At 41.2% G+C, this 425,533-nt stretch overlaps 4 protein-coding genes across 13 annotated transcripts; 2 read left to right on the top strand and 2 right to left on the bottom strand.

Moving 5' to 3' along the window:
* The first annotated feature begins 3,263 nt into the window (after window positions 1–3,263).
* On the top strand, window positions 3,264–13,986 carry Yars2 (tyrosyl-tRNA synthetase 2). Its single transcript, XM_004663230.2, has 5 exons — window positions 3,264–4,062; window positions 5,312–5,479; window positions 10,657–10,812; window positions 11,127–11,297; window positions 13,702–13,986. Exons 1-5 carry the CDS (start codon window positions 3,302–3,304, stop codon window positions 13,859–13,861), a joined length of 1,416 nt encoding a protein of 471 aa, XP_004663287.1. The 5' UTR covers window positions 3,264–3,301; the 3' UTR covers window positions 13,862–13,986.
* A 4,425-nt stretch (window positions 13,987–18,411) lies between these two features.
* On the bottom strand, window positions 18,412–83,749 carry Dnm1l (dynamin 1 like). 8 transcript variants are annotated; one of them, XM_004663223.3, is made up of 21 exons: window positions 83,552–83,749; window positions 62,407–62,554; window positions 54,474–54,512; window positions 53,233–53,279; window positions 52,572–52,643; window positions 51,591–51,677; window positions 49,315–49,477; window positions 44,463–44,583; window positions 41,960–42,091; window positions 38,212–38,418; window positions 34,756–34,876; window positions 34,385–34,540; window positions 34,066–34,155; window positions 31,709–31,801; window positions 28,467–28,523; window positions 27,542–27,619; window positions 27,215–27,247; window positions 25,191–25,367; window positions 24,923–25,032; window positions 20,560–20,719; window positions 18,412–20,321 (listed from the first exon to the last, which is right to left on the bottom strand). In XM_004663223.3, the coding sequence occupies exons 1-21, from the start codon at window positions 83,651–83,653 to the stop codon at window positions 20,265–20,267; spliced, it is 2,250 nt and encodes a 749-aa protein (XP_004663280.1). In that variant the 5' UTR covers window positions 83,654–83,749; the 3' UTR covers window positions 18,412–20,264. The 8 variants fall into 8 exon arrangements, with proteins under 8 accessions (XP_004663280.1, XP_004663281.1, XP_045005330.1 ...); XM_004663224.3 differs by lacking the exon at window positions 54,474–54,512; XM_045149395.1 differs by lacking the exon at window positions 27,542–27,619.
* A 35,278-nt stretch (window positions 83,750–119,027) lies between these two features.
* Window positions 119,028–131,200, top strand: LOC101606784 (60S ribosomal protein L27-like). Its single transcript, XM_045149150.1, has 2 exons — window positions 119,028–119,442; window positions 131,130–131,200. Exons 1-2 carry the CDS (start codon window positions 119,028–119,030, stop codon window positions 131,198–131,200), a joined length of 486 nt encoding a protein of 161 aa, XP_045005085.1.
* Window positions 131,201–135,626: 4,426 nt separating this feature from the next.
* Fgd4 (FYVE, RhoGEF and PH domain containing 4) lies at window positions 135,627–366,682 on the bottom strand. 3 transcript variants are annotated; one of them, XM_045151258.1, is made up of 17 exons: window positions 366,597–366,682; window positions 233,752–233,877; window positions 222,670–222,853; window positions 209,343–209,850; window positions 190,100–190,189; window positions 188,431–188,576; window positions 187,868–188,024; window positions 181,302–181,440; window positions 178,320–178,378; window positions 177,858–178,004; window positions 162,588–162,760; window positions 144,866–144,896; window positions 144,315–144,407; window positions 143,263–143,388; window positions 141,719–141,859; window positions 138,709–138,849; window positions 135,629–137,053 (listed from the first exon to the last, which is right to left on the bottom strand). In XM_045151258.1, exons 2-17 carry the CDS (start codon window positions 233,834–233,836, stop codon window positions 136,796–136,798), a joined length of 2,478 nt encoding a protein of 825 aa, XP_045007193.1. In that variant the 5' UTR covers window positions 233,837–233,877; window positions 366,597–366,682; the 3' UTR covers window positions 135,629–136,795. The 3 variants fall into 3 exon arrangements, with proteins under 3 accessions (XP_045007194.1, XP_045007193.1, XP_004663279.2); XM_004663222.3 differs by lacking the exon at window positions 366,597–366,682 and adding an exon at window positions 295,227–295,462; XM_045151259.1 differs by lacking the exons at window positions 222,670–222,853; window positions 366,597–366,682 and having other exon boundaries at window positions 135,627–137,053; window positions 233,752–233,872.
* Window positions 366,683–425,533: the final 58,851 nt, after the last annotated feature.

Raw genomic sequence — 425,533 nt, forward strand, 5'->3', positions numbered from 1 at the left:
AGAGGGAATTAGCATGCAGGGCCTCCAGGCATTGCAATTGAAACTTCAGATGTGTGTGCCATCTTGTGCACATGTGTGACCTTACACACTTGCATTACCTTGTGAAGCTGGCTTACAGGGGATCTGGAGAGTCAACCATGAGTCTTTAGTCTTCACACGCAAGTGCCTTAACTGCTAAGCCATCTATCCAGCTCATGGCTACCTTTTACATTATTTTTCTTTGCTAAAAATAATTTTATTTTTTATTCAATTGCAAGGGGAGAGAGAGAGAGAGAATGGGCACAGCATGGATTCTTGCCATTGCAAATGAACTCGAGATGCATGTGCCACTTTGTGCATCTGGCTTACATGGGTGCTGGGGCAAGCAGTCTTTGTCAGCAAGTGCCTTTAGTCACTAAGCCATCTCTCCAGCCCCCTTTGCTACCTTGTCTTCATCCAAGTCCAACCCATGAATGTGGTAGTCTCATAAAATTTTAGCCATGGATGTAACCTCAGAATTTGAAAGTCAGCTGAGCATTGTGGCACATGCTTTTAATCCCATCACTCAGGAGGCAGAGGCTGGAGGATCACCATGAGTTTGAGGCCACCCTGAGACTACCTAGTGAATTCCAGGTCAGCCTGGGGTAGAGAGAGATCCTACCTTGGAAAACCAAAATAAATAAATAAAAGAAAAGAAAGTCTAACCTTCTGTTGGTCAAATAACTGGTAGAAAGTATTTGCCAAAATTGTTTTCATTGTTGCAATTACCTTCTCCTTGCTGGGATAAAAGTAGATGATGGTAGGCATGGTGGTGCATGGTTTTAATATCAAAATTCAAGAGTCTGAGGTAGGAGGATCACTGTGAAGTGAGGTCAGCCTAGGGCTATAGAGTAAGTTCCAAGTCAGCCTGGGCTAGAGTGAGACCCTGCCTTGAAAACATGCAAAAAAAAAAAAATTATATATATATATATATCAAAAGAAGCTGATGGGAGGAAAGTTTTTACTTTACCTTTAAATTTCAAGGGAAAGCTTCAAGATGCCTGGAGACAGCATGGCTGAGCAAAGACTAGACATCACCTCTGCCAAAGCTGGTGGAAAACAGCAGTAGGAGAATGACACTATCTCTAGCAAGGGGAGCTGGCTATAACACCCATGAGCCCACTCCCAACAACATACTTCCAGTAGCAAGGCTCTACCTTCCAAATTACCATCAGATAGAGATCAAGTATTCAAAACACACGAGTTTATGGGGGAAAGGAGGAGCCTTTGGATTCAAACCCACCACAATTGTAAGCTATTATCAAGTCTCATGTAGCACCTGCTTTTATGCCACTTTGAATGCCAGACTTGTTACTCACTTATGAAATACAATACTTACGACAAAACAGCCTGGCCTGGAACTCATTATGTAGACCAAGGTGGCCTTGATCTCTCAATCCTCCTTGCTCTACTTAATAAATTCTGAGATAATCAGTGTGAGCCTCTTCTCCAAATCTACTTTTTATGATGACTTGAAGGGATTATAGAGGTGGATCCATGGTAAGGCACTTGTGGCTCAAGCTGGAGTACCTGAGTTCAATTCCTACACCCACATAAAAAGCTGGAAGCCATTGTGGACTGCTGTAATCCCAGCATGCTGATGGTGAAATGGGAGGCAGATAATTGAATTTCTTGGAAGCTCAAATGTGATCCCAGCAAAGAACAGCACAAAGAGAATTCAGAGTGAGAAACCCTGCCTCAAATGAAGTGGAGAGATAAAAGTCCAACCTGAAAGTGGTCCTCTGATCTTTACATATGCAACATGGCACATGCACACCTGCATTTACACACAAACATGTGTGCATGCACACACACAAGTACTAAAAAGTTAAAGATTTTAAAGCAAAATTTAGTCTTCTAAATTTTTTTTTTCCATCATCCATAAAAGTTCTTCATTAAGTATAGGCCATCAAATAACACTGACATGGGTTTACACTTCTGGAAAGAAATAGAATTTCCTGAAGTAATTAAACAATATGAAGTCATGCCATTTCCCAGCCTCATGGCAATAAAAAACAAATTAAATCAAGGGCTGGGGAGATGGCATTGTGGTTAAAGGCTTGCAAAGCATACTAGCCTGGGGTTAATTCTCTAGGACTCAAGTAAACCCAGATGCACAAAGTGGAACATGCATCTGGAGTTCATTTTCAGTGCACCAAGTCCCCTTGCCACTGAAAATGAACTCCAGATGCATGGTTTGTCTCCTCTATGGAGGCATCCCACAGGTAATTACTAGTTTGTAAGTGGATATAACGGCCTGTCTTCTTGCTTCAGTTCTGAGGACTGTGGAAGGAAACCTTAGATCTAGAGCATCCATGTGTTCAGTCTCTCCTTTTTCCCTCCCTCCCCTTTACCTCACACTGCTTCTCACTATTGCAAGTGCGGCCCACAAATGGCACATGTCGACCATCGTTTTGCACACAAAGTGTGATCAAAGAATGTGATATAAGAAAACGTTACAATAAATTCACCATTTTCAGAGTTAAATATAGTAAAAAGGCTTTTTTAAAATGCCCTTATGAATAAGCTTCTACAATGAAACTTTGGAGCTGGGCCATTTGCCCTGGTATAGTTCTCATAGCACCTGGCATCCTGTGGTGAAGTGATTACTGACTGAGATGAATTCAGTTAGGCTGTGTTCTAGTTTAAGTACACAAACATAGGGAGTTATGCATTTAATATAGTGTGTTGACTTTTCTCTCGTCATATCTTGGACAAGACTCACACCGCCATGAGAAATAAACGCGGAGGCTGAGGCCATCATAAACTCTTTATTACTAATTTGTCACAACCTGGGTGAAAAACTTCTATAGCCCCAGGCCTTGAAAGACAACTAACGTTTGTAGAGCTCTTACAACGTGTTAAGTGCTTTCCTTCTCAATCCTCACATTAGGGCGCTTGACCTGCAAAGAATAAGGACCGAGGTGCGATTTCCGAGGAGCCACGTAAGCCAGATACACAAGGTGGCGCACGTATCTGGAGTTCGTTTGGAGGCCCTGGTGTGCCCATTCTCTATCTGCCTCTGTCAATTAAGTAAATAAACAGTCCTCACAACAGCCCTGCGAGACGTGCGGTGTTATAACAATACCCACATTGAGAAGGAATTAACGACGCTTCAAAGAACATGGGGGCTGTGAGGCGGAATCGAGGCAGTCGAGACTCTGGGCACTGCGGAGCACGGAAATCCGTAGCTCAGAAATCGCCTCCTGCCCTGCTCGAGCATGCGCAGAAAGACGACTCGCGGCCCGGCTCGGAAGACCCAGAATTCCCTTCGTCGCTGAAGATGGCGGCGCCCTTGCTCCGCGGCTTGTCTCTGGGCAGGCTGCGGCTCTGGCCCCGGGGGTTGCGGGAGGCGCACTCTAGCGCCCGGGGTCTGCTGGCGGCCCTGAAGGCCCGGGGTCTGTTCAAGGACTTCTTCCCCGAGAGCGGCACGAAGGTGGAGCTCCCCGAGCTCTTCGAGCGCGGCAGGGCGGGCTCCTCCCCGCAGACCGTGTACTGCGGCTTCGACCCCACGGGCGACTCGCTGCACGTGGGGCATCTGCTGGCGCTGCTGGGCCTGTTCCACTTCCAGCGAGCCGGCCACAACGTGATCGCGTTGGTGGGCGGCGCCACGGCGCTCGTGGGCGACCCCAGCGGCCGGGCCCAGGAGCGCGAGGCGCAGCGCGCTGACCGCGTCCGGGCCCACGCGCGCGCCCTGCGCCGCGGCCTCGAGGCCCTGGCCGCCAACCACGAGCGGCTCTGCGCCGAGCGGCGCGCCTGGGGCACCTTCACCGTCCTGGACAACTCCGCCTGGTACGACACGCAGCCCCTGGTGGACTTTCTGGCCACGGTGGGCAGACACTTCCGCATGGGCACGCTGCTGAGCCGACTGAGCGTGCAGACCAGACTCAAGAGCCCCGAGGGCATGAGCTTGACCGAGTTCTTCTACCAGGTGCTCCAGGCCTACGACTTCTATTACCTGTTCCAGCGTTACGGATGCCGCGTCCAGCTAGGCGGGTCTGATCAGCTGGGCAACATCGTGTCTGGATACGAATATATCCACAAGTAAGCGCTTTAGACCCCTTTGAAACCCGAGGACCAGTAATATGCACACCAGTAATCTTTGCTCCTCCCTCCGACCCCCAATATGCCGTAGACTGACCCCAAGAGTCTCTTCTCCTGAGCTAAATTCCTAACCCTGCCTGTAATTTTTCATGGAAAATGTAGGATACTGGCTTTCGGTCAGTCCCTTGTTGGTTTTATTTTTCAGTGACACTGGCGAGCGAGCAATAAGAGGCCCAATTAAGAACATAATGTTGGAACGCTACTGAAAATAGGCCACTAGTCCAGATTGGGATTTCTGGGTTTCCCTAAATTAACTCTGTAACTTGAGAAATTTGTTTCCATCTGCAGGTAACTGGCCACTGTTTAGTGGTCCTTTCGTCAGTTTAGCTTATCACCTTCTATGAAACTAGCTCTAGTGCCCAGTTGGCATCTCATTATTTGTTTTTTGGCAACTCCACGTGTTTGCCAAGCAGTGTAGATTTTTTTTTTAAATTTTTTATTTATTTATTTGAGAGCGACAGACACAGAAAGACAGATAGAGGGAGAGAGAGAGAATGGGCGCGCCAGGGCTTCCAGCCTCTGCAAACGAACTCCAGACGCGTGCGCCCCCTTGTGCATCTGGCTAACGTGGGACCTGGGGAACCGAGCCTTGAACCGGGGTCCTTAGGCTTCACAGGCAAGCGCTTAACCGCTAAGCCATCTCTCCAGCCCCAGTGTAGATTTTAATGGCGCTTTCTTGGAAAGGTGGAGTACAGGGCTCTCAAACTCCACAAAGAAAAACTCATTTCTTAAACTTTTTTTTTTTTATTAGAGAAAGAGAATGGGTGTACCAGGGCCACTGCAAAAGAACTCCAGGCACATGGGCCACCATGTACACCTGACTTATGTAGGTACTGGGGATTCGAACCTGGGTCCTAAGGCAAGCACCTTAACTGCTAAGCCGTGTCTCCAATGTGCAAAACTTATTCTTAAGAACAATCCCTTAGATGTTTCTGGTGCCTCTTCATCCAGTTTTGTCTCCTTTTCCCACCTGAAGCTTCAAGAACCACTTGCACTTGGCTTGCCTAGAAGCATTCGTGCAGTTCAGGCTGGCAAATAGGACTATAAAGTGAGGGTTGTTTCAGCATATAAGGGTGGAATCCAGACTTAGGTGGGGAAGGGAGTTTCCATGCAGTAAGTGATCAGGCTCAAATCCCAACGCTGAATGGTGACACTGCTTGTGCTTTCAGCATGTCGTGAATGTCTTTAGGTTGACTGGAGAAGATGTATTTGGAATCACTGTCCCTCTGATTACAAGTACAACTGGAGCCAAACTGGGAAAGTCTGCTGGCAATGCTGTTTGGCTGAACAGGGAGAAAACGTCTCCATTTGAATTGTATCAATTCTTTGTCAGACAGCAAGATGATGCTGTGGAAAGGTGAGTTTTTAATTGTTGGCTGAGAAAGTACAGGGTTATGATACAGTTTTCGACACTGAATCTTGTTTTTTCTACTTATGTTCTGTTTAAGGTATATAAATCATTGTGTCACCAATCTTGTAATTCAACTCTATGTTAGAAAAAGGTTTGGGGGCCAGTACTAGGAATTGAACCCAGGGCTCACTCGTGTTAGGCAGGTGTTCTATCATTGAGCTACACCATAGCCCTTTAAAATTTTTTTGTTGCAGGGCGTGGTGGCGCACGCCTTTAATCCCAGCACTTGGGAGGCAGAGGTAGGAGGATCTCTGTGAGTTCGAGGCCAGCCTGAGACTACATAGTGAATTCCAGGTCAGCCTGGACTAGAGTGAGACCTTACCTCGAAAAGCAAAAAAAAACCCAATTTTTTTTGTTGTTGTTGTTTTGGAACCAGGCTGTTTTAAAAAACTGTCTTGGCTAGTCTTAACTCTTTCCATGTAAATCTTCAAATGTCAAGTTCTACCAGAAAGAGAAAAGGCTTGAATTCCATTAGGACTTAGATACCATGCCTAACATGTTTTGTTTTTGTCTGTTTTCTTAATGTTCATTTATAGGTTTTTGTTGGGTTCTTTTTGCATGTTTGTTTGTTTTTCAAGGGAATGTCTAGCTCTAGCCCAGGCTGACCTGGAATTCACCATGTAATCTCAGGATGGCTTCAAAATCATGGTAATCCTCCTACCTCTGCCTCCCAAGTGCTGGGATTAAAGGCACATGCTACCACACCCGGCCTTTTTTTTTTTTTTTCTTGAGTCAGGTTCTCCCACTAACCCAGGCTGACCTCTGTCTCACAAGGATCCTCCTACCTTAGCCTTCTGAGCTCTAGGATTAAAGACACACAGGTATAATTATTTATATTTAAATATATATTAAATATTCATAATTAAATATTTGAAATCATTTTTATTATTAATTTGCAAGGGAAGAGAGAAAGAAAGAATATGAATGGGCATACCAGGGCCTCTCACCACTGCAGAAAAAAACCTCCCAATGCATGTACCACTTTGTGTGTGTATCTGGGCTTATATGGGTAGTGAGGAATCAAACTCAGGTTGTTAGGCTGAAACCTGGGACATTAGGCTCTACAGGCAAGTGCCTGAACTGCTGAGCCATCCCTCCAGTCCCCTTTTTCATTTTGAGACAGGGTCTCATGTATTCCAGAGTAGCCTCAATCTCATTGTGTAGTTGGGGATGACCCTGAACTTCTGATCTCCCTGCTTCCACTCTCTAGTGCTGGGATCATAGGTGTGTACCACTGTGACCAATTTATGTGGTGTTAGGGATTGAATTCAGTGTCACACGTGCTAGGCAAGCATTGACGTTCATTCCTGGCCTCGAAATCATTTATTTCTTATAAAACACAATAATTTTAATCTGTCCAATACCAGACATTTCCCTTAGAAAAGCAAAACCCATTCATATTGAATACAGAGAAACTTTATGACTACCAAGCATTATAATTTTCTTTAAAGTAATATTTTAGTGGCATATGATTTGTTGTCCTTTGGTTGATTGCTAATATTGAGCTCTATGAAGTTTCAGAACTGAAAGAAACTAAATTTCTGGGTGTAACTTTATTACCAGTGGTTTCAAATGCTATGTATTTGAGCTGGGCGTGGTGGCGCATGCCTTTAATCCCAGCACTCAGGAGGCAGAGGTAGGAGGATCACCATGAGTTCGAGGCCACCCTGAGAATACAGAGTGAATTCCAGGTCAGCCTGGGCTAGAGTGAGACCCTACCTCAAAAAAAACAAAAAACAAAAAAGCTATGTATTTATTCAAAAACTTGCCAGGTGCCTCGTGTGTGGGGCCTGGCCTATGTTATGAACAAGATGGACAAGGGTTCTCTGCATGAAGCTTGAAGTAGATGGCTGAAAGGTTAGACAAGTGAACAAAGGAAGAGTACAGAGATCTGAAAGAGGTGTGTGTTAGCCATGACCCAAGATGACTCCAGTGACCCTTGCCTTATGCCCTTCAATAGTCTTCTTACACATTCACTGTTCAAGCATGTTGACATCAGCAGAATACCGTGAAGCTAGTGATATGTAAATTTCCTGGAACATTCTCTAGAGAAGGCAGTTGTCATGTGATGATGACACCCAAGCAACTCTATGGAGATGGCCATGTCACATGCAACTGAGGCTCCTGACAACAGCCAGTAGGACCTGCTGGCCTTACGATTGACCCTCCCCATCCTGATGTCCCAACCCCTATTCAAGCTTTCAGAAGATGGCGTCCCTGAGTGACATCTTGTGGCCTCATCAGAGACCCTGAGCCACAGCACATAGTTAAGCCCCCCTTAAATTCTCACAGGAAAATGAATGTTGGTGGTTTTTAATCATGAGCTTCTGAGGTGTTTTGTTATACAGAAATATGTAACTAATGCTAGAATTCTAAGTGAGAAATCTTTCACATAGAAGCAAATGAGTTTAAGAAATGGCCCAAAAGCCAGTGTGGCTGGAGGTTGTGGGGAAGGGAGATGATAGGAGACTCCTATTAATGACCTGTTTTTCAGACATAGTCATGTTCCCTTTCCAGAGGTAGTTTTGTATAAAGAATGTGAGGACGCAGGACCAACTAGCTCCTATTCTGTTCGTCTACACTGGTTAGCAAGCAATGAATTCTGCAGCAGACATAGCTGCGTATCATCATCCACTTTAGTTCACTTCTGACACTGTCCTTGGATATCAGTTCCACAGGATGAGAACATCAGATCTTAAGACTGCCTTTGTCCCCTTCGAATGCCACCTACCAGCCCTCAATTGTGAACTTGTGCTTTGGGATTAACCAGGTGTGAACTGGGGCTCCCTTGACCCTTCCTTAGCTTAGTTAATTTGTGCAAGGAGTTTACAGTATTCAGGAAAACACCATGCAGGGCTACAATGGTTCTTTCTTTCTCCTCCCACCCCCCAAGGTAGGTCTCATTCTAGCCCAGGCTGACCTGAATTTACTATATAGTCTTAGGGCAGCCTCAGACTCTTCAGTGCTGGGATTAAAGGTGTGCACCACTCCGCCCAGCTTTTCTATTTTTTTTTTTCATGGTGAATGATATATATGTGTTAGACTTTTTAAAAAAGATACTGGGCATGCCAGGCCTTTAGCCACTACAAATGAACTCCAGATGTATGCACCACTAAGCCATCTCTACAGCCCATGTTAGACTTTTTATTGACAACCTCCATACACATACAGACAGTATACAATTATTATAAGCCCCTCCCACCACCCTTTCTTTACTCCCTCAAACATCCCCTCTTTACCAAATCCTTTCTTACCAGCTAATCTCTCTTCTATTTTGATGTCATCATTTCCCCCTCATATTATGCAGGTCTTGTGTAGGGTAGCATCAGCCAACATGAAGTCACAAGTGTCGTGGCCATTTTGTGTCTAGAAGGCAGGATTGCAAAGCACTCCTCCCCTTCCTGTGACTCTTAAATTCCTTCCACCACCTCTTCTGCAATGGTCTTTGAACCTTGGAAAGGGTGATAGTGATGTCTCACTTTGTACTGAACACTCCACTCTCTCTTCTTGGCACTTTAATGATCAGTTTTCAGTCTCCCCAGTGTTCATACCATCTGAAGAGAGAAGCTTCTCTAACCAAAAGTGAGAGCATCATTAGTATATGGGCCTAAACATAAGTATTAGAGGGTACTGTGGTGGGCATAATACATCACTTTAGCCAGACAGCAATTACAGTTTCTCCCTAGAGCTTATGCCCTCCCCAGCCATAGGCTTTTGATTAGAATTTCAGTACCAGGTATGAATTCCCCTGTGAAGTGGGCCTCAAATCCAATCAGAGAACACATGGTTTCCCCCATAACAGACATACTGCCATTGTACCAGTTGGCACATTTGGCCAGGCTGGCCAGATGTAAAACTTCAAAAGGAAGCCTTTTTTTTTTTTTTTTTTGCAAAAGGTAATATTTTTAAAATAAATCAGCACATATAGTTTTATTTACCTCTTAACTTTGCTGAGTCTTTAAACCTTTTTGTAGGGCCAGGGAGATGGTTGAAAAGGGGTAAGACTGCTTGCCACACAAACATGAGGGCCTAAGACAGCCTGAGTTTAATTCCCAGCACGCATATGAAAAGCCAGGAGTGCCCTGATAAGGGCAGATGAGACCAGAGATGGGGCTTGCCAGTCTGACCAAGAATGGCAGCTCTGAGTTTAGTGAGACGCTGTATCTCAAGGAAATAGCATGGAAGAACAGTAGAGCAGGGCACCCAACATCCTCCTCTGGCCTCCACACACTTGCATATGGGGGGTGCATACCTGCACATGTGCATACAGTATACATGCACACGTGCATACAGTATACATACACACGGTACAGCAACAGCAAGATGAGATCAACCTTGTTGTAAATCACAGCCTTTGAGCAATATAATTTAGAAAGCCACAGAAGCCATTGTGAAATACCTAATTGTGTTTGTTTCATTAGTCCCTGCTCTTGAGTCTAATAAAGCATGGAGTCTTTCTTAACCTTAATAAACTCACTCACTTTACTTCATTCTGGTACATCCTGAATTCTCTAGGTGTAGTCAGTAATCTGGCTTGAGTAGAGGTCCCTAAAGGGGAAGGGAACTGCTCAGGGTGCTTGGCGGCTGTGTCAGGCCATCTCCTGCACATCTCTGTTGACAATGCCAAGTGCTGGTAAGAATGTTCCAAGGTGGTGGGAGAGTAAACTTACAGATCTACTCAGAAAGGATGCATATAGATTTAATAATTATCTCTTGTCAAGGAAGGGTTGTGATGGGGATGGAGCCTTCATATATATCTGTACCATTTTGTTGCTTTAAAAAAATATTTGATGGGAGGCAGAGGTGGGTGGATTGCCGTTGAGTTTGAGGCCACCCTGAGACTAATTCCAGGTCAGCCTAGGCTAGAGTGAGACTCTTCCTCGAAAGACCACACACACAAATACGTATTTTGAGAGAGAAAGAAAGTACGAGTGCACCAGGGACTCCTGCCACTGCAAATGAACACATTCACTACTTTGGCGCCTGAGGGTATATTTTAAGTACATTCTACATGTTTTCATATTTACAAATAAACAAGAGTGGGATTTTTTTTTTTAAAGGGTAGAGGAGCTGGAAATATAGGTATATGATACAAATGTGACACTTTATTTCTTGTCCCAAAGGTACCTGAAGCTCTTCACTTTTCTGCCCCTTCCAGAGATTGACAGTCTTATGCAGCTGCATGCCAAAGAACCAGAAAAGCGGGTTCCTCAGAAGCGACTTGCTGCAGAAGTAACAAAACTTGTGCATGGACCAGAAGGGCTGGATTCTGCTAAAAGGTAACCTGTAGAATAGTTAATATTTCATGAAGCTTAGTTGATAGACCCAGGAAAATTTACAGTGTTTTTGGATTTTCTTGTTCATTACTACAAACAAGGTTTGTTAATATTTGGTATAAATACTTTACATAGTGCTAATTATTAGGTTATCTTGGATTTTGTGAGTTATGCAAGAATAGATGCTGTTTCTAAACTTTGCAGAGTGGACAGTGAGCACTCTGCAATTGGCTGGTAGGTGTGTGTCAGTATGTTCATTACGGAACATGGATGTCATTAAGCATTCCCATGTCAAATGCTTGTCAAATGTTTTCCAGGTGTACACAAGCCCTGTATCATAGTAGCATAGATGCACTTGAGCTCATGTCTGATCAAGAGTTAAAAGAATTATTTAAAGAAGCTTCATTTTCTGAATTAGTTCTTGATCCTGGAACAAGTGTCCTAGATACATGTCGCAAAGCAAATGCCATTCCAGATGGTCCCCGAGGGTAAGATTTAACTTTCTGATTATTAATTAATTCACCATGAAACTTTATAGTTCACAGCATGTTTCCAGAGAGTGTTTTTTTGGTAATAATTTAAGGACATCTTGTTTGCAGAAGCTAGGTTAATTCAAGAGTAAAGTAAAACCTAGAATACTTATTAGAAAGTACTTTAAACTTGCTGTAATGTCCAGTGCTTCCTGTACTGGAACTTGGTTAAGTTGGTATTTTCCTAGCATTAGAAGTCTTGCGAGACAGTTCATTAAATGTACTGAAATCAGTCAGCTCATGTATTTGGTTACGTACATGAAAAGATGTGCATATCTCTTTCATACTCAAGCTGTATCTTTAGTTTTGGGAGGACATGAGAAATTACCCAACCTGTTAAAACTACTAGTTGAACCCGGGCATAGCGGTGCACAAGAGGCGGAGGTAGGAGGATCGCCATGACTTCAAGGCCACCCTGAGACTAAGTAGTGAATTCTGGTCAGCCTGGGCTAGAGAAAGCCCCTACTTCAAAAACAAAACAAAAAGTTAATTAATAATAATAGTTGAATTTATGAAAATTAAATGAGCATAACAGATGAGCAATGAACATAGGTTTATAGGCTGTGCAGTACTCCCCAAGGAACTGTACTTTTCTTACAAAGTACATAGAATATTATAATCCCTTAATTCTGCTGAATTACTAGGATATTTTTGCTCCACAAGAAGTAATTTGGCATGTAATTGACATTTATCCATTTGTAATTGAACAAACTGACCCTGTACCTCTTTGGAACTGTGTGCACAAAATCATACCATCATTTGCTTGTGGTTGTGAGGAATAGCGATTCCTATAGCTGCTGTTCCTCCACTTGTCTTGGGTTCTTTGCCTCTGCCCTAAATGAGCTATAGGTTCCCGGAGTAGAGATGCCATCCTATTTGATTAATCCCTAATAGGCTGCCTTACTTGAGATGCACAAAATTTGAGGTCAGTCACATACTCCCCAACAGGGAGTTACTGGTTTTAAGAATTTTCTTCTGAACTTGTCTCGTGTGTTTGCTGCTTACTTCACCCAGATTCAGCCAGGGTTCTAAGTAATACTCATTGTGTATGTACGTTATGTTTTTTGAGGGGTTTTTTTTTGTTGTTTTTCTTCAAGATATGGTCTCACTCTAGTTCAGGCTGACCTAGAATTCACTATGTAGTCTAGGGTGGCCTCGAACTCAAGGCGATCCTCCTACCTCTGCCTCCCAAGTGCTAGGATTAAAGGTGTGTGCCACCACGCCCACCCTCATTGTATTTTTCATATTATATAAACCAGATAGTATTGTTCTGTGTATGTGAAGATGATGTGATAGGTTAACAGCCTACATTAACATCTACTTTCGAAGGATACTGCTCCAATGCTAAGTACCACTACTTTATTACTGTTCATTTATTTGTCATTATCTTTGTGACAGTATTTATATTCAGCACAAAGTAAATAACTATTGACTTCATTGGATAAACAACAGTAAACATAAACCAACTACTGATTTTCCATTTATGAAATCAACCAATTTTATTATTTTTTTTCTTTTAAAGCTATTTGCATAGTCTATGAATTTAGTAATTTGCATAGATTTTCCAGGTTTGTAATCAGATTTCCTAAAGATTCCAAAGGATAGTTGGTACCTGTCTGATGGATAGCATACTTTTAAAAGCAGCACTGCTCTTTTATTTCTAGAAGTTACTATTCTGTGAAGTTTTTACCCCCAAGATGAGCAAGAAACTTCCAAGACAGTGTACTTCCATTATTCTTTTCCTGTTCACCTTAATTTCTAAATCCACAATCAACTGACTAGTTCTGTTAAGAGTGGAGATAGCTCAGACTGGTGGTATAAACCTATAATCCTAGCTACTCATGAGGTTAAGGCAGGAGGAACACAAGTTTTAATAGACCCTATCTCAAGAAGTGATAAGAGGGCTGGGCACACGCCTTTAATCCCAACACTTGGGAGGTGGGGGTAGGAGGATCATTGTGAGTTTGAAGCCAGCTTGAGAGACTACATAGTCAATTCCAGGTCAGCCTGGACTAGAACAAGATTCTACCTAGAGAGAGAGAGAGAGAGAGAAAAGAAGTTAACAAGAGGGCTGGGGTATACAGCCCAGTGTTACAGTGCTTGCCTAGCATTCATGAGGAGGGCTGTGAGGTAGACAAAAGAGCGGTAAGATTGCAAGCTCCTTATTTGACAGGAAATGTCCTGATGCCTTACATCTGTTTCCTTAAAGGGAAGCAAAATCTCTGTGAACATGAAGGTAACGCTCCATTGCTAAATGCTTTCAGCTGGAGTCTGAAATTTAAGTCAGTGTATTTTTTTGGCGGGGGGACCAGTAAGTCAAGGAAGATTGAATCTCTAGTTACTAAACATCTCTTTTTTTCAGGTATCGGATGATAACAGAAGGTGGAGTCAGTATAAATCACAGACAGGTAACAAATCCTGAGAGCGTGTTAGTTATTGGACAACATATTCTCAAGAATGGACTTTCCTTACTTAAAATAGGGAAAAGGAATTTTTACATTATAAAATGGCTTCAGTTGTAAAAACTTTGTTCAAAATTTGTCATTTATTCTCAAAACATGAAATGTTGGCCAAAAAAGTATGATTGCATATACACTAGACTTCCTCCGTGTAATTATTTTTAAGTTAATAAATAAGGTGCTATTAAGCTGTGGCTTATTTCTTCATGAAATAACTCTTTCCTGTCCTGTCCTGTTCTTGTTTGAGTTGATGAGAAAAGTACAATGAAACCAAGTAAGCAAGCCAGGCTCATGGCTGTAGTCCCAGTATTTGGGAGGGTTGAGATAAGAGGAAGTTCAAGGCCAGCTTTGGCTACAGTGAGACCCTGCCACAAAGAATGAAAAGGAAGAAGGAAAAGGAAGTCTTAAGGCATTGTGGGTACTTTCAGGGCACGAGTGTCACAGTTCTTATGAAATAGGTGTCTACCTCTAGAATCCCTATTAGAGATGGGAAATCTGCTGGAAACATACATTTTTTACTTGTCTAAGAAGCAAATAAGAGTTCTCAGAAAAGCAAAAAAGGAGAGCTGAGAAGATAGCTCACTAGGTAAAAGTGCTTGCTGTACAAGCATGAAGGCCTCAGTTTGATCTCCGATACCTAAAGGCTGGGTGTGAGGGCTGGAGAGATGGCTCAGTAGTTAGAGGTACTTGCTTGCAAAGCCTGACAGCCCAGGTTTGGTTGCCCAATAGCCCACATAAACCAGATACACAAAGTGATATGTGTGTCTGGAGTTCGTTTTAGCACCAGAAGCCTGACAGGTCCACTCTTGTTCTCAAATAAAATATATATTTTTTAAGCTGGGTGTAGCACACCGTTAAACTTTCTTGTAGGGAGCAAAAAGAATTACTGGGGTTTGACGACCAGCCAGTATGGTGAGAAATGGCAGTTCTGGGCTACAGAGATAGCTTAGCAGTTACTTGCCTCTGAAGCCTAATGACTCAAGTTTGATTCTCCAGGTTCCATGTAAGCCAGACACTGTCACACGAGCATGCAAGGTTGCACATGCGCACAGGGGCGCATGCATCTGGAGTTCTGATGGCAGTGGCTGGAGGCCCTGGCAGGCCAATTCTCTCTCACACACCTGCATATTTTAAAAAATGTGGGGGGGCTGGACAGATGGCTTAATAGTTAAGGCATTTACCTGCAAAGCCAAAGGATCCCAGTTTGATTCTCCAGGACCCACGTAAGCCAGATGCACAATGGGGTGTGTGCGTCTGGAGTTTGTTTACAGTGGCTGAAAGCCTTGGCGTGCCCATTCTCTCCCTCCCTCTTTCTCTCTGCCTCTTTCTCTGTACCAAATAATATATATATATATATATATATATATTTTTTTTTTTTAAAGGTAATCTGTTGGGCTTGCCTCCAAAAAAAAAAAAAAAGGAAAATGGCAATTATAAGGTCAGTGAAACTCCCTCAAGGAAATAAAGCACTAAAGAAAACAACTGGGGGCTGGAGAGATGGCTTAGCGGTTAAGCACTTGCCTGTGAAGCCTAAGGACCCCGGTTCGAGGCTTAATTCCCCAGGTCCCACGTTAGCCAGATGCACAAGGGGGCACATGCATCTGGAGTTCGTTTGCAGTAGCTGGAAGTCCTGGCGCGCCCATTCTCTCTCTCTCCCTCCCTCCTTCTCTGTCGCTCTCAAATAAATAAAAATAAAAAATTTTTTTTTACAAAAAGAAGACAACTGACCTTTGCCTTTGATCTCACATTGGGTGTGCACATCTGGACACACACACCGAAATAAATTTTTAAAAAAATTGATGAGGTGGTTAACATTTGAACTCATAGTGAGAGGGACTGGGAAGGTGGCTTAGCAGTTAAAGGTGCTGCCAAGCCTACCAGCCCAGTTCATATCCTTAGTCACCCATGTAAATCTTAGGCAGGCATTCATTTGCAGTGGCAAGAGATCTGGCACACACATGTGCAAATAAATAAAAATTTTTAAAAGTCTTAGAAAGCATCAAGGAAACTATCCATACTTCACTTCAAATTTTAAATACTATTTTTAACGCCTTTGCTTGTGTTTTAATATTGTTTACTCACAGTCTCTTTCTGTTTTATGGATCATTTTTTGTCAGTGCTACCCTAAGGTAGCAGTACTTTTCTAAGTTCAGAAACTTTGTTAGTTTCAACCTCTGTTCCCAAGCAGATTGTAATGAGGTAAGCTCAGTTTAAGAAATCGGCTGGAGATGGCTCAGCAGTTAAAGGCACTAGTTTGCAAAGTCTAATAGTCTGGGTTCAATTCCCCAGTACCCATGTACAGACAAGTGCACAAAGTGGTGCATATGTCTGGAGTTCATGTGCAGTGACAAGAGGCCCTGGCATGCCCGTACTCTGCCTCTTTCAAATAAATGAAAATATTTTTTTTCCTAAGAAACTTCTGGTTAGGCTGGAGAAGTGACTTATCAGTTAAGGTGCTTGCCTGCAAGCCAAAGGGCCTGTTTGACTTCTCTAGGACCCAAATAAGCCATAGGTACAAAGTGGAGCATGCATCTGGAATTTGTTTGCAATGGCTGGAGATCCTAGTGTGCCCATTCTCTCTCTCTCTCAAATATTTTAAGTTAAGGAACCAAAGAAAGGAAGATACTTTAAAATATGTAACAATTATGGGTTAGAGATAGATGGCTTAGCAGTTAGGGTGTGCCTGTGAAGCCTAAGGACCCAGGTCCAATTAATTCTCCAGGTCCCATGTAAGCCAGATGCACATGGCGGCACATGTGTCGAGTTCATTTGCAGTGGCCTGAAGCCCTGGCGTGCCCATTCTTACTCTTTCTCTCTCTGACTGACTCAAAAATAAAATCTTAATATATGTAAATATATATATATATATTCATAAACATGCATTAGGAAGACATAAAAAACAAAGGGAGGGCTGGAGAGATGGCTCAGAAGTTAAGATGATTGCTTGGCAAAGCCTGACAGCCTAGGTTTGATTTCCCCAGTGCCCACAGAAAGCCAGGTGCACAAGGTGATGCTTTAGTCTGGGGTTTGTTTGCAGTGACAAAGAGGCCCTGGTGTGCACGTCCTCTCGCTCTCACCCTTTCCATGCGTGCATGCATGTATGTGTGTGTGTGTGTGTGTGTGTGTGTGTGTGTGTATTATATATACTTTTTTTTTGGAGGTAGGTCTCACTATATAGCTCAGGCTGACCTGGAATTCACTCTGTTGTCCCAGAGTGGCCTTGAACTCACGGTAATCCTCCTACCTCTGCCTCCCAAGTGCTGGGATTAAAGGTGTGCACCACCACACCCGGCCCCTACCTCTGCCTCCCAAGTGCTGGGATTAAAGGTGTGCACCACCACGCCCGGCAAATATGTTTTTAAAAAAGAGAAATTTTCAGATGAAATATAAAGAATTTGGAATCAAGACTGAGTTCAGTTTTACATACATTAGGCAAGTAAGCAATTCTCCAGAACTACTTCTGTATCTGAAAAACCAAGTAGTATCCTTCCTCTGAAAACCAGGTGAAACATAGGAAATGATTGATCGGGGCTGGAGCAACGCACACTTCCTGTGCAAACATGGGGCTTGAGGCTTGAGACCGACCATGTTTGAATCTCCAGAATCCTTGTAAACAGCTGGGCATGGCCATGCATCTCTGTAGGCCAAATCCTGTTGGGGGCAGGGGGGGGGGGGGAGCAGAGACCAGAGGAAAGTCTCTAAGGGCTGGAGAAATGGCCCAGGTGTTAAAGGCACTTGCTTGTAGTCTGGTAGCCTAGGTTCAGTTCCCCAGTACCTATGTAAAGCCAGATTTGCGAAGTGGTGCATGCATCTGGAGTTCATTTGCAATGGCTAGAAGCCCTGGCATACCCATTCCCTTTCATCCATCCCCCTCACTACCACCTGTTCTTTCTCCTACGCTGCTTGCAAATAAATTGAATGAATGAATGAAATAAAGCATTAAAAAGGGGGGGCACTGGAGAGATGGCTTAGTGGTTAAGTCACTTGCCTGCAAAGCCAAAGGACCCAGATTAAATTCCCCAGGACCCACATAAGCCAGATACGTAAGGGGGCATATGCATCTAGAGTTCATTTACAGTGGCTGGAGGCCCCTAGCCCATTCTCTCTCTCTCCCTGCCTATTTCTGTCTCTCTCTCTCTCAAGTAAAAAAATAGCCACTCAAGCTGGGCATGATGGCGTTCCCCTTTAAAAAAAGAATGGCAATCACTGAATTCAGTGAGACTCACTGCATGGAGAAACCAACAGGGAGTGACAGGGGAGGGCTGACTTGATGTGTTCTGGCTGCCACGGGCAAACTCATGGAGCACTCATCAGTACATACATGTGCACACACCACTCATACACATACACACCAGCTTACGAAAACCTTGCAGGCAGCAAAGTGTGGCATTAGTGTTCAAATTTTAATCATTACCAGGATTATTTGCAGCAAGTTACTGTCTTCATATATAGAAATAGATTTACAGTGAATTGTGGTGATGTAAAAAGAAATCATAAAACTTTTGGTTCAGTACAAGCTAAATGGTTAAATCCTGAAGCAGATTCAGATTTTAAAAGTTCTAATTATTTAAATCTATTTCTGAGGCAAGTTAGGAAGAATTCATTCATTGATATACTTTCATTTCATACCAGTAGCTTTATTTACACATAAAGAACACACAGGAGTCTATTATAAATATGCCAGCAGTATCTCCACATTTCAGAACATCACTCAGTCTAAAAGCCTGCAAGAAGGCTTTCTTTTCATAAGTTTCTTGCATTTGTTTGTACAAAGTGTGGTATTAGCAAGTGCATTATCATAACATTTTCAGTTTAAAATCTATTTGCTGTGTTGGAGAAAGGTGCGTTGGAACTTTTTTCCTTACAAATCCAAAAGGCTACATACAATGGCAGTCAACTGCCTGAAAAAAATGTATGGCTAATGTTAATGCCGCAGGGTCATTTTTCTTGAAAGCACGTTAAACACTTTGGCAGGAAGGTACTATTAGCAGATTAAAAGTACTACTGTATCATGGCAGGTCGATATAGGGTTTGTTTGTTTTTTCAAGGTAGGGTTTCACTCTAGCTCAGGCTGACCTGGAATTCACTAGGTAGTCTCAGGGTGGCCTTGAATTCAAAGTGATCCTCCTACCTCTGCCTCCCAAGTGTGGGATTAAAGGCATGCGCCACCACGCCCGGCCCAATTTAGGGCTTTTTATGTTTGAAATTGTTGAAACTTGTTTCTTTGTAAACAGGTATCATCAGCTAAAGTTAAGATACTCTTATTTTTCCTGCCAATAATCTTTGATAAATGCCCGGCCATAACAAAAATTTAATGTTCGTAACATGTAATTGACTTACTGTGTTTGTTGTCTGTTAAAGATGAAACTATCCCAAAAGATTTCTACCCCTGTGAAATGTGTTTAAGGTTGTAGTATATACCAAGAATTGCCTGGGTAATTTTCTCAAAATCTGTTGTAAACATCACCCCAGCCCCTGAATGCAATTTAATCAGAGTATGTGTGCCTATGTATTTCTCTTTAAAAAACAAAGACCAGTATTTTCACACCACCATTCTCATGTACTGTACTGGTGTGGAGCTTAAGCAGCTGTTACCAAGTACAAAGAGCACAATGATTTATTTAAGTTTCACTTCACAGTGGACATTGAGCTCAATGCAGTGCTCCACTTGAGGGATGTACCTGAATTGCTACTGGTATATTTACAAACGAAAGGAAATTTAGGTCATCATTGGATCTTTGAAAACTAAAAGAACTGGTCAATGTTACCATGTCTTGATAAATTTTTAATTCAGGAGATCATAATTCATGTTTTCAGGTTTAAGTGTGAATCAAAGTATTTTAATTTTTGCTACACTCGGCCAAGTGGCCCTCCGAGTAGAAGGGTTGTGTGACATAGTATGCACCTCACATCTGTCAGCTTTTCAGCTCCTCTTGTGCAGCCAGCGTTCTTCCTGTCATGGCCAAACCTGCTGAGATACTTTAAAACTACAAACTGATGGACAGGTAGAATACAGTGATTATTGGAGGAACTTGCCAACCTAAATCTTCCCCAAACCTAGGTCAGCTTATGTAGAGCATGCATTAGTCATGAAATGTCTTGCTTCTTTCCTGAGGGCTATGGCAGCAGCTTGAAGACTACTAACAAAGATTACACAGGTCATCCTCCACAGGCAGACTGCTTTGTACAACTACAACATCAACAGTTCTCTGTAAATTCAATTGAAACTGTCACAAGACAGACTTGCATACACAGATACTGGGAAACTTTAGAAACAGCGATTATTTGGATTAAATGTGTGATTTGTTCTGTAATGCAGAGTACACTTTTCAGTTTACAGCCGGTCCTCACATGAGCAGATTCATGGCACTGCAATACACAGGTGTTCATAAATAAAATTCTACCCAGGTAGATGGAAACTAGCAGGTATCAAGGTCAACAAAGTCCCAGCATTAAACAGTTCTCTTCACCACAGATGAGTCTCTCTGATTTCGGCAATAATTTGACTAGCTCCTTGTAATGCCTGCATTAAAGAAAATAAAACCTTAAGTTATAGTATTAGTCTAACTTATGAAAATTCACTTTCTATATATTTAACTTCTTAAATTCACTTTCTATATATTTATCTTCCCTGGAGTTTGAATCTAAACAAGTATGGAGGGGGATGCACAACTATAAATATGCAAAGATCAGAATACATTTTAAAGTATATGAATATGTCTATATGTACACTTGAGTTTGGAAAAGACTTTAATCATTACCTTGAGCATATCAGCTGCTTCTTTCCTGCGCTGTGCCATGTCCTCAGATTCTGTCAGAAGATCATCCAATAAGGATGATTTATACAGTTGTCCTACTAACTCACTCTGAAGAGTGTCTTTCACATGATTAACTAAAAAATGCATTACTGCCTTTGGCACACTGCAAAACAAAACCAAATTATGAAGTGTTAGTAAAAATTCTGCTGTCAAAAATTTAGACTTAGGGCTGGAGAGATGGCTCAGTGGTTCAGGCACTTGCCTGTGAAGCCAAAGGACCCAGGTTCGATTCCCCAGGACCCATGTTAGCCAGATGCACAAGGTGACACACATGTCTAGAGTTACTTTGCAGTGGCTGGTGGCCCTGGTGTGCCCATTCTCTCTTTCTCCCTCTCTCTTCTGCCTATTTCTATCTATCTCTCTGTCTAAAATAAATAAAATTGTTTAAAAAATAATTTTTAAAAAATTGGACTTAGATTGTAGCCTCTTAAAATAAATGACACTGAAACTTTTTGGCTAATTCCATAATGGCATAGTCGCTCTTCAAATTTCACTTTTAAAAAGCCCTAATTCTTAGCCGGGCGTGGTGGCGCACGCCTTTAATCCCAGCACTCGGGAGGCAGAGGTAGGAGGATTGCCATGAGTTCAAGGCCACCCTGAGATGACAAAGTTAATTCCAGGACAGCCTGGCCCAGAGTGAGACCCTACCTCGAAAAACCAAAAAAAAAAAAAAAAAGCCCTAATTCTTGACATTTGCCTTTGACCTCATTTTACCATTATTCCATACAGTGAGCATCATTCTTTGCAAAAAATATGAAAAATTCCAACATCCATAATTTGGTAGATACAAAGGATAAGAGCTTATTCATATAATCTGGTATCATAATCAGCTACAAAAGGAATGATGTATCCTATAATATGAATGGGCCTTAAAAACACTGACAAGGAGCTGGTGAGATGGCTCAGCAATTAAGACACTTGCTTACAAAGCCTACTGGTGTGGATTCAATTCCCCTGTCCCCATGTAAAGCCAGATACACAAAGTGGTGCATGCATCTGGAGCTCCTCTGTAGTGGCAGGAGGCCCCTGTGCTCCCATACTCATCTGCCTCTTCATCTCCCTCCCCCGTCCTCTCTTTAGAAAAAAAAAAACACTGACCAGAAGCCAGGTACGAAATACTTGACATGAGTGGACAAAAGGTCCAAAATAGGTGATACCAGAGAAGTAGGGCAAAAGAGGAAGTCACTTCTGCTACAGTGTTTAGGTATGAGGTAATGAAGAGGCTACACAATTAGCATTGTACACATTTGTGAATATACTAAAAACACTAGAAAGTACATTTACAATGACTTTTGTGCTTTTACTGTGTGTAAATGATAGCTTAATAAAAGTAAAAACTAAAACAAACCTTTAGAGGCTGGCAGCAATGAGGGAAGTAAAAACTGGGGCCCACATGTTTTTGACTAGCCACACAGGATAAAACAAAAAATTTTAACCACAAGATGTAAGTTACAAGGTTATAGAGGGAAAACACCACCTGATTTTGGAGACAAAAGTCATTGTTTTCAATATGAAGTATCAGACTATCTGGATTTTACTCCTGTGAACAGTAAAATCTCTTACCGACTAACAGATTGCTATATATTGAATAGTGTTTTCTAAAAAGTTTCTTTACACAGCATGAAATAGTCAACACGAAGAAGGAACATTTAGGCAATAAAATATGCAAGACATTTACTTTTTATTTCAGACAACCAAATCGACTAATCATTATTATTTTTGGGTTTTCGAGCTAGGGTTTCACTATAGCTCAGGCTGACCTGGAATTCACTATGTAGTCTCTGGGTGGTCTTGAACTCATGGTGATCCTCCTACCTCTGCCTCCTGAGTACTGGGATTAAAAGCATGCACACCCAGCTCAAATCAAGTAATTAAAAGGCACCTCTGGGCTGGAGAGATGGCTCAGCAGTTAAGGTGCCTGCAAAGCCTAAGTACTCAGGTTTGATTCCCCAGTACCTACATAACCCAGATGCATAAGGCATATGCATTTGGAATTTGTCTGAAGTGGCTGAAGGCCATGATGCACCCATTCTCTTTCCCTTTTCTCTCCTCTCAAATATATTTTTTAAAAAGCACCTCAGATAGAAGTGGTGGCACACATCTTTAATCCTTGTACTCAGGAAGCCAAGGTAGGAGGATTGCTGTGAGTTCGAGGCCAGCCTGAAACTACATAGTAAATGCCAAGTCAGCCTAGGCTAAAGCAAGCCTCTACCTTGAAAAAACAAGCCAGGCGTGGTGGTGCACGCCTTTAATCCCAGCACTTGGGAGGGAGACAGAGGTAGGAGGACCACCATGAGTTCAAGGCCACCCTGAGACTCCATAGTGAATCCCAGGTCAGCCTGGGCTAGAGTGAGACCCTACCTTGAAAAACCAAAAAATAAAAATAAAAAAATTAAAAAAAAAGGGTAATTAAACTAGTAAATTAAAATTTAGAAAAACCACCACCAGGGTGAATGAAGGCCCATAGTCACAACATTCAGGAGGCTGGAGAAAGCTTCTTAAAACCAAGGACAGCCTGACTCCTTTAGCGTTTTCTTTCCTGCAAGCTACCACAGCTCATGTAGCCTCAAACTCACTATGTATCTGAGGATGACTCTAAACTCTGGATCATCCTGCCACTATACTGATGTGGTGCTGGGAATCAAACCCAACCCCAGGGCTTCATGCATACTAGCCAAGCACAACTGAGCTATACTACTGCCTTGTATTTTAGGAAAGACTTTTTTTTTTTTTTTAATATTTTTTGTTCATTATTTATTTATTTGAGAGTGACAGACACAGAGAGAAAGACAGATACAGAGAGAGAGAATGGGCGCGCCAGGGCCACCAGCCACTGCAAACGAACTCCAGACGCATGCGCCCCCTTGTGCATCTGGCTAACATGGGTCTTGGGGAACCGAGCCTTGAACCAGGGTCCTTAGGCTTCACAGGCAAGCGCTTAACCGCTAAGCCATCTCTCCAGCCCGGGAAAGACTTTTTTTAAAAAGTAGAATGAAATAATATTTATTAGTGCAGTGCTGGGGAATGAACCAGGATTTCATGAACACCAAGACAAAAGCTCTACCCTATTAAAGCATACTCCCAGCCCCCTCCCTGCTTTTCCTTTTCTTTCTTTCTTTTTTATTTATTTATTTTTTGGAGGTAGGGTCTCATTCTGGTCCAGGCTGACCTGGAATTAACTATGTAGTATCAGGGTGGCCTTGAACTCACAACGATCCTCTTACCTCTGCCTCCTGAGTGATGGGATTAAAGGTGTGCACCACCACGCCTGGCTTTGTCCTTTTTTTAAAAAAATGGTTTATTTTTATTTATTTATTTGAGAGAGAGATATATAGAAATAGGCAGGTATAAAGAGAGAATGGGCACGCCAGGGCCTCGAGCTACTGCAAATGAACTCCAGATGTGTGCGCCCCGTTGTGCATCTGGCTTACATGGGTCCTGAGGAGTCAAACCGAGGTCCTTTGGCTTTGCAGGCAAGTGCCTTAACTGCTTAGCCATCTCTCCAGCCCTCCCCCTTCTTTTTTTTTTTTTTATTTTTTGTTCATTTTTATTATTTATTTTGAGAGCAACAGACAGAGGCAGGTGAGAGAGAGATTGGGCACTCCAGGGCCTCTAACCACTGCAAACGAACTCCAGATGCGTGTGCTCCCTTATGCATCTGGCTACCATGGGTCCTGGGAAACTGAGCCTCAAACTGGGGTCCTTAGGCTTCACAGCCAAGTGCTTAACTGCTAAGCCATCTCTCCAGCACCCCCCATTTCAATACAAGAGAGAGCAAGAGAAAGAAGAAGAGCGAACTGGTGCACCAGGACCTCCAGCCACTACAATTGAACTCCAGACATGTATGTCACCTTGTGCATATATGTGAACTTGTATCACCTTGTGCGTCTGGCTTATGTGGGATCTGAACCTGGGTCCTCAGGCTTCACAGATAAGTCCTTTAATCATTAAGCCATCTCTCCAGCCCTATAATCTCCCCCTCCCCCAAAGTGATAAATAAGGACCTAAGTCTTAAAGTCACATATACCCAAAATCTATCAAGAGAATGCATTTGAGAACTGGGAAGATGGCTTGGTGTTACAGACACTTGCTTGCAAAGCCTGACACAATAGTACCACAAGTGTCTATAATTCTAATTGAAGTGGCAAAAGACCTCGGTGTAGCCATACACACATGTGCCTGCAAATGTTTTAAAGTGCATTTGATTTATAATAAAACTAAGAATTTTAAATATGTGATTTGCAGGGCATGACTCATCCAGCAGGACTGTTTTTTAGCAGTGTTGTTTACATTATATAGTACTAACCTGTCTTGGATATTCTTTCTGACAATTAGAAAATATGATTTGATGAGTCGTTCAATAACCTCACAGTCTCGCTGCTCACGGGCAGACAGTTTTCGTGCAACTGGAACTGGCTAGATGAGATAAGGAGGGAAATACTACTTTAGTGCCATTTTGAAATGGCAATATTTAACATTTAACAGTTAAACTGTTAGTCTTAGTTCCTTTTGTCTTTCAGAGCATTTTTCTACTAATTTTGTTTTTAAGTTTAAACCAAATTCTCATGGCTTACCACATCCAGCAAATTGACAGCATGGCCTTTCTGTGGACTGGCTGGCATAATTGGAATTGGTTTTGATTTTTCTTCAGCTAGTAATTCCTCAGCTTTGGAAGTTTTCAGCATTCCTCTCCAGTTGCCTGTTGTTGGTTCTTGACCAACATCTCCAACCCCACCACCTCCAGATGCAACCTGAAACACAGGTTCCGAAGTCTATACCAACTAACATTAAACAAAAAGTTTATTTTCTTTCATGACAATCAAGAGAACACATCTAATACCTATCTGGAATTTAATCAGGCAGATAATGAAGCCAGAGAAAGATGGTAGATGACAGATGTGACTGGAAACCTGAGAGACTGTGTTCCTAAGCTCTCTGTAAGCCCAGAGCCATTTCAGGTCCTATTTAGTTCCTTTTTATTTATTATTTGCTGACTTTCCAGAATTTTGCAGCATTTGTGACTCTTCAACCATTGGACTGTGGGAAAACTATCAGATGTCCTTGCAAGTAAACCTTACTGTCACTCAATTCAAGCTCATCAAAGTCTCACACTATTAAACTATGACCTCTCACAGCTGGTGTTTCTAAAGTTAATTTATATTCCTAATAGTCAACAAAACAACATAAAAAAAGAAATGACAACATTCCCTATTCTAAGCTGACAGCCACCTTAATGATAGGAATATATCCTAAACATAAGGTCCCTCAAGGGCTATTCTCCTGAGAAAGGATCCAGTTAAAGAAACTTACTGTTGCCACCCATCCTAACTCTTGTTGCAACCTTGTTTCCTGGGGTAATAACTCTTGACTTTCAGAGAAAACAATGGCTATTTACAACAGAAAAAATATATCAACATTTCAAGTGTTTCTAGAATCTCTCTATGATCTTATTATATTATTGAGAAAGATTGTACAAATCTAAAAGGAACTGTCACACAGCAGTTTTGGATATCACTGCAAATTTAAACACTAGCCAAAAGTTGTCTAGAGTATGTAAAAGTAAACTGCATCTGTATGTAGGTGCAAATTATATAATAATTTTTCAGTTATTATATTTTTAAAAGCTTGTTAATGGGGTGGGGAGTTGGCTCAAAGGTTAAAGGTACTTCTCTGCAAAGCCTGCCAGGCAGCCCAAGTTCAATTCCCCAATAACCATGTAACAGCCAATCCCAGAAAGTGGTACAAGCATCTGGCATTCCATTTGCAGTGGCAAGAGGTCCTGGTGTGCCCATCCTGTCTGTGTCTGTCTCACTCACACACATGGAAATAATTTTTTTAAAAGCTTAACTATGCATAAATTGTTATAAATGAGATCTTAAGTGTGATGCTATGAGTGAAATGGAATGTATGTCAGGATTTAGATGGTTCTCAATGTATGAGCATAGTGGGCTAAGTTAGAACCTTAAATATGGAACACAGGTAATGACAGAAAACTAGAAATACAGGAATGGGTCTGAAAAATTATGCATATAATTTTCGGGTATAAAGGCTATCAAGGAGCCAGGCACAGTAGGTCATACTTTAATCCCAGCACTATTTGGGAGGCTGAGGTAGGAGGATTGCCATGAGTTCAAGGGAGCCTGGGTGAGAGTGAGATCTTGCTTCAAAGAAAGAAAAAAAAAATTTAAAGAGTAATCAAAAATTGCCAAGTCTTAATCTCTCACAGCCCTCCTATTTAGAATTTGCTTTGGCTTGCTTTGCAGTGACACACACACACTAAAGAGAAACACCCTAGCATTATTCATTAGTCTAGATGACTCAGAATCTTTAAAGAGTTAATGTCCTGAAGTGCAATGTTACATAATTCACTACCAAAACAGAGAATTCAAAAGTCATCTTGAAGGAAAAAACAGGAGGAAAGCCTATCATTATTAGCTAAAACTAGAATGAACACTGCCTGTATTTTCAGGGGTTAAGGAAAAAGGAACATGAATACAATGCAAACAACAGCCACCACTGTACAAACAGAAATGAGTTAAAGACAGTTTCAATGAGAACCAAAGATACCAACATTTTCATTCTGCAACAAGAGACTCACATTTTTAGTTTCTCTTCTGCTGTCTTGAATTAACTGTTAAAAGATATGTTAAAACATGCAATTATCAAGCAAGATTTAAATCCCAGTGGCTTGAAATTCAAAGAGTGAAGGATAATTCCTCTTTACTTTTTTTCTGTGTGTATCTTCTATAGTGCAAGCAAAAAAAGCATGTCAACAATATTTATGAAGGATACATTGTCACATAATTTAAATTTTGATTAGATTAAAATGATCTGACCTTAACACCACATCCCATATTAATATTCTTCTATTCAGTGTTTTGTCTCCACAGTAGGCATGCAGGCTTAGATAAGAATCAGAACAGACCTTGCCATCAGCCTCAGCAGAAGCAGCAGGGGAGGGCTCCTGGGAGGCAGGTGCCAAAGCACTTGGAACTTTAGAGGACTAAAAGCAAAAATGCAGGGGGAAAAAAAAAAATCAAGGATACCAAAAATGCATTCTGAAACATTTTATAAATGTAAATTTCTTCCCCAGTGTAACAAAATCATAAAATAACATGAAAAACAAAGTAGTCATGGGAGATGAAGGTGCACATTCTGCCTTATTTCTTCTTAGGCCACTGTCACCTTGTTATATGTTTTCTTCAGATGAACGAATACGGAAACTCCAAAAGCTTCATGTTTCCTTTTAGCACTTAATCAGATCTTTTCTGGCAAGGAATTCAAGGTAACATTTTTTTAAATACATACATTTGAATATGTCAGCTATTAAGGAAACCACTGGTAATTAAAACCTGTTGGTGCATACTGTTGCCTTTCCGCTTCAAAAAACCCTAGAAGTCACTAATACACAAACTTGACATCCACTGACTACATCTTACAAAAGAAACCCTGACATCTAAAAGCCACCTTTAAATTTATTCCAGTGTATTCAACAGTATTACTTTGGATACACTTACTCCATCAAAGATAGAAGAAAAATATCACATCTACAACTAAGTAATATTACGAAGTTTACCAGCCTGTCTTTGAGAATTAGGAATAGATTTATGGAGCTGGAGAGATTACTCAATGGTTAAAGGCGCTTGTTTGCAAAGCATGATGGCCCAGGTTCAATTCCCAAATACCTATGTAAAGCCAGATGCACAAAAAGGCACATGCATCTGATATTAATTTGCAGCAGCAAGAGGCCCTGGTGTACCCACATTCCCTTTGTTTGTCTCTCTCTCAAATAAATGAAAATATTTTTAAAAAATAAACAAAGGAATATTCTTTAAAAAACATTTTTTTACCTTGTCCCGTGATGTAGATGAAGGCAATTCTCTTGCTAGCCTGTTTCTTCTTTGTTCCTATAATGCAACCAGGAAAGCAAAAGTAGTTATCACTGCTGGGATACAGACCCTACTATAATAATCTTATTAAAAAGTGTAGAGAAAATAACTTACATACAGATATACCTTCTCACTGTTGCGACTCAGGCCATAGTTATATTTTAAAACAAATCATTTAACTCAATGCCCTGAGAGATACAACACGACATCAGTAGCAGTGGCTCTCTGCCAGGAATTCTCAAATGAAGGGCTTAAGACAAAGGTCTTCACATGTATGGTATGCAAGTCTGTGTATTTGTGTTTATATGTAGGTACATGTGTGTGCAGTCAAGCATGCATGCAAATGTAGATGCCAGAGGTCAATGTTAGGGGTCTTTCTCTAATATTCACTATCTTATTTTTAAGACAGGGCTCTCATTGAACACAGAGCTAGTTTTGCCTTCCCTGAACTGGGACTACAAGGATATACCACAAAGTCACATTTATGTGGGTGCTGGGGATCCAAACTTAGATACTAGTCAGCCAGCTGTTCTCAACTGGAACAGTAGGAGGGGCCTGAAGAAAGGAATGAAAGAGTTTTCCAGTTTTTCAAAGTCACCTCTACTTCCCCTATCCCAACCATGATTAACTAATTTGGTAGCCACTGGTTCTGCAACTATGACACATACAGGAAAGCGTGGGGGGGGGCACTGGATTTGCAACAGTTTTTTAAATTTGAGAGGGGAGGGAAGGAAAGGGGCATGGGGAGGGGAGATGTGAGCCAGCTCTTTTGCTTGCTGCTTCCTGCCATGCTTTTCCTTCCACAATGAAGTTCACCATCAAAATTATAAGCTGAAATAAAACCTTTTCCTCCTATATGATGCTTTTTCTCAGGTGTTTTGTGTCCCAGCAAATAGCTCTGCAACTAAAGGCTATGCTTGCAAAGCCTGCCAACCAGTTTCTATTCTCAAGTCACCTATGTAAAGCTGGACATAAAAAGTGGTGCAGTAGTAACGCAAGCACACTGTATCACACATGCACACAAGGGGCACACTTGTTCCCAGCAGCTGAAGGCCCTGGTGTGTCCATTCTCTCCCCCCCCTTTCGTTCTCTCTCTCTGTAAATAAAATTTTAAAAAAAGATTTTTTTAAAAGTGGCAAAAGCCATCTAGTAATCATCTGCAGTGGCAAGCAGCCCTAGTGCGCCCATACACATGCATGCAAAATAAAATGTTTTTTTTTCTTAACCTTATACTACCTCCTGAAAATAGTGTTCATAACTCATACATCTTCCTGTAACCTGGCTAATATAGCAGACTGGTCAACTGCCTGTCTTTTATTATCAAACTTTGTCACAAAGCAACAGAAACTATGTTCAATTCAACAAGAAATGAGCCCCTGCTACAGCCAAGCAACATGATAGCTGTAAGGCTATAGACACAGACGAACATAGATAATGGGTCTCTTATAGGCAGGATCAAACAAAAGCATTTAGGTTAAAGCAAGTCAAATCACTCCTACAAGGAAAGCATTTCATGAACACTCAAACTTGGAAAGAACTGTAAGTTTACGCTTCAGAATGAAGTCTTCAGAGTACATTATTTTTTAATGGAAATCTGAGCCATTTTCAGTACTAAAACATGATAGTACTACATGGATTTTGACACTTTTCAGAAGGGTCAGAGGTTAAACTACTCACTTCGAGAATGACACAGAACAAGGGCAGGAACCTGGAGGATGAGAATGCTAACCCTAGCCTGATAATCAGCCAGTATAGGCTTAGCTAGCTTAGGATGCCATCAATGTGGCTCACCTGCCTTTTCCTAAACTTTGCTTTCCCAATCTGTTAACATTATCAGTCAAAGGGTGGTGTAAAGATTAAATGGTAATATACACAATTTTTTGGCATTAGAATAAGAGGCTTATTATTCAAATACTGATAGGACTTTGCCAGTATAAAAACACTACTCCACACTATTCTATGAAGTTGTTTTCAAAATTATAAGAACTAAATCTTTAAGCTATGTGCCATATAAATATAAACCTAATCTACTTCCTGAATGCTTTAAAGAGCCTTACTGTATGCACTGTAATTTTTTGTAATAAGAAAAACATCGTGTAGCTGAAAAGCTATTCCCTGTAACTACTAAAGAAAAGGCACTTGTTTCCTACTCTGGTGCCAGGCAAAAAAAAGCATGGAAGAAACATCTGTCAGTGCTCATTTCATGTTTTAATCAGAGATAAAACTAAAAACCCAGGGTCCCTTTCAGTTCTCAAATCCCATGCTTAAAATTTTCTCTACTCGGGCTGGAGGGATGGCTTAGCAGTTAAGGTGCTTGCCTACAAAGCCAAAGGACCCAGGTTCAATTCCCCAGGACCCAGGTTAGCCAGATGCACAAGGGGGCGCACATGTCTGGAGTTTGTTTGCAGTGGCTGGAGGCCCTCGAGCGCCCATTCTCCCTCTTTCTCTGTCAAATAAATAAAAACTAAAAAAGAAATACCACTCATTAATTTAAAAAAATTATATTCATAAGCAGAAGAGAAAATTTGATACAGAAAAGGAATTCTGGACATACTACCTTAGGGATAACCTACTCTTCCTGGAAAAGTAGCAAAATGGTTAAAAAAAAAAATTAAGGCACCTGGATAAATGACTATAGCAACTGAATTTGGCTTCATCTGTGTCATACAGCCTGGTCCACTACCATTAGATGGGAAAAAAGAATCCATAACATGTGGTGAAGAGTGAACCGCTTTTCAAATTATGAGAAGTTAGGTAATTCTTGGAATGCTTTCTTTACAGATTTTAGAGCCAAGAAACAAAAATTATAAACATTCACTTTGCTCTTCCGGTTTCTTGTTGGGGAGAAAGCAGGATCTCACTCTAGCCCAGGCTGACCTTGAACTCATGGTGATCCTCCTGCCTCAGACTCCCAAGTACTAAAGGCGTGCACCACCACACCCAGCTTCATTCACTGTTTTATGCACTTCAACCTGAAATTGATCCAGACCAACTTCAAAATTAAATTAATGAATTCTAGAAAGAGAGAACTGTCCCAAGTAATTTTGATAATTAAATTTAAGAAATCAAGGTAATGATCTTGGCTTATTTCCTAGGCAATACAACAGGTGCTAACACAGCACATGTGTTATTAGAGTTACCTCATACTAAGTCTGAGATAGGCTACAGCATATTTCCTCTGCAATAAGACCACCCATACTTACTTCTATGTTATTGTTCATCAGCCCACAAGCGTCAGCAAAGTCGGGATGTTTCGTGTTGATGTAAGCCAGTTCAATTGCCACTAAGTTATGGACCTAAAAAAAGTAAAATTAGGCTAATATAAAATGATATGTCACCATAACTTTACTTTAAGATTTTTACATATACTTACATTATTCAGGGCTGGAGGGATGGCTTAGCAGTTAAGGCGTCTGCCTACAAAGCCAAAGGACCCAAGTTTGATTCCCCAGGACCCATGTTAGCCAGATACACAAAGGGACACAAGCGTCTGGAGTTCATTTGCAGGGGTTGGAAGCCCTGGCTCGCCCATTCTCTCCCCCCGCCCCCCGCCTTTCTCTGTCAAATAAATAAATAAAAATAAAATACTAAAAAGACTAATTATTAGGCTGCTGAGATGGTTTAGCGGTTAAGCGCTTGCCTGTGAAGCCTAAGGACATCAGTTTGAGGCTTGATTCCCCGGGACCCACATGAGCCAAGGGGGCCCACAAGGGGGCGCATGCGTCTGGAGTTCATTTGCAGTGGCTGGAAGCCCTGGTGTGCCCATTCTCTCTGCCTACCTGCCTGTTTCTGTATCTTTCTCTCAAATAAATAAATAAAAATAAAATATTAAAGAAACAAAACTAATTATTCAGACAAAACTGAAAAAATACAAGAAACTCATTTTTGTTTTTATTTTTCTTCAAGGTAGGGTCTCATTCTAGCCCCAGTTGATCTAGAATTCACTATGTAGTCTCAGGGTGGCCTTGAATTCAAGGCAATCCACCTACCTCTGCCTCCTGAGTGCTGGGATTAAAGACACGCGCCACCACACCTGGGTTAAAAGATTCTTTTTGTTTGTGTTATTTTTCCCGGGTAGGGTCTCACTGTAGCCCAGGCTGACCTGGAAATCACTACGTAGTCTCAGGCTGGCCTCAAACTCATGGCGGTCCTCCTACCTTTGCCTCCCAAGTGCTGGAATTAAAGGTGTACCACCATGCCTGGCTGAAACTCATTCGTTGTTTTTTAATTTTTTTGTTTTATGTTTATTTATTTATTTGAAAGTGACAGAGAAAGAGGCAGAGAGAGAGAATAGGCACGCCAGGGCCTCCAGCCACTGCAAACGAACTCCAGACGCGTGCGCCCCCTTGTGCATCTGGCTAACGTGGGTCGTGGGGAATCGAGCCTCAAACCGGGGCCGTTAGGCTTCACAGGCAAGTGCTTAACCGCTAAGCCATCTCTCTAGCCCTGAAACTCCTTCTTAAATAAATTCTTGAAAATGATCATCTATGCCAAATAATAAATTATTTTATTTTCATTTTAGCATTCAAAGGTGCATTTCTAAGGAAGAAAAACACTATAGGAAAGCTTCAAGCTAATGAACTGTTTGTGGCAAAACATCTACCAGATGCAAATCTACATTCCAAGGCTTTGATAAGGAACTCTGCTACTCAAACTTCATCCATTACCCATGTCAACATTTGAGCTCAATTTCAGTAAGAAAATAGTTCATAATTTGATATAAGTTAAATATGCTTACTTTATTTGGATAAAGTGTACATTTAGACCTGAGGTAGTAACCACTTAATCTGAAATATGTAGTTAAAATCTATGCAGTTAAAAATCTAACGGGAGCTGAACACGGTAGCATATGCCTTTAATCCTAGCACTCATGAGACAGAGGTAGAAGGATCACCTATGAGTTCAAGGCCACCCTGAGACCACAGGTCAGCCTGGGCTAGAGTGAGACCCTCCTCAAAACACCAACCAACAAACAAAAACCCTGATGGGACAGTAATCAAATGGAAAAGTGAAAATTACAGAATTCCTAAAGCTTATAGCAAACAAAGGTAATGTTTTTCTATTTTTTTTTACTACTTCTAACTTTTTTATTGACAACTTTCATAATTACTGAAAATAAACCAGTTGAAAGTAACTAATGATAAATCTATTAAATGGTCAATGAACAAACAAACTATAGAAGAGGCCAAAATACCCTGATGTACTTCACAGTTAAGGTTTCCTACAAAGGCTCAGTACTGAGGGTAAAGATAGCTTGCTCTATTATTAGTTCTATTAGTTATTAGTTCTACAGTTCTTTAGCCTCATGAAAACTTATGGCTTTGGGCTAGCAATGATTAAAATTGAAGAAAAATGGACTCTATACTAGAATTACTGAACGTTTTTTTAAAATAAGCCTTTCAAGTTGCAACATGCTGGAAACATGCCAAGTTCTAAAGTAAACCATAATGCTTTATTTATTTATATTTACATAAATATTTATTTACATAATTAAATTAAAAGCAGCCACGTTAAAATTCAAGCTTTTCTTAATAGTGATTATAACGATATAGTAGCTCACCATCTCATTTGTAACAGGCAACCTTTTCCGAAGAAGACAAGTCACTACTTCAACTATGGCATCGTGAAGCTTAGGAAACCTTAACAATTCCTATGTTCAGTAGAGAAATAAAAATATTTAATGGAAAATTAAGTAATCACTGGAGTACTGAATTAAATTTAGAAGTTACATTTCAGAATACCACGTCAAATCACTTTAGATAAGGCATCTACAGGTTTTCCTAAGTTCAATTCATCTTTCATCATTTCTTCCCACCCTATGAAACCACTCCAATTCCTTTTCTGGTTCTATGGGGCCCTGTCACATCTCTCTCGGTTACCTGTGTACTGTAATTGCTACAGTGCTGAATGATTCTCTGCATTTCTTCATGAACAAGTTCCACACAGCGGAGGCTGGGCTCTTCTAGACGTTTGATTTGCCGTTTGACCAATAACTCAAAGGAAACCTCAGGCACAAACAAGGCAGGTCGAGGACCCTGAAAAAACAAAACTTAGAGCCCTTATTATAGCTACATGTAACCTCAGTTTTTCTCAAAGGTAAAAATCCCATTTTTTGTTTTTTGTTTTTCATGAAAAGTGCTTCAACTATGAGCAAAATGAACTGTTCAATCTTAAAATAAGACATAATTCATGGGTAAACAAGTAAAGCTTTAATCTCAATTTTAAAAGTCTAAAAGTGAAGCATACTCACAGTAGCATTTCTAATGGCAGTCAAAATATCAATAGTGTTAAGGCCACCTAGTGGGTCAACAGATTCTAAGGTTCGCCCAAAAGTCTCATGGAAAATATAACAAATTCTAGCACCACCACATCTGAAAGGTAATGGGTTATATGGTTACTTGCATTTCTGGAGGGGGAAAAAAGCTACAAATTACAAGTCTCTCTATAGCTTTAAGCTTCATTTTTCTGAGAAAGCCTAAAAAGCACTACATTTCATTCATTCCCACTTCCATGTTTTCTCAACTCAATCTTGCATACCAGTTTCTCTATTTTTAAATGTAATTTCATCATTATATATATGTATATTATATACTTGATATGAAACAATTATATAAAGGACCAGTTAACCAAAAATTGCTCAACAGCTTTTCTCTGGCCTGGTTTTCTTCAGCTACCATATAGGTGGAAAACAGTGCCTTGTTTTTGTTGATTCACAAAATCTAGAAATCAGCAAATTATCCTGAAAAGGCCAATAGTAACTATGTAGGCTTTTCAGTATCTGTTACAACTACTCAATTCTGCTAGTAGGTACAAAACCATAGACGACAGTATGTAAGCCAATGAGCTGAGCACTGGTAACATGTAACTCATAAACACTAGCATTCAATTTTACACAATTTCCAAGTATGAAAAATTAACTTTTTTCATTTTTACACTTAAAAAGTTGGTATTAGCTGGGCGTGGTGGCACATGCCTTTAGTTCTAGCACTCAGGAAGCTGAGGTAGAAGGACTGCTCTGAGTTCAAGGTCACCCTGAGACTACAGAGTGAATTCCATGTCAGCCTGGGCTAAAGCGAGGCCCTACCTCAAAAAACAAACAAAGGGCTAGAGAGATGGCTTAGCGGTTAAGCGCTTGCCTGTGAAGCCTAAGGACCCCGGTTCGAGGCTTGGTTCCCCAGGTCCCACATTAGCCAGATGCACAAGGGGGCGCACGCGTCTGGAGTTCCTTTGCAGAGGCTGGAAGCCCTGGCGCGCCAATTCTCTCTCTCCCTCTATCTGTCTTTCTCTCTGTGTCTGTCTCTCTCAAATTAATTAATTAATTAATTAATTAAAAAAAATTTTAAAAAACCAAAAAGTTGATATTTACAAAGGTTACGTCATTTTTAACTCATGGCCTGTTGTCTACCCCAGACAAACTAAATCTCTTCATCTCCATACAAGGTATCTTCTATTTCCTACCTCACTTAAGAACTGGAACATCTAAAATACCTTTTGTGTTTTTATTCAGGCCTTAAATAAATCGTCCTTTTCCTCTGTATTTTTACCATCATTATGCAATACTTTTTGTGTAATAACAGAAAGCTCTGGCATGCCCAAACACACACACACACACACACACACACACACACACACACACACACTCTCTCTCAAATAAATCAAATATGTTATTTATAAAAAGCATGAATGTATGTTGTGGGTAGACCAATACAATGAAGAAATACAATGTTGAGAAACAGACATTTTTATGTACTGCTAGCGGTAAAACATTATCAGTATAAATAAATAAGACTTGGTATAATCCTTGTCAGTCATCCACTAAGGATCTTGGAATACATCCCTGGAGACAGAAGGAAAGTTCTCTAACTGTAAATAAACTATCTAATAATGGTGAGTATGGCTCAACAAGTGAGGATATATTTAAAAAGAAAACTATGCACATCTTTAGACTGATAATTCCATGTATATTAGAAAGTTGTAGCATGCTGATTTAAAGAAATAACCGCAAGGGGGCTGGAGAGATGGCTTAGCAGTTTAAGGCACTTGCCTGCAAAGCCAAAGGACTCAGGTTCGATTCCCCAAGGCCCACATAAGCCAGATGTACAAGGTAGCACATGTGTCTGAGTTTGTTTGCAGGAAATGGAGGCACTGGCATACCCATTATCCCTCAGTCTCTCTCCCTCTTTCTCTCTCTCTTAAATAAATAAAAATTAAAATAATTTTGTCTTGTTTTGTTTTTTCAAGGTAGGGTCTCACTCTAGCCCAGGCTGACCTGGAATTCACTCTGTAGTCTCAGGGTGACCTTGAACTCAGAGCAATCCTCCTACCTCTGCCTCCCAAGAGCTAGGATTAAAGGTGAGTGCTGCCACGCCCAGCGTAAATTTTATTATTTTTTTTAAAAGAAACAACTCCAAGCCAGCATGTTTATCCCCCAATTTTTAAATACCTGTTATAGGCATTTATATATTACACATAGATGAAAAGACAAATACCTACGTAAATATCCAACAGCAGAAGTTATCTCTATTTGGTGAAATTAAGAGTAGTTTTATTTTGACTTTTCTAATTTTCATCATCAATTATGATAAATGTGCTAAAAGAAACAACTATGCCAGGTGCTGTAGCGCAGTGGTTGGACACCTGCCTAACCTATAACCAAAATACATTTTTAAAAATTTATTTATATGAGAGAGATTGAGAGTGAAAGAAGCAGAGAGAGAGAGAGAATGGGCGTGCCAGGGCTTCCAGCCTCTGCAAACAAACTCCAGACGCATGCGCCCCCTTGTGCAACTGGCTTACGTGGGTCCTGGGGAATTGAGCCTTGAACCAAGGTCCTTAGGCTACACAGGCAAGCGCTTAACTGCTAAGCCATCTCTCCAGCCCCAAAATACATTTAAAAAAATTATTTAAATTAAGAAATATTTTTAGCCTGACATCATGCCACACTCTTATATTCCTAGCTATTCAGGAGGCTGAGGCAGGAGGATCTTGAGTCTGAAGATAACCTGGGCAACACAATGAACTATCTCAAAAAAGAAATCTTTTTTTTGTGTGTATGTGTTTGGGTTTTTTTTGTTTTTTGTTTTTTGTTTTTTTTTTTGTTTTCTTTTCAAGGTAATGTCTCATTCTAGCCCTGGAATTCAATCTGTAGTCTCAGGGTGGTCTCAAACTCATGGTGATCCTCCTATCTCTGCCTCTCGAGTGCTGGGATTAAAGGCATGTGCCACCATGCTCGGCTTTCAAAAAACAAATCTTTTAAATACTTATGAGGTATCACTTTAAAAAATATATATCTGCTGAAGAGATAGTAGTTAGAGTACTTCCTGTATAAGCATGAGGGCCTAAGCCTGTGAGTTCAATCCCCAGGGCCAGCATAAAACAGCTGGGTGTGACCCCTGACGTTAGACTCTGGTCATCACAGGGCAAGTGTATGGTATGCCACATGAGCACTACACATCACACCACACCAATGTATCACATCCCTCACATGCACGAGCTCATACTCACAAGCAAAAAAGAAAACACATATGCTTTTTACATGTTCTACACGCAGCTAAAAGTATTTTAATTTTACATAAGTCATTCTATCTGTCTACAAAATTATATTTCTGTTTTATCAAAATATGTGGTCTTAGTCACTCACTTTAACAAAAGATAAAGAGATCTAACAATTCAGGTAAGCAAACCTTTAAAAAAATGTCTTACTTACAACTCTGAAGTTTCAATATATTTTGCAGTTCCTTCAATAGTGTTACAGTATTCTGTGGCAAATTTGGTAATGAGCTGGAGTAAAGTAGCACTTTTATCATCCACGGGTTCACCATAGCTATTCAGAAGAGACTGGTACTGAGCAGCTAGAACGTTTATCCTTGTTTTCAGCTCTGGTAAGCAATCTCTGATGTGATGCATAAGTAACCTAGTGACAGTTAGAAAAGCATGACTTCATGTAAAACTGTATGATGCTCCAAACTTGTCAAATAATTTATCTTGGAAGGTAAGTGCTGTGAAATATACATGTAGCTTTCATCCCCATTTCCTGATACTCTCCCGCTGCTACAATGTTAAGACCATCTTTTGTTTACTAATGAGAGGACTTGCTGGACATGGTGGCGCATGCCTTTAATCCCAGCACTCGGGAGGCAGAGGTAGGAGGATCGCTGTGAGTTCGAGGCCACCCTGAGACTCCATAGTGAATTCCAGGTCAGCCTGCGCTACCTCGAAAACCAAAAAATAAAGAGAGGACTTGGTGGCTTAGGCTCCTAAAGAGCTACAGACAGGCTGGTCACTAGAAAGACTCAGAATAAAGAATTGGGACTGAGGAGCTGGGCATGGTGGCATACGCCTTTAATCCCAACCCTTGAGAGGCAGAGGTAGGAGGATCACTGAAAGTTCAAGGCCACCCTGAGACTACACAGTGAATTCCAGGTCAGCCTGGGCTAGAGTTAAGACCCTACCTCAAAAACAAAAACAAAAATTGGGACTGATGGTCAGTCCCTAAATCTCCAACCACTCAAAAGGAGAGACAGGTTAGAAGATGGATTGATTACCAGTGGCCACTGATACCTTCAACCACTTCCATGTAATTAAAGTGCCAGGAAACTCAAAAGGACCCCAGGGTTCAGGAAGCTCAACAGAGAGGATACAAAAGGAACACTTTCAATATTACATATGCCATGCCTAACACCCATTTCTGTTAACTGGCTCATCTGTACCCTTTGTAGTAATCTTTTATAATGAATGAATAAACATAAGTAAAGTGTACCCTGAGGCCCATGACCCACTCTAACAGGAAGCAAGATTGTTACAGTCAGTCAGAAGTACAGATCATCACCTTTGCTGGCAATGGACATCTGAAGTGAAAGACCAGTCTTAAGGGCTGGGCCCTCAACCTGTGGATCTGATGCTATCCCTAAAGAAGTAGTGTCAGAATTGAACTGAGTTAGAAAATTTCAACTGCAAAACTACCAAAGAACTGCTTGCATGGTATACAGGAAAAAGTGCACAACACATCTGGTATCAGAAGTAGTCTCTGTTCTACTGAGTAACCCTGTGAGTACAGAAGAAAACCAACCCATTCAGTTGATTTTTCTCTGCATCCCAAAAATAGAAAAGAAAGCAATCTTAAATTAGATCAGGTATATTTAGTCTGAAAAAGTTTTGGGAAATGCTTTTTTAAAAATTACTTTATTTATGTGTGCATGCACACTCATGTACTTTATGCATATGCCAGAGTCTCCTGTCACTGCAAATTGACACCAGACAAATGTACCATTTTATTGTGTCCAGCTTTACATAGGTGCTTGGGAACTGAACTCCCGCCGGCAGGCTTTGCAAGTAAGTGACTTTAACCACTGAGCCATCTTCCCAGCCCTTTTTAATGCTTCTGACACCTGCCTTTAACTAATCAGATTCTAGTAACTGCTAGAAAACTAAACATAAAACTAATGTAATGCCAATTCATATGGCAATTACCACAAGGAAAGTAAGCTACTCAGTCCAATTCTACCTACAATTTTAGTTTCATCAACTTATCTTAAATAGGTACTTAGCATATAAAAATCTGTCTTATCAGGATGCACATGCATAACAGAAAATGGTTTCACTCTAGAAAATGGTCACAATCTCTAGAAAGGTCTTATAGTTCCTACAACATCAATCAGTAAGTGTTCAATAAAAGTATAGAACTTATATTATTTCCATTATGGGTAGAAATGAAACTCTAAATTAAAAAAAAAGTCATGTACAAATTAAAAATTTTTAATTCAACTACAGAAATCTATGTTTTGACACCATCTGATATAAGCAAATTAACAAAAACTTCATGGGCTGGGGAGAGGGCCTGGAGGTTAAAGATGCTTATTTGCACAGCCTGAGGGCCTGGGTTTGATTCCTTAGTACTCACATAAAGCGAAACAGATACACAAAGTGGTATATGTGTCTGGAGTTTGTTTGCAAGAGGCAGGAGATCTTGGCGCACCCATATACACTGCTCCCCACCCCTGTATGTACACAAATGAAAAAAAATTTAAGGGAGGCTATAAAAGGTTATTTAATGAAGCAAAGAAATTCAAACTTTTCTCTCATTTTTCTTGAATTTTATAAATGTGATGTCTTAACATAAAACTGATACTGAAAGAATTCTTTGGACTCCAGAAAAATGCTGCTCTGTACTTTCTTCTTTCTCACAAGTTCCTAAGGATTAAACCTGTGTTTCATGCAAGCTAGGCAAGTGCTTTACTACCAGATTGCACCTCAGGCTCCCTTAAGCATTACTTAGTTTGATGACTACTTTACTCTGCTCTAATCAATTTTGGACCATGAAATATGCTGCTCACAATGGACACAAGAACATTTCTTTGCAAACTCTTTCCTGTGCACTCAAGACATGAAAATTGTGAGTCAAATTTTCTTGTTGTGACAAGGTATCTGACATACACAGGTAAGGGGGGAAAGATGTGACTTGGCTCACAGTGTCAGAGGCTACTGCTCATGGTTGTTTAACTTTGTGTCCTTGGCCAGAGAGCATCGCTATGATGAGGGTGTGAAGCAGAGGAACTTCTTCACCTGTGGTACCCAGGAAATGTAGGAAGAAGATACAGCCTTCAAGGACAACCATCCCCAGTGACTTACTTCTTCCCTCTATGTCTCACCTCCTACTTTTCACCAAATTCCAACAATGTCATCATGTAACTCATGGTACCTCACAACCCTAAGGAACCCATCTCTTTCCAAAGGCCCATGAGGTAGCAACCAAGCCCCCCACACAAGAGTCTGTGGTAGACATTTCATAAATGTAACATGTTACAATTAATGATGAAGTTTTAGAAACTTTATAATTAGATGGGCATGGTCGTCTTTAGTCCTAGCATTCAGAAGGCTGAGGTGGAAAGACTACCATGAGTCTAAGGTCAGCCTCAACTAGAGTGAGATTCTGCCTCAAAAAAAAAAAAAAAAACACCAAAAACATAATTAGGAGTTGGGGAGAGGCACTGGTCAGTAAAGTGCATGCCATATAAACATGAGAACCAGAGTTAAGGTTCCCAGCTCCCACACGCACCTGGCATCTTAGCACTCAGTGGGCAGAGACAGGTAAATCCCCGAGACAAGCCAGCTGCCTAGACCTGCAGTATCAGCGAGCTCCGGGTTCAGTGACAGACATTGTCTTAATAAAGAAGGTGGACAGTGACTGTGGAAGACATCTGGCCTCCATGCACACATGTAAACACATATACACACACACATGAATCAAGAAAATTTAAAATCCATGTGAACGTGTATTCTAGATCATGTTGATTTAATGGCAACCATCCCAAGAAAAATAGACATTTACTTTACAAGAGCCCCCTTTGAAGAAAACAAAAGTGAAGCTCTTAGGAACAGTAAAAAAACATATGGAATTCAGTAATTTTGGATATCTGTTGGCAAAACAAAAATATCTCCTTTTCAAAAGGTGTTACCTGTTTAGAGTCCTGGCAAGATACTTTGTTCCATTTCTGTTGGCCAGAGATGGGTATTTCTTTTGAAGAAAAGCATACTCATCCCGGATGGAATCAACCACGCTCTTCTTGTTGTTAATGTCGAGCTGGCTCCTAGGAAACAGAAAGAAGTCACTCAGCAAAGCCACTGTCCTTACTCTGCTCGAGACAGTGACAGAGACGGAGTTAGCACTGGCACTGCTCCCTAAGTTCTAACATGGACAGTTTCTATTGAATTCTCACAATAACTCTACATGATGGTATTCTTCTCTTTTCTATCAAGAAACTGTTGTTTCTATAGGTTAACTTACCCAAGGAAGGTCACACATTAAGTAGCACATCCTAGATTTGAACTACACAACTTAGAAATACTTAAAGACTGACGAATATAGACTTCATTATTGCTGTTAGCTATGTTAAAAAAAGTTGCAGACAGGCATAAAAATCTAACTGTATATTAACTAACTATACATATATAGTTTGTAATAACTCATTTCTACCCAAAATAATAAAGTCAACTTGAAGAACCATCTACAAATATGAGAAGGCAGCACTCTAGCATCGATTTGCCTGAAAAGACAGCTGAAACTTTTTTGTAAGTGGCAACAGGAGTGGGATGGAAGAACAGATGAATGGAACCAGGTAACTGGAATGGACCTCAGATATCTCTTAGTAAAACATTTTTTGTTTTTTTCCAAGATTAGAAATGCAAAGATGTGACTTAAACCCATACTCTATGTGTAGTCTGAATAAGAGCTGTAACCAGAACACAGGTCTGTTGAGAACTGCAGTGTTTCTTTACCATATAAAAGTTTTGGATTATGAGACAGTGCCATCAGAACCTAGTTCTAACCATTCACTTGCCATGTTACTTTAGTAAAATGTATAACCCAAGTTTCTGGATTACAAAATGAGCATTAACATCCATCTCACAATATGTGAGAATTCTAAGGACACCATCTGAAAATTACTCATTATAGGGTACCTAAAATGAAAACTGGGGACTCAGTAATAGTACCATTCTTATAGTTTTTAATATTAGCTATTTAAATTATATATGCATGTGTGTATATGTGCATGTGCATGCATGCATGTGTCCAAATCAATCCTGGCAATTACAAAGGATCATTAATGCTAGAGGATAAACTAAACTAATCCACTAAAATTCCACTACCTAAACCTAAAACTTCTCTTAATTGAATACAAATAAGGCATCTTTTTTGTTGTTGTTTTGTTTTTCAAGATAAGGTCTTACTCTAGTCCAGTGCTGGGATTAAAGGTATGCACTACCACATCAGCCTATGAAGGTTTTTTTTTTTTTTAATTTTTTTTTTTTTGTCGTGACCCAGTGTTCTTTACCCCTGTATGAGGACTGGGTCCCTCTCCCTCATGATCACAAACCCAAGCTGAGACATAGCACCAGTCTCTAATAACACCACACAAAGGAGAAAACCTTGACTTCAATCAACCAATCTCGAAGAGGCTGAGGCATGGGAGGCACCATACAAGTGTCAAGAACTCCAAGGTGAGTGAATCAGACCCAGAGTACCTCCAAACCTTGCCTTATCAACTATTTAGCCAGATTATGTGGTGTGGAAAGCACTCAAAAGTAAAAATCACTCAAGGTCACTGATTTTATTTGTGTCACTGAACAAGTTAATGGATATTTTTGTTTTTCGAGGTAGGGTTTCACTCTATCCCAGGCTGACCTGGAGTTCACTACATAGTCTCAGGCTGGCCTCGAACTCACAGCAATCCTCCTACCTCGGCCTCCTGGGTGCTGAGATGAAAGGCGTGCTCCACCATAAACATTTTCTATAAGAAATGGCTATGAGACACTTTAGTCAAACTCTTCTTTTCAGCAATAATAGCAGAAAGGGGAAGAAGAGGATACTATCACATTTTAGACAATTTTAGAAATTCAGATTTGTAGACTGCAGAGATGGGTCAGTGGTTAAAGGTACTTGCTTGCTAAGCCTGCAGCTCCAGGCTCGATTTCCCAGTACCCACGTAAAACCAGATGCACAAAATGGTCCATGCATCAGGAGTTCATTTGCAGTGGCAGGAGGCCCTGGCACAGCCATACATTCGCTCACACACACACTTATTGCTCTCTCAAATAAATAAAACTCTTCAAAAAGAAGAACTTGAGCAGGCACGGTGGTGCATGCCTTTAATCACAGCACTTGGGAGGCAGAGACAGGAGGATTGCCTTGAGTTCAAGGCCACCCTGAGACTACATAGTGAATGAAATCCAGGTCAGCCTGGACTACAGCAAAACCTTACCTCAAACCCCCCCCACAAAAAAAGAAGAATTTCAGGGGCTTTTCCCTCTCCTGCCCTTTTATGGGCAGGAGGTCTTCATATTCTCTCCTTTTCCTTCTCTTAATCTAATAAAGTCTCCCTAAACTTAAAAACAGGTTTAAAAAAAAAAGTGCTTGAAAATGAGAATACTGAAATTATTATCCTATTTTTAATTACTAACCTGTTAACTACTCCAATTATTCCAAGCTTGACTGGAATGACCCTTCCCATCAATACATCCATGGCATCAGTTCCCGCATCCATGAGATCAAGTTTGGTGATGACAGCTAGGGTTCTGCGACCTGGCAAATGTAAGATGAGTGAAAGAGAAGGGAAGAGGGGAAATGGAGAATGAGGGAGAAGGGGAAGAAAGAGAGACACCAAGATACCCATAAAATAAAGCCATTAAGTTTAATAAAGTATAATCATCTATGATTCTACTTAACACATTGCCTCTTCCCTCATTTTGGTAATATTTTTAAAGCAAATTTTTAAAGGTTTTTCTCCTTTTATATTTTATTTGCGAGAGAGAAAGGGAGAGAATGTATGCAGCAGGACCGCTTGCCAATCCAACAAACTCCAGACACATGTATCACTTTGTGCATTTTGCTTTATATTAGTACTGGGGAATCAAACCCTGGCTTTTAGGCTTTGCAAGCAAACAACTTTAACCGCCATCTCTCCAGACCTTAAAACATAATTTTAGCCAAGCATAGTGGCACATGCCTTTAATCCCAGCATTTGGGAGGCAGAGGTAGGAGGATCGCCATGAGTTTGAGGCCACCCTGAGACTACATAGTGAATTCCAGGTCAGCTTGAGCTAGAGTGAAACCCTACCTCAAAAAGATAAATGAATAACCATAATTTTAAATACCGCAATACAAATTTTAAAATGTTTTCACAGGTAATTTCTTAATTCTCAGGAAAAGCTTTTCTAAGCATTTTAGATATGCTTTAACTTTTTGGAATACAGTTTTTTGGTGTGTTGTCTGGGGAAGTAGTAGTCTAGAGGTCAAACTTAGGGTCTCTGGCGTGATAAGCAATCACGCCACCACTTAGCTACATCCCCAGCCCCTAGTCCTATTATTACCCACAAGTACACTTCTACAGTAAGACTGAATAATTCTATCTTTCTACTTACCTAGTTTTCCCTTTCTTAGAATGGTATATAAAGGAAATTATATTGTACGTGGCCTTGAAGTTTGGCTTGTTTCACACAGCATAATTCATTTGAGAGCCATCCATGATGTAATTTTTATTGCTGAGTGTTCCATTTTAATGATACGCAGCTTTGGTTACTCATTCTCTATTTCAGAAATATTTGGACTGTTTCTAGCTTGAGGAAACTATGAATAAATCTGCTATAAAAAATTGTATATAGAGCACATGCCTTTAATCCTAGCACCCACTCACAGCAATCCTCCTACCTCTGCCTCCCGAGTGCTGAGATTAAAGGTGTGCGCCACCACACCCAGCTTAATTTACTTTTTTGTTTGATTTTGTTTTCTGAGATAGGGTCTCATGTAGCCCAGTGTGGTGGTTTGATTGTCCCCCATAAACTTACATGCTCTGAATGCTAGGAAGGAGGATTGCTGTGAGTTCAAGGCCACCCTGAGAACACACAGTGAATTCCAGGTCAGCCTGGACTAGAGTGAGACCTTACCTCAAAAAAACAAAACAAACAAAAAAAGTTGTATGAAGAGCCAGGTACAGGGGCTGGACATATAGCTTGTGGTTAAGGTGCTTGCCAGCAAAGCCAAAGGACCCAGGTTCAATTCCCCAGGACCCACATAAAGCCAGATGCGCAAAGTGGTACATGCATCTGGAGTTCAGTTGCAATGAATGGTTAGAGGCCCTGGCATGCCAAGCATGGTGGTGCACACCTTTGATCCCCGCACTTGGGAAGCAGAGGCAGGAGGATTGTTGTGAGTTCAAGACTACAGAGTAAATTCCAGGTCAGTCTAGGCTAAAATGAAACCCTACCTTGAAAAACAAAACCAAAAACCAAAAAAAAGAAATGTATAAACAGTTTTATCTTGAGCCAGGTGTTATGGCACATGCCTTTAATCTCTGCACTTGGGAGGCAAAGGTAGGAAGATCACTGTGAGTTTGAGGACAGCCTGAGACTATGTAATGAATCCCAAGTCACCGTGGACTAGAGCAAGAACCTACCTCAAAAAAATTAATTAATTAATTAATAATAAATAAATAAAAATAAACCCCACAGAACTTTATCTTGCTTTTAGAGACAAGGTCTCTATGTTTCCTGGACTAACCTGGAACTCCTGCCTAGGGATCCTTCTGGGTGCTGGGATTACAATGAGTGACCATGCACAGCTTCATACCAGGTTTTCTCTTTTTGAGGTAGGGTCTTCCTCTAGCCCAGGCTTACCTAGAACTTACTCTATAGTTCCAGGCTGACGTCAAATTCAAAGTGATCCTCATACCTCTACCTCCAAGCACTGGGATTAAAGGCATGCGCCACAATACCCTGCTTGCATACCAGGGTTTTTTTGTTTTTTTTTTTTTCCAGGTAGGGTCTCACTTTAGCCCAAGCTCACCTAGAACTCACTATGTAGTCTCAGGGTAGCCTTGAACTCACAGCAATCCTCCCACCTTTGCCTCCCGAGTGCTGGGATTAAAGGCATGAGCCACCACGCCTGACTTACATACAAGTTTTTATAGGAACATTTAACATGGGATCACATATAACATTCTAAGAAATGGTCACAGTTCCCCATTTAACTATACCATCCACCAATGGATGTCCCCACAGTTCCCCAAGTAATTATACCATCCACCATCAATAGACATTGCAGTTTAGCAGCTCTGCAACTGTACAGGCGGTATCTCAATCAGGAGCATTTTTCTTTTGTTCTAAATCTACAAGATCACCCCTCTTAGTGATCTCACATGCTATTACAATTTCTTTCTTCTTCTTCTTTTTTTTTTTGGTTTTTTGAGGTAGGGTCTCACATCTAGCCCAAGCTGACCTGGAATTCACTATGGAGTCTCAGGGTGGCCTCGAACTCATGGTGATCCTCCTACCTCTGCCTCCCGAGTACTAGGATTAAAGGCGTGCACCACCACACCCAACCACAATTATTTCTTGTTAGCCACATCAAGCTGCTTCTAATTTTTTTTGTTTATTTTAATTTATTTATTTGAGAGCAACAGAGAGAGAGAGAGAGAGAGAGAGAGAGAGAGAATGGGAGTGCCAGGGCCTCTAGCCACTACAAACGAACTCCAGATACGTGTGCCCCCTTGTGCAGCTGGCTAACGTGGGTACTGGGGAATTGAGCCTTGAACCAGGGTCCTTAGGCTTCACAGGAAAGCACTTAACCACTAAGCCATCTCTCCAGCCCTTTTTATTTTTTTTTTTGTTTATTTTTATTTATTTATTTGAGAGAGACAGAGAGAGAGAGAGAGAGAGAGAGACAGAGAATGTGCTTCTAAATTTTTGATACTATAAAAAAAAGACTGGGGCCAGGCATGGTAGTGCGCGCCTTTAATCCTAGCACTTAGGAAGCAGAGGTAGGAAGATCGCCATGAGCTTGAAGCTACCCTGAGACTATATAGTGAATTCTAGGTCAGCCTGGGCCAGACAAAACCCTACCTCAAAAACTAAAAAATAAAATAAAATAAAAATAATTCAAGAAAAACTTTAAAAAATAATTACTGGGGCTGCAGAGATGGCTTAGCAGTTAAGGCACTTACCTGCAGAGCAAAAGGATTCAGGGTTGAGTCCCCAGGACCCACATAAAGCCAGCTGCACAAGGCGGCAGCTGTTCATTTGCAGTGACTAGAGACCCTGGTATATCCCATTCTCTCTCTCTTCCTCTCTGCCTCTTTCTCTCATAAATAAATAAAATAAAATAGATTAAAAAACATACTGGGTGCTGGAGGGATAGCTTAGCAGTTACGGTGCTTCCCTGCAAAGCCTGATGACCTAGGTTCAATTCCCCAGGACTCAAGTAAGCTAGGTTCACAAGGTAGCACATGTGTCTGGAGTTTGTTTCCAGTGGCTAGAGGCCCTAAAGACCCATTCTCTCTCCCTCCCTCCCTCCCTCTCTCTCTCTCTCTCTCTCTCTCTCTCTCTCTCTCTCTCTCTCTCTCGTAAATTGAATTAAATTAAGAATGCCAAAAGTTTTTTAAAAAAAATGCTGGGTTGGAGCTGGCAGTGGTGGCACAAGCCTTTCATCCCAGCACTTGAGAGGCAGAGATAGCAGGATCGCCATGAGTTCAAGGCAACCCTAAGACTGACTACACAGTGAATTAGAGGTCAGCCTGGGCTAGAGTAAGACCCTACCTCAAAAAATCATAAAGCAAAAGCAAAAAACTACTGGGTTGTATTTTGAAGAAGTCATTGAGTAACTGCTACAAGTATAGATTTCATGTGAAATGTTTTCCTTACCCTTTACCCTTTATACCAGCTTAATATTTTCCATCACAATTTCTACTTGAAATTATAAAGTAGAAAAGCTTTTTTTTTTTTTTTTTTGGTTTTTCGAGGTAGGGTCTCACTCTGGCTCAGGCTGACCTGGAATTCACTATGTAGTCTCAGGGTAGCCTCGAACTCTCGGAGATCCTCCTACCTCTGCCTCCCGAGTGCTGGGATTAAAGGCATGCGCCACCACACCCGGCTCAAGAAAAGCATTTTTTTAAATAGATAACTGGAGATTTTTTTTGAGATACTCTTTCTAAAAATTAAATTCCTTTGTTGAGGTAAGATTTACCATTCTAAGTCAAGCATCTCATTAAATATTAACATCTGGGCTGGAGAGATGTCTTAGTGGTTAAGCGCTTGCATATGAAGCCAAAGGACCCCGGTTCGAGGCTCGATCCCCCAGGACCCATGTTGGCCAAATGCACAAGGGGGCGCACATGTCTGGAGTTCATTTGCAGTAGCTGAAAGCCCTGGTGCACCCAATTCTCTCTATGTCTCTCTGCCTCTTTTTTCTCTCTGTCTCACTCACATAAATAAATTAACAAAATGAAAACAAAAAATTTTAAATATTAACATCTATCCTTACCATCTGGATCCACCTCTCTTGAAATTTTAAGTGCCTCTGATGTTGCCATATCTGTATTAGCAGCAGTGACAGCAAGGATAATGGAATTGGGATTGCTGATGAACCGAAGGATGAGCTCTCTGATCTGAAGCTCAATGTCCTTAGGTTGATCACCTACAGGCACCTAAACCAAACAGAGATGAGCCAGGAACTGATAATCAAAACAATTCATCCCCCTCCATTTAATCCACAGAACATAAGTAGAATAAATAAAATTAATAATGTATTGCAATGATATTTATGAATTTGATAATGTAGAAAGTCTCAAAATATAACTCTTTCAAACATGAAAAATTAACTTTTGCATAAATAGTTACTACTGAACAACCCTATGGTAAGGATTGGTACTAACTTCATACACACAAATTTCTTCATTTATTAAGCATCTGTAATAGCATGTGGCACTCTTCGATAAGTCAGATTATGTCATGGTAGTGAAATTAAAGGACAAAGTTGCTGTCTTCCTAGACTTTATGTTTCAGTGATAATAACAGAAAATAAACACATTTGTGTTATGCAAGTGGGAGCAAGGGCTATCAAGAAAATAAAATAAACCAAGGAATGATGGGAAAGGACTATGTTTTTAAAGTACTGTTTTATTTTTTGTTTATTTATTTTCAAGGTAGGATCTCACTCTAGCCTGGGATGACCTGGAGCTCACACTGTAGTTCCGGGCTTACCTCAAACTCAGGACAATCATCCTACCTCTGCCTCCCAAGTACTGGGATTAAAGGCGTGTGCCACCATGGAGAGCTAAATTATTGCTTTATAGTTTTTTGTTTTGTTTTGGTTTTGGTTTTCTGAGGGTCTCACTCTAGCCCAGGCTGACCTGAAATTTACTATGTAGTCTCAGAATGACCTCAAACTCACAGGGATCCTCCTACCTCTACTTCCCAAGTGCTGGGATTAAATACCTGCTCCACCACGCCTGGCTAAATTATATTATATTAATTATATTATAAAAAGCAACATTAGGGAAGACCTCACAGAGACAATGGAATTGAGAAATTAAGTAAACCTAAAGGCACATATAAAGGGGTACATAAGATATCTGGAAGAAGGGCATTACAGGAAGCAACCTTGAGCAGAAGTTAGACAACAATAAAATAAACTGGGCACACCTGTAATCCTAGCACTCAGGAGGTAGAGGCAGGACCATCAGGAATTCAGGTCATCTTTGACTACATAGGAAGTTTGAGGCCTGCAGGAGGGAGGCAGGCAAAGGTAGAGGTAGAGGGAGAAGGAGGGGGAGTGACGGAAAGGAGAATATGGACATATCAAATAGGTGTATGTGGCCGGGCATGATGGTGCACACCTCTAATCGCAGCAATCAGGAGTCAGAGGTAGGAGGATCACTGTGAGTTCCAGACCAGCCTGGGACTACAGAATGATTGCTTGAAAAAAAAAAAAAAAAAAAAAGTATATGTAAGAACTGAGGCTTGTAGTTTCAGTGAAGTGGGAAGTCACTGAAGAAACTTTAAGCCAAGAAATTACACAACATAATTTTCACTTCAACAGAGCCACTGTGGTGACTGTTACTTATCCTGCCACTATCACTGCACTGATCTATGTGATATGGCAGCTCAGCTCAGCCAACACAACACAGCCAGGGAAGATTTCTAAAAGGAAGTAAGACGAAAGGTAAAGAAATGTCAAGAACGCTGTAAAGTTTTGGGGTAAGCAATTGGTAGAATGAGGTTGCCATTTATTGAGATGAGGAAGATCACAGAGATCAGATTTACCTGAAGGCTAGGTAATAAATTTGGTACTCAACACATCAAATTTGAAATGCTCATTAGACACTTCAGTGTATACATCAAGTAGTTAGATGTACAAGTGTCAAGATGATCTGAATGTCATCAACATATTAAAGCTCATATAATTGAAGCTATACAACTTGATGAACTAACAAGGGATTAAAGTGTTCCCAAAACAGATAAAAGATCCAAAACTGAGCCAAAGGAATTTAACTGCTTAGACCTTGGTGTGGTGAGAGGAAAGTAGCAAAATCACCACACAGCAGTGCTCTGTGGACTCAGCAATAGAACTGCAAGATGGTCCCTTGGGACATGGTAAAGACCACATTTCAAAAGAAAGGAGGGCTCAACTAGAGAAAACAAGCTGTAGTACCTCAAATGTAATTGCCAAGGACAGCAGATTATTCCCACAAGGAGTTAAGGGGAAAATACAGATTTTACAAATGAAAATATAACACTGAATTAAGAACTGCTCCTCACCTTGGTCATTCCTGGTAAGTCCACAAGTGTCAGATTGACAACATTGGGTGAAAAAATCTTCAGATGAATTGGTTCAGGGCTTACTCCCTAAAAATAAGTTTTAAAATACATTAAAATCACAATAAAATTTCAAAAAATACAGAACGCTAAAGTAAACTTAATTTTCAGTATGTAAACTTTAGATACTTCTAAAAATGAATTGAACTATGATTCCTAAAAATTTTCAACAATCAGGGCTGGAGAGGTGGCTTTGCAGTTAAGGCCCTTGCCTGCAAAGCCAAAGGACCAAGGTTCAATTCCCCAGGACCCACATAATCCAGAACCTTTGCAAGAAAGCACTTTAACAGCTGAGCCATCTCTCTAGCCCTGAATAAAAATTTTTTTTTTTTTATTAAAGTCTGGCATGGTGGCACATGCCTATAATCCCAGCACTCAGGAGGCAGAGGTAGGAGGATGCCAAGAGTTCAAGGCCACCCTGAGACTACAGAGGGAATTCCAGGCCAGCCTAGGATAGAGTGAGACCCTCCCTCAGAAAAAAGAAAAAACAATTCATTAGCTCACAAAAAATTAGGTTTCATAAAAAAAAAAAAAAATAGGTTTCATCATGGTGTTTTTATACTAATTGCAAAAAAAAAAATTATTGTGAAAATTCTCCATTTGTTTCAAAAATCAGGATTAGAAATTTATAAGCACGGTTTAGTGTCATAGGCCTGTAATCCTAACTGCTTGGGAAACAGGCAGGAGACTCTCAAGTTCATGGCCAACACAAACAATTTAGTGAGAATCTGTCTTAAAATTAAACAAACAAGCAAAAAAGACAAAAGGCTCAGGATAAACTCAGCAGCAGAGCACTTCTAGTAGCAAAAGGCCCTATATTCCATCCCCAGAACCACAGACATCATGAATTTACAATACTCTCTAGTATTTTATAAACAGAGAAACCTCACTGGTACATCTACTGATGTTGAAAAAGATGTCTACCTTGTTGCTTCCTGAAATTCTTTCTGTTTCATTTTCAATTTCTTGTCGAATTTCATCAAAATCTGTATAAAGCTAAAAGACATTGAAACAAAAAACACCATATTAAAAAAAAAAACACATCAAAATTTCTTAAATGAGGGGTTGAATGTTACATTTCAAGAACACCTATGGATAGAGAAAATTAGTATACAGATTCCAAGTTGGGGAGAGAGAGACAGACTTGTTTTAAAGTTGCCTGATATTGCAATGCTTAAGAATTTCCAAATTAGAATCAGGCTCCATGTAGACTCTCATGCTTAGAATCATCACTGAAACAAGGTTTACTTTAAAGAAACCAGTACTTCAAAACAACCTAACACATTGTCAAAAGAAACTCCAGGGCTGGAGAGTTGGCTTAGCAGTTAAGGCACATGCCTGTGAAGCCTAAGGACCCAGGTTCAATTCTCCAGGTCACACATAAGCCAGATGCACATAGTGGCACATGCATCTGGAGTTCGTTTGCAGTGGCTAGAAGAATGTGCCCATTCTCCTCCCCACCCCCCAATAAATAAAAGTAAAATCTTTTTTTAAAAAAAAAAAGAAAGAAAGAAACTCCAGTGTCTGCTTTTACAAAATGCTATTTTCTAAATGTTGTTTCTTCATTACCTTCTTGAGTGATTACCTTATTTTTGGTGTGAAGAAATTTACCCCACTCTTCTGCTTCTACTCCTAGAAAAAAGAGAAAATCATTTCTTCAAAGCTGAAAATTACTTTTTACAGTCAGAGATTTTAAAAGACACACAACACAGTTTTGCACTAACTGTAAGTTAACAAGTGTTTAAGACATGCCATATTTATATTTCACATTTTATTTCAGAAGCATGATTAACTTGAAGTAGAATTGTTCACAAGTCTTCCTACCACTGAAATCTAAAATTTTACAGATACAATTGTTCACTTCCTATTTTATTTATAATTATATTATAGTGAAAGGTAAATGTTTAAGCATCTTATACATCAAAGCACTTTAAACAATGAAAATACTTAAGGTAGTGGCTAAGAAGAAAAGTTAAGAATCCCACTGAGTAATGTGATAAGCAAATGTAACAAATTTGTACATCAATCAAGTTAGAAATTTACAATATATTAATGAAACAGCTAATTTTTCTATTTTTTATTTGATCTCCTGTTGGCCACTTATAAAGTCACAATTTAATCCTCTTTTAAAGAGCCCTTTCAGTAATAAGATGCTAGCTGTTTTCTAATACACTAGAAAGGTGATGTCTCCAAGGTCAAGTCTATACTTTCCTTTGGACTTGTAGGAAACAAGTGAAGAAAAACAAACAGAAAAAGTATATATTGGATGACTTGACATTTTCCATTAGCCTGGCACCTCAAGCACAGTTGTTTCTTTTGCCAAATTCAGAGATATTTAAAATATCTTAATGATTAAAGTACTTAATGCATATTAGTCACCTGAAATCAAATATGAATGACTTTAAGATATTCATATATTTACAGAGGAAAGGTAGATGGTTTCTTTGGGGGAATAAAGGTAAGTCAAATGGGGCCCTCTCTGCAAGTAAATGCTCATCTGCTTGAAGCTTAGTACCTTCTTCCTAGAAGTCTTCTTGGAGGGGCTGCAATGATCTAGGGGAACACAACTCACCACGGCAGTGCCACACACCAAGGGGGCCTACCTACACAAGCACAGTTCTAAAATAAAAATGAAATACATCCACCATCTAAAGCACCTGCATTCTGATGCAATGCCCAAAAGATGACAAGTACCACTAAAACCTGCAATCAACAGAGACAGGCAAATAAAAATAGGAGAAAAAAAGAGGCGTATAGCCTGTATATAAGTACACATGCAGGCATAATAGGAAAAAAAAGGGCTAAAAACAAATGGATAAAGGAAACCTTTGGAAAGGTGTCTTGAGTTTTTCCATGTAGCAGGGTCTGTAGTTAAAGAGAAACAGCACAAAGTAAGTTTAGTGCCTATCCCTAAAACTTTAAACCTTTTATTAAAAAAACAAACTTATAGTAACATGATCACATTTCAAATGCACATAGCATTTAATTATTCAAAATATACAACTAGAATTACAGGGATATATATATATATATATTTTAAGTTATATAAGCAAAAGCATATTGTGTGCCATGCTTTATCATTTTTAGAAAATGAATTTCCCATTACAATTATGTCATTTCTGTTTCTAATTCTAAGTGTATTAAAATGAGTCCACTAATAGAAAATTTGCCTGAGATACTTGACAACCTACTATGGGGAAAGATTAAACTGTCTGATTAAAATTCTTTTTAAAAAAGGAGATACCTTAGTGGTTAAGGGGCTTGCCTGCAAAGTCAAAGAAACCAGATCCAATTCCCCAGGACCCACGTAAGCCAGATGCATGGGGTAGCACACTGTCTGGAGATTGTTTCCTGTGTCTGGAGGCCCTGGTGAGCCCATTCTTTCTCTGACTTTCTCTATCTGCCCCCTCTCTCAAATAACAAATAAAAATATTGTTTAAAAAAGAACCTACAAAATATAATACACACACATTTTAAAACCTTAAGAATTAATAAGTATATGTAACTGTTTACCCTACTAGTGAAGACTGACTATAATGAAATATATATTGCATTTGGGAGAATACCAAAATATATTAACTCTTTACTTTCATGAGCCCTACACAAAATGAGTCTTCTACTTATACCACAGTCTCTAATGCAGGGCAATTGGCCTAATTTTTATCTTTCATTTTGTACTGCTTTGGGGAAACTAATTGCTTTCATAAACAGGTAGCTAAGGGGTTAAAATTCAAATTATAAAGCTGGATGGGGGGATACACACCTTTAATCCCAGCACTTGGGAGGCAGAGGTAGGAGGACTGCCATGAGTTCAAGGCCACTCAGAGACTACATAGTGAATTCCAGGTAAGCCTGAACTAGAATGAGTCCCTACCTCAGGAAAAAAAAAAAAAAAAAAAAATCAAATTATGGGGCTGGAGAGATGGCTTAGCAGTTAAGGCATTTGCCTGAAAAGCCAAAGGATCCTGGTTCAATTTTCTAGGACCCACATAAGCCAGATGCACAAGAGGGGACATGCATCTGGAATTCGTTTGCAGTGGCTGGAGGCCCTGTCATGCCCATTCTCCCTCTAATAAATAAATAAGTAAAATTTTTAAAGTTCAAATCATACCCATATTTTTAGGCATTTTACAAAACATATGTGTTTGTATTAATAACATCATCATTTTTCCACTGACATTGTGCAGTATAATACATGCACAATTTTGGTGTTATTAAATTTTACTGTAAGTTTCATATATAATTATATAAAATATATGCTATAAAAGCTTATATATATTATATTGGAACATTCTACTTTGGGATTTTGTCTAAATGAAAAGGGAATAAAAGTTTGACTTACTTCTTATAAAAGAATAACAAGCTAGGAAGATATCTTAGCAGATAAAAGCATTTGTTTGAAAGACAATTGTTGATGGGCTGTAGAGATGGCTTAGTGGTTAAGCGCTTGCCTGTGATGCCCAAGAACCCCGGTTCGAGGCTCGGTTCCCCAGGTCCCACGTTAGCCAGATGCACAAGGGGGCGCACGCATCTGGAGTTCGTTTGCAGAGGGTGGAAGCCCTGGCGCGCCCATTCTCTTTCTCTCCCTCTATCTGTCTTTCTCTCTGTGTCTGTCGCTCTCAAATAAATAAATAAATTTTTAAAAAAAGAAAGATAATTGTTGAGTTGAAAGTTCAAACTACACCATTACACTCTAACAATTTAATTTTGTTCATTTATTTAATTTTTTCACATGTGTGTATGTATGTGCATTTGTTTTTGCGGGTGCAAGTATGCATGTGCATGTGTGTGGAGGCAAGATCTGACATCAGGTGTCTTCCTCGATCACTCTCCATTTTATTTACTGAGTCTCTCACTTGAATCCACAGTTTGCCAATTTGGTTAATCTAGCTAGCCATAGCCAGCTATCTCTATAACACAGGGATCAGAGTTGGGCAAGGACATCCATCAGGCATTTCGGCGAGTGCTTGAGAGCCCAACACCGGTTTTCACACTTGTGCAGCCACACTTTACCCACTGAATAGTCATCTCCCCAATCCTTAATTTTATTCTTAGTAAGAATTTAGCAGAAGGGCTGAGAAGATTGCTCAGAGGTTAAAGGTGCTCACTTACAAAGCCTGCCTGCCTAGATTCAACTCCCCAGCACCCACATAAAACTGGATGCAAAGTCACACATGCATCTGTGATCCCACACACCTACAACAATGGGAGGCAGAGCCAAGAGAACCCATAGCTCACAGGCAGCTAGAAGATGGAACACAAATAACCTTAAAGTTATCTTCTGACCTCCACATGTGCATCATGGCATGTGCACCTTTACATACACAAATAAATATATTACTTTTAAAAAATAATTGAACAGCTGGGCATGGTGGTGCACGCCTTTAATCCCAGCAGTGGGGAGGCAGAGGTAGGAGGACCACCATGAGTTCAAGGCCACCCTGAGACGACATAGTGAATTCCAGGTCAGCCTGAGCCAAAGTGAGACCCTACTTTGGAACCCATAGGAAAAAAAAATTGAACAGAAAGTCCTTTCTTAGGCATAAGTTAGAGGAAGAGAGAAATCTGAGAACTCTTTAAATTGACATGTTATCTGTTACCTCATATAGCAAAGTGGAGACTATTATGATGCAAAATAAAATCTCCTAACTATTAAATTGCATAGTACACTACACTGTACCAGTTTTGGTAGACCTACATTTAAAATTACACTTCTCAGGCTGGAGAGATGGCTTAGCAGTTAAGGTGTTGGCCTGCAAAGCCAAAGGACCCAAGCTCATTTCTCCAGAACCCACGTAAGCCAGATGCACCAAGTGGCACATGTGTCTGGAGTTCATTTGCATTGGCTGAAGGCCCTGGCATGCCCATTCTCTTTGTCCTTCCCCCCTTCTATATGCCTCTTTCTCTCTCCTCTCTAATAAAAATTTTAAAAATAAAAAATAAAATTACATGCTGGAGAGATGGCTTAGCGGTTAAGGCATTTGCCTGCAAAGCCAAAGGACCTCAGTTTGATTCCCCAGGACACACAGCCACATAAACCAGATGCACAAGGGGGTGCATGCGTCTGGAGTTTGTTTGCAGTGGCTGGAGGCCCTGGTGCATCCATTCTCTCTCTCCCTCTCTCTGCCTTTCTCTCTCTCTCAAATAAACAAATAAAAATAAAGGGGCTGGCCGGGCGTGGTGGCGCACGCCTTTAATCCCAGCACTCGGGAGGCAGAGGTAGGAGGATCTCCGAGAGTTCGAGGCCACCCTGAGACTACATAGTGAATTCCAGGTCAGCCTGAGCCAGAGTGAGACCCTACCTCAAAAAACCAAAAAAATAAAAATAAAATACAATTTTTAAAAAAGGGGCTGGAGAGATGGCTTAGCAGTTAAGGCACTTACCTGCAAAACCAAAGGACCTTGGTTCAATTCCTCAGGACCCATGTAAGCCAGATGCACAAGGTGGCACATGCATCTGGAGTTTGTTTGCAGTGGCTGGAAGCCCTGGCGCTCCCATTCTCTCTCTCTGCCTCTTTCCCTCTCTCAAATAAATAAAAATAAAAATTTTTAAATGCTTTAAAAAATGAAGTTACAAAACTTGTTAAGTTTAAAAAATAAATGAATAAATAAATAAAATAAAATTACACTTCTCCATGTCATCTTGGAAGCCACTACTCACATTATTGGTAACTTGGGACTCTGTTATAATAAAACCCTTATAAGATTTATTTATAAATCCTTATACAAAGAGATTTAAAAAAATTTTTTGATGGCCTTTAATTACATTTCCTTTGCATTCTCCCCTCATTGTCAAGCTGTCAGGCTGCTTATACTTTTTAAACTAAACTATGTTTATACTTTTTAAACTAACCTATGTCAATCTGCTTCAGAGTTTCTAATTTCCTCTGGGTAAGAATGATTTGTGACGAACAAGAACTGCTTATCCCAAGGAGAAAACACCTCTAACAACAAGGTAAAGAGGGACTGGGAAGACAGCTCAGTGTTTAAAGGTACTTGCTTGCAAAGCCTGCCTTCCTGGGTTCAACTCCCCACATGCACATAAAGCTAGACACAAAGTGATGCATGGGTCTGGCATTCCTTTGTAACAGCAAGAGACCCTGGTGCACGCATATACACATGCTTATGGACGCACCCACATAAAAAAGTAAAAGTTATTTTAAAGATGTTAAAGAATCATGCATGAGTAAACATAAAATTCAGTACTCAAATTTATTAAATATATTTCCTAAATCAGTTGACTTGTCATTTGAAGTATGAGGAGATATGTTGTTTACATATATTTGCACACATTTTTAAAATAAGCACTAAGCTGGGAAAAAATAGGTCCAGGTAAGATAGGCAGTTTTATTAACCCACCACCAGGAAGAGACATCAACAATATACACGTGTATGCCAAGAAGCTGACATGCTGTAATTGAAATGTATACCCTTTCTTAACAAGAAAAATTTTATCCGAGGAAACACTGCCCAAGTCTACCACAGTGTCTGAAAGGGATCTACCCTTTCAAGATGGCTGAAGAAAACAAACAAGTTAAAGAGACGGAATGCCACACAGTTCTCTGAAAGTCTTGGTATAAACAGTTTGACAGAATCAGTGGGGATGAAACTCTTAAAATGTTAGAGGCTGAGCCATAGAGTTAGGCCACAATGACTACATTCAAGGTTCAAATTTCCAGTAATAAGACAGGCATGGTGGTGCACACCTGTAACCCCATAACTGAGGAGACAGAGGAGGAAGATCACCCCATGTTGGAGGTCAGCCTTGTCTACACAGAAAGCTTCAAGCCAACCAGGGCCATTTATTTAGAAAGACTGTCTCAAAAGAAAAACAAACTCAACCTCAGACTACACAGTGAAACCCAGGTCAGCCTGGGCTAGAGTGAGACACTACCTCAAAAAGAGGAGGAAAAAAAAAGAAAAGAAAAGAAAGAAAAAAATCATGAAAATACAAACTGATTATTAATATATTAAAGATACCTAATATGACTGAAAGGTCCCTATATAGCTCCTGTAGTCTATGCTAAAATACTACATGTTAGTAACCACGACTTCACTAATGTGCTTCAGCAGTTACTGCTGCAGAGTCATAGTAGATGCATGTGACAGGACCCCACTCCTCTCACACACACATACTTTATGATAAAAATAAAGTGATCACCACCAAAGCTCCTATAATAAGTGAAGGAAAAATATCAGATCCAGGATTAACCACATTGAAAACAGATCTTTGAAGGTAAGAAATAGACATGGTGGTATTAAGCTTTAAAAGCTGTTTAAGAATTGGAGCAATTTTTTTTTTCAAGGTACGGGCTTGCTCTAGCCCAGACTGACCTTGAACTCACAGGAATCCTCCTACTTCTGTCTCCAGAGTGCTGGAATTAAAGGTGCGCCACCATGCCCAGCAACTGTACAATTTTACAGGCTTTTTACAGGACAAAGTCTGAATAAAAGACTGAGCTAAGTAAGAATACTGAATATATGATTCTCACCAAACATTTCAAATCTCACTAACATGATAAATATTGTATATACATAAAACAAGCAACTTAAAATCTGATAATAAGGTTAAGCGTGGTGGCACACGCTTTTAATCCCAGCACTCAGGAGACAGAGGTAGGGGGATCATCTTGAGTTCAAGGTCATCCTGAGACTACAGAGCTCAAGTCAGCCTGAGCTACAGTGAGACTCTACCTCGAAACACACACACACACACGCACACACACACACACAAAACCCTGCTATATACAACACTGTAATTTTCATATTCTGGGCTTAATATTTATATAATCCATTAAAATATAACCTAACTAGTTTAGCTGGAGTCTAAGCCTAGCAAAATAATATGAGGTGTGTTAGTACACACCTTTACTTCTGGGATGCAAGAGGATCACAGTGAGTTCAAGACTAGCCCAGGGCTGTATACAGAGTGAGTTCCAGGTCAACTTGAGACCTTACCTTGAAAACCAAAAGCAAAAACAACAACAACAAACAAAAATAAATAAAAACACTAAAATTATATATGTTATAAAAGTAAACCTTAGTATGAGGAAAAAATTAGTAATAATTTTAAAAATTACAATTCTGGGTTGGAGAGATGGCTTAGTGGTTAAGGCCTGTAAAGCCAAAAATCCCAGGTTCGACTCTCCAGGACCCATGTAAGCCAGGTACACAAGGCAGCACATGTGTCTGGAGTTCATTTGCAGTGGCTGGAGGCCCTGGCACACCCATTCTCTCAAATAAATTAATAATATATTTATTTTTTGAATTACAATTCTATAGCTAGGCATGGTGGTGCACACCTGAAACCTCAGCCCTTAGGAGGTAAAGAGAATTAGTAGCTCAAGGTCATCCTTAGCTACATGAAGCACTATCTCAAAAAAACCAAGAAGTCTTTATATAAATCATACTCCTAGCCAGGCACATGGCGCCCACATTTAATCCCAGCACCCAGGAGGCAGAGGTAGGAGGATCACTGTGAGTTTGAGGCCACTCCGAGACTACATAATAAACTCCAAGTCAGCCTGAGCTAGAGTGAGACCCTACCTCAAAAAACAAAAACAAAAACAAAAAAATAAAATAAAATAAAAATAAATTATACTTCTCTGTGAGGGAGAGAGAATTAAAATTAGCAAACACATAGTGAAACCAGGAAAAAAGGAAAGGGAAATATCAAGCTAAGAATGACATTTTAAATTTATTTAAAATAAAACCTTTCAGCTAGAATCTAAATGATTTAAATTTTCAGTCAAAACCAAAAAGTAAAAATAGAAATAAAAACACACAAATTAAAACTATGATAAATATTCTTAAAGCACACCAAAAGACACTTTAAAACTTGCTTGGGGGCTGGAGAGATGGCTTAACCATGATTAAGGCACTTGCCTATTCCCTAGAACCCATGTAGGCCAGATGCACGTGGTGGTGCATGAGTCCAGAGTTCCCCTGTAGTGCCTGGAGACCCTGGTATGCCCAACCTCCCTCTCTCATAAATAAATACAAACATAAATAAATAAATAAAATATTTTTAAAAAACTTTTCCTTGGGCTGGAGAGATGGCTTGGCGGTTAAGGCACTTGCCTGCAAAGCCAAAGGACCCATGTAGGCCAGATGCACAGGGTGGTGCATGTATCTGGAGTTTACTGTAGATGGAAGCCCTGGCATGCATGCATGTGCTCCCTCTCAAAAAAAAAAAAAAAAAAGTAAAATATTAAAATAAATAACTAAAATGCTTTCTTAAACCAGGCATGGTGGACCACAGCTTTAATGCCAGCACTAAGGATGAGACTGAGATCAGGAGGATCTCTGTGAGTTTGAGGCTTGCTTGGACTACAGAGTGAGTGCCAGGTCAGCCTGAACTAGAGTAAGACCTTGCTTCAAAAAAGCAAAGCGAACAACTTTCATGCCAGCACCACAAAATAAATAATGATTAAACAACCTTTTTTCCTTTAATAACCAATTACTATTTAATGAATGTCTCATTGGAGCATCTACTAAATACTACTAGTGACGTTAACAAAAATTCACTAAACTAAATTATTCAAAAGGGACTCCTCCTAACAACTTTATTCATAGCCCTGCAAAACAATTAAAAAAAAAATACTCTTTTGTACATTAAGGAAAATGCTTCCTATTTTGCACAGGACTTCTGATTTTGCTACAGCCCCTTATTTCTCATTTTTCATCAGCCATATCTTAGAATGCAGCAGAAATAAATAATACCATTAAGTCTGTCTGATCTCTAGTTTCTGAAATTTACCATTTTCTTCTCCTGTAGTTTTTCGTTTATCTTCAGGTGAAACGTGGACCAGCTGCAGAATAAGAGGTCTCCGAGTGACAATACCAGTACCTCTGGGTAGCAGGTCCCTGCCCACTAGGCTTTCAAGAACTGAGCTCTTTCCACTGCTCTGAAAACAGAATATAGAAAAACAAAATGAATCTTTCTTTCTGTTAACAGATTGCATTTACAAAGCAACATACAGAGAAGATAAAGAAAACATTAGTAGACTTTAAAATTAAAATTCAGTTATGTTTTCTATTATACCTCTATTTCTTTAAAACAATTCAAAATCAAAGCCTACTCAAAAAATACAAGGCCAGACATGATGGCACATACCTTTAGTCCTAGCACTTGGGAGGCTGAGGTAGGAGGATCATTATCACCATGAGTTTGAGGCTAATAGACCATGCTTCAAAACAAAAAACTACATTCTTTATTATTGGAGGTCAAGTATCCTTTTGTTTAAGGACTTTCTGTAGTTCTTTTGATTTTTTTCAAATGCTAGTGTTTATATTTGTAACTATTTTATCTATACTCGTCTTTCATTTTTGATTTCTTCTGTGCCGCAATCACTTCTGGTTTTTTTGAGGCAGGGTCTCATTTAGGTAGCCTAGTGTGACCTTGAACTCATTAGGCTGCTAAAGTGGCTTTGAACTTCTAACCCTCTTGCCCCCACCTTTCCAAATGCTGGCACACAGGTGCACACAACCACACTCGTCTAACACGGGCATCTCCTATAGCCACAATATAATGGTCATACTCAGGAAGTCTGACATATATAACAGCAACAGTTAGTTCACAACAAATAGTAACATAAGCCTTTATTACTACACTTTTTTAATGTGGCCACTCTTAAAAGAGACTCAGCTGCAAGAACTGAGACAACCTCAAATTATGACTTTACTCTCTTATCTACCTGCCTTCCTGCCTCCGCACAACTCCTAAAGCTGCAGCCAGCAGGGGTTGAACAGTCCCTCCTACTTAGAGAAGTTAGGACCAGAGACCTTCGGCACCCACTTTCTCCTCCACTGCTTCAGCGGCTTCTCTCTCACACCTCTCACATAAGATTGTGCCCAGCCACACACCTCCTCCCCTCAAAAATCATAAAAAAAGACCACCTCAATTTACTCTTCAGATTTCCATAGCCTCTGACTTCAGACTCCATCATGCTACCTGTGGGATGATGTTATAACACTCCCAATAAAGCTTTCATTCTATCAAATCATTTTCTCTTGGTGCCATTCATCAAATCAGATTGTTCTCATAGCATTCTTTTTTTTTTTTTTTTTTAAGGATTCTGTTTTGTTTTTCAGTTTTTCGAGGTAGGGTCTCACTCTGGTTCAGGCTAACCTGGAATTCACTCTGTAGTCTCAGGGTGGCCTTTAACTGTCAGCGATCCTCCTACCTCTGCCTCCCGAGTGCTGGGATTAAAGGTGTGTGCCACCACGCCCGGCTTTCATAGCATTCTTAAATCTCTCTATCTTATTAAAACTTTCTAGAGTTCACATGTACCGGCTGTACAATTATGCACACAGCCTCAGTCTTAGGGGGAGACAGAACGGAAGATCAAGGGACGGGGAGCTTCATCCATTCTCCCATACAGACATGGAAGGTCTCTGCTGTGGTTACCTTCTTGTTATTGGGATAAAACACCAGATTAAAAGCAGGTGATGGGAGGAGACTTTTTTTTTAATAGTCTGTAGGGGAAGCTCCATGATGGCAGGAGAAAGGATGGCAGGAGCAGAGACTGGATATCACCTCTGCCACAGCAGGCAGAAAACAAGAGCAGGAGACTGAGCCAATCTCTACCAAGAGGAAATTACCATCAGCTGGGAATCAAGCATTCAAAACACATCAGTTTATAGGAAACACCTAATTCAAACCACCACGTTCCAACCCTGAACCCCATAAACTCACAATCATCCATGATGTAAAATGCAATGCATTTAGTCCAAATTTAAAAGTGCCCATAATTTTTACTAGTCCCAACACTGTTCCAACATCCCCATAGTCCAAAGTCTCTTAACTATGAGCTACAAAATCCAAAACACATAAATGGCACAAGGTAAACATTCACACTGCAAAAAGAAAAGAAAAGAAAACTGCATTACAATAAAAGATTGAACCAATGCAAGATCCAAAACAACAACAAAAAAGGAAAACATCAAATCCTATAGCTCCAAGTTCAACATCCCTAGCCAGTAATAAATTCTGTGGGTTTCCAATTCCACAGCTCCAGCTGGGCTGCTGACAGCCCATGTGAGCAATCCATCGCAAACCAGCTGCTCTCCTTGGCAGCTGCACTACAGTCTTGGTATCTCAAAAAGTCCTAGGGTCTCTACTGCAAGCCACAGTTCCATCCCTGTGGCTCCACTGGGCCTCCATGCAGGTACTCCTAGCGGCCATCTCCAAGAAACTATATTGAACATGCATGAATGACCCTTTCTTTCCTGAATTTGTCATGCTCCCATAGTATCAGGTGAGCTATCAAATTTCAAAGCCAACTTCGAAGAGCAGGACACTCCTTCAGCATTCAAGCATTTTGAAGGAGTCCTAAATCCTTCTGCCGGCCCAATCTCAGTGGTGGTGCTTTCTCAAACAGCAGCAGTTGAAATAGCTGCAGTCTTCAGCATGAACTTTCATTTCTTTCTGTGCCATGGCCACCTACCCACACCAGTCCAAGTCTCCTGAACTCAACCCCGCACAAGTTCTCAGGACACAGGAGGAGCATAGCTAGCCTCACACAAACTGCCTCCAGCCCAGACAAAGCTCCTTCTTCTCTTCATAAGCCAACCGTACACAATTCATAAACCTTTCTGCATTTAGGTGCCTCAAACTCTGTTTGACCAGAATGGTCCATCAAACTCTGCTAACAGCTCTGAAAAGCATCTCTTAAGCTAAGGTGACTTATCTCTCACAAATCAGTTCCAAAAGACCAAAAGCCAGGCAGGTTTCTAGCACCAACAATTCCACTTCTGGTACCAATTTTCTGTTGCCATTCATTACATTCTCATTGCGAGGGTAAAGCACCTAACCAAAAGCAGTTGGTGGCATGAGCAGAGCACTGATACCACCTCTGCCACAGCAGGTAGGAAACAGCAGCAGGAGAGTGAGCCTATCTCTAGCAAGGAAGAGTTGCCTATAAACCCCTAAGCCGTCCCCAACCATACTTCCTTAAGCAAGGCTCTACCTCTCAAATTACCATCAGCTGGGAACCAGGTATTCAAAACACATGAGTTTATGGGGGATATCTGACTCAAACCATCGGTCATCATCCATGCTATGGTTATTGGGGGGAGGCAGCTCCATGATCCTATAAGTAACTCCTCACCCATGCTCTGTAAGGAAGCCAAATAAACTCACTGGTTTGCCAGCATGAAAAAAAAATTCTAAATTTGTCATTTTTCTTTGTAATATACTATGTTTCTCTATATAGTGTTTTTTTTTTTTTCCCTGTACTACTTTTCTTAGTCAAAATGAGTACATCCTTGAGCATTTTCTTTGGGTTGACCTGGAATTCACTATGTAGTCTCAGGCTGGCCTCAAATACATGGCAATCCTCCTACCTTGGCCTCCCAAGTGCTGAGATTAAAGGCATGCACCACCACGCCCAGCTTCCTTTGACATTTTCTACAAATGCAAAAATCCTAATTTTATCTGCTGAATCAGAAAGTGTTTACAGAAATCAATATAGACCATACAAATTGGTTAATTTAAGGAGACTTTATTTACAAAGGGACTATTTACAAACTTGTAGCTCACACTTAGGGGAATAAGGGACACTACAGTATGCCAAGCTACAAAAAAAAAGAGAAGAGGCTGGAGAGATGGCTCAGCAGTGAAGATGCTTGCCTGGAAAGCCTGACAATTCAGGTTTGATTCCCCAGAACCCATGTAAAGCCAGATGGACAGAGTGGCACATACATCTGGAGTTCATTTGCAGTGACTAGAAGCCCTAGTGCACCCATATTCATATTCTTTCTCTCTCTCTGCAAATTAACAAAGAAAGTTTTTTCTAAAAAAAAGAGAAGACCCAAAGGAACAATCACAACTTTTAGAAGGGAAATATGGAAAGCCTAAGCCCCGATTTACAGGAGTATGAGACAATAGAGTAATTTTAAGATTTTTGCCTTTTCCTTCCTCCAAATCTCTCCTAGGTCTTCCAATGTCTAAACCCAATCAGAATCCAGAGGACAAAGAAGCAAGTCTACATTGTGCAGAAAATCCCAGTGAACAGGCATGCCAAGTGAATGTGAAGGGGCAGATATGACCCATGACTATATGGCTCATCTGTGAAACCGGACTTGGGTACCACTGGATTTTGGTATCTAGTTTTACTGCCTCCCACTCAGCAAAGTAAAGGGTTTTCAGTCATCTCCTTTCTGTGCTCAACATAATTTAAAGAGAAAGTTTTCTTCTCTTTACAAGTTTCGAAAAACTTGCCTATATACTCACACATACACATAAAAATCATCTAATTCTTTTTGGACTCAAATGGATAGGCAGAAATTCTAAGAATTTGTTAAGTTTTTCTTACTCCTGATATTTTTAGAAAATATTTTTATGTATTTAAGAAAAGGAGAAGAAGAGAGAAAGGACACACCAGGACCTCCTGCCCTGAATATAAAATCCAGATGCGTGTGCCAATTTGTCCATCTGGCTTTACATGGGTACTGGGAAAGTGAACCTGGACTGGCAAACTTTGCAAGCAAGTGCCTTTAACTGCTAAGCCATCTCCTCAGCTCTTTTTTTTTTTTTTTAATCATCTTCTGGCCAGACTTTTCAATTGACCATTTGTTGGCTTTTATGGATTAAATCTGTCTTTTATTGATTTTACTCTTTAATATTTTTGTTTTATTACTTCCAGGTAGGGTCTCACTCTTGCCCAGGCTGACCTATAATTCACTACATAGCCCCAGGTTGGCATCAAACTCACCACATTTGGCTGCTTTGTAAAACTTGAACAGATAATTGTATCATTTTTTCCATGCAGCTAACATAGGTGGCTTGAGAACTGAACCCAGGCCATAGGCTTTACAAGGAAGGGCCTTTAACTGCTGAGCCATCCTCCCAGCCCTTTTAATATTTTTATGCTATTAATCTATTAATTTCTTATTCCTGCCAGAACACCCTCCCTCCACCTCAAGGAGCATTTACCTTCTTCTTCTTTTTTTTTTTTTTTTTTTGGTTTTTCAAGGTAGGGTCTCATTCTAGTTCAGTCTGACCTGGAATTCACTATGTAGTCTCAGGGTGGCTTTGAACTCTTGGCAATCCTCCTATCTCTGCTTCCTGAGTGCTGGGATTAGAGTGTGCCACCATGCCCAGCTCTATTCATTTTTAAAATATTTTATTTATTTATTTGACAGACAGACAGAGGAAGAGATTGAGAAAATGGGCGCACCAGGGCTCCTGTAAAGGAACTCCAGACACATGCACCCCCTTGTACATCTGGCTGACATGGGTCCTGGGGGATTGAACCTGGGTCCTTTGGCTTTGCAGACAAACACCTTAAGCGCTAAGCCATCTCTCTAGCCCTCTGCTTATCTTTTTTAAAAAAACATGTTAGGGATCCCCCACACACCTCATTCTGGTGATACTCTCCTGCTTTACAGGAGCTCTGGTTTCTTTCTCTTAAGCGCTATAAAAAAAAATATTTCCAAACATCACCCACTACGGTCTGTAGATTTCATTCTTCAAAATTCATAAGACAAGAAGCTGCTCAATTGCTCATTTTCTCTAATAAATACTTTAAAAAAAAAGAGGGATATGGAGATGGCTCAGCAGTTATAGGTGTTTGCTTGCAAGAACTGCCAGCCTGGAGTTCAATTCACCAGCTGAAGCCAAACACACGAAGCAGTACATGTGTCTGGAGTTCGTTTGCAGCAGCCAGAGGTCCTGACTCACCAATTTATTCTCCCTCTCTCAAATAAATAAGTAAATAAGAAGCAAAAGATCTTATAAAGGACCTGGAGGCTGCTGGCTCAGTCATATCAATGTGAACCTCCAACACCTTAACTCCTGGGTAAAATAAAGCCCAACCAAGCTGAGAATGGCTCCATCACTCACAGAACCCCAGATTTCCATATCATTTCCGGTGCCCTGGTTAGGAATTGAAGGCTGAGTACACGGACCAATGTTCTATTGCTCCTGCTTTAACTTTACCTTTTCTTATCCTCTACCTTCCTGCCTTCATCAGCTACCAGCAGGAGGTATGATCTTTACTATCTCCTAATTTCTCCCTTTTCTTCTACACGACTCTCTTCTGCTTGGGAACTGGGCACATTTAAAACTAGGTAGATTTCATAAGTTTCTGTGGAAGAACTAATTACATGATTTTGTTTTCCCTTTCAGAGTGAGAGGCAAGCAGCAATATGAGTATCTGTGCTCTGTAGGCCACTGACTGAGTTTGTGCCTTGGTTAAAAGGTGGGGGGGGGGAGCCCTGGAGAGATGGCTTAGCAAGGCTTTTGCCTGCAAGCCTGTTGAGTCCTCCAGATCCCTCATATAGCCAGATGCAAGTTGACACGAGCATGCAATGCCTCGCATACCCACAAGGGGGCGCACGCGGCTGGAGTTCGTTTACAGCAGCTGAAAGGCCATGGACTACCCATTCTCTTTCCCCCACGACCCCCACCCCCAAAAAAGCACCTGCACTGGCGGGCACCAAGGGAACTAGTACTTTGGAATGACTAGACCTAAAAGGCTCAAGCAGATTCACAGCTGCCTGAGGATGACTCTAAGAGAGGCACAGATCCCACCTGGGGTTGCTGTGTGTTAAACAGGATCAGCTATTCAGATGGGAGGGAGCTGGATACTCAGCCTCCGCAGGTCCTAATGACTCCCCTCTACCTGATGTCCTCTGGTCTGCCTTTTGTTTTGGCTAAAACAGAATACTCTTCTGTGTTTCATATAGTAACTTGCAACATGACTCTAAATCCAGGCAGCCTGACACATATCCCTCTTTAAATAGGGAATTCACCTGAATGCTACCATGCTTTCCTTCCAAATGGAGAAATATAACATACACTGACAGAATAAATCTGAAAGAGAAGAGTCAATGGAAATATTTTATAAAAATACAAGAGACTCAACCTATGATGGTACCTAAGCCCTTCCTGCCTCAGTAGTTATTAGAAATTATTTGATTTCCTTGACACAAAAAACTCAATATTTACCACATGGATTGACTTACTTATTGCTAGTACTGCCTTAGTGGCTGGGACATTTTCAGGCATGTAACTGAGACATGCCATAGGCATAACTCCAAAGACATGTGCAATAAGCCTCCAGTGCAGAGGGTTCATCAACTCAGAAAGGAATCAGTCACGGAATTATATGAGTGGGAATTATGAGTCCTGCACAGGCAGGATAAAATCAGCCAGGCAAAAGACAAGAAGAGTTCATCTAATCACAAAATATGAAGAGGTATATTGAATCCATGGTAGGAGTAGTCTGAAGGCTCCACCACCTCTCAGTCGCTCATGGGGGGAGGGAGGGAAAAAGACAGAGAACCCAGACCACACTGGCAAGAATGATTAGTCCAAATAGGTCTCAGGCTTTTCTTTGTGGCCACTCACAAAGAGAAATGAGGGAGAGGTCTCCAGAGGATGCTCTGTACTAGAAAGTAAAAGAGGTATGAATGACATTCCAATATATTATCTTTTGTTTTACAAATTGGTAGCGCGTCTTCAGCATAGGCTCCCATTGGCTGTATATTACTAAGATCATTTTGACACATAGAAAAATGGCCTCCAGAGGAAGAATTGTTTTTTTTTTTAATTTTTATTCATTTATTTGAGAGCAACAGACAGAGAGAGAAATAGGCAGACAGAGAATGGGTGTGCCAAGGCCTCCAGCCACTGCAAACGAGCTCCAGATGCATGCGACCCCTTGTGCATCTGGCTTACATGGGTCCTGGAAAATTAAGCCTCGAACCGGGGTCCTTAGGCTTCACAGGCAAGCGCTTAACTGCTAAACCATCTCTCTAGCCCCAGAAGAATTAATCTTAATATGATTTCACAATCAGAAAGAAAAATGGTCTAAAGAGTGCTTTTACATGCAGGCTTCTTACTTATTTATTGTTTTTCCAAGGTAGGGTCTTACTCTAGTCCAGGCTAACCTAGAATTCACTATGTAGCCTCAAGGTGGCCTCAAACTCACAGCAATCCTCCTAACTCTGTCTATGCTGGGATTAAAGGTGTACGCCACCATGCACAGCTAGGCTTTCTTTATTCTAAGAGACAACCTAGCTTTAGGCAAGGAATGTACATTACTTCAGCAACTCTTGGCTTCCATGGGATCATGGACTTCCAGCTGGGGACATGATTCAGAGGTACTAAGGCACTTGCTTGTTGCTAAATGACAGTGTCACACCACTACTGAGACTTTAAATCAGGGTTAAATACTGAGATTTGACACTCTCTGTTTTTGCTTGATTTTTCTTGCTTACTGTAATGTAAATTATATTAATAAATTGTCATCTGCTGTTGAAATTTGTTGAGAGCTGATTCTGAGACAGGTTAAGCTCCCCTATTTCAGATCCAAGCAGATTTATCTCATGTGTTCCCCAAGACTCTTGTCCTGGGATAGGCTGGTCCCCTGGCTCTATGTCAAAAAGGAGAACAGCCCAAGGGTTACACAGGTACACAGATGTATTTTAAGATGATGCTAAATTACTAGAAAGTTTATAATATTTAAATTAATTCATCTCTATGCTTTCAGCTATAAAATGAAAATGCTTGTCCGTGCTTGTTGCAACGGTACACAGATGTTCCTAATTGTGAACAAAAATGTAAAACTTCAACCCTGTTTTTGTAATATTTTATTTATTTATTTATTTATTTATTTATTTATTTATTTATTTATTTGAGAAGGGGAGAGGAAGAGAAAGAGGTAGATAGAGAATGGGCAAGCCAAGGCCTCCAGCCACTGCATATGAACTCCAGACACATGTGCCACCTTGTGCATCTAGCTTTATGTGAGTGTTGGGAAATCAGACCTGAGTCCTTTGGCCTTGAAGGAAAGTGCCTTAACCACTGAGCCATTTCTCTAGCCTAACCCTGCTTGCTTGCTTGCTTGCTTGCTTATTTATTTACAAGTAGAGAGAACACAGACAGAAATAGAGAATATGAATGGGTATACCATGGCCTCTAACTGCTGCAAACAAACTCCAGATACATGTGTCATTTAGTGCATCTGGCTTTACATGGGTACTGGGGAATCGAACCTGTCATTAGGCTTTGGAGGTATGTGTCTTAATGGCTGTGCCATCTCTTCAGCCCTCAACCCCGCTTTTTACAGGGGTTGTACTCCTATGTCCCCTCTCTCCAGCCCACATACTACCAAAGGTCCTCCCCCCAGTGGGGTTATTGGTGTTCACTGTGGGTCTTAAAGACTTGTCAGTCTGTTGAGGGTGGAGAGGAATGGTGCCTCAGCTATTCCCATTCACCCTGAGGTTCTTACAATCTTTCTACCCCTTCTTCCATAATGTTTCCTGAGCCTTGGTGGACAAGTTAGAGACTTGATTCAGCGTTCTCTGTAGCCTCTGGATCTCTGTTCGATGAGGTATGAATGACCACAGTGTCTGTTGCTATCTTCTTGGAACTGGTTTTCAGGCTAGCATGGGAGCAGTTCTCATGTCACCACTTCCCTCTGCAATGACTTCTGGGCCCAGGCAGATGTGGTGAAGGTGACCCATATCATGGCAGATGGTTGGCTACCTATTTTTGATGTACTGATGTATTCTGATTCTCCTCAGCATTGTCCACCATCTGTAATAATATAAAACAGATTCTCCAACCAAAAGTAAGAGCAAATTGGATTAAAAAGGATAAGTCTAGTTATAGACTTACTGATGTGTATGCCCACTCTTCTTAACCAAAGAGCAATGGAGGTTCTCTCTGGAGTCTGTTGGTTTCCTGTCCTAGAGAATCTGGCTTGGTTCCCAGAACTAGATATGAGTTTTCCCCCATTGAGTGGGTCCCACATCCAATCTGTGAGCAGCTGGTTACCCACACAGGCTGTGTGCCACTATTGCACAAGTGTATACTTCTTGCATGGCTGGTTGATTTCATATCTGGCAGGATCTCCTGTTTATTCAGTCTGTTGGCAACTGTTATTCTCCAGCAGCTCTCACAGCACATTCCAGCACTTTGAGGACTAGCTGGGAGGGAATTGGTTTCCCACTCAGATCTAGCATGGACTCTGATTTCCTGGGACTGCAGGCTGTGTTTTCAGCAAGAGGGTTTTACCTTTTAGCTCTGGAAGGCAAATCAAGGTCAGATGCTTGTGCCAGTCACTTTTTGTATCTAGTCTACGTGAGTAGCTTGAGAAGTGATCCAGGGTCATAAGGCTTTGCAAGCAAGCACCTTTAACCACTAAACTATCTTCTCAGCCTTGAAAGGGTCTTTTTAAAATCCAAATAATGGCCACGTATGGAGGTGCATACCTTTAATCCCAGCACTCAGGAGGCAGAGATAGGAGGACTGCCATAAGTTTGAGGCCAGCCTGGGACTTCAGAGTAAGATCCAAGTCAGCCTGGGACTACAGTGAGACCCTACCTCAAAACAAACAAAACAAAAAACCCTATAATCCAAATAGCATAATGTCCTAAATATAACTCAGATTGAACTCCTTTTATGTCTTGTGATATCAAGGTTAAACTTCAGTCACTGATATGGATTTGAAGATAGTAGGCCACCCTTTAGGTCCTGCTCTTTAGAAAACAACTTGTTCCTCACTTCATCTGGCCACCTTCTCCCCTCAAGGAGGAGGAAGCCCAAAACATGGCTGTAAAAAAAATCTGTCCAGAGTTCAGCAGCTCACGAAAGATCTTTAAAGAGACATCCTTTAAAAACCCAAACCAGACTCTTATTTACAGATGAAAGTTCCTTCTCAGAACAGGGCATTCACCCTCAATGGCACAATTAAAAGTGCAACCCTTCCTCCAGGCACTAGTGCTCAGTGAGCAGAAGCGGTGGGTCTAACCAGAGGGTCAACATTTTTTTTTCTTTTGGTTTTTCAAGGTAGAGTTTCACTCTAGCTCAGGCTGACCTGGAATTCACTATGTAGTCTCAGGGTGGCCTCAAACTCATGGCAATCCTCCTACCTCTGCCTAGTGCTGGGATTAAAAAGGCATGTACCACCACACCCAGCTAATTTTACCTATTCTAAACATACCTTCCTGGTCCTCCATGTTCGTGCCACAATTTAAAGAGACATATCCTGCAATCTTTTTCCTTCTGAAGTTGCAGTAATCTACTGCATAGGGCATCAGAAGTGCCTAGATGAATCCTCAGAGGGGAACAGGTTGGCTGATTAGGTCACCAAGGCCACTGCTGAGTCCCCTCCCCCTGAGATAGCTGAGACCCCTACTCTACGGGGAATGTGTCCCAAATATTCCCAAGAGAGGGAACAGGCCCTTTCATGAGGACATGCCTTAAAACCCATAGAGTAACCCCAGACACAGAAAAGAAAGTTGCTCTTAGCTGAGGCTAATCAATAGAAACTTCTTAAAACAGAAATGTCAAGACTTTATTCTGCTCTAGTTTTGTTGTTGTTTACTTTTATTTTTTCTTTCTTTCTTTTTTTTTTTTCTCAAGGTAGGGTCTCACTCTAACTCAGGCTGATCTGGAACTCACTATGTAGTTCCAAGCTGGCCTCAAGCTCACAGCAATCCCCCTACCTCTGCCTCCCAAGTGTTGGAATTAAAGGCATGAGTCACCAAGCAATTTCTTTATCAAATTGATAAATTTAAATTGGTAATTCTCTGGTTTGTCTTCAGATCATATAAAATCTTTCACCTTTTTAAAATTAGGTGGTAAAAGTGATCTGTTAACATGTTTTGTCTGTTCTTACCACTGTTAGATATTTAAAGGTAAGGCATATATATTTTTACTTTTTTTTTATTAAGTAGAGACTCTGTATGGACACATATGTTGGTACCATCATTTCCCTCCTCCTTGTCCCTACTCCTCTGAGGGCCACCTTTAGTGGGATTGCTGGTACTCACCATGTAGCTGTAGGTTATGAGTGAGAGCTCATATATATGAGAGCTTTGTCTCTGGGTATTCCCTCCCACCCTGTGGCTCTTACATTCTTTCTGCCCCATCTTCCACAAAGCTCCCTGAGCCATGGTGGGTGTGCTTTAAGTCTACTTTAGTGTTGAGCTCTCAGCAGCTTCTGGGTTTCTGCTTTGGTGCATTTTGAGTATCCTCGGTGTCTGTCTCCATCACCCTGGCCCAGGTTATCATATGGCTCATCATGTTACTAGGCAACGTAAGTTAGATAAAATAAAGTAACTAACTCAGAAGCATATGGCTTAAACCTTAGAGGGAAAGTTCCACTATTCTTTAACCAACAAAAGAAGTTAGTTGTGCCTATCAAAAAGTCTTCTAAACGCCCATGCTACTCTCATCTTGGCTAGAGAATCTGCTCTTTACAGATGGCAACAAATACTGAGAAGACCTAAGACCCATCCATACAACTGCCGAACAGGAGACAAGTCATCTCTATAACAGCTGCTAGGGACCACGAAAGATTAGGGGAAGTAGGCCATTAAATATGAGTGCTGCTCTCACAGCCAGCCAGGGAGCTTTTTGTTAATTTTATACATGTATATAATGAATTTTTATCATAATCCCCTCCCATTACATTCTTGTCCCTCCTCCCTGTCCCCCTTCCACTAAACCTCTTCTTCTTCCCAATTGGTCCTTCTACTTTGATGTGTTTTGTGGGGGAGGAAGGAGGGAGAACCACTGAGTTTAACTAGGGTTGCTTGCATAAGCACCAGGGCTCCTACAACTTACCACTGGCTACACCACTGAAGAAAATGTCTCTTATTCCCCAGCACTCATTAACTGTTAATGACTCTTCAGGAAAAAAAATGGGGGTCTTGAGCTGGAGAGATAGCTTAGTGGTCAAGGTGCTTACCTGCAAAGCCAAATGACCCAGGTTCAATTCCCTAGAACCCATATAAGCCAGATGCACAAGGTGCTGCATGCGTCTGGAGTTCCTGTGCAATGGCTGGAGGCCCTGGCATGCACACTCACACTCGTACTCTCTTTCTCTCTGCCTCTTTCTCTCTCTCAAATAAATAAATAAATAATATTTTTTAAATAATGGGGGTCTCATGCTCTCCTCTTCCATCAGAACAGAATGTTGAAGGGCTCAGTATTGTACAAATCATGCACTGCAATAGTCACATCACATCCAAATCAACAGTGTTCAAAGCACATTTCCCCATCCTTCAGCTCTTACATTCTTTCTGGCCCCTCATCTGCAATGTTCCCTAAACCACAGAGAGGTAATACAGATGTCTCCTTTAGTGCTGAGCACTCTCAACAGTCACTTATTCTCAGCAACTGGACAAGTTTTGAGTCACTGCCAACTGTAAAAGGAAGCTTCTCTGACCAAAGATGAGCAACACTACTCTGTGGACATAAACATAAATACTGAAGGACAATCTGATGGGCATTTAGCCAAACAACAGTAGTAGTTTCCCTCCTAAGGGTAATGAAATGACCTCCCCAGCCATAGGCTTTTGATCAGTATTAGACATAAAATCTTTCTCATTGAGTCTTAAATTCAGTAGATTACACCGGTTAACAATCATACCACTATTATACTATTATACCAGTCAGCACATCTTGCTGACTGGTGGGTGTTTAGTTCACAGGCTTCACTGTTGGGTATGACTGTTGATGACTATTCTCCCCCAGCAGCTTGCCCAACACCTTAAAGCACTAGGACAGCTTGCCAGCAAGGAGGTATCATCAGCTCAGTTCCAGCTTTATTTCTGTGTCTGCAAGCAACTGAAGCATGTGGTATGTTCTATAATACAGTCTCACTATTTAGTTTCAATGGACAACCAAGAGCAGTGACAATATATCCTATATTGTTTTGGGGGTCTCGGGTCTTCCTGACCATCAGCTCACTGGGAGATTTCCCTTCTCTGGCATTAGAATTTTCTGTAATAACCTAGGGCTTCTCCAGAGTTCTCCTGCTCTTGTTTTTGTTATATTTTTGAATTAACTGACAAGGAGGTATGCTTCCATATATCTTTTTCATCCATCTTTAGTTTTGGTTAAGCCTCTTCTATTCACTCCCCCACCCCATCCCCACCTAAATCTTTTCACTGCCAGTATTCTGCCCTTCTGCTTTCATATCACATGTTTTTACCACAGCCCCCCTTAAGAACGCCTTCCCCACCATGGCCCCTTTCTAGATTCCTGCCTCTTCTGACAATCACTCCAGCTTACATACAAATATAAAACTTAGTATAGTATTTTTCAGTCCTATCCATTTTTTGCACATTTCATAATTTAACCTTTACTTACAGCTAAATAAAACTCCACTGTGTATATGTACCACATCTACATTATCTATTTAGTTAATTATCAACTGATGGACAACTAGGCTGATTCCATGTGAAAGCTACTGTGAATAGAGGGCAATAAATATGAATGAGGAAGTGTCTCTGTAGTAGAGTGTACGGTCTTTAGGATATACGCCCAGGAGTGGTCCAGGTGAATAACATAGTAGATCTGTTTTTAGTGTTTTGAGAAGCCACACATTTTCCCATGATGGTAATACCAGTTGCATTCTACCAACAATGGATAAGAGCTCCTCTTTCTGAACATCCTTGACAGCATTTACTGTCATTTGATTTCTTGATGATAGTCATTCTGGGAGGGGGGGGGTCAGATGGAATATCAAGTTTAAATTTGCATTTCTCTGGTGGATAAGGAGGCTGAACACCTTTTAAAATACTTAATGGCCATTTGTATTTCTTCTTTAAAGAACTCTGTTCAGTTCCATGACCCATTTTTTGATCAGGCTGCTTGATTTCTCCCCTCTCTCTTTTGACAATTTTAACACATGGACATCATGTATTTGATTATAATCCTAATCCCTTCCCTCTGGGGCACTTCTGCCCATTACTTGTTTGACTACTGTTTCTTTTGTCATCTGCTTCAAGTATTCTTTTCCAACCATGGGATTGTGGCTAGAGTGAGACCTTAGCTCAAAAAAAAAGTTATGGATAGTTGGAATACCCAAACTTCTGGGCTTTGCTCAAAAAATAAATAAATAAATAATTTTAAAAAATCAGAAATCCAATAATGAGGCCAGATTCTGAGTGGATGTGAGCAATACCTGCCTCAGACGGTCAGTTCTTACATAGCTACTGTTGTTTCTAGTTGCCTGCTTTGGTGCCATTTATCGCCACAAGGTGTTTTCTGTCTTTAAAAATATATATTTATTTGCATGTGCATGAGTGTGTGTGTGCATGCATACCTGTGTGTACACTGGGGTCTCTTACCACTGTGAATAAATATCTACCTGGCTTTTACACGGGTGACTGGAGATTTGACCCCAAGCTGGTAGGCTTTACAAGCAAGCACTTTAACCACTTAGACACCTTCCAGAGTGTGTTTGGTTTCTTTCTTTCTTTCTGAGTGCTGGGAGTAGAGGCGTTGCGTCACCACGCTTGGCGTGTTTTGTTGCAATGAAATATTCTCTGTTTCTACATCTGTACTAAAAATGAGTAATTTTGCCGGGCGTGGCAGTGCACACCTTTAATCCCAGCGCTCAGGAGGCAGAGGTAGGAGGATCGCCATGAATTCGAGGCCACCCTGAGACTGCAGAGTGAATTCCAGGTCAGCCTGGGCTAGAGTGAGACCCTACCTCGAAAAACCAAAAAAAAAAAAAAAAGAGTAATTTTAAAATACAACTTTTAGGGCTGAGCAGTTAAAGGCAAAGCTTGCCAGTCTGGGTTTGCCTGCCCAGTACCCATGTAAAGCCAGATGCATAAGTGCCACATGTATCTGAAATCTGTGTGCAACAAGAGGCCCTAATATGCCCATCATTCATTCATTCCCTTCCCCCATCTTTCTCAAAATTAAATGAAAATATTTATTTATTTGAGAGTGACAGGCAGAGAAAGAGACACAGAGAGAGAATGGACACATCACTGTTCTTGGTTGCCCACCAGAACTAATGATAGACCCCACTGCTGAAGACACCACATGCTTCTGTTGCAAAGCACTGAGAAATCAAGCTGGAAGCTTCTTCCCTGCTGGCTAGCTGTCACAGTGCTAGAGGGTGCTAGGCAGACTGCTGGGACAGAAAAGTCACCAACAATCTTAACCAGTAGTAGACTCTGTGGCTATACAACAAGCCAGCCAAGCAAGATATGTCCACCAGTACAGTAGTGGCATGACTGTTATAGAGATAACCAACTGCTCTCTAATTAGATGAAGCCCACTCCAGGGAAGGGAGCTCATGCATGGTATTGAAAACCTAATTAAAAGCCTATGGCACCATAATATAGTGGTTCACACCTATAATCCTAGCACTGGGGAGGTTGAGATAGAAGGAGCACAATGAGTTCAAGGCCAACCTAGGCTATAGAGTGAGCTCCAGGGGTCAGCCTGGGCTAGAGTGAGATTCTAGGGAAAATAAAACAAAAAACAGCCTATGGCAGACTAGAAAGAAGGCTCAATGGTTAAAAGCACTTGCCTGCAAAGCCTGCTGGCCCGTGTTCAATTCCCAAGCCATCTATGTAAGCCAGAGGTAAAAAATGTTTTGTAAAAGCATCTGATGTTTGGCCTTGGCAAGCCCATACACACACACATACACACACACACACACACACACGCTTGCACACACACACCCATGTACACACACATGCATGTATATAAACAAAAATATTGTTTTTTAAAAGGCCTATGGCTGAGGAGGTCATAGGTCCTAGGGGGAAGCTACTATTGTAGTTTGGTTACACAGATACGTTGTGCCCAAACTGCTCTCTAAATATTTATGTTTATGTCCACTGATTAGAGCTGCTCAGCTTGTCACAGAAGCTTCTCTTTGCAGTTGTCTGTGACTACCCGAGAACCTCAAAACTTGTCAAAGTGCTGAGAATAAGTGACAGTTGAGTGCTCAGCACTAAATGCAACATTTATATCACCCCATTTAAGCTCAGGGACATTGCAGAAGAGGGGGCAGAAAGTGTGTAAGGGTCAGAGAGTGGGGAAGAGTGTTTCAATGCTGTCTTCCAGACATGAAATGGTTGCTGCATTTATAACTTGACAGCAGACCTAATTCAGGAAGTGAAAAGACAATCTATGAAAGGAGGAAATATTACAAGTCATATACTGTTAAGGCTGTAGTATCTACAATTTACAAAGAACTCTTGCAACTCAACAATAAAAGAAAAAGCATATAAAAAGGTAGCAAGGATCATTAGTCACTAGGAAAGGGAAAAGTACAACCACAATAATGTAACATTTCATATCCATTACATGGCTAAGAGAAATAACAAATGCTAATGAGCATACAGAAAAGTTGAAACTCTGGGTTAAAGAGATGGCTCAACAGTTCAAGGTACTTGCTGGCAAAGCCAAATAGTTCAATTCTGCAATACCCACATAAAGTCAGATACACTAAGTGGCACATGCACGTGGAGTATGGTTGCAGTAGCAAAAGGCCCTGGTGTATTCTATCCCTTTCCCCCTTGCAAGTAAATTTTTAAAACTTTTTTAACACACACAAAACAAAATTAAAAAATTGTAAACATAAAAGTGACTATATGACCCAGCAAGCCCACTCCTAGTAAAAAGGGAACTAAAAATGCACTGTGCACACAAAAAACTTTATTGATAAAAGCCAGAAAGTAATAACACAGTAGCTATGTACTGATGCTGTGGTAAATCTACACAATGGAGTATTAGCCATAAAAAGGAATGAAATAAGGGTTGAATATCCTTTATCTGAAATGCCTGAGACTGAACGAAGCATTTCAAATTTGGGATTCTTTCAGATTTTAGGATATTTGCATGGAAAGAATGGGCTATCTTGTGAATAGGGGTTAAAATCTAATCACATGATACAGGTACTAGGGAAGATCCATGAGCACCACTGGGAGTCCACTCATCAGAAGGACGAACAGAATGCTTATGTGTGCGTAACTGGCTCTCTGTGCACGCTCCACTCATGAAGAATGTGCACTGTATACTGCTACTTTTGCTTCACAACATCACAGGGTAAAAATGGCACAAATGACAAAGCAGTCACTGTAGTAACTATGACAAAACAAAGTTTCTAGTCTGTATTTCTGCAGTACTAGAATAATAAAGTACTGGAAAATAAGGAGATGGACAGAGATGAACTTCATCAAGTCAAAAATTGAGACAGTTCGAATACCAACATGAAGATGTAGCCATGTAACTGTCACCTCCAGAATGGTTTTTATTTTTCTTTTTTAAATATATTTATTTATTTGAGAGAAAGAGGCAGAGAGAGAGAGGGGGAAAGAGAGAGGGAGAGAATAGGTGTACCAGGGCCTCCAGCCACTGCAAGCGAACTCCAGATGCATGCACCTCTTTGTGCATCTGGCTTATGTGGGTACTGGAGAATTGAACGAGGATCCATTGGCTTTGCAGGCAAATGTCTTAACCATCTCTCCAGCCCCCAAATGTTTTTTTCTTATATGCTTCTGGATTTGTTAAGACTGGGTCTCACTCTATCCCAGGCTGATATGGCACTCACTTTGTAGTACACTGGCTTCGAACTCATGGTGATGCACCTCCTACCTCAGCCTCCCCAGTGATGGTATTGTAGGTGTGAACCACCACAGCCAGCTATCATATGTAAATGATTTTCCAAAGAATGCAATCTCTACCCCTCACCTTGCCAGCTAACAGGTTTACTGACTAAAATAAAACACTTTTGCATATGAAAAATCTTGACTTTTAACCATTTATGCTGATATACTATAGCCCTGATTCTTTTACTTTTATGTTTATAATGAACTGAAATTTTCTTACAAGTATATGGAAAGTTCCCACGCCTCATGTAGGCAACAGTTACAAATTGCTACCAAAAAGAATGTAACTTATATCATCTCCACTAATTTTGTTTACAAAAAAAACAGTGTTTTAAGATATTATCTCATTACAGTGAGCAAAATATGCACAGAACATCAATCACATAATCCAAAAATGAACAAAATACCCTTAAGAACAATACTGTCCACAGGAGAGGGCTCAGTGGTAATAGTGAGAACACTTGTTTGCAAGCATAAGGACCGGAGTTTCATCTCCAATTCCCATATGCAAAAAAAAAAAAAAAAAAAAAGGAGATGGTTTAGCGGTTAAGGACTTGCCTGTGAAGCCTAAAGACCTCAGTTCGAGGCTGGATTCCCCAGGACCCAAGTAAGCCAGATGAACAAGGTAGCACATGCATCTGGAGTTTGTCTGTAGTAGCTGGAGGCCCTCCAGTGCCTATTCTCTCTCTTATCTGCCTCTGTCTGTGGCTCTCAAAAAAATAAATAAAAATAAACAAACAAAAAACAAAAGAACAGGTGTGGCCATGTGTGCCTGCAACCTAGTGAAAAAGGAAGTAAGGAAGAGACAGAGTATGGCCATAGGACTTGCTGGTCAGCCAGTGTGACAGAAGAATGTCAGCTCCAGGTTCAGTGAGAATCAAGAGAACAATGTCATAAAGAGCTAGAGAAGGAGGGTTGATGGTTTCCTGTCCTCTGCACATGTGCACAGTGTTCATCTGTATGCAAACACATGCACACGCACACCATGTACATGGTTTAGTGTTTCATGATTCAGTCTCCAATCATCAGAAGCATTGTTACAATATGAGTATATGCAGGCAGGACTGAACAGAATCTATACTAATTCCGCAACAGGCAAAAGAAGTACTTCAAAAATAATTTCTGGCCAGGCATGGTGGCGCAAGCCTTTAATCCCAGCACTTGGGAGGCAGAGGAAGGGGAACCACTGTGAGTTCAAGGCCACCCTGAAACTACATAGTGAATTCAAGGTCAGCCTGGGCTAGAGCTACCTCAAAAACCAAATAATAGTAATAATAATTTCTATTGCTTTAACCACTGAAAATCAAAAAATAACAATAAGTACAGGAGGCCTGTGGTTTCCAGAGTTTATAATATTTATCCAAATACTGTAACATTAAATTCCTTCTCAGTATTTATAGTATATACTCCCATCCCTCTCTGAGGAGTTATTAGCAGTTAATGATTGCTGGGGGAACAAGAGACATTTCCTTGGGTGGTATAGCCACTAGTAAGTTATGTGCTACGGTAAGTAATCCTAATTAAATTCAGTGATTCACAATAAAATGTCATCAAAGTAGAAGAGGGACTAGTTGGGAAGAAGAGGCTTAGTGGGAGGGACATGGGAGAGAAGGTAATGAGACTGTGATTTAAATACATTACATTCATGTGTAAAAATTGTTAATAAATAAAATTTTGAAATTGGGCATAGTGAAGCAAGCTCTGGGTCCTAGCAGTGAGTTAGAGGCAAGCCTGGGCTATGGAGTAAGTTCCAGGTCAGTTTGAGCTAGAGTGAGATGTCGGAAAATAAACAAAAAGGTTCTATATATAAGCAGTATCTAAAACACATTTCTGTAAACTCAAAAAGTCCTGTGATTCTTTGTAGTCAAGAAAAGCAGGGATTAAAATGAAACTTAAACTTTGTGCTACTCTGTCATTTTAGATAAATTTTCTCAACATTTCTTGCATTAAAAAAAAATATGACTCATCATAGTCCCCAGCATTAAAAGGCCAGAGAACCTTAAGCCAGAAGATTGAGGCTGTAGCCACCAAACTGTGAACACAAACATCAGAGTACACACAAACACTGGATATTTCTTCCTCACACCCACAGAACTCCAAGTACATGCGGCATTTTTGGAAAAGCTATCTTATTTTTGTGTTCTGGCGCTGCTTCGGCGTTTCCGAAGGATGAGCGGAGGCATGACCTTACGGAGCAGGAAACGCCGGCCACGACCGTGGCTCCGCAGCCCAGCGCGGGAGAACGCAGGCCTGCCGCCCGCAGGCCCGAGCCGCGCCGCGCCGCCCAGGCCGCCCTCGCGTCCCCCAGGCGCCCTTGGAGCGGCCGCGCTAGCCCCACGGACTCGGGCTCCGCCCGCCGGCCCAGCCCGCTGCTCCGCTCCGCCCCGCCCGCGCGCCCGGCCGCGGCTCGGCTCCCGCGGCAGCAGCCGGAGGACCGGCCCGTGCAGCCACCGGACCCAGCCCGGCTCTCCGCCCAGGCCGCTGGGATGGCCCGTTCCTGCCCGCCGCTCGGCTCTCACCTGCGTCCCAACGACCACGATCTGCGGCAGCTGTATGATGTCGGCGCCCACCGTGTTGAAGACGTCCTGGAGCTTGTTGATGACAGGAATGAGAGCCTCCATGACTGCGAAGACGCAGGACCCCAGCCAAGCAGGCCGCGGCAATGAATGGGGACCGGACCCAGAATTCACCTCCTTCCTCTTCTCCCCCGCCCTCTCCCAGAGAGCCCGCGCCCATTGGGCCTAGCTGCGGCTCCCTGCCCGCTCCCAACAGGCCATGCGCCACGAGCGAGGGTGGAGGTAACGCAAAGCCCACCGGGAAGTGTAGTTCTGGCCTGGTGTACTGCTGTTGCATGTAGCGCATGCGTGGAACTTTCATGAACTCCTAGCACGCTCTCCCATACACACAAACACATGCGCGGGTGCGCGAGGATTTACATGCATGCACGCACGCACAGACACAAGCAAATACTTTTTTTTTTAAATTTATTTGAGAGGGGCAGAGAGAATGGGCGCACTAGGGCCTCCAGCCACTGCAAACGAACCCCAGACGCAAACTCCCCCTTGTGCATCTGGCTAACGTGGGTCCTGGAGAATGGAACCGGGTTTCTTTGGCTTTGTAGGAAAATGCATTAATCTCTGTGCCGTCTCTCCAGCCCTGCAAATAACCGAACTCCAGATGTTTGTGCCACCAAGTAGGCATGTGCAACCTGGTGCGTCTGGCTAACTTGGGATCTGGAGCATCAAACATGGGTTCTTAGGCTTCCCAGGAAAGCACCTTAACCGCTGAGCCATCTCTCCAGCCCAGTATTTTTTTTAGAAAAGGCTAAAAGAGCCAGGCATGGTGGCGCATGCTTTAAATCCCAGCACTCAAGAGGCTGAGGTGGAAGATAGCCGTAAGTTGAAGGGCAGCCTGAGTTCCAAGTAATCCTAGGCTAGAGTGTGACCCTGCTTCAAAAATAACAGGAAAAAAAAAGCCAAATACCCTCTCTTTCTTAAATTGCTTCTGGTCAGGTACTTGTTCACAGCAACAGCAAAGTAACTTAGTATACCAAGCCTCCAAAGATTTCCTATGTGAAAGTTTAAAAGGATGATATTTGAGCATAGACCCAAAGCAGGTGAGAAGAAAGCACCCTCTCCTACCTCATTTTTCTTTGTAGTGCTTCTGTCTTTCCTCTTTCTCTTCTGTGCTATCTTTTTCTTCTTTCAGGGAACAGGGACACTTGACTCGCAACTGATGCCTCCCTAGTCCTAGAAAATTACAGAATAGTGACAGCCTCATTCCCTTCTGAGCTTACACCCTAACACAGGATTTGGGTGATAACTGCTATCAATAAGGTGTCACACCTGTTTCATATAACATGTACTAGGATCACACTTTCCAGTCTGAAAGGAGTGGAAGTTGAAGCACGGCTTGCTGGAAGTTCCTACATTTAATCTCCATGAGAGAAGTGCCCATGAGCCATAAAAGTTGTACTACACAATTCCAGTTGGTACCATTCACCTACCAGGTGTACATCATAGTTATGTGGAACATGCTTGACTTGTTTAGTGGGACAAATGATAAGTGCTTAATAAGTATGTTTTAACAAGCAAATGAAATGTGATAAATTCTGAGATCCAAAGGTGCTATTTGGGGGCTGGAGAGATTGCTCAGTGGTTAAGGTGCTTGAATGCAAAGCCTAAGGACCTGAGTTATATTCCCCAGTACCCACGTAAAGCCAGATGCACCAAGCTGTGTATACATCTGGAGTTCATTTGCAGGAGCTAGAGACCCTGGTGTGCACATTCTGTCTCTCTATGTTCCTCTTTCTCTCTCACCCTCTCTCTCTATCAAATAAATAAATAAAATATTTTTGAACGTAGTATTTAGGCATCTTGTCAGATTTTGTGAACATCTCTTCTTTTTCCTAAAAACAAGTTTTAAAGAAAATGTGACTCAGAAATGTCAGAACCCAAAGCTGAGTGTGGTAGTATACATCTGTAGCCTCAAAACTGGAGAGGCAGAGGCAGGAGGAACACTACAAATTCCAGGCCAGCCATTGAGATTCTGCCTCAAAAGAAAATCAAAACAAGCAAAAGAACTATGCTTTTATTCCAAGTTACATTATTTTCTACTAAAAACCATATTACATAACAATCAAGTGCCATCCACTTGGCTTCTCAGCCCTCTATTGAGAGGGCATTTGATCTATTCTGTAAGGAAGAGAAAAAGCTAACCAGGCTCTCCTAACTAAAAAGGGCTAATAAGGAAAGAGTTGGCTCAGTGTTAACTGCTTTAAAGGGTCAAAGTGCCGTAGGACAAAAATAAGTGCAATTACACCAATTTTCCCCTTTTTTGGAGCAACCAATAAGCATATTTTCCTATTTGTTAATGATGAAATCAGAAGAGTAGGCACACATGTATTTTAGAAGGGTTAGGAATATTGTATATTTCTAAGTTTTCTGTTGGAAGCCAGGCATAGTGGCTCATATCTTTAATCACAGCACTCAGAAGGCAGAGGCAGGGAGATTACTGTGAATTCAATACCAACCTGGGACAACAGAGTGAGTTTCAGATCAGCCTGGGCTAGAGAGAGACCCTATCACAAAAAAAAAAAAAAGAAAGAGAGAGAGAGAGAGAGAGAGAAAGGATTTTGCTTGGAAATGAACATCAACAACCTGTTTATAGAAGGAAAAAAGAGCTTATGGCCAGTGTTTAAAAATAAAAATATGTCGCCAAGTGTGGTGGCGCACGCCTTTAATCCAAGCACTCTGGAGGCAGAGGTAGGAGAATCGCCGAGAGTTCAAGGCCACCCTGAGACTACATAGTTAACTCCAGGCCAGCCTGGACCAGAGTGAGACCCTACCTTGAAGAACCAAAAAAATATAAATAAATAAATAAATAAAAATATGTCTTCCTAGTCCAGCACTAGGGAGGCAGAGGTAGGAGGATCACCATGAGTTTGAGGTCACCCTGAGACCACATAGTGAATTCTAGGTTAGCCTGGACTAGAGTGAGACCCTGCCTTTAAACACCTCACCCCCAAAAAAGAAGGGAAAAAAGAATCTTCCTGTGGCTAGGGATGGCTCCACAGTGAATGGCACTTGCTGGCAAAGCCTGCAGGCCCAAGTTCAATTCCTCAGTCACCTACATAAAGCCAAACACCAAAAAAAGAGTACTTTTGGGTAAGATGGTAGTATAGTAGCCAGTGGGGTATGGGGGAGAATATGAAGAAAACAGCAAAATACACTCTTCTACAAAAAAAAAAGTGGAGGTGTGTAGGGAATTATCAACCACAGGAGAGAAGCAGGAGAGACCCAGAGCTTCTAGCAAGCACAGAACCAGCCAGAATCGACTGCCACTGCAGCACTGGTTGGTGCAGCCACCAGACTCTGCCTGAAGCCAGGTGAAAGAGTTGCCACTCACACGAGCCTCCTCACAAAGTAAAGAAACCTGAAAGGGAAGACAGCAGGGACCAGCTGAGCAGCTAGTGAGGAAGACAATCACAGAGACCAGCTCCATAGCTCCAGAACAACTGCCGGCACCCTCCACAGTCTCCCCTTCCCCAGCCTTCAGTGCTGGCAACCACTGGAGAATGGGAGAAGGGAGATCAGCTACACAGTACCCAGCACAGGTGATCAGAGCAGTGGATCCACTGACCCAGCAACCCTAGCTGGGCCCACAGCACAATAAAGAGGGACCCAAGCAGGCACAAAGCATAGATGACACCAAAGCCATCCCAAAAGGTAACAGGGTCTACTTACATCAGGTCAGTTCCTGCCACAAAGCCTGAATTGGGCCTGAATTGGAAGTGCTAATTGCACCTTCTGTGTCAGGGCAGGGTATATGTTAGATTTGATTGATGGTCAGCTTTGCCTTTTTTTTTTTTTTTTTTTTTTTTTTTGGTTTTCTGAGGTAGGGTCTCACTCTAGCCCAGGCTGAGCTGGAATTCACTATGGAGTCTCAGGGTGGCCTCAAACTCACGGCAATCCTCCTACCTCTGCCTCCCAAGTGCTTGGATTAAAGGCGTGTGCCACCACACCAGGCTATTTTTTTTTAAATATTTTATTCATTTATCTAAGAGAGAAAGAAGCAGAGAGAGAGAGAGAGAGAATAGGCATGCCAGGGCCCCCAGCCAATGCAAACGAACTCCAGATGCATGCACCCCCTAGTGCATCTGGCTTATGTGGGTCCTGGAGAATCAAACCAGAATCCTTTGGCTTTGCAGGCAAATGCCTTAACCACTAAGCCATCTCTCCAGCCCAGCTTTGCCATTTTTAAATAAGTTGTATTTTGGAGTTGTTTCTGTTGCTTCCTGATTTATAGTACCTTTGTCTTTTTCTTCTGTTATTCTTGGGGGCAGTGTCTCACTTGGCCCCAAGCTGACCTGGAACCCTTTACAGACCAGAAATCTCAGCCTCCCTGTTGACTGGATTAATGGTGTGAAGCAACACACAGCCTTAGAGACTTTGACAGTGTTAGATTATCTGTTTTAACACCCTCTTTTACATAGTCTGTGCTGGTTTTGATTTACTGTCTGTATTGCTCAGTTCAATTTTAGAATTTGCCTGTTCTTTGCTCACCTAGCCTGCTATGATACTTGCAAAGAAGACAAACCCGATACCTAGGTCACTTTAGCTATCAATCTGGGAGTAATATCAGAGCCACACCTGGTACCTTAAGCTCCTATCCTGAAGATATATAACATCAGCTTTACACATCTAAGAATACTGCAGATAATAAGAAAAGCTAACCACCAATTAACCCAAGATGCAAAAATTTCTACATAATAGTAATACAAGAGACACAAAAGAAATCAAGACAGTATAATTGGGTAGCACACACCTTTAATCCCAGCTCTTGGAAGGCAGAGGTAGGAGAATTGCTGTGAGTTTGAGGCCACCCTGAGACCATATAATGAATTCCATGTCAGCCTGGGCTAGAGTGAGACCCTACCTCAGAAAACAAACAAACTATATATATATATATTTATATTCATCAGAAATGACCTCCAGTGAGACTTATTTGGATGAAATGCAGAACAAAGAATTCAAAAGAATGATCATTACTATTTCAAAGGAATCAAATAAGAAAATAAGCTCCTGAAAGAGAACATGGGAAACCAATTTAATGAAATAAGAAGGTCAATAGAAGACATGAGTAAGGAAATAGAAATAATGAAGAATACCAATCAGTCATACTAGAAATGCAAAACAGAGTAAGTAAAAAAGAAAACTCTGTAGAAAGTCTCAACAGTAGACTGGACCAAGGAGAGGACAGAATATCTAAACTAGAAGACCAGATGACAGATCAAGTACGTCCAATGAAGAGAAAGAAAAACTAATAGGAAGGTATGAACGGGAAGTTCAAGACATTCGGGATACTATGAAGAGATCAAACATAAGAATTCAGGATATATTAGAAGGAGAAGAATTTCAATCCAAAGGCATACTTGGTATTTTCAACAAAGTCACAGAAGAAAATTTCCCTCAAATAGGGAAAGAGATGCCAAGATAGATAAAGGAAGCCTTTAGAGCAACAGACAAAACCAAGACAGAACCTCTCCTCACCATATTATGTTTAAACTACTAAACACCAAAACCTATATGTATGTGTGTGTGTGTGTGTGTGTGTGTATGTGTGTACATACATACATATATATACATATACATAGATATATATGTGCATTTATATATATATGTATGTATGTACACACATACACACACACACACATATGTATATATATATATAAAAGCCATAGTAATAAAAACACCATGATATTGGCACAAAAACAGACACATTGCTCAATGGAACAGAGTAGAGGACACAGATGTAAACCCAGGCAGCTACAACCATCAGATTTTCAACAAAAAGTCCAAAAATATTCATTGCTAGAAAAACCGGATATCTATATATAGAAGAATGAAAATAGATCCTTATCTCTCTCCATGCACAAGAATCATGTCCATATGGATCAATGACCTTAATATCAGACCTGAAACTCTGAAACTGCTAGAGGAAAAATTAGGGGAACACTTCAACATATTGGCATAGGCAATGACTTTCTGAATATAACCCCAGTTGCTCAGGAAGTAAAACCACTAATTAAACACTGAGATCTCATGAAATTAAAAACTTTTGTTCAGTAAAGGACACTGTGAAAATAGCAAAGAGAAAACCTACAGCATGGGAGAAAATCTTTGCTAGCTATATATCTGACAGAGGATTAATATCCAGGATATATAAAGAACTCACAAGAACTAAATAATAAGAAATCAAACAACCCAATTAAAAAAAAAACGGGCTATGGGCCCATGTTTTTATTGTGTGGTGGTGCATGCCTTTAATCCCAGCACTCAGGAGGCAGAGGTAGGAGAATTGTGAGTTCAAGCCACCCTGAAACTACATAGTGAATTCCAGGTCAGCCTGAGTTAGTGAGACTCTACCTAAAAAAAAAAAAAAAAAAAAAAAAGGCTATGGAACAAAATAGAAAGTTCTCAAAAGAAGAAATACAGATGGCATATAAACATTTAAAAACATGTTCTACATCCTAAGCCATCTAGGAAATGCAAATTAAAACTACTTTGAGATTTTATCTCACTCCTGCCAGAATGGCTATCATCAAGAAAACAAATGACAATAAATGCTGGAGAGAATGTGGGGAAAAAAGGAGCCCTTCTACACTGTTGGTGGGAATATGAACTGGTATAGCCATTGTGGAAATCAGTGTGGAGGTTCCTGAGACAGCTAAAAATATATTTACCATATGATCCAGTTATACCACTCCTAGGCATGTATCCTAATGACTCTTCTCACTACCTTAGAGATACTTGCTCATTCATGTTTATTGATGGTCTATTTACAATAGCTAGGAAATGGAACCAGCCAAGATGTCCCTCAACTGATGAGTGGATAATGAAGATGTGGTTCATTTATACAAGGAGTTCTACTCAGTGGTAAAGAAAAACGAATTATGAAATTTGCAGGGAAATAAATGGATCTGGAAAAGATTACACGAAGTGACTTAACCCAGGCCCAGATAGCCAAATACCACACGTTCTCTCTCATATGTGGATCCTTGCCAAAAATGTTTAGATTTGGATGTGAGTTGGAACAAAAATCAGTAAGTTAGAAAGGGGCTATGAGAGGGAGGAGAAGGGAGGACTTAAGGAAATGGTATTCCATATATTTAAGGAGATGAACAGATTACTGGGGATGCAATGGCCTAAGTGTAGTCACAAGAAGAGACTGAGTAAAAGAAGGGTGGGGAAAGGATTAATCAAGATGTTGGGCTGGAGATATGACTTAGCAGTTCAGGTGCTTGTCTGCAAAGCCAAAGGACCCAGGTTTGATTCCCCAGGGTCCTCGTAAGCCAGATGCACAAGATGGCACATGCATCTGGAGTTTATTGGCAGTGACTGGAGGCCCTGGTGTGCTCATTTTCTCTCTATCGGCCTCTCTTTCCCTCTCAAATAAATAAATAAACATAAAAATAATGAAAAGTTTTTAATATTTTATTTTTATTATTTATTTGAGAGAGAGGGGCCAATAGAGAGAAAGAGAGAATGGGTATGCCAGGGTGTCCAGTCACTGCCAATGAACTCTAGATGCATGCGTCACCTTGTGCACATGGCTGTCATGGGTCCTGGGGAATCAAACCTGGGTCCTTTGGCTTTGTAAGCAAGAGCCTTAATTGCTAAGCCACCTCTCCAGCCCATGAAAAACATTTTTAAAAATTCAATATGTTATGAATAAACCATATTGAAATCCACTTTTTGTGGATAATGGCTCACCTAGAAGCCATAGACTGTTACCAGAAAAATTTCATTACCAGGGATGGGGTACATTCCAGTGAGTTGTTGGTCAGGGAGGTCCCTGATGCCTCCAAAACATTACAGGCCATTGCCAAACTCTTAATTTCCCACCAGAAATAGACGGTGGTAAGACCATACTGCTGAAGGTAAGACCCTATTGCTAAAGACTGCACATGATTAGGCTGCAAGGTCAGTGAGAAATCAAGCTTGAGCTGAGCTGAAAACCTCTTCTCTGTAGACCAGCTGACAGAAAGATGGAAAAAAGCTACACTGCATGCAGGCCTATGGGAGAGGGAGGTCATTGGCAATGAAAACAGTGGACACTTCAAGCCTGAAATTTAGCCAGTCAGGCCAAATGAGTGAATGGGTGCAATAGTAGCATGTCTGTCATGGGGAAAACCAACTGCTCTCTAATTGGAGTTGGAGACCCACTCCATGGAAGGGAATACATGCCTGGTACTGAAAACCTAATCAAAAGCCTAAGGTGGGTGAGGTCATGAGCCATCTTTTCTAGTTAAATACATATATTATCCTCACCAAAGTGCCCTGTAAGCACTTTTCTTAACATTCATAACCATATATTAATGCTATTGTCACTTTTGGTCAGAGAAGCTTTTCTTTTTGGTAACCTTGGGATGACTCAAAAGGTACCATAGTGCTGAGAAGAAGTGATGGAGAAATGCTCAGCACTGAAACGTCTCCATCACACCTTCCAAGGCTCAGGGCCCATTGTGGAAGAGGTGGTGGAAAGAATGTAAAAGCCAAAGGAAGGGTAGGATTGCTTACAATGCAATCTTCCAGACATATTGGCCTCAATATCCATGACCTAACAATGTCTTGCACTACTTTCACAAGACCACCATAATAGGAGGAAAAGATGATGACATCAAAATAAAAGGGAGAATAATTGAGAAAGAGGAGGTGTGATGGAAGGTGGGTTTGTGAAGGGGAAAGTGGGGGAGGGGAGGGGATTACCATGGTTTATTGTGTATAATTATGGAAGTTGTCAATAAAAGTTTAAAAATAAATAAGTAAAACATATTTTTAAAAAATGGTGTCTGTTGCTGGGCGTGGTGGTGCACACCTTTAATCCCAGCACTCGGGAGGCAGAGGTAGGAGGATCACCATGAGTTTGAGGAGACTCTGAGACTACATAGTGAAATCCAGGTCAGCCTGAGCTAGAGGGAGACCCTACCTCCTCAAAAAATCAAAAAAAAAAAAAAAAAGGTGCCTGCTGTCATAGTATACAGACAGCATGTGTACACCCACACACACATACACACACACACCTACACACACAAATAAATGAATAATTTTTGTCTTTGGTTTTTCAAGGTAGGGTCTCACTTTAGCCCAGACTGATGTGAAATTCATTCTGTAGTCTCAGATTGGCTTCAAACTTATAACTCATAGCAATCTCCCTACATAGGAGGATTGTTGTGAGTTTGAGGCCACCCTGAGACTACATAGTGAATTTCAGGTCAGCCTGGGCTAGAGTGAAACCCTACTTCAAATGTAAAGCAAAGAAAAACACAAAAAACAAACAAACAAGCAAAACAAAAAATAGTCCCAAGCAATGAGTTCATCAAGCACAGAGGGAGAGAAACAGGCAGGAAGTGATGAGGCCTTGGTTCTAACTAGATAACTTTTTTTGAAACATTAGGCAGGATACTCTCTATGCCATGTGTTTTACCAGAGGAAGCAAGCCGACTGATTTGGATTGTCACAGTTTAGTGCAAAGCATGCTTGCTGTGTGCAAACCATTTAGCTAATAAAAGTATGCCTTTCTTACTGGGCATGGTGGCACAAGCCTTTAATCGCAGCAGTTGGAAGCAGAGGTAGGAGGATCACCAAGAGTTCAAGGCCACCCTGAGACTACATAGTGATTTCCAGGTCAGCCTGGACTAGAATGGGACCCTACCTCAAACAACCAAAATAATCTTTATATATATAGTCTTTCCTCATTAAAGTAAGGGAGTTGTCAGGTATACTGGCACACATTTGCAATCCCAGCACTTGGGAGACTCTGGCAAAAGGATTTTGAACTCTAAGCCAGCCTGGACCACATAGATAGAAGAATCAGAGAAAGAAAGGAGACACGAGAGACAGAGAGAGAGAGACAGAGAGAGAGAGAGAGAGAGAGAGAGAGAGAGAGAGAGAGAGAATAAACTCGGGAGTGGAGCACATAGAGCCACATCATGTTGCTGTGAATGTGCTATGTTAGAAACATAGGCAAACATCTTGTATCTTTCTACAATGTCATAATTTACGGAATAAGCTCTCAAACTATGCTACTTTCACTGACCACAATTTACCAAGTAATCCTGATTTCCCTTTATAGCATGGCAGTTAGCAAACACAAGGTGCTTTTGTTTGTTTGATTGATTGATTTTGCTTTTTAAATTTTTCATTTGTTTATTTATTTGTTGTTTTGAGGTAGGGTTTCATTTTAGCCCAGGCATGAACCACCACACCAAGCTCTGATTTTGCTTTTAGTTAGCATGCAAACTAATGGATTTCCATTGTGATATTATAGTATGATACAAATATCATATTGGTTTGGTAATTTAACTCACTGGTAGAGCTCTTGCCTAGCAAGAAATACCTATAAAGATCATACTTTGTTCCCATTCCCTCCACTGCCTTCTCTTTTTTCCCCACTCCCTCTTTCTTGTCCTCTTTATCCTCCCCCCAATAGTCCCTCCTTCTGTATTCATATTACCGATTATTTTATTACTATTTTTATTACTATTATTAATGCTGAGATCACACATTATACTTCAGATACATAAATAGATGATACATTAGTTAGATAAATGTAGATGTAGGATACAGAATTGCGAGTAACTACAAAAGGATTAAAGAGATAGCAGAACACTGGAGAAGAGGAAATGGAAGGATCCTAGGGCATGCTGGCATCTAGTCTAGCCAAATCGCGGAACTCTAGGCCCAGCGAGAGTCTCTGCCTTGAGTTGGTCTTGGTGGCTCATGCATATAATAGTTCTAGCACTCAGGATGCTGAGACAAGACCGCCATGGATTTGAGGCCAGTCTTGGCTGCAGAATGAATTCTAGGTGAGCCTGGCTTAAAGTGAGACCATACTTCAAGAACAGAGCCAGGCATGGTGGTATATTCCTTTAATCCCAGCACTTGAGAGACAGAAGTAGGAGATTTGCCAAGAGTCCAAGGCCAGCCTGAGATACATAGTGAATTCCAGGTTAGCCTGAGCTAACTTAAAAAACCAGATGAGAAATAGAGAGAGACTGTGAGAGAGAGGCTAAAAGTAAGAGAAGAGGGCTGGAGGGATGGCTTAATGATTAAGGCATTCACCTGCAAAGCCAAAGGACCTAGGTTTGATTCCCCAGGACCCACATTAGCCAGATACACAAGGGGCACAAGCATCTGGAGTTCGTTTGCAATGGCTGGAGGCTCTAGTGTGCCCATTCTCTCTCTCTCCCTCTTTCTCTGTCAAATAAATAAATCAATAAAAATAAAGTTGTTTTTTTTTTTTTAAGTAAGAGAAGATAGTAACTGAGAGAAACCACTGACATCAACCTCTGGCCTCATACACCTGCACACACTTATCCCCACAAACATAAACACACATACACGCAGGCATACCACATATATATATACAAAAATAAATAAAAATACAAGAAAAGGCTGCAGGGTTCAAAGAAGCTTCAGTGAAGGTCAAGGCAGAAAGCTGGTAGAGACGTGAAGACTCAGTGCAGGTGGTTCCTTGGAGCTGCTGAAGGTATGCAGGGCACAGCCTACAGGGTTGGGCTGAACCAAGTTGTCGTGAGGACTACTGCGCACATGGGAAGATCTACTTCCTTGGTTTTCCTGAATGCTATGGGTCATTCCTTGTTGATTACCTCCTTCCAACACATTCAAAACTAGTAATGACACCTCTCCTTTGTTTGTTTGTTTGTTTGTTTGTTTGTTTGTTTGTTTTTCTCAGGTAGGGCCTCACTCTAGCCCAGGCTGACCTAGAATTCACTATGTAGTCTCAGGATGACCTTGAATTCGTGGCAATCCTCCTACCTATGCCTCCTGAGTGCTGAGATGAAAGGTGTGTACCACTAAGCCCCATTTTTTGTTTTGCTTTACTTTTTGAGACAGAGCCTCACTTTATCCCAGGCTGGCCTCAAATTCACAGCAGTCCGGCCTCAGAAGCTCAGATGCTAAGATAGGCTTGAGCCACCATACCTGGTGTGTCATGCCTCTTTAGTGCTTCTTGCATCAACCCTTTCTCTAACCACAACCAGGAAAGTTCTCTGCTTGTAAGAGCTTATGGTTTGTTTGAACTAAACTACCCATTCAAGGGCCTAAAGCTGTAATCTCACCCGCAGAGTCTCTAATGCCATTTAAAGTTCACAGGTCCCAGGAACTTAGACATGAACATGTTTGAAGGTTCATTCTTTTTTGGGAATCTGGAATTCACTATGTAGTCTCAGGGCAGCCTTGAATTCACGACGATCCTCCTACCTTGGCCTCCGGAGTGCTAGGATTAAAGGCATGTGCCACCATGCCTGGCTTGATTTTCTTTTTGTCTGAAACAGAGTCTCATGTGTCTCAGGCTAGCCTCAGAATTGCTATATAGCTGAAGATAACCTTGAACTTCTGATCTTTTGGACTCCATATGTATTTATTATTTATTTATCTATTTTTATTTTTTCAGGTAGGCTCTTACTCTAGCCCAGGCTGACCTGACACTCACTCTGTAGTCCCAGGCTAGCCTCGAACTCACAGCTATCATCCTACTTCTGCCTCTCAAGTGCTGGGATTAAAGTTGTGCACCACCATGTCTGGCCTTATGCACATTTTATGCAGTGCTGAGGATGAAACCCAGGATTTCATGTGTGTTTTACCAACTGAATACTTAACCAACTGAACCACATCCAACCCCAAAGCATGACCTTTTAAAGTCATTCTCTGAGGATTTCCTAACTTTAGTTTGAACACAAATACTTATTCTGGCTTGTTATGGAATTGTAAGGAAGTGAGTCACTGTCCCTAGAGAGAAAGAATGAGAGATCATGTTTCCAAACACACTGAATAAATTGGTTTGAGACAGTGAACCTTACAATTTTCTCTCAAGTTGTGTAATTGTCCTATATTTTAAAATATACTATAAAGTACATAATAAAAAATTATAGTCTCCAAAATATTTCTTCTCTCCACAATTTATCTGTTTTCTTTTTCACATAACATCATTAGATTATTATTTACTGAGTGTTTATTGTATAGGGACATCATCTAAGCACTTCATAACAACACTGTGGGACAATTTCACAGATGTGGAAACTGAGGTTCCATGAGCTTAAGTGGAAAATGTATAGAGCTAATGTGGGGCATATCAGAGATTAAATTAACTATTTCACAAACTCTTAACCTCTATGATATATACTGCATTGTTTCTTCATTCCTTCATTTACTTAACATATGCCCATCAGGTGCATATTTGGTATATGGATTTTGCTGGAGGCTGAGAGGATGTATATAAAAGTAGAATGCCCTTCCCCAACAGTGTGCTCAATAAGAGCAGAAGCAGTGTTGTTTAGCTGGTTTTCCCAATTCCCGACATCATACTTGTTCCATAATGCCAGTCTACTGAATTGGCTTCTCTTTTCTTGGGAGAATCTGGAATAATAATGTAAGCAGCTCTGAATTGGTATGATCACAACCATCATTTTCCATGAAACCCAAGCAATACACTAGCATGGTTGGTATAGGACTCATCAGAATAGCTGCCAAATGACTGAGGCAGGAAATTGGATGGCTTTGTTCTAAATTAAAGTCTCAGAGCCAGGCATGGTAGAGCACACATTTAATCCCAGCACTTGGGAGGCAGAGGTAGGAGGATTGCTGTGAGTTTAAGGCTACCCTGAGGCTACATAATAAATTCCAGGTCAGCCTGGGCCACAATAAGACCCTACCTTGAAAAAAAAAACCCTAAATTAAAGTCTCTAATAAAAGGAAGTTTATTTGAATCAAATTAATAACTAGATAGATATAGTTCTTAAAAGGTCATTTAGACGATCTTATAGCAAGTGTCAAATATTTTATTCTACTATTTTTATCATCAGTCATAACTAAGTCACCATTATCCAATGTTAATACATAATATACAACTCTGGGGCTGGAGACATCGTTCAGCAGTTAAAGTGGTGGCCTGCAAAGCCTAGCAATCCAGGTTTGATTTCCCAGTACCTGGGTGTGGTGGTTCAGCTTGTGTCCTGAAGTGGAGATTTTAAAAGCAACTACTTGGGGCTGAAAAGATAGCTAAGTTGTTCGAGGCACTTGCTTACAAAACCCACCAATCTTTGTTGAAATCCCCAGTATTCACATAAAGCCAGATGCACAAAGTGGAACATGCATCTGGAGTTTGTTTGCAGTGGCTAGAAGCCCTGGCATGCCCATTCTCTCTCTCTTTCTCTTTCTCTCCCTCCCTCCTTGCAAATAAATAAATAAAATATATAGAACTCTGATGTGTATGCCTCTATCATTTTGGTATCTATCTTTATTCTGTAAAATAGTAAATAGTTTGAAACAACTTGCCCTACACTGCAAGCCTCAGAAATTAACTATTGCCTGATTCAGAAGCCAGAAACTGAATCTGGAGAAATAGTGGCAGCCCATTAGAGGGCAGTGTGACAACATAATTAAGAGAAAAGGACAGATCTAGCCTTTCTTATCTTGACTTTGCTCCATACCCTGTCACCAATAATACTTAGCCCTTTTAATCCTGCTACTCTAAAGGTTTATGATTGTTTTACTCTTTGAAATAACCAGGTTTTTATATCACAGCACGCTTTGCGAAACCCTGAATCTGCATCTTGGAGGTGGCCCCACCACAGATGGCAGATCAGAAAGGTAAATTTATTTTATTTATTTGCAAGAGAGAGAAGCAGGCAGAAAGAGAGATAGAGAGAATTGGGTACACCTGGGCCTTCAGCCACTGCAAACGAACTCCAGGCATATGCACCATCATGTATGCGCATCTGGCTTACATGGGTTCTTGGGTATCAAACCTGGGTCCTTAGGTTTCACAGGCAAGCACCCTTAACCATATCTCCAGCCCATGATTAACCCTTAAACAGGAAAAGATAGCAATCTGATTCCACATAACAAGTTTCATTTTTCAAAAAAAATTACTAATTAACTTATTTGTGTGAGTATGCACATGCATGCACACATACATGCCTACCCAACATGGTCTCTTGCCACTGCAAATGAATATCTGACCAGTTTTATGTGGATGAGTGGAATTGAACCCCAGGCCAGAAGGCTTTGCAAGAAAGTGTTTTTTACCACTGAACCATCTCCCCCACTACCCAACTTCACTTCTTTTTCTTTCTCTTTTCTTCTTCTTCTTCTTCTTTTTTTTTTTTTTGGTTTTTGTAGGTAGGGTGTCAATGATCTCGAATTCACTGTGTAGACTCAGGCTGGCTTTGGACTCACAGGGATTCTCTCCTACATAGGTCTCCCAAGAGCTGGGATTAAAGGCATGCACCACCATGCCCAGCCACCTTTTGATATTTTGGTTCAATAAATCTTTCTTACTTACATCTCAAAGAGGTTAAAGAAAATCTCACATGACCTATTTGCAAGCTTTAAAAACTGAATCAATGAAGTTTGTCACTTAGTTCCTGGCCAAGGTTTGAGTAGATGAATCACATAGCTAATGTGGAGAGTAAAACTTTCATTTCTGCTTCTGTGGCATTTTTTGAAAAGATATGTTCATCAGAGCCAGCTGAAGTAAACAAGTGAATCTTAACACTTGTATACAATGATTACATAGAAATTTATGGGGAAATGCTATTAAGTTTGATTTTATTATCATAATTTTACCATATACTGCAGTTTAATACATGTGTAAGGTATCATTTTTTTAAATATTTTACTTATTTGAGAGACAGAATGGGCATTCCAGGGCCTCTAGCTGTTGCAAATGAACTACAGACACATGCACCACATTATGCATCTGGCCTTACATGGGTACTGGGGAAATCAAACCTGGGTCCTTAGGTTTTGCAGGCAAGTGCCTTAACCACGGAACTATCTCTCCATCCACCAAGATATCATTTCTTCTATTTTTTTGACAACTTCCATAATTATAGACAATAAGCCATGGTAATTCCCTCCCCCTACTTTTCCCTTTGCAACAGCAGTCTCTCTTTTATTTTGATGTCAGGATCTTTCCCTCCTATTATGATGGTCTTGTGTAGGTAGTGTCAGGCACTGCGAGGTCATGGATATCCAGGCCATTTTGTGTCTGGAGGAGCATGTTGTAAGGAGTTCTACCCTTCCTTTGGCTCTTACATTCTTTCTGTCACCTCTTATGCAATGGACCCTGAGCCTTGGAAGATGTGATAGATGTGACAGAGACATTTCAGTGCTGAGCACTCCTCTGTCACTTCTTTTCAGCATCATGGTGCCTTCTGAGTCATCCCAAAGTCACCACCATAGGAAAAGAGAAGCTTCTTAACCAAAAGTGAGAGTAGCATTACTATATGGGTATGAACATTAAGAGAAGTGCTTACTGGGAAGTTTGGTGAGCACAGTATATGCATTTAGCCAGACACTAGCAGATGTTACACCCCTAGGGCTCATGACTACCTCTGTTGTATGTTTTCAGTATCAGGGATGTATTCCCTCTCATGGAGCAGACCTCCAGTCCAATTAGACAGTGGTTGGTTTCCCCCATAACAAACATGCCACTGTTACACCTATTGGCTCATTTGGCCTAGCTGGCCAAATATAAGGCTTGCAGTATCCACTGTTGAGCATCTCCATTGGTCATTTCTCTTTCTCCCATTGAATGGCATGCAGCATGGCATTTTCAAGCTTTCTGTCACCTGGTCTACATGGAGGAGGTTTTCAGCTCAGCTCCAACAGGGTTTCTCAGTGATCTTGCAGCCTAAGTATGTGGAGTTTTCAGCAATAGGGTCTTACCATCTATTCCTGGTGGGAAACCATAGGTGTCAGCAATGGTATGTAATGTTTTGGGGCCATATCCCATTTTTTAATTGGGTTATTTGATTACTAATCATGTTTATTTTATTATTTATTTATTTTTTTTAATTTTTATTAACATTTTCCATGATTATAAAATATATCACATGGTAATTCCCTCCCTCCCCACCCCCATACTTTCCCGTTTGAAATTCCATTCTCCATCATATTATCTCCCCATTACAATCATTGTAATTACATATATACAATATCAACCTATTAAGTATCCTCCTCCCTTCCTTTCTCCACCCTTTATGTCTCCTTTTCAACTTACTGGCCTCTGCTAGTAAGTATTTTCATTCTCACGCAGAAGCCCAGTCATCTGTAGCTAGGATCCACATATGAGAGAGAACATGTGGCGCTTGGCTTTCTGGGCCTGGGTTACCTGACTTAGTATAATACTTTCCAGGTCCATCCATTTTTCTGCAAATTTCATAACTTCATTTTTCTTTACCGCTGAGTAGAACTCCATTGTATAAATGTACCACATCTTCATTATCCACTCATCTGTTGAGGGACATCTAGGCTGGTTCCATTTCCCAGCTATTATAAATTGAGCAGCAATAAACATGGTTGAGCATGTACTTCTAAGGAAATGAGATGAGTCCTTTGGATATATGCCTAGGAGCGCTATAGCTGGGTCATATGGTAGATCAATCTCTAGCTGCTTTAGGAACCTCCACACTGTTTTCCACAATGGCTGGACCAGATTGCATTCCCACCAGCAGTGAAGAAGGGTTCCTTTTTTTCCACATCCCCGCCAACATTTATGATCATTTGTTTTCATGATGGTGGCCAATCTGACAGGAGTGAGATGGAATCTCAATGTGGTTTTAATCTGCATTTCCCTGATGACTAGTGACGTAGAACATTTTTTTAGATGCTTATATGCCATTCGTATTTCTTCCTTTGAGAACTCTCTATTTAGCTCCATAGCCCATTTTTTGATTGGCTTGTTTGATTCCTTATTATTTAACTTTTTGAGTTCTTTGTATATCCTAGTTATTAATCCTCTATCAGATATATAGCTGGCGAAGATTTTTTCCCATTCTGTAGGTTGCCTCTTTGCTTTTTTCACTGTGTCCTTTGCGATGCAAAATCTTTGTAATTTCATTAGGTCCCAGTGGTTAATCTGTGGTTTTATTGCCTGAGCAATTGGGGTTGTATTCAGAAAGTCTTTGCCAAGACCAATATGTTGAAGGGTTTCCCCTACTTTTTCCTCTAGCAGTTTCAAAGTTTCCGGTCTGATGTTAAGGTCTTTAATCCATTTGGACTTCATTCTTGTGCATGGCGAGAGAGAAGAATCTATTTTCATCCTTCTGCAGATATTTATCCAGTTTTCAAAACGCCATTTGCTGAAGAGGCTGTCTCTTCTCCAATGAGTATTTTTGGCATTTTTATCGAATATCAGGTGGCTATAGCTACTTGGGCTTACATCTGGGTCCTCTATTCTGTTCCACTGATCTACATGTCTGTTTTTGTGCCAGTACCATGCTGTTTTTGTTACTATGGCTCTGTAGTATAGGTTAAAATCAGGTATGGTGATACCACCAGCCTCTTTTTTGTTGCTCAGTATTATTTTAGATATTCGAGGTTTTTTGTGATTCCAAATGAATTTTTGGATTGTTTTTTCTATTTCCATGAAGAAAGCCTTTGGAATTTTGATAGGGATTGCATTAAATGTGTAGATTGCTTTAGGTAAGATTGCCATTTTCACAATATTGATTCTTCCAATCCAGGAACAAGGGATGTTTCTCCACTTTCTAGTGTCTTCTGCAATTTCTCGCTTGAGTGTTTTAAAGTTCTCATTGTATAGATTCTTTACTTCCTTGGTTAGGTTTATTCCAAGGTATTTTATTTTTTTTGATGCAATTGTGAATGGGAGTGATTCTCTGATTTCATACTCTGTGTGTTTGTTGTTAGCATATATGAAGGCTACTGATTTCTGTGTATTTATTTTGTATCCTGCCACATTGCTGTAGGTTTTGATCAGCTCTAACAGCTTGCTAGTAGAGTCTTTAGGGTCCTTTATGTATAGAATCATGTCATCTGCAAATAATCATAACTTGATTTCTTCCTTTCCAATTTGTATCCCTTTTATGTGTGTCTCTTGCCTTATTGCTATGGCTAAGACTTCCAAAACTATATTAAATAAAAGTGGGGACAGTGGACACCCTTGTCTTGTTCCTGATTTGAGTGGAAAAGCTTCCAGTTTTTCTGCATTTAGTAATATGTTGACTGTAGGCTTGTCATAAATAGCCTTTATTATATTGAGATATGTTCCTTCTATTCCCAGTCTCTGTAGAACTTTTATCAGGAGGGGATGTTGGATTTTGTCAAATGCTTTCTCTGCATCTAATGAGATGATCATGTGATTTTTGTCCTTCAGTCCATTTATACAGTATACTAAATTTATTCATTTGCATATGTTGAATCATCCCTGCATCTCTGGGATAAAGCCTTTTTGTCCTTATTCCATTTATATTATGTGCTGCTGCCGTAGCTGCCACCACCGGAGCCACCACTGCTGCTGAAGCTGCCGCTGCCGTGTCCACCGCCGCTGCTCCCCCCGAAGCCGCTGCTGCGGGATCTGCAGCCGCTGCCGCTCCTGGGTCCTCTGCTGCTGGGGCCACTGGTACCGGTGCTGGAGCCGCTGAAGTTGCTGCCGAACTCTGCTCCTGCTTGGGTCCTGCTGTCAGCCCAATTTGGCGTGGCCAGGTCCCGGGCCGCTGCTGTGTTCGCTGGAGCTGGGCTCAGGCGGTGGGGGAGGGGAGGGAGCCGCGGCTGCTCTGGTTCTCTCGCTGCTCCACGTGTTCTTCTACCTCGCGGTCTGCTCCTCCGCTGCTCGCTGCCGCTCTCCCCTCACGTTTCCCGAGTTGCGGAGAGCGCGCTGTGAGGGGAAAATCCCGCACCTGGCTTTTCCTGCGGCTCGAGCCGAGAGTCTGGCAGCTTTCTGCTGCGCCACGTCTGCGGCGGTTGGCTGAGCTGCCGGAGCCGCTTTTCCCGCCTGTGCAGGCTCTGGATGCTCTAGAACTCTTCTACTTCTCCGCTGCCGCCTCAATTTCCTATACACCTCACGTTTTAGTAAAAGTGTGTATTTTGCTGAGTTTTTTTGGTCTTTTTCCCCCCTAGGCTGCTTTGGCGTAGTACCTACGCCGCCATCTTAACCGGAAGTCCCTAATCATGTTTATTTTTGAGTTCTTTGCATGTTTTGGATATTAATCCTCTGCAAGATGTACAACTGGCAAAGATTTCCTCTCAGTCTGTAGGTTATCTCTTTGCTTAATTCCCAGTGTCCTTTGCTATATAAAACCGTTTTAATTTCATGAGGTCCCAGTGGTTGATTAGTAGTTTTATTTCCTGACAAACTGGGGTTATATTCAGAAAATTGTTGCCTATGCCAATATGTTGAAGGGTTTTCCCTAGTTTTTCCTCTAGCAGTTTCAGAGTTTCAGGTCTGATATTAAGGTCATTGATTCATTTGGACTTAGTTCTTGTGCATGGAGAGAGAGAAGGATCTATTTTCATCCTTCTACAAATACATTATTGTTTCCCCAGCACCATTTGTTGAATAGGCTCTCTTTTCTCCAATGAATATTTTTGGCATTTTTGTTGAAGATCAGATGCGTAGCTGCCTGGACTTACATGTGGGTCCTCTATTCTGTTCCATTGATCTATGTGTCTGCTTTTGTGCCAGTACCATGCTGCTTTTGTAAGTGTGGCTCTGTAGTATAGGTTAAAATCAGGTATGGTGATACCACCAGCCTTATTTTTGTTGCTCAAAATTGTTTTAGATATTCAAGGCTTTTTATGCTTCCGAATAAATTTTAGGATTGTTTTTTTCTATTTCCATGAAGAATCCCATTGGAATTTTGATGGGGATTGCATTAAATGTGTAGATTGCTTTTGGTAAAATTGCCATTTTCACAAAATTGATTCTTCCAATTCGAGAACATGGGCTGTCTTTCCATTTCCTAATGTCTTCTGTAATTTCTGTCTTGAATGTTTTAAAGTTTTCATTGTAGAGATTCTTCACTTCCTTGGTTAGGTTTATTTCAAGGTACTTTATTTGATTTTATTTTATCTTGTTTTGACACAATTGTGAATGGGAGTGATTCCTTGAGTTGTTTTTTTTTTTTTTTTTTCTTTTCAATGTAGGATCTCACTCTAGCCCAGGCTGACCTGGAATTCACTATGTAGTCTCAAGGCGGCCTTGAACTCATGGCGATCCTCCCACATCTGCCTCACTAGAGTGCTGAAATTGAAGGCATGTGCCACCACTCCTGGCTGATTCCCTGATTTCATCCTCTGCGTGTTTGTTGTTAGAATATAGGAAAGCTACTGCTTTCTAAGTGTTTATTTTGTATCCTGCTACATTGCTATAAGTGTTTGTCAGCTCTAACAGTTTGCTGGTAGAGTCTTTAAGGTCCTTTATATATAGAATCATATCATCTGCAAATAGTGATATTTTGATCTTTTCCTTTCCAATCTGTGTCTGTTTTATGTATGTCTCTTGCCTTTTTGCTATGGCTAAGACTTCCACTGCTATATTAAATAAAACTGGGGACAGTGGACACCCTTGTCTTGTTCCTGATTTTAGTGGAAAAGTTTCAAGATTTTCCCCATTTAGTATTACGTTGGCTATAGGTTTGACATAAACAGCATTTATTAGGTTGAGATATGTTCCTTATATTCCAACTTTCTGAAGGACTTTTATCATGAAGAGATGTTGGATTTTTGTCAAATGCTTTTTCTGCATTTATTGAGATGATCATGTGATTTTTGTCCTTCAGTCCATTTATACAGTATACTAAATTTATTCATTTGCATATGTTGAATCATCCCTGCATCTCTGGGATAAAGCCTACTTGGTTGGGGGTGAATGATATTTTTGATATATTCTTGTATTCTGTTTGCCAGTAGTTTGTCAAGAACCTTTGCTTCTATGTTCATGAGGGAGATTGGTCTGTAATTTTCATTTTTTTGTTCTGCTTTTGGTTTTAGTATTGAGATGATACTCGCTTCATAGAAGGAGTTTGGTAGTATTCCTTCCTTCTCTATTTTATGAAAAATTTCAGAAGCATTTGTGTTAGTTCTTCAGAAAATGTCTGGAAAAACTCAACAGTGAACCCATCTGGGCTTGGACTTTTTTTTTTTTTTTTTTTTGAGGTAGGGTCTCAGTCTACCTCAGGCTGACCTGTAATTCACTGTGTAGTCTCAGAGTGACCTTGAACTCATGACAATCCTCCCACCTCTGCCTCCTGAGTGCTGGGATTAAAGGCGTGCACCACGACATCTGGCTCCTGGACTTTTTTTTATTTTTTTGAGGTAGGGTCTTACTCTAGCCCAGGCTGACCTGGAACTCACTATGTAGTCTGAGGATCTGGACTCTTTTAGTTGGAAGATTCTTCTTATAACTGCTCAGATCTCCATACTGTTATAGATCTATTTAAGTGGTTAATCTCATCTTGATTTAATTTTGTTAGGTAATTATAAATCAAGGACATCATCCATTTCTTTCAGATTTTCAGGCTTAGTGGAGTATATGTTCTTAAAGTATGTCCCTATGATTTTCTGAATTTCTTTTGTATCTGTTTTAATGGTGGCTTTTTCACCTCTAATTTAATTAATTTGTGTTTCTTCTCTCTTACTTTTAGTCAGATTTGCTAAATATGGTGGTTTGATTCAGGTGTCCCCCATAAACTTAGGTTATTTTGAATGCTACTCTCCCCAGCTGATGGCAATTAGAAATTAAAGCCTCCTGGAGGCAGTGTGTTGTTGGGGGCAGGCCTATGGGTGTTATAGCCAGTTTCTTCTTGCCAGTGTTTGACACACTGTCCTTTTGCTATTGTCCACCTTATGTTGGCCAGGGGTTGATGTCCACCCTCTGCTCACCTCTGCTCATTCCATTATTTTCCCTGCCATCATAGAGTTTCTTCTCGAAACTGTAAGCCAAAATAAATCCTTTTTTCCCATGAGCTGCTCTTGGTTAGGTGATTTTTTTTTTAATTTTATTTATTTATTTATTTGAGAGCGACAGACACAGAGAGAAAGACAGATAGAGGGACAGAGAGAATGGGCGCGCCAGGGCTTCCAGCCTCTGCAAACGAACTCCAGACGCGTGAGCCCCCTTGTGCATCTGGCTAATGTGGGATCTGGGGAACTGAGCCTCGAACCGGGGTCCTTAGGCTTCACAGGCAAGCACTTAACCGCTAAGCCATCTCTCCAGCCCTGGTTAGGTGATTTTTAACAGCAATGTGGACCTGACTGCAACACTAAGGGTTTATCAATCTTGGTTATCCTTTCAAAGCACCAACTCTTTGTTTCATTGATTATTTGAATTTTGTTCCATTTCATTAATTTCTGCCCTAATCTTCACTACTTCTTCCCATCTGAGTTTTTGTTTGCCTTGTTCTTCCTATTCCAAGGCCTTAAGGTGAAGCATTAAGTTATTTACTCGCAACCTTTCTAATTTCTTAATATAGGCATGTAAAGCTATAAATTTCCTTCTTAGCACTGCCTTCATTGTGTCCCAAAGGTTTTGGTATGTTTTGTTCTCAATGTCACTTAATTTTATGAACTTTTTTATTTCCTTCTTGATTTTTTCATTGACGCATTCATCATTTAGTAGTGCACTGTTTAGTTTCCATGTGTTTGTGTATGCTCTGTAGCTTTTATTGCTATTGATTTATAGTTTAATCCCAGTGTGATCAAGGAATTATTTCAATTTTCCTGTATTTGCTAAGATTTGCTTTGTCTCCTAATATATGGTCTATTTTAGAGAATGTTCCATGTACTGCTGAAAAGGATGTTTATTCTGCAGCACTTGCATGAAATGTTCTGTAGATATCTGTTAGGTCCATTTGTTCTATGACCTCATTTAATCCAGATGCTTCTCTATTTTTGCTGGGATGACCTATCAATTGATGAGAGTGGGGTATTGATGTCACCCACTAGAACTGTGTTTCATGTTATCTGTGACCTTAATTCTGATAGTGTTTGTTTGATGAAGTTGGGAGCCCCCATGTTAGGTACATATATACTTAGGGTTGTAATGCTTTCCTGTTGGAGTGTGCTTTAATCAATATAAAGTGACCTTCCTTATCTTCCCTAATTAATGTTGGTTTGAAGTCCACCCTATCAGGTATTAGGATAGTGACACCTGCTTTTTTTTTTAGGCCCACTTGCTTGAAATACCATTTTCTAACCTTTTACCCTAAAATAGTATCCATCTTTTGGGGGAAGTGGAGTTTCTTGGAGGCAAAAATTTGAAGGATCCTGTTTTTTTTTCAAGGTAGGGTTTCACTCTAGTCCAGGCTGACATGGAATTCACTATGTAGTCTCAGGGTGGCTTTGAACTCATGGTGATCCTCCTACTTTTGCCTCCTGAATGTTGGGAATAAAGGCATATGCTACCACACCCAGCTAGGAGCCTGCCCTTTTTTTTTTTTTTTTTTGTTTGTTTGTTTCTTGAGGTAGGGTCTCACACTAGCCCAGGCTGACCTTGAATTCGTAGTCTCAGGGTGGCCTTGAACTCTTGGCAATCCCCCTACCTCTGCTTCCTGAGTACTGGGATTAAAGGCCACCACACCTGGCTTGGATCCTGCATTTTAACCCAGTCTACAAACCTGTATCTTTTGGTTGGGGCATTGTGACCATTGATATTAAGAGTTATTATTGAAAGATGTGTATTTATTCTTGCCTTTCTTGTTTTGTAGTTCTTCTAGTTTTACCTTTACTCTCTTGTATTAACTAGTATTTGAGTATGGCTTATTCTTTTCCTGGTTCCTTATGTGTTTGCTTTTCTTTCTCTTTAGCATAGAGGATCCTTTCAAGTATTTTATGTAGAGCTGATTTAGTGGTCATATATTCCTTTAGCCTGTTTTTGTTGTGGAATGTCTCTATTTCTCTATCTATTTGGATGGATAACTTTACAGGATAAAGTAATCTTGGTTGACAATTGTTATTGCTCAGAACTTGGAATACATCATTCCAAACCCTTCTGGATTCTAAAGTTTGTGTTGAGTAATTTGCTGTTATCCTGATGGGTTCACTTTCTATGTGACTTGAGTTTTCTCTCTAACTGCTTTCAATATTTTTTCTTTGGTTTGTGTGTTTTGTAGTTTAGTTATAATATGACAGTGAGAGGTTCTTTCCTGATTTTGTCTGCTTGGTGTTCTGTTTTTGTCCTCTATATTGGCATCACTTTTCCTACTTGGGGTAAGTTTTCTTCTATAATTTTGTTAGAAAAAAGTCTCTATCAGATATATAGCTGGCAAAGATTTTTTTTCCCATTCTGTAGGTTGCCTCTATGCTTTATTCACAGCATCCTTTGCAGTACAAAGTCTTTGTAATTTCATGAGGTCCCCGTGGTTAATTTGTGGTTTTATTGCTGGAGCAATTGGGGTTATATTCAGAAAGTCTTTGCCAAAACCAATATGTTGAAGGGTTTCTGTCAATAAAACATTTTTGAGGGCCTGGAGAGATGGCTTAGCAGTTAAGGCACTTGCCTGCAAAGCCAAAGGACCCAGGGTTGATGGCCCAATAACGCCAGATGCATAAGGTGGGACATGCATCTGGAGTATGTTTATGGTGGCCAGAGATCCTGATGTGCCCTCCCTCCCTCCCTCCCTCCCTCCCTCTCTCTCTCTCTCTTTCTCTCAAATAAGCACATAATAAAAAATTGCTAGGGAGATGGCACAGTGCTTAAAGGCACTTGCTTGTACAAAGCCTGTCAGTTTGGGTTCAATTCCCCAATATCTACATAAAGCCAGATGCACAAAATGGCACATGTATCTGGAGTTTGTTTGCAGTGGCAAGAGACCCTGCTGCAACCATATTCTCTCCCTTTCTTTCTCTCTCTCTCTCTCTGTTTGCAAATAAATAAATATTTTAAAAATAAAAAAATAATTAGGAGCTGGGTGTGGTGGCACATGCCTTGGATCCCAGCACTTGGGAGGCAGAGGTAAGAGGATTGCTGTGAGTTTGAGGCCATCCTGAGACAACAGAGTGAATTCTAGGTCAGCCTGAGCTAGAGTGAGACCCTACCTCAAAAAAACAAATAATAATAACAATAACAATAATAATAATAAAATTAAGACTGGAGAGATGGCTTGGCAGTTAAGTTGCTTTCCTGCAAAGCCTTAGGACCCAAGTTCAATTTCCTAGAACCCACATAACCAGATGCACAAGGTGGCTCATGTGTCTGGAGTTTGTTTGCAGCAGCTGGAGGCCCTAGTGTGCCCATTCTCTCTTTCAAAACCTAAATAAAAAATATATATTTAAATATTTTGTTTATTTTTATTTTTTTATTTGAAAGTGACAGACAGAGAGATAAAGAGGCAAAGAGAGAGAAAGAATGAGCACACCAGGGCCTCCAGCCACTGCAAACAAACTCCAGACACATGGGCCACCTTGTGCATATGGTTTATGTGGATATGGGGGACTCGAGCCTTGAACCAGGGTCCTTAGGCTTCACAAGCAGGCACTTAACAGCTAAGCCATCTCTCCAGCCTCTAAAATATATTTTTTAAAATAATAATAATTAAAAAATAGATTTCTGCCCCTTCTAGCTAAGATGACAGACTAGAGGCTGCCCATATGACTTGCTACAGGAGAGATTCAGAATCAGAAAAAATAAGACTTTATTCCAAAGAGGAGAATGGAGGTAAAGGGTAGAATGATGTGCCGAAGTGAAAGGAAACTGCAACAGAGCTGAACCATGTACACACTACAGCCAGCCCACCCAGCACAGTCTCAGCCATGCAGTTCCGTAGCAGGAGAGGGGACTCAGTCAGAGGCTGCTTCCAGAAAGGTAAGCCAGAGGAATGCCCAGTAGCAATTAAGAATCTCCCTTCCAATTGTGGGTGTTGCTGGGACAAGGATTCATGTAACTAATGGGTTAGAGGTGAAGAGAAAGCCAATTTTGTCATGCAAAATGACTTAGAGGGCCACAGCCAGGCAGTAATGAAAGAGTTCTATTGTTAAAAAGCAAGCTACCTGGACTGGGGAGATGGCTCAGCAATGTGAGGTGCTTTCTTGCAAAGTCTATCAGCCCAGTTGAATTTCCTAGCACCATGTAAAGCTAAAGTGTTGGTATGCATGTTTATACACACACACACACAAATAAATAAAATTAATATTGAAACAAAGAAAGATGAGCTGCCTGGGGACCTAAGATCAAGGAACATTCTATCACTTACTATCTCAATATTGTGACAAAATACCTAAGCAAAAGCAATTTAAAGAGATTGCTGCCATGGTAGTGCAGCACTCAGGAGGCAGAGGTAGGAGAATCACTGTGAGTTCAAGGCTACCCTGAGACTACATAGTTAATTCCAAATCAGCCTGGACTAAGTAAAATCCTACACTGAAAAACAAAAACAAAACAAAAAAAAAAAAAGAAAGAAAGAAAGAAGAGATTCTGCTGGCCTAAAGTTCCTGAGGGCTGAATCCATCACGGCAAGGAGAACACGGCAAGAGCAGGAGCACTGGTCATTTTCACATCAGCAGAAAGGAGGCAGAGCAAGAACAGAAGGCCAGCAGGGCTAGACTATGAAGCCTCCAGGCTTGCCCAGTGACATGCCTCCTCCAGCAAGGCTCTGCTCCACAGCCCTCCCAAACAGCACCGCCAACTGGGAATTATGTTCTCAGACATTTTACATCCAAACCACTGCAAACATTCATAAGTTGGGGCACCTAAATTTGTCCTGACACAACCCCTGGAGTAGGAGGAGACCTAGACAGGTAGTAGTGGAGAACAGGAAGGCCAGATCCTGGTGGGCAAAAAGGTACAGGCTGCCTCAGACTGGGAAGTGTATACGGAAAGAAAGCCTTGTTAGTAATGAAGGAAGGCATGCAAATTCAGAGGAAATCACCTTCAAAAATAGCCTTTCCTTTCCACTCTTGGAAAGCTCTTTTTGTATTAATTAATAGGCCATTTATATATTTGAGGTATTTTTTATCTTTGGTTATACATTTCTCTCTGAGTGTTTAAGACTATATAGATAGCCAAAATTTAATTAAGGATTAATTTTAGAAGTCAGTATGGCTCTCCAAAGACATTTTAGGGACCCAGGAGTAGACCTATAGCTTACTGGTGTCTTTTGTCTGCTAGGATGAGTCAGGGCCATGCTGGCCACGTAGTTTTCCCTTCTTTGGGAAGTCAGGAGGACTGACTGCTCCTCAATTGTGACTCTCCTGTTTCAGACTGCACACCAATTTTGTTTGGGTCTCCATATCCTTCCCGATCAGGAAGAAAGGTGATTTACCACGGGGCCAGTATAGAAATGTCCCATCATCTCCAGGCCTCATGACCTGGGAGCACAGGCCAAAATATTGGCGTTTTTTTTTTTTTTTTTTTTTTAATTGGTGCTTTTTGCTCTGATGATTCCAATTGGCTTTGGCTTCTACATAGATACTTTACACACTTAGAAAGGAAGTTACACCAACCTGGATGTATGTACATTTAGAGCACATTTGATTGCTGAAATACATTTAGTTAAAGAGTGGCACAAGAGTTTCTAAAATCATTTTGTACAACATTTTAAAGTTTTGTTGTCCTGTGGCAGCACAAGCCATGTTTCTGAGGCATAAGAAGTAGGCACATCTCACACTTTAAATATCTAACAGTTATAAGTACAGGCAGAACCTGTTATCAGTCTTGAAAACAGTATCAATTGATTTATAAACTAATTAATTTAACCTATAAATTGTCAGAAAAGGACAAGTAAAACAGTATAAAGTCTTAGCACCCGTGTTTGCAAACATCTTTGATTAGTTCAGATACCTTTGTGGGTACCAATTACCCAGAGAACATTGGAAACAGAACCATAGAGCTTGGATATTATTTTTCTCAGATGAGGACCATTGTTGGAGCATGAGGCTGTACCCTAAAGTAGGGAATATGTCTGAAGAGTTAATTTTGTTATAACCACTGGACTTAAAATGTCAGAAATGAGATAGTTACTTAACATATAATAGAGCAGAATCTGGTCCTTTTTTGAACCAAAACAGTTAGCTAAATTTTAATATAATCCTTGATAAATCTCTTTTGAAAGAAAAGACACCATTTGACAACCAATGATTTTGACTTAATCTTGATAATTATTGATGCACCATAAAAATTTTTATTAACATAAAACAATTTTATATTTTACCTATGACTTAAATTTGATAAAGCTTATTCAAGCTATTCTAATATACTTTAGCCTGAAAATTAGTTTTTTGTTCCTTTAAGAGTTTGTGAACAGTTGAAAAATTTCTATCTTTAGGCATGATGTTTAGGTTTAGCCTGAAAATTCTTTCCTACATGTGCACATCTTTATCCACATACTTTAACATTCTGATCTAAGTACCACTCAGACAGCATTTTTAATGAGCATCCTATGTCCCAACATTGAAAAATTCCTTTCCAGTTTCTTCAATCAATTCCTCTCACCCCATTATTAACCATCTTTCTTATAAGGCTATTAAGAAAAACTATACCAAATTGATTAATCCTATTACTCATTGACAAGCAAGTACTCTAAAGGCAATTTTATGTCATTAATACCAATAACACACTTGGAAATGATTTTATTAGGAGTAACTAAAGCAAATTTTGTTGCAATCTTGAGGCAGGCTGGCCTAGAAGTCAGGTCAGATGCCTCCTCCTTTTAAGTAACAGGACATTGCAATCTTTTTTATTATTATTATTTAAAAATACCTGACAAATTCTAAGTCACCACTTCAGAGAGAATTCTGTTGTTTACAATAATCCTCTATGTAAGTTGAAGTTGATCTAGAACATAAACTCAGTAATTCTATTTATGATATCATGTAACAAAGTATGACATTCTTTACATAAAACATCAGTTTACCATATGCTTTAGTTAAACGTGACTGTTTTTCTTTCTTTCTTCTGCTATTTGGTGTGCTGCGGCGGCTGGGCAGAGCTTGCATACACCTTAGATCAGCTCTGCCCAGCTCCCGGGCACTCACCTGGGGTCAGGTCTAGTACCTGTGGAGATAATGGCCAAGATGACTGCCAGAGCCCAAGCCCGGCTACCTGAGGGAGGGAGCATCCCTGACTGACTCGAGCCGCTTTGGAGCGCTTGCAAAGCCAGCCTGCGATTTGCCACTTAAAGGGAGTGAGGAGAAATCTCCTTCCTGAACTTTTTGTTTCCTAGCCAGATAAGCTATGCGGGTCCACATTTCTGGGCCACATGGATGCCCAGAAATCCAGGGGGTGACCTGGAGGACTTCCCAAAAGGATCCAGCCTTCCTCTGGGAGAGCTTAATTCCTTAACTTTCAGAAGAGCTCTTATTCCATGAATCTGAGATTTCTTTTGGCAGGAGGCAATGTTACCCATGACAGAGATAGAAAGGCCAATACCAGAGGGCAACGTTCCCGAGGGCAGATTAGCACACAGTGATTCCCCAAAGATCCAGTCGTGAGCCTGTCCACAAGTTTAAGAGACCGGCGACCTGCCCTACAGGCTTTTAAGAGGTCCAAGTGTTACTGGTTTTTTGTGTCAGAGAGAAATACTTAGTGGGTTTTTGCCAACACCCAATGGGATGTCAGGGTCCAGGCAGAGGACAGCTGGCCTTCAGTAAGTACTGAAGAGTGGCCTTGGCCAAGAGACATCAGTTGCCAGTTCATCATGTCTGGTCTCACAGGATGGCACAAACTAAAAATAAAGGAGGGAAAACAGAAACCTGCCAGCCCTCAAAAATGTGGAGGCAAGGCCACATGGGCTGATGTCTCCCCCCAGTCCCTGTGGGAAAGCACTCACCTACCCTGTCCATCTCATAGGGTCCCTGTTCAAGTGCCAGCTGTGGGTTCCTGGGTTCTTGCTTTGGGGCTGGCCGATGTCTCCCAAAGATGCCCAGCACACGAAAGTAAAAGACTTTTCAGGAGAAGTTTCTCTATGAACAGCTCTCTCCTTACCTGCAAGTACCAGTTCAGGTGAATCAAGGGAAAAGCCATGTCAATGTCAGCCTGGCCCACTGTGGGCTGCTCATTTGGCCGTGGAACCAACTTTTGGGCTGTGGCTAGCACCCATTCTCTTTCCTCAGTTGTGAAGAACACATGCAAAAGCTTTAACTTGGTAAATTGTGGGAAGGTGGAAGGTGCCTCCCTCTGGCCATTCCCACATTGAAAGTCAGCCATTCATTCCTGCAAAAGATGGTTAGTTTTCTTGGCCATACTGTTAAATCCAGATTGTCCACCAGGCGTTGGAAATCTTTGAAGTGTGACTGGACTAGGTCCAGTGGGGTGGAACTCATCGCTTGTCCCATAGTGTCTCACAAGAAAGAAAAAAAAAAAAAAAAAAAGAACAAACAAGTCACAAACATACATACACAAAAACAAATTTCCCAGGAAGTGAAAAAATCACTGAAATGCTACAGACAGTGCTCTATCCCATGAACAGGCTCTGCCAGATGGACATGGCCCATCAGTATTTATCAAAACCAGAGTCAGACTGGAATCCTCAGGCTCCACCAGATTGGAGCTCTCTGGCTCTACCAGAAGGGGGTCTGGAGTGTCCTAGGAACTCCCTAGGTAATTACCAGCTCGTCAGCCTTACTACTCAATGATGAGTGGGTCACTGAAGAAATCCAGAAGAAAATTTAAAAAAATATTCATAGAATCAAATGATAATTGCAACACAACATACCCAAACCTTTGGGACATAATGAAGGCAGTCCTAAGATGGAAATTAGCAGCTTTAAGTGCCTATATTAAAACATTAGAAAGGTTGTATGTAAACAACTTACTGCTTCACCTTAAGGCCTTGGAAAAAGAACAAGGCAAAAATCAGTAGATGGGAATAATAAAGATTAGGGCAGAAATTAATGAAATAGAACCCCCCCCCCAACAAATCAATACAAAGATTCAATGAAACAAAGAGTTGGTTCTTTGAAAGGATAAACAAGATTGATAAATCCTTAGCAAATCTGACCAAAAGAAAGAAAGAAGAGACAAAAATTATTAAAATTAGAGAGGAAAAAGGCACAATTATAACAGATGCCAAAGAAATTCAGAAAATTCATAAGGACATACCTTAAGAACATATACTTCACTAAGTTTGAAAATATGAAATAAATGAATGATTTCCTTAGTTTATATGACCTACCAAAATTAAATCTAGATGAGACAAGGCATTTAAACAGAACTAAGTAAGAAGCATAGAGATGAAAGCAAACTAAAAAAGTCCAGGCTCAGATGGATTCACAGGTGAATTTTACCAGACCTTTAACAAAGAACAAATACAAATGCTTCCAAAATTTTCCATAAAATAGAAAAGAAAGGAATACTACCAAACTCCTTCTATGAAGCCAGCATCATCTTGATACTAAAATCACACAAACACAGAGCAAAAAATGAAAATCGCAGACCAATATCTCTAATGAACACAGGTGCAGAAATTCTTGACAAAATACTAACAAAGAGAATACAAGAATACGTCAAAGAGATCATTCACCTCAACCAAGTAGGCTTTATCCCAGAGATGCAGGGATGGTTCAACATATGTAAATTGATAAATGTAATATAAATGGATGGAAGGACAAAAATCACATTATCATCTCAACAGAGCAGAAAAGACATTTGACAAAATTCAATATCCCTTCATAGTAAAAGTCCTACAGAAACAGAAGAAAAATATCTCAACATAATAACAAACCTATAACCAACAAAATACTAAATGAGGAAGTCTTACCTATAGCAATAAGGCAAGAGATACACAGAAAAGGGATACAAATTGGAAAGGAAGATATCAAATTATTATTTGAAGACAATATGATCCTTATATAAAAGACCCTAAAGACTCTACCAGCAAACTGTTAGAACTGATAAACACTTTTAGCAATGTAGCAGGATACAAAATAAACATGCAGAAACCAGTAGCCTTCCTATATACTAATAACAAGCATGCTGAAGATGAAATCAAAGAATCATTCCCATTCACAATTACCTCTAAATAAATAAATAAATAAACAAACAAACAAATAAATAAATAAATAAAGTACCTTGGAATAAACCTAATCAAGGAAGTGAAGAACCTCTACAGTGAAAACTTTAAAACATTCAAGACAGAAATTGCAGACAACAGTGGAAAATGGAAAGACATCCCATGTTCTTGGATTGGAAAAATCAATTTTGTGAAAATGTCAATCTTACTAAAAGCAATCTACACATTTAATGCAATCTCCATCAAAATTCCAATGGCATTCTTCACAGAAATAGAGAAAACAATCCTAAAATTCATTTGGAAACACACACAAAAAAAACCCTTCAGACTTCTGGCTAAGATGACAGCATAGGTACCATGCCTAAGCAGCCCAGGGGCAGAGAAAGCCAAAAAAAAAAAAAAAAAAAAAAAAAAAAAAAAAAAAAAAAAAAAAAAAAAAAAACACCACTTTTACTAAAAAGTGAAGTATATAGGAAATTAAAACAGCAGCGGAGAAGCAGGAGAGATCCAGAGCCTCCAGAGCCCACACAGAAGCTGCTCCAGCGGGGCGGGTCTGCGCGAGACCTCTGTGGCGGCACGCCCACCAGGCTCGGCTTGAGCCACAGGAAAAGCCAGGCAAGGGGATTTTTCCACTCACGCGGGAGCTCTCCGCAAACTCAAGAAATGTGAAGGGAGAGCGGCAGTGAACAACGGAGGAGCAGATCACAAGGTAGAAGAACATGTGGAACAGTGGGCAAACTAGAGCAGCATTGGCTCCCTCCCCTTCCCCAACACCAGTGCCCAGCCCTCGGACACAGAGCAGTGGTCCAGGGACCTGGCCACACCTACTTGAGCTGACAGAGCACCAAAGAGGGACCCAATCAAGAGCACAGCTGAGACCAAAATCATCCCAAAAGGGAACTGGGATTACACCAGATCAGTACCACCTAATAAACCTGGTATATATGCCTGAACCAGAAGTGCTAATTGCACCTTCCATATCAGGATAAATTATATGTTAAATCGGATGGATGGTCAAATTTGCCATTCTTAAATAAGCTGTATTTTGGGCTTTTTTATTTGTTGTTTCTTGAATTATAGTGGCTTTGTTAACTCTTCTGTTATACATTAGGAAAGGGTCCCACCTGGTCACAAACTGACTTGGAACCCTCTACAGACCAGAAATCTGAACCCCCTTGTTGTCAGGATTAAGGGAGTGGGTGAGGCACCACACAGCCTAAGGGACAGACAGAGGATCTGGCTGTCATAATACCTGTTCTTGGATAAATCCTCTGTGCTGTTTTTCATTAAGTGTCCATTGTCTAGTTAAATTTCAGAATCTGCCTGTATTTTGTTCCACTTAGCCTACTTGAATACTCTCATAGCAGGCAAACCCAACACCTATAGTCACTTTTTAGATACTCTGAACGTCTTCAGAGCCACACCTAGCACCTTAAACTCCTACCCTGAAGATATATAACATCAGATTGATTGATACATCTCATAATACCCAGCTAACTGGAAAATCCAATCATTAAATAATCCAAGATGCAAAAATATATACATTATAATACAAGAAGCACCAAAACTCAAGACAATATAAATCCACCAAAAAATATTAATGCATCAGAAATGACCTCCAGTGAGAATGAGTTAGAGGGAATGCCTGAGAACGAGTTCAAAAGAATGATTATAAATATGTTCAAAGAAGAAATCAAAGGAAGCAAAGGAGACACAAGACACCAATTTAATGAAATAAAGAGGTCAATACTAGACATAAATAAGTAATAGAAATAATAAAGAAAAACAAGTTAGAATTATTAGTAATAAAGAAAATTAAAGAAATAAAAAACTCTGTAGAAAATCTCACCAGTAGAATGGATGAAGGAGAGGGCAGAATATCTAAGCTAGAAGACCAGGTGGCAGACCTAATACAGTCCAACAAAGAGAAAGACAAACTAATAGAAAAGTATGAGTGGGAATTACAAGATATTCGGGACACTATGAAAAGATCAAATATAAGAATCCAGGGCATAGTAGAAGGAGAAGAATTCTACTCCAAAGGTATAGTTGGTGTCTTCAACAAAATCATAGAAGAAAACTTCCCACAAATTGGGAAAGAGGTGCCAATGAAGATACAGGAAGCCTTTAGAACCCCAGCCAGACAAAACCTGGAAAGAACCTCTCCTCGCCATATCAAACTACCAAACATACAAACCAAAGAAAAAATATTGACAGCAGTCAGAGAGAAAAATCAAGTTACCTACAAAGGCAAGCCCATCAGGATCACAGCAGATTACTCAACACAAACTTTAAAAGCCAGAAGGGCATGGAGTGATGTATTCCAAGTTCTGAAAGATAACAACTGTCAACCAAGGTTACTTTATCCTGCAAAGTTATCCATTCAAATAGACGGAGAAATAAGGACATTCCACGACAAAGCAGTCTAAAGGACTATTTGAAGACAAAACCAGCTCTACAGAAAATACTTGAAAGAATCCTCCATGCTGAAAAAAAAGAAAAGCACACATATAAGGAACTGGGACAATACTCAAATACTAGTTAACATAAGAGAACATAGATAAAACCGGAAGAACTACAAAAAAATGGCAAAAATGAATACACACCTTTCAATAATATCTCTTAATATCAATGGTCTGAATGCCCCAACCAAAAGACATAGGTTTGCAGACTGGGTTAAAAAGCAGGATCCTGCTGCTGTGTGGCCTCTTCTGGCTGTGAAAATGGGAAAGTTCATGAAACCCGGGAAAGTGGTGCTGGTCCTGGCTGGCCACTACTATGGACTCAAAGCCGTCATCATGAAAAGTGTTGATGATGGCAGCTCCGACTGTCCCTACAGCCATGCTCTGGTGGCTGGAATTGACCACTATCCACGCAAAGTGACAGCTGCCATGGGCAAGAAGAAAACTGCCAAAAGGTCAAAGATCAAGTCTTTTGTGAAGGTTTATAATTATAATCACCTCATACCCACAAGATACTCTGTGGATATCCCCTTGGACAAAACTGTTGTCAACAAAGATGTCTTCAGAGACCCAGCTCTGAAATGTAAGGCCAGAAGGGAGGCCAAGGTCAAGTTTGAGGAGAGATACAAGATGGGCAAGAACAAGTGGTTCTTCCAGAATTTGGTTTTAGATGTGTGTGTGTGTGTTTTCCATCATTAAAAATAAAACAATCAAAAAAAAAATAAAAGCAGGTTCCTTCAACTTGTTGCCTTGAAGAAACCCACCTTTCTAGAAAGACTGGACACTATCTTAGGGTGAAAGGTTGAAAAACAGTGTTTCAAGCAAATGGACCATGAAAACAAGCAGGGCTTGCTCTCCTAATATCTGACAAGGTAGACTGCAGTCCAGCATTAGTTAAGAAAGATAAGAAAGGCCACTTTATATTGATTAAAGGCACCCTCCAACAGGAAGACATTACAATCCTAAACATATATGTACCTAACATGGGGCCCCCCAAATTTATCAAACAAACGCTACTAGAACTAAGGTCACAGATAATACCAAACACAGTGGTAGTAAGGGACTTCAACACCCCACTCTCATCAATTGACAGGTCATCCTGGGGAAAAATAAACAGAGAGGCATCTGGACTAAATGAGGTCATAGAAGGAATGGACCTAACAGATATCTACAGGATATTTCATACAAATGCTGCAGAATATACATTCTTTTCAGCAGCACATGGAACATTCTCTAAAATAGACCATATGTTAGGTCACAAAGCAAATCTTTTTTTAAAAAAATTATTTATTTATTTATTTGAGAGCAACAGACACACAGAGAAAGACAGATAGAGGGAGAAAGAGAGAATGGGCGCTCCAGGGCTTCCAGCCACTGCAAACGAACTCCAGATGCGTGCGCCCCCCTGTGCATCTGGATAATGTGGGACCTGGGGGAACTGAGCCTCAAACCGGGGTCCTTAGGCTTCACAGGTAAGTGCTTAACCACTAAGCCATCTCTCCAGCCCACAAAGCAAATCTTAACAAATACAGGAAAACTGAAATAATTGCTTACATTCTATCTGACCACAATGGAATCAAACTACAAATCAATAGCAAAAAAGGCTATAGAGCATACATAAAATCATGGAAATTAAACAACACATTACTAAATGATGAATGGGTCAATGAAGAAATCAAGAAAAAAATAAAAAAAAGTCATAGAGTCAAACGATAATGAGAACACAACATACCAAAATCTCTGGGACACAATGAAGGCAGTCCTAAGAGGTAAATTTATAGCCTTAAGTGCCTATATTAAGAAATTAGAAAGGTCGCAAGTAAATGACCTAATGCTTCACCTTAAAGCCTTGGAAAAAGAAGAACAAGGAAAACCCAAAATCAGTAAACAGGAAGAAATAATAAAGAATAGGGAAGAAATTAATGAAATAGAAACTAATAAAACAATTCAAAGAATCAATGAAACAAAGAGTTGGTTCTTTGAAAGGATAAACAAGATTGATAAACCATTAGCAAATCTGACCAAAACAAAGAGAGAAGAGGCACAAATTAATAAAATTAGAGATGAAAAAGGTAACATCACAACAGATGCCAGAGAAATTAAAAAAATCATAGGGACATACCATAAAAGCATATACTCCACAAAGTATGAAAATCTGAAAGAAATGAATGATTTCCTTGATTTATATGAACTACCTAAATTAAATCAAGATGAGATTAATCACTTAAATAGACCTATAACAAGCATGGAGATCTGAACAGTTATCAAAAATCTCCCAACAAAAAAAAGCACAGGCCCTGATGCATTCACTGCTGAATTTTACCAGACCTTCAGGGAAGAGCTAACACCATCGCTTCTTAAGCTTTTCCATAAAATAGAAAAAGAAGGAATTCTACCAAACTCCTTCTATGAAGCCAGCATCACCCTGATACCAAAACCAGGCAAAGATAGAACAAAAAAGGAAAATTACTGACCAATCTCCCTCATGAACATAGATGCAAAAATTCTCAACAAAATATTGGCAAACAGAATACAAGAATATAACAGAAAGATCAATCACCCTGACCAAGTAGGCTTTATCCCAGAGATGCAAGGACTGTTCAATATATGCAAATTTATAAATGTAACACATAATATAAATGGAATAAGGACAAAAATCACATGATCATCTCATTAGATGCAGAGAAAGCATTTGACAAAATCCAACATCCCCTCCTGATAAAAGTTCTACAGAGACTGGGAATAGAAGGAACATATCTCAATATAATAAAGGCTATTTATGACAAGCCTACAGTCAACATATTACTAAATGCAGAAAAACTAGAAGCTTTTCCACTAAAATCAGGAACAAGACAAGGGTGTCCACTGTCCCCACTTTTATTTAATATAGTACTGGAAGTCTTAGCCATAGCAAAAAGGCAAGAGACACACATAAAAGGGATACAAATTGGAAAGAAAGTTATCATTATTTGCAGATGACATGATTCTATACATAAAGGACCCTAAAGACTCTACTAGCAAACTGTTAGAGCTGATAAGAACCTACAGCCATGTAGCAGGATAGAAAATAAATACACAGAAATCAGTAGCCTTCATATATGCTAACAACAAACACACAGAGGATGAAATCAGAGAATCACTCCCATTCACAATTGCATCAAAGAAAATAAAGTACCATGGAATAAACCTAACCAAGGAAGTACAGGATCTCTACAATGAAAACTTTAAAACACTCAGGCAAGAAATTGCAGAAGACACTAGGAAGTGGAAAGAACATCCCTTGTTCCTGGATTGGAAGAATCAATATTGTGAAAATGGCAATCTTACCAAAAGCAATCTACACATTTAATGCAATCCCCATCAAAATTCCAACGGCATTCTTCATGGAAATAGAAAAAACAATCCAAAACTTCATTTGGAATCACAAAAACCTCAAGTATCTAAAATAATACTGAGCAACAAAAATAAGGCTGGTGGTATCACCATACCTGATTTTAACCTGTACTACAGAACTATAGTAACAAAAACAGCATGGTACTGTCACAAAAACAGACATGTAGATCAATGAAACAGAATAGAGGACCCAGATGTAAGTCCAGGTAGCTATAGCCACCTGATATTTGATAAAAATGCCAAAAATACTCATTAGAGAAAAGACAGCCTCTTCAGCAAATGGTGTTGGGAAAACTGGATATGTATCTGTAGAAGGATGAAAATAGATTCTTCTCTCTTCCCATGCAGAATAATTAAGTCCAAATGGATTAAAGACCTTAATATCAGAGCTGAAACTCTAAAACTGCTAGAGGAAAAAGTACGGGAAACCCTTCAACATATTGGTTTTGGCAAAGACTTTCTGACTGCAACCCAATTGCTCAGGCAATAAAACCACAGATTAACCACTGGGACCTCATGCAATTACTGCAAAGGACACTGTGAATAAAGCAAAGAGGCAACTTACAGAATGGGAAAAAATTTTGTCAGCTATATATCTGATAGAGGATTAATGTCTAGGATATACAAAGAACTCAAAAAGTTAAATAATAAGAAATCAAACAAGCCAATTAAAAAATGGGCTATACACTTCCAGCTTGGGCCTACCATCCACAATGAGCTTTTGATCAGAGAAACCTACAAGGTTTCCCAAAACAATGACAGACTTCTGTCAGAGTACTTGATGACCCACCAAAGGCCAGTGGTAAGACCCTATTGCTGAAGACTCCATACGCAGCTGATACGCAAAATGGAATGACATGGCTGGAAGCCAGGAGAGAGTCAGTCCCCAGACAGTCAGTGTGTCTAGTGCCAGAAGGTGCTACATAGGCGACTGGGGGAAATGACCAAGATCTGTCCAAGCAACACATTGTTTAACCTAATTAGCAACAAATAACCGGATGTGATGCCCACACAAGTGCAATAGTGGTACACAGCTATGGTGAGGAATCAATTGCTCTTGAGTTGGCTAACTGATCCACTCAGTGGTACTAGACCCTTAGCTGGAGCTGGGAAACAAGTCAGAACCATACCCAAACACAAGCCCACTCTACAACATCAAGCTACCATCAATCACGGGGTATAAGAGGGCCTACACCTATCAAACTGTCTATCAAAAAAGTAAGTGTTATCTCAATTTTCTGGGTGCTAACTTACTCTCCGTTGGAGAATCTGCTTCTCTTTTCCAGATAGATGCAGATCCTAAGAAGAGAGCTGCCCCAACATACCTCAAAAGGGGCCCAACTGAAACTAAGGACAACTGGCGAAATAAGCAAGGGTGATGTTTTCCTGTGAACCGGATACCAGCACCAAGGGGAAGGAGATCGACGCAGAGAAAAATCAACTCCTACCAAATCAGAGAGCCAAAGCCTCAGAGGCCCCCAACACCTCAGCACTGAAGCAGACCAAAAATGAACCCAACATGGCTCAGGGAAATCTTGCGGAAGAGGGGGCAGAAAGAATGTCAGAGTTACATGTTGGGTCAGGATTTGCAGAGACATATATCATACCAATAACTGGGGGCTAACTCCACAATGCACGACCCATTTTCATTAACAAGGAGGGTCTAATGGTAGGGGGTAATTCACAGATGAGCCTAAATAATGGTACCAAACTGTCTGTATTTACTGAAAAGAAAACTAATAAATTAAATTAAAAAAATGGGCTATAGAGCTAAATAGAGTTCTCAAAGGAAGAAATACGAATGGATATAAGCATCTAAAAAAATGTTCTACGTCCCTAGTCATCAGGGAAATGCAGATTAAAACTACATTGAGATTCCATCTCCTGTCAGATTGGCTACCATCATGAAAACAAATGACCATAAATTCTGGTGGGGATGTGGAAAAAGAGAAACTCTTCTACACTGTTGGTGGGAATGCAATCTGGTCCAGCCATTGTGGAAATCAGTGTGGAGGTTCCTAAAACAGCTAAAGATTGATCTACCATATGACCCAGCAATAGCACTCCTAGGCATATATCCTAAGGACTCTTTTCCCAGAGGTACGTGCTCAACCATGTTTATTGCTGCTCATTTTATAATAGCTGGGAAACGGAACCAGCCTAGATGTTCCTCAACTGATGAGTGGATAATGAAGATATGGCACATTTATACAATGGAGTTCTACTCAGTGGTAAAGAAAAATGAGGTTATGAAATTTGCAGGAAAATGGATGGATCTGGAATGGATTATACTAAGTGAGGTAACCCAGGCCCAGAAAGCCAAGTGCCACATGTTCTCCCTCATATGTGGATCCTAGCTACAGATGATTGGGCTTCTGTATGAGAAGGAAAAAACTCAGTAGCAGAGGCCAGTAAGCTAAAAAAGAGATACAAAGGGAAGAGAAAGGAAGGGAGGAGGGTACTTCATAGGTTGGTATTGTATATATGTAAGTAGAAGAATAGATTAGTGGGAGTGAAAAGGCCCAAAGTGAGGTCAAGGGAGGAGATTGAGTAAAGGAAAGGTGGAGGGAGGGCTAATCAAAATCTAAGAGGATATAAATAAATGACATGGAATCCTCCGGTTATGGACAATGGAACACTCAGGAGCCATAGATCGTTGCTAGAAAATTTTCAGTGCCAGGGATGGTATACCTTCCAGGAAGTTGTTGGGAGGTCCCTGATGCCCCAAAACATTATAGGCCATTGCCGAGGCCCTTGGTTTCCCACCAGGAATTGTTGAATACTCCACATACTTGGGCTGCAAGGCCACTGAGAAATCCTGCTGGAACTGAGCTGATAACCTCCTGCATGGAGACCAGCTGACAGAAAGCTGGAAGAAGCCTTTCTACGTGCAGTTCAATGGGAAAAGATATACCACCAGTGGAGACACTCAACAGTGGACACTGCAAACCAGGCCAAATGAGCCAACGGGTGCAATATTGGCACGTCTGTCATAGTGGAAACCAACTGCCCTCTAATTGGACTGGAGACCCGCTCCATGGGAGGGAATACATCCCTGATACTGAAAACTTAAAACAGGGTTAGTCATGAGCCCTAGGGGTGTAACATCTTCTGATATCTGAATAAGTGTATATACTATGCTTATCAAATTGCCCAGTAAGCACTTCTCTTAATATTCATACCCTTATATCAATGCTACTCTCACTTTGGGTAGAGAATCTTTTCTTTTCAGATGGCAGTGATCTTGGGACGACTCAGAAGGTATCATGGTGCTGGAAAGAAGTGACTAGAATATGGAGTAACATCTCGATCACACCTTCCAAGACTCAGGGCTAATGCAGAAGAGGTGGCGGAAAGAATGTAAGAGCCAAGGGAAGAGTAGGACTCTTTACAACATGCTCCCTCCAGAAATAAAATGGCGTGGATATCCATGACTTCATAGTGCCTGACACTACCTACACAAGACCATCATAAGAGGAGGGAAAGATCATGACATCAAAATAAAAGAGAGACTTATTGAGATGGGGAGGGGATATGATGGAGAATGGAATTTCAAAGGAGAAAGCGGGGGAGGGAGGGCATTACCATGGGATATTTTTTATAATCATGGAAAATGTTAATAAAAATTGAGAAAAAAATAATAAAGAAAGAAATACAAAGAAAAAATAAAATAGAGACTGATTGAGAGGGGAAGGGATATGATGGAGAGTGGAGTTTCAAAGGGGAAAGTGGGGGAAGGGAGGGAATTACCATAGGATATTGTTTACAAGTGGTCAATAAAAAAATGTCAAAAAAAATTGGGTTATGGAACTAAATAGAAAGTCCTCAAAAGTAGAAATACAGATGGCCTATAAACATCTAAAAACATGTTCTACATCCTTAGCCATCAGGGAAATGCAAATTAAAACTACTTTGAGATTCCACCTCACTCCTGTCAGAATGGCTACCATCAGGAAAACAAATGACAATAACTCCTGGTGAGAATGTGGGAAAGAGAAATCCTTCTACACTGTTGGTGGGAATGTAAACTGGCACAGACATTGTGGAAATTAGTGTGGATGTTCCTGAGATGGGTAAAATTAGACTTACCATATGACCCAGCTAAACTACTCCTAGGCATATATCCTAAGGACTTTTACTACTACCTTAGAGAGACTTACACAACCCTGTTTATTGCCGCTTTATTCACAATACCTAGGAAATGGAACCAGCCTACATGTCCCTCAACTCAGGAATGGATAATGAATATGTGGTTCACTTGTTCAATGGAGTTCTACTCAGTGGTAATAAAATAAAATAAAATTATGAGATTTGCAGGGAAATGAATGAATCTGGAGAAGATACTAAGTGATTTCACCCAGGCGAAGAAAGCCAAATGCTGCATGTTCTCTCTCATATGTGGATCCTAGAAACAAATGTTCAAATTAATATGAATTAATATGTGAGTTGGAGTAAAAATCAGTAGCAGAAGCCAGTAAGCTAGAAAGGGGCTATAAGAGAGGGAGGAGAGAGGAGGACTGAAGGGGGTTATCTTGTATATATGTAAGTAGAAGAACAGGGGGTCCAATGACCTAAGTCAGGTCAGGGGAAGGGACTGAATAAATGCAGGGTGGGAGGAGAGTTAATTATAATATAAGATTTTGGCTGGAGAGATGGCCTAGCATTTAAGGTGCTTGCCTGTGAAGCCTAAGGACCCAAATTCTACTCCCCAAATCTCACGTAAGCCAGACACAGAAGGTGATGCATTTGTAAGGTCGCATATATGCACATGGTGGTGCATGCACTTGGAGTTCAATTGCATTGGTTGGAGACCCTGGTCCACCAATTCTCCTTCTCACCCCTTGTGTGCACATGTGCACTCTCATTAAAAAATTTAAGATGGCTGGGCATGGTGGTGCACTCCTTTAATCCCAGCACTCAGGAGGCAGAGGTAGGAGGATCACCATGAGTTCAAGGCCACCTTGAGACCACATAGTGAATTTCAGGTCAGCCTTGGCTAGACTGAGACCCTACTCGAAAAACAAAAAACAACAACAGAAAAAGATGGTATGAATAAGCCATATGGAAACCTACTTCTTTGGATAATGGCACACCCAGAAGCCACAGATAATTACTAAAAAATTTTAGTGCCAGGGATGGTATACCTTCCAGTGAGTTGTTGGCCATGTAGGTTCTTGATACCTCCAAAACATTACAGTCAAGGCTCTTGGTTTTCTACCAGAAATAGATGGTAGGACCCTACTGCTGAAGACTCCACATGCTTGGGCTTCAGATCACTGAGAAATCAAGCTGGAGTTTAGCTGAAAACCTCCTCCTTGTGGACCAGCTGACAGAAAGCTGGAAAAAAGCTATGCTGCATGCAACCCTATGTGAGAGAGAAGTCATCAATGGTGATAAACAGCAGTGGACATTGCAAGCCTTGTTTGGCTAGCCAGGCCAAATATGCCAACAGGTGCAATTGTGGCATGTTGGTTATGGAATCTAACTGCTCTCTAATTTGATGGGAGGCCTGTACCACAGGAGGGAATATATGCCTGGTACTGAGAACATAGTCAAAAGCCTATCTTGGGGGAGTTCATGAGCCCTAGGGAAGTAATGCTTGCTGTTGTCTGGCTAAATGCATATATCATGCTCACCAACTGTCTGGTAATCACTTTTCTTATTGTTCATATATATTTTTTATTTATTTATGTAAGATATTTTAATTTATTTATGAGAAAGGGGAAGATATAGATAAAGATAAATAAGATAAAGAATGGGCACACCAGGGCCTCCAGCCACTGCAAAAGAACTCCAGATACATGTGCCCCCTTGTGCATCTGGTTTTCATGAGTACTGGGGAATGGAACCTGGGCCCTTAGGCTTCACAGGCAAGCGCCTTAAATGTTAAGCCATCTCACCAGCCCCCATCTCATATCTCTTGGTGGAGGAACTTAATGAGCAGCCATCCATCAGCACTGAGACATCCCGGATCATGTCCTCAGGAAGTCAAGGCCCTTCTAAACATAAAACCAGCTGGTCCTCTGGTCATTTCTTCCAAGATATATAGTTTCTAGGGAAGGTATTCCATTATGGTGGAGAAGGCATGGAAGCAGGGATGGGAAGCAGAGCTGGTCACAACCCTGGGAGAGGGCTCTTCACTAATGGGTCCTGTGCAGACATCAAGAAGGTGGAGGCCTGGCAGGTAAGTCTCTCACTTACATACGACTTCACTGCATCACAGAGCATCATCCTTATTGTTCATATATTAATATTAATGCAACTCTCAGTTTTAGTTAGAAAAACTTCTCTTTTCAGATGGAGGTGACCACTGGAATGACTCAAAGGCTCCGTAGTGTTGAGAAGTGACAGTGGAGTGTTCAGCACTGAGACATCTCTATCACACCTTCTGAGGCTCAGGGTACATTGTGGGAGAGGTGGCAGAAAGAATGTAAGAGCCAAAGGAAGGGTAGGACTGCTTACAATGCACTCTTCCAGACACAAAATGGCTTGGATATCCATGACTTCACAGTGCCTTGTACTACCTACACAAGATCCTCATACTAGGAAGCAAAGATGATGACATCAAAATTAAAGAGAGACTAGTTGCGCGTGGGAGAGGATATATGATGGAGGGTGGATCAGTGAGGGGGAAAGTCAGGAAGGGGAGGGAATTATCATGGCTTATTGTCTATAATTATGGTGGCTATCAATAAAATTTTTTAAAAAAGAAGATAGCATTGGATCACAGCCCTCTTAGTCATACAGAGTAACAGACTGGATCTCCTCTCCATTGCTGACCAGTCCTACCAGAGGAGTCATTGTATTATCAAAAAACATTACTGGATTTGAGGCTTGTGAGAGCTGTGGCTTTGTCCTATTGGTAGGACTACCAATCTCTTTCCATCTGGGCTGTCTGGTTAACTTTTTAGATGCTTGTACTTCTTAGTCTCTTGTGGAGGCTAAGCAACTGGAGCTGTTGGGCTTGGTCACCCTTTTGGGGTCAAGGAGACACTGTCTCACATTGGAGCCAAGCAAAGGTGGACTAGAACCCCATGACTCATATCCCAAGGTGGCCTGAAACTCAGAGTGCTCTTCCTTAGTCTTCCAAGGGCTGCAATAACATATGCATCCCCATGATTGCCCGTGTATTTGCACTGTTCAGCTGTCATATCCCTCCTTTGGGGAACTGTCTTAGCAATTCTCTTCTTTTTATTCTCGATTCCTTTCTTTGCCATGTTACAGAGGCAGCTTCTAATTTGCCATCTTACCTGGAAGTTGTTTTCTTTTTCTTTTCTTTTCTCTTCTCTTCTTCTTCTTCTTCTTCTTCTTTTTTTAAAACTTTTTCAAGGTAGGGTAGTGCTGTAGCCCAGCCTGCCCTGGAATTCACTATGTAGTCTCAAGGTGGCCTTGAGCTCATGGTCACCAATCCTCCTATCTCTGCTTCCTGAGTGCTGGGATTAAAGGAGTGTGATACCACAGCCAGAGTAACCATTTTCTGATCACAAAATAAAAATCACTGTGAACTGAATGTTCATGACCTTAGTTGAAATAACACCAAGACTTCAGAAGTGATTTAAAGATGTGTTTATTTACAAGATATAAATGTTTCATATTTAGAATTAAAGGGCTTAATTTTACAACATTTTCAATTATATGCCTTTATGATCAAATATACAGATGTTACACGATATATACACTATGTCCAAATACTTTATAGCGGGAAAATATTTTTTCACATTAGAGTCAATTGTAAAATTCTGACTTACTCTTTCAAACTCAGTCAACAAATCAAAGAAAATCAAGATGATACTTATTTTTAAACATCAGTTCATTGTCACCCACAAGATAAAATGCCAATCTGATTTTATATTAAATGATTATCTGCTAATGACCCCCACAATACCTTCTAGTATCCACATACTGTAATGCACAATGCAATTCTATCTTAATGCTTGTTCCCAAACCTATATTTCACTTATTAAAATATACTAAAATTTCTTGATTCAACTTTTCATCAAATTGACCACGATGAATTTTTCTTAGAAAAGGATGACTTTCAATAACCTTTAGTGACCCCCAACAACTTAATTAACATGTGCTATTTCATCTTGAAACACTAAAAAGACACAGCATCTGGCCAAGTGCTCAGTTCAGAAAGTAGAAGACCATGATTAGTTTTAGAGGGATGTTTTGCCTCAACAAACATGGCAGAATACAGTCTAAAGAATGAAACCAATCTTTGCAAGCCTAAAGGAAGAAAAAGTAAGGTAAGAGACTGTTGTCTATAAATTAGAGGTCAAGGTCAAAGCAAGAATGCAAGGTTCACATCAGCAAGTATACAGACCGGTGAAGTTGTGTCCCTTGCACAGTTTAGAATTTTCCTTCTAAAGTCATGAAGCACATGAGTCTTTCTATCTACCATTCCCACCCATCCCTGCTAGTCTCAGCCTCTAACCTCACTGCTGTCTACTCTACCTATAACGAAAGCTCCATTACCTTCCTGTGACTGCTATACATGATCAAGGGATATGTATAAGGATGAACCATACATTATATATCCACAAATAACTTATGTTAAAATACGTAACTTAAAAATTCTATAAAAATTTTATTCCTGTGGAAAGAATTGAAAATCAACAATTTTTACATTTGTACATACACATATAAATTCAGAGAAAGGGTTTTTTAAATAGACTAGTGGTCTCTCTAATAGTCATACTTCTAAATCTAGAGAAGCCACAGGTGGATAGTAATATGAAAAATAAAAACTAGTTTGGCTGTAATAAAACTGGATGAGAATGAATTATCCACTAGAGATGACAATACAATTCTAACAGGATCTCATTAGCTACAGTTCTTATATTCATACATTCCTCAAGATTACAACATTTAAAATGAAAATACTAAGAGTTTTGCTTTTCAAATTTTAGCTTATAAATAGCATGTGCTTATCTTAGACCTACTCTAACCTTCTACTCTTTATAACAGCAAGGATACCTGTCAAAAATAAGACCCATGCTCCCTCGCCATCATTGGCTGGTGCCCATATGTCAGGATAATGCACCCTGCAGAAAGATCATGACCAGTAATGTATTATGGGCAATATACTAGGATAACTTAAGGCTTTGGACATAAACAAATGAGACCTAAAAACTGAAGGGAATCCCCCACACACCAAGCAAAAAAAGAAAAAAAAGAAAAAAAGAAAGAAAAGAAAAAAAAGCCGGGCGCAGTGGGGAATGCCTTTAGTCCCAACACTTGGGAGGCAGAGGTAGGAGGATTGCTGAGAGTTCAAGGCCACCCTGAGAATATAGAGTGAATTCCAGGTCAGCCTGAGCTACAGCGAGACCCTACTTCGAAAAAATTGAAAAACCCACCATATCCACAAGCAGATAAGAAGTAAAACAGAATCATGAACTTCCAGAAGAATTTTTGAGGAAATGTTTTCTAAAGACCACAATGAATCTCTAATAACCCTGAAATGCCATGGAGATTACAGTTTTATTTACAGACACTTGTGACCAGACCAAGTACTCTGTTTAGAAAAGTCCTACGGTGGCTAGGTGTGGTGGCACACCCCTTTAATCTCAGTACTAGGGAGGCAGAGGTAGGAGGATTGTTGTGAGTTTGAGGCCATTTTGAGATTACATAGTGAATTCCCGGTCAGCATGGGTTAGAGGAAAGCCCTGCCTTGAAATCCACGACTCTCTGTCAAAAAAAACCCCAAAAGTCCTACTGGGTATGCTTATAAATCATTCCTATAATTAAAAAATATATATATTGGGGCAGTTTATCCAGTGAATATAGTATGCCAGCCTTAATGTTGAATTAACTTTCAGAAAAACAAAATTTAGCTTTATGAAATAGTACAGATGAGGTTAACTGCTTCACGTAGAAATCTGTGAAAGTAAAATTCAGCTGATAGCATTTGCATCTATGGAATGATGCCTCCTCTCCCTAACCCATCATTTCCTGATACTTGGCAATTTAAATTATCACATCACTTCTACAAGTTGCTTCACTGTATGCTGTGGCTCAGGGATTTCATATCTGCTTGTAGTGTAAGACTGTATCTGGAGAGTTTTATTGCTTGGCTTTGTTACAAAAGTGGTTGGAGGGCATTTTCATTATTGAGCCTGATTTAAAATCTCAGGATAAAATGTGTATCACAACTCATAGCAAATGACATACTTACAACAAAAGCAAAATTTAAGTTTAAAAACATGAAATGTTTCTAATGAATAATAGTTAAGAGTATTGTTTATGTTTGGAGAAAGGACACTTTTCTTAAAGATGAATATTGACAGAACTGAAACATATCAATACCAAATTATGATAACAAATGGAAAACTATAAAGTATTGATTTGACTAGGAAAGCAACTGCTCTTTTTAGGTTCAATGTCATGAAAGTTCAGGTAACTCAGAAAGGGCAAGACAGCGTTTTGCATTAGTTTTTATTAATTGTATGCACACACTGTGGCGCATGTGTAGAGGACAGAGGAAGACCTCTGGGTGTTGGTTCGTTCCTTCCACCATGTTTGTTGCTGGGATGGCCAGGCTAGCTGGCCTGTAAGTTTCAGGATTTGCCAGACTCTGCCTCCCATTGCCATAGGCACAATGAGATTATAGACACATGTGCCATTTTTGTGTCTGGCTTTTTAGGGGTGCTGGAGATTTGAATGCTGGCTGGCAGGATTGCAACAAGTACCTTTAGCCACTGACCTATCTCTCCAGCCCAAGTTCAGTGTTTGGCTTCTTTTTGTTTTTGTTTTTGTTTTTGTTTTTGTTTTTGTTTTTGTTTTTGTTTTTGAGGTAGGGTTTCACTGTAGCCCAGGCTGACTTGGAATTCACTATGTAGTCTCAGGGTGGCCTTGAACTTTCCGCGATCCTCCTACCTCTGCCTCCTGAGTGCTGGGATCAAAGGCGTATGCCAACATGTCCGGCCCAAGTTCAGTTTTTAATCACTTATTACACTTCTTTCTCCCAAGTAAAAATATTAGTGACTCTCTAACGAGAGAGGGAGAAGTCAGACTGTCTCATGGCTGCTCTTTGTGCTTGGCTCAAGAACGTAGAGTCAGAAGTAAAGACAATAACTGGAGAGCCACAGGTCTTCACCTGGCATTACTCTTCCTCATTTAAAAAGTTAGTGATCCTGAGCCGGGCGTGGTGGCGCACGCCTTTAATCCCAGCACTCAGGAGGCAGAGGTAGGAGGATCACCATGAGTTCGAGGACACCCTGAGACTACATAGTGAATTCCAGGTCAGCCTGGGCCAGAATGAGACCCTATCTTAAAAGACAGAAAAAAAAAAGTAAATGATCAGTAAGACAGCATGGCCTTATTTTTATGAGCATTGTTTCAATAAGCTAAGTTAGACAATACTGAATATGTCCCCATTACTTCAATGTCAGAATGGTAGGGGAAGTGTTAGACTTCTTGCTGTTTAAACTGTTTTAAAAAATAATCTGACATAAATCTTCTAACTGGGACATACATCCATTATTCTACCCATATTTACAAAAATCACCTTCCTCTCATAATCACTCTACAGTTTTATTGCTTCTCTTTTCTTGAGATTAAGAAAACTAAACTATCATCTATATCTAAATTTTAATTTTGTAAATAACTACCCTGAATATGTCTCTTTTTTTCTCCTCAAACACAACTACCACAGTTGGCATGAGAAGACAAAATTTCTAGTTTGGCCCTGGTTGAATAGAGTTTAAGAAATTTCTCTTTCTTTTTTTCTTTTTCTTTTCTTTCTCTAAGTAGTTGATTTAATGTTAAGAATCACTGGGGAGGGCTGGAGAGATGGCTTAGCGATTAAGCGCTTGCCTGTGAAGCCTAAGGACCCTGGTTCAAGGCTCAACTCCCCAGGACCCACATTAGCCAGATATACAAGGGGTCGCACGCGTCTGGAGTTTGTTTGCAGTGGCTGGAAGCCCTGGCGTGCCCACTCTCCTCTCTCTCTCTCTGCCTCTTTCTCTCTGTATCACTCTCAAATAAATAAATAAAAATAAACAAAAAAAAATTTTAAAAATTGTTTTTTTTGAAACAAGAAACACTGGGGAGATGGCTCAATGGTTAAACATGCTGCCTTGCAAAGCTTGCTGATCCAGGTTTGATTCCTCAGTGCTCACGTGAAGCTAGTTGCACAAAGTGGCTCTGCGTCTGGAGTTCATTTGCAGCAAGCAGCAAGAGGCCCTAATACACCCCTGATCTCTTTTCCCCTCCCCAATCTCTCATATAAACTTTTTAAAATTTTAAAAAATTTAAAAAGAATCATGGCTGATAATACTTTCATGTAAGAAGAAAACCTTATTATGTCAGTCATAAATTGGTTCACTTGGAGTAGGAAAAAAAAGGGATCTTCCTCTTTTGTTTGTGTGTGTGGTGAAAGTGGTACGTGTACGTGTACGTGCCCATGAGGTGTCCTATGAGCTCACCTCTGGTGGCTGGAGTGGACTGTCATTTGTCCTGTTCCATTACTGTTCCACCCACAGTCTCTTATTGGATGGCGTGTGTTGTCCCCGTCCCAACCCTCTTGTTATGAGCTCTACCAATTCTTGTGTCTCTGCTTCCCTAGGGCACTGGGGCTACAGGCATGTGTGGCCGTGTCCAGCTGTTTATGTGGGTCCTGAGGACCGAACTCGAATGATCTCTCCGGCCTCCTCAAGCCTTTGTGCTTGCATAGGAAGTGTTCTTAATTGCTGAGACATCTCTGCAGCCCAAAAGATCTTCTTAAGCAACAGGGACTGTATAAGTGTGTGGTGGTCTCAAATTCTGAGTAACTATTCTACATTACTGAAGATAGAAGGGTTGTTCCTATTGATTTCTAGCAAACAGGTATATTAAAAAGTGATAAGGTTTGGGGTATGGTATATGATAGGAAAAAATGTAATTTGATAAAAATATTAAGTTAAACAACTCAGAGTGAAACTTCTTGTTTTGTAAAGTTCTGTTTATTTGCACATGTGTATGTGTGTGTGCATGTGTATGGGCACACTAGGGTCTCATGCTGCTGCAAACAAATGTCCATCAGGCTTTATGAGTCAGCAGGCTCTTTAAGTGCCTTTAACCACTGAGCCATCTCCCAGCCCCTTAAAAATGAGATTTTTATCCAAAGTATAAGATAATAAATAATAATAAAGAGCAGCATTTGTGATAAGAATTTATAATTTGTCTACAGAACCTCCATGAGGAACACAGAGGAGAAATATTCTTACACTTTCTGTAATTCATACCACCTGAAAACCTGGCATTAAAATACTGCTTTATCAATATTGGTTTCCACACTCTTTTCTAGTGAAATGATCAGACATAATTTCCTTTATTATATATCTACCAACTCCTTCTCCCAAATATAAGTTGGTATATACGTTTTGTTTTATATTCAACAAGAAAGTTTCACATAATTAAGTATTCTTTAAATATAGTTCTCATTTAACCACGTGTGAGTTTTATGGACCAAAAAAAAAAGAAAAGAAAACCACCAAAAACCCAAAAATGATAAATGCAGATTCCACATGTTCCAGTTCTGTGTAAGGTCAGGTGTCTTGCATGGTTAAAATTTTGGTAAAACTTTGTACATGCTGATAATATAGTAATTATATTCTTATAAAAGGTAAAATAATCTGTGTGATTTCTGACTATACCACTGACTGAGGTACATCTTAATTTCAGGACAATCAGAATAACTAAAATAATGTTTAATCAATAAGCATTAACTAAATTTTCATCGTTTAATAGGTATTAATAGCACCTTCTAAGAGAGGCACTGTTTTAAATAGGCACAGAACAAAAACAAATAGTGCCCAAAAATACTGCTGGATTTCACTAATAGAGCCCATGCCACATAAATTACTGCCTTTTCTTACTATAAAAACATCAATACACTTGGATGCTACTACTAAAACATGAACCACCAAAATATTTAAGTTTAGAACACTGATCAGTTCTGAGATAAAACAGTCTTTTATATATTTAAAAAGTGAATCTAAGATGAATTTGAGCCTAAAGCTGAAAAGCAGATATAATATATATTTATATTTAATATTGTGTATAGATAATTGCTATATAATTTAGTTATTTTATTCTTAGGAGTACTTTTAAAAAAACAAGTACTATCTTAAGCCAAAACCTGAACACCAACAATTTGTCTTTTTTCGTGTTTTAAGAGAACACACAACTTGTGCAACTACAGATTTATAAACAAAATAAATTAACACAATACCCTAAACTGTCCCTGCATTTTCTTTAAACCATAGAACTATTTTGGCCACATGGAGGTATATTTTTAAAACTGTTACAGGGTCTACACATGAGAAAAAAAAAATCAAAGGATTTCTTAAACGAAAGGCTTATTCTAATCTGATAATGATATAATCAATTGACAACATTTTCTTCAACATAAATGTACATATTTAAGGAATCAAAAATGCTCCATTTTTCACATTATTTCAAACCTTCATTAGAAGAATGGCTCTGCACACTAATATTAAGAGTATACAAATTATGAAAAGAGTCTCCAAAAGATGTATTTTTTTATGAGCATGTATTTGTCAACATAAAGTGCTAAGAGGTGAGGAAGGCGAGCTGGGAATGTCATGAGCCGCTTGTCTTGCTTGGGGTCCCACTCTGACCGAACCTGGACTTCAGCATTCTGATTTTCTCTTAAGTTCAGGATGATCATCCAAGGTGGCCAGATGCTCATTTGGGCCATCTGGTGTCTCCCCTGCAACAGCCAGGAGGATGATTCTCAGCCACTTCTGCTTCAGTTCCTCACTGTCTGCCGCAAAGCTGTGCACAGACTTGGACTGGGTCAGTCTGAAACTGTGTGGCAGGTCCACACTCCTTGGCATGTCATCCACAATGTAGCCTAGTAGTGGAATGGTGGCCTGGGCTCTGACATCCTACACAAAGGACATTGTACACGACAGTGTAAGACATGCTGGCTTGTTACATGTGGCCTTACTTCCTATAAAACTATTATGACCATTTCCCACATGGACTCATACCATGAGTCTCCCTGACAGAGAGGGCGATTCCAGTTGCTATTCCTGAGGCCAGAGGTCCTGTCAGCTGCTCAAGCAGTGAATGAGAGCGAGGCCACCATGCTGTAGCTGCTCCCCGTAGGGGAGCTCACGTGAACTTCATGGCGTTCTCCACTCAGTGAAAAAGGAGGGAAGCATAATGGGCATCTTACTGTCTCAACAGCAAGCATTAGTAAGCATTAATAATGCTAATTTATTTGGTAACTCATTCACTTTATATCTGGACAAGAAAAGGGTTTAGGAAAAACAAAGCTGAATAAAAATGCACACCATAACATCTTAAAAGTATTTCTAAACTGGGCATGGAGGCCCATGTCTTTCACCCCAGTACCCAGGTGGCATATGTACGAAGATCACTGTGAGCTGAAGACCAGCCTGGAGACTATAGAATGAGTTCCAGCTCAGCCTGGGGAAGAGTGAGACTCTACCTTAAAAAAAACCTCCCCAAACCAAAACAAACAACAAAAAGTATTGCTAAAGTAATTTCAGTAGTTCTAGATTGCCTCTGCTAGACTGAATCTAGTATATGCAGATTAAAATATGACACAGTTACATTTTAATGTTTTTCAAGTACAGTGAATAACTGGTTTAAGTATTTTTTATTTATAAAGCAAAACACAACCTTGCAGATCTTACTAGAAGCCAAATCTTGCCGGGCATTAATCCCAGAACTTGGGTGGCAGAGGTAGGAGGATCACTGTGATCTCGAGGCTAGACTACATATTGAATCTCAGGTCAGCTTGGGCTAGAGTGAGACCCTACTCTGAAAAAAATATATAAAAGGTCATACAAGCCAAATCTACATATCAGTTGGCCCCAGGGAGCTAGCTTAGGTGTGTATATGGTTCACAAAAGCCTGTTAGTGGTTGATACTAACCCAAGATCAATTAAAATTTCCCCTCAAGCTACTGTCTATTTAGGCATACAAACATTGAGCAGTAAACACAATACTGCCCCCTACCCCAATCTTTTAAAAAATATTGCATTTTATTTGAGAGAAAAGGAGAGAATGGGTGTGCCCAGGGTTTCCTGCTGCTGCAAATGAACTTCACGACACTCCATTTCGTGCGTATGGCTTTATGTAGGAATTGGGGAACCGAACCTAGGCTGGCAGGCTTTGCAAGGAATCACATTTAACTACTGAACCATCTCTTCAGTCCCTCCTCAAATCTTAATGTTTTCTATCAGCAAAAAAAGGCTCACTCTCCTCTCTTGCTTCTTTCTTTGCTTCACCTACTTATACTTCCTACTAATTCAGCTTACATTTTCTCAAATCTACTACTAGGAATGGGAGGCACAAAGGGGACATGATTGACCAGGTGAATAAAAACACAGCTACAAAATGAGCTGATCTGCTTAAATAGCAACTGACTCTAGCTCCTTATCTTTCTGTCAGTGAGACATGAGCTCTCTTGTTCTGCTGTGGACCAAAGGAAGGATTCCGAGTCCATGTCCGCACACCTCCCTCTACCCATAGGGGCATCTGCCCCTTCAAACACATGTGGCTTACTTACCTGGGGGGCACCATACATATACAGGACAAGGGGATCCTGCTTGGGGATCACACACCATGCTTTCTGCCAAGGTTTTGACTTTTCCATGTACTGAAGAAAGCTGCAGACTTCACTGTTTCCTGAGACTTCTGCTGATTCGATCTAGAAATGGAGAGAAACAATAAACACAACAAAACAGACAGAGAAGTAACACAACACAAGGGTACTTATTTTTATTTATAGCTCACTTACAGTTATTGTTTTTTTAATTTTTAAAAATTTATTTGTAAAAAGCTGGGCGTGGTGGCGCATGCTTTTAATCCCAGCACTCGTGATGCAGAGGCAGGAGGATCATGGTGAGTTTAAGGCCACCCTGAGACTACATAGTGAATTCTAGGTCAGCCTGGGCCAGAAAGAGACCCTACCTTAAAAAACCAAAAAAATAAAAAAATAAAAAAAAATTTGTAAGCAGGGATACAGAGATAGAGATAGCAATACACGGGGGTGAGGGAGGGTGCTCCAGGGTCTCTTGCTGGTCCAAACGAACTCCAGATGCATGTGCCACGATGTGCATTTGGCTTTGGGGCTTTACAGTCTAGCCCTGATTGCCAGCCAGCTCTCCCCACTACCTCCCTGGCTTTTTGCTCTTGCTCTGCTTTCCTGCCATGATGAAACTTCCCCTCAAAACTGTAAATGGAAACAAACTCTTTCCATGAGCTGCTGTTGGGTGTTTTACCCAGCAATGAGAAGGCAGCTACACTTTAACTTTAAATGGACCTTCAAGGTTTTTTTTTTTTTTGTGTGGGGGGGGTTGTTTCGAGGTAGGGTCTCACTCTAGCCCAGGCTGACCTGGAATTCACTATGTAGTCTCAGGGTGACCTCAAACTCATGGCAATCCTCCTACCTCAGTCCCCAACTTCTGGGATTGAAGATGTGAACCACTACACCTTGCCATAGAAGTTTATGGTCTCTTTTCAATTAAAAGAATGCCCTTTGCATATTTACTTATAAATGCTCACTAAGTAGTTATTGACCTTAGAAATTCTCAATTTTGGATGCAAAGAACTTTAATCCTATTTCTAGGCCCCCTGAATTTATTTCCACAAAGGCATTACTGCATACATTACTCCATATTATGTCACCATCTTTGGACATGAAATCCATTTCAGATACAAGTTACACAAGAGTTCCTATGCAAGTAGTCTGAGCTTTAGAGGGAGTCAGGTAGCTTTGTTAGGTAGTTTAGGGTGACCCGGCCTGAATATAAAAAGCAGAAATGTTCTTAAGTCTGTCCTTGAAATCTCAACTTTATTAGAGATCAGAGAAGGATCTCTCCTTTCCTTATCTCTTAACTGAATTACTTAGATCTGTTTTCCATAAATAAAGTGAACCCCTTTTGGGAGGGAGTTCACCTTTCCTATAACTTCAATCTGATCCTGGCATTGTGGCTGGTTAATCTCAGCCCCAAAACTTGGCATCATGGCTAGCCTCTTTTTGAGCCAGCTCCTAGCCTACACCTGTCTCACTTGAGGCCAAAAGTAAGAACCATCACAATAAAGTTATAAGTAGATGCATACCAGGTGGGCAGGTCTCTCTTTTTGCTGGCTGTTCATCTCTTCTGAATTTCCAGGTCCTGGCAACCTCCCCTACTTCCACATGGGCATTCCACCTTCTGCTGCCCACCACATGGCAGATTTCTTTAGAGAAGATTTCTTTTCTAAATCCCTTTTCATGGTTCAGACCCTGGCTCACTTCCCACATGGGCTCTCAGACCATGTGGGTGTATCCATTTTCTCTTCCTTGGTTCACAGACTCTCCTTCTCCCTTATATATTCCTGAATATATGTAATGATTTATTAAGTATCCTTTTCAATCTTTATTTCAATTCTTTGAAACCCCCCAAACCCTGTTACAAACTTACTTTAAAATATCAAACTTACTTGGGAAGTACTTTAAGAATAATTGAGACTACTGTCAGTGGCTATTTTATATATAAATATATACATATGTGTGTGTGTGTTATATAACCATAACCAACTGCTTATTCTTAATTAATTAATTTATTTTATTTGAGAGAGAGAGAATTGATGCTTCAGAGCCTTCAGCCACTGCAAACAAACTCCAGATGCATGAACCACCTTGTGCATCTGGCTTACATGGGTCCTGGGGAATCGAACCTGGGTCCTTTTGCTTTGTAGACAAGTGCCTTAACCACTAAGCCATCTCTCCAGATCATCAACTGCCTATTTTAATGTGAAAGCTGAAGTGTACCTGTTAATTTGTGTCTCCAGTCCATAAGTGGGACATGAACTGGTATGCTCTAGAATAGTAGTTAAAACTTCTAGAAAAGGCTCAGAGAATGTATTTTTGCAGGCCAAGAGGCCAAACCAAAAATACTGTATAGGTATGTCAGATAATAAATCTTTAATCTAAATTTGAAACTTTTCATTCAGTGGTTTTCAAAGCCAATATGATGAAATTGAAAGAAAAGATTTCCCAAAAAGAAAAGATAGCACAATTTGGGCACATAAGAGATGCCAATCAATACACTAATATTTGGCTATGGCTTCTACAACAAAACTAACCATTACACCTTCCTATATAAGCAACCAGAATCCCCAAAGTTAACTAAATAAAATAAAAATATAATCTTTGCTCAGTGTGATTCTACATACTAAGTTTTATTTATTTATTTATTTATTTATTTATCTAATTATTTATTTATTTATTTTATGGGCACACCAGGGCCTCCAGCCACTGCAAATGAACTCCAGATGCATGCGCTCCCTTGTGCATCTGACTAACATGGGTCCTGGGGAATCCATCCTCGAACCGGGGTCCTTAGGCTTCACAGGCAAGCGCTCAACCACTAAGCCATCTCTCCAGCCCCATACTAAGTTTTAAAATAATACTAATGCTAAGAAAAATGCTAAATGCTAAGAAAAGGAGAATACATTTGCATTCCTTATGGTGAAGAGATTCTATGTTGTCTAAAAATACCTAAAGAAACCCAATATTTAATATTTCATACCTCTAAAATTCCTTTCCTTTTCTTTTCTTCATTGTCTGTGAATCCACTTATTATTTGAAAACAGTCTTTACAAACTTTGCTCAGTTTTCCACCATCATACTCAAGTTGAGCTTTGTAGTCAGAACACTTCCAACAAACCACCTTGAATTTAAATAATATATTTAAATGATATTTAAGGGGCAATAAGGATTAGGCAGTAATAAAGCTATCAAAAAACAAAAAAAGTTCAATATAAATAGGCAGATTTTTATTAGACTAAGAACATCTCAAAAAATATATATATTTTGTGTGTGTGTGTGTGTGTATGCCTGCTCATCCCTTTTGGCATCTAAAGATATCACCTACCCTAGATGTATCAGCCCATCCTTCTCAACCTGTTCCCCTCTCAGTCTTGCCTCTCACGTAAACTGCTACAGCCATCTAAATAGTCGTAGCCAACTGGAATCATGCAAGTCATTTTCAATGCCTATCTACCCACTGCCACAGATTACCACATTACTTTCTTCCCACTTTACCTGCTCAGTATTTCTTTAACTTACTGTATGAACACTCAAGTCTAAGCTCTCAGCACTCGCTTTAACTCTTTTATAGCTACCTGACTGGTTCCTGTAGCATTCTTAGCATCTTCCAGGCCTTTACACTAATGCTCCACAAGATATTTCCCAACCAGCGGCCAGATGCACTCTTTAAGACATGAGTCTGATCCTTTTCTTGCTAAAAATGCTTTGGTCTTTTCTTTGCTCTTGGTTAAAGAATAAATTGTTAATTGTAGTCTATAAAGTACTGTTTAATTAGCATTTCTTCTTCTTCTTCCTCTGAGTCTTCAATGACACTGGCTTTCTATATCCCTAGAAGTACCACATCCTCTTCCTATTCTGGGAAGAAGTTCCAAGTTTCCTTCTTCCTGGAAGAAGGCTCTTCCAACTTCTAGGCCAAACCCTGACCCTTATAACTCTGCTACTAAAGTTGCCTTTTAGTCACATCACTGATTAGTTTTTAATTATATACTTGTGTGATTATTTAGCTGTCTGTTTCCTTTACAGGCATAAACATGACAAGAGATGGTCCTTGAATATTCTGCTTACCAGGCAATCTCACAGAGGGAACAAGCTCTGTCTTACTTGGCACAGACGCTCACTATGTGTACACCTCCACCTGACCCCCTTTCTAGAATGACCTCTTTCTCACCTCTTAGCCACCAGAATATTTATCAACTCCTAACACATGCCTTCTTTTTTTCTAATTACAATTGGTTCCACATCTTCTCTTATTACTAAAACTCTCCATTTTAATTTCCTGGTTGCTTTCTTATTCCCTTCAAAATTTACAATTCTTGTTCATTTTCTCAATTTCAGTGTAAACTTCATGAAGCCAAGGGTTATTTTGTCCACTGAATTTTTTTTTTTCCAATGGCCCAACAGGGTATTTTGCATGTAACTGGCTCCAAAATAGGCTTATTGATCAAGTGACTGTTAATTTCTTTGTTCTTTTCCAAGGAGCACCCTTATATATTACTAGCAACCTTACTAAGGAATCTCACTTACATGTCCACATGCTCGACAATGGTGCCGCCTTCTTGTCAGCGCATTGAAAGATTCTTTGCATTTCATACACATTGTCACTTCATTATCTCGGATCCATCTTGGGGCTCTTTTTCCCAGCTCAGCAGTCTAAAAGGGAAAGAGAAATGATTTTAATAGGAAAAAGCCCTTAATATTCCTTTTTAAAAAATTTTGTATTTATTTTTAACTTTTTAATTGACTTATTTGAGATAGAGAAAGGAAAGATACATAGACAGACAGACAAGACAGATAGAAAGATAGATAAAGGGAGGGAGAGAATGGGCACAACAGGGCCTCTAGCCACTGCAAACAAACTCCAGATGTGCGTGTGCATGTGTCATTTTGTGTATCTAGCTTTATGTGGGTACTGGTGAATCATACCCAGGTCATTAGGCTTTTCAGGTAAATGCAGTGATCGCTGAGCCATCTTTCCGGCCCCAAATTACCCTTATTATTTCCTCTTAAAAGCTTCTCCACATCCTTTTCTCTTTCTCCCCCTTTTGGCTTTTTCTTGATAGGGTCTCTCCATAGACCAAACTGATCTGGAATTCACTCTACAGACCCAGGCCTCAAACTGCCTACCTCTGCCTCCCAAGTGCTGGGATTAAAGGTGTGCCCCACCACGCCCTTCAAAAGCAGTTTTAATAATCCTATTTGAGCCCTGTTCTGAAATTCAAGATTCAGGGAAAAAAGACAAAGTTTCAAAGTACTTCAAGGTGCTATTATATACATCTAAGAAGGAATCATATCTTAAAAATAGCCACTTTTGATATTGCAAGGGAAAAGGCTGGTTAGTGACAACATTATACACTACTTTTACAACTACAAAGAGATAAAAGATCTTAAAGTTAAGAATTTAAGTCCATGTGGTGGCACATGTCTTTAATCCCAGCACTCCAGAGGCAGAGCTAGGATTGTTGTGAGTTTGAGGCCACCCTGAGACTACACAGTGAATTCCAGATCAGCCTGGGCTACAGTGAAACAATACATGGAAAAAAAAAACAAAAACAAAAACAGAACTTAATGCAACTTACTGAAACTTCTAAGTGAATGTCATTATCCTTGGCAATTGCATTTCTAAAGGTTTCATGCCTTTGATGAAAGGCGTCTATAGTCTCCTGAAGGGCCTGAAAGAGAAAAGAAATCCAAAGCAGAATGTATTATAAATATATGACACATATACTTTATTAAATATTTATAATGGGAGTCATCTTTAAAATTAAATGGGGGCTGGAGAGATGGCTTAGTGGTTAAGCGCTTGCCTGTGAAGCCTAAGGACCCCGGTTCGAGGCTCGGTTCCCCAGGTCCCATGTTAGCCAGATGCACAAGGGGGCGCATGCGTCTGGAGTTCGTTTGCAGAGGCTGGAAGCCCTGGCTCGCCCATTCTCTCTCTCTCCCTCTATCTGTCTTTCTCTCTGTCTGTCACTCTCAAATAAATAAAATGAACAACAACAACAAAAATATATATATAAAATTAAATGGACTTGTTCTGAGACTATGTATAATAAAACAGAACAGTGTGTGTACATTTCTATAAGAACAGAGGTTCCACAAAACCAAAAATAAAAGTAGAAGTCAGGGTTACCTTGATCCATTCTTCTTTGTCTTGCTCAGAACTAAAAACAAAACAAAAGTACAGTGAGTGACAAGACCCCTCGTGAATTACAGTTGGTGGATCAAACTATGCTTTAATGTTGCTCCAACTTCCTGAAAAGTCCAGGAATGCCTTGAGTGGAATTACTGCAAATAATTAGATCATCTCTTTGATAACTGAACATTCTTCTTAACACAGAATTGGTCTACCTACTAACTCTGGTACCCACGCATTTGGGTGGAGTGAGGTTCAACTTCAATAAACTTCTGTGATGTAGCTGTCTGTATCAGGAGATTCTTCTGTATGTTGTCTAACATACTGGGCATTCAACAACTAATATTGTAAATTTCTAAAACATATAAAGGTTATTAAAAGGCTACTAGTCACAGTCCATCATGGAAAAGGTTAAAATTCTTTTGAAATGCCTTCTATTATTTTTAAATCATCTTTGAAAGCTTCCAAGGAGCTACTTAACATTTCCTTTGACAGTATTATTTACTCTTCCTAGCCTCAGGGGGTACCATACTTTACCCACTACAGACAAAGCTGAACATTTAAAAAGTAGATTAGGGCTGGAGAGATGGCTTAGCAGTTAAGCGCTTGCCTGTGAAGCCTAAGGACCCCGGTTCGAGGCTCGGTTCCCCAGGTCCCACGTTAGCCAGATGCACAAGGGGGCGCACGCGTCTGGAGTTTGATTGCAGAGGCTGGAAGCCCTGGCGCGCCCATTCTCTCTCTATCCCTCTATCTGTCTTTCTCTCTGTATCTGTCGCTCTCAAATAAATAAATAAATAATTAAAAAAAAAAGTAGATTAGTGGAGTGTAGAGCTTAATTTTCCTTAGGATGAGAAAAGTTCCTTGCTGTAATCAAGTTTTCTTTTGTCTATTAGAATACATTTATTTATTTCCTCTCTTTTGTAGGTAGCTTATATTGCATTTGGAAAATCTATTTGAGTGGACTCTGAATTGGGTCTTATGTGACGACAAGTTGTTACCTTGTGACAAAGCGTTCAATATTTTTGGTTAGTTTTTAAAATTTTTTTTGTTTATTTTTATCTTTTCAGGGTTTAAACATGGTCTTCACATCCTCAGACCTCTTTATGTTTTTTTTCCTTCAATTTTTTTATTATTAACAACTTCCATGATTATAAAAATTATGCCATGGTAATATCCTCCCTTCCCCCACTTTCCCCTTTGAAACTCCATTCTCGATCATGTCCCCTCCCCCTCTCAATCAGTCACTCTTATTTTGCTCTCATGATCTTTTCCTCCTCTTATGATGGTCTTGTGTATGTAGTGTCAGGCACTGTGAGGTCATGGATATCCAGGCCATTTTGTGACTGGGGGCGCACGTTATAAGGAGTCCTACCCTTCCTTTGGCTCTTACATTCTTTCCGCCACCTCTTCCGCAATAGACCCTGAGCCTTGGAAGGTGTAACAGAGATATTGCAGTACTGAGTACTCTGTTTACTTCTTTCCAGCACCATGATGCCTTCTGAGTCATCCCAAGGTCACTGCCATCTGAAAAGAGAAGATTCTCTACCAAAAGTGAGAGCAGCATTATTTTAACCATATGAACAAAGTGACAAAGTGTCCAATTTTAAAATTTAAAATTTTAAAATTTTATTTACTTATTTATTTGCAAGAAAGAGAAAGAGGGAGAGAGAGAATGGGCACATCAGGACCTCTAGCCACTGCAAACGAACTCCAAACACATGCACTACATTGTGCATCTGGCTTATGTGGGTCCTAGGGAATCGAACAGAGGTCCTTTGGCTTTGCAGGCAAATGCCTTACCTGCTAAGCCATTCCTTCAGCTCAGTGTTCAATGTTTTAATTGATATCCCACAATGTCAGATACTTTCAGAAAATGCAAAATTAAATTTATTGTTGAAAAAATTATAAACATATTAAAACTTCAATGACAATCCAATTGCTACTGAATATAGACAGATGGCATTATACTACTTATAAAAAGTTGCCTTTATTTAAAGTATAATTTGGCTCTTCTCTCTCATGATATCAACTGTAATACAAGGTATGAATTATATAGCAGCACTTTCAATTTTATTTAGGCTGTTTAAAATAAATAGCCCATCAGATTTTCCTTCCTTCCTTCCTTCCTTCCTTCCTTCTTTCCTTCCTTCCTTCCTTCCTTCCTTCCTTCCTTCCTTCCTTCCTTCCTTCCTCCCTCCCTCCCTCCCTCTCTTCCTTCCTTCTTTCTTCCTTCCTTTCTTTCTTTCTCTCTCTCTTTTTCAAGGTAGGGTCTCACTCTAGCTCAGGTTGACCTGGAATTCACTGTGTAGTCTCAGGGTGGCAAACTCATGGCGATCCTCCTATCTCTGCCTCCTGAATGCTGGGATTAAAGGCATGTGCCACCACTCCCGGCTTCTTTTTTCTAATATTTTTATTATTTATTTCAGAGAAAGAAAGAGGCAGACAGAAAGGATGTGCATGTGCATGCCAGGGCCTCTTGCCACTGCAAATGAACTTCAGACACATGTGTCAATTACTCCATACATCTGGCTTTATATGGGCATTGAGAAATTGAACTTGGACCATCAGGCTTTGCCAGCAAGCACCTTCAACCACTAAGCCATCTCTAGCCCCCAGATTTACTTTCTTCCCAAAGAAATTCAAGAGGGAACACTTGTCATCAATAGGTAAGAAGGAAAATTAAGTGTTCCCAGGTTTAAAAGTAAGACAGAAACAAGGAATAAAACGTCCGCAATTATTATAGACATCACATGTTAGAAAGAAGCAAAAGAACTCAGCAAGAACTATCTTGCTTGCTTCCTTCCTTCCTTTCTTTTTTGTTTTTTTTTTTTGAGGTAGGGTTTTGCTCTAGTCCAGGCGTACCTGAAATTTACTATGTAGTCTTAGGCTGGCCTGGAACTCACAGTAAACCTCCTACCTCTACCTCTGGAGTGCTGGGATTAAAGGCATGTGCCACTATGCCTGCCTCAGCAAGCTTTCTTAAAGATTGTAGTTACGTTCTTAAAAAATGATAGAAACTGGGCTGGAGAGATGGTTTAGTGGTTAAGCGCTTGCCTGTGAAGCCTAAAGACCCTAGTTCGAGGCTTGATTCCCCAGGACCCACATTAGCCTGATGCACAAGGGGGCGCACGTGTCTGGAGTTCGTTTGCAGTGGCTGGAGGCCCTGGCACACCCATTCTCTCTTCTTCTCTCTCTGCCTTTCTCTTAGTATCTGTTGCTCTCAAATAAATAAATAAAAATGATAGAAATTATATTTTTTATATATCTGTGTTATTTCACACTACAACACACCAATTTTACATACTTTGTCTTTTCTTTTTTCTTTCTTTTTTTTTTTTTTTCAAGGTAGTGTCTCACTCTAGCCCAGGCTGACCTGGAATTCACTATGTAGTCTCAGGTGGCCTCAACCTTACTGCGATCCTCCTACCTCTGCCTCCTGAGTACTGGGATTAAAGGCATGCGCCACCATGCCCATCCAATTTTACATACTTTTATGTGGGAATTTCTGCAAACTAGCAAGACTGGTTGCCACAGTATTTTTCTTTTTCTTTTTATCCTTTCAAAGAACCAACTCTTTGTTTCATTGATTCTTTGGATTGTTTTCTTTGGTTTCTATTTCATTAATTTCTGCCCTAATCTTTATTATTTCTTCCTGTCTACTGATTTTTGGTTTGCCTTGTTCTTCTGTTCCCAAGGTTTTAAGGTGAAGCATTAGGTCGTTCACTTGAGACCTTTCCAATTTCTTAATATAGGCACTCAAAGCTATAAACTTCCCTCTTAGGACTACCTTCATTTTGTCCCAAAGGTTTTGGTTTGTTGTGTTCTCATTATCATTTGCCTATGAATTTTGTGATTTCCTTCTTGATTTCTTCATTGACCCATTTATCATTTAGTAGTGTATTGTTTAGTTTCCATGATTTTCTGTATGCTCTATAGCCTTTCTTGCTATTGATTTGTAGTTTGGTTCCATTGTGGTCAGATAGAATACAAGGAATTATTTCAATTTTCCTGAATTTGTTAAGATTTGCTTTGTGTCCTAATATATGGTCTATTTTAGAGAATGTTCCCTGTGCTGCTGAAAAGAATGTGTATTCCGTAGCATTTGGATGAAATGTCCTGTATATATCTGTTAGGTCCATTTCTTCTATGACCTCATTTAATACAGATGCCTCTCTGTTTATTTTTTGCCAGGATGACCTGTCAATTGATGAAAGTGGGGTGTTGAATTCCCCCATTACCACTGTGACTTTAGTTCAAGTAGCATTTGTGTGATGAAATTGGGAGCTCCCATGTTAGGTGCATATATGTTTAGGATTGTAATGTCCTCCTGTTGGAGTGTGCCCTTAATCAATATAAAGTGACCTTCCTTATGTTTCCAAATGTTGGACTGAAGTCTACCTTGTCAGATAATAGGATAGCAACCCCTGCTTGTTTTCTAGGCCCATTTGCTTGAAACACCATTTTCCAACCTTTAACCCTGATATGGTCTCCATCCTTTGCAGAAAGGTGAGTTTCTTGGAGGCAACAAACTGAAGAATCTTCCTGCTTAACCCAGTCTTCAAACCTATGTATTTTGGTTAGGATAGTAAGAGATATTATGTATAATATGATGAAGAATGGAATTTCAAAGCGGAAAGTGTGTGGGGGGAGGTATAACCATGGGATATTATTTATAATTATGGAAAGTGTTAATAAAAATTGTGAAAATAAAAAAAATATTACTTTTTGTAAAAAATATATTCAACTTTAAAATGTGTTTAATTATACAATATTGTACAATTAAAAGCCATGACATAAAAAAAGAGACATTGTTCAAAGGTGTGTATTTATTTTTGCCATTTTTTGTAGTTCTTCCAGTTTTACCTTTGCTCTCTTGTATTAACTAGTATTTGAGCATGTTTTTTTTTTTTTTTTTTTCCCCCAGGTTCCTTATATGTGTACTTTTCTTTCTCTTCAGCATGGAGGAGGATTCTTTCAAGTATTTTCTGTAGAGCTGGCTTTGTCTTCAAATATTCCTTTGGCCTGCTTTTGTTAAGGAATGTCCTTATTTCCCATCTATTTGAATGGATAGCTCTGCAGGATATAGTAATCTTGGTTGGCAGTTGTTCTTTCAGAACTTGGGATACATTATCTGAAGCCCTTCTTGCTTTTTTTTTTTTTGAGGTAGGGTCTCACTCTGGTCCAGGCTGACCTGGAATTAACTCTGTAGTCTCAGGGTGGCCTTGAACTCATGGCAATCCTCCTACCTCCGCCTCCCAAGTCCTGGGATTAAAGGTGTGCACCACCACGCCCAGCCCTTCTTGCTTTTAAAGTTTGTGTTGAGTAATCTGATGTGATCCTGATGGGCTTGCCTTTGTATGTAACTTGATTTTTCTCTCTAACTGCTTTCAATATATTTTCTTTGGTTTGTATGTTTGGGTAGTTTAATTATAATATGGCAAGGAGAGGTTCTTTCTAGGTTTTGTCTGTTTGATGTTCTAAAGGATTCCTGTATCTGCATTGGCATCTCTTTCCCAATTTTGGGGAAGTTTCCTTTTATGATTTTGTTGAAAATGCCTACTATGCCTTTGGAGTGAAATTCTTCTCCTTCTACTCTACCCTGAATTCTTATGTTTGATCTTTTCATAGTGTCCTGAGTATCCTGAAATTCCCATTCATACTTTCCTATTAGTTTTCTCTTTGTTGAACTGTATTAGATCTGCCACTTGATCTTCTAGTTTAGATATTATGTCCTCTCCTTCATCCCTTCTACTGGTGAGATTTTGTACAGAGGTTTTTTTTTTTTTTTAATTTCATTGACTGTGCTCTTCATTGCTTGTAATTCTGACTGGTTTTTCCTTATTATTTCTATTTCCTTATTTATGTCTTATATTGAACTCTTTGTTTCATTAAATTGGTTTCCTGTGTCTTGTTTGATTTCCTCTTTCATTCCTTTGATTTACTCTTTGACTTCTTTGGCCATATTTATAACCATTCTTTTAAAATCTTTCTCAGGCATTTCCTCTAATTCATTCTCACTGGAGGTCATTTCTGATGCATTAATACTTTTTAGTGGATTTATATTGTCTTGATTTTTGGTGTTTCTTGTGTTATAATGTATATATTTTTGCATCTTGGGTTAACTTAATGCTTGGATTTTCTAGTTAGCTGCAGTATTATTAGATGTATCAACCTGATGTTATGTATCTTCAGGGTAGGAGCTTAATGCGTTAGGTATGGCTCTTAAGAGTCTCAGAGTATCTACAAAAGTGACCCTAGATGTTGGGTTTGTTTGCTATGAGAGTATTCAAGTAGGCTGCGTGGAACAAAATATAGGCAGATTCTAAAATTTCACTAAACAATGTACACATTCAATGAAAAACAGCACAGAGTATTAATACAAGAGTAGATATTATGACAACCAGATCCTCTAACAAAGACTCAATCCCTTAGGGTGTATGTTGCCTCACACCCTTAATCCTGTCAACTAGTAGGCTAAGATATCTGGTCTGTTGAGGGTTCCAAGTCAGCTTGTCACCAAGTGAGACCCTTCTGTAGTGAACAACAAAAGAGGAAAAAAATCCACTATAAATCAGGAAGCAACAAATAATAAGCCCAAAATATAGCTTATTTAAGAATGGCAAATCCGACCATCCATCAGATTTAACATATAATTTATCCTGATATGGAAGGTGCAATTAGCACTTCCAATTCAAATCTATATACCAGGCTTATTTGGTGGGTACTGACCTGGTGTAATCCCAGTTACCTTTTGGGATGATTTTGGTCTCAGTTATGTTGTGCTCCTGCTTGGGTTCGTCTTTGGTGCACTGTGGGTTCAAGTAGGCTGGCTGGGTCACTGGATCACTGCTCTGGTTGCCGGTGCTGGGTGCTGTGATCTCCCTTCCCCAGATCTCTGGTGTTTGCTGGTGCTTGTGCTGGTGGTGAGGGAGGGGAGGCTGTGGATTGTGGCTCTAGTTCTCCCACTGGTCCATGTGATCCTCTACCTTGTGATCTGGTCCTCTGTTGGTGGCTGCGGTCCTACCTTCACATTTCTTGAGTTTGTGAGGAGCACTGGTGTGAGTGGAAAATTATCTCACCTGGCTTTTCCTATGGCTCAACTTGAGCCTGGCAGCTGTGCCCCGTGGACCTGGTGCTGCCATTGCTGAAGCTGCTTCTGCCTGCCTGTGTGGGCTTGAGATGCTCTGGATCTCTCCTACTTCTCTGCTGCAGTTGGTAATTTCTTATATACCTCACTTTTTAGTAGAAGAGTATTTTTTGTTTATTTTAATTTATTTATTTGAGAGTGACAGAGAGAGAGAGAAACAGAGAGAGACAAGGGCAGATAGAGAGAGAGAGAGAGAGAGGGAGAGAGAGAGAGAGGGAGAGAGAGAAAGGAAGATAGAGAGAGAATGGGCACGGCTAGAACAGCTGCTACAAATGAACTCCAGACGCGTGCGCCCCCTTGTGCATCTGGCTTGTGTGGGTCCTGGGGAATGGAGCCTCGAACCGGGGTCCTTAGGCTTCACAGGCAAGTGCTTAACCACTAAGCCATCTCTCCAGCCCAAAGAGTGTATTTTGCTGTATTTTTTTTTTTTTTTGGCTTTTTCTCCCATAGGCTGCTTTGGCATGGTTCCTACACCATCTTAACTGGAAGTTTTTTTATTTTATTTTATTTTATTTTATTTTATTTTATTTTATTTTATTTTATTTTATTTTATGAGAGAGAGAGAGAGAAAGAGAAAGAGCAAATAGAAAGAGAAAGAATGGGCACCTCAGGGCCTCCAGCCACTACAAACAAACTCCAGATACATGTGTCACCTTGTTCATCTGGCTTATGTAGGTACTGAGGAATCAAATCTGGGTCCTTTGGCTTTGCTGGTAAGTGCCTTAACTGTTAAGCCATCTCTCCTGCCTGCATTTTTCCTTTTCTTGAAGCAGTGTCTCACTCTTAAGCTCAGACTGACCTGGAACTCACTCTACCCCATTCTAGCCTTCAACTCACTATGATTCTCCTACCTCAGCCTCTAGAGTACTGGAATTATAGGTGTAATCATCATGCTTTGCTGTTTAAGTATATTTACTAAAGTCAACTTAATGTATTTTAAAGACAGCAAACTTCAAAGTTTATAATGGGTCTCTAAATGTTTTACAGTAATTTATATCATAAATAGGAATTACTTACATTTAAATACACAGTGGAATTCTTTAGAGTCATGCTTTTTTCTTTTTTTTAAGGTAGGGTCTTGCTCTAGCCCAGATTGACCTGGAAGTCACTATATAGTCTCAGGGTGGCCTTGAACTCATGGAAATCCTCCCAAGTGCTGGGCATATGCCACTACACCTGGCCTAAAGTCATACTTTCAACTAATTTTGTCCTAAGGCCTCACATTTTGCAATCAAGCAAGGAAGCAAAGTCTATCACTGAAGGAATGTGTGGAGTGTTCAGGAATACCGAGAATCTATCACAGGGCTAGAGAGATGGCTCAGTAGGTAAAGAGGCTTGTTTGCAAAGCCTGATGGTTGAAGTTTGGTTCCTCATTACTGAAAAGAATACTTCACATGGAAGAGAAGGAGAAATATATTCAAGAGGCTACAGGAGGGAACACCAATAAACATGCTAGAACAGTTGTTAGGCAAATGAAGGTAACGAAAAAACCAAACACCACATCATCATCCACATGACAAGGAATAACTCACACTGTTCAATAATAACTCTGAATATCAATGGTCACAACTCCCCAGTCAAATAACACAGACTTAACAGGCTAGAGCAGAAAAGAGAGTCCATCCATTTGCTGTCTTCAAGGAATATACCTCACAATTAAATCCAGATATTACCTGAGGGTGAATGGGACCAGGGAACAAACAGGTATTGCTATTCCAATATCTGACAAAATAGACTTCAAACCAAAATTAATCAGAAGAGATAAAGAAGGTAACTTAATACTGGTCAAGGCAAAATCCACCACAAGAACATTACAGTTCTAAACATACATACACCAAACACAGGAGCACCTAATTTTGTAAACAAATTCTACTAGATATAAATTCAGCTCTTGGTTGGGTGATTTCTACCAGCAATGTGAACTGGACTGCAACAGTCATGCTGCAAAAGAAACCATAAGAAAGAACTGGATTGTTTTGTCAGAGATCATTAACTTTGCTATGCAAAGGGCCAAATAGTATCCAATGTACTTAATGCCTCTGGGTTTTATGGTTCCTGTCGCAACCTCTCAGATTTAAAAAAAAAAGTGGAAAAAAAAAATAAATTCAGAGATAAATCCCAACACAATAATAGTCAGCAACTTCAATAGGTAGTAGCCTCTAGTAGGCAGGTTATCTAGACAAAAATAAGCAGTGAAACATTGGAGTTAAATGATACCAAAGATCAAATGACCCTAGCACATTGACAGAACATTTCATCCAAACACTATAGGACATACATTCTTCTCAGCATCCAATGGTACTTTCTCTAAAATAAAGTACATAATAGGACACAAAGCAAGTCTTAACAAATTTAGGAAAATGGAAATAATTCATTATATCTTAACTGACTGCAATGCACAGTGCAATAAAGCCACAAATTTAACAACAATAAAAAATATAGCAAATACACAGACTCTTGGAGATTAAAAAAAAAAACAGTAAACAATGGATTGGTCATTGAAGAAATCAATAGGGAAATAAAAATGTTCTGAGAACTGAATGAAAATTAAAGTATACCATGCCAAAACCTCTGGGTCACATTGATGGCAGCCCTAAGAGGGAAGGTGATAGCAATCAATGCCTGTATTACAAAAACAGGGACACCTCAAATAAATAACTTGGAAAGCCTTGAAAAAAAAAGAACAAACTAAGCCCAAAAGGTCAGGAAAAGAAAAAGTAATTGAGATCATGGCAGAAAGCAAAAACAAGGAAAAAAAAAATTAAAACAAAGAGTTGGTACTTTGAAAAGATAAACCCACCTTGAAAAACAAAACAAATCAAAGCAACAAAAAAACCCCACAAAAATACCACATTTCACCAAACTGGAAAATTTAAAATAAATGGATGAATTTCTAGATGAACATAACTTGCCAAAATTAAAGAGATGAGATAACTAATTTAACCAGATTTATAATAAGCAACAAGAGTTATATGGTACAAAAAAATTTTCAAGGGCAGAGAAGATGGCTCAGTGGTTCAAGGTGCTTACATACAAAACTCATAGCCTGGGTTCAATTCCTAAGCCACTTACATAAGCCAGATGCAGAGTGACATGATGCTTATTCAAAGGCGCACCAGGCCTTTGTTGTGGTGTACACAACAAATAAATGAAATAAAAAAAATCTCCCAGGTAAAAACATTCCAGGTCCAGATGAGTTCTCTGCATTATTATATCATAGCTTTAAAGAACTGAAACCACTGCTTCTCAAATTATTCCATAAAACAAAAGGGAAGGAGTCTTCCCTAACTCCATCTGCCAAACTAGCAGTACAGTAATAAAATAACCAGATAGAAATACTACAAAAACAAACAAACAAACAAAACTACAGATCAGTATCTCTTATCAACATAGATGCAAAAATTCTCAATAATAGCTGGGCATGGTGGCGCATGCCTTTAATCCCAGCACTTGGGAGGCAGAGGAGGATGGCTGAGAGTTCGAAGCCACCCTGAAACTACATAGTGAATTCCAGGTCAGCCTGAGCCAGAGTGAGACCCTACCTCAAAAAAAAAAAAAAAAAAAAAAAGTCTCAATAAAATGCTTGCAAACAATTCAAGAACCTATCAAAAAGATTGTTCATCTTGCTGAGTGTGGTGGCATGCACTTTAATCCCAGCACTTGGGAGGTAGAGACAGGAGGATTGCTGTGAGTTCAAGGCCACCCTGAGACTACAGAGTGAATTCCAGGTCAGCCTGAGCTAGAGTGAGACCCTACTTCAGAAAAAACAAAAAACAAACAAACCACAACAACAACAACAAAAAGATCCTTTATAAAGTAGGTTTTATTCTAAAGATGTAGGGATGGTTTAACACATACTTTCTTACCACGCCTGACAGCCCAGATTCAATTCCCCAGCCACCATGTAAAGCCAGATGCAAAAACTGGCCCATGTGTCTGGTGTTCTTTTTTTGCAGTGGCAAGAGGCCCTGGCAGGTGTGTACATGCCCACACACAAACACATAAATAAATTTTTATTTAAAAAGTTATCATATATTAAATAGACTCAAGGGAAGAAATCACATGATTGTTTCAAAAGATGCCAAAAAAGGCCTTTGACAATATCCAACACCCCTTCATGATAAAACCACTGGAGAGATTAGGAAGAGAGGGCACATAACTGAATTTATATATATATATGCATGCCCCCCCACAACAAACTTACAGTCAACATCACACTAAATGGAAAAAAATTAATGGCATTTCTACTAAGATCTAGAACAAGATAAGGGTGCTCACTCTCTTCAAAGCCATTTAATATAGTGCTTGAAGTCTTAGCTTGAGCAACAAGAAAAAAAAATAAGAGATACAGATCAGAAAGGAAGAAGTCCAATTATTCTTATTTGCAGATGCCATGATTTTATACAGGAGACCCTAAAGACTCCACCAGAAAACTCCTAGAGCTAATAAACACTTTCAGCAAGGTAGAAAGATACAAAATTAACAGAAAAATCAGTAGCATTCTTATATACCAATGACATGCCTAGAACAAAATTAGGAAAATAGTCCCATTCACAATATACACAAAAAATTAAATACTTTGAAACATCCCTAACCAAAGCAATGAAAGACTATAACACTGAATGTTTTAAAACACTGAAGAAGGGCTAGAGAGATGGCTTAGTGGTTAAGCACTTGCCTGGGAAGCCTAAGAACCCCGGTTCAAGGCTCAATTCCCCAGGACCCATGTTAGCGAGATGCACAAGGGGGCGCACGTGTCTGGAGTTTGTTTATAGTGGCTGGAGGCCTTGGTGAGCTCATTCTCTCTGTCTCTCTATCTGCCTCTTTCTCTCTCTCTCTCTGTCTCTCTCAAATAAATAAATAATTAAAAAAACACTGAAGAAAGAAATTGAGGAAGATACCAGAAGATGGAAAGATCTCCTCTGCTTGTGGATTGGAAGAATTAATGTGTAAAATGGCTTAACTACCAAAAGCAGTAATACAGATTCAATGTAATTCCAATCAAAATTCCAGGGCACTCTTCACAGAAATAGAAAAAATAATATCAAAATTCATATGGAAGCACAGAAGATACTACATAGTCAAGACAAAACTGTCCTCAACAAAAAGAATATAGCTAGAGGTATCTCCAGACCTAATTTCAAGTTATACCACAGAGCTGCAGCACTTACCGTCTCTTTGATAGGATAAAACACTGAGCCAGAAGCGGCACATGGGAGGAGAGGGTTGATTTCAAAATTATAGTTTCAAGGGAAGTTCATCATGGCATCAGGGAAAGCATGGCAATAAGATGGCTCACGTTTTGTCACATTATCTGGGCGGAAGTAGTCTAAGTGAGCTATCTCTAGCAAAGGGGCGCTGGAGACATAGTGCCTCGAGACCTGCCAGTGACATGCCTTCTCCTGCACAGCTTCACTTTCTAAACTAGCAGCTGCTAGAGACCAAACACTAAGCTTAATCATAAACACATGAAGCTACGGGCGGCCTTTCACATTCAAATGCCACACGAGCCATAGCAATAAAAACAGCATGGTATGGACATAAAACAGACACATAGATCAATGGGATATAATAGAAGATCCAGGAATAAGTTCATGTAATTACAACATAATTCTTGATTTATTTTTTCTTATGCTGACTTTTTTGTGGTTTTTTTTTTCAATAACTATAAATTTAAATTGAGGGACACTTATTTTGCCTTGAAAAACAAACAGCAAACAATCTTCTATAATCTTGTTTGCTATCCTGATCTTATTTTGAGAGAGGTGATAAGATGGTAGTTGCGTAGCTATATTAAAATTTCTGTCATGAACGGTAAACTTCCTTCATAAAGGCTCTACCTCCTAAGGGTTCCCCAACTTTCAGAATAGTACCGTTGGCTGGTGGTTAAGTATTCTAACAAATGAGCCTATGGGAGCCATTTTACATTCAAACTACCACATTCCAACCCTGCCTCCTTCCCCCCCGCCCCAGGATCATGGCCATCTTATGATACAAAATGCATTCAGTCCAACTTTAAAAGTTCCCATAGTCTTTATTATTTCCAACATTGTCCAAAAGTACAAAGTCGCATCTGAGACTAAAGGTAGTCTTTTAACGATGAGCCCCATAAAGCAAAACACAAGTTACATATTTCTAACATATACTGGCATGGCAAGGAAATACTGGATCAAACCAAGACTGAAAGCCAGCAGGGCAAACATCAAATTCTGTAGCTCTATGTCCAGTATCTGAGACTCATGGTAAAATCGTCAGGGCTTCAAAAGGCTTGGCTAACTCCACCTTTTCAGTTGTGATGTCCGTATCCTCTCTCGGGAGGGGGGGGCAGGAATGTGGGCTGAAGCTGCAGCTTTACTTGGTCATCGTCCCATGGTCCTGGTGTCTCTATAACATCCTGAGATCTCCATTACGACATATGGCTCATCTCCACAGCTTCACCCAGTGGCCTCTCATGGCCTTTGTGCAGGGACTCTTACCCTGACTCACACTGTGTAGCCTCAGGGGCTCTCTGGAACCATGGTGACATAATCAAAAGACTTCCCACATCTTGCAGCTTTCATTTTTCTTCCTTAAAAAAGATTTTTATTTATTCATTTGAGAGAAAGAAAGGAGGAGAGACTGACTATGGGCATTCCAAGTTCTCTTACTGCTGTAAACAAACTCCAGATGCATGTGCCACTTTGTGCATTTGACTTTATATGGGTACCAGAGAACTGAACCCAGACCGGCAGGCTTTGTAAGCAAACACTTTAACTGCTGGGTCATCTACCCAGCTCCTATCTTCATTCTTCTAAAACCAGTTCCATGTAGACAATGCTGCCTAGTTCTGTTGTCAGACTGAGATGAAGCATGGCTTTGGAGCACAATTGTAGCAGCCTCTGTATGCAGACCTTGGAAAAGAGAAACTTCTTTCAGGCCTTTTCCTTTCAAAAGAATCTACATTCTTTCTTTCTTCAGTCTTCTCTGGGTTGGGTCTTGCCCAGTGTACATTAGTAGATTTCTCCATAATGGTGGTGTGGTGGTTTGATTCAGGTGTCCCCATAAACTGTTAACCATCCATGATGTAAAATGCAATACATTCATTCCATCTTTAAAAGTCCCCATAGTTTTAATCAATCTTTTTTTTTTTTTAAATTTTTTTCTTTGTTTATTTATTTGAGAGTGACAGACACAGAGAGAAAGACAGATAGAGGGAGAGAGAGAGAATGGGAGCGCCAGGGCTTCCAGCCTCTGCAAACGAACTCCAGACGCGTGCGCCCCCTTGTGCATCTGGCTAACGTGGGACCTGGGAACCGAGCCTCGAACCGGGGTCCTTAGGCTTCACAGGCAAGCGCTTAACCGCTAAGCCATCTCTCCAGCCCAGTTTTAATCAATCTTAATGATGTTCAAATATCCCCATAATCCAAGATCTTATAACTGATCCATAATACCAAAAAAAAATCCTTCCCAATACACATAATGGCACAGAATAAACATTCACACTGCAAAAGATGGAATTGGACATAGCAAAGAAATATTCAACCAAATACGAGATTTAAAACAACCAGAGCAAACATCAAACTCTATAGCTTCAAGTCCAACTGTTCTATCCAGTGACAAATCTCCACGTCAGATAATTCTAACCAGAAACAAGTCTCTGCCATTCCAATTCTGCTCCTCCAGCTAGGCTACTCACAGACCTGGAAAACTTCATCGGGGCTGGCAGCTCCTTAGCAGCCATTTCATGGCTCTGGCATCTCTACTGGTGTCCACTGCAATCCATGGTTCATCCTCATGGCACCATGGGGTCTCTATGCAGGCATCCGGCAAACCTGCTTCACACTGCCCATGGCCATTTCCAAAACACAAGACCGTGTTGCAAACTCAATGACTCTTTTTCCAGCATTTCTTACACTTCACAATACCATGTAGGGTGCCAATTTGATAATCTGGGGGTGGGGGGTGGGAATAAAGCAGACTTTGAAGAAAAGGACACTCCTTGAGCATTCAGGCCCCTTCAAAAGAGTCTACATTCTTTTGTTGCCCCAGTACAGGTTAGCTGGCCCAATCTCAAAGATTGTAATCTCTCAATTGCAGCTGAACAGGCAGCAGTTCACCCAAAGATTTTTCTTTCTGTGCCATATCCCTTTGCTCATACCAGTTCATTTCTACACAAAGCAACCCTGCACAACTTCTCAGGACACGGGCATAATAGCAAGTCTCACACAAACTGCTAGCCCAGGCCAAGCAAAAATCTTTCTCACCCTCATAAACCAAACCTCACAGTCCACAGTTCTTACTACCTTCAGGTCTTTCAGCTCTGACCAGGATAGACCATCAAGCTGTACTTACAGCACTGCAAGGTATCTCTTAGGCCAAGGTTTCAAATCTTCCCACATTTCTCTTGAAAATCAGCTCCAAAAGGCCAAAGCCACACACCCAGGTGTCTAGCAGCAACCCCACTCCTGGTACGACTTTACTGTTACAGTCAGGTTAACATTGCTGGTAGAAATCACCCAACCAAGAGCAGCTTTTGGGGAAAAGAGGTCTATTTTGGCTTACAGGCTTGAGGCGGAAGCCCCACGATGTCGGAGAAAACGACAGTATGAGCAGAGGGTGGAGGGACATCACCCCCTGACCAACATAAGGTGGACAATAGGAACAGGAGAGCACCAAACACTGGCATGGGGAAATTGTCTATAATCCCCATAAGCCCGCCCCCAACAATACACTCCCTCCAGGAGGCATTAATTCCCAAATCTCCACCAGCTGGGAATCTAGCACTCAGAACATCTAAAATCAAAACAAGCTGGGCTTGGTGGCACATGCCTTTAATCCCAGCACTTGGGAGGCAGAGGTAGGAGGATCGCTGTGAGTTTGAGGCCACTCTGGGACTACATAGTGAATTCCAGGAGAGCCTGAGCTAGAGTGAAAGCCTTGGAAAACCAAAAATGAAAATAAAAAATAAAAAACCAAACCAAAATCACGTATCTTAGAGGTATCTCTCCCTTGCTAATACATAACTCTTGGGCTTGAGGATTTAGAACTATGTTGAAAATGAAGAGTCAGCAAAAGTCTAATGAAGATTTCTATGATGATCATAACTACTGATGAGTGCTTCCTGCTGCCTCTCCCACCACAACAGTGTCCTGGGTGGTTCTGAGTAGTTTGGCCCAGGACTTATTATGAGGTAAGATAATCAAGACATTCGAAACCATGTCCTTGAGAGAGAGAGGGAGAGAGAGAGAGAGAGAGAGAGAGAGAGAGAGAGAGAGAGAGAGAGAGAGAGAGGGAGGGAGAGAATGGGTGCACCAGGGCTTCCAGCCATTACTATTGAACTCCAGATGCATGTGCTATCTTGTGCATCTGGCTTATGTGGGTCCTGGGGAATTGAACCTGGGTCCTTTGGCTTTGCAGGCAAGTGCCTTAACCATTAAGCCATTTCTACAGGCCAGTCCTTAACTTCTTTAACTCTGACTGGAAATATAACCTGTTAGTATCTGTTAGTGTTCAGAGCAGTTCTCTGACCGCTACTTGGGCAATGGGGAGGTCAATGTACACTCTGTTAATGATCAAAGAAGTAACTGTTCAAGATTTCTATTTGCCACACCCTCCATCATTCCCAACAAAATGATTTATTCTTTTTTAAAAGTCTGTACGTTCAGCTCTGATGAATTCAACTGAGTAAGTAGAACCACATGACACTGGAAAGGAACAGCTTGCTTCCTATCTGCTCATAGACTTGAGGTTCTGACATTATTAACACTTAGATTGATTCTTTATAGTGAGCTGTGCCTTCTGTGTTTAAATTCTCACCATGCCAGGCCTCTGCGGCTATGTGAATAACTGCCTTCTAAAGCAGATCATTTCAAACCTGGCAGCACTTGGTCTTCTACACGTCCATATCATAGCCAGCTGTGATAGGTAATGGTTCTTTCTTTATGTTCTCTCCCCCCCCCCCCACTACCGTGGTTATATTACAGAACATTAGCTCAGAGCTACAACCTTTTATCTCCCACTCAATAAGGCATAGAAGTAGATATATTCCAGAACTGTTAATTGCCGAAGGTCACCCAAACCTCAAGTGCCCCCCCCACTTCATGAATCCTAGAGCTGTGGCAGAAAAATAATTACCTTCACCATCCTGCTAAACACTGCTTTGGTTCACAGTGTTCATAGATGTCAAGAAGTCAGAGCTTGTGAAAGACTCCCAGTTTATTATGGAATAATAAGCATCAAATAAATCCTTGTGGGCCAGAAGGTGAAACAAAAGAGGGATGATAGAAAAGAATCATTCCTACAAGTGTCAAGATTATAACTTGTTGCAGCAACTTCACCCTCTGAGTACTTTCCCATTCTGCAGTCGATTGACTGAGACTTGCACTCTACAGGCCTCTTTCCTACACATTAGAGGACTCAGAGAGAAGACGCGATGTCTGTCTTCCAACAGCTCTCCACTTACCTCCAATCAGTTTCCCAGAGAGGCTTGGGGTATTCATTTATGAGAAAACAAGCCAGCCAACCTACCTTGGAGCCATTCAGTCCTATAACTTATTCTGTTTTCAGAAAGCTGTACAGTGACAGAGCTCTCACCTGGCCTGCAGTTCCAGTGTTCTCTCTTTCCCAGACACCTGGAAAGTGTGTGGATATTCTTCATTGTGAGTTTCCACTATTTTCATCCCGTCAAGGCCAACCCTGGTCCGCACAGTGAATTTTGAACCCACCAAGCTGAATCTGGGCACACAGTATAGCAGCATGTTGTTGAACTACAAGAAGCAGAACAAATTTCAATAAGTAGGAAAATAAAGAAGAGAAACACTTATCAATATTAGGAGTACTTCTGGCCAGAAATGCCACAGAAAAATCAGAGTATAGGGTACCATTCTTCTCGCTATGAACTTGCAATCCTCCTGCTATAGACTCCTGAATATTCATTTACATTACCATGCTGGGATGTTTTTGTTTTACTTAAAGTACTGGAACATCAGACCCAGGGTTTGGGCAGGCTGTCTAAGTACCTTACCATTAAGTGACAGCATAGCACTGACCTAACATTCTTTTTATTTTAAATTTATTTTATTTTTATTTGAGACGGAAAGGGAGAAAGGGAGAGAGAGAGAGAGAGAGAGAGAGAGAGAGAAAGAGAGAGAGAGAGAAAGAGAGAAAGAGAGAATGGGCATACCAGAGCCTCTAGCCACTGCAAACAAACTCCAGACACATGCGCCATCTTGTGCATTGGCATATGTGGGACCTGGAGAATCAAACCTGGGTCCTTAGGCTTCATGGGCAAGCACCTTCACTGCTAAGCCATCTTCCAGCCCTGACCTATCATTCTTCGTCTTCTTCTTCTTTTTTTTTTTTTTTGGCTTTTTGAGGTGGGGTTTCTCTCTAGCCCAGGCTGACCTGGAATTTACTATGTAGTCTCAGGCTGGTCTCAAACTCATAACATTCCTTCTACTTCCACCTCCTCAGTGCTGGTATTAAAGGTGTGTGCCACCACGCCCAGCTCTGACCTAACATTCTTAAAGTTGAAATCCTTATATGCGAGTTTCTAATTACTCTGCCTTAGAATACCAGTCTAAAATAGTTTGCAAAGGGTAATATTTAGGAATTACTTTTTTTAAAATTTATTTATTTATTTATTTATTTGAGAGTGACAGACACAGAGAGAAAGACAGATAGAGGGAGAGAGAGAGAATGGGCGCGCCAGCGTTTCCAGCCTCTGCAAACGAACTCCAGACGCGTGCGCCCCCTTGTGCATCTGGCTAACATGGGACCTGGGGAACCGAGCCTCGAACCGGGGTCCTTAGGCTTCACAGGCAAGCGCTTAACCGCTAAGCCATCTCTCCAGCCCAGGAATTACTTTTTAAAGTCAGTGTTTAATACTGCTTTTTTGTTTGTTTGTTTGTTTTTACAAGGTATAATCTCACTCTAGCCAAGCCTGACCTGGAATTCACTATGTAGTCTCAGGCTGGCCTCAAACTCATGGTGATCCTTCTTCCTCTGCCTCCTGAGTGCTAGGACTAAAGGCATGTGCCATTGCATCTGATTAATATTGTTTTTTAAATATTAAATTCACATTAAACATTATATGAAAAGCAAGTCACACGACCAAGATCTTGATTCATTCTTGGTCTCAGCCTTCTTCACCAGTATGGTACTAGGAACACTTGAATAGTGAGAATTCCTATAGATGAATTTACAAAAGCCACTAAGTGTGTCAATGGTCTTTAATAAATAAATAATAAACTATTATTTTTAAAAAGCTTTTGTTCATTTTTGTTTTTTTAATTTGAGAGTGACAGACAGAGAGAGAGAGAGAATGGGTGTGCCAGGGTCTCCAGCCACTACAAAGGAACTCCAGACGTGTGTGCCCTTTTGTGCATCTGGCTAATGTGGGTCTGGGAATAAGCTTTGAACCGGGGTCCTTAGGCTTCACAGGCAAGTGCTTAACCGCTAACCCATCTCTCCAGCCCTTAAAAAAATTTTCTTTTGTTCATTTATAATTATTTTTTTAAAAAACTTGAAATGAAGGACTCTGCTTTGAAACTCATCAATCATGTACAATACCTCAATTCCAGTCAATACCTAATAGACCTTACTACCTAGGACCATGAAAAATATGTTAATAAGCTAAAAGAATATAAATATATTTTCAATGACACTGTAAAAGAACCTTTTTAAAAATATGTTTTATTTGACAAAGAAAGAGGGGGGAGAGAGAGAAAGAGAGAGAATGGGCACACTAGGGCCTCCAGCCACTGCAAACGAACTCCAGATGCATACACCCCTTTGAGCATCTGGCTAATGTGGGTCCTGGGGAATTGAACCTGGGTCCTTTGGCTTTGCAGGCATACGCCGTAACCACTAAACCATCCCTCCAGCTCATAACAGAACTCTTGAATATATTAAAACAAACATATAAATAACAAATCAATAGTTTGGTTAACTTTTGGTCAAATTCTTAAAAGCATTTTTTCTAAGACAAGAATAATTATGAACTAAAGAAATTATCTTTTTTAAATGTGAGAGAGAATAAAAATTGGTGCATCAGGGCCTCCAGCCACTGCAATCAAACTCCAGATATGTGCACCCCTTGTGCACCATGTGTGACCTTGCAAGCTTGCGTCACAGTGCATCTGACTTATGTGGGACCTGGAGAGTTGAACGTGCATCCTTAGGCTTTGCAGACAAGCACCTAAACTGCTAAGCCATCTCTCCAGCCCAAGAAATTATGTTTTCATATTTACTTTTTCTCAGCAATAAGTAACACTGATTATTATATTTTTAAAAAATATATTTAATATTTATTTATTTATTTGAGAGAGAGAGAGACAATATGGGCATGCCAGGGCCTCCAGATGTTGCAAACAAACTCCAGACACATACTACTTTGTGCATCTGGCTTACATGGGTCCTGAGGAATCGAACCTGGGTCCTTTGGCTTTGCAGGCAAGTGCCTTAACTGCTAAGCCATCTCTCTAACAAATGATTTACTTTTAGTGACCTTTAATTTCTATAGTAGTAGGAACCAAACCTTACTTAGGTTTGTCTCCCTAGTTCATAATCTGTGACAGGCAAACATTAAAAGAGAAGCATAAAGTTATTTTGAAAATATAAGATTTACTTTATTTATTTATATATTTAATTTTAGATAAAGAGACAGATAGAGAGGAAGAGAGAGAATGGGCATGCCAGGGCCTCCAGCCACTGCAAAATAACTCAGATGCATGTGCCACCTTGTGCATCTGGCTTATGTGGGTACTGGGGGATTGAACCTAGGTCCTTAAGCTTTGCAGGCAAGCACCTTAACAGCTAAGCCATCACTCCAGTACCAAGATCTACTTTTAAAGGAAGAATATTTTTATTTATTTATTCCGGGTTTGGTAGCACACACCTTTAATCCCAGCACTCAGGAGGCAGAGGTAGGAGGATCACCATGAGTTCCATGCCAGCCTGAGACTACAAAGTGAATCCAGGTCAGCTTGGGCTAGGTGAGACTATACCATGAAAAAACAAAACAAAACAAAATGATATTTTTATTTATTTGCAAGCAGAGAAAGACAGAAAGAAGAGAGACAGAGAGAAAGAGAAAATGTGAATACCAGGGCTTCTAGGCACTGCAAACAAACTCCAGACGCATGTGTCATCTTGTACATCTGGCTTTATGTGGGTACTAGGGAATCTAACCTGGGTTCTTTGGCTTTGAAGGCAAGTGCCTTAACTGCTCAGCCATCTCTCTAGCCCAGATTTACTTTCCCAGTAGCATGTGCTCTAAATTCCAACATGATATTTATTTATACTTGCTTCATCAAGGTTTCTCAATTTATCTTTCAAATTTTCACTAGGATTTTACTCTAAGTGGAATTTCCACTGAGGACTATTCACCAGTCTAGACACAGACCGGCTTGCAAGGCTTCTGGTTCCCTGCACCATGGAGAAGGGGTGCTCTACCCCCTGCTTCAGAGTCATTATTTGTAAAAGTCACAGACGCTGAGATGATTAAATGAGGCAACGAACGTGAAGTGTTCAGAACAGTGTTTTCTACATAAGAAGTGCTTAAACATGTCTTATTTTATGCCCTTTTGGCATGTGATTCTAGATCTTTCCTGCCAGGCCCAAGCCCTCTGCCTGGCACCATGCTATCCACCAAGACAAGAAATACCAATGGATATTTAAAACATCCAAACATGTTTATGTACCACAGGCTATCATATTCATTCTGAAAGTACATTTTTAAAACCAATTGCTTTTTGTTTATCATTCTGTAACTTCCTGTAACCACTGACATAAATTTCAGTTCCCCAATGGAGACCAAAAATAAGACAGTGTACTCACTGACTACGGTTTAGATATATATCAGTGTCATTTCTGGAAGAGGACTTAAGCTTTATCATTAACTATCCACTGTATTCTAAATGTGGACATTACTGCCTCAGTGTGGTACACAGGACTCAAACATGTAAAAAAACTCCCAGGGCTGGAGATATTGCTTCATGGTTAAAGCATTTACCTGTGAAGCCTAAGGTCCCAGGTTTGATCCCCCAGAACCTAAGCACATGGTGGCACATGTGTCTGGAGTTTGTTTGCAGTGACTAAAGGCCCTGGTGCACCCATTCTCTCTCTAAATAAATAAATCTCCCAGAAGTTCTCATTGTCATCAATGGCAAATATAACTTTAAAACATAAAATTTCTGAGCTATTTGATACATCTGCTCTTTGCCTTATAAGTCTTGCTATTCTACAAATAAATCTTTAGCATCTTATCAGGAAGTATGTTTCTCTATGGTCTTTCATACTTCCAGGACTTAATCCCCCTTTGTAGGGATTTCATGTTTTAAATTGTCAAAAATTATATAACAGTGAATTCCAATAATCTGTTTATTGCTAGTCAATAAATACCTTTCATTTTCACAGATGATATAAGTGAGAACTCTTACAGGATATAAAATATTATTTCTAAACAATATGATGCCATGCACAAAAAGAAAGGTCGCTGGTCCTATGCCCTCTGTAAACCTGTAAACCTTGTTCCTGTGGCAAAAGCCATCATCAACTTCACAAAGTGAATCACTTCCCTTGGGTTTCCCTTTATACTGAAAAAGTTGTATCAACTACAGCCCAACCACAACCACTTTCTCTTTCATTGTAGGGCAGTCCCTTTCTTCCATGGCAATGGCTCAAAAGTGGTCATAACGAAACTCAATCTGGCAAGATGGTATCTAGAAGTCCCAGGTCACAACAAAACTCACAAGTAAGTTTTATAAAATATTATATATGTTAAAAATAGGGCCCGCTCTCTTTTCTTGATCTGTGGTGTTCAAGTATTATTAAAGCTTTCATTATATGTTTACTTCACTGCATTAATTCAATGTCATTATTTTTTTTTCATATATTTATTTGAGAGTGGTAACTAGAGAAAGAGGGAGAAAGAGAATGGGCACTACAGGGCCTCCAGCTGCTGCAAATGAACTCCAGATGCATGTGCCACCTTGTGCATCTGGCTTATGTGGGTCCTTGGGAATCTAACCAGGGTACTCTGGCTTTGTAGGCAAGTACCTAAACTGCTAAGTCCTCACTCCAGCCCTCAATGTCACATTCTTATAAGTGATAATTTCATTAGTTTGTTTTTAAAAATACTACTATATTATTGAAGGAAATTTACAATGCCAGGTCTGTATTTAAAGTTTAACTATCTGGGCATGGTGGCGCACACCTCTAATCCCAGCACTTGGGAGGCCAAGGTAGGAGCACTGCTGTGAGGTTGATGCCATCCTGAGGCTATGGAATAAATTCTGGGGCAGCCTGGGCTACAGTAAGACCCTACGTCAGGGGAAAAGAAACTTTAACTAGGCTAAGGGTGGAAAGTGGAATAATGTACCAAGCTACAAGGAAGTATAGAATAAAACCACCATAAAAAGCCAAGAACAACAACAAAAAAAAAAGAATGTGGTCATTCTTTCAAACAACCTTTAGATACTAACTATGTGATTTGAGCAACAGAATATAGAATACCCCATATTTACATAACAAGTAGCATTTGGAGGCAAGTAAATATGCAAACACCCAAAGAGCATCTGAATGTAAAATTAGAATCTGCATATAATTTAGATTTTTAGCTAAATGTAATATTCTCAGAATAGGAAATAGAAGAAAAAGTGAAAATTTAAAAAAACACTTCTGGTACTTCTATACAAACATGGTGCTTCATGGAAATGAACATGACAAGTACAGTGTTCCAGAGCATGGGTTAGATGAATGAACATTACTCAGGAAATGTTTCTAGGATGGTCTTTAAAAGCTGCAAGTGAGCCAGGTATGGTGATGCATGACTGAAATCTCAGAGCCTGGGACACTGAGGTAGCAGTATTGAAAGTTTGAGGCCAGCCTGTGGTATATATAGTGAGACATCGTCTTAAAAAGGGGAAGGGGGCAGTAAGCACTTCTGTTAATGTTCACACCCTTATATTAATGCTACTCTCACTTTTGGTTGAGAATCTTCTCTTTTCAGATGGCAGTGACATTGTGATGACTCAGAAGGTATCATGGTGATGGAAAGAAATGACCGCAGTGTTCAGGGTCTAATGCAGAAGAGGTGGCGGAAAGAATATAAGAGCCAAAGGAAGGGCAGGACTCCAGACACCATGCTCCCTCCAGACACAAAATGGCCTGGATATCCACGGCCTCACAGTGCCTGACACTACCTACATGAGACCATCATAAGAGGAGGAAAAGATGAAGACATCAAAAGTAACAGAGAGACTGATTGAGATGGGGAGGGGCTATGATGGAGAGTGGAGTTTCAAAGGGGTAAGTGGGGGAAGAAGGTATTACCATGGGGTATTTTTTATAATCATGGAAGTCGTTAATAAAAAATATTTTAAGGAGACTTCCGGCCAAGATGGTGACTGCCTAGCTGCACTCCAGATACCAGGGAGAAAAAGATAGATGCAGATCCTATGGAGAGAGCTGCCCCAACATACCTCAAAAGGGGCCCAACTGAAACTAAGAGCAATTGGCGAAACAAGCAAGGGTGATGTTTTCCTGTGAACCGGATACCAGCACAAAGGGGAAGGAGACCAACGCAGAGGAAAATCAACTCCCACCAAAGCAGAGAGCCAGAGCCTCAGAGGCCCCCAACACCTCAGCACTGAAGCAGACCAAAAATGAACCCAACATGGCTCAGGGAAATTTTGTGGAAGAGGGGGCGGAAAGAATGTCAGAGTCACATGTTGGGTCATGATTTGCAGAGACATTTAGCATACCAATAACTGGGGACTAACTCCACAATGCACGACCCATTTACATCAACAAGGAGAGTCTAATGGGAGGGGGTAGATCATAGATGAGCCTAAACAATGGTACCAAACTGCCTGTATTTGATGAAAAGAAAACTAATAAATCAAATTAAAAAAAAATTTTAAAGGTGGGGAGCTGGAGAGATGGCTCAGAGGTCAAGGTGCTGCCTGCAAAGCCTAATGACCTGGGTTTGATTCCCCAGTACCCATGTAAAGCCAGATGCACAAAGTGGCATATGTGTCTGAAGTTTGTTTGTAGTGACCTGAAGCCATGGTGTGCTCATTCTCTCTCCCTCAATCTCACTTTCTGCTTGGGAAAAAAATAAATAAATGGGGAAAGGAAATGCTCAGTGGAGCACTTGCCTAGCACAGACAAGGCCCTGGGTTTAATCCCTAGCACTGTTTTATAAAGGAAGTTGAGAGCTTCTGGGTAAGATGGCGGCATACTAGCCAAACCAAAGCAGCCTAGGGAGGGAAATAAACAGAAACACAGCCAAATACACTCTTGGTATAAGTTATTATCAACTACAACAGAGAAGCAGGAGAGACCAGGATTTTCCAGAAAGGAAGAAACTGGCCAGAATCCCGCTGAGTCGCCAGCGTCCGAGGTCAGCGGCAGCAGCGCAGGGCAGAAGCGAGGCAGGGGTTTCCCACCCAAGCGAGCGGAAAGGGAAGAGGCGGCGCCGCTGAGCGCGCTGAGGAATACACGCGGACCAGCCGAGCACTGCGGCAGACTCGCGCGGCACCCTGCAAAGGCTCCCATCCCCTCACTGTCAGGGCCACGAACATGCAGAGAACTCATTCACCCCGCCACCTGGCACCGAGAGGATTGAGGTGGGCACTCAGCTATGGTGAGATTGGAAGCCATCCCAAAAGGTAAGCGGGCCTTCTCATACAAAGCCAGATACATAAGCCTGCACTGGGAGTGCTAATCTCTCTTTCCATGTCAGGAAATGTTATGTATTACATTTGACTGATGTACCCTTGGTTGGCTTTACCCTTCTCAAATAAGGTGTGTTTTGGGGTTGACTATTGTTGCTTTTGATGTTTTCTGATTTTTAGGGCCCTTATCTTTTCTTAAGCCACTATTGGGGACAAGGACTGACTGGCCCCAGGCTGACTTGGAACTGATTTCAGACTAGAAATCGCAACTTCCCAATTACAGGATTAAGTGTGAGGCAACACACACCCTTAGGGACTTTGGCATTACTAGATTATGTGTTTAGTTTAATCCCCACATATAAATACTCTTGCTGGTTTAGATTGAATGTCTATATTGCTTAGCTGAATTTTGGAATTTTCTAGTAATTTGATTCTCCCAGTCTACTACAATACTTGAACATCAGGCAAACTCAACACCTAGGGTCACTTCTGATGTTTCTCTTGGAGTGTAAAAGCTACACCTGACAACTTAAACTCTTACATTGAAGATATATAAGGTCAGATTTATACGGGCCAGAACACTACAAATAATTAAAAAACCCAAGCATCAAATTAACTCAAGATGCAAAAGTCTCTACATTATAATATAAGAAACACAAAAAATCAAGACAATACAATCCCACCAAAAATTATAAGTCTACCAGAAATGACCTCCAATGAGACTGCTTCAGATGAAATTCCTGACAAAGATTTCAAAAAAATGATTATATCTATACTCAGAGACTTCAAAGAAGAAATCAAAGGACTCATAGAAGAAAAGCAACTTCTGAAAGAATCCCAAGAGAACACAGGAACCCAACTTAATGAAATAAGTAGGTCAATACAAAACATGAGTAAGGAAATACAAATAATGAAAAAAATACAAATCAGAAATACTGGAAATGAAAAACAAGGTAAGCCAAATAGAAAACTCTGTAGAAAGTCTCAACGCTAGAATGGATCAAGGAGAGGACAGAATATCTAATCTAGAAGACCAGGTGGCAGATCTAATACAGTCCAACAAACAGAAAGACAAACTAATAGGAAGGCATGAGATGGAATTTCAAGACATTGAGGACACCATGAAGAGATCAAACATAAGAATTTAGGGCACAGTAGAAGGAGAAGAAATTCACTCCAAAGGCATAATGGGTATTTTCAACAAAATCATAGAAGAAAGCTTAACCCCAAGTAGGGAAAGTGATGCCAATACAGATACAGGAAGCCTATAAAATGCAAAGCAGAAAAAATCAGGAAAGAACCTCTCACTGTCATAATTAAATTACAAAACACACAAAGCAAAGGAAATATATTGAAAGCAGTTAGACAGAAAAATCAAGTTACCTACAAAGGCAAGCCCATCAGGATCACAGCAGATTACTCAACAAAAACCTTAAAAGCCAGAAGGACTTTTTTTATTCCAAGTTCTGAAAGATGACAACTGTCAACCAAGGTTACTTTATCATTCAAAGCTATCCATTCAAATAGACAGAGAAATAAGGATATCCCACAACAAAAGCAGGCTAAAGGAATATACCAAGACCAAACCAGCTCTACATAAAATACTTGAAAGGCTCCTCCATGCTGAAGAGAAAGAAAAGCACACATAAGTAACCTGGAAAAAACAAACCATATTCAAAGACTAGTTATAAAAGAGAGCAAAGGTTGGGCTGGAGAGATGGCTTAGCAGTTAAGCGCTTGCCTGTGAAGCCTAAGGACCCCAGTTCGAGGCTCAGTTCCCCAGGTCCCACGTTAGCCAGATGCACAAGGGGGCGCACGTGTCTGGAGTTCGTTTGCAGAGGCTGGAAGCCCTGGCGCGCCCATTCTCTCTCTCTCCCTCTATCTGTCTTTCTCTCTGTGTCTGTCGCTCTCAAATAAATAAATAAATAAAATTTAAAAAAAAAGAGAGCAAAGGTAAAACCAAAGAACTACAAAACAAGAAAAATGGCAAAAATGAATATACATTTTTCAGTAACTCAATATCATTGACTCCAATGCCCAATAAAAAGACACAGGTTTGCAGACCAGGTTAAGAAGCAGGATCTTTCAATTTGTTGCCTCCAAGAAACTCACCTTTCCACAAAAGATGTACACTATCTCAAGAGTGAAAGGTTAGAAAATGGTGTTTCAAGCAAATGGGCCTAGAAAACAAGCAGGTTTTGCTATCCTAATGTTGGACAAATAGACTTCAGACCAACATTAGTTAGGAAAGATAAGGAAGGTCACTTTATACTGATTAAAGGAACACTTCAACAGGAGGACATTGCAATCCTAAATATATATGCACCTAACATGGGGCCTCCCAGTTTCATCAGCAAACACTATTAGAACTAAGGTCATAGATAACACCAAACACAGTTGACAAGTTATCCTGGCAAAAAATAAAAAGGAGGTTGAGCCAGGCATGGTGGCACATGCCTTTAATCCCAGCACTTGTGAGGCAGAGGCACGAGGATTGCTGAGAATTTGAGACTACCCTGAGACTACATAGTGAATTCCAGGTCAGCCTGGGCTAGAGTGAGAGATCCTACCCTAATTAAAAAACACAACACACACACACACACACACACACACACACACACACACGCACAAAGGAGGTTGACGCTGGAGAGATGGCTTAATGGTTAAGTCTCTTGCCTGCAAAGCCAAAGGACCCAGTTTCAGTTCCCCAGGACCCATGTAAGCCAGATGCACAAGGGGGCACAAATGTCTGGAGTTCGTTTGTAGTGTCTGGAGTCCCTGGTGCACCCATTCTCTCTCGTTCTCTCTCTCCCCCTGCCTATTTTCTCTCTCTCTCAAATAAGTAAGTAAGTAAATAAATAAATAAATAATATTTTTTTTTTTTAAAGGAAGTTGGGAGTTTTCAAGAGCACTCAGTGGTTTAAGGTGCCTTCCAGCATTAGGTTTAATTTCCCACCACTCACATAAAGTCAGATGCTAAAAGTGGCACAAACAGCTGGCATTTGTTTACAGTTGAAAATGACCTAAACCCATACAAATATGTGCACACGCACTCGTGCACACACACACACACACACACACACACACACACACACACATAAAATAAATAAAATGTTAAAAAAAGATGAATGTGGTTTTCCTAAACTTCTTACCCTATGACTTACCTGGGAGGCAGGGCTGTGATATTCTTCATAATTGATAGTATGTTTGATAACCATAACAAGATTTTCTGTTCCTCAAAACCACTAACCGCTGCATACTCTATCAGGTTATTTGTCATCTGTCTTAAAAATAACAGTTTAAGCTTCATGTGAAAATATTCTTGGCTAGGGAGATGGCACAATAGTTAAAGACATTTGCAAGGCCTACCAGCCTGGATTTGATTCTCTGTACCCATGTAAAGCCAGATGCAAAATGTGGCACATACATCTGTAGTTCATTTACAGTGTGGCAAGAGGCTCTGGTGTGCCCATTTTGATTTGCTCTGTCTCAAATAAAATAAACAAATAAAATATTTAAAAAATATTCAAACTACAATTATTTTGAAAACAATTCTCAAGTATGAAAATTAAACCAGGGTAATTATTAGACATACAACTAAAAGTTTAATAAGAGATGGTAACAATATTGAGGACACAGAGAAAGAGCAGACCCAAAACTTATAAAGACAGAGGCAGATAGTGATTCCCCAAGATTTTGCCTAGCAAAGCATGGCTTTTTTTTTTTGAGGTAGGGTCTCACTCTTGCTCAGGCTGACCTGGAATTCACTATGTAGTCTCAGGGTGGCCTCGAATGCAATCTTCCTACCTCTGCCTCCCGAGTGCTGGGATAAAACACGTGCGCCACCATACCCGGCAATAACTTTTTTATTCTATATATCTGATGTGTTGACATATTCAGCCTTCCTCATACTGAAGGAATAGGGTCTTCTAAGATTACCCAATTCATAGCAATGGAAATGACTCACTTGTGAGCATACCTTTCATATGGATGGCAACTGGCCCAGAGACAATACTCTAATAGGCTCACATTACCAAGCTGGACTGCTGTCCTTTTCCCTCTCCCTCCCCAATTCCCCAGAGTCCACTGAAATTACTCAAATGAACCACGAAAGCCTTTTATTCTGCCTTCCCTGTAGAGACCAGAAAGGCTCCTGCCTGTTTGCTACATGCTCCCTCTGCCTCTCCACCAACCCTGGGGCTTCCCAGGTTTTTCCTGCCCATAGGCATGGTGGCTCCTCTTGGTTGTTTGCAAAGGCATTATTTTCTTCCCATACCTGAATAATAATGAAACCCATATTTGATACAAGATTTCTGAATTGGAATCCTGATATGACTGTAATATGGTTTTGTTTTATATTTGGCTTTCTGGATAACCAAGGAATGATAATGAACGTCTGATTAACTCAAATGAGGAATTTTTGTGTTGCTTTTTGAGGTATGGTCTTTCTCTAGCCCAGGTTGACCTGGAATTCATTAGCCTCCCTTTAATCCTCTGGGATTAAAGGTGTGTGCCACCATACCTGGCTCAGATGAGGATTTTTATAGCTAATTTGAACAATATATTTATATCTTTTCTTAAAATCATTGACTCAAATATCGTAAAATTACTGTTTAGAATGTATATAATGTGGTTTTAAGTACAATAGAAAATTGTACAAGCAACCGCTACAACATTCAGGCGTGTCCAATCTATGGCCTAAGGGCTGTGTCAGACCTAGGATAGCTATGAATGCAGCCCAAGAAAAAATTATGAAGTTCTTAAAACATCATAAGATTTTTTTTTTTTTTTTGGTAACTCAATTGCATGGTTTTTCAGCATGAACTTTTCATCTGACAATGTTGTATTTCAATGCCACAAGGAGGGACATACCTTGTTAGGTACTCCCTAATTACATCCTGTCTACACATTTGTATATTTGGACAGGTATAGCGAGGAAATACCGGACCAATGCAAGATCAAAAGCAAACAGCAAATAAGAAATCCTGCAGCTCCATGTGCAGCATCTGGGCCTCCAAAAGGTTGAGTAACTTCACCCCTCCAGCCATGCTGCTTGCTTCCAAGGCTATTGTATCTGAACCAGCAGCTTTCCTTGGTGGCTGTCCCACAGTCCCAGTATTTCCAAATCCTGATGTCTCTGCTGCAACCCACAATTCATCTTTTTAGCTCGATGTCATGCTGCCCTCAATGGTCTTTATGCAGAGACTTCAACCCTGCCTCACTTTGTCTAATACTTCTCTCTAGAACTGTGTGTACTTCGTAACCTTCTGTTTATTGCTTCCAAAACCAGTACTAGGAGCTCTACTGCCAAATTTGTTAATGCAATGGAGGAGATAAAACCTGACCCTTAGGGGCAGATTCTTCTTCAGGGAGCTTCCTTTCTAAAGAATCAGAACTCCTTCTATTGTCTCCATTCTCAATGGTGGTAATCTCTCAAACAGCTGCAGTTCTAGGATCTAAACCACATCCACAGTTGTTTTTTTTTTTTTTCTGAGATAAACTTTATATCTTTCATAGCTTATTGCTCTGTATTTTCCTCTGACAAACACACCATTACTTTTTGTTGTTGTTGTTTTGTTTTTTTCAAGGTACATGCTCACTCTAGCTCAGGCTGACCTGGAATTCACTATGTAGTCTCAGGGTGGCCTTGAACTCACAGCGATCCTCCTAACTCTGCCTCCCAAGTGCTGGGATTAAAGGCATGCGCCACCACACCTGGCACCATTACTTTAAAATTCAACTTAGCTGAAGGTCTCAGGACATGGACAGAACACAACCAGCCTCTCCACCAGATGATCACAAACTGTCTCTATCCCATTTCCTGATAAAGCCCTCTTTCTCCTCTGAAACCTCAGAAAGCAAGCTTCCATAGTCCACACTTCTCTTTGCATTTTATTTTGGTCTTTCAAACTTTCCCAAGAATGGCTCAGTAAAGTCTACCTGTAGCACTGGAGAGCCTCTCCAGAGAAAAGAGCCAAATCCTTCCATGTTCCTCCCACAAACCAGTTACAAAAGATGAAAAATCACATGGTCAGGATTGTGTTGTTTTGTTTTTTGAGGTAGGGTCTCACTCTAGCCCAGGCTGACTTGGACTTTGCTATGTAGTCTCAGGATGGCCTTGAACTCATGGTGATCTTCCTACCTCTGCCTTTTGAGATTAAAGGTGTGCACTACTATGCCCGGCTCACCTGGCCAAGTTTACCATAGCAACAACCTCGCTCTCAGGACTAATTTTCTGTAGCAGTTACCTCCTTGCTGGGACAAAATACCTGATCAGAAGTCGCTTATGGAAGCAAAGTGTGTATTTCTAGTTTACAGTTTGGAAGGGAAGGCTCATCATGGCAGGGGAAGCATAGAAAGAGCCAAAAGATGGGCATCACATCTCCACATCAGCAGAGAGGGAGCAACAAGAGAGAACAAGCGAGCACTGGCAAGCAGGGCTGGATTATAAAACCCAAGGCTCACCCACACTGATACACCTCCCAAAAGCTCCAACCAGCTGGGGACTGAGTATAAGGCTTAATCAGAAACACATGAGACTAGGGGGACATTTCACATTCAAAACACCACACCTGGAATGATTTAAAAAATCAGTGATTATAGAGGATCAGTAGGATTGTTATCATAGGAAATAGTTTGCCTACAATATTAAAAATATTTAAAAATGGAGCTGGAGAGATTGCTTAGTGGTTAAGGTACTTGCTTGCAAAGCCAAAGGATCTTGGTTCAATTCTCCAGGTCCCATGTAAGCCAGATGCACATGGTGGCACATGCATCTGGAGTTCGTTTGCAGTGGCTGGAGGTCCTGGTGTGCCACTTCTCTCTCTCTTTCTCTCAAATAAATAAAAAAATTAAAAATAAATAAAATAAAATAAAATAAATGCCATTCATTAGGAAAGTGAAAACCTAAAACAAGCCAAAGGAGAATTTCAGAAAATATATCACACCCCACATACACACTGTGGGCTAAAATCACCAAAGTCTATGTAGTAAGTATACAAAAAAAATCCCTTAAATTTCAGAAAAATTAGAATATCATCTCATAGAGAATCCTGACAGTGTTGACTAAGCCTGATTAGATATAGTTATGTTGGGAAGCAAGCAAGTACCCTACTTTTCAAAGATTGATATTGAAATTTCAGTACATTGTTCTTAAGTTTCTTACTGACACTATAATACTTACTAAGAAAAGGTAGCGTTCTTGTGCTGATGTGTTCCGAGCAGCTAGTTTAAGGATCTGTCCTTCTTTTATTAGTTCATTTGAAGGATTTACAATGTCTTCTTCTTCTCCCAACATTTCATAAATTACTAAGAGTTTCTTCAGGTTCTCCTGGGAAATTAAAACAAAATATAGCAAGATCAAATATACAAGCAAGATCAACTTAGTGACATGAATAATCCTGTAACATCAACTAAAATTTTCATAATTTAAAAAGGATTGAGAATAAGTATGCATTTTGGTACAAAATGCATCAGTAAAATGAAACCTGAGAGGAAGATTACTCCAGATGACACCAGACATGCTGTCAACATTCTTTTTTGCTAACCTATATTGTATAACTTTTGTCCAAAGCTACAATAGTTATAAACTGTTAACTATAAATATCTAACCAGAAGGTTCCTGTCTTCACTAAAAACCACTTACCATTTTTCTTATTGCACTATTAGAATGGCTTGCTGCTGTAGATATAATTTCAAGTGATTCTAAATGAGGAAAAAAAGAAAAGTAAATAAATATGTTTTGTCCTAACTGTGCTACTAGGTAATTGAGTAACATAAACTGAGAAAAAATCTGAGATCAAAGACAATGAAAATAGGAGTAGTAGCAATTTCCATGTATACTTTCAAGAGTTTATTTGTAAGCAGACTACTTGACTTTAAAGGGTATTTTTCTTACAAAAAAGTCGTATATGATATTAGGCTCATAGGTATATTTAATCTATAATACATCTCAAAAGTTAACAAGCATTTACAATGTACACTAACCAGATTTACAAGGTACTTTAGTGGGTAATTTTATACATACAATAAACCTTCATTATCTACCAGTTTTCTGTCATCTAAAAAATATAGAAAATCCCAGAAATACGTAATCCATAAGTCCTCAATATGATTTATTATAGTACACTACTAAAATTCTCCTATTTTATTATGAGTGATTGTTAACTTCAAATTTTCTCATAAGTATGTTTATTCATGGAATAGAGCAGTTCTGCATATAGGGTTTTGATATCTACAATTGCAGGTATGCATGGAACATTTTAGAAGGCATTTCCCAAGAACCAAAAGATGACTGTATATCAATTTCTTTCATATGAAAGACATGAGGAAGTGATATAATTTGACTAATATCACAAAGGCTCAAACATAGATCTTCTGACTCAAACTTCAGACCCTATAACATTTTAGCAATAGTATTTTACTAGGTTTTTGGGCAAAGTGATTAGTCAGCATAACCATGCTTTCTGTGGGAAAACACACTTATGGTTCTAGAAGGGAATCTTCTGAAACCAGCGTTCAAAGTTTTTGTTGCTGGGGCAGATGGTGAGAGAGGTGAAAGGGACTGTTTGGTGTGGACATGATAGGAGCTCCATAGGTGGGGAAGAGCCGTGGAGACAGGCCGCTGCTGTATCTACCCAGAGAACATCGCTCAATCTTGAACTACGTCCTGTTTCTGATTCCCATTTTGTCCTGGGAACACTGGCCTGCTCAGTTCTGCTCCAACAACCCCATTTGCTTTGACCTACATTTTGTGCTCTTTGCTCTGCTGAATAGAATGTGGTTTTGTTTTGTTCCCCTCAGCTTTCAGGTCTCCCAAGGCTCTCTTTCTGCAATTTCCTTAGACTTTTATTATAACTAGTAATGAGAAGCCAGGAAGAGAAACAAAATGTTCTATGTCCACAACTCCTGTTCTGACCTTAGGGGAAGAATAAGTCTTTGGATATACAAGACTTACATATTCAAGAAATATCTAGATGTGGACATTTTCTTTTGATATAGGATTCACAACAGAGGGGGACAAAATAAGGTAGGCTGGGGCATTGTCTAAAACACAGTTCATACAAAGCTGGTAGTTCTACCTCCTGCTCACATGAGCTCTGTCACTAGTGGCAGAGTTCCCAGGATGCAGTGGGCCGGGGGGGGGGGGTTGTGAAATTCATGATGAACTATGAAAGGGAAAAGAAGAAGGAAATTTTTATGGCCACTGAGCTACACGGATGCTGGGGAAAACATGTTGGAGGCAGCTTATGTTCAAGATTGAGAGTCCAAGGCCAAAGATAATGTTTGGTACTCCTCAGCTCACACTAACGCCCACTAATATTAGAAGGGAAGAAACAGTGAGGAAAATTTTAAGGCTGTAGGTAAGTAGTTTAGCACTTGTCAAGTGTAAAGCCATGTCTATTTCTTAAATTTTCATTTATCACTGTAACTGTTTTTTTTTCAAGGTAGGGTCTCACTCTAGCACAGGCTGACCTGGAATTTACTATGTAGTCTCAGAGTGGCCTCCAACTCACAGTGATCCTCCTACCTCTGCCTCCTGAGCACTGGGATTAAAGGTGTGTGCCACTATACCCAGCTTTCTCTATAACTTTTGAGTGATTTTTAATTTCATTACTTTATTTGTGTGTGTGTGAGTTGGGGGGGTCATATTGTATACACTTGTCATGGTGCATGTGTGGAAGTCAGAGGACAAATAAGGGTTGGTCTTGGCCTGTCTGAGGCAGGCATCTCTCTGGATTCTCACTGTGCTGTTCTTGGCTGTGCTAAGGGCTCCTGAAAACTTCTGAATCTGCCTCTCATCTCACCATCAGTGTCAGCATGCTGGGACTATAGAAGCCCATTCTGGCTTCTGTCTTTTCATGTGGGCTCTAGGGATCAAACTCAGCTTGCCAAGTGCTTTATCCAATGAGCCATTACTGCAGTCCCCACTGATGGCTTTGAGTGAGTTTTTAAAATTGAATTACATGCCTGGGGGTGCAGCACAGTGATAGGGCATGTCCATCTTAGAATATGATGTGAAAGGTCCTGGATTTAATCCCTAGCACCAAAGATCAAAATAAAAGACAAGAAAACAAACAAAAATACTGCATGAGAAGCTAAAGTATTATGGAAACTCGTAAGTCATAAGAAAGTGTTTCATTTTAGTGTAATGAAATAATTAAAGACAACATACATAAGTAGAATAAAGTTTTCTTGAGGAAAATGTTATTAAACAATAAAATTCAAAATTTCCTATATATCTTAGGGTAGGTAAGGCCAACTTTACTTAGGTTATTTATACATAGTAAAAGTCATCTTAGCTTTTGTGGTAGGCATCAATAGTACTTGCAATTGCAAATACTTGTATTATCTCTGTGAGAAGGGAATCATGTATTGCTACTCTAAATGGTTCTAAGGTTATATTTTTAGATTTCACAGTTAATGATTAACATGAATCCACGTGATTTGTATTGCTCTAAACCTGAGATTTTTGGCTCATAAGCAGCTTGCCCAATTGACGTGATAACAATTTCCAGTGAGGTTACTAATATTTGACTAAAGTAGCTGTGAGATGTCTCACTTTGGAACTGTAAGAGCACCTGGTCATTTTATCATCCTGTTGTAGAGGGGGATAAAAAGCAATTACTTTTTGCATCATTCCAGTCAGGGGAGTCTGGGGGCAGTTTTCTTAGGTAGTCCTTAAGGAGCATCTCGTACCGAGGAATCCGCTGGACAGGTTCCAGCATGTGGTGCTGCAGGGTTAGGCTCCCACAGATCTTCTGTTTCTGTAATAAGCAAGGTTTTAAAAGGAGAATTTACAAATTAGGTTAGCAGTCTTAAAAACTCAATATCAAACAGAACCTCACCAATGGCAATATTTTTTCTGTAAAGTGTGGCAGTGCATACCTGCATTATAGATCTGGAATGATTTGAAAAGTGCAGATAACTGAGCCCTACTTCAGTCTATGAAATCTTAATTCTGGGGGAAGGAGCTAGAGAATATTCAATTTAAAACACTATACTCTCATAACATTAAAGGGTTTGTTTTTTTTTTCAAGGTAGGATCTCATCCATAACATTAAAGTTTAAGGACCACTAATTGAGTATAAGAACAGAAAGGAAAAAAAATCAAGAAGAATTTTAAGCAAGGAAAAACCTACATTGCATGCAGCTTCATGGGACAGAGAGAAGTCATCAGTGGAGATAAACAACAATGGTTACTGCAAACCTTAAATTTGGTTGGCAGGCCAAATGAGCCAATGGGTGCAATAGTGGCATGTTTGTTATGGGGAAAACCAACTGCTCTTTAATTGGACTGGAGGCCCGCTCCACAGGAGGGAATACATGCCTGATACTGAAAACCTATGACGGGGAAGTCATGAGCCCTAGCGGTGTAACGCCCACTGATGTCTGGCTAAATGCATGTACCATGCTCACCAAACTGCCCGGTAAGCACTCTTCTTAGTGTTCATACCCATATATTAATGCTACTTTTACTTTGGTTAGAGAAGCTTCTCTTTTCAGATGGCAGTGACCTCTGGAATGACTCAGAAGGCACCATAGTACTGAGAAGAAGCAACAGAGGAGTGGCCAGCCCTGAAGCATCTCTATCACACCTTCTGAAGCTCAGAGTTTATTGTGGAAGAGGTGACAGGAAGAATGTGAGAGCCAAAGGAAGGGCAGGACTCCTTACAATTTGCTCCTCCAGACACAAAATGGCTGGTATATCCATGACCTCTCAGTGCCTGACACTACCTACACAAGACCAGTATAATAGGCCGAAAAGATGATGACATCAAAATAAAAAAGAGACTGATGCAGAGGGGCATAGGTATAATGGAAAATGGAGTTGCAAAGGGGAAAGTGGGGGGAGAGGGAATTATCATGGTTTATTGTCTATAATTATGGAAGTTGTCAATAATAAAATAAATTTATACAAAAGAATTTTAAGCAAGACCATTCAAAGTTGCTAGAAACCACTTCAAAATTTTTTTGTTGTTCATTTTATTTATTTATTTATTTGAAAGTGACAGAGAGAGAGAGAAAGAGAGGCAGAGAGAGAGAGAGAGAGAGAGAGAGAGAGAATGGGCGTGCCAGGGCTTCCAGCCACTGAAAACAACTCCAGACGCATGTGCCGCAACCACTTTAATTAGTCACTACCAGGGTGTGCAGAGTCACATGATTAAGCTATTTTACAGAGATTTTTTTTTCCAAAAGTTGTAGCCATCACATGAAGTTCTCTAAGCCAAATTGTACTAAATGTTTTTGGACTTAGCAGAAACTATTTCATAATAAGGCATTCATAAAAAGTAATCCATAAAGGCTGGAGAGATGGGTTAGTGGTTAAGCCACTTGCCTCCAAAGCCTAAAGACCCAGGTTCCATTCTTCAGGTCCCACATAAGCCAGATGCACATAGTGGAGCATGTGTCTGGAGTCTGCAGTGGCTAGAGGCCCTTGCATACCCATTTATTCTCTCTCTGTCTCTAGTATATAAAATACCAAAAAGAAAAATATTCAATAAACGAGAATGACAAGATATAGGCATTCTGTTATCTGTCAGAAAATTTTTGATTTATCCTAAGGTTAAGGCATTCTTGTCTTATCTTCAATAGAAACCAAACTTCAATTCTGATAGCAAATTTGGTCTATACTACTTGTTTTTAATAAGTTGTTAAGAGAAAAATAAAGATGCCTTGTTCATATTACACAAAACCGAAACCCTATTAAAATATTTAATGAGGGCTGGAGGAATTTCTCAGTGGTTAAGATGCTTGCCTGCAATGCCTAACAACTGGGATTCGATTTTCCAGTACCCACATAAAGCCAGATGCACAAAGTGGTCCATGCATCTGGAGTTCATTTACAGCAACTGGAGGCCCTGGCACACTCATTCTACTTGTCTTCTCTCTTTCTGCTTGGACATAAATAAATAAAAATTTAAAATAATTAATTAAAAATTTATTGAACTTATATAACAATCAAGGTACTGCAAGGCATGAAAGTTTTATTAAGGTGTGGTACTTTTATTCTAGCAAGCTAGTAACTAAAGGTTTCCCAAGGAAGGGGACATTCAAGAGCACCCTGATGGGTAAGGCTGTGCTGGGTAGAGAGTGAGGTCGACTTGGTAAGGAGGTCCAGGAACTGGTCTTGAGAGAACAGGTTCATGACATACGTGCAAGTAGCAGATGGATTTTCTTGGCAAGCAAGATAGCACTAAGAAAACTGAGGATGAGGAAGAAAAAGCACTATTAGGTAGTCATGTCAAGGACTTTTACAGCTAAGCTGACTTGAGAGGTGTTTTGTCTAATGCAGGTTCTTTTTTTAATTAATATATGTGTCTTTTATATTTTTGGTTTTTCAAGGTAGAGTCTTGCTCTAGACCAGGCTAACTTTGAATTTACTATGTAGTCTCAGGGTGGCCTTGAACTCAAAGATCCTCCTACCTCTGCCTCCCAGGGATTAAAGGCATGTGCCATCACGCCCAGTTTAATACAGGTTTTTTATATGAAGATTAACCTACTCAACATGGCTTAAGAGGGGTGGGGAAAAGGCATAAAATTGATATGGAAGCTGAGGGAACAACAGCTTACCTTAATACACTGTAAGATATTAATTTTGTTAAGTTTAAGTATCTCATTTGATTTTTTTCCAATGACCTACTATATATAGTAAAAAATTATTGGTGCTAAAATTTTTATAAACTGTGGCTCACAGAAATTGGTGTTTGCTAAGGACTAATGAATGACTAGAAAGACAGACTAAAATCTTTTTATTTATTTAATTTAATTTAATTATTTGAGGGAGGGAGGGAAAGGGGAGGGAAAGGGGAGAGAAAGGGAGAGACAGAGAGAATGGGCACACCAGGGCCTCCAGCTAATGCAAATGAACTCCAGATGCATGCATCTGGTTCTGGGGAGTTGAACCTAGGTCCTTAGGCTTTGCAGGCAAGTGCTTTAACCACTAATCCATCTCTCCAGCCCAGACAGACTAAATCATAAACTAAGTTAGTACAGTCCTAACGTACTACTCCTTTCATGTTCATGTCATTTGCTCATAATATTGGGAAGATAGGCACTGCAGAGATAGGACTTAGTTTGACAAATCAGTAACTACCATCAACATCATCATTAACTGACTAATTTGTTCACTGAGTTCTACATTAAACAACTTGAATACATTATCTCATAGGCAAATGAAGTGAGACAACAGAATGAGGAAACATATAAAGCCATGTTGTCAAGCTCTAGTGAATGAAAGAAAAATGCTGTCACAAAAATCCAACAATATCTCAGAAGTATTATCTACTGTGTATAGAGCATAAAAGTCAGGTGGAAAACTTGCCTTGGAGCTAATGATAGAAACAGAACAGGTTGTTGATGTTGTTTTCACAAGACTGCCATACAGAGTCAGGTAAATTTCACTCGGTCGTTAGCTACTGGAGTTTGGGGTGGGGGACTAGATTTGACACAGCAATCTTGGAAGTATCTGTCATGATGGTTGAAGTCTGAACAGATATGATGACATGGAGGGTACAGAAACAAGGTGGACTCTGAGCTCTGTCCAGATTTAATTTTAGTACTGACAAGAAGGGCTAGTGAAAGAATAAAAAGCGCCGGGCGTGGTGGTGCACGCCTTTAATCTCAGCACTCAGGAGGCAGAGGTAGGAGGATCGCTGTGAGTTTGAGGCCACCCTGAGACTCCATAGTGAATTCCTGGTCAGCCTGGGCTAGAGTGAGACCCTATCTCGAAAAACAAAAACAAACAAACAAAAAAAGTGTAGAATGTGTTTAGATAGGCAGAGAAGCAATCATAAAGAAAAGAACTGTTGATTTAAAGTGTTCATAAAGAAGTTTTTTGTTGTAGTTGTTTGTTTGCTTGTTTTTGTTTTTTCGCGGTAGGGTCTCACTCTGGCTCAGGCTGACCTGGAACTCACTATATAGTCTCAGGGTGGCCTCGAACTCTCAGCGATCCTCCTATCTCTGCCTCCCAAGTGTTGGGATAAAGACAGTGGAGAAGACAAAATGGGAGCTTTGGTTAGGACTAAGGACAGTGGCAAATCCTAGTAGAATAACTATCAAAATGTGTAAGTTAAAAAACAATTTCAGTATTTTAAAAATTGATCAGAGGGATACAAACATCTGAAAAGCACTTATGATTTAAAAACTGTTTAGTTTCAGGAAGTATTTTACTTTATTTTTTAAAAAATATTTTATTTATTTGCAAGCAGGAGAGAATGAGACAGGGAGGGAGTGGGCATGTCGGGGCGTCCTGCCACTGCAAATGAACTCCACATGTATGCACCACCTCGTGCATCTAGCATCATGTGGATGCTGGAGAACTGAACCCAGGCTGTCAGGCTTTGTAACCAAGCACTTATAGGTCTGCATCATCTCTCCAACCCCTCGGTTACTTTCTTGTTGCTGTGACTAAAAACAAGTTTAGAAAAGGGGGGAGATGGCTCAGCAGTTAAAGGTGCTTGCTTACAAAGCTTAATGGCCTGGGTTTGATTCCTCAGTACCCACATAAAGCCGAGTTTGTTTGCAGTGACAAAAGGCCCTGGAGCACCACTTCATCTCTTTTTCTCTCTATGCTTAAAAATAAAAAAATATATATTTAAAAAGAAAGAAAGGAAGGAAGGAAGGAGGGAAGGAAGAAAGGAAGGGCTGGGCATGGTGCTGCACACCAGCACTTGGGAAGCAGAGGTAGGAGAATCGCTGTGAGTTCAAGAGCAGCCTGAGACTACATAGTGCATTCCAGGTCAGCCTGAGCTTGAGTGTGACCTTACCTCAGAAAACCAAAAAGGAAAAAAAAAGGGGGGGGGGGGAGTTAATTTGGCTTGCAATTTTAAGGGGATAAATTCCACCATGGTGAAAAGGCAAGGAAGGACTGGGAAGGCAGCTGTCACGGTGCCTTGCATCATCAAGAAGCATAGGAGAAACAGGAAGTGGGGCTTGGCTATAAATCCCCAAGTGACCTATTTCCGCCAGCCTGACCCCACTCCCCTGAGGGGTCTACAGTCTTACCGAGAAGCACCACTAGCTCAGCACCACCTGTTCAAACACACGAGGATATGGAAGACATTTTATATTCAACCCATAACATTCTATCCCTGGCCCCTCTTGGATCATGTGGCCAACTCGTGATGCAACTTGTAGTCAGACCCACTCCCCTGAAGTCTTTGAAAGTTCTAGTAGCAGGCTGGAGAGGTGGCTTAGCTATTAAGCACTTGCCTGTAAAGCTTAAGGACCCTGGTTAGAGGCTTGATTCTCCAAGACCCACATAAGTCAGATGCACAAGGTGGCACATGCATCTGGAGCTCGTTTGCAGTGGCTGGAGGCCCTGATGCACCCATTCTCTACCTATCTGCCTCTGTCTCTCTGTGTCTGTCGCTCTCACATTAATGAATAAAAAATAAATAAAAATTTTAAAAAGTCCTAATAGTGTTTAAAAGACTAAAGTCTCTTCTGAGCCTCCAGGTAATATGTTAACTGGGATCCCCTGTAAAATTAAAAAAACAAACTACGTATTTCCAACATGTAATGGCCCAGAGTAAACATACCCATTCAAAAGGAACAAGTGGGGCATATCAAGGAAAGGTTGGAACAAAGCAAGACTGAAACCCAGCAGAGCAAAAAAAAAAAAACAAATCCTGCAGCCCCATGACAAGCATCTTGGACTTGTGATGAAATATCCTTGGGTCTCCAAAAGGCTTAGGTAGTCCACCCTTCCAATTCTGCTGCCTATGGCACACACAGCCCCTCTACTGGGTGAGATAAGCTCCACATCAATAGCTTTTCTTGCAGATATCCTATGGCCCTGGTGTAGTCAGTATCTTGGTGTCTCCAAAGCAACTTGGGGTTCATCTTCAGAGCTTTATGTAGTAGCTTCTCACACCCAACCTTACCCTGGTGTGCCCATTCTCATTCTTTCTCTCTCTCACCTCTCCCTCTCATTGTAAATAAAAAATGTGAGAAAAGGGACAGAAAGTATATAAAGGAAAAAATAGTGACTAAAAACACAAAACTATTGAAAAATTATTCACAAATGCAATAAGCTCAATCTGCACATAGGATCCACAGAAAAACAGGCATCCGGGTACATCATATCTCAACTGCCAAAAGGCAACACAAAGGAGAAAAGGTTTTAGACCACGGCCATGTAATTTGTGTGGAAAATCTAACTCATAATCATGACAAAATCCGCCCTCTTACCTGAATTTCTTCGATCACTGACTTGAACTGAGGAACACGTTCTGTCATGCATTTAACCAATTCCATTGCATTATCAAATCCCTTCACATATTCTCCATACATCTTAAGGAATGGCGCCAATTTCTGAAGGATATCTCCAATTCTGGGAGTAGTTTCCCTATAGTAAATATAGAAGCTAGTTATTAAGGTTTGTCATAGAATGAATATATCAACAGGAGTACAGATGAAGTAATTGCCTCGATACATTCTGCTGGATCAGATCCACTTTGCTCTGTGATGGGCAGAGAGTAAACAGTTCCTTTTCAATGAGAGATCAGGGAGGGAAGAGAGATACTACAGAAGTTTCAATGCTCCTGATTACCCCTAAAATCTTGTCTTCACCAGTCAAAATATCATTTGGGGAGCAGAAATGAGACCCTTTTCGGTGAAAGCTGAACATGTACAACTTCTATCAGCAGTTTTAAATGCAAGGTTGGCACAAAGTCTATTGTAGTGGTGTGTAACATTTCTATTTCAATTTAAAAGCTGAAAACCACAGCAACATTCTTATTCACTCATCTTACCATTCTTGCATTCGTTTCTCCAGCTCTGGCAACAGGAATTTACTATGGAAGGCATTTATTGATGAAATGTTAGAAAATATTTTATTCACCATCTCTGCTGAAAAAGAACCTCGGTTTGCTTCTTCCAATAGTTTGCAATAAAATACCTGAGTAATAGAATAAAACAAGCATTACTTCAGCTAACTACCAATCTGCACTGTGCTAGTCCGTGCTGGGCTCACAGTAATGTTGTTGAATAAACCGGAGTGGCTCATGGGTTGAGAAATCATAATTTGAAATGTAGAAATGAGTATATGCTTTACTTTGGAAGAACTTTAAGTAAGAATTAAAAAAATTTTTTTTTGTTTGGTTTTTCGAGGTAGGGTCTCACACTAGTCCAGGCTGACCTGGAATTCACTCTGTCGTCTCAGGGTGGCCTCGAATTCACAGTGATCCTCCTACCTGTGCCTCCCAAGTGCTGGGATTAAAGGCATGTGCCACCATGCCCAGCTAAAAATATTTTTATTTATTTTTTTGCAAGCAGAGATAGAGTAGGAGGGAGAACAAGAGAGAAAGAGAAGGGCTATGGGCACTCCAGACGCAAACACCACTTTGAGAATCTGGCTTTACATGGGCACTGGGAATTGAAACCAGGCCACCAGGATTTGCAAGCAAGCACCTTTAATGACTGAGCCATCTTTCCAGCCCCTTAAATAATTATGACTTTTGTATTATAGCCAAAGCTACAAATCTACCTGTAAGATGCTTAAGTAAATAACATAGTTTTTCAGCCAGGCGTGGTGGTGCACGCCTTTCCCAGCACACGGGAGGCAGAGGTAGGAGGATCACTGTGAGTTCAAGGCCACCCTGAGACTACAGAGTGAATTCCAGGTCAGCCTGGACCAGAGTGAGACCCTACCTCAAAAAGGAAAGAAAGAAAGGAAGGAAGGAAGGAAGGAAGGAAGGAAGGAAGGAAGGAAGGAAGGAAGGAAGGAAGGAAGGAAGGGTGAAAAAACTTTGTCATGCACATAGAGTGTGACAGCTTTAATTTCTGATTATGTCTTGCATCACTTCTACAGCAAGTATTATGCATTTCCCTTACTGTGGTATTTGGAATGTCACTGTTCCTATCAAAACTGAATATACCTTGGGAAGGGAAGATAGATGATTTAGTAACTCTAATAGAACAGGTTCTTAATATCTGGCCAATGAATAAACAAAAGCAATTTTTTTAGTTCTGAAATGCTTACTTTTCAGTAAATAGTACATGATAATTTCAAACACTGATGTGTGTGAGGAGACCTTTTATACATAATCATAGGATCTTAAAAATAATTAAACAACAAAATACCCCGCACTCTTTGCTATGCTCCACAATACCTCTGCTATACCTTGTTCAAGCTGTTCTGCTAAAGAAGAAAAAGATTTGTGCCTTTACAATATTAAGATGGTTGTTAACTTTCTAAACTGACCTCACTGTATTTTCTAGGGAAACAAATAAAAAACCCTACAAAAAAACTATGTCCTTAGAGACTCCGACATGGGGTCTGGTAGTAATTAAGACACTAAAAACTCTAAAGGTCAGCAACAATAGCTAAGTTAATTTGGCATTAAAAATACAACCTGCAGTTCCTGAAACACTTTAGTTACTAGGCTAAAAGGATGTACAACAGCAAACATAAAGCATTACCTGATCTAGGAGGTCAAGTCTGTTGACATAAGCTCTTTCTGTAAGCAGAAGTTCATTGGCTATTTTGTGAAGTTTTTGCTCATTAGTTTCCTAAAAATAGAAAATAAGTTCACATTTTATAAAAGGTGGCTTGGACAACATTTCTCAAACAATAAACGCTTGATCAAATGGCCTGAACAAAGCAGTTTTCTCACATGTCTCTGGCTATCCCCTTTAGTCATCAAGGAACATCTAAGCAGAAATGAATGGCTTCTCGGCCTTTGAGCTAAGATCAAGTGTAAGCAGAAATGAACAGAATTAGAATGGAGCAATCAGATTTGACCTCAGGCTTCTGTAGCAATTAACACCACCTTTTCCTCAAAACATACTTTTATCTTTCTTGGTCCCCAGCACTACAGTTTCCTCACTGTCACTTGCCTCTCACATACTAAGGTATCTTGTCTATTAGCTCTATGCAAACATTTTATTTTACAACACATTTTATGAAAAGATCAATCATATATATATATATATATATATATATATATATATATATATATATATGGAGGGGGGGGGGAGAACACAGTAAAGTGCATGCACAGGTATCTATCACCAAGATTCAGCATCTCTCAATTTACTGTTATTTTTACCTCATGTGTGTCCTTCTAACTCTCTCACTCACATTATTTTCAATTAGATCTCAGTTTTATTCTTTCCTAAAAATATATTTAATCCTTAAACATATTCGTATAACCTCCTAGTTTCATGGTGATAGGAGCATGCTGTTTCTTGCTAGAACACCACCTTCTATATCCGTAAGGCTTCAGTGGAGAACCTAGCATTCAATAACCCTCTCTGGCAGGATGCGTACCTCGCTCACAGCTACTGCTCTACACAAGCCATCTTTGCTGCAGAAGTGACAATCACACTGCAAACACTGCACACTTTCCCATCCTGGTATTCATGCCACCCCCCTGACCTTGGTTTGTCCTGTGAAATCCTGACAATGATCAAGTCCCACTTTTGGTATGTTATCTCCAGCATTCACTCAAGTTCTTATCACTTCCATGCTGTTTTGCATATCTCCTGTCAAGCTCAAACCAACCAGAAATTTTCATGTGACCTAATTCCAACCTTTTTTGGGGTGTGTGTCGGGGTGGGGGTGGGGCTCTAACTCTCCTGTATTGCTACAGAGGAATCTTTCTAGAACTTTGCTTTGTACATATAACCTTATTTCCTACAGGAAGAAAAGCCTTTTGTTATAATTTTCCACTCATTTCCTCAAACTCATTTCTTGTATCGTTTTGAGGCATCCTCTTCTGCAAACTCATCAATGTAAGAGATGTTGGGCAACCACGGAATCATGTCCCTGGCTGCTGTCACACAGTACTTTCTTCAACCGTGGTCTGGCACATCTCCTTGCTGAATCTCTTTAGGTTACTGACACTTTCCCTTTGACCATCGGCTAAATTTTCCCTTGTCCCATCCCTAACCCCTTCATCTCTGTTCAAGCTCTTGGGCTTGATCCTATTACAAGGCATTTTACATTTCACACACATTAACATATTTCTACCTAGAACTTTGCTGAAATACATTTTTACTATAGGAGATTAAAAGTGTAATAAGGAGGGCTGGAGAGTTAGCTTAGCATTTAAGGTACTTGCCTGAAAACCCAAAGGACTCAGGTTTGACTCACCAAGACCCATGTAAGCCAGATGCACAAGTGGGCACCCATTCATTCTCTCTCTCACCCCCTCTCAAATAAATTTTTAGAATTGTAGTAAGGAAAAAATTCTATAGCAAAGTACATGAACATATTTGATGTCAGATTTAATTTGGGTAGAAATGTTATACTTTATTAATTTATTTTAATTATTAAAAACATTTATTTGCTTAATTGTGTGTACCTGTGTGTGTGTGTGCACCAGATCTCCTACACTACAAACATCAGTTGTATAAGCCACTTTTTCATGTGGTTTTATGTGAGTTCTGGGGAACTGAACCTGGGCCAGCAGGCTTTGCAAGCAAGGACCTCTGTCCACTGAGCCATCTCTCCAATTCCATAAAGGCTACATTTTAAACTGTGCATAAAACACTTATGTGTGTGCACATACGTGTGAGTGCAGGAATGCACATGCACCCTGGAGGGCGTGGGGGCGTCAGAGGAGTTCTGGGAGTTGGTCCTCACCTCCCTCTTCACTTCAGGCACTGTTCTGGCTGTTCACAGCTAGCTGGTCCTTGAGCTTCTGGGCAATCACCCCGCCTCCACATTTCACAGCAGGCATGCTACAGAGGCTCGCCACAGCTGCTGGCTTTTATGTAGGGCCTGGGGATCCAACTTAGGTACTCAGGCATTAGCAGTAAGAACTTTATCCACTGAGCAATCCCCCAGCCTCTGAAATGCTTTTCAGTTTACAAGTTCCATGTTTATGCTATCCACTTCATGCTGTATGTGCAACAGCTTCTAATGAGGAAAGTTATGTTTCACTTTTCTTTTTCTTTTCTTAGGTAGGATCTCATTCTAGCCCAGGCTGACTGGGAACTCACAGCAAGCTGGCTACCTTAGCCTCCTGAATGCTGGGACTAAAGGCATGTGCCACCTATACCTAGCTTATCTTCCACTTAAAAAACAAAACAAAAACTTTTTATTGATAATTTTCATACGTGTATATGTTTATCTCATAATCCCTTACTTTACCTTCTTTTGTCTTTCTCTCTTTTCTAAACCCGCCCTCCTGTCTTTCCAACTAGTCCTTCTACTCTGCTGTCTTTTTTCCTTTTCTCTTCCTTCCCCACCATCTATGATGGAATGTTCTCGGCACACTATTGAGCAGGTTTTGTGCAATCACTGTGACGGCATGAATACAGCTATCATGGCGGGAAGCACAGCTCCCCCAGCTCTTACATTGTTTTCTGGTCTCTCTTCTGCAAAGACACCGGAGCCTTGCAGGGGGTGATGCAGACATTTCATTTAGAACACTTATTCTCTAGCAAGTTTTCATTTGTTTATTTTGTTTTTTCGAGGTAAGGTTTCACTCTAGCTCAGGCTGACCTGCAATTCACTATGTAGTCTCAGGGTGGCCTCAAACTCATGGCAATCCTCTTACCTCTGCTCCCAAGTGATGGGATTAAAGGCATGCACCACCATACCTGGCTAGTATTTTTTTTCCAATTTATTTTTAAGAGGGAAGGAGAGAACGAGGGGAAGAGGGGGAGAGAGAATGAATGAATATGGGAGTGTTAGGAACTCTTGCCACTGCAAATGAACTCCAGATGCATGTGCTACTTTGTGCATCTGGCTTTACATGGGTACTGGAGAGTCCCTCCTTTCCAACTATCTAGAGAAAGATCTAGATTTTTTGGGAGGGGGGTTGAGGTAGGGTTTTGTTTTAGCCCAGGCTGACATGGAATTCACTCTGTAGTCTCAGAGTGCTTTGAACTCACAGCAATCTTCCTACCTTTACCTCACCTCCCAAATTCTGGGATTAAAGGCGTGTACCACGCTTTGCTTAGATTCAGTTTTCCACATAGAGATACCCAGTTTTTCTAGCACCATTTGTTAGAGACCATCTTTCTCCAATAAGTACTTTTGGCAATTCTGTCAAAAATCAGATGGCTATGGCTCCCAGAGTTTATATCTGTATCTTCTATTCTGTCCCACTATGGACCAGGGCCAGTATCATGCTGTTTTGTTATTATGACTATGTAACATACTTTGACATCAGGTATGGCTCCAGCACCCATCCCCACCACAAACAGGATTGCTTTGGCTATCCAAGGTCTTTTGTACTTCCAATTAAATTTTAAGATTTTTTCCCTATTTTAATGAAAACTGGCATTGGAATTTTGATGGGTATGGTTTTTGGTAAGTTAGCCATTTCACAACAGTGATTCTTCTAACTTGAGAGCATTGGATGTCGTTTTATTTCCTAGTATGTTTTTCAATTATTGACATGTGTTTAAAGTTTTCATTGTAGAGGTCTTTCACTTTCTTCATTAGGTTAATTACAGGTGTGCTTATGTGTGTATTTATTTATTTTGAGGAAATTTTGAATGAGAATGTTTCCTTGATTTGATGCTCAGCATGTTTGCTACTGGCATACTGGAAGGCTACTGATTTCTGTGTGCTAGTTTTTTTTTAAATCCTGCTACTTTGCTGAAGTATTTATCAGCTCTAAGAGTTTCCTGGTTGAGTTTTTTTTTTTAATTTTATTTATTTATTTATTTATTTGAGAGTGACAGACACAGAGAGAAGGACAGATAGAGGGAGAGAGAGAATGGGCGCGCCAGGGCTTCCAGCCACTGCAAACGAACTCCAGACGCGTGCGCCCCCTTGTGCATCTGGCTAACGTGGGACCTGGGGAACCGAGCCTCGAACCAGGGTCCTTAGGCTTCACAGGCAAGCGTTTAGCCGCTAAGCCATCTCTCCAGCCCAAGTTTTTTAATTTTATTATTTTATTTACAAGCAAGGGTGAGGGAGAGAGAGAATGGGTACACTAGGGCCTGTAGCCACTGCAAACAAACTCCAAATGTGCATGTCACTTTGTGCATCTGGCTTTTCTTTTTTTTTTTTTTTTTTTTGAGGTAGGGTCTCACTCTAGCTCAGGCTGACCTGGAATTCACTATGTAGTCTCAGGACAGCCTTGAACTCCTGGCGATCCTTCTACCTCTGCCTCCCGAGTGCTGGGATTAAAGGTGTGCACCACCATGCCCGACTTTGCATCTGGCTTTTCATGGGTATTAAGGAATTGAATCTGGGTCCTTAGGCTTCGTAGGTAAGCATCTTAAACACTGAGCCATCTCTCCAGCCCTTGCATGAGTCTTTAGGGTGTCTTTATGCATAGAATTATATGCAAATAAGAGTTTGACTTACTCTTTTTCTAATTGTATTCGTTTGATTTACTCCTTGTATTTATTTCTCATCTTATTGCTGCAGTTAAGACTTTCAGTACTATAATGAATAAATGTGATAAAAGTGGATACCTTCATCTTGTTCCTGATTTTAGTGAAAAGACTGAACTTTTTTGTTTAGTCCCATGTTGGTGACAGGTTTGTCATATACAGCCGTTATTTTTGAGATGCATTTCTTCCATTCCAAATTTTTTAAAGGAATTTATCACTAATATAGAAATCAGAGATATAAACTTCCCTCACTGCCTTCATTGCATCGCAGAGATTTAGAATGTTGTATTCATTATCATTTGATTCTAGTAGTTTTTTAATGTCCTTTTTGGTTTCTTCAAAGATCCACTCATCATTGAATAGTGTATTGTTAAACTTCTACAAGTTTGTGTATACTCTGCAGTCTCTCTTATTTAAGCTGTGATCAAATAAAATACAAAGAATTACTTCAATTCTCCTATATTAATTAAGATATTCTTTGTGTTATAATATATGGTATATTTTAGAAAAAGTTCCACATTGCTAAAATGAATGTATTCCATAGTATTTTGATGGAAAATGTTGTATAGACTTCTGTAAGGTCCATTTGTTCTATGATGTGATTTAACCCAGAACTTGTGTCATTACAGTTTTTCCCCTCATGGGCCAGAAGATAATGCTATCCAAAGGTTATGTTGCCTATAAATACTATGGATGAAGTCACTACCAAGGACTTCCTGTTTAAATAATGTTTTGCTGACTGCAAAGCAGCATATGTTAGCTGAGCTTGGCAAACTGCATATACCCTGGTCATGTTTTGCAAAATTCAATGAGGATGTCAGCAGGTATTTTTTGGTTAGATCCCTGGCCTTGAGGAAGCCCACACAAACACAATGAAGAGTAAGCTTGCTGACATCCTGTTGAATCACTCACTGCCCTTGGGTTTACCGAAGAGTTAAGTCTTCTGTGGTGGAGATGAGAAAGCCATGGACTCATAGAATCTTAGTTTGGATTAATGTTGACAACAATGTCACTGAGAGAACTGCTAACATTTACTCACTGAATACTTTTTATATGCCTGGTACTGCTGTAAATATTGTATATAATTGGAGTCATCTTGATAACATAGATACTGACTTTATTCTTATTTTACAGGCAACATACACCTAACTAAACAAAACTTTGAGATAAAGGAGGCTATGTAATTTACCAAAGTCAAAGGTGATTATATCAGATGCCAATTATTAAGGAAAGGCTATGTTTTTTTTTTTTTCTTTTTAAGTTTCATTGTGTAGTCCAGGCTGACCCTGAGCTCACAGCATTCCTACCTCAGCCTCCCAAATGCTGGGATTATATGCATGAGCCACCATGTCCAGTTTAAGACCATAATGTTAAGTAACTACTTAGTATACAGTTTAACTTTTTCCTCTTAGTTTTCTTTTTTTCCCCTCTTATATGTTTTTGAAACAAAATAAGACTCTGCTGCATGCCTACAGGAGACAGACACACGCACAAAAAAAGGCAAACTATCTGGCGACATAGTCTACTTAAAGAAGGAATGGATGGTGTTACTAGTGCATTTGAAAGTTTATATATATTCAATTGAAAAGCATTTTATTAATAATTACCAGGTGTACAAAATTCAGTCATTTTAATGGAGAAATATATGTTTTGAGGCTCCACAATATTATCACATAAATTCTTTGGTTTGCAACACAGAACTCTTCAAGGCAGAGAACAAAAATTAGAATTTCTTTCCCCTATGGCAGATCACAGTTACTTAATCCTCCTCCATCTTTCTGTCCTAGAGCTGGCTGTAAATAAATTTCAGCCCAGGCTGGGGTGATGGCTCAGTGGGTGCTTATTGCTAAAGCTTGAGTACCAAGTTTGATCTTCCTCAAATTCCATGAAAAAAGCCAGGAGCCTTGGCAGGCTTCTGTAATTCCAGCACACTGACAGTGAGATGGGAGGCAGAGCTGGGAGAATTTCCCATAAGCTTGAGGTGAGGACAGAAAAGATCAACAAAAGAGGAAATCTAGATAGAGAAACCCTGCCTCAAGTGAGGTGGAAAGGGAAAAACTGACCCGAAAGTGGTCCTCAACCTCCACACATGTGCCATGGTGTACACATGCCCCTCCACATGAAAGAAATAAAATGAAAATTGCAATTAAAAAATAGATCAAGGTGTGGTGGTGCATGCCTTTAATCCCAGCACTTGGGAGGCAGAGGTAGGAGGATGGCTATGAATTCAAGGCCACCCTGAGACTACATAGTGAATTGCAGGTCAGCCTGAGCTAGAATGAGACCCTAATTCGAAAAATAAAATATTAAAAAATATAATTTTGATCTATCTGTGTCCAAAAGAGATCAGAAGACCCTCGTCATTCAGAAGGATCTTGTCTCTTTCATACCAGAGAGCTGCAGAGAAGCCAAGGAGACTCTGAAGAGACAAACCCTGCAGGGCTTCTCTTTCCAAGTCATTAGCAATCATGCCTACTCATCAAGGACAGGGTTTAGAGGACTTCTGGTTAGCTGAACCATGGAGGCTCCTGGGAGGCAGTGTCCCTGAGAGGGTGGGAGGGCCCTGAGCCTCTTCTGCCAACCTTGCCCCGTGCGTCTCCATCTGCACCCTCGGTAACAATCTTTGTCATAACAGGTAAACGTAAGTGTTCCTTCCCTGGCTTCTGTGAGCTACGTAAGTGACGTCACCTCTGAGGAAGGCACTATGGAAATTCACTGACCACGGGCTGCGCAGAAGCATGGCTGGGGCATATGGTTTGGCAACTGAGGAGAGGCAACTCAGTCATGGGAACTGAGCCTTCAACTCAAGGAGTAGAGACATTGTCATAACTGGATTAAATTTGAGGATACCCAGGGGTGTCCCTGTTGCAGTTGTCTGCTTCCTGGTGGGAAGAAAGCCTCACCCTCTGGGATCACAGAGGTGATCTGTGTTGTGCATGTATCTAACAATTGAGACTGAACTGAGTTTTCCTTTATCGCCAGGATCTATTAGATTTCTGTAAAAATAAGGAAATGGTTCCACCCATCTGCCCATTTCATAGTGCTGACAGAACCCTTACACATGCTAGCCAGGTACTCTACCACACAGCCACACCCCGAACCCTGAAGTAGTTTTTAAAATCACTGATGGCGTGTGTGTTTATTTGTAAGCAATGGGAGAGAGGAAGTGAGGCAGACACATACATGCACGCACATGGACAGAGAGGGAGGGAGGGAGGAAGGAGAGAATGAATAAATAAATGTATGGAGTCTTTGCAAACAAGTTTCTTTAACTGTGGAACCATCACCTGTTTCCTCCCCCCCCTCCCCCCCGTCCCTATTGTTTCTTAATGTTTGCCAAATTCAAAACTACATAATCTCTTCCTTGTCCTTAGACATTTATTAAGAAGTCCTTTTTCCTTATGACACTGTGAGAAACAGTAATGGTTATATAATGTTGATTATTAATAAACAATCCAATTTTCTTCTAGTGAAGTCTAACAGGCTTGAAATTGCAAGGTCCACTTTATAAATTATCAATTATAATTTTAATAGGTAGTATTATGAAGCATTTTACACTTGGTATCCCTCTTTAAAGTAAAAGTATAATACACACACACACACACACACACACACACATATATATATAGATTTTTTTTGGGGGGGGGAGGGGATTTCAAGGTAGGGTCTCACTCTAGCCCAGGCTGACCTAGGAGTCTCAGGGTGGCCTCGAACTCACGGCAATCCTCCTAACTCTACCTCCCGCGTGCTGGGATTAAAGGTATGTGCCACCATGCCCAGTACTTTTTTTTTTTTCTTTGAGGTAGGGTCTTGGTCTAGTCCAGGCTGATCTGGAATTGATTATGTAGTCTCAGGCTGGCCTAGAACTCATAGCAGTCTTCTTACCTACCTCAGCTTCCTGAGTGCCAGGATTAAAGGCATGCACCACCAATCTGAGCTTGCATATTTATTAGACAGAGAGAGGGAAAAAGAGAAAAAGCAAGAGAGAATGAATGAGAATAGGCATGCCAGCAAATGTACTCTAGATGCATGTGCCACATTGTGCATCTGGCTTTACATGGGTACTGAGGAATCAAACCCAGGCCATGCAAGCAAGAGCCTTTAACCATTGAGCCATCTCTCCAGCCTAAAAGGAATCTTTAAAAAAATTTATTAATACAGGGACTGGAGAGATGGTTTAACAGTTAAGGTACTTGATGGCAAAGCCAAAGTATGTTTGATTCCCCAGTACCTGCATAAAGCCAGATGCACAAGGTGATACATGTGTCCTGAGTTCGTTTGTAGTGGCTAGAGGCCCTCATTCTCTCTCTCTCCTCTCAAATAAATAAAAAAAAATTTTTAAAAATTATAACTACAGCCAGTTGTAGTGGCTGCTGCCTATAATTCCAGCATTCAGGAAGCTGAGGCAGGAGGATTTCTATGAGTTTAATGCTAGCCTGTGCTACAGAGACTGTTTCAGGAAAACATCCTCATCCCCTAACAAAACCCCAACAACTTAAATATACATTATTATGCTCATGAACTGAAAGCTAATGCTCAGAGAATTTCCTAAAACAAGGGTCCTAGAATCAAAAAAGGTATACCCCATATACGAATAGACTATATAACTAATTTCCTTTCTGCTGAGTGTAGCATGTAGATCTCTGAATGCATTTGTGTAGCCACTGCCTTCCGCGGTTAGGTGCAGCCTGGTTGTGAGTCATGGTCTTGCTGATTCATACATGCAAGTTCAGGGTATTATGTCATCTGCAGATGTTACCAGCTCCTACAGTTCTTTTCAGACCATCTGGCATGACTATACCACATGGCAGGAGGCAGGACAAAGAATACCCACCGCAGTTTGTGGAGCTCATCAACTGAGTGGGTGTCCGTTCTGCCAAGTCTTTGTGCCATTATCCTGTCTCATGCCTTGCAGGAGAGTAGACATGATGCTCAGGCACTTCCTAAAGGATGTTTTAAGACTAATCTTTAATTAGTTTAAACAAGTCAGCTATTAAAATCATGTTTTATAAAGTCTACTATACATGTGCTCATATACAATTTCCTTTAAATCAGAAACTAATCAAGAATTTTAGCCGGGTGTGGTGGCGCACGCCTTTAATCCCAGTACTTGGGAGGCAGAGGTAGGAGGATCTCCATGAGTTCGAGGCCACCCTGAGACTCCATAGTGAATTCCAGGTCAGCCTGGGCTAGAGTGAGACCCTACCTCAAAAAAAAAGAACTTTTATTTTTTTAAAAGCTACTTACAATTTCAAAACTTACTGCAGTTTCCCACATATACTTATTAGGGCTTACTTAAGACATATGTATGTGAAAGATCTATGTAAATCATTGTGTTTATGAGACTGAGCAAAGTGGTTTTTCAGTTCTGGGGAATCTCTACCCACATTTGCTATCAATTCCTAATATTGACCCATGGAAGAGGAGGGGTGATTTGTGTAGATGTATATATCTCAGTGTTCCTTGAGTCTCAGACTCATAAAAATTGGCATCAATTGAGGAAATAAATATTTGTTTATATGTTCTTTTTACATCACAGTTTAGATACATCATTTTAAATGCCTTGGCAGACATTATTCAATATGGCTCCAGATGATAATTTTCAGTTAGATTGTAATGATACTTAAAGGTTATACAGTTGGTCTGTCCTCTTATTAAAATCTGGCTTGTGTTAGACACTTTAACTGGGTAATATTCTCAAAGTCAACAGGTTCTTTCTCACTAAAGAACAAAGATAAGATCAGTAGCTATTGGCCACTCCTTTGCTGATCTGGACAAAAGGACTAGCGACTTAAAAGCACACAGGACTCCATATATGCCAGCACCAGCCATCAAAGAAACTCCATGCTATCCGTGAAACAGCTACACAAAGATCACAGGTGACTAGCCTGGTTCTGAAGGCCCAGCTCTCTGCACAGCTGTTTGAAATAATTTGTACCAGATGATTTGCTATCATGAGCCCAGAAAATCACTAGACAACCCTGCTATCATTTCCAACTTGGCCAGTGGTAGAGAATTTCTTCAGGAGGAAGGACTATTAATGCTAAGATGTAAGAACACCATCTATGGTTGGTACTAAGAGGCAAGGTTGTGATGGATGCAAAAAGTATCTGTGACTGGTCCAAATACACTGTAGAAGGCTTTATAAGCAGGTTCACTCAGGGAGCGTGCTGGAAGACACACTTAACCTGCCTTCCTTGGTGTTGAACCATTGGATCCAGACAGAAACTACTCTTAAGTGCTCATTTTTTATCCTTTAATATAAGTAGTATACTGAGTGATCAATTTCATTATGGCAGTTACACACACACTGCATTATATTTTGTCCACTCATTCTCCTCCCCCTCTTCTTGGTCCTCTTCCTCCCCTTACTGGCTGCCCCTTCTCCTTTCAGGCCACCTTCCACTATATCTCCTTCCCCTTCTTTAAATCTCTTGCTCTCCAACCACAGTATCCTTTATATTTTTGTGTCCCATACACATATATGTACATATATAAATAGGTATGATTAAATCTAGATTCTGCAGGAGAGAGAGCAGGTGATAGCTGTCTTCTTCAACTTGGTTTGTTTTGCTTGAAAAATGTCATTCTGTCACTGTTGGTGTTTCCCCCCCACCACCCTCTTTAATGTTGGGGATCAAACTCAGGGCCTTGAGCATGATAAGCAAGCACTCTTCCACTGAATCTCAGAACATGATTTCATGCTTTTCTATGGTTGAATAAAGGACCACTGTGCATATGTCCCACATTTTCTTTGTCCATTCATATCTAGGCTGGATGTTTCCTACTTATTATGAAAAGTGTAGTAATAAGCATGTGTATGTGTACAGTTTCTCTGTGGCAATGACTTAGCATCTTTTTTTTTCCCCCTCCAAGACAAGGGTTTCACTCTAGCCCAGGCTGACCTGGAATTCACTATGTAGTCTCAGGCTAGTCTTGAACTCACGATGATCCTCTTACCTCTGCCTCCCAAGTGCTGGGATTAAAGGTGTGTGCTACCACACCTGGCGCAACTTAGAGTTTTCTGAGTGCATATCAGACTTAGCGTCTTTTGAGTGCATATCAAAGAGTGAAACAGCTGAACTGTTCTTTTTTTTTTAGGAACTTCTGTATTAATTTCAACAGTAGCTATTCTAGTTTGCATTTCTGCCAGTAGTTCCCCTTTCCTCATATTCTCATCAGTATTTGTTGTCATTTATTCTCTTGATGATAGCAATTTTGACTGAAGTGAGATAGAATCTCAAAACAGTCAATTTGTATTTTCCTAATGGCTAAATGGCTAAGGATATGTAGCACATTTTCAAATATTTATTGACCATCTCTATTTGTTTCTTGGAGAACTATTTTATTCATTAACCCATTCATTGGTTGGATGATTATTTTCTGTTGTTTAAAATTTGAAGTTCTTTAGCTATGTCTGTTGTGTAATAAGAAAAGATTCCCCCATTCTGTAGGCTGTCTCTGATTATTTTCTTGACTTTACAGAAGCATTATAATTTAATGCAACCCAATTTATGAGTTCTTGGTATTATTTCCTGTGCTACTGGAGCCCTTTCTAGAAAAGCCTACCTGTGCTTATATCGTGAAGTGCTCTGCCTATTTTTCCTGTAGTAGTTCCAGAGACTCAGACCAAAATAATTAATTTTTTTTTTCCCAGGTAGGGTTTCACTCTAGCTCAGGCTGACATGGAATTCACTATTGAGTCTCAGGGTAGCCATGAACTCATGGTGATCCTCCTACCTCTACCTCCTGAGTGTTGGGATTAAAGGCATGCACCAACCACCATGCCTGGCAAAATCATTAAATGTTGTGATCAATTTTGATTTGATTTTTGTGCTGAGTGAGAGATGGATTTAGTTTTATCCATCTACTTGTGCATACCCAGTTTCTCCAGCACCATTTATCGAAGTATGTGACACTTTCAATACTTCTTTGCTGCTTAGGACTGCTTTGGCTCTTTGGAGTCTTATGTGTTTTCAAGTGAATATTAAGATCGTTATTACTAGTTCTGTGAGAAATGCAATTGGAATTCTGATGTGGGTTATATTGCATCTAAAGACCACTTTTGGTTAATACAGACATTTTTGCGATCTTAATTCTGACAATTCACGATCATGGGAGGTCTTTTATCTTCTTCAATTTCTTGCTCCACTACTCGTCAATTTTCATTGTAGAGGTATTTTACCTCCTTGATTACATTTATTCCTAGGTATTTTATTTTGTTTTTCATACTGTAAATGAGATTATTTTCCTGATTTCTTCCTGGGCTACTGCTATGTAGATAAGCTAACACTTTCTGTACGCTTGTTTTGTATCGTCCACCTTGACTGATCTGGTGATGTTTCTAGAGTCTTATTTTACTTATTTTTGTCTCAAGGAAGGGTTCATTCTAGCCCAGGATGACCTGGAATTCACTATGTAGTTTCAGGATGGCCTCGAACTCATAGTGATCCTCCTACCTCTGCCTCCCAAGTGCTGGGATTAAAGGTATGTGCTACCATGCCCAGCTTCTAGAGTTTTTTAACACAAAAGATCATATTGTCTACAAAGAGGGATAACCATTTATTTATATCAATTATATTTATGTCTCTTGAATTATTGCTCAGGCTAAAACCTTGAGCATTATGTTGAATAAGAATGAAGACAATGGGTACCCTTATCTCATTCCAGATTTTGGAGGAAATAGTTTTAGGTTTCAACTTTTAGTAAAATGTCAGCTATAGGTCTGTCATATATAGTCTTCAATAGGCTGAGGTATACTCTTTATGCTTCTAGTTTCTTCAGGGTTTAAATTAAAAAAAAATTTTTTGAGAGAAACTTGGGGCACACCAGGTCCTTTTTCCACTGTAAACTCTAAAGTGTGCACCATTTTGTGCATCTGGCTTTACATGAGTACTGGAGAATCTAACCTAGACTGGCAGGCTTTATAGACAAGCACCTTTAACCACTGAGCAATCTGCCCATCCCTTTCTTTGAACTCTGTCAAAACCTGTATATACTGAGATGATCATGATTTCTGTACTTGGGTAAAGTTGTGTGAATTATTTATTAATTTGCATACATTGAACCATTCTTGCATTTCTAGACTGAAACTATCTTGGTCAAGGCACATTTTCTTCTTCATGGTTAATGAATCCAATTTACAAGTATTTGAGAATCATAGATACAGGTTCCTGGGAAGCCCTTCCATGTGGCCAGTGCTGCACCAGGGTCACTTCCCCCACTGTGTTCTCAGTTTCCAGTCATGTCTATGTAGCCTCTCTCAGCTTCAAGCCCATGGGGGGACTCAAGCATTCAGAACACATGGGTTTATGGGGGGCATCTAATCCAAACCACCACACCATGTCACACACACACACACACACACACACACACACACACACACCCCGCAGACCATAGAGGTGGTGACTGTGATGGTAATGGGGAAGGGAGGAGAGGTGGTGCCAGGCTAGTCAGCCTGTAGGATTTGAGTGGCCTGTGTCCAGGTTCCTATTCACTGGTTCTGGGCTTGCAGCTTCTGAGTTGTCTCAGCACACTGACTCTCAGGCAGGGCCTGCAGGACCTAGTCCTGGCTGAGATTTTACCTGCCAGCAACTCAGATCCATGCCTGAGAGATCCCAACCACACCTGGTGCTAGGTTCCTGAGCAGACCACCGCATCCCCAGCAGCAGTGGGTCACCTTATTTTCACCCTGGCTCCTGAATTCAGGTACCCCAGTGTCCACTGACTTGTAAAAGGAGTCAGCTTGCCCAAAAACTGAAGCAGCTGAGCAGATAGATAGGTAATAGGTAGGCTAATGAGAAACAAAAGGAGAGGGAAAGGAGAGAGAGGGGAGAGGGAGAGACACAAGCAGGAGAGAGAACTAAAGAAGAAAGAGAGCCAGAGAGAACCTTTGGGCACTGGTCAGCAGAGAGTACATCTCGGGGTCAAGGATCCTGACGGTCAAAGTTGCACAGGGACTTAACAGCAGACTACTTGTTGCTACTTCGGCCTGCCTATGCTGCTGCCAAACTCTGAAGGAAACGAAAAGCACTAAAAACCAGCAGTTAAGGAGTTTCTTACTGCCCACCCACATCTTTTATTTATGTAGAGCAAAAGACTCCTTACCCAGCTGGTTGTGGACAGTGATACCATGAGTAATGGACATGTACAGGTCATAACCACCATGGCAACTGTGAGTTTTCTCTGTATTCAGTACAGTGCTTAGCCATAGAAATTTCCTCATTTAGATTCAGTTACCCAAGTTCACTGAGCTAGTTAGCTGTAACATCCCAATAAAGGCCTCGTTTCCAGGTTACTTAACTCCTCAGTTCATTTACACATACTTAATCTTACCATGTGTCTGGGCTCTCTAGTCCCAAGCCTTGGGGTTCTGTGACACTGCTTTCTTCTTTTCTATTGTAGACAATTCATTATGTTACTGTTTCTACTGACTGTGCCCTCTAAATCCACTTCCTGTCCCTCCATATCCACCTTAGCAATATTAATCAAACCAACATGCACATCCTTTTACATTCTTATCTTCTTTCCTGAGCTCCAGGATCCATGTTTTCACAGATTTGTTATCTCCAATGAATGTCTAACAGGTGCTGTTGACCCAGTGGAGCAAAATTGACCTAAATAGCAACTCATTCTCTTCCTGATTCCCACTATCATTGCATTCCTTTCTGTCTGCCATCTCAATGACTTCTTTTAGAATGTCAGGAAACCACAGACAAAAGAGCTATGTCAACGCGACATATCTAAAGTTGTTTATCTGGTAAGTGATGGAGAAGGGATTTTAAGCTGCAAAATTTGCATATTTAATAAATCTTGCTTCTAGAATATTCCAGGTTTGTAAGTAATCATCTTCAACTAACTTTTCAGACTCAATCAAATTCAGTATATTGGGCTCAGCAGTTAAAGGTATATGCAAAAGCCTGAGGACTTGGCTTCAACTCCCCAGTGCCTACACAAAGCCAGATGCACAAAAGAGCTAAAAAGGCGTACCATATGCCAATTCACCTAACAATGGGTCTTGATTCATGCATGACAAGTGAGCCACAGAATCCTCAACAACCTCATTTCTACCCCTCAGTCTCATCAGTGCCTTGAGCCTCACAGCGAGCAGAACAAGTGTTTCTTCCTAACTACACTCCCAGCTCCATCTGTTTTTTATTTTATCTGACTCACTTTTATAAAATCCAGAAGCAGATACAAACAAAAGCCATATCCAAACCTGGTATGGTGGTACATTCTTGTAATCCCAGCACTTCCCTATAAATGCCAGCCCTCAGGAGTTAAAGACAGGAGGATAAAAACTCAAAGCTTCTCTCACGTACTCACACAGTGAGTTTGAAGCCAGAATGCGCTACATAAGACTGTATCAAAAAACCAACAGGGCTGGACCCACATAAGCCGGATGCACAAGGGGGCACATGTGTCTGGAGTTTGTTTGCAGTGGCTGAAGACCCTGCATTCTCTCTCTGCCTCTTTCTCTCTTGCTCTCAAATAAATAAAAAATAAAAATAAAAAAACCAAATTCATAAAACCCACAGATGTGCCGTCATTCTCACTTCCATGTTTTAGGAAAGTGTTTCTATAACCAGATAATATTACCCTATGGAATTAGTACAGGAACATGTTCAGTTTATTCCAACAAAACAGGATATACAGCAAGTCAACACCATGCTACTGAATAGGCTGTTCTTAAACATTACCCCATAAAAACAAGCTGGGAAGTTAAAGATGCAAGCACTTCTTAGAAGCAAAATTATGGGAAGTTTTTATATTTTCTAGGCTTTGCTACATCCTGTTGATTTCTTTTTAATCAGATTTTTTAAATTCCCTATTGTTTTCATGAAATAAATATAGGTTCCTAACAGGCATACCAGCCTCTTGCTTTCTACTTACTCTTAGTCCTTAAGCAGGGCATAGTGACACAAGCCTGTGGTGCCAGCTGCTTAGGAGAATGAGGCTGGAGGATTATTTCAGCCCAGGAGTTCAAGACCTGCCTGTACAGTAGAGTGAGGGCGCACCTTATAAACAAGCCTAGCCCACTACCTGCACACTCAAGGTAGGTAGGAAAGTGGGTAGGTAGGTAGGTAGATAGATGACTGATGATAGATAGATAGATAGATAGATAGATAGATAGATAGATAGATAAGATAGGCAGGCAGAAAGAAAGAAAGAAAGAAAGAAAGAAAGAAAGAAAGAAAGAAAGAAAGAAAGAAAATAAGCCAGGCATGGTGGCTCAAGCCTTTAATTCTAGCATTTGGAAGGTTGAGAGTTCCAGGTCAGCCTAGACCAGAGTAAGATCCTGCCTCAAAACAAACAAAAGAAAAAAAGAGAAAAACTAAGCAATAGGATGTTGTCTCTTATATTCAGAGAAGTACAGTTTTCTAATTGTATGGGAATTAAGAATGATGTTTATAATACTCCTTTGCTCAAGAAAATCCCAATTCCTGCAATAGAAGACATATTTATTAATGTTCTCAAAGTACTATAAAGAGATAAATAAAGTTATAATGAACATCTTATTTGAAGCTTGCTAGTCAGTGGAAAAGCCAGGAGTCTCAAAATTTCCTGCTTCTATTTAATCAATAACATCTTTTTTTTTTTTTTTTTTTTTTTTTTTTTGGTTTTTCAAGGTAGGGTCTCGCTCTGGTCCAGACCTGAAATTAACTCTGTCATCTCAGGGTGACCTTGAACTCATGGCAATCCTCCTACCTCTGCCTCCCGAGTGCTGGGATTAAAGATGTGCGCCACCACGGCTGGCTCACATCTTATTTTTTAAAGTATTTGTATCACTATTATATTTATTTATTTGAGGGGGGGGAGGATGGGTTCACCAGGACCTCTAGCCACTGCAAACAAACTTGACACACGTGGCACCTTGTACATCTGGTTTACAGGGACCCAGTGGAAGTGAATCTGGGTATTTTGGCTTTGCAGGCAAACGCCTTAACCACTAAGCCATCTCTTTAGCCCAGGTATTACTTTTTAATTTAATTTTTAAATTATTTTTTAATATTTTATTTTTATTTATTTGAGAGAAAGAGAAATAGGCAGAGAGAGAGAGAGAGAATATGAATGAAAGAGAAACAGCGAATGGGTGCACCAGGGCCTCCAGCCACTAAAAATGAATTCCAGATGAGTACACCCCCTTGTGCACCTGGCTTATGTGGGTTCTGGGGAATTGAATCTGGGTCCTCTGGCTTTGCAGCCAAGTGCCTTAACTGCTAAGCCATCTCTCCAGCCCTATTTTTTTTTCTAATTTTTAAGTGAGGCATAATGTATCTAGAAAAATTTACTATTTAAGTAAACTCAACTTTACTGAGCAATAACTATGAATGTATTTAAGGAGATCTGGCTCATGAACAGAATACCACCCACACTAGCTTCCTTCTTCAGAAAGGATATCAACCTTTGGTTCCTCACAGTCTCACCCTTGCCTAGTATAAGAATCCTGGCTGTGGTAGTTAATGATATTTTTTGCATGTTAACTTTTACGCTTGTGATTTGCAGTGCCAGGTATACAACACTGAGCTAAGAATCATGCACAAAGGGTCAGCCATTTTTTTAATTGTACATGGCACCATGACCCTGGAAAATCATTTAACGTTTCTTGGGAGTGGTTATTCTTCTATAATGAATTGGCTAACTAACTGAGATGCTTGCTAAATGGCCTCCTTACTCCAAAATCAAGCCACTTATTATAAAACTGGGTATTAGAAAAAAATTAAAAGCAAGAAATCTGTTATACCAGGTGTGGTGTTACACACCTTTAATCCCAGCACTCAGGAGGCTGAGGTAGGAGGACTACTATGAGTGTGAGGCCAGCCTGAGACTATACAGTGGGTTATAGGTGAGCCTTGGCTATAGGGAGACACTACCTCAAAATACGATGATGACCACTGCTAATGATGATGATAATTCTGGAATAATTTTTAATACTTCCACAATGATGTCCATAAAAGCACAATCTGCTAGTGGGAAGCACATGCTCCAATTCCATTTTCTGCTAAATAGATGAACATGTAGATGATACAAGTTTCCCTTGTTTGGTCCATGTAGCATCAGAATCTAGACTCACAAAGAGCATCTACTTCCCATATAAAGACAACATGGCTGTGGTTTTCATATATTAAAGTCTACACTGTCCGAGCGTAGAAAACACACTAGAAAGATTAAGAGAAACTACCCAAGAAGAACTAAAATAGGTCAGAGGGTCAAACGTCTAGCAGCGCTGAGTTTGCAAGTGGTCGAATTGCTGGTGTTGGTCACCTGACTCACTGGTTTCGGAGGTGCTGGGAACGGGGGTTTGAGGTGGCCATAGACAAGGCAGCACTTTCCCTGCTGACGGGCTAGTCTCATGCCTTACCTTCGTCTCGTGGTGCAGGTCCAGCTGATCCTGTTCCACAGGGCTTTGTCCGTCCTCTCTGTCTTCTACACTGCCTTCCATTTCCGCCTCTCTTTCCTTCAAGGGGAGCACAGGGTTGGTATCCGGAGTCCTGCAGGGGCTCTCAGCAGCTTTTCCATCACAGTCAATGGGCGTGGGTGGTACAGCGTCTGTGGCGGTTTCTCCTCTATCTCCATTTACTAAGTGCGTGTCACGGGAGGCTTCAGCAGTTTGAATAGGTACATCGAGGCTCAGAGCAGTCTCTTTGTCCTGTTCACTTTCCATCTGGTTTTGAGTGGCCGTTATCCCATTGGCCAGGTGAGTCTGTTTGCCCTGAGTCTGGTCTGCATCATCTTCCTGCTTCTGTGGCGGGTGCTGGGACAGGAGCTTTCGTGGTGGTCTGGGTGTCAGTCCATGCCATCCTGGGGTTCGAGACCCACCTAGGCTCACAGCAGATTCTTTCTTCAAGTCACTATAATGAGATGAGGTGCTAACAAAACAAAATACAAAGCATGAAAATGGTGGCATGAAACGTTTTAGAAACAGATTCTTGGGATATAGCCCCCACTTAAATAGCATGATCCTGGCTTTTTCTACAGGGCCTGAACCATCTTCTTGAGCTGTTAAATGCTATAACTAGTTGGTAAAGATATGCAAGAAATATTTGTATTTAATACAATCATATTTTCCCAAGAGAATGGGCGCATCAGGGCTTCTAGCCACTGCAAACATACTCCAGACACATCTGCCACCTTGTGCATCTGGCTTACGTAGGACCTGGATAATCGAACCTGGGTCCTTAGGCTTCATACGCAAGTGCCTTAACTGCTAAGCCATCTCTCCAGCCCTTCCTTAACATTTTAAAAATATGCACATGAATCCCTCATTTATGTACTCGTTATAAAACAAAAAAGTTATTATTTTGTTTTTTGGTTTTTTTAAGGTAGGCTCTCACTGTAGCTCAGGCTGACTTAGAATTCACTATGTAGTCTCAGAGTGGTCTCGGACTCATGGCAATTCTGCCTCTGTCTCCTGAGTGCTGGGATTAAAGGCGTGTGCCGCCATGCCCAACAATCTTTATGTAGAAAGTAGAACACATTCTAAAAACTTTATCATACCTACTGTAGTTGTCTGCTACCTGCCTCCTAGGGGATCTTTTCATTTTTACTCTTGATCCTGCTAGTCTCTACAAGCCAGATCCTCTCATGCCTAAGAGTAAACTGACATTTTGATGACATACAAGATCCTGCTACCTTCTGATAACCACCCTCCCCACACTGTTCTCTTGCCACACTTTTTGTTCCCATTTTCAGGAAGCAAATGTGTGCATGTCAAGATCACTGATACTGCTGTTCTCTGCCCAGGCCACTGGTGTGGCTCACTCCTCTTCATCATTTGGGTTCCACTCTGTACATTGATAAGAGGCTTTTCACCATCAGTACATCCAAAAGGCACATTCCACCACCCTCCTTTCATTCTTTTTTACAGTCCTTATTACTGCATGAACTTTCATGTCATCCTAACAGTGCTAACGGGACAATGGAGCTACTCCCAATGTACCACAGTGCTCCCCTGGAAATAAGGATACAGCATTTTAAGTAAAATGAGCTCAGGGTGACACAGACTGTGTTAGCTTCATGTGTGCTTTTTTCCTATGGCTGAGCACAATGCTTGCTTTGTACAAAGTGCTCAAGAATAAATGTATGATGGACCATGAACAAGACAGTGAGGTCTGTGGCAATTATATCACAGCAGATGATGTTTATCAAGTCTTCAGTAAGTGCCACCAATGATGCTAAGATTTTTTGACTGGTTATTGTGTTTCATTTTCATAACAACTCCCAAAGCAGGTACCCCTAAATGGAGAAACCCTTGTTTACAAAAATTCCATCCTGTAGTCAATATTACATGCCTATCAAGCAGCAAGCCCCAGAATTTTACTTTTTAAATATTATTTATTTATTTGGAAAGCATGTGAGTGAGGGACAAAGGCAGAGAGGGGGAAGGAAGAAGGGAAGGAGGAAAAGAAAGAGAGGGGAGAGGGAGAGAGAGACAGGAAGAGAAGAGAAGAGAAGAGAAGAGAAGAGAAGAGAAGAGAAGAGAAGAGAAGAGAAGAAGAGAAGAGAATATGTACAGGTATGCTAGAGCCTCCAGCCACTGCAAACGAATTTCAGATGCATGCACCACTTTGTACATTTGGTTTTACGAGGGTACAGGGGAATTGATCCCAGGTCATCAGGCTTCAAAAGCAAGTGCCTTAAATGCTGAGCTATCTGTCCAGCTCATACCCTAGAGCTTAAACCTTGAAGTACAATTCTACAACTCATTATGCTCTTTGCCCCACAGTATAATATACTGGAGAATCTGGACAGAATGAGGAACAGGTGAACAAGCTAAAAAGAAAAAGTAGGGACAAAATCTAGGACAGCTCTCCTTCCTTAATGCAGATAAAGGGGGAGGGTGGGGTAGGTTGAGATACGTGGTTGGACAAGGTCCTGTGCATAGTACTGAGGTATACGTTGCCTTCTCTCTTCATCTCAGCCAACTTACACCCTGTCACTGCTGCTGTGGACTGAATGGAAATGAATGGAATGGAAAACAAGAATAACTATACTTGCAAAAAGTAAGAGGGAAGGAAAAAAAACTCAGGCAAAGCCCAGCAGGACTAAGGAAAGAAAAGGCAATAATTAGTAAGAGAAAATGTTTATGCATAAAAAGTTGGAGGTGGTCAATATAAATACATGTGACACTCCATACTGACACTGCCTTCTTACAGAGTAAAATCTTACCACAGATAATTTCTCACAAACTCCTTGGAGATTTGGTTATGCTGTCCTCCTGACCATACCAGTATCTGATGACATGGCAGCATGATCTACAAAGATTCCTGCACCAAACATGGGCATGCTCTGGATTTTTACTGTTCATTCATTCATTCTTCCTTTTTCCCCCTTCTCTTCCTCAGCCTCCTGGGTGTTGGCATCATAGCCATGAACCTTGCTGGGTTTTTCCCCCCCTCCTTAGGCAAAGATTTACTCTAACCCAGCTTTGGACTTTTCTAAAAGACTGCTATAAACTTCTTGCATCAAGGGGATATTTGAGGGTGGGAGGAATAAACTGGGAAGGAGAGAAACAGTAGTTGCACTAGTACTCAGAGGTCCTGCTACCTTACAGATGCCAAATACAGGTGGTTATGAATGTCGAACTACATAGTGGGGCAGTTAGACTAACAATATCATCTGGAAAACCCAATGTTTATGCCTATGTAGGAAATGCTATATTTAGCATCCTTTGCTGGGCGTGGTGGCACACACCTTCAATCCCAGCACTCGGGAGGCAGAGGTAGGAGGATTGCCATGAGTTCAAGGCCACCCTGAGACTATGTAGTGAATTCCAGGTCAGCCTGTGCTAGAGTAAAACCCTACCCCAAAAAACCAAAACGAACGAACAAACAAAAACTCCTTAAGTATCCCTAAACTAAAAAAAAAAAAAAAAGGCACTCTTGTTCTTACTCTGGTAGAAAGAAGAGTAAGAGACACAGAAACCATGGGGTAAAAAATGCTATCAACTAGCTCTAAATCCCTGTTCTTAATGAAATGTTAGGCCCTGTGATGGTAAGTCACTGGTGGTCAAATAGAATTTAGAATTACCATAGGGGAAAACAAAATCTCTGGAATGTCTGTGAGCGTATTTTCTAGATTAGACTGACTGAAATGGAAGGATTTGCTCTAACTGTAGGCAGTGCCACTCCATGGGTTGGGGTCCAAGACTGAACAAAAAGTAGAGGAGAAGATGAACAGCAGCAGCGATCTCTCCCTACTTCCTCTCTGCTCGTGGGAGGCCAGCTTCCTGCTCCTGCCATGCGTCCCCTGTCACCACACACTCTACTTTCTGGAACTGTAATCAGAAATAAACCTTTCCTCTCCTAAATTAATTTTCTGTTTGTTTGTTTGGTTTTTCAAGGTAGGGTCTTGCTCTAACCCAGGCTGACCTGGAATTCACTATGCAGCCTCAGGGTGCCTTGAACTCACAGCAATCCTCTTACCTCTGCCTCCCGAGGGCTGGGATTAAAGGCGTGAGCCACCACGCCGGCTCTTAAATTAATTTTTGACAGGAAATTTGATACACCAAATAGAAGTTGACTAATATAGGCTCATGCTTCCATGTTGATCAAGTGCTGTAAATGACTGATGAGTATTCATCCTTACATATGGCATAGACATCATCCCTTCCAGAGTTCAAGGAATGTCACAGAGATGGGATAAGAAGGGATAGAAAGAATGGAAGAGCTGGAGGACAGAGAGGAATGTCATGGAACTCTGGCATCCAGACATGAAAAGTCCACTGCACCCATTAACTCACACCAGCTCTGGCTATCTACATAAGATTGGCACATGATGGGGCCAGACAACATTCTATTTTAGATGGGAGAGGGGTGGGGAAGCTATTCTCATCCATAACGAGCTAATGACAGTTAAAGAACTGGAGGGCGGTATCACTCTCTTCCAGGGCCTAGCCACTGGCAATGATGAGAAGTACAATGAGACTTTGGGGTGGGAGAGAAGAGAGGGTAGTACGAGGTCCACAGGATCCAAATGTTTAGGTACACACACAAACACACACAATTACATGAAAGTGTAAAAAAAATTAAAGTTGGGTGTGGTGGCTCCCAGTACTTTGAAGGCTGAGGTAGGGGACTGCTGAGTTCATGGCCAACCTGGACTACAGAGTGAGCTCCAGATCAGCTTGAGCTGCAGGGAAACATCAGCACCGACCAACGAAGATTTTAGAGAATGGTTATTAATCAAACTTTTTCACTCTTTTATCTATCTATCTATCTACCTACCTACCTACCTACCTAGAAACTTTTACCCAAAGCAAAACTATAGCAATCAGCAGCAATGAAACATAGCCATCCTTATCCAAGTGCATACCAACCAATTCCTATGGTAATACAGAGTCTAGTGATCTCCTTTTAAAAAAATTATTGGCATATATACATATATTTTTTTTTTTTGAGAAAAAGAAAGAGAGAGAATGGGCACACTAGAGCCTCCTGCCATTGCAAACAAACTCCAGAACTATGTGCCTCTTTGTGTACCTGGCACTGGGAATCAAACCCAGGCCATTAGGCTTTGCAAGGAAACTCCTTTAACTGCTTAGCCACCTCTCCAGCCTCCCCTTTCAATTGTTTTTTTTTTGGGGGGGGGGGCTTTTCAACGTAGGGTTTTACTCTATCCCAGGCTGACCTGGACTTCACTATGTACTCTCAGGGTGGCCTCAAACTCATGGTGATCCTACTTCTGCCTCTCAAGTGCTGGGATTAAAGGCATATATCACTATGCCCAGTCTCCAGCCTCCCCTTTTAAAAAATATTTCTCTATTTATTTGAGAGAAGGGGAGAAAGAGAACAAAGAGAGGGAAAGAATGAGAATGGGCATGCCAGGGTCTCTTGCCAGTGCAAATGAACTCCAGATGCATGTGAAACATTGTACGTCTGGCCTTAATGTGGGTACTGGGAAGTTGAATGCAGGCTAGTAGGCTAGGCAAACAAATGCCTTTAACCACTGAGCCATCTGACTTGAGGGCATAGCTGACAAATCAAAAGAACCTGAAGAGGATTACTGGGACCAGCTGTGCAGCTTCAAAACGCATGTGCTGTGGTCTCCCTTCCTCCTAAGCCAGCACCAAGAGCACTGGAGATTGTAGGAAGCCAAAGACTTCCACTCACATTCCTACACACAGTGCACCAAGGAGGGGACCATCTTCACAACTCAAAACAGGTAAGAAAGAAATCCATCCCAATGGGGTGAATAAATGATCTAGCATATAAGGTGCTTGCTTGCAAAGCCTACAGCTCAGGTTCCATTCTCCAGTACCCACATAAAGCCAGATGTACAAAGTGGGGGATGCATACATCTGGAGAGCTGGAGTTCATCTGCAGTTTGCATGCCTATTCTCTCTCTCTCTCTCTCACACACACACAAATAAATAAATAAAATATATTTTAAAAGTAGAAAAAAAGAAATATTTTGAAAGCTAACTGGGCTGATTTTCACTAGGGCAATACACACCCCCAACTACATATATAGGTTTGAGTGGGGAATTGCTAATTGTACCTTCTATATCAGGGCAGGTTGCTAAAGAAACATCACAGAGAGGGAAGACTTCAGAACAATACCCCCAAAGCAGAAATACTGACTTACTAGATTTGACATATGTCGAATATACTTTGCCTTTTTAAAAAATGGTTTATTATTTATTTGAGAGAGAGAGAAAGAGGCAGAGAGAGGGACAGAGGGAGAAAGAGAATGGGCATGCTGGGGCCCCCAGCCACTGCAAACGAACTCCAGATACAGGCACCACTGCATCTGACTTTATGTGGGTTCTGGGGAATCTAACCTGGGTCATTTGGCTTCACAGGCAAGTGCCTTATCTGCTGAGCCATCTCTACAGCCGTCAAGTGTTTTGTGTTCTTAAAAAAAAAAAAACACTCCACTCAAGCATAAGTAATCCATAATGGTTTTGTTTGCAGATTGCTCAGTTGGACTTTGGGTTTTTCTCTATTTTTCTCTATCAGGTCTTCCTGTCATCTTTCTACTACTCTTCTACAACTCATACACTCTCCCTCTCTATTAACCCCTTTCTCCAGATGTTCTCCTCCATATCCCCCTCTCTGTTCTCAGTCAAGACAATCTTCTACAGCATCAGTAACCTATAAAATCTGTAGAACCTAACAGTCTTCTAACTTTCCTCATCATTACTCACCTTTATCCCTCCCACTGCTAAGCAAACAAAATTCTAGCAAACCCAGACACAGCCTCACTGATCTACCAACCAGCAATTTTTTTATGTTAAAAAAACTGTTATTAACTGGGTATTAGGACATTCACATTGCAGGTATATCCACTAATCTTTACTCAACAGTAAGTGACCAAAAGCTAGCATTCTGGGAATAATAAAGAGACCATATCAGGCATTTTGAGCTCCTAGACTGACCTACACACCTAAGAAATCAGCTGACATAACAAAAAAATCCAAGCAATTAACTAACCTAAGATGCAAAAATCTCCATGCAATAAGACACAAACCAAAAAACAAACAAACAAACAAAACAACAACAACAACAACAAAAAACCTCAAGGCAACACAAGTTCCAAAAACAATGAATTTCACAATACTGACCTCCAATGGGAGTGAATTAAATAAGCTGCCAGGCAGGGAATTCAGAAAAATAATTAAAAGACTGTTCAAAAGAATCAAAGAAAAAAAATCAAACTCCTGAAGGAATCCTAAAACAACATAGAAAATTAGCTGAATTAATTAAAGATGTCAATATAAAATATAAGTAAGGAAATAAAAATACTTAAGAAATACAAATCTGAAATGACAGCAATTAAAAACACAGCAAATCAAGTTTTTAAAAAAATCATGGAGAGACTCCCAGTGGAAGGAGTGAAGGAGCAGACAGCATGTCTGAGCTGAGCGACAGGCACCAGGTTGCGAAGCGCCCCTGGGGGAGGATGAGTGACTGAGAAGGTAGGAGTGTGGTTCTTAGACATTAGGAACACTAAGAAGAGGCCAAATCTGAGCATCCTGGAGAACGAGGAGGAGAATTTCAGTCTAAAGACATTGCAATCACTTTGAACAAAATCATAAAAGAAAAAATTGCAAAATTAGGGAAAGAGATGCCAATACATATCCAGGAGGAATTAAGAACAACAAACAAACAAGACTGGAAGAGAACTGCCCCTCATCATATTATAACTATTAAACACACAGACCAAAGAAAATATATCAAAAACAACAAGAGAGATGAAATCAAACCACCTATAAAGATAAATTAGGCCCATCCAAAATAACAACAGATTTCTCAACACGAACTTTAAAAGCCAGGAGAGCTTGTCGTGATGCACTGAAAGTTCTGAATGGCAACTACCAACCCTGACTACTATACCAGCCAAGTCATCTGTCTCTGCCAGGAGAAAGAACTTTCCATGATGAAACGGGTTAAAGGAACTCATGACTACTAAGCCAGCTCTACTGAAAACACTTGAAGGAATCCTCAGACTGATGAGAAAGAAAAGTATTCACATGAGGTCACAGGAAAGAATCAAACATGCCTGAGGAGTAGTTAATGCAGGAGGAGTAAGAGAAAAAAACCCAAACACTACATCAAGAATGACAGGAATTAATTCACACCTGTCAACAATAATTATGAGCCAGGCGTGGTGGCGCATGCCTTTAATCCCAGCACTTGGGAGGCAGAGGTAGGAGAAGCGCCTTCAGTTCGAGGCCACCCTGAGACTACATAGTGAATTGCAGGTCAGCCTGGGCCAGAGTGAAATCCTACCTTGAAAAACCAAAAAACAAACAACAACAACAAAAACACAACTTTGATTATTAACATTCTCAATTTCCTAATAAAATGACACTGACAAAAAAAAGTATTAAAAGGCAGGATCTTTCCTTGGTTGCTTCCAACAAGGTCACCTCTTCCTGGAAGATAGTTGCTACTATTGGACAGTGTGGCAGAAACGCAATCTTATACAAACACAATTTGTAGAGTGAGCTTACATGGTGGATCTATCTGAAGATGCTCACAGCAAAAAGGAGAGATCGGCTGTAATTATGGAAAATATATCTGTTTACTTTCAAGGTTCTAGATAATAAGTTCAAGCACATCTGGGGATGGCTTATAGAAGCTATCAAAGGAGTTTAAACATCAGAGTATGAAGCTTATCCTAGCTAAAGAAAAAGACAGAAGTTAGGAAAAAAAAAAAAAAACCCAAAAACCAAACCAAAACAAAAAGCACCTTTGCCCACACAGCATGTGGAGGTGGCAAAGTGATGAGCTATTGACGTGGCAGAGAGAACAGAAGAGAATGTCCAGAAATCAACACACAAGATTAATGAAGAACGGCTACTGCTGGAAATTAGCACGTCACCACTAAGACATATATGGGGTGGGTTAAAAGTTCAACTTTACACCCCAGCATGCTAATTACAGTGAAAGAACGTAACATTTTATTTCAAGCAAAGGCACATAGACAAGAAGCAGGTGTTGCTGCTCCATTATCTGCCAATCAACATTAGTTAGAAGAGATAACGAAGGCCACTTTGTATGGGTTTAGGGAACAGACATTATGTTTCTAAACATTTATGTATCAAAAACGGGCGCATCCAATGTCAATAAACAGCACTAGCTATAAAGTCACAGATCAAATCCAAGGACAATAGTACTGGGCAACTTTAACACCCCTCTTTCACCAATTAACAAGCTGTGGTAGTTTGAATATATGTCCCTCAACAGATTCAGAAGTTTTATTAAAGCTTCTTGAACTTCCAGCTCCCTGGCTGGAGGAAGTGTCACTGGACATTTCCTGGGGTTCAGCCCCAAGATGTTTGCTACTGGGAGCGGGTCTGAATCACAGCCTAAGATATGCAAAGTGCCTGAGTTCAGCCTGGTGTTCCAATGTATGCTTGGCCTGTATGGGCGTGGTTGCTTTTCTCTCTGTGGACCTGTGAAGGGGGTACAGCTTCTTCCCCAAGGAGTTTCCCCTGGATCTGGAGCTTCAATAAATTCCCTTCCTCCTGTAACTGTGTCTGGTTTGGAAGTTCATCCTAGCAATGGAAGCTGACTGCCACACAGGACCTCCCATCAAAAAATAAAGAGAATATGCTGTTGCATAATAGAAAAAAAAAATAAAGAGAAACATATAGATTAAGCCATACCATACAAAAAAATAAACCAAACAGAAATGTAAAGAACACTCTATCCTCTTGCTAGAGAATATATAATATAATATCTTTTCAGCTGCATATGGAACTTTTCTAAAATAGAACATTTATTACAACACAAAGAAAATCTTAAACACATGAATACTGAAATAATTCCTTGTACTCAGTCTGATCACAATACAGCTACTGATAATCAATAGGAAAAAAAGGCTATAGAACATATAGAAATTCATAAAAATTAAATAATCAACGGGTGAATGAGGAATGATTTATTGAGGAAGCCAAGAAGAAAATAAAGCCTACTTGAGACAATGTAGACAGTCCTAAAAGGGATATTTTAACTTTAAGTGTCTAAACTAAGAAATTAGAGACATCACAAATAAAGAACTAACTAAATCATGCATCGTAGAGCCTGGGAAAAAGAAGAACAAGCCAAACTAAACATCAGTAGATGGAAAGAAATGAAAACATCAGGTCAGAAGTTAATGAGATAAAAACAAATAATACCAACATTAAAAAACAATGAAACAAAGATTTGCTTCTTCAAAATGAAAAACAAAATGAAATTTTAAAACATTCTTGGGCTGGAGAGATGGTTTAGCGGTTAAGCGCTTGCCTGTGAAGCCTAAGGACCCAGGTTCGAGGCTCGATTCCCCAGGACCCATGTTAGCCAGATGCACAAGGGGGCGCACGTGTCTGGAATTCGTCTGCAGTGGCTGGAGGCCCTGGCACACCCATTCTCTCTCTCGCTCTCTCTGCCTCTTTCTCTGTCTGTCACTCTCAAATAAATAAGTAAAAACGAACCAAAAAAAAAACACAAAAAACTCTCAGCAAAACTAACAAAAAGAGAGAAGACCCAAATTAACAAAATTAGAGGTGAAAAGGGAGCCATTACAACAGATACGAACTTCAGAAAATCATAAGGATATATCTTAAAAACATACTTTCCAAAGTTGGAAAATCCAAAAAGAAATGGATGGATTTATATATACATATGACCTGCAAAAATTAAACTGAGATAAGATAAACCATTTAAACAGATCTATAATAGGCAATGAGATCAAGCAAATATATATTATATATTCTCCCAATTTAATAAACTTTAAATAAACCAGATGTATTCACTGGTGAATTTTACCAGACACTCAAAGAACTGATTCTAACAGTTCCCTAAATATTCCATAAAATAGTCAAGAAAAGGGCTGGAGAGATGGCTTAGCAGTTAAGGCGCTTGTCTGCAAAGCCTAAGGACCCAGTTTGACTCTTCAGATTCCAGGTAAGCCAGACACACAAAGATGAGGCAAGTGTCTGGAGTTCAATTTCAGTGGCTGAGGCCCTGGCATGCCAATTCTTTCTCTCTCTCTCTTTCTCTCTCTCTCCCTCTCCCTTTCTCTACCAACCTCATTTTGTTCTTTTTCTTCTTCAAGGTATGGTCTAGCTTTAGCCCAGGCTGACCTGGAATTCACCATGTAGTCTTAGGGTGGCCTCAAACGCAGTGATCCTCCTACTTCTGCCTCCCCGGTGCTGAGATTAAAGGTGCACACCCCTATGCCTGGCCCAAACTCATTTTTTGAAGCCAATATTATCCTGATACTAAAATCAGATAAATATACAACAAAATTTACACACCAATCTCCTTCACGAACATAGATGCAAACATCCTCAAAAAAATAACTGCAGCCTGGCATGGTGGTGCACACCTTTAATCTCAGCACTGCAGAGGCAGAGGTAGGAGGACTGCCATGAGTTCAAGGCCGCTCTGACACTACCTAGTGAATTCCAGGTCAGCCTGAGCTAGAGTGAGACCCTACCTCGACCCCCGCCCCCCGCAAGAAAAGAAAAAAAAACTGCAAACAAAATACAGGATCACATCAAAAAGATTATTCACCATGATCAAGACTTTTATTCCAGAGATTCCAGGATGGTTCAAAATATGCAAATTGTTAAGTGTAATCTATCAACCGCCTTAAGGACAAAAATCACAGAATAATTTCAATAGACGTAGAAAAGACATTTGACAAAATCCAACATCCCTTCATGATAAAAGTTCTGAAGACACAGAAAATTGAAGGGACATATCTCAACATAAGGGCTATATAAGACAAACCTATAGCTAACACTATATTAAATGAGGAGAAATAATTTTAAGCATTTCCCCTAAAATCAAGAATAAGACAAGAATGTTCATTTTCTCCACTCTTATTCAAGATAAGTGCTACACGCTAGAGCATTCAGACAAGAGACACAAACAAACATGAAAGGAACAAGTCAAAATATCTTGATTTGTAGATGATATAGTTCTATACATGAGACATAAAGACTCTACCAGAAAGCTGTTAGAGCTGAGAAACACTTCCAGCAAAGTAGCAGGATACAAAATTAACAGAGAAAGCAGCAGCTTTCTTCTGTACCAGTAACACATGTGCTGAGCACAAAAACAGGGAACAATCCCATTCACAACTGCCTCAAAAAGCAAATAAAAAACCTTGAAATGAACCAAACCAAGGAAATGAAAGACCTCGAAAATATATATATATTTTTTGAGGTAGGGTTTCATTCTAGCCCAGGCTGACCTGGAATTCACTATGTAGTCTCAGGGTGGCCTCGAACTCACAGCACTCCTCCTACCTCTGCTTCCTGAGTGCTGGGATTAAAGGCATGTGTCACCACACCTGGCTCCCGAAAATAAAAAATTTAAAACACTCAGAGAAACTGAATACATCAGACAATGGGAAGATACCCCATGCTCAGAGAATAGAATTAATGTAGTGAAAACTGGTTATTTTACCAAAAGCAATCTACAGAATTAATGTAATAACCATCAAAATTCCAATGCCATTCTTCATAGAAATAGGAAAAAATGTCACAAAATTCATTAGAATGCACATTGAACACCTGGGGAAATACTGAGGAAAATGACTGGAGGTATCACCTTCCATTATTCCCCCCTCCCATTAGGACTAAAAAATATAAAATTCAAAAGAATACATAATTACAGAAAGAATACAGGGCTGAGCACATGGCTCAGCAGTTATAAGCACAAAGCCTGACAGCCTGGATAATATCTCTTCATAACACAATAAGGTAGTTAAGCAGAGAGGGAAAATGGACTGAGAGAGGTTATAGACTACTCCCATTAAATAAAATGGGTCAGAAAGAAGAGTGTAGAAAGAGAAGGGCCCATCGAGGTCATAGCCACAAGCACATGGAGTAAGAAACACAGAGACAAATTCCAGGGGTCAGCAGAATAGCTCGGGAAGTAACACAAAGAGACCCGCCCAGACACAAGAAATGAAAGACAGCTCATCCATAGAGCAGAAGACCTTATAGACATGCTGGTGGTCTAGGTGGGTGTTGACACAGGCAACAGATAGTCAGTGACAATTCACACTGGGGCAAGATTATGTAATTTAGTTTAGAAATGTATTTGCTGAAGACCTACTTAACTTAAGGAGATAAGATATAATGCTTGTGATTTGGAGGGGAAAAAAAAACAACTAAGACTATTCTTTTGACAACTCGGTTTTCTTCTTCCCTCTGTCTTCTCCCATTGTAAGTTAACTCTTACCTGCCTCCTTCAAAGTGACTGATGAGATCTGATACCTTACTTGGCTTTTCTTTTGAGACATAAGAAGCAGGGGCGGGGTTAGCTTCCTCCATTCGTGGTTTTGCACTATGTAAAGCTTTATGCCTGGGGGTTTGGTGTATATTGGACGAAGGTGAATTCTGCAGATGTAATGGTTTTGGAGGCACTGTAGAAAAAGAACAGAATTCAATATTTCACTAATATTTTGTTCTTTAACAAAAAAATTCTGGTACCCTGAGTGTAAATATCTTCAGCATCAACAAGCTACCTTAAGGGGGAGTCTGTTAAACTTAAATTTACTTTATCAAGGCAACTTGGTTTTTTTTTTCCCCCCATGACTCATGAAATTCTGTCTCCAAATATAAGTAATTCTTTTAGGTCTTAAAAATGGCATTGATAAGATCAGCACTTAGTTAAAAGCACTAACAAATGGTATTGACAAACACCTAGAAATCTATGTAGTACTATATCACACAAACTCCATGACAGATCACAGAGGAATTGCTTTTCCAAAGAGAGAAAAGAAGATGCTAAATTGGAAAGTCCTAGAAATACTCTGTTTGCAAAAATACAGGCACCATAAAAGCCAAGAGAACAGCAAACAACATGATAATGGGTTCAGGCATTATCTCATCACTGTCTCTGAAGGCAGAGCACTTAGTTGACTAGTCATGGCTAATCTGATCCGGTGCCAAGGTTCTACCTTCTTCCCCTCGTTCCTCTCCTCACTATAAACCCAGCAAATGGGCTGAAGGATATAGAAAATGCTCCACTACTACCTTCTGCATTTCATAGTTGGAATGCATTGATATACAACACTCAATTCCTAGAGTAGAAACAGATCATTTACTGAAATACTAAATTTACTAGCAGATTATAGATTTAAAAATGCAAGCCAAGCGTGGTGGCACACATCTTTAATCCTAGTACTAGGGAGACTGAGGTAGGAGGATCATGTGAGTTCAAGGCCACCCTGACACTACATAGTGAATTCCAGGTCAGCCTGGGCTACAGCAAGCCCAATCTTGAAAAACCAAAATACAATACATCAATATTGTATACAATTCAATATGAAAACCAAAACTAGTTTTTTTCTAAGATTAACATTCAAATGTTTATAATGCATATCTATTTTTTTCTATAACTAGTTTTAACAGATCAAAGATCAAATACAATAATGTTGTATTTTCTTCTTTAAACCTTTTTGCCTTCTTACAGAAAGGCTAGGAATCATGTTTATTTCTAGCTATATGGTCCGTTTTCTCCACAGTCATCTATGATGGTTTTCAATTATTTCATCTTTTTTTGTAAACTCAGCTGTCTGACAGTTGTTGAATGCTCACTGGCCTAGATTTTATCATTTCTGTGCCAGTATCAATTTGTTACAGGAAACAAAACTGTATCACAATAAGTTAGGTTAGTTCACTTAATTCACTTTTAACAAAAGATGATCTGAATGAGAAAAATGGCCTGCTCTGTATGAAGACAGTATGTATTTTAACACTTATATTGACAACATACATACATAAAACACAATATGCCATGAACCAAAGAAGACAATTTTTTTTTTCTTTTTGGTTTTTTGAGGGTCTCTCTCTAGCCCAGGCTGACCTGGAATTTGCTATGTAGTTTCAGAGTAGCCTCAAATTCATAACAATCCTCCTACTTCTTCCTCCTGAGTGCTGGGATTAAAGGCATGTGCCACCACATCTGGCTTAGAAGACAATATTTAAAGATATGTTCAGAGGAATAGTGAGTGAAATATTTACTTGGGAGAATAGGTTTGTAAAAGTATGAAGTCTATTCATTTTAAGGAAAAAATTCCTGTCCATAGTAAATACACACCAAAGAAGGAAAATAGGAAAATCACACCCTGACTCATGAACCTTTTTTTTTTTTTTTTTGGTTTTTCGAGGTAGGGTCTCACTCTGGCTCAGGCTGACCTGGAATTCACTATGTAGTCTCAGGGTGGCCTCGAACTCTCAGCGATCCTCCTACCTCTGCCTCCCAAGTGCTGGGATTAAAGGCGTGCGCCACCACGCCCAGCTCTGACTCATGAACTTTTAACACTAGTAATAAATTCAATATTTCGGACTGAAATATGGAGGAAGTAAATATGTTCTTTATAATTCTTCATATCAAAATCATTTATCAAGTTAAAGTGTTCACTCATTGATCATTTCTTAGTATCACATGTAAGACACTGTTAGATGTTTAAAAAACTCAAAACAACACAAAATAGCCAGTTTCTCATAGAGACTCCACTGACTGACCTTCTCAGTCTAAACTGTTTTCAGTCTAGACTCCTTTATTTCCTGAGGGCCTAAACCCAAGACTTTACAGATACTAAGCTCTCATTCTACCACAGAGCCACATATTTTCCCCTATACTCATCTCTTAAAAATGTCATTATGACATCTGAAACTCTTCCTCAAAATGTGCTATCAGTTTTATGTAATTGTTAGATAATTAGAGATAGGTAGGTTCAAATACTAGGAGGCTATAAGACCTTAAGATTTAAGTCATTTCCTCAACAAGCTGGAGGTGGTAAGGGTGAGGAACATGATTCTTTGATCACAACTATATTTATGGGGACTTCTTAGGACCTCAGGCAATTTATGATATACATATATAACTAACAAATGTGTCACTTGTGAGTTCATACACTAGTGGGGGAAGAGTTTAGTGATATTGAAAAAGTTGATGTTGGCACACATGTATCTTAGGAGCAGAACTAACTCAATAAAATCAAGAATCAAAGGTATAGTAAATCAGTCATATAACATTTATATAAAATATAAAATTTTAAATAAAAGGGCATAAATGGTACATGGATAGGACAGGTATCTCAAGATGCTATGTGAATGACCAAAGTATGAGAAATGTTTAGAGGAAAATGCTACACTTTTGATTATCATTTTAATATATGTAACAGCTACCTTTGCATAGATATGACCAAAATACCTGAAACAGCAACTTAAATGAGGACAGGTCCTTCTTGGTTCCTAGTTTCAGAGGATTCAGTTCATAGTTGCTGGACCCCATATCATGGTGGGCAAAATATCAAGGTGGCAGGAGGGGAGCAAGTTGGTTTGGGGGTCCTTTACCTCCAGGCAAACAAGAAGAAGAGAGGAGCCAGAAAGGGTCCAGGATGAGATACAGCCCATGGGAAATAAAACCAACTGCCTATTTCTTTCAGCTATATTCTGCCTCGTAAAATTTCCAGAACTCCCCAAAATGATACCAGCTGAGGGTCATATCCAAACCATGATGGTATATAATAAAATGACATACACTTTGTTTAAATGACCTAAGAAAACTATTTTATCACTTTAAAAAATTTTGTTTATTTTTATTTATTTATTTATTTGACAGTGACAGAGAGAGAGAGAGAGGCAGAGAGTGAGAGAGAGAGAGAGAGAGAGAATGGGCATGGCAGGGCTTCCAGCCACTGCAAATGAACTCCAGACACGTGCGCCCCCTTGTGTATCTGGCTAACGTGGGTCCTGTGGAACTGAGCCTCGAACCGGGGTCCTTAGGCTTCACAGGCAAGCGCTTAATCGCTAAGCCATCTCTCCAGCCCAATATATATATATATATATATATAATCACTTTTGAAGTTAAGCAACAGTATGGGAACATCTATTGCAGAATTAAAAGAGAACATATTATCTTATATATTTTGCACTTAATGATGCTCAAAGGCCAATTATAAAAAAAGAGATCTTGAGGCTGGGGAGATGGCTCAGCAGTGAAAAGTGTTTGCTTGCAAAGCCTGCTGGCCTGGGTTGCCCCACATTCATGTAAAGCCAAATACAAAAAATGACACATGCATCTGGTATTCTTTTCCAATGACAAGAGACCCTGGTTTGGTCATAACACGCACCACCCCCCACACCACATGCAAATAAATAAAAATTTAAGAATAAAATCAAAGCAGGATCTTATGCTTCAGATACTATACATCTAAAGGAAGAAGAGGCGGCAGGATCAAGAAAGGAACTAATACCTCAAATTATGTAAATAAAGTTTCCCTTATATATGTCTAATTTCTGGGAAACAAGCTTCAGACATTAGTATTTACCTGTAAGGACTCATCCTTTTCATTCTCTGCAGGCTGAATGTTCTTCAGGAATGGATATGGAGGAATGACTACCTCTCCCCTTGTAAACACTAGTTACATCAATGCTTTCTGCTACTATCTCCAAGAGTGGGTTTTTAATGTCCCAATTAATCTGCTTCCCATCTCCTTGCTTCTTCCCTCCCTGTCTCTGTTCATTGCTAATCTCTTACCAGGTGTGGGGGAAGGAGGGGTAGCAGTTTCTAAGTGTTCTCTGGACATCTTATATTGGGCACCTCATTAGTAATCCCATTTTGCTGTGCCTGAAACAACTCAATCTATTACTTCTTTTTTTAAATTTTTTTCTTTATTTTATTTATTTATTTGAGAGTGACAGGCATAGAGAGAAAGAGGCAGAGAGAGAGAGAGAGAGAGAGAATGGGTGCGCCAGGGCCTCCAGCCACTGCAAACGAACTCCAGATGTGTGCGCCCCCTTGAGCATCTGGCTAATGTGGGACCTGGGGAACTGAGCCTCAAACCAGTGTCCTTAGGCTTCACAGGCAAGTGCTTAACCGCTAAGCCATCTCTCCAGCCCTCAATCTATTACTTCTTTTGGCAAACCAGTGTCTCCAACTATGTTCTCATTCTACTTCTGGTTATATCGTTTGTGACATGTCTGTTGAACATGAACTATGTACCAAGCAATGTTCTGGGCAGTGTGACATATACACCTAGACATACAGTCCAAAGGGGATACTTCTCTTTCCATCATCATCGCCTTTATAAAATAATTTACACTTACATAATCTTTGTCAAAGACCCCGCCCATAGTTTCTACTCTAACGCTTTCTTATCTCTTACACATCTCTAGTGTTTTCACTCAAAATTCTCTATACAAAAGAAGAAATAAAAATAATTACTGGGTTGGAAAGATGGCTTAGTGGTTAAGGCATTTGCCTGCAAAGCCAAAGGATCCCGGTTCATTTCTCTAGGACCCATGTAAGCCAGATGCACAAGGGGGCGCACGCGTCTGGAGTTCGTGTGCAGTGGCTGGAGGCCCTGGCACACCCATTCATTCTCTGTCTCTCCCTCTCTCCCTCTTTCTCTGTCAAATAAATAAATAACTACTATGGTGGGTATTTTATTAATCTAGAAAGTGGATTTTTCAGAATTAACCTTTCTTTATTTTCCCCACTAACTGATTTTAGAGGGAGACTATTAGATTAAAAGAAGAAAAAAGGAGAGAATATGAAGAGCTCCTGCCCATAAGAAGGCAGCAGGGGGTGAAGCCACCCATTAACTTTTTAAATCTTTTTTCCCCATTTTTATTTATTTATTCATTTAGAGAGAAAGAGCCAGAGTGAGAGAATGGGCACACCAGAGCCTTCAGCCGCTGTGAACAAACTCCAGACACATGCGCCCCCTTGTGCGCATGTGCAACACTGCGTGCTTGCGTCACTGTGCGCCTGGCTTACGTGGGACCCGAAGAATCAAACGTGAGTTCTTAGCCTTTGCAGGCAAGCACCTTAACTGCTAAGCCATTCTCTCCAGCCCAACCCATTAATTTTTACTAGGAGATGGTAACTTTAATTAATTATTAGCAGATTAGAATGCCCAGGATTAGAAAGATCATGTATTATTGGTAAGAGTCTAAGAACACAATTCACTATTACTCTCTAATAGTATTATATAACATGAGAATAGAGAATGCTAAACACTACAATTCCTTTTCTTACTGTATCATTTGAGTCTATTGATTTCCTTTAGATTCTGTATTAGTTAAGATATAAAAATGCAGCATCAGAAGCAGCTGTCATGTGAATTTGCTGCCCTGCATGCACTGGTGCCCTTCACCTGCTTGTGATGGTATTCCATGCTACTGTCATCAAAAGTGAGGTCACAGCCGGGCATGGTGGGGCCCGCCTTAATCCCAGCATTTGGAAGGCAGAGGTGGGAGCATCGCCATGAGTTCAAGGCTACCCTGAGACTACATAGTGAACTCCAAGCCAGCTTGGGCTAGAGTGAGACCCGACCTTGGAAAAAAAAAAGTGACGCCGCCCATGCCCTCCACCTCTGTGTACACCCCACCCTTTGCTGGCATAATATGTGATCCTGCACCATCCCTCTCAGCATGCCCCTCCCCTGCTGTGCTGAAGCCACAGATGCCCTGTGTGATTTGTAGACATTCTTCAACCATGCTCACCCCTCCTCTGCCTGAACACTAGTGTGTGTGGGTCCAGGCATTCTTATGAAGCCACAGATTAACCCTAACATGGATATAGTCAGTGACTTCAACACACTACTGTCTCCAGAATGCAGTTCATCTAGACAAAATAAACAATGGAGCTGAATAATAACACAAGAAAAACCTAACAGATGTGCACAGAACATCCCATCCAAAACGGTGTAAAAAACATTCTTCTAAACAGTCCATAGAACTTACTCTAAAATAGATCATGTATTAGCACACAGAACAAGTTTCAGTGAATATAGAAAAACTGACATAATTTCTTGTATTTTATCCAACCATAGTGCAAGGAAGCTAGAAATTAGCAACAACAAAAATACAGAAAATACACAAACTCTTGGAGCTTAAAAAACATACTACTAGACAATGAGTGGGTCATTGAAGAAATCAAGAAGGAAGTCAAAGAGTCCCTAGAATTAGCCAGGAGTGGTGGTGCACGCCTTTAATCCCAGCACTTGGGAGGCAGAGGTAGGAGGATCTCTGTGAATTTGAGGCCAGCCTAAGACTACATAGTGAATTCCAGGTTAGCTTGGGATAGAGTGAGACCCTTCCTTGAAAAAAACAAAACAAACAAAAAAAAAGAAGTTCCTAGAATCAAATGAAAATAAAAACCCAACATACCAAAACCCTGGGATACATGAAGAAATATCCCTTTTAAAAAATCAGAAAAGGGCTGGAGAGATGGCTTAGTGGTTAAGTGCTTGCCTGTGTAGCCTAAGAAGCCTGGTTCGAGGCTCGATTCCCCAGAACCCATGTTAGCTAAATGCACAAGGGGGTGCATGTGTCTGGAGTTCGTTTGCAGTGACTGAAGGCCCTGGCACACCCATTCTCTCTCTCTCTCTGCTTCTTTCTCTGTCTGTCACTCTCAAATAAATAAATGAAAATAAACCAAAAATTATTTTTAAAAATCAGAGAAGCCAGGTGTTGTGGCACATGCCTTTAGTCCCAGCACTCAAGAGGAAGAGGTAGGAGGATTGCCATGAGTTTGAGGCCACCCTGAGACTACATAGTGAATTTCAGGTCAGCCTTGACTAGAGTGAGACTCTACCTCAAACACCCCCCGCAAAAAAAAAAAAAAAAAAGAAAAAGAAAAAGATTAGAGAAATCTGGACTGGAGAGATGGCTTAGCAGTTAAGGCACTTGCCTGCGAAGAAGCCTAAGGACCCATGTTCAACTCTCCAAATCCTATGTAAGCCAGCCGCACAGCAAGGCAAGTGCAAGGTCACAATGCCCACTACATAGCACAGTATCTAGAGTTTGATTTCAGTGGCTGAGGCCCTGGAATGCCAATATTTTCTCTTATTCTCTTAAAAAATTTAAATTAAAAAAAAAAACCCAGAGAAACCTTAAGTAAGTTAATGTAGCCAAAGGCTTTGGACAAACAAGAACAAATTAATTCCAAAACTGTACATGGGAAGAAATAATTAAGGTCAGGACAGAAATTAATGAAATTGTAGCAAAGGAAAAAGTCAATGAAATGAATTGGTCCTTTGAAGAAAAACAAACAAAAATGGCAACCACCTGGGCAAATTAACCAAAACAAAGAGATATAAGACCCAAACTAACAAGATCAGAGATGAAAAGGGATATATTACATCAGAAACCAACAAAATTCAAAGATCCAGATGGATTTGCAGTAGAATTCTGCAAGGCCTTTAAAGAAGATCAAAAAACAATACTCCAATTATTCTATATAATAGAAAGGGAAAGAATGCTTCTAAGCTCTTTCTATGAAGTCAGTAGTATCCTGATAACAAAACAACAGAATAAAAAGACAGACTAACTTCCTGAAGAGGAACATAGAAGACCATATACCATCAATTGAGCTTCATTCCACAGCTTCCAGGATGGCTCAGTATACATCAATCAATAAATCAGCTATAAAATGTTAAGTGTCTGGAGCAATAAAAAGTAGCTCCTCTCCTATTGGTAGTCAGTAAGTCTATGCACAATGCTTATCTGGTTCCACAGCTCATTTGATCATCCCAGGATGTGGACACACACACACACACACACACACACACACACACACACACGCACGCGCACGCACACGCACACGCACACACACACGCACGCACGAAGCATGTATTTGAGGTTTTAAGTAAAGAGGCACTGAAGCAGTACTATTGCAGCCCTGCTGTGTGCTTCATGGGAGGAAGCAGTGAAACAAAACAAGGAAGATCTGAGTTCGATGAGCAAAGCACAGTCTGTCAGACTGGAATGACCGAGAAAGATTGTAACAGCTGGTGTGTCCTCCAGTAATTCATGTTGACGTCCTACCTCAAAGTGATGGCCTGAGAAGGTGGGGCCTTTGGGCAATGGGGAACATAATTTTCATGGATGACATTAGTGCATCTTCAAAGAGTCTCATAGAGGCTGGGCCTCGTAGCCCACACCTTTGATCCCAGCACTTGGGAGGCAGAAGTAGGAGGATCACCATGAGTTCAAGGCCATCCTAAGACTACAGAGTGAATTCCAGCTCAGTCTGGGCTAGAGTGAGATCTTACCTCAAAATAAACAAAAAATAAAATAGTTTTAAAAATTAAAATAGAAAACAGTCCCAGAGAGACCACTGGCTCTTTCTACTATATGAGGTTAGCATGAACTGGAGAGCAGGCTCTCTCTCTGAAAGGAGCCAGCACTCTGCTCTTGGATTTCTCCAGCCTCCAGAACTATGAGAAGTAGATTTTTGTTGTCAGCTAGCCACATGAGAGCATTTTGTTGTTGAAACTCAAACAGACCAAGGCATGGGGAATCTGAAGTATCAGGGTAAAGAACAGCTTAGAAACTCATGCGTGGGTGTCAGAGAGGGCCAACCAATGAGGGAGGGTGCTGCAAAGGAATGCTCTTTGATTTATTCAGTGTCTGGAAATAGTCATTGACTACTATGAATAGTTGACCAATATTTAAGATAGGAAGTAAATAAGTATTGAAACAGCAATGCATTGTCTTTAATATTGTATGTACTACAGAATGGAAGAGGCCAAGGCAGAGAGCTGTCGCACTGGAGCACAGGGCTCTGCAGCTAGGGAAGGTTTTCTCAGTACACTGCTATGACAGGCAAGGCAGTGAAATTGTGTGTCTTTACACACAAAAATGTTTGTTTTGTTTATTTTTATTTGAGAGCGACAGACTGAGAGAGAAAGAGGGAGAAAGGGAGAGGGAAGGAGGGAGGGAGAGGGAGAGAGAGAGAGAGAGAGAGAGAGAGGGAGAGAATGGGCACACGAGGGCCTTCAGCCACTGCAAACGGACTCCAGATGCATGAGCCCCCTTGTGCATATGACTAACATGGGTCCTGGGGAATCGAGCCTTGAACTGGGGCCATTAGGCTTCACGGGCAAGTGCTTAACCACTAAGCCATCTCTCCAGCCCACAAAAATGTTTTTTAATAGAAAAATTCCTGGTTTTGGTCTGAGCAATTCTATAAACTAGAATCATATCTTTTCAGTTCCTCTTCATGTTCCATCATTAACTCAGATCCATTGGGCGATGTGGATGGTGTATTTTACACATATTGATAATTCTGCCATATGGCATGCCACCATGAATACAGCTGGCAGCAAGAACAAAAAACAATCCCACAATCTAGTATATTGAATCTAGTATATTAAATTCATTTTAAAGGCTTATTTCAGAAATACTTTACAAGAAGTATTTTTAAAAATAATACTAGTTCTTTTAATAATGCACTCTCTAGTACATTTTTTTCTTTCCAGCAAAAGGAACAAGACCAAAATAAACAAAATGTAAATTGATTTTCCCAAAACATAGTGATTCTGAAAATAGTATGGTTTCTTGGCTGAATGTTGAGTATTCATTACACATGAAAATCTGTTCAGAAGAAATCACATATTAAATTATAGTTCAGCTTAGCGTTTGTGTTAAATTCTAAAAGTCCCAGCTTTCTATCATCCAAACCATAATTTCACGCTTCTCAAAGTTAACATTAAGTTTACTGAAAATGCCTTTGTAAAAGGAAATGGCTAGAGCTGAAGATATGGCTTAATGGTCTTTAAGGAACTTGCCTGCAAAGTAAAAGGACCCAGGTTTGATTCCCCAGTACCCACAGAAAAACCAGATGCAAAAGGTAGTGTATGCATCTGAAGTTCGTTTGCAGAGGCTAGGAGACCTTGGCATGCACATTCTTTTCCTATATCTGCCTCTGCCTCTCTCTCTCTCTAATAAATAAGATATTATAAAAATGAAAAAATTATTCAAAAATGAGAGAGAGGAAATATTATTTAAAAATTAACAGAAGATTAAAGCTTTTCATCATTATATTTCGTTTTCTTGTCCCTGATGGCCAACTAATCCTAAGTGTGTAGCATGTTCTGTTTTCATTTCTGTGGGTAAGATTCCTAGGATGGCATTTTCAAGGCCCCATTCATTAATATTATGTAATCAAATTCTTGATTAATATATTAAATGTTGCCCTAGAACTATCTGTTTCACAGATCCTAACATCTAGCAAGCACATCTTCCTGACAGTAGTTCCAAATACATTGATTATACATATCCACAGTAAGTTAAGCACCATACTGTGCTGGGCAGAGGGCATAAAGAGATCACAGCCCCATGAGGGGACACAAACAATTTTAGAAATCATAACAGAGCATATATATCTTGTCTTAGGAACAGAGCAAATAATGGAGAAAGTTCATAGCCTGACACTCTTTGGAAAACAGTCACATTCTGTGTCCACTGCTCTCAGCAGCCTTGGTTACACTTGCCTGGTCAGAAGGCCCCATACACGTACCTTGTGGCTTTGGGCTTGCAGCGGAGTATTTTGCTGGTGTCTTCCCATTTATTCCCTGAGCCTCTGTGGTTGTGCTGTTTGTCATACACGGTGGACTGACAGTGATGTCGGGACAGGTACTGATGCCTAGTTCAAAGGAGAAGAACAAGTAAATATGCAGACACAACCCTTGTGGGTTACAGTGCTCTTAGTCCTTAAATAGTCAGCATTGTAAGACAAAACACGAAGCCCTTCTCTCACAGGTACTGTCACTGAGAAATAATTTTCCTGGGGAAAATCCAGTTCTGTGTGCTTTAGAGATCCTTTAATTCATGTTAGTGGGAGACTGCTGCACCCTGACCTGCTTTCCCTGCAGGGCCACAGAAAGGGCAGAATGCAGCTGTTACCATGTGGGCAGGGGAGGCCGGCACGCATTGGCTAAAAGCTTTCTTTTCTGGGTTCAGCCAGTTACCAGTCATCTGGCTACTCAGAGGAACAGGGCAGGCAAGCACCACGTGACGGCTGACCCAAGAACCCTGAAGAATGGCTTAAATAGAAAGGAATAAATGCGCACACTCTAGCATCTATGACAGAGGCTAGGAGCGACCCATATTTTACACATACTCTCTGTCACCACCAGCTTACTCATATTCCACATGACATCAAGGACAGAGGCAAGGAGTGACACATGTTTTCCACAGAGTCAGCAGTAGGATTACATAGCTAATACTACTACATGTATCTAGACGTCAAATCCAAAATGTTCTCTAAAACAACTCTGAAATGCACCATGAAACATACAAAGAATAAAAGGTAAGTCTTTTATTCAATCTCTGATAGAAGAAGCTGTATGCTGAATTCTAGACACTTCAAAAAAGTCATAGGCTAGTGTTTTCTCTTTATACACATCCTCAGTTTTTTTTTTTTTAAATTTTTGTGTTCATTTTTATTTATTTGAGAGCGACAGAGAGAGAAAGACACAGAGAGAGAGAGAATGGGCGCGCCAGGGCATCCAGCCACTGCAAATGAACTCCAGACACGTGCGCCCCCTTGTGCATCTGGCTAACATGGGTCCTGGGGAATTGAGCCTCGAACCGGGGTCCACAGGCTTCACAGGCAAGCGCTTAAACGCTAAGCCATCTCTCCAGCCCACATCCTCAGTTTTTATCTGTTATAGAGGACTTGCTGATATGAACAATAGATAAATATACTTAAGAGAAAATATAATTTCTAGAAAGATTACATTATAACTGAATCAAAACAGATCACTTAAGAAGCTATCTTTTGGTGAAGACAGGAAAGGTTACATTTTTGGAGAATTAAACTCCCTGAAAAGAAAACTATTCAATGCTTTAAAAGCTTTAAAATCATATGAAATGAGAAAGGCTAATTTGAAAAATCCAATCAACTGAGCCAAGAAATTCTCCCATAACCCTAATGACCAAACAATGTTGATTCAAAGCTACACTACTATTTTATTTTTCATACTCCCTTAAAATTTACCTTAGTAAAACAGATTTCAGAAAGCATGAACAGCTCCAAGTACTGTGTGAGACACTGTTAGCCAGTGCTAAAGCAAAATTAAATTGTTGAGAATCTAAAATTCTCTACCAATCTCGCCCCCTTTTCTCCCACCACCTGGCCATGTCAACCCTGGGACTGCCTCCTGGTATAGTAATTGAGTATACCTCCGGGCTAAGAGAAGGGAAGGTCACCTTCCCCTAATGCACCCATCTGCACACCACCCAAGACCCGTCCCTCACAGGGCAGTTTCTCTCTGGCCCTCACTTGCTCTCACCTTGGCTCTCCTGCTAATGATACCTGCATTCCCCCACCACCCCTGCTTTTCTACCCTTTTCTTTCCTTCCTTTCTCTCTCTTTCTCTCTCTCCCTCCTTCCCTCTTCTCTTTCATATGTACCCTCCTTCTTTCCCTTCTCTTCTTTCTCTCTTTGTCCCCTTCTCACCCATTACAATCAAGCCTTAGATTCAATAAACTGTCTTGGTCCTCCTCTGAGAACTCTGAAACCTAACAGCTTTCAGCAGACATCTTTCTACTAAAAGAGTACATCTGTCATATGATTAAGCATTGTTTAACAAAAGCAAGGGTTACGGGGACTGACAGAACACTACTAAAATTCTTAGTGGAGCTGGAAGGAACAGTTCAGCAGTTAGAAGCGCTTGTCTCTTAGGCATCAGGGTTTCTCCCTAGAACCTATGTAAAAAGCTGGGCGCGGGCTGGAGAGATGGCTTATTGGTTAAGCGCTTGCCTGTGAAGTCTAAGGACCCCGGTTCGAGGCTCGGTTCCCCAGGTCCCACGTTAGCCAGATGCACAAGGGGGCGCACGCCTCTGGAGTTCGTTTGCAGAGGCTGGAAGCCCTGGTGTGCCCATTCTCTCTCTCCCTCTATCTGTCTTTCTCTCTGTGTCACTCTCAAATAAATAAATAAATAAAAATTAAAAAAAAAAAAGCTGGGCATAGCCACGCATACCTATAACCACAGGGGAGGAGTTGGGGAAAGAGAGAGGAGAAGGGTCTGGAGAATCACTGGGGCTCTCTGAGCTACAGCAGCTCCAGGTTGAGGGTGAAACCCATTTCAAGGAAATAGGCAGACAAGTCATAGAAGGACACCCAAGTTCTCCTCTGGCCTTGACACAACACACATGGGGACACAATGTACATATGTACATATATACCATGTAACACACACATACTCTCTCACACACACTTTTCTTAACAGAAGAAATAAAAGTTCAAATTGTTAGATGAATGGGTTTATCTACTCAAAAATGGTGAAATTGGCAAAGCCTGCCCTTACAACTCATGGCTCACCAAGCAACTTTTCAGGGGGTTCAGATGTATTTTTTCACAGTGATTTCAAAAACAGTATAGCATTCTAAAGATCACCTGCCACAGTAGAGTGGAGGGCATCTTTGGGGAAGAATCTGGGAAAAGCCGTAGCATAGCTTTAACCAGTGTTTATGAGATCAAGCAACAAGAGTACAGAAAGAAGTACCTCGTCTGCTGCATGGAAAAGAAACAAATCACCTTATATTAATTTGCACACTGAGCGTGGTGGTGCACACGTTTAATCCCATCACTTGGAAGGCAGAGGTAGGAGAGTCACCATGAGTATGAGGCCAGCCTGGGGCTACAGAGTTCATTCCAGGGCCATCCTAGACTAAATGTCCCCAAATAAATAAATACTAATTTGAAATGAGAACTAGGCCTATAATATGAATAGTAAGTTTACACAGTATGATGGGCTTTACAAATGCCATCTTTCTACAGAATATCTCCCATGGGTATGCCAAGATGCCCTCAGAAAGAGATCAATTACACATTTATCCACTGATTTCATGATTACAGAACTTTTGCCACAACAGATACTTCATTTCATTGTTTAAGTCATGTCTCCAATCTTTAGCTACAATCACAAAAAATGAAAAGTATGGGGAAGAACTTATGGAGCAGACATTTTAAAAACATTACCTTGGGCTGAAGAGATGGCTTAGTGGTTAAGGCACTTGCCTGCAAAGCCCAAGGACCCAGGTTCAATTATCCAGGTCCCACATAAGCCAGATGCACACAAGGTGGCACATGTGTCTGGAGTTCATTTGCAGTGGCTAAAGGCTATTGTGTGCCCATTCTCCTCTCTCTCTGTCTCAAATAAATAAATAAAAGAGGTAAATACAATGTCTTAAAAAATTACCTTTATTTGAGAGACACAGGGACAGAGGGAAGGAGGAAGGGAATGTGTGGGCACACCAGGGGCTCCTGCAAGTGAACTCCAGGCACATGTATCCCTTTGTGCATCTGGCTTTACATGGGTACTGGGGAATTGAACCCAGGCAGGCTTTGCAAGCAAGCTCCTTTAACTGCTAACCCATTTCCCCAGTCTGAACACTGACATTTTAAAAAGGTTATTTAGAAAAAAGACAATGAGGACTGGAGAGATGGTTTGGTGGTTAAGTGCTTTCCTGTGCAGCCTAAGGACCCAGGTTTGAGACTTGATTTCCCAGGTCCCATGTAAGCCAGATGCACAAGGGGGCACATGTGTCTGGAGTTTGTTTGCAGTGGCTGGAGGCCCTGGCACGCCCATTCTCTCTCTATTTATCTGCCTCTTTCTCTCTCTGTCACTCTCAAATTAAAAAAAATAAATGGGGCTGGAGAGATGGCTTAGCAGTTAAGCGCTTGCCTGTGAAGCCTAAGGACCCCGGTTCGAGGCTCAGTTCCCCAGGTCCCACGTTAGCCAGATGCACAAGGGGGCGCACGCGTCTGGAGTTCGTTTGCAGAGGCTGGAAGCCCTGGCGTGCCCATTCTCTCTCTCTCCCTCTATCTGTCTTTCTCTCTGTGTCTGTCGCTCTCAAATAAATAAATAAATAATTAAAAAAATAACTGAAAACATATTAAAAAAAAAAAGACAATGAAAAATACATAATGAGACAAGCCATCTTCCCCCAAATTTACTAACTGGCTGTTGCAGTCTGGTTCACATTGCAGGTAGAAATCACCTAACCAAGAGCAGCTTCTGGGAAAAAGAGATTTATTTTGGCTTACAGGCTCAACAGGAAGCTCCACGATGGCAGGGAAAACGATGACATGAGCAGAGGGTGGACATCACCCCCTGGCCAACATAAGGTGGACAATAGCAACAGGAGAGTGTGCCAAACATTGGCATGGGGAAACTGGCTATAAAGCCCATAAGCCCGCCACCAACAATACACTGCCTCCTGGAGGTGTTAATTCCAAATTGTCATCAGCTGGGAACCTAGCATTCAGAACACTTAAGCTTATGGGGGACACCTGAATCAAACCACCACACTGGCCATTTACAGGAAGATTCCTTGCCACTCATGTTTCTCATACATATCATGATGAAGACAGTTTGCTAAAACCAGAAACATTTCATTAAACACTTCATCTGCCAACATCTTGGATACCAGCAATTAAAGTAAAACTTCTTGCAAACAAGACTGACTCAGCCTATTCACAGCGGGAGAAAGTCCTTATTTGAGTGTTAGTTGCATAACAGGGAACTGAAACCAACACATCTGTCCATTCATGAGATTATATATCAAATAAAAGGGGCTCGTAAATTCCAAGTGACCTATTATGAAACAGCTTTATCACAGATATAACTAATGACGGTGTACGACTTAGCATGAGGGAGGAGTGCCCGGCTTACATGCCCTCTTTCAAGGACTAGTAATCATTGTGTACGCGTGTCTGCACGTGTGTATACGCAGGTACATATGCCTGTGTGTGCACTTGCACATGGAGGCCACAAGACAGGGCTGGGTCATACTTTGGCATCACCCACCTTTTTAGAGACAGGGTCTCTCCCTGGCCTGGAACTCACCAAGGCTAGACTGGCTCGCCAGCAAGCCTTGGCGATCTTCTGCTATTCCCTCCTTCCTCTGTGCTTTTGTTTTCTTAAAATATATATTCTAGTTTATTTTATTTATTTATGAGAGAAAGGGGGAGGGAGAGAGAGAGAATTGGCATGTCAGGGACTTCAACCACTACAAACAAACTCCAGAAGCATGTGCCACTTTGTGCATCTGGCTTATGTGGGTCCTGGGGAATCGGACCTGAGTCCTTTGGCTTTGCAGGCAAGCACTTTAACTGCTAAGTAATCTCTCCAGCCCTCCACTGTGCTTTTTGGGTTTTCCTGTGTGTGCACCCCACCATGCTTGGCACATACGCATGTGTGTGTGTGTGTGTGCGCGCGTGCGTGCCCCCGTGCACGCATGCACACACATATGTATGCATGTCTATATGCGTCAGATTGTATGCACGTGTGTGTGAGCATGAGCGCAGAGGTCAGCTGTTGATTCTGGATATTTTCTTCTCCAACTAACTTGTTGAGACAGAGTATCTTACTGAACCCAGAGCTCACAGGTTCCGAATGTCACGCTGAGACTGCCTAAGACTCCGAGCACTGGGATTACAGGCAGACAGCACCACATCCAGCATTTTGTGGGTGCTGAGAATCAAAATCTCACAGCCTAATGTTTATGTGGCAAGCCCTTTACTGACTCAGCCATTGCTCTGGGCATAAGCTTTATTTATTTATTTATTTATTTATTTATTTATTTATTTATTTTTAGGTTCTTGTGCACTTTCTTTTTTTTAAAATTAGTTTTCTATTCTGCAAGTACAGGCAGTTTGGTACCATTATTAGGCTCATCCATGACCTACCCCCTCCCCATCGGCCCCTCCTTGTTGAGGTATATGGGCCATGTATTGTGGAGTTAGCCCACAGTTATTGGTATGATAAATGTCTCTGCATATCATGACCCAACATGTGGCTCTGACATTCTTTCCACCCCCTCTTCCGCAATAGCAACAACAACAACAAAAATACCTTGAAATAACGTTAACCAAGGAAGTGAAAGATCTATACAATGAAAACATAAAAACACTCAAAAAAGAAATTGAGGAGAACTTGAGAAAATGGAAAGACCTCCTGTGCTCCTGGATAGGCAGAATTAACATTGTGAAGATGACAATCGTACCAAAGGCAACATATAGATTTAATGATATTCCAATTAAAATCCCTACCGTGTTTTTTTAAATTTAATTTATTAGTTTTCTTTTCAGCAAATACAGGCAGTTTGGTACCATTGTTTAGGCTCATCCATGATCTACCCCCTCCCATTGGACCCTCCTTGTTGATGTAAATGGGTTGTGCATTGTGGAGTTAGCCCACAGTTATCGGTACGATAAATGTCCCTTATATCATGACCCAACATGTGACTCTGACATTCTTTCCGCCCCCTCTTCCGCAAAATTCCCCTGAGCCATGTTGGGTTCATTTTTGGTCTGCTTCAGTGCTGAGGTGTTGGGGGCCTCTGAGGCTCTGGCTCTCTGATTTGGTGGGAGTTGATTTTCCTCTGCATTGGTCTCCTTCCCCCTTGTGCTGGTATCCAGTTCATCAGGAAAACATCACCCTTGCTTGTTTCACCAATTGTCCTTAGTTTCAGTTGGGCCCCTTTTGAGGTATGATGGGGCAGCTCTCTCCTTAGGATCTGCATCTATCTTTCTTTCCCCGGTATCTACAGCACAGCTAGGTGGTCGCCATCTTGGCCGGAAGTCCCTCCCATGTTTTTTTTTTTTGAGGTAGGGTCTCACTCTGGTCCAGGCTGACCTGGAATTCACTCTGTAGTCTCAGGGTGGCCTTGAACACACGGCGATCCTCCTACCTTTGCCTCCTGAGTGCTGGGATTAAAGGCGTGTGCCAACTCGCCCGGCCCGTGTTTTTTTTTTCTTTTAACAATGGGGTTGAGGGACCAAACTCAGGTCCTCACCAACTGAGCTATCTCCTTAGGCAAGCCAGTTGGTCATTTTAGTCTCTATTCCTAACCTATTTTGCAGTCTTTGGATTTTTGCCAATGCTTGCTGGGGCATTGCTTCCTTAGGAATGTTTAGACATAAGCTAAGTACAGAGTCACAATCCATCCTTTTTTATTTTTATTTATTTATTTATTTATTTATTTATTTATTTATTTTTGAGGTAGGTTTCACTCTAGCCTGGGCTGACGTAGAACTTACTCTATAGCCTAGCCTGGCTTTGAACGCATGGGAATCCTTCTTCCTCAGCCTGCCTAGAAATGAAGGCATGAGTCACCACACCCAGCTTCATCCTCGGTTTTGATTACATAAGTCTCCCTATTGCAGTGGGACACACTGTCCCTGTGGCTTCATTTTCACTTACATGTCTTTTTGCATGAAGGTTAAAACCTTTTTCGTTTTGAGACAGGGTCTCATGTAGCTCAAACTGGCCTCAAACTTGCAATGTAGCTGAGGACGACTTTGAGTTTGTTCTGTCTGTACCTCCCAAGTGCTAGCATGACAGGGGTGTGCCACCATACCCAGTCTTATGTGATGCTGGGGATCAAACACAGGGCCTTGTATATGCTAAGCACAACCCGCCACATCTCAGTGCAGCCAGGAGGCAGATATCCCTTCTGAGTGATCACAGTGCTTTGGGCCACGATTTGCAAAACAGGCATATTGGGCTGTTAGGCTGAATGGCTCTTTCACAGTTCTATGTCTGGATTTTCTTTTGGCCACACATTCCCCCCAAAAGTTCCCCTCCTGCTATGATGGCCAAGATTTCAGACCAGAGAGAGACAGTTAAGGGGTCTCAGATATAAATTTTTAAAATTTTACATTGTTTGCTTTATGGAATTCTGTCAACAACCTGAGGAGCTTTGGGTCTCGGAGTCTCTCGGCTTTAGAACACACACATTCGGGGTGTGCAGCCTCCACCTCCATTACCAGGGACGGAAGTAACCCAGCAAGAAACTCGACAGTAGGCACGAGGACGTGGTGACGCAGGGATAGGACTGCCTTGTTTTGCTGTCTGTATTTGAAGCTTTTATAAAGAAAGTGTTAATCAGCATTATTATTTGCTTTTTTTTGACCAGTCTATAATAGGCTGTGGTAGGCAGTTGCTTTTACTCTGATGTATCTCCAGGAACACTTCCTGTGTCATAGTAGGTGTGGGAGAAATATGTGTAACAAATGAATCCTAGAGACTTAGATGAGCGGGCTTCTGACACTCTTAGTGTCCAGTTCATGAGAGATGTTTTCTAGATTATGACAATAAGAAATATGTCGCTATGTTAGCACTCACTATATATGAAATTCCAAACATTTCCATTTTTATCTAAATTCCAAGACATTCAAGGTTATATCTCTACAAGGTTGTATCTCTAAGTTTTCAGAAGTGGAGGGGGAAGGAATGTGTTTATAGCTAAATAATTTTCTTCACTTCCCAAAAGCAGATTTGTAAATTTCTGGAATTGTAAGACTATCCAGATGTTTGTCTGGCTAAAAATAGCAGCAGCAAAAATTCCCAGAAGCTAAATGTTTCATTTTATTATAATCTGTGATTTTTGTTTACAAAGACAATTATGAACTCAAAGTAACCTTGAGGACAAAGAGCTGCAGATACTCAGTACTTCTGAAAGCCTCACGGGTGGCACACCAAATACAAGGCTGCCTGCTCCTGGGGACCCTTGCTATGGAGTCTTAGGTCTACACAACAAAGTTCGCATGCAACTGAAACTCAACAAAAATGACGGTATTGAAGACTTCGTTAGAAATAGTGATCAAGTCAGTACAATGCTCCCAAATCCCAGCTACTGAGAGGTTGAAGCAACAGGATCACTTGTCCTAAGAGGCTCCTAAGAGCCCATCACTGAAGTAGACTTAAAACTCACCCACACGGCTCAGGGAATTTAGTAGAAGAGGGGTGGAAAGGTTGTAAGAGTCACAGGTTGAGGCATCATGTCCAGAGGCATTCCCTCCCCTCCCAAAAAACACAACTGACTGCTGCAACACATAAGCCACAGCCCTACAGGGAATTCCTGCAACCCCACTGAGGAGAGTATCCATATGAAATCTGTTGTTTATGATAATAATAATAAATAGAACAATTCAAAATCATTCAGATTAGAAATAGGCCCAAATATGCCCATAATTGTTTACTGATTATTTTGCTGGCCTAAAGGGCTGACCTCCAGGAGCAAGGCGTTGGATGCCAAACATACAACTCATCAGCATATGCTTACAGCACTCTAAACATCCTGCAAGTTACCCTTGTCAAATCAGCATTGTGTTCCTGAGGTAAAATACTGGCTTTGCCATTTACTGGTGACTAATTGACTCAATCTGCTGGTGGACCAACTTACTTCCTGTATAATTCACTTTCTTCATGTGCAAATGAAAAATGATAGCATTTATAGTAGTAACTACTTCAGAAGGTGTATTCTAGGATAACATTCACTGGCACATGGCAATTGCTTTGTAAGTATTTGTTATAATTTCACTTGTATAAATAATAATTCATGGAGTAACTGAGGACGGTATCTGCCTCCCACCTCCAAAACCTTAACCCTACCTCCTAGCTCTGGCCTGTCTGCTTGAGCGTGTTCCTGTCTAGCACCTGCTCTCACTCTGACTCACTCCTCAGCACCTCCTACTTGTCTCCTGGGTCAGGTTCTCTGCTCTGCGATTATCACGATACCATTTTGGATAAATCCTGGCAAAACCATAACTCTTGCAAATTATAATTTATAAACGAACGGACCTTGTAAAATAGGAGTTGCTTATTCAATAAAGACGATAACAGTATACCTAATGATAGCATCCAATATCAGAAAAGAGGTAGGATTTGCTACAAAGACCCAAATGACTTAATCATTATTCTTCTTGTTTGCATTTTTATATTACATTGCTGAAACTGTGTCTTTGATTCCATAATTTTTGGTATGTATGTAGCATGTGTGTGATGTGTACACATATGCATGCAGATGTGTGTGCCCATGAACGTGCAGTATGGAGACAAGAGGAAGATTTCAGGAGTCATCCTCGTCTGTCCCTGCCTTCCTCAGCACTGGGATTGCAGGTATGTGTGACCATACCCAGCTTTCTTTTTCAATGTGGGTGCTGGCTATGAAACTCAGGTCCTCATGTTTGCCCAGCAAGTGCTCTTACCCACTGAGATATCTCCCCAGGCCTGATTCTATAAACTTTAGAACAATTTGTTCTACAGCCAGGCGCTGTGGCACACACCTTTAGTCCCAGAACTTGGGAGGCAAAGGTAGGAGGATCACAGTGAGTTCAAGGCCACCCTGAGACTACATAGTGAATTCCAGGTCAGCCTGGGCTAGAATGAGGACCTACCTCGAAAAACAAAGAAACAAACAAACAAACAAAAAACAAACCCAGAATTTGTTCTCTTTTTAAATTTTTTTTTCTTTATTTATTTGAAAGCAACAGACAGAAAGAGAAAGAGGCAGAGGGAGAAAAAAAGAGGATGGGTGCGCCAGGGCTTCCAGCCACTGCAACGAACTCCAGACGCGTGCGCCCCCTTGTGCATCTGGCTAACGTGGGTCCTGGGGAGTCGAGCCTTGAACCGGGGTCCTTAGGCTTCATAGGCAAGTGCTTAACTGCTAAGCCATCTCTCCAGCCCCAGAATTTGTTCTTTATTTGTGTGAGAGAATGAGTATGGAAGCAGAGGGCCTCTTGCTGCTGCAAATGAATTCCAGACCCATGTGCTAATTTGTGTATCTGGTTTTTACATCATACTGGGGATTTAAACCTGGGCTGTTGTCAAGCTTTGCAAACAAACAACTGTAACCACTGAGACATCTCCCCAGCCTCCAAGAACTTTTTTTTTAATTTATTTTTATTTTTTTTGGTTTTTTGAGATAGGGTCTCACTCTAGCTCAGGCTGACCTGGAATTCACTATGTAGTCTCAGGGTGGCCTCGGACTCATGACAATCCTCCTACCTCTGCCTTCCAAGGGATTAAAGGCGTGTGCCACAACGCCTGGCACCAAGAACTTTGAAAGCGTATCTTTTACTCAAAGGTCTTTATTTGCTACCACTACAACAACTGCTTTTTTTTTTAAATGAGCCACTTTCTTAAAAGCATATTGAATGCTATGACCATTTAAAAAAATCTGAGTATTTAATTTTATTGATCTTATCTCTATGCCTCCAAATTATAAACTATTGTTGTAAGCACTGAGTACATTCAATGAGCACAAAAACCTGTGAAATTTCCTCCTCTATTTTCTCTTTGTTCCATTTTTAAATATACTAAGCAAAAGTACAGTATTGGGGATCTAGCTAGTTCCTGGGAGCAGAAAACAACCTTTATCCCTAAGTAGTTCATGCTTCAAGGGAGAGCAGAGACATGAATCCCTGAGCAAACGAGTCCCATCATCCCTTAGCTGCCTTCAGTGACAAAGCAATAGTAGCTGGTCAGGATGGGGTGTTAAAAATGTGTAAGTGAGGGCTGGAGAGATGGCTCCATGGTTAAGGCACTTGCCTACAAAGCCTAGGGGCCTGGGTTTGATTCCCCAGTACCCACATAAAAGCCAGATGCACAAAGTGGCACCCATTCTCTCTGTATCTCTCTCTGCTTGCAAATATACAAATAAAAATATTTTTTAACAAAAGAATGTGTAATTGAGACAATGATAGGGGTGAACCAGAGAAGAGTGGCTGTGAGTCCAGGGAGAGTCGAATCAAAAGGGATGAACTCTAGGAGGCAAAAACAAGGGTAGGAAGGATGCTGCTTGCTTTGACCCCTTGTTGGCAAGACAAGAAAATGATACCTTTCATTTCAAGAGCACAGGAAGATTTTTTAAAATTATTTATTTATTTAGACAGAAAGAGAGAGAGAGGGAGAGAAAAGAAGGGAGGGGGAGAGGAAGAGAATGGGAATGCCACAGCTTCTACCCATTGCAAATGAGCTCCAGATGTATGCGCTACCTTGTGCATCTGGCTTTACAAGGGTACTAGGGAATTGAACCCAGGTCCTTATGCTTTGTAGGAAAGTACCTTAATGGCTGAGCAATCTCTTCAGTACAAGGAAGATCTTTTAAATATGTTTTTATGCCTTGTTATTTATGTGACTGTGTATTCAAAATGAATGTTAAGGGATTTATTTAGTATAGATATGAATAACATGTATTATATACCATGTATGTATGGATATAGGTGGACATATGACTCCCCCATGTATCTGCACATCTACACCTGTTATAAAAGGTAGCTGATTCCTCTCAATTTATTGTGGTGTAGCCTAGCAGTGAGAATACAATCCTAACTAAGAACCTTCTTTTATCCCCTTTCGCCCATCCTGAGCCGCTGCTTCTTTCCAATGAGACCCTCTTCTAGTTTGATATTTTGTTGCCAGGTACAGTAGCTCTCACCTTTAATCCCGGTACTCAGGTGGCAGAGATAGGAGGATCGCTGTGAGGTCAAGGCTACCCTGAGACTACATAGTGAATTCCAGGTTAGCCTGGGCTAGAGCGAGACCCACCTTGAAAAAAAAGAAAGAAAGAAACTGATGTCTTTTTGTTCCCTTTCTCCATCATCCATGATACATACAGATAAACCCAATATTGTGCAGGTCTGACACCAGAAATAGCAGCTGCTAGGATAAGATAAAAGTTTTCTAAATGGGACCCAAAATGTCAAACATTGTAAAGAATATGGGAGAAAGATATGCTGACAAAACGGAAAATGGACTAGAAAATCTAGAATCAGGAAGAACTGATAAAAGGCATCAAAAACCAGGCTAGGGCTCACAACCTATGAAATTATGACTGTGAGAAAATAATCTTAACAGGATTTCTTTTTTTTTAAAATATTTTTTGTTCATTTTTTATTTATTTGAGAGCGACAGACAGAGAGAGAAAGACAGATAGAGGGAGAGAGAGAGAATGGGCGCGCCAGGGCTTCCAGCCACTGCAAACGAACTCCAGACGCCTGCGCCCCCTTGTGCATCTGGCTAACGTGGGACCTGGGGAACCGAGCCTCGAACCGGGGTCTTTAGGCTTCACAGGCAAGTGCTTAACCGCTAAGCCATCTCTCCAGCCCTAACAGGATTTCTTGTGACTGAGTTTTAATGTCTACAACTGCATCCAAAGTTTAAGTATGTGCCTGCCAGCACTAAAGTTTTCTTAAGAAACATGATGGGAGCTGGAGAGATGGCTTAGTGGTTAAGGTGTTTGAAAGTCTAAGGACTCGATTTCCCAGGACCCACATAAGATAGATGTACAAGGTGGCACATGGGTCTGGAGTTCATTTGCAGTGGCTGGATGCCCTGGTGTGCCCATTCTCTCTATCTGCCTTTCACTCTCTCCAATAAATAAATAAAATATTTTTAAAAAAATGTTAAAAGATGAAACATGACAGGCTGCACTCATGTGTCACTGATACAACAGTCAGTGAAGCATTGTTGGATTGGTGTAAGGAAGTCACAGAGAACATGATCTCTTGCTGCCTTTTCAACTCGGTATCTCTGCAGTGGTGACTTTTCCTCCTCGTGACCTCATGACCATACACAATGGTCGCTGGAGATCCAAACATCAACCTTTACTGGGAACTAAGGGGTGACCAATGCACTTGGGAATGGCTGCTGGCTTGTGATAGACACCATGTGTGTCTATCACATGCCACATGATTAATGTATGAAATAGAAAAGAAAAAAAGGACATCTCTTGCAATAACAATCACCAATCAGCTTTCCTTCCCTTCGTTCCTCCCCTCTCTTCCTTTTCTCTCTTTTTCTTCTTGGCGGTACTGGAGATTGAACCTAGGACCTTTCACATACTAGACAAGCACTCTACCACTTAGCCATTTCTTTTCCCTGAGACATGGTTATACTTTGTACTCTAAACTTGTGATCTTCCTTTATTAGCCTCCCAAGTGCTGAGATCCCCAGTGTGCTATACCTCACTAGCCCAAGAAGGTGTATTTCTGTATTCAATCATTTCAGAGAGACCCTCCATAGTATAAAGTCTGCCTTGATATTCATGTACTGTCATCCCCATAAATCCCAGTTGACCTCAATTTTTAATCTCCACTGCTACGATTTTTAGATTTAATTCTTTCAATACCCTAGAGATCAACAAAATATACAAGAAGCCCTGTGTAACCACAGCCACCTGATTTTGACAAAGATGCCAAAAATATGCATCAGAGAAAAGAGACCTTCTTCAATGATCAGTGCTAGAAGCTAGATACCTACTTGCAGAAGAAATAAACTAGATTCTCACTCTGCACAAAAATCAATTCCAAAAAGCTGGGCATGGTGGCACATGCCTTTAATCCCAGTACTCGGGAGGCTGAGGTGTAGGAGGATGGCTGTGAGTTTGATGCCACCACAAGACTACATAGTGAATTCCAGGTCAGCCTGGGCTGGAGCAAGACCCTCCATCGAAAAACCAAAACAACAACAGCAACAACAAAAAAATCAATTCCAAATGGATCAAAGACCCTAATGTAAGACCCCCAACTCTCTAAAAAATTAAGGAGAACACTTTAAGATGCAGGCATACGTAGAACTTCTTGAATATAACTCCAGTTGCTTGGGAAATAATGTCAACAATTGATAAATGGGAACTTGTGAAATTAAAACAACAAAAAAACTACTGATAGCAAAGCAATTGTTTGAAGGAACACTTCAGTGTGGAAGAAAGTCTTTGTTAACTACACAACTGAGAGAGGATTGGTATCTAGAATATACAAAATCTCAAAAAGAAAACCCTAAATAACAAGTAATCAAACTATAGAGTCAATAAATGATCTAATGAAACAAACAGATGTTTCTCAAAAGGTGAAAGACAAATGGCCAATAAAAACCATGAAAACATATCCAACCCCACTACTCATGAGAGAAATGCAAATTAAAACTACACTGAGATTCTATGTCACCCTAGTCAGAATGGCAAGCATTAAGAAAAAAAATAACCATAGACAGTGATGAGAATGAGGAAGAAACGGGATCCTCATCTACTGATAGTGGGAGTGGAAACCTAGTCCAGCCACTACTGAAATCAGTATGGAAGCTCTGCCAACAAGTAAAAGCAGATCTTCCTTATGACCCAGCTAAACCACTGAAAGGTACTCTAAACCATCAACATGTCACCAAGACACTGGCACATCAATGTTTACTACAGCACTATTCACAAAAGCTAAGTTATATGAATACTGATAACAACCTAAGTGTACATCAACAGAGGGTTAAAGAAAGTATGTATACACAATAGAACGTTTTCAGCTCTCAAGAATAAAGTTATGTTGTTTGCAGGAAAGTGAATACAACTGGAGATAATCATACCAAGCAAACTGTCTCAGAGAGACAAACATCACTATTATGGATCCTAGGTTTTATTTTTATTTTTTATTTATTTATTTATTTATTTATTTATTTATTTGGTTTTTCGAGGTAGGGTCTCACTCTGGCTCAGGCTGACCTGGATTCACTATGTACTCTCAGGGTGGCCTCGAACTCACAGCGATCTTCCTACCTCTGCCTCCCGACTGCTGGGATTAAAGGCGTGCGCCACCACGCCCGGCTAGATCCTAGGTTTTAAATATGCACATAATTGTGACACAAAAATAAAAGGGAAACTGCAAAGTGTCTGGAAGAACAAAGGGACTAGTGGGGGTGAGGGGCAAGAGGGTGGTGAGGTTGATGTGGGCAGAACATACTCCAAGCACAATATATGCTTATATAAAAAGGTCTATATGTAACCCAGAACCACTTACAATGAATATGCAATAATGAAAGTAACATGTATTTTTAAAGATAAATTTATACTACCACAGAAAAATAGGAGATTGAAATAGATATTAAAGTGTAAGCGGAAAGGCAGGACCAACTGTACTCAGGCTCTGACCCATTTATTATCTTATTTTTCTACTTTTGGTCCAGTACATATGGGTTAATCATTTGTTCTTTCTCTAAGAAGGAGTAATTTCCTTAATTTAGTTAACAGCACCAACAAATATCAGCAAGTATTATGTAGGCGGGAGAAACAAACATGTAATAAGAACTTACTGGTGAGTTCCCAGCTTCCTCAGAACACCAGAGTAGAGCATCATATCATGAAAGTGCCCAGATGAAAAAGCTCCTTTTCTTTTCACCTGCAAAACCCTACAATCTAACAAATATGCACAGGCAGGCGATTTGTTAACCATAGGAAAGCTACAAATCATCTTTTAGTTCCTTAGTAGAATACATTTGAAAATATCTTGAATGTCACAAAAATATTAATAATCACAATTTTGGATTTCATGTTGTTTTAACAGTCTTCAAGAAACTGGCTTGCTTTGCTATTCCTATCTTATCCTTACTACAGTTAACAATATGAGCAGTGGCATCTGGCTGAGTGTTTCTCTCTGAGCCTAGCATGGAGTACATCACATCACATGCATTTGCTTCCCTCTAGAAACAGTTAATTTCCCATTATAAAGATGACCTGAAAGAAGCGCTACGTGGAGGGCTGATATGTGAGGTCTACACTTAGTGTGTGGGCACATCTGAACAGAGACCCGGCTTTTACTCAGCAACTCAGCACGTAATTATATCTCTGCTCCCCTTTATCCCTTGCCATGGCCTTAGTTTTGGCCAAGACTATGTGGACAGACCTTCTGGAAACCCAGAGTACCAAACAATCCAATTTACCAATCCTAAATGCAAGTTAAGCCTTGATTTGGGACAGCTCATCATATGGTGACAGAATTTCAGATAGCCTGATCTGCTGCCAGCTTTGAGCTCCTTTCTCACTTGCTTTCACGAACTCGTATGCCCCTCAAAAGAGTTTACATTCTTCCTGTGGCTCCAATGTAAATCAGCTGATCCAATCTCAAAGGTTGTAATCTCTCAATTGCAGGTGAACGGGCATCAGTTTAGGCCCAAAGATTTCATTTTTTCTGTGCCATATCCCTCTGCTCACATCAGTGTGTTTCTATGCAAAGCAACCCTGCACAAGTTCTCAGGACACAGGCATTAATAGCAAGCCTCTCACACAAACTGTTTCTAGCCCAATCCCAGCAAAGCTCTTCTCACCCTCACAAGCCAAACCTTACAGTCTGTTGTTCTTACTGCATTCAGGTCTTTCAACTTTGACCAGAATAGTCCACCAAGCTTATTATTTATTTATTTGAGAGAGAGAAAGAGGCAGACAAAGAAAGAGAATGAGTGTGCCAGGGCCTCCAGACACTGCAAACAAACTCCATATGCTTGCTCCACCTTGTGCATCTGGCTTACGTGGATCCTGGGGAATTGAACCTGGTTCCTTTGGCTTTACCATCCATCCAGCCCTGCAAACTTATTTCTTTAAAAATATTTGTATCATTTATTTGCAAGGAGAGTGAGAAGAGAGATGGTGTGGTGGTTTCATTCAGGTGTCCTCCATAAACTTAGGTGTTCTGAATGCTAGGTTCCCAGCTGATGGAGATTTGGGAATTAACACTTCCTGGAGGCAGTGTATTGTTGGGGGTGGGCTTATGGGTATTATAGCCAGTTTCCCCTTGCCAGTGTTTGGCACATTCTTGTGATGTTATTGTCCATCTCAAACAAATAAATAAATAATAAATAATAAAATAAATATTTTTAAAAGAGAAGTAATTTTGCCAAAATCCAGTACCACAGACCTCACAACATTTTCTCTCCATAGCTAGAATGTGGGTCAAATTTTTCTCTCGTAGAAGAGTTGGATGGTGGGTAAAAAGTTAGGGGTCATAGATCTGCATTAACACTTGGAATAGAGGACACTGGAACATGATCAGTTTTGTGAGATTCCCCCCATGCTCAAGGAGATGACCTTCCAACAGCAACAGACAAAGGCCACAGGCCAATTCTAGCCAGTCCACCTGCTTTGTTAATTAACAGCAGCACTCAATGATATATACTTACGGATTTTCACTACATTGGTAATTATAACCTACCTTTTTCCTTTATGGAACACACTCATAGATTTTGAGCCAAATAGTAAAAGCAATAGCTCTGAATTAATGTTATAATTTCCTAATCTTGGTTCTGTTCTCAAGTAGCACCTAACCTTGAGAAAGTAAACCTCTGGGTTTCATGGATCCAAAACTCAATAGATCTCAAAATCTGCTTTTACCCAAATCTAGGATATGTTTCATAAAAAAACAGTGTGACAAGGGTGGTTTTAGTCTTATATTATTCTAAACCCTGTGTTCTTTGCATGCTATCATGCCAGTTGCCTTCTGAATATGTATAGCCCAAAATTCTTAAACAGGAAACTTCTATATTTTGGTTGCACCTTAGAATCTCTGAGGTGTGGTTAAGGACCCAGGTATGACTGTCTAAAAGCTTCACAGCAGATTCCAATGTAGTCAAGGGTGAGAACTATCTCTCAGTATTATAATAGGGTTGGGTCAAGCAACAGTGAAAGCTATTGGAAATGAATTCAATGATTTTGATCAATTAAGCAAGGTTTCACTAAAATTGGATATGGGAGCACCATGAACACTAACATTTTATTAGAAATGATTTTAGGTTGACAGCACCATGTGAAAACCATTGTTTAAGTCAGAGCCAATATTTACATGCCAATCATAAAGCCTTCCTCACCAGTACCCACATAAAGCTGCATGCACAAAGTGGAGCATGCGCCTGGAGTTTGCAGCGGCTAGAGGCCCAGACGTACCCATTCTCTTGGTCTAACTCTCTCAGTGCCTGTTTCTCTCTGCTTGCAAGGCAGGGAGGCAAGGAGGGAGACAGAAGTGTTCTGTGAAGAGCAACAGATAGTACTTTCTTGGGAAGAAGGCTTAAGACATTCCCTGCCTTATAAAAATGTCATCCACTAGACACTATGATAATTCCAAAGGAGATATGAGACATCTGCAGCAATGAAACTTCAACCTTATCTACTTCTTTAGGGTAAATGAAATGAAAACACATCTGGGAAAAGAACTTGAAGGGAAGAAGGATTTTTGTTTGTTTTTTTAAGCACTACAACCAGCTCATGTCTGGTTTATGAATTAACTTGAGTTTTGGCATTGCTTCTTCATTCTGCCCATTGCCAAAGTATTTTCTATTTATTCGCAACAAATTCAGCTACATGCACAGAAAGAAGAAAAAAAAAATCAAACTGCCCAGTGTTCCCTCAGTTTGGATGAGGATACTATTAAAACCACTTACTACTGCTTTTAATTGTCTTAATCCCAAGTTGCCAAGAGTATGTTACTACTTTCTTGTCCCAAAGAGAAAACTTGTCCTCTTTTATGGGCAGAGCCTTCCTGACTTTGTGGGTTCTCCTTCACTTTATGTTTGCTCTTCTGGTTAATTTTGCTGAACCTGATTTCTCCAAACATTATTCTCAGAAGCTGAAATCCTAGCCTAGCACTTCTGCAAACTCACCTTGACTTGTCAGCCCAGAACCTCACTTGTCCTTCCTAGCACTTCTCCATCACTTCTCATTCAAACTGAGCATCACGTTGATCCAAACAAACTTAACCAAACCAAGTAGGAAAAACTCCTTGAGGCAATCAAATTTGTCCCTCAAATTTTTTTTTTATTTTCAGCCAGCCATGGTGGCACACACCTTCCCAGCACTCAGAAGGCAGAGGTAGGAGGACTGCTGTGAGTTCAAGGCCAGCAACAAGATCATATAGTGAATTCCAGGTCAGCCTGGGCTAAAGTGAGACCTTACTTCGCAAAACCATAAAGGAAAACACATGCATACATACACATCTAATAAACTAGCTGGCACTCTTAAAACAGCTTGGTAACAACCTATACTCCATCTCCACTCTCCTTTTGATATACTTTGGTTTAAGACAAATGGAAATATAAATTTCATTTTACCAAACATTTAGTATTTTTCATCTTACAAAATTAAGTATTTGCTTTCTTTGCTCCCTGCTATGGAATCAAGCCAACAGGCCTTCAGGTTGATCCTGGTGATCTCCCCTGCTCTTGCCAACTAGATTCTACACCAGATGCAGAATGGCACTGGGCCACTGTATCTTAAGTTCATAATAGTATAGAGGATTGTTTCAGACATGCAAAAGTTAAAAAGCAAATATTGCATCTAGCTTATCAATGACTTCCTTTATTTTATTTTTTCCTGGCTGATTAGAAGGAGGAAGTTGGGAAGGAAAATGAGCCAGTGTACCAAAGAAAATCACTTTTTAATTCTGACTTTTAAAGCTGAATTACTTAAGGCATATTTGGCTACATTTAATATGAATTTATCCTATATATACAACGTTAACCATTGCATTAATTCAATATTACTGCTCTACTTCCTTGCTTAAAGTCCTTTAATGAGCTGGGCATGGTGGTATATGCCTTTAATCCCAGCACTTGGGAGCCAGACTTAGGAGGATCTCTGTGAGTACAAGGGAGACAGAAGAAGGAGGATTGCCATGAATTCCAAAGTCAGCCTGAGCAAGAGAGAAACCATACCTCAAAAAACAAACAAACAAACAAACAAAAAGTCCTTTAATGAGACTACAAGAGCCAGGCATGGTGGTGCACACCTTTAATCCCAGCACTCAGGAGGTAGAGGTAGGAGGATCACCATGAGTTTGAGGCCACCTTGAGACTACATAGTGAATTCCAGATTAGCCTAGGCTAGAATGAAAGCCTACCTTGAAAAACCAAAAATGAAAGAAATAAAATAAAACTACAAGGCAGGAAAAACAATCACTTAGTATGCATAAAGGATCCTTTGCCGTCACACATCAATATTCCTAAAGATCTTAGTAACTACCTACTCATAGCCATGTGCCCCTAATGGTCATTTTCAGAATATATTATATTCTTTTTTTTTTTTTTTTTTTTTTGCTTGCTTTTCAAGGTATGGTCTCACTGTAGCCCAGACTGATATGGAATTCATTCTGTTGTCCCAAGCTGACCTCAAACTCACAGCAATCCTCCTACCTCAGCCTCCCGAGTATTAGGATGAATGGCACGCACCACCACTCCCGGCCCTTATATCCTTTCTTTTGTTTCTGTTTTCTGCTTATGTTGGCTCCCTTAGCCTGACAGTCCTTCTTGTAATAAACACATTAACCTCCTTTCAATATCACCTTCCCTTGAGAAAATTTTATTCCTTATGTTCCAAGTATTGTTTTGTACCACTACCATGATGTCTATTATAGTCATTGCTTTTAGATGTCTATGAAAAAGGCTTACTTTGAGCTAGAGAGATGGCTCTGTGGTTAAGGCACTTATCTGCAAAGCCTAATGACCTAAGTTTGATTCCTCAGTACCCATGTAAAGCCAGATACACAAAGTGGGGCATGCATCTGGAGTTCATTTGCAGTGGCTAGAGGCCCAGGGGTCTCAAAAAATTACAGCAAACAAATACAGAATCTTATCTGCATTCATGCTCTAAAGGGGCAAAAGAGTTCTTTTTCCTAGGCTAGGTTTTAATAACCATAATTGTAATTCTTCTTGTCTATTTCACCACCACATAACCAACCAAATCCATCTAGAAGGAGCCAACCTAGTCAGTATAGTTGGGGTGGAGGACCAGAGAATATACCTAAACCGTATGAAGACCTTTAAAAGTACATCTCAGCCAATAAAAATTAGTGCTTGATTTTATAAAGATAGATCATCCAGAGTAAAGATGATTTTCAACAGATGGGTCAGAAAGAGGGTAGGGACTGACAAGTCGTAAAAAGGCACTTTTATTTTTGGAATGAAAGAACTCAACCTTTCCCTAGATTATTCCAGTAGCCTCCTTCTTCTCCTGACCATCTGAAATTTATTTTGGTACCTAAGAGGAATTAGTTAAGTTTAAATCTTAATCTTACATTTCAATGTAAGCTGGATGTAGGCTTAGATGTTTATTAAATGAAGACCAAATCATTATCATCACCTCCCAAAGCACTGCATAACATTCCTTCCTGGTGACTCATTCATATCATATTCCAACCTGGGTTTTTAAGTGAGTGGGTTTTGCTTACAGGAATAAGCTTTAAGAAAGAAAGTTTTTTCTAGGCATTAAAAGGGATAAAACAGAGCTGGGCATGGTGGTACAGTCCTAGAATCCTAGCTCTAGGGTGGCAGATGCAGGAGGATCATGCAGTTTGAGGGATAATTTAAAACAACCAAAATGTTAAAATAACATGTACATTGTACACTAAATTCTTTCATATGTAACTTAATAGCAATAAAATTAACCACAGTATGAAAGAAAGGGCTAAATACTCTCTGTCCAGTTTAAAATGTTTTAAAGGAAGTCATAAGGCCCAAGTTGTTGCAAAAGTGATTCTCTACAGTGTAGTTCCTTAGAGGTGATACGATAGTTTCCCTAGAGTATCAGCTTGTACTCTCCAGCCTCCTCAGATTTCAATTCTAACACAATTCTTCCACTGTTAGAAGGTCTTCTCTTGCCCTGAGAGCAGTCTTCCAGGAGGGAATGCAGATTTACTCCATTGCACTTAACTGCCAGGAGATATAATGTCATGGTCCAGAAGCTACTCAGGAAAAACCGAACTTCACTGATGGAGTGAGAGAATATTTCCTCCTCTTTTGCTTTATTTCTTCTTCTTTTTAAATGTGACCTTTAGAGTATAATGGCAACCCATGGAGAATTTACAGGAAACCTGAACATCACACAAGAATAGCTGGAAGCCAGGCAAAAGAATCTAGCTTTTGGCTGGGGGGAGGAGCAGGGCTAGGCATGAACTTGGCCGCTAGGTTCTTTGGCAGGGATCAGAGCCAGCCACAGCTGTGCAGCTGCAGGAGGGGCCAGCTCTTCCGCTGCAAGACTGGGACCAGAATCGCCCATGGGCTTCTCCATGCAGGGTAGGATCCCCATCCCAAATGAAGGGGAGAAAGGGGTGGGGGGAAAGATCACACACAACACAGTAAGGGAGTCCTGGCAACTCAAAAGACTAAGTTTCAAGCGTCCATTACCAGGGATGTCCGGTGGATGCAACTCAAGACAGTATTATATATCCATACAGAACAAAGAGAAAATGGTTGGACCCATTTCAGTTTTTAGAGATAGGGTATCATGTAGCCCAGGCTGGTCTTAAATTCTGGTCTTGAATTTTTTTTTAAATTTTTATTATCATTTTCCATGATTATAAAAAAAAATATCCCATGGTAATTCCTTCCCTACCCCTCTGGTCTTGAATTCTTGATCCTCCTACCTCCAGACTCCTGAGAGTAAAGTCATGTACTACCATGCCTGGGTGGGTTTCAGAACTTTGGTGTGTATTGTTTTTTTGCTGTTGTTGCTGTTTTGTTTTTTTCCTCTAGGCTGGCCTGAACCCCATGTGACCCAGGCTGTCTTCGAACCTGAGGTAATCCTCCTGTTTCAGCCTCCTCCTCAATGATGGGATCACAAGTGTGAAGCACCATGTGGGCCCAGCTTCCCACTTCAGTTTTAAACAATATTGTAGCAGATAGTCACTGTCATATGATCACAATTTAACAACCTGGTATCATTGCATTTCTGTTAGAAAAGACTCAATTTCTTATTAATTTGCTTTCTAGAATAAATATGTAAGGCTACCACTATGGCTTAATATTGCTAACAAGTTTTAAAAATTTTATATAAGGGCTGGAGAGATGGCTTAGTGGTTAAGGCAGATGCCTGTGAAGCCTAAGGACCCAGGTTCGATTCTCCAGGTCTCAAGTAAGCCAGATGAACACAGTGGCGCATGCGTCTGGAGTTCATTTGCAGTGGCTAGAGGCCCTGCCACGCCCATTCTCCCTCTATCTCTATCTCTCTCTCTGCATCTCTAATAAATAAATAAATAAATAAATAAATAAAAATAAATCTTTAAAAAAATTTTATATAAAAAAGACAAATGCATACCTCTCTGTACAATGCTATCTTTATCTTAGGTAATAAGCGAGGGAGAAAGACGCCGCTGAAGTTCTAGTTCTTTGCCTAAACAAGGCTGGGATGGTAGGAATTACAGAACAACACTCTATTCTTATTCTAGAAAAGGATATGTGACAAACTATTTATTTATTTTTTTTCAAGGTAGGGTCTCACTATAGCCCAGGATGACCTGGAATTCACTCTGTATTCTCATGGTGGCCTTGAACTCACAGTGATCCTCCTCCCTCTCTCCCTCCGAGTGCTGGGATTAAAGGCATGCACCGCCACGCCCGGCTGATAGGCATTTCTTAATTTGACTGGCACTAGAAACAGAACAAAAAGAGGAACCTTTGGCTTTCTCTCTTTGCATTCTTTCCCTTCAGTGCTGAATTTTCCAACTTCATGAAATTAGCTGGTTTGTACTTAATACCAAACAAACTTGCTTTGTGTCAAGCCAGAGCTTCCTCCTAGAAAAGGCAAAACTCATGAAGAATATATAATCTTGAAAGTGAAAAACAACTTGAAGCTTATTCATAACTTTCACTTTGTAATTGCTATGTCCCTGGGAGTGCAATCTTCTACAGTGATCCATACACTCTGAAAGTAACAGAAAAAAAGGACATGCCACAAAATGAAACCACTTACCTTGATCAGTAGACATGACTTCCCATACACAGATAATAAGTCTATTCTGGTTTAGTAAGAAATGACTTAGTTTTTTTCTGTTCATGTGATAAAATCTCCTAGCTTTGAAAGCACTGGGGTGGCTGAGATCACTGGGGACCAGCCAGGCGTTCTGGCTAGTACACTGTGGACTTTAGTACATTCTCAGACCTCATTGCCCAGAGACAACCCCACGCATAATATGCCACACCTCCTAGGAGGCTGGGCTGCTGCTGTGTGTTCTGAAGCATGAGGATGGAGAGACCTCTATTTACCATGGTAAAATAAACAAAAATGGAGAGGCAGCAAACTTTCAAATGCCAGAAAAAAATACATTTGGGAATAGGACAGTTTACAAACTAATGCCTGAAGTGTTTGTAATCTTCTTATAGAAAATAAAATAAACTAACATGAAGTCAGTTTTCCCTTTAATTGCCTTGTGCAAAAGATGTCAAAGACTCATGATTCTCAAGCTTAAGAACTAATATTTCAGTTTGGACAAATACAAATGCTATTTTGCCACTTTTGGTATGAGCAGAGCTCAGTGATCCATTCTGGAATGAACAATGCAAAAGGAACACATATTTCACATCAATTTCCTAAGCAAGTTTGGTATGTTATTTCAGAATATAATGCATTAAGAATTTATTGCTTTATTTTGATGAACTAATGTTCCAAAAAAGCATTGCATCTATTTCAAATAAGGCTGAATGGACTGATAGAGCTCCTAAGATCATGGAAAGATGGAATGTTACAGAATCAGAGCTAAATTACCTTGAGATACTTTTAGCCCTTTAACAGCCATTTGTTGCCCATCTGTGTCTGACTTAACATCCTTGTGACTATCAGATGATCAGGTGAAACTGTTTTGGAATGTGCTAACAGACCATCAGCTTACACCAACCCAATGGCTAAGCACGCTATCAGACAGCATCTGAGGCCTATAGCAGAAATTCCTCTGCTTTGTGATAACCCTCCTACCTGATGTTTCCACCAATGTATTTGGAAAGTGCCTTGGTTTGTAACTCTTGTTTTGTAGCTATAAAATCTTCATGAAATTGTTAATACATTGGAACACAGAATTTGGGATAACTTGAATCTGTATTCCCAGGCCATGGACACAGAGGGAGTGAATATGGGCTTCCTGCCACTGCAAACGAACTTGATGGATGTGCCACTTAGTGCATCTGGCTTTATGTGGGTACTGTGGAATTGAACTCTGATCCATAGGCTTTGCAGCACCTTAACTACCCAGCAATCTCTCCAGCCCAAGAATGTTTATCATGTTCTCACAGGTGTGCACAGACGCACACACGCACACATACACACAAGGTTTGTATTGAAGGCAGGAATAAGTTATACAGCTAATTGAAAAGAATAACAAATTATAACCGAGTAAAGAAATCAAAGAGAAGAAACTTGAACTGTCTTTATAGTTCCCAAATGCTACCCATGTGTATTTAAAGCTTCTTGTGCAGGGGAACAGGTTAGACTTGGTTCTGAGCCCACTCAGCCCTAGCAAGTTTAACCACGCTAAAACATGGGTCTCCCTCTGTCCCTCCCATGTCCCAACATCTGTGCTTCCTTAGCCTTGGGAGCAATGTTTCAATTACAGTCTTACATTTGGTCTTCAAACAAATCCTTTTGAACTACTTATAGTGAACAGTTGCTCTGTGCCAGGTGCTGTGTTTGGCACTTTCCATGCAGCCCCTCACCAAATTCTCCCTCAGGTAATTACAATTGATCATCATTTGACAGCAGAGAAAACTAGGTTGAAGAGTTTCAAAAGCTTGGCTATTCCCATGAATGAAATGGCAACTCTTAAGAAGTTAATTTGTATAACAACTAAGGATATAATAGCATGACTACTTCTTCATAGATGAAAGATAGAAGACCAAAATATGGTTTGGGATAAGGTGACAACATGTAACATAACTGTGACATCTTATTTCCAAAACTAAACTAAACTAAACTAAACGAAAGAGAAAACATCAGCAAACTAACATTTAAAAAACAACTAAGAAGAAAGGGGCAAAAGGTTAAGTGGCTGATGGTTTGTCATAGACACTAGAAACCCAAAGCTGAATGATATCAGGTACATCCACGGCCTTTCTCACCTTCAACAGTAGATATGACCATTGATTTTGGTGATTTTAAGAAATTCTGACAAATATTAAGATGTGAGGGGCTGGAGAGATTGCTTAGTGGTTAAGCACTTGCCTGTGAAGCCTAAGGACCCTGGTTTGAGGCCCAATTCCCCAGGACCCATGTAAGCCAGATGCACAAGGTGGTGCATGCATCTGGAGTTCGTTTGCAGTGACTGGAGGCCCTGGCGCGCCCATTCTTTCTCTACCTATCTGCCTCTTTCTGTCTGACTGTAGCTTTCAAATAAATAAATAATTTTTTTTTTAAAAAAGTGAACTAATGGGCTGGAGAGATGGCTTAGCGGTTAAGCACTTGCCTGTGAAGCCTAAGGACCCCGGTTCGAGGCTTGGTTCCCCAGGTCCCATGTTAGCCAGATGCACAAGGGGGCACACGCATCTGGAGTTCATTTGCAGAGGCTGGAAGCCCTGGCGCGCCCATTCTCTCTCTCTCCCTCTATCTGTCTTTCTCTCTGTGTCTGTCGCTCTCAAATAAATAAATAAAAATAAAAATAAAAAAATTTTTAAAAAAAGTGAACTAAGGGGTTGGGGAGATGGCTCAGCTGTTAAAGGTGCTTGCTTGCAAGGTGCAACAACCTGGGTGCAATTCTCCAATAGTGGCACATGTGTTTGGAGTTCCTCTGAAGTGGTAAGGAGGCCCTAGTGCGCCCTTTCTCTCTCTTTCTCTCTCTGCTTGCAAATAAATATTTTTTTAAAGTAAACTCATTAGCTCCATACACAAGCCACTATGCATGCTGAAATTTATAACAGCAAAGGAAATAAATATTCCTAGATAAAAATGCTCAGATACTTATTCAATTGAGAATATTTCTGTATCAGCCCTGGAAAATGCTTACAATTCAGTCTAACCAATACATAGCTATTCACAAAATTCCTTGCCCTCTGAAATACTGGAAGGCTGTCACCCAGCCCTTTTATCTTAATTTGTTGGAGAGATGCTATTTCTGCACAAATTCCAATGAATAGGAACTTACAAAGTTCTGCCAGATGCTAACATAATATTTTATAACAACTTGGTTTTTCCATCATATTGAACTTTAATTTTTTTTCAGGGAAAGTTACCTATGCTTTTAAAAATACATTAATATTTGTAATGGAAAAGATCTAAAACCAACATTTTCTTCTCCTGCAGCCTGGACTCCCTGTACTAAAATTTATAAATCTACAAGGCTTAAAAGTAGATGGATGACTAAACTGTCTGCATTACATTATTTTAAAAACTTGTATTACTTTTTAGCCAGGCGTGGTGGCGCACGTCTTTAATCCCATGGGAGATAAATCCTGTTGTACGAATGCTTTGTAGCAAAATGATTTTGTATAGATGCGCAAAACAAACTTATCCATGAAACTTTGATTCTTTAAATTTTTTTTTTTTTTAATTTTGAGAGAGAGATAGAGAGGGAGAAAGGGGCAGAGAGAGAGAGCATGGGTGTTCCAGGGCCTTTCAGTCACTGTGACAAACTCCAGGTGTGTGCGCCCCCTTGTGTACATGTGCGACATAGCATGCTTGTGTCACTGCATCTGGCTACACCTGGGACTGGAGATTCAAAGAAGCATACTTAGGCTTCACAGGCAAGCTCCTTAACTGCTACGTCATCTCTCCACCTTTGTGTGTGTGGGGGGGGGGGTGGTAGGACTTTGAGGTAAGGTCTTACTCTTGCCCAGACTGACCTGGAATTTACTATGTAGCTCAGGGTGGCCTAGAACTCACGGCAATCCTCCTACTTCTGCCTCCTGAGTGCTGGGTTTAAAGGCGTGCACCACCACACCCAACTTTTATGTTTTCTTTAAATTTGAAAACTTACAGGATTGATAGATTCAGCCTTGAGAAAGAAAAGAAGAAGAAGAAAATAATTTAATCAACAATTATGAGGAGTAACCTAATTCTGGCACTGGGATTTACCAGCAGTAGCCTATGATTTTGGGGTAATGCTTTCTCCACCCTTGGAGGGTGCCTCTGACCAAGCTGTTCCTTACAGTCTACCCATCTATCATCTATTTACAGGTAGATTTCTAAATTAATTGATTCATGTCTCAAAAGGCTTTGCAGGCAAGCACCTTAACCTTTTAGCCATCTCTTCAGCTTACCTTTTTTTTTTTTTAAACAATATGGAAATAGAGGTATCATGCATACAGTTACAACACTGTGGTCAACAATGGATCACATATACAACAGAGATTCCACCAGATTACAATGGATCTGATAAAGCACCACCAGTGTAGCTGTTGTCACATCGTAGTATAGTTCATCACTCATGGTTTGTGACAATTCTTGGGTAAACCTACTGTGCTACCACAAATGATTACATAAAACTTGGCAACAAATGGAAGTTACTGGTTTATGGAATCACTAATACAGTACTTTTTAGTCATTTGAATATGCACTCTCTACTTATTAGAGAAAAATGAAGTGGAAAAATAGCTTACTGGGTGAAGTGGTTGCTATGCAAGCATGAGGACCTGAGCTTCTATCCCCAGCACACATGCAAAAGCTGGGCATGGGTAGAGAGATGGCTCGGTGATTAAAGGCACTGCTTGCAAAGTCCGGTGGCCCAGGTTCAATTCCCCAGTACCTAAAGCTAGATGCACAAAATGGTGGACGCATCTGAAATTTATTTACAGTGGCATGAGGCCCTGCTGTGTGTTCACATTCACATTCATATTCTCTCTTTCTGTCTGCTGTTTGTCTCAAATGAAAATCGTTTTTTTAAAAAATTGGTCAGAGCTGGGTGTGGTGGCCCATGCCTTCAATCCCAGCACTTGAGAGGCAGAGTAGGAGGCTCACTGTGAGTTCAAGGCCACCCTGAGATTACACAGTGAATTCTAGGTCATCACCCTGCTAGAGTGAGACCCTACCTTGAAAACTAACAACAACAATAACAAAAAGCTGACCAATCCTGTCATCTCAGCCCTGGGGAGGCAGCATGGGAGAATTCCCCTAGCTTGCTAGACAGTTTGTTTACCTGAATTGGTGAGCTCTGAGTTGAGAGAGAAACCCTGTTTCAAGAAAATAAACTGGGGCTGATGAGATGGCTCAGCAGTTAAGGTGCTTGCCTGCAAAGACTAACTATCTGAGGTTTGATTCCCCAGTACCCACATAAAGCCTGAAACACAAAGAGGCACATGTATCTGGAGTTCATTTGCAGTGGCTAGAGGCCCTGAGATACCCATTCTCTCTGTCTGTCTCTCTTCTCTCTATCTCTTCCTGCTTGCAAATAAATAAATATTTAAAAAATATTATTTATTTATTTGAGAGACAGAGAGATGTAGATAGAGGGAAGGAGAGGGAGAGAGAGAATACTCATTCCAGGGCCTCCAGCCACTGCAAATGAATTCCAGACGCATGCACCACTTTGTACATCTACATTTACGTGAGTGCTAGGGAATTGAACCTGGGTCCTTGGACTCCTCAGGCAAATACCTTAACTGCTAAGCCATCTCTCTATCCCTAAAATATTTTTTACAAAACAAAATAAAGTGGAAAGTGATATAGGAAGACATATGATGTTGACCTCTGACCTCCAGTTTACTGGCGAGTGACTCAGCAGTTAAAGGCTCTTGCTTGCAAAGCCTGATGAACTGATAAACCCCAGTGCCTACTTATAGTCAGATGCACAAAGTGGTACATGCATCTGAAGTTCTCTTGCAGTGGTAACAGGCCCTGGCATGCCCATTATCTTTATATCTCTATCTCCATCTCTATCTCTATATATAAAAAGACTTTCTGGGCTGGAGAGATGGCTTAGCGGTTAAGCGCTTGCCTGTGAAGCCTAAGGACCCCGGTTTGAGGCTCGGTTCCCCAGGTCCCACGTTAGCCAGATGCACAAGGGGGTGCACGTGTCTGGAGTTCGTTTGCAGAGGCTGGAAGCCCTGGCGCACTCATTCTCTCTCTCTCCCTCTATCTGTCTTTCTCTCTGTCTGTCACTCTCAAATAAATAAATAATTAAAAAAAAAAAGATTTTCTGCATCACACCACCTACCTCATGTAATCTCATACACACTGAACCATAGATATGATTTCATTTCCCTCTTTTCAGCATTTCCCCTAGCATGGTCAGAAGAAACTAAAAGACCATGATGCCTTCTAAAAGGACACCAGGATCAAGGATTTCCCTGGCTAACACTAGTTCAATGGTGTGCGGTCAACCTCGAGGAAGAAATAATTCCCTGATACGTGTGAAACCCTGGCCAAGGGAAGGTAGGCTGGCAAAGGGGAACATTTCCAACTGGATGTGGCCTGTCAATTGTACCTGAATCAGAGTCCCTGCTACATATCACCCCATGTGTGTCAGGTCAGCTTGACATTGTTTAAGTACTGCCTAAGACTCGTTAGTTTGACAATGTCATAATTCATTTAGTAAATTGTTTGAAAAACAATTTAGAGAATAAACAATAATGTATTTAACATCTTTAGCTATCAGTGACATACAAACTGAATTGACTTTGAGATGCCATTTCACTCTGGTCAGAATGGCCAGCAGAAAGAAAACAAATGACAATACTGTTAACAAGAGGAAGTTAAAAGGCACTTGTTTGCAAAGCCTGCCAGCCTGGGTTCAACTTCCCAGATAGCCACATAAAGCTGGATAGGCATTTGTTTGCAGCAAGATATCCTGGTACACACACACACACACACACACACACACACACACACACACACACACCAGTATTGGGGGCTGGCGAGATGTCTTAGCAGTTAAGGCACTTGCCTGCAACGCCAAAGGACCCGGGTTCGACTCCCTAGGACCCACATAAACCAGATGCACAAGGAGGCACATTTATCTGGAGTTAGTTTGCAATGCACACCCATTCTCTCCCTCTCTCTCTGCCTATTTCTGGATCTCTCTCTCAATTATTAAGTAAAAATAATTTTTTATAGCAGTATGGCCAATAGTTCCCTATTCTTGCCACAATATTTCTCTGATGAAATTACTAGAATTGGAACTTATAGCTCAATCGTATGCAAACTTTAATTTTTGTTTTGTTTTGTTTTTTGAGGTAGGGTTTCACTCTAGCCCAGACTAACCTAGAATTCACGGTGTAGTCTCAGGTTGGCCTCAAACTCTCGGTGATCCTCCTCCCTCTACCTCCCAAGTGCTGGGATTAAAGGTGTGCACCACCACACCTGGCTAACTTTAAATTTTGATTATTTACTAAAAAAATATGACCTCAGGGGAAAGTGGGGGGGAGGGAGGGTATTACCATGGGATATTTTTTATAATCATGGAAAATGTTAATAAAAATTGAGAAAAAAATAAAATAAAATAAAATAAAATAAATGACCTCCCAGGACATGAAACCAACATATAAGCTTCTCTTCCCTTCACTATTATACCGGATTACTAATTTGTAAAAGCTTTTTGTCAAATTAATATTGAAAATAAAGAATGAATAAAGGGCTGGAGAGATGGCTTAGTGATTAAGGAACTTGCCTGCAAAGCCAAAGGACCCAGGTGAAATTCCCCAGGACCCACATAAGCCAGATGCAAAAGGTCTGGAGTTTGTTTGCAGTGGCTAGATAGATGCCCTGGCACGCCCATTCTCTCTCTTTCTCTCTACCTGCCTCTTTCCTCCTCTTTCTCTAATAAATAAATAAAAATAAAATATTTTTTAAAAAAGAATGAGTAAAGTTGTAGTGCACTCACATGATGTAGTGCTACTTTACTATGACAACAAAGTAACCAGCTACAAGTCAACAAGAGCCAACCTCATGAACAACGTGGACTGAAAGAGTTGCGGGATGGAGGATGATTCCAGCTATTTTAGTGTTTTTATGGGCATATAGCAAGGTGGTGAAAAATCAAAGGGAAAATCAAGGGCACAATAATTACAATCTGTAGGATGAGAGATACCTCTGGTGCCAAGGCATGCGGAGTAGATAAATAAAGAAGCATAAGGGCTAGAAAGATGGCTCAACCATTAAAGGCGCCTCCTTGCAAAGCCCGATGGCTTGGTTCTATTCCCAATACCTACGTACACAAAGTGGCACAGCATCTGGAGTTTGTTTGTAGCAGGAGTCAGCCATGGTGTGCACATTCTCTCTCAAAGAAGTAAATGAATAAACAAATATTTTTAAAAGTATGAAGGTGCTTCAAATGTACTAATAATATTTTAATTCTTAAGTATAACCTGCTTAATTCTTTTTTTTTCCCCCAAAGTCAACCCAGGCCAGCCTGGCACTCACTCTGTCATCCCAGATTGGCCTTGAACTCAGAGTGATCCTCCTACTTTTGCCTACTGGAATTAAAGGTATTTTCCACCACACCCACCCCTGCTTAAATTTTTGTATTTAAAGCAATCCTAAAAACTTTGTTTGCACATGTAGTTTAAATGCAACAAATATATACAAAATTTAACATGTATAACACCCCTATACTAAAACATAACATCTCATTTTAAATTTATACCTTTGTGGTGGCAGGGACAGCCTGGGGTGGGGGGCTGACCTAGATGGATGAGGACGGGGAGGGGAGGAGTCAAGGACACTTGGTCTCCCAGCCTCCTGCCAAGTGGATGACTGTACTCTCGGGCAATTCCTGGAAAGGAGAGGGAAGACCACAGCTGGTTTAGTGGGGTAGAGTGAGTGGGAGGTACTGGGTTCGATTTTGCAGAATGTGGGCCTTGGGAAAGGATTGGCCAGCCAGCAGGTAATCACCCCTTATCTCCCCAAGTTGCATGGGCCTGTGTCACCACCCGCTCTTCGGCCCTTTCTCCAGAGGAGGCACTCAGATGAATGAGGCCAGTCACCTCCCGAGGTCATCACTGAGAGCTGGTTCAGAGTCACATGGACAGGTGATCTAGCCAAGGAAGGACAGGCAGAAACCTGAAGCCACATGCTGGGTGGAGAAGAAGTGCTGGAGGGCCTGTGGATTGAAAAGGATGACCTTTAGAGACTTCTCCGCTCAAAGGTGGCTGTAGGAAGAGACCAGTGCAGAGACAGTGGCTAGAGGCCCCGCCATCTATACAGTGCAGTGACTTCCCAAGGCATTTCTGCGCTCTTTATCTCACTGAGAAACAGACTTTGAAGGAGGTAAGAGTAACAAGGGGGAAAAGAAAGAAAGATTGAGATTAGATGACTTGCGTACGGCCATACCACCCTGAATGTGCCAGATCGCATCTGAGATTCCATGACTTCCCAAAGTCAAATCACAGTAGCAGCATTTGAACCACAGGGCACTGCAGGCCTCCCTTAAACAGCCCATGCTCTTTCACATTTTTTGTTTGTTTAAATTTTATTCATTTATTGATTTGAGGGGGGGGACAGACACAGAGAATGGCCACTGCAAAGGAACTCCAGATGCATGGGTCACTTAGGGCACCTGGCTTTACATGGGTACTGGGGAATCAAACTCTGGTCCTTAGGCTATGCAGGCAAGTGTCTTAACCTCCAAGCCATCTCTCTAGACCTCCCATGCTCTTTTCTATCTCTTTTCCAATAGTCAAGGGAATAATGGTTTCTCCATTTTTAGCCTTTATTTTTTTGTTGTTTATTTTTATTTATTTATTTGAGAGTGACAGACAGAGAGAGAAAGAAGGAGAGAGAGAGAGAGAGAGAGAGAGAGGGAGGGAGAGAATGGGCGCGCCAGGGCCTCCAGCCACTGCAAACGAATCCCAGATACATGCGCCCCCTTGTGCATCTGGCTAACATGGGTTCTGGGGAATTGAGCCTCGAACTGGGGTCCTTAGGCTTCACAGGCAAGCGCTTAACCGCTAAGCCATCTCTCCAGCCCCATTTTTAGTCTTTAAAAGACTTCATAGCCCATAATAGGTTGCAGGCTCTGTTCTGACAAGCAAGACAGCAAATCATAGCTACACACAAATGGGAGCCAGAACACTCCTAATTTTGCCTCCTAATTACTGGCTGGGGTGGGATGAAACTGGATAACTTTATTCAGGACGGCCGGCTTCAAAGCCTCTCTCTTTTTTTTTTTTTTCAAAGTAAGCTCTTACGCTAGCCCAGGCTGACCTGGAATTAACTATGTAGTCCCAGGCTGGCCTTGAACTCATGGTGACCCTCCTACCTCTGCCTCCTGAGTGCTGTGATTAAAAGCATGAGCCACCATGCCCAGCTCAAAGCGTTCTTTTAACCTACATTATTGACATCGTCCATGCTTTCTAGCATCTGAAAACCTCTGGAGAGGACGATGACACTAGAAGGGCTGAGACACTCCTTGGAGGATGAAATCGTAGTGGCATTTCCAGTTTTGAAACACATTTAACAACCAAATAACATGTGTTTGACTTAGCCCCTGCCACTGCATGTCATGAAACACACCACATCATGTCATTGCATGGTTACTTCTTAAGAAAGATACTTTCATTTGTGGGTCAAATACAGACGTGCTTTAGAGTATATAAAATGGTAGATTTGAAAATGTCTTAAAGATTACTGTTTTATTTTTTTTTTAATGTTCCCACAGCTATGTGCAAGGGGCTTTGAGGTCCTTCTGAGGAAACTTTAAGAAAACACCCCCACATGGAGAAAAGTCTAAATTTGTATTTTCATGATCAATAATTGTATGCTTATTAATTTTAACAACTCCTGTGAACTCTGTTATTTTTTATTACTGATTTCTTATTGAGTTGCAGAAGCCCATCATGAAATCCCATCACATCATGAATACTGGCTTCAAGTGTGACATGTCTCATCATATGCTGCTTTCATATTCATTCTCAGTAGTTTATGTAATAATTCTAAACAAAGACAAAATTAATGGATAAATGATGGGATTTTCTTCATTTAAAAAAAAAAACAACAAACTCTTGGGCTGGAGAGATGGCATAGCAATTAAGGCGCTTGCCTGCGAAGCCTAAGGACCCAGGTTCAATTCCCCAGTACCCTCGTAAGCCATATGCGCAAGGTGGCACAGGCATCTGGAGTTCATTTACAATGGCTAGAGGCCCTGACATGCCAATTCTCTCTATCTGCCCCCTCTGTCTATCTCAAATAAATAAATAAATAATGAAAAATTTCCTACAGGTGTATACTGTATGTTGAGCATATTCTCCTCTGGCCTGTTCCTTGCCAACCCTCCCTTTCCATGAGCATTCCTCTTCCCATTAACTACTTTGTTTCCTTACACAATTTCACTTCCACATTTATTTGATACATGTATATGTATAATATGTTTATGAGACTGTAAGCTAGGGGCCACAGTGAGAGAAAACATATGATATCTGTCTTTCTGAGATTAGCTTAATTCTTTAATATAATTGTCCCCAGTTGCATCCATTTTCTTGAAAATGATATAACTTCATTCTTCGTTATAGCTGAAAAAGTCCATTGTGTAGATATGCCACATTTTCTCTACCTGCTCTGTTTGGATACCCAGGTTGGTTCCTAACTTGGCTATTATGAATAGTGCTGCAGTAAACTTAGTTGAGGTGCATCTATCCCTGTGCTATGCTGACCTCAAGTCCTTTTGGAAAAATGCCCAGGAGGAGGATAGCCGGGTCACATGGAACATCTGTTGTTTAATCTCTGCAGCACATCCACACTGATTTCCATAGTGACTGGACTCATTTATATTCCTCTCAAAAGTATATGAGAGTTCATTTTTGTATTGTCCCTCACCAATAATTGTTGTTTTCTTAATGACTGGCATTTGGATTAGAATACAGAATCTCATTATAGTTTTGATTTGTATTTCTCTGACAGCCAGTGTGATTGAACATTTTTTTATATGTTTAATAGTCACATGCTTCTTTTTTTTTTGACTGCCCATTTCATGAACCTAATTATGACTGGGTTTTTGTTTTCTTGCTGTTTTTTTAAAAATATTTTTATTTATTTGCAAGCAGAGAGATAGGGAGACAGTGGGAAAGAGAATGGAAGCACCAGGGCCTCCAGCAGCTGCAAATGAAGTTCAGATGCATGTGCCACTGTGCATCCGGCCTTACGTGGGTACTGGAGAATTGAACCCAGGTTATTCAGTTTTTGCAAGCAAGCATTTTAACCAAAGGGCCATCTCCCCAGTCCTAGCTTTTATTTTTATTTCTTTGTATATTCTAGTTATCATCCTCTGTAAGGTATATAACTTGCAAAGATTTTCTCCAATTCTGTAATCTGCCTCTTCACATGATTAACAATTTTCCAGAAAGGCGTGGTGGCACATACCTTTGATCCCAGCACTCAGGAGACAGAGGCAGGAGGATCGTTATGAGTTCGAGGCCACCCTGAGATTATAGAGTGAATTTCAGATTAGCCTGGACTAAGGGAGAACCCTACCTTGAGAAACCAAAACAATAATTTTCTGTGTTGTACAAAAGGTTTTAAATTTGGGCTGGAGAGATGGCTTAGTGGTTAAGCGCTTGCCTGTGAAGCCTAAGGACCCCGGTTCAAGGCTCGGTTCCCCAGGTCCCACGTTAGCCAGATGCACAAGGGGGCGCACGCGTCTGGAGTTCGTTTGCAGAGGCTGGAAGCCCTGGCGCGCCCATTCTCTCTCTCCCTCTTATCTGTCTTTCTCTCTGTGTCTGTCACTCTCAAATAAATAAATAAATAAAATTTAAAAAAAAAAGGTTTTAAATTTTATGAGGTCCAATGTATTGATAAACTAAGGTCAACAACCTTAATTTATTCAGAAAGTCTTTTTATTTTTATTTATTTTTATTTATCTATTTGAGAGAGAGAAAGAGGCAGATAGAGAGTGGGAGAATGGGCACACCAGGACCTCCAGCTGCTGCAAACAAACTCCAGATATATGCACCACCTTATACATCTGGCTTACATGGATCCTGGGGAATTGAACCTGGGTCCTTAGGCTTCATAGGCAAGCACCTTTAACTACTAAGCCGTCTCTCCAGTCCTCCGAAAGTCTTTTTCTGTGCTCATATCCTTTTTTTTTTTTTTTAAGCCCAGGCTGACCTGGAATTCACTATGTAGTCTCAGGCTGGCCTCAAACTCACAGTGATCCTCCTACCTCTGCCTCCTGAGTGCTGGAATTAAAAGCATGCACCACCACCATGCCTGGCTTGTGCTTATATCTTGCAATGTTTTTCCCTACTTTCTTCTTCAATAGTTTCAGAGTTTTGGGACTTCTGTTAAATCTTTCTACATCTGGAATTGACTTTTGTAAGGATGGGAGATAAGGATCATTCTTCTCCATGGAGAGATCCAGGTTTCCCAACACAATTTGTTACTGAGGCTATCTTCTCAGCAATGTAAATTTATGGTGTATTTGTCAAAAATCAGAGAGGTGTAATTGTAGGTTTATGTCTGGAATTTCTATTCTATTCCATTGATATACATGTCTGTTTTTGTGCCAGTACCATGTTCTTGTGGCTCTACAGTATGGTATGGTGACACATTTCACATTAATCTTCTTGCTCAGGATTGCTATGGCTATCTGAGATGTTCTGTGCTTCAACATGAAGCTTAAGAATTTCTTATTTCTGTGAAGAATGACACTGGGATCTTAATGAAGATAGCACTCACTGTGTAGGTGCTTTTTTTTTTTTTTTTTCCGAGGTAGGGTCTCACTCTGGCTCAGGCTGACCTGGAATTCACTATGTAGTCTCAGGATGGCCTTGAACTCACAGCGATCCTCCTTCTACCTCTGCCTCCCAAGTGCTGGGATTAAAGGTGTGCGCCACCATGCCTGGCTTGTAGGTGCTTTTTGTAAGATGGACATTTACACAGTATTAATCTGCCAACTCATGAGCATGGAGGCCTTCCATCATCTAGTGTCTTCTTCAATGTCGTTCTTGAGTATAGAGATCTTTGACTTTCTTGTTCAGATTCTATCTGTTTTATGGAAAGAGACTGCTTCTCTGATTTCTTCTTTAATGTACTTGTTATTGGTATATAGAAAGGCTACTGACTTTTTGCATGTTCATTTTGTATCCTTACACTTTGCTGAAAGAGTTCATCAGTGCTAAGAACTTTTTGGTCCATTTTGTAGGGTTTCTTATATCCAGAATTATATCATTGTAAGTAAAGATACTTTGACTTCTTCCTTTCCGATCTATAGCCCTTTTATTTGCTTCTCTTGTCTTAATGCTATTGCTAAGATGTCTAACAAAACTGAATCAGACAGATACATAACAAGCAACAAGACTGATGCAGTAATAAAAAAAAAAAAACCTCCCCAATATAAAAAGTTCAGGCCTAGATGATCTGTAGACTAAATTCTACCAGACCTTTAAGGGATAATTAATATCAATGCATCATGAACTATTCTATAAGCAAGGACAGAGTAGGGCTTGAGAAATGGCTCTGAGGTTAAGGTGCTTGCCTGCAAAACCTCACAACCTGGGTTCGATTCCCCAGTACCCATGTAAAACCAGATGAACAAAGCCAGATGAAAAAGTTCATCTGCAGCAGCTGGAGGCCCTGGCACACCCATTCTCTCTTCTTACAAACAAACAAATAAATAGGAAAGGACAGAACACTATACCAAACTCTTTTATTTTAAATATATTTTATTTATTTATTTATTTGAGAGAAAGAGGCAGAGAGAGAGAGACAGACAGACAGACAGACATAGAGAGTGGGCACACCAGGGCCTCTAGCCATTGCAAACGAACTCCAGATACATTTGCCCCTTTGTGCATCTGGCTTACATGGATCCTGGAGAGTGGAACCAGGATCCTTTGGCTTTGCAGGCAAACACCCTAACCACTAAGCCATCTCTTCAGGCCACTACCAAACTCCTTATGAAGCCAGTATTCTCCTTCCACTAAAACCAGATAAAGACACCACAAACAAAGAAAATGATGAATCTCCTGGAGGAGGAAAATAGATACAAAAATTCTCAATAAAATGCTTGAAAACCTAATTCAAGAACACATCTAAAAGAACACTTACCACTATCAAGTTGGCTTCATTCCAGAAAATCAAAGCTGGATCAACATATGCAAATTAACAAACATAATATATTGCATAAATGGATTCAAGGACAGAAGTCAAATGATCATCTCAATAGATGCAGAGAAAAAGGCTTTTAATAAAATCCAATATTCCTTTGCAACAAATAGCTTGAAGATAAAGAAAAATACACAGCTCAACATAAAAAGGCTGTATGCGACAAACCTATAGCCAGTATCATACTAAATCGAGAAAAATTGAAGACATTTCTACTAACATGAGAAAAAGACAAAGGTGTCTAATTTCTATACTCTTCTTAAAGATAATGCTGGAAGTTGTCTTTTTTTTAAGTTTGAGACAAGGTCTTGCTATGCAATCTCAGTCCAATATTAAGCTAACAATCCTCTGTATGCCTCTACCTCCCCAAATCCTGAGATTACAGGTAAACACCACTACACCTCACTCATGATGCACAGTTATGCCCATTATTATTTTACAGAAAACTTTCGTGGATTCTACTTGACTAAACCTGCAAGTGCCAAGTTTTTCTGTGTGTCAATCATATTCCATTGTACTGTGTGCTTTATCCTTCCTCATTAGTCCTTCTGCCTCATGTACTTCTAGAAGACTGTCACCTTGCAATTACTTTCTAGAGTGGTTTAGATCACTTCCCCCATCCTGTCCATCCATACTGAATCTGCCATGTAATGCTAGCAAAATAACTGCTATATATATTTAATGGGTACAGTTAGAGAGATTAATGGTGTTTATGACTGTACACACGAGCCACAGAACCACACACTTACACATGTTTAAAATGGGATTATCTGGTAAGATGTTTCAAGTGGTAAACTGGTTGGCATATAAACATAAGAACCTGGGTTCAGATCTCCAGCATCTGCATAAAAGCATGCCTGCAATCCCAGTCCTGGGCAGGCAAAGATGAGGTGTACCCAGGCAAACCGGCTAGGTAGTCTTGCATAACTGGTGAGCTCTGAGTTCAGTCAGAGATCTCATCTCAAAAAGTACAATGGAGAGCAATCACAGAAGATGCCTGATATCAACCTCTGGCTTGCATGCGCATGTGCATGCAGATGCATCCACACACATATGAACACACATGCAAAACAACAAACATGCATACATACCACATGCATCCAAATATACAAACACACATGCACACAGACACATGTGAAACACTGAGTAAAAATAAAATACTATTATCACTACTAAGAAGAAATGATGGCTAGACCATATTGTACTACACATTCACGTTCTCCAACATCAGCCCTCTCTCCTTGTTTCCTACGTAGCTGGAGGGAGCTTAGTCAACTTCCAGATCAGATATTGCTTGCCTATTCCTTTCCATTTTCTTTCCTCACTGTCTCTGGACCACTGACCCATGAGGTCATGTATAGCTACTCCACAATACAGAACATTTCAAAATGTACCAACCTCTCTTTCCTCTCACAAATGTCCAGCTAAGTATTTGTAATGAAGAAAGGACCTTTGAGGGCTATCTTAAAGGAAATGCAAGATTTTATATCCAGGCAGCAAAAGCAGCAAAAAGATGTAACTTCAGGCTTTGTAGTAAGCGACTTTGTGGCAAGTTTGGACACCTCATTGTGGCTCACAGTGACACAGTGCCTTGCTGATTGTAGGTTCCTGGGTCCTTGGGTTGGCCACAGTCCCCCAGAGGTGTCCCAGGCAACTGTGGAGGTGAGCATGTGAAAATCACTCTTGGGAGACAGTTTCAGTGACCAGCTCTTGGTTTATTGTCAAGGAAATGGGTTTATAAGCAGTTGAGGGTAGGAAGACAGTCCTAAAGGGATTGGATGTATAAGGTTGCTTGCTGATGGCTAATTAGCATATGGGGACATCCATTCTAGCACATAGGCAATGCTACAGGGGATGGGATTTGCAAGATGCTGTGTGATATCATATGAGGAGTTTCCTAGGCAACTGGCCAAAGGCCACAGGGTTATGGGCAAAGCCTAAGTCTTATCTGAATGTCCAGGTATCCCGTGCTTGGAGAGGGAGTGGCCTTACTTCCTGCCAATCTCAGGATTTGAGATTTTGTCTGGGAATCTAGGCTCACTGTGACCCCCAAGAATGGGGTGAGGATCCTGACTCACTGCAACCCTGAGAATGGGGGGAAGAAGCTCCCTGCCGATCTGGTCCCCAAGATATGACCAACAGTGCTGGCTGCAGCGACCCCTCCATAGTCTGGGGTCTTTGCCTCAGACAGCTTAGGTTTGCTTTAACCCAGGGCCCTGCCTGTGTCCGACAGCTGATGACCTCAGTGGCTGCTCAGGGCACTTAGAATAAGGTCAAAACTCCACAAGAGGCTTACCTTTCCACACTTTTTTTTTCCACTTTGCTTTGTAAACATGTTCCCAAGCCATATTCCTGCTATCAATCACTTGGGTTTTGAAAAGAAAGAAAAAAAATTATTTTACTTAATTTTCACAGGAACCTATTTTTATAACTATGAAATAACCACACAGCTTCCAGGAAAGACTCCTGTGTAGCTTTAAGAAAACAATACCTAAATTTTCCCCTTGCCAGTCAAACAAAGGGTAGAACTAGGCTTTGCCCTTGCCAGTCAAACAAAGGGGAAAGTGCAACCAGTTTCTTGCTACTAAGTTGAGGCATTAAGCAGAGCACTTCTATTTCTCTAAGTTCTTTGTTTTTTGTTCTTTTGTAATTTATGAGTGACAGAGTTGTTTCAGCCACTGCAATCCAACCCCAGATGCATGTGCCACCTTGTGCTCATGTGCGACCTTGCACACTTGTGTCACTTTGTGCATCTCGCTTATGTGGGACCTGTAGGATCTAACCTGGGTCCTTAGGCTTCAGGCAAGTGCCTTAACCGCTAACGCCTGTCTCCAGCCCTCTAGGTTCTGATCAGCGGTCTGACGTTCTTCTACTTACCCTCTTCCTTTCTTGGGAACCTAACACACAGTTTGCACAGCTACTTAAGCCCTTTGTATTGGCCACAGATTTATAAAGACTAACATCCCAAGGTGAAAGGAAACACACGTGAGATATAACCAGTGCCTTCTTGATTTCTATCTTTCCTCCAACACAACATGATACTCTTAGACATTGTTTCCTGTGCTATAATCACAGAGCTACACTCCAGGAATAAAGTCACAAAGAATATCCCAATTCCATTAAATGTCTACATAACATTTCTCACAACAATGTCTTTGTGGTGGGATAAGGTCAAGCATCAAAAAGGAAAGGTCAAGCTGGGAATGGTGATGCACGCCTTTAATCCCAGCACTTGGGAGGCAGAGGTAGGAGGATCACCATGAGTTCGAGGCCACCCTGAGATTACACAGTGAATTCTAGGTCAGCCTGGGCTAGAGTGAGACGATGCCTCAACCCCCACACCTCAAAAAAGAAAGGTCAGAGGCTGGAGAATGGCTCAGCAATTAAGGCTTGCCTGCAAAGCCTAACTACCCGAGTTTGATTCCCCAGTACCCATGTTAAGCCAGATACACAAAGTGGTGCATGCATCTGGAGTTTGTTTGCAGTGATTAGAGGCTCTAGTGTGCCCATTCATATATTCTCTCTCTCTTCCCCTCCTTCTTCCCTCTCCTCTCATCTCCCCTTGTCTCTGTCTCTTACCATCAAATAAATAAATAAAATCTTTTAATTAAGTGACAGTGTGAGAATTTAAAATATGATGTAGGGAAAAAAATCAAATCAAGGGGTCTTTTTTTGATCTTTCATTTTTTATTGTCACATTTTATATTTTTTGTAAAGGGAAGTAAATATAGTTTAGCATACTAAAAATACTGTATTGATCTTACTAGGCACCTATTTTCAAAACTATAAGCGGTACAAATTTCATGCATAAATCTAAACCAGTTAGATAGAAATTAAACACAGCTTCTAAGTCATCATAGGCTCCAAGTTCATTCATCCACAGTTGTCCAGTACTAACTAACACGGGATCATGAGGCTGTTCTTGACACTTCCCACTCTTCTACCCCATCCACATATTCCATCGATCACTAAGTACTAACTGCTCTACTCCTTGAGATTTCTCAGTTCCTTCCTTTCATACAATCCTTGTGCCACTGCCTAAACTTTGAGGACTCGTCATCTCTCTCCTTCACCACCTGCTCCTAATGGAAATACCAAGGCTCCTGCACCTTGGGACTAAAGCCCTTCCTCCTCTGAGCTGCCAAGGCCATAGCTCCAGAATGAACACAGGACCATGGTATTTGCCAGCTTCAATCTTAGTAAGCCTTCCCCACCAAGTCCTCCTTCCAAGGCATCACTTACACAAACAAAATTTGATATTCTTTACCTAAAAATCTAATGACCCCAACTCCAATACTCATTCCCAATACTCTAGTTACACATCATTCTTATATTGCAAATCTATATCAATCTTTCATAGGTTTTAAGATTTTATTTATACTCCCTTGATATGAGAAGTTCTTCACCACCTGTCAGGTCCTATATTACCCTTTAGAACCCACGCGGAGGCATCTCTGAGGTGACTTTTTTCTCATTCTCTGGTCCGGGGTATGAATCCTTCCTTGCTGTCATGCAGTTACAGGACTTTGCACATACCTTTGTACCATTACCTGAGAACTTCACATCATACACTTCAGTTACTAAAGTGAGATGGTTGAGAGCTAGACTAACTATTGCTGTAGCCTACACTGAACATAAGAAGCCATTTAAGCATTTATTAAATAAATACCCAGGTTGTCCATCTAACTGCCATGAAGACGTTCCATCTGATGTTGGACACTGAGAAACCAAGCTGGAATGGAGCTGGAGCCTTGCTCCCTGCTGGTTGGCTATCATAATGCTGGAAGGTGCTAGAAGGCTGTTGAAGAAGGAAAGTCATCAGCTGTCTTATGCAGCAGTGGACCCTGCAAGCTGCACAACCGACCAGCCAGGCAAGATGTGATCACTGTATGACAGTGACATTCTGTCATGGTGTAATGAACTGCTCTCTGACTGGATTTGAGGCCCACTCCATGAGAGGGAATTCATGCCTAATGCTGAAAACCTACTCAAAAGCCTATGGCTGGGGAGATCATGGGCCCTAGGAGGGAAGCTGCTATTGTTGTTTGGCTAAATGGACATGCCGTGCCCATCAAAATGCCCTCTAAATATTCCTGGCTTTGCCCATAGACTGGGGCTGCTCTCACCCTTGGTCAGAGAAACTTCTTTTTGCAGTTGGTGGGGATGATTAAGGAGACCCAAACACAGGAGTGAAGCGGAATGTAGTGGTTTAGAGCTATAACCCCTGCATTTGGAAGGCAAAGATAGGAGGACTGTGAGTTCAAGGCCAGCCTGGGCTGAATAGTGAGCTCTAGGCCAGTCTGGGATAGAGTGAGATCCTGGCTCAACAAATGGAAAGGAAAAGAGAGGAGACAAGAGGATGGGGGGGGGGGCAAACTCATTAGGGTGCTGAGAATAAGTGACTGCTGAATGCTCAGCACTAATGAGACATCCCTATCACAAACTCCAAGGCTCTGGGTACAATGCAGGAAAGGGAGTGGAAAGACTAAGAGCTAGATATTGGGCTGGAGAGATGGCTTAGCGGTTAAGTGCTTGCCTGTGAAGCCTAAGGACCCCGGTTCGAGGCTCGGTTCCCCAGGTCCCATGTTAGCCAGATGCACAAGGGGGCGCATGCGTCTGGAGTTCGTTTGCAGAGGCTGGAAGCCCTGGCGTGCCCATTCTCTCTCTCTCCCTCTATCTGTCTTTCTCTCTGTGTCTGTTGCTCTCAAATAAATAAATAAATAAATAATTAAAAAAAAAAGAGCTAGATATTAGGGAAACGGGCCATGGAACTGTCACTTTAACATGGCATTGGCCACTGCACCCATAACTCACAGCAGCTGTGGCTACCTATACAAGACCTGAACAAGGAAAGGACAGTCAACATTCCCCCAGTGGAGGACAGGCTCCCTCCTTAAGGAGCTAGTGGTCATTTATAGGTGGTGGGAGAGGGGAAACCATTCTCGACAGTGGTAGAGCCACTGACAAGTGGTGGGAAGCAGGAATTCAGCTGGAGTGACAAAGGTAAGAGAGGGTAATGGGGTATATATGATCATCAAAATACAACATATGCTGGGCGTGGTGGTGCACACCTTTAATCCCAGCACTTGGGAGACAGAGGTAGGAGGATCACCAAGAGTTTGAAGTCACCTTGAGACTACATAGTGAATTCCAGGTCAGCCTGGGCTAGAGTGAGACTCTACCTCAGAAAACCAAATATATATGTATATGTATATGTATATGTATATGTATATGTATATGCATATGTATGTATATACATACATACACACACACATATATATGAAATTATTCAAAAAATAAATGAATAAAGTTTTACAACAGAGATTCCATTTGATCTATTTAACACTGTGCATTTTATGCAAATGCAATGCTCTTCCATTCCCTGCTAATGCTCACAACAATATAACAGCCTTTTTGTTTGTTTGTTTCAAGGTAGGGTAGCCTTGAACTTGCGGCAATCCTCCTATCGCTGCCTCCCCAGTGCTGGGATTAAAGGTGTGTGCCACACGCCCAGATACAACAGCCTTTCTAAAGTGGCATCACACCTTTGGGCAAAAATATGAAGTAGCTGCAGCTCTGGGTGGAGAGGATGCAGAAATATGGTTAGCTATTTTACAGCTTCAAAATCTCTGTGTGACCTGTCCCTTGTCTGTGCCTATCTGGCCAAAATACTCCATCCTCCCTAATGTTGAAATATGTATGTTCCTCAAGAAGTTACCTGCTGAACCCTAGACCAGATTTTGTAAAGCAGTCAAGCTAATGGCCGGGCTTCCCGCTGGCCTATCTAGCACAGACTTCTTCTAAGAGAAGTGCTGCTACTCACACCAGCACTGCCAAAACCCTAGCGGAGAACAGGCCACGAATCTGGAAAGGAGAGTGGGGTGGTTCCAGCCAGTACCAGGGTCAAAGCTATGAACACGTTTCTCCTGACAGCCTCCAATAGGCCACAGCTTTGAATTAAAAATGAGGAAAGACATTGTTTATCATCACAGAGCTGACTCATTATACACATTTTTTCACTATAAAGTGAAAAAATAATTCAAGAAGGAGCTATGGTATTCATCACTCTCACGATAGTACTTTTGTATTTCATTATTTTAAAAATATTTTTATTTAGTTCTTTACAAGCAGAGAGAGAGATTACTTTAAAGGAGAAAATCAGCTCTACAGAAACCATTACACTAGGTTTTAATACTGAGATCAGCTTATTCTTTCTGAAATTCTGTCTTTTTCAAATGAAGAGAAAGAATATGACTTCAGTTAAACTTCACTTTAGCAACAAAAATGATGGAGGAGCACATATCCTTTCTCCAGACTAAAGTTTTTCTTTAGTCTTCTGCCAAGTTTAAGGAATTTTGATGTCTGGCAGTTAAATAAGTAGGTTGCTTTTATAGTACAGCTGGGAAATGCATCACTTCCATCATTTAACAAAACCACCAACACATAAAAATCACAGATCAGGGCTGGGCGATGGTTCAGTGGAAGAAGTGTTCACCACTCAAGCCTGATTATCTGAATGTGAACCTCTGACCCCATATAAAAAAGCCAGAGGCCATGGTGGGCTTCTGTAATCCCAAAACCCAGATGGTGATGGAGATGGAAGCAAAAGATTTTGGGGCAGCTCAAAGATACAGCAACAAAGAATAACAGCAGAGCAAGATGCAGAGAAACCCCACCTCAAAGAAAGTAGACTAGAGAGGACCAACCTGAAAGTTGTCTTCTGACCTTCACACACAAACACACCCACATACACACATACACATAAAGTAAAATAAATTCAGCTTCTGTGTAGTCCTGCTGCACGGGTGGGGGCACGTGTCACGGGGATGAATCTGAACTTCATAAAGGTACGCAGAGAGGTTCTGAGCTGCGGCTGTGCTTGCTTGTGGTGCTGGCTGTCTGGTGGTATCTTCTCTCTGCTTGGATTTATGAATGGGAGCCAGTTTCTTCCACCATTTGATGAAACTTCCCCTAGATCTGTAAGCTTGAAATAAATCCCTTCCTCCCATAAACTGTGTTTGGTTTGGAAGTTCTTCCCAGCAATGTGAAGCTGACTACAACAGCTTGTTATCCTAAATTTTCTTCTCATAACATATCAACAGCCACAATCATATTTACTACCTTGGCTCTTCTCAGCTTTATTATTCAGTGAAAATCTTGCACTGCATCACCAGAGAATGACAAGCAATTCGGTCACTGTTGTGGTTTGGATAAGAGTCCTCATAGGCCACATTCAAAGTTCCAGCCTGCAGGCTGGAGAGGTGCTTAGCTGTTAAGGCACACCAAAGCTCCAGGTTCAAATTCCCAAGACCCACATGAGCCAGATACACGAGGTGGCGCATGTGTCTGCAGTTTGTATGTAGCAGCTGGAAGGCCCGGCATGCCCATTCTCTATCAGGCCCCCTCTTGTAAATTAAAAAATAAAAAAACTTTTTAAAAATTAAATTTCTTTTTTTTTTTTGACTTCCAGTCAAGATGATGGCATAGGAACCACACCAAAGCAGCCTAGAGAAGAAAAAGCAAAAAACAAACAAACAAACAAAAAACCCCAAAATAGCAAAATATGCTCTTCCACTAAAAAGTGATGGTATATAAGAAATTATCAACCACAGCAAAGAAACAGGAGAGATCTAGAGCATCTACAGACCACAAAACAGGCAGACGTGGTTCCAGCAGCAGCGGCACCAGGTCCCCGCAGCCGCAGCCACCTGGCTTGGCCAGAGCTGCAGAAAAACCCAGGTGAGATTTTCCACACACACACCATCCTCCCAAATTGAAGAAACATGAAGGGGAGGACAACAGGGAACAGCGGAGCAGCTCTTGAGGAAGGGGATCTCGAGGACCAGAAGGAGACCTTCACCCACCATCCACCGCCAGAGCAAGCCCAGCAAACGCCAGAGGCCTGGGGACGGGAGCTAGCTCACCCTCACAACTCCCGGCACAGGCGGTCAGAGCAGCGATCCAGCAAGCCAGCCAGCCTACCTGAGCCACAGCACAGCAAAGGTGGACCCAAGTGGGCATACAGCGTAACTGAGACCAAAGCCATCCCAAAGGTAACTGGGCTTACAGAAGGTCAGTACCCACCAAAAAAGCCTGGTATATAAGTTTGCATCAGAAGGGCTGATTGTACCTTCCACGTCAGGAAAAATTATGTGTTAAACCTAATGGATGATCAGATTTACCATTCTTAAATAACCTATATTTGGGGCTTGTGATTTATTGCTTCCTGATTTATAATGCCTTTGTCTCCTTTTGTTCATTGGGCAAGGTCTCACTGGGTCACAAGCTGAACTTGGAACCCTCTACAGAGCAGAAATCTCAGCCTCCCAGTTGATTGGATTAAGGGTGTGGAGCAACACACATCCTTAGGGACTTTGACTTTGTTACAGAGTCTGTTGTAATACCTACTCCTTTAAAAAAAAAAAAAAGATTTTTTAAAATTTACTTATTAGAGAGAGAGAGTGAGAATGGGCATGTCAGGGCCTCTAGCCATGGCAAACTCCAGATGCACCGCCACCATGTCCATCTGGCTTATCTGGGACCTGGAGAATTGAACCAGGGTCCTTAGGCTTCACAGGCATGTGCCTTAACCACTAAACAACCTCTCCAGCCCTAATACCTATTCTTGTATAAATACTCTGTGCTGGTTTTCAATGAATGTGTATATCGTTCAGTTAAATTTTAGAATCTGCCTGTATTTTGTTCCACCCAGCCTACTAGAATACTCTCATAGCAGGCAAACTCAACACCTATGGTCACTTTTGAGGATACTCTGAGAGTCTTTTAAGAGCCATGGCCTAAGCTCTTACCCTGAAGATATGTAATGTCAGATTGATTGATACGTTTAATAATACTGCAGATAATCCAAGAAGAAATAGAAAATAGAAATAGAAAATCCAAGCATTAAGTTAATCCAAGTTGCAAAAATCTCTACATTATAATACAGGAAACACAAAACAATCATGACAATGTAAATCCACCAAAAATTATAAATCCATATGAAATGACCTCCAATGACAGTGATTTAAAGGAAATGCCTGAGAAAGATTTCAAAAGAATGATTATAAATATGCTTGAGTAAATCAAAGGAATCAAAGAAGACACAGGAAACCAACTTAATGAAATAAGGAGGTCAATACAAGACAGTATAAGGAAGTAGAAATAATAAAGAAAGACCAGCTGGAGCTGGGAAACAAGTCAGAACCATACCCAAACATAAGTCCACTCTCCAATATCAAGCTACCATCAATCATGGGGTACAAGAGGGCCTACATCTATCAAACTCTCTATCAAAAAAGTAATTGTTATCTCAATTTTCCGGGTGCTAACTTACTCTCCGTTGGAGAATCTGCTTCTCTTTTTCAGATAGATGCAGATCCTAAGGATAGAGCTGCCCCAACATACCTCAAAAGGGGCCTGACTGAAACTAAGGACAATTGGTGAAACAAGCAAGGGTGATGTTTTCCTGATGAACCGGATACCAGCACAAAGGGGAAGGAGACCAACACAGAGAAAAATCAACTCCTACCAAATCAGAGAGCCAGAGCCTCAGAGGCCCCCAATACCTCATCACTGAAGCAGAACAAAAATGAACCCAACATGGCTCAGGGAAATTTTGCAGAAGAGGGGGCGGAAAGAATGTCAGAGTCACATGTTGGGTCATGATATGCAGAGACATTTATCGTACCAATAACTGTGGGCTAACTCCACAATGCACGACCCATTTACATCAACAAGGAGGGTCCAATGGGAGGGAGTAGATCATGGATGAGCCTAAACAAGGGTACCAAACTGCCTGTATTTGCTGAAAAGAAAACTAATAAATTAAATTAAAAAAAAAAAAAAGAAAGATCAGTCAGAAATACTAGCTGGGACCTCATGAAATTACAAAGCTTTTATACAGCAAAGGACACTGTGAATACAGTAAAGAGGCAACCTACAGGATGGGAGAAAATATTTGCCAGCTATACATCTGACAGAGAATTAATATCCAGGATATACAAAGAACTAAAAAAAACCTAAATAATAAGAAATCAAACAACCCAATTAAAAAATGGGCTATGGGACTAAACAGAGGGTTCTCAAAAGAATATAAACGTCTTTAAAAAAGTTCTGAAATGCAGATTAAAACTACGTTGAGATTCCATCTCACTCCTGTCAGATTGGCTACCACCATGAAAACAAATGAACATAAATGCTGGTGAGGATGCAGACAAAGAGGAACCCTTCTACACTGTTAGAAGGAATGCAATAGGGTCCAGCCATTGTGGAAATCAGTGTAGAGTTTCCTGAGACTGCTAAAAATAGATTTACCATATGACCCAGCTATAGCACTCCTAGGCACATATCCTAAGGACTTGTCTCACTACCTTAGAGATACTTGCTCAACCATGTTTATTGCCACTCTATTCACAATATCTAGGAAATGGAACTAGCCTAGATGTCCCTCAACTGATGAGTGAATAATGAAGATGTGGCACATTTATACAATGAAGTTCTACTTAGCAGTAAAGAAAAATGAAATTAGAAATTTGCAGGAAAATGGATGGATCTGGAAAGGATTATACTAAGTCAGGTAACCCAGGCTCAGAAAGCCAAGTGTCACATGTTCTCTCTCATATGTGGATACTAGCTACAGATGACTGGACTTCTGTGTGAGTAGGAAAAAAACGAGGTAACAGAGGCCAGTGAGCTAGAAAGGGGATATAAAAGGAATAGAAAGGGAGGGAGAGGGGACTTAATAGGATGGTATTGTATATATCTAAGTAGAAGAATACATTAATGGGGGTAAAAAGGCCTAAGTGAGATCAGGGGAAGAGGCTAAGTAAAAGAAAGTTGGAGGAAGAGCTAATCAAAATCTAAGAGGATATAAATAAGGCATATGGAAACCTACTTTTGTTTATTTGTGTGTTTAGTTTTTGAGACAGGGTCTTGTTTTAGCTCAGGCTGACCTAGAATTCACTATGTAGTTTCAGGGTGGCCTTGAACTCAAGGCAAGATCCTCCTACCTCTGTCTCCCAAGTGCTGGGATTAAAGGCATGCACCACCACGCCCAGTTCAGAAACCTACTTTTTTGGACAATGGAATACTCAGAAGCCATAGACTGTTATTAGAAAATTTTCAGTGCCAGGGATGGGATACCTTCCAGTTGTTGGCCAGGGAGGTCACTGATACCCTCAAAACATTATACGCCACTGCCAAGGCTTTTGGTTTCTCACCAAAAATAGATGGTACGACCCTATTGCTGAAGACTCCACATACTTGGGCTGCAAGGTCACTAAAAAATCCTGCTGGAGCTGAGCTGAAGACCTCCTCTATCAAGACCAGCTGACAAAAGCTGGAAAAAGGTACACTGCATGCAGCTCAATGGGAGAGAGAGAAATCACCAGTGGAAATACTCATGTACTCATGCCTTAAATTTGGCCAGCCAGGCCAAATGAGCCAACGGGTGCAACAGCGGCATGTCTATTATGGGGGAACCAACCACTCTCTAATTGCTCCATGGGAGGGAATACATCCCTGATACTGAAAACCTACAAGGGTAGTCATGAGCCCTAGGGGTATAACATCTGCTGGTGTCTGGCTAAATGTATATACTATGTTTATCAAACTGCCCTGTAAGCACTTCTCTTAATGTTCATACCCATATATTAATGCTACTCTCACTTTTGGTTAAAGAAGCTTCTCCTTTCAAATGGTGGTGACCTTAGGATGACTCAGAAGGCACCATGGTGCTGAGAAGACATGACAGAGGAGTGATCAGCACTAAAATATCTCTATCACACCTTCCAAGACTCAGGGTCCATTGCGGAAGAGTTGGCAGAAAGAATGTAAGAGCCAAAGGAAGGGTAGGACTCCTTACAATGTGCTCCCCCCAGACACAAAATGGCCTGGATATCCATGACCTTGCAGTGTCTGACACTACCTACACAAGACCATCATAATAGGAGGGAAAGATCATGACATCAAAATAAAAGAGAGACTAACTGAGATGGGGAAAGGGTATGATGGAGAGTGGAGTTTCAAAGGGGAAAGTGGGGGTGGGAGGGAATTATCATGGGTTATTATGTACAATTATGTAAGTTGTCAATAAAAATAAACGAAAAAAAAAACATAAAAGAGAAATGCTCCAGCCAGTGGTGCTATTGAAGGTAGGACATAGTTGAAAGTTTTCACATCACATAAGGCCATAAATTCTAAGGAGATACAGTCCTTCCTCGGTCTCTCTTTCTGCTCCCTCGATGCCAGGAGATAAGCAGCTTCCTCTACCCTGTGCTCCTATCATGACAGAGCCGCTGGGACACAGCGCAACAGCGACAAGGCCAGCGCATCGTGGATGGAACTCCCAAATATTGTGAGCCAAAATCACCCTTTGTGCCCTCTAAGTTGACTATCTTGGATATCTGCTACAGTAACAGAAATCTGATAAACACTATTCCTTCCCCATAAGTTGCTGAAACCTTGCCCTCCCTTAGAGTCCACCACCAACTAGATCATAAAGTGATTCCCCTCACACAATTTAATCTCTGCCTTCAAGAAATGACTCCGTGGCCTGGGGAAAATGGCTTGGCAAGCAAGAGCGCTTGCCATGTAAGAATGAGGGCCTACAACCATCCGAGTTCAATCCCTAGCAATCCCATCGAAAGCTGGGCATGGCTATACACGCCTGAAATCCTAGTCCGTGGGGAGCAGAGACAGGAGACTCACTGGGACGCCCTGTCTGCCAGCCTGACAGAAAAACAGCAGCTCCAGGTTCAGTGACAGACTACCTCAAGGAAACAGTGATAGAAGCAAACAGTCAACATTCTCTAGTCTCCACATGCGTCACTGCACATGTGTGCACACAGTGCATGCATCTACACATACACATGTGCATCTACCACACATCACTTCATACATATGCTAAAAAAAAGATATGACTCAAATTTATTGCCTAGTGCTTAATTCCACAGACTCCAATAACCCCTGCATGATTTCATAGCTCTTCAAAAAGGTTACATGGCTTGTATCATAGGATCTTCCTCTCACATTTAATTAAACATCTTAAAAGTAATCTTTCCAGCTGGCAAGATGGCTTGGTGGTTTAGACATTTGCCTTAAAAGCCTAAGAACCCAGGTTTGATTTCCCGGTACCCACATAAGACATATGTACACGGTGGCACATGTGTTTGGAGTTTGTTTGCAGTGGCTGGAGGCCCTGTCATGCCCATTCATTCTTTCTCATTCTCTCTCTTGCTCCCTTCCTCCCTCCCTATCTCTGCTTGCATATAAATAAATAAATATTTTTTTTTGTCTGTTTTTCGAGGTAGGGTCTCACTCCAGTCCAAGCTGACCTGGAATTCACTCTGTAGTCTCAGGGTGGCCTCGAACTCATGGCAATCCTCCTACTTCTGCCTCCCAAGTGCTGGGATTAAAGGTGTGTGCCACCACGCCTGGCATAAATCAATATTTTTAAAAGATAACCTTTCCAGGGCTGGAGAAATGGCTTAGCAGTTAAGGTGCTTCCCTGAAAAGCTAAAGGACCTCAGTTCAATTCCCCAACACCCATGTAAGCAACATGCACAAGGTGGTACATGCGTGTAGAGTTCATTTGCAGTGGCTGGAGGCCCTGGTGCACGCATTCTCTCTCTCTCTCTCTCTCTCTCTCTCTCTCTCTCTCTCTCTCTCTCGCACACTCTGCTTCTTTCCCTCTCTCAAATAAATAAATAAAAATAAAATATTTTTAAAATAAAAATAATAATAACCTTATGCCGGGCATGGTGGCGCACATCTTTAATTCCAAGCACTTAGGAGGCAGAGGTAGGAGGATTGCCATGAGTTCGAGGCCACCCTGAGACTACAGAGTGATTTCCAAGTCATCCTGAGCTAGAGTGAGACCCTACCTCAAAAAACCAGAAAATAATAATTAATAATAATAATAATAACCTTTCCAGAGTAACTTCTGTTTTCCTTACATGATCAGGAAGAGGAGGATCATACAAGTTATTAAGTCTCATATGATAGATGAGTCTTCTTTATACCACTTGTGTTTGTACAATTTCTATTTGAATATAACCAGTGAAAACAGTTTTTGAACAGATCATGCCATTTTTAAAACAGTCTGATTACTAGGAAATTCACCTTTTACTATATAATATGTAATGAAAATACATAGTAGCCTATAATAGCTACTGTTACTTGGGGCAGGTTTATCTTCCCTACAAATTTTTAAAAAAAATTTTTATTAACATTTTCCATGATTATAAAATATATCCCATGGTAATTTCCTCTCTCCCCACCCCCACACTTTCCCATTTCTTGCCTTTTAAATTTTATATTGTTTATCATAAAATTAATTCCTACAAAGCCATTGCTAATTAGGCCTTCCTAAGGGATTTCTCAAGGGCTTTTCTGACTATGCTGACTTTAGAGTCTAAATACCAATAATTAATAATAATTTAGAGTCTAAATACCAATAATTAGATGACTTCACTTTGTTCTTGTGATGATAAAAGAAAAGGTCTGGGAACTGGGGAAGACGGCTCAACAGTTCATGGTGCTTCAATTCTCAAGCCATCCATGCAAGCTGCATGCAGAAAGTGACACAAGTATCTGGTGGTCATTTGCAGTGGCAGAGGTCCTCATGCTGCCTCCTCCATGCACATAAATGAATACATTGTCTGTGGGTGTGGGTGTTAGGAAAAAGAAAAGACAGTCTGCTGTGGATGAAGAGGAAGATGAATCCTGGTTGTCTTCTTATTGTTCTTAACAATGTTTCCATTGGTTCAACTTTTCAAAATATGAAATATTTCCCCCACAATGTTTGAAACCTCATTTTTTATGGGATAAACACTTCCTTACAACTCAACGTGTCCACTCTCTTATCCTATTCTGCCTTAGCTTAAACTCTGCACTGTTCCCAAGCCCACAGGCCCTCAGGGCTACCTCACCTGGCCTGCCCAGCTGGCTGGCCCCTCCTTTTGCCTTGTCTGACCATCTGGTTACCCCTCCTTGTGCCCTTCCTGCCCAGCTGGTTATCCCTCCTTGTATCCTGCCTGCCCAGCTGGCTGCCCCCTCTTTGGGTCCTGCACTCTTCTTCCACCGTGTTACTGATGACTCTGAACGCCTCACACTGTGTGAGCGCAGATCCTTTCCTGCTCTTCATCCACGGTCCAGAGGGCAGACTAGCCACTCCGCAAGGGTTTGCTGAACAAATGAAAGTGAAGACTAATGGGCCTCCCGGGATGTCATGGCCAAGAACCAGCAAATATTTTAACATCATTAACTTTCTAAACATCACTTCTTTCCCCATCCACAGTCAACCCCATGAGTTCTAACAGGGAAACTGAGATTAAGAGAAGTCAAGTAAGGGGCATAGAGAAATCCAGGTAACTAGACTATGTACTGGACTTTTTTTCTTCTTCTTCTTGTTGGAGGGGGCAGTGAGACATTGTTTTACCCTGGAGTATGGAACTATGTAGTCCAGATTGGCCTTGCATTTGCATCAAGCATCCTGCCTTAGCCTCCTGAGTGCTGAGATTACAAAGTGTGAGTCACCACATCTGGATTTATGCTGGAATTTTAAATGCTGATTATTTTAGCTACTTTTCTTATATGCCTTCCAATGAATGTCTATTAAAATCTGAATTTGAAAGAAGCACATACTTGGCACTGGGTCCTGAGATAAAGCAAACATGCAGTGCTCCTTCACCGCACCTTCTAATGGGAATTTTATGTGTTCATGATAATTGTGCCCCCATTTCCTCTCTCTAGACAGTGAGGACAGCCTCCCCACTTCACAGCACAGGATTACATTTGGTTGGCTTATCACTGAATGTATCACTTTCAAATGAGACCTTCCTAGATAAGCATTTTCTGCCTACCCAATCCAAAGCTTATTGCCCTAAACCCCCTCAATATATGATGTTTGTCTTCATATAACTGCCACTGGGTGAAAATATGTTGGCCAATTGTTTCTTTCCTCTTATGATGTCTTCCCTCTCTATCACATAAATTTCACTGAATGCCTTTCCACTATGTTCTGCACCAAATCCTCCATACTTGCTACAGTAACAGCAGGAAATAAAGGTTCAGTAAGTATTGTATGAAGGAATGGGAAGTCAGCACAGACGCCAGTACCATTTCCAAAGAAAGAGTGTTTCAACAGTGGGCAGCAAGTTCTAAGAAAGCTGGATACTATGATTAGAGAGAGGAACAGAGGAAATGGAGACCAATGTAGGCACTAGCCCACAACAGGATCAGTGATCCAGGAGACGGGCGTGAACCTTATAGTAACTGCCATTTAGGCTGCCCTTTCTTAGCATTCCACCCCCCCCCCACCACCACCACCAGAATCACTGAGGCCCATTAGGATCATCCTCTTACTTTTCATACACATGTGGCTAAAAGGGAGGGAATATGCACACTAGACCCTTGCATGCCTGTTCCGATTGGCAGTTAGTTATGTTTCTTAAAAGACTGACCATTTGTAACAACCAACCCATGTTTCTGGCGAATTTCATAGCTAAGGAAATGATTTTTCATATATCCATGTTCCCTTTGTACATACTAAAAATTCTACCTGTGAAATTATTTTAAAATGTTTTTATTTATTTTCAAGGAAAGGGAAAGAGAGAGGGAGAGAGAATGGGCACACCACAGCCTCCAGCAGCTACAGATAAACTCCAGGTGTGTGTGGCACCTTGTGAATCTGGCTTTTATGTGGGAACTGAGGAATAGAACCTGGATCGTTAGGCTTTGAAAGCAAGCACCTTAACCACTGAACCATCTCTCCAGCCCTTCCTGTGAGATTTTTAAGCTGACTCCCCTTCCTCATGTTTGCTTCTCATAAATACAGTAACAAAAAAGTTGGTTGACCTTGCTCTTGTCTTTGTAGTCAAGATTCTGTATCTAACATGAGCCATTTCTTCAACTTATGGGTTTTGTTACATGGAACCAATTGTTTCATATTTATGGGCCTCACAGATTCTTCTCAGAAATTAGGTTAAGAACCAGATGATTCTGTTTAAATTGGAACCATTATATAAATGTAAAAGCAAACATCTAGAGATGTACAATAGAAACTGAAGAAAAAATCCTACAGACTTAGTCTGCCTGCCTTATATAAAAACACTAAGAATTGAAGAACAATATTATTTCATTACTCTGAGTTCAAAGCAGGGAAATTGGTCAAATAAATAACCAAATAACTACATAACAAAATGAACAAAAACAGGACTCAGGCAGGCAAGGAGAAAGGAGGGGAAAGAAAGGAAGGAACTACATATAGCTCAAATCAGTAATTCAGCACATGTGTTACAAAGAAAAAAAATTGCCCACACAGTGGGGGTTATTTGCAAAAAAAAAAAAAAAAAAAAGACACAAATTTTCTAAAAATAAAGTGTGGCTAGACACCTCCTATAGATCTAACAAGCTATTCCTGGGATAAAGCAATGACAATTGAACGACAAAGGATCCAGTGCAGCCTACATGGACCTTATGCCTTGTCAGCTTGTGGAAAATGGCATTTCTGCACCAGAGAGCAGGGGAGCCATTATAACAACAGAAGAGGACAGCTTGGAAGAAAAGTGCACCAAAGTCAGCCAGATTTGAGTCACAGCTTCTGTGTGAGTTTACACCTTTCAGATTTAAGACAACAGTGGAAAATTTTGCTGATATACACACTTCACTCATTCCAAGCATTACTTGCAACCATGGCAATGCAGAAATGTGGGAAAGGGCAAAAGAGAACAATTTTCAGTGCATCCATTTAAAAAAGTCATGAGACATGCTAACATACAAACCCCCAGAACCTGTGAGCATAGCAGCATGAGCTAGCAATGGCAGTACACACAGATTCTCCACCCTAAATCCCAGTCTCATTACCAGAGGCAGCTTAAGCATGACAGAGACCACAGTGGCTCACAACAGACAGATGGATTCAACTTAGAAGTTAGATGGAATTTGTCAACAGACAAAAAGCTGGAAGAAAACAGTATGAAATTAACCAGTGTTGACTAGCTCTCTGACCTATTTATCTGAACACAAATGAGGTCAGTCAGTGTTTCAGCATCATGTGTCAAAACAAAGTATTGGAAAGATGTGGCCAGGATGAAGTCATGGTAGGATGATCTGCTCTGACTGCCACTGATTTGAATCACTCTAAGTACTTTTGTTTCCTCCTTGTCATCTATATAATACTTTTACAAGAACTAATGCAGAGTTTTTTTTTACATATTTACCAACATAAAACACAGGAGGTTCCTTAAGTTGCACTGAAAGATTGCTGAGTATCAGGCCTTGGAGTTGGGCAAATTGGCAGAAGGCTCACAAAAGCCTGAAGTCTAGTATCTCCCCCACATGGACAGATGGGGAGGACCAAAAGCAATATTCTCAGCAAACCTGAGAATTTCATGCTTTCTCAAGTCCCCATCTAAAGATGTCATGCAGCCAGTATTGGGTGTGGCTGCTGACAATGTTCTAAGTGGACCTGAGCATCTCACCAAGTCCTCAGGAGAGGGCAGGCACACTATGCAATCCTGCCCTCTGGGCACTAGGACTGGGATGGCAGGTGCTCTGGGGACTGGCCCTGTAGCTCACTCCTCTTTAATACTCTCAGTATAGAGTACCCTCAAGAGCTACTAAGTTTGTCATTAGTTGAAGGAGCAAAGATGCTTGCGCATATTTTTTCAATGCTTTATTTCCTTACTTGTCATTCACAAAGACAAAATAAAAATCCAATTATAAAACCCTAGCCTTAAATCATTTAAAGGGAAGTCATCATATCTTTTGACTAGTCACCCCATCTTAGACTTTTAAGAGTCTCATGCTCTACCAGGTGAATGAGCCTGGACACTTACACGATTCTATCTTGAGCCAGGAGCCACTTTCCCTTCCCATGTGAAAATTCATCTCAAAGAGTTTATTATATTTTTTTAAACCTTGTGGTTTTATTACTTGTGACTGTGGAAACTCAAACAAGGAGCATCTTAATAAAAACACTTTCAAGTGAAAGTGAGTAAGTACTTGCCAATACCCATAAGATGCTGGGATTATACATTCTAACATACACATGCACTTAAAAAAGCGATCTTGTTACTGTAACTTAGGAAGCACTTTTTAAAATAGCATGCATGTTCACAAACACTGAAGAACTTGTTCAGTATGTAACTTTATCTTCCCCTCCTAACTGCCTGAGTAACCACATTCAAGGCACATGACCGCCACACACTTCACATCCATCCACTGAAAGGCTGCTTCAGGCTCCAAAACTGCATGGTAGTTAAAGCAACATGAATACTCTATCTAGAAATACATGAGGATTTTTACACAAACCTCATATTGCTTATAATGACTGGTTCTTATGGGGAAAAACCATTTTTCTAATAATACAAGATTAGCTTAAAATATTTTTAGATATTAAGGAAATATTCAGGCAGACGTGCCTGTTATTGTTGAAAAAGCATGTTTCTTAGAACTAGTATGCACCTAGATTAATATTACATATTCAGCAACTTAATAATGTAAATACAAAAGACAGAATTTTAAAGTTAATTACAGTTTATACCCAGAATCCACATAGAACAGTCAGAACTAAACGTCTATTATTGAAGTAAGAACACGGGTCCTTGATCATTACAGGGTTATCTAATTTCATATTCCAGAAACATAAAGCGTAGGTGTCATCAGCAGTGATCTTTCCTAGCCCCCAGCAGCCCATGGCCCACTGACACGGATGTCCAGCACAAGAGCAGCACCCACGATGAAGGGCTGGGCAGCCCGGGCAGAGCCTTTCCTTCCAGCCTTCTCACAGCAAGGAAAATGGCAGACCAGTCAGGCTCCCAGAGCGCTGGCTCTGTGGGTTAGATGACAGAAAAACTTACACAAAAGAAGTCTCCGGAGTATATAGACGGCACTGTTTTTGTTTTTCACTTTTATATTTTTGGACACAGTTGTGTGGAAGGGGACACAATGCTGCTTTACAAAGGACACAGAGCCCCTTGTTTGAGCTACCAACCTCTCAGCCACATGGAAAAATGTCAGTCATCCATTTGTTAGAATCGAAATTTTCTTCTACTGCTCACAATATGTGACACACATTTTAAGGGGCCGTTGAAGTATAAAAACAAAGGAAACCCTTAAAACAGAAGTCATCTTCCTAGTTTTGCCCTTCCTTTATCTCCGAGCCTCTGTCACATTGTTTCCACATGCTCAGGTCCTTGAAACTTGTGCAAAAGCATTGCAAGATAAAACTGCATCAACATCACATTTCAACATGACCTACTAATGATCTGCCAGTCATGTGGGCCAGAATAATCCTTAATTAAAGCATAACCTACAAACGCCCCTGACGGGAGGCATTTCTCAGCTAAGGACAGACATTGAACATGTGGACATGGGTGTATTTCATTCTGGACTCAGAAACCATTAAAAATGATTGTCCATTTGCCACTTTCAGAGGTCATACAACACTCTCGCAGACAGGAAATATTTAGAGATAAAGAACAATTCTTTCCTTTTCCAAAATCAGCGTGATTGTACAAGTACTACTGAGCTGCCTGAAATCAACAGAACACAAGTGTGTGTGAGCTCTTCTACAAGGGCTCAGGGTTTCTATTCTGACCACATGGAGATAATGTCCACAACAAATGTAATACAAACTGGATACATAGTGCCAGGGTTACTTACCCTAGAAAAGCTGAATTATTCCTTGTGGCTGGAAGTCACAAATGGTCGAAGTACAATTCTCTTTATTTGCTCTTCCAGTGAGCCAAATGGAACCTCCCCATTAACCCAGTCTATTGCAGATAATCTCGCAGCACACAGGCTCCCCTGCCTACCCCAAGTTCCCAGCCCAGCAAGGATAATCACATTCCGGCAGCAGGGAGTGAACAGATGGTGGATTCCATGGTAACCAGCCTTCCTGAGGCGATTGGTAGAAGTGTGTGACTACTGCTTATTGGGTAACAATACCTGCCTTTGTGCTCCAGCCCTGCAAATACTAACGGAAGGAACACACGCAGTTGCTCACATGGGCAGGGCTTGCCTAGCAGGTGTTTGGCTATTTAAACAAGGCAGAGCCACCCAACTAAAAGCTTTCTGCAAATTCACCCTTTCTGGGACAAAGTCCTAATGTCTCAGAAAGCCTATGCTGCTAGCTCAGGGAGACAGCTCACAGAAGCTTAACTCTGCTAACAGAAAAGAAAATTTTAAGTTAACTTGCAAAGTCTAGAAATCTGAGCTGCATCAGAAAGTTGTTTTCTGATCTGTAATATCCCTCAGAATTGAAAACTGGTTTTATATACTGAAGGATTTTTAAAACAAATAATCTTATTTTGGAAATAAAGCCAAGATTGAGACTCAATTTTCAGGGAAAAAAAAAAAAACGGACTTGATTTTTATTTGGTATTGAATGAGTAGAGGGAAAGGGGTTAAAATCTTGAACAATATCTGTAGCCTTGTTCAATGATAGGCATGAAATCTCTTGTAATAAACCCAGTTTTTAATAAATGGGTTTAATTTGTTTCTGCATTTCTGAAGATTATGTGCTGATTCAGCAGGACAAGTTACCTCACTACTGCTGCTCCCGGCAGCATGACTGAAAACTATTCCACACAGATACCAGTCACCAGGAACCCACAACACAGGCACGCAAAATGTCATCAGATATAAATTCTTACATGAGCAAGGACATAAATAATTAGGATAAGCCAGAAAAGAATTTAAAAAAAAAAAAACCTTACTGTAACCAAAACTACAGATATCATTGCCTCCATTTTAACCATTCCACATTTTAAATCTCAAGAGTTCTTTTCTTGGCATGTTCAAGAAATACAAATATTAAAAGGAAAAGATACAATTATTACTTCCAGCTAGTATAATTTTAACCCTACTTAAAAAACTCATACACACACACACACACACACACACACAATCACAAGTATCAAGAAGGACTGGCTATAGAGCTGGCTCAGCAGATAAAGGCGCCTGCTTGCAAAGTCTGATGGCCTGGGTTCATTCCCTAGTACTCATGTAAAGGCAGATACACAAAGTAGCACATGTGCCTGAAGTTCATTTGCAGTGGTAGGAAGTCCTGGCATGCCCATACTCACTACCTCTCTCTCTATCACAAATAAAAATCTCTGTTTCAGCCCTGCATGGTGGTACACACCTTTGTCCCAGCACTCAGGAGGCAGAGGAAGGAGGACTGCCATGAGCTTGAGGTCACCCTGAGACTACATAGAGAATTCCAGATCAACTTGAATGAGAGCAAAACTCTTCTACCTCAAACAACAAAACAAAACAAAACATTTTCAAAAAAAAGGATATTGTTTATAGTACCAGAAAGTAAGTTGCAGTAACCAAAAACAGATATCAATACCTTTATAAATGCAAAAGTCAGACTTTTCATTTTTATTTCATTTTTATTTATAGCAGCCCTAACACGTTCATATTCATTCATCCCAATTAAAAAAAACCAAAAATGTAAAGAATGAACTTTTATTGCAACCTAATTGAAGAGACAAAAGGTACTAAAAAATAAAAAGAGCTATTTTAAGGTTTCAAATCTAAACAGTCATGTAGTGAGATTTCAACATACTTATAAAAAAGCTTAACAGAATAAAATTTATCTCTCTCCCTGTCTCTCTCTCCATATATATATATTTGAGAGAGAAAGAGGGGGAGAGAGAGAGAGAATGGGCGTGCCAAGGCCTTCAGACACTGCAAACAAACTCCAGACACGTGCGCCCCCTTGTGCATCTGGCTAACGTGAGTCCTGGGGAACTGAGCCTCGAACCGGGGTCCTTAGGCTTCACAGGCAAGCGCTTAACCGCTAAGCCATCTCTCCAGTCCTATCTCAATATATTTAAGAAGATGGAAATACCAAAAGAAAATTCAATGTCACAATGAGTAAAGTCACTGTTCCAATCTTTTAAAAATTGTTAGAAATAACACAAATATACTCACACCTCTAAAACGTATGACTCCAGGACACACCTCTCTCTATGAATTACAGGTCCCTCGATTTAATCACTTACTGAATTTCCTCTGACTTTTAATAAGCAAATAAAATGTAACATTCCAAAGCTCAAGTCCTGATTTCCTCCTCAAACCTTTCTCCTCTCTCTTGGATCCTTCCTTGGATAGAGAAATGACAACAGTATCTCCCCAGTCAGTCAGGCTAACCTGTTCTCACTCCTGTGACAAGAATGGGTTCATTTGGATGACAGTTTGGGGAGACAGGCTACCAGGGCAGAGAAGGCATGGCAGCCGGAGTCTGAGGTGGCAGGCCCCACTGCACTCCCCAACAGAAAGCAAGGCACGAACGTCGGGACACAGCTCTTTCTGCCTTTTTTTTAGATTATTTATTTATTTATTTATTTATTTATTTGAGAGATAAAGAGAGAATGAGCATGTCAGAGCTTTCGGCCACTGCAAATGAACTCCAGACACATGCACCTTTGTGCATCTGGCTTTCATGGGTTCTGGCCAGTAATAATGAGCCTCTGCCATAACTACTGCCCACTGCAAAGAAAGAGAACGGCTTCTCTGACCACGGCTGAAAGCAGCACTAACCTATGGGCATATGCACCCATACTGAGAAGGCAGTTTGAGGGGCACAATAGCAACAGTAAGTTCCTCACAGGGCCTCCCAGCCAAGGACTTTTGACCAAGTTTACAGTACTAGGCATGAAGTCAAGTGGAGCAGGCCTAAACTCTATCACTGGACAAATCTTGCCTGAAAGGTCAGTTGTGTGGCTTACAGGGTCCACTAATAGGTAAGAATGAGACAGGTAACTTCTCTCTCCCGGCAGCCTGTGCACCTGGCACTGTGAAATCTGGTGGGTAGGGAGGAAGCTCCCTCTCAGTTCCAGCTGTCTCTCAGTGCCTGCAACCAAAGCATGAGCAATCTTTAGCAACAGGGTCTTACCATTAAGCTCTGGTAGGCAAACAACATCCTTGGCAATAGCCAATTGTTCTGGAGGCTTCAGGGATCTTCATAACAACCCCTAGGGTTTTACAACCCTGGCACTAGGGCTTTCATTTAATAACAAATGACTTGTGGTTTGGAATTTATCTCAGTGGAAGAAAACTTGCCTACAAGCTCAAGGGACTGGGTTTTTCCTTAGCATAAAAAAACAGGAAAGAAATATTTACCTGTGGCTTTAGGGATCACTATTATCCATCCATGCAGGATACATTCATTAAAGCTCTCTTTAAAATTATATATATTGTTTGTTTCTTTGAGGCAGGGTCTGACTCTGTAGCTCTAGGATGGCCGTGAACTCCTGGCGCTCCTCCTACCTCTGCCTAAGTGCTGGGATTAAAGATGTGTGCCACCATGCCTGACTTAAAAATTTTATTTTTAAATTAGCTTGGAAAATAGCATGTTTCCCATATGGCTTTTCATATATCCATTGCTTCAGTTGACCCTCCCACCAGCCTTTCCCCGCCTCCATCCCAGCTTAAACCTTTCAACCCCCAGCAATCCCCATTCTACGATCAAATCTCATGAGTTCTAACCCACCTCAAGTCAGCTCCCACCCATGGTACATTTCAAGCTGTTTACACTCTACAAATATTTCATGTTAAACACACAAATCAAAAACTTCAAAGCTAGGATCTGCATGAGAGAACATGGGCTTTGTCTTTCTGAGCCTGGGTTATCTCACCTAGTATAAATTTCTTACAAATTTGTAATTCCACTTTTTTTAACTGCTGAATGAAATACCATTGTGTATGTACCTCATTTTCATTACCCATTCATCAGTTGGATGGACATCTAGGCTGATTCCATTTCCTGGCTATTGAGAATACAGCAGCAATGAACACGGATGTGCAAACAAGTCTGTAGTTCGATAACAAGTCTTCAGGTATAGGCGCAGGAGCTGAATTATACCATATCTCTGTTTTCAGCTATCTGAGAACCAGCATTTTAATTTTACAACGTGGCTGCACTAGTTTACATGCCCACCAACAGTGAACGTGTGTTCCACTATCTCCACATCCCCACCAGCAATTGTGGACATCTGTTTTCTTAACTGTGAAAAGACGAAATCCTAAAAGTATATTGAATTTCTACTGCTCTGATAGCTACGGATATTGAATGTTTTTTTTTAAAGTGGACTTCCTATCCACTTGCATTTTTTTTTCTTTTATTTCACTGTTTTCTGTTGTTGTTTTGTTTTGCTTTTTTTGATGTAGGGTCTTACTCTAGCCCAGGCTGACCTGGAACTGACTATGTAGTCTCAGGATGGTCTCGAACTCATGGCCATCTTTGTACCTCTGCATCCCAAGTTCTGGGATTAAAGGTTTGTGTCACCACACCTGACAATTTCACTGATTATTTACACTGATTTTTTTGTTTCTATTTCATTAATTTGTGCCCTAATCTTAATTATTTCTGTCAACTGACTTTGAGTTGGCCTTATTCTTGGTTATTCCAAGGTCCTAAAGTATATCATTACAGCATTTATCTTTTGAGATTTCTATGATTTCTTAGCATAGGAACTTGGAGCTATAAAGTTCCACTTTGGGACTGCTTTCATTGAAACCCATAGCTTTTTGGTAAACTGTGTTACTGTTATTCAATTCCAGCAATTTTTTTTTTCTGTGTTGATTTCTTCAACGACCTATTCATCCTTCCACAGTATGTTGTTTCACCTCCATGAGTTTTTGTATGTTCTATACTTTCTCTTGCTATTGAGCTATAGTTTTATTCCATTGTGATCAAATGAATACAAGGAATCATTTCAACATTTCTATGTTTGTTATATAGGTATAAAGAAAATTCCGGGACTTCTGGTTAAGATGGCGGCGTAGGTACCACGCCAAAGCAGCCTGGGGGGAAAAAAGACCAAAAAAACTCAGCAAAATACATACTTTTACTAAAAAGTCAGGTGTATAGAAAACTGAAATGGCAGGGGAAAAGTAGAAGAGACCCAGAGCATCCAGAGCCCGCACAGGCTGGCAGAAATGGCCCCGGCAGGTCCGCCAACTATGGTGGTGGCGGCACAGCAGAAAGCCGCCAGGCTCAGCTCCAGGTACGGGAAAAGCCAGGTGCGGGAGCTTCCCCTCAAACTCAGGAACCGTGAAGGGAGAGCGGCAGTGAGCAATGGAGGAGCAGACCGCGAGGTAGAAGAACATGTGGAGCAGCGAGAGAACCAGAGCAGCTGCGGCTCCCCCCCCTCCCCCACCACCTGAGCCCAGCTCCAGCGAACAGAGCAGCGGTCCCAGGACTCGGCCACGCCAACTTGAGCCGACAGCAGGACCCAAGCAGGAGCAGAGACAAGCAGCAACATCGGCGGCTCCTGCACTGGCAATAGGGGTCCCAGCAGTGGCAGATCCAGTAGCGGCACCTTCAGAGGCGGCAGAAGCAGATCTACCAGCAGCAGCTTCAGCAACAGCAGCAACAGATCCAACAGTGGCAGCTTCAGCAGCAGCAGTAGGAGGTCCAGCAGCGAGGGTGCCGATCTGCAGGGCCACAGGGTCCAGCCTCGGTTTGCCCAACAGGAAAAGCCAGTGCCCAGCTCCAGAAATCAGAACAGCAGCCCAACGACCCAGCCAGCAACTTGATTGAGACCAAAATCATCCAAAAAGGTAACTGGCATTGATTAAAACAGGGAAGGGTCTCACTTGGTCACAAGCTGACTTGGATCACTCAACAGACCAGAAATCTTAACCTCTTTGTTGATAGAGGATCTGGTTGTTATAATAACTACTCTTGCATAAATATTCAGTGCTGATTTTGATTGAATGTGTACAGTGTTTAGTTAAATTTTAGAATCTACCTGTATTTTATTCCACTCAGCCTACTTGAATACTCCCATAGCAGGGAAACTCAACCCCTAGAAACACCTTTGTAGAGACTCTGAGAGCCTTAAGAGCTACACCTAACACCTTAAGCTCCTATCCTGAAGATCTGTAACATTAAATCAACTGACACAGCTAAGAATACCTAGCTAGCTAGAAAATCCAAGCATTAACTTAATCCAAGATGCAAAAATATATACATTATAAAACAAGAAACACTAAAAATCAAGACATTATAAATCCACCTAACAGTTATAATGCATCAGAAATGATCTCCAGTGAGAACGAGTTAGAGGAAATGCCTGAGAAAGATTTCAAAACAATGATTGTAAATATGTTCAAAGAAGTCAGAGAACAAATCAAAGGAGTCAAACTGGAACTCAAGGAGGAAACCAAAGGAATCAAAGAGATGCAGGACACCAATTTCATGAAATAAAGAAGGCAATACAAGACATAAATAAGGAAATAGAAATAATAAAGAAAAACCAGTCAGAATTACTAGCAATTGAAGAACACAGGTAATGAAATAAAAAACTCTGTAGAAAATCTCACCAGTAGAATGGATGAAGGAGAGGACAGAATATCTAAGCTAGAAGACCAGGTGGCAGATCAAATACAGTCCAACAAAGAGAAGGACAAACTTATAGAAAAGTATGAGTGGGAATTTCAAGATATTGAGGACACCATGAAAAGACCAAATATAAGAATTCAGGGCATAGTAGAAGGACAAGAATTCTACTCCAAAAGCATAGTAGGCATCTTCAACAAAATCACAGAAGAAAACTTCCCCCAAATTGAGACAGAGGTGCTAATGCAGATACAGGAAGCCTTTAGAACCCCAGCCAGACAAAACCCAGAAAGAAACTCTCCTCGCCACATTATACTCAAACTTCCAAACACACAAACCAAAGAAAAAATATTGAAAGCAGTTAGAGAGAAAAATCAAGTTACCTACAAAGGCAAGCCCATCAGGATTACAGCAGATTATTCAACACAAACTTTAAAAGGCAGAAGGGCATGGAGTGATGTATTCCAAGTACTGAAAGATAACAACTGTCAACCAACGTTACTTTATCCTGCAAAGCTATCCATTCAAATAGACAGAGAAATAAGGCCATTCCATGACAAAAGCAGGTTAAAGGAGTATTTGAAGACAAAACCAGCTCTACAGAAAATATTGATAGAATCCTCCATGCTGAAGAAAAGGGAAAGCACACATATAAGGAACCTGGAAAAAATAAGCAATACTCAAATACTAGTTAACATAAGAGAGCAAAGGTAGAACCAGAACCACACACACACACACACACACACACAAATGGCAAACATAAATACACACTGTTCAATAGTATCTCTTATTATCAACGGCCTCAATGCCCCAACCAAAAGACATAGGTTTGCAGACTGGGTTCAAAAGTAGGATCCTACAATTTGTTTTCTCCAAGAAACTCACCTTTCTACAAAGGATGGATGTTATCTTAGGGTGAAAGGTTGGAAGACGGTGTTTCAAGCAAATGGGCCTAGAAAACAAGCAGGGGTTGCTATCCTAATATCTGACAAGGTAGACTTCAGTCCAACGTTAGTCAAAAAAGATGAAGAAGGTCAGTTTATATTGATTTAAGGGCACACTCCAACAAGAGGATACTACAATCCTAAACATATATGCACCTAACATGGGGGCTCCCAAATTCATCAAACAAACACTATTAGAACTAAGGTCACAGATAACACCAAACACAGTGGTAGTGGGTGACTTTAACACCCCGCTCTCATCAATGGACAGGTCATCATGAGAAAAAATAAACAGAGAGGCATCTGGACTAAATGAGGTCATAGTAGGAATGGACCTAACAAACATATACAGGACATTTCATCCAAAGGCTGCAGAATATACATTCTTTTCAGCAGCACATGGAACATTCTCTAAAATAGACCATATATTAGGACACAAAGCAAATTTTAACAAATTCAGGAAAACTGAAATAATTCCTTGCATTCTATCTGACCACAATGGAATTAAACTACAAATCAGTAGCAAGAAAGGCTATAGAGCATACACAAAATCATGGAAACTAAACAATACATTACTAAATGATGAATGGGTCAATGAAGAAATCAAAAAATTTATAGAGTCAAATGATAATGAGAACACAACATACCAAAATCTCTGGGACACAATGAAGGCAGCTCTAAGAGGTAAATTTATAGCCTTAAGTACCTACATTAAGAAACTAGAAAGGTCGCAAGTAAACAACCTAATGCTTCACCTTAAAGCCCTGGAGAAAGAAGAACAAGGCAAACCAAAAATTAGTAGACGGGAAGAAATAATAAAGACTAGGGCAGAAATTAATGAAAAAGAAACAAACAAACAAAAAAAAAACAATCCAAAGAATTAATGAATCAAAGAGTTGGTTCTTTGAAAGGATAAACAAGATTGATTAACCATTAGAAAATCTGACCAAAAGAAAGAGAGAAGAGACACAAATTAATAAAATCAGAGATGAAAAAGGTAACAACATCACAACAGATTCCAGAGAAATTAAAAAAATCATAGGGACATACTATAAAAGCATATACTCCACAAAGTATGAAAATCTGAAAGAACTGTATGATTTCCTTGATTTATATGACCTACCTAAATTAAATAAAGATGAGATTAATCACTTAAATAGACCTATAACAAGCATGGAGATCCAAACAGTTATCAATAATCTCCCAACTAAAACATGCCCATGCCCATGCCCAGATGAATTCACTGCTGAATTTTATCAGACCTTCAAGGAAGAGCTAACACCATTGCTTCTTAAACTTTTCCAGGAAATAGAAAAAGAAGGAATTCTACCAAACTCCTTCTATGAAGCCAGCATCACCCTGATACCAAAACTAGGCAAAGGTAGAACAAAAAAGGAAAATTACAGACCAATCTCCCTCATGAACATAAATGCAAAAATTCTCAACAAAATATTGGCGAAAACAATACAAGAATATATCAAAAAGATCATTCACCCTGACCAAGCTTTATCTCAGAGATACAGGGATGGTTCAATATACACAAGTCTATAAATATAGTAAATGAGTTGAAGGACAAAAATCATATGATCCTCTCATTAGATGCAGAGAAAGCATTTGACAAAATCTAACATCGCTTTATGATAAAAGTCCTACAGAGACTGGGAATAGAAGGAACATATCTCAATATAATAAAGGCTATTTATGACAAGCCTACAGCCAACATATTACTAAATGGGGAAAAACTGGAAGCTTTTCCACTAAAATCAGGAAGAAGGGCTGGAGAGATGGCTTAGCGGTTAAGCGCTTGCCTGTGAAGCCTAAGGACCCCGGTTCGAGGCTCGGTTCCCAGGTCCCACGTTAGCCAGATGCACAAGGGGGCGCACGCGTCTGGAGTTCGTTTGCAGAGGCTGGAAGCCCTGGCGCGCCCATTCTCTCTCTCTCCCTCTATCTGTCTTTCTCTCTGTGTCTGTCGCCCTCAAATAAATAAATAAAAAAAAATCAGGAAGAAGATAAGGGTGTCCACTGTCCCCACTTTTATTTAATATAGTTCTGGAAGTCTTAGCCATAGCAATAAGGCAAGAGACACAAAGGGATAGAAATTGGAAAGGAAGAGATCAAGTTATCATTATTTGCAGATGACATGATTCTATACATAAAGGACCCTAAAGACTCTACTAGAAAACTGTTACAGCTGATCAAAAACTACAGCCATGTAGCAGGATACAAAATAAATACACAGAAATCAGTAGCCTTCATATATGCTAACAACAAACACACAGAGGATGAAATCAGAGAATTACTACCATTCACAATTGCATCACAAAAAAATGAAGTACCTTGGAATAAACCTAACGAAGGAAGGAAAGAATCTCCACAACGAGAACTTTAAAACACTGAAACGAGAAATTGCAGAAGACACTAGAAAGTTGAGAAACATCCCTTGTTCCTGGATTGGAAGAATCAATATTGTGAAAATGGCAATCTTACCAAAAGCAATCTACACATTTAATGCAATCCCTATCAAAATTCCTAAGGCATTCTTCATGGAAATAGAAAAAACAATCCAAAAATTCATTTGGAATCAAAAAAACCTCGAATATGTAAAATAATACTGAGCAACAAAAAAGAGGCTGGTGGTATCACCATACCTGATTTTAACCTGTACTGCAGAGCCATAGTGACAAAAACAGCATGGTACTGTCACAAAAACAGACATGTAGACAGAACAGAGGACCCAGATGTAAGCCCAAGTAGCTACACCCACCTGATATTTGATAAAAATGCCAAACATACTCATTGGAGAAAAGACAGCCTCTTCAGCAAATGGTGTTAGGAAAACTGGATACATATCTATAGAAGGATGAAAATAGATTCTTCTCTTTCTCCATGCACAAGAATTAAGTCCAAATGGATTAAAGACCTTAACATCAGACCTGAAACTCTGAAACTGCTAGAGGAAAAAGTAGGGGAAACCCTTCAACATATTGGTCTTGGCAAAGACTTTCTGAATACAACCCCAATTGCTCAGGCAATAAAACCACAGATTAATCACTGGGATCTCATGAAATTACAAAGATTTTGCACTGCAAAGGACACAGTGAAAAAAGCAAAGAGGCAACCTACAGAATGGGAAAAAATCTTTGCCAGCTATATATCTGATAGAAGATTAATATCTAGGATATACAAAGAACTCAAAAAGTTAAATAATAAGGAATCAAACAAGCCAATCAACAAATGGGCTATGGAGCTAAACAGAGCATTCTCAAAGGAAGAAATACGAATGGCATATAAGCATCTAAAAAGATGTTCTACGTCACTAGTCATCAGGGAAATGCAGATTAAAACTACATTGAGATTCCATCTCACTCCTGTCAGATTGGCAACCATCATAAAAACAAATGATCATAAATGCTGGCGGGGATATGGAAAAAGAGGAACCCTTCTACACTGCTGGTGGGAATGCAATCTGGTCCAGCCATTGTGGAAATCAGTGTGGAGGTTCCTAAAAGAGCTAAAGATTGATCTTCCATATGACCCAGCTATAGCACTCTTAGGCATATATCCGAAGGAATGATCTCATTTCCTTAGAAGTACATGCCCAACCATGTTTATTGCTGCTCAATTTATAATAGCTGGGAAATGGAACCAGCCTAGATGTCCCTCAACTGATGAGTGGATAATGAAGATGTCGCACATTTATACAATGGAGTTCTACTGAAATGAAGTTATAAAATTTGCAGAAAAATGGATGGACCTGGAAAGGATTATACTAAGTGAAGTAAACCAGGCCCAGAAAGCCAAGCGCCACATGTTCTCCCTCATATATGGATCCTAGCTACAGATGATTGGGCTTCTGCATGAGAAGGAAAATACTTAGTAGCAGAGGCCAGTAAGTTAAAAAGGAGATATAGCCGGGCGTGGTGGCACACGCCTTTAATCCCAGCACTCGGGAGGCAGAGGTAGAAGGATTGCCATGAGTTCAAGGCCACCCTGAGACTACAGAGTTTATTCCAGGTCAGCCTGACCAGAGTGAGACCCTACCTCCAAAAACCAAAAAATAAATAAATAAATTAATTAATTAATAAAAAGGAGATATAAAGGGAAGAGAAAGGAAGGGAGGAGGGTACTTAATAGGTTGGCATTGTATATATGTAAGTACAATGATTGAGTTGGGGAGGTAATATGATGACGAATGGAATTTCGAAGGGGAATGTGCGGAGGGGGGAGGTATTACCATGGGATATTTTTTATGATTATGGAAAATGTTAATAAAAATTGTGAAAATAAATAAATAAATAAAAAAGAAAATTCCATGAGCTGCTGAGAAAACTATGCAATCAGCAGTATTTGGGTGGTATTTTTTTGTAGATCTTTGTTATAGCATGTTGAGAGCTGACTCTAGCAATGGATGAGTCTCCACCCCGCCTCAGACCCAAGCATGTTTAAGGGCTGCAAACACTATAACCTTGACAATAGCTAGAAGGCAAACTATTGCCCACGCTGTCTGGCATTCCTGCCTTCACCTCTACCCCTACCTCAAGACTTGGACAGAGGTCACTATTGTTTACACCATGATACAGAAATCCCTGTGGTACATGTTCTCTCTCATATGTGGATCCTAGCTACAGATGATTGGGCTTCTGCATGAGAATGAAAATACTTAGTAGCAGAGGCCAGTAAGTTAAAAAGGGGACATAAAGGGAAGAGAAAGGAAGGGAGGAGGGTACTGAATAGGTTGATATCGTATATATGTAAGTACAATGATTGAGATGGGGAGGTAATATGATGGAGAATGGAATTTCAAAGGGGAAAGTGGGGGGGTAATTACCATGGGAATTTTTTTATAATCATGGAAAATGCTAATAAAAATTTAAAATAAAAGAAATGCCTGTGGTAGGAACTGATCACTGAAGCCTCATCTGAGCAGCAGATACTCTGTGCAGGACCTTAGATTGATGGAAGACTTATGGAGATGGTTTGTGAAGTAGCTTTTAGCAGTCCTTTCCTCTGGATGTTGGTAAATGCCTGATCTGACCTTCCACTATTTAGCCGCTGCTCTCTTTCATTTTTCAGGACGACTACTCAGTCATTTCTACTTGATATTGTTGAATACTCTGCTTGATATTCTGTCCCTTTTCATTTCTTTTACTTTTGCTTACTATGTCCCTAATAAATTTATTCATTTGAACCTAATGGTACAATGATCATAGATCACTTTTCTGGACAAAATATCAGGATGCTCTGTCAAGCGTGAGAGTTGGGTACTGAAGTCAAGCACGAGTATTGTACTAGATTCTGTTATGTTACGTAAGTGGGGAGCCCATGTCTCTTAGAAATAGGCGTGCCAGGTACCAAGGCTAAGGCAAATAAAACTTGATGGCAGGGGCAAGAACATGTCCAATTCCTCTGCCAGGGGAAGATGAATAAGCCTTATTAACTATGTCCATTCTTCCCCTTAAAATATTCTTGGCAGACTGGGCATGGTGGCACATACATTTAATCCCAGCACTCGGGAGACAGAGGTAGGAGGATTGTCATGAGTTCAAGGCCCACCTGAAACTACAAAGTGAATCTCTGGTCAGCCTGGGCTAGAGCAAAACCCTACCTCAACCCCCTCCCAAATTACACACACATACACACACACACACAGTTTCCAAATACCTACGTCAGCCTGACTTGCAAGCCTCTCAGCCTAAATTTGGTAATGTCAAGTGCCCTTGGACCTACATCCCTGTGGCACATCCTCCCATCCCTGCTTCCCTATAAATGACCTTTATAGATATTTACTTCTGACTCTACCATGCTGTTGGCTCTAATACATCTTCTGACATAAAGAAAATTGACTCCATGCCTGAATTAAATGGCACCTCTTGGTGAGGCATGGTGGCACACACCTTTAATCCCAGCACTTGGAAGGCAGGGGTAGGAGGATCACTGTGAGTTTGAGGCCACCCTGAGAGCACATAGTGAATTCCAAGTCAATCTGGGCTAGAGCAAGACCCTACCTTGAAAAAAACAAAAACTAAAACATAAAAATAAATAAATAAATGGCACTTCTCCCTCAATCTAACATTTTGGCTCCAAAATCCAAAAGAGGCATCATTGAGAAGGATCATCCTGAAGGGCCCTCTATCTTTCAAACCACTCTCTCCTCACTCAGCACTAGACAGTTGTTCTCTTCTAGTGAGTCTCCTCGGTCTTACAGAACCCCTTGCCCATCCTGCTAACACTAGATGTAGGCTTAAGTCTGTTCCCTCATTCAGACCGACTAAGTCACAGACACCTGTTCTTGGTCTTGGTCAACATCTACCTCTGCCCTCGAAAAAGTATCAGAGGGACATGAGGACACTTGTCACCCTTCTTCCCTTTCCTCCATGCACCCACTTGACTCACCAGATTCCCCAGTGGGTGTCACTAAAGATTTGTCCATATAAACACTCTCCCCTTAGCTGCCTTCCCATGATCTTAAAACTATTTGGAGTGATAGTAAACCTAAAACAATGATCTTCTTTGCAATGTGTGGCCACAAGAGAAACTGGATAATGGTAACCAATAGCCTAAGAACAGGTACCTTTGATTTTTAAGTGCTCAAAGATCTAGACAACTCCATTTAGCATAATGGCTGCCAAAGGGTACCTCTACCCAGGGCACTTTTTAAAATGTGTGTGCATGTGCACATGTGCATGTGTATGTGTATCATTTGCTTGTTTTTTTAAAAAAATATTTTAGTTTTATTTATTTTTGAGAGAGAGAGAGAGAGAGAGAATGAGGCAGAGGGGGAGAGAAAGAATGGGTGCACCAGGGTCTCCAGCCACTGCAAATGAAGTACAGATGCATGTGCCACCTTGTGCATCTGGCTTACGGGGGTCCTGGGTAATTGAACGGAGGTCCCTTGGCTTTGCAGGCAAGTATCTTAACCACTAAACCATTTCTCCAGCCCTGTTTGTTTTTTGAGGTAGGGTTTCACACTAGTCCAAGTGGGCCTGGAACACACGCTGTAGTTCCCAACTAGTCCCACTCATGCTGATCTTCCTACCTCTGCCTCTCAAGTACTGGGATTTAAGGCATGCACCACCATGCCCAACTATCTATATACTATACAAATATTATATAAATAGAGATATATATAGAATATATAAACATACAAATATATACTTTTTTTTTACTTAAGTAACAAGTAGGTTTGCCTATAGTGTTTTCATGTCTTTACTTTTGATTAAAACTGCTTCCCACTCTCAGTATTCCCTATCTCCTTCCCTAACAAACATATTACCCACAGTATTGCGCACCTCTCTCTCTCTCTCTCTCTCTCTCTCTCTCTCTCTCTCTCTATATATATATATATATATATATATATATATATATATATATATATTGTCCTTTCCCCACGCACATGGTTCCTTTCTGGTTTACTGGCCTCTATTGACACTTACTTCAACTTAACACAGTATTCTCTAAATTCAAAATTAGGATGCACATGTGAGAGAGAAATGTGTTCTTTGTTATTCTATGCCTGGGTTGTTTCACATAGTACAATATTTTATAGGTTCATCCATTTTCTAATGAATTGTATTATTTCATTTGTCTTTACTGTTAAAACAACTCTAGGCCTGGAGAGCTGGCTTAGCAGTTAAGGTGTGTGCCTGCCAAGCCCAAGGACCCACGTTCAACTCTACAGATCCCACATAAGCCAGATGCACAAAGGTGAGGCAAGCACAAGGTCACATACACCCACTAGGTAGCGCAAGTGTCTGGAGTTCAATTGCTGTGGCTGAAGCCCTGGTGCACCAATTCTCCCTCCCTAACCACCCCCATTCTCACTCTCTGTAAAATAAAAAACAATTTAAAAACCTCTATAATGTATACATACCACATCGTATCCATTATTAGTTGATGGCCATTGTGGTAGTTTGACTAAATGTCCCCCAATAGATTCAGGAGTTTTATTAAAGCTTCTTAAATTTCTAGCTACCTGGCTGGAGGAGGTGTCACTGGGTGGATCTTAGGGTCCAGCACTAAGGTGTGGGGCTGGATTTGGAAAAAGACATACAGAGTGGCTGAGTTCAGCCTGGAATTTCTAAGTGTGCTTGTGTGTGTGGTGTGGCTTGTGGGTATTTTGGCTTGGGGCTTCTTGCTCTCTCCGTCTGGTCCTTTAAGAAGGGGCAGCTTCTGCTGCCACTATGGAACTTCCCCTGGATCTGTGAGCTTCAATAAGTATCCCTTCCTCCACAACTGTGCCTGGTTTAGAAGTTCTTCTCAGTGACCTGAAGCTGTCTACTACAGTCAGCTAGGCTGATTGCATGCCCTAAGCTATTGTGAACAAATCAGCAACAAAGATTGAGGTGCAAGTATCTTTTAGTAAAGGTTACAATCTTTAGGGCATATGGCCAGGAGTGGCACAGCTGGGTCATTATGGTAGTATTTTTTTTTTTCTTTTGTAGCAATTTGTGAAGTTTCTACATTGATTTTTATAATGGATGCATTACTTTAAACTCCCACCAAGAGTGAGTAAGTGTCCCTCTTTTCCCACACCCTCGCCAGCACGTGTTACTTGATTTTTTTTAAAAAATATTTTTTGTTCATTTATTTATTTATTTGAGAGCGACAGACACAGGGAGAAAGACAGATAGAGGGAGAGAGAGAATGGGCGCTCCAGGGCTTCCAGCCACTGCAAACGAACTCCAGACGCGTGCGCCCCCTTGTGCATCTGGCTAACGTGGGATCTGGGGAACCGAGCCTCCAACAGGGATCCTTAGGCTTCACAGGCAAGCGCTTAACCGCTAAGCCATCTCTCCAGCCCTGATTTTTTTTTTTTAATAACCATTCTGACTGGACTGAGACAAAACCTCAAAGCAGTCCTAATTAGCATTTCCTGGTGGCTAAAATATTTTTAAAATATTTATTGGCCACTTTTACTTTATTTTTCAAGAACTCTGTTCAGATCTGTGGCACATTTTTTGATTGGGTAGTTTGACTTCTGTTATTGTTTGGTTTGAGTTCTTTATATATTCTAAATATTAATCCTCCGTCTGATGTTTAGCTGATAAAAATTTTCTCCCATTCTATAGGATGCCTCTTGACTTGGCTGACAGTTTAAGTATACAACAGCTTTTCAGATTAATGAGATTGCATTAGTTAACTGCATTATTTTATGGAGCATTGGGGTCCTATGTAGAACATCCTTCGATTGTCCTGTATCTTGGCATGTTCTCCCTACTTCTTCCTCTGTTTCAGTGTTTCAAGTATTACACTGAGATATTTCAAGTTGAATTTTGTGCGGTATGACTTACATGAAACTTATTCCCTTTCATATTGATGACTTTGTTGTTTGCTTAACATCTATTCTATCAAAGATTATTTTTCCTATCTATATAACTGTGTTTATCCTTCCTCTTTGATGCAAAGTATTCTGCCCGGAATCCTCTGTGGAGCTGGCTTAGTGCTCATAAACTCCTTCACCCTGCTTTTATCATGGGAAGTTTTTCTTTCCCCTTCTGTTATAAGGGGTAATGTTGCTGGGTCTAAGTACTTTGGGTTGTCAGCCATGGTCTTTGAATACTTTCAATACATGATTCCAAGCCCTTATGACTTACAGCATTCCATTGGAAAAAAAGAAAATTGAAAAAGAAAACTCGTCTGCTATCCTGATGGACCTGCCATTATATGTGACTACATGTTTCATTCTTGTGGCTTTTGGAGCCCTTCCTTTGTTCTGTGTATTTAGCGTCTCAACTCTACTATAATGTGGGGATTTTCTTTTCTGTTCCTATCTACTTGGTGTTCTGTATGCCTCTTGTACCTGAGTGGGCATCTCTTTCTCCAAATTTGGTGATTTTTCTTTTGTAATTTTTTTCAAGTATTTTATTTATTTCAGAGAAGAAGAAAAAGAGAAGCAGATAAAGAGACTGGGAACCCCAAGGCCTCCAGCTACTGCAAACAAATTCCAGATCCATGTACCACCTTGTGCATCTAGCTTTATGTGGGTACTAGGGAATCAAACCTGGGAACTTTCCTTTTGCAAACAAGCAACTTAACCACTAAGCTATCTCTCTAGCCCCTCTTTTATAATTTCATTGAAAATATTCTCTCAGTTATTAGTCTGAATTCTTCTTCTATAATTATTACTAGAATAATTGGTCCTTTCATGGTGTCCCAAATATGTCTTATGTTCTATTAAAATGTTTTTGCACTTTTCATATGATTGACTAAGTGATCCAATTTCTCCACACTGTCTTAAAGGCCTGATATTTTGTCTTCCACTTGATCCATTCTATTGGTGAAGCTTTCCATAGAACTTTTTTATTTGACTTGTTCCATTTTTTCATTTACAGTATCATGTCAGCTTGCTTTTTCTTCAAGATTTCTATTGCTTTATTATGTTTCATTTTCATATCCAGGCATGGTTTCCTCTTAGTTTCTTTAGCTGTTGATGGTGTCTCTGAATTTATTTAGGTGTCTATTTGTATAGTCTTTGAGCTTTGGCACAGATTTGTAATTGTTCTTCTGAGTACATTATCAGGACTTACATCTAAGGTGTTCTTGTGGGACTCTTCCACCATGAGACTGGTAGCTCTTAGATGAGACATATTGCCTTGATTTTTCAAGTTACTCCTTTTGCACTGAGACCCATCTGAATACAGTGTGTTGGTCTGGTCTTTCTGGCACATCTGAATATAATGTGTGGGTCAGGCATTCTGGTATACTTGTATTAAGTGAGCACTTAGATTGGTACATGGTGTTTCTCAGTGTTCACTTGTCTTTGCTGTCTCATGCTACTTGGAGTTCAGTCTTGGAGATACTTGGTGCTGCTTCCTGTACATGGTAGCTGTGCATCTTAGCTCAGTTGTAGCTGTGTACAAACTCACGTGGGACACCAGCTCCAACTGCAGAACCCTTGTCAGCCCCCTGACATGGGAAAAGAGAATGCTTTGGGGAGCTATGTGACCCAATTAACATAGTATAGGTCCCTCAGCTATAATGGCAAATGCTTTGACCATCCAAGGCTGAGAAGAAGAGTGGCTCGGTGTAGTGTGCCTGAACTAATGAGGCTCTGGCCCCCCAGCTCCAATAATAGAAACACCAGCCAGACAGCCAGGGCAGGGAAGGAAGAATGACTTCAGGGAGCTATATGCACAAACTAAGGCAGAGTGGATACCCCGGCTCCAATGCCTGGGGCAGAGAAGAGAGAATGGACAAAGGGTATTTTCAGACAAGCATAAGCAAGGGCAATTCATAACCACCAACCCAGCACTGCAGAAAATACTTAAAGCAATGTTATCCACACAGAAAAATGGAAGATGCTTTTAATCATGAAGTCACAGGCAAGAAGAAATTTCATGAGAGCAGTATGTGAACAAAAATGAACAAGGAAGAAATTCATCGTGCCCAACACAGTTAACAGAAAATTTTTCTTAAAAGATCTTTATCTACTTACTTGTGTATGTGTGTGTGAACACAGTCCGCAAACGCTTGTAGCACTTACACTGCATCTGGCTTTGCATGGGTGCTGGGAAATTGTACCTGGGCCAGCAGGCTTTGTAAACAAATGCTTTTAACTGCTGGGCCATCTTTGGAAAAATCATCATGATAATACAGAAGAATAAAAGAACAAACAGTAAGCTATTTCATCAGAAGAACAACCAACACTTTTGTAAAAATTAGGAAAAGTCAGACTGGAGAGATGGCTTAGCGGTTAAACGCTTGCCTGTGAAGCCTAAGGACCCCAGGTCAAGGCTCCATTCCCCAGGACCCACGTTAGCCAGATGCACAAGGGGGCGCACGCGTCTGGAGTTCACTTCCAGTAGCTACAGGCCCTGGTGCGCCCATTCTTTATCTTTCTTTCTTTCTTTCTCTCTCTTTCTCTCTCTCTTTCTCTCTTTCTCTCTCTCTCTCTCTCTCTCTCTCTCTCTGTTGCCCTCAAATAAATTTCAAAAAAAAATAAGAAGAAAAGTCTTTCAGCAATAACTTTAAATATAAATAGCCTCAATGTACTAATGAAAGAGCACAGTCCAGCAAACTGTGATAGAGACCAGACTATGCATCTATTGTCTCAAATAAGCACACCTCATTTTGTCAAAAAATAACCATAGAGGTCTGGAGAGATGGCATAGCAGTTCAGGCACTTGCCTGACAAGCCTAAGAACCCAGGCTCAATTCCCTAGAACCCACGTAAGCCAGATGTGCATGATTGTGCATAAGTCTGGAGTTCATTTGCAGTGGCTGGAGACCCTGGCATGCCCATTCTCTCTCTCTCTCAAATAAACAAATAAATAAATAAATTTTAAATTTAAATATTGAAACATTTTTTAAAATAACCATGGAAGTCAATTCATCCATCATGTGGAGCTGAAACAAGGTGGTAAGCTTATTTTGATATGTGATAAGGGAGATTTCAGATTAAAACTAGTTAAAAGAGATTAAAAAAAAGCCAGTACATATTTTTTAATATTTTATTTATTTATTTGAGAAGGAGAAAGAGGCAGAGAGAGAAAGAGAGAATGGCATGCCAGGGTCTCCACCACTGCAAACGAACTCCAGATGCATGTGCCCCCTTGTGCAGCTGGATTACATGGATCACGGAGAATCAAACCAGGATCCTTTGGCTTTGCAGGCAAGTGCTTAACTGCTAAGCCATTTCTCCAGCCCCAAAGCCAGAAATTAATAAAAGGAACAACTCATCAAGGAGATATAAGCAGTTATAAATATATGTGCCCCGAATATTGGCACCCTAATATCATAAACTAGATAGTAATAGGCATAAAAAGTCAGGTAGCTGTCACTTCAGACACTTTATCAACAAAGAATCTTCATAGTTAAACTACACCATAAATTAAATGGAGTCAAAAGGTATCTGCAGAAAATTCTGTCCTGAGGTATGTGAAACACATTCTTCTCAGCAGCCTGTGGACACATTGCTCAGGTACAGGACATGCTAGGCCAGAGGAAGCATTAACTAATGCAAAGGAACTGAAATAATTTCTTGTATCTTCTCAGATCATACTGAAATAAAACTAGAAATCAATACAAAAAAAAATCACAAAATCTATACAAATACTTGAAGAATGGACAAGACATTCTTAAATGCCCAGTACAGGAAATTTACAATTACCTAGAATCAACTGAACATGACAGAATCACCTTTGGGAGACATCAAGAAAACTTATGAGATGAAGTTATAGCAGTGAGTGTTTATGATAAAACATCAGAATATCAAATAAACTACCTAATGATGCTTCTAAAAATCTTAGAAACTTAAAAACAAGCCAAAGCAAAAGGCAGATAGCAACAAACATTACAGATTGTTGGGCACTGCCAGGCACAGGCTGGAGCCTTCAGGAGAGGGGCCTGAGCTTCCAGATATGGCTATGGAACCCCCAGGCTGCCGGAGGCCACTCCTTCTGCAAACCCAGCACACCTTGAACTTAAGCTCTGCCCATAGCCCTGCAACCTTTGGCTAGCTGCCTAGAAAACTCCTCATCAGCCTTCACACAGCCCATCCTCCTGAGACCGTAGATCACCTGACCCGCCCCCTGCCCCCCAACCCCTCACCTCTACCACTGCATACGTGCTAGAATGAATGTCCCTATACGCTAATTAGGCATCAGAAATGAACTTGGTACATCCAATCCCCTTAGGATCCTCCCCTCCACCCTCAGATGTTTATAAACCCATTTCACTGACAATAAACAGAGAGCTATTCAACTAACTCTCGGGAGTGTTTCTCTCGTCATGTGCTCACCCACCCCAGTTGTCTAGGTGCTTTTGGGGGGAACCATGAAAGAACCCAGGAACCCACAACAGATCAGGTGAATCCGGGCATCATGGTGCACGCCTTTAATCCCAGCACTTGGGAAGCAAAAGTAGGATTGAGTTCAAGTCCAACCTGGGACTATAAAGTGAGTTCCAGGTCAGACTGGGCTAGAGTGAGACCCTACCTTGAAAAAAATAAAACAACAACAATTAAAAAAAAAGCAATTAGAAATGGAAGCAAGATATTGAGAAAACTTGGAATAATTACATTCTTACAAAATGAAGTCTAGAAAGATCCATTTATAGACAAAGATGAACTGTCAAAATAATCAAAAGGATATAAATTACTTAAGCAGATCCATGCCAATCAAAGCAAGTCTCTGATGTACTGCCAAATTCTAGCAACCTTTAAATATTTAATTAATTTATTTATTTAAGAGAGAGAAAGAAAGAAGCAGATAGCAAGCGAGCATGGGTGCACCAGGGCCTCCAGCCACTGCAAACGAACTCCAAATGCATGATTCACCTTGTGCATCTGGCTTACATGGGTACTGGAGAATAGAACTGGGATCCCCAAGCTTCACAGGCAAGCACTTTAACCGCTAAGCCATTCCTCCAGCCCCTCTAGCAACCTTTAAAGAAGGGCTGACACCAGTGTTACTTGACCTTCTCTGTACAGTAGAAGGAGGGCCTGGGATTCCATCCTAAATGCTTGCCTAACATGCAGAAAGCCCTACTATTAAAGTTTTCAGAGACAATACTTTTTTCATCTTATTTTCTCTATTGCATATTTTTATTTTCACTTCTAGTATTACTTTCCTTCTATTTGGCATTTAATATGTTCTTTCTCTATGGTTATGAAGTAGAAGCTTATGATTTTAGAACTTTTTTTTAAGATAGGCCTAGCAGCTCATACTCTGGGATACAACTACCATACAACATATGCCAATTTTAGCATTTTTATGGCAAGAAATCTGTCCAGGGTTGGGGAGATGACTCAGCAATTAAAAGGCATGTGCTTGCAAAGCCTGCCAGCCCAGGTTCAATTCATGCCATGGAAAGCCAGATGCAAGAAGTGGCCCATGGGTCTGACCTTTGTTTGTAGCAGACAGAGATGCTGGCATAACCCCCCTCCACATGCACAGACTCGTGCAAATAAATAAATAAAAATAAAAAAGAAATTTGTCAAATAACTACATAGCATGACCACAACTAAAAGTCTTTAACATGAACCTCTTTGTCTTAATATTAAAAATCACTTTTTAAGTTGATTATTGAGGGAAAAAAAACAATAACACTTAACAAATGGAAAGAAAACTGGTGGTTGCCACATGTACACTATACATCAGTTATTAAACACTAAAACAGTGCAGCCAGCAAAGATCTGTAGTGAATGGATTACTGTTCTGATCCTTCACAAGCCAGGTGGGGGATGGTACTTTAAGACTCCATAATTTTGCGTGAAAAACCTGTTACAAGCCAGGGGTAATAGCCTGGCTTTGTAGTCCCAGCCCTCCTACAGCGAGATGGGCTACAGAGAAAGGACAGTCAGGCATAGGCAACAGTAAGTAACAAAGAGACCCTGCCTCAAAGTAAAAGTCACAGACCAGGACCTTATGCTGTCCATGGGTGCACCATGGAACATGCATGCCCACACTCACAAATTGATACACACATATACATTATACACACACCAAGATAAAAAGACATTTATAAGAAAATTTCTCCTAGAAAGAATATAGGCACGGCTTCCATTCAGTCATATGAAGCTATTTTGTCATCCCCAAAACCCAACTGGTATAATTTTATTAGTAAATAAAACCATCTCATGGCTGACAAATTCTCACATTGCTGTCATGTATTAACACTATATTAGGGGCTGAAGAGATGGCTCATTGGTTAAAGGAACTTGCTTGCAAAGCCTAGTGGCCTAGATTCAATTCCCTAGCACCCAAGAAAAACTAGATGCACAAGGTAGTGTATACAACTGGAGTTTGTTTGCTTAATTCTCTTTCTCTCTTTCAAATAAATAAACATAAAAAGAATACTATAATAGGTGAAATAATATTAAATAAAAAAGATGGTTTAAAGCCGGGCATGGTGGCGCACGCCTTTAATCCCAGCACTTGGGAGGCAGAGGTAGGAAGATCGCCGTGTGTTCGAGGCCACCCTGAGACTCCATAGTGAATTCCAGGTCAGCCTGGGCTAGAGTGAAACCTTACCTCGAAAAACCAAAAAAAAAAAAAAAAAAAAAAAGATGGTTTATGCTTAAGATAATTTAAATAAAACTACAATAGGACTGTGGTGATTTGATTCAGGTGTCCCTCACAAATTCAGGTGTTTGGAATGCTAGATTCCCAGCTGATAGAGATTTGGGAATTAACACCTCCTGGAGTGCATGTATTGTTGGGGATGGGCTTATGGGCATTATAGCCAGTTTCCCCATGCCAGTGTTTGGCACACTCTCCTGTTGCTATGGTCCATCTTACGTTGGCCAGGGGGTGATGTCCACCCTCTGCTCATGCCATCGTTTTCCCTGCCATCGTGGAGCTTCTCCCTCAAGCCTGTAAACCAAAATAAACCTCTTTGTCCCACAAGTTGCTCTTGGTTAGGTGATTTCTACCAGCAATGTGAACCTGACTGCAACAACAACTTTTAGCTAATTTAGGTTCTGGAAATGTCAAATGTATAAATTTTCTGTTAAAATAGTAGAGATCAGATCACAACTGTGTACAAACTGATACGGTCCTTAGCGGGCCAAGGGGCCGGAAATGAGTATCGCGGGGCTATCAGCGCAGATCTGTCAGCAGTGCGCGCGGCAGGAGCCGGGATATATGTCTCGCTCCTTTTGGCTTACAAAATTAAAAAAGGAGACATAAAGGGTAGAGAAAGGAAGAGGGGAGGATACTTAATAGGTTGATATTGTATATATGTGATTACAATGATTGTAACGGGGAGGTAATATGATGGAGAATGGAATTTCAAATGGGAAAGTGTGGGGGTGGGGAGGGAGGGTATTACCATGGGATATATTTTATAATCATGGAAAATGTTAATAAAAATTTAAAAAATAAAAAAATTTAAAAAAGAAAGAAAGAAAAGGAATTTTTCTTTCCGACGACAGTCAGGACCCCAGAAGGCTGTGCAAACCGAGGGGGCCATATCACTGGAACAGGAGGCGCTGTCTTGTGGTAATGAATTTTGACCCATTTTCCTCCCCAGGCTGCCGGTAGAAAACTCTGGAATGGAAAGACTAGAGCAGGACCCAGAGGCTTTAAATTTTAACCTGAGATCTTCAATCGAATGCAACTCCCAGAAGAGACCTTCGTGGACCGGCCCAATTCCTGCCATGACTTCCAGTGAGTGTCAACCATTTAAAAGAATTTAAATATTCTATTTTTATTTATCCAAGAGAAAAGGGGGCAGTTAAAGAAGGAGAAAGAATGGACGCGCCAGGGCCTCCAGCCACTGCAAAGGAACCCTAGACGCGTGCAGCACCTCACGCAGCTAGCTTATGTGGGTCCTAGGGAATCGAACCAGAGTCCTTTGGCTTTGCAGCCAAGTGTCTTAACTGCTAAGCCATCTCTCCTGCCCAACCCCCCTCTACCCCCAGCAATTTTTTAAGTGAACTTGTTCTGTAAAGCTCCTTTGTAAGCAATTACATTAATATACTGGACATGGGATTTCCTTTGAGTCCAATTGTCTTGAAATAATGTTTCTGTTTTCCTATTAAAAGCGATTTTTAAAGAGTGTTCACATGTGCTGAAATAACAATAATAATGGAGAATCTTGGCATCCTGGATGTGAAGCCCTGAAGAGATTGAGCCCCTGTGCGAGCCTGATTCCTGGCTTGTGTGTTTTCTTTATATTTCCAAATAGGGGGCACATCCATGTGGATTTCCTGGGACAAAAGCTCACTCCCACAGACCTGCCTTTTCCGTAGCTGGGCAGCGCGAACGGGCAGACCCGGCGCCCACCCCGGGGACAGAGGTGAGAGCCCCGAACGACAAGCCGGCGAGGTGACAATGTCGGGGCTCTAAGGGTTCGAGAAAGACCCAGCATTTCACCCTCCAAATCACCCCTCACTTTAACAGTGCTCCCAAATCAAAGGGGCAAAATAGATCCTTGTTCCTTTCTGAGGGGGGTGGACAACAAATTGCACCTTTTATAAGAAAAGAAAGAAGCGTGGTTTTCCAACCGAATGAGGGGATAAGTTAGAGAAATATTTTTTTTCATGTCAATTAATGTAAATATAAAATAAAATAAAACAAGAACTGTTTAACCTGAAAAAATAAAAATAAAATAGTAGAGATCAACAAGTTGCCACTGAACTGGGCTTGGTGGTACAAGGCTTTAGTCCCTGCATACTCATAAAAGCCACATGGTGCACAGCCTTAATAATCTCAGTGCTGGGTATTGCAGTCTGGTTCGCATTGCTGGTAGAAATCACCCAACCAAGAGCAGCTTCTGGGAAAAAGAGATTTATTTTGGCTTACAGTCTCAAGGGGAAGCTCCACAATGGCAGGGGAAAACGATGGCATGAGCAGAGGGTGGACATCACCCCCTGGCCAACATAAGGTGGACCACAGTAACAGGAGGGTGTGCCAAACACTGGCAAGGGGAAACTGGCTTTAATACCCATAAGCCGGCCCCCAACAATAAACTCTCTCCAGGAGGCATTAATTCCCAAATCTCCATCAGCTGGGAACCTAGCATTCAGAACACCTAAGTTTATGGGGGACACCTGAATCAAACCACCACACTGGGGAAGCAGAGACAGGAGATAACTGGGGTCTCATAGCTAGCTAGTCTAGCTGAATCAGATGAGCTCCAGGTTCAGAGAGAATATCTGAAAAACAAGGTAGTGGCTGGCCATGGTGGCACACACCTTGAATCCAGCACTCAAGAGGCAGAGGACAGCCTGGAAGTACAGGGAGTGCCAGGTCAGCCTAGGCTTGAATGAGATCCTACCTCAAGAAAACAAGGTAGGGAAGGGCTGAGGAAACGGCTCAGTGGATAACACGCTTGCTGCTCAAGCCTTAGTGTTGCAGTCAGGTTCGCATTGCTGGTAGAAATCAGCATGTGGGAAAAAGAGGTTTATTTTGGCTTATAGGCTCAAGCGGAAGCTCCAAGATGGCAGGGGAAAACGTTGGCATGAGCAGAGGGTGGACATCACTCCCTGGCCAACATAAGGTGGACAATAGCAACAGGAGGAGTGTGCCAAACACTAACATGGGGACACTGGCTATAAAACCCATAAGCCTGCCCCCAACAATACACTCCCTCCAGGAGGCATTAATTTCCAATTGCCATAAGCTGGGAACCTAGCATCCAGAACACCTAAGTTTATGGGGGAACACTTGCATCAAACCACCACATTCCCCCCGGACCCCTTAAACTGGTATCCACACATGATGTAAAATACAATGCATTCAGTTCAAGTTTATTAAAAGTCCCCATAGTTTTTATCAATTCCAAGGATGTTCATACATCTCCACACCAAAATCTTTTAACTGAGCCATAATACCAAAAAATAACCTCAAAAAACCCCATAATGGCACAGACTAAACATTCACACTGCAAAAGATGGCATAGCAAAGAAATATTCAACCAATAAAAGATTTAAAACAATCGAGGCAAAAAAAAAAATCTACGTAAATTCATTGAAAATACAGAAAATGGACATATGTGGATTTATTTCAGGGAAGAAATAAATGCAAAAATTGTAAAGTGTAGGAGGGCCAAGAAATGCACACAGTCTTGGCATTTATGAAAACTTTGCAAATTCCCCTAGCATTTGTAGTAAGTTTAGCTTCTTTTAAGATGACTAAAAATCAAACCTGAAGGAATTGAGCATCACTTCATTTTAAAATGAGAAATAATTTATGAGATCAGTATTTGAACCTTTGTTAAAATGTTTGAAAGTGGTGGTAAGAAAATCAGATTTTAAAAATGATATTTAATTTCTGTATATTGCACCTTTTTCTTAGTCTCTACTTGACCTTCTTTACATGTGAGTCCTGGGTAATATGTTATGAGGAAGAAGGGTACATTTACTTTTTAAAATATTTATAAATATTTATAAAATATTTGTTGGTTGGACCAGAAATAACTGAACTTGATATGAAATTAAAGGTATTTAATTTTATTTAAATTAAAGGTATTTAATTTAATAAAATGAAAGTTATTTCTTCTTGTAGACCCAACACATCATTTTCTTAAACTTTAAAAAAATTTTTTGTTTATTTTTATTTATTTATTTTGACAGTGACAGACAGAGAGAAAGAGGTAGACAGAGAAAGAATGGTTGTGCCAGGGCCTCCAGCCACTGCAAACGAACTCTAGACATGTGCACCCCCTTATGCATCTGGCTAAAGTGGGTCCGGGGGAGTCGAGTCTTGAGCCAGGGTCCTTGGGCTTCACAGGCAAGCGCTTAACTGCTAAGCCATCTCTCCAGCCCCAACAAACCATTTTCAAATTATCTTCCCATCTGTCTTTATGTCCACCTGTTAGCCTGTCTTTCTATTATCTATTTAGTGTCTATCATCCATCTCTCTATCTCTCCAACATCAACATCTTATTTCCTTCCCTTCCAATTTCTCTCTGATCTTTTTACTCCATGCTTGATTTTTTTATATATCACAATTACCCTCTCATACTATATACACCTTCTATCATTGTACTATAATTGCAATTACTACCAGATGAATTTGAATTATGTTTAGATGAAATAAACAACTTCTCCATGAGGTAAACATCAAACTCTGTAGCTTTAAGTCCAACAACTCTAGCTGGTGACAAATCTCTAAGTCCAATAACTCTAACCAGCAACAAGTCTCTGGTACTTCAATTCTGCCCCTCCACCTAGGCTACTCACAGCCTGGAAAACTTTATCTGGGGTTGGAAGCTTTCTTTGGCAGCCATCTCATGGTCCTGGCATCTCCACTGGGTCTCCACTGTAACCCACCGTTCATCCTCATGGCCCCATGGGTTCTCCATGCAGGCATCCAGCAAACCTGCTTTACACTGTCCATGGCCATTTCCAAAACACAAGACTGGGTTGCAACCTCAATGACCCTCTCTTTCCTGCATTTCTTATACTCCACAATACCAGGTAGGGTGCCGATTTGTTAATCCAGGGGGGAACAAAGCAGACTTTGAAGAACAGGACACTCCTTGAGCATTCAGGCCCCTCCACAAGAGTCTACATTCTTCCTGTTACCCCAGTGCAGGTCAGCTGGCCCAGTCTCAAAGGCTGAAATATCTCAAACAATTTGCAGGTCAATAGGCAGCTGTTTAGGCCCAAAGATTTCAATTTTTTCTGTGCCATATCCCTCTGCTCACACCAGTTCATTTCTATGCAAAGCAACCCTGTACAACTTCTCGGGACATGGGCATAATAGCAAGCTTTTCACACAACTTGCCTCTAGCCCAGTCCCAGCAAAGCTCTTTGTCACCTTCATAAGCCAATCCTCACAGTCCACAGTTCTTACTGCATTTCAGGTCTTTCAACTATGACCAGAATAGTCCATCAAGCTGTATTAACAGCACTGCAAGGCGTATCTTAGGCCAAGGTTTCAAATCCTCCCACATTCCTCTTGAAAATCAGCTCCAAAAGGCTAACGCCACACAGTCAGGTGTCTAGCAGAAACCCCACTCCTTGTACCTCCTTACTGTTGCAGTCAGGTTCGCATTGCTGGTAGAAATCACCCAACCAAGAGCAGCTTGTGGGAAAAAAGAGGTTTATTTTGGCTTACAGGCTCGAGGGGAAGCTCCTCGATGGCAGGGGGAAACAGTGGCATGAGCAGAGGGTGGACATCAGCTCCTGGCCAACGTAAGGTGCACTGTAGCAACAAGAGAGAGTACCAAACACTGGCATGGGGACACTGGCTATAAAACCCATAAGCCCACCCCCAACAATACACTCCCTCTAGGAGGCATTAATTCCCAACTGCCATCAGCTGGGGAAACTAGCATCCAGAACACCTAAGTTTATGGGGGACACTTGAATCAAACCACCACACTTAGTTTGCAAGTTTGTTCCTCAAACCCCAGGTAAAATGCCAGAAGTTGTGGCAGGCTTCTGGAAGCCCAGCACTCTGACAGAGACGGGAGGCAGAGACAAGATAATTTCCCAGAAGCTTTCAGCAACTGTAACAAAAAGAACAGCAGCAGCAGAGGGAGAGCCAGAGAACCCTTGTTTCAAATGAGGGTGGACCTGAAAGTTATCTTCTGAACACATATGCAGACGTGTAAACACATACATAAATAAAAGCTGAAAACCTTAAAGGTGAACAATGACTGAGGAAGACATCCAACACCAACCTCTAGCCTCTACATATGTGCAAGATGACCCCCCCCCACACACACGTGCAGAGGCAAACGTGAACATACACAAATCAAAATAATACTATTAGACACTGGCTACAATGTTTAAGCTCAATGTAAAGCTTTGGCAAGTAGGCAGAACAGCTAAATGTTCACACACTCAAGCCATATGGAAAAGATTCAGACAACAGGACCTAGAGCTGGAGGAAACTTGGACCATGGCCCAATGGGTCCACCAAAATGAAGGTGGGCAGTGCTTGTACCTTCCACCACAACAGACAATGACTACCAGCAACAACAGGAAATTAAATCCTATTCACAATGAAAAAGAACAAATTAACACTACAGTGTGCAACACATAGACTATGAACTTTGGAAAAAGATGAACTTGGCCTTGAAATCTAGTTCTGATACTTTACACTACCAACTAACAATGCAGATACGGGTATGACCTTGAGCTTGCTTTCTCCACCTGAAAAGTAAGGTAATGTCACCCATCTTATAATATTATTTCACAACAGAAATATTCTAACAAGAACTCAATGAACAATATCAACTACTAATTGCTTTTATATGTAGTAGACTCCCATATATAAACTCTCTTCTAGGAAAACAATATTCATCCTAATCTGAAAATAAGTCAGTGGCATTTCTGCTACAGAAAGACAAAAGAGGTAAAAATTTTCCACTTATTCTATAATGCAGACTGCCAAGAAAGTTACATGGAGTAGCATTCCCACTACAAAGTTAAGAGAGGTGCCCACACAGTGGTTAGTGAAGCTATTCAAGAACCACTTGTGCCGGGCATGGTGGCGCACGCCTTTAATCCCAGCACTCGGGAGGCGGAGGTAGGAGGACCACTGTGAGTTTGAGGCCACCCTGAGATTCCATAGTGAATTCCAGGTCAGCCTGGGCTAGAATGAAACCCTACCTCGAAAAACCAAAAAAAAAAAAAAAAAAAAAAAAGAACCACTTGTGACATATTATTCAGCTACTGCATGAATACCACATGCAAAGGCAGTTATCAGTCTAATGCCAGAGGATCAAATGAGTACAAGAGATTAAATAAGTGAGCAGGAAGAAAGCCAACTTATGAAGGTGATGGACAAAAGTTAAATTGTCATTTAAGGCCCCTTCCACGGGAGGTAATTCACACTTGGTACTGAAAACCTAGTTAAAAGCATGTGGCTGGGGAGGTCATAAGCCCTAGGTGAAGCAGGGAAGCTACTATTGCTGTTTGGCTAAATGGATATATCACATCCACCAAATGGTCCTTTCTGTATTTATGTTTATGCCCTGTTGTAATCAAGTTCACATTGCTGGCAGAAAACACCTAAACAAGAGCAGCTTGTGGGAGAAAGGGTTTATTTTGGCTTAAAGACTCGAGAAGAAGCTCCATGATGGCAATGGAAACCAATGACATGAGCAGAGAGGGGATACCACCTCCAGGCCAACATTAAATGGACAACAGGAGCAGGAGAATGTGCCAAACACTGACAAGGAGAAGTCCGCTATGACTCCCATGAGCCCAACCCAGACAGTACACTCCCTCCAGGAGGCTCCAATTCCCAAATCTCCATCAGCTGGGAACCTAGCATTCAAAACACCTAAGTTTATGGGGGACACCTGAGTCAAACCACCACATGCCCATATATTAGTAATACTCTTTCTTTTCAAATGGTGATGACCAGTGGAGACACTAAAAAACTCCTCAAAGTACTGAGAGGTGACAGTTGAGTATTCAGCTCTCAATGAGATATCTCTATCACATCCTCCAAGGCTCCGGGACCATTACAGAAGAGGTGGCAGGAAAAAAAAAGAAAAAGAAAAAGAAAACCTAACAGCCAAAGGATAGGAAGGAGTGCTTTGGCACAGTCTTTTATGGCCACTGTCTTTACCTGCACAAGACCTGCATAATGCTGGGCCCATCAACATGAGAGGGAGAGGAACAAAAGAGGAAAGTGGGGGGAGGGAGAGATTTACTATGGGTTATTGTCTGCAATTATGGAAATTGTCAATAAAAATAAATAAAAAGAATAGGAAAAAAGTGAGATGATGAGGAACAAAAGAAAATATATGCACTCTAACAATCCTACTTTGAACTTCTTTGTAATAGTTCTTATGTATGTAATCATTTTAATATTATAATGTCTCTGTATGCAAAATCTGGTATTTAATAGCAAATATCTACTTTTAAATTATAATAAAATAAGCAATCATTATTTCTAGGCATAGGACAAATTCAGTAAGAGTTTGGTGGTCTGTAGAAAATTCAGGTTGTTACTTATATCTAAACTAGAAAATGGACTAAAAGGCAAGCAAATAAAAAAAATCCCCTGAGATCTTAAATTTAAAACAATTCTCAATTTATCTGATCCAAAATTATTGAAAGATAAGTCTCTGGACTTTGATGTTTTGACTGTATAATAACACTCTGCTTCTGGTCTATCAAAATTTATATTTAAATTTTATATAAAAGAAGCATTTAGAATTAATGAGCAAACTCAGAGTTCTCTAAATTCAGTTCTATTCATTTCACAACAAAAGAAAAAAAGGTCAGCATACAATCTTCGTGCAAGTCTAACAAAGGAGTTGTTTCCCAGGAGAATAAAAGACAGAAACTCTTTTTCTTCTGAACCTAGTTAACTTTGAGTTACTAGGAAATGCCTGAGCCATTTCTAATCTAGTAAAACAAAGAAAAACTTTAGGACAAAGCCTTGGGAATTTGTGTGCTTCTAGGCAGCAGTATTTTCACAACCTGGGCTTGTGTGGTAGTGGGGGCATAAGAATCTGCCTTGGTTATAAATGTCGTTCAAGTGTCCTCAGTGGTCCAGCTATTTTTTAAAGTTCCATAGATTCCACTCCACCTTATACCTAAGAAATAAGCACAGGCTGACAGACACATAGGTGGGTAAAAGTTGAAGATCCAAATGCTCAAACACTTAGAATCTGAATTCATTATATCTGTTCTTACAAACCTAAGATAAGCTATTATTACTAACCTGATCTCAGGAAATACTGTTGTGCTATAAATCCAGAGACATGGTGCTTCTTCAAGTACTCCCCGGCCATGTAATGAAAGAGCACACTTTCATAACAAAACATGAAACTTGGGATCTAGAATGTATTGTGTGTGCGTATGCATGCCAAAGTCCCTTGCTGCTGCAAATAAATACCAGATATTTGTGCTGCTTTTTGCATCTGGCTTTCTGTGGGTGCTGGGAACAGACCTTGCCCAGCAGGGTTTACATGCAAGTAACTTTAACTGCTATACTGCATCCCAGCCCCTACAATACTTTTTCAATAATGTAAGAAACTTTTCAGTAACATTTAGTAGTGAATAAAGACATATAACAATGATTCAGCCTACCCTGTATGCCCCCCCGCCCACAAAAAAGCCCAAATGTTGTATCTTGAAATAATTCAGAAATAGTGGTCAGAAAACTGAAACACTTACAGCACCCATAAAGGACTCCTTTCCAATAACATGCAACTGCACCTTTCACTATTCTGGAGCAATTTATTTCCTGCTTCTCAAGGAAGAAATCCCACTGAAATGTACAGTTGTTCTGTACGTAGACAGCAGACACACACACATCTTGTGTTCAACATGGCACTGCTCTAAATAATGGGAAGTGCAGAGCTGTTTCATAACTCCCTAGCTGTGAGACGGCCTCCAAAAAGTACGCAAGTAAATGCATTTCAAAATTCCAAGAAAGTATTTCAACATGTGGTCAGAGCTCAAGAATATGGTGGCCATAACAGAAAGGATAAAGCTAGCTCCGTGTGATTTAACTATACTTACAGCCTTTACATTATGATAAGCTACTACTTTAAACAGGTTTGTAAAATTGTTATTTATTTGTTTTTATTTATGAGAGAGAAAAAGAGAGAGAGAGAAAAGAGGTAGGTAGAAATAATGGGCTCACCAGGGCCCTTAGTTGCTGCAAACAAATGCCAGATGTATGTGCCTCCTTGTGCATCTGGCTTATACAGGTCCTGGGGAAATCAAACGTGGCTCCTTTGGCTTTGCAAGCAAGCACCTTAATCACTATGCCATCTCTCTAGCCCTTAAACAGGTTTTGGGCTGGGGATCTGTTTGCCTAGCATGCATATGACCATAGGTACAATCCCCTATCACCATGAAAAGAATGGAGGGAGGGGGAGAGGTAGGGGTCTCAAAGAATATTGAGATTTTTTTTCATGGCCTTTGGAAAGCTTTAAGAAAGGTTATAAAGAAATGCTGGGAGCTGGGCATAGTCACACACACCTTTAATCCCAGCATTAGGGGGCAGAAGTAGGAAGAGCACAGTGAGTTCGAGGCCACCCTGAGACTACAGAGTGAATTCCAGGTCAGCCTAAGATAGAGTAAGACCCTACCTCAAAAAACCAAAAAAAAAAGAAAAAGAAAAAAATGTTGGATATAGCAACTGCATAAATTCTCTGTCTTCTCAAAGCCCAAGGATCTTGTATTTCCATCTTAGAAATAGGTATACAGGTCACATAGCAATACCAAGTAACCTACCAAGTAACCTTTTCATTAAAGCATATTGGGATTTTACCTTAAAGATACCATCCTTATAATAGATAAGGAGATTGCTGATTAAATAAACATTTGGTTAATGAATCTCATAACAGAGTTATCAAACCATCTAAAGGTTTGTCACCATGAACACTCAAATTTTACACAATAATCCAAATTCTAATTCCCCTTTCTATATGATATTTAGAATTATCATCAGAATCAAACTGTAACACTTTGATTCAGTTCATATCTTAAAATTGTTTTTGACAAAACATCAAACTGAAAATTATGCATTACCTTAGTGCCTTGGGAGCACTTGAGGGAATTTGATGAATTCAGTAAAATAGGCTTTAATATTGCTTATGAACCAAAAAATGGAAACAAAGAGGAAAGATATACACACTGAAAATCAGTTGTAGAAATTTAGATATATTCCCATTGTGTAAAAAAAAAAAAAAATGAGTCTCAGAGCATTAAGCTAGATACATATTATCATACTGAAATTAGGGAGCTATGCTATATACATCTGAGACCTAGTGCTACTTTTTTTTCTCTGAAAGCCCCAATGCACTACACATGTAATTAGCTCTTTCTCAAGCATCCCATCCTTCTGTGTAATACTCCCCTGAGGCGGTGACTGTGAGAGCTAGCTAGGCACCTGTGACCATCGTGTGGTGTCAGTGAATGCACTGATGAGCTTCAGCTGACTGCCATGAAGGGAAAGGCAAAGTGAGCCGTGGCACATTCACATGCTTCCACCTGTGGCCTGATGCTCACCAACCTTCAGCTGTTCGTCACCATCCTCACCAAGGTTAGCTAACAGCTGCGAGGAGATCTCTGTAGAGTCATGATAAGTATGCTACAGGAAGTGTTGACAACATGCTTAAGCATGAGTGACAAACTTCAGTGAGATGTCAGCATTTCTGGTTCCCTTTCTCTAGCTCAGAAATATGGGGCAGGAAATATCAACCTGTGTTCCATGGTGGAAAGAATCTTCTTAATCCCCCCCCCCCAGAACTTTATTAGGATAATTTAAAACATTTTCTTGGGCTGGAGGGATGGCTTAGCGGTTAAGATGTTTGCCTGCAAAGCCAAAGGATCCAGGTTTGATTCCCCAGGACCCACGTAAGCCAGATGCACAAGGTGGTTCATGTACCTGCAGTTGTTTACAGCGGCTGAAGGCCCTGGTATCATGCCCATTCCCTTTCTCTCTCTCACTCAGCTTCTTTCTCTCTCAAATAAATAAAGTATTTTTAAAACGTTTTCTTGAGTAGCAACAGAAGACATTTCTCCTATCCAAGTACTAAGCAGCTAACCCTGCTTAGCTTCCAAGCTCGATGAGATGGGGCACTGCTGTGGTCAATTTGACACTGCTGAGACGAGCCTCCAACCAGACAGAGTTTATGGAGTGGGATCTATTTTAAGCTTACAGATCCAAGGGAGGTTCCATAATGGCAGAGGAAGCTGGACCCCTTTCACAGATTCACACAGCACCACACCAAAAGGAAGCAGCAAACCTCAGGGACCCTGACCCTCTGCATACCTTAGGCTGGAATTCAGATCCGTCCCCAGTGACACATCCCCCGCCCCCAGCAGGAGTCTGCCTGCTAGGGGCATAAAGCTGAAAACTCAATTTTAGTAACACCTGAGTCTATAGGGGGACAATAAACTACCATGGGCACGTTCAGCGTGGCATGGGTGTTGACAACAAGACATTTCTAAATGTGGAAATATCAGTGGCTTTACCAATAGTCCATGGGGGGCTGTGGTTGCCCCTCTGATCACCTCAAGCACCAACACAAGGACCAGGAGAAGCCACTGTCTGTGGCCACTGCTCCCACCCAGGCTGAGCTACAATGCTCATGGAGCCACTTCAGAGTCAAGGGAGCTTCGAGAAGGATCTTTTTTTCTTAAAAAAAAAAAAAAATTTGTTTATTTTTATTTTTATTTATTTGAGAGCAACAGAGAGAGAGAGAGAGAGAGAGAATGGGCGCGCCAGGGCTTCCAGTCATTGCAAATGAACTCCAGACACGTGCGCCCCCTTGTGCTTCTGGATAACATGGGTCCTGGGGAGTCGAGCCTCGAACCGGGGTCCTTAGGCTTCACAGGCAAGCGCTTAACCACTGAGCCATCTCTCCAGCCCTTGAGGAGGATCTTAATGAGCATTCTGGCCTTTACTCTTAATTCCTTTTTCAATGTTTTATAGTCCAGGAAACCAAAAATGAACTAATGAATTAAAAACTCCAGGCTGGACAGATGGCTCAGAGGTTAAGGTACTTGCCTACAAAGCCTAAGGACACAGATTTGATTCCCTAGTACCCATGTAAGCTAGATGTACAAGGTGTCACATATGTCTGGAGTTTGTCTGCAGTGGTTGGAGGCCCTGGCACACCCATTCTTTCTCTCTCGCTCTCTCTCATCTTGCTCGCTCACTCTCCTTGCAAATGAATTAATTTTAAAAAATACACTCAGGATTGGAAAGAAGGCTTAGATTAAAGCACTTGTTGGCAAAGCCAAAGGACCTAGGTTTGATTCCCCAGTACCCACATAAAGCTAGGTGCACAAGGTGGTACATGCATCTGGAGTTTGCACTGGTTAGAAGCCCTGATGTGCCCATTATCTCTCTCCTTCTCTCCCCTGTCTCTAATAAATAAATAAAAATAAAAACTTTTAGGGCTGGAGAAATGGCTTAGCGGTTAAGGCATTTGCCTGCAAAGCCAAAGGACCAAGGTTCAACACCCCAGGACCCACATAAGCCAGCTGCACAAGGGGGTGCATGCATGTGGAGTTCGTTCACAGTGGCTACAGGCCCTGGTGCACCCATTCTTGCTGTTTCTCTCTCTCTCTCTCTCTCTCTCTAATAAATAAATAATAAAAATATTGTTTAAAAATAAAAAGTAAGAACTTTAAAAAACAATACAAGTTTCTTTTTAAACATTCCTATGGAATATATGATGATATATGGGAACAACAGTTACTATGACTGCACATTAGAGAATTTTCATAAATGTTTACAATTAATGAGAGCTTTTCATTATTCAGCTATTAAACAGATATAGCTACCAAAAATACTGCTTCAAAATAAAATCTCTCATAAGTTTGTGGTAGTTTTCTGTTTATAGCTTGTCCTGCTAGACTTATAAACCAGATTTAACTTGGCTTTAAATCAAGTGGTTTGACTAATCATACATGTTTAAATGTCAACATGGTTTTATGATCCACGCTTTCAATTACTGAAGAAGGTAAAATTAATGCCCCACAAAAGTTATGTGGCTCAACATTAAGCTTTAAAAAAAGAGGCTAGGGAAAACAACTTACCCGATCCTAACACCACCATTCTACTCCACGTCTTCATAAAATTAACATTATCAGTAAGGGCAGCTGTGATACTTGACTAACTGTGTAGCCTTCTCGTAACAACCCAAATCCAAAGGGTGTCATCAGGCCCATCTCAGAATGAGTAAAACTGAGACCAGATCATGCATGACTAAAAATGCTTACCCTGTGTTTTCATTTTCCTAGTTGTATTCCCTACCATATGCCAAAACTTTAAACTTTTTATGCCTGACAGACTTCCTCTTTCTTCCTCATGTATTCATCTTCATAACTAAGTTCCTCACGAGTTTATATTTAATCTACTTGTGGGCAAATAGTTTTACAACTCACTCAGAAGCTTGGGATTTTTTTAGAATAACACATCTTTATGAATCCTGCAGTCCACTCAGTAAGTTGTGGGTTTGTTTTTTTTTTTTTTTTTCTTAATTAGCTGGTTAGTTGTGAGAAGGAATGAGAAAAATAAAGCTGTCACTTCCTCGACGTCACTTGGAGCCAGAAATAGATTTTGGGTTTAAGCTCTGTTTTGCTTCCTCGGTGATGGTAAGCTGATCACCAAGAAAGAACACATCAACAAAAAGCATGGGATATTTATAGTACTTGCCCAAGTTTACACCTCTTTTTCCTAACATCATCCACCTCCTTTATTTTGCCAGTCTCCTTTATATGCTACATAATGAGTTAGAGAAAATCATACTGCCTTGGTAGATAAAGGAGGGAGAAAACCCTAATTTCTATTTTTAGACATAAAACAAATGGTTTACATCCTAATTAAAACATAAAATACAAACACAAAAATCACAATACTTTCAAAAATACACATTAAATCTCTTTCGGCTCTTAAATTTTACTGGAAAAAATAGTTTACTTTTATTATTTTATTTTTTTGTTTATTTTTATTTATTTGTTTATTTGAGAGCAACAGACAGAGAGAAAATGGGTGCGCCAGGCCCTCCAGCCACTACAAAAGAACTCCAGACACGTGTGCCCCCTTATGCATCTGGCTAACATGGGTCCTGGGGAATCGAGCCTTGAACTGGGGTCTTTAGGCTTCACAGGAAAGTACTTAATTGCTAAGCCATCTCTCCAGCCCAATACCTTACTTTTAAAAATATTTTTTTTTCACATGAGGTAACCCAGGTCCAGAAAGCCAAACATCACATGTTCTCTCACATGTGAATCCTCGCTACAAATGACTGGACTATGTGAGTTACAATAAAAACTCAGTAGCAGAGGCCAGTAAGCTAGAAAAGAGATATAAAGGGAAGAGAAAGGAAGGTAAGGGGTACTTAACAGGATAGTACTGTATATATGTAAGTAGAAGAACAGATTAATGGGGATGAAATGGCCAGTGAGAAAAGGGGAAGAGATTGAGTAAAGGAAAGGTGGAGGGAGGGCTAATCAAATTCTAACAGGATATAAATAAATTATATGGACACCTACTCTTCTGGACAATGGGACACTCAGAAGCCATAGATTGTTACTAGAAAATTTTTGGTGTCAGGGGTGGGATGCCTTCCAGTAAGTTATTGGCTAGGGAGGTCGCTGATACCCTCAAAACATTACAGGCCATTGCTGAAGCTCTTAGTTTACCATAAGGAATAGATGGTAAGACCCTATTGATGAAAACACCACATATTTGGGCTGCAAGGTCACTGAGAAATCCTGCTAGAGCTGAACTGAAAGCCTCCTCCATGTAGACCAGCTGACAAAGAGCTGAAAAAAGCCATGGTGCATGCAGTTCAATGGGAGAGAGAAAGAAATCAACAGTGAAGATACTCATCAATGGACACTACAAGCCTTAAATTTGGCCGGCCAGGCCAAATGAGCCAATGAGTGCAATAGTGGCATGTCTGTTATGGGGGAAACTAACAGCTCTTTAACTGGACTGGAGGCCTGCTCGACAGGAGGTAATACATCCCTGATACTGAAAACCTACAACAGAGGTAGTCATAAGCCCTAGGGGTGTAATGTCTATTGGTGTCTGGCTAAATATATATCCTATGCTCACCAAACTGCCCAGTAAGCACTTCTCTTAATGTTCATACTCCTATATCAATGCTACTCTCACTTTTGGTTAGAGAAGCTTCTCTTTTCAGATGGCAGTGACTTTGGGATGATTCAGAAGGCATCATGGTGCTGAGAAGACATGACAGAGGAGTGATCAGCATTAAAATATCTCTATCACACCTTCCAAGGCTCATCCATTGCGGAAGAGGTGGCAGAAAGAATGTAAGAGCCAAAGGAAGGGTAGGACTCCTTACAACGTGCTCCTCCAGACACTAAATGGCCTGAATATCCATGACCTCGCAGTGCCTGACACTACCTACACAAGACCATCATAAGAGGAGGAAAAGATCATGACATCAAAATAAGAGAGACTGATGAGGGGCGACTAATGAAGAGTGAAGTTTCAAAGGGGAAAGTGGGAGGAGGGAGAGAATTACCATGGGATATTGTTTACAATTATGGAAGTTGTGAATAAAAATAAAGAAAGAAATAATAATATATTTTCGTGTGTGTGTTTGTGTGTCTGTGTGTGTGTGTGTGTGTCTGTGTGTGTGTGTGTGTGTGTGTATGGTCATGCCAAGGTCTCTTGCTACTTCAAATGAACACAAGATGCTTGTGCCACTTTTTGTGTCTGGCTTATGTGAGTAGATTGGGAATTGAACCTGGAATAGCAGGCTTTGTAAACAAGCACCTTAACCTGCTGAGCTATCTTTCCAACCCCAAAATTATATATAGACAGATAGATAATTCATATATATATATTTGTTGTTGTTGTTGTTGTTGGTGGTGGTGGTGGTAGTTTTTCAAGGTAGGGTCTTACTCTAGCTAGATAGACTGACCTGAAATTAGTCTCAGGCTGGCCTAGAGCTCCCAGAAATCCTCCAACCTCAGCCCCCCAAGTGCTGGGATTAAAGACGTGTACTACCACACCTGGCAAGATTATTTTTTGATTTATAAATGTGAGGCAGTTCATTAACAACTGTCAGGTCCTGAGGGACGTGGCAACTGTTTTGCACAGGGTCTGGCTAACACAGATGGAACAACTGCATTTTTGTGGTAAATAAATGTTCTGCATCTGTAATAATTGATAATGTGGTGTGCATGAAACATTGATCATGTGACCAAAGACATGAGGGTAGTCTGTGTGTGTGTGTGTTTGCGTGTGTATGTACATCAGTGCCTCTTTCCACTACAAACAAACATCTGACACCTGCACCACTTTTTGTATCTGGCTGATTTGGGGTGGCTTGGAAATTTAACCCAGACCCTTAGGCTTTGCAAGTGTCTTTAATAGCTGAGTTATCTTCCTGGCTCCCAAGGGCAATTTTATTTCAGTGAAGTCATATTTAAAAATTAAAAGCAACACCCTCCCCATCACATTGGATCTAAACAGTCTAATATCTAGATCTTTTTAAAAAAAAGAAAGAGGGAGAGAAAGAAAGAAAGGGAGAGAGAGAGAGAGTGGGTGTGCCAGGGCCTTCAGCCACTGCAAACAAACTCCACATGCATGTGCCCTGGATCTTTCTTTTCTTAATGTTTCATCTTGATATAATTAGTAGACTGACAGGACAGTACAAGAATTGTTCAACGAGGCAGTGCACCCTTTCCCAATTTTTCTCTGGCATTGGTACAATTTTATCACTTGTGTACAGCCAACATAATCAATGTGCAGAACAATTCCATCCTCCTCCAGCCAGCCTTTCCACAACCCCTAACTCCTGGCAACATTAAACTGTGGCTGATTTCTATCATTTTGTCATTTATAGAATGTTTCATAGGTAGAATCACACAAGTGACTTTCTGAAATTGCCTATAATCCTAGTACTCACTCAGAAAGATAAGACAGAAATATAGTAGTTCTAGGCTAACCTGGAACCTGCATGAGCTACATAATAGGATCCTATTTCAAAAAGCAAGATGAGGGGGGAATAAAGGAAGGAAAATAGCTGGGTGTGTCAGTGCACACTTTAAAAAAAATTGTTCTTATTTATTTATTTGAAAGTGACAGAGAAAGAAAGAGGCAGATAGAGAGAGAGAAAAAGAATGGGTGCGCCAGGGCCTCCAGCCACTGCCAACGAACTCCAGACATGTGCGCCCCCTGGTGCATCTGGCTAACATGGGTCCTGGGGAATTGAGCCTCGAACCAAGGTCCTTAGGCTTCATAGGCAAGCGCTTAACCGCTAAGCCATTTCTCCAGCCCAGTGCAAACTTTTTTTTTTTTTTTTTTTTTTGAGAGCAACAGACCCAGAAAGAAAGACGGATAGAGGAAGAGAGAGAGAATGGGCGCGCCAGGGCTTCCAGCCTCTGCAAACGAACTCCAGACACGTGCGCCCCCTTGTGCATCTGGCTAATGTGGGACCTGGGGAACCAAGCCTCGAACCGGGGTCCTTAGGATACACAGGCAAGTGCTTAACCATTAAGCCATCTCTCCAGCCCCCAGTGCAAACTTTTAACCCCAACACTCTAGAGGCTGAGTTCAGAGGAAGACTATGGGTTCAAGACCAGCCTAGGCTAGAGTGCAGCCCTATCTCAATAAAACAAACAAACAAAAATTCAAGATAGGGGCTGGGGAAATGGCTCAGTGGATAAAGTGCTTGCCCAAGCCTGATTGCCTGAGTCCCTTAAAAGCGGGAAGTCTCTTAAACTTGTACAGTCCCCATATACTGAGGGCAAAATGGGATGGAGAGACAGGAGAATTTCCTGGAACTAGCAGTGAGGAACAACAGAATGAGAAACAGAGAAAGAAGCCCTGCCTCAAATGAAGTGAACAGGCAAGGATGAACCTGAAAGCTGTCCTCTGACCTCCACACATGTGCACATGCACACACACACACACACACACACACACACATGAACACACAGAAAAGGAGAATGCAATGAAATTTTGCTGCTTAGATAACTACAGAGAGAAGGTCAAGTGGAAAAATTAATTCGGCTAAATAGTGCATGGATATAACCACTTGAGTCATTTACTAAAGCCATGGGAAAAATGGGATGCAGGAGAAAATCTTTAAAGATTCAAATTGTTTAGACCTGAACTGTGAATTCAGTGAAAAATACCTAGAATGTAATCAGGAAATTATGCATATAATTCACCCAAGGGGGTGAAGTGAACATTAAAATTTTGCACAAGAATCTAATCTTGAGGCTAAAAAGATGGCACAGGGGTTGAAGCTGCATGACTACAGGCCTGCAGCATGGGTTCTGCTCCCACAGCACCAATGCAAGCCAGGCACAGAGTGGTGCAAGCATCTGGTGTTCCTCTGCAGTGGCAAGAGGCCCTGGCACCCCCCCCCACACACATACATATGCAAATAAATAAACAATTTTTTAAAGAATATTATCTTAACAGTAAAAGGTTGTAATAGGTAGAACACAGTAGGTTCTACATTTCATGAAAAAGGTCCTATTAAAATTAAATAGTATTGGACTGGAGAGATGGCTTAGTGGTTAAGGCATTTGCCTGCAAAGCCCAAGGACCCAGGTTTGATTCCCCAGGATGCACATAAGCCCAGATGCACAAGGTGGGGCATGCGTCTAGAGTTCGTTTGCAGTGGCCGAAGGCCCTGGTATTCCTATTCTCTCTACCTGCCTCTCTCTCAAACAAATAAAATAAAATAAAAGTTTAAAAATAAATAAAATCAAATTAAATAGTTGTGACTTCAGTAATGCACTTTAAAAAATAAAAAGAGCCAGGTGTGGTGGCACATGCCTTTAATCCCAGCACTTGGAAGGCAGAGGTAGGTGGATCACAGTGAGTTCAAGGCCACCCTGAGACTACATAGTGAGTGCTAGGTCAGCCTGGATTAGAGTGAGACCCTACCTCAAACCCTCCCAAAAAATAATAATAAATTAATAAGCCAGGGCGTGGAGGCACACGCCTTTAATCCCAGCACTCAGGAGTCAGTGGTAGGAGGATCACTGTGAGTTTGAGGTCAACCTGAGACTACATAGTGAATTCTAGGCCCACCTAAGGTACAGTGAGACCCTACTTCCCCCCCCAATAAATAAATAAATAATAATAAAAACCCTGCCAACTCAAAGACCCCTTAACCATCTATGATTATAAAATCCAAGACTTCCAAAGACCTAGGAGCTCCCGGGTACCCTTGTTTACAGCTTCTTAGGCAGTGGCTGAAAACCTAAGCAGGAGCCGTGACTGTAGGGACTGTGAAAAACTTAGCAACAAAAGGCTTCTGAACATGCAAAGACCAAACCTTAATCCAAAATCAAATGTGTAATGAATCTGCCAAGCTTCTGTCAATGATCACCTGACTTCACGGCAGCCTTGGTTTTGAACACACACCACGTGAACTTTGCCCTGTGCCAACATGTCACGCAACACCAGCCAACAATGCCGTAACACTTCAGCTAAGACTGCAGACCTCTGTGTGTTATGAGTTGTAGCAGTACATACAAAGTTTCCTGCTCATTAAGAAACATAATGGTGGGGCTGGAGAGATGGCTTAGCGGTAAAGCGGTTGCCTGTGAAGCCTAAGGACCCTGGTTCGAGGCTCGATTCCCCAACACCCACGTAAACCATATAGATGAACAAGGTGGCACACACATCTGGAGTTCACTTGCTGGAGGCCCTGGCGCACCCATTCTCCCCTCTCTCTCTCTCTCTCTCTCTCTCTCTCTCTTTCTTTCTCTCTCTGTTGCTCTCAAATAAATAAATAAACAAAAAGAAGTTAAAAAAAAAAGAAACATAATGGCTAAATTGATGTATTTTTGGATTGCATGGTGTTAAAATGTTTCATTCTTTTAAACTTTTTTTTTTATTTGGGAGAATTGTGCATCAGGGCTTCAACCAACGCAATCAAACTCCAGACGCTTGTGCCACCTAGTGGTAAAGTGCAACCTTGTGCTTGCTTGCCTCACCTTTGTGCATCTGACTTACATGGGATCTGGAGACTTGAACATGGGGCCTGAGGCAAACTTCTAAGCCACTCTCCAGCCCAAAATGTTTCATTTTAACCACTGCTGTTTGAGTTGCCAACTTGAGTTTCATAAAATACCATTCAATGAAATTTGGCTTCAGATTAGAACAGAATTTCCAACTGGTTTCAAAGTGTCCCTAAACCTACTCTGCCATTATTTATACATTTTTATACAGGGCGCCCTCAGCACTGATGATTATGATTATTGATCAAATGTGGTAAACAGTGAAGATGTTCTGGACCCTGTAGCATACATACTCAGACACGAGTGAATGCTTTCTGTAAAAATAAAGAAATTTGCTTTCATCTTTAATAAACAGTAAAAATATATGCATGCCAAAGAATTGTTTTAAAATAAACTCATGATTTTCAGTAGATGTTTGATTTGAATACCTATATACTCAGGTTCATGTAAAAATTTCTCAGGCAAAAAGTCATGCATGAGTGGAGCTGGGAAGATGGCTCACAGTTAAAGGCATGTGCTTCTAAAGTCTGCTGGCTTGGGTCCAATTTGCCAACACCCATATAAAGCCACAGTCACAAAGTGGCACATGTATGTGAAGTTTGAAGCAGTAGGAGGCCCTTACACATTTATTTATTCATTCATTCATTGATTCTGTCTCTGTTTAAATAAAGAAAAATATGTTTTTAAAAATCATGAATGTAGCTGGGCGTGGTGGCGCACACCTTTAATCCCAGCACTCGGGAGGCAGAGTTAGGAGGATCGCTGAGAGTTTGAGGCCACCCTGAGAATACATAGTGAATTCCAGGTCAGCCTGAGCTAGAGTGAGACCCTACCTTAGAAAAAAAAAAATCATTAATGTGCTAGGCATGGTGGCACATGCCTTTAATCCCAGCACTCAAGAGCTGAGGTAGGAGGATCTCTATGAGTTTGAGGCCATCCTGAGACTACATAGTGAATTCCAGGTCAGCCTGGGCTAGAGTGAGACCCTACCTCAAAAAAAAAAAAAAAAATCAATAATGCACAGTACTTATTCAGAGAATAATGTGACAAGCAATTCCCACAGTAAATGGACTTAGAATCTATGGAAATACATAAAGAAATAATTTTGAAAGCCAAGAATGTGAGCATCAGTTTTTAAACTCTTGGTACTGATTTCACGCCAGGAAAGCTTGACACTGGAATAGAATATGAGAAACAACAAAAAGAATTCCTCTCACACAGTTGCTTACGAGGAGTCATTATCATAGTGTTCCACACCACCCAGAGTGACATTCCTAAATATACCACTCCGCTAGAGTGGGAAGGGTATGAGAAAGAGCCAAGAAAAACAATGACAGTGCTGAAGACTCCACATGCTTGGGCTGCAAGGTCACTGAAAAATCAAGCTGGAGCTGAGCAGAAAACCTCCTCTGTGTAGACCAGATGACAGAAAGCTGGAAAAAGCTACACTGCATGTAGCCCTATGGGAGAGAGACATCATCAATAGAGATAAATAGTGGATACTGAAAGCCTTAAGTTTGGCCAGCCAGACTAAATGAGCCAATGGATGCAATAGTGGCACATTTGTTATAGGGGAAACCAGCAGCTCACTAATTGGACTGGAGGACCACTCCAGAGGCAATAAATGCCTGGTACTGAAAACCTATGATGGGGAAGGTCATGTGCCCTAGAGGTATAACACCTGCTGGTGTCTGGCTAAATACATATATTATGCTCATCAAACTGTCTAGTAAACACTTTTCATAGTGTTCATACTTATATATTAATGCTATTCTCACTTTTGGGTTGTAGAAGTTTATCTTTTCAGATGGCAGTGACCTCTGGTATGACTCAAAAGGTACCATGGTGCTGAAAAGAAATAACAGAGAAGTGCTCGGCACTGAAATATCTCTATCACACCTTCCAAGGTTCAGGGCTCATTGCAGAAGAGGTGGTTCAAAGAATGTAAGAGCCAAAGGAAGAAGGGCAGGGCTCCTTACAATGTACTCTTCCAGACACAAAATGGCCTGGATATCCATGACCTTACAGTGCCTGGCACTACCTACACAAGACCAGTATAATAGAAGGAAAAGATGATAACATCAAAATAAGAGAGACTGATGGAGGGGGAAGGGGATATGATGCAGAGTGGATTTGTGAAGAGGAAAGTGCGGGAGGAGAGGGAATTATCATGGCTTATTGTCTATAATTATGGAAGTTGTCAATGCAAAAAAAAAAAAAAAAAAATTAAGCCAGGCCTGGTGGTGCACACCTTTAATCCCAGCACATGGGAAGCAAAGGTAGGAGGATGGCAGTGAGTTTGAGACTACATAATGGATTCCAGTTCAGCCTGGGCTACAGCAAGACCGTACCTTGAAAAAACAAAATTAAATAAATAAATAAATAAATAAAAGTTAAAAGTAAAGAAAAGCAATGAGAAAATCCATGGAGAAAGATGGAGAGAAAAAGAAGCACATTATGAGTCACAATTGACAACCAAGCACATGAGGGAGAGAAAAACTAAAATCAAGTAAGAGAAGCTAGCTTTGCATCAAACAATTTTCCAATAAAATTGCAAAAGAATTATTGAAGTTATTTCAATACTTAACAACTTATTGGTACTATAAAGAAAATGTAAAGCCAAGAGTGGTGGCGCACGCCTTTAATCCCAGCACTCAGGAGGCAGAGGTAGGAGGATCGCCGTGAGTTCCAGGACACCCTGAAACTACATAGTAAATTCCAGGTCAGCCTGAGCTAGAGTGAAACCCTACCTCAAAAAACCAAAAAACAAGCCGGACATGGTGGCACATGCCTTTAATCCCAGCACTCGGGAGGCAGAGGTAGGAGGATTGCCATGAGTTCAGGCCACCCTGAGATGACAGAGTTAATTCCAGGTCAGCCTGGACCAGAGTGAGACCCTACCTTGAAAAACCAAAAAAAAAAAAAGAAAAACCAAAAAACAGAAAAAGAAAATGTATAATCTCAACCAAAAGCCTGATATCAAAAATATCTAAAGCCAGAATATGGAGGTCAGAATACTAGGCAGAGCCTATGAATTTTAAAGCTACAAAACAGATTTAAAACTCTGTTGGATCACAGCTATAGGAGTAATTTTTTTTTTTAAACAGAACTCCAAAATGGATAGGGAGAAACTTATAAGCCTAAGTGCTTAAAAACTTCAAGAAGCCATTTATTTACTGTAATGCATGAGCAAGCCTAATATGAGATTCAAGTTAACGAGCAAAAGCAAAGGCAACTCCTGCCACCACCTGCTAGGTCTCCTGCTGCCAAGGTGCAAACAGCTGCACACCAAGTGCCAAATGACAGAAAGCGTGGGGCTGCCTCCCCCGTCAGCCGATCTCTCGCTTTGCTACAGTTATTTCCACCATACCTCGGAGTCTGCCTTTCACTGCTCACAACAAATTTATTCATTCAGCAAATTCATTACTGTGAGAAGGGGAAGTGAATGCTTTCATTTTTCACATTTAGTAGTATATGAGGCAACCTTTATTAAAAATAAAGTCCTGGGCTGGAGAGATGGCTTAGCGGTTAAGCGCTTGCCTGTGAAGCCTAAGGACCCCGGTACGAGGCTCGGTTCCCCAGGTCCCACGTTAGCCAGATGCACAAGGGGGGCGCACGCGTCTGGAGTTCTTTTGCAGAGGCTGGAAGCCCTGGCGTGCCCATTCTCTCTCTCTCTCCCTCTATCTGTCTTTCTCTCTGTGTCTGTTGCTCTCAAATAAATAAATAATTAATTTAAAAAAAAAAATAAAGTCCTGGGCTGGAGAGATGGCTTAGTGGTTAAGTGCTTGCCTGTGAAGCCTAAAGACCCCGGTTCAAAGCTCAATTCCCCAGGACCCACGTTAGCCAGATGCACAAGGGGGCACACACATCTGGAGTTCATTTTCAGTGGCAGGAGGTCCTGGAGTACACATTCTCTCTCTCTCTATCTGCCTCTTTCTCTCTGTCTCTGTCACTCTCAAATAAATAAATAAAAGTGAACAAGATAAATAAATAAAATCCTGCCGGGTATGGTGGTACACGCCTTTAACCCTAGCACTTGGGAGGCAGAGGTAGGAGGATTGCTGTGAGTTATAGGCCACCCAAAGGATACAGAGTGAATTCCAGGTTAGCCTGGGCTAGAGACCCTACCTTGAAAAACCAAAATAAATAAATAACTAAAGTCCTATCAGGGGTGGCAGCTCATTCATGCAATCTCTGTATTTAGAAGGCTAAGGCAAGATGGTTGCCATGAGTTCAAGGCCAGCCAGGGCTACAGGTTTGAAAATAGCCTGTACTATAGAGTGAGACTATTTCTAATAAAATAACAATAATAACCCAAAGCCTAGTATCATGATCAAGTAAAACATACAAATGCACTCGCACTTCCTTGTCACAAATTTTGGCACAACCAAAGATGCTATAGAGTATTATCCTGTTGATAAGGAATTTCAAAGCTTGAGTCTAAAAACAAAAAGCTTGTATATGTGAAATAAACCACTTAAAATTTCCACAAGCAAACATCAAGAGAGGTTCTTTATATGTAAAGTTTTAGTTTACTCTCTTTCCAAATCTTGAAGTCCTTCTTCAAGTAGTAAACAATTACTTTCCTCCCTTATAACCTGCTAGCCAGGAGTTGTTCAGTCCTGTTGAAAACAAATGGGAGTGGACTGCTGATCTCCACAAATTGCCACTTATTCCTCCCACAGGAGGGGTCTACTCTCTGTATCTTTGACACTGAACTATAACTATGAGTGCTTAGTCCAACAAAAACATTTTTTTTGACAGCCAAAATCCCATTGTGCCAATTCTGGGCTTAGTCTTTCAGAAACCTAGCAAGTACTTCCTACTTGGAAATCAAGCTGCCTGGTTGTGAAAAGATCTAAGCAACCAGATGCATCAGAAAGATGCAGACATGAGTTGGGGCGATGGCTCAATGGATAAACTGTGTATCATAAGGACCTGAGTTGAGATCTCCAACATGCATATAAAAAAAAAAACCTAGTCATGGTGGTACATGCCTGTAATTCAGGGCTGTGGGCATAGAAACAGAAGAATCCCAAGAGTCTTGCTGCCTACTTTGTCTAGCCAAATTAGTGAGCTCTGAGTTCAATTGAGAGAGGCTGTCTCAAGAAAATAAGGTGGAGAGCAGCAGAGGAAGGTGTCCAATGTCAGCCTCTGGCCTCCACCTGCACAAGCACATACACATACACATTCACCTGAGCATGCACACACACGTGCCCACACACATGAACATACACACACGCACAAACACACATGACATAGGTGCAAAGGGAAGGGAGGGAGGGAGACCTAGACAAGAAAATCAAGGTCCCACTTGCAAACCTCAATCCCAGCCAATAGTAATAGCCACCTGTAAACCATGTTAAGTGAATGAAAATAAATATACAACCCTAATAAAGACACCCATTCAATAGCTCTGGCCAGAGGTAAGCTATCCTTATAAAACTCTGGACAAACTGTGAAATTATGAGCAGGAAAACAATTGTTTTCTGGGAAGAATGAGACAGGATCATGAGTCCAAGGCCAGCCTAGGCTATATAATAAGACCTTATCACAAAACCCAAAAATTGAGCTGGGGAGATAGATGGCTCAGAGGTTAAAATGTTTACCTGCAAAGCCTAATGATCCAGGTTTGATTCCCCAATACCCACATAAAGCCAGACATACAAAATGGCATATGTATCTGGAGCTCGTTTGCAGGGGATGAAAGCCCTGATATGCCTGTTTTCACGGTCTTTTCTATCTTTCTCTCTCTCTCCTTGAAAATAAATAAAAATATAGAAACCATATTGGAGGCAATATGTTATTCAGCAATAAATGATACAAAATTTAGTACCAAAGGCAGAACCTCTGGTATAACAAAAACTAAACAATGAGCCGGGCATGGAGGCACACACCTTTAATCCCAACATTTGGGAGGCAAAGGAGGATGGCAATGAGTTCAAGGCCACCCTGAGACTAAATAGTGAATTCCAGGTCATCCTGGGCTAGAGTGAGACCGTACCTTGAAGAAACAAAAGCAAAAACAAAAAATGTACTAACTTTGGGCCCAGTTGGTCAAAAGCTAGATGTTGATAGTAAAGATCTGAACAATAATATGAAATATTATTGGTAGCTAAAGACATAGGGACCTAAAAACAATTAACAGAGCCACTTAGTGCAGCAGTGAGGACTACTGAAGGGTTCCTAATAAACTTATATGGCTCTGACAAAGAATTCCAAGAAGAATGCTGAAAGAGTCAGCTGGCTTATCGTAGCTGCCTCTCGTAAAATACAAAAGCAATGAAGTAGCTAAAAGAGGAACCATTTGGTTCCTTATCAAGCAGAATCTACAGGAAACATAAAGAAGCTGGACTTCAATTCAGAATTGAAACTATCCCTTCTTTTCTCCATTTTAAAGATGCTGAAAAAAAGAAATGTCTCAGGGCAAAGGTGAAGCCCAGGCTGCCAGGTAACCTTAAGGGTATGATTGTAAGTGCTTCAGGTGCAGCCTCATGAAGGTGTTAGGCAGTGCCTCACACTTCCTATGACACCAGTGGTTCTAAAACTGTGTGTACTTGAGATTCTGCTGGGGAATTCATTAAAACCCAGAATGCTAGGCCCCGCCCTCATAGTTTCCAATAAGCCTTGTTCCTCTCTAGCATCCAGATGGGACCTGACTTCTATAATAAATTCCTGGGTGATAACAATGCTGGGCCACAGACCAGACTTTTTGAATCACAGAGATAGACCAAAAGGTTTAGCTTTGTAAGGGTATATCTTTTTTTCTTTTCTTTTTTCTTCTTCTTCTTTTTTTTTTTTTTTTTTTGTGTGTGTGTTTTGAGGTAGGGTCTCACTCTAGCTCAGGCTGACCTGGAATTTACTATGTAATCACAGGGTGGCCTGGAACTCATGGCGATCCTCCCACCTCTGTCTCCTAAATGCAGGGAGTAAAGGTGCCACCACACCTGGCTTGTAAGGGTATGTCTTGAAGAACCAGACACTGTAGAGATTCTAATCCTCTCAAAGGTATGTTCACACAGCATCCTCTTAAGGGCAGTCTAGCATCAAGAGGACCCTGTCTCAAAGAGATGTGTAGAAATTGTTTTTAACCTAATATTTTAAACACCAATGGATCCCTAGTGTATCCACTACAATTCTAAGAGAAATCTATCAGTGGAAGTGGTCATACAAGATGAAATGAAAACCAACAAGACCCTTAGTCACACAGGACATGCCACAAACATGGGTCATTTCTTGAAGAAAAGGAAGAAGGCTCGGACTTTGCCAACAGCCACAAAATACGAGTTGAAAAGCCCTCAGACATCCAAAGAGTTAGCCAAAAGAACATTTACCCAGCTGGATTTTAGAGGGGCTACAGACCAGTGACAATTCTGTGTCCCATTTCCTCCTCCTGCCTTAAGAAAACAAAAAGATGGGGCTGGGGAGATTGCCTCCTGGCTCGGGTTCAGTTCCCCCATCACCCATATAAAGACAGACATGCACAAAGTGGTGCATGCTCTGAATTTCAGCTTACAGTTTCAAGGGGAAGTTTCATCAAGGCAGGGAAAGCATGGCAACAAGCAACAGCAAGGCAGGCGTCGTATCTCCAGGGCAGAAGGAAGGAAGGAGCCTGAGCTGAGTTACAACACCTAATGGAGCAGGGCTAATGAATACCAGGGCCCGCCCCCAGTGACACACCTCTACCAAAGCTCCACCTTCCAAAGACTCCACCAGCTGGGGATCAAATAGGAGGCTTAATCACAAACACATGAGGCTATGGGGGACATTCACATTTAAACCACCAAACCATACATCAACTGATAGGTAACTATCTCAAAGAAATTATAGTAGCCAGGCATGGTGGCACACACCTTTAATCACAGCACTAGGGAGGCTGAGGTAGGAGGAATGCTGTGAGTTTGAGACCAACTTGAGACTACATAGTGAATTCTAGGTCAGCCTGGGCTAGAGTGAGACCCCACCTTGAAAACACAGTAACAAAAAAAGTAAAATACAGGCAAAGAATTATGAAAGAGTGATGTGGAAATTTTTCATTATACTAATGAAAAAATAAGTTGGAAAAATAGCTCAATTCTATTTTCCCACTCTTTTTTTTTTCACAATTCTATTTTTAATTTTTTTTATTTGAGAGTGACAGAGAGAGAGAGAGAGAGAGAGAGAGAGAGAGAGAGAGAATGGGCTCACCAGGGCCTCCAGCCATTGCAAATGAACTCAAATGTGTGTGCCCCCTTGCACATCTGGCTAACGTGGGTCCAGGGGAATCAAGCCTCGAACTGGGGTCCTTAGGCTTCACAGGCGAGCGCTTAACTGCTAAGCCATCTCTCCAGCCCCACAATTCTATTTCTAAAATAAAAATACTAGCCAGGCATGGTGGCACACACCTTTAATCCCAGCACACAGGAGGCAGAGGCAGGAGGATTGCCAAGAGTTCAAGGCCACCCTGAGACTACATAGTGAATTCCAGGTCGGCCTGAGCTAGAGTGAGTCCCTTCCTCGAAAAACCAATAAATAAATAAATAAAAATACTATTTACTTAACCACTGGGACCTAATGAAATTACAAAGATTTTGCACCGCAAAGGACACAGTGAAAAAAGCAAAGAGGCAACCTACAGAATGGGAAAAAATCTTTGCCAGCTATATATCTGATAGAGGATTAATATCTAGGATATACAAAGAACTCAGAAAGTTAAATAATAAGGAATCAAACAAGCCAATCAAAAAATGGGCTATGGAGCTAAATAGAAAGTTCTCAAAGGAAGAAATACGAATGGCATATAAGCATCTAAAAAAATGTTCTACGTCACTAGTCATCAGGGAAATGCAGATTAAAACTACATTGAGATTCCATCTCACTCCTGTCAGATTGGCCACCATCATGAAAACAAATGATCATAAATGTTGGCGGGGATGTGGAAAAAAAGGAACCCTTCTGCACTGCTGGTGGGAATGCAGTCTGGTCCAGCCATTGTGGAAAACAGTGTGGAGGTTCCTAAAACAGCTAGAGATTGATCTACCATAATGACCCAGCTATAGCACTCCTAGGCATATATCCAAAGGACTCATCTCATTTCCTTAGAAGTACATGCTCAACCATGTTTATTGCTGTTCAGTTTATAATAGCTGGGAAATGGAACCAGCCTAGATGTCCCTCAACAGATGAGTGGATAATGAAGATGTGGTACATTTATACAATGGAGTTCTACTCAGCGGTAAAGAAAAATGAAGTTATGAAATTTGCAGAAAAATGGATGGACCTGGAAAGTATTATACTAAGTGAGGTAACCCAGGCCCAGAAAGCCAAGCACCACATGTTCTCTCTCATATGGGGATCCTAGCTACAGATGACTGGGCTTCTGCGTGAGAATGAAAATACTTAGTAGCAGAGGCCAGTAAGTTGAAAAGGAGACATAAAGGGTGGAGAAAGGAAGGGAGGAGGATACTTAATAGGTTGATATTGTATATATGTAATTACAATGATTGTAATGGGGAGGTAATATGAGGGAGAATGGAATTTCAAATGGGAAAGTGTGGGGGTGGGGAGGGAGGGAATTACCATGGGATATATTTTATAATCATGGAAAATGTTAATAAAAATTTTTAAAAAAATACTATTTACATGTACATAGAAAACAAATCTAGTAGAAACCACCAGACTACACAGACAACACAAACTTGAATAATGATGTCACTTTCTATTTAATATATATAGTATATATGCAAGCATATCTGATGTTATAGTAGGGAAAATCTAAGAAAACATAAGAATTCTTTAAAAACATAAAGCATGCTTTTACCTGAGTCTGCTCCCACAATTCCAACACTCCCTCTTCTCCAGCACAAAGTAGCTCATGTCTGTTTTTAGAACGGGGTCAGAAGCTGCTACGTGAGCTGCTTCCTGTATCAGGCAGCTATTTTTAATTAATGAACATTTTGATACAAGAGATTACTAAGAAAAAAACACTACCTCTTTTGTAGGCTGGGCTAAGGGAAGACTGTACCTGTAACAATGAAAACAGAGGTTTTTTAAAGGACTTGAAAGATGCCTGAGTTTGCAGCTCTGCTGGTAAAGCTCTAGCGCCGATGCAGGGAGCTCTGGCTCACACTGGAGCGCTACATAGGCTGCTGCACTGGGCACAAGTCCATAATCCCTGCAATGAGGACATGGAACTTCACCTAAAATTCAAGGTCAAAAGACTGACCTGGTGGTGAGCGCCTTTAATCCCAGCACTCAGGAAATAGAGACAGGAGGAGCACTATGAGTCCAAGGACAGCCTGACACTACAGGGTGAATTCCAGGTCAGACAACACTACAGCAAGACTTTCCTAGAAAAAAAGTTCATGGTTACCGAGATATGCATGACCTCACAGTGGCTGAGCTATGCCTCACTCTCAGGTGATCATCCTATACATCCACACGGAACCCACCCTCCCCACTCCCCAGTGATCATCCTATACAACCACACGGAACCCACCCTCCCCACTCCCCAGTGATCATCCTATACAACCACACGGAACCCACCCTCCCCACTCCCCAGTGATCATCCTATACATCCACACGGAACCCACCCTCCCCACTACCCAGTGACCATCCTATACAACCACACGGAACCCAACCTCTCCACTCCCCAGTGATCATCCTATACATCCACACGGAACCCACCCTCCCCACTCCCCAGTGACCATCCTATACAACCACACGGAACCCACCCTCCCCACTCCCCAGTGACCATCCTATACATCCACACGGAACCCCACCCTCCCCACTCCCCAGTGACCATCCTATACAACCACACGGAACCCACCCTCCCCACTCCCCAGTGACCATCCTATACATCCACACGGAACCCACCCTCTCCACTCCCCAGTGATCATCCTATACATCCACATGGAACCCCTCCCTCCTTACTCCCCAGTGACCATCCTATACATCCACACGGAACTCTACCCTCCCCACTACCCAGTGACCATGCTATACAGCCCCACGGAACCCACCCTCCCCACAACCCAGTGATCATCCTATACATCCACATGGAACCCCTCCCTCCCCATTCCCTGGTGATCATCCTATACATCCCCATGGAAACTCACTCTCCACACTCCCCAGTGACCATCCTATACATCCACACAGAACCCACCCTCCCCACTCCCCAGTGATCATCCTATACATCCACATGGAACCCCACCCTCCTTACTCCCCAGTGATTATCCTATACATCCACATGGAACCCCACCCTCCTTACTCCCCAGTGATTATCCTATACATCCACATGGAACCCCACCCTCCCCACTCCCCAGTGATCATCCTATACATCCATGGAACCACACCCTCCCCACTACCCAGTGACCATCCTATACATCCACACTCACCAGTGAGAGAGAGCTGCATGCGGTGGCACACACCTTTAATCCCAGTGCTCGAGGGACAAAGGTAGCAAGATCACTATGAGTTTGAGGCCACCCTGAGACTGCCTAGTGAATTCCAGGTCAGTGTGGGCTAGAGTAAGACCCTATCTTGAAAAACCACAAAGAAAAGAAAATGACAGATGAATAAACTCTTGCCCTGACCAGTCTTCTCTCCTAGAGATGGGTTTACAGTTTTTGTATCTCTGATGCCAGGTTGGCTGCAAGATTCACACAATATAGGTGTAATGTTGCCTGGAGCCAAGACAGTGTGTTCCTCAACTAAAATATGTGAGTTGTTTCTTCAAGGACAGATGTTTGTCCTAAAAAGACAAAGTAGCCACACCCCTTCATTCCAGAGAGAGACACAAAAGTTGACAGCCTGTGACTAGAAAGCCTTCTCCTCAGAGCCAAGGCCTTGCTCAGGTGATCCAGGCCCTCCAGGGTTATTGTTAACAGGGCCCAGCTGACAAGCCCTAGCACTTGTTGGGTCAGACACTATTCTATGAAGAGGACAGACGTCTGTCCTATGGTGACAAAGAAGTCATACCTCCTGCAGTACAGCAAGAAAGAAAAGCTGACAACCTGAGTGGTCAGCAGAATGAGATAATGCTCTGATTTTTGAAAGCGTAACCTCTCCTGTTCCTTCCCTCAGTCCCTGACTCTGGTGACCTGAGTCACATCTACCCTGTAGCAAGGCCTTATCTCTAGTTAGTCTCTAGTTAGACACAGCCCCCTGCCACAAAAGGTTATAAAATAAAGAATTTTCTTTATCTAGAGAGTTTTTCATTTTTTAACCATTATTGCAGTCAGTTTCACACAACTGGCAGAAATCACCTGACCAAGAGCACCTTGTGGTAAAAGGTTTATTTTGGCTTACAGACTTGAGAGGAAGCTCCATGATGGCAGGGGAAAATGTTGGCATAAGCAGAGAGTGGACATCACCTCCGGGCCAACATGAGATGGACTGTAACATCAGAAGAGTGTGCCAAACACGGGCAAGGGGAAACTGGCTATAATACCCATAAGCCCACCCTAACAATACAGTGCCTCCAGAAGGTATTAATTCTCAAATCTCTATCAGCTGGGAACCTAGCGTTCAGAACACCTAAGTTTATGGGGGACACCTGAATCAAACCACCACAGTCAGCTTGAGAATCTCCTACCTTAGAGAGAACATCTTCAGCCTACTCCATGAGACTGCATGGAATACTGGAACTCAGTCATGCATAGAGGTCCAGATCGCAATTATCACCACTTCATCTTGTTAGGTCAGGATGGCCTCCCAAGATGGAGTCACCAAGGTCAGCAGGGTTGTGGCAGAGGCATAAGGAGATGGATGTGGATGATCCACATTCTTCCAGAAACCACCCAGTCCTTATCCCCTCCTTGCCTAGCAATGCCCCAGGTCATGGCTTCCTGCCTCCTTATCTTGTAAGTCACATGGTCACTGTTCTGGTGCAACACTCTAGCTATATGTTAAAGTAATGATCTCCCCTAAAGGAAAACCTTCCTCACATTCCCCCAACTGAAGAAGCCCAGTGCCTGAAAACTCGGGTTGGCTGGGCTCCTCTCTTGTGAGTTAGCCCTGGCAGCTCATGCTTTTCCTGAATAAAGCTTTCATCTTTGCCTCAGGGTGGTCTGCGTGGTCTTGGTCACTCCTGAACCTCACACATCTATCTCTGAGTTCAATGATCAAAATTTGAGGGAACATCATTCCTTTCCTGCTTTCTTAGCTTAAGGAGACTCCTGCCTTTTTTTGGGATTTTAGCAGTATCACATGATCAGCCAAGATGGTCACAGCCATGTGACTAACCAATAAGATGGTGGCAACCACAAAGCTATTTAGAATTTCCAGTGCTGCTAGATCTCTCCATACCAGACCTTCCTGTGCCACCAGCATTTATTCATATACTTCAATCATCTCCTTATTTCTTTTCTTCTTTTCATTTTTCCAGAAACCTGCCAGGCTCATGGCAGCCCCAACCCAGTGACCTCCTCACACCTGAGACACAGAGACCCATGCTTACCTAGAGGGGAAGGGATGGATGCAATGAAGATGCTGATTGCAAAGTCCTAAACCCTGCCACCAGCCCTTCCTGACCATCTTTCCAAATGTCTCCAAGCTTACATTTTTTACTTTATGGGGAAATCCCAGTGGGGCCAGGAATTGAAGTCAGGGGCCCCAACCGAATGGGCACAAAGGTCAAAGAGTGAGCACTGACAGCCAGGGCTGATTAAAACACAACCAGAATGTCTGGTCCTCTGTTGAAGGCTAAATGGCGCCCTATGGCTGGGGAGATCATAAGCCCCAGCGACAAAAGTATTACCTGTTTTCTGGCTAAATGAATATATTTGCCCACCAAATCACTCATTATATACTTATGTTTGTGCACATAAACTAATACTACTCTCACTTTGGTTAAAGACAGCTCCTACCATTTTGTTTTTTTGTTGCTGTTTTGTTTTCTTTTGTTTTTTTGAGGTAGGGTTTCACTCTAGTCCATGTGACCTGGAATTTACTATGTAGTCTCAGGGTGACCTTGAATTCATGGTGATCCTCCTACCTCTGCCTCCCAAATGCTGGAATTAAAGGCATGTGCCATCATGCCCAGATGGCTCCTACCATTTGCATGGGCATCAGAAAAAAGATCTTAAGGACTTAAGTTTTGCTACAGAGAACTACTTACAATATTTAGATATTTGGATTGTAACCCTACTTAGAAAAAGCTCAGGCCAAAATACCATTAGAATCCTAATATTTTGGCCTCCCAGCAAAAGGCTCGGATAAGTACAATATTAGGGATATAGCACACAGCCACACATTCCTGGGATGAACTTCCAGACGAGAGGATTTATTGAAGATAGTGGGGAAGATCATAATGGCAGAAGAAGCTGGCCTGCTTTCACAGGTCCAAGTAGAGAGAGAAGAGCCACAAGCCCAAACCCAACAGAAACAGCACACTTGGGAGTTCCAGGCAAAACTCAGGCACTTTATATGTCTTTAGACTGGAATTCCAAATCCACCCCACACCTTAGAGCTGGACCCTGGGGTCTGCCCAGTGACACCTCCTCCAACCAAGCACTTGGAAATCCAAGAAGCTTTAATAAAACTCCTGAATCTATTGCAGGACATTTATTCAAACTACCACTTGGGACATACTTTGATGACAACTACCCCCATCTCAGGCAGGGACATAACTGAACTTTTCACATTAAAGACAAAGAAATGACTGCAGTCCTTCTTAGGGATGGATTTATCAAACTTGGATTCCTAATTCTGGATTAATGGCAAAAACTCTCTATAAGGAAATCAGGGGCCCAGTCTTTGAGCCCCTTAACTGTGATGCTCAATTGCACCAATCCTTTGATCAGATAAGGTAGGCTCTCACAGAAGCCCCAACACTGGACATGCCCAATCTTCAAAAGCCATTATTGTTATTTGTGGCAGAAAAGCAACTTCTTGCTCCTGGAGTATTGAGTGAATGTCTACAGACAGTACGGAGATCTGGGGCTTATTTTTTAAAAAAAATTACATGCTGGGGAGATGGCTTTTGGTTAAGGCGCTTGCCGGCAAAGCCTAAGGATGCATGTTCAACTCTCTAGGTGCCACGTAAGCCAGCCGCACAATGTGACACAAATGTGCAAGGTCACAGATGTGCACAAGGTGGCACACGTGTCTAGAGTTTGGGTGCAGTGGCTGGAGGCCCTGACACGCCAATTCTCACTCTCTCTCCTGCGTTCTTGTGCACGTGCATGTGTGTTCTCATGTTCACTCCCTCTCATAAAATTTAAAAACAATAATGAGTCAGTCTGTTAGACTTGCCTCAAAAAAAAAAAAAAAATCAAGTGACACAGCATGACGATGGCCCATTGCCTTAGAGCTATGATGGCCTCACACTGTCAGTTGAGGAATCCTCTAAATTACCTTTAAGAAAAACATTAGAAGCCCTCAAACCCATCATTTAAAAATAAAGAGGAGCCGGGCGTGGTGGCACACACCTTTAATCCCAGCACTTGGGAGGGAGAGGTAGGGGGATCATGAGTTCAAGGCCACCCTGAGGCTAAATAGTGAATTCCAGGTCAGCCTGAGCTAGATTGAGACCCTACCTCGAAAAAAACAAAGAAAATAACAGGATCACAAAATGTCCTTCTCCAGGGCTAACTCTTGCTTGCTACTTTATTCATTTCCAGTGTTGACATGATTCAGAGGGCAAAAGTTCAAATATAAGTTATTGGTTTTTTTATTTTATTTATTTATTTGCAATCAGAGAGAGAGAGAGAGAGAGAGAGAGAGAGAGAGGGAGGGAGAGAGAGAGAGAATGAGCACACAAGGGCCTCTAACCACTGCAAATGAACTCCAGACACATGTGCCCTTGTGCATCTGGCTTACGTGGGTCCTGGGGAATCGAACATGGGTCCTTTGGCTTTACAGGCAAAGGCCTTAACCACTATGTCATCCTTCCAGCCCCAAATATAACTTCTTAAAATAACAAAGGACTAAATTTCCTTATTCGCAGTATATTTTTCTTACACTCTGCTGCCACCTAGAGGCCAAGAGTACATAGAAACACCCAACTTTCACAGAGTCAAATTTTAATAAACACCACATATACTCAAATTCAAGTCCTGATAATGACCAAAGAAATGTCCTATTTGTTTTATCATTTTACCCTTCTTACTTCTATGTAGATACCTACTTTCATTAAAACAAAATGCTACCAGAGGGGGTGGCTCATGCCTTTAATCTCAGCACTCGGGAAGTGGAGGTAGGAGGATTGCTGTGAGTTCAAAGCCAGCCTGAGACTACATAGTGAATCCCAGGTCAGCCAGGACTACAGAGAGAACCTACCTCAAAACAGATAGACACACACACACACAAATGCTGCCCACCAAATTGCCCTCTAAACATTTGTTTATGCCCATATATTAAAGTTACTGTCCCTTTTGGTTAGAGAAGCTTCTCTTTTCAGATAGTGCTGACTGCTGGGATCATCAAAGCACTGAGAAGTCACACTAGAGTGTTCTGCACTAAGGCATCACTCTATGACACCTTCCAAGGCCATTGTAGCAGTTGGCAGAAAGAATGCAAAAGCCAAAGGATGGGGAGGAGTACTTTGATTGTCATCTTCCAGACACAACACATATCTAGTCTTCACAAGAGAGGAGCATGTCTAAAATATGGTCAGTAAAACCAGGCATGGTGGTGTGCCCCTGTCATTCTAGCACTGAAACAGGAGTTTAAGGATAGCCTGGGTCATATAGTTAGATGCTGTCTCAAAATATCAAAGAAGGCCAGGCATGGTGGCACACGCCTTTAATTCCAGCACTTGGGAGGCAGAAGTAGAATTTAGGTGAGTTCAAGGTCACCCTGAGACTACATAGTATGTTCCAGGTCAGCCTGGACTACAGCAAGACCCTACCTTGAAAAACCAAAAAAAAAAAATAAATAAAACAAAAACCAGGGCTAAATAAGTATAATAAGCTACTTAGTAAAATGTAGTAAAGGACTTTGTTTAAAAATATTGTAAGGATCGGGCTGGAGAAGATGGCTTAGTAGTTAAGGTGTTTGCCTGCAAAGCCAAAACCCCAGGTTTGATTCGCCAGGACTCATGTTAGGCAGCTACAAAAGGGGGCACACGCATCTGGAGTTCGTTTGCAGTGCCTGGAGACCCTGATGCGCCCATTCTCTCCCTCTCCTCCCTCTCCCTCTCCCTCTCCCTCCCTCCCTCTCTCTCTCTCTCTCTCTCTCTCTCTCTCTCTCTCTCTCTCTCTGTGTGTGTGTGTGTGTGTGTGTGTGTGTCCCTCTTTCTGTCAAATAAATAAATAAATAAATAAAAATTTTTAAAAATTGTAAGGCTGGAGAGATGGCTCAGCAATTAAGGCACTTGCCTGCAAAGCCTGAGAACTCATGTTCAAATATGCAGTGATGAAAATGCACAATGTCGCCCATGCCCAAGGGAGCACCCGCATCTGGAGCTCATTAGCAGCAACTAAAGGCCCTGGCAGGCCCATATTCATTCTCTCTCTCTCTCTCTCAAAATAAATAAAATTAAAAAAAAATAATACCGGGCGCAGGGGCCACACCTTTAATCTCAGCACTAGAAAAGCAGAGGTAGGAGGATCACTGTAAGTTCCACGTCAGCCTGACACCACAGTGAATTTCAGGTCAGCCTGAGATAGAGCAAAACCCTGCCTCAAAATTTCCTTGTAATTTATATTTACTTATCTGAGAGATAGAGAAAGAAAAATGCACATGGGCATGCCAGGGCTTCTTGCCACTGCAAACGAACTTTAGATGCACGTGGGCCACTTTGCATGTCTGGCTTATGTGGGTACTGAAGAAGTATACCCTGGCCAGCAGGCTTTGCAAGCAAGTGCCTTTAACCACTAAGCCATCTCCCCAATCCCTAAAAGTCCTCCTTAACACAACAATGTATTGAGAAAAAAATCAAGCTGCTGCTAAATTCCTGTTCTTATTGTTAAAGTATGTGAAAAGATCAAGTGGGTGAAGAAAATTCCTTAATTCAAAGACATCAAGTACATTGCAGCCTTCCTGCTTCTTCTTAGCTGCCCATTGCTTCTAGCATGATGGTGAGCGGCAGGCCAGTAAGAAAGGACGTGGAGAGGGCTGAAGAGATTGCTCAGTGGCTAAGGCTCTAGCTTGCAAAGCCTAAAGGCCTGAGTTCAGTTCCCCAGTACCCATGTAAGGCCAGAAGCACAAAGTGACACATGTATCTGGAGTTTGTTTGCAGTGGCGAGAGGCCCTGGCATGTGCTTCCTTTCTCTCTCTCTCTCCGCTTGCAAATAAATAAAAATATTTTTTAAAAAAAGAGGTAGAGGGCTGGGCATGGTGGCACAAGCCTTAATCCCAGTACTAAGGTGGGTGAGGTATGAAGATCCCTGTGAGTTTGAAGCTTTAATTCCAGGCCACCTTGAGACTCCATAGTGAACTCCAGGTCAGCCTGGACTAGAATGAGACCCTACCTAAAAAAAAAAAAAAAAAAAGGTGAAGCATGGCAGCACACACATTCTCAAAATAATCTGTTGTTTTCTTTAAAAAAAATATTCTTTTTATTTATTTAAGAGACAGAGAGGCAGAGAGAATGGGCATGGCAGAGCCTCCAGCCTCTGCAAATGAACTTCAGATGTATGTGCCATCTTGTGCATCTGGCTTAATGTGGGCACTAGGGAGTCAAACCTGGGTTGATAGGCATCACAAGCAAGTGCTTTAACCACTAAGCCATCTCTCCAGCCCAGGCTGCTCTTTTCTATCCTTATATATAATTATGGCAATCTCAGCATAATGAGTTAGCTATTTATTTACTTATTTTTGAAGTAAGCATGTCTTGCTATGTTAGCTAACCTGGCTTCAAACTCATGATCATCTTGCCTTTGCTGGGACTACAGGATTAGATATGACTGTGACCGGTTCAGTATAATTATTCCCATAAAAATGCTATGGCTGGGCTGGAGAGATGGCTCATTGGTAAGGTGCCTGCCCTCAAAGCCTAAGGAACTGGATTTGATTCCCCAGTTTCCACATAAAGCCAGATGCACAAAGTAACACATGAGTCTGGAGTTCGTTTGCAGCAGCTATAGGCTCTGGTACACCCATTCTCTTTCTCTCTCTCTCTCTGTGCATCTCTGTGTGTCTCTCTCTCTCTCTCTCTCTCTCTCTCTCTCTCTCTCTCTCTCTCTCTCTCTCCTTGCAAATAAACAAATAATTTTTAAAATGTTATGGCTCAGATAAGTGTCTACCAAAGGTCTGTGTGAAAGGGTTTGTCCAGAGCCTCCTGTGTGACTGATAGGTAGGTTTTAAAATTTTTTGTAATTTAAATATTTGTTAAAACATTTTATTTAGCCAGACATGGTGGTGCACACCTTTTAATCCCAGCACTTTAATCCCAGGAGGCAGAGGTAGGAGGATCGCCATGAGTTCAAGACCACTCTGAGATTGCATAGTGAATTCCAGGTCAGTCTGGGCTACAGTGAGACCCTACGTTGGAAAAACCAAAACAAAACAAAACAAAACAACTCCAGATACATGTACCACTTTGAGCACCTGGCTTTATGTGGGTTTTGGGGAACTGAACCTGGGTTGTTAGGCTTTGTAGGAAAGTTCCTTATCTAAAAATATAGAAGTCTTTCAGCCACATGAAGGGGCTATTGGGACTCTGGCCTATTCTCCTTCACTCTCTGCTTCCCAGGCCCGAGGAACAGCTTACTTCACCCATGCTCCATCCAATGGGGTGCTGGCCATCACAGGTCCAAAGGCAATGGGGCCAAATAACCATGAAATGAAATCTCTGAAACCATGAATCAAAATTGGGCTGAGAGATGGCTTAGCAGCTAAGGCACTTGCCTGCAAAGCCAATGGACCTCAATTCAATTACCCAGGACCCACATAAGCCAGATGCATAAGGTGATGCATGCACCTGGAGATCATTTGCAGTGCCTGGTGGCCATTCTCTCTCTCTTTCTCTCTTTCCCTGTGTCTTTCTCTCTTTCAAATAAATAAATAAAAATATTTTTAAAATAAGTCTTTTCATCTTTTCCATTATCTCAGGTACTTTATTATAATGGGAACTTGATTAACAAGGAAGAAACACTGGGATGTATTTAATCCCAGCACTTGGGATGCTGAGGTAAGAATATGTTGTCATGACTTCTAGGCCAGCCTGGGGCTATTGAATGAGTTCCAGGTCAGCAGGGGCTACAGGTGAGGCCCTTCCCCATCCCCAGCCCCCAGCCCCCGCCCCAGAGACAGAGACAGAAAAAGAGAGAAATGAATTTATTATTTAAAAGAAGAAATGGTTTCTTTATTTTTACTCTGAACTCCAGTTTGAAACTACTTGGAAGCAGCTTATGCCTTTCGGTTACTGATTCTTAATTTGGTAGGGAGATACAGACCATTCATTAGTAAGGTTAATTACTCTGGGCTACAGAAGCAACTTCTCAGCCTCTAGCTTTCAGTGAAGTGAAACAGATAAGTAAAATATCTAAACATCAATTGTTCATGCAGTGGAAATGGCCGAGGATCATCAGACTTAAGCAAACTAAGAGAGCTCTCTCCATGGCTGGGTGGCAGATGCTTCTGTCAGAGATCCCAAGGGTGAATCAGACTATCCTAGAACCCAACTCTATGTTTTTGAAATTGCCCATTGCTGTCCGATGCTGTTGGTGGCAGGACATGGAAGCCAGGACACAGGTTCATCACCTACAAGCCTTGCAGCTGGGCAAGGTGACAGGGCCCTTCCTGCCATCACCAACAACCCTGGTACGGAAGATGTGTGGGTGGCACAAAGGTGTCCCATGGAGTCTTCCCAAGGGTGAAGGGACTGACGAGGCCATGCACACAGCTCCCTCTTCTTCAGACACAGCGCTGTCGCCAGACGGGTGTCGTGCACCCCTCCCCGGAACCAGGCCTAACTCAACTGCGCAGCGGCAGCCTGCTATGTGACTATGCCGGTGACTGCTGGCGTTGACCTCTGTAGAAAGCCTCCTGAGCATGTGTCCTAAGGCCAGGCAACTTTGTGAGCATATGTGCAATGCTGAATTATTTCTAACTAATTAAAAAGTAAAGAGGCAGAAGAAGGTTACCTACAGTCAGTCCAAGAATGGAGGTACTTAAGATACCAGGCTGTGCACTGAGAGAAGAATACTGCCGGAAGTTTATCTCCTGCCACCATACCTGACTTCAAGTCATACCACAGAGCCATAGTAATAAAAGCAGCATGATGCTGGCAACACACACACACACACACACACACACGTAAATAAGTTATGTAAACAAACCTCGATATAAAACCTGAAACTCGGAAACTACTAAAGGAGAAAGTAGGGCATTGGAGTTTCTGGACAGAACTTTAGTTGCTCAGGAAATATGGTCAACAATTGACAAATGCACCCCATGAAATCAAATAGCTTTTGCACAACATAGTGACCTGTCAGTTGAGTGAGCATGTAACATAGAGAATGGGAGAAAATCCTTGCAAGTAATACATCCCACACCCCAATCCAGCCAAAAAAAGTTAGAGGTGTGATAATGTTGCCCCATCGACCCATGAAACCTCAACCTTACCCCCTCCTCTACCCCCCCCCCCAAGGTAGGGTTTCACTCTAGCCTAGGCTGACCTGGAGTTCACTGTGTATTTTCTGGGTGGCCTCAAACTCAAAGATTCTCCTACCTCTGCCTCCCAAGTGCTAGGATTAAAAGCGTGCTCTACCACATCTGGCACTTCAACCTCTTTATTCTCTTTCCTATGATGTTATCTCTGTCCTTTTTACATAAACAAAATGGTTGGAAATGTTAGATTTCAGGAAAGTAGGGCTGGAAAGATTACTCAGCAGTTTAAAGCACTTGCTCACAAAGCCTGAAGGTCCAAGTTCAAGTCCCCCAGTGCCCACATAAAGTCAAGTGCACAAAGTGACCCATTCATCTGGAGTTCATCTGCAATGGCAGGAGGCCCTGGTACACTGTTCCACGCCTTCCCCCACCCTCTGTTGTTCTCTCTCCCAAATAAACAAATACTTAAAAAAAACAAACAAACAGGAAAGAAAGCTGCCTCTTCTCCTCTCCTCACCAACAGCTATGCTCAGGACCAGGTAATCCTTACCTACTGTTACTGAAATTGACTAAGCTCTGTTGCTTCACCTCTAGCCCTGGTACAGACCACATTCCAGGTCCAACACCCTCAAAGGAGTTCAACAGGTGGTCCAAATAATCTGATCCCACAGGCTTGAATCAAGGGTGTTCAACCTCCCCCAGGGCCACACATACCATGCACAGTTCCTCTCACCCTCATGACCCTTAAAAGCTTCTCCCTCCCCTTACTCAGATTTTCAAAGTTTCATTTCACTATGTTATCCTGGCACTAAATAAGTCTTGAGCTCACAAAACAGTACAACTCTGGTGCTCTATTCCAACAAAACATAGTAACCCATCCTCATTCATATTCTCTCTCTCCTTGCAAATAAATAAATAAAATTATTTTTTTAAAAAAAGGGGGTTGCCAGGCATGGTGGCATATGCATTTAGTCACAGCACTTGGGAGGCAGAGGTAGGAGGATCACTGTGAGATCGGGGCCACCCTGAGACTACAGAGTGAGTTCCAGGTCAGCCCGGACTAGAGTGAGACCCAACCTCATAAAACCAGGGGAAAAAAGGGGGGGGTGTAGAAAGATGGCTTAGCAGCTAAGGTGCTTGCCTACAAAGCCAAAGGACCCAGGTTTGATTCCCCAGGACTTATGTAAACCAGATGCACAAGGTTTGCAGTGGCTGGAGGTCCTGGTGCACCCATTCGCTTTCTCTCAAATAAATGCATAAAAATAAAATACTTATTTACAAGCAGAGGCTAATTCTGAACTGCATTTAGCCAGGAGGAGCATAGTGGAGCTAGGGGTAGAGCAGTGGTAAAATGCTTGCCCAGTGTGCACAAGGCCTGGGATGAATTCTCAGTGCTGAAACAAATATTCCCAGCATTTGGAGCAAACGGCAACACTTGAAAGGGGACCTGAGGGTCAATGGCAGTAACTGATCAGTGCTAAATTCCTGGTTTTGATGAAAGGCTGTATTATGCCTTGTAGATGAATAACCTTGTTCGTGAAAAAAGAAAAGCATTAAATATTGAGATGGGATTTCAGGTGTCTATCAAATCAACTAGGCAAAACAAAAAAGTCTACATAATATATATAAATATACATTTGAGATGATTATTGATTTTTTTTTTGTTTGTTTCGAGGTAGGGTCTCACTCTATCCCAGGCTGACCTGGAACTCACTCTGTAGCCCCAGGCTGGCCTCTAACTCACTGCAATCCTCCTGCCTCAGCCTTTCTACTATTGAGATTATAGGCCTAAACTGCCATGCCCAGCAGACAGGTTTTATTTAGTACAAATATATCCATTCTAACAATGCTTTAGAAATACTCCGTTTTGCCACTGCAGATGTCTTAGTTTTACATTTTTCACAGTTTTCCCTTATACTCCCTTCCATGCCATCCTCTTCTATGAGTCAGATTACAGGAAGTGGCCAGGCGGCTCAACACCTGTGTTGACATACCAATTTCCTTCTTTTTCTGCTAAAGGCACATTCCTATCCCAGACCCTTGTTTTTCTCCTTTTATTCCCACATGCTTTCTACAGGCATCTATCAGCACACTTCTTGCTGCATATAGCACCTATGTGCTTCTACCCATTTCCCTCTTAGCATTCCTACTTGATCCCATAGGCCTGAATTCACCTTAGTTCTTGTCATGCTCAGCCCTGGGCTCTGCACCCTTAAAGAATGAATCCACCAACCAAAAGAATGAGCCAACAAGGCCTTAAGCCCAAAGTTACAACCTGCAGCTTCTTAAGACCTGAGGACAGTTCAGGCAATCACATCTAATGTTTGTTGAACAGTGTGTTGTTGTTTTGTTGTTGTTGTTGTTTGGTTTTTTTGAGGTAGGATCTTGCTCTAGCCCAGGCTGATCTATGTAGCATCAGGGTGGCCTCAAACTATCAGAGATCCTCCGACCTCTGCCTCCCGGGTGCTGGGATAGGATTAAAGGCATGCACCACCACACCAGCCTATGAAGTTTTGTTTTGTTTTATTTTGTTTTGTTTGTCACAACCCAGTGTTCTTTGCCCTGTATGAAGATTGGGTCCCTCTCCCTCATGAACACAAACCCAAACTGTGACATACATAACACCAGTCTCTAATGACGCCACACAGAGGGGAGAACTTTTCCTCTCCTACCTTGACTTCAATCAACCAATCTCCGAGAGGCTGAGGCGTGGGAGGCACCATGCAAGTGTCAAGAACTCCAAGGTGAGTGAATCAGACCCAGAGTACCTCCAAACCTTGCCTTATCAACTATTTACCCAGATTATGTGGTGTGGAAAACATGCAAAGTAAAAATCACTCAAGGTCACTGATTTTATTTGTGTCACTGAGCAAGTTAATGGATGACCCAAGAAAAGAATGTGAAGCCTTTCTTTCAGTTTCTTTCTTTCATTTAATTTCCCACATTTCAATGCAATCTCATTTAGCAAGGGGCAATAGTGCCTGTGTCATAGTGGAATTGTCTTAAGTCATGAATCTAGTGTTTAAAGGGAAGGACAATACATTTTAACTTTGGGCGAGGCAAAGAATAACCTTAGCAGCCTCCATTTGAGCCATCCAACCACACTCCAGGAAACCAGTCAATGCAAAATATAAAAATGGCTCTAAAAACATGAAGTCTACTGAGAAACAAAACTTAAGGGCCTAAAGACCTAAATCCTTCCAGTTCTGAGGCAATGACCTCTTTCTTGAAAGTAAGGTATGTGAAGGTTTTCTTCTCCACACTGCCAACCCCCCCCCCCCGTGAGGTGGGTGGGGGCACTGAGAACAGCAGCAGACAGTGCACGGGTAGGTTCTCAAGGATACATCTGCCTGGATCAGGGGGCTTGTCTTAAGGCTACTTTGCAGTTTCAAGACTTCCCATTCTCTTTTTGCCTCTACCAAAAGACTCGTTTGAGGAAGCTTTGATATAGGGATGGACATGTGAATTTTGGGGAGGGCTTTGCCTTCTTTTGGGGGGTAGGGCTTGGGAGGGAAGGGTGAAACCCATGGCTTCAGGCATGCTAGGCAACTTTTCTTCTGCCACTGAGGTACACTCCCAGCCCTGCATTATTGTCCTCTTCTTACCGGGACCATTTCCATGTCACAAAGCCGGTGATACACTCAACTTTTTGCTGCTTTAAATAACAAAGCTCTACTTCCCACTCAGCTCAGAATGCATGCCCCACTTTGGGTCACTTCTAAGTCCCACTGGTGATTCAGGGCCAACTGAAGGCCATTGCCTCTTGATGCCGCCCCTCACCTCTGCTACCTCCACATGCTCTCAGCATCATCACTCTCGGGTTCCTGTCTCCACAGAATCATGTCTGACCACAGAGAATTCCAAAATCCGGCAGGCTGGCATCTCCGGAACCAGCAGAAGCAGTATGTTACTCTCATCTTCCTCCTTTACCTCTTCATCCCAGAAGCAAGGCATGGAATCTACCTACCCTTCCTTAGCAGTACATTATCAACCCTCAGGAGGCTTGATGGTAAAAAAGGAATGCCCTTGTCTTTCAAAACATATGGACACAGAAAAGAATCTAGACCAATAGGTTGTGCTAAATTTTCACAATGTATGACTATTATATTATAGTCCCTTTATTCAGTTTATGACCATTAAAACCTACCCACCCAGGCTCACCCTCCAAATCACCATGTGACTTCTCAGAGTGCTCCAGTGGGAGAAGCTATCTCATTTGTTGGTTACACTTATGTACTATATCTTGGTGGGTTTTTTTTTTACTTTATTTTTATAGTATATAATACTTTATGCTGTATAATTATTTCTTTTCAGCATTTTCTTTCCATATACTTAGTTTGGGGTGACCATACTCCCCTCTCTCTCTCTCATCTTTGTTAGAAATCATTTATTGACTGAAACAACTCCATTAACCCTAACTTGTAAAAGGGCATTTCATATTTTATTCACTTGTTTAAAGGATTTGGAACAAAGTCAAGTGATCTCAAAAATACCTTGATGTAAAGAATTTGGAGCCCATTATCTGCACTGCAGACAAATAATTGGACTGTGTTGATTAAACAGCCTAGAAAAATAATAAATAAGTCTCCTCACCATAAAGCAAAGGGTTTTTCCCTGAAGGAAGAAAACATTCTCTCCTTGTTTAGTGACTCTAACTGAAAACTAGACAAGATCTCAGAGATCAATGGTGTCCTAATTTTGCAGTAAGTAAAAAAATTTGTAATTCCGTTCCTGTTTCCATATTTTCTCACCTCGTCTAATGTGGGTTCACACTTTAATTCCTCACACATCAGCTTTCCTGCGCTACACAGACAGCACAGCAGGAGGACGGGAAGGAACAGTTAAAGCATCAAGGCAGGTTTTCTCAGTGTGACAGTAAATCAACGTGTTTGTATTTCTGTTGTTTTAGAGTTTTGTCTCCAAGCTGGTCTACTACATACATTCCAGATTTCTCTGGTTATCACATAAAGGCCAAGAGGAAATTTAAAAAAACATTTTGCAACTCAGAGGAAAAAAAAAATCGCAGGTGTGTTCTTGTTTCAAGCTTCCCCGGGGAGAATTGAACTCGTGTACAAGTCCTTGAACAGATCATCGTAAGATTCGATGAGAATTCAGATATATGAATAGTGGAAAACAGCACCAAGCACTGTTTCTGGATTTTAGTCCCAGACAGGTTTTACCCTCCAGAAGGAAATCAAGCGTCCCCTGAGCAAGGGGCGCCGGACTAAGGATAGGACTTCGAGGTCACAGACGACAGAGAGGCGGCAGCTCGGGGTGCGGACGAGCCTCGCATCCCGGGCACCGGGCCTGCGGAGGCGGCGAACTCGGGAACTCAGCGAAGCGCAAGGATCGAGTCTGGAAACAGGCCGTATTCACCCCGGACAAAACTTTTTTTTTAAAAGACATACCTTTACTTCCGGAATTCTTCGAGAAGTGACCTGAAGGAGCGGCTCCGCGCAGGGCCGACTCCGGCCCAAGGTGCTTTGTGGGAAGGGACAAGCTACGGTGGAGGGCGTGTGGCGCGCGGTCACCTGGCACGGAGGAGGGGCGCCTTCGGGCGCGGGGGCACATCTGGAGGGTCCTAGGGTGCGGGAACGGGGCGGGAGGAGGATCCTCCGGGCGCGGGACGCCGCGAGAGGCGCCCTCGGGGCACTGCGCAGCCTCACCTGCAGCCCTGGCTCCACCCGGGCGCTTACCTGCGGCGCCGGCGGGCGCGGGTCCCCGGCAGGTGCCGCCCCCAGCCGGTCCCCAGGCGGGCGAGGGCCTGCTCCAGGGCCGGGGGCTCCCCAGCGTCAGCGGGGAGGAGCTGTATTTCCGCCGGATCGCCACCCGCCTGAAGTTGCCGCTGCCTTCGCCGCTCATGCTGCCGGGTGGGCTGCCCCTCGCCGGTGGGTGCTGCGTCAACCCCGGCCCAGCGGCAGGCTCCGGGCCGCGTCCACGCCCCGGCGCTCCCCGGTCGCACCGCAGCAGTCCGGGCTCCGTGCACTCCTCCGGAGTCCGTCCCGGTCCCTGGGGTGGGAGCCCGAGCTCGCCGCTGTGCGCCGCCCCGTGGCCTCCGGGAGCGGCCGTGAACGCGCGGGGCGGAGCTGCGCCCTGGGCGCGTCCCGAGCCTTGACCTCGGGGAGCCGCTGCCCCGCTGGCCACAGGCTCCCACCGCTACGCTGGGGACTCGGGAAGAAAACCATCCCGGCTGATGGCCGCTTTCAGACCACGCTCCAAGGGTCCCACCTGTCCCTAGTCGCTGGGCTGAGCCCGGGAGAGTCTTCTTAAAGCCAGGACAGAAGCCACCGCGCTGGGCCAGCCGCCCTGCGGAGCTGGAGTCCCGACCCCACTTGTCTGCAGAAAGAAGCCACCCGTCTCCCCCCGGGCGCTGCGGAAAACGAAGAAGGAGCGTGTGAAACTAAAACACTGGATTACAGGAGCCCCCTACCCAGTCGTCTTGACCATTTTAGGACTTGATCTGTAAGGTATTGGAGAGTCCTTTTCAATTTGTCTTGTCGTTTTTAAGACATCTGTATACCAAATACATACAGCTCCTGGGGAGGCTGGGACAAGAAGATCACCCGAATCCTGAATTTGAGGACAGCCTGGGCAACATAGTGTTGGGGTTTTTTTCTTAATTTTTAAAAATATATTTATTTGCACGTGTTTGCGGCAGGGAGAGGGGGTGCCATGGCATCTTGCCGCTATAAATGAACATCAGACACTCACGCCTCTTTTTGCCTCTGGCATACGTGGGCTTGGGAATTGAACCAGGGCGGGCAGGCTTTGCAAGCAAGAGCCTTTAACCACTGAACCATCTTCCCAGTTCCCAGACCTTGATTTAAAAATCCCAGCAGTCAGGAGACTGAAGTAGGAGGATTGCTGAGAGGTGGAGGCCAACCTTAGACTACAGAGTGAGTTCCAGGTCAGTCTGGTCTAGAGTGAGACCCAACCTTTAATCCCAGCACTTGGTTGACAGAGGTAAGAGAATCACTGTGAGTTCGAGGTCAGCCTGGGCTACAGCAAGACACCATCTCACAACTAATTAATTAATTAATTAAACATCACAACACTAATAAGAGACTGTGTTTCCAAACCACAGAGACAGGAAGGAAAAGGGCAACATTTCACGCTTGCCAGTTCGAGCAGAGTTCACAGCCATTATCTTCATTTTGGAAGAAACCCCAAATTATTTTAAACGGCCCAACATCCAGCCCTAGACCTGAAGTGTAGCCCTTTAACCCAGCTCTCCTCAAAAACTCTGTGGACAGTTCAGTTTTATTTTGTTTTTTTTTGTTTTGTTTTGTTTTAGTCTCCTTGGCTTCGTTCCAATGAACATACCCTGAAAAAGAAGGAACTGTTTTCCATTTGTTATTATGGAGGGCAGGGCTGGATCAAACCCTGAGTCTACAACATGTTACACAACAACTCCATCAAGTGAGCTATGTGCCCACCCCCTGTTAAAGTATCTTTAGGCCTTGTTAAAAGAAACTTTGTGGGCTGGAGAGAGATGGCTTAGCGATTAAGCACTTGCCTGTGAAGCCTAAGTATCCCAGTTCGAGGCTTGATTCCCCAGGTTGCACGTAAGCCCCCTGGCGCAGGCAGCTGGAGTTCATTTGTAGTGGCTGGAGGCCCTGGCATGCCCATTCTTTCTCTATCTACCTCTTTCTCTCTCTGTCTGTCACTCTCAAATAAATAAAAATAAACAAAAAGTGTTTAAAAAAAAGGAAGCTTTGTACTATCTGATGATTTATTAGCCCTTATCATAATATTGCAGCTGATTATTGTTGGTTTCTATATAATTTCAATTTCAGTTTTATTGCTGTGCTGTATGATGTTGAATGTAGTTTAAACAAGTAGTTTCAAATATTAATTAATTCAGAACTGGGCCTGGTAGTACAAGCCTGTATATAATTTCAGATACTTGAGAGTCTGAGGCAGGGAGATTACAAGTACAACACCTGGTAGAGCTACAAAGTTGAGTTCAAAAAAAAAAAAAACATTGTTTTTAACAGGGCCAGAGGTATAGCTCAGGTAGAGTGCTCACCTAGCATGTGCAAAGCCCTGGGTGCCATCTGCAATACAGCAAAATAAATGCAGGAAGTTATATAGAAAGGGCTTTGGCCTCTGTGTACATAAGTTGCCAATAGTTCAAAGGCAGATTCCTGGCATACTTTATTTGGGTCAGTGAAAGGCAGTGTTGCCAGCAATAATAATGCACTGGCAACCTAGCTCCATTATGTTCAAATGAGAAGTTGTTGGCTACCTTCTCTTTAGAAAACAAGTTCTCAAATAGACTTAAAGTATCACACCTACCCAAGGTAAGCACTGTCCCTAGGAGACATGCACGCTTTCTGTAGAGACATTGTAAACACTTGTGTGAGCAAATAGGTATCTGCCTGACCACCAGTATTTGGAACAGCAACTGGACACAAACTCCAGATACATGCTCCACCTTGTGCTTTATGTGCTTACTGGGGAATCGGACCTGGGTCCTTAGGTTTTGTAGGCAAGTAAGTACCTTAACCACTAAGCCATCTCTCCAGCCGGAGTTTTTTATATTTTACATATTGCTGCTGCTTGTTTCAAGTTGTTCACAATCACCTAGTAATATATGTTCACATCAGTGCATGTCTGTTTTCAGATGGAATGTATTAGAGCTTTTAACTGGAATTAAATTGATACAAAATATATACATAATAATATGTTGTATATAATTTTCCTCTTTTTAAGATTTTTACTTATTTGCAAGCAGAGAGAGGAAGAGAATGGGCATGCCAGAGCCTCTTTCCACTGAAAATGAATTTCAGATGCATGTGTCACTTTGTGCTTCCAGTTCTGAGTGGGTACCGGGAAACTGAACCTGGGCCCATAGTTTTACAAGCCCGTGCTTCCCACTGCTGAGCCATCCCTGAGTTCTGCCTATTTCTAACAATCATTTTCCTTTTTTGCATGTGTGTGTAGTATGTGTGTGCAGGTATGTGTGCATGCACACCACACACACGTGCAGAAGCCAGGGGAAAACATCAGGTGTCTTCCTCGATCACTCTTCGGCTTTGTTTCCTTGAGACAGAGTCTCTCACCAAATCTGGAGCTGCCTCTTACAGTCAGACTGGCTGGCCAGCAGGCCCCAGTGACTCTCACGTCTCCACACCCCCCAGGATGCATATCATGCCCAGTTTTTACATGGGGATCAAACTCAGGCCCTCTCACACAATCATACTTAGGTAGTAAGTGCTCTTACTGAGCCATTTCCCCAGCACCTTATTTCTTTTCCTTTATTTGTTTTCTTTTCTTTCTTTCTGAAACAGTCTCATTGTGTATCTCAGGCTAGCCTTGAACTCACTGTGTAACCCAAGTTGGCATCAAACTTGCAGCAGTACTGCCCGGGCCTCCTAAGTGCTGAGACTAGAGGCTGCTCTGCCGTCCCCAACAAATAGAAACATTTCTATGGGACCTTGCTTTGATGGCTATGTTTTGCAACATTAAATGAATGGAGTCAACAGAATTTCATTGATTCTCAAGTTATCTTAGGTTGAAGTAGAACAAAATCCTATATATTATCTTGGATATGTAGTTTTAATATAGTATTATATTTGTTAATATAGCTAATAGGAAATTTCCCACTATTTCAACACATAGTGAATAAGAAATGTATTGAGTTCCAAAAGAGTTATGAGCACAATAGATGAGTATTGAGACCCTGTGTCTGTGACCAAGACAATCCTGATGAAACCATCTATAATTTTCCTTGGGCAAACATGCAGACTGTAATTAAACTTACCTTTGCAGAGCTGGCAGTGTAGCCCAGTCATTGCAAATCTTGCTTATCCAGGGGTAGTGGTTCATGTCTATAATCTTAGCACTTAGAAGACTGAGGCAGAAGAATTGTGAGTTTGTTGCAAGCCTGGGATATATAGGAAGTTCTAGGCAGGCCTGAGTTACACAGACTCTGTCCATAACAAGGGAAAAGAGTAGAAGGGAAGAAAAGAGAGGAAAGGCCTACCATGTGTGAAGTCTTGAGTTCAATACCCAGCACTACAATGAATAAATTAATGGTTCTTAATAAATAATATGAACTTAAAACTTGCAGTTAAGGGCTGGAGAGATGGCTTGGTGGTTAAGGTGCTTGCCTGCAAAGCCAATGGACCCAGGTGTGATTCTCCAGGACCCATGAGAGTCAGATGCACAAGATAGCACATGCATCTGGAATTCATTTGCAGTGGCTGAAGGCCCTGGCACACCCAGTCTCTCTTCCTCTCTGCTTCCTTCTCTCTCTCTCTCTCTCTCCCTCTCAAATAAATAAAATAAATATTTAATATTTTATTTATTTATTTATTTATTTGACAGAGAAAGAGGGAGAGAATGGGTGTTCCAGCCACTGCAAACTCCAGACACATGTGCCCCTTGTGTATCTGGCTCATGTGTGTCCTGGGGAATTGAACCTGGGTCCTTTGGCTTTGCAGGCAAATGCCTTAACCAGTAAGCCATCCCTCCAGCCCTAAATTAAATTTTTTTTAAAAGTTGCAGTTAAGTACAGACATGTAGCTGGAATTTCTTGAGCAGAAGTGACTTATATCATCTCCAACCCTGATTTATAAAACACTCTACTCCTCATTGTAGCTGTCAGTTGGGGTTCAGAAGAGCAAATTAGGGATTCTAGCATGCTAAGTCATGGTGGAGAGAAGCTGGAAATCCAGAACCATCCATTTCCACAGGAATTAACATACATGGTCAGACTTGGAATCTTGGAATGTGCATCAGAACACTGGACTGATTCATGTTTCTAGACTTGTACGTTTATCTGCCAATGTAGCAAAAATTACACGTTGCCTTTGTCCATTCTCTGCTACAATAATAAAATGCTTGAGCGAGGGTTTTGTATGGCATTTTTTTCTCCAGGCATAACATGATGCCATCATGAAGTAGAGAATGGTATGGCTCAGGAGCATGGCAATATTGGCACAGAACAGTATATCCATAACTAGATCTACTCTCCCCTGAGATTCCAGCTGTCTGTACCTCTGTGCTCTCTCCTCAGTTGCAAGTGATCTTGGAAGATGCTAAAGTACAGGGGTCTGGAAAGATGGCTTAATGGTTAAGGCGTTTGCCTACAAAGCCAAAGGATCCTGGTTCAACTCTCCAGGACCTACAAAAGCAAGATGCATAAGGGGTTACCTGCATGTGGAGTTTGCAGTGGATGGAGGCCCTAGTGCACTCATTCTCTCTCTCTCTCTCTTTCTCTGTCTTTCTGCCTCTTTCCCTCTCTAAAATAAATAACTAAAATATATTTTAAAAAATAGAAGACATGGCTTAGTGGTTAAGACTGCTTCCTACTCAAAGCATGAGGGCCTGAGGGGGTCTGAGGCTGCTTGAATGTTCAAAGCCCCAGCTCCCACATAAACAGCCACACACGTCTATAACCCCACTCCTGTGGGAAGAATATCTGGAGCTCACAAAAAACAAACAACCCCACCCTCTGCAGGTTCAAGAATCAGTAATCCATCTCAAGGAAAACAGGTAGATGAGCAATGGAACAGCCACTTCCTTCCTTAGGCAGTATCGGCACCTACATGTGTGTATGCCACACACACAACACAGCATGGCACATGTGGAAGGAAGGAAGGAAAGAAGAAAAAGGTGAACTGAAAGGGGGACTCCATAATGTAGCTCTTGAGGTCACCATCCATCATAGGGTGAGACTTTATGGTGATACAGCAGCCTTCAAGTCACCCATACCCTATAAGTAACCCCTCTCTATGCTCTGTAAGTAACCCAATAAACTCATTGGTGAACCAATGGATTTTGGTGTAATCATTACTTTGGTCTGTCATTTGGTGCCCTATCTGAGGTGAATAGGTATATGATCACATATATAAAGTTCACACAAGATGTGGTGCCACCTGCTGGGCATCTGGAGAAGGCTTTCTTGCTGTACTGTAACAGGTGAGGCACCACAAACAGGAGCATGCCAACCTAGCATATTTACAAAGCACTGACATCACTAGACCCTTTGGTAATCTCATTATCACCATCTAGAAGAATGCACCTCCATTTAACATTGACATGAATTACAGGCTAAATTTTCCAACACAAATATTTGAGGTATACATTCAAACTTTACATGAATAGTTCTATGTATGTTCAAAGTATAATTAAAATAGTTTAAGCAACTATTCCATTAATTTGTTATACTTATCCACCTTCATTCATTCATTCTTTATTATTGCTCTCATCCTTTTCAAGAGTTTTTTGTTTGTTTGAAGTAGGGTCTCACTGTAGCTCAGGCTAACCTGGAGTTTACTATGTAGTCTCAGGGTGGCCTTGAACTCATGGTACAACTCTACCTCTCCCTCTGAAGTGCTGGGAGTAAAGGTGTGTGCCACCACACCCTGCAAGAGTTTTTTTTTTATTATTATCATTTATTCATTAAAGAGGGGGGGAGGAATGGGCATGCCAGGGCCTCTAGCCACTGCAAACGAATGAACTCCAAATGCATGTGCCATTTTGAGCATCTGTCTTATATAGATGCTAAGGAATCGAACCTATGTCCTTAGGCTTCACAAGTAGGCACCTCAACTGCTAAGCCATCTCTCCAGCCCAAGAATTTTCTTTTTTCCCCTCCCTCAACACTTTCTATCACCTGCTTCTAGTGTTTTGTTGCAGTGAGGAGAAGGTAACTTCGGCTACACGCTTCCTGTTCTCTCACATGCAGATTCAGCTTCAAACACTTACATTTATGTGTGAGTTGGAGTAACAGTGAGCAGTAGAGACCAGGAAGCTAGGAAGGAGCCATGAAGGAAGGAGTGGAAGAGAGGAACTGAGGGGATAGGAGATATAGCAGTAGAGGGACAGAAGATTAGGGGTATAACGGTCGAAGGGTGAAGAAAGGAGGAGGTGGCAGGAGAGCTAATCAAAACAAAAGATGTGGGACTGGAGGGATGGCTTAGTGTTTAAGACACTTGCCTGCAAAGCCTAAGGACCCACGTAACGCAGATGCACAAGGTGGCACATGCGTCTGGAGTTTGCTGACACTGGCTGGAGGTCCTGGTGCGCCATTCTCTCTGTCTGCCTCTTTCTCTGTCTCTCCAATAAGTAAAACATTAAAAAAAATTAAAGATGTAAGTCAGGTATAGTGGAATCTGTCTTTAGCCCCAGCACTCAGGAGGATAAAATAGGAGGATCACTATGAGTTCAAGACTAGCCTGGAACTGCAGAGTAAGTTCCAAGTCAGCTGGGGCTAGAGTGAGACCCTACATCCGAAAACAAAACAACAACAAAAAAACTCAATGTTATAAATAAGCCATAAGCCAACTTCTTTGTTAGCAAATTAAATTTTTTTTGGTTTTTTTTTGGTTTTTTTTTTTTTTTTTGGTTTTTCAAGGTAGGGTCTTGCTCTAGCCCAGGCTGAGCTGGAATTCACTATGGAGTCTCAGGGTGGCCTCAAACTCACAGCGATCCTCCTACCTCTGCCTCCCGAGTGCTGGGGTTAAAGGTGTGTGCCATGACGCCAGGCTAAAATACATAATCTTTTTAAAAGAGAGAATTTAGGCAGAAATTCCATGTGGGAGTGGATAATGCTGCACCCAGAAACCCTAGTTGGTTATAGGACAATGCCAGTGCCCGGGGTGGGTACCTCCAAGTGAGCTGTTGGTCACGGGACCCATACGGCTCCCATCACAATGTCGGCTATGCCAGGGCTCTTGTTTGTTCACCAAAAGTGGATGTGAAGACCCTGTTACTAAACATACCCCCTGTGCAGGTTGCAGGGCACAAAAATACCAAGCTAAAACTGAGTTGAATTTCCTCTTCTTTTTTTTTTTTCCCCCTCGTTTTTACCCTATCCTTAAAAAAATTCTACTAACTTACCCATCTCAGTGTCTGCATTTTTAAGCTCTGATAATTTGGACAAGGACCTGAAGTCTGGGGCCTCCTGCATCATTATAGAAAGTTAATCCCTCCAAGGACTCCAGTCCTACATCAGTGTTAAGCCATCTTTAAAAGTTTGATAGGCCAAAATTAAAAAAAAAAAGTTTGATAAAATTGGCAGTGATAGCTGAGCATGGCGCATGCCTTTAATCCTAGCACTTGGGAGGCAGAGGTAGGAGGATCACCGTAAGTTCAAGGCCACCCTGAAACTTCATAGTGAATTCCAGGTCAGCCTGGGCTAGAGTGAGACCCTACCTTGGAAAACAAAAACAAGAACAACAACAAAAATTGGCAGTGAATTTATCTAGATCTGAGCTTTTCTTTGTAGGGAGAATTATAATTACAGCTTTAATCTCATTGCTTATAATGTATCTGTTTAAGTTAATTGATATGGAAATTAACTTTGGAAGGTTCTGTGTATTTGTAAATTTGTCCATTTTCTCTAAGTTCCAGCTTTTTGGAATTTAAGTTCTTAAAGTGTTCTTTGTTATTTTGGATTTCCTTGGGGTGGGTCTGCTGTAACAACTCTCTATTTGTCTCTGGCCTTGTTTGGTTCAGCTCCCTCCCCCCCCTTTTTTTTTGTTAATTTGGCTATAGGTTAATCATCTTAATTACTTTTTGGCTTGGATAAAGATATATAAAAGGAAGGATGGAGACTATTTTAGTTTAAAAAAAGTGAAGAGTAGTGGGCTAGAGAGATCATTCAGTGGTACTTGCTTATGAAGCTTGGCAGCCAGGGGCACAAATCTTCAGCAATCATATGAAACTGGACACACCAAGTAGCACATGTGTCTAGAGTCATTTAAAGCAGCAAGAAGCCCTGGCACACCCATTCTCATTCTCTCTTTCTTTCTTCCTCCCTCTGTGTCTCAAATAAATGAAAAAAAAAATTTAATGCAGAGTAGATTTTCTGAGTGCAGAAACATGAGCAACAGTCATGAAAGAATATTTGGAGGGATAGAGGTTTTGAGTATAATTATCTTAACAATTAATGTATGAAATTTTAGGTATTACTACCAACATGTAATTAGGGGGTTACACTTGCTAGGGCATTGATAAGGAGAGAGAGAAAATAAACTGCAAAATGAGCCAACCTAAAAAGAAAGTGAGGAAGTGAAAAAGAAGACAAGGAAGAAAAAGAATATCCACATTGGGGGCAGAGGCATTGAAAGAATAAACTGGGCGTGGTGGCACACACCTTTCAGTATTTGGGAGGCTGAGGTAGGAAGAGATTGAGGCCAGCCTGAAACCACAGAGTGAATTCCAGGTCAGCCTGGACTACAGTGAAACCTTACCTTAAAAGACCAAAAAATAATAATAAAAAAAAATAAAGAAAGAGAGAAAAAAAAAAAAGAAAAGAATAACCAAATCCATCAGCAATACCAACAACAACAAGAGGAAAACAATCATAGGGGTTACTGGGTGAGGAATTGGCTATATATGGGCAAAAGTCCTTGCTTTCTACTCTCAGATTATAGTTTGTAGTGGTTGTGCCACAGGTCAACCAGATTAAGTCTGTGAGTCATTCAGTTGAGAAAGAGTTCTGTAGTAAATTTCTTACCAGTTCTGTGGCTTGAGCTGCCCCATCTGAAACAAACTAGTCAGCTCTCTTTTCTAAATTTTTATTTATTGAGTGATTTATTTGAGAGGGGGAGGCAGATAGAGAAAGAATGGGCACACCAGGGCCTCTAGCCCTACAAATGAACTCCAGACATATACACCACCTTGTGCATCTGGCTTATGTGGGCATTAGGGAATCAAACCTAGGTGCTTAGACTTCACAAGTGTAATGGTCGAGTTTTCTTGTCAACTTAATCTGTTTAGGCAGCCATCTACATTCCTCTTGAGTGGGTCTCTGAGGTTGCTTCCAGGAAGAATTAACTGAAGGAGGAAGGCCTCCCCCCCCCCCCGAGTGAGCCCTTCCCCCAGAGTGGGTGATACTCCCCAAAGGGGGGGCTTTATCTGAGGAAGCTCTGGGAGAAAAAAGAATCCCTTCCTTCCACCTGGCTGCAGTGCTGCTTGCTGCCCACCAGCTTGGAGTGGAGACCAGTGGCTCTCCAGGGAGCCTCCAGGCCTTCGGTGCTGAACTGGGACTGCTGAGGCCTCCAGCCTCGTGGGTTGTGCAGCTGCCAGGTTCCTTGACTCTCCAGCCCTACAAACTGCTATTGTTGAATTGCTGTAAACTAATCCAATAAATTCCCTATAATACAATTCATTCTATCAGTTCTGTTCTTCTAGAGAACCCTGACAAATACAGCAGGCAAGTGGCTTAACTACTAAGCCATCTCTCCAGCCTGCATTCTTTTTTTTTTTTTTTAACATATTTTACTTATTTATTCACAAGTAGAGGAGGGGGAGAGTGTGCATGCCAGGGCCTCTAGTTGCTATAAACAGACTCCAGATGCATGCACCACTTTGTGCATCTAGCTTTACATGGGTACTGGAGAATCAAACTCAGTTTACTAGGCTTTTCAGGCAAGTGCATGAACTGCTGAGCCATCTCTACAGCCCCCAATCATACATTCCTATTCATTTATCTTTCTCGTTTTTGTAATGTTCCAATTCCTCTGCCGTGTCTTCAAGCATATGTCATGGGGTCCAGTGTTGCACAAGTAAGATCATTGACTCACGGAATGTGAGGCAAAGTTTTATTGGGTAAAAAGAGAGAAAAAGAAGGAAGTTGGTGCACCAGGTCTGCATCCCAGATTTCAGATCTCGAGACGCAGCCCTGATCTGTTCAGAGAGTGAGCTTTTATTTGAAATATCCACATGATGTTTTTAGTAAAAACAGGATTGGGAGTTAAACCACAAAATTACATCCTGTTAAACAAGGGAGGGGGCTATTACAAGAGGTCACAAGGTTACATAGGCAACTGAGGCAAGAAACATTCTATGCTATGTAATCACAAAGATATTTAGAAACAAAGAGATACAGAGTGCATTGCACAGAGGGACCATCCCATTCCTTAGGTAGCAGTAACCACCTGCTTCGCACAGAGGGATCATCCCATTCCTGTCACATTCCATTTTCCAGAGAGTCTGTCCTCTTCTTAGTCTATTCTGTTGGTGAGGCTTTCTATGGAATTTTAAAATTTTTACTATGTTTTTCATTTCCAATATTTCAGATAGTTTTTCTTCTGTATTATATCTCCTTATTCGTAGCTTTATCAAATTTCTTTAAATTTTTGTTTAAATTTATTATTATCATTATTATTTTTTTTTTTTTGAGGTAGCATCTCACTCTAGCCCAGGCTGACCAAGACTTCATTATGTAGTCTCCGGGTGGCCTTGAACTTATAGAAATCTCCTACCTCTGCCTCCCCAGTGCTGGGATTAAAGGCATGAACCACCATGCCCGGCCTTAATTGATTATTTATTTGAGAGACAAAGAGAGAAAGAGAGAGGGTGTGCCAGGGCCTTCAGCCACTGCAAACAAACTCCACATGCATGTGCCACCTTGTGCACTTGGCTTATGTGGGTCCTGAACAATCAAACCTTGGTCCTTTGGCTTTGCAAGCAAGAACCTTAACTGCTAAGCCATCTCCCCAGCCCCCCTCAACCTTCTTTTTTGTTCAACTAATTTTCTGTGTTCTCTTTAGATTCCTTCAGGAGTTTTTTCTTTTTTCATTTCTTTAAACATACTTATTCCTTAATCATTCCTTTGAATTATCTGCCTGGCATTTCATCTAATTCACTCACACTAGAGCCATTACTGTGGGATTTGTAAATTTTGGAATAGGTAACTTGCCTTGACTCTGACATGATTTTTTGTATCACTGCGTTGGAATTTTCACATCTCAGGTTACTTTATTGCTTGGATTTTCGGTTTCATGTATGAAGTATATTCTTAGGCATGTAGTTCAGAAGTTATATCCCCATTCTAGAAGCTCAAGTTGACTGATGTGACTGCTATAGTACTTCTAGCATATAATAGTAACAGTAGGAGTGACAAAAGCTGGTGGATATGCCAATTGGCAACAGTGGTCCCACTGACTTAAAAGATTGTTAAAACTAGCTATGGAATATATAGTGCCTAAGGAGGAGACAATGTGGAGAAATTGCTTGAAAGAGAGGGAAAGTATATGAGTTATGCATAAGAGGAATAGTAGAGTTGTCATAATAATCTAGGCATGGTCACCCACACCCATAATTCCAGCATGCAGGAGGCTGGAGTAGCAAGACCACTGTAAGTTTGAGGCCATCCTAGGGTTACAGACTGAGTTCCAGGTCAGCCTGGACTAGAGTAAGACCCTCTCTTTAAAAAGGAGAGTAAAGCCGGACGTGGAGGTGCACGCATTTAATCCCAGCACTCGGGAGGCAGAGGTAGGAGGATTGCCATGAGTTCGAGGCCACCCTGAGACTCCATAGTGAATTCCAGGTCAGCCTGGGCTAGAGTGAGACCCTACCTCGAAAAACCAAAAAATAAAAATAAAAAGGAGAGAAAGAGCTAGGTGTAGTATCAAACACCTTTGATTCCAGCACTCGGGAAGCAGAGGTAGGAGAATCACCGAGAGTTTCAGGCCCCCCTGAGACTACATAGTGTATTCTAGGTCAGCCTGGGCTACAGTGAGACCCTACCTCAAACAAACAAACAAACAAACAAATAAATAAAAGGAGAGAACGATCACAATAGTAGACTGCAGAGCAGTCCTTAAATCCAAATCCAACTGAGCAATATACAAACACAAATAAAATCATGAAACGTATATATGAAAGTGTGGAGATTCTAAAAAAGAAGCACTTGGTCTGGGGAGATGGCTCAGCGGCTAAAGGCACTTGCTTGTAAAGCCTACCAGCACCTGCTGGCCTGGGTTCAAGTCTCCTGAACCCATGTACCAGATGGACAAGTGGTACATGTATTTGGAGTTCATTTGTAGTGGCAAGAGGTCCTCTCTCTCCCTATCTCTTCTTGCAAATACATAAATGGAATCTTTTTTAAAAAAGAGGTACTTGAAGACTTTGTAAAACTGAAAAATTTCAAAAGTTAACCTTAACATATTACCAAAAACGGCAATCTGAGCTTAGGAAAATGGCCTGAGACCTCTTGTGTTTGGACCCTAAGACCCACCTAAACACCTGGATGTGGCCATGCATGTCTGTGATCCTAGTCCAGTGAGGAGCAGACTACTAGAAGGTCACTGAGGCTTATGAAAATCATAGCGCCAGACTGGGGAGATAGCTTAGCAGGTAAGGCTGTAAAGCCCAAAGTCCTAGGTTTGATTCCCCAGGACCCACATAAGCCAGTTACACAAGGTGGCGCATGCATTTGGGGTTCGTTTGCAGTGGCTGGAGGCCCTGGCATGCCCATTCTCTCTTATCTCACTCTCTCTGCTGCTGTCTCTCAAATATGTGTGTGTGTGTGTGTGTGTATGTATTTACTTTTTTTTTTTTTTTTGGTTTTTCGAGGTAAGGTCTCACTGTAGTGCAGGCTGACCTGGAATTCACTGTAGTCTCAAGGTGGCCTTGAACTCATGGTGCTTCACCTACCTCTCCTCCCAAGTGCTGGGATTAAAGGCGCATGCCACCATGCCTGGCCTAAAAGTATTTTTTTTAAGAAAAGAAAAGAAAATCATAGTTCCACATTCAGATAGAGACTGTCTCAAGAAAATATGTAGTGTGTGGTAGAGGAAGGACACAGGGCATTCTCCCTTCACTGCCATGTGTCTACAAGCACGTCTGCACATACAGGTACACACACACACACACACACACACACACACACACACACACAATGCCCCACATACTAAAAATACAAAGGAGAAGAAAACACAGGGCTGGTGGGATGTCTTAGCAGTTAAGGTGCTTGCCTGCAAAGCCAAAGGACCCCAATTTGCCGGACCCACTGAAAGTGAACACCAGACGCGTGCGCCCCTTTGTGCATCTGGCTAACGTGGGTCCTGGGGAATCAAGCCTCAAACCAGTGTTCTTAGGCTTCATAGACAAGACCCCTAGGTCTGTCCCCAATAAAAGCACCTCCTCTAGCAAGTCTGTACCTCTCAACTGTCACCAGCTGGTCACCAAAGATTTAGAACCCATAATTGATGAGAGACATCTGATTCAAACTACCACATTCCACTCCTGGAAGCCATAGATTTACAACAATTCCAAGACATAAAATGCATTCAGGGGCTGGAGAAATGTCTTACTGGTTAAGCGCTTGTCTGTGAAGCCTAAGGACCCCGGTTTGAGGCTTGACTCCCCAGGACCCACGTTAGCCGGATGCGCAAGGGGGCGCACACATCTGGAGTTCGTTTGCAGTGGCTGGAGGCCCTGGTGCCCCCATTCTCTCTCTCTCTCTCCCTCCCTCTGAAATAAATAAAAATAAACAACAACAAAAAAAAATGCATTCGGTCTAACTTAAAAGTCACCATAGTTTCTCCATCAACCCAACACTGTTTAAAAGTCCAAAGTCTTAGGTTTAATCTGAAACAGTCTCTTAACTGAAACCTCTAAAATTAAAACATACAAGTTTTGCTGTTGTGTTTTAATTTTTTTAAATTTATTTTCAATGAGAAAGAAAGAATGGGCATGCCAGAGCCTCCAGGTGCTGCAAACGAATTCCAGATACATGTGCCACTCTGTGCATATGGCTTTATTTGGTTACTAGGAAATTGAACCCAGGCTGTTTAGGCTTTGCAGACAAACACCTTAACCACTGAGGAATCTCTCCAGCCCCTTAAAACACAGAAGTTTTAATGATGTCACAAAGTAACATTTCAACTGCTAAAAGAAGGCATTGCAAGAAAAGACTGATGCAATACAAGATATAAAACAAGCAGGGCAAATAAATATTCAAGTCCTGCAGCTCTTTGTTGGCAACTGTAATTAGTGACAAGGTCTCTGGGATTTCACTTCTGTGCCTCCAGCTGGATGTTCACAGCCTGGGAGAAACTCAATCCTGAGCCATCACATCCCCTTAGCTACTGTGGCATCTCAACAATCCTGGGGTCTCCACTGCAACCCATAGTTCCATACCATGACACCCATGGAACAGGGACTATGGCCTGCATCATTTCATCTAATGGACTTCTCCAAATAACTCCCATTGCAAATCTAATGATTCATCTTTCCTGCATTTGTTAAGCTTTCATAAACCAAGTAGGATTCAAAACTTTTCAATCCAGGAGGGAATAAAGCCAACTTTAAGAGCAAGAAAACTCTTTCAGCTTTCTTTCCCAATGCAGAAAGTTGGCCCAATCTCAATGGTGGAAATCTCTCAAACAATTGCAGTTAATTGGGCTGTTGTCTCCTGTCCAAAATTTTCATTTCTTCCTCTGCCATATCCTTCTGCTCCTACTAGTCCATTTCTTCTCAGTTCAGCCCTGCTCAAATTTTCAGGACATGAGCAGAACACAGCAAGCCCCTCACACAAACTATCTGTAGCCTAGTCCCAAAAAAGCTCTTTCTTCCCACCATAAGCCAAGTCACACAGTCCATAGTTCTTTCTGCATTTAGGTCTTTCAACTCTCAACAGAATGGTCCATCAAGTTCTACTAACAGCACTATAAGAAATCTTTTATCCCAAAGTTTCAAATCCTTTCATATGCTTTGGAACTCAGTTCCAGAAGACCAAAGCTGCATGGTCAGGTTTCTCGCAATAATTACCCCACTCCTCTGGTACCAATTTTCTGTGATAGTTAACTTTTCATTGCTGGAACAAAACAACTTTTTGTTGTTTAAAAGGAAGACTTTTATTTTTGCTTGTGCTCTCAAGGTGAAGCTTCATGATGGCACAGAAAGCATGGCAGGAGCAAAAACTGGACATTACCTTTGTCACAGCAGGTGGAAAATAGCAAGACAGTGAGCCAAGCTCTGGCAAGGGGGAATTGACTATAGCGTCCCTAAGCCCACCCCCCCAGCAAGGTTTCTCTTACAAAATTCCCACCAGCTTGGGACCAAGCTAGTGTTGTAGCCCATCTCCCCATTGACAGAACTCAGCTCACTCTTCTGCTATCTTCTGCCAGCTGCTGTGGCAAGGAGGGATGTTCACTCACTGCTTGTGCCATGCTTTCTCTGCCATCATGACACTCCTCTTTGAGACCGTAAGCCAAAAATAAACCCTTTCCTCCTTTCAGTTGCTTTAAAAAATTTTTATTGGGCTGGAGAGATGGCTCAGTGGTTAAGGTGCTTTTCTGCAAAGCCTAAGGAATGAGGTTTAATGCCACAGTACCCACATAAAGCCAGATACACAAAGTGGTGTATGTATCTGGAGTTCACTTGCAGTGGCTAGAGGCCCTAGTGCAGCCATTTTCTCTCTCTCTTTCTCTCATTGCAAATAAATAAATAAATGTTTTAAAAATATTTTTCATTTGAGGGAGAAAAAGAGAACAGAGAAAGAAACAGAGAGAATGGATGCACCAGGCACTGCAAATGAACTCCAGATGCATGTACCACCTTGTGTATCCAGAAAAGAAACAACAAAATGGACAGGCATGGTGATACATGCCTTTAATTCCAGCACTCAGGAGGCAGAGGTAGAAGGATCACCATGAGCTTAAAGCCAACCTGGGACTACATAATAAATTCCAGGTCAGCCTGGGCTAGAGTGAGACACTACCTCAAAAACAACAACAACAACAAAAAAAAAAAATACAGTAATGAAAATAACAAAAAAATCCTTCCAAAATACATGACTAATACTCTCAGAGAGATCAGCTGGCATACATCCATATCGCCAGAAAATTAACTGTTAAAAATAAAGTGTACATAGTCGGGCGTGGTGGCGCACGCCTTTAATCCCAGCACTCGGGAGGCAGAGGTAGGAGGATCGCCGTGAGTTCGAGGCCACCCTGAGACTACATAGTGAATTCCAGGTCAGCCTGAGCCAGGGTGAGACCCTACCTCAAAAAACCAAAATAATAATAATAATAATAATAATAATAATGTGTACATGAAAATTTATCAGGGTGAAGGAAACATTCAGAAAACAACTATTTTTTTGAATATCCATTTCCGTTTTATTATGGCATTGGGATCCTTTTCAATGTCACTATGTAAAATGAGTTACATAGAAGAAATTTTACATTTAAGAATTAAAAAAAAAGAATTAATTGCTGTTTTCCTTTATAAAACAGGGTTAGTTCTTCAAGATAGGTTTGGCTCAAACTCCTGGAGGCAAGCAACACTTCCACCTCAGTCTTCCTGGAAGCTCGGCTTACAGGCCTGGGCCACTGTGCCCACCTCTTTTGCAGTTCTTCCTTTGCTTCTTGGTTTCCTGAGTTGTTTCTTCAGAAATCAGATGCCTTAGTCAACTCTTCAGGGGACACAGGGCACCATTCAAGTGATCCAAGTGGGCCTTCAGAACGTGCCAGTTCCAACTTGCTCCAGACATATGTATCTTCCTCCCCTGGGTACAACCCAGGGTCCACATCAGTCTCAGATCAGAGCCACCAGGCTCACATCCTGTCAGAGGTGGATCCTCAGAAGAGCTCGTGGCACACGGCGTTCCCTTTTCAAATCTGGAATCCAGCCCATCCTTCTTCGCCACCGTGGATTTCATCTGGTGTGTGCCACACGTTCCCACACAGTCCTCCTTCCCCTTCACTCTCCAGGCTCCAGGGGTTCCCCGGAAGCACTTCTCTGCCCCTCTAGGAATGGGACTGGGGACTCCATCTCCACTCTGCTGGAGCACACCCTGCATGGAAGGCTGAGTGGTGTTGTTGCCAGTGACGCACGGGTTCATTTCTGCAGATGTTTTATGTTCCAGGCTGATGTCTGCTCAGAGATGGGAAGATGCTCAATGGCTTGTGGTACAGACCTGCGAACTCTGAGGCAGAAGCTGCTCTAGCCAGAAAACAACTATTTTTAAATACAAAGGAGAAAACAGCTGTCAATAAAAGTAGGCTCCATTGGACTATCTGTCTTTTAGAGGGAAGCGTAAGTAGATGATTCACTTCTGGAGAAAAGTATGGACCAGCATGACATTGAATTTGAAGAATTTATAAGTATTATTCAACTACAATAGAGAATAGCATGATTCATCATTTGGCCTAGGACATTTATGTCCTGATACTCAGATTCCCCCGAGCACCCCTCTCTTCCTCCACTGCAAGAAACCACCCTCCACCATTTGGGCTGGGACCTGCAAGAAGGTATGGGAACAAAGATCCCCCAGCATTCCTTCTTTCCTTCACAGCAAGTGCCAATAATCCACCAGATTGACTGGGGACCCTGTTTGAAAGCAGGACTTGAATTACCCCTGGCACACCACCCCTCCTCAGCTACAGGGGTTCCTGATACACCAGTTGCAAGCACTGACTTAGGAGTGTGGGCACTCAAATCCACTAGTATTACTGCCTTCCTCCACAATGGGTACCAATGATTGGCCATGTAGGCTAGAAGCAGTACATGAATTCCAGTCTCAGATTCCCATCAACACCCCTCTATACCTGTACTGCAGTAATCTGTGCACCAGCATGTGGTCTAGGAAACACATGAGTATGAACCCTCAGATGCCCCAGCACCACTTATTTCCTCACTTCACACAGGTGTACCAGAAAGACATGACTATTTCACTGTCCCCAGATAAATAGTCTCAGACCAGGTAACATGCAAAGCCAATATAATATGTCTTCCCCAGAACTATAAACACCATAGCAGAGGACTACCATCAGAGCTACTTAGAGAAAATTCCAGATAAAGAACTACAAAGATTATAAATACATACAAACTTATCAAAGAAGATGTGGATAAACACATGAATGGAATCCTGAATAAATTCAGAGGACACAAATAAATGGATTCCAATAGATCACAGACAGCTAGATAAGTCAAACATAGATATAAAAATGAAGTTTGGACTTCTGGTTAAGATGACAGCATAGGAACCATGCCAGAGCAGCCTAGGAGAGAAAAAGCCAAAATGAACAAACAACAACAACAACAAAAATCAGAAAATAACTCCTACTAAAAACTGGGGTGTATAAAAAATGATCAACTATAGCAGAGAAGTAGAAGAGACCCAGAGCTTCTAGAGCCCATAGAAGTGGCTCCAGCAGTGAAGGCGCCAGGTCCACGTGGCCACATCCGCAAGGTTCGGCCTGAGCCACGGGAAAGCCAGTCCACTCCGGCCTGCTCACAAACTCAAGAAATGTGAAGGGAGGACTGCAGGGAAGAACAGAGGAGTGGGTAGTGAGGAATAAGATCCTGCAGACCAGCGGGAGAACTAGAGCCACCATCCACAGCCTCCCCTCCCCACTGCCAGAGCAAGCACGAACAAGCACCAGAGACCTGGGGAGGGGAGCTCACCTGCACAGCACCTGGCACCCAGCACCAGGCACAGGTGGTCAGAGCAGTGATCCAGTGACCCAGCCAGCCTACCTGAGCCCACAGCACAGCAATGAGGGACCGAAGTGGAACCACAATATAACTGAGACCCAAACAATCCCAAAAGGTAACTAGGATTACACAAGGTCAGTACCCACCAAATAAGCCTGGTATATAGGCTTAAATTGGAAGTGCTAATTGTATGATCCATGTCAAGATAAATTATATGTTAAATCTGATGGATGGTCAGATTCTCCATTGTTAAATTATTTGGGGGCTTTTCATTTGTTGCTTCCTGATTTATAGTGCCTTTGTTTGCTGTTCTGTTGTTCATTAGGGAAGGGTCTCACTTGGTCACAAGCTGACTTGGAACCCTCAACAGACCAGAAATTTTAGCCTCCTAGTTGACAGAATTAAGGGTGTGGGGCAACACACATCTTAAAGGACAGTGACTTTATTAGAAAATCTGGTTGCCATAATACCTACTCTTGCATAAAGACTTTGTGCTGTTTTTCATTGAATGCATACATTGTTCTGAATGATAATAACTGTCATCCAAGGTTACTTTATCCTGCAAAGCTATCCATTCAAATAGACAGAGATATAAGGACATTCCACAACAAAAGCAGGCTAAAGGAATATTTGAAGACAAAACCAGCTCTACAGAAAATACTTGAAAGGATCATCTGTGCTGACAAGAAGAAAAGCACACATATTAGGAAATAGAAGAAAACAAGCCATACTCAAATACTAGTTAATATAAGAGAGCAAAGGTAAAACCAGAAGAACTACAAAACAAGAAAAATGGCAAAAATAAATACACACCTTTCAATAATAACTCTTAATATCAAGGGCCTCAATACCCCAACCAAAAGATATAGGTTTGCACACTGGATTAATAAGCAGTATCCTTCAATTTGTTGCCTCAAAAAAAAAAAAAAATACTCACCTTTCTACAGAGGATAGACACTATCTTAGGGTAAAGTGTTGGAAAATGATGTTTCAAGCAAATGGTCCTAGAAAACAAGCAGGGCTTGCAATCCTAATACCTGACAAGGTAGACTTCAGTCTAACATTAGTTAGGAAAGATAAGGAAGATCACTATATTGATTAAAGGCACATTCTAACAGGCGGACATTACAATCCTAAACATATATACACCTAACATGGGGGCCCCCAAATTCATCAAACAAATGCTGTGGTCACATATAACACCAGACACAGTTGTAGAGGAACTTCAACACCACACTCTCATCAATTGACAGATCATCCCGTAAAAAATAAACAGGCATCTAGATTAAATGAAGTTATAGAACAAATGGACCTAACAGATATCTACAGGACATTTCATCCAAATGCTGCAGAACACACATTCTTTTCAGCAGCACATGGAACATTCTCTAAAATAGACCATATATTAGGACACAAAGCAAATCTTAACAAATACAGGAAAATTGAAATAATTCCTTGCATTATATCTGATCACAATGGAATCAAACTACAAATCAATAGCAAGAAAAGCTATAGAGCATACACAAAATCATGGAAACTAAACAATACACTACCAAATGATGGATGGGTCAATGAGGAAATCAAAAAGGAAATAAAAAAATCATAGAGTCAAATGATAATGAGAACCCAACATACCAAAACCTTTGGGACACAATGAAGGCAGTCCTAAGGGGGGAATTTATAGCTTTAAGTGCCTATATTAAGAAATGAGAAAGGTTGCAAGTAAACAACTTAATGCTTCACCTTAAAGCCATGGAAAAAGAAGAACAAGGGCTGGAGAGATGGCTTAGCGGTTAAGCGCTTGCCTGTGAAGCCTAAGGACCCTGGTTCAAGGCTCGATTCCCCAGGACCCACATTAGCCAGATGCACAAGGGGGCACGTGTGTGTGGAGTTCGTTTGCAGTGGCTGGAAGCCCTGGTGCTTCCATTCTCTCTCTCTCTCTCTCTCTCTCTCTCTCTCTCTCTCCCCCGCCCTCTGTCACTCTCAAATAAATAAACAAACAAAATTAAAAACAAAAAAGAAGAACAAGGCAAACAAAAAATCATCAGAGGGGAAGAAATAATAAAGATAAGGACAGAAATTACTGAATAGAAGCCAAAAAAAAAAAAACAACAAAAACAAAAAAACCCAATCCAAAGTATTAATGAAACAAAGCATTGGTTCTTTGAAAGGATAAACAAGATTGATAAAGCCTTAGTAAATATAACCAAAGGAAAGAGAGAAGAGACACAAATTAATAAAATTAGAGGTGAAAAAGGCACCATTACAACAGATACCAGTGAAATTTTAAAAAATCATAAGGACATAGTGTAAGAACATATATTCCACTAAGTTTGAAAATCTGAAAGAAATGGATGATTTCCTTGATTTGTATGACCTACCTAAATTAAATCAAGATAAGATTAACAACTTAAATAGACCTATAACAAGTATGGAGATAGAAGCAGTTATCAAAAAATCTCTCAACTAAAATAAGTCCAGGCCCAGATGGATTCACTGGTTAATTTTACAAGACGTTCATGGAAGAACTAACACCATTGCTTCTTAAACTTTTCCATAAAATAGAAAAAGAAGTAATCCTACCAAACCCCTTCTACGAAGCCAGCATGACACTGATACCAAAACCAGGCAAAGATAGAATAAAAAAAAAGAAAGTTACAGACTAATCTCCCTCATTAATATAGATGCAAAAATTCTCAACAAAATAATTGGCAAACAGAATACAAGAATATATCAGAAAGATCATTCACCCTGACCAAGTAGGCTTTGTCCCAGAGATGCAGGGATGGTTCAACATATGCAAATCAATAAATGTAATACATTATATAAATGGACTGAAGGACAAATTCACATGATCATCTCATTAGATGCAGAGAAAGCATTTGACAAAATCCAACATCCCTTCATGATAAAAGTCCTACAAAGACTGGGAATAGAAGGAACATATCTCAATATAATAAAGGCTATTTATGACAAGCCTACAGCCAACATATTACCAAATGGAGAAAAACTTGAAGCTTTTCCACTAAAATCAGGAACAAGACAAGGGTGTCCACTGTCCCCCCTTTTATTTAATATAGTCCTGGAAGGGTTGGCCATAGCAATAAATCAAGAGACATGCATAAATGGGATACAAATTGGAAAGGAAGAGATCAAGTTATCATTATTTGCAGATGACATGATTCTGTACTTAAAGGACCATAAACACTCTACCAGCAAACTGTTAGAGCTCACAAACACCTATAGCTATGTAGCAGGATACAAAATAAACACATAGAACACATATAGCCTTCCTATATGCTAACAACAAACACACAGAGGATGAAATCAGAGAATTACTTTCATTCATAATCACACCCCCCCAAAAAAATAAATAAAGTACCTTGGAATAAACCTAACTAAGGAAGTGAAGGATCTCTACAATAAAAACTTTAAAACATTCAAATGAGAAATTGCAGAAGACACTAGGAAATGGAAAAACATTGCTTGTTCTTGGATTGGAAGAATGAATATTGTGAAAATGGGAATCTTACCAAAAGCAATTTATGTATTTAATACAATCCCCATTAAATTCCAATGGAATTCTTCATGGAAATAGAAAAAAAAATCCAAAAATTAATTTGGAAGCACAAAAAAATATTGAATATCTAAAACAATTTTGAGCAACAAAAATAAGCCTGGTGGTATCACCATACCTGATTTTAACCTATTTTACAAAGCCATACTAACAAAACCAGCATGGTACTGGCACAAAACAGACATGTAGATGAATGAAATAGAATAGAAGACACAGATGTAAACCTGGGTAGTTATGGCCATCTGATATTTGACAAAAATTCCAAAAATACTTATTGGAGAAAAGATAGCCTTTTCAGCAAATGGTGCTAGGAAAACTAGGTATGTATCTGTAGAGGGATGAAAATAGATCCTTATTTCTCTCCATTCACAAGAATTAAATTCAAATGGACCAAAGACCTTTAATATCAGACCTGAAACTCTGAAACTGACAGAGGAAAAAGTAGGGGAAATGCTTCAACATATTGGTTTTGGCAAAAACTTTCTGAATAGAACCCCAATTGCTCAGGCAATAAAACCACAGATTAACTGCTGGGACCTCATGAAATTACAAAGCTTTTGTACTGCAAAGGACACTGTGAAAAGAGCAAAGAGGCAACCTACAGAATGGGAGAAAAGCTTTGCCAGCTATACATCTGATAGAGGATTATATCTAGGATATTTAAAGAACTCAAAAAATTAAGTAATAAGAGCCAGACGTGGTGGCACATGCCTTTAATCCCAGCACTCGGGAGGCAGAGGTAGGAGGATCACCATGAGTTCGAGGCCACCCTGAGACTACATAGTGAATTGCAGGTCAGCCTGGGCTAGAGTGAGACCCTACCTCAAAAAACAAAAACAAAAACAAAAATTAAGTAATAATAAATCAATCAACCCAATTAAAAATGGGCTATGGAACTAAATAGAAAGTTCTCAAAAGAAGAAATACAGATGGCATATAAACATCTAAAAAAATGTTCTATGTCACTAGTCATCAGGGAATTGCAGATAAAAACTATGTTGAGATTCCATCTCACTCCTGTCAGATTGGCTACCATCATGAAAACAAATGACCATAAATGCTGGTGAGGATACAGAAAAAGAGGAAACCTTGTACATTGTTGGTGGGAATGCAATCTGGACCAGCAATTGTGGAAATCAGTGTGGTGGTTCCTAAAAGAGCTAAAGATTGATCTACCATATGACCCAGCTATAGCACTCCTAGGCATATATCCTAAGGACTCATCTTATTTCCTTAGAAGTACGTGCTCAACCATGTTTATTTCTGCTCAATTTATAATAGCTGGGAAATGGAACCAGCCTAGATGTCCCTCAACTGATGAGTGGATAATGAAGAGATGGCACATTTATACAATGGAGTTCTACTCAGCAGTAACGAAAAATGAAGTTATGAAATTTGCAGGAAAATGGATGGATTTGTCAAGGATTATACTAAGTGAGGTAAGCCAGGCCCAGAAAGCCAAATGTCACATGTTCTCTCTCATATATAGATCCTGCTACACATGTTTGGACTTCAGAGTGAGGAGGAAGAAAACTCAGTAGCAGAGGTCAGTAAGCTAGAAAGGAAATATAAAGGGAATAGAAAGGAAGGGAGAGTGTACTTAATAGCATGGTATTGTATGCATGTAAGTAGAAGAACAGATTAATGGGAGTAAAAAGGCCTAAGTGAGATCAAGGGAAGAGATTGAGTAAAGGAAAGGTGGAAGGAAGGCTAATCAAAATCCAAGAAGATATAAGTAAATCATATTGAAACCTACTTTTTTGGACAATGGAACACTCAGGAGCCATAGATTGTTATTAGAAAATTTTCAGTGCCAGGGATGGGATACCCTCCAGTGATTTGTTGGCTAGGGAGTTTCCTGATTCCCCCAAAGCATTATATACCATTGCCAAGGCCCTTCATTTCCCACCAGGAGTAGATGATAAGACCCTATTGCTGAAGACTCCAAATAGTTGGGATACAAGGCCACTGAGAAATCCTGCTGAAACTGAGCTGAAAACCTCCTCTATGTAGACCAGCTGACAGAAAGCTGGGAAAAGTTATGCTACATGTAGTTCAATGAGAGAGAGAGAAATCACCAGTGAAGATACTCTGTGGTGGACACTGCAAGCCTCAGATTTGGCCAGCCAAGCCAAATGAGCCAATGGGTGCCGAAGTGGCACATCAATTGTGGGGGAAACCAGCTGCCCTCTAATTTGATATGTGGCCAGCTCCATGGGAGGGAATACATCCCTGATACTGAAAACTTTCAACAGGCATAGCCATGAGCCCTAGGGGTATAACATCTGCTGCTGTCTGGCTAAATATATATTCTATGCTGATCAAACTGCCCAGCAAGCACTTCTGTTAATGTTCATACCCATGTATTAATGCTAATTTCACTTTTGGTTAGAGAACCTTGTCTTTTCAGATGGTAGTGACCTTGGGATGACTCAGAAGGCACCATGGTGCTGAGAAGAAGTGACAGAGGCATGCTCAGCACTGCAATATCCCTATCACACCTTCCAAGGCTCAGGGTCCATTGCAGAAGAGGTGGTGGAAAGAATGTAAGAGCCAAAGAAAGGGTAGGACTCCTTATAATGTGCTCCTCCAGGCACAAAATGGCCTGCATATCCAATACCTCACAGTGCCCAACAGTACCAATACAAGATCATCATAATAGGAGGAAAAGATCATGACATCAAAATAAAAAAGAGGCTGATTGAGAGGGGGAGGGGATATGATGGAGAGTGGAGTTTCAAAGGGGAAAGTTGGGGGATGGAGGGAATTACCATGGGATATTTTTTACAATCATGGAAGTTGTCAATAAAAAGTAAATTAATTTAAAAAAAAAATGTTTGGAAAGCTGGTCATGGTGGTGCATGCCTTTAATCCCAGCACTCAAGAGGTAAAGGAGGAGGATTTTTGTAGGTTCGAGGCCACCCTGCAACTACATAGTGAATTCTAGGTCTGCCTGAACTAGAGTGAGACCCTACCTCAAAAAACAAAAAAACAAACAAACAAAATGATGGGCTGGAGAGATGGCTTAGCGGTTAAGCGCTTGCCTGTGAAGCCTAAGGACCCCGGTTTGAGGCTCGGTTCCCCAGGTCCCACGTTAGCCAGATGCGCAAGGGGGCGCATGCGTCTGGAGTTCGTTTGCAGAGGCTGGAAGCCCTGGCGCGCCCATTCTCTCTCTCCCCCTCTATCTGTCTTTCTCTCTGTGTCTGTCGCTCTCAAATAAATAAATAAATAATTTAAAAAAATAAAAATGAGGCTAGGCCAGTCCTTAGACAGTCCGTGTAGTGGCTGGAAAGCACTACATGATCTGTTGGGGAAAGTGGCCACCAATGGCATAAGCAAGCAGGGGTGTAAGCCACTCAGAAGCAACCAGCCTGACAAAAAGTACCCAACAGTGCAACGGTGGCACACGGCCTTGGTGGGTAACTAATGGCTTTCTGATTGGCTAAGAGATCCACTCAGTGGAAAGGAACCCACAGCTAGAACTGGGAACCAGGTCTGAATCCTATGGAAACAAAGATCATGTTCTCCAATGTCAAGCTCCCACTAGTCTTTAGCTAAAGGAGGGGCTACATTCATCAAATTCTCCATAAATTATAAAAGTTATCCAATTTAACCTATTCTGACTTCACTCTCCACTGTATAATCTGTTTTTCTTTTTCAGAAGGTAGTGAGACCCAAGGAGATAAACTGCCCCTCACATATCAGCCAATGTCCAGCTGAAACCACAGAGGAATTGGTGAGACAACCATGGTAAGTCTGACAATCAGCACCAAGGTGATGGAGACAGAAGCTGAGGAAACACAACACATACCAAAGCAGAAATCCAGAGACTCCTAAGAGCTCATCATTGAAGTAGACTTAAAACACTCCTACCAAGGCTCAGGGAATTTCTGGAAGAGGGGGATAAAAGATTGAAAGAGCCACAGGTTGGGATGTCATACCCAGATGCATTGCCTCCTCCCAATAACTGATTGCTCCTCCTACAATGCATTACCCACAACCGACCCCACTGAGGAGGCTCCCTTGCTTATTGGGTGCAGTGAGGAGGGAAAAAATGGTACTAATACATGATGTACCCATAAAAAGCATGCTTTTTTTTTTCTGCAATATAGTCTTGCTCTACCAGGCTGACCTGGAATTCACTATGTAGTTTCAGGGTGGCCTCAAACTCATGGCCATCCTCCTACTTCTGCCTCCTGAGTGCTGGGATTAAAGGCATATACCACCATGCCCAGCGAAGTATGTTCTTTTTTTTTTCTTTTTCTTTTTTTGAGGTAGGGTCTCACTCTAGCTAAGGCTGACCTGGAATTCACTATGTAGTCTCAGGCTGACCTCAAACTCATGGCGATCCTCCTACCTCTGCCTCCCAAGTGCTGGAATTAAAGGCATGCACCACCGCACCTGGCTCAAAATATGTTCTTAATTAAAAAAAAAATAACAAAGCTCAGCATGGAGACATGGCTCAGTGGTTAAGGCACTTACCTGAAAAGCCTAGCGACCTGGGTTCTATTCCCCAGAACCCACAGAAAGCCAGGTGCATAAAATGGCACATATGTCTAGAGTTCGTTTGCAGCAGCTAGAAGCCCTGGTGCACCATTCTCTCTCTTTCTCTCTCTCCTTGGAAATAAATAATTTTTTTTTTAATGAAGCTGGGCTGCAAAGATGGCTTAGCAGTTAAGACACTTGCTTGTGAAGCCTGAAGACCTAGGTTTGATGCCCCAGTACCCACATAAGCCAGATGCACAAGGTTATGTATATATCTGGAGTTTGTTTGCAGTGGCTAGAGGCCCTGTCATGCCCATTCTTTCTCTCTCTCATTCTCCCAAATACACAGGTTAATTTACAAAAAATAAACCTCAATAAAGAACAGAAATCCTGAAGGAAAATCAGAAATCACACTGAGCACCCTTTCCTGTGCACACTTACATGAGTCCTTAATGGCCCTTATTCTGTCATAAGTGAACCCACAGTGTCCCATTCAGCGGGCCTCCCTCACACTCAGCATGATGCAGGGCCTTGTGTGACCTGGCACCCTCCCCCTACACACACTCCTTCACTGCTACCTACATGCCCATGCCACATGTGAAACTATCATCCCCCCTTTCTTCTCCCTTGTTAGAATAACGGCATTCTCAACCAACATAACATCTCCAGGTGCCCCAAACCCAATGTAGAATGAATCACAGATAATGTAAAGCAATATATTCCCACCAAGAATGCCCAGCCCCTCACAAGAGGCCTCCCATGAGAACTACTTAGAGGTGATCCCAGAGAAAGAATTCAGAAGAACAACTATCTAAATATACACAGTGAACTTAAAGAGAACATAAATAACTGTAGAATGAAATCCAAGAGAGCACAAAAGATTGAAAGAACTCAATGGATACTTGGATGAATTCAAAGAGGACATTATGAACACACACCTGAATGAACTAACACTAACAAACATCTAAGTGAAATGAGAAAGGTCAATCAGAATATGAAAATGAAATTCAATAAAGGCACTATATCCCCCTTCAGCATGACAGAAATGCTGACGAAGGGCTGGAGAAATGGCTTAGCTGTTAAGGCACTTGCCTGTGAAACCTAATGATTGAAGTTCAACTTCCCAGGATCCACGTAAGCTAGATATGCATAGTGGTGCATGCATCTGGAGTTTGTTTTTAGAGGTCCTGATGTACCCATTCTCTCTCTCCCCCCCCATAAATAAATTAAACTATTTTTTTTAAAAAGAAATGGCTAGGCATGGTGGCACACACCTTTCATTCCAGCTCTTGGGAGGCAGAGGTAGGAGGATCGCTGTGAGTTCAAGGCTACCCTGAGATTACATAGTGGATTCCAAGTCAGCCTGGGCTAGAGTGAGACCCTGCCTCAAAAATCCAAAATTAATTAATTAATTTTAAAAAAAGAAATACTAAAGAAAAATCTAATTAAGCTGAGCATGGTGCAGGCATACCTTTAATTTTAACACTCAGGAGACAGAGGTAGGAGGATTGCTGTGAGTTTGAGGGCAGCCTGGGACTACAGAGTAAGTTCCAGGTTAGTCTGGGCTAGAGTGAGTCCATACCTTCCCCCCGCCCCCCCAAAAAAAAGCCAGGTGTGGTGGCATACACCTTTAATCCCAGCACTTGGGAGACAGAGGTAGGAGGATTGCTGTGAGTTTGAGGCCACTTTGAGATTACATAGTGAATTCCAGGTCAGCCTCGAAAAACCAATACATAAGTAAATAAATAAACCTAGAATGGCTATGAGCAGGAAGGGATAGGGAAAAGGAATAAGATTAAAATGGTGTAAGTGCAAAAAGGAACAGATGAAATAAGAAGGCTCTTACATAAGCCAATAATTATCCTTAGTCACTAAATTAGAAGAGAGTATGCCATTGAATTATTTACAATTCTTTCTTTGTTTTTTTAACCATTAATAGACTTCTGTAAAAAAATAATAATAATAAAGTCCCCACAAGTTTGGGGATTTGTTTATTTTGGAGAAGGGGCACAATTAGAGGTGTCTTGTAGGAGGAGCAAGACTTTCTCACATAGAAGTGACTGGAAAACATCACCTGAAGTCTAGCAACAAGTTTCATTGTGTATTTTTCTTTCTTTCTTTCTTTCTTTCTTTCTTTCTTTCTTTCTTTCTTTCTTTCTTTCTTTTTTTTTTTTGTTGGTTTTCCGAGGTAGGGTCTCACTGTATCCCAGAATCACAGGCTGACCTGGAATTCACTCTGTAGTTTCAGGGTGGCCTCGAACTCACAGCAATCCTCCTACCTCTGCCTCCCAAGTGCTGGGATTAAAGGCATACACCACCACGCCTGGCTTTCATTGTGTATTTTTCAGTAAAGATTTAAAGCATGCAGTTACAATGTGCATCTTCATTTGTACATTGTATACCTGAACTACTGTATTAACAAAAGACTCAAGCAAAGAATATTGAAATAGCAGAGTTTCCTAGCATGTTCTCCTGCACCTCAGTAGGCTTCTTTGAAAACTTAAGTCAGAAAGACCAGTAGAGGAGTATAGTAGACAGCTTCAGATCACTGGGATGAACTTCTAGATCAGGCACAGTTATGAAGGAAGAGATTTATTGAAGATAGAGGGGAACTTCCATAATGGCAGAAAAAGTTGACCCTCTTTCACAGGACCAAGCAGAGAGAGAAAAGCCACAAGCCACCACCAAAAAGCAAGCAAGCACACTTCAGGAAGTCCAGGCAGATCTCAAGCACTCTGCATAGCTTTAGGTTGGAACTCCAAATCCACCACCATACCTTATGGCTGGACCCTAAGATCTGCCCAGTGATACCTTCTGTAGCCTGGTGGCTGCAGATCTAAATTAGAAACTTTAATAAAACCTTGAATATAGTGGATGTGATAGTTAAGGTGTTGTCAACTTGATCTGTTTAGTAATCCACAGGCTGCTTCTAGGAAGGATCAACTAAAGGAGGAGGTCTTTCTCCCAGGGTGAGCCCTTCTCCCAGAGTGGGCGGCCCCGCTCAGAGAGGGACTTGATATAAGGAAGCTCTGGGTAGAAGAGTTCCCTTTTTCCTTCCTTCCTTCCACTTGGCTGCCGGAGCTGCTCCCTACCTTCTAGTGTGGATTGAAGACCAGTGCGGACTAAAGACCAACATCAACTGAAGACCCACGTGGATCGAAACCCAGTGGCTCCTCAGGAAGCCTCCAGGCTTTCCGGCTCCTCAGGAGGCCTCCAGGCTTTCCAGCACCATCTGCAGTGCCGGGTCAGGACTGCTGAGGCATCTGGCCACGTGGACTGAGCAGCTACCAGGTTCGGTGATTCTCGGGCCTGCAACTGCTATTGGACTACTGTAAGCTAATCCAATAAATTCCCTTTATAAAATAATTCATTCTAGTAATTCTGTTCCTCTAGAGAACCCTGACTAATACAGTGGTTATATTGAATATAGCCAAACTACAACATTCTGCTCCTGAACCCCAATAGATTCATAATCATCTCACATTGTAAATTATATTCAGTCCAAATTCAAAGATCCTCATGGGCTTTCTCAACTTAAGATAGTTCTAAAGTCCCAAGTCTCATCTGAGATTTAAGATTGGCTCTTAGCTATGAGTCCTGTAAAATCAAAACAACTTACATGCTTTCAACATATAAAGGCACAGAGTAAACATCTCCACTTGCTATAAGGCATAACAGGAAGAGACTAAAACAATGCAAACTAAACAACCATCAAGAAAACATCAAACTTCTACAATTCAAGTCTGAGATCCTAACCAGAGACTGATAGTCTCTGAATTTTCCAATTCTGCCCCTCCACCTGCGCTGAATAGCCAGGATAAACTTCCATCACTAGCCAACAGCCTCCATTGTAGCCCCTGCACAGTCCTGATATATCCAAAATATCTTTGGGTCTCCAAGCAAACCACGACCCATCTTCTGATGGCTTTGCCAGCCTCAGGGTCATCACACCCTACCTATATACCATGTCTTAGCAGCAGCTCTTGAAACTGTGTGCACTCCATGACCATTTCACATTTTTCATGCTTCTGAAACCAATACCAGGTATGCAGGTCACAGCCATTTTCTTCCTCCTCCTCCTCCTCCTCCTTCTTCTTCTTCTTCTTTTTGAGGTAGGATCTCACTATGGCTCAGGCTGACCTGGAATTCACTGTGTAGATTCAGGGTGGTCCAGATCTCATGGAGATCCTTCTACCTCTCCCTCCCAAGTGCTGGGATTAAAGGCGTGCACCACCATGCCTGGCCCCATAGCCATATTCTTAATTCAGGGAAGAAATAAATCATAACCTTGTAAAGTAGGTTCCTTCTCCAGTCAACTCTTTTCAAAGGAGTTTGCATGTCTATCATAATCTTTCCTCAGGCATCCTTTATATTGTTTTAATGTAAAGCAGTTGGGCCATCTTCTTAAAGATTTCTAGTATCTTTTACAATAGCAGCTTCAGCAACCAGTCTCTATGCCAGTAATTTAAACTTGCTTGCGTTTTTCCAACTTAAAATCTTAAATCTCTCAGTCCATATCTTTAGGCAATCCAATTAGTCTATTACAAATTTAACCTTGGTCAAAGCCTCTGGGTCTGGGCAGCAGAATGCAGCCAGCCCTCATGCCAATATCCCAGTTCCAACAAAGTCCTCCTCTGCAGTGTTTCCTTCCCTTTAGAAAGTTCATAAGCCAAATCTCTAAGTTCAATTCTCTCTGCAGTTAGCATTTTCAAACTCATCAGAACAGTCCATAATATTTGGTTTACTGCTTTGGAAGGCCTCTTCAGTTTCAAGCACCAAGTTTCCCATTCCCCCAGCACACAAGTTCTAACAAACCAAAATCCACATGGTCAGATTTATCTCAATATTCTACCCCACTCCTGGTGCCAATTCTGTAATAGATAGCTTTAGGTCACTGGGATGAACATCCAGACCAGGTACAGTTATGGAGGAAGGGATTTATTGAAGATAGAGGGGAAGTTCCATAAGGGCAGAAAAAGTTAGCCCTCTTTCACAGGACCAACCAAGCACATTTCAGGAACTCCAGGCAGAGCTCAAGCACTCTGCATATCTTTAGGTTGGAATTCCAAATCTACCGCCACACTTTAGGGCTAGACCCTAAGATCCAGCAAAGTAGCTAAAGATCTAAATTACAAACTTTAATAATATCCTGAATATATTGGGGACCATCCATTTACACTACCACAAGGAGCTTTTGTAATTACCAAGTGTGGTGGTTTGGATGTATGTCACCCCCATAGACTCAAGTGTTTTATTAAAGCTTGTAACTTGAGTCTCTAATTGCTTTGCTGGAGGAGGTGTCACTGGCAGGGTGGATCCCGGCTTCCAGCCCTAAGGTGTGTGTGGTGATTTGATTCAGGTGTCCCCCATAAACTTAGGTGTTCTGAATGCTACGTTCCCAGCTGATGGAGATTTGGGAATTATTGCCTCTTGGAGGGAGTGTATTGTTGGGGGCGGGCTTATGGGTTTTATAGCCAGTTTCCCCTTGCCAGTGTTTGGCACATTCTCCTGTTGCTACTGTCCACCTTATGTTGGCCAGGGGGTGATGTCCACCATGTGCTCATGCCATTGTTTTCCCCTGCCATTGTGGAGTTTCCCCTCGAGCCTGTAAGCCAAAATAAACCTCTTTTTCCCAGAAGCTGCTCTTGGTTGGGTGATTTCTACCAACAATGCGAACCTGACTGCAACAGTGTGTTTGTGGGCAGATCTGATCTCCAGCCCAAAGGTGTAAGAGACCATTGTGAGCTCTGAGGTCCTGCTTGCTGCCCATTTGTGTTTGTTGCTTTTGGTGTTGGCTGTCTGGTGATGGATTCTCTCCACTTGGATATATGGAAGCATCTTCTTCTGCCACTGAAGAAACTTTCCCCCTGGATCTATAAGCTGAAACAAACCCCTTCCTCTCATAAATTGCATCTGGTTTGGATGTTCATCCCACCAACATGAAGCTATCTACAATACCAAGTGAGGTTTTTTGGAATATTGTTCAATTGCTAAGTCAATCTTTAGGACACTGACTAAATAATTTAAGGATGTTCCTAGAGAGAGTACCTGAATCTTTATCTGCGGCGAACCCCCTGACCAGCAGGAGAAGAACGACCAGCAAATCAAGATCCTTCTCGATCACACTTTATTGGAGAGCCTCTTGGTTAACAGGAAAGTTGATGGCGAAGAGGCCGGGGCGCAGGAGTGTAGCTGCTTTTATAGGGTGTAATACTATGAGACACCTACGGATTGGCCGCCACCTGCTCACCCACCACCCAGGGCCACGGGATAGGCCCAGGATGCATTACATCATGTGCACGCGCAGCATCAAGCAAGACTGTCGCCAGGATATGACCAAGTAGGGAGTTGTTCGTCACAACCCTCAGCAGGAAGTCAGCGCCATCTTGTAATGGCAACTGTCTTAGCTCCTCACATTTATCTTTTTTTTTTTTTTTCCTCAAGGTAGGTGTTGCAGTCCAGTTCACATTGCTGGTAGAAATCACCCAACCAAGAGCAGCTTCTGGGAAAAAAGAGGCTTATTTTGGCTTACATGCTGAAGGAGACGCTCCACAATGGCAGGGGAAAATAGTGGCATGAACATATGGTGGACATCACTCCCTGGCCAACATAAGGTGGAAAATAGCAACAGCTGAGTGTGGCAAACACTAGCATTGGGAAACTGGCTATAACACCCATAAACCCACCCCCATCCATATACAACCTCCAGGAGGTGTTAATTCCCAAATCTCCATCAGCTGAGAACCTAGCATTCAGAACACCTCAGTTTATGGGAGACAACTGAATCAAACCACCACACACACCTTAGGGCTGGAAGCCGGGATCCACCCTGCCAGTGACACCTCCTCTAGCAAAGCAATTAGAGACCCAAGTTACAAGCTTTAATAAAACACTTGAGTCTATGGGGGAGGGGGGGACATACATACCACCACAGTTGCGTCTCGCTCTGGCTCAGGCTGACCTGGACTTCACTATGGAGTCTCAGTGTGTCCTCGAACTAACAGCAATCCTCCTACCTCTGCCTCCCAAGTGCTGGGATTAAAGGCATGCACTACTGTGCCTGGTCCAACAAATCTTTATCTTTTAATAGAGAAGAATGGTCATGTTACTGAAGAAAAGAAGTGCTGAACACTGGTCATAGTTGCTGATCTAAGAAGAGAAGTTGGGTGGCAGGTTCCATTGTGAGACCTAGTTAATATCTATAAAGGACATCAAGCCAATCAGATTAAGAGACAGTGGTAGTGGCAAGATTCATTGTGACTGCTAAATTCCTGAATTCTAAGTAGATTCTAAAAATTTGACTTAAGCTGCCAAGAGTGGATCTAGAGATGGCAGAGTGGTTTGAGCCAAGTCTCTGCATTGTACCCTCAAAGGCCCTACAATACAAATGAATTGACCTTGATTGACATCCTTCTAGTCTCAAAAGACAAGTCTCTACTCTCAGCAAAATCTCTTTCCTTAATCTGTACTCAGAATCTCCCAGGATCAAAACCTAGTCAAGGGCCAGGCATGGTGGCACATGCCTTTAATCCCAACACTTGGGAGGCAGAGGTAGGAGGATTGCTATGAGTTCCAGGTTAGCCGGAGCATTGTTAAAAAAAAAAAAAAAAAAAAAAGACAAAAGACCCAGTCTACCTTGTGTTCATTCAGTCAATATTTAATTTTTTTTTGTTTATTTTTATTTATTTGAGAGCGACAGACAGAGAGAGGAGGCAGACAGAGAGAGGAGGCAGACAGAGAGGGAGAGAGAGAGCATGGACACACCAGGGCCTCCAGCCATTGCAAACAAACTCCAGATGCCTGTGCCACCTTGTGCATCTGTCTTACGTGGGTCCTGGGGGATCGAGCCTCAAACTGGGGATCTTAGGCTTCACAGGCAAGTGCTTAACTGCAAAACCATCTCTCTAGTCTCTCGTTCAGTCAATATTTAGTGAGTACCACTATGTATCAGGCATTTGTGGTGGATGCTGGGGAAACCACAGTTAACAAAACAGACAAGGTAATTAGATCACATGAGCTGACAGCCTTATGGAGGAGACAGACAAAGATGTTAAGTAACAAGAACTGAGCATGGTGGCAAACATTTATGATACCAGCACTTAGGAGGCAGGGGTGGGAAGATTGTAATAAATTTGAGGCTAGTCTGGGCTACAGAGAAATTTCCAGGCCGATCTAGACTAATTAATGAGACCCTATGTAAAAAAAAAATCAAGATAAATAATAGTAAATGGAAAAGAAGAAGAACGCATAATTAATAGTGATGGGGGCAGGGCTCTAGCCAAGATGGAGGGAAGAACTGGTTCTTCCTTCCCACCTGCAACAACAAAAAACTAGGCAAAATGGTTAAAATAACAGTGTGTAAGGCACTGTATATCAGGTAATGGAAAGACAGCAATCCCAAAGAGATGGGAAACGCATGAGGAGAGACATCCCCCTTTGAGGGAATGTCTGGACCATAGTGTGGAGGGTACTTAGGAAGGGCTGGTGTGCTAGAACTGCTGAGATGTAGATGAGAATAGTGATTAATGAGAGTTCAGAAGACAGAATCAGAGAGGAGGTGACCAAGGGAGTACCTGGAGACTTGCAGAGGTCCCTTGGAGGATGAGTGTGAGGATGACAAGTGATGGGCTCATGTTCTCCAGTGCTGCAGAAAATGCCACCTCCAAGGAGAAGTCACAATGCCTTGGTGCTGAAGACATGGCTCTTGTGTGTAAAGCCTGACATCCCAGCGTTCAATTCCCTATACTCACAGAAAGCCAGATGCACAAACTGGAGCATGTGTCTGGAGTTTTGTTTGCAATGGCAGGAGGCCCTGGTGTGCCCACATTATACTCTTTTCTCTCTCATTAAGTAAGTAAATAAATAATTTTAAAAAGAAGTGACAGTGCCTTAAGATTGACAGAACATTATGGAGGTACACAGGTTTTGCTTTGGCAGGGAGAAAATGAGCCCCAGAGGAACAGTTACTCCAATCCTGTCATTTTTTTTTCTTTTTGCTTACTTGTGTGTCTGGGTGTGAAATGTGGTGTGTGATTGTATGCATGTCTATGTGCCTTTGTGGCACCCCATGCACTCACTTCAGATAAGGGTTTCACTTGAAACTGAAGGTTGATTACGGGGGTGTGATGGGGTGGGGGTGTCTACCTCCAGTTGTTCTTCTACCCATTCTTATTTGAGCTTGTTTTTCTTACTGATACCACAGCTTGCTGTTTTTCATAAACCCAGGTGATTCCTTGATCTCTTTGCTCTCCTTTGTGGGACTGGGCTTGCAGGGGTGCATGGCCATGCCCAGCTGTTTAAATGGGATCTGGAGATTTAAACTCAGGCATTAGGCTCTTTCAGGCTTGCACAGGAAGTGCACTTAACTGCTGAGCCTTCTCTCAAGCTCCAGATCCTGTCAAATCTTAAAAGCAAGACCTGAAAGGATTTATATATTTTCAGTTATCTGTAGTCACAAGGTTCAAAGTTGTTTGTAGGGATTAAAAAACAAAAATACAACACAACCCATCAGAGACTTCTCTAAAGAGAGTCATGCCCAGATTGGTCCTGAAACCATAAATTTCTTTTCTTCTTTTCTCTTTTTGAAGCGGGGTCTCATTCTAGTCCAGGCTGACCTGGAACTCACATTGTAGCCCCAGGCAACAGCAGTCCTCCTACCTCAGTCTCCTGAGTACTGACATTAAATGTATGCATCACCACATCTAGATGCTATAGTTTTCTTTGTTTAAATTTTACTTTATTTATTTGAGAGAGAGAGAGAGAGAGAATGGGTATGCCAGCACATCTTACCACTACAAATGAACTCCAGATACATGTGTCACTTTGTGCGTCTGGCTTTATGTGGGTACTAGGGAATCAAACCCAGTCTGGCAGGCTTTGCAAGCAAGTGCCTTTATCTGCTGAGCCATATATCTAGCCCCCTCTATTTTTCTTTTTGATATTTTTTTGTGACATCTGATTTTTGCTTCTTTTCTTCTATGACAGTTTAGTAGATTAACTTCTTAGTTGATTATTATTTATAATTACTTTCAACTGTGTACATTGTTAACAAAGTAGGTTTTAAACTATACCTTGACAAATTATACCACCATTAGTGTCCCTCACCTTTTTTTTTTTTTTTTTTTTTTTGAGGTAGGGTCTTACTCTAGCCCAGGCTGACCTGGAATTAACTATGTAGTCTCAGGGTGGCCTCGATCTCATGGCGATCCTCCTACCTCTGCCTCTCAAGTGCTAGGATTAAAGGTGTGCACCACCATGCCTGGCTACCTCACATTTTTATGACTACAAAACCTTCCCCTCTACATTCCCTCTTCTGAAAACCTTACAGCTACATCTCATACCTCCAACTCATATGTTTTCATCTTATACTGTACTCCCTCTTTCCTTCTTTCCTCATTCCTTCTTCATTTCACTACTCAAATACTGAAACCCTTGCTCTAAAAACTCTGAATCACTTTCTGCAAACAGTAACCCTTAACACATATAATGGAAGCAAGTCCCTTTAACCACTGAGCAATTTTTCCAGCCCACCAAGTGTAATATAAAAGGTCTTCAGAAGCTAAACAAAACCAAGAGTGCTCTAAGTGGGGAACACTATCATGACATCGGCGAGGTAGCTGCACATATTGCAGACACTGGAAGACTGTGCTGAGAATGAGACAAACTACCAACTACAGTGAGGGGAAGGGAGAAGTTAGTCCTGCAAGATGCAGCCATTTCGACAGATGAGAAAAGCACAACAAAGAAACCACAGCTGTGAGGCAAGACTCTGTCACACCTCTTCTCTATAATAGAAGCTACAACCACAGGGGTTGGGGAAGTGTTGGAGGAGGGAATTCTGAATACTTCTTTAGACATTAGTTTAATTAAGTTATTTATATGTGTGGGGGTGTGCATGCTATAGTGATGTGCATAAATCACTGGACAACTTTGAGAACTTTGAGGTGTGTGTTCCATCTCCTTTTTCTTTCCTTCGTTCTTTTTTTGTTTTGTTTTGTTTTGTTTTGAGGCTCTCATTGTAGTTCAAGCTGACCTAGAAATCGCTCTGTAGCCTGGGTTGGCCTCAAATGTACAATGATCCTTCTATCTCATCCTCACAAATACTGGGGTAAATGCCATGAGACATCATGGGAAATCGAGCCTTGAACTGGGGTCCTTAGGCTTCACAGGCAAGTGTTTAACCACTAAGCAATCTCTCCAACCACCTTGACTCTTTTCTTAAAATTGTTATTTATTTATTTGCAAGGAAAGAAAGAAAGAATGAGAATGGGCATGCCAAGGCCTAGTGTTCCTGCAAAGGAACTCCAGACACATGCCCCATTTTGTGAGTCTGACTTTATGTGGGTACAGGAGAATCACACTCAGGCTGTCAGACTTTAGAAACAAATGCCTTTAACTACTGAGTCATCTCTTCGGTCCCAGAATACTACTTTTAAACAGAATCAATGACCATGTAAAAGACTCAAGCAGATATGACTGAACTAAGGAAATCTCGTTAAGACTCTGACATGAAAATCACTAAGGTGAATAAAACTTCTAGCAAGCTGGAAGACAGAGTCTTAAACATGAAGAATAAATTCAGCAACAAAATGGAAATACTGAAAAAGAATCAAGCAGAAATTCTGGGAAAAAATAAGTTATTCATAAAATAAAATTCATAATAATGGCTGGAGGGATGGCTTAGCGGTTAAGACGCTTGCCTGCAAAGCCAAAGGACCCAGGTTCATTCCCCAGGACCCACATTAGCCAGATACACAAGGGGGCGGGGTGGCACACATGTCTGGAGTTCATTTGCAGTGGCTGGCTAGAGGCCCTGATGCATCCCATTCTCTCTCTCTCTCTCCCTCTTTCTCTGTCAAATAAATAAATAAAAATAAAATATTTTTTAAAAATCATAACAGAGTTATCAGCAGCAGACAGGAGATATATATATAGAGAGAAATAATATTAAAAGCTATAATGGCCAGGCATTGTGGCTCAAGCCTTTAGTTTCAGCACTTGAGAAGCTGAGGTACAAGGATCACCATGAGTTCAAGGCCAGCCTGGGGCTACAAAGTGAGTTCCAAGTCAGCCTGGCCTATAGTGAGAACTGCCTCAAAAAAATAAACATTAACAAAAAAAAAATCCTGTTTAAGAGCCAGGCATGTTGGTACATGCCTTTAGTCCCAGCACTTCGGAGGCAGAAATAGGAGGCTCACCATGAGTTTGAGGCTACCCTGAGACTATATAGTGAGTTCCAGATCAGCCTGAGTTAGAGAGAGACCCTACCTGGAAAAACAAAACAAAAATCATTTTTAGTCAGAACCCAGAAATATTAGATTGACTGGAAGAGCACTTAATGTATCTGGTCTTGGGGGTCACAAATCCAAAATGCCCCCTATGTCACATATTTTGGAAGTCAGGTTTGTCTGTGATAATAGAAAGTTTCCTTATTCAGTCTTTTTAGAAAAAAAATATATAATAAATATTATATATATATATATATATATATATATATATATATATTTTTTGGTTTTTCGAGGTAGGGTCTTACTCCAGCCCAGGCTGACCTGGATTTCACTATGGAGCCTCAGGGTGGCCTCGAACTCATGACAATCCTCTTACCTCTGCCTCCCGAGTGCTGGGATTAAAGGCGTGTGCCACCACGCCTGGCAAAAAATATATTTTTATTTTTATTGGAGAGAGAGAGAGAAAGAGGCGGGGGGAGGAGAGAGAGAGAGAGAGAAAGAGAGAGAGAGAATCAGCACACCAGGGCCTCCAGCCACTGCAAACAAACTCCAAACATATGTGCCACCTTGTGCATCTGGCTTACATGGGTCCTGGGGAATTGAACTGAGGTCTTTTGACTTTGCAGGCAAATGCCTTAACCACTAAGCCATCTCTCCAGCCCATTATTCATTCTTTTTTTTCTTTATTAGTTATGTACATATTCAGTGTGTAAACAGCCACGTTGGTACCATAGTTAGCCTCCTCCCTGTCCTCCCCTCTCCAAAGGGACCCTCCTCACTGGGGATTGTGGGTCGTACACTGTGGCAGTAGCTATTAGTTGTGAGGAAAAGGCAATGTCTCTGTGCATAATGTCCCAACTTGTGGCTCTGACAATCTTCCTGCCCCCTCTTCGATGAATTTCCCTGAGCATGTTGGGTTCATTTTAGGTCTATTTCAGTGATGAGGTCTTGGGAGCCTCTGTTTCTCTGGATATCTGGTTTGGTAGGAGTTGAGTGTTCCCTGTGTCTATCTCCTTCACCCTTGTGCTGATACCAGGTTCACCAAGAAAGCAGCACTCTTGCTCATTTCCCCAATTACTCTATGGTTTCAGCTGGGGCCCTGGTGAGGTGCAATGGGCTAATCTCTCCCCAGGTTCTGCATCCATCTGAAAAAAGAAGCAGATTCTCCAATGGAGAGTGAAATCAGCACCAGATAAATGGGATAACCATTAGTATTTTAGAGACAATTTAATAGGTGTAGGCCCGCTTGTACCCCACGACTGGTAGGAGCTTGATATTGCAGAGCAGACTTATTTTTTGGGTATGGTTCTGACTTCTTTCCCAGTTCCAGTATGGGTTCTGTTCCACTGAGCAGATCCATGAGCCAAATGAAGAGCAACTGGGTACCTACCATGGTTGTGTGCCATTACTGCACTTGTGCATCACATCAGGGTGTTTGCTGCTGAGTAGCTTAGACCATGAGTTCCTTGGACAGATGTTGGTAATTTTCCCCCAGTTGCTCATATAGCATGTTCTGGCACTAGATGAGCTAACTGTCTCGTGACTGACTCTCTTCCAGATTCCAGCCAGGTCTCTCCATGTTCTGTACTAACAGCATACGGTGTCTTCAGCAGTAGAGTCTTACCATTAACCTTTGGTGGATCATCAAGTGCTCTGACAGAAATATGTCTCCTTTTGGGAACCCATGTAGGTCTCTCTGATCAACAAACAGCTCACTGTAGATGTTAACCTCATCCTGGTACTTGGAGTTATAGGCCAGTGCCTAGGGAAAAGAAGGAAGAAAGAGATAGGGAATATAAAAGAGAAAAAGAGAAGAGAGAGAAGAGGGATAGGGAGAGAATGGAACAAGATAAGATTCCTCTCTCCAGGGCCCTGTGATTCAGGTGTTCCCTCTAAGGACCTGATGAAGGTTCAACCTTTTAGTCTGCCTTTCAGGACACAGGATTTTATGGTACCATTTCCATTTGGGTCCAGTTTTGTGTCCCCCTCTTACCTTCCCCTCCCACCGCACCCTCCCTATTGTCCAGTCCTCAAGATGCCTATTAGGTATGTCAGCATCTCGGGCAGATTTGGGTTAGGAGCCACAGATGAGTGAGACCATGCAACGATTGTGTTTCTGCAATTGGGTGAGTTTGCTGAGAATAATCTGTTCCAAGTTCGACCATTTTTCTTCAAATTTCATTGTGTCATTTTTCCTTACTGCTGTATAGAATTCCATTGTGTAGATATACTACATCTTGGTTATCCATTCATCTAATGATGGACATCTGTGTTGATTCCAGCTCTTAGCTATTATGAATTGAGTAGCTATAAACATGATTGAGCAAATCTCTCTGAACTGAGGCGTGGAGCTTTTAGGATAAATGCTCCATAAGGGAATAACTGGGTCTGTTGGTAACTCTATAGTCAACCTTTTTAGGAGTCTCCATATTGCTTTCCATAGTGATTGTACCATCTTACATTCTTACCAATAGTGAATGAGAGTTCCTATTTCTCCACATCCTCACCAGCATTTGTTTTCATTTGATTTTTTAATGTTTGCTCTCCTTACTGGCGTTAGGTGGAATCTCCTAGTTGTTTTAATTTGCATTTCCCTGATGATTAGGGATGTTGAACATTTTAAGTGTGTGTTTGCCATTTGTATTTCTTCATCTGAGAATTCCCTGTTCAGTCCTCCACCCCTTTTGTGAGTGGGTTGTTTGACTTTTTATTGTTTAGGTACAATGTTCTGTAGATATCTGGTAGGTCTAATTGATCTATGGTGTTGTTGAGATCTCTTACTTCCCTGTTAATTTTCTGTTTGGGTGATCTATTTATTGCTGATAGTGGAGTATTGAAGTCTCTGACTATGATGGTGTTGGTGGTTATTTCTGTTTTGTTGTCAAGTAGGTTTTGTTTTATAAATTGTGGTGCATCTGTGTTTGGTGCATAAAGATTGATGATTGTGATATCCTTCTGTTGGATCATGCCCTTGATAAATAAGAAGTAGCCTTCTTTGTCTTTTTTGATTACTTTTGGTTTGAAGTCTATTTTATCTGATATTAGTATTGCTATTCCTGCTTGTTTCTTATTTCCATTTGTTTAGAATAACATTTTTCACCCTTTTACCATGCAGTGGTGTCTGTCTTTAGTGGAGAGGTGGGTTTCTTGAAGACAATAGATTGAGTGTCCTAATTTTTTTTTTTTTTAAGGTAAGGTCTCACTCTAGCTCAGGCTGACCTGGAATTCACTATGTAGTCTCAGATGGCCTACACTCACGGTGATCCTTCTACCTCTGCCTCCAAAGTGCTGGGATTGAAGGTGTGCACCATCATGCCTGGCTCAGTCTAATTTACTGATCCACTCTGTTACCTTATGTCTCTTGATGGGTGAATTAAGGCCATTAGTGTTTTTTTTTTTTTTTTTTTTTTTTTTTAGGTAGGGTCTCACTCTAGCCTAGGCTGACGTGGAATTCATTCTGTATTCTCAGGGTGGCCTAGAACTTACAGAGATCCTCCTTCCTCTGTCTCCCAAGTGCTGGGATTAAAGGCATGTGCCACCATGCCCGGCAAGGCCATTAATATTTAAGGTAATAACTGTGAGGTTTGATGTAATCCCTACCATATTGTGGTGGTTTATGTGGTTTGGTGTTTCTTGGACTCTGTAGTTTTTTGTGCCTTCTCTAAGTTTGGTTATTGTGATCTGCTTCTTGTAGGTACTTGAGGTTGGTTATTTGATTTTTCTGTGTGGAGAATTCTCTTAAGTACTCTCTGTAGGTTTGGCCTTGTGTTCATGTAGATGTAAAGCTGACTTCTATCATGGAAAGTTTTTCTTTCACCATCTATTATGAGGGATATTTTTGCTGGGTAGAGTAGTTTGGGTTGGAAGCCATAAGTTTTTAGACTTTTCAGTGTTCCATTCCAGTCCCTTCTGGCTTTCAGGGTTTTCATTGAGAAGTCTGAAGTAATTCTAATGGGGTTACCTTTATATATAATGTGTTGTTTCTCCCTAGCTGCTTTTAGAACTGTCACTTTGTTATCAGTGTTTAGAGTCTTGATGATAATATGTCTTAGAGAATTTCTCCTTTGGTCCAGTCTGTTTGTAGTTCTGTTAACTTCTTATAACTTTATGGAACTTTCTTTTGAGAGAATGGGCAAGTTTTCTTTGATAATTTTGTTTAATAAGTTCTCCATGCCTTTGGTCTGAATGTCTTCCTCTGTTGGTATTCTCATGATCCAAATGTTGGGATGTTTAAGGGTATTCCACAGTTCCCTCATGTTCTGTTCACAAAAATTTTTAAACTTACTGAAACTTTTGGACTCACAAACTGTTTCTTCTGTTTTGTCTTCCAGTTCTGAGTTTCTATCCTCCACATGGATTACTCTGTTCTTGAGAACTTCTGTAGAATTTTGGACTTGTTCTATTTGGTTTGTATTTTATACTGCCTTTTTGTTTTTGTTTTTGGAGGTAGGGTTTCACTCTGGCCCAGGCTGACCTAGAATTCACTATGTAGTCTCAGGCTGGCTTCGAACTCATGGTGAACCTCCTACCTGTGCCTCTGAGTGCTAGGATTAAAGGCATGTGCCACCGTGCCTGCTGGCCCTTCCTAGTGCTTTTTTTTTTTTTTTTTTTGGTTCTTCAAGGTAGGGTTGCACTCTAGCCCAGGCTGACCTGGAATTCACTATGTAGTGTCAGGGTGGCCTCAAACTCATGGTGATCCTACTACCTCTGCTTCCTGAGTACTGGGATTAAAGGCATGTGCCACCACACCCAGATTTCTACTGCTTTTTAATGTATAATTTCCATGCCTCTGTTGAGTTCCCTTTTTATGTCATTTTCTGATTTTCTTAATGCTTCTTGGAATTCATCTTTGCATTTATTTATGTCTTCATTAAGCTTAGCCAGCATATTATTGAGGTCCTCTTTTTTTTTTTTTTTCTCTCTCCTTCAGATCATTTAACTGTCTTTGGAACCTTTCCTGATTCTTTTCTATTAGGTCTAATCTAGTGAGGACAGCATCCATACTATTATTGGACCTTTGTTGATTTTTTGCAAGTTCTGCTAATTACTTGGCCAGGGTTGCATAGTTTGTATCTTCAGTTTGGGATTCTGATTCTATTGTCTCTTCTATGTTTTGATTAGAGACATCCATTGTAGGAATGGCCAACCTTGTTGGATTTACTTGCATTTGATTTTTCATGTTATTCCTTTTGCACTGTGGTCTGCCCATCACAGTGTAGGAATCTTATTTAATTTAGGAGGGAGCTGTAGTTTACCCTTGAAGTGTCTTCAGTGGTTATTCCCTTTTATATTCACTTTGATTAGGCTTCTGATGGCAATGGGGCCTGTCTGCTCAGAGGGAAGGAGCCCATGGGGCTCTGGTGGGGGTCTGAGGACCTGATGAAAGGGTTTGTTGGTCAGTGATTCTGAGTATGGGACTATGTGGTCAGATGGCCTGAGAAGACATGGACTAGGGGGGAATGGGACAAAGCAGGCAGGTGTTGCGACAGCTGTGGAGTGGGGAGGATGGGATTGCGTGGTGGTTCCTTGATGCTGAGGGGTGAGAGGATGGGACAGCAGATCCATTGGGACCAGGTAGCATGGGGTAGATAGACTGCCAGGTCCTGTGACAAGTCAGGAAGGGGATATGGGACTGCTCTGAGTCAGGTGATGCAGGGTGGTGGTGAGGGAGAGGGGGAATGGGCAGTGGTCCTAGTAGGGTGGCAGGAAGGGGGAGGGGAGTGAACAATAGCCTGCTGGCTTGGGTCTGAGTAGCTTGCAGGAAGTGCAGTAGGACCTGATCTGTGTGGTGGGGCTGTGGTGGGAAAGCCTAGGGAGAGGGGAATACTAGGCTGCTGACCTGGGTCCACCTAGCCTTCAGTTGGTGCAGGAGGAACCTGCTGGCTTCCTGATGGGGCAGCAGCTGGGACAGCTGCTTGAGGGGATTGGGTTACTGGTGGGCTACCTGAGAGCATGGGAATCAGTGGATTACTTACTTTTCTCCTCTGCACCCTCCCACTGGAAGTCTACTAGGACCTGTAAACCCCTAAAATCCCCAAAGAACCCCAAAGACCTTGCCTTTCCTTCCCTGCAAAGAGGCATGGTTAGGCGGATACCATCTTTTTTAAAAAATTTTGTTCATTTTTATTTATTTAGTTGAGAGGGACAGAGAGAGAAAGACGCAGGTAGACAGAGAGAATGGGCGCACCAGGGCTTCCAGCGACTGCAAACAAACTCCAGATGTGTGCGCCCCCTTGTTCATCTGGCTAACATGGGTCCTGGGGAACCGAGCCTCGAACCGGGGTCCTTAGGCTTCACAGGCAAGCACTTCACTGCTAAGCCATCTCTCCAGCCCACGGATACCATCTTGACCAGAAGTCTTTATTCATTCTTTATTTGCTGCTGTTTGAGTTGACAACTTCCCTTCCCAATAAAAATTCATATACACCTCTTCCCTTGGTAGTTCTGGTATTCACTTCACCATGTAACAGAAGCAGTATGATGCTGCCAGAATAGAAGCATTGCTTTTGGCAAATTACAGTGCATGGCATTTCTCAAGACATGAGAAGGGGGAAGTAAAATGTACAAGTCCAAGTGGAAAACTTAGTACTTTTCCATGCAGATATGTTCACATGTGAGAGGGTGTCCACTTTGCGTATGACTGTTCTTTAGAGAGCTGGACCACTATATTGTGTGTTGCTAATCATTGACTATAGTCCCCCCAAACCCTTTTTTTCAAACTAAGAAAGTCATTGCCACAGTTGGGAACAGATCAACCAAGAAGAGAGATTCAGTCATGCCCAATGCAGCAAGTCATAAAACTCCCAAATCTAACAGGGGAGGAGGAAAAGAAATGCTGGAAGTACAGCCAGGCTCCTAGTACAGTCATAGGAAGACCCTTTCACTAGTGACCTCAAATGTAAACATCCTTAACTCACCAATATGAAGACAGACTGACTGGATCAAACAACAGGATCTGGGTTGGAGAGATGGCTCAGTGGTTAGGGGTGATTTCTGCACAAGCATGAGAGGCTGAGAGGGCCTGAGAGTACCCAAGTTCAAGTCCCCAGAACCTATGTACACAGCTGAACATGGCCATGCACTGCTGTGACTTCAGTCCCGTGGGAGGTGGAGACTGACGAATAACTGGGGTTCATGAACAGAAAACCCTGGAATCAGTAAGAGTCTATCACAAGAAAAAAAAGACTGATGAGTGATGGAGGGAGACACCTGGTGATATTCTCAGGCTGCCACATATAAGTGTATTGGGTGCTTCAGGCACAAAGCATCAGCACGTATGTGTGCATATACTACACACACAGCATACACACCACACCATGCATAACACACACACACACACACACACACACACACACACACACACACACACATTTTCCAGCTGTTTTCTTCAAGAAATGCACACGGCTGGGTATAGCGGCACACGCCTTTAATCCCAGCACTTGGAAAGCAAGAGGTAGGAGGATTGCTCTAAGTTTGAGGCTTGCTTGGATCTACAGAGTGAGTTCTAGGTCAGCCTGGGCTAGAAAGACCCTACCTTGAAACAAACAAACAAACAAGACACCACTGGTATATACCTAAAAGACTCACTATCCTACTATAGAGGTCCTTGCACATCCATGTTCAATGCTGCTCCATTCACCATAGTTAAGAAATAGAATCAACCTAGATGTCCATCAGTGGATGTTTTGGTAATGAAAATGTAGTAAATATACAGAATGGAATTTTATTCAGCTGCAAAGAAAAATGAAATGATGAAATTTGTAGGAAAATGTATGGAGCTTGCTGGGCGTGGTGGCACATGCCTTTAATCCCAGCACTCTGGAGGCAGAGGTAGGAAGATTTCCATGAGTTCGAGTCCACCCTGAGACTACATAGTGAAGTCCAGGTCAGCCTGGACTAGAGTGAAACCTTACCTCAAAAAGCAAACATAAAAAGATGGAGCTGTAACAGACATAGTAAGTGAGATAAACCCAGGCCCAGAAAGACAAGTCATATGTTCACATGCATACTCAGATCCTAACTTTAAATGTGTGTGTGAGAGAGAAATTAGGGATGTCAGAAAGTATATGGGTTATGAAGCTAGATAGGAGACCGTGAGAGGGGAAGAAGAGGTGTGGAGAAAGTGAGGAGGGCAAAAGGCCCCACGTGACATGAAAGTAGAATGGAGAGTATGGGGGAAGGTTACAAGGGGAGAAGGTGGGAGAAAAGTAGACATAAGGGAAACAAAAAAATTGCTTGAAAAAAATACCCTGGGATGAAATCCAATTCTTTGCATGGTAAAATAAATAAGATGATGCATTCAGGGTATATTTTTCATGTGACTATATTTTGCCCTTTTCTCCAGGCACTGAAGGTCAAGGACATTGGCTTTTTTCTTTTCTTTCTTTCTTTTTTTTTTTTTTTCTTTCTGAGGTAGGGTCTCCTCTAGCCCAGGCTGACCTGGAATTCACTATGTAGTTTCAGGGTGGCTTTGAACTCACGGTGATCTCCTACATCTGCCTCCCCAGTGCTGGGATTAAAGGTGTGCACCACCACGGCTGGCTGGCTTCTTTCTTTATGTCTTCCGTTCTCCATGTTTTGGTTGACCATTGGTTGAATTCCTCCAATGGTGGACAATTCACTAGCATATTCGGTCAATATATCTGACCTCTAGACGACAACAACATTAAGGACTTCCACTCTCCACTTTGTACTTCTGGTTTTATATGGGGCTGGTGAATCAAACCTGGGTGGTCAGGCTTTACAAATAAGCCTTTAAAAAAAAAAAAAAAACACCTTTTTATTTATTTTTTTTGAGAGCGGGAAAGAAGGAGAGAGAGAGAGAGAGAGAGAGAGAGAGGGAGGGAGGGAGGGAGGGAGAGAGAGGGAGAGAATGGGCACACCAGAGCTTCCAGCCACTGCAAAAGAACTCCAGATGAATGTGCCACCTTGTGCATCTGGCTTATGTGGGTACTGGGGAATCAAACCAAGGTCCTTTGGCTTTGCAGACAAGCACCTTAGCCACTAAGCCATCTCTCCAGCCCCAAAGAAGTGTCTTGAACCCATGATCCAGCGACTTCCAGACCAAGGGTGCTTAGGTTGGTGACAATACAGAAAACTCCCACCGACGTAGTAACCAACTGCTTTCAGCTAATGCCTCCATCTTGAGCCACCCCCACTGAAACTTCTTGAAGGACTCCATCACTTGAGGATGGAACTGTGTGAAACTGCCTTCTAATGCACAGCCATTTGTCCTAGTTCTTGTCTGTGGCCATGCACGTTGAGACAGGTTGTCTGGGTATTTCCAAGGCTGTGGGCGCTTCTCCCTTAGCTGACTTCTCTGTGGGAATATGGCAGCCCCTGACTGAGCAGAAAAACCAGTTCGTGAAACGCTTGCCCAGGTAGCCTACTCAGAGGCAGTACTGGAACTTCTAGGACAGGTTCGGACAGAGTGTAACCATGTACAACAGGACCCGCAAAGTCCACAGGGAGCCGAGCTGATTCCCACACAACTCGTTCTGAAGTCTGTGGAACCTGGCTGGCCCCCCAGGGCTGACTGGCAGGGCTTATCTCTTCCTACTTCTCCATGACCTCTTTCTGCCAGTGCTTCCATTAGCTTACTATTGTTGAATAGTGAAAAAAAAAAAACAACCCACAAAACAACTTTATAATACATGCACATATATATTGCAATTACTTTTAACAACCAGTTGTACTGAGTTACCAAATTATTTTCTTGCATGCTTCTTGAAGGGGTTATACCATGGAAAAAGACACCTCTGTAAAATTTGGTTTTCAGGGGCTGGAGAGATAGCTTAGCGGTTAAGGCGCTTGCCTGTGAAGCCTAAGGGCCCATGTTCAAGTCTTCAGGTCCCTCTTATGCCAGATGGTGGCACAAGCACACAAGGTGGCACACGTGGAGTTCGAGTGCAGTAACTGGAGGCTGTGGCACCCCAATTCTCTCTCTCTCACTCTCTTAAAAAAGTTAGTTTTCACAGACTTGGGACTTCAGAAAACTTTTTTTTTTTTTTTAACAATCCATGTATGTAAAAGAAATCTCCAAATCCCCTTCCATGAAACAAATCTCACTCTACTCCACTACCATTTTTACAGGCAACTGATTTTCGTTCATTTCTTTCTTTACCTCTCTCTCTCTCTCTCTCTCTCTCTCTCTCTCTCTCTCTTTTCTGAGGTACAGTCTCACTCCACCACACCAAGCTTTCTTTTCTTTTGTGAGGGAGGAGTTCCGAGGTAGTATCTCACTCCAACCCAGACTGACCTGCAATCCCAGGCTGGCCTTGAACTCACAGTGACCCTCCTACCTCTGCTTCCTGAGTACTTGGATTAAAGGAATATGCCACCATGCCCTGCGGATTGGATGATTTTCTAAAAAATATTTTTTTTAATGAATGAATGAAAAATAATTTGAGGGCGGGGGAGAGATGCAGATATAGAGAGAATGGGGCATGCCAGGGCCTCTAGTCACCGCAAAGGAACTCCAGATGCATGTGCCATGTTGTACATCTGGCTTACGTGGGTCCTGGGGAATGGAACCTGAGTCCTTTGCTTTGTAGGCAAGCACCTTAACTGGTAAGCCATAATCTCCAGTCCCCTAAAAATATTTTTATTGCTGGACATGGTGGCTCACACCTTTAATCCCAGCACTTGGGAAGCAGAGTTTGGAGGCCACCCTGAGACTACAGAGTGAATTCCAGGTCAGCCTGGGCTAGAGTGAGACCCTACCTTTAAAAACCAAAGTAAGTTTTATTTATTTATTTATGAGAGAGAAAGAAAGAGGCAGCTAGAGAGAGTGAGTATGGGTGTGCCAGGACCTCTTGCCACTGTAAATGAACTCCAGATGCGTGTGCCACTTTATGCATGTGGCTTTATGTGGGTAATAGGGAATTAAATCTGGGCTGTCAGGCTTTGCAAGCAAGTGCCTATAACCACTGAGCAATCTCTTCAGCCCCTGCTCCAGGCAACTGATTTATTTGCCTGTTGTGAGGGCCACTGAGAGAGAATATAGAAAATACAGAAAATGAAAACAAAGTTAAAGGAAGCTCAGGGAAGGACACATCGAATTCTATTTATTTATAAATATTTTATTTATTTATTTATTTAGAGAGAAAGAGGCAGATAGATACAGAAAGTGGGTATGCCAGGGCCTCTAGCCACTGCAAATGAGCTCCACATACATGCACCACCTTGTGCATCTGGCTTATGTGGGTCCTGGGAAATCGAGCCTGGGTCCTTAGGCTTCACAGGCAAGCACCCTAGCTGCTAAGCCATCTCTCTAGTGCATCAAAATGGATTTTGAATAGTCACTTGATATCAGGAAGGTAAATAATACATCAATACTTCTAGTTCGACATGGAAATCCAAGGTCACTGCCTCATGATTTCAACTGTGTGTTCCTGTTATGACTGATCATGAGCGCTAATGAGTTCTGGGGGATGACCACACAGCTGTTCCCCAGCTGCTGAGAGTATGGGATCCTGAGCTGTGTCCATCACTGGGCAATGCCCTAGGGAATGACTTTGCCAAAAGTTTGCTTCTTTCCAATAATATAGAAGATGGAGATACAAAGGTCAATCCTGGGGATTTGATGTAGGCCAACTCTGAAGAGCCTCCCTAGACTTCAGGCTCAGCTGAGGTATATTTTAATCACTCACCAGTAAACTCTCTTCAGAAAAGGTGTCTTCAGGGCTGGACAGATGGCTTAGCAGTTAAGTGCTTGCTTGTGAATCCTAAGGACCCATGTAAGCCAGATGCACAAGATAGCATATGCATTTGGAGTTTGTTTGCAGTTGCATGGAGGCCATGGCACATTCATTCTCTCTATATCTATCTCCCTCTTTCTCTCTTTGTCTGTCACTCTCAAATAAATAAAAATAAACAAAAAAATTTTAAAAATAAAAAGAAAAGGTATCTTCAGGGAACTCAATCTAAGACACTACCCAATTCACACCCTGTGTATGGCACTCAGTGCAGAATCAGGGTTGAGACCCACTTTTTTGTTGTTCTGTTTTTTTTGAGGTAGGGTCCCACTCTAGCCCAGGCTGACCTGGCATTCACTATGTAGTCTTAGGCTGGCCTCAAACTTGCAGCAATCCTCCTACCTCAGCCTCTCAAGTTCTGGGATTCAAGGTGCGCACCACCATGTCCAGCAAAGAGACAGAATGGGTGCGCTAGAGCCCTAGCCTCTGTAAATGAACTCCAGACACATGCGCCACTTTATGCCTCTGGCTTTACATGGGTACTGGGCAATCAAACTCAGATTGTTAGGCTTTACAGGCAAGTACCTTAATCACTGAGCCCTCTCTCCAGTCCAATCTAGATCATTCTTAATTACTATACTTCTTTCAGTGACCAAAGCTCTGTGTTTGAGGCAGGGTCTCACTCTAGCTCAGGCTGATCTGGAACTCACTATGTAGCCCAGGATGGCCTCAAACTCACACGGATCTTCCTGAGCCATCTGAGTGCTGGGATTAAAGGTGTGCACCACTTCACCTGGAAGAGGCCAAAATTCTTTACATACAACATGGCACGACTCCTCTCCCTATAAGGTAGGCCTCCCAAAATGTGGGCTGCTGGCCATTGGTATAATACAGCCATGAGAGTGGTGGCATCTTGTTGGGTTTGTTTTTGGTTGAATAGCTGTTATTTTCACTTTACTAGAAGGAGACCTGGAGATGACCACAAGTGATAATGATCTATTAGAATCCAGGCCAATCAGGTCAGGCGTGGTGGTGCATGCCTTTAATTCCAGCACTCAGGAGGCAGAGGCAGGAGGATTACTGTGAGTTAAGGTCACCTTGAGACTCCATAGTGAATTCCAGGTCAGCCTGGGCTAGAGTAAAACCCTACCTTGGAACCACCCCCCTCCCCCCAAAAAAGAATCCAGGCCAATCATCAATGTGCAAAGAACAGTCCTACACCTGTGCAGTGTATAGCAGCCTATGTTTGGCTTGATACCTGGTCATACTATTTTGAAATTCTTAAATAATTTATGGACTTTTAAAATTCTGTCTTGACCCTCACAAATAAGATTGCAGGTCCTGGTTGTGTCCTATTCCCAAGAAAAATAGGCAGAGTGGGAAGTGGAATGGGGATAATAAGAATGGCAAGTAACCCCCCAACACCTCAGCACTGAAGCAGACCAAAAATGAACCCAACATGGCTCAGGGAAATTTTGCGGAAGAGGGGTCGGAAAGAATGTCAGAGTCACATGTTGGGTCATGATTTGCAGAGACATTTATCATACCAATAACTGGGGGCTAACTCCACAATGCACGACCCATTTTCATTAACAAGGAGGGTCTAATGGGAGGGAGTAGATCACAGATGAGCCTAAATAATGGTACCAAACTGCCTGTATTTACTGAAAAGAAAACTAGTAAATTAAATTTAAAAAAAAAAGAATGGAAAGTAAGAAAGTGATATTGGGTTGAAGAGATGGCTTAGTGGTTAAAGAGCTTGCTGCAAAGCCTAAGGACCTATGTTTGACTCTCCAGATCCCATGTAAGCCAGATGCACAAAGGTGAGGCAAACACAAGGTCCCACATGCCCACTAGGTGGCATAAGCGTCTGGCTTGGATTGCAGTGGATGAGGCCCTGATGCCAATTCTCTCTCTAGGAGGACCTTCATCTCCCACCCCCACCACTGGAGCTATCTCTGTAGACAAGGGAGACCGGATCTGGAGTTACTCCATCAGAGGCCAGAAAGCAGGAGTATTCTTAAGTGCACACTCCTATAACACTGGTTAAAGATAATGTGTGAAGATAGAGGACATTAATTACAGGTACTTCCAGCTGTCCTGTGCCCAGGGAAAGGACATCCAGTAGCGGAAGGTAGTACTTTGACCACGAGATGCAGGCGCTAGCATGCAGGAGCGCCCCTGAAAACAGTGTGCACCACGTTGAACAGAATCATGAGGGTATGACCAGTGCTGTCAGTGATGGCAGAGCTGAGCACATGCTTTAGCACTGACTAGGGCAAGAGATGAGTGCTTATCACCCTGTAACTTTGTGGGTGGAATTACTACCAAAAATACAAAAATACTATCTGCATGCATGAATACATCTGTGCAACCAAAGTGAATTCATCACAAACATAAGTTAAAAATAAGAGATGCAGGCCTGAGGAGATGGCTCCTAGTTAAAAAGTTAGTTAAAAGTTAAAAAAAAAAAAAAGCTAGTTAAAAGTGCTTGCTTGCAAAGCCTGCCAGCCTGGGTTTGATTTCCCAGTACCTATGTAAAGCCAAATGCACAAAGTGGCACATGCATCTGGAGTTCATTTGCAGTAGCAAGAGACCCTGGCAACCCATTGTTTCACTCTTACTCTGTCCAATAAATAAACAAGAATATTTTAAAAAATAAAACTTGGACCCAAGCATGGTGGTGCATATCTTTAATCCCAGCACTCTGGAGGCAAAGGTAGGAGGATTGTTGTGAGTTCTCAGCTAGCCTGGAAGTACAGAGTGAGTTCCAACCCAGCCTGGGCTAGAGTGAGACCCTACCTCAAATAAAATAAAATCAAGTAAAATCAGAGATACAGCTATATGAAGCTGGAATGTGGGTTGGAGAGGTGGCTTAAGGTGCACGCCTGTGAAGCCTAAGGACCCTGGTTCTATTTTCCAGGTCCCATGTAAGCCAGATGCACAAGGTGGCATATGCATCTGGAGTTCATTTGCAATGGCTAGAAGCCCTGGCGTGCCCATTCTCACACACTCTCTCTCCTTCTCTCTCTGACTGTAATAAATAAATTAAAAAATCTTTTTTCTTTTAAAAAAATGTAATATGAGTCATCAAAGTTCAGTAAACAGTAGAATAGAAAAAGCACTGGATATGGGGCCATGGGTAAGAGCACAAAATGAGGAGCAGGTGCCCTTCAATTGAAACTCTGCTGCTTTCAGACTTTACAGCTTGTCTTTTCTTTGCCTACCAGCTATGGTTGCCAAGAGGATTAGAAGATGTAAGGTACTTAAAACAACATCTGCCTTGCAGGAAGTGCTGGTTAAATGTTAGCTCTTATTTGTCCTTACCTTTTGACTAATTCGATCAGAGCTTCTCCAACTGTTGTTCTACAGTTCTTCCTCATTAACCACAGGAGATTGGTTCCAGAACCATCTCCCAAGTGTATATCCAAATTTGAGGCTACAGAAATCTCCTCTATCACATGAGGACATGTTGATGAATCCAGTATTGTGCAGGTCTGTGCAGGTCACAACAGCTGCTGTGAGGTCATGAATGTAACTGCCACTTTGTATCCAGAAGACAGAAAATCCCAAATCACTCTTTCCCCTCCACTAGTTCTTACATTGATCTCATCACCTCTTCTAGTGCTTTCTGAGCTTTGGTGACTATACCAGAGATGTCTCACTTAATATTGAGCACTCAACTGTCACTTCTTGGCACTTTGATTATTTTTGAGTCTCCCCAGTAATCATTGCCGTCTGTAAGAAAGAAGCTTCTCTGACCAAAAGGGAGAACAAGGCCCAGTGTGGTGCTGCACACCTTTAAACCACTAGCCCTAGGAGGATTTCTGTGAGTTCGAGGCCACCCTGAGACTCCATAGTGAATTCCAGGTCAGCCTGGGCTAGAGTGAGACCCTACCTCGAAAAACCAACCAACCAACCAAACAACAAGAACAAAAAGAGAACAGCTCTAATCTCTAGGAATAAACACATATCTAGAGGTCAGTTTGATGGATACAACACACTGGTTTAGCCAGATAACAGTAGTAGCTTCTCTTCTAGGGCCTATGACATCCCCAGCCATAGGGTTTTTGACTAGGATTTTAGTATCAGGCATGAATTCCCTCATATCCAACCAGAAAGCAGCTTGTTGGCCCTATCACAGTCCTTCCGCTATTGCACTAGTGGGCACCTCCTGCCTGTCTGGAAAGGTCACATTTAAATGATTAGATTCAGCAGGGTACTTTAAGTTTATACTTTATCATCTTCAGACTCTGTTCTCTTCCTATGCAGATGGGAAATAGTTGACAGCAGTTGGGTGGCTACAATTTGAATAACATTAGAATATCTTCAACGAGCCACTTAGCTATAGTTTTTTTTTTTTACCTTTTTATTTTTTTTTAAATTTTTATTAACATTTTCCATGATTATAAAATATATCCCATGGTAATTCCCTCCCTCCCCACCCCCACACTTTCCCATTTGAAATTCCATTCTCATTATATTACCTCCCCATTACAATCATTGTAATTACATATATACAATATCAACCTAGTAAGTATCCTCCTCCCTTCCTTTCTCCACCCTTTATGTCTCCTTTTCAACTTACTGGCCTCTGCTACTAAGTATTTTCACTCTCACGCAGAAGCCCAGTCATCTGTAGCTAGGATCTACATATGAGAGAGAACATGTGGCGCTTGGCTTTCTGGGCCTGGGTTACCTCACTTAGTATAGTACCTTCCAGGTCCATCCATTTTTCTGCAAATTTCATAACTTCATTTTTCTTTACCGCTGAGTAGAACTCCATTGTATAAATGTGCCACATCTTCATTATCCACTCATCTGTTGAGGGACATCTAGGCTGGTTCCATTTCCCAGCTATTATAAATTGAGCAGCAATAAACATGGTTGAGCATGTACTTCTAAGGAAATGAGATGAGTCCTTTGGATATATGCCTAGGAGTGCTATAGCTGGATCATATGGTAGATCAATCTCTAGCTGTTTTAGGCACCTCCACACTGTTTTCCACAATGGCTGGACCAGACTGCATTCCCACCAGCAGTGCAGAAGGGTTCCTTTTTTTTCCACATCCCCGCCAACATTTATGATCATTTGTTTTCATGATGGTGGCCAATCTGACAGGAGTGAGATGGAATCTCAGTGTAGTTTTAATCTGCATTTCCCTGATGACTAGTGACGTAGAACATTTTTTTAGATGCTTATATGCCATTCGTATTTCTTCCTTTGAGAACTCTCTATTTAGCTCCATAGCCCATTTTTTGATTGGCTTGTTTGATTCCTTATTATTTAACTTTTTGAGTTCTTTGTATATCCTAGATATTAATCCTCTATCAGATATATAGCTATAGTTTTTGCTATAGACTTATGATGGAAGAATAGAAAATAAGTACACGAGGGCTGGAGAGATGGCTTAGCGGTTAAGATGTTTGCCTGTGAAGCCAAAGGACCCAGGTTGGATCCCCCAGGACCCATGTAAGCCAGATGCACAAGGTGACACATGCATCTGGAGTTTGTTTGCTATAGCTGAAGGCCCTTGGTGCAACCATTCTCTCTCTGTGTATCTCTCTTTTTGTTTTTCGAGGGAGGGTCTCACTGTAGCCCAGGCTGACCTGGAATTCATTCTGTAGTCTCCGGGTGGCCTTGAACTCACGGTGATCCTCCTCCTACCTCTGCCTCCTGGCTTCCAAATACTTACTTTTTAAAGTTTATTTTATTTTACTTATTTGAGAGAGAGAGATAGAAAGAGATACAGAGAGAGCCCAGCAAAAAGTAATTACATGAAAGCACTTAACTGATTATATTGCTTCAGAAAGGGGAATTAATGATCAGGCCATTCTGTATAGGACGTATGACTTGAACTGGCAGCATGTGAATCGGTCAAGTGATTCCTAAAGCTCTGACAGGCCGTGGCTTGCACCTCAACAAGCACACCATGCCCAAGTTGTTGAGCCCGCATTCCCACAGCCAGGAATCCAATCACACACTTTCTCCACTGGCAACATTCCTTCTGCACCTGACCAAATGATTTCCCTCAGACTGATACTTGAGTAAGGTTCGGGGTAGGTAAGAGTGAATGTATCACCCTTTGCAGCCCTTAACTCTCAGCTTCCTTGGGACCTACTTCTCTTCGGCTGGTGGAACCGCAGAGACAACTCCTCCCATCTCCATTTCAAGTATGGATGGACACTGCCTACCCTGGTTTTCAGTGACCTACTTCCACCCTGTCAAACAAGAAAGCATGGACCTCGGATACTTCAGAAGGCTGCTGTGCATTGAAATTTATGCACACTCATCAGTAAAGAAGGCTTTTTGCTTTTGAAAATTTTTATTTGTGTGTGGGGGGTGTGTGTGCAAAAGACCCTGGCGCACTCATACACACAAGCCCCTGTTAGATTGGTGCCTCCTCATCACACTGAGTCCAAGGCTTGGCACTTGGCACTTGCTCCATCCTGTTGAGTGGCTGGATAGTATGCAGCTTGCGGAAGCAAAATTGGCTCTTTAATACATTCAACCCTAAATCCATACGAAATGACCAACCTAATCCAATTAATTACGGACAGCTCCGCCAAGTTCTAGGCCTTCAAAAACACAAATTGCGGGCGAGTGAAGGTGGAGGGGAGGCTTATGGTTGATGGATGTATTTAAGACTTAATAATCTCCACTTCTGGGAAATAGCTCCCTCTGGTCCCGGGGCCCTTTAAATAGGATGGTGGCTGCTTTCCTCCACTTCTGGAGCGGAGCCTAACTTTTGGGTAGGAGTTGGGCAGCGCTCCTCTTCCCAGCCGAGGGGACCGCCGGCATCAGGGCTGGCAGGGCGACAGCTCACGGAGGGAGCTTGTCAGGAGTCCGAGGGGCCCGACGGCACCGCGGTGAGGTGAGCTTCGCGCGAGCTGGACTCCGCGCCGGGACCGCCGAGGGCCGCGGCTCGGGGGCGGGGCGCACAGCTCTGGGCGGGGCGCTGGGCCGGCTGGGGCGCCGCGCGGGGAGCGCGCGAGGGAGGGGCGGGGAGCGGGGCAGGGAGGGGGAGAGGAGGGGGAGGAAGAACGGGAAGGAGGAGGAGGGGAAGAGAAGGAGGGAAAGTTGGAGGAGAGTGGGAGGAGGAGGAGGCAGAGGGGTTGAGAAAGATGGAGAGGGAAAGAAAGGGGGAAGAGGAGGAGAAAGGAGGGAGAAG

This window comes from Jaculus jaculus, chromosome 5 (assembly GCF_020740685.1).
Source record: "Jaculus jaculus isolate mJacJac1 chromosome 5, mJacJac1.mat.Y.cur, whole genome shotgun sequence".
In the NCBI taxonomy this organism is placed as follows: Eukaryota; Metazoa; Chordata; class Mammalia; order Rodentia; family Dipodidae; genus Jaculus; species Jaculus jaculus.

Coding starts and splice junctions, on each gene's coding strand:
- Yars2 (XM_004663230.2), top strand. CDS start 3,302: ATGGCGGCGCCCTTGCTCCGCGGCTTGTCTCTGGGCAGGCTGCGGCTC. Junction 5,480..10,656: donor CAAGATGATGCTGTGGAAAG/GTGAGTTTTTAA, acceptor CTTGTCCCAAAG/GTACCTGAAGCTCTTCACTT. Junction 10,813..11,126: donor GGGCTGGATTCTGCTAAAAG/GTAACCTGTAGA, acceptor AATGTTTTCCAG/GTGTACACAAGCCCTGTATC.
- LOC101606784 (XM_045149150.1), top strand. CDS start 119,028: ATGGGAAAGTTCATGAAACCCGGGAAAGTGGTGCTGGTCCTGGCTGGC. Junction 119,443..131,129: donor GAATTTGGTTTTAGATGTGT/GTGTGTGTGTTT, acceptor TCTTTATAACAG/CAAGGATACCTGTCAAAAAT.
- Fgd4 (XM_045151258.1), bottom strand. CDS start 233,836: ATGACAAACAGCACAACCACAGAGGCTCAGGGAATAAATGGGAAGACA. Junction 178,005..178,319: donor ATAGTGCAATAAGAAAAATG/GTAAGTGGTTTT, acceptor TTAATTTCCCAG/GAGAACCTGAAGAAACTCTT. Junction 137,054..138,708: donor ATATGTATGGTGCCCCCCAG/GTAAGTAAGCCA, acceptor TCCTTTGTGTAG/GATGTCAGAGCCCAGGCCAC.
- Dnm1l (XM_004663223.3), bottom strand. CDS start 83,653: ATGGAGGCTCTCATTCCTGTCATCAACAAGCTCCAGGACGTCTTCAAC. Junction 53,280..54,473: donor CTCAAGACACCTTTCCAAAG/GTTTCCTTTATC, acceptor TCTTTTTTCTAG/GAGTAGAAGCAGAAGAGTGG. Junction 27,248..27,541: donor CTGCTGAGGCTGATGGCAAG/GTCTGTTCTGAT, acceptor ATCTTTTAACAG/TTAATTCAAGACAGCAGAAG.